This window comes from Rhinoderma darwinii, chromosome 3 (genome assembly GCF_050947455.1).
Source record: "Rhinoderma darwinii isolate aRhiDar2 chromosome 3, aRhiDar2.hap1, whole genome shotgun sequence".
In the NCBI taxonomy this organism is placed as follows: domain Eukaryota; kingdom Metazoa; phylum Chordata; class Amphibia; order Anura; family Rhinodermatidae; genus Rhinoderma; species Rhinoderma darwinii.
Genome location: NC_134689.1, coordinates 102,957,787 through 103,467,992, shown reverse-complemented (window position 1 = coordinate 103,467,992; position 510,206 = coordinate 102,957,787). Strand labels below are relative to the sequence as shown.

Below are 510,206 nucleotides of genomic sequence, written 5' to 3'. Positions count from 1 at the left end.
CTTTGTATCCTGTATCCGTCAGGTCAGCAGGACTGACGTGATCAGTGAAACGGGCCCTGCGCTAAATTATAATCTTAAATGTGATAGATTTGAGGTGGATCCTGCGTGTCACTGATCCTGTCAGTTGTGCTGACCTGACGGATACAGGATACAAAGCAGCTGTATCTCAAAAAGTAAAAATATTTTTTAATAAAATCAATCAATCACACTGATACACACACATACTATATATATATAATTATAATATAAAGTTTTTAAATGTGTACATAACCTTGTGGCACTATATACAAGGGGGAGCGCTGTGAGGCACTGTATACAAGGGGGAGCGCTGTGAGGCACTATATACAAGAGTGAGCGCTGTGAGGTACTATATACAAGGGGGAGCGCTGTGAGGCACTATATACAAGGGGGAGCGCTGTGTGGCACTATATACAAGGGTAGTGCTATCCACAGTGGTATGTGTGTGGCGCTCTTTATAGGGGGGGCTTTTTGGTGCTATTTACAAGAGGGGGAGGGCTGTGTGGCGCTCTCTACAGGGGGGCTGTATGGCACTATCTATATGGGGCTGTGTGTAACGCTCTCTACGAGGGGGATGTGTGATATATAGAGGGGGCTGTGTATGGCGATATCTATGGGGGTGTGTAATATCTACAGGGGCTGTGTGTGGCACTATGTACAGGGGGCTGTGTGTATGTGGTGTTTTACAGTGTGTGGTATTATATTCAGGCGCGCAGTGTTTGGTGCTATTATATTTAGGTGTACGGTATGTGGCACCATGATAACTTTATTTTCGTTTATAGGTGTGGAAATGTTGGAAAAGTGAGGAGACGTCTGAGTGGCAAATTCTGCAGAAATGAGTCATGGCCGGGAGAAGTCGTCATGAGCGCTGGACCGGATGGAGAAGAAAAGAGGAAAAAAACGACTAGAATCTGAGACGTCGTCACCTGAGTCACTAGATTTATAGAGAATCTGTCACCTTTCCTGACATGTTTATTATAGGAAATCCTTGTATTTCACAAAAAGTCTTTCTGCAGTCCAGGACTGATAGACAATTCCCCTTGTCAGGAGGTTGTGTCCCTTCACAGTGTGATACTGTCAGTATGTAGGGACACCGCGCTGTGACAAGGGAAATCGTAACACTGTTAATGCTTGCCCAAAAAGGTAGTGTTAAAAATAGTTATGGCGCGGCAGGGCGGCGGTGAGGAAGGGGGGCCCAAGTTTGGGTAACAGCCCAGGGCCCATGGTCTACTTAATCCGCCACTAAACTCCACATATGCTTGGGTCAAAAAAAAACACACCACTTTGCTTGTTCACTAACTGGAATGCTGCATTTAATTTTTGTTCTCTCGCTATATATATATATATATATATATATATATATATATACACACACACACACACATACATACGTACGTACGTACGTACGTACGTACATTCATACATACAGGCTGCACATACACGCTGCACATACACGCTGCACATACACCCAGAACTGGGTCTAAGCCTACTGTCACGATCTGTGGGTATGTGGATCCACTGGGCCGTACCGTCGTAGCGGTATAGCAGCTGGCTAAACTGGGTACAAAGTCAAAGTCTATAGTTCAGATAAAGGTACTTGTGGCAATACAGACAGTAGCAATGGTTTAGGTTTGGATGGAACTCTGGCAGCGGGCAGACAACAGGTGCGGTGAAACACAGTGGGTGTAGCAGGCGACACAACACGACAAACTCTGTACAGCACAGGAACACGGTAGCACGGGATACAGGATACAGGTAGCAGGAACGGGAACACTGGGAACTGGAGAACACTCAAGGGACCATTTGGAAAGCCTGACACGGGACGGTAGAAACAACGCTCAGGCAATGAAGGAAGGGGCAGGGCCCTTCTTCTAGTCCAGGGTGATCTGGGAGCAACCAGCTCAATCTCACAAATGTGTGTGATCTGGGTCTTTAAGGCTGGACTGAGCTCGCGTGCGCACCCTAGTGACCACTATGGTCACTGCGGGACAGGACGGCCGTATGTGCTGGCATCTCTGGAGAGATAGGTGTCGGCAGGATGAGAAGAGTTCATGGTCAGCGACCACAGATGTTACACCTACATATATCTGGGGATTGAAGGAACCAGCATTAAACTAATTAAAATCACCCAGGGCAGAATGGGAGGAGTGCAAGATCAAAAAATGGAGGCAGTCACTAACCCCACATATATGCAATACATAAGAAACACAAAAGTTTGAACAGCACATTCCAGCAAAATGAAACAAAACGTGTATACAGGTGCAAGAGCTTTTGTGTTTCTTATGTATTGCATAAATGTTCGGTTGGTGACTGCCTCAAGTTTTTGATCTTGCACTCCTCACCATTTTGCCTTTGGTGATTTTAATTAGTTTAACGCTGGTTACTAGGATCCCCAGATATTTGTAGGCTTAGTCCAAGTTCTGGGTGTATGTGCAACGTAGGGAACCACCTTATAGAGGATGCCTTGTCGTGGCAGGTGGGCTCAAACAACTTTATCAAAATGTGAGCTAAGAACTTCACTATTGTAAGTAGATGTAGCTGCAATGCATATTTATTTATATTTAGTAATTTAGGTGGCATTGGTGTTCGCAGTGTGCTTTCGCCATTTTCTTGTGTGCTGTTTAAATTTGCAGTTACAGGCATTCTTGCAACTGTATACACATTTTAGAAGGTATAGCCTGGTCAAGAATGCTTAAAAAATATTTGTATTTTTATTAACTCTTTAAAATGGGCTACTCAAGCCAATAATTTCTATAGATACCAGGCTAACCAGGTAGGTAAGACTAGATAAGGGTGCCAAAATATTGGTTTAAATTGTAATGAAACTACTCCAAATATCTAGTAAAAACTAGACCAAGCACTACATTCGTAGGGTATGTTCACACACGTTTTTTTGTAAGGCAAAAAAAATCTGCCTCAAAATTCATTCAGCAACTGACAGCGTTGTGTGACCTTTTTTTGTGATTTTTCTTAAGCTGTTAAAGCGAATGCAAAAGATGCAGGAAAAAAAAGCTCCAAACGAGCGCCGCAGGTATTTTCTGCCTCCTATTAATTTCAATTGGAGGTCAGAGGCGGAAACCACTTGAAGACCATAAGCCCACCACGCACAGTAAAATGACCATCAGCCCCCCACTCACAGTAAAATGACCATTAGTCCACCACTCACAGTAAAATGACCTTCAGCCCACCACTCACAGATTCCCCCTGTAGGTAGCGCCACACAGCCCCTTGTAGGTAGCGCCACACAGCTCCTTCTGGGTAGCGCTGTCAGGGATCATTAGCCTGTATATTGCATGCAAAAACATTATTACATTACATAAACTAAATATCAGTATATTTCACAAAGAATTTGAATGTATGCAACAAGATGGAGTCTGCATAAGCAGGGGCGTAGCTAGGGGGGGGGCAGGCGGGGCATGTGCCCCGGGTGCAGCCTGGAGGATACTGATAGGGGGGCGCCGAAGAGCAGCTGATCGCTGCTGACAGGCGCCCCGTATGTGGGACACCTGCAGCAGCTTAGGAAGAGCCAGGACATTACGGCGTTCTGACTGGGGTCTGTGACGGCCAGGGAGTGGACCAGTCCAGTCACCTGACCTCACGTCAGTGACATGAGGTCAGATGACTCAGGTCAGGGGACAGGTCCACTCCCGTGCTGCAGCCTTCCTGCATCTGCCTGTGCTCTGTGCTCTGCCGAGAAGCAGAAGAGGAAGCTCCGCCCACACACAGTCCGTCCTGACCTGTCAGCAAGGAGACATGGCGAGTGTCTGTGTGTAATGTGTGTCTCTGTGTTTGTATGTGTATATGTTACAGTGTGTGTGTGTGTGTCTCTGTCTGTCTGTGTCTCTGCATGTGTTTGTCTCTTACATCTACTACATTATCTGTACTCAGAGAGATATGACTGTTATCTGTGATGTTACATAGGACTGCAGGGAACATCTACTACATTATCTGTACTGTGTGCTAAATTACAATCTCAGCTCTGCTACACAGTACAGATAATATAGTAGCTGTTACCTGCAGTCCTGTGTAACACCACAGAGAACACAGTCATATCTCTCTGAGTACAGATAATGTAGTAGTGTTACCTGCAGTCCTATGTAACACCACAGATAACACAGTGATAACTCTGAGTACAGATAATGTAGTAGCTGTTGCCTGCAGTCCTATGTAACACCACAGATAACACATAGTGCTAAATTACAATCTCAGCTCTGCTACAATGTGTTATCTGTGGTGTTACATAGGACTGCAGGCAACAGCTACTACATTATCTGTACTCAGAGAGTTATCACTGTTTTATCTGTGTTGTTACATAGGACTGCAGGTAACACTACTATCTGTATTTAGAGAGTTATCACTGTGTTATCTGTGTTGTTACATAGGACTGCAGGTAACATCTACTACATTATCTGTGCTGTGTACATATGTGCCTGTGTGGGTATATATGGGTCTGTTTGTGAATGTGTCTTTGTGCTTGTATATTTGTGCCTTTTATGTATTTGCATATGTTCCTGTCTGTGTATTTATCTGCCGGTGTGTGTGTGTGTGTGTGTGTATATGTGTCTGTACGTCTATATATTTACCTGTATGTATATATTCCAGATGTGTGTATGTATAGTTGCCTGTATGTCTAAATATCTGTCTTTTATGTATGTACAGTATATATGTTCCAGCGTGTCCATATATGTGGTTAATTTTTTGTTTGTGTAGGGGGCGGCAATAGAGAGTCCCGCACAGGGCGCCATCCAAGCGAAGGCCGGCCCTGGCTGTCACCAACCCTAGTCAGAAGGAACTCCGCCGCTGCCTGTGCCGAATGACCTCCTCGGCTCCTCCGGTAAGTCACACCAGGCAGAGCGGAGAGTGGTATCGGTAGGCTACCGCTCACCGGTCTGTTCACAGTGTGGCGCTATTTAAAAGGGGGGGGGGAGTGTGGCGCTATTTACAAAGAGGCAGCAGGACGCTGCCCCTTTGTAAATGGGCACTATCTGTTTGTAATGTGGCACTATCTACAAGGGGGGCTGTGTGTGGCACTATTTACTGGGGGCTGTGTGTGGCACTATCTACATGGGGCTGTGTGTGGCACTATCTACAAGAGGGGGGCTGTGTGGCGCTATCTACAAGAGGGGGGCTGTGTGGCGCTATCTACAGGGGGCTGTGTGTGGCCTCTAATTTATTTTCTTTTAATTTATTTTTATGTTAATTACATTATAGAACTTGTAAAATGTAGAAATGCTTTTATACTCAAGTTATATTAAAAAAAATTGTGAACAAAAAATTACATCTCATTGATTGGTAGGGAAAGAAAACATGGCGAGGGGGAAGGAGATGTCAGGAAATAAGTTGGGGGGGGGGCGCCAATCTGAATCTTTGCCCCGGGTGCTGGAGAACCTAGCTACGCCTCTGGCATAAGGAAGACGCCTATGGAAGACACCGCCCCTGGAATGCAAGAGGAGTGTACAGATGAACTCACAACTGAATAGAGCCAATAGGGCTTAAGCACATCCCACATCTCTAGGGAGGAAACTTGTAATTCTTTGTTTAATAAAGTTCAGTTGTACTTCCTACTTCACTGAGGGAGGATCTTTACCAACAAATCTGTCTGGTATATTTGTTCCATGCATGCCCTCAGTTTCCAATTTACAGAGGTGGTCATTCAGTGTGGAATAACAGGGAAAAGGAACCCTGACAGCGCCACACAGCCCCCTTGTGGGTAGCACCACACAGCCCCTTGTAGGTAGCACAACATAGCCACCTGGTAGGTAGCGCCAGACAGCCCCCTTGTAGGTAGCGCCAGACAGCCCCTTGTAGGTAGCGCCACACAGCCCCCTTGTAGATAACGCCACACAGCCCCCTTGTAGATAGCGCCACACAGCCCCCTGTAGGGAGTGCCACACAGCCCCCTGTAGGGAGTGCCGCACAGCCCCCTGGTAGGAAGTGCTGCACAGCCCACTGCTATGGAGTGCCGCACAGCCCCCTGGTAGGGAGTGACGCACAGACTCCTGGTAGGGAGTGCCACAAAGACCCCTGGTAGGGAGTGCCACACAGCCCACAGCCCCCTGGTAGGGAGTGCCACACAGCCCACAGCCCCCTGGTTGGTAGTGCCCCACAGCCCCCTGGTTTGTAGTGCCCCACAGCCCCCTGGTTGGTAGTGCCACACAGCCCACAGCCCCGTGGTTGGTAGTGCCACACAGCCCCCTGGTTGGTAGTGCCACACAGCCCACAGCCCCCTGGTTGGTAGTGCCACACAGCCCACAGCCCCCTGGTAGGTAGTGCCACACTGCCCACAGACCCCTGGTTGGTAGTGCCCCACAGCCCCCTTGTTGGTAGTGCCACACAGCCCACAGCCCCCTGGTTGGTAGTGCCACACAGCCCACAGCCCCCTGGTAGGTAGTGCCACACTGCCCACAGACCCCTGGTTGGTAGTGCCCCACAGCCCCCTTGTTGGTAGTGCCACACAGCCCACAGCCCCCTGGTTGGTAGTGCCACACAGCCCACAACCACCTGGTTGGTAGTGCCACACAGCCCCACAGCCCCCTGGTTGGTAGTGCCACACAGCCCACAGCCCCCTTGTTGGTAGTGCCACACAGCCCACAGCCCCCTGGTTGGTAGTGCCACACAGCCCACAGCCCCCTGGTTGGTAGTGCCACACAGCCCACAGCCACCTGGTTGGTAGTGCCACACAGCCCACAGCCCCCTTGTTGGTAGTGCCACACAGCCCACAGCCCCCTGGTTGGTAGTGCGACACAGCCCACAGCCCCCTGGTTGGTAGTGCCACACAGCCCACAGCCACCTCGGTGGTAGTGCCACACAGCCCACAGCCCCCTGGTTGGTAGGGCCACACAGCCCACAGCCCCCTGGTTGGTAGCGCCACACTGCCCACAGCCCCCTTGTAGTGCAAGGACTACGAAATTACCCTGATAGCTGACGGGCAATAGACATTCAAAAAAGGACAACTGTGCAGGAGCACACAAAATACCCAGCTTTTCCAGCTATCAAATAAATGTGTGGAAATAAACTAAGATATAACTTTTATTTAGTCTAGCTAAAGGATTAATCATTTATTTGATAGCTGGGAAAGCTGGGTATTTTGTGTGCTCCTGCACAGTTGTCCTTTCTTTTGTAGGTAGTGCCACACAGCACACAGCCCCCTTGTAGATAGAACCCCCCCCCCCAACCCCTTCCAGTATAGATAGTGCCACTGTAGCTCCCTGAAGGAGTGGAATCCCCATGTGGCCGGGGATTCCGCTCCTGGAGCGCTGCTTGATCTCTCTGTCCATATATGGACAGTGACATCAGGGGAAACTCCTGAAGTGGAATCCCCGTATACAGCGTTTCTGATGCTGTGACCATCGATTTCACTCCAGGAGAAGCTCCTGTCGTCTGTGTCCATGACGTCATTGGCTTCTCCTGAAGTGGAATCCCCGGTCATAGCGTCTGCTGTGACCGGGGATTCCGCTTCAGGAATTTCACCTGATGTCACTGTCCATATATGGACAGAGACATCAAGCAGCGCTCCAGGAGTGGAATCCCCGGCCACATGGGAATTCCGCTCCTTCAGGGAGCTACACCCTATACGAACTATAGACTTTGACCTGCGCCCTGTCTGTTGGCCAGCTTCCATACCGCCAAGGCGTTACGGCCCAGTGGGTCTACGAACTCCCTATGACAGTACGCTCAGGGCATGGATCCAAGACCAAGATGACGTTTTAAGAGATGCGGACAGATATGCTGGACCTCCGGTCTCGACAGGACCAACTCCTCCAGGCCTTGAACATTCTCGCACGTCGGCAGGAGGCACGAGCTGTCGTTCCTCCTACTACACCTCCTGGTAGTACTGATCCTCAGACTACACCTCCTGGCAGTGTTGATCCTCATTTTTCTTTGCCACTTCCTTACCGCTATGATGGAGACGCAGGTACCTGTCGTGGATTTTCATCATCTCTCTTCTTACTGGCAAGGCTCTTGCATGGGCAAACCCTATATGGGAGAGACAAGGACCAGAGACCCGTGACTTCCAGGGGTTCTTCCTGACATTTTGCACGTTGTTTGAGGAGCCTGGAAGAGTCTCCTCTGCAGCGGCTTCCTTGCTGAACCTACGCCAAGGCGACATCTCTGTGGGCGAGTACGCCATCCACTTCTGCACCCTGGTGGGAGAACTGTTGTGTAACAATGAGGCCCTGGTGGCTACATTCTGGCATGGACTGTCTCCTAAAAGCAATTACAAACTTTCCGCTCGAGACCTGCCATCTACCCTGGATGACCTCATCCTTCTGGCTGCCCTGATTGATAGAAGGCTCCGAGTACGGCTCCACGAGGTTCGTCGGGAGGGAGCTCTTCCTAGTCCGGTCCCTACCTTGCAGCAACCCCTGCCGTCCTCAGATGCCGATCCTCCTAAGGAGTCATTGATCCTGAGGAAGGACCAATGTATGCTATCTACCCAGGAGAGACAATTCAGACACACTTTAGGGACTCTTTATTGCGGCCTCGGAAGCCATCTTGTGCGTCTGTGTCCCCAAAAGTCCCAAAGCCTAGGGTTGGTAGGAAAGACAACCTTGGGCAAAGAAGGACTCCCGTCTAAATTGTCCAAAACCGTGACCATAGTGTCTGGTGAGAAAACGCATCAGGTCTCTGCGTATCTGGACTCTGGATCCGCTGCTAATTTTTTTTGTAGAGATCTGCTGGACCTTCTTCAATTGCCCACTACCCCTCTGGAGAGACCGTTGATGGTTGCATCGGTAAATGGACTACCTCTGCCAGACCCAGTTATAGCTGTGACCAAGCCGCTGAGGCTCCACTCCGAACTTTTGTCGTTCCATGTCCTATCCATAGTCGTTAACCCTGTGCTACTGGGCCTGCCTTGGCTCCGCCTACATGCCCCAGTCTTGGACTGGAACTCTGGAGAGGTTCTCCAGTGGGGCCCTGAGTGTCACAGCCGATGCCTGGTGCAGATTCGTTCAGCTCAGCCTCCTCTGCCTCGGTCTTTGGCAGGATTGCCTGGTCATTATGCTGCATTTTCGGACGAGGCGGAGACACTGCCCCCACACCGGGCGTATGACGGTCCTATCTAGCTGATTCCTGGTGCATCCCTTCCCCGTGCTAGGATATATCCTCTCTCCTTGCCAGAGACTCTCTCCATGTCCGTCTATATTAAAGAGAACTTGAAGAGGGGCATCATACGAAAATCTTCCTCCCCGGCAGGAACCGGGTTCTTCTTCGTCAAAAAGAAGGATGGCTCCCTGCGTCCTTGTATTGACTACCGGGGTCTCAACCAAATCACGGTGAAAAATAAGTATCCGTTGCCACTGATCTCTGAATTGTTCGATCGTATACGTGGTGCCAAGATTTTTTCCAAACTAGACTTGTGTGGGGCTTACAATCTAATCCGGATTCGTCGGGGTGACGAATGGAAGACTGCATTTAACACCCATAATGGACACTATCAATATCTTGTAATGCCCTTCGGCCTGTGTAATGCTCCCGCAGTCTTCCAGGAGTTCGTTAATTACATTTTCCGTGACCTCCTCTATGTTTGTGTTGTGGTCTATCTTTATGACTACATGATTTTTTTCTCCAGATCCTATGACGAGAATTGTCTGTATGCCAAGTTGGCTGAAGAGTGCCTTCACGTCAGCCTCTATCCTCCATCATCCAGATGTTTCTCTACAGTTCTCGTTGGAGGTGGACGCATCCTCTGTCGGTGCTGGCTCACTCCTGTTCCAGAGTGGTTCCAAGGGCAAGTCAATGGTATGTGGATATTTCTCTAAGCTCTTCTCTTCCGCAGAACGCAACTGCTCGATTGGTGATCGGGAGTTACTGGCCATAAAATTGGCTCTGGAAGAGTGGAGACATCTACTAGAGGGCGCAGCTCATCCCAACCTGATTTTTAAGGACCACAAGAACCTCACCTATCTTCAGACAGCCCAACGGCTGAACCCTCGTCAGGCCAGGTGGTCACTGTTCTTTACCAGTTTCCAGTTTGAGCTCCATTATCGCCCGGCCGACAAAAATGTGAGGGCCAATGCCTTGTCTAGGTCTTTCGAGACAGAAGACACCATGGAAATTCCCCAGAACATTATTGATCCGTCTTGCATTGTCCCTGTCAATCCCCTGCAAGTTGGGGACATTCCTCCAGGGAGGACTTTTGTGCGCCTTGCTGACAGAGGGAGAATCCTCCGCTGGGGACACTCCTCTAGACTGGCAGGTCACACGGGGACCCGTAAGACCCGGGATCTGATTGCCCATCATTTCTGGTGGCCCACACTGCCCAAGGACATTATGGACTTTGTTTCTTCTTGCCAGTGTGTGCAGCTAACAAGGTCGCTCACTCCAGACCTGATGGTCTGCTTCAGCCATTGCCTGTGCCCGATGCTCCCTGGCAGCATATAGCTATGGACTTTGTCACTGACCTGCCTCTCTCTGCTGGATGCAGTACTGTCTGGGTGGTGGTGGATCGATTTTCAAAGATGGCCCACTTTGTTCCTCTGACCGGTCTTCCTTCTGCTCCTCAACTGGCCAAGCTTTTTATGCAACACATCTTCTGCCTGCACGGCTTGCCACAGCATATTGTGTCTGATCGGGGGGGGGGGGGGGGGTTCAGTTCACATTGAAGTTCTGGAGAGCCCTCTGCGGACTCCTAGGTGTAAAGTTGGACTTCAGGTCGAGAGGATCAATCAGATCTTGGAGAACTACCTACGCCACTTCATCTCCAAGCAGCATGATGACTGGGTGCAGTTGCTCCCATGGGCTGAATTCTCCTACAATAATCACACCAGCGAGTCCACAAGGAATACACCATTCTTTATCGTCTATGGCCAATATCCACAAATTCCTCTCCCGGTGCCTGATTCGTCCGAGGTACCAGCTGCTGATACTGCTTTAAGGAACTCTCTGCAGATCTGACAGCAGACTCGATCCTCCATCCTGCTAGCGGTCTTACGCATGAAACGGAAGGCGGATACTAGGAGAAGAGAGCCTCCTCAGTTTCTTCCTGGCACAAAGGTCTGGCTGTCCTCCAGGAATATTCGACTGAGGGTGCCATCATACAAATTTGCTTCCAGGTTCCTCGGACCCTTCGAGATCCTGCAGCAGATCAACCCTGTCGCCTACAAGCTTTGGCTGCCTCCTAACCTCATGATCCCCAGCTCCTTCCATGTCTCTCTCCTGAAACCGGTGGGAGACATGGTCCCCTCCATGGAACCTCAATGCTCCTACACTTCTGAAGAAGTTTCTCTCACTCTGGTTCCAAAAAGAGGGGGCGTAAGAGGGGGGATACTGTCATGTCCATGGCTGTGGGCCGTCAGGTTCACTCACCTCCTGACGGCTGCAGCCATGGGTCGGCGAGTGCTGGCCACAGTCTCCTCTTCAGGAGTAATGGGGCAGCACGCACACCAGACTTTAGTGCTAAATTAGCCCATGAGCCCCTTGGACTATAAGTAGGGTCCAGCCCCTTCCTGCAGTGCCTGAGCGTTTTGTCGTATCCTAGTTTGTCTAAGCAAATGGTCTCCCAGTGTTTTCCAGTTCCCAGTGTATCCTATATCCTGTAACTTGTATCCCGTACTATCCAGGTCAAGTGCCGTGCTGTGCTGTAGTCATGCTGTGCTGTATTCCACACCTGTCCTGCTACTCCACGCCTGACGTCTACCCGCTGCCTAGTCCCAGCCGATCCTTCCTTGCTACTGTCCGAGCTGCCACAGGTAATCTATATTCAGAGGTGAAGAAGAGGCCAATATCATTGACATTCAATATCTCTACAAATTCTCTAAACTTTGATTGTGAACCATTCCATACTATGAGACTATCGTCAATTAATCTAAGCCAGAGGATCACACTTGAGGTACAAGTTTCCATCACTTCCTGGAAGACAATTTCTTTCTCCCACCAGCCCAGATAGAGATTGGCAAAGGTTGGGGCACATGGACTTCCCATTGCCACACCTCTAAGCTGGTGAAAAAACTTACCATTGAACGTGAAAGAATTTCGTCCTAATACAAATTGAACCAACCACATGACGAACTCATTATGGTTTGTAAATTGAGTACCCCTCGTTTTCAAGAAGTACCTCACTGAGTCACATCCCTTGTCATGTGGTATACTATTGTACAAGGCTTCCACATCCAGACTTCCCAAAAGTACATCCTCATCAAGCTGTATACCCTCTAATTGTTTAAGAACATCCATTGTATCCCTCACATAGGACGGATGGGTCACCACAAATGGACGTGGAATCTGGTCAACATATAAGCTAGCATTCTGTGTAACACTATCAATGCCTGCTACAATAGGCCGCCCTTTCAGTGGCACTAGGCTCTTGTGCACGTTGGTAGACTATAAAACGTTGCCATGACAGGGAACTCTGGATGTAGAAACTTGAACTCTCTCTCTGGTCAATGATACCCTCTAACCTGGCATGCGATAACATACTATTCAATTCCTCTTTATAGGATTTAATTGGGTTATTAGACAGGATTTCATAACAACCGCGGTCATCAAGAATCGCAAGGCACATACCAATATAGGTCTGGCGATCCATAATGACCACATTACCACTCTTTTTGGATGTCTTGATAACAATAGATTCATCATTTTCAATGAGCCTCAGACTTTCCACTTCCTCAGGTGTAATATTGTTCACTTTGCCCTTAGAATGTAAATGGATTAATTGATCAATGACTACCTTGAGAAATGTATCTATGGGTGTGTTGTGATTTATTGCAGGGTTTCTTGTTGACGGAAGGGTTAAATTGGTAAAGGAACCCTCACCTAAAACCCTATTCCCCTCGTCCAACAGACCCCCGATTGTTCTCAACAATGGCATATCTTCCTCATCCAGACCCAATTTGGTACATCTAGGTCTGTCATTAAGTTTAAACAATTTTTTCCATTTGACCTTACGCCCAAACAATTGTAGATCCTTCACCCATGAAAACAGGTCAAAAGATGGTGTAAGTATAAAAGAGAGTCCACGTTTCAATAAACACAATTCTCCCTTTGTTAATTTTTTCTGGGATAAATTTAGGACTTGTAGTTCATCATCATGGGTGCCCTTTACTAGTTTTCTTTTTGTCCCCGTAGCAGATAATCCGAAACTAGTGGGCATTGTGCCAAAAAATAAAACCTATTATAAGGGTTGGAAAAATCACCCCTATTAGAAGTTAGAAAAATCACCCCTATTAGAAGAGTTAGAAAAATCACCCCTATTATAAGAGTTAGAAAAATCACCCCTATTAGAAGAGTTGGAGCCACGTTTTCCTCTACTTCTTCCTCTGATATTTTCATTGGGGTATCGAGATCTCCCCTGATTCCCGCCTCTGTTATTGACACGACAAAAATTATCGCTGTCATAGTCAGAGGAGGACAATTCAGTGTCATGGTCATGATAGCCTTGATCTTTTCTGTTAAATTCAAAAATTCTACCCTCTTTGAAATCTAGCATGTATCTACGATGTTGAAAATGCTTTCTCTCTTTAACATGGGCTGTGAATTTTTCCACAGCCTGCTGTAGCACCAATTCCTTTCTGTCAAAGTCAACATGGCTCTCAAACTTTTTAACCATTTCTGTTGTCTCTGAGTGACTGTGCATTGCTGGTAACCAGAATTTTTTCTTCCTCCAATAGAATATTCATAAATCTCAGAGAGGATGCGATTGATTCCTTCTCCCATTTTGCCAGCAATGCAGTAGTTCTAGCACTTGCAGCAGGCTGTAGACTAATCCTCAAACCTCTAGGCACTATATTGTTTTTCAAATAGATCTCCAATGTTTGTACCTCCCACCAAGAACTTATATGATCTTTGTAAACACGTGTAAGCCTATGGAATGCAGGTGTAATAATCAAGCTCTGAGTTTGTATTGGCAATTCCCTATCAGAAAACACCTCCTTCACCTCATTCATCCATTTATCAGTATCAATGCTCCCCATTAGGAAGCCTGCAATTCCCAATTATATAGAAATTAAATTTAAGAAGCAGATAAAGAAATGTAGTTTTTGAAATTTTTGCTGCTACGTATCAGATCTTTACTCGGTGTGAATGCACACTTTGCTATTTAGTCCAGGTAGGGATAGAATTTATATGTTTTTACTAGATATTTGGAGTAGTTTCATTACAATTTAAACCAATATATTGGCACCCTTATCTAGTCTTACCTACCTGGTTGAGTAGCCAATTTGAAAGAGTTAATAAAAATATTTTTTTAACGTTCTTGTCCAGGCGATACCTTCTAATTTGAGTCACGTGAACGCAAACATTTCAAAGACTACATTTCTTTATCTGTATACACATTTTGTTTCATTTTGCTCGAACATACTGTTCAAACTTTTGTGTTTATATATATATATATATATATATATATATATATATATTTATTTTTTATAATACCAGTCAAAAGTTTGGACACACCTTTTTTCTTTCCATGGTTTTTGTTTTATTATCTAAATTGTAGATTAAAATTGAATACATGATAACTATGAAGAAACACATATAGAATTAGGTAGTAAAAAAAAAAAAAAGTGTTTAACCAACCAGAATTTGTTTCTTTATTTTAGATTCTTCAAAGTAGCCACCTTTTGCTTTGATGACCGCTTTGCACACTCTTGGCATTCCCTCAATCAGCTTCATGACATAGTCACCTGGAATGGTTTGCCAATAGTCTTGAAGGAGTTCCCAGAGAAGCTGAGCACTTGCTGGCTGCTTTTCCTTCACTCTACAATCCAACTCATCCCACACCATCTGAATTGAGTTTAGGTCGGGTGATTGTGGAGGCCATGTCATCTGATGCAGCACTCAGTCACTCTCCTTCTTGGTCAAATAGCACTTACTGTACATATCCTGAAGGTGTGTTTGTGCTCCTTGTCCTGTTGAAAAACAAATGATGGTCCCGCTATGTTCAAACCAGATGAGATCCATGTCATTCCAGAATGCTGTGGTAGCAATGCTGGTTATGTTTTCCTTGAATTTTGAATAAATCCCCAACAGTGTCACCAGCAAAGCACCATCACACCTCTTCGTCCATGCTTCACGGTGGGTGGGAACCACACACGTAGAAACCATCTGCTCACCTTTTTTGTGTCTCACAAAGACATGGTGCGTGGAACCAAAAATCTCAACCAAAGTACAGTTTTCCACTAGTCTAATGTCCATTGTGTTTCTTGGCCCAAGCAATTCTCTCCTTGTTGTTGTTGTTCTTCAGCAGTGACGATTTTGCAGCAATTCAGCTATAAATGCTTGAGTCTCACAGTCTCCTCTGAACAGTTGATGTTGAGATGCATCATAGCGTTTGATGGTTTTTATGACTGCACTTGAGGATATCTTCAAAGGACATTACATTTCCAGGATTGACTGATCTTTATGTCTTAAAGTAACGATGAACTGATGCAGTCGACTGCGTCATTGATTCCGTAAAAAAAAAAATTAGCAACGTAAGAATTACCATTGAAATCAATGGTAATGCAAACGGAGGCTATGGTTTCTATTTGCTTTTCCGTTGATGGTTTCCTCTGACGGAAAGCTCGGACTGAATTCATCAACGGAAACCGAATGCTGATGTGAACACAGTCTTAAGTAAAGAGCAGGTTTCCTCACCCGTTATAAGGAATGAGTACAGTGTTCCTTGGATCAGGCTTTTCACAATATCCTGTAAATTCACAGGCTCTGACCCTCTTTACACGTGCTGCAGAGTTTTAATGGCTCAGTGACAAGACCAGTACCTTCACCTGTACTGATTTGGGCTAAGCAAAAACCATGTACTGGAGCAGGGAGGGAATGGAAAGTCCCACTACCAATACTACCTGCCATTCCATACAAATCCAGGCCCGTAAAACAGACTTAGCAAAAGGGGCCATCTCCTCCCCAGGTAATCAACGCACATGCATCCGGATGTCAACGTGATGGAAAAGAAAATTTAATTCATCAGACTGAACCACCTTCTTCCATTGCTCCATGGTCCAGTAAAGATGCTAACGTGCTGCCAGTCTCACCTGCTTCCAGTCTGGGCAGCCAATCAATCTGATCAGCCTGCGAGGGAACTGAGACGTTGTACCAATCAGCGATCGGGTCCAGCATTCACTCATATTGGGTAGCGCCCTATTGAAAAGTGCCTCCTCCTGGCCTCATGATTCCTTTAACCCTTTAGTGACCAGCCCATTTTAGGCCCTAATGACCAAGCTATTTTATTCGTTTTTCTATAGTCTCATTCAAAGAGCTATAACTTTTTTATTTTTTCATCTACATAGCTGTATGAGGACTTGTTTTTTGCGGGATTAGTTGTACTTTTTAATAGCACCATTTTAGGGTACATATAATTTTTCTATTAACTTTTATTAACTTTTTTTGGGGGGATTATAAAAAAAACCTGAAATTCCGCCATTGTTCTATGCGTTTTTAAATTGACGCCGTTCACTGTGCGGCGTAAATAACATGTTACCTTTATTCTATGGGTCGGTACAATTACGGCGATACCACATATGTAGAGTTTTTTTTATGTTTTACGACTTTTGCACAATAAAAACACTTTTGAATTAAAATTATTTGTTTTTGCATCGTCGCTTTCCAAGAGCCGTAACTTTTTTATTTTTCCATCAATGTAGTGATTTTTTGGGCTTGTTTTCTGCGGGACGAGACGTAGTTTTGATTGTTACTGTTTTGGGGTGCATAGGACTTATTGATTCATTTTTATTATGACTTTTTTGGGGGGCAATGGAAAAAAAGAGCAATTTCGCCATTGTTTTTTGCGTTTTTTTTTACGGTGTTCACCTTGCGGTTTAAATTACATATTAACTTTATTAATGGAGTCATTACGGTCGCGGCGATACCATATATGTGTACTTTTATTTCTTTTTTACACTTTTACTAAATAAAACCACTTTTTATGGTTTTATTTTATTTTTTATTTTTTTTGTAAATTCTTTATTTTAGGGTTTTCCAACAAACAAAAAGGAAGAAAGGGTACAAAAATAAAAAAGGGAGGGGGCAACAGATCATCTTCACAATGCGAAACATCTATTTATATAATAATGCATCTCAAACAATACAATCCGGCATAATAATTTTATATTGAGAAATCAATATGGTGTTGACCTTAAAACATGTGGCATTAAATCCCTTGAATTATTTTTTTACTGTAATTTTTATTAATAATCTTTATTTCACATTTATATTTATTTCATTAGTCCCACTAGGGGACTTTACTGTGCGATCTTCAGATCGCTGCTATAATGCTTTGGTATACTTCATATACCAGAGCATTATTGCCTGTCAGTGTAAATCTGACAGGCAATCTGTTAGGACGTGCCTCCGGCGCGTCCTAACAGGCATATGTCCAGGGCAGACCTGGGGGCTTTTATCAAGCCACCGGCTGCCATGACACCCCATCGGAGACCCGCGATTGCATTTGCAGGCTGCCGATGGGTGACAGAGGGAGCTCACTCCCTATGTAAACAAAGTTAAATGCCGCGGTCGCTATTGACGGCGGCATTTAACGGGTTAAACGGCCGCGATCGAAGTAAACTTCAATCGCGGGCGTTGGAGCAGGAGCCCTGCTGTCATCAGATAGCAGAGCCCCGGCTCCAGCCTGCACGGGAGAACCGTGCAGGACTTAGACTAGGCTCACGTGAAAAGGCGTCAGCCTAGCCTAAGGCCCCTTAGTGACGAACATGAAAAGGCGTATTGGTGGTCACTAAGGGGTTAAAGAGGCTCTGTCACCACATTATAAGTGGCCTATATAGTACATGATGTGATCGGCGCTGTAATGTAGATTACATCAATGTTTTTTATTTAGAAAAACTATAATTTTTGACGGAGTTATGACCTATATTAGCTTTATGCTAATGAGTTTCTCAATGGACAAATGGGCGTGTTTTACTATATGGCCAAGTGGGCATTGTGGAGAGAAGTGTATGACGCTGACCAATCAGCGTCATACACTTCTCTCCATTCATTTATACAGCACATAGCGATATAGCTATATCGCTATGTGCAGCCACATACATAAACACTAATGTACCTGCAGTGTCATGACGATGAATATACATTATCTCCAGCAAAGACGTGATGTGTATTCAGAATCCCGTCCTGGCTGGAGGTAATGTATATTCATTGTCAGGACACTGCAGTAACGTTATAGTGTGTTTATGTGGCTGAACATAGCGATATAGCTATATCGCTATGTGCTGTGTAAATGAATAGGGAGAAGTGTATGACGCTGATTGGTCACTGATTGGTCAGCGTCATACACTCCTCTGTACAACGCCCACTTGGCCATATAGTAAAACACGCCCAGTTGTCCATTGAGAAACTCATTAGCATAAATCTAATATAGGTCATAACTCCGTCAAAAATGAACGTTTTTCTAAATATAAAACACTGCTGTAATCTTTATTACAGCGCCGATCACATGTACAATATAGGCCACTTATAATGTGGTGACAGAGCCTCTTTAAGTTAATCCTACTTGCACTTTTTTCCCAAAAAATCTGTTTGGGTAAATGTGTTCATTGTTTATGTTGCCACTGCTAATTTTATTCACTCCAGAGTCGACAAAGAATTGCCAGTACCCCTGTCTAAGCTATGCAGGCCAATCAGGCTAACAGCAGTTGATAATACTTTGTTTGATACCCCACCCGCAGGTATTGTTCTAGGTATGCCATGGGTTCGTATTCACAATCCACTCATAAATCAGCAACAGGGAGATAAAGTAAAGTGGAAACCCAAATGTCATCACACTCATCTGGTATTACCCATGCATACAACTTCTCTCCCTCTCCTGTGGGGATGCCAGAGTATTTAAGCAATTTTTCTGATGTATTTCCTGAAATTGAGTGTGAAAAGCTCCTCCTCACATGCCATATGACTGCCCTATTCACCTCATTCCTAACTTTAACTCCCTGAGGGGACCTCCCTGGACCTGAAAGGCAATCCATGAAGCATTATATAGCTGATAGTTTACTTAATGGAAAAATTAGACCTTCCTCAGTTGGAACGGAATTCTTTTTTGTAAACGTAATAAAATTACTGTTAAAAACCAGTACCCTCTTCCCCTCATCCCGGATCTGTATAGCCAGGTTTTGGGTGCTCAGAGGTTTACTTAGCTGGACCTTATGGGTGCCTATAATCGGATCTGCATCAGAGAAGGAGATGAGTGGAAGACAATCACTCCTGAAGGCCATTATTAGTATTTAGTTATGCTGTTTGGCCTTCGTAACGCTCCCGTTGTCTTCCAAAGCTTTGTTAATGCCATTTTTCGTGACGTTGTTGGACTGTCTGTGGTCATCTGCTTGGACAATATCTTTATTTTCTCCTAGGACTTTTCTTCTCACATTGAACATGTGCGTACTATTTTGGAAAAGTTGTGAGAAAATCACCTTTATGCTAAACTGGAGAAATGATTGGTGTTCAGAAAGTTAGCTTGGTGGATTACATCCTTTCTGCCCAGGGCATTTGTATGGATCCCTCCAAGGTTCAAGTTGTAATTGAGTGGTCCCAACATAATGTTTTTTGGGATTTGTTAATTATTACCAGATGTTCATTAAGGGCTTTCCTTAGGTGGCTAAGCCTTTGACTGATCTCACTTAAAGAGACTCTGTCACCACATTATAAGTGCCCTATCTCCTATATAAGGGGATCGGCGCTATAATGTAGGTGACAGTAATGCTTTTTATTTTAAAAAAATTATCTTTTTTCACAAAGTTAGGAGCGATTTAAGTTTATGCTAATGAGCTTTCTTAATGCCCAAGTGGGCGTACTTTTACTTTCGACCAAGTGGGCGTTGTACAGAGGAGTGCATGACGCTGACCAATCGGCATCATGCACTCCTCCATTCATTTACACTGCACTAGCGATATAGTTATATCACTATGTGCAGCTACATACACAAGCCCTAACATTACTACAGTGTCCTGATAATGAATACACATGACCATCCAGCCTGGACATCATGTGTACTCAGAATCCTGACACTTCTGACTCTTTTTTGTGAGATTCCAGCAACGGATACGAAATCTCGCGAGATCTCGGAGCTAAACGAGATTTGGTTTCACTTGCTGGAATCTCACAAAAAAAGATTCAGAAGTGTCAGGATTCTGAGTACACATGACGTCCAGGTTGGATTTCATGTGTATTCATTATCAGGACACTGTATTAATGTTAGGGTTTGTGTATGAGGCTGCACATAGTGATATATCTATATCGCTAGTGCAGTGTAAATGAATGGAGAGGAGTGCATGATGCTGATTGGTCAGCGTCATGCACTCCTCTGTACAACGCCCACTTGGTCGAAAGTAAAAGTACGCCCACTTGGGCATTAAGAAAGCTCATTAGCATAAACTTAAATCGCTCCTAACTTTGTAAAAAAAAGATCGTTTTTTTAAATAAAAAGCATTACTGTCACCTACATTACAGCGCCCATCTCCTTATATAGGAGATAGGGCACTTATAATGTGGTGACAGAGTCTCTTTAAATGGGGGCTAATATTGCTGAATGGAATCCTGAGGCAAAAAGGATCTTTGGACCCTCTAACAAGCATTTTCCTCTGCACGAATGTTTGTCCAAACTGATCTTCAGAGACCCTTTTTCATTGAGGTGGGAGTTGGAGCTGCTCTTTTCCAGGTCTTGTCAATTAATACAGTACTTTATTCATGTGCCTTTTTTTCCCGGTAGTTTTCTCCAGTCTTGGTCAGGGGTAATTTAGAGTTTGGGGTACAAGAAATTGCTTCCTGTGTTGTGAGGAATTCCTTATTTGGTGCACTGGGGCGGTTTTGGACCTTAGGAAAAGTCTTGAGTTTTCGGCGAAGCCCATTAATGTCAATTCATTATAAAAATCTATCCAAGCTCGGTTTAGAAGGTCCGGAGAGCTCTTGTAGAAAGTGGAGTTTTGTCACAGCCTCACCTGCATCCAGACTGGACAGCCAATCAGCTGATCGATCTGACCAGTCTGCTAGAGTACTGAGACACTAGAACAATGGGATGTCAGGTCTGGCATCCACTCATATTAGGCAAAGCCCTATTTAAAATACCTCATCCTGGCCTCATGTGCCACTAATTGGTTATTATACCAGTTTTTTTCTGCTGCTTCCACTCTGAGTCTCCCAGTGTTTGGTCTTCTCTGTTTAATTTGTCTGCGATTATCCTTATTGTTTTTCCTGTGTGCAGACTTGGCTGGGTCTCAGTTTTTTCTGTGTGTTCAGACTAAAGGCCCTATTACACCGGCCAATTTTGGCAGGTGCAACAAGCGCCGATTAACGAGACAGCTCGTTGATCGGCGCTCTTTTGCTCCTGTCACAAGGAGCTATGTATGGGGACGAGCAGTCGTTACTCCGATCGCTGGTCCCCATACATTATTAACATGTAGGCAGCGCAGGGAAATGTGCTCCCGACAACTATAATATTTCAGTTTTTAAAAAAAGATACGATCAGCAGATGAACGCGTATTTGCTCGTTTATCTGCTGATCGCTGCCCTGTTTACCCATGGCAATTATCGGCAACAGGCGTTCTATATATGAACGCTTGTCTACCCTATAATTGCCCAGTGTAAAAAGGCCTAAAGCAATTACATCTAACTACGTTTATGCTGCATTCTTATTAATTACACTAGGTGGCACTTGTGCAGTGGAAAAACTGTGCTGTGCTGTGATGTTCTGCTTTAGAGAAGACTGTGTTTAGATCCAGCTACCGTTGATGCAGTGGCGTAACTATAGGGGTCGCAGTGGTCGCAATTGCGACGCCGCCCCAAAGCCAGGGGGCCCGCGGCCCCCCGCACCACATCAATGAAAAGTTACTATAGTAACTGGGGCCTATGTAATAAATTACACGGTACCCCATTACTATAGTGACTGAAAGTACTTACCTACCTCGTTCCGGAGCTCAGCGTAGGTCCTGACGTCACAGCGTTATTCACAGCGCATGACGTCACAACGCTATGCGCTGTGCACAACATCCTGCCCTTGGATGGAGTCAGGACCTCCGCTGAGGCCGAAGAGGAGGGTGAGTTTAATATTACGGTCTCCTGGAGCTGATAGGTTGGGGTCCGACTGCTGGAACCCCCGCCAATCAGCTGTTTTGAAGGGGTTGCAGCCGCTCGTACGAGCGCTACTTCCCCTTTATTCAGGTCACTTTCTCACACTGTGAATCGCCGACACGGACATGTCAGCGATTGACAGTGTGAGAAAGTAAGGGAAATGAAGGGGAACCAGCGCTCGTACGAGCACTGCACCCCCTTCAAAACAGCTGATTGGCGGGGGTCTGGGGAGTCGGACCCCGACCCATCAGCTATTGATGGCCTATTCTGAGGATAGACCATCAATGTTTAGGTACCGGACAACCCCTTTAAGCCCACCATGTGGTATAAGATTACTGTCTGCTGGACCCTGCATCTAAGCCTACCTTGCAGTCGACTGTGCTATTGATTCCATCAAAACAATGAAACCCTGTCACAATGGTGACAAACGGAAACATTTAGCAAGGTTTCCGTCACCATGGAGATCAATGGTGAGGGAAACGGAAACTGAGGTTTGAGTTTGCCTTTCCGTTGAGGGGTTACCCGACGAAAACCTCAGACGGAACCCCTCAACGGAAGGGCAGCGGTGATGTGAACAGGCCCTTACTAATGTTTTTTTTTTAGGTTTGTGTTTTTTTTACACGTACGGTCGTTGTACTACTTCGATGACGGCTTTTTTTTACTATCAATAAAATTGTTAACGAGGGTTGTGTGGTTTTTTTTTTATTTCAATAAACCTATTTTTTTCTATGTCTTTGTTTTTTTTTTTAAACTTTATTACTACCGCTTTAGTATTGGCTGCTGGCTGATTGACGGCGTCCATTACTAAGGCGGGGCTTAGTGTTAGCCGGTGAAAAGGCTAACAATAACCCCCATTATTACCACGGTTCCCACTGCCACCAGGGGTACCGGGAAGAGTTGGGTACGATTCAGTACCCGATCATCTGTAGCGATAGTCGGGCACTGGGGCGGCTGCAGGCTGGTTGTAATGATGGGGTAGGGAGACAGACAGGTGAGCCCTAATCTACCCGCCACTCAGTCCCTGCCTACTTGCAACGACCCGTCCTAAGCGACGGGGTACAACTGGGCGACGGTCCCTACGCTCAGTAAGTGCACGACAGACAAACAGACAAGGGTACACAGAAGTTAGGGAAATGGGGCAGTTGCCCACGGAGACACCGTGAGCAACGAGAGTAGCGAACGAGCCGAGTCAAACCAGGAGTGCACGGGGTACCAAGACGCAGAGCAGAAGAGTGGTCAGTAAAGCCAAGGTCAGTAACAAGCAGAGGATCAGTAGTTCAAGCAGCAGCAGCAGAGCCAGGAAACAAGCAGAGCAGAATCACAGCCAGAGGAGGAACAGGAAAGGCAGGTATAAATAGACAGTGGGCGGGAGCTAGCTCCATCTGGCCAGGCTATGATAGGCTCTCCCACTCCTATGCCTGCCATCCTGAGTGGTGGAAGATGGAGTCAGTCTCACAGACATAGGAGCAGGTGCAGACCGATTACCCACGGGCGTCGACACAGAGGCTGTGTCTGACAGATCCTTTACACTGGTATTATTAGGCTGTGAAAGGCCAAACACAGTGGCCCTACCCACCCTGGTAATGCTAGGCTGCTGCTGCTGCTGTGTTGTATGTGGCTGGTTATGAAAAATGGGGGGACCCCACGTAATTTAAAAATAAATCAATAATTGGAAAGAACGATGTGGGGTACCACCATTTTTATAACCAGCCAAATACAACATAGCAGCAGGCTAGCATTACCAGGGTGGGAAAGGCCACTGTTTTTGGGCTTTCCCCGCATAATAATAACAGCCTGCATCCGCACCAGTGCCCCTCCATCACTACAGATGGTCGGGTACTGGATCGTACACAGCTCTTCCCAGTACCCCTGGTGCCTCTTTATGTCTAACATTAAGTCTTGCCTTAGTAATGGATGTTGTCAATCAGCCAGCGGCCATTACTAAGGTGGTAGTAATAAAATGTAAAAAAAATACAAAGACGTAGAAAAAATATTTTATTGAAATAAAAATCCCACACACAACCCTCATTATCCATTTTATTGAGAATACAAAAAACGCCGTTATCGAAGTAGTCCTCGAATCCGAAGAAGTCCAACAACCGAACTTGTAAAGAAACACACACACAAAAATAATTAGTAACACATAAAAAAGCAAAACAATTATTATTCTTACCTTTCCTAGGTCCAGCGCTGGAGCTGCAATGTCAGCGAGCTGTGCCCTATTTCTAATCCTATCATGTGTGATACTGTCTGCTGAGCCACTGTATCTAATCCTATCATGTATGATACTGTCTGCTGAGCCACTGTATCTAATCTTATCCATAGCTATAGGATCGTAGAGCTATAGATATTCTGTCTCCTATATACACATATACATACACGCACACACATTTTTTTGGGGGGGATATATGTATTGGGGCTATTTCCCCTGACGTTTCAAGACCTTAGTGACACCCTGGCTGCTAGTGCTGCATCATTGGGTCACTTAGGAGACCCAGCGATGCAGCTGAAAGCTGCGGGCCGTCGGCCATGAGAAGTTTGGGGGGGGGGGGCCCAAGAAGAACCTTTGCATCGGGCCCATGAGCCTTTAGCTACGCCCCTGCGTAGATGTCATGTACATATATCTTGTTGCATTTCTTTAATATTTTATAAGGTAAGGCACGGTTCTTGGCTTGTTCACAATGTAAATTTAGAGCACCGGGATGTTTGGCCCGGATGCCATGTATTGCAACAAAACAGTAAAAGCACAAAGGGGAGTGAATACTTCTGCAAGGCGCTGTATCAAAAGACACATATCCTTGTCATTTTCTAAATGTAATAGTATTAAAGTCAAAGAAAATGTAATCCTGACAAATGAAAGATTCATTAATGTTATACCCTTAAAGTGTAGGTAAACATTTGACAAACTTCTGACATGTCATAGTGACATGTCAGAAGTGTGGATTGATGGGGGTCCAAGCACTGTAACCCCCACCAATCGCTAGAAAGAAGCAGCTGAAGCACTCGTGTGAGCGCTCAGCCGCTTCGTGTCTGTCCAGCTTTTTCCGGAAAGCCCATGTATCGAAGTACGGGCTCATAGACTTTCTATTGAGTCTGTACGCCGATACATTTATTTCCGGAAAAAGCCGAACAGACATGAAGCGGCTGAGCGCTCACACGTGCGCTTCAGCTGCTTCGTTCTAGCGAATGGTGGGGGTCTTAGTGCTCGGACCCCCACCAATCAAAACTTCTGACATGTCACTATGACATGTCAGAAGTTTGTCAAACGTTTAGCTACATTTTAAAGATCAGTTTATTGGGTCAGTTTTGATAAATGTATATAATAGTTCTATTGAAGCTCTCACAATGAAAATTAGGGTTAAGAAAAAGGTGAGTATGCTATGGTATAAATTATTCTTGATAATTGGTTGAAAAAGTACAACTTTAAATGTAAGACTAGATGGCTCAGGGACTTTAGGGATGTTTCTAACTGAAATAATATACAAGGAGGGATTAAAAAATGTAATTTAAGAGTTCACAGTGTATGACACAATTTTTCATAGTGCATCGGTTATATGGATCGCCACTGTTTTTGTTTTAAGATTTGGAAAAGGATGACAGTTACATATGGTACATTTGTTATGGTAATTTCCAAAGCTCAATACCTATTGAAATTCTTGAAGTTCTGGAAAAAAATTGTAATATTAAAGTAGACCCGGGTCTCTGGAAATTAATTTTTAGGATTACCAGTAAGATTATAGGAGAGGCGAAAATGAAGATACTTGCAGTCACATTATTATTTCTAGCATGTAAATAATCCTTAATTTTTGGATCAAGAAAAATCCACCAGATGTGGAAAGCTGAGTTAAACTAGTAGAATCAGTTGACAAATTTTATATATATATATATATATATACACATACATAGATACATACATATATATACATATATATGACCATATATATATATATATATATATATATATATATATATATAATTTGGAAAGTCTTCAGACCATTTTCATTTTTTCCACATTTTGTTATGTTGAGGCCTTGTGATAAAATAATATAAAAATTCAAGTTTTTCCCCATTATTATTCACTTAATACCCCATAATGACAAAGAGAAAACAGAATGTTAGAAATCTTTGTCATTTTATTGAAAAAGAAAAACTTAAATATTGCCTTGACATACAGTGAAGGAAATAAGTATTTGATCCCTTGCTGATTTTGTAAGTTTGTCCACTGTCAAAGACATGAACAGTCTAGAATTTTTAGGCTAGGTTTATATTTATTTGCATTGTGCACAGAGAAATAAGTATTTGATCCCTTTGGCAAACAAGACTTAATACTTGGTGGCAAAACCCTTGTTGGCAAGCACAGCAGTCAGACGTTTTTTGTAGTTGATGATGAGGTTTGCACACATGTTAGATGGAATTTTGGCCCACTCCTCTTTGCAGATCATCTGTAAATCATTAAGATTTCGAGGCTGTCGCTTGGCAACTCGGATCTTCAGCTCCCTCCATAAGTTTTCGATGGGATTAAGGTCTGGAGACTGGCTAGGCCACTCCATGACCTTAATGTGCTTCTTTTTGAGCCACTCCTTTGTTGCCTTGGCTGTATGTTTCGGGTCATTGTCATGCTGGAAGACCCAGCCACGAGCCATTTTTAATGTCCTGGTGGAGGGAAGGAGGTTATCACTCAGGATTTGACGGTACATGGCTCCATCCATTCTCCCATTGATGTGGTGAAGTAGTCCTGTGCCCTTAGCAGAGAAACACCCCCAAAACATAATGTTTCCACCTCCATGCTTGACAGTGGGGACGGTGTTCTTTGGGTCATAGGCAGCATTTCTCTTCCTCCAAACACGGCGAGTAGAGTTAATGCCAAAGAGCTCAATTTTAGTCTCATCTGACCACAGCACCTTCTCCCAATCACTCTCAGAATCATCCAGATGTTCATTTGCAAACTTCAGATGGGCCTGTACATGTGCCTTCTTGAGCAGGGGGACCTTGCGGGCACTGCAGGATTTTAATCCATTACGGCGTAATGTGTTACCAATGGTTTTCTTGGTGACTGTGGTCCCAGCTGCCTTGAGATCATTAACAAGTTCCCCCCGTGTAGTTTTCGGCTGAGCTCTCACCTTCCTCAGGATCAAGGATACCCCACGAGGTGAGATTTTGAATGGAGCCCCAGATCGATGTCGATTGACAGTCATTTTGTATGTCTTCCATTTTCTTACTATTGCACCAACAGTTGTCTCCTTCTCACCCAGCGTCTTACTTATGGTTTTGTAGCCCATTCCAGCCTTGTGCAGGTCTATGATCTTGTCCCTGACATCCTTAGAAAGCTCTTTGGTCTTGCCCATGTTGTAGAGGTTAGAGTCAGACTGATTAATTGAGTCTGTGGACAGGAGTCTTCTATACAGGTGACCATTTAAGACAGCTGTCTTTAATGCAGGCACCAAGTTGATTTGGAGCGTGTAACTGGTCTGGAGGAGGCTGAACTCTTAATGGTTGGTAGGGGATCAAATACTTATTTCTCTGTGCACAATGCAAATAAATATATATAATTTTGACAATGTGATTTTCTTTTTTTTATTTGATATAATCTATCTCTCACTGGTAAAATTAACCTAGCCTAAAAATTCTAGACTGTTCATGTCTTTGACAGTGGGCAAACTTACAAAATCAGCAAGGGATCAAATACTTATTTCCTTCACTGTAAGTATTCTGCCCCTTTACTCAGTACTTAGTTGAAGCACCTTTGGCAGTGATAACAGCCTCCATTCTTCTTGGGCATGATGCCACAAGGTTTGCACACATGGATTTGGGGATTTTCCGCCATTCTTCTCTGCAGATCTTCTCAAGCTCTGTCAGGTTGGATGAGGACTGTCGGTGGACAGTCATTTTCAGGTCTCTCCAGAGATGTTCGATTAGGTTTAAGTCAGGTCTCTGGCTGGGCCACTCAACGACATTCACAGAGTTGTCCCGAAGCCACTCCTGTGTTGTCTTGGCTTTGTGCTTAGGGTCATTGTCTTGTTGGAAGGTGAACCTTTGGCCCAGTCTGAGGTCCAGAGCACTGCTGCCACCACCATGCATTACTGTAGGGATGGTATTGGGAAGGTGATAAGCAGTGCCTTTTTTCCTCCTGACATGACGCTTAGAATTGAGGCCAAAATGTCCAATCTTGTTTTTTTCAGACCACAGAATCTTGTTTCTCACAGTCTAAGAAACCTTTAGGTGCTTTTTTACAAACTAAATGGTCCAACAGGCTGGTTCAGAAGACAGTCATTGACAGTTGTCCAGAAGACAGTCATTGACACCCTCAACAAGAGTGTAAGCCACAAAAGGACATTGCTAAAGAAGCTGGCTGCTCACATAGTGTTGTATTAAAGCATATTAATGGAAGGTTGAGAGGAAGGAAAAAGTATGGTAGAAAAAGGTGCACAAGGGATAACCGCAGCCTTGAAATGAGTGTCAAGAAAAGGCGATTCAAGAATCTGGGGAAAATTCACAAGGAGTGGACTGCAGCTGGAGTCAGTGCTTCAAGACCCACCACCAGTGGCGGATTAAGAAGACCATAGGCCGCTGGCTGTTCCACAAACTTGGGCCCCCTTCCCCACCGCCACTCTGCTGTGTCTATAGTGAACTCCACCTTTTTGTGCGAGCATTGACAAATGGTTGTTACGATTCCCCTTGTCAAAGGACTGTGTGTCCCTACATATTGACAGTCTCCAACCATCGCTGATAGTATAACACTGTGTAGGACATGCATTTGTCTATTAGTCCTGGGTACACAAAGACTTTATGTGGAATACAAGGATTTCCTACAACAGACATGTCAGAAGAGGGGACAGATTCTCTATAGATCCAGTGACTCACAAGTGTTGTATTTTCTGATGGGAGTCGTTCTCTTTTCTTCTCGATCTGACTCTGAACGTTATGGCGACTTCTCCTGATGAGACATCTTTTCCCATCACTTCTGCAGCCATTTCCAGCCTCTATAGAAATACACAAATTTAGACACCAAGGCCCAGGACCATACATTAAAGGGGTTGTCCGGGCACGGGCCGGTTTTTATACTGATGACCTATCGATGTGCCCGAACAACCCCTTTGACTCAGACTAATAAATCTGGACCCCAGACTAGATCATGGAATACATACAGACCCAGACCTTCTAAACTATTGCAGTCCCTAGACCAGACCCCCCTAAACAAATACAGACCCCAGAACAAGCACCCTAAATAAATACAGACCCCAGACCTGACCCCCTACACTAATAATGACCCCAGACCTAACTCCCTTAATACAGACCCCAGACCAGACCCCCTAATCTGATACAGACCCTAGACCAGACCCCTAAATACAGACTCCTAAATAAAGAGCTCTAAACTAATACAGACACTGGAACAGGCCCCCTAATTAGACCCCATAAACTAATACAGACCCCAGACCAGAGCCTCTAAATACAGACCCCAGACATCAAACTAATACAGACCCCCTAAATATAGACCCCCAGACGCCTTAAACTAACACAGACCCCTAAATATACAGACCCTAAACCCCTTAAACTGATACAGACCTCGGACCCCCTAAATACAGACCCCAGACCCCTTAAACTAATACAGACACCAAACCTCCTAAATACAGACCCGACCCCCTAAATACAGTCCCCAAACCAGGCCCCCTAAATACAGACCCCCACACCAGACCCCCTAAGTACAGACCCCTTAAACAAATCCATCCCCTTATACTTACATAGCAGCTCACCTCAGTCTTCTCTGTGGAGTCTTGCTGCTGCTCATGGACCTACGGTCATGTGACCAGCAGGTCTCTAAACAGTAGTAAGAACTTCAGAGATGAGGTCATGTGACCAGCAGGTCTCTAAACAGTAGTAAGAACTTCAGAGAGGAGGTCATGTGACCTTATGTCTAAAGGTCCTTTTGCAGGACATATACAATGCTGTTTAGTCGCTGTTTTTGCCGCACGACAAAACGACATTGTACTTTGGTCGGCCATGGGCCCCCCGGGAGCCTCGGGCCCCGGGAGGCCGCCCAAAACGCCCTATGATGATCCGCCATTGCCCACCACACACAGACGTATCTGGAGGAAGAGTGGAGAGCAATTAATCTTAGTTGATTGCGGTCCAGTGTGAAGTTTCCACAGTCAGTGATGGTTTGGGGAGCCATGTCATCTGCTGGTGTTGGTCCACTGTATTATATCAAGTCCTGAGTCGACGCAGCCATTTACCAGGAAATTTTAGAGCACTTCATGCTTCCCTCTGCTTGACCATGGGATTACAAAGCTCGTTCATTATTAACCTCATTCTATCTTTTCCTTAAAGGGGTTGTCTGAGATACCATCGTATTTTCAAAAAACCCTTTAATGCATGTAAGTTATAAATGCAAATACATTTGTAATATACTTACGTTTTCCAAAGTGGCCTAGTTTCCAGATCCTGCCATCGGGATCTTGACTGTTGATGTCTCTCTCTGCTCCGGCTCTGCCGCTTTGTTGATCTTGAATTGTTTGCCGGGTATACGACACGTCACTTGTGACATGGTGAATATCGGCTTGTTCTGTTGTAACGCGCATGCACGGCCCCTGCTGTTATCTCGAGAACAGCAGGGACCGCGAGAACAGCAGTGACAGCGCATGCGCGTTACGAGCTGTGAAGCAGGACAAGCCGAGATACACCACGTGACAAGTGACGTGTCGTATACCATCCGAGGTCTCTCTGGTTCGAGACCATGTGATGGGGATACGACACGACAGTGGAGGAGGCTGAAAAGGGGACGTCAGAGATCATGTGATCAGAAGGAAAAAAGAAGCCAGAGCAGAGAACAGAAGCAAGATTGCACGGGTAAGTATATTATGCAATTGTAAATATGTGCAATGTGGTTTGAAATGTAAAAAAAAAAAAATCGCGGGCAACCCCTTTAACTCCCCCCCTTTTTCACCCCTGTCCGATCTAACCCTGTGGCATTACCTTGTTCCTTCCCACTTACCCACACCAGTAAACACACAAAAGACAGTGGGTTGGATCATTTCGCCCACAGCAGCCATTTTATTAACATATTTACATAAACATAAACAATGCTTTATAACTAAAAACATAAGCGAGGAAAGGGAAGTCCTTGGAGCTACAAATCTGGCGCCAAACTGCCCACCTGTATAGGGGCGTGGCCTAGCGGTGAATGTGAGAGGACGTGTGTGACCGTAGCTCCTGCTGTATTCATCCTGTAAGGTCCATATGTCCCGTAAAATTCGGGGAAAACAGCTTCCCCAGGGTCCTACCAGAGTCTAGAGGTGGAGGAGCACGAGTGCCCGTCCATAATGACGCGCTCAAAGAAGCAGAAGTCGCCGCCAGCGAGTCCCGGGTCCCGCGCTCAAGATGGCGCCGAGGAGAAGGAGGGCCGCAATAGAGGCCTCCAGCAGGAAGTAGCAGAGAAGCTGGAGAGGTTCGCCCGCACGCCGAGAGCAGGTGGGCGGCGGCACAGCAGCGAAAGTCGGCTGGAGATCAGGCAGCTGGAGGTTCATCTTATGGATCCAGGTACTCTCCTTTGGCGGGGGACATGAGAAGTGAGGAGGAGGAGGAGGAGATGAGCGGCGCCATGCAGGATCAGCCAGGCGCTGGAGGGAAAAGTGGAGCAAGGAAGGAGGAACCCTCCTTAAAAGACATTTTGGCAGCGGTGAAGCAAAATTCTATGGTCCTTAATACCTTAGCAAGCCAGATGGGTGGATTGAAGGAGGACATTTTTCTGCTCAGGAACGACCTGCAAAAAGTAGCGGAACGCACCACTGCCGGGAGGGGAGAGTCTCAGACATGGCGACATTGCTGGCTAAGACAGATGACATGGAAAATCGGCTGAGACGGAATAACGTTCGCCTAGTGGGGGTTCCAGAAAGAGTGGAGGGAGCGAATCCGGATGATTTCTTTGAAAAGTGGCTGATAGACGCATTTGGCAGAGAGGAATTGACCCCTTTATTTGCGGTGGAGAGAGCGCACAGGGTGCCGACCAGACCCGGCCCTCCGGGGAGGCCGCCGAGACCGGTGCTGATAAAGATTTTACATTACAAAGATAGAGACAAGATCCTGAGGAAAGCTAGAGAACGTCAAGACATCTCCTTTAATGGGGTGAAAGTGTCCTTCTTCCCGGATTTCTCTATGGAAGTACAACGGAAAAGATCACAGTTTATGGATATAAAGAGACGCCTAAGGGCGTTACAAGTGCAATATTCAATGATGTATCCTGCCCGTCTGAGAGTGGTGGCGCTGGGCACAACTTCCTTTTTCGAGACACCGAGAGAAGCGGTTAGATGGTTGGATAGCCATGAAAGTCAGCTGAGACCGGCGGAGGCAGAGGGACGGCGTTGATCCGGAACAGACCGGCTGACAAAAGGAGGCTGGGGTTGCGGGACTGAACCAGGTGTCGTAGAAAATTGCAAGATATGGCATTGAGGGTTCCTGGTCATGTTTGGACTTGGAGTTGGAGGGCATTGTTGCGGTGAACGCGGAAGACCGGAAGCGGAGGAATGTGTTTATGGACATTGAGGGGTACCGATATGTTGAAGGGATGGTTGTTTATTTGCAAGGAAAAGGCAGCGGGAGGGATGGTCAGTTACGCGGGAAACGTGAATAGCGAGTTATGGTATTGTTGAATGTACGGTGGGCGGAGTTGACCTGCCGACGCTTGTTATGGGTAATGGCAGATACGTTCTGTCGCCCCAACCCTTGGAAAGGGGTAGGTTTACGGGGGAGGTTACAGGGGGGGGAGGGGAGGGAGGGGAGGGAGGGAAAGATGACCCAGCCGGTCGGATATGTAAAATTACGAGAACAGGAAAGGATGTGTTGGGATATGTTGAGGGATGATGGGATCACTTAATTGTTTGTCCTGGAATGTACGGGGCTTGCGGGAAGCCAGAAAACGGCAGGCGGTATTCGATTTTGTTAGGAAGCAGGAGTCGAGGGTGATAGGACTACAGGACAGGGGCGGACATACCGCATGTGCAGCCGGTGCAGCTGCACAAGGGCCCCGCGTGGGAAGGGGGCCCGTTCCTCTGCTGGCCGACTCAGTTCTCAGCTGCGCGATGCTGAGGACTGAGACAGAGGCCCGTGGACCACTGGCGTAGCTATAGGGGTCGCAGCGGTCGCAATTGCGACCGGGCCCCGAAGCCAGGGGGGCCCACGGCCCCCCGCACCACATCAATAAAAAGTTACTATAGTAACTCGGGCCGCGGGCCCCTGTTACTATAGTAACATACTTTACTTACCTTCCTGGTTCCGGATCGCAGCGGAGGTCCTGACGTCAGGCGCTGTGCGCAGCACATGACGTCACAGCGCTATGCGCCGCGCACAGCATCGAGACGACAGAACTCCCGCCGCGGCCGAAGAGGAAGGTAAGATAGCCCTGACTGGCGGGGTCCGACTCCTGGGACCCGCCAATCAGCTGTTTTGAAGGGGCCGCAGCACTCGTACGAGAGCTGCTCCCCTTCATTCCTGTCACTTCATTCCGGTCACACTGTGAATCGGTTTCGGCGATTCACAGTGTGGGCGAGTAGTGAAATGAAGGGGAAGCAGCTCTCGTACGAGTGCTGCGGCCCCTTCAAAACAGCTGATTTGCGGGTCCCGGGCGACACATCAGCTATTGATGGCCTATCCTGAGGATAGGCCATCAATGTTTAGGGACTGCACAACCCCTAAGCCTACGATGTAGCAGGCTTAGGGGGCCCATGAGACAGGATCACAGATTGTGTGATGCTGTCTGCTGGGCCCTGTATCTAAGCCAATCACATGGTAGGCTTAGATACATGGCCCATGCGTGATCCTGTCTGCTGGGCCCTGTATCTAAGCCTACCACACTGTAGGTTTAGATACAGGGCCCCAGCACACAGTAATCTTATACTGTATAAGATTACTGTCTGCTGGACCCTGTATCTAAGCCTACCTTGTGGTAGGCTTAGATACAGGGTCCCACAGACAGTATCACACATGGGCCCTGTATCTAAGCCTTAGGGTATGTGCACAGACACTAATTACGTCCGTAAGTGACGGATGTATTTCGGCCGCAAGTACCGGACCGAACACAGTGCAGGGAGCCGGGCTCCTAGCATCATACTTATGTACGACGCTAGGAGTCCCTGCCTCGCTGTGGGACAACTGTCCTGTACTGTAATCATGTTTTCAGTACCGGACAGTTGTCCGGCAGCGAGGCAGGGACTCCTAGCGTCGTACATAACTATGATGCTAGGAGCCCGGCTCCCTGCAGTGTGTTCGGTCCGGTACTTGCGGCCGAAATACGTCCGTCAATTCCGGACGTAATTAGTGTGTGTGCACATACCCTAACACATGTGTTACTAATCATTTTTTGTGTGTTTTCTTACAGGTTCGGTCGTTGGACTACGGCGGATTCCAGGACTACTTCGATGACAGCTTTTTTTTTTATTAATAAAATGGTTAATGAGGGTTGTGTTTTTTTTTTTTATTTCAATAAAATATTTTTTCTATGTCTTTGTGGTTTTTTTTAAACTATATTACTACCGCCTTAGTAATGGCCGCCGGCTGATTGACAGCATCCATTGCTAAGGCAGGGCTTAGTGTTAGCCGGTGCAGAGGCTAACACTAACCCCCTTTATTACCCCGGTACCCACCGCCACCAGGGGTGCTGGGAAGAGCCGGGTACGATCCAGTACCTGACCATCTGTAGTGATGGTCGGCCACTGGGGTGGCCGCAGGCTGGTATTATCAGGAGGGGAAAGGCCAGATACAGTGGCCCTTCCTACCCTGGTGATGCTAGGCTGCTGCTGCTTTATTGTATCTGGCTGGTTATGAAAATGGGGGGGACGCCACGTCATTTAAAAAATAATTGGAAAGAACGATGTCGGGTCCCCCCCAATTTTCATAACCAGCCAGATACAACACAGCAGCAGCAGGCAGCATTACAAGGGTGGGAAGGGCCACTGTTTTTGGCCTTCCCCAGCCTAATACTACCAGCCTGCGGCCACCCCGGTGCCTGCCCGTCACTACAGCTGGTCGGGTACTGGTTTGTACCCGGCTCTTCCCAGTACCCCTGGTGGCGGTGGGTACCGGGGTAATAATGGGGGTTAGTGTAGACTCTGCACCGGCTAACATTAAGCCTCGCCTTAGTAATGGAGGTTGTCAATCAGCCAGCGGCCATTACTAAGGCGGTGATAATAAAGTTTAAAAAGATACAAGCACATAGAAATTTTTTTTATTGAAATAAAAACACAACCCTCATTAACCATTTTATTGAGAATAAAAAAAACGCCGTCATTGAAGTCCTCGTATCCGAAGTCCAACAACCGAACCTGTAAAAAAAACAAACACACAAAAATAATCAGTAACACATAAAGAAGCAAAATTATTATTCTTACCTTTCCTGGGTCCAGCGCTGGAGCCGCAATGTCAGCGAGCTGGGCCCTGTATCTAATCCTATCATGTGTGATACAGTCTGCTGAGCTGTGTATCTAATCCAATCATGTATGATACTGTGCTGGGCCCTATATCTAATCCGATCATGTGTGATACTGTCTGCTGAGCCACTGTATCTAATCCTATCATGTGTGATACTGTCTGCTGAGCCACTGTATCTAATCCTATAATGTGTGGTACTGTCTGCTGAGCCACTGTATCTAATCCTATCATGTGTGATACTGTCTGCTGAGCCACTGTATCTAATCCTATCATGTGTGGTACTGTCTGCTGAGCCACTGTATCTAATCCTATCATGTGTGGTACTGTCTGCTGAGCCACTGTATCTAATCCTATCATGTGTGATACTGTCTGCTGGGCCACTGTATCTAATCCTATCATGTGTGATACTGTCTGCTGAGCTGTGTATCTAATCCTATCATGTGTGATACTGCCTTCTGAGCCACTGTATCTAATCCTATCATGTGTGATACTGTCTGCTCAGCCACTGTATCTAATCCTATCCATAGTTTATAGGGTCGTAGTGCTATAGATATGCTATGCTGTCTCCTATACACACACTTTTTTTTGGGGCGGACACATATGTATTGGGGCTATTTCCCGGACATTTTAAGCCCTGAGGGTATGTTCACACGGCAGCGTCTGTTACGGCTGAAATTACTGTGCTGTTTTCAGGAGAAAACAGCACCGTAATTTCAGCCGTAATGGCATGTGCAGGCGTCTTTTGCTGCGTCCACTACGGAAGTAATTGAAGCTGGTTTTCCATGGAGTCCATGGAAAACGGCTCCATTTACATCTGAAGAAGTGACAGGCAGTTTTTTACGCGCCGCCTTTCGACAGCGGCGCGTAAAAAAAAATGACCATCGGCACAGAACATCGTAAGACCCATTCAAATGAATGGGCAGATGTTTTCCGACGCTTTTGAGCCGCATTTTCGGATGTAATTCAATGCTAAAACGCCCAAATTACGTCCGTAAATAGTGTGTGTGTGAACCCAGCCTTAGTGACGCCCCGGCTGCTAGTGCTGCATTGTTGGGTCACTTAGGAGACCCAGCGATGCAGCTGAAAGCGGACCGTCGGCCATGAGAAGTTTGCGGGGTGGGGGGGGGGGGCCCTGGCACATTATCTGCACAGGGGCCTTTTGCAGTCTGTGTCCGCCACTGCTACAGGAGACACATATGACTAGGGATTCAGTCTCCATGATGCATAGGGCCTGGGTAGGCCATAGTTTTCATTCTTACCATACTACATATTCAAGGGGGGTGAGTCTTCTCATACATAGGGCGGTGCCATTTATATGTCTTGACTCCTTCCAGGATGGGGAGGGGTGGTATGTGGGGGTACACTGTATGCTGTATCATTGGAATTGTGTGTTGGTGGTGTTGTATGTCCCCCCTCCATTTTCTAGCGGGTGTATCAAGAAAGTGGTGGAGGAACTGGCTAGATTCCCGGAGGTGCCGTTACTAGTGATGGGGGATTTTAACGCGGTATTGAATACTAATATGGATAAATTCGGCATGACAGGGGGAGGTTTAACAGCGTTTGGCCATCTTGTTGCTGAAATGGGTTGGCGGGACATATGGAGGGATAAACATCCAAATAGGTTTCAGTATTCTTGTGCATCTTCCACGTATCAGTCTTTATCCAGGATAGACCTAATCTTGTGCTCACCGGCAGCGGTACCTTTTGTAGCCCGGATAGAATACTTACAAAGAGCTTTATCGGATTATTCTCCTTTGTTAATGAAGGTAGAGACGGAGGGGAAGACAGGGCGGGGGCAAGGGTGCTGGAAACTCAATGCCTTTTGGCTGAAGCTGATAGATCATAAACAAATTTTAGACCTCATAAAGGAATATTTTCAATTCAACTCGGGAACGGTACCGCAAGAGATACTGTGGGATGCGATGAAGGTATGGCTGAGAGGGGTGTTCATCCAGCACATTTCGGCAGTAAAAACACGGTCTAGACAATTAGGGGAAGCGCTGTTGGAAAGGGTAACAGAGACAGAAAGGCTACATATAGCAGATAACACACCAGACACACTGAAGCATTGGGTGGAGGCGCAGCGGTTGTTAAAACAGCATCAGTTGGAGAGGGCAGATAACAAAAGGATGTTTTTAAAACGCCAATATTATGAGGAGGGGGAAACCACTGGATGGTTACTGGCAAGGATGGCGCAGGCTCAGAGGGAGAATAATTACATACACACTATTAGGGGGGAGGGGGGGAAGTCGGAGACGGATACAGGACAGATTTTGAAAGTTTTTCAGCAGTTTTACTCAGATTTGTATGCCTCTAGAGCAGAGCACACACCCCAACAGCTGGAAGAGTATATAGGGGAGATTAACCTTCCCAGGCTGGGAGGGGAGGAGAGAGGGACATTGGAGGAGCCCATATCTCTGGAGGAGCTCCAGGCAGCCATAGGGATACTAGCCAGTGAAAAGGCGCCGGGCACGGATGGTCTTCCGGTGGAAGTTTTTAAGGAATATGGGGAGGAACTCACGCCGCAGTTACTGGCCACTCTTTTGGATAGTTTTGATAGGGGGCGGCTCCCGGAAACAATGTACGAAGCAACTATAGTAGTTTTGCCTAAAGAGGGGAAAGATCCCCAGCTCCCGGGCTCCTATAGACCAGTTTCTCTATTGACGGCGGATATTAAAATCATAGCAAAAGTATTGGCGCTTCGACTAGCTAAGGTAGTGGCTGGGGTGGTACATGGAGATCAGGCCGGCTTTATGTCATCCAAATCGACGGCGGTGAATCTGAGACGGCTGTTCTTGAATTTACAAGTTCTTCCGGATAATCATGGGGGGAGAGCCATTCTGTCCTTAGACACGGCTAAAGCATTCGATTGCGTGGAATGGAAATATTTGTGGTCAGTTCTGGAGAAAATGGGATTTGGCCCTAATTTCATAAAATGGGTAAAGTTGTTATACGTAGCCCCGACTGCAAAGATAAGGGTGAATGGGGTGCTATCGGATCGGTTCACGCTGGAGCGGGGAACGCGTCATGGATGTCCATTATCTCCGTTGTTGTTCGCGTTGGCGGTGGAACCATTGGCGTGCGCAGTGAGACAACATGAACATATTCAGGGGTTGAGATATGGGGGGGTGGAGGAACGAATTGCATTATACGCAGATGATATGCTGCTATTCATGGCGGATACCGAGCGCACACTACCGTTAGTGATGGCCCTAATTAAGCGGTTTGGGAAATATTCGGGATTGCTCATTAATTGGTCAAAATCGGCTCTAATGCTCATGGACCCGGGGGTTATCCAGACTGGGGAGGAGGAGGTGGAGATACCGGTGGTCACGGAGTTTAAGTATTTGGGGGTTAGGATGACGGCGAAAGCACAGGATTATATGTCCCTTAATGTAATGCCACTGTTAACAACGATAAAAGCCAAAGTAGAGGCGTGGAATAAGTTACCGCTATCGGCTCTGGGTAGGACAAATCTGATTAAAATGATCCTTATGCCCCAGGTGCTGTATGTCCTACATAACTCCCCGGTATGGATCCCCAAATATTGGTTTAGGAGGTTGCACAACCTTTTTAGGGACCTAGTATGGAAGAAGGGGGTACCCAGGATCAAACTGGAGAAACTACAATTGCCTAAAGAGGAGGGGGGCCTGGCTGTGCCCAATGATGGGGTGTATTATTTAGCTGCCCAATGTCAGCATTTCTGGGGGTGGGAGCAGGAAGAGACATGGGGGTCCAGTGCGCGCATCCTATCATATCTGGGGGGGGGGGGAGAACCCGTTGGCAGGACTGGAAGCGCACAGCTATAAACGGATGGCGAGTACCAGACCCACTCTGCTTCTCATACACAAGGTGTGGTGGCAGTGCAAGCAATTGCTGGGGATAGGAGAGTGCACTAAATATACACCACTCTGGAGGAATGCTTATCTGGGGGAATTGGGTAAATTTGAAGGGATGCAGGGGTGGGAGCAGCAAGGCATAATACGATTGAGTCAGTTGTACGAGGGAGGCATACTCAAATCCTTTCAGCAAATAAGGGAGGGGTTTCAGCTGGACTCCCGCATGTTCTATCAGTACCTGCAGATTCGGCACGCTGTGCAGACACAAGCGGCCAGTGTAGACATGACAATACATGCCGCGGAAGTGTTGGAACATATTGCAAAAGCAGTAACGTCAAAAGGATTAATTTCATTGGTTTATCGCAGGTTATTGGTGGAACATCTGGGGGATCCTATGGCACCAGTGAAAGCTGCATGGGAAAGAGATGTGGGTCCTATTTCTACAGACCACTGGGAGGCGGTATTGGCAGCAACATGTACTTTGTCCATTAATGTAGCACAACGAAGATCGCAGTTGTTTCTGATACATAGGGTGTATAGGACCCCGTGGGTGCTGAAACAAATGGGATTAAGAGCAGATGCCAAGTGCCCTAGGTGCCCGGAGGAAAAAGCAGACATCCTCCATATGTTCTGGACATGCGGGAGGTTGGGGATTCTGTGGACGGAAATATCGGAGCTAGTGGGGAGAGTGTTTGAGGTACAGATTCCATGGCATCCTGTGGTAATGCTGCTAGGGTATGTTGGGGATTTGGAGGGGGATAGGATGTCAGGTTTGGCGATCGCTAAAATACTATACCAAGTTAGGAAAGGAATAGCAAAGCACTGGCTGGATGCGGAGCCACCCTCAAAGCAAGAAATTATAGGGGCACTTAACTCACAGGTTCTGATGGAATATAGGATATACTCCAAGAGGGGGTCCAAGGTCAAGTTTGAAAAACAATGGGCTAGGTGGATTGATCAATCTGGGTATGCTTCTGCGGAGCTAATGACACTACGGTAACACGTTCAGGTATAGGGCTACTGACGGTGGGGTACATACGGAGAGCAGGCGAAGGATGGGGAATGGAAAAGGGGAAGAGAAGGAGATAGGGTTGAAAAAGTGGTATCGAGAAGACCGGCTGGGGGGATACAAGGGGGAGTTGGGGGGAAGGGAATGTTTGGTTGGAAATAAATAATTGGGTCTGTGGAAATTTGCTTATACACTGTATGAGAAAGTACAATGACCTGTAAAAATGTGAAGTTTGTTGAATAAAATTGAACTGATTAAAAAAAAAAAAAACTGCCCACCTGTATAACTATTTACCCTAAGCCGTCTCCCTACAGGCTCAGGGGCACCTTTCTAATCCGCAGTTGGCTTGCCAAGGATGTAAACCACTCCCCGGGACACCACCCAGCAGGAGCCCAAAATAACACCATACCCATGAGCAATTGTGTAATTGTTAGGGACCATACCTATGATGAATCCCCCACTTCAATTTACCACCAACTCCAAGGAGCCCCAATCCGCCACAATGCCACCGTGACTCCACACCTTTAAGGTCACCATCAGCCGTCCCCTGTAAAAGAAAAAACACTAGCAATACCAAGAAATCACTAAACAAGAAACATAAACACAGAAAAAATTAGGGAGGGAAGGAAGGCGGGACAAGGGCTAACTGCCTTCCCTGTAATGGCGTGAAGCTGTCTGCTCCCAACCCTATATGCCCCCCTTAACCTCGTCCCCTTTTTGGCTACCACCCCTTCTATCCTCCCGCTCCTTACCAGAAAAATTTAACCCCTTCCTTACCTGTAACCCTGGTCATGTTGGCCTTCCCCAACTCTTTCATCCTGTGTCCGGCCCTTGCTGACAAGCTTTATGGAGATGCTGATTTCATTTTCCAGCAGGATTTGGCACCTGCCCACACTGCCAAAAATACCAATACCGGGTTTAATAACCACAGTATCACTGTGCTTGATTGGCCAGGAAACTCACCTGACTTAAACCCCATAGGGTATTGTCAAGAGGAAGATGAGAGACACCAGGCACAACTATGCAGACGAGCTGAAGGCCGCTATCAAAGCCACCTGGTCTTCCATAGCACCTCAGCAGTGCCACAGGCTGATCGCCTCCATGCCACGCCGCATTGATGCAGTAATTCATGCAAAATGAGCCCGACCGAGTATTGAGTGCATATACTGTACATTCAGTAGGCCAACATTTCGGTATGAAAAATCATTTTTGAAATTGGGCTTATATAATATTCTAATTTTCTGAGAGACTACATTTTGGGTTTTCATTAACTGTTAACCATAATCATCAACATTAAAAGAAAAAAATGCTGGAAATAGATCACTGTGTGTAATGAATCTATATAATATATGAGTTTCACTTTCTAAATTAAATTTCTCAAATAAATTCAATTTTGATGATATTCTAAGTAATTGAGTAGGACATATACATATATATATATATATATATATATATATATATATATATATATATATACACACACATACACATGTGTTATGTTACTTTTATTACGTAGTTTCATTTGCTTTCTTTGTATTAAATAGAAAATAACAAGAATATATATATATATATAATTTAAAAAAATAAATAATTGAAGACTTAAGAATAAGTTGTTTACTCATAATATTCACATTTTATCTGCACGTTTTTTGGCAAAGTCTTCATTTAGGCTCTGTTCACATCTGCGTTGAGATCCCGTTCTGATGTTCCGTCGGAGGTTTCCATCAGAACGGGACCCTGAGAAGACACAAACTGACACAGATGGAAACCAGATGTTTCCGTTTCCATCACCATTGGTTTCAATGGTGACGGAGCCGGTGCCCGTGGTTTCCGTTTGTGCACCGGATCCATCGTTTTTCCGGAAGCAATAGTAGTCGACTACGCTATTGCTTCCGGCAAAACGACGGATCCGGTGCATAAAAGAGACAAACGGAAACCACGGGCACCGGCTCCGTCAGCATTGAAACCAAGGGTGATGGAAACGGTGTTAGTTTGTGTCTGTTCAGGGTCCCGTTCTGATGGAAACCTCCGAGGGAACGTCAGAACGGGACCCCAACGCAGATGTGAACAGAGCCTTACTCGGATAAATTAACCTTTACAAGGTTTTATTCTATAATGTTTTTTTTCACAGCAGTGTCCTCTAGGGGGCAGCAAAGACTTTAGTCAGCAGGAAGCAAAGAAGATTTCCCTTTGTAGTGAACTTGTGGTGATGAGAAAGAGCAGCCTGCATGACTGGCATCCAGTGTCCCTCTGTACCTCCTCCAGTATCTTCTCAGAAGTCACTTGTCTTCCAGCCACACATTCTCCTTCATTCTCATCATGAAGCATGGTAAGACTGCCTGCACTGCTTGTCAATACTGCCCTGTGTGTGAACTCTTATCATCATTATTATTATTATTATTATTATTATTATTATTATTATTATTATTATTATTATTATTGTAATTATTGCCCATGACTTGTGCTGCACTTTAATAAGTGTCTACATAGTTTTTATTACTATTAATATTATTAACATCACTGATAGTAATCATAATAATAGTAATAATACAATTACTAATGTTATTAGTGTTATTATTGGGAAATTATTTGTTTTAACTGCATCAATTTCTGCTTCTGGCCCCATAATATAATCAGAAGTGAGTGTATTATGTCTATATACAGTACTACTAGTCATTCACAATATCACCCAGCATCGGAGACTTTTTTTTAATTTTATGCTGCTGCATGTAATGCGTGTGCGTGAATGTTGTCAATTCCCTGTTAATTGGTCATTGGGAATAGCTTACAATTAAAGTATACAGATGTAGCAGTGCTGAACTCTCTGGAACTACATTGCTTGTGTACCACCATAATAATGGGGCTTTAGCTGCTATTAGCACTTTCATCCAATTTCACAACAACTTTTTTTTATCCTTTCTCTTTCTTCACGATACTTTGTTAAGCAGTATTTGCATGAAAATCTCATAAATCTTGCATGGATGTGCGACTCACTGTATTCCAAAAGTCTGTGTGTGTGTAGCCCAAGTCTGACTCTCTGAGAAAAGATATTGGAGAAGGTTTTCCTGCAATGTGATATTGCTATGAGTTGAGCAAGATGAAAAACTCCTCTACCTATGTATATTTTTATTATTACATTCATTTCTGTTGAAATTGTAAGAAACCAGGTCAGACTTTGCAGCCTGCACAGTGTATACTGAATCATGAGTCAAGTAAAGTCCTCAAGTTAATATAACGTGTCAAATGTCAAGGCAAGCACCCCACTTCCCACTATATAGTGGAAGACCCTGAGGTGTTCAAATAACCTTATGATCAGGAAATAAATTCAGACCGTTTATTGACGTTTCTTATTTCTGGACAACATGGCCGAGCTTTTCCACTGACCCATAGTTGTGCGGAGTCTCTACAACTCCATAGTATGAAACCGCAGGCACTCTGTCTGCCATTGTTTTCACCTTATTATGAAGATATTTTGCCCAAATATAGGGGAGAATACTTCTGTAATACAGTATCCAATGGAACATATAACAATTTTCTTGCCCTATAAACGGCTATGAGTGTTGTATTTTGGCTTTGTACCTTTAGTTTCAAAAAGTATTTATTGGAATTATAAAAGCATAAAAAAAGAACAGGATATAAAGTTCAAAAATACAGCAGCAAACCCCATGCTGGGGGGGGGTGGAGTAAAAGGGACGGAACGGGAAGCAGGGGTAAGATATACATTATGGTACAATTAAACAATTATAACAAGAGCCATTAATAGGTACAAAAAAAAAAGTCACAAAGCCTCCTATACGTGAATGAAGAGTAATATGTAAAGTCGCCAAAGAGTGTTGATGAAACTTTTCCAATATTGGAAATCGGGTGAGTGGGAGGATAACCTTGGGTCGCACACCCTACGAAACGAATGAATAATTTCTAATAGCATCTAACTTCTTATAGACTGCAATGCGATTAATTTTTTAAATTACAGCACTGAAATCTAAAGTCGGAGAGCACCAGTTGTCAACAATGTAAATCCTGGTGGCTAAAAATATAAATTGGGCGAGCTTAAATTTAGCAAAAGGCATGCTAAGCGTTTCTTCTCCCAGTAGGCAAACGGACAAACTTGTAGGAATCGTAAGTTAACAAATATCAGAGATTAGTGTACATATTCGAGCCCAAAGGGTTGCTACCATGGGCGTGACCACCATATATGGTACATGGTCCCTTCAACAGTGCGTCCTCTGAAGCAACAGGGGGAGACATCAGGGTATATAGTGTGCAAGTGAGCAAGAACTAAGTAGGTTTTATGTAGGATCTCGATTAAGGTCTCAGCTAAGGAAACCTGCCAGCTACCCTTTCTGATAGTCTCTCAACACTGTTGCCACGTCTGTGTAGAAAGCTTGGAGCCAATGTCCTCCTCCCATTGTGACATGAAAGGAAGCCAAACACCTTGAGGGAGAGCATTAAATAGACCGTAAAAAGTGGAAAGTAGACCTATTCTGGAAGGGGAATAGATAATGAACCTTACCGTGGAAGTATGTGTTAGGCTTCGTTCACATCTGCGTCGGGACTCTGTTCATGGGTTCATTCAAAGCTTTCCATTAGGGGAACCCATGAATGAAATCCAAACTGAAACAAATGGAAACCATAAGTTTACGTTTGCATCACTATTGATTTCAATGGTGACGGATCCGGTGCAATTACGGACGATTTTACGGTTGTGTGCATAATAGGGTCTAACGTCACATTTTAGCGTCTGTATTGCAGTTAGAAGACCCCACGTGGTTCAAATATATTGAGCATAGATTACCGTAGAGTTAACAGTGAGTAGTCGCGTCTTGGGGCCGTAATACAGACACCAAAATGTGACCATATTAGGCCATACTCTGTGGTCTCCCTGGCCTAACTTTAAAGTTAGAATGTCTCCAGCAGGATAGAGTTAAAAGCAGTACAAAAAGGGCTACATAAAACGTGAAGGCCAAGTGTTTAGGACTCAGTTCATCAGCAGAATCAGTAAAGATGTAAAACAGGTGATTATATGGCCTTGTAAAATGTGTGCAGCCCATCGATCTGAATAAAGCATCATCACTCAGGAGTCAGGACTGAAGATTTTCTTTCTTGTTATGGCCATTTATGCTATTGCTTGGTTATTGGTCACAGACTCAAAGATCAGGATCACAAAGGGAGATTTTCTGAGTTACTTTTATTTATTTTTTTGCAGATTTACGTGAAAATAAAATTATGATTGATTATTTACACAACTTTTTATGGTGTGTTTCTATAACATCCTTTATTGATTAAAAAAAAGCGTACATTTTCCGCTTTTTTTTTCTTCTATTTTTTATCTGCCATATGGATATAGCCATCTTTATCTTGACTCTGATAACTTTATCACACAACAAAACCCATTGAAAAGGTCAAGTTAAAGTTTCTTGCCACTATTTAATGCGTTAAAAGTCAAGATAAAGATGGCTAGATCTGTATGTACATTCATCTAGTGTCACCAAATACTTTTGGTCTAATATAAATGTTTTAGTTTAATCCTTTTATTGGATTTGCTGGATGATATGATGAACTGAGTCTTCTATTCAATCTTGGGTACCGTATTTTTCGGACTATAAGATGCACCTGACCAGACCATAAGACGTACCCAGGTTTTAGACAACAGAAAATAGGAAAAAAATAATTTCTTAAAAAATAATTTATTCTGTTTCTCAACAGGATAGGGGCTACATGTGAGATCGCTGGGACCCCCAATAATAAGGAGAACAGGGGACGGTAAGTCACCCAGAGTGCTACGTGAGAAGTTTGGACCTCCAGGTTCTGTGTCCGGCTTATCTGTTCCACAGCTCCATAGAGATCAATGGAGAGCCGCTCACGCATACGCAGAACAATCCCATTGATCTCTATGAAGCTGCCGGACACAGAACGCAGAAGTAAAAGCTTCTCATGCAGCGCTCTTGGTGACTTTCAGTCCCCGTTCTACTTACCGATCACACATGTATCCCCTATCCTGTGGATAGGGGATACATGCGTTTTATGGCAAAACCCCTTTAAACGGCCAGGAACAGCGAAATTGCTGTTCCTGGTCGTTAGAGCAGCGTTTCTCCGCTGTAAAACACAGCTGACACCTGCAGTGTATGGAGCGGGCTCAGCGCGTGAGCCCACTCCATACATCATCCCTCCCCATGATGTGCTGGCACGTCGTGGGTCGGGAAGGGGTTAAGTAATGAAGCGGTCATGACGCCGGGCGATGCCGGGTCCCTTGACTGCGGACTATAAGACACAGGGACTTTTTAGCAAGATTTATTCTTGCTAAAAACTGCGTCTTATAGTCCGAAAAATACAGTATATAGTCTAAGAGACTTGAAGTCTTTACGCAAGCCCCCTAGGATGGTAGTTAATGTTTCTATGCCATTTTTCTGGTGTAAATATGAAAAAAGGTGCACATTTTTTGATCTTTGGACCAACTCCCCATTCTTGCCACTTTTCAAAAGTCGGTGGAGCTTAGCAAAAAGGGGAGTGGCCACCACAGCTTGACACATTTACTATAATAAAGCCAAAAACTGGATTAAATTATAGCAGAAATCTACACCAGCCCCGAAGATGCGAGAAATTTATTAGGGGCGAGCGCCTCTTAATAAATTTGTCGCGTCTTACTCCAGCTTGTTTTTTTTAATTAAGATTGGTCCAGTCTTAGACCTTAGGTCTTCTTTGGCATTTAACCCTTTCCCGACATCCGCCGTATATATATGGCGCACGCCGGGTGGGTGAATATGGAGCGGGCTCACGGGCTGAGTCCGCTCCATAGAGCGAGTGTGTCGGCTGTGTGTTACAGCCGACACTTCCGGGTTACGAGCGTTTTAGCGCGATCCCGCTTGTTTAACCCGTTAAATGCCGCGTTCAATAGAGATTGCGGCATTTAAATTACTAAAAACAGGGGGGCGACCCCCTGTAACGTCTTAACGGCCCCCCGCTGCGAGATCGGAGGGAGCCGTTAATTTGCACGGCTGCCTGGGGGCCTGACGAAGTCCCCCAGGTCCGCCATCTTGGTACTCCTATGAAGCTCTAGGAGGGATTCTAGGAGACTGTCAGAATCACGATATACTGCAATACATTAGTATTGCAGTATATCGTGCAAGCGATATAACGATCGCTGGTTGAAGTCCCCTAGGGGGACTAATAAAAAATGTAAAAATGAGTTAAATAAAGTTTTTTTTTTGTGTAAAAAAAAAAATTTAAATTAAAAGTTCAAAAAACCCCGCTTTTCCCATTTTCCCCCTAGAGCATAGTAAAAAATTAAATAAATAAACATAATTGGTATCGCCACGTCCGTAAAAGTCTGAACTATCACAATATATCATTATTTAACCCACACGGTGAACGTCGTAAAAAAAAAATTCTAAACACCAGAATCTCTATTTTTTGTTCACCTAATCTCCCACAAAAAAATGAAATAAAAAGTGATCAAACCGTCGTATTTACACCAAAAAGATATTATTAAAAACTGCAGCTTATCCCGCAAAAAAATAAGCCCTCATACCACTTAATCGATGGAAAAATAAAAAAGTTACGGCTCTCGGAATTTGGCGAAACAAAATAAATTTTCTTTTTTACACTTAGGTTTTTACTTGTAAAAGTAGTAAAATATAGAAAAAACTATATATATTTAGTATCGGCGTAATCGTATTGACCCATAGAATAAAGTTAACATGTTGTTTTAATTGTACAGTGAATTCCGTAAAAATGGCACGCAAAAAAACATGGAGGAATCACGGTTTTTTTTCATTTTCTACCCCACAAATAATTTTTTTCCCGTTTCCTAGTACACTATATGGCAAAGTAAATGGTGCTACGAAAAACTATAACTCATCCCGCAAAAATCAAGCCCTCATAGTACTATATCGACGGAAAAAATAAAGGCATTTATGGCTTTTGAAAGTTGGGGAGGAAAAAACTAAAATGAAAATTTGAAAAAGGGCTGCGGCGTGAAAGGGTTAAAATCATTCGTCGCCCATGAACATGCGCATTATGTGTAAGGGTATGTGCACATGGTAGCAGGCTTTTACGTCTCGTTTCAGTCGTAAATGCTCCTCCTCGCTTCTCTGACAGCCGTAAATTTTGAGCTGTGCTTCATTGAGTTCAATGAAGAACGGCTCAAATGACGTCTGAAAGAAGTGTCCTGCACTTCTTTTGACGAGGCTGTATTTTTACGCGTCGTCGTTTGAAAGCTGTCAAACGACGACGCGTAAATGACAGGTTGTCTGCACAGTACGTCGGCAAATCCATTCAAATGAATGGGCAGATGTTTGCCGACGTATTGTAGCCCTATTTTCAGATGTAAAACGAAGCATAATACGCCTCGTTTAAGTCTGAAAATAGGTCGTGTGAACCCAGCCTAAGGGTATGTTCACACGACAGCGTCCGTAACGGCTGAAATTACGGGGATGTTTCCACCTGAAAACATCCCCGTAATTTCAGTCCTAACGGCATGTGCAGGCGCTTGAACGCCGCGTCCATTACGGACGTAATTGGCGCTGCTATTCATTGGAGTCAATGAATAACGGCTCCAATTACGGCCAAAGAAGTGACAGGTCACTTCTTTGATGCGGGCGTCTATTTACGCGCCGTCATTTGACAGCGGCGCGTAAATATACTCCTCGTGTGAACAGACAAACGTCTGCCCATTGCTTTCAATGGGCAGATGTTTGTCAACGCTATTGAGGCGCTATTTCCGGACGTAATTCGGGGCAAAAACGCCCGAATTACGTCCGTAATTAGTGTGTGTGAACATACCCTAACAAACAATAGATCGGTCGGTCTCAACTGATCTCAATGTGCAGAGATCTATATCGTTAATGTTCCTAAGGGTATGTGCACACACACTAATTACGTCCGTAATTGACGGACGTATTTCGGCCGCAAGTCCCGGACCGAACTCAGTGCAGGGAGCCGGGCTCCTAGCATCATAGTTATGTACGATGCTAGGAGTCACTGCCTCTCCGTGGAACTACTGTCCCGTACTGAAAACACGATTACAGTACGGGACAGTTGTCCTGCAGAGAGGCAGGGACTCCTAGCATCGTACATAAGTATGATGCTAGGAGCCCGGCTCCCTGCACTGTGTTCGGTCCGGTACTTGCGGCCGAAATACGTCCGTATATTACGGACGTAATTAGTGTGTGTGCACATACCCTAAGAGTCCCTTCACAGAACCCCAGTCGTTTTTTTTTTTTATGTTTTTAGGTTAAGCACTCATTAATAAGTTATATTTTATAGGCTAGTTTTTAACAATATAATTTTGAGAATTTCCTATCAGTAGTGCCGGAAATGGGTATTTGTAGTCTTATTGGCAAGTAGAGGTGTTATATTGGCTATTAAAAAAAAACACGCTCTAGGTATGCCATTTACTTTGGCTTTTTTTCCCATTAATTTGAATGGAATGACTAGATAAATGTACTGTATTTGATATTTACTTGTAGTGCCACACGTGTTTTCCTGTGGAAAGAGTCCTAGGGTCTGAGAACTGTTCCTTTAAATAAAAATTTCCTGACAATAGCAGAAAAAGAATGCCAAAACCAAACAAGCATTTTCTGTTAATATATTGTAGTCTTGTATTTTATTTTGGATTTATATTTATGTTGTATTATGAACCATTTCAACTCTGCGTGCCGCCGTACGGTCGTGTTCAATTACTTAAACGATCTAATAGGTTCTGAGTTATAGGCATAAAGTAACATAGTAAGGTTGAAAAAAGACACAAGTCTGTCAAGTTCAGCTAAATAGGATGCAGTCACACGTGGCAGATTTGGTTGCAGAAATTTTCTGCAACTGAAAACCTGTTTCATTCATCTGAATGGAACTTGCAGAATTCAATACACCTGCTGCAGAAACAATCCCATTCAGATGAGTGAAACTGATTGACCATCACAGAAATATCTTCAACAAAATCTGCCGTGTGTAACTTCACCCTTGGCCTCCAGTGTTGAGCCAGAGGAAGGAAAATGCCATATGAAGTAGATACAAATAGTCTGATATTGGGAGGAAAACATTTCTTTGACAAATATGGCCGAATAAATACCTGGATCGACAACTTATCTCAACAATCTAGTTCACGTAAGCCTTTGTTCACATTAAAGTCATGGCTTTCTTTCATAATGGTGTCATGACATCTAGATAAATGGTGTCCAGAACAAAGTAACGGAGATTGGCAAACCTGGAAATATGGTTGCCGGAAATTGCATGAGCTGATAGACCAGGCATAGATAATAGGGGGAAGGGTCAGATTCTGTATACAGTATAAGTCACATGTAGTGCTCTCATGTTGTAATATTGACTGTGTCACAATCTGGTCCCTCTGGATCTCACCTGCAGGGTTGAGCGGGGAGAGGCAGCGTTGGTTTCTATATTTTGTTTATATTACAACTGCTGCGTTTTTTTGCAATAAAAATAGCGGCAGAACCTTGATAACACTGCGACATGTGAACACAGCCTAAAGACTAATGCACATGACTGTATTACAGCTTAACGTTGTACTGAGCCGAAATACAGCACTGATAGCAGTTTATGGAGCCAAAAATCGTTGCATGCTCCACTGGATACTATGTTATAGAAGTATTCTCCTCTATAAGTACTGCTTCAAGGGTAGAATAGCCTCATAATAAGGTGCTCTATGGAGGTTTCATAAAATAGCATACAGAGTGCATACGGTTCTGTAGTATGAAATTGTAGGGACTCTACACGCCACTGTACAGGGTCAGTGCAAACAACCTGGCCCAAGAGAATGAGACCTCAGCTTCATGAATGTTGTCCAGGAATAGGATACCGTAATAAACTGAATTTATTTACTGATCATAATGCTATTTGAATACTTAGGGCTTTTCCACACGTAGCGGAATTTTTGGGTATTTCCCGTCCGGAATTGCGGTCGGAAAATATGTAGAAATAACACAGTAGCAGCAAAGTGGGTGAGATTTAACAAATCTTATCCACACGCTGCATAAAATTTCCGACCTGAAATTGACCTGCCGTGTGTATTTTTCGTACCGCTGCATGTCAATTCTTGCTGCGGAAAGTGGACTGAATTACTGAGATTTTCAGAGGAGATGTCTCCATCTCCCAACGTTGAGAAAAACGCAGCAATATCAGCACCATTTTCTGCAGTCAAAAACACAGGACATGGTGCGGTTTCCCGCAGTGGAAATACTGCTAGTTTCTGCGGAATTGCTTGAGAAATTTTCTGCACCAATTTCGTCATGTGTGGACAAGCCCTTAGGCTACGTGCACAAGTGGAGTATAAGGGTATGTTTACACGGCGTATTATCAGACGTAATTCGGGCGTTTTACGCCTCGAATTACGCCTGAAAAGACGGCTACAATACGTCTGCAAACATCTGCCCATTGCTTGCAATGGGTCTTACGATGTTCTGTTCAGACACGGTGTAATTTTACGCGTCGCTGTCAAAAGACGGCGTGTAAAAAGACGCCCACCTCAAAGAAGTGCATGTCACTTCTTGCGACGTAATTTGAGCCATTTTTCATTGACTTCATTGAAAAACCGCTCCAATTACGTCCGTAATGGACGCCGCAAAAAACACGTGCTCTTGCAAAAACGTCTGAAATTCAGGACTCGCCAAAAGTGCAGGACACTTCCGTTTTTGGAGGCGTTTTTCATCGACTCCATTGAAAAACAGCTCCAAAAATGCCACGAAAAACGCGAGTTGCTACAAAAACGTCTGAAAATCATGAGCTGTTTTCACGTGAAAACAGCTCCGTATTTTCAGATGTTTTTGGTCACTACGTGTGAACATACCCTCATATTAACTCGTGGACTTTACTTGACTCATGATTCAGTATACACTCTGACCTGGTTACTTGTCAACAGAAATAATTGTAATAATAAAATACAAACTGTTGTAACGCCCCAGTATTAGGAAATATCCCCATCATGTCCATATATCACACTTAATGGATCTGTGTATAAAAAAAAGGGGATGGTGGCAGGGAAGAGGTACAGAAAGCAACGGGGAGAAGTATTAGGGTATGTTCACACGACCTATTTTCTGCCATTTTTCGGGCCGTAAACGCCTGAGAAATGGCCGAAAAATTGGAAGCAGAACGCCTCCAAACATCTGCACATTGATTGCAATAGGAAAAACTGCGTTCTGTTCCAATTGGCCTTTTTTTGCGCGGCGGTTTTGAAAAACGGACGCGTAAAAAAACGGACGCAAAAAAGAAGTGCAGGTTGTTATTAGAGGCGTTTTTATTGACTCTATAGAAAACAGCTCCAAAAATGGCCGCAAAAAACGCCAGTGGCTTAAAAAACGTCTGAAAATCAGGAGCTGTTTTCCCTTGAAAACAGCTCTGTATTTTCAGACGTTTTTGAGTTTGCGTGTGAACATATCATTAGGGAAGAAGGATGGTAGAATACTAGTAGTCCTTTTTCTGTTTATATTACTGTACTATTATAGAAGAGTGACATCCTGGTGAGAGCGTAGTTGATCCTCCTCTGTTGATCAGTGAGTCGGTTTCCATGGTACATGAATAGGATTCATTGATAGAATACTACAATGGTAAAACAGAAGCCTGACATGTGATCTCCATCTGGTACTTCAGTATAGTTTATTGTTGCCTTAGGGCCTGTTCACATCAGTCGTCTGGTTCCATTTGGGGTTTCCGTTCATCCATTAATAAGAAGAAGAATCTTTATTTATATAGCGCCAACATATTACGCAGGACTTTACAATTTAGAGGGAACATGAACAGACAATATCAGACATTACATAGTGACAAAGTTTATTTACAATTCAAACCTGAGGAGTGAGGAGTTTACAATCTATGAGGAAATAATGGAGACACAAAGTGTAACAGTTTTTGTTCTGTACAATGGTCCAGCCATCTTTTATACACATGGGGTAGTACACATAAAGCTGCATGAGCCGGTCACCAGCCAGTATCCGTGTATGACGGACATGAAGAGAAGGAGTGTGAGGGAATCTTATTCTGATGACTAATCTAAAAGGGGGGCCATGGAAAGGAGTCAGATTAGGGAATGTTATAGGCAAGTCTAAAAATGTGTTTTCAGGGCATGTTTAAAACTGTGGATATTGGGAATTCATCTGATTGTCTGGGGTAGCACATTCCAGAGGACTGGTGCAGCACGAGAAAAATCTTGGAGACGGGAGGGGAAGGTTCGGATTATGGAGGATTTTAATCTAAGGTCGTTGGCAGAACGTAGAGTCCGAGTAGGGTGGTAGACAGAGATGAGGGAGGATATGTAAGGAGGTGCAGCACTGTGGAGAGCTTTGTGGGTGAGAGTAATAAGTTTGAATTTTATTCTGAAGAGGATGGGCAACCAGTGCAGTGCAGTGCAGTGTAGCGATTGGTCATAAAGATGAGCCTGGCTGCCGCATTGAGGATAGATTGGAGAGGGCAGAGTTTAGTGAGGGGAAGACCGACTAGTAATGAGTTACAGTAGTCAAGACGAGAGTGAATCAGAGCAACAATAAGGCTGGGTTCACACGACCTATTTTCAGACGTAAACGAGGCGTTTTATGACTCGATTTACATCTGAAAAGACGGCTCCAATACGTCGGCAAACATCTGCCCATTCATTTGAAAGGGTTTGCCGACGTACTGTGCCGACGACCTGTCATTTTACGCGTCGCTGTCAAAAGATGATGCGTAAAATGACTGCCTCAGCAAAGAAGTGCAGGACACTTCTTGGGATGTAATTTGAGCCGTTTTTCATTGAATTCAATGAAGAACAGCTCAAAATAATGCCCGTAATTGACGGTTCGCAAAACGCGAGTACGAGCAATTACGTCTGAAATGCAGGAGCTGTTTTCTCCTGAAAACAGCTCCGTCATTTCAGATGTGATGGTCGTTATCGTGTGCACATACCCTTAGAGTTTTGGCGGATTCCTCAGTAAGAAAAGGGCGGATTCCGGAGGTGTTTTTAGGTGAAAATGGCAGGAACGTGAAAGTGATTGAATGTGAGGAGTAAAGGAAAGATCTGCGCCAAAAAAATCCCCCGACATCGGGCATGCTGCTTAGGAGTTATGATAGTGCCACACACTGAGATGGAGACATCAGGTTTACGGAGGTTAGTAGATGGCGGGAACACAAGGAGTTAAGTTTTAGAAAGATTCATTTTCAGATAGAGAGAGGACATGATGTTAGAGACAGAGGACAGACAATCACTGGTGTTTTGTATTAGAGCAGAGGTGATGTAATTGGAAGAGTACTGGAAGCCAAATCTGCTGATAGTTTGTCCAATAGGGGCTGTGTAGAGAGAAAAGAGGAACGGACCTAGGACTGATCCCTGAAGAACCCCGATAGCAAGTGGATAAGGAGAAGTAGAACCATCAAATGACACACTGAACGAGCGGTCAGAGAGATAGGAGGAAAACCAAGAGAGAGCAGCGTCCTTGAGGCCAATAGAGTGGAGCATCTTAAGTAGGAGTTGGTGGTCTACAGTGTCAAAGGCTGCAGAGAGATCCAGAAGAATTAGGAGTGAGTATTTACCATCCGATAAAGCCGCCAAGCGATCATTTGAGACTTTAGTAAGGGCAGTTTCTGTGGAGTGTAGAGTGTGGAAACCAGATTGTAAGGGATCTAAAATGAAGTTGGCAGAGAGATAGCAAATAAGGCGAGGGTAGACCAAGCGTTCCAGGAGTTTGGAGATGAAGGGGAGATTAGAGACTGGTCGGTAGTTAGTCACACTTGATGGGTCAAGAGATGTTTTTTTTCAATAATAGATTTATAATGGCATGTTTAAAAGAGGAGGAATTGATACCAGAGGAAAGAGAGAGGTTAAATATTTTAGTCAGGTGACTAGTGACAGATGGGGAGAGGGACTGGAGGAGGTGTGAGGGGATAGGGTAACTAGGGCAGGTAGTAGGACGAGAAGAAGAGAGGAGCCTGGAGACTGGTTCTTCTGTTATTGGGTCAAATGCTGAAAGTGCAGAAGAGGGAGTGTGGGAGGGAAGGGGATCGATGTTACTAGGGGACTGGGAGATAATATCATGCCGGATGTTGTCAATTTTAACTTTAAAATAAGTTGCCAGGTCTTCAGCTATGAGATCTGTGATTGGCGTCTACACTTTAGGACTAAGGAGGGAGTGGAAAGTATCAGAGGCGTTTTGGATTATTAGATAGTGTAAAGATGAGAGAAGTGAAATAGATTTGTTTGGCGCGGTGAAGGACAGAGTTGTAAGTTTTGAGCATAAATTTGTAATGGAGGAAGTCTGCAGCCAAATGCGATTTTCAACACAGTCGTTCGACACATCTCAAGCACCGCTGAAGAAAGTGGGATTGAGGCGTGTGCCAGGGCTATCGTCGTCTTTGTCGAGTGGTTCGGAGTGTAGGGGGGGGGGCGCTGCTTCATTTAATGCATTCTTGAGAGTGTTGTTGTAAAGTTTGGCAGCCAGATTGGGACAGGAGAGGGAAGAGATAGGGGACAATGAGGATTGTAGACTGTTTGAGTTGCTGAGTGTTAATGGCATGTAGATTTCTGTATGTCTGATACGTAGGCATGACCTGAGGAGGCAGAGAATATTTGATAGTAAAGGAGAGAAGGTTGTGGTCAGAGAGTGGGAGAGGAGAGTTAATAAAGTCATAAACTGAGCAGAGCTGGAAGAAGACCAGGTCAAGCGAATGCCTGTCTTCATGTGTAGGAGAGTTAGTAAGTTGTGACAGACCAAGATAGGAGGTTAAAGATAGTAACTGGGAGGCAGATGGGGAGATTGGGTTATCAATGGGGATGTTGAAGTCACCCATGATGAGAGTGGGTGTTTCAGAGGATAGAAATTGTGGAAGCCAGGCAGCAAAATGATCCAGGAATTGGAGGGGTGAGCCCGGGGGGTGGTAGACAACTACCACTTGGAGGGAAAAAGGGTGAAAGAGTCTGAGGGTGTGGACTTCAAAAGAGGGAAATGTGAGTGAGGGTACCGGAGGAATGACCTGAAAAGTACAGTGTGTGAAAAGAAGTATACCTACTCCTCCACCATGCCTGTTCTCAGGTCTGGGGGCATGAGAGAACTGGAGACCACCATAAGATAGAGCAGCAGGGGAAGCAGTGTCAGACAGGTGTAGCCATGTTTCTGTAAGAGCCAGGAGGTTGAGAGAGTTAGAAAGGAATAAGTCATGAATAAAGGTGAGTTTGTTGCACACGGACCGAGAATTCCAGACCGCACAGTTAAGAGACAGGAGAAGACATACAAGGATTGGTAATATGATTTGCAGAGTTTCTATGTGTGGCATGTTCGTGGTTGAGCTTGGCAGAAAAGGGAGGACCAGGGTTGGAGATGTCCCCGGTAGCTAGTAGCAGGAGAATGGAGAGAGACAGCAGATGGTTCTGTGATTTATGAGAGCGATTTTTCTGTTGAGCAGTGGGATGAGATGGGTTAAGGTGATTGAGGAAAGTGAATAGTGAATGGGAGCTGTACATGGGCGAGGCAAGGAGAGAGGGACTGATGTGGACTGTTTTTTCCCAAGGCCTAAATGGGCGGTAGGATTGTAAACCAACAGCAGCTATAATGATGAGCGCGGTAGTGAACATGTTTGTTTGAATTTTCTTTGTAAACAGGTAAAATATTGAAGGTAATAATTTGAATGTGTGCAAGTGTGTTTGGTTTGGCAATGCAGCTTACCTGTCACTTACCCTGTCTAACTGCCAGGACAGTCAATGGGTGCGTGAAAATCGCGCCCAGCACACAGAAGCACTTCAGTGTGTCGCGCGTGATTCGCGCTACAGTTGTTAAATAAATGAAGGAGAAAAAAAGCACCACATTCATTGCAGTTTATAAGCATCGAAACCGCGTGTCATAAGGAAGGCATATGCATAAAAATCACGCAGGCACGCACCAAACGCTGATGACACATGGAACTGCAACACGCAAAAAACGCTGCATTTTTTGCGTGCGCAAAACGCACACATTAGTGTGAATTTCGCCTTAGACAGAGATGACTACTGCACAAATGCCACCCCTGCAGCGAGTGCCTTCCCCTTATGCTACATCTACATTTATAGGGGAGTAGATGCTCAGATCTAGGCCTAATTAAGCTCGTTCAGCTATTAATCAAATCAACTAGACACATGAGATGAAAAAGCTATTCCATTCCGTCAGAGGAACAGAAAGCCGAACATTGATTTTAATGGTAATGCTTTCATTGCAGTTGGTTTCCATTTGTTCCCATTTTTTCAGGGAAAAAATAGCGCAGTCAACTAGGCTATTGTTTTCGTTAAAAAAAAAACAGAATCTTTACTGAACGAAAACAAAACGGAGACCAAATGCAACAGAAGCATTACCATTGAAATCAATGGTAATGCAAACCGAAGCTATAGTTTCCGTTCAGCTGTTTCTCTGACTGGGTGAACGGAAACCCCAAACGGAACCCGACGCTGGTGTGAACAGGCCCTTACTAAAAGTCTCAGATTCCTGTCAGTATTGTTGGTAGCAGAATTTCTCAGACCTATTCACAAAATTGGCACGCAGAAATATAAAAATATGAAGCAAAAACGTAACATTTCTATACACATTAAAATTAATAATGGAGGAATGGGACATTTATCATTGTAATAAAGACAGTAGGAACATATAACACTATTGTATAAATGTTTCAGCAAGTATGGAGAGTATATTTGGATATTCCCCTCACATTTTTCAGTAATATACCCCTACCATACTGATTTGTTCTCCCAATAAAACCACAACATTGACCGTGAACTACAGTAAAAACTTGTGACACTCCATCCTTTAGAAAACCCTTCTACAACGTACACAGCTCAGAGTTGACATTACCTGGCCGACAGGTTTTTGGACCTTCCATACAGATGTAGGCAAGTTTGTATTGACTGATAACTTGCTACAGCGTGATATCACACAACAAAAGCCATTGAAAAAAATCAAGTTAAAGGTTCTTGCCACTGTGTATTTAATGCGTTAAGAGTCAAGATAAAGATGGCTACATCTGTACATCCAATAAATTTTTCAGCGCTTTACAGAGACTATCATTACCCACATCTGTCTGTGTCCCCAACGGGGCTCACAATCTAATGTCCCTAATCTCAAGCACACATAACCAGGGCCAATTTCCCAAGTAGCCAATTAACCCCTCAGTATATTTTTAGTGCGTCTGAGGAAACTGGAATACCTGAAGGAAACCCCAGCAAACACTGGGGGAACATATATATACTCCATCAGAATGTGAATAAGTGCTTTTACTTTATGTAGGATGAAGAATTGTAACTGGTCTTCCTGCTGGATATAGGAGAACTGATGATCAGCGCTGTGGAACTTATGAGGATGTAACGACGGCACTTGGAGCCTGGCACAAGTGACGATGGGAGCCAATAACTCAAGCAAAACCCCTGTGTTTGACGACAACGAGGAAGGTGAGGGAAGCGCGAGTGAAGTACACTTGCTTTTAACATACAGTAGTTTGAATCATTATTTTGTTAGAGAGATTGGAGAACATGGATTTCTGGAGTTGCTCTCTTGTACCCTGCACAGGAATAGTTAAGGAGATGTTATAAACTCCCATCCCAATAATGGCAATCCATCTTTTGTGCTTACAGTACTTTGTACACGTATCCATAGAAGCTAAGTTGTACCTTAGAGGCACATTAAAGAATATATTATAGAATTTCATAGAAAGAACATTTTCATAACTAGGAAAATGGAGCTACTAGGGGCATGTAACATGCCAGGGCCATTAAAGGGGTTGTCCAGTATAAGATAAAAGGGGTTTCTCCAATGCTTTATGTCATCAGGAGACTGTTAGGCATTATATAAGAAGACTTGCATATACATGAAGGAGTGCATGAACAGCATTGATGTTAGCAATATCACGCTACGTGAAGCTCCGATCTAAAATAGGGGATATGTCTGGATAGTTTGCTTCACACTTAGTGATTCATGAGAATAGTGGGCTTTTAGCCCAATACACACATATTTATCCAACCTTCCAATGCTGTAATTATCACACGGATATCGGTATACATATGTTAATAAGTAGAAAAATCCAATAGCTGTAATGGCGCATTGCATATTTAACTAATAAACTATATTGCTATAGCTAGTAAAGTAAATTCTAAAGCACCATCGTGTGTCAGATTTTAACATAGTAAGGACAGGTGACTATTCCATCCAGCTTCAGTAAGCTGGACTGTTTCTCAAAACGCTCCCATCTCTGACATAAATCTGCAGTTAACGGATAAAGCTTCACCTTATAGACATCCTCCTTTCCCCGGCCCCCCTGCATATGTTGTGCAAATATTACTGATAATATTGAGCGCTCTCCTCCATGTCAGGTAATTTTTCCTGCTTTCTATTCAAAATGCAGGAAGAATCAGCTGAAATGCGTCAAAGCGCTCTCCGCATTACCAGTATTATGTGCAGAGTGATAGCAGATGCAGATAAAGCCAGAAGTCTGAGGTACAGCTTCAGCCAATAGTTGCAGAGCATTGAGTGAGGTCAGAGAGGGGCATCATTTTGGAAACTAGTCCTGTAAAGCCCAGTAACATGCAGTTGTTTTGTTATTTCTTTAAAAGGGAATGTGTCATCAGAAAATTACCTCTTTAAATCCGGTTTTTATTCTAAAAATATTTTGTCATTTTTTGGTATAATAATTTTTATTTATGTCATTATCTACATAAAGAACAGATCTTGAAATGTTCCAGATTTCACAGTCACCACAAGTCCCAATAGGCTGACCCTTCCTATTTTCTGAAACTCCCATGTCAGCTTTGCTTTGTAGACTGGGATAGAATAAACAGAGTCATTTCATTTTCATTAGAGGTTGGGTGAGGTTATGACAGGCTTCCTTATCTAGTCCTCCAGCAGGACAATAGAGCTATCACTACATTGTCCCTACATACTTTTTCTTATATAGTTATCGTTTTGCTTTATTGAGCCATTTGTTATTTTCTGCTCCACCTCGCTCTGCACTGTGGGGCTATGTTCACTTCATTATTATGTCAATATGTATTTCACATTATCTTCAATAAAAACAATTGAAATATAGATAAAGAAGTATAGTAAGGGTATGTGCACACACAAAATTAAAAATGTCTGAAAATATGGAGCTGTTTTCAAGGGAAAAAAGCGCCTCATTTTCAGCCGTTTTTTTAGCAACTCGCGTTTTTTGCTGTGTTTTTTACGGCTGTTTTTGGAGCTGTTTTTCTATAGAGTCAATGAAAAACGGCTCAAGAAGTGACATGCACTTCTTTTTCGCGGGCTTTTTTTTTTGCGTAAAAACGCTCCGTCGGAACAGAACGCCGTATTTCCCATTGAAATTAATGGGCAGATGTTTGTAGGCGTTCTGCTTCCGATTTTTCAGCCGTTTTTCGGGACGTTTACGGCACGAAAAACAGCTGAAAACACTACGTGTGCACATACCCTAACACTGCATACTATATATACACAGATTAGGCTTTATATGTACCTCCCCTGTATATTACTGGTTTCTGGGGGAGAGGGCTTTACACAATCACTTCCTGGAGACTAATCAATCTCTGAAATTTCTCTGTCAATAAACTCCCATTCCTTTTAGCCGCCAGAAAGCACACACACCCTGCAGTGCTGTCTTTACAGACAACACATAACGGAACTGTGTATTTCCAATATGGCCTTCCTGGCAAGTTTTAAAAAAAAAAAAAATTGCTACACCATTGAACATTATTTTTCTTCTGCATACTTACATTTAGGACCGTTTCACACGGTGTGTATTTGACGCGCTTTTCGGAAAACACATGCATTAAGCTTCCTATTGACATCAATGGGAAAGTGTGTCGTTAATGCAAACAACAAATTTTTTATGTGCGTGTGTTTAAAAAATGTATAGTGTAAAGAAGGAAGCGTCAGGTCAATTCCTTGGTGTAGAAAACGTGCCTTATTCCCATAGTCAATGAAAATCCTAATTACGCGCCAAAAAATCACGCACAAAAAGTGTAAAAGAACGTAATGAAAACACATCAAACGCCTGAAGTTTAAAAAGTATTTTACAAAAACTCTAGTATTTGACATGTTTGCACATCGTTTGTTTTTTTTAGCGCCATGTGAACAAGGCCTTAATTAATGAAACTAAAATGAAATAAATGAGACATTCCCTTTAAGAACCGCCCGCTGGAAATTTTATTCCTTTAACCCATGCCAATGTATACTGAGGGTATGTTCACACACTAGACTAAAAACGTCTGAAAATACGGAGCTGTTTTCCAGGGAAACAGCTCCTGATTTTCAGACGTTTTTGAAGTCACTCTCGATTTTCACTGCGTTTTTTTACGGACGTTTTTGGAGCTTTTTCCAATAGTCTATGAAAAACGGGTCCTAAAACGTCCCAAGAAGTGACAACTGCAATTCTTTTTCGCTGCCTTTTTTCCCATTGAAATCAATGAGCAGATGTTTGTAGGCATTCTGCTTCCGATTTTTCAGCCGTAAAAAACGCAGTGAAAAACGCTGCGAAAATCACGAGTGGCTTAAAAAAACGTCTGAAAATCAGGAGCTGTTTTCCCTTGAAAACAGCTCCGTATTTTCAGACGTTTTTTGAGTTTGCGTGTGAACATAACCTTAGGCGAAATTCACATGAACGTGTGCGTTTTGCGCGTGCAAAAAGCGCAGTGTTTTTTGCGCGTTGCAGTTACGTGTGTTATAAGTGTTTGGTACGTGACTGCGTGATTTTCGCGCATATGCTATCCTTATGACACTCTGTTTTTATGTTTAGAAAAAGAAATGAAGGAGGTTTTTTTATTTTTCCTTTCATTTCTTGATCTACGGTTGCGCGAATTACGCGCAGCACACAGAAGTGCGTCCGTGTGCCGCGCGTGATTTTCACGCACCCATTGACTTCAATGGGTGCGTGATGCGTGAAAACCGCTCAAGTATAGGACATGTCGTGAGTTTTACGCAGGGGACATACGCTGCGTGAAAATCACGGACTGTCTGAACGGCCCCATTGAGTTACATAGGTCCGCGCGACGCGCATGATTTTCACGCGTGCATCACGGCCGTGAACTACGTTCGTGTGAATAAGACCTTAAGGTGAAGCTTTAGTATATACTGCATTAACAGAGAGCTAGACAGTTCTGTAGTTGGACCGATTGACAATTGTAATTGCTAGAACCCTTCTAATTTCCATAAATTTTGAAAGCCCTTTCTTAGGCCAGATTCATACGAACGAGTGCAAACCTGGATGTCATGTGATGGCTGTTATTTTAACGGCCATCACACGGACGTATTCTACCTTCGTGTGAATAAGCTCTTAAAATATAAGAGTATGTTCACACGGCTTATTTGCATGTCACTTCATCAGACGTTTTTTGGAGCCGTTTTTCATTGACTCTATAGAAAAACCGCTCCAAAAACGGCCGTGAAAAACAGCTCCGTATTTTCAGACGTTTTTTTAGTAAGCATGTGAACATACCCTTACATGTCAAAGTACCATAGTGTCACAGGGTTAATTTTAAACTTGTTTTCGTAAAGGGGTTAATGGCAAGATACAAAATGCAAGTACTAAAAAAGAGTTGAAATGTAAAACATGGCCCTTATTTCGGAGTAGCACTCTAATAAAACATCTTTCAACATAAAAAACCAGTTGGTGTTTCCACTTATCTGGTTAAACCTCTAAACCTGTGCAAAGTAATGTTTAGAAATGTAATCTGGGTGAATCATCAGTCCAAAAACATATGTACAGTGAAACTTTTAGAAAAAGCTTCTTTTGAAAAGACCACCCTCCTCCTATATTAGATTTTTAATTCCCCTATCTTCTGTGTAAAGTATATTGGCCTCTTCGTTGAGAGGATCACGCCCTAGAAGACCACTTTTCACTGCAATTTTGGGTGGTTCTCTCAAAGAAGTTTCACAGTATTCAGTCAGGGTATGTTCTCACTACTTATTTTCGGCCGTTTATCGGGCCGTAAACGGCCGAAAAATCGGAAGCAGAACGCCTCCAAACATCTGCCCATTAATTTCAATGGGAAAAACGGCGTTCTATTCCGACAGGGCGTTTTTTTACGCAGTCGTTTTTCAAAACGGACGCTTAAAAAAATGGCTGTGAAAAAGAAGTGCATGTCACTTCTCGAGCTGTATTTGGAGCCGTTTTTCATTGACTCTATAGAAAAACAGCTCCAAAAACGTCCGTAAAAAACGCAGCGAAAAACGTGTTTGCTTAAAAATTTTCTGAAAATCAGGAGCTGTAAAACAGCTCTGTGTTTTCAGACGTTTTTTGAGCTTGCGTATGCACATACCCTAAAGAAGGGTCTCAAACACGCAGACCATGGGCCGCATGCGTCCCCTGAGGCTATCATCTGCGCTCGTGGGACACAGAGCCGCTAGTATAGGGTCTTCTCCAGGACTCTGTGGAATTCCCTGACATCGCTGTCCATATATGGACAGTGTTGTCAGGATCTTCCCCAGAGCGGAGTCCCGGGCAGAGCGCTAGAAAAAGGCTCTGCTCCGGGACTCTGTGGAATCCCCTGACATTGCTGTCCATGAATGGACACGCGATGTCTGGGGCTTCCCCAGACCCTGAGTCACGGACAGAGCGCTAGCATAGGCTCTGCTCCTGGACTCTGTGGAATCCCTTGACATCGCTGTCAATGAATGGACACACAATGTCTGGGGCTTCCCCAGAGCGGAGTCCCGGGCAGAGCGCTAGTATAGGCTCTGCTCCGTGACTCTGTGGAATTCCCTGACATCGCTGTCCATACATGGACCCGCGAAGTCTGGGGCTTCCCTAGAGCTGGAGTCCCGGGCAGAGCGCTAGTATAGGCTGTGCTCCGGGACTCTGTGGAATCCACTGACATCGCTGTCCACATATGGACAGTGATGTCTAGGGCTTCCCCAGAGCTGAACAGTGATGTCAGGAGCACAGCTGGAGTCCCAGTAGGAGCGCTAATAGCGCTCTGCCCGGGACTCCAGCTCTGGGGTTGCCCCTGACATCTCTGTCCATGTATGAACAGTGATGTCAGGAGCAGAGCTGGAGTCACAGGCAGAGTGCTATATGGACACTGATGTCAGTGGTTCCCCAGAGTTCAGGTGCAGAGCCTATACTAGTGCTCCGCTCTAGGACACCGGCTCTGGGGTTGCCCCTGACATAACATTCCGGTCCAGGAGGATCCCCTGACATCACTGTGTATGGACAGTGACATCAGGGAGTCCTCCAAAAGAGGAATCCCTAGCCAAAGCGTTGGCACTGTGGCAGCATCTACAGAGGCCACTGTGGCAGCATCTACAGAGGCCACTGTGGCAGCATCTACAGAGGCCACTGTGGCAGCATCTACAGAGGCCACTGTGGCAGCATCTACAGAGGCCACTGTGGCAGCATCTACAGAGGCCACTGTGGCAGCATCTACAGAGGCCACTGTGGCAGCATCTACAGAGGCCACTGTGGCAGCATCTACAGAGGCCACTGTGGCAGCATCTACAGAGGCCACTGTGGCAGCATCTACAGAGGCCACTGTGGCAGCATCTACAGAGGCCACTGTGGCAGCATCCACAGAGGCCACTGTGGCAGCATCCACAGAGGCCACTGTGGCAGCATGCCAAACGCTGCCAACTGAGCCGCCGGACTGCATTTAGCGACACTTAAACTGGAAAACTGGTTTGTTGAAATAAGCACGTGGAGAAATCTCGCTAATTTCCGTTAAGTTTAAACCTAGCGCTATTATTATAGTAATGTAGTATTCTTATAGTAATGTAATATTATTAGACACACCTTGCTTGTGTTACAAAAATATATTTTTATTTTTATTATGGATGCCAGAGGCTGTATGTGCGACGTCGACGTTTCGGTCAGACAGACCTTCGTCGGGCACTGAGCCGTGCTGGGGACTGGATCGGTACAAAATGATGCGTGTATAGCGCTGCTGTGGTCAGTAACCGGCGGCTTACCGCTCTGTGTTGGCGCCGTAAACGCCCCGAAAAAACGGGTGAAAATTCAGTGGCTGAACACCTCCAAACATCTGGCCACTGATTTCAATGGGAGAAACGGCTTTCCGTTCCCACGGAGCTTTTTTTTACGCGTTCGTTTTTAAAAACGGCGTGTAAAATAAGCCCCGTAAAAAAACTGCATGTCACTTCTTGAGCTATGTTTGGAGCCGTTTTTCATTGTCTCAAAAGAAAAACAGCTCCAAAAATGGCCGTAAAAAACGCTTGATGCATAAAAAACAGCTGAAAATTATAGGCTGGTTTCCCAGCTCCGTATTCTACAGCCTTTTTTGTTTATCGTGTGAACATACCCTTATAGCATATTCTGCGGGTATGCTGTAAATGTCTAATATGGGAATACCCCATTAATCACAGTAAAAAGAAGTTCTACACATTTCTTAAAAGATTTGTGTTTCAATTCCTCCTCATTTTTCAGATGTTTGCTCTCAGGGACTGGAAACGTTCTGAGGCTGAAAACTGTCCTGACCTACTGTAGTCAGGCATAGCTCAGACACCTGATGGTGAATCGTTGTAGGTATAAACTATTCTCCATATGGCTGAGTTCACACGACCATGTTACGTCCGTAATGTACGGAACGTATTTCGGCCGGAAGACCCGGACCGAACACAGTGCAGGGAGCCGGGCTCCTAGCATCATAGTGATGTACGATGCTAGGAGTCCCTGTCCTAGCAGATCCCTGTCCGTGTTAAACGACCAGGCAGTAATACATTGCAATACAAAAGTATTGCAGTGTATTATAAATGCGATCGCATATTATAGTCCCCTAATGGGACTAGTAAAAAAGTGAAAAAAAAGTTTAATAAAGTTAATTTAAAAAAAATGTGAAAAAAAATGAAAAACCCAGCTTTTCCCCTTACAAAATGCTTTACTATTAAAAAAACAAAATAAAGTTAAAAAGTTACACATATTTGGTATCGCCGCGTCCATAACGACCCCGACTATAAATCTATTACATTATTTAACCCGCACGGTGAACGCCGTAAAAAAATAATAAAGAACTATGGAAAAATTGCTGTTTTCTGTGAATACTGACTTTAAAAAAATGTAATAAAAAGTGATCAAAAAGTCGCATCTACTCCAAAACGGTACCAATAAAAACTACAAGCCGCCCCGCAAAAAAAAAGCCCTCATACAACCGCATCGGCGAAAAAATAAAAACGTTACGGCTCTTCAAATATGGAGACACAAAAACAAATAATTTTGAAAAAAAAGCGTTTTTACTGTGTAAAAGTAGTAAAACATACAAAAACTATACAAATTTGGTATCGTTGCAATCGTAACAACCCGCTGAATAAAGTTATTGTGTTATTTATACCACATGGTAAACGGCGTCGATTTAGGACGCAAAAAAGAGTGGCGAAATTTCAGATTTTTTTCTATTTCCCCCCCCAAAAAAAAGTTAATAAAAGTTAATCAATAAATAATATGTACCTAAAAATGGTGCTATTAAAAAATACAACTTGGCCCACAAAAAACAAGACCTTATACAGCTATGTCGACGCAAAAATAAGAAGGTTATAGCTCTTGGAATGCGAAAAAAAAATAAAAAATTGCTACACCATTGAAGAACATTATTTTTCTTCTGCATACTTACATTTAGGACCGTTTCACACGGTGTGTATTTGACGCGCTTTTCGGAAAACACATGCATTAAGCTTGCTATTGACATCAATGGGAAAGTGTGTCGTTAATGCAAACAACAAATTTTTTATGTGCGTGTGTTTAAAAAATGTATAGTGTAAAGAAGGAAGCGTCAGGTCAATTCCTTGGTGTAGAAAACGTGCCTTATTCCCATAGTCAATGAAAATCCTAATTACGCGCCAAAAAATCACGCACAAAAAGTGTAAAAGAACGTAATGAAAACACATCAAACGCCTGAAGTTTAAAAAGTATTTTACAAAAACTCTAGTATTTGACATGTTTGCACATCGTTTGTTTTTTTTAGCGCCATGTGAACAAGGCCTTAATTAATGAAACTAAAATGAAATAAATGAGACATTCCCTTTAAGAACCGCCCGCTGGAAATTTTATTCCTTTAACCCATGCCAATGTATACTGAGGGTATGTTCACACACTAGACTAAAAACGTCTGAAAATACGGAGCTGTTTTCCAGGGAAACAGCTCCTGATTTTCAGACGTTTTTGAAGTCACTCTCGATTTTCACTGCGTTTTTTTACGGACGTTTTTGGAGCTTTTTCCAATAGTCTATGAAAAACGGGTCCTAAAACGTCCCAAGAAGTGACAACTGCAATTCTTTTTCGCTGCCTTTTTTCCCATTGAAATCAATGAGCAGATGTTTGTAGGCATTCTGCTTCCGATTTTTCAGCCGTAAAAAACGCAGTGAAAAACGCTGCGAAAATCACGAGTGGCTTAAAAAAACGTCTGAAAATCAGGAGCTGTTTTCCCTTGAAAACAGCTCCGTATTTTCAGACGTTTTTTGAGTTTGCGTGTGAACATAACCTTAGGCGAAATTCACATGAACGTGTGCGTTTTGCGCGTGCAAAAAGCGCAGTGTTTTTTGCGCGTTGCAGTTACGTGTGTTATAAGTGTTTGGTACGTGACTGCGTGATTTTCGCGCATATGCTATCCTTATGACACTCTGTTTTTATGTTTAGAAAAAGAAATGAAGGAGGTTTTTTTATTTTTCCTTTCATTTCTTGATCTACGGTTGCGCGAATTACGCGCAGCACACAGAAGTGCGTCCGTGTGCCGCGCGTGATTTTCACGCACCCATTGACTTCAATGGGTGCGTGATGCGTGAAAACCGCTCAAGTATAGGACATGTCGTGAGTTTTACGCAGGGGACATACGCTGCGTGAAAATCACGGACTGTCTGAACGGCCCCATTGAGTTACATAGGTCCGCGCGACGCGCATGATTTTCACGCGTGCATCACGGCCGTGAACTACGTTCGTGTGAATAAGACCTTAAGGTGAAGCTTTAGTATATACTGCATTAACAGAGAGCTAGACAGTTCTGTAGTTGGACCGATTGACAATTGTAATTGCTAGAACCCTTCTAATTTCCATAAATTTTGAAAGCCCTTTCTTAGGCCAGATTCATACGAACGAGTGCAAACCTGGATGTCATGTGATGGCTGTTATTTTAACGGCCATCACACGGACGTATTCTACCTTCGTGTGAATAAGCTCTTAAAATATAAGAGTATGTTCACACGGCTTATTTGCATGTCACTTCATCAGACGTTTTTTGGAGCCGTTTTTCATTGACTCTATAGAAAAACCGCTCCAAAAACGGCCGTGAAAAACAGCTCCGTATTTTCAGACGTTTTTTTAGTAAGCATGTGAACATACCCTTACATGTCAAAGTACCATAGTGTCACAGGGTTAATTTTAAACTTGTTTTCGTAAAGGGGTTAATGGCAAGATACAAAATGCAAGTACTAAAAAAGAGTTGAAATGTAAAACATGGCCCTTATTTCGGAGTAGCACTCTAATAAAACATCTTTCAACATAAAAAACCAGTTGGTGTTTCCACTTATCTGGTTAAACCTCTAAACCTGTGCAAAGTAATGTTTAGAAATGTAATCTGGGTGAATCATCAGTCCAAAAACATATGTACAGTGAAACTTTTAGAAAAAGCTTCTTTTGAAAAGACCACCCTCCTCCTATATTAGATTTTTAATTCCCCTATCTTCTGTGTAAAGTATATTGGCCTCTTCGTTGAGAGGATCACGCCCTAGAAGACCACTTTTCACTGCAATTTTGGGTGGTTCTCTCAAAGAAGTTTCACAGTATTCAGTCAGGGTATGTTCTCACTACTTATTTTCGGCCGTTTATCGGGCCGTAAACGGCCGAAAAATCGGAAGCAGAACGCCTCCAAACATCTGCCCATTAATTTCAATGGGAAAAACGGCGTTCTATTCCGACAGGGCGTTTTTTTACGCAGTCGTTTTTCAAAACGGACGCTTAAAAAAATGGCTGTGAAAAAGAAGTGCATGTCACTTCTCGAGCTGTATTTGGAGCCGTTTTTCATTGACTCTATAGAAAAACAGCTCCAAAAACGTCCGTAAAAAACGCAGCGAAAAACGTGTTTGCTTAAAAATTTTCTGAAAATCAGGAGCTGTAAAACAGCTCTGTGTTTTCAGACGTTTTTTGAGCTTGCGTATGCACATACCCTAAAGAAGGGTCTCAAACACGCAGACCATGGGCCGCATGCGTCCCCTGAGGCTATCATCTGCGCTCGTGGGACACAGAGCCGCTAGTATAGGGTCTTCTCCAGGACTCTGTGGAATTCCCTGACATCGCTGTCCATATATGGACAGTGTTGTCAGGATCTTCCCCAGAGCGGAGTCCCGGGCAGAGCGCTAGAAAAAGGCTCTGCTCCGGGACTCTGTGGAATCCCCTGACATTGCTGTCCATGAATGGACACGCGATGTCTGGGGCTTCCCCAGACCCTGAGTCACGGACAGAGCGCTAGCATAGGCTCTGCTCCTGGACTCTGTGGAATCCCTTGACATCGCTGTCAATGAATGGACACACAATGTCTGGGGCTTCCCCAGAGCGGAGTCCCGGGCAGAGCGCTAGTATAGGCTCTGCTCCGTGACTCTGTGGAATTCCCTGACATCGCTGTCCATACATGGACCCGCGAAGTCTGGGGCTTCCCTAGAGCTGGAGTCCCGGGCAGAGCGCTAGTATAGGCTGTGCTCCGGGACTCTGTGGAATCCACTGACATCGCTGTCCACATATGGACAGTGATGTCTAGGGCTTCCCCAGAGCTGAACAGTGATGTCAGGAGCACAGCTGGAGTCCCAGTAGGAGCGCTAATAGCGCTCTGCCCGGGACTCCAGCTCTGGGGTTGCCCCTGACATCTCTGTCCATGTATGAACAGTGATGTCAGGAGCAGAGCTGGAGTCACAGGCAGAGTGCTATATGGACACTGATGTCAGTGGTTCCCCAGAGTTCAGGTGCAGAGCCTATACTAGTGCTCCGCTCTAGGACACCGGCTCTGGGGTTGCCCCTGACATAACATTCCGGTCCAGGAGGATCCCCTGACATCACTGTGTATGGACAGTGACATCAGGGAGTCCTCCAAAAGAGGAATCCCTAGCCAAAGCGTTGGCACTGTGGCAGCATCTACAGAGGCCACTGTGGCAGCATCTACAGAGGCCACTGTGGCAGCATCTACAGAGGCCACTGTGGCAGCATCTACAGAGGCCACTGTGGCAGCATCTACAGAGGCCACTGTGGCAGCATCTACAGAGGCCACTGTGGCAGCATCTACAGAGGCCACTGTGGCAGCATCTACAGAGGCCACTGTGGCAGCATCTACAGAGGCCACTGTGGCAGCATCCACAGAGGCCACTGTGGCAGCATCCACAGAGGCCACTGTGGCAGCATGCCAAACGCTGCCAACTGAGCCGCCGGACTGCATTTAGCGACACTTAAACTGGAAAACTGGTTTGTTGAAATAAGCACGTGGAGAAATCTCGCTAATTTCCGTTAAGTTTAAACCTAGCGCTATTATTATAGTAATGTAGTATTCTTATAGTAATGTAATATTATTAGACACACCTTGCTTGTGTTACAAAAATATATTTTTATTTTTATTATGGATGCCAGAGGCTGTATGTGCGACGTCGACGTTTCGGTCAGACAGACCTTCGTCGGGCACTGAGCCGTGCTGGGGACTGGATCGGTACAAAATGATGCGTGTATAGCGCTGCTGTGGTCAGTAACCGGCGGCTTACCGCTCTGTGTTGGCGCCGTAAACGCCCCGAAAAAACGGGTGAAAATTCAGTGGCTGAACACCTCCAAACATCTGGCCACTGATTTCAATGGGAGAAACGGCTTTCCGTTCCCACGGAGCTTTTTTTTACGCGTTCGTTTTTAAAAACGGCGTGTAAAATAAGCCCCGTAAAAAAACTGCATGTCACTTCTTGAGCTATGTTTGGAGCCGTTTTTCATTGTCTCAAAAGAAAAACAGCTCCAAAAATGGCCGTAAAAAACGCTTGATGCATAAAAAACAGCTGAAAATTATAGGCTGGTTTCCCAGCTCCGTATTCTACAGCCTTTTTTGTTTATCGTGTGAACATACCCTTATAGCATATTCTGCGGGTATGCTGTAAATGTCTAATATGGGAATACCCCATTAATCACAGTAAAAAGAAGTTCTACACATTTCTTAAAAGATTTGTGTTTCAATTCCTCCTCATTTTTCAGATGTTTGCTCTCAGGGACTGGAAACGTTCTGAGGCTGAAAACTGTCCTGACCTACTGTAGTCAGGCATAGCTCAGACACCTGATGGTGAATCGTTGTAGGTATAAACTATTCTCCATATGGCTGAGTTCACACGACCATGTTACGTCCGTAATGTACGGAACGTATTTCGGCCGGAAGACCCGGACCGAACACAGTGCAGGGAGCCGGGCTCCTAGCATCATAGTGATGTACGATGCTAGGAGTCCCTGTCCTAGCAGATCCCTGTCCGTGTTAAACGACCAGGCAGTAATACATTGCAATACAAAAGTATTGCAGTGTATTATAAATGCGATCGCATATTATAGTCCCCTAATGGGACTAGTAAAAAAGTGAAAAAAAAGTTTAATAAAGTTAATTTAAAAAAAATGTGAAAAAAAATGAAAAACCCAGCTTTTCCCCTTACAAAATGCTTTACTATTAAAAAAACAAAATAAAGTTAAAAAGTTACACATATTTGGTATCGCCGCGTCCATAACGACCCCGACTATAAATCTATTACATTATTTAACCCGCACGGTGAACGCCGTAAAAAAATAATAAAGAACTATGGAAAAATTGCTGTTTTCTGTGAATACTGACTTTAAAAAAATGTAATAAAAAGTGATCAAAAAGTCGCATCTACTCCAAAACGGTACCAATAAAAACTACAAGCCGCCCCGCAAAAAAAAAGCCCTCATACAACCGCATCGGCGAAAAAATAAAAACGTTACGGCTCTTCAAATATGGAGACACAAAAACAAATAATTTTGAAAAAAAAGCGTTTTTACTGTGTAAAAGTAGTAAAACATACAAAAACTATACAAATTTGGTATCGTTGCAATCGTAACAACCCGCTGAATAAAGTTATTGTGTTATTTATACCACATGGTAAACGGCGTCGATTTAGGACGCAAAAAAGAGTGGCGAAATTTCAGATTTTTTTCTATTCCCCCCCCAAAAAAAAGTTAATAAAAGTTAATCAATAAATAATATGTACCTAAAAATGGTGCTATTAAAAAATACAACTTGGCCCACAAAAAACAAGACCTTATACAGCTATGTCGACGCAAAAATAAGAAGGTTATAGCTCTTGGAATGCGACGATTGAAAAACGTAAAAAATAGCTTGGTCATTAAGGTCCAAAATAGGCTGGTCACTAAGGGGTTAAGGCTCATGAACACAACAGAGCTCTGCAGTGCGCAGGGGCTATGGGGAACTGTATAGCCTTTGTGCACTGCCGTACAGACTCCATCGGATTCCATATGTAAGCGAGAATACTTCTGTAACGAGTCCGATGGAGCATGCCATGATTTTTTTTCTTACAGAAATAAACCTCTGTATTCTTCCGTACCTCTGTAGGATATGGCTCCTTAGAAAACTGAGCCGTCATACAGCCATGTGAAGAGCCCTTAGTAGAATCTCTTGATGAAATATTCCCCTGTTACCTAAGCCGAGAAGTGATCTTGTGCTAGAAGATTTGATCACAGTTAACAGTACTGGAAACAATTATACTGAAGTCTTTCCATAAGACAAATGGTTTTCTATGATTGATTTGCTATGTTTTGGTTTGTACTATAGCAGATGCTGCAGACATATCAAGCATAAATGGCGCAACAAACAATCAACCTATTGGGTGGAGTCGGCAAGGGTAGCGCTCTTATTAAAAAGAGGTTATTCATTATTGACAAAACTTTTGTCACGTTGGGTGCGTGGACCCACTGGGCCGTACCGCCTTAACGGTATAGCAGGTGGCCAATAGGGTACAAGTCAGTCAATAGTTCGGATAGGTGTACCTGTGGTAACCGCTGACAGTAGTGAAGACAGGCTCAGATGGGACCTTGGCAGCAGGCGGACACCAGGCGTGGCATAACCAGGAAGGCGTAGTACACAGCACGACACGACTCCAACTCTAAACGACACTTGATCCGGGATAGCACGGGATACAGGATTCAGGTAGCAGGAACGGTAACACTGGGAAATAGGAAACACTTAAGGGACCATTTGCAGAGACGAACATAGGTAAATTACAACAAAGCTCAGGCGATGCAGGAAGGGACAGGGCCCTTCTTATAGTCCAGGGTGCTCATGGGCTAATTTGGTTATCTAATACAGGACACAGCAGAGTGAAGCGGAAGTGATCCATGGCTGCGGCCGTCAGGAGGTGAGTAAACCTGACAACCTGCGGCCATGGGTATTACAACCTTCCTAATAATTTTAGCTGTGCAAGTCCAGGCCCATTTTTTTGTGTTGTATGTGAATCTATTCTATGCTATAGGTGGGAAATAATGGTTAAACTCTAAGAATAATTTGGTTGTGAAAGACAAGCACTACATGTGATGACACATGACTATGACTTTCCACCATCAACATGTTTTTGCTGTCTACTTTTGCAAAGACGTCAGGACACTAGAGCACAGCAAGGTGTAATTATACAGACAGTGGATGGTTAATTGTATACTCTTAAAAGTCACAGCATAAATATCTAAATTATAATCCTGTGTGGTATAAAAATCAAATATGATGTTAATGACTCCAGAGTACTGGATATAAGTCAATAAAATTCTATCCGGAAAGAGAGGTGGCCGAATACCAGATATCAGGGGAAATAAGTATCAACTTATTGGATGCCAAGATTGTCCTTTTGGCATATGTCGATTTATATATTTTCTTAATGGGGTTGTCTCACGACAAGAAACAAGGGCTTGCCACAAAAGGTTGGTAGAATATAGAGCTTAACCCACTGATCAGTATTGAGTATAAATCAATGTTGGCTTGCAGACATTGTAAGGACTGCGGTGCCTTACGATAGCAGATGGCAGAGTTGCCACACAGGGCAGACATTAATAGCCGTGATCAAATTGACAGATGATATTTTCACACTATTGCGGCTACTGCCTTTGAAGGGAATCTATCACAAGGCTAATACTTCTGTAACCATGAGCAGCAACTAGTTTTAAATGATACCACAAGGTGTCTGTGCCACCCAGAGTCTCCTAATGACTCCCGTTTCCAGTAAGTATCTCTGACTGGTTATCTTAATCAAAAAGCATACGTTGACAGGCCTTTAACATAAGGTATAAATGTCTTGTCTCTGCAGTGTGATCAATCCGTATTATAAAAATTATTTAGAATTTTTGCTGATTCAGCCCTGGTACAAAAAAAATAAAATATGACTTACAGAGCATCAGTCGGAAATCTGCATTCTGGTCATACATCATCCAGGCAAGTCTAGCTACATTTAATTTTGTTGTTCTTAAGAGACCTCATATATTCTATGATATTGATAACTTGGAGATTATCTAGTTAGACTTTGTATTAAATGTTATTGTCCTCCTAGCAATATTTCTCTATGCATAGTGACAAAAGGTTTTGTTTAATGGGCATTTCCTTGCAAAACGTAAAAATGGCCATACTTTACTAAATCGGAGTTAACAACTATAGCCAAGGTTCATAAATAACATTTTAATTTTTTTTACATACAGATGTGTTAATTTGACTATATTGCTTGCTTGTTGGTTTCCCAAGGCTCTGTGGTCTGGACGATATCTTGGCGACAATGGCAGATCCGACAGGATGATCGTATATATGCAGGGACAATGTGTAGCGTCCATTACGTGGGCCGGCCGGTTTACTTACCTCCTGACGCCGGCAGCCATGGATCTGTGAGAGCTAGTTCCCATCTCCTTCCTAGGAGACGCCAGCGCTCACTTCCGCTCCGGTCCGCTGTGTCCCGTAGGATGCACGCGCACGCTCGTGTCCGCTCTTAAAGGGCCAGCGCGCGCACATGAAAACAATCAGCATCATCAACTCACATGATTTCCTGGACAATAAGAAGGCCTCTGCCCTTCTGATCCTTGCCTGAGCGTTGCTTGTCATATCCTAGTTTGTCTAAGCAAATGGTCTCCTAGTGTTTTCCAGTTCCAGTGTTCCATGTTCCTGTATCCCGTGCTATCCTGGTCAAGTATCATGCTGTGCTGTATTCCACACCTGTCCTGCTACTCCACGCCTGACGTCTACCCACTGCTTAGTCCCAGCCGAGCCTGCCTTACTCCTGTCCGAGCTGCCACAGGCACAGGTACCCTATACGAACTATAGACTTTGACCTGCGCCCTGTTGGCCCAGTGGGTCCCCGCACACTATCATGCCCTCACCAAATATCATGCCCCCAAACAAGATAATTCCCCAATAGTGCCTCCCCACACAGTTTAATGCCTCTATAGTGCCCACACACATGGAATAATGCCCCAATCGTGCTTCCTAAAGATAATAAAATATGATGCAGGCCTCCCAGGACAGGACATCGACAGGAATTCTGGACCGTCCAACTGGATCCTGGACAGTTGGGAGCCATGGGCGTAGCTACCAGGGTAGCAGGCATAGCAGTTGCGCTGGGGACCAGCAAATGAAAGGACCCATCTGAAGGAGATGTGGGTGAAGGTGAGAGAAAAAAAAAAGAAATTACAGGAACAGTTAATACACATCTCAGGAAGACTTCAGAGGTAAGAATAAGCTGAAGGGGGAAATTGTATTGACCAAACTAATTATTTGCTTTTTATGTCCTAAACTCACATCCCACTTGCTGTTGATAGGAGTCTTAGTGGAATTGGGCTCTATTTTGAATTTTGGTCAGGCCCTGTGGTTACTTCTTATGCCCCTGCAGGATAACATTCTTAAAAATAATCAGTTCACCCCTTTACAGTTTAGAAAAAAAATGCAAGTGCATGTTAACATAGAACAAATCCATGATACCAGTTTGAAAAGAGTGTGGCAGATAAGTTTGGTATTAGTCCGAGATTGACCCTAGTATAATAGCAACAAGCAAAGTTTAGAATGGATAAATCTCACTGTAAATGTCTATCCTTTACAAACATGTATGTCAGTGTTCCTGGAAATCATCAGAACTGGAAATGTGTGAAGACATGTTGTTCATATAGATTTTTGGTTGTTATCCCTTTAAGCATTTACTATCCTTAATAATAATTGTATAACAAAAGATAAGTATATTTGTGCAAAATTTATTTTGTACTTCTGCAGTTTGTAGAAATTTTTTGTATGAAGATTTCACTTTATTATGAGCTTCTAATCTACCATTAAAAGGTAATATCCCTTTAAATCTGAATTGTTCTAGGTAGCTTGACTACCCATTAAAATTGTCAGCATCCCTGTGTGTACATCAGCATCTATATTAATGTGCTGATTGCATGTCGGATTGATTACACAATCTGCAGAGGAGTAATAAACATAACTAATGCGGTGCTCCATATCAGAAAAACTGTTACTAAATTTACCTACAGAAGTCAAGAGTAGAATACCTGTATTAATACATTGTACTTCTATTGTATGCTAAGCTTTATAAAGCAGAAAAATGCTTAGATAAACTGCTACCTAGAATGTTCTCCAATAAAATAGCTGCAAAAAAACCCCAAAAAACAACCTTTTAAAATGCACAAAAAATTCTTAAAATTAACTTTAAAGTTTGAAATAATGAAATAAAAAAAAAGTCCCTGTCTCTCATATGCTGGTTACCCAGGATGCCTTGCCATTTTCTGGCCATAGGTTTTCCTACTTTCCTGTTATTTTTTCCCAAATATTTACAAAAGAAACATGGAAGGAAACTATGTGCGTGTAAATATACCCTAAAGTGGTTATTTGTATCTCTCTTGGAAAAAAAAGTACTAACGTTCCCAGTAGTGCCTATGGTGCCATACCAATAGTAAACAGTGCTAGCCTCATTGTAGTGACCGTACTGCTCTTGCCTGATCCATGCCCCTTCTCCACTGTCAGCAGCCAGCCAGGTACATGTATATTCTGTACCCAGGGTCCACTAAGTTGGTTAGTGCCCCTCCATTGAGTACCAAATAGGGCCCAAATAATACAATGACACAGTGCCCAAATAACAGAACCATAGTGTTTCCTAAGTAATATTGCTCAATTAATAAGCTAGGTAATGTATCTGCATCCTGTGCAACTGCTTTTTTTATAGGTTCGGATACTAAGTGTAGGCGGGTGCAAGCTTCAGGGCCACTGGCTCCCCCTTAAGTGGTAATGCACCGTGCATGACTGCACAGGTTTCACGCCCCTATAGCCAACCCTGACTATATCTACAACAATTTCTCTGTATGTGTTGCGGGAGATTAACAATAAGGGAGGTAGGCACATCGAGCTTAGAACAGATAGGGACAGTGACACACAGGATAAAAATGCTAAAACAGGGCTTGCCCGTGTTTATTTTAGAATCCAGAAAATATATAGTCTTTACAGATTGGGCAAAACCGAAAATAAATTCTGCTTGGCTGAGCACTAAGAGTTTTTGCAGGCAGAAAAATAATTGTCTCAGAATTCCGTCAGGAATTTTGAGGCAGATTTTGAACTGCCTACAAGTATTTTTGCAAGTTTTTTCACTGTGTTTTTTGTCCGCAGCTATTGAAGCTAATGCATGGAACACGGGGAAGAAAGCCACGAAAAACCATCAGAAACGAGCGCCGCAGGTTTTTTCTGCCTCCCATTGATTTCTATGGGAGGTCAGAGGTGGAAACTGCGGCATTCCGCTTTTCTTTCCCGCGAGCGGCCAATAGGTGCCTGGGAGAAATCAATGGGGGGTGATTTTGGCTATTTTTGATTCTAATTCAGACGCGGTTTTCACGTCAAAATCAGCACAAAAAACTCAGTCCTAACTATACAATGATCACTCTAAATGGCACTAAAGACACTGCAGTGTCTCTTGTTAACCACAGGTTCTTAGTAGATACAGTGAAGAAAATAAGTATTTGATCCCTTGCTGATTTTGTACGTTTGCCCACTGTCAAAGACATGAACAGTCTAGAATTTTTAGGCTAGGTTTAATTTTACCAGTGAGAGATAGATTATATAAAAAAAGAAAATCACATAGTCAAAATTATATATATTTATTTGCATTGTGCACAGAGAAATAAGTATTTGATCCCTTTGGCAAACAAGACTTAATGCTTGGTGGCAAAACCCTTTTTGGCAAGCACAGCAGTCAAACGTTTTTTGTAGCTGATGATGAGGTTTGCACACGTTAGATGGAATTTTGGCCCACTCCTCTTTGCAGATCATCTGTAAATCATTAAGATTTCGAGGCTGTCGCTTGGCAACTCGGATCTTCAGCTCCCTCCATAAGGTTTCGATGGGATTAAGGTCTGGAGACTGGCTAGGCCACTCCATGACCTTAATGTGCTTCTTTTTGAGCCACTCCTTTGTTGCCTTCGTGTTTCGGGTCATTGTCGTGCTGGAAGTCAGCAGCTATTTTGCCCAGACAAGTAGCCCTACAAACACTGTGAATGCACCTTGCTTTACACACATGGTGCAGGTGCATTTTATTAACTAGCATCCCTGTCTTAGCCCCCATGCAACCGACCATAAAATTTCTCCGTAATTGCGGACCATAATTACGGTCCGCAATTACGGACCAATTCTCTTCTATCAACCGCGGACACTTTCCCTTATATTTGCGGTATCCGGGCCGTAGAAAGCCTCCGCAAAAGATAGAACATGGCCTATCTTTTGCTTTTCATGGACCGTGCTCCCATACTCTGTGCGGGTGGCTGTCCGCGGCCGTCGGTGGCCAGCCGTGCCCGCGATCACGGGCAGTGATTACGGGCACGGCTGTGTTAATGAGGCCTCAATAACCGAGGTGGACTAGGAGATGAGGAACTTACCCTACTCTTACCCAATCCAGCTCTAGGTCCTAGTCTGCTTTTCCAAAAAGATAACTTTGGTCTATAATGGAAAGCTCAGACTTTCCGAACATTCCCTGGAACCTAATGACTCATGCACACGCACGTATTTTTTTCCTCCCGTAAATACTGGCGTAAATATGGGTACTTTGTCACACGTATTCGACCCATATTGCACTAGTATTTACGGACCCGTGCCCGTAAATACGGGCCTGTTGTCACCAGTATTCCACCCGTATTTACGGACCCGTTCTCTCTACAAAATTGCATTGCACTAATCGGCAGCCCCTTCTCTCTATCAGTGGTGAATAGAGAGAAGGGGCAGCCATTTCGGGCAGAGTTTCCGCAGCGGAACGCAGCGATTGTAAGTAAAAGAAGTTCATACTTCCCCCGGCCGTTGTTTTGGTGACGCGTCCCTCTTTTGACATCCAGTCCGACCTCCCTGGATGACGCGGCAGTCCATGTGACCGCTGCAGCCTGTGATTGACCTGTGATTGGCTGCAGCGGTCACATGGGATGAAACGTCATCCCGGGAGGCCGAACTGGAGGAAGAAGCAGGTAAGTTCACTTTTAATACTATTAACTCCAGGTAGTCACTGTCCCGGGTGCTGAAAGAGTTACTGCCGATCAGTTAACTCTTTCAGCACCCTGGACAGTGACTATCCCCTTACGTCGGCCTAGCAATGCTCCCGTAATTACGGGTGCACACACGTAGCCACCCGTAATTACGGGAGCGCCATAGACTTCGAATTACGGCCTGAAATAGGACAAGTTCCATATTTTTTAATGGCCCAGGCACCTTCCCGTAAGCAAACGGGAAGGTACCCGTGGCCAATAGAAGTCTATGGGCCCGTAACTACGGGCCGTAATTATGGAACGTAATTACGGCTGTTTTTACGTTCGTGTGCATGAGGCCTAAGGCTGTGTTCCCACGTAGAGTAAGCGCTGCGAAATTTACGCAACGGAATACTGTGCCGAAATTCTGCAGCATTGACAATAGCAGCAAAGTTAATGAGATTTCAAAAAATCTAATAGCCAAGTTGCGGTAAAAAAAAAGCACAAAAGTCGTACGGAAAGTGATCTGCGCCCCGCGACTTTCAATTCCGCAGCATGTCAATTTATGCTGTGTGTTTTGTGCGGAGATGCTGCTTATTTGGCCCATAGACTTAAATGGGGAGCATAAATTCTGCAAAAAATTTTTTTTTGCGGTTTTTACAGCGTTAACACAGTAAAAACCGTTGGAAATCCGCAGGTGCACATACAGATGTAGCCGTCTTTACCTTGACATTTAACGCATTAAATAAACAATGGCTGGAACCCTTATCTTGACTTTTTCAATGACTTTTAAATGGCTTTTGTTGTGTGATATCACGCTGCAGCAAGTTATCACAGTCAAGTTAAAGATGGCTGCATCCGTATATTTTGCTATAACGCTAAATCCGCAGGTAAAACCGCTGCAACAGTGTCGTTGTTTTTTTAAGATTCCTCTGTAGATTTTCTGTTGCAGAAAATCTGCAGCATATCCTGTGTGTGGGAAGATACAGATGTAGCCATCTCTATCTTGACTTTTAAGGCATTAAGTGTCCAGCAACTCTAGAACTTGACTTTTTCAATGGCTTTCCAATGGCTTTGGTTGTGTAATATCACGCTGCAGTAAGTTATCAGAGTCAAAATAAAAATGGCTACATCTGTACCCTAAGACACATATGACAGGATTGTAGGGAAACATCCCTGTCACTGTCTCACAGTGTATATCTATCTAGCTGTCTATCTGTCGGTCCATCTGTCTCATGAGACACTCAAAGAACCAAATTACTGTATGTACTGTATCAATACACTGTCTTTATTTACAGCATAATGCTCAGACTATTAAATGTCACAAAACAAAATTTGTAAAAAAAAAATATGCCTACCTCCACCTGGGTTAAAGAGGCTCTGTCACCACATTATAAGTGCCCTATCTCCTATATAAGAAGATCGGTGCTATAATGTAGGTGACAGTAATGCTTTTTATTTAGAAAAACTATCTATTTTAAACTACTTTATGAGCGATTTTTAGCTTTATGCTAATGAGTTTCTTAATGCCCAACTGGGCATGTTTTACTTTAGACCAAGTGGGCGTTGTACAGAAGAGTGTATGACGCTGACCAATCAGCGTCATACAGTTCTCTCCATTCATTTACACTGCACTAGCGATATAGTTATATCGCTATGTGCAGCCACATACACAAACACTAACATTACTGCAGTGTCCTGATAATGAATATACATCACTACCAGCCTTGACGTGATGTTTATTCAGAATACTGACACTTCTGAATCTTTTCTGTGAGATTCCGGCAAGGCAAGCGTAATCTCGTTTGAAATGACAGGTTACATCGTAATCTCGCGAGATTACGCTTGCCTTGCTGGAATCTCACAGAAAAGATTCAGAAGTGGTCAGGATTCTGAATACACATCACGTCCTGGCTGGAGGTAATGTATATTCATTAACAGGACACTACAGTAATGTTAGTGTTTGTGTATGTAGCTGCACATAACGATATAACTATATCGCTAGTGCAGTGTAAATGAATGGAGAGAAGTGTATGACGCTGATTGGTCAGCGTCATACACTCCTCTGTACAACGCCCACTTGGTCTAACGTAAAAACACGCCCACTTGGGCATTAAGAAACTCATTAGCATAAAGCTTAAAATCGCTCCTAAAGTGGTTTAAAATAGATCGTTTTTCGAAATAAAAAGCATTACTGTCACCTACATTATAGCGCCGATCTCCTTATGTAGGAGATAGGGCACTTATAATGTGGTGACAGAGTCTCTTTAAATGTCCAGACAGATGTGGCAAATGAGGCTTCACACCAGAGGATTACTTACTTGTGAACAGCATTTCATCGGCTGCGGCTGAGGTTCGCAGCCTTTTGTACATTAGCTCATAAGCCACATTCAAATACATTAGGTTGAGCAATACGTAATATTTAAAGGGAAAAAGCCTATTAAAGTTATAACCATAGTATTAAGTGCTAGTGATATGGTATTTATGGTGTTGACTCTGGTACCAAATTCTTGCAATTTTATGACTTCCCTGCCAACAGCTAAGGAGCTACATGCAGGAGGCCCAAATTCATATGTAGCTCCCAAACCACTGGATGGGGAACACTGGGCTATAGCATGTAACTTTCCCTGTCGTTACAGACTAAAGCCTCATGCACACTACTAGATTACGGATCTGAACAGTCTGATATGTGCCTCCGAAATTTACGCCCCATAACATTGAAATTACAACACCAAGAAGGAAAAGTTTTGGAAATCACAGGATTGATAGACATGTTGGTGATATGCAAATGATTAAAAATTGGGAACAAAATATTCCAAACATCTTGATTTTTTTCAGTATCTAGTATGAGCACCAGGCACAGAAATTAACGCACTTATAGGCCTTGGCATGCTATCAATGAGCTTACTAATGGTTGTCTGAGGAATTTTATGCCTCACTGAATGCACTTGGGCACAAAATCAGCAAGATTGGATTCTGGCAGCTCCCTTTGCAATTGCCGACCAATGATGTCTCAGATGTGTTTGATGGGAGACAAGTCTGGAGATGCTGCAGGCCATGGTAGCACGTTTAGGCCACACAGGCTGCTCATGGTAGCAACATGCGGCCTAGTGTTGTCCTGTTGAAAACCAACTTCTAGGAGGCTTTCGAGAAATTGACGTACCACTAGTTAGACGGCCAAATCAATGTAACGCTGAGCTGTTAGTGTACCTGAAATTAAGACTAAAGGGGTCCGGCTACCGTTCATTATGCACCCCACACCATAAACCTGGGAGTTGGACCGGTGTGACATTCCCTTATGAAAGCCTCTTCATTGCGTTGCCTACGTCATCTCCAGACCAATCTCCAGCTATCATTGCGCCTCCATTCCAGCCTCCATTGCCATCTTGCTGTGAACCATGATAGCCTTTGAGAGCGGTTGCGTGTGGTCAATGGAACACCTGTAGCTGGACGTCTGGCTTGTAGCCCAATGTCATGCAAACACCTTCTGATGGTTTGTGTCGACACTGGTTGCCGCCCTATGCATGTGATGTCCAATTTCACTTTCAGTACATAATGGATCACTACGCGCCATTCTTTCAATCAGACGATACATCCGTGCACAGGTTCGCCTCCGCGCACCTCTTGTTGTCATTCCAGTTTGTTGTTGTTCTCCCAACCTCCGGGACATGCAACATTGAACAGTGCTGACATCTCAGCTTAGGCGCGTAGCGATCTGTTAGTGATAAACCAAGGTCTCTCAGTTCAAGGATTCAGTTCCCTCTCCGTTTGCGACAAGTGGCGATAACTGGCACGTTGACGAATAGGAGGCATCGCACAATCATTCCACACAACTTGATACGATCTTTGAGGTTTCATGTGGCTAAAAAAAATGCTTTCAATCTGACTTTTATGCACACCCTCAGATGCCACAGAGTGGAGCAAGGTGCTTGAGAATTTGATCATTTGCAGATCTTAGCGACATCAGCTACTTCCACAATCTGCATAACCTTACTCCTTGCCCTTCTGGGTAATGCAATTTCAATGTTGAGTGTATATAGAGGGTGTTTTTCTCACGGATTCCTAGAAAAAGAAAATCTGGCATCCATCCTATGCCATATTACGCAAGTATTTTTCCCTATAAGCGTTTCCCTCCAGGGGAAAATATGGCTACTCATAGAGGCACTGTACGGTTGTACACAAAGTGCCTACAGTGCCATACCGGGTCCATGCATACATGAAAGCCCTAAGCTTAGTGAGAATCTAATAGATGTTAAATCTTTTTTCTTTTCTACAACAACTACAGTGTGAAATGAATAGTTGCAAAAAATAGATTAGATAACTGAGAAGTTTGGAATTATTATGCATATTTTTTTGCCATTTTGGAAATAGAATTCGTTCCACCATATTATTATTCTCCTTCAGTGCTTATGTGATGCATTATATTTACTTTAAGCTGGCTGGAAAATCCAGCTCATGGAAATGTTAGTGACAAAACCAATAATAATAACAACGTAATAATTATAGGGAATGCTCCACCGATGCTTATTCTTCAGCCGGAGACTAATTTATACTGTTCATTATGTAAACCTGCGATGCCTTCAGAATAAAATGTAAACAGCCGACAAAACATCAGTACTTCACAATTAAAAATCATACACTGTAAGCGTTTTCTTTTTGTCATGAAATGTATAGATTATTGTGAGAATAGCATGTAACAAATTTCTATTTTACTATATCTGGTTTGGATATTATATTATATATTATTATATTATTGGATATTATTTAAGAAATTCTGACTAATTATGTTATATCTGGAATTACTCCATTGCTGCTGTGAAATCAATCAGACAAATTCATTATCACTATATAGTATATGCTTTATTTGTATTTGTGTGCTTATTTGTCTTTAATACACCTTTTTATCGTTTCGGTGGACCTTTTGGGTACTTCGGAACCAATTTATCAGTTTTCCATAGGGTTATGGTTTCAACTTTCAACATACAATGGTTTCAACATACAATGTTCATCCCGGAACCAATTATTATTGTATGTTGAGGGACCACTTGTATTACTAAATTGTTCGTAATGTAATTCCCTAATTTGAAATTGCTCCAAACCAGAGATTTATTTTGACTAAAAACATGTGCGCACGCTTGGTATGGGCCTGGTTATTCCATTACTTTTTGTTCTTCTGGTAGCAGGGCTGGCTCCTTTTAGGTGGGGGCTTAAGAGGCTGAACCACTGTATTTCCTTATGATGACAATCATTACAGCTTCAACCAGCGTCATGTACAGCATATAGTGTTAAATCACAGCACACCAAATGTACTGTATATAGCTTTAATCTTCGATTAATATTTTTTTTATATACGTTACATCAGTGGTCTCCAACCTGTAACGCCAAACTAGAACTCCCAGCATATCCTGACAGCATTTTCGTAACATAGTTTTTCTACTGCCTTACATTGATAAGACAGACAGTAAGCTTAGCTATTGATCTAAGTTTCCACACCAGTTGACACGTGCCAGGACGTATCAGTGATGGCTTCATCTCACTGCTTGGTACATGCAGCAATGACTTGTGCCGCTGTACAGGTAGTATAAGCTACTGACAACAATATGTATAGGTGCACGACGGAGAATTATGAATGATTTAGTTGAGATCAGTCCGTCCTGCACTGGTCTTTGCATAGAGCATATGTCTGCAATCTCTAAAACCGTTAAGTACTGCAATGCTACAATGTTCAACTGTTCTTGACGGGTGTAGGCCAGCTGTGTTTTTTGTTTCTTTTGCATTTTTTCTCACGGAAGCAAAAGTGCTCCAGACTGCACTTTTGCTTCCGTAAAATAAACGGAAACCTAGCAAACAGAGGCAAACGGAATCCAACTGAAACAAAAGAATTACCATTGAAATCAATGGTAATTCAAATGGGAGCAATGCTTTCTGTTTGGATTTTCAGTCATCTCTTCCTCTGACGGAAGAGACCTAAACGGAGACAACGGCAGTGTGAACTTAGCCTTAGCTGTTTTTTTTGTTATTTTTTAGTTAGTTCGTTTTTTTTACTTCCCATCCGGTGTAATGTAGGAAGGATTTATGGCTGTCTGGTTGGTTGATCTTATTTTTCATGGCTTTATTTTTATTTTAACATGTAAAGAGCAGATTCTACTCATGAACTTACAAATAATCTGATAAACATATACATGCCTAATATTTGCACTAGGTTCCATTTGCTAAAGGAGGTGTCCAGTTTGAACAATCCTTTTTTGTTACAAAGTTTTTAGCCGAATATAAACTAATCACAGGAATATCCTTTTTGCAGCTGATGGAATATTCAGACATCTGTTTGGACTCTTGTTATTTTTCATAATTTTCTTGTATTGCTACTGTGGACTCTTGTCCTTTCAAGTATTGCAAAGAGAGACAACAGATGTGGCGCACGTAGCGTACGTACCGCAGCAATTTTTTTCCCTCTTAAGCCATGCCTCTAACCACCCCCCCCCCATACACACCCAGTTCAACCCACACAGTATCATGCTCACATAGAACCCCTTACACAGTATAACGTCCTCATAGCTTCCCTCCACACAGTATAATTCCTCATAGTGGCCTCCACACTGTATAATGCCTCCATAGTGGCCCCTACACAGTATAATGCCAACATAGCTGCTCTCCACACAGTATAATGCTAAATAAGTGTCCCCATAACTGCCCCTCATACAGTATGATGCCCCATACTGTATAATGCCCACACAGATGTCCCCATGCAGTATAATGCCCAAACAGATTGCCTTTTACAGTATAATGCCCCGTAGCTGCCCCATGCAGTATAATACCCCCATACAGATAATGCCCATTTAGCTGTCACCATAAAGTATAATGCCCCAATAGTGGCTAATAAAAAACTAAAAAAATAAATACTCACCTAGACCCGTTCCCTCGACGGGTGGAGATCCCTCTGCTCCTCCTCTTTGTGCTTTGATTGGCTTGGCAGAGGTGCGATGTCACTGCATTGCACCTGTCTGTGCCGAGCCGCTCACGGCCGGCGTAACACAGTGAATGGTGAAGCAGATCTTTATTCTGCTGGTCAATACGATTACCTCCATACCAAATATATATAGTTTTTTTGAATGTTTTACTACTTTTACAAAGAAAAAATATTTGTTCAAAAATTATTTTTTGTGTTGCCATGTTTTGAAAGCCATAACTTTTTTTTAAAATTTATTTTGTCGATTGAGCAGTGTGTGGACTTATTTTTTGCAAGACGAGCTGTAGTTTTTATTAGTACAATTTTTTTGGTACATACGACTTTTTGATCACTTTTTATAAAAATATTTTTTTTAAAGCTAAGGTGACTAAAAAAAATCAGGGATTCTGGCTTTTAAAATATTGTTTTTTTTACGGCGTTTACCGTACAAGTTAAATAATGTTATATTGTAACAGTTCAGACTTTTACGAACGCGCCCATACCAATTTTGTTTTTTTTATTTTTTACATTACTTTAGAGGAAAAATGGGAAAAGGTTTTTTTTTTTTAAGTATTTTTAGTATTTAAAAAAATATATATTTTGTACAATACTGAAAACTTCAACTATTTTTAACACTTTTTAATTAGTTCCCCTAGGGGATTTGAACCAGCAATCGTCAGATCGCTGCTGCAATACATTGCAATACTAATGTATTGCAGTGTATTGTAATTTTTACCGACTCCTGTTAAGCCCTGCCAATGGAGAGGTTAGAACGACTATATATGTCAAAATAAAGGGAAAAAAAACTAATAAATAAGGAAGACTAATTTAATAAAAGCAAGATAATTTATTCCATATATTGTAGCATTAAAGGGGTTTTCCCATGAAGGACATTTGTGACATATCCACAGGACATGTCATAAATATCAGATAGATGCGGGTCACACCTCTGGGAACCGCACTTATCTCTAGAATGGGGCCCCCTTAATCCCGTTCTAGCTTTTTGTGCTCCAGCTGCCTCTCGGCCACTTACTGATTACATCGTTGGGAGTTACGGAAACGGCATAACTTGCTGATCTACGCTGTTTCCGTAACTCCGATGGAACTGAATAGTAGTTACGGAAACAGCGTAGCTCGCATGCTACGCTGCTTCTGTAATTGCCATTCGCTACTATGGGAGTTATGGAAACAGCGTAGCTCAGCGAAAATGTCCTGACCATGTAATCGGGAAGTGGCCGTCAGTCAGCGTGGGACCCGCATCTATCTGACATTTATGACATATTCCGTGGATATGTCATCAATGTCCTTCATGGGAAAACCCATTTAACTCGTTAGTGACCGCCAATACGCTTTTCACGGCGGCCACTAATGGGCTTTATTCTGATGCATACGCTTTTTCACGGTGCTGCATCAGAATAAACAGAGCAGGAAGCCATTAAAATCTCCCTGCTCTCAGCTACAAGAGGTAGCTGAGGGCTGGGGGCATCCCTGCTCGAACGGGTGAGATTGATATAAGTATCAATCTCACCCATTTAACCCCTCAGATGCAGCGCTCAATAGTGAGCGCCACATCTGAGTTGTTTTGGAGAGAGGGAGGGAGCTCCCTCTCATCCCACCGGCACCCGGCGGTAAGTTCGACGAGTGTCTGTGTCTCCAATGGCAGGCGGGGGCCTAATAAAGGCCCCCAGGTCTGCCTTTAGTAAATGCCTGCTAGGTCATGCCAGCGGCATAGCCTAGCAGATGCCTGTCTGTTTTAAATGGACAAGCATAATACACTGCAATACAAAAGTATTACAGTGTATTATAAAAGCGATCGGAGAAGCCCCCTAGTGGGACGAGTAAAAAAGTTTAATAAAGTTAATTAAAACAAATGTGAAAAAATAATGAAAAACCCACTTTTTCCCCTTACAAAATGCTTTACTATTAAAAAATCTAAATAAGTAAAAAAGTAACGATCCCGACTATAAAGCTATTGCATTATTTAACCCGCACGGTGAACGCCGTAAAATATTATAGAAAAAACAATGGAAAAATTGCTGTTTTCTGTGAATCCTGCCTTAAAAAAAAATTGATAAAAAGTGATCAAAAAGTCGCATCTACTCCAAAATGGTACCAATAAAAACTACAAGTCATCCCGCATAAAAAAAAAGCCCTCATACAACCGCATCGGTGGAAAAATACAAAGTTATGGCTCTTCAAATATGGAGACACAAAAAGAAATAATTTTGAGAAAAAAGTGTTTTTACTGTGTAAAAGTAGTAAAACATACAAAATCTATACAAATTTGGTATCGTTGCAATCGTAACAACCCACTGAATAAAGTTATTGTTATTTATACCACATGGTAAACGGCGTCGATTTAGGATGCAAAAAAGCATGGCAAAATGTAATTTTTTTTCTATTCCCTCCCCAAAAAAAGTTAATAAAAGTTAATCAATAAATTATAAGTACCCCAAAATGGGTCTGTTAAAAAATACAACTTGTCCTGCAAAAAACAAGACCTTATACAGCTATGTCGACGAAAATAAAAAAGTTATAGCTCTTGGAATGCGACGATGGAAAACTTAAAAAATAGCTTGGTCATTAAGGGGTTAAGGGATGAGCCAGCTGTTATTGTTATAAATAATAATAAAATAAATAATAATAAAATCAGAATTTAGAGAATGTACAAATCCCTACGATTACACAGAATCATAAAAAACTTAACACCAACTATAACAAAAGCCGAGTTACACTCATTCATTGAAACTTTGCCCTTACAGAAAGCACTAGGACCTGATAGATAAACAACATATTTTTTCAGATTAATGGCTCCGTAAATCTAGATAATGGGAACAGGAATTATAGGTCATATAAAACTAATAAACAAAAAGAATAAAGATTCTCTGGACCGTTCTTCATATAGACTGATATTATTAATTAATGTACATGTCAAAATATACTCAAAGATTTCGGTGGACAGACTGGCTAGGGTGTTACTAGATATAATTCAGGATAACTAAAATGGGTTTGTTAAAGGGAGGAACGGGGTGAAGAATATTAAAGGAATATTGGCAGTTTTTATTATTTGGCCAAGTCCAGCCCACATTTATGAAGTTCAGAGATCTGCTATATTGTGGGTAGAATATAAAATAGATAGCTCTAAGTCAGAGGTCTTGATGCTAAATAACTATGTGGATACAGCTTGTAATCTAAAATATGAGTTTTACATAGTCCATGGCTATTTTAAATATCTGTCATATATATGGATAGAAATGTCTCCGAAATATACCAATGAAAATATCTATCCAAATTAGTTAACTACATCTATCAAAAGATCTCCCCTTGTCTCTATTTGGGAGGATTCATTTTATTTTTTCCCAAATTGTTGCACTTGATGAAAATTATACCAGTCATGTTAAATTCTGCATTATAATTGAAATAACATCTTTCTGAAGTTTTTAAGGAGAGGTAGAAGGCCCAGAATTACAATTAGAAGCCTACAAAAGGATAGGAGGAGTGGAGGATTGGCTTTCCCTGTTCTCTGGCTATATATATGCTTTGCAGGGTTTGTAAATGAATGGCTTAATGATCAGGACAAATTGGTCAACTCAGGAACAGGAGCTCGTCTGTTCGGTAACCCTGATAACATTTTTACATCAATCTTGAAATAATCTTTACGAAATTGGGAAAATATTTCTTCTTTGAGATACAAGGGTTGCTTGGAAATCTTTGAGACATGTGTTATCAACTGATAGTTCTGGCTTTTTTGAAGATGAAGTGATTATTTTGATGGTTAAAATAGAGAATAGTCTAAGAAATAGGAACAGAACGGCATAAAAATTTAAGATTTAATAGAAAACTTAAAACATTTTTACAACTGAATAGTGAATTTGATTTAGAATCAGTGCAGTTTCTATACTATGTGCTGGTAACTACCGTGTTTCCCCGAAAGTAAGACAGTGTCTTACTTTCTTTTTATCCCCAAAAGCCCCACTATGTCTTACTTTCGGGGTATGTCTTATATTGGAAAAAAATTGTCGAATTATTATTTTTATTTTTTTCACAAACTTTATTTAACTGTTTTACATTTTTTTTTTTTAGTTCCACCAGGGGACTTCACTATGCGATGTGCCGATCGCATATATAATGCTTTGGTATACTTAGTATACCGAAGCATTATTGCCTGTCAGTGTAAAACTGACAGGCAACCTATTAGGTCATGCCTCCGGCATCGCCTAACAGGCAGATGCTGAAGGCAGACCTGGGGGTCTTTGTTAGACCCCCGGCTGTCATGGAAACCCGACGGCGACCCGCGATTTGTTTGCGGGGGCGCCGATCGGGTGACAGAGGGACCTCCCCCCTCTGTCAAACACATTAAATGCCGCTGTCACTATTGACAGCGGCATTTAATGGGTTAAACTGCCGGAATCGGCGCGCGCTTCGATTCTGGCAGTTGCAGCAGGAGCCAGGCTGTGTATAACAGCCGTGCTCCTGCCGCTGATCGCGTGGGTACAGTCTCAGTACCCGCACCATCACAGGACGGATATATCCGTCCTCCTGCGCGAACTAGCAGCTGCTGAGGACGGATATATCCGTCCTTCGGCGTTAAGGAGTTAATACTGTGTGCATTACCGTATTTTAAGCAGGAGGCGGCATTGACAAGTGCAGGGGATGGCGCGGTGACGTATGGAGAGGGGGGCGGCGCGGAAGTGGGCAGGAGGCGGCAATACCCCCGTGTTTCCCCGAAAGTAAGACATATGTCTTACTTTCGGGGTACGGCTTATATTAGCCGACCCCCCTGAAACCCCCGATACGTCTTACAATCGGGGGTGTCTTACTATCGGGGAAACACGGTAAAAAGTTGTGGATAAGTAAAATCATAGTGACAGCTCAAAATGAGTTTAGAGCATTAGCAAAAGGATCACAAGGGACTTCATCTATATCTCATGTAAGGAAGAAAATAATTTGAGAGGGTACTAGTATATTAGCAGAGAAAATAGCTGTGAGGTGGTGTAGAGATGCGGATGTCTCAGAAAGACACAGTGAAAATTTCCTTTTCTTACAGGGGTAAAGACAAGTATAGTACTTTGCAACTGTATTCACCCCCTTCATGCTTTTCCTGTTTTGTTGCATTGCAACCTGGAATTAAAATGGATTTTAAATTTGATTTTTTATAATGGATCTGACAAAACAGTCCAAATTGTTACACAGTAAAATGAAAAAAAACAAAACAATACGTTGTTAAAAAAAAAACAAAAAACTGAAGAGTTGTGATTGCATATATATTCAGACCTTATTTTGGGGTTTCATAGCTAAGGGGGTGATCAAACCAATTAACTTTAGAAGTCACATAATTCGTTTAAGAAGGCCCCCCATGTGTGCAATCAAAGTGTCACATGATCTCAGTATAAATACACCTGTTCTGAAAAGCCAAAACAAAGTTGTGGAGAAATATATATCAGGGTTGGGTTGTAAAAAAATATCCCAAACTTTGAATATCCCACAGAGCACTATTAAATGCTATGTACACCTCTTTAAATATATATATATATATATATATATATATATATATATATATATATATATATAGTTTTTATTAAATCAATTTTTTTGCGTTTTAAATCACTTTTCTAATTGATTTTTATAAAAAAAAATATTTTACTTTTTACAATACAACTTTCATGTATCTTATATACATAAAAGCGGTATCGTTCTCTCTCAGCTGATTACGTCAGTTCAGCTGAACTGACGGCTCGGCGGAGAGCGGATTCTGCATGTCTCCGACACTCAGGATCCAGCTAAAATCAATCTCATCATTTTGAACTTTGATGTGATCGATATTATCTTAATCCTGTGTGATGCAGGACCCGCTTTCAGTCAAGCCTTCAGTTCAGCTGAACTGACGGAATCGGCTGAGATAGAACGATACAGCTTCTATGTTTACAGTATACATAGAGCCTCTATTGTAAAAAGTAAAACATTTTTAAATAAAAATCTATTTACAAAAGTGATTTTAAACACAAAACACATTCATTTAATAAAAAAATCCATTCAATGGTGTACATATGTAGCCTTTAAATCCATTATAACAAACTGGGCAAAGAGGGCATTAATCAGAGATTCAACAAAGACACCAATGATAACACTGAAGGGGCTCCAAAGATCTACAGCAGAGATGGTAGTATATGTCCATAGGACCACTATAGTCGTGCACTCCACAGAATGGGGTTTTATGATAGTAAAGCTGTTGCTTAACTCCTTCCCTGCCACCCCACGTAGATTAACGGGCTGCAGCTGTAATGTCGGGGTAGGGAGACAGACAAGTGAGCCCTAATCTACCCGCCACTCAGTTACTGCCTACTTGCAACGACCCGCCCTAGGCGACGGGGTACAACTGGGCGACGGTCCCTACACTCAATAGGTGCACGACAGACAAACAGACAAGGGTACAAAGAAGCCAGGGAAATGGGGAAGTTGCCCACGGGGACACAGTGAGCAACAAGCGAAGTGAATGAGCCGAGTCAAACCAGGAGATGAGCGAGGTACCAAACGCAAAGCAGGAGAGTGGTCAGTAAAGCCAAGGTCAAACAAGCAGAGGGTCAGTAGTTCAAGAAGCTGCAGCAGGGCCAGGAAACCAGCAGAGAAGAATCACAAGCAAAGGAGGAACAGGAAAGGCAGGTATAAATCGACAGAGGGCGGGAGCTAGCTCCGTCTGGCCAGGCTGTGATAGGCTCTCCCACTCCTAAGCCTGCCATCCTGGGTGGTGGAAGATGGAGTCCGTCTCACAGACATAGAAGCAGGTGCAGACTAATTACCTATGGGCGTCGACACAGAAGTTGTGTCTGGCAGATTCTTTACAGCAGCACTGGTCCTTGTACCTGCAGTCCGTTAATCTTAGTGTGCTCCTAACAGAGCACACAGGCGCTCCCCGCAGCCCGGCATCTCCCAGTATGGGCTGCTACTAGCAGCCTTAATACTGGGGGAAAACATTGGGTCAGATCACAGCGGTGATCCGAACCGATTAACCCCATGAATGCGGCAGTCAATAGCGACCACAGAATTTAAGTTGTTATAGCAACATCTGCACCCCGCTATGCGATTGCGGGGACCGATTGTATTGCATAAGTATTGCAGGGTATTATAACAACGATCCAACAATTGGATCTTCAAGTCCCTAGTGGGACTAAAAAAAAAAAAGTAAAAAAAAGTTACAAAAACATGTACAAAAGTAAAATGTCAAAATACTAAAATTTAAAAATCGCCCTTTATTATTAGAAAAAAATGAAAAAATAAATAAACTATGCATAATTGGTATTGCCACATCCGTAATGGCCTGACCTATAAAAATATAATGTCATTTATCCCGCACTGTGACCGCCATAAAAAAAATAATAAAAAAACTATACCAGAATCGCTATTTTTAGTCACTTCAGCGCCCAAAAAATTGCATAAATAGGGATCAAAAAGTCGCATGTACGCAAAAATTGTACCAATAAAAACTACAGTTCCACAAAAAAAAAGCCCTCACATAGCTTTCTTGATGGAACAATAAAAAAGTTGTGGCTCTTAAAATATTGCGACACAAAAAGAAAATAATTTTTTTAAAACCGTAATTTTATCGTGCAAACATCGTAAAACATAAAAAACCTATATACATATGGTATCACCGTAATCGCATCGACCCACAGAATGGGGGTGAAATATGTCATTTATAGCGCACGGTGAACGCCGTAACAAAAAAGAATAAAAAACAATAGGAGTTTTGATGACCTAATTACACTAAATTCAGCAAAAAACCTATGGGATCAAAATGCTCACTATACCCCTAGACAAATTCTTTTTAGAGCTGTAGTTTCCCAAATGGGGTCACTTCTGGGGGGTGTCCACTGTTTTGGTTCCTTAGGTGCTTTGCAAATGCGACATGACACCCCCGAAAACCAATTGAGTAAACTTGAGCTCCAAAATCCAAATAGGGCTCCTTCCCTTCTGAGCCCCGCTGTGTGTCCAAATAGCCATTTATTACCACATGTGGGGTATTGCCGTAATTTGGAGAAATTGCTTTACAAATCTTGGGGTGCTTTTTCTTTATTCCTTATAAAAATTTGTAATTTCTAAGTTTTATTGGGAAAAATTTAGATTTTCATTTTTACAGACTAATTCCACTAAATTCAGCAAAAAACCTGTGGGGTTCAAATACTCACTATACGCCCTGATGAATTGCTTGTGGGGTGCAGTTTGCCAAATGGTGTCTTTTTGGGGGTGTTTCCACTGTTTTGGCAATACAAGACCTCTTCAAACCTGACATGGTGCCTAAAATATATTCTATTCTATTTGCTTCTGAGGCTGGTGCTTCAGTCCATTAGCACACTAGGGCCACATGTGGGATATTTCTAAAAACTGCAGTATCTGGGCAATAAATATTGAGTTGCGTTTCTTTGGTAAAACCTTCTGTTACAGAAAAAAATGGACAAGAAAAATAAATTTGTAAATTTCCCCTCTACTTTCTTTAATTCCTGTGAAACACCTAAAGGGTTAAGAAACTTCCTAAATGCTGTATTGAATACTTTGAGGGGTGCCGTTTTTAAAATTGGGTGACTTATGGGGGTTTCTAATATATAAGGCCCTCAAAGCCACTTCAGAACTGAACTGGTACCCATAAAAATAGGTTTTGAAAATTTTCTTGAAAATGTGAGATTTTGCTGCTAAAGTTCTAAGCCTTGTATTGTCTTAGAAAAATAAAAGGATGTTCAAAAAATGATGCCAACATAAAGTAGACATATGGGAAATGTTAATTAGTAACTATTGTGTGTGGTATTACTATCTGTCTTACAAGCAGATACATTTAAATTTAGAAAAATGCAAATTTTTGCACATTTTCTCTAAAGTTTGGTGATTTTCACAAACAAATACTGAATTTATTGATCAAATTTTTCCACTAACATACAGTACAATATGTCACGAGAAAACATTCTCAGAATCGCTTGGATAGGTAAAAGCATTCCCAAGTTATTACCACATAAAGTGACACATGTCAGATTTGAAAAAATTGGCTGCATCCACAAGGCCAAAACAGGCTCAGTCCTGAAGGGGTTAAAGAGGCTCTGTCACCACATTATAAGTGCCCTATCTCCTACATAATGTGATCGCTGTAATGTAGATAACAGCAGTGGTTTTTATTTAGAAAAACGATCAAATTTGACCTATTTTAGATTTAGGTTAATGACCTTCTTAATAGACAACTGGGCGTGTTTTTACTTTTTGACTAAGTGGGCGTTGTAAAGAGAAGTGTATGACTCTGACCAATCAGTGTAATGCACTTCTCTCCACTCATGTACTCAGACATCGTGATCTTGCGAGATCACGATGTGCTGTCACTTAGGCCTCATGCACACGACCGTAGCCATGTGCACGGTCGTGATTTTCGGGTCGGCGGGCAGCCTACTGTCAGCCGCGAGCCACCCGCAAATCGCGGGCCATGCACATGGCCGCGGCCATTATTTTCAATGAGCCCGGACCACAGAACACGGCCGTAATAAGACATGTCCATTCTTTCTGCGGTGCAGGCTCCCGGGCCATGTACGGACCGTAAAAACTACTCCTGTGGATTTTCGGTGGAATTGCGGCCGCAAAAGCACGTTCGTGTGCATGAGGCCTTACTCACACATTAACTTTACTGAAGTGTCTTGAGAGTGAATAGACATTGCCTAAAGCCAGGACGCGATGTCTATTTACAATCCCGACACTTTGGTAACGTTTGTGTGTAACTTACTCACACAGCACAGCATGATCTCGTGAGATCACGCTGTAAATGACAGTACAGCATGATCTCGATGTGCTGTGCTGTAAGTCCCACACAAACGTTACCGAAGTGTCGGGATAGTGAATAGACATCGCGTCCTGGTTGGAAAGCGATGTATATTCACTCTCAAGACACTTCAGTAAAGTTAATGTGTGAGTAATTGACAGCAAGATCACGATGTCTGAGTACATGAATGGAGAGAAGTGTATGACGCTGATTGGTCAGTGTCATACACTTCTCTTTACAATGCCCACTTGGTCAAAAAGTAAAAACACGCCCAGTTGACTATTAAGAAAGTCATTAGCATAAATCTAAAATAGGTCATAACTTGGTCAAAACTGCCGTGTCTATAGTGAACACCACCTTTTTGTACTAGCATTGACAAATGGGTGTTACGATTCCTCTTGTCAAAAGGCTGTGTCCCTACATACTGACAGTCTCCAACCATTGCTGACAGTATAACACTTTGTAGGGAGACATCCTCCGAACAATGGGAATGGTAACACGCATTTGTCTATTAGTCCTGGGTACACAAATACTTTATGTGGAATACAATTATTTCTACAACAGACATGTCCAGAGGGGGGACAGATCCTCTATAGATTCAGTGACTCACAAGTGACGTCTTCTCTGATGGGAGTCATTTTCTTTTCTTCTCCATCTGACACTGACCGGTATGGAGACTTCTCCTGAGGAGACGTCTTTGCTCCTCGCTTCTGCAGTTATATTTCCAGCCTCTATAGAAACGCAAAAATTCAGACACCAAGGCCCAGGACAATACATTAAAGGGGTTGTCCGAGCACGGACCGGTTTTTCATCTGATGACCTATCGATGTGCCCGGGCAACCCCTTTTACTCAGACTAATACCCCTAAATATAGAAAACCAACTATCCCCAAGGAGGGCTGAGAGGAATTTGCCCAAACAATGGTGATATAATGTGTAACATCAAAAAGTAAATGGGCTTATCAGTCCGTCATCTATATCACTATGAGAAATCCACAACAATGACCAAGTGTAACTTGGTGCGTTGATCAAAAAACAATTTGGAGAGACCTACAGACAAGAAAAATTATCAACTCTGGCACAAAATGGTTGAGTAAAAAAATATAAATTTTCTTACAGATAGACACAACAGAATAAAAAGATGAGTCACACAATGAGAGTGCATCAAACTATGCAAAACCAAAGAAAGCACATATAACAAGCATGCTCATGCGTAATATCAAGATACAGGCACATATGTGAATTGGAGTCCAGGAGGGACAGCTGAACCACATAAGATGTATAGAAAGGTGATTTAATGTTAATAGCAATAATAGTCAAATATAAAGTGTTGAGATATGCAGGTAGCACAGCCTATAGCCACATACTAACAGACTGTGTGTAAATCAAATGTAAAGCTGAGAACTGTGTAGCCCATTGACTGAAGGGCAAAATGACATCAGACCAAAAGCATATAACACAAACACCTGTTGGAGGTAACATGCATACCCGAGGTCATGGTCTTGCACAGAGAGGACGCCAACAATATATATACAGATCCCAGACCATACCCCCTAAATATACAGACCCCAGACCAGACCACTAAATATACAGACATTAGACCTCTAAATACAGACCCCAGACCAGAACCCCTACATACAGACCCCAGACCCAATAAACTAATACAGCACCCCAGACCTCCTAAATACAGACACCAGACCCCTAAATACAGATCCCAGACCAGAACCCCTATATACAGACCCCAGACCCCATAAACTAATACAGCACCCCAGACCTCCTAAATACAGACCCCAGACTAGACCCCTTGAATACAGACCCCAGACCAGACCCACTAAACTAATACAGACCCCCTAAATAGAGACCCCTTAAACTAATAGACCCCCTAAATACAGATCCCTTAAACTAATATAGACCCCAGACCACCTAAATACAGACCCCCTAAACACAGACCCCTTAAACACATCCATGATCCCTTTATACTTACCTCACAGCTCACCTCACGGTCTTCTCTCTTGCTACTGTTGTAGGAGCTGCGGTCATGTGACCAGCGGGTCTCTAATCAGTAACAAGAACTGCAGACATAAGGTCATGTGACCTTTATGTCTGCAGGTCCTTTACAGGACATACATAATGCCATTTGTCACGTTTTTTGCCACGATTCGCAGAAAAATCGCGGCAAAAACGCCTTGTACTTGGGGCCCCAGGTGGCCGCCCAAAACGCCAAATGATGATTCGCCATTGTAGGGAACATAAACATTTTAGTTATAGTCAACTGAAAATGTTAAATAGAGGATTGAGTAAAGAGTGAATGTGGTCCACAGCTGTTTCCTTTAGTTCTCTTCTTGTTCAATTCTGTTCTAATCTGACTAGGTTGCTGCTCACAGTTATCACAAGATAAAACTGGGGGATGGAGCAGTCAGCGGTGAGACATACCAGTAAATACGGTAAAAAGTGATATATGGATCAAAGGTGTGATGCTTGAAGTATTCTGGTGTTTATAGTTCCACCAGGGGTGAGACATATCTATGGTTGGGAGAATGCATGATCAGGTCACGTGATAGTGATGGGAGGATGGTCGCAGAGTATGTCCCATTATGTTACACTCTGGTATAATTATGACTAGTGCACTTATGAATTGACTGCAGCGATCATGTGGGGTTACAGGCACGCCATCGCTGCAGACATGTCAACAAACGGCAACAGGAAGGCCTGGAGCATCTGCCCCGGAACGCCTGGGAATCTGTTGTGTGAGTAATTCCTCTTTTTTGTTTTATGGCACCTCATCCCCTTTGGCCACTTATTTTTGTTAACTCGGAAAACCCCTGTAAGTGTTGATTATAAATTAATGTATTTGAGGAAAAGAATCAATTGTCTGAATGCGAGATAATGATAGTTTTCTCTTTAAAGCGGGTCCCTCATCAGACTATCTTGCGCTATGTAAGGGCAGCATAGTATGGGGACGCACTTCTATTTACCAAAACGTAACAAAAAAAATATTGTGGCGTTTGTCTAATAGGAGAGATCAAAGAATACAAGGATTTCATGGTTATGAGTCCGGTATATTCATGAGGGGAAAGCAGGCCTGTCCGCATGTTATTCTCCCCTCATATAGCGCAGCATAGTCTGATGACAATCCGCTAAGTAAAAAAAAATCCATTAGGTAGAGTTTACAAGCTTTGTTTCCTCAATGTCACATCTCGTCCTCATGAGCAACTTCTCTGGCAGCTTGAAAAGCACAGAAGAAATTAATGGTGCTTAAAATCTGAGGTGTTTAATCGGAGCTGTTAGTCAAGCTCCATAATCAGGAGGACTAGAGAGAGCGAACGCACTCTCCTGGGTATCTGCAGAGTTTCTGCATCACAAAATCTGCAAATTTTATTTTTATAGTAAATCTTGGCTTATTTCTCAGTAAAATTGCAATGACATTTTTGTGCTGTAGTAACCAGTTACTGGGCTGGTGTAAGGCAATACATTAGAAATGAATTGACGGTGAAAATTGTGTGAGTACCCTAACCTTCCAATTGTCATGAATTTGATTCTGTTGCTTCTGCAAGAATTGTAGGATTATGGTTGTTGTTGTTGTTGTTGTTGTTATTGTTATTATTTCTTTCTGTTCCAGTACAAACAGGATATGTTTATTTTGATATAAATGTGTTCTCATTAAAACATTTTAAAATGTAAGATCTATTTTTCCTTTAGATAATTTTTAGCATAATCTGACTTTATTATACTTCAATAGTTTTCAATTGGAATAGGAGTCTAAAGAACAAAAAGAGAAGAGATATTTATGGGGCTCTCTTCACACTTATGTTGTGGTTACTATTTATAAAAGAAACTACAATGCATAGCCAGATCTTTGGCATGGTGGAAGAGAGAGGCGCCCAACGGACCCCATTGACTTACAATAGGGTCCATAGATTCCCTCCAAGGTGTCAGTTGATTTGACTGAAAAAATAGCGCTGCATGCAGGGTTTTTTTTCCCAGCAAATGTGACGAAAGATGTGAACTGTCACGATCTGTGGGTATGTGGACCCACTAGGCCGTACCGCCGTAGCGGGGTAGCAGCTGGCCAAACAGAGTACCAAGTCAATATAAAGTCCGAGCACAATGGTACCTGTACTAGTCTGGACAGTAGCAACAGCACAGATGGGACCTTGGCGGCAGGTGATGCAAATCGTGGCAGATGACACCGGACGTGGTGTATGTCAGCAGGCGTAGAAGACGGCACAAGACAACTTCAACACTAGAGATGGCGCAGGAACAAATACAGCACTGGATACAGGATACAGGTAGCAGGGCACGGGAACACAGGGAACAGGATACGGCTAAGGGACTATTTGCAAGACTAACAGAGGAATACAAACAACGCTCAGGCAAGGAGTGAAGGGGCAGGGCAGTTTAATAGGCCAGGGTGATCCGGGAGTAATTAGTTAATTCTTAACATGAGTGCACGCTGGCCCTTTAAGGCCGGGAATGAGCTCGTGCGCGCACCCTAGTGGTCACTGCAAGACAGGACGGCCGTATGGGCTGGCATCTTCGGGGAGGAAGACGTCGACAGGATGAAAGGGGTCTGCGACTGTGGCCATTACATGAACATAGCCTTAGTTTGAAGAAGGGGCCCAACGGTACCTCGGCCACATGAGACAACACCAGTACTATAAAAACAAGATCGTAGTTGGGGCCTTGCTACAGATTTTTCATTGGGCCAGAAGCTAAAAGTTATACCACTGGGAAACAGACTACATATATTGCTATATTTTTGCATTAATTTAAAAAAGTTCCATAATATTGTACTCTTATGCAAATATATAAGCAATACTTGATACAGTGTTACCCTAAAATTACTCCCCCTGCATATGGCAGAACCCCTGCGCCTTCATACTATATAGTCACAGGCACTTCAAGTGCTGTTGTATGGAGCGTCCGTTCAGTGCCGTGTTATGGACATAATGTTTCTAGTGGAGAATAGCTCCATAACATGATGTTCAATGGAACATGCCATGATTATTTTTTAGTCCGATTCATATGAAATTCAACAGAAAAAGAAAACCCTCTATTTGCCTCTGTATGAAGATGAGGCCTATGGAAGAACACATTGGCGGATCCTCATATGGGCGGTTCGGGCGGCCACCTGGGGCCCAAGGCTCCCAGGGGGCCCATGGCCGCCTGAACCGCACGTAACCTCAACAAACGGCTGCTGCCGGTCACATTCTCGTGGTCATCAGTCTCACCTGCTGATGAAGAGGTAGGGTGGTGTGCAGGGGGAGTCTTTTGCATGGACGAGCTTGGCCAGGGAACAGGGGCGGGCGCCACAGCACATCAGCTGTAGAGAGCAGACTGTCAGAGATAGTGATGGGCAGGTGCTGGAGTCTCCCTGTCAGTCTGCTCCTCTGTGCTGCTGTGCACTGTCCCACCTGTCTACACCTCTAGAAGCATTTGATATTGAAAAGACTGCAACTAGGAGGTGTAGGACCTGTAGTGACATCACAGTCACATGATTAAGGTCCTGTAGGCTGTACCCAATCACCGCAGAAGAAGAGGCTCTGGTAAGTGTGGTATGTGTATAGTGTGTAAAAAGTGTATTTAGTGTGTGTATATAGTGTATAATGTAAGTCTATATAGTGTAGGTGTGTGTAATGGGTATAGTGTATGTGTATAGTGCATATAGTGTGTGTGTATAGTGTAAGTGTGTGTATATAATGCATATAGTATGTGTGTATTTGTATAGTGTGTGTAGTGTATAGTATGTATTTATAGTGCATATAGTGTGCGTGTATATAGTGTAAGTCTATATAGTGTATTTAGTGTAAGTGTGTGTATGTGTATAATGCATATAGTATGTGTGTATGGTGTATGTATATAGTGTGTGTGTGTGTGTGTGTGTGTGTGTGTGTGTGTGTGTGTGTGTGTATTTGTAACTATATAGTGTAAGTGTGTGTATAGTGTGTAGTGGTGTTAGTGTGAATTGTACATTGGGTGTTTAGTCTCTGAATTTTTCTGTGTGAAATTATTTCCCACCCATAGAGCCCTCTGCAGTCAGTCAGATGCTCAGAACCCCCCTTGCAGTATAATCCAGTCCCCCATAGAGCCCTCAGCAGTTATTATACTGCAAGGAGGGGTCAGAATGTCTGACTGACTGCTGAGGGCCTTTTAGGGGGGATAACTCCTTCCCCCCCAGAGCCATAAGCGTCAGATGCTCAGACCCTCCCATAGAGCACTCAGCAGTCAGTCAGACGCTCTGACCCCCCCCCCCTTGCAGTATAATCCCCCCATATATCCCTCAGGAGTTATTTTACTGCAAGGGGAGGGGTGTCAAAGTGCTTCTAAAATTAAATATATAAAAAATTATAAAAAATTGACATATCATAGTGACATGTCAAATGTTCTGATCGGTGGGGATCCGAGCACTGAGACCCCCACCGATTGCTAAAAGAAAGTTTCTGATTGTCCTTCCTCTGATAGCCGAGCAAGCGGTGTACGGGCTCAATAGATAGTCTATGAGTTTGTACACCGCTCTGAGGAAAGACTATCAGAAATGAAGTGGAACAGTACTCGCCCGAGCACTTCTGCCACTTTGTTTTAGTGATCGGTGGGGGTCGGTAGTGCTCGGACCCCCACCGATCAAAACTTCTGACAAATCACTATGACACGCCAAATGTTTTTTAAAAGTTTAGTTACCCCTTGGGGACTGAATTTATTGGTCTGAGTTAATGTATGGGCCTGGGGTTTTAATATGCTTAGGGGTTTGGTCTGGGATAGAAAACAATTTTGAGTATTTAGTTTGTGAATTTTTGTGTTGCTATAGACGCTGAAAATGGCTGCCGAGAGTCCAGCAAACCAGCAAGTGTCCTGCATTGTGAGCTGTAAACCCTCCCCTGTGTGCTGTGGGAGCGCCAATCTATTACTTAGAAAATGTATTGGAAGGGGCCAGTCGAGGCCAGCTCTTTCTGGTGGTCTTCGTCACCTAGTAATCAGCGTCACTGTCAGATGCAGTGCAACATCTGACAGTGACGCTCACTAGGTGACCAAGACCACCAGATAGAGCGCGCCGCACCTAGCAAGCAGCATCGCTATCTTCGGACCAGTTATTGATCCGGAATAGCGGAGCTGCTGAAAGTATGCCTAATACTGGTTGGCTGAACCTCTCAGCCAATCAGTGTATGGGTATGTTCACACACTGAGCCAAAAACGTCTGAAAATACGGAGCTGTTTTCAAGGGAAAACAGCACCTGATTTTCAGATGTTTTTTGAGCAACTCACGTTTTTCGCGCCATTTTCGTGTCGTTTTCGCTGCGTTAATTCGGCCGTTTTTGGAGCTGTTTTCAATAGTCTAAAAACGTCCCAAGAAGCGTCCTGCACTTCTTTTGACGAGGCTGTAATTTTACGCGTCGTCTTTTGACAGCGACGCGTAAAATGACAGGTCATCGGCACAGTACATCGGCAAACCCATTGAAAGTAATGGGCAGATGTTTGCCGACGTATTGGAGCCGTATTTTCAGCCGTAATTCGAGGCGTAAAACGCCTCCATTACGTCTGAAAATAGGTCGTGTGAACCCAGCCTAAGGGTATGTTCACACGGCAGCCTCCGTTACGGCTGAAATTACGGAGCTGTTTCAGGAGAAAACCGCTCCGGAATTTCAGACGTAATGGCATGTGCAGGCGCTTTTCGCTGCATCCTTTACGGACGAAATTGGAGCTGTTTTTCCATGGAGTCAAGGGAAAACGGCTCCAATTAAGTCTCAAGAAGTGACAGGCACTTCTTTGACGCAGGTGTCTTTTTTACGCGCCGTCATTTGACAGCGGCGCGTAAAAAAAATGACCATCGGCACAGTACATCGTAAAACCCATTCAAATTAATGGGCAGATGTGTGCCGACGCTTTGGAGCCGTAATTTCGGACGTAATTCGGGGCTAAAACGCCCGAATTACGTCCATAAATAGGGTGTGTGAACCCAGCCTAAGGGTTCTTCTTGCTCCGTTCCCTGATCCTGACAGTGCTTTTACTGTGTGGTGTGTGTGCTGAGCGTTGTGAAGGAGACTGACCTAAAATAAAAAGTAGTGGTTGCTGCGCTGTCTGTAGAAAATGTTTGGAGTGGAGCTCAGTGGACAGTTAAAGGGGTTTGCCTTTCTTTAACATTTATGGCATATCCACCGATGCTACAGAAGCAGCGTAGCACAGCAGCTACGCTGCTTCCGTAACTGCCATTCATTTCAATGGGAGTTATGCAAACAGCGTAGCTGAAAGCTTTGCTGTTTTTGTAACTCCCGACCATCTAATCAGGAAGTGGCCGGAAAGCAGCGGGAACTTTCAGGTTTAGGGGGCCCTGTTCTAGAGATAGGTGCGGGTCCCAGTGGTGGAACCCGCATTTATCGGACATTTGTGGTATATGCTGTGGATATGCCATAAATGTCCAAGATGGGCAAACCCCTTTAATGTTTTCACTCACTGTGGTGGCCGCCTCAAACACTGTATGGGAAGCCCCCCCCCCACTTCACCACCACAAATACACTTATTCAGGGTGTTGTCCATTTCACCCATAATTAAATTAACACCTTCCCAATGATTGACGTATACTTATGTCATAGATAGGTAGGCTAAGTATGGAGGGTGCTCACGGGCTGAGCCCACTACATATAACGGGGGTGTCCACTGTATGATAAAGTCGACACTTCACTGTAACAAGTGAAATCCTGCTCGACTGGGATCCCACTCGTTTAAACCCTTAGATGCCATGGTCAATATCGACCACGGCATCTAAAGCATTAGAAAGTGACAGTGCAATGAGCTAATATAAAGTCATTATAAGTTAGTTACAGTGCTTTGTGTTATACTCCGTTGTTAAATATGGAAATTATTTGCATTAATTATGTTTGTTACTTGTGTTCTAAACTAGTAATAAAATGTGCAATATAGATTAGTATAGTTTTATATATGCGCGGGCGTCGTTAGGTTATGGGGGCTAGGCACATTGTTTGCACAGGGGCCCTCCGCAGTCTGTGTCCACCTGTGATTGAACTACTATTATAAATCCACTTCACATTGCTGTGTGATAGTTACATTTAGCATTGCGAATAGTGAGATTCTGTATAGAAGAGACAGATGTTTGCAAATCATTATTTAGCTGGAGAACCCATGTCAAACTTCTTTTGTCTGCCAAGAAAGAATTTCTGGCAAAGCCACACAGTACAGATATGTATATATTATTAAATTTTTTACTATTTAATTTTTTGTTATTTCTGCAGATGTAGAGAGATAGCACAAACAGTTTTAGGTAGTGGCAAACTGGGCAATTGCCCAAAGCCCCCGCAAAAAAGCAGCTTGAGAATGGAGTGGAGATTATAGCTGCACAGTCCTCTTTGTCTCCCACCCTGCAGCAATGTATAAGACAATACATAGAAGGGGAAGCTAACATGATTTTCTTGAGGCAGGCTAAAGTTTGGTAGATCCTTGAGAGGTGAGTAATAAGTAACCAATTTACTGTCTTAAATCACTAGGAACTGTACCATTAACCCCTTCACTGATATATAAAACGAGGGACTTTACCATTAACCTCGTCATTGCGTTAGACCACCAGGTACTTTACCATTGATACATTAACTTCCTTAAACCGCACTGGATTTTTCAATTTAACTTGTCCCTGCCCTAGAACACCATGAATATTAACTTCAACCCCTTCTCTATCCCAGGCCACCAGGGATTGAACTATTAACTGAGATTTAATTTTCCACTCATCTAGACTATCAATAACTTCCTTTTAATGTTATAGACCAGGGTTGCACAACCTTTTTGTGGGACGAGGGCCATATTGTCAGATTGTACCAGTCCCTTGGGCTGCAATAAAACTTTCTAAGATCTCCATGGGTAAAACTGATGCACTGTGTTATGTCTACTGCAAGGCCTGAGAGAGGGGCTTCATCACATTCAAAAAACACCAAACAGAATAGCAGTCATACAAACCCCCTCAGGCCTGCACTAGGCATAACACAGTAACCGTTTTGCCTGGCATGCTCCTTTAGGTTGCTTAAAATAAATCTTATACAGCCCTAAAGTGGCCCTCAATAACAATGCCAGCCACACAGTGCCCCCCTAACAGTCTCAGCCACACAGTGCCCCCGCAGTAGTTTCATCTGCGTACTACTGCGCACATCTATATCCAAGACTTGCACTGATATCTAATGATGGCCCATTGCTCTCAGCATCAGATGTATGCTGTTGTCTTTTGATAGGTTGTCAATTCCTGCCCTAGACCAATAGGAATGTCTTAAATAACCCCTTTAGTATGTTAGACAGCGAGGGATATCAGAATGAATCCCTTCAACTCCTTAGAGCACAAAGTATTGTCACCTTTAAACTCTTTCCTACCATGATCAATATTAACCCAAACCCACTCAGTTTTATTTAGTGGTATAAGGTGGTATTGTTTGGCATATGAATTGCAGTATTATGGGGGCTCTGTATTATTTATTATTATTGGATCCTGCACATTATTTGGGCAACATATGGTGGGATCATGTGCACTCAATGGTGGTATTCAAGGGGCTGTGTATGCAGTATTTTTGTGGACACTGTATGGAAATATAGCAGTATTATTTGGACACATTTTTTTTTATTTGGACATTGAATGGTACGGAATGAGCAAGATAAGGCACTGTTAACACTACATTTTGCCCCATTTTCTGTAAGCTGTGTTTTTAATATGGTATCACCAGAACATGATGTTCTATCTGCTATTTTCTATGGGACTGCAAGTAAACCTACTACAGTTACCACTGTGCATAGAATAAAATATAAAATGGCAAATTTACCTAAATCTGTGCATGGGGACTCGTCTTCAAAAATAGTCACATGAGAAAAATAAAACACTTTGATGACTTTGTTTGATCCTTTCAATTTCAAAATGTACTATATATGAGTGGGGACATTGCCTTTCAGGTCTACTTTGGTAGCATTTGCTCTATGCTTCCACCCTGGGATGTTAATAAAATCTGTCATGCTTGAATTTGTCAGGGAGAAGTCAAGCAAGAGTTTGTCATATTAAATTTGTCCTTGACCATCTGAAACTAATTTCTCACAGTACTCCATTGATCTTGAAGCTGACCTACAGCAGTCTGCATTTTAACTTTCCACTGCTTCTATATAATTGCACTGCAGCACTGCCAAACCTATAGATTCCCATCTGTAGATTAATCACTTTCTCAGAATATTACATAAGGCAGTGTGTTTCTTTTCAAGCTTAGGGCTTCATTAGCCTGACGGAGGCCATAAGAGTGTCCTTTTGGCCCCCATCAGACTGGTATATGTCAGTTCACCTTTTCCATTCTGCCGGATCCCACAAAAAAACGTATACCTCACGGTAAACCTTTTTGCGCACATGAGGACCTAGGGGTGATGGATGGCACTGTATGGCATCCATCACAGACCTCTGTTAAACATTTAGTGTTGGGAATATCCAGTGACGTAACTGTTGGTATACGTATGGACAGTTATTGCTGGAGCTACCCAACGCAGCAGAGGTTTCCCGCCCGCATGGCCGTCCTAACCCTCGTCACCGCAATACTCTTACTTCCGGAGTCCCCGGCTGGTATCTCTGCCCAGGGAAGCTATATCACTGGAGCTTCCCTGGGGTATACCTCCGACAGAAGTAAAAAAACGCTATGTGAACTAGGCCTTTATAGGTTTTTTTTAAATTACATTTTAAGGAGCATTCTTTTTAAGGGTTGTATGGTTTAGAAAACTAATTTTTAAATACCCTACTACAGAATTCTATGTAAATATAGAGGTGGGGAGTTACCCACTTAGGATCTCCCTTTATTAGCCATAGGGAAGAGACATAGTCCATTTATATCAATAGGCGTTTCTCTTGTGGAGGCGCTGCAGTGGAAATGAACTCTTGCTCCCTTCACCCAGATTACAACTGATTGCTGGGGGTCCAAAGAATTGGACACACTGTGATTAGTTTATAATCTAGGGACTCTTCTAGTAAAACTTGATTGTCCAAAGTGGGAAATCAATTTAAGACTTTTATAGACCTCTTCAAATATAGGCGTTACTTAGATTTATTTATTCATTCATGGTCTTGTTTAAACACATTTGGTTAGAGTATATTTGGTCAAAAAATATTTTGTGAACCCTTTTCCCTTCCAATTCTTCTTTGACTGGCTTAAAGAGACTCTATCACCAGATTATAAGTGCCCTATCTCCTACATAATCTGATCGGCGCTGTAATGTAGATAACAGTGGTTTTTATTTTGAAAAACAATAATTTTTGAGCAAGTTATGAACAATTTTACATTTATTCTAATTAGTTTCTTAATAGACAAGTGGCGTGTTTTTACTTTTTACCAACTGGGCGTTGTAAAGACAAGTGTATGACGCTGACCAATCAGTGACCAATCAGCGTCATACACTTCTCATTGTTCCAGCCCAGCTTCTTTCACTGCACAATCACACTGTAAGGCCTTATTTACATGAGCGTAGTTCACGTCTGTGATACGCACGTGAAAATCACGCACGTCGCACGGACCTATGCTAGTCAATGGGCCCGTTCAGACATTCCGTGTTTTTCACGCAGCGTGTGTCCGCTGCGTAAAACTCACATCATGTCCTTTAGCGTTTTTCGCGCATCACGCACCCATTGAAGTCAATGGGTGCGTGAAAAACGCGCACTGCACACGGAGGCACTTCTGTGTGCCGCGCGTGATTCGCTCTACAGTTGTTGAAGAAATGAAGGGAATAATAAAACTACCTCCTTCGTTTCTGTTTATAAACAGCAAAACCACGTGTCATAATGATGCCATACGCGCAAAAAACACGCAACCACGCACCAAACACTGATGCCACACGCAACTGCAACGCGCAAAAAACGCAGCATTTTTTGCGCGCGGAAATCGTACACGTTCGTGTGAATTTCGCCTAACAATGGGCTGGAACAATGAGAAGTGTATGGGCAGATTGCCAGATTATGGGCATTTATAATCTGGTGACAGAGCCTCTTTAAGAAGAATGTCACCAGAAAATAATTTCATGTTTAACTCAAGTTTTTATGTTAGACATATTTTTTAAGAATTCTTGATGTTTTGTTTTTTTCCATGTAACATCTTTATTTAAAATAATCCTGTGTTTTCACTCTGGCCACTGAACCTCATAATAGACTGACACTTCCTGCTCTGTAGAGATCACTTCTCATCAGTCATCTCATTATCATCACAGGTAGGATTACAATGGGAGGTAAAACCTCTATATATAGATAACACATGATCCACTGTGCAAATTTTAAAAAAAAATGATGGTCACAGCTTCCCTCTATAGGTGATACCTTCCCTTTAAATATAATACTTTGCCAGATCTCTTTAAATAAGGGGAATCTATTAAAGGACTTAGTAACAGTAAGCTGGTGGGTGCAACTTCATCCACAGAATGTCTCCCAAACACCTGCTGTAAGGACATCCTTCTTGACTGGTGAAGAGCTCAGGTAACTGGCTCCATGACTTCTTTACAATAAAGGTGTCGTGAAGTGGGCCACTCCCTCAAGGCCAATCACCCAGGCCCTAACATACAACACATGGGGTTTTTTTTTTATGGCCCACTTGATCTGGGGATTGTTCAGTGAGTGCAATAGCACACAAAAGCTTTGTGTTATTAGGTCATAATTTAAAGAGGTATATCTGCTGACAGAATGTCTTAAAGTGCCACCTTTCCAGTAGTATGTAATAAAGTAATTACTAAAATATCTAACATTTGTAGTAATGTGTCACGGGGTAGAAGTAGTGACTGACATATGGCCTACAAAGAATGGTATGAACTTGCTGTGTAGCCAATGGATTTGGTTTAGGGATTTGGTATGGGGAGCAGAGTCTAAGGGATAACTAGGTTTTCACCTATTAACCTCCATATGGAGTCTAGGTCTTGGCTTCCAGAATCCCCTGGTTGCTACCCCCAGAATAGTCTCCGTTGGCAACGGCCGCGTGGACAGACATGGTACAAAGACAGCAGACAAAATGCAAGGTCAGAACTGTATTGTAGGTCAGGGCAGGTGGCAGATGTTCATTCATGGTTATCAGAGCCAGAGATCAGGGTAGGTGACAGACGGCCGTCACAGTGTACATGCAAATGGTCTGGTAAGGCCGTAGATAGGAATAGTCAAGCTTACCCAGTGTCAATAACAGATAGATAATCCATATAGATAATACAAGAATGACTACTAGCAATCTGGAGCATAAACCTAATTTCTCAGGCATGAATATCCACTGTCCCTTTAAGAGAAGGGTCAGTTCGAGCACTCCCTAGATGCTGCAGTAACTGAACCAGGAGGAGAACGCCGGCAGCTTGGGAGGCCGCTAGCAGAGTTATGGTTTTGAGAGAGACATGGGGCCGTCCGGGAGCCAAAAGACACCATGGGCTGGTGAGTATATGGAGGCAGGAGTGGGCGGCGGACATTTCATACTCAATATTTTATCTTCTGTCATATATATTGTATGTAATCTATATAAAAATAATTTACGGAGCCTTATACATGCATGGTGTGGAGGGAGGGCTTTAATCTGGAAACCTATTATGCAAAAATGAATACCAATCAAGTAAAACAAAGAATATTTCTATAATTTTACGATTAATGCCAAATTCTTTTCTTTTTATTCTTTTGTGGAGTTGATCTTTTGATGTTTATGTAATGTAATCTTCCTCTGATGTTTCACTTCTATTTATGTGTTATTAGGTGAAGTGAGGTAAGACTCATTAAAGATGAAAAGGAACAAAGATGTGTTAGATTGTCGAGTGCAGAATAATGTTTTCCTAGTGATTACAATAACATTAGAATGACTTGGAATACCGAGTGATAGAGATAGCTGACTTGTTTTCACATTGAATATGTTACCTTTATAGGATATATTGTTGTGCAGCATCTGAGCGGGGTTCCTCTGGCCCACCAGGATATATATTTCTGAGAGTCCACCCTCGATCTTTGTAAGTCCGTTTCACTAATAGGGTTAAATTGCGTATTTTAGAATCAACCCATAAGAAATAAAACTTTGTGTGAGGTGATTGACTCCAAATGGGGTTGTCTTCTGCTTGGTATTTGGGGTCCATTATTGTGCCAGAAGCTGGGCACACCTGAAGATCTTCTGGTAGTCTGATGGGACAATTCGGCCCTTCTGTTGTGTATAAGTGACTTCTAGACTAAAAGAAAAGTGACCCATATGAAAAGTAGCAAATTAATATCTAGATCTCTCAATCTGAAAACTCCTAGTGTCAAAATTAATTTGTTTTTTGAATAAAGACTTTCTCAAATTTTAATGAAAAAACCTGGACTTCTACAAGGAAAGCAAAAAGTTTGAAAAAAAACCCCACTGTCACATGTGGAGAATGTTATTTGTACATGTTGTGTAGCAGGCGATGCTTATCAACCTAGATTTCTGTGTTTTCTGGGCTGATTGTGCATAGGCATACAATGTATGTGTGTATGCATACTATGTAAGTGATTTTTTTTTTTCTTTCATTTTTTTTGCAGTGAACTTCAATCATTTTGAAATTCTACGAGCCATTGGAAAAGGCAGTTTTGGAAAGGTGAGTTGTTCTATTAACATTCATGTTACAGTTTACATGCAGTAAATGTGATACACTTTCATTTAATTTCAGATCAATAAATTAATGTTTGTTTTTTTTTCCAACTGGCCAACCCCTATTCATATGCCCTATTAGGGTTTGTGAACATTGCAGAAGACCCACCCTCTATTAACCAGAGAGGAGCAAAATTGGCACAACCATTGCATCGTTGCCCATTGATTTGAATTGGCATTGTCTAATTCTACATTTTTCATGCTGAAGCGCAGCGTCTAGCCGCCAGCATCGGTTACAGTGGAATACAATGAAAACAATAAAAATAATAAATTATCCTAGTTGGTACCATTTTATAATTTTTTTAACAATAAAGTGACATGTTTATAAATTACAGTAGAATACAATAAAAACAATTAAATATTAATTCTGTTTAGATTAGATAAAATATGTAAATTATTCTATTCAAGCTGAGGTAGCATATGTACAATAAGCAAAGGTTTAAACTTACACAGTTACATTAAAGTTACCCATACCAGCCTATTAACTGTACTTGAACATTTCCTCAAAACCTCAGACTATGTTTGGAGAGCAAATTCCTATCTTATGTCCCACAATATCATATCTAAAGTAATAGAGTTGGATATATGGAAGATTTCTCTTGTAACAATACACCGGATATCGGCCCATTTACACCACACCACACAACCTCCCTGACAGCAGAGTTTAATAATCTCAGTCAATTCAGTCAGATTTCCTACCATAAAATCAATACTAGTAAATCCTAAATACTGTTAATTAATATTACCTCTCTCCATCTACTTGAGCTGAAAGATGTGTACCACTTAGATTGTCAAGACAAAGAAATTACATACCTGGGCATTAAGCTAGTGACATCCACGTCTAAAATCCATGCTGCTAATTTTCCACCACTCCTAGATATTTTATGTCCAGGAATATTCCAAATTTATAATACTGTGGTTTGGAAGCCTAGCATATTATAAAATGCTACTTCTCTTGATGTTTCTATTTCTATTTCCGACTCCGACTAAATCTTTCTTTATTACAGCCAACAAACTAATGTCAACTTTTATATGGAACAATAAACATCCACTTATCTCTGCTACCCTCCTCAACAGACACAGGACAGTGGGGGATTGGATTGACCCAATCTTGCCAATTTACTATAGAGCTTGCTTTCTGGACCAATTACCACATTGGTGGCAAGAAAAGATACAAAAACTCTGGGTGCAAATCAAACACCACCTAAGTGGCCCGACTCTTTTAAACTAAGTCTTATCAAGCCTCTATGCCAGTTGACTGCTGCTCCGTCAGACCTAACCTTGTCCAAACTTCCTATAAGATATGACAATTTCTTATGGAAAATGCACCTAAAAATAAGATGGTAACATTGTCCGATGTGCCTGTTTCGATACTGGAAGACCAAGTTACCTTCTTGAATCTCTTAACCCGGACTAATAACGGGATCCGTTCTCTACATGACCTTTTCGACAAAAAGGGTAATCTACATTTCCAATATTTATATGATCGCTTCATATACAACATAGAGATTTTTACAAATTTCAGAATATCCGAGACTTCCTGCAAAGCAAGCCTCCTCCCAGTAACTCTCTTAATGAGCAGATCCTAAAATATTTGGATAATAAATCCCAAAAACTTAAGAGGATATCCTTTTTTTTATAACCTTCTCAGTGACAAATCCACTTTTACTAAAACGTGCCCTGTATTAAAATGGGAGAATGATATAGGGCTAACGGTTACCATTACCCAGTGGAAAAGATTGTTTTATATGATATACATATCTTTTCAATGCACCTCCCATCAGAATTCTACCCTAAAAACTTCTCTTCAAAAAATAGCAGTAATAATGCCTTGTGCACACTTCCTTCACCGTTTTAGCGTCCGTTTTTAATGGATCAGTGTGCCCGTTTTAGCGGCCGTGTCCACTCCGTGTTTCCGTTTCCGAGCGCCGAGCATGGTACTGTCCAGGGTGCTGAAAGAGCAGGGTTGTTCAGTGCTAGTCACTGTACAGGGTGCTGAAAGAGTTAATGGGCTGCACTGATCGGCGGTAACTCTTTCAGCACCCTGGACAGTGACTAGCACTGAAGAATGACCATGCTCGCCGCTCGCAAAATACAATTTTTATGAAATAAAAAATAAAAAATTCAGTTCATACTTACCCAGAACTTCCTGCGTTTTCCTCCTGTCCGGCCTCCTGGGATGACGTTTCATCCCATGTCACCGCTGCAGCCAATCACAGGCTGCAGCGGCCACATGGGCTGCCGCATCATACAGAAAGGTTGGACTGGAGGAAGAAGAAGGACTTGTCACCAAGACAACGACCGGGGTACGTATGAACTGCTTTTTTTATTTTTATCAGCAGCCTCTTCTCTCTATCAGTGATGGATAGAGAGAAGTGGCTGCCGATTAGTGTAATATCTCTAATGTACTTCTGCCCGCCCGGCCGTTGCTAGCAACGGCTCCGTCACACACAGATGGCACACGGATGCCTTCTGTGTGCCTTTAGTTTTTTTGACGGCCCCATTGACTTGCATGGGCCTCACGGTCACGGAATCTCGGACAAAAGTAGGACATGCTCTACTTTTGTCGGAACGGAGCAACGGGACCGTCAAAAAAATTTAAGTGTGCATGGCCCCATTGAAATGAATGGGTCAGGGTGCTAGCCGTCAGAAAAACGGCTAGCACCCTGAAGAAAAAGACTGAAGTGAGCATGAAGCCTAAGTGTTAAATAAAAATTATTAATAAAGATTACAGTTATAAAAAATAAGACCATTTTCTCCTTAAGTGTTTATTTAGAAAAAGTGTAAAAAAGAAATAAAGGTACACATATATGGTATACACTTAACATATAATTTAAACCGCCAAATCTATGGCAGAATTGCTAGTTTTTTTTAATTGCTCCCCAAAAAACTATTAAAAGTTATTCAATAAGTCTGATGTACCCCCAAAAAGTACAAATAAAAACTAGGTCTCGTCCCAAAAAAGCGAGCCCACATATAACTAAATTGATGGAAAAGTAAAAAAGTTGCGGCTCTTGGAAAGAGACGATGCAAAAACAAATCATTTCAGTTCAAAAGTGTTTTTATTGTGCAAAAGTAGTAAAACATAAAAAACCTAGACATATGTGGTATCGCCGTAATCGTACAGTCCCATAAAATAAAGGTAATATGTTATTTACACCGCACACTGAGCGGCGTAAATTTAAAACGCATAGAACGATGGTGGAATTGCTGTTTTTTTTTTCTCTTACCCCACCAAAAAAGATAAGTTATTAAAAAAATTATATGTACAACAAAATTGTGACATTAAAAGATACAACAAATCATGCAAAAAAAAAGTTCTTATAATGCTATGTTGACGGAAAAAGAAAAAAGTTATAGCTCTTTAAATGCGACGCTGGAAAAACAAAAAAAATAGCTTGGTCATTAAGGCCTAAAATAGCCTGGTGTAAAGTCTATAGCCACGGCCCGTCGTTCTGACTTACCCCTCGACGTCCGTGGCCATGGACATCCGAGTTCCTTGCAGCGTCGTCCTCCTGTGAGGCGCCGCCACTCACTTCCGGATATCGAGACTGTCTCCGGAGGGCGCGCGCACGGTCTTAAAGGGCCAGTGCGCGCATAATTGCAGGAAGTCTGCAATCTAGCCCAGGATGCTCTGGGCTATAAAAGGGGCTCTGCCCTCTTATTCCTTGCCAGAGCATTGTTCGTTACCCAAAGTTTGTCTTGCTAATGGTCCCCTAGTGTCTTCCAGTTTCCTAGTGTTCCCTGTTCCTATATACTGTATCCTGTTTCCGTGCTATCCTGATCTAGTGCCGTGCTGAGCTGTTGCCGTGTTGTGCTGCATTCCACGCCTGTTATGCTATGCCATGCCTGACGTCTACCTGCCGCCTGGTCCCAGCCGTGCCTGCCTTGCTACTGTCTACATTGCCTCAGGTATCCTGTCTGAACTATAGACTCTGTACTTTACCTGTTTGGCCAGCTGCCATCCCGCTATGCGGTACGGCCCAGTGGGTCCATACCCCGCATCGTGACAGTACGCTCTGGCCATGGACTCCGCTGGTCAATTCAAGGGCAAGTCACCCTCCCAAGCCATGCAGGCGGACCTGCAGGATCTCCGAGCAAGACAGGATCAACTTCTTGTGGCAGTGGACTCCATGGCACAGCAGCTAGGGATGCTAGCTGCTTCCCTTCCTGCCTCTATGCAAGCTCCTCAGATCGACCCTCCTGGCAGTTCCGGCTCAGATCCTCGGTTCTCGCTGCCATTACCTTCTCGGTTCTATAGAGACGCAAGTACGTGCCGGCGGTTTCTGAACCAATTCTATATCCATTTTACCCTGCACGCCCGAGCATTTCCGTCAGACGGAACTAAGATCGCCTTCATCGTGTCTCTACTTGCCGGCAAGGCTCTGGCATGGGCAAACCCTGTCTGGGAACGTCAGGGACCCGAGACCCACGACTTCCAGGGGTTCGTGAGGTTATTCTGGACTGTTTTCGAGGAGGCAGGATGAGTCTCTTTGGCAGCTACTTCTATCTTTAACCTTCGCCAGGAGAACATCTCCGTGGGCGAATACATCATCCAGTTCCGGATCCTGGCAGGAGAACTATCCAGGAGCAATGAGGCATTGGTAGCATCCTTTTGGCATGGTCTATCAATCAAGATCAAGGACCAACTGGCCATTCGAGATCAGTCACCTACCTTGGACGACTTGATTCTGCTTGCCACTCGGGTGGACATAAGGCTGAGGGAGAGATATCATGAAATTCGTCAGGAGAGACGGCTTCCTAGACTGGCGCCCAACTTCCAGCAACCCCTCTTGTCTCCTTCTACTGCTTTGCTGAGGTTCCGATGCAAGTGGATCGGCTAAAATTGTCCGTCCAGGAGAAACAGTGCAGGCGCACCTCTGGACTCTGTTTATATTGTGGCCTCACTGGCCATGTCGTGTCCTCAGAAGCCGAAAAACCCCAGTGCCTAGGTTTGGTTGGAGAGACAACCCTGGGCGCTGCTGCATTTAATCGAGAACTCTCTTCCAAACTGTTCATTCCCGTAACCATCATTGCTGGCGAGAGGTCCCATCCGGTCTCTGCCTACCTGGACTCTGGCTCTGCAGCCAACGTCATCTGCCAAGACCTTGCGGACCTTCTTCAGTTGCCCACTGTCCTGCTGGAAAGGCCATTGATCGTTGCCTTGGTAGATGGGCTGCCATTGCCTGACCCAGTTGTGTCTGTGACCAAGCCATTAAGACTTCAAGTGGGAGCTCTTCATGCTGAGCTCATCTCCCTGTTTGTCCTGTTCAAGGCCGTCAACCCCATGCTGCTGGGTTTGCCTTTGCTCCGTTTGCACGCCCGAGTCCTGGATTGGAACACTGGAGAGGTTCTCCAGTGGGGTACGAAGTGTCTAGAACGCTGGCTGGGTCATATCCAGCCACTGCAGCCTTCTCCGCTTCAGTCATTGGCAGGGTTGCCTTCTTGTTTCTCTATGTTCTCCAATGTCTTCGATAAGAAGGAAGCTGAGACCTTTCCGCCACACCGAGCATATGACTGTCCGATCGACTTGGTTCCTGAGTCGTCTCCTCCTTGCGGTAGAGTGTACCCTCTCGCCTTACCAGAGACCCAGTCTATGTCGACCTACATTAAAGAGAATCTGGAGAGGGGCTTCATTTGTAAATCCTCATCCCCGGCCGGAGCTGGGTTCTTCTTTGTCAAGAAGAAAGATGGATCGCTACGACCTTGCATTGAATACCAAGGCCTCTAACAGATCACGGTGAAGAATAGGTACCCATTGCCTTTGATTTCTGAACTGTTTGATCGCATACGGGGCAAAAAATGTTTCTAAGCTGGACCTGCGGGGGGCCTACAATCTGATCCGGATTCGTCGAGGTGACGAGTGGAAGACTGCTTTCAATACTCGTGATGGGCACTACGAATACCTAGTTATGTCCTTCGGCCTGTGTAACGCCCCCGCGGTGTTTCAAGAAATTGTCAATTACATTTTTTGTGAGCTCCTTTATGTTTGAGTTGTGGTGTATCTCTATGACATTTTATTTTTTTCCCCAGATCCAGTAACTCATCAGTCATGTCCGGCAGGTGTTGCTTTGTCTAAGGGAGAATCATCTTTACGCCAAGCTGGAGAAGTGTGTGTTTGAGAAAAAGTCTCTCTCCTTCCTGGGCTATATCATCTCCGATCAGGGCCTCAAGATGGACCCTGAGAAGGTAAAGGCTGTCCTGGAATGGCCACGCCCCCAAGGCTTAAGGGCCATACAACGCTTCCTGGGATTCGCCAACTTCTACCTGCTGTTCATTCCCAACTTCTCATCTTTGACTGCTCCCATTTCTACCCTCACTAAAAAGGGTATGAATGCCAAAGTGTGGACTCCGGAGGCAGAAGCCGCATTTGAATCCTTGAAAAAGGCCTTCACGTCAGCCTCTATTCTTCACCACTCTGATGTATCCCTACAGTTTTTGTTAGAGGTGGATGCTTCCTCTGTTGGTGCTGGTGCACTGTTTTTCGAGAGGGGTTCGAAAGGCAAGGCTGTGGTATGTGGCTACTATTCCAAGCTGTTTTCTTCCGCAGAGCGCAACTACTCGATTGGGGATCGGGAGTTACTGGCAATCAAGCTGGCTCTGCAGGATTGGAGACATCTTCTGGAGGGCACAGTCCATCCTATCCTGGTCTTCACGGATCACAAGAACTTGACCTACCTACAGACGGCCCAGCGGTCGAATCCTCGTCAAGACAGGTGGTCGTTATTTGCTTGGTTCCAGTTCGAGCTCCACTACCGACCTGCCGACAAGAATGTGAGGGCCGATGCCTTGTCTAGGTCATTTGAAACTGAGGACACTGTGGAGTCTCCCAACAGAATATTATTGACCCTTCCTGCATCTTCTCTGTGAATTCCCTGCAATTTAGAGACATTCCTTCGGGAAGGACTTTTGTGCGTCTGGCAGACAGAGGAAGAATCCTTCGCTGGGGTCACAGTTCCAAACTGGCAGGTTACGCAGGTGCTCGTAAGAACCAAGATCTAATCGCCCGCCAGTTCTGGTGGCTCCTGCTGCCCAAAGACGTTATGGACTTTGTCTCCTCATGCATGGTATGCGCAGAAAATAAAGTTGCTCACTCCAGACCTGCAAGTCTGCTCCAACCACTGCCTGTGCCCGTTGCACCCTGGCAGCAATGGACTTTGTCACAGATCTCCCTCCTTCTGCAGGTTGCAGTGTGAGCTGGGTGGTGGTGGATTGATTTTCTAAGATGACTCATTTGGTTCCCTAGATCCGGTCTGCCTTCTGCTACACAATTGGCTGACCTCTTCATTCAACACATCTTCCGTCTGCACGGCTTGCCCCTGCATATTGTCTCAGACCGAGGGGTCCAGTTCACCTCAAAGTTTTGGAGGGCACTCTGCAGTCTCCTCGGTGTAAAGTTGGACTTCTCTTCGGCCTAACATCCCCAGTCCAATGGGCAAGTCGAGAGGATTAACCAGATTATGGAGAACTATCTGTGTCCCTTTGTTTCCAGGCGACATGATGACTGGGTGCAGCTGCTCCCGTTGGCAGAGTTCTCCTACAATAACCACACTAGTGAGTCTACCACTTCCAGTCCGTTCTTCATCATCTACGGCCAACATCCTCGTATACCTCTTCCTGTCTCTACTATGTCCCAGGTGCCTGCAGCTGAAGCTACCTTCAGGGACTTTCTGCAAATATGGCAACAGACCCGATCTTCTATCCTGCTGGTGGTGGACTGCATGAAGAGAAAGGCAAATACAAGAAGACGGACTCCTCCTCAGTTTCTTCCAGGTACAAAGGTCTGATTGTCTTCAAGGAATATCCGGCTGAGGGTGCCGTCCTGCAAATTTGCCCCTAGGTTCCTCGGACCCTTCGAAATCCTGCTACAGATCAACCCGGCATCCTACAAGCTGTGGCTGCCTCCTACCCTCAAGATCCTTAACTTCTTCCATGTCTCTTTGCTGAAACCCGTGGTCCTGAACCGCTACTCCAGGACTCCTGGTTCCGCAGTTGTCCCTGGTGGCTCATCTGGGACTTTTGAAGTAAGGGAGATTCTGGCCACCAAGAAGGTGGGAGGAAGGACATTTTATATAGTGGATTGGAGGGGGTTCGGTCCAGAAGAGAGGTCTTGGGAGCCAGAGGTGAACATCGATGCCCCTGTCCTCATGAGGAAGTTTCTCTCCCACACTGATCCCAAGAAGAGGGGCATAAGAGGGGGGATACTGTAACGTCTATGGCCACAGCCCGTCGTTCTGACTTACCCCTTGACGGCCGTGGCCATGGACATCCGAGTTCCTTGCAGTGTCTTCCTCCTGTGAGGCGCCGTCACTCACTTCCGGATATCGAGACTGTCTCTGGAGGGCACGCGCGCCCGTGCGTGCACGGTCTTTAATCCCGATCTAGTGCCGTGCTGAGCTGTTGCTGTGTTGAGCTGCATTCCACGCCTGTTCTGCTACGCCACGCCTGACGTCTACCTGCCGCCTGGTCCCAGCCGTGCCTGCCTTGCTACTGTCTACATTGCCTCAGGTATCCTCCCTGAACTATAGACTCTGTACTTTACCTGTTTGGCCAGCTGCCATCCTGCTACGCGTTACGGCCCAGTGGGTCCACACCCCGCATCGTGACAGCTGGTCACTAAGTGGTTAAGTAAGGTGGTTGGGTCTGAAGTCAATAAAGTGGAATCAGAATATTTGTTGCTGCAATTAAGTGGGTTTTCAAATTGTTTTTCGATGGTGTATATAATTTAGAAGGCTTGGTCAAAGCTATTATATCAAAAGTCAGGACAAGGTCGGTATCAGTGACCCGTCTGATCATCTCTCGTACTTGGCTCCAAAAGGGAGTTATATTAGGGCAGGACCGCAAAATATGGTATTAGCCTTATATCTCTAGAAACATTTGGAATCTGCTAAGTTATATGCAAATAAGAGCTCCGGTATTTTATACCATTTGGATAAAAGTTTATAGTGATTTCCTGGAGACGTACACAATTAAAAAAATCATGAAAACTTCGCAAAATAAATTTGGTTTAGAAATCTGAAAGGGAAATACCTAGCTCCTTTTCCCATGACCATAGGAAGGTCGGCTTAGAAGACGAGTATCTAACTATGAGGTTGTGCTAAAAATAGGATCTTTTCCTAGTGGCAGGGATTTTTGCCAACAAAATCTTCTCTAGATCATTAATTGCCTTAATAGGCGTATTAGAGTTCAAGGACTAAGAACAAACATTTCTGAACTGGTGATAGTGTAAGAACGTGAGACTTAGTCCAGGCACGAGTTTGGGAAAACTAGGTTTGTCAGGGATGGTATGAGTACTCAGAAGGTCATGGATAAAGTATGCATTGAGTTCTTTCCACATCTCTGGTTATATGACAATTCAGGCCTTTTTAGAAGTACAGGAAGAAGGCCTACCAGGAGACATGGTGAGGGGGTGGGCATTAAGGTAGAGTGTAGGAAAAACCAAACCTTCACAGATACATTTTACCAAAGGATCAAAGGTAGATTTTTTAAATTGGTTTTGGTTCTGGTAGCCATAAAGTCTTGTGGAAAGAGTTTCCATTGAGCTGTATGGTTTTGTAATGAGAGAATATATCTGGTAATCCCATACCACCTACCTTTTTTTTTTATTTGCAGTGAGTGTGATAATCTTGGTCTCTTCTGTCTCCAAATAAACCTCAAAAATATCCCCCTTATTTATTTGAAAAAGGACTGTGGGAGATCTACAGGTACCTTCTATAAGATGTACAAAATCTTAGCACAATTTACATTTTAACAGGTTCTTTTTCCCTATCCACAAAAGGAAAGGGATGTCATACTCCTTAGTTACTCTAGTAATTTCAGAAAGAAGGGTGGCGTAATTCAGTTAACATGGATCTGTGGGGTTTTTAGATAGGTGAATTCCCAAATATTTAATAGAACTCTTAGACCAGACAAACATGGATGTGGACTGCAAGTCTCTTGCTTCAAATTGTGGGAGAGTGACATTCATACCTCAGACTTATTGAAATTAACTTTAAAATTTAATAATGCTCCATATTATTCAAATTAAGTTGTAAGTCTAGGCAATGCAACTTGGAAAAAAAGAGACTTAAAACAAAATGGAGAGGAGATCAATATAAGAGGTATATGTAAATACGAAATTAAGTATATTACCCAGATGATGGTCCACCTGTAGACCACTTCTGAAACTAGACTCAATTCCTGGGACTGATTTGCTGCAGAAAATTAGTTAAGGACGGAACAGCTGCAGGTAGATGTAGGAGGAGGCAGAGAGAATTCTGATCAGAAGTGCATGTGCATGACAACCAGTTTTGAAGGAAAATCATAACATCAGTATTATTGTGTCTAGTCTTGTATGCAAAAAATGTTATCTCTACCGTAAGAGATGTATAGTTCTTTTGACACACAAAATATACAGTTAGGTCCAGAATTATTTGGGCAGGGACAAAATCTTCATGATTTGGGTTCTGCATGCCACCACATTGGATTTGAAACTGAGATGCAATTGAAGTGTAGACTTTCAGGTTTAATTCAAGGGGTTGAACAAAAATATCCTGTGAAACGTTTAGGAATTGCAACCATTTTTCTACACCGCCTCCTCATTTCAGGGGCTCAAAAGTAATTGGGAAAATTAACCTTACCATAAATAAAATGTTTTGTTTTTTTAATGCTTTGTAGAGAATCCTTTGCAGGCAATGACTGCCTGAAGTCTGGAACCCATGGACATCACCGAAAGCTGGGTTTCCTCCTTTATGATGCATTGCCAGGCCTTTACTGCAACTGTCTTCAGTTGTTGCTCGTTTGTGGGTCTTTCTGCCTTAAGTTTTGTCTTAACCACTTCCGGACCGCCCATAGACTATAAACGTCCAGGTGCTCCGCAATTAACTCTGCAGGGCGGTTCCAGAACGTCCTACAGAGTTGGCTTGTTTGCCTCTCCCCGGCAGCCTTTAGCTCCGTGATACAGCTGTCTCTAGACAGCTGTATCATGGAACTTTAACCAGAGACCACTCAGCGTGGTCTCTGGTCATGTGATCGTTGTGACAACCTGTCACAACGATCACATTGCTCTGAACAGCAGCGCTTACACGCCGACTGTGAGGAGCTCTGTGATACAGCTGTCTCTAGACAACTGATATCACGGAGCTTTCACCCAGAGGTCACTCAGTGTGGTCACAATGATCATATTGCTCCTAACAGCAGCGCTTACGCGCCGACTGTGAGGAGATTCGTGATACAGCTGTCTAGAAACAGCTGATATCACTGAGCTTTCTCCTGGAGACCACTCAGTGTGGTCTCCGGTCATGTGATCGCTGTGACAGAGTGTCATAGCGATCACATTGCACCTCCCAGCAGCGCTTGTGCGCCGACGGTAAGGCGCTCAGCTATGTGAACGCTGTGAAAGCTTGTCACAGTCATCACATCCATGCCGACGGTAAGGAGCTCCATGATACAGCTGTCTAGACAGCTGTATCACCGAGCTTAGGAGTGGTCTCTGGTCAGGTGATCGCTGTGACAGCCTGTCACAGCGATCATCAGTTGAATTTTCTCCCTCTCTGGCAGACTGCCAGAGAGGAGAAGAATAATGTAATGTAAAAAAAGGTCGACCAGCCAAAGATTGCTATGTCCCGTAGCCTACATTGCATCTAATAAAAGACACTGTGAATCGCGGACACACTTGTAGCGGTGGTTCACAGTATTACAGTATACACTTGAATGGTAGAAGGCTGTAATACTGTGAACCTCCGCTACAAGTGTGTCCGCGATTCACAGTGTGAGCAGTAAAGGAAAAGAAGGGGAAGCAGCGCTCGTATAAGCACTGTGGTCCCTTCAAAACAGCCGATCGACGGGGGTGTCGGGTGTCGGTCCCTGACCGATCAGATATTGATGGCCTATCCTGAGGATAGGCCATCAGTTTTTGGGGACTGGGAACGTCACAACATCTGTAATGGTCGTATGGTGTCAGCGAACTAGCTTTGGAATTTTTTTCTCTAAAACCCAGTTTGCGCACCATTCTTTGTAAGCCCCACCTTGTGCCCAGCGTGTAAGACATACACACATATTTGGTATCGTTGAAGTTGGTAGAAGTTGCCAAATATGTATTCAGGTGTGTTTACCCAGTGGCATGCACCAGATGTAAGAAAAACATAATCTAAAATCACACATTCACATTTTTTTAACTTTATTTTCCATTTTTTCTTCCATATTTTTAAAAAAAGTTAAATATATCTATTATTTTTTTACACAATATGGAAGCCCAATATGTTCTGAAAAAAACAAGGCCAAGTACATGTAGATTGGAAGAGTAATAGAAGAACAATTTGCTTTTAAATTGGCACATGGCTAAAACTTAAAAATTGGCTTGGTCAGGAAGGGGGTAAAGCTCCTGGTCAGGAAATGGTTAAGCAAGTGAAATGCATGCCTGATCGGGTTGCATTTGGTTGAATTTAAGCAGAAAGTATATCCCTGAGCACTTCAGAATTCACCCGGCTGCTTCTATCTTCAGTCATATCATCAATAAACACTAGTGATCGAGTGCATTTGGCAGCCATGCATGCCCATGCCATCACACTGCCTCCACCATGTTTTACAAAGGATGTAGTGTGCTTTGGATCATGAACAGTTCCAAGCCTTCTCCATACTGTCTTCCTCCCATTATTCTGGTACAGACTGATATTAGTTTCATCTGTCCAAAGAATGTTGTTCCAGAACTGGGTTGGCTTGTTTAGATGTTGTTTGGCAAAGCCTAATCTGGCCTTTCTATTTTTGAGGCTGATTAATGGTTTGCACCTTGTGGTGAACCCTCTGTATTTGCTCTCAGGAAGTCTTCTCTTTATGGTAGACTTTGATACTGATACACTTACTTCCAGGAGAGTGTTCTTCACTTGGGTAGATGTTGTGAAGGGGTTTTTCTTCACCATGGAAAGGATTCTACGATCATCTACCACTGTTGTCTTCCATGGACATCCAGGCCTTTTGGAGTTAACAAGATCACCAGTGAGCTCTTTTTTTTCAAGAATGTACAAAACTGTTGGTTTGGCCACTCCTAACATTTGTGCTATCTCTGATGGTTTTCTTCATTTTTTTCAGCCTAACGATGGTCTGTTTTACTTGCATTGAGAGCTCCTTTGACGTCATGTTGTGGGTTCACAGCAACAGTTTCCAAATGCAATTGTCACACCTGGAACAAACTCCAGACCTTTTACCTGCTTAATTGATGATGGACTAATGAGGGAATAGCCCATGCAGCCCATTAAATAGCTTTTGAGATAATTTTCCAATTACCTTTGGTCCCTTGAAAAAGAGGCAGCTACGTATTAAAGAGCTGTAATTCCTAAACCCTTTCTCAAATTAGGATGTGAATACACTCAAAATAAAGCTGAGAGTCTGCACTTTAAGCCCATATTTATGTTTATAACTGTATATTCAATATGTTTTGGTAAATAGCTAAAATGCCAAAAGTTGTATCACTGTACAAATAATTCTGGACCTAACTGTATAAAAAACAACAAATGGTCAAAGTAGGAATAAAACTAGTGACCCTGTAACATAGGGCGAAGAATCGCCTGAAAGTGGTAAGTATCCATCCTGTATAAAGGTATGCTAGATAGAACAGGGTGAAGTGTACAATATATAGTATCCTACCATCCAGAATAAGAACAGAAAATATATTCAGTATTACGTTGGAACTGAGGATCCTGTTACACTCACGATTCAGTAATCCTTGTGTTACTGAAAATAGGTCCAAGCGGCCCTAATGTCCCGAATCAAGAGCGTTGGAGTTCCGTGATGTATACCAACCTTCAAGTTGAACCTTGGCTGGCGTCTTTTTGGCTTTCTGCGATTTGAGCTTAACAACAGGTTGCCAAGCTGTAGGAGTGGAGAGAGAAGGAAGTGTCCCTCATCTGAGCTGGCATCCATGAAGGAACCGCAATAGATTGTAAACCCGGATTAGACCAAGCCTTATCGAGGTCTGCTGGAGTATGGATGTAATCATTGCCAGGCCAAAAGGGTACAGTTAGGAGTACTGCAAATTGTGGGTTCTGTGTAATTCCAGATACGTTTTCAAGAGGCGCCGCTTAAAGAGGATAGAAGAAGCAATGTTCTAGCAAAAGGCAAGCTGCGCATCATCATATACGACACCTCGTTTTTCCCTTGTGGTCTGTGAGATCTGCGAAGTGTCGACATTAAAGAAAAGTACACATATAACATCCTGCGGAGATTCGTTAGGTTTCGATTTCGGGCGCAGGTTCCAATGAATCCATTTGTCTTGGCCTAGTAATTCAGCAAGGATCTCACCCGCCACTTTACGCAAGGTTTCAGCGGCCCACGATTCCCGTAATACTTTTATAGTATATATATATATATCGCCTCCGGCTCCCATTTTCTTTGTCTTATATGAGAACAAGTGCCTTGTTCATGTCTTCCGTATGTTGACTGACCTGAGCTGCAAGCCAGAAAAATTAATAACCTCTGAACACGTGGCCTCCAGGGCCTCAACCCTGTGGCCTATCTGTTTCACCTCAGTTTTAATGTCAGCCAACTGTGACAACACGGGGCGCATTGCCTGTAGCAGTGTCTTGTCATTGAAGGATTTTTCTTGATCGGTGCTAATGCAGCATCTCTTTGGTCAGTAAGGCTGCCAGCATCTGATTCATCTGCCGTATCTGTAACAGACATGGCATCATGCCGGAGGTTGTAAATGGAAGGGCGGAAATGCAGGTGTGGGCATCTGGTCTCCTTTGCATTTGACGTCTATGACGCGTATGGTGGACGTGGCCCGGCCTCCTGATGCGATATGCCTCATTGGATACCGCCTTAGTGTAGTACTATTCAAACACTAAAAGCACTTTCACTTTCTTAAATCACCCTGACGAAAGGTGCGAAAGCGCTTCGAGGTGTACCCTCCTATGAGTTTTCCAGCATCCATCATGCTAGCTACAAGTAATTGACCCCACTTACGAATGTGTGGTACATTTTTTGGTTCTGGTTAAATTGGGTCTGTGATCCAGACACTTTACCTGGTTTTATAAGAGCCATTGTTGATATACACAGTCGAGTCACATTATTATGACCACCTCCTACTTTCTTGCCCATGAAGAAAGTGATGAGTCGTGGTCTGACTTGGTTGGTATATAAGGTGTACGATAGGCTGTCTGAACACCTATCATTTGTTTTTGCTATGGGTAAAATGGGCAATTTATCAGTTGCAAAAAGGGATGATTATTGGCTTTCGGGCCAAGGGTGGCAGTATTTCTCTAACAGCGCAGTTTGTGAACTATTTGCGTGCTGCTGTGGTGAAAGTGTATCGTGAGTGGACAAATGGCACCATTGGGAATAACCGACATGGAAACTGCAGAGCACCACGTGTCATTAATGTAAGAGGTGAACATCGGCTATGAAGGTGTACGAGGGCCAAACAACACTCTACAGTGGAGCAGCCCACAGTGAAAGTCAACAAGATGGCTACCAGACGTGTGTCTAAAACATATTTTTCATATTTTTTGTACTTGGGATTTTTCATTTTTTTTATTATAAACTTTATTGATCTATTTTTTTTAAGATTTTTTTAGTCCCTCTATGGGACTTAACTATGTGATTGTTTGATCCTTAAATACACTGTAATACTTCTTTATTGCAGTATATTATGACTGTCAGTGTAAGGGTATGTTCACACGAGGTATTTCGGCCGCAAGTACCGGACCGAACACACTACAGGGGGCCGGGTTCCTAGCATCATAGTTATGTACGACGCTAGGTGTCCCTGCCTCGCTGCAGGACAACTGTCTCGTACTGAAAACATGATTACAGTACGGGACAGCAGTTCCACGGAGATGCAGGGACTCCTAGCATCGTACGTAACTATGATGCTAGGAGCCCGGCTCCCTGCACTGTGTTCGGTCCAGTACTTGCGTCCGAAATACGTCCGTCAATTACGGACGTAATGACCTCGTGTGAACATACCCTAAGACTGACAGGCATCCTATAAGCATTCCCTTGAAAACTATGAGAAACAGGAGTCTTAAGCCATAAATGTACAGAGAAATAAATATACCTTTATTGTTACATCAAAAATTCCATTATAAAAACACAAATACACAACGAGGTATTAAAAATTGAAGGGTAAATGGATAGATCGAAATCTAGACCTTCTACGCAGGTATGCTATAAATATTACAGGCAGAGAATTCTACTAACTGTACAATGAAGGAAAAAGGCAAAGTACTGTTTCATGCAGACAGTGCTGGTACCCTGAAACGACACTTCCTAATTCCAACAATGAACTAGCAAATGTGTATCAGGTTAGCAGCATACAAATAAATGCCACAAGGAGTTGTATTTAACCCCACCTATTGCCTGGTCCCGGGTAGAAGACAAGAAAAAGGTATAACCTGAAAAAAACCCGGTATATAAACAGTCCACCTGGCAAATACCAGGGAAATGAGTAAATAATCGCTTACCCATGAAGTTTATGGGAATAGACTGATCCACCTAACGTTTGAGGCACCCCGACGCGCGTTTCGCTTGTGTCGCTTCCTCAGGGGGTGTAAAATATTGTCTGTCTAGTCCGTATAAATAGTCCCAGCTGATGCCCGCAAGTATGTTCTGGTGCGTCCGTTTCCTAGGTCTCCGGCGCATGTCAGGAAGTGCTCGAGGTCACGAGACCTCCATCCCCCGTCGTCACACTGGCGCCGCGCGTGCGCGTCGCCAAAGACGCGTCTCCATGGAAACAGCGCACGCACCGCGCCAGTGAACAGACGAAGGGAGACAGAGACGGACACTCGGCATTCACATGGCAGGCGCTACCCCAAGGAAAGGAGTGATCTGAGTGTAAGTGTCTTTGTATGTGTATCGATGTAGTTTCCCATGTCATCTATCAGAGACCATCAGGCGTGTCTACAAAGTAAATTAAGAAAATAATATAACATAATCAACCAAGAGTTGAATAGGAATTATATGTCACATAAATAGAGCATGTTATAAAAATAAGAAATGAACATAAAAATGATAAACAGTCTGAAGTATGAAGGGATGGGAAGAAAAAGGCATCACTATATAAAAGGTGAAAAAAGAAGAATAATGCTAAGTTCATAAATAAATAAATAAATAAAAGTGAGAAGCGTAAATAAGTGCATAAATCAGTAAATAAATAACTGAATACACAGTGATGAGTGAAATTTATACATTAAATTCAATATATATAAGTGATTGGATATACGGTGTATAAGAAATATTGAAATTAACACTAATAATAAAAAGTGACTTGAATAGAACAAAAATAATAACAAAAAAGTAATAGATACACGCTAGTAAATTACTCTGTATTGAAAAGTGATCAATACTACAATACTACTGATAGATGGTCACAGTACATTTAGACACATGAGGAATACATTTATTTATATAGAAGAACCTGTATACAATACACAAAAAAACAAAGTATTATCTAAAGACATGACTACTGAAAAATCTCCCTTCTTCGATCTCCAAAGTAGTTGGTTACACAAATATTCATCAGAATGTCGTGGTTCCAGGACATCCAGAACATTAGATCCTGCAGGCATCATTCAATTACTAAATTCAAAACAGCAAAAAGCAAAAGTTATTATCATACAACGGACAGAACACACCTTTTAGGGCCTCTCTAAATAAAAATTACTTAAAAAATTCAATGGGAAAATAAGATATTATAAAAAGGCAGAAAAACTCAGTTGTTCATTGAGCCCAGACGGAGTCAAAGTGCCCAACGTGGTGATCCATCTGCACTCTTTTTGTTCTAGGATCTTCTTTGCGTTACCCCCTCTGACACCACAATGTACAATATCTATCCCACAGGCCAAGAGAGTTTTAGGGTCGCATCCATGGTGTATTTTAAAATGTTTGGGGATGGTCTTTAATAGAGACATATCGTCAATTTCTTTGGCGGCCATTATGTCCCTAACATGTTCACGGATCTGAATTCTGAGTTGCCTAGAAGTGAGCCCAACATAGATCTTGGAGCATCCACATTTTGCATAATAAATGACATGAGTAGAGCTACATGAAATGTAATGCAAAATTTTAAACCGACGTCCGTTAACAGAATCAAAAGTTGTTGTACGTGATATATTGGCACAAGCCACGCAGTCGCCACATGGATAACACCCCTGAATGGGGCCTCGTGTCGAGAAGGGATTAGGTTTTATCGGTACATAATGACTTTTTACCAAAATGTCTTTAAGGTTTTTGCTCCTTCGAGCGGTCATCTGGGGTTTGACTGGTAAGGCAGTCGCTAGGGCAGGTTCTGTATTTAAAATAGGCCAATGTTTTTCTAATATTGATCTCATAACCTGCCACTGATTGTTATAAGTTGAGATAAATCTAATTTATCTATAAGATAAATCGAAATCTATAAGCATTCCCTGTTGACAGACCTGGAAACCTTCATTAGGCCACTGGTTGCCATGGTCGCGGAGGTGACTGAGGAAGTCCCCTCCCTTGGAAACTACTCCCAACAGCACGGTCGGTTTTAATCGCGGCATCTAAGAAATCAAGCAACGGGATCGGAGATAACTTCTATCCCGGCCGTAAGCAGGAGACAGGCTATCAAAAGAAATCCCAGCATAGGACACCCATGCCTAGCTTCTGACACATCGCCACTAAAAGTCGGCATTGTGGCATGGTAAAAAGTCGCATTGGTTATCATTATGGGGGTTAAGAATCCCTGGCTTCAGAATTTGGGTGTTGGCTATAGCGCTTGCTATGTGTATTTGCCATATGAGAATCAGATTGTGTGTTCCAGTCTAGTGTTGTGTATTTCAAGCTCTACCTAAGTATTTCCACAGTCCGTGTTTGCTTGTGTTTCATCCTATTAGTTAGTTAGTTTCATCCTGTTTCATTTTGTTCTTTTCTGCTTACCTAGTTTCCTTGAGTTTCCGATCTGGTGCTGTTTTTATTGCCTCTGGTTCCTAGTCTTTTCCTGGGGGCTGTGCTATGAACAGTGTTTGCAGTTTAAGGACTCTATTCTGGACAGTGTTTGGGACAGTGAGGGTTAGCGGTGTGATGACTGCAGTCAGAATTTTATTATGTAACTCCATGTCTATGCAGGGGATTTCAAGCTTTGTATAAGAAAAAAACAGAGCTCTGTTCCCTATAGAGATGTATAAATAAATTTATCAGCCCAGAATGTTGGACTTAAAAATTACATGTATCGAAAGATAGACAGTCACTTTAAAGGAAAACCCCTGACTCCTTGGATGAATCCATTGATGATAAGATTTAAATGGAAATACAAACACTGAACAAAAAAGTTGATTCCCTTTTTCACAGTTTTTTACAGCAGCATGTGGTGACCCCTTCACCTTCTCCCATCATTCCTCATGGTTATATAATGGCAGGGTTGACGCAGGATATTTCTGAGCTGCTCTCACAGGTTCAAGTCCATGCTCCCCCAGGGAAACCAAGTCAACTTCTATTTGTTCCAAGACACTAGACTGGAACATATGATCTGATTCTCACATGGCAAACACATATAGCAAGTACTATAGCCGACACCCGAATGCTGTGGGCAGAGATCAGGTCGCTCTCTGTTAAGACACCGGTAATCACCTCAGAGTGGTCATCTGACCTACACTGATGATTCAGCCGTTCAGCATTGTTCTCAGCAACTGCTAAAGCTATTGCTCAATAGCTTGGAGAAGAAGAGTGTGCAGGAATAGTCCTGCTGCTCGTATCAAAAATGCATTTTTACAGAAGGAGGTATAACGCCGACAAATTATAATTTTTAGGCCTACATAAACTATTCTATCAACAACAATTGAGTAATTCGTGAACCTGTTTACACTAGCCAATGAACTTAAGATATTTTATACAATAAATCCCCCATGTAAAGGCCCTTAACTTGTTGAATGATTCCATGGAAGACTGTTTTACAATATGGTCAGTAAGGCAAAAATAAGAGTAGGGATTTTGGGGATGGGAAGAAATTATAGGTTTCTTCATTTTAAAAAGGGTGGAAAACACTGAATCATCATCATAGCAGGCAAAAATACATTTTATCTGTTTAGACCCAAGACTCTCGGACAGGTCTATGAATATATGGTAAGAGGACCACATAAATTAAAAAAGTGTGAACAGCATGTAATTTAGCTAATGCATTTCATTTTTATTTTAAGCTGTGCTACTACTTTTTAAGTATATTAACCATGACAAGGGGACATTCTCTGCGTCTAGAGGAAAGAAGATTTCATCATAATCAAAGACGAGGATCCTTTTCTGTAAGAGTAGTGAGACTTTAGAATTCTCTGCCACAGGATGTTGTGATGGTTGATTTTGTTGAGCAAGTTCAAGGAGAGCCTTGATGCCTTTCTTGAAAAATATAATATTAGAAATTATGAGTAATAGATTCTGGAGGTGGCGCGTTGATCCGGGGATTTTTTGTGATTGCTATATTTGGAGTTGGGGAGGAATTTTCCTCTAATGAGGCAACTGGCATCCACATCATGGGAGTTCTTGCCTTCCTCTGGATTAACACGGTAGGATTATAGGTTTGACTGATGGACCTGTGTCTTTTTTTCAACCTTATCAACTATGTAATATGTAACCCAGAATAAAATGTAAAGTATTTATAGTTCAGCAATAGTACAGCTATTTATTATGAAGCTACAGAAATCAGTCTTTAATTTAGAATAATTAACAATTACTTGCCTGAATAGCTATGTAATCTTTACAGTAACATTGTCTTCTTTACCAGGTTTGCATCGTTCAAAAAAATGATACAAAGAAAATGTATGCGATGAAATACATGAACAAACAGAAATGTGTAGAGCGTGATGAAGTGAGGAATGTGTTTAAAGAACTGCAGATCATGCAAGGTCTTGAGCATCCATTTCTAGTCAACCTCTGGTGAGTAATTTATTTGTCTCTTGATCAGTCACATATCAACTGGATCCTTGAACAGAAGTGTTACTGAATGTGTACATGGTTACTGTGAACTTCATGAGGACCTTTTAATTGCCCTGTACACACTGTATTAATAAACTGTTGATAGTCTGTCTTGTATGACTAGCAAACGATTATCAGGTGACACTGTCAACTGATCTTGAAGCAATGAAGAAAAGGCTCCTGTAAAGGATCTGCCAGACACAGCTTCTGTGTCGACGCCTGTGGTTAATCAGTCTGCACCTGCTCCTAAGTCTGATAGTGACTCGATCTGCTACCACTCATGCTGGTAGGCTGAGGAGTGGGAGAACCTATCACAGCCTGGCCAGATGGAGCTAGCTCCCGCCCTCGGTCTATTTATACCTTCATTTCCTGCTCTTCCTTGCCTGTGATTCTGTCTGGTTTCCTGGCTCTGCTGTTCCTGCTAGTACTATTGACCTCTGCTTCAAATTGACCCTGGCTGTACTGACTACTCTCCTGCTCTGCGTTTGGTACCTCGTACACTCCTGGTTTGACTCGGCTCGTTCACTACTCTTGTTGCTCACGGTGTTGCCGTGGGCAACTGTCCCATTTCCCTTAGCTTATGTGTACCCTTGTCTGTTTGTCTGTCATGCACTTATTGAGCGTAGGGACAGTCGCCCAGTTGTACGCCGTCGCCTAGGACAGGCCGTGCAAGTAGGCAGGGACTGAGTGGCGGGTAGATTAGGGCTCACCTGTCTGTCTCCCTACCCCGTCATTACAGCTCCAATTCTCATTTTGTGTACAAAATGCTTTCATCTTCTTCAAACTTTTTTAATGCAACATGTCTGTATTAGATCTCATCTTGGGAGATCACGAAAGCCTTTCTCTAAGCCTTTCACTGGGAAAGGCTTTTTTTTTTGTAGTCAATCCGTGCCGCTTGAAATTACAGATTTAAACTTTTTTTTTTTCCACATATGATAGCACAGGTATCTAGAGGTCAATTCTGGTTCACAAAAATGGACAAATTATACAGTTTTCTCAAGAAATGTGTTAGGCCTCATGCACACGACCGTAAAAACTCCCGTTATTACGGGTCGTAATTACGACCCGTAATAACGGGCTCATAGACTTCTATTGGCGACGGGTGCCTTCCCGTTTTCTCACGGGAAGGTGCCCGTGCCGTTGAAAAAGATAGAACATGTCCTATTTCAGGCCGTAATAACGGCACGGACAGTCCATAGAAGTCTATGGAGCTCTGTAATGACGGGTGGCTACATGTGTGCACCCGTCATTACGGCAGCGTTGCTAAGCGACGTCAGTAAATAGTCACTGTCCAGGGAGCTGAAAGAGTTAACTGATCGGCAGTAACTCTTTCAGCACCCTGGACAGTGACTACCGATCAGTATAAACCTGTAAAAAATAAAAGACTTTCATACTTACCGACAACTTCCTGCTTCCTCCAGTCCGGTCTCCCGCCCGTTGCCTTGGTGACGCTTCCCTCTCGACATCCGGCCCGACGTCCTGGATGACGTTTCAGGCCATGTGACCGCTGCAGCCAATCACAGGTCAATCACAGGCTGCAGCGGTCACATGGACTGCCGCGTCATCCAGGGATGTCGGGCTGGATGTGAAGAGAGGGACGCGTCACCAAGACAACGGCCGGGTAAGTATGAATTTATTTAACTTTTATTACAGAAAAGGCTGTCCCATACTCTCTATCCTGCACTGATAGAGAGAAGGGGCTGCCGATTAGTGCAGTGCTATTTTGCCGCCAAAAACTTGCCCGTAAATACGGGTGGAATACGGGTGACACCGGACCCATATTTACGGGCACGGGTTCGTAAATACTGGTGCAAAACGGGTGGAATACGTGTGACACCGGACCCGTATTTACGCCAGTATTTACGGGTGGGAAAAAATACGGTCGTGTGCATGAGGCCTAAGTCTGTTGTTTCTTAGTCTATTGTTAGGTTCAAAGAAGACAAATATTTATCAATTAAACAGAAGATGTTCTCTCTGGGTGCTAATATATATTAAAACATTGAATATATAGATTATAAATTGCTTTACTGTTATATTTACTATATTTACTGTTTAAATGTAAGGTTTTTAACACACATTTCTTTTTTGCTATTATGACAGATGGGAAAAATTTTTGGATGGTTCCACTTGGGACCGCCTCTCTTAGCTGGAAAAAATGGCTGCCACTCTGGCAGACTTGGCGCAATCATGTATTACATAGTCATAAATTCATTTGAGTGTTGTATAATATTACATTTACCCTGCGAAATATGCAATAACAGCTGTTTACCAGGGGTCATAGCAGCTGGCCAAACACACATAAGCTGGCCACATTAGATATATGTCCGTCGATCCCATCGATTTCAGTGGGACCAGCTGGCCATCTAATATGTATGGTGGCAGCCCGACGCTCCCCAGACGGCAGATTTCAACATGCCTGATGTAAAATTTCAACTTGCCTCATTTGTTTGTTTATTAGCAGATAGTCGCTGCCAGACTCCTCTAGCAGCGGCTTTCTTTCTTTTCCCCTTTGAAAACACATGCATGCTTCACCGTCGGAGTGTGCATGTGTATTGGGTATTCGCAAGCAATAGCCGACAGCTATCTAAAGTTTATGGGCAGCTTTAGTTGATTGCCGAAGCAGGTGCATTTAGAAAAGAGGTTGTCCCAAATGGAACAACCCATTTAGGCTTCGGTGAAACTCTAGGATTAGCTGTACTACAATACTTACTAGCAATGTCAACAGAAGAGCTATTCAGAGGGAGCTCCATGGATCAGGTTTTTATGGCTGAGCAGCCACACACAAGCCTAGATCACCGTTTCTGGCACATTTTGCTTAGTAAATCTCACCCATTAATCGAATTGCTGAGAGCTCTGACTCCTCCTCATCTAACTCTTTTTCGCAGAATTGGAACACCAACTACAAGCTAGAACATTGACCAGCTTTTGTAATGCTCGTGAGTACTCACAGCCGTTCTATAGAAAGTAGTGGAAAGCCTTCATTGATTTGAATCTATACTAGCAGGAAAGGAGTTTTTGAATTACGTTAATTAAGTTTCATATTTGGTGTTCTGGAGCACTCAAGTCTGTGTCTACATCATGACACAAAGAAAGTACATCAGCCATGACATCAGAGAAGCAATTGGTGCTGCTAATCAATCTGGGAAGGCTTATGAGGCCATCTCCAAACAATTTAAACGTCACCATTCTTTGGGGAGATGAATTGTTTACAAATGGAAAGCCTACAAGATAGTCGTAAACCTTCCCAGTAGTGGGTGTTCCAGCAAATTTAGTCCAAGGTCAGACCATTTAATGCTCAAAGACATAAAGAAAAACAAATAGCTATTTAACATGAGCTGCAGGCCTCTGTAAGCACATAAAATGTTTGTTTATGACAGAACAATTAGAAAAATACTGTATAAGTATTATTTTCATGGAAGGGTGGCCAGAAAAAAGGGGCCATCTAGATATTTTAGGGTTCACCTAGATGTTTTTTGACAAATGCGAGACAAGCCTTTGTCTTCTACTTTTTGGTCATCAGTGGTTTGCACTTTGAACTTAGATGTTCACCTGGATGCTTGTGTGACCTCCTGGACGAGGAGTTGTTGCGCTCTAGATGAAATTTTAGTACATGGTACTAGATGGCACACCACAGTTCCAAGTTCCAGTTCCAAGTTTTCTCCATTTGTGGATAATGGCTCGCACTGTGGTTCGCTGGAGTCTCAGAGCCTTAGCAATGGCTTTGTAACCCTTTCCAGATTTAGATTTCAATGACTTTGTTTGGCATCTGTATTTGAATCTCTTTAGAACGCGGCGTCATTTGCTGCTTTTTGAGACCTTCTAGCCTGTTACACATTGCCATACAGGTTCCATTTACGTGATTTTTAGATTCACCAGGTCTGACAGTAATCATGCCTGGGTGTGACTAGTAAAATTTAACCCAATTGTCAATTGAATTTGGTTAACTGGTTGATTTAGTAGCTAAAGGGGCAATAACTTTTTCACATAGGGCCAGGTAGGGCTGAACAGTATTATCTCTTCAATAAAATAAATCATCCTTTAACCCCTTAATGATCAGGCCCTATTGGGCGTTAATAACCAAGCACTATTTTTAATTTTTTTCACTGTCGCATTCCTAACAATCCAAATTTTTTTATTTTTCTGTTGACATAGCCGTATGAGGGCTTATTTTTTTCAGGACAAGTTGTATTTTTCAATTGTACTATTTTTGTGTGCACGTAGTTTGGGCTGGGCGATTTTGCCCAAAAATAAAATCTTGATATTTTTTCAACACTTTGAGCGATATTCGATTTTGAATCTTGATTTTATTTTTTTTCTGTTTATTTAACAGTAATACCAAGAGATAATTTAATACATTTTCTTTGTATAAATAACTTTTTAACATATATTGCTATAATTATTGTATGTAACTTCACAACTTTTAACATCTGCAAATACTTTATTTTATCATAAATACAATTGGAAAAATGTCTATCTAATTGATTATAACTTCTGTATTCCCCGGCAGGGAACAGGGTAACATAATCTATAGAAAAAATATTCCTCCAGCTCACCTTTTTGTAGATATGTAGAGTCACTCACGCACGGATCCCCATGTCGGCACACGTATAGGCATAGGAGAAGACAAAAAATTGGATCCAGCGATGAGTTTGTTTGAGTCTGTTAAAATATAGGAAACTTCTTCCAAGTTTTATTAGCGAAGGATAAAAAACAAGTGCGGTGAAACATAAGTAATTCCCGCTCAAATTGCTGTATTATCCCTCTATTTTGTACTCGGGAATTACTTATGTTTCACCGCACTTGTTTTTTATCCTTCGCTAATAAAACTTGGAAGAAGTTTCCTATATTTTAACAGACTCAAACAAACTCATCGCTGGATCCAATTTTTTGTCTTCTCCTAACATAATCTATAATCAATGAGGCACTGCATGCACTAACATCCCCATCTGCCCTTCACCACCTCAGATGGTCTCCGACATTGCTGGATTCACGCAACCGTGATTGGACTGTGAAAAACGGTCCGTGTGTCAGCTGGATTTCGCGGCCTGATCACGGTACATGTGAACAGGACTCCTGGCATCATAGTCATTTAGGGCCTGTTCACACCACCTTTGCCTTTCCGTTGAGGGGTTCCATCAGAGGTTTCCATCAGTCGACTGCGCTATTCCATCAAAATGACGGAACCCTGTCACAACGGTGACAGACGGAAACCATTAGCTAGGTTTCCGTCACCATTGAGCTCAATGGTGAGGGAAATGGAAGCTGAGGTTTCAGTTTGCTTTTCGCTGAGGGGTTAACCCGACGAAAACCTCAGACGGAACCCCTCAACGGAACACAGACGGTGATGTGAATACAGCCTTAGGGCACATTCAGACGAACGTGAATAACGTTCGTGTGCTGCACATGGAAATCACGCGCAGCACACAGACCCATTTCAATGGGGCCGTTCACACATGCAGGAGTTTTCACGCAGCGAGAGCCCTTTGCGTGAAACTCGCTTCATGTCCTATATTGGTGAGTTATCACGCACCTACGCGCCCATTGAAGTCAATGGGTGCGTGAAAACCACACACCGCACACGGATGCACATACTTGTAAATCGCACCGCTGTAGCTACCACTAGGAGCTGAATCCTCGGCCAGAGGTTGCCGATGCTTTGGCCGGGGATTCAGCTCCTAGTGGGAGCTAAAGCGGCGCGATCTATAAGGTTGGGTGGGGGGGTTGTGGTGTGATCTACAAGGTACAAGGGGGGGTGGTGCGATCTACAAGGTACAAGGGGGGGTGCGTTCTGCAAGCGCATGCTATCTACAGCAGCGTGATCTATAAGGTGGTTGTGGTGTGATCTACAAGGTACAAGGGGGGAGGTGTGGTCGGCAAAGGGGTGCTATCTACAGCGGGGCGGTATCTACAGGGTGGTGTGGCTATATACTCTATAGTCTCTGCTTCCCCACAGAACTTCTGTTCCGTACTGTATCATTTTTTAAAGTACAGAACAGCAATTCCATGGGGAAGCAGAGACAGAACGGGGCAGACCAGGAAGTGACGAGGCAGCTGGGCGGAGCTTCCCCTTGCAGCTCAGCGCGATGGCACGACTAAAGAATCGATTCTACAATTCTGTTAAAAAACAGAATTGGCAGAGTACTTGAGGGCGAATCGCCCAGCCCTACACATAGTAGATTGATTAACTTTTATAAACTTTTTTTTGCTAAGGAATTGAAAAAAACCCACCTGCACTGTTTTTTGCGGTTTAAATTTACGGCGTTCACTATTCGGCGCAAATAACATGTTACATTTATTCTATAGGTTGGTACAATTGCGGCAATACTAAATATGTATAGTTTTTTTAATGTTTTACTACTGTTTTTGCCTCGTTGCATTTCAAGAGCTCTAATTTTTTTATATTTCAGTCGATCTAGCGATATGTAAGCTTGTTTTTTTACGAGATAAGGTGTCGTTTTTATCGCTACTATTTTGGGGTACATGCGACTTATCAATTTTAACTTTGAATTATTTTTTGGGGGGTGGGGGGGGAATAAGGAATTTTGTAGTTTATTTTTTTTCATACGTCGTTCACCGGGCAGTTTAATTAATGTGTTGACTTCATTGTTCGAGTCTTTATGATCACGGCGATAATATATATGTGTAATATTTTTTTTTACCAAAGCATTATTGTTTGTCAGTGTAAAATTAGACAACCTATAAGCAAAAAGCACAGGGGAAATATATAGAAATCTTTATTACATGATAAATATCAACAATACATTATCAAAAAATATATATAGAAAAAACTGATAAAAAAAGGTCATATACTGAGAAAATATCAGTTAGGTAAGATGTTGAAATACCTAAGGGTTAACAGAACAATACATCTCAAAATAGTGTATCCACCCCATACAAAGCCCCACCACTAATGCATCAAAAGAGCAAAACTGCTACAATGTAAAGTGCACAGTTACCAGATAATATCAATGCATAAATATAGGCACATATATTTGTTGAGGTTTTATGTAGGTTTATATGTCAGTGTAAAATTGACAGGCAATCTACAGTATTAGGTCAAGCCTCATAGGCAGTTACTGATAACAGACCTGGAGGCCTTTATTATGTATAATAGACGTTCTCCTGCCGCTGATCTTGTGGATACAGTAGTAGTACCCACGAGACACGAGCCTCAGATATATCCGTTACGATGTGGGAACTAGCACCTTCTTGTGACTAGATATATCCGTCACTCATTGTTAAGATATTAAAAGCAGCATTTTGTGCTTATTTGGGTTATCTTTGTCTAAAATGTAAAGTAGTTTGATGATCTGAAATATTCAAGTGTTTACAAATATGCAAAAATAGAAGAAATTGGGCAGGAGCAGATACTTTTCAGCACTGTGTGTGTGTGTGTGTGTGTGTGTGTGTGTGTGTGTGTGTGTGTGTGTGTGTGTGTGTGTGTATTGTGACAGACCATGTGGAGAGGTTGTGGATGGGGTCTATATTTCCCCAAGATTTCTGTCTTCTGCTATCTGAAAACAACCAGGGAATAAATTCAACAGAGAATGTGGTTCTCCCTCTGCAATAGGTTTTATCTATCAGGGGTCAGGTGTGATAGTCCTTTAAAAAGGCTGCAGTTCAGTCACACTCTCTCTCAGCCTTGGGAGAGGAGCTTGTGAGAGCAAAACCGACTGCATTCATAACAGGTTGTATGGTCTGCATGGTTTATGGTGCCAGGCATTAGGCCTGCACTGTGTTAGTTAGGATACCTGATTGTATAGTTAGTGCCGGACAGGCATAGAGTTTTCTTTTTGTTTTTCTTTTTTTATTCATGTACAACCTGTAAATAAAACTGGCTGAGGCCAGTAGTACCACATCTTTGCTGTGCGGACTGAAATTTACTGGCGTGTCTGATACCGAGTACCCGTCTACCCCAGGAGACGACTGTCCCGCTACCTAATTCCCTTACAATTGGTGGAGAATGCGGGCACTGTGGAAAAAAAAACACCTTAAAGGGCCAGAGTCCCTTATATATTGCATTTTCCAAAGACTGATTCTCTGCACCTTAGAAGATGGAGGAGATGCTTAAAGCAATACTGCATGCTGTGGCAACACAACAGGAGGCTACCAGAGCACAACAGGAGGCTACCAGGGTGCAGCAGATGGCTCTGGATGAAACAAACTGCAGACTGAATGCCCAACTGGAGGCTACACAGGCAGAACAAAGAAAAGACCGGGATACTTTAAAAGGTGTTGTGCAGAAACTAACCAGTGTGGTTGAAAGGGTTCCAGGTATAGCAGGTGCCGGTTCTACATCAATAAGAGCTAGCCATTTTTTGCAAAAGATGACGGCAGCAGATGACGTGGAAGCCTACTTAATAACATTTTAAAGAACCGCTGAACGAGAGGGTTGGCCAAAGGAACAGTGGGCAGGACTTGTGGCACCGTTCCTTTCAGGGGAACCGCAGAAGGCATACTTTGACTTGGATAACCAGGATGCCATAAACTATGACAAGCTGAAAAAGGAAATTTTAACCAGACTGGGAGTTACAGTTTCCGTCCGTGCACAGCGTGTGCACAACTGGGCCTACCAAATGGACAAACCTCATCGCTCTTAAATGAACGACCTCATCCACCTTACCAAGAAGTCGTTGCAGCCGGAGATCCTGACAGGTCCACAGATGGTGGAACGGGTGGTAATGGATCAATACTTAAGGTCCCTGCCCATTACCTTACGCAAGTGGGTAAGCCATGGGGATCCCAAAAATGCTGACCAGCTAGTAGAGATGGTGGAGAGGTACACAGCAGCCGAGGAGCTGATGAATCTGCCACAGCGCACCCTAGCCCCACCGCGGAGAACTAAAGGATTACCTGGTAAGACTGTTCTAAGGGAAAAGGGGGTTGGCAGATCTGATAGAATTGTGCCTACTTCTGGAGAGACTGAAGGGTCTAGAGACTGGCAAACTGAGCCAGGGAAGTCTGTGGCTTATAAGCGACTTAGTAAAGACTTAATAAGATGCTTTAGATGTCATATGCCATGTCATGTGATTGCTAATTGCCCAATGACTGATGAACTTATGCAATGTGATGATGCATATATAAATCGTTGTTTGTCTTTGTATGCTCGGCCAGCATGTACTGCATTGCCTAATGTAGCTGGTGAGAAACAAATGTGCACTATTTCTGTTTAAGGTAAAGATGTAAATGCATTATTAGATTCAGGCAGTTTGGTGACTTTGGTAAAGTCTGATTTAGTAAACCCCAGAAAATGGCAGGATAAGACCATCGATGTAATTTGCATACATGGGGATGCCCGTGATTATCACACTGCTATGGTGGATATAAACACCCAGTTTGGTGCAGTAAAGTTCACAGTGGGTTTAGTACCATTGTTAATGCATGATGTCATTGTGGGGCGAGATTTCCCACATTTCTGGAAGTTGTGGGAAAATAGAATTACTATTACACTGCCTGTATATGAGGACAAAAATGTTAGGGGTAACGCTAGTACAGAAGTATATATGCCTGTGAGAGTGGCTCCGGCAGACACACAAACTTTTCCATTTTCTGTCATGGCTGGAGACTCTGAGGAAGCTGACCATAGTGATACTGTCCCTACAGAGTGTCAGAGCAATCCAGAGAGAGAAGACCCCCTGACTGACAATATGCCTAATCTTGAAGTGAGAAAAGATCTGTTTGGTGCTGAGCAGTTAAAAGATCCTACCCTAATGAGAGCCAGGGAAAATGTGAAGGTTATTGATGAGGAACTGGTGGAGCCAGATACTAGACTTTCTTTTCCCTACATGGCTATAAAAAGAGACCTGTTGTATCAGGTAGTAAAAAAGGGAGAAGATCTTTTGGAACAATTAGTGGTCCCTAAAGCATTTAGAACAACTGTGTTAGATCTTGCTCATGGCCACATTATGGTGGGACATTTGGGAGTTGAAAAAAACACTGAGAATCCTACAAAGATTTTTTTGACCTGGGGTTCACAAAGATGTGAAAAATTATTGTGATTCCTGCCCTGAGTGTCAGATTTCGGCTCCCAGACCACACTATCGTAGTCCCTTGGTGCCTCTACCAATTATTGAGGTGCCATTTGAGCGAATAGCAATGGACCTGGTAGGGCCTATTATAAAATCGTCAAGAGGCCACCAGCATATTTTAGTTATTATGGATTATGCTACTCGTTATCCTGAAGCTATACCATTGCGTAATACGTCATCCAAGACCATCGCTAAAGAGTTGGTGCAGGTGTTCAGGAGATCCTTACAGACCAGGGTACCCCTTTTATGTCACGAGTCATGAAGGAGTTGTGTAAATTGTTTGTCACACAACTGCGTACATCAGTCTACCACCCACAGACTAATGGATTAGTAGAAAGATTTAATAAAACGCTAAAGGCGATGTTAAAGAAAGTTGTGGATAAAGATGGGAAAAACTGGGATTTTCTTCTTCCTTATCTCATGTTTGCAGTACGTGAGGTCCCCCAGTCGTCCATAGGGTATTCTCCATTTGAATTGCTATATGGTCGTCCTCCCAGAGGCCTTTTAGATATAGCAAAAGAATCCTGGGAAGGAGAAGCTACACCCTATAGAAGTGCCATAGAACACATTTCAGAAATGCAAGATCGAATCTCCGCAGTAATGCCCATTGTTAAAGAACATATGGCCCAGGCTCAGGTGGCACCACAAAGGGTGTATAACTGCAGTGCCAGAGTACGTTCTTTTGCACCAGGTGACAGGGTACTTGTTCTTATACCAACCATTGAAAGTAAATTTCTGGCTAAGTGGCAAGGCCCCTTTGAGGTAATAGAAAAATTTAACGAGGTCAATTACAAAATTCGTCAGCCAGGGAAAAGGAAGCCTGAGCAAGTGTATCATATAAATCTAATAAAACCATGGAAAGACAGACACTCTCTTGCTGCAGGAACTTTGTCTCAATCTGAGCATATAAGCTCGAAGAAGCCATTGCTGCCAGAGGTAACCGTACCAGACACCCTGGCAAATACCCAAAAGGTAAAGGTGCAAAGTTTCCTAATTAGAAATAAGGATTTTTTTTCTGAGATCCCAGGTCGCACCAGTCTAATTAAACATGACATCATTACTGAACCAGGTAAAAAGGTTAAGTTGAGACCTTACAGAATACCAGAGGCAAGGAGAGGGGTTATTACAGAGAAGCTAAGGAAAATGTTGGACCTTGGAGTAGTTCAGGAATCCCATAGTCAATGGTCTAGCCCAATAGTCCTCATTCCAAAACCAGATGGCAGTTGGTTTTGCAATGACTTCCGTAACCTCAATTCTATTTCTAAATTTGATGCTTACCCGATGCCGCGGGTTGACGAGCTCATTGATAGACTAGGAAGTGCACAATATATAACAACCCCAGACTTAACTAAAGGGTACTGGCAAATACCTCTTTCTGAAGACGCTAAGGAAAAAAACTGCTTTTGCCACGCCTGATGGGTTGTTTCATTATGTTGTCCTGCCCTTTGGTTTACATAGGGCACCAGCAACTTTTCAGAGAATTATGGATAAAATTTTAAGACCCCACATGCGGTATGCAGCAGCATACCTTGATGACATCATCATCCAAAGTCCAGATTGGGAATCCCATTTACCTAGAGTACAGGCAGTTGTTGATTCCCTTGCCGAGGCGGTATTTACTGCCAATCCAAAAAATTTTACAATTGGATTGGAGGAAGCCAAGTATCTGGGAAATACAATTTGGCCGTAGTTTGGTGAAGCCTCAAGTAAATAAAATTGAAGCCATCCAAGGTTGGCCTCACCCTGTAAACAAGAAGCAAGTTCGTGCTTTCCTGGGGATCACAGGCTACTATAGAAGATATATACCAAACTTTGCTTCACTGGCAGCCCTTTTGACAGACCTGTCCAAAGAGAAAGACTCTGTAAGGGTCAAGTGGACACCAGAGGCTGAACAATCATTTCAGGCTCTTAAAAACATTTTGTGCGCTCAGCCGGTATTGATTACCCCAGATTTTAAAAGGGAATTTATTCTACAAACGGATGCATCTGATGTGGGTCTGGGGGCTGTACTGTCACAGGTACGAAATGGGGAAGAACATCCCATACTATATCTGAGTAGGAAGCTGAACGACCATGAGAAAAAATATGCTATAGTTGAGAAAGAGTGCCTTGCTATTAAATGGGCACTGAAGGCACTCCGCTATTACCTTCTTGGTCGTCACTTTGAATTAGTCACAGATCATGCCCCCCTTAAGTGGATGTGTGAAAACAAAGAGAAAAATAGGAGGGTCACAAGATGGTTCTTGGCCTTACAGGAATATAGATTTACTCTAAAACACAGGCCAGGGACTCAAATGGGAAATGCAGATGCACTGTCCCTATTTCATTGCTGTGTGACCAGATGTGTTGCAGCCACTAGTCTGAAACAGGGGGGGGAGGAAATGTGACAGACCATGTGGAGAGGTTGTGGATGGGGTCTATATTTCCACAAGATTTCTGTCTTCTGCGATCTGAAAACAACCACGGAATAAATTCAGCAGAGAATGTGATTCTCCCTCTGCAATAGGTTTTATCTAAAACCTGGAAAAGGGCCTGGTTGTTGGAGTGGGGAGAGATGGGTGGGTCCCCACTCCATCCACACAGTCCTGGTCTTGGGCTGTCTAGCTATTAATCAGGGGTCAGGTGTGATAGCCCTTTTAAAAAGGCTGCAGTTCAGTCACACTCTCTCTCAGCCTGGGGAGAGGAGGTTGTGAGAGCAAACAGACTGCATTCATAACAGGTTGTATGGTCTGCATGGTTTATGGTGCCAGGCATTAGGCCTGCACTATGTTAGTTAGGATACCTGATTGTATAGTTAGTGCCGGACAGGCATAGAGTTTTCTTTTTGTTTGTTTTCTTTTTTTATTCATGTACAACCTGTAAATAAAACTGGCTGAGACCAGTAGTACACATCTTTGCTGTGCGGACTGAAATTTACTGGTGTGTTTGAAACCGAGTGCCGTCTACCCCAAGAGACGACAGTCCCGCTACCTAATTCCCTTACTGTATGTATATGTATATACTGTATATGTGTATATATACATATATATATATATATATATATATATATATATATATATATATATATATATATATATATGAAATAATTTTGTTATTTTCAGTTGTTACAGCAGGATACAATGAACTGTATTCGTTTTTATGCTAAATCTTGCAGAAAATAGGAAAATGAAAATATAAGAAATGACACCACTTTGCCTTTGAAACATTATGATTTCAGCTCACGGGTCATCGTTAAAAGCCGTCATATACAATAAGAAGACCAGACTTGGCAACCCTATGAAATTAAAATGGAAAATTTATTGTGGAAATGTTCCTGCTCAGACAATAATGAAACAGTGGGACATTCTCCAAAACAGTCCATTAGGGCTTCCAAGCCGAATGCTACTTTGTTACTGAGTTAAAGTAAAAACTGGTAGCTTAGAAAATTGTAAATCACGCAGAAGATTTCGTTTTCACTCATTTCTGTTTTGTCTCGCTTATAAATTGTTTATGCTTTCATTGTAACCTTGTGATGAAGTCTATAATAGTGTAATGACTTCAATATGCATAAAAATACATATAAATTTAATCCAGGATAACTATACAGAAATTTTACAGAAAGTAATATTGTCTATAATACCTTTGGGACATTCATATATTGACACATGGCTCTCGCTGCAATAGCATGGGTTGGTTTGATAAACCAATTTAAATGAATAGTGAACAATAATGGATCCATTCAGAAAAAAACAAAAACGCAAACGCCGGCCGAGTCCCGTCAGTGATCTGAGGAAAGATAGAACATGTCCTATCTTTCCTCGGATCAGAGACTCGGATCATTTTTCGCGGACCCGATTCACCCGCTAAAGTGAATGGGTTCGTGAAGACTATCGGGTGCCACTCGGATGCTGTCAAAAACGGCCCGAGGGGCACAACGGTCATGTGCATGAGGACTGGAAAGTGGAAAGTGCTTAAAACTAATTTTATTAATAAAAATAGAAAATTATAATTTCTTCACATAAAGTAACAATTGCCTTGATCACCTCGAAAAAGATGCGACCCTATTCAGGAACCTGTCCCTATTATACCCCCATTGAGTATTGAGCCCTGTTCTCCCAGCGCGTTTTTTTTTCTGGGGTGTCCTAGAATTCTTCAGAGGAGAAAGGCTGAATAGAGCCCGAGTAATATGAACAAGAGGCCTAAATTACACGATATGGACAAAAGTAATGGGACACCAACTCATTACACCTACAGGAGCTTTTATGATATCCCATTCTAAATCCATAGGCATTTATGTGGAGTTGGTCCCTCCTTTGCAGCAAAAACAGTTTCCACTATTCTGGGAAGGTTTTCTACATGATTTTGGATTGTCTGTGGGAATTTTTGAACATTCATCCAGAAGTACATTTGTGAGGTCAGACACTGATGTTGGAAAAGAGGGTCCGGCTCGCAATCTCAGTCAAGTTCTTCCACTCCAAACTCACCCAACCATGTCTTTATGAACCTTGCTTTGTGCACTGGGGCATAGTCATGCTGGAACATAAAAGGGCCTTCCCCAAACTGTTCCCACAAAGTTGGGAGCATAATATTGGCATTTACACCAGTCCATCCGACGCCTGGCATTGTGCTTGGTGATGTAAGGTTTGCATGCAGTTTGTGTGCGGATGTTAATGCCAGAGGATGTTTGGAACTCTGCAGTTATTGATTCAGCAGAGCGTTGGCGACTTTTATGCACTATGCGCCTCAGGACTCGTCTACCCCGTTCTGTAACTTTATGTGGTCTGCCACTTCCTGGCTGAGTTGCTGTGGTTTCTAAACGCTTCCACTTTGCAATAATACCACTCACAGTTCATTGTGGAATATCTAGGAAGGAAGAAATTTCCCGAACTGACATTTTGCAACGGTGGTATCCTATCACATTACCACGTTGGAATTCAGTCAGAGATACCCCAGAAAGAAACTCATTAGAAGATCAGGGCTTAATTGGCATGCAATAGGCAGCACAGATTCCCCTATAGGGCTGCCCCATTCAGGGCGATCACCCTATATCTCAAGAAGGGCAGAGCTGTTTTAAATGATAGGAACATTTTTCCTATAGGTAGCATACGCCTTTAATGTGAATTCATCGGGTATTTGTTAATTTATTTTTACATAGTTACGTAGTTACATAGTTTGTACGGTTGAAAAAAGACACATGTCCATCAAGTTCAACCAAGGGATGGGAAAGGGGAAGTGGGATAGGAAAGGGGAAGTAAAAAATTTCTACACATAGCAGTTAATATTTTTTTGTTCTAGGAAATTATCTAAGCCTTTTTTAAAGCCATCTACTGTCCCTGCTGCGACCAGCTCCTGCGGTAGGCTATTCCATAGATTCACAGTTCTCACAGTAAAGAAGGCTTGTCGCCTCTGCAGGTTGATGCATTTGAACCAGGGGCGGACATACCGCATGTGCAGCCGGTGCAGCTGCACAAGGGCCCCGCGTGGGAAGGGGGCCCGTTCCTCTGCTGGCCGACTCAGTTCTCAGCTGCGCGATGCTGAGGACTGAGACAGAGGCCCGTGGACCACTGGCGTAGCTATAGGGGTCGCAGCGGTCGCAATTGCGACCGGGCCCCGAAGCCAGGGGGGCCCACGGCCCCCCGCACCACATCAATAAAAAGTTACTATAGTAACTCGGGCCGCGGGCCCCTGTTACTATAGTAACATACTTTACTTACCTTCCTGGTTCCGGATCGCAGCGGAGGTCCTGACGTCAGGCGCTGTGCGCAGCGCATGACGTCACAGCGCTATGCCGCCGCGCACAGCATCGAGACTACAGAACTCCCGCCGCGGCCGAAGAGGAAGGTAAGATAGCCCTGACTGGCGGGGTCCGACTCCTGGGACCCGCCAATCAGCTGTTTTGAAGGGGCCGCAGCACTCGTACGAGAGCTGCTCCCCTTCATTCCTGTCACTTCATTCCGGTCACACTGTGAATCGGTTTCGGCGATTCACAGTGTGGGCGAGTAGTGAAATGAAGGGGAAGCAGCTCTCGTACGAGTGCTGCGGCCCCTTCAAAACAGCTGATTTGCGGGTCCCGGGCGACACATCAGCTATTGATGGCCTATCCTGAGGATAGGCCATCAATGTTTAGGGACTGCACAACCCCTAAGCCTACGATGTAGCAGGCTTAGGGGGCCCATGAGACAGGATCACAGATTGTGTGATGCTGTCTGCTGGGCCCTGTATCTAAGCCAATCACATGGTAGGCTTAGATACATGGCCCATGCGTGATCCTGTCTGCTGGGCCCTGTATCTAAGCCTACCACACTGTAGGTTTAGATACAGGGCCCCAGCACACAGTAATCTTATACTGTATAAGATTACTGTCTGCTGGACCCTGTATCTAAGCCTACCTTGTGGTAGGCTTAGATACAGGGTCCCACAGACAGTATCACACATGGGCCCTGTATCTAAGCTTTAGGGTATGTGCACAGACACTAATTACGTCCGTAAGTGACGGATGTATTTCGGCCGCAAGTACCGGACCGAACACACTGCAGGGAGCCGGGCTCCTAGCGTCGTACTTATGTACGACGCTAGGAGTCCCTGCCTCGCTGTGGGACAACTGTCCTGTACTGTAATCATGTTTTCAGTACCGGACAGTTGTCCGGCAGCGAGGCAGGGACTCCTAGCGTCGTACATAACTATGATGCTAGGAGCCCGGCTCCCTGCAGTGTGTTCGGTCCGGTACTTGCGGCCGAAATACGTCCGTCAATTCCGGACGTAATTAGTGTGTGTGCACATACCCTAACACATGTGTTACTAATCATTTTTTGTGTGTTTTCTTACAGGTTCGGTCGTTGGACTACGGCGGATTCCAGGACTACTTCGATGACAGCTTTTTTTTTTATTAATAAAATGGTTAATGAGGGTTGTGTTTTTTTTTTTTATTTCAATAAAATATTTTTTCTATGTCTTTGTGGTTTTTTTTAAACTATATTACTACCGCCTTAGTAATGGCCGCCGGCTGATTGACAGCATCCATTGCTAAGGCAGGGCTTAGTGTTAGCCGGTGCATAGGCTAACACTAACCCCCTTTATTACCCCGGTACCCACCGCCACCAGGGGTGCTGGGAAGAGCCGGGTACGATCCAGTACCTGACCATCTGTAGTGATGGTCGGCCACTGGGGTGGCCGCAGGCTGGTATTATCAGGAGGGGAAAGGCCAGATACAGTGGCCCTTCCTACCCTGGTGATGCTAGGCTGCTGCTGCTTTATTGTATCTGGCTGGTTATGAAAATGGGGGGGACGCCACGTCATTTAAAAAATAATTGGAAAGAACGATGTCGGGTCCCCCCCAATTTTCATAACCAGCCAGATACAACACAGCAGCAGCAGGCAGCATTACAAGGGTGGGAAGGGCCACTGTTTTTGGCCTTCCCCAGCCTAATACTACCAGCCTGCGGCCACCCCGGTGCCTGCCCGTCACTACAGCTGGTCGGGTACTGGTTTGTACCCGGCTCTTCCCAGTACCCCTGGTGGCGGTGGGTACCGGGGTAATAATGGGGGTTAGTGTAGACTCTGCACCGGCTAACATTAAGCCTCGCCTTAGTAATGGAGGTTGTCAATCAGCCAGCGGCCATTACTAAGGCGGTGATAATAAAGTTTAAAAAGATACAAGCACATAGAAATTTTTTTTATTGAAATAAAAACACAACCCTCATTAACCATTTTATTGAGAATAAAAAAAACGCCGTCATTGAAGTCCTCGTATCCGAAGTCCAACAACCGAACCTGTAAAAAAAACACAAACACACAAAAATAATCAGTAACACATAAAGAAGCAAAATTATTATTCTTACCTTTCCTGGGTCCAGCGCTGGAGCCGCAATGTCAGCGAGCTGGGCCCTGTATCTAATCCTATCATGTGTGATACAGTCTGCTGAGCTGTGTATCTAATCCAATCATGTATGATACTGTGCTGGGCCCTATATCTAATCCGATCATGTGTGATACTGTCTGCTGAGCCACTGTATCTAATCCTATCATGTGTGATACTGTCTGCTGAGCCACTGTATCTAATCCTATAATGTGTGGTACTGTCTGCTGAGCCACTGTATCTAATCCTATCATGTGTGATACTGTCTGCTGAGCCACTGTATCTAATCCTATCATGTGTGGTACTGTCTGCTGAGCCACTGTATCTAATCCTATCATGTGTGGTACTGTCTGCTGAGCCACTGTATCTAATCCTATCATGTGTGATACTGTCTGCTGGGCCACTGTATCTAATCCTATCATGTGTGATACTGTCTGCTGAGCTGTGTATCTAATCCTATCATGTGTGATACTGCCTTCTGAGCCACTGTATCTAATCCTATCATGTGTGATACTGTCTGCTCAGCCACTGTATCTAATCCTATCCATAGTTTATAGGGTCGTAGTGCTATAGATATGCTATGCTGTCTCCTATACACACACTTTTTTTTGGGGCGGACACATATGTATTGGGGCTATTTCCCGGACATTTTAAGCCCTGAGGGTATGTTCACACGGCAGCGTCTGTTACGGCTGAAATTACTGTGCTGTTTTCAGGAGAAAACAGCACCGTAATTTCAGCCGTAATGGCATGTGCAGGCGTCTTTTGCTGCGTCCACTACGGAAGTAATTGAAGCTGGTTTTCCATGGAGTCCATGGAAAACGGCTCCATTTACATCTGAAGAAGTGACAGGCAGTTTTTTACGCGCCGCCTTTCGACAGCGGCGCGTAAAAAAAAATGACCATCGGCACAGAACATCGTAAGACCCATTCAAATGAATGGGCAGATGTTTTCCGACGCTTTTGAGCCGCATTTTCGGATGTAATTCAATGCTAAAACGCCCAAATTACGTCCGTAAATAGTGTGTGTGTGAACCCAGCCTTAGTGACGCCCCGGCTGCTAGTGCTGCATTGTTGGGTCACTTAGGAGACCCAGCGATGCAGCTGAAAGCGGACCGTCGGCCATGAGAAGTTTGCGGGGTGGGGGGGGGGGCCCTGGCACATTATCTGCACAGGGGCCTTTTGCAGTCTGTGTCCGCCACTGATTTGAACAAATGATCATTTCGTTTTGATAAACCCAGCAGTCTGGAAGTGTTATGACATTGTTTTGAGAAGAAGATACAAGCACTCGTAGCTCCTGGAGAAAACTCTGGCTCGATTGCACTATGAAGCCTTCAGCAGCTTTGTGGCACTTGATTTCAATAAGGAAATGGAAGAACTGGCAGTGTGTGAAAATTAAATGCAGCAATGAATGGACTAAATGATAAGATTTACATTGCAATCAGTCAATGTTATGGTCTGGCGTGAGTTCTCCTTCCTACTGAATAATATTTCTCTAAGGACAATATTGTCTAACTTTGGCACTTAGGGACACAAGATTAATATGCACGAGCCTTACACACCTGCTCCCAATGCTGAACATTACGTTAACAGCACTGCAGCAGCTTCTGTTGTTTTCTATGTTAATACAATGGGAAGTAAACTGTTTTTCAACACATAGCGAGTATACAAGGCAGAGCCAAATATAGTGATGACATATCTGTCATGTCTGCTAGCTATAATTCAAATCTGATACTATGAAAATTGAAAAAGTACCGATTTGTTTTTTTTTTATAAATCAGTGGTACATGTATACAGTTAGGTCCAGAATTATTTGGACAGTGATACAAGTTTTGGCATTTTAGCGGTTTACCAAAACATATTGAATATACAGTTATATAATCAATATAGGCTTAAAGTGCAGACTTTCAGCTTTAATTTGAGGGTATTCATATCCTAATTTGAGGAAGGGTTTAGGGTATGTTCACACGTAGTCAACAAAAACGTCTGAAAATCCAGAGCTGTTTTCAAGGGAAAACAGACCCTGCTTTTCAGACGTTTTTTTACCAACTCGCATTTTTCGTGGCGTTTTCACGCCGTTTTCGCAGCGTTTTTTACGTCCGTTTTTGGAGCTGTTTTCATTGGAGTCTATGAGAAAACAGCTCCAAAAACGTCCAAAGAAGTGTCCTGCACTTCTTTTGACGAGGCTGTATTTTTACGCGTCGTCGTTTGACAGCTGTCAAACGACGATGCGTAAATAACAGGTCGTCTGCACAGTACGTCGGCAAACCCATTCAAATGAATGGGCAGATGTTTGCCGACGTATTGGAGCCGTATTTTCAGATGTAAAACGAGGCATAATACGCCTCGTATACGTCTGAAATTTGGCCGTGTGAACATACCCTTAGGAATTACAGCTCTTTATTTTGTAGCTGCCTCTTTTTCAAGGGACAAAAGGTAATTGGAGAATTATCTGAAAAGCTATTGAATGGGCTATTCCCTCGTTAATCCATCATTAATTAGGCAGGTAAAAGGTCTGGAGGTGATTCCAGGTGTGGCATTTGCATTTGGGAGCTTTTGCTGTGATCCCACAACATGAGGTCAAAGGAGCTCTCCATGCAAATGAAACAAAACATCGTTAGGCTGAAAAAAATGAAGTAATCCATCAGAGAGAGAGAGCATAAATGTTAGGAGTGGCCAAGCCAACAGTTGGGTACATTCCTGAAATAAAAGAGCTCACTGGTGATCTCGTGAGATCCAAAAGTCCTGGATGTCCACGGGAGAAAACGGTGGTGGATGATCGCATAATCCTTTACATGGTGAAGAAAAACCCCTTCACAACATCTACCCAAGTGAAGAACACTCTCCTGGAAGTAGGTGTATCAGTATCTAAGTCTACCATAAAGAGAAGACTTCATGAGAGCAAATACAGAGGGTTCACCACAAGGTGCAAACCATTAATCAGCTTCAAAAATAGAAAGGCCAGATTAGACTTTGAAAAACAACATCTAAAGAAGCCAGCCCAGTTCTGGAACAGCATTCTTTGGACAGATGAAACTAAGATCAACCTGTACCAAAATGATGGGAGGAAGAAAGCATGGAGAAAGCTTGGAACGGCTCATGATTCAAAGCACACCACATCCTTTGTAAAACATGGTGGAGGCAGTGTGATGGCATGCATGGCTGCCAAAGGCTCTGGGTCACTAGTGGTTATTGATGATGTGACCTGAAGACAGAAGCAGCCGGATGAATTCTGAAATGTACAGGGATATACTCACATTCAACCAAATGCAGCAAGGTTGATTGGACGTCGCTTCACAGTACAGATGGGCAATGACCCAAATCATACTGTGAAAGCAACCCAAGAGTTTTTTAAGGCAAAGTAGTGGAATATTCTGCAATGGCCAAAGTCAATCACCAGATCTCAACCGGATCGAGCATGAATTTCACTTTCTTAAGACAAAACTTGAGGCTCTGTCACCACATACCCTATATTGTACATGATGTGATTGGCGCTGTAATGTAGATTACAGCAGTGTTTTTATTTAGAAAAACGATCATTTTTGACAGTTATGACCTATATTAGCTTTATGCTAATGAGTTTCTTAATGGACAACTGGGTGTGTTGTACTTTTTGACCAAGTGGGCATTGTGGAGAGAAGTGTATGACGCTGACCAATCAGCGTCATACACTTCTCTCCATTCATTTACACAGCACATAGTGATATTGCTATATCGCTATGTGCAGCCACATACACACACATTAACGTTACTGCATTGTCCTGACAACGAATATACATTACCTCCAGCCAGGACGTGATGTTTATTCAGAATCCTGACACTTCGCTAACACAATCCCGACACTACAGCACATAAAGTTAAATAGGTCATAACTCCGTAAAAAATGATCGTTTTTCTAAATAAAAAACACTGCTGTAATCTACATTACAGCGCCGATCACATAATGTACAAGACAGGGCACTTATAATGTGGTGACAGAGCCCCTTTAAGGCAGAAAAACCCACAGAAGAGCAAAAACTGAAGACCGCTGCAGTAAAGGCCTGGCAAAGCATCACAAAGGAGGAAACCCAGCGTTTGCTGATGTCCATGGGTCCCAGACTTCAGGCAGTCATTGCCTGCAAAAGATTCTCTACGAAGAATTTAAAAAAAAAACAACATTTTATTCATGGTAATGTTAATTTGTTCAATTCGTTTTGAGTCCCTGAAATAAGGAGGCTGTGTAGAAAAATGGTTGCAATTCCTAAACGTTTCACAGGATATTTTTGTTCAACCCCTTGAATTAAACCTGAATGTCTGCACTTCAATTGCATATCAGTTGTTTAATTTCAAATCCAATGTGATGGCATGCAGAGTCAAGTCGTAATGATTATGTCACTGTCCAAATAATTCTGGACCTAACTATATATATTAAACTTTGTAGGTTAAGTCCCGCTTACACCGGCCAATTATCGGGTGAACAAACATTTGTAGGAATGCTTGTTCCCAATCATCACCCTGTGTAAACAGGCCAAAGATCAGCTGATGAAGGAGCAAATGCTCGTCCATCAACTGATTGCATCTATTATGCGTCCAAAAAAATGGTCGCTAGTGAACAGCACATGTCCCGACAAACTACAAATGCATGAGGATGAACGATCATAGTAACGACCGTTCATCCCCACACTTAATGATCATTGCTATTTGTAAAGGGAGCAAACGGGCGATGATCAACAATGTGGTGCGGTTTTTCGAATGGAAGGTACTGCGAGTTCCAGGTCGTTTCCGAGTCGAATACACTACGTAGTTTTTAGGCAGCGCATCCGACACATGGGAACAGGGCCTTAGCCTGGATTCTGTAGCTTTAGCTTTTTCGTGACCGTAGCTTTTTACATTTTTCTTTGATATAGCCATATGAGGGTTTTTTTTTTGGGGTTTTTTTTTGTGGAACGAGTTGTAGTTTTTCAGGGCACCAATTATCGTACCATATAACGTACTGGGAAACTGGAAAAAATGATTTGTGGGTGTAATGAAAAAACAGTGATTCCTCTATAGTTATTTGGGTTTCGTTTTTACGGCATTTACCGTGCGGTAAAAACTACATGTTAACTCTATTCTGCGGGTCAATACAATATAAGACTATTTTTGCTTTACTACTTTTACAAGGAAAAAACAAATTGTTAAAAATACAATGGCGCCATATTCTGAGAGCATTAACTTTTTTTATTTTTTCATCAATTGAGCAGTATGAGCTTATTTTTTTTGTGATGTGAGCAGTAGTTTTTGGAGTAGAAAATACTTTTTGATCACATTTTATTAAATATTTTGTTTAAGATGAGGTGATCAAAGAACAGCGGTTCTGGCGCTCTAACTTTTTTTTTTTTTCTTTACTTCGTTCACTGTGCGGGTTCAATAATGTTATATTGTAATAGTTTGAACTGTTACGGACGCGACAATACCATTTATGTTAATTTTTTTATATTGCTTTTAGGGGTAAATTAGAATAGGGTTTTTTTTTTACTTTTATTTTTTTATATACTGTATATATAAACAAAAATTGATTGAACTGTAATTAACTTTTTTTTTATATAAGTTCCACTATCACTTGCACTATATACTACAATAATAATGTTTGTTCATACGTGTGCGACATTCCTGTGTGGTTTCCCCCACATATATCAGTTTACAGGGACACTGTAGTACATATATAACATGGGATGATGTACAGGTCAAAACATTTTGGATGTGAAAGACCTTACCATTTGTCAGATGAACAAACATCTTGCCCTTTTCCATGATGTTGCCATTAATGCAATTCAAACATGGAAAACATCCAATTTTTTGGCGGGCCAGGGTTAACTGGTGGTTTGTTTGTAAGGACCCCACGTCCGCATGTACAAGTTGGTCCCTTATTCTTTTGACGCCTAAAGGCCATCATCGGGGGACTACCGAATTTAGGAACAGCAACAGACAAATTCCTAAGTATATGCCACACGTGGCGTATAATGTTGGAGATCCTATAGCTGATATCAGAATATCTAGAGACAAAAGCTACTCTATTTGAAGATATTTTATAGCGAGATATCAGTAACTGTTCCCTTGCGACAGTATCAACCTTGTCCCTCTGTTTCTGTAGGAGAGCTAGTGGGTATCTACGCTGAGCGAATTTATCGCTCATGTCATCTAAACGTAGTGTGAGATGTTGAGGTTCTGCTACAATACGTTTAACCCTTAACATTTGGCTAAGAGGTATAGACTCCACCGTCCGTCGAGGATGTTGGCTGTCATATCGCAACAAACTGTTGCAATCGGTGGTCTTATGGTATAGATCAATGACTAATTTGTCGCCCACCCTATATACAAGGGTGTCCAAAAAATGTAAATCCGTAATCGAAGACTCCATCGTGAATTTGATATCCTCATCAATGGAGTTGAGGAACCCAAAAAACTCCTCTAGCTGTGACACAGTGCCAGTCCAGATAAAGAACACATCGTCTATGTATCGCCACCACCTCAGTACATTACTGAAGTGGTGGGACACATAGACGTGGCGTTCCTCGAGGGCTACCATGAACATGTTGGCGTATGTGGGAGCCACATTGTTGCCCATGGCGGTCCCCCTCCTTTGAATGTAAAAGGAGTCAGCGAGCAGAAAATAATTCTCTGTAAGCATCACCTCCAATAAGTCCATCAAAAATTGTGTGCCTGCTCTGGAATGCGCTGACCCACCTAAGGCTTCCCTTACTAGACTAAGTCCACTATCGTGGTTGATTGAAGTGTAAAGACTACAGACGTCAAAAGACACCAAAATAATGTCACCAGTCAGGGATATGTGTGTTAACTTCACTATAAAGTCAGTGGCATCCTGGATGTATGATGTTGCGGAAATGGCATAACCCCTAAGTGTTTTATCAAGAAACACTGCTATGGGATTGAAGATGGAGTCCCTCCCTTATACAATGGTGCGTCCTGGTGGTTTATGCAGACATTTGTGTATCTTAGGAAGACAATAAATAACAGGGTTGACCGGATGTGTCACGACAAGACACCTTTTCATAAACATTGACTTGAAAAAAAGCATGGAGGTCCAATTCCAATTGGAACCAGTCAATTTTAGAAGCCGGACAAAATGTCAGTCCCTTGTTCAATAATTTCAGCTGTGTATCAGATAAGGGACGTGAGGAAATATTTACCGCAAGTTGCTCTAGTTAACTCTCCTTTCCTTGCCACGTGCCAACTGCCAATGGCGTCTGGTTCTCTCTGGTCTTGGATTTAAATGGCCTTCTGTGTTTGCGGCTTCCTCGCCTAGTACTTCCATGGTCCCCCCTAAAAAAGATTCAGAAATGTCCGTAGGGGCACCTGCTTTGGGTTGCGGATGCTGCTCCTTTGCCATACGTGGCGCCTTTAACAATATTGGGTTCTTTCTGCCAGTTGTAAATACGACCATCCACATAGTCCTCAACATCACGTACCCACTTTTGACGCTTGGTGTTTTCCAAATGTAATCTGAATTTTCCAAAGGACTCCTTGGCACCATCCTTGTATTTCTGTAGGTCCTCCATCAATAACAATACGTTTGAATACGGTCTTGCCCCCACATTAGTTTATTCTATATTATATATCTTATATGTGTACTTTGGCAAGACTTCTTCCTGAATGTACCAATAGGTTATGTTGCCCTATTTGTAACAGCTTAGATGCCAACGTCGCTATTGACTGCGGTATCTAAAGTGTTTTACGAGCATAATTCCGCTTGTTGCAGTGAAGTGCCAGCTTAAATATACAGCCGACACGCTCAACTTATGGTGCTGGCTCAGCCCATGAGCCTGTTCCATATTTTCCTCCACGACCTCCGCATGTATATATGTCAAGAATGGGTTAATCATAATTCTGCTAGATCCCAGGATTATTGGAGAACAGGGAAACACGTGTGCATATCAATGAGATGAGTGGTTTGTGATATACCGCTACACTCGGTATTAGCCTTTTTATGCAATTTTATTTTTATGTTTGGTAAAATATCTGAATAGCATCTTGACATTCAAATTATTCTCAGCTCTGAGGATGAATTTATCAATGACAGATTCGTGAATAAAGCCATAGTCTTGTTATAACAGCTATGATTTTATTTAAATGGTCACTATAATTTTGCTGAACTTCATATAGGTCATAGAGTCATGGCAGAAGGTTTTTTTGGTGGAGCACAAGGCACCGGCGTTTCATATCCCAGTCTTAATAGGAAACAAGCTGGAGTAAAATGCAACAAATTTATTTAGAGGTGCACGCCTTTTAATAAATTTGTCGTTTCGACTGTCCATCTATGGCAGCTAGAAGCTCATACTTCCAACTTTCATGTATTGTTAAGAGGGACAACTTATGCAGCTCCTGAAGCGGGGGCGCCACATTTTTTTATCTTGTTAAGCCACATTTCTAACCCCGCCAATTCCCCACCCATATTCACCCAGTTCATCCCATACAGTATGATGCTCCCATATAGCCTACTCACTGCATAATGCCCCATAGAGCCCCTTCACACAGTATAATGCCCTATAGTGCCCCCACACAGTATAATGCGCCCATAGTGGCCTCCACACTGTATAATGCCCCCATAGTGGCCTCCTAACTGTTTAATGCCCCTATATTGGCTTCCACGCAGTATAATGCCCATATAGTGGCCTCCACGCACAGTATAATGCCCCATATTGCCTATCACACAGTATAATGCCCCCATAGGTGTTTCCCACACATTATAATGCCCCATAGTGCCCCCACACAGTATAATTCTGCCACAGTGGTCTCCACACAGTATAATTCCCTATATCTGCCCGCACTCAGTATCATGTCCCTATAGTGCATCCCACACACCGTATCATGCCCCATAGTGCCCATTACACAGTATAATGCGCCCATAGCTGCTCCACACAGTATCATGCCATTGTAGTCGGTAAGCACACAGTACAATGCACTCATAGCTTCGTTCAGCACACAGTATAGTGCCCCCACACAGTATAATGCCCCATAGCTGCCCCAACACAGTATAATGCCCCCATACCCAGTATAATGCCTTCCTAGTGCCTACTAAAATAAATACTCAACTAAACCCCGTTCCCACTGCGAGTGGAAGAGATCCCTCTGCAGGTCTCCTCCAGGTTGTGCTCTGTCTGGCTCGGTGCAGACATGGGCGATGATGTCACTGAATCGCGCCTTTCTGCACCAAGCCACTCACAGCTGGCTTTACGTAGTAAATGGTGAAGTAGCGAGCTGGTGGCTCCCGGTTCCACCATTGGATGAAACTGTATCTGCGTCCTGAGGATGCAGGTACAGTTTAAACCAGGACATTCCGCCGGCTGCCCATGATAGTGGTACACCACCCGGAAATCGGGAATGTCCCGCTGGATCCGGGACAGTTGGGAGGTATGGGAGCAGACGTAGATTTCTGTTATGATTTTTGCTAGCTTCTGGTGTAAATAATAATAGTAAATGTGTTGGCCATGGGTGGCCCTCTGATAAGCTTCACTCACTTCTTTAGAAAAGTGTTGAGAGCAGTGGAAATGGCTCAAAAAGTAAAACTGTTTGCGGCATTTGTGACTTTTCTATGCTTGAAAACTGGGGTAGAAAAGTTGTTAAAGTCCCCTAAATGTTTCTACTGGTCCTGCCAGTATTTTTCATTTATCGTTAGAAATATGCATTTAGAGGAAGACAACCTAATAGACGATCCGTAATCTTCTGCAAACCTGAGTGTCAGAAAATGGCAGGACCTATTGGGCTCAGGGGGCACATTGTGATCTGGGTAAACATGCTCTACACCTATCATGCCAAGGGTGGACTAAACAGGTTGTCCATATTGACTTTGTTATCCAAGGTCCTGGGTACAACTGGAGCCCGCTCTGCTTGATGTGATTACACAGTCATTAATTGTCTAATATTATGTGAATGTCCACCATTTTATTTTTTTTGTAATTTTAATTTGTTCAAAGTTCATTATAGCAGACAAAGTTCCTATTTTCTGATACAGATGTCCAAATCTCCTGCATAGACATAAATATTAAAATACTGTCTGCCTAAAGCCACCCCTAGGGGAGCTTACTGCATATTGTGTTTTTACTGAGTAGCCGGTAGCGGATGCCGGCATACAGAATTTTATCATTTATATCTATGTTTATGTGAAGAGAAGCATAGAATTTGCAAAACAAAAACAATTAAAAACAGAGCTCTAGCCTCAATAAAAGCATATTATTAAATAATTCAACACGGAATGTTGTACCTAATATTAAAATGTTATATTGACAATAATAAACATTGGGGAAGATATAGCAGAACTGATGCAAACAAAAGTGGAACATTTGCCCATAGCATCAAATCAGATTCCACCTTTCCTTTTTGAGACGCTCTTTGGGAAATGAAAACAGCAACTTATTGGTTGCCATGGGCAAATAATTTGCTTTTTCCCCCATTGTGTTCCAAAAGTGCAGTTTTTATAACTCCAGGTCTCCTTCAGTAGCTGTAAACAGACAATAAATATCTGGTATCCAAAGGTGTCCATGCTTTCCATGGGTGAAGGGGGAAAGGATTCATCTTATTGGTTTTCTAACTCCCTGCCAAAGGTGTAAAATGAAGCTCCTGCGCCCCAATGCAAAATCTGAAACCGCGCCCCCCACCTACCATGTGACATTTTTTAATACTGGTGTCTCCCATGTGGCAAAGGGACCTTTAGACCCTCTCAAGCACCATGGTTTTGGAACATGTGCTACTTCTGTACAAGGATATGACCCCTGGTAGTTGGCGGGCACAATATACAATTACACAAGAAAAGGTTGCCTGCAAGCAACCAAGCCCAATTTCCCAACTACCAAAAATATATAGTAAAATAAATAACCTTTATTCAGCTACGTATAGCTAGACAGACCACAACAATGGGTTAAAATTATCACTACCTGATGGCCGGACGTAAACATATGTTCCCTGTGTTAACAGGCACATGTAGTAATTGACATAGGAGCACTAGTATCTTCCCTAGCCAGTTAGATTATTAAAGTAACTAATATATGACAGTAAGTCCGGTCAGTGGTGAGTGTTTAAAATCTTAGCAGCCCCCCCCGACATGTTTCGCTACTAAGTAGCGTCCTCAGGGGTACACGGGGTGATAATTTTAACCCATTGTTGTGGTCTGTCTAGCTATACGTAGCTGAATAAAGGTTATTTATTTTACTATATATTTTTGGTAGTTGGGAAATTGGGCTTGGTTGCTTGCAGGCAACCTTTTCTTGTGTAAATGTGCTACTTCTGCACCCCATGTAGCCACGCCCTGCTCCCTTTTGTTGTGTGGATATCTTGTGCGTCATTGTAGCGGCTTATTAGTTATCAGTTATCTTTTTACTAGTATCATTGTGTTCATCTTTATAACATATACCTGAGCTTACTGTAATGCTCTGTAGTATCACACTTTTCTTTAGTAATACAAGTTTCAGTTAACATTTGACCCTTTTTAAATAATTGTTGTTCTATTTCTGCATTTGTGAATTGTACAATGCATTTAGCAAGGTTTATCCCTGATAGTGAAGTTCTTTGCACCTCAAGGTGAAGATGAAAAATAATGAAGTGTAAAATTGTTTTCCATGGGGATTTCAAGGTGAAAAGTTATTTCTATAGTTATTTAAAAGGTGTGGAAATAAAAGCTCTGTGGAATAAATGTAATTTTACAAAACTAAAAAAACCATAAATTTGTCTTTGTAAGTTGATTTTGGAATGGATTACATAGGCTTTGAAAAGTGTAAGGATTGGGGTAAACCATTGTTTCCTGCACATATTTGACAATCCGTATCAACCATGTATGCCATACAGCATAAAAGGTTTTTAAATGGCACTATTAGGGCTCTGTTCAAAATCCAAGTCGTATGCAGCCGTAAAAAGACAACCGAAAGTCTGGTTTTCCTACTAAAAAAAAATTATTCAATGTTCTATCAGATGCCGCATTGCAAGGATATTCTCTGAACTGCACTGAATATTTGATACTATATGTATATTTGATATTTTAATGAAATTAATAAATGTCCTATTACGGGGTAGCAACATCATCTTTGTTTATTTTGAAGATGTAAATACCAATTACTATAGAATTTTAATCTTTATAATGGTTCTTTTAGGCTACGTTTACATTTGCATTGGTGGCTCCATTCAGAGCATCCTTTGCAGATTCTGTCAAACTTAACAGGAATAACATTTATTTAATTTTTTTTCATTCCAGGTATTCATTTCAAGATGAAGAAGATATGTTTATGGTTGTGGATCTTCTTCTTGGTGGTGACCTAAGATACCATCTTCAGCAAAATGTTCGTTTTACTGAGGCCTCTGTAAAGCTCTTCATCTGTGAACTAGCCATGGCACTTGACTACTTGCAGAGCAAAAATATAATTCATCGGTGAGTCTATTTGTTCATGCATTTGGTGTCTATGTGTAAACTATTCAGAATAGCCTATTTTTATCTGTATTTAATAACCTACACTTTGATTAGTTTGACAAAATAAAGACAGAAAGAACATTAGATTAGAGAAGTGTTCACCTGGCAGATATTTTTCCCATATCCACTATCAACCCGGACATGGTTAGCTTAGGTCCTTTTACTTGGGCCAATTATTGGGCAAGGGAGGGTTCATAAGAACGCCTGTTCCCGATCATTGCCCTGTGGGAACAGGGCAACGATCAGCAGATGAACGAGCAACAACTTGTTCATCGGCTAACCGTCTAATTTATTCAGCAATAAATGTTATCGTTGTCAGCAGCACATCTCCCTGCCGACATGATGGAACTGTGTGGGGACGAACGATCGTAGTAATAATCGCTCGATCCCATACATAACCAAGCATTGCTGCTCGTCAAAGTAGCAAACAAGTGCTAATCAACAAGCTGCCTTGTTAATCTGCGCTCGTTTTGATGGCCCATATCGGGCAGTGTAATAGTACCTATAGTGAGCTGAGGGTTTTTTTGCTTATCTTATCACACAGCAGCAAGTTATCAGAGTCAAGTTTAGGCTATGTTCACACTGAGTATTTTGCAGGAGGAAGATCTGCCTCAAAATTAAGTTTGGAAGTTTGAGGCAGATTTTCCTCTCCCTGCACGCGGCGTTTTTCGCCCACGGCCATTGAGCGCTGCGGGCATAAAACACAGCGAAATACGCTTTCTCTGCCTCCCATTGAAGTCAATGGGAGGTCAGAGGCGGAAGCGCCCGAAGATAGGGCATGTCGCTTCTTTTTCCCGCGAGGCAGTTTTACTGCTCGGGGGAAAAAGACGCCGACGTCTCCCATTGAAATCAATGGGAGGCATTTTCGGGCCGTTTTTGCTGAGTTTTGCGACGCGGTTTCCGCATCAAAAAACTCGGCAAAATACTCCGTGTGAACATAGCCTTAAACTGTAAAACAAAAAGAAAGTCAATAAGTCGGCACTAAATTCTACTACCTCTGTACATATAATGTATTTGTTAATATTTATTCTTTTCTTTGAAGGGGTGGAATGGAACATAAAAGAGTTTTTACACTGTTTACCGTGCAGTATTATTAATGTTGGGGGTGGGGTGGGGTGGAAAAATAAAAGAAGCAGTTCCAAAATAGTTTTTCGCAGTTTTTTTACACTGTTTACCGTGCAGTGTTGTTAATCAGTTAACTTTATTTTATTCGTTACGATTGCGGCAATACAAAATATGTATAGTATTTTTAGGTTTTAGTGCTTTTGCACAATTAAAGCATATGTTAAAGAGGCTCTGTCACCATATTATAAGTGCCCTATGTCCTACATAAGGAGATCGGCGCTATAATGTAGGTGACAGTAATGCTTTTTATTTAGAAAAAAAATCTATTTTCACCACATTAGGAGGGATTTTAGCTTTATGCTAATCACTTTCTTAATGCCCAACTGGGCGTTTTTTTTTACTTTAGACCAAGTGGGTGTTGTACAGAGGAGTGTATTGACCGCAGCATATAATGGATTAAACGGCCGAGATCAAGGGTTTCTCTGACCTCGGCCGTCACAGCGGGAGCTCGTCTGTCAACCATACGATGACCAGGATGTACTGTTACACCGTAATACGGTTTTGTGACAGAAATTTGTAGCAGTGACTTAAAGGCTTTTAACCTTTGCAGGATCCAGCTATTATCGATCACATCATGAACTTTGATGTAATCGATTACAGGTTGATACTGTAAGGTCCCGCGGTCACCGAAGCCCTCAGTCCCGCTGACCTGACGGATTCGGCTTTGATCACAAGATATACAGTGAAGGAAATAAGTATTTGATCCCTTGCTGATTTTGTAAGTTTGCCCACTGTCAAAGACATGAACAGTCTAGAATTTTTAGGCTAGGTTAATTTTACCAGTGAGAGATAGATTATATATAAAAAAAAAAAAAAGATAATCACATTGTCAAAATTATATATATTTATTTGCATTGTGCACAGAGAAATAAGTATTTGATCCCCTACCAACCATTAAGAGTTCAGCCTCCTCCAGACCAGTTACACGCTCCAAATCAACTTGGTGCCTGCATTAAAGACAGCTGTCTTAAATGGTCACCTGTATAAAAGACTCCTGTCCACAGACTCAATTAATCAGTCTGACTCTAACCTCTACAACATGGGCAAGACCAAAGAGCTTTCTAAGGATGTCAGAGACAAGATCATAGACCTGCACAAGGCTGGAATGGGCTACAAAACCATAAGTAAGACGCTGGGTGAGAAGGAGACAACTGTTGGTGCAATAGTAAGAAAATGGAAGACATACAAAATGACTGTCAATCGACATCGATCTGGGGCTCCATGCAAAATCTCACCTCGTGGGGTATCCTTGATCCTGAGGAAGGTGAGAGCTCAGCCGAAAATTACACGGGGGAACTTGTTAATGATCTCAAGGCAGCTGGGACCACAGTCACCAAGAAAACCTTTGGTAACACATTACGCCGTAATGGATTAAAATCCTGCAGTGCCCGCAAGGTCCCCCTGCTCAAGAAGGCACATGTACAGGCTAAAGTTTGCAAATGAACATCTGGATGATTCTGAGAGTGATTGGGAGAAAGTGCTGTGGTCAGATGAGACTAAAATTGAGCTCTTTGGCATTAACTCTACTCGCCGTGTTTGGAGGAAGAGAAATGCTGCCTATGACACAAAGAACAACGTCCCCACTGTCAAGCATGGAGGTGGAAACATTATGTTTTGGGGGTGTTTCTCTGCTAAGGGCACAGGACTACTTCACCGCATCAAAGGGAGAATGGATGGAGCCATGTACCGTCAAATCCTGAGTGACAACCGCCTTCCCTCCACCAGGACATTAAAAATGGCTCGTGGCTGGGTCTTCCAGCACGACAAAGACCCGAAACATACAGCCAAGGCAACAAAGGAGTGGCTCAAAAAGAAGCACATTAAGGTCATGGAGTGGCCTAGCCAGTCTCCAGACCTTAATCCTATCAAAAACTTATGGAGGGAGCTGAAGATCCGAGTTGCCAAGCGACAGCCTCGAAATCTTAATGATTTACAGATGATCTGCAAAAGAGGAGTGGGCCAAAATTCCATCTAACGTGTGCAAACCTCATCAACTACAAAAAACGTCTGACTGCTGTGCTTGCCAACAAGGGTTTTGCCACCAAGTATTAAGTCTTGTTTGCCAAAGGGATCAAATACTTATTTCTCTGTGCACAATGCAAATAAATAAATATAATTTTGACAATGTGATTTTCTGTTTTTTTTTATTTTTTTTATATAATTTATCTCTCACTGGTAAAATTAACCTAGCCTAAAAATTCTAGACTGTTCATGTCTTTGACAGTGGGCAAACTTACAAAATCAGCAAGGGATCAAATACTTATTTCCTTCACTGTAACTTCTTTGTATCCAGGATACGCAGAAGCTGTATCTGAAAAAGTTAAAACATTTTTTGATAAAATCCAATTAAAAGGTTGTTTAGAATTCCATAATACATTGTTTTATAAAAAAAAAACAAAAAAAGTGTGCAAAGGTTTACATAGCCTTTAACATCCATAATGACTTCTATTGAATTAGGCATCGAAATGCTGCTACCGGGTATTAGATCATTATGAACGAAATGTCACCATGGCCAGTAGGGGATTTTTTTATTGCCGGGTAAGTCCAGATGTCGAAAATAGGAAAAGACTAGAGCACACAGAGCAGCGTTTACAAGAAAAACACTACATACAGTAAGGGTTCATTCACAACCATATTATGCCTTCGAAATAGGGCTTCCCTGGAGGTGCATAAGCGCTCTAACGTAAGTCTGCTTGCCTCCAATTTCATGCAGGTTTTTTTTCCATACGAATTCGACACAAAAAATTGTCGCATGTTCCATCAGACCTTGTATGTAGAGAATAATCTCTGTACATACAGTCTGACAGGACCTGTAAGGCAGTGCACAAGGGCTGTACAGCTCCATGCCACTGTTCATGAGCTTTTACACTCTGTTCAATTTGGTGCTGTTGGAAACCTGACAGACCCAATAGAAGGCTATAGGATCCTTTAGGGTTAATTGGGATCTTCTTTGGTTATGAAATGCATAGACAATTCAGTTACGGTATGGCTCCATTAGAGAGGACCTGTCACCTCTTCTGACATGTCTATTTTAGTAAATACTGGTATTCCCCATGAAAAAAGAATTTCTGGATCATCTTTTCTTAGAACTCTACGATGTGCCATCCCTCTGTTTTTCCTCCTTAAAATTTATGAATAAATTGACAACTTGGTGTTACTATTCCCCTTATCAAAAAGGTGTGTCCTTACACAGTGTGAGACTGTGACCACTGATTGGACATTGTCAGTCTGTGTAGGGACACAGCCCCAAATGTTATCACTCAGTTGTAAATTGATTTATACATTTCTAGGAGGAATAACAGAGGAACAACACAACGTAGAATTCTAAGAATAGATGATAAAGAATTGTTATTTCATGGGGACTACAAGTATTTACTAAAACATGAGTGTCAGGAGAGGAGACAGGTCCTCTTTAATACTAGAAGGCATCAAGCTAATATCAACAGAGCCTAACAGGCCTTTTACTTCGGCCGACAATCGGCCGGTGCAGCGAGAGCCGTTCAACGAAACATCGTTGATCGGCGCTCATTTGCTCCTGTCCCACGGTGCTATGGATGGGGGCGGGCGGGCGGTCGTTACCCCAATCGCTCGTCCCCATACATTATTATCATGTCGGCAGCGCTTCTCCCTGTTTACACAGGGAGATGTGCTGCCGACAACGATAATATTTAACTTTTTTAAAATGATACGATCAGCAGATGAACGAGTGTTTGCTCGTTCATCTGCTGATCTCTGCCTTCTTTACACAATGCAATTATTGGCAAGGGCGTTCTATGAACGCTTGTCTGTCCGATAATTGCCCAGTGTGAAAGGGCCTTAAAGAGGCTCTGTCACCACATTATAAGTGTCCTATCTCCTACATAAGGAGATGGGCGCTACAATGTAGGTGACAGTAATGCTTTTTATTTAAAAAAACGATCTATTTTTACAACGTTAGGAGCGATTTTGGTTTATGCTAATGAGTTTCTTAATGTCCAAGTGGGCGTATTTTTACTTTCGACCAAGTGGGTGTTTTACAGAGGAGTGTATGACGCTGACCAATCGGCATCATGCACTCCTCTCCATTCATTTACACAGCAGAATCGCGTTCTTACTAGAACATGATCTGCAGCCACATACACAGCTATAATGCTTGATTAACGTTAATCCAGTGTCCTGATAATGAATACACATGACCATCCAGCCTGGACGATGCTGACACTTCTGAATCTTTTCTGTGAGATTTACAGCAAGGGAAATGAAATCTCGCGAGATTACGGAGGTAAACGAGATTTAGTTTCCATTGCTGTAAATCTCACAGAAAAGATTCAGAAGTGTCAGGATTCTGAATACACATGACGTCCAGGCTGGATGGTCATGTGTATTCATTATCAGGACACTGGATTAACGTTAATCAAGCAGAATTGCTGTGTATGTGGCTGCAGATTATGTTCTAGTAAGAACGCGATTCTGCTGTGTAAATGAATGGAGAGGAGTGCATGATGCCGATTGGTCAGCATCATACACTCCTCTGTACAACACCCACTTGGTCGAAAGTAAAAATACGCCCACTTGGGCATTAAGAAACTCATTAGCATAAACCAAAATCGCTCCTAACGTTGTGAAAATAGATCGTTTTTTTAAATAAAAAGCGTTACTGTCACCTACGTTATAGCGCCCATCTCCTTATGTAGGAGATAGGACACTTATAATGTGGTGACAGAGTCTCTTTAAGCGTGTATGTCTGGATCTTTCCAGGCGTACACGCTAACTGTAGGGAAAAATTTATGTGAATGGGACCTTATGTGTATTTTGCCTCAGGTCTCAATGTTCTCCTGCTGCTCATATATGCACCACACCATATGTACTGTCAATGTTTTACTAGAAATGTACCATATACAGTATACCCTATCTTGGTATTGTTTTTTTCCAGTTTATTTAACAAAAATCAGAAAATCGAGATTGAAATCGAAAATCGTCTATAGGGTTGAAAAATATCTAGATTATATTTTTTGGCAAAATCACCCATTATAAATTGAAATACCAGTAAAACTCCAAACAAAACTACTACCAAGTAAAATCCAGGCTCCAAAAACAAATGGTGCTTCCTCCCTTCTGAGCCCTACAGTGTGCCCAAACAGCTGTTAATTTCCACATATATGGCATCACTATAGCCGGGAGAATCCTTTTAACAATTTTTGGGTTGTTTGTCTCCAGTGGCACAAGCTGCGCACTACATATTTGCCACTGAAATGGCATATCTAGGGAGAAATTAAAATTTTTACTTTGCACCATCCGCAGCACAATCATTTATGGAAAAGAACTGTGGTGTAAAAATGCTCACTACATCCTTTAATAAATGCCTTGAGGGGTGTAGTTTCCAAAATGGGGTAAACTCTTGGTGGTTTGTTTTATTATTTCACATCAGAGCCTCTGCAATTTTGAACCATTACTTTGTAAATGGCCAAATTAGGCCTCAACTTCGCATGGTACTCTTTCACTCCTGAGCCTGGTAGAATGTCCAGGCAAAAGATTAGGGCCATATGCAGGGCCGCACTGTCCATGAGGCGAGAAGGGCATCTAACCTCGGGCGGCGGCCTGCTGCCTCTCTGAGGGGGGGGCGGCGCCACTGAAACCCCCTCCTGCACTAATTGTAACTGCGTCTTTAGAACGTAGGTGCAATTACATGCATAAGTGCTGAATGGCCTGGCACTTTCCGTGCCCGACCATTCAGCTCCTTACAATGACGCTGATTGACAGGGCAGATTGACCTATCCTGCCAATAATTGCCTTTCGACGACGCACACTGCTTCTGTTGTTGAAAGGCGCTGATTGGCGGGGCAAGTCGTTCTGCCCTGCCAATTAGCGCCTTTCAACGACGCTAGTGGCACGATGACAGTCGCGCCGCTATTGTTATTGAAAGGCGCTGATTGGCGGGGCAAGTCATTCTGCCCTGCCAATCAGCGTCTTTCAATGATGCATTCGGCTCAATGATGTCATTGTGTCGCTTGCATCGTTCAGCCCTAGCAGACCTGCTCAGAAGCGAGCAGGTCTGCATTGACACAGGATGGCGCGGCAACGGGAGAAAGGTGAGTATGTAAAGTTGTTTTTTTCTTTAAAAAGTTTGCATCGCATTATATACAGGAGGGGAGCGGTGGGCTATATGTTGGGCACAATCTATAGTGGGGGCTATATGTAGGTAACTATGTACAGTGGGGGGCTATATGTAGGCAACAATATACAGGGTGCTAGGTGAGGCTCACTATACACCTAGATGAATTCTTCAAGCGGTATAGTTTCATGAATGTAGTCACTTTTGGGTAGTTTCCACTGTACTGGTACCTTATGGGCTTTGCAAAAGCGACATGCTGTCAAGAAACCAATCCAGAAAATCTGTGCTCCAAAAGCCAAATGGTGCTCCTTCTCTTCTGATCTTTGCTGTATGCCCAAACAGCAGTTTATGACCACATATGGGTAAAGCTACATCTTATTGAAGAAAAAGTATTGTTTTTATTTTCACTGCCCAATTCTAATAAAATCTATGAAACACCTGTGGGGTCAAAATGCTCACTACACCCCTAGATAAATTCCTCAAGGGGTGTAGTTTCCTAAATGGAGTAGCTTTTTGGGTGTTTTCTCTATTTTGGTCTCTCCGGGGCTTTGAAAATGCGACATGGCCTCCGCAAACCATTCCTGCTAAATTTGAGCTCCAAAAGCCAAATGGTGCTCTTTCCCTTCTGAGCCCTGCCGTGTGTCCAAACAGCCGTTTATGGCCACATGTGGGGTATTGTTTTACTCAGGAGAAATTGCTTTACAAATGTTGTGGTGCTTTTTCTCCTTTAGTCCTTGGAGAAATGAGAAAAAATTTGCTGAACCTACACTTTCTTTGAAAAAATGTAGATTTTAATTTTCACGGCCTACTTCCAATAATTTCTGCAATAAACCTGTGGGGTTAAAATTCTCACTATACCCCTAGATAATTTCTTTGAGGGGTGTAGTCTCCCAAATGGGGTCACTTTTGGGAGATTTCCACTGTATTGGCACCGCAGGAGCCCTTCAAACCTGACATGGTGCCTAAAATATATTCTAATAAAAAGGAGGCCCAAAATCCACTAGGTGCTCCTTTGCTTCTGAGGCCTGTGCTTCAGTCCATAAGCACGCTAGGGCGATATGTAGGATACTTTCTAAAACTGCAGAACCTGGGCAATAAATATTGATGAGTTTTTCTCTGGTAAAACGTTCTGTGTTAGCAAATTTTTTTTTTATTAAAAATGTATTTCTGCAACAAAAAAAAAGAAATTTGCAAATTTCACCTCTATGTTGCTTTAATTTCTGTGAAACATCTAAAGGGTTAAGAGACTTTCTAAATGCTGTTTTGAATACTTTGAGGGGTTACATTTTTAAAATGGGGTTATTGGGGGTTTCTAGTATATAAGGCCCTCAAAGCCACTTCACAATTGAACTGGCCCCTGTAAAAAATAGCCTTTTTGAAATGTTCCTGAAAATGTGAGAAATTGCTGCTAAAGTTCTAAGCCTTGTAATGTCCTATAAAAAGAATGTTGAAACACCGATGACAATCTAAAGTAGACATATGGGGGATGTTAATTAGCAACAATTTTGTGTGGTATAACTGCCTGTCTTACAAGCAGATACATTTAAATGTAGAAAAATGCTAATTTTTGCAATTTTTTTCGTGAAATTTGGTGTTTTTCACAATTAACTACAGAATGTATCGAGCTAATTTTGCCAGTAACATAAAGTCCAATGTGTCATGAGAAAACAATCTGTTATTACCACATAAAATGAAACATGTCAGATTTGAAAAACAAGGCTCTGTTAGGATGGACAAAGTGGCCAAAGCGGGACGGGGTTAATGATCAACAATCTTCCCAGAATTATAATAACTGATTATAGGTTTTTTTTATTTTATGTTTTTGATTATGTTCTTTTTATGTCTCAAATTGCTGTAAATATAATGGGTTCCGACCGTTTGTCTCTAAATTCCCAAATTGCATATGACAACCTTTCCACCTGACTTTCAATTCATGGTTTTGTATGGTGTTGATTTTGTTATTTTAGTTTATGCCATTCAGTGACTCAGAGGTAATCACAGCGGCTGAGGGATGACAGATGTGATTGGGCCATGTGCTTATGCCACATCATTGCTGCCATGCTGTATAATTTACATTCATGTAAACATGCTTTCTAGATTCCTCTTGTGGGTTAAATAGGCTGTACATCTGTTCAGAACTGATCTATGATTCTCCATCAGCCTAGTGCGTTTATTTTGTACCCCATGGGTGAAAGGATAATTACAGACTATTAAAGATATTCACTTGCCAAAGATGTTTCATCATGTTACATGTGCTGGGTTGACTTATTTCTGCTAGTTTTGCAGCCTCCCTTGTGAGTTTTTCCAATTAGCCAATCGCTTTATGCCCGTTATAATAAAGATTATATTCATTGGGAAGCTGATTTGTTTTTTAAGTTTATTTAAGTTTAGTTAATTTTTAGCCTTCAGTTCATACAATAGCTCAGATCTCCGCTTCCTTGGTCCTTGTAGAAATGGTTTGGGGGAACATTAGGCAAATAAAACCAAACCTGAAATTTCGGGTTATGGATAAGGCATGTACGCGCGGCAGATTTTGCTGCAGATTTTGTGCTTGCTGCAGAAATAACCCCATTCAGATGAATGGAACAGTTTTTTCACTTGCAGAAATTTCTGAAACAAGTTTGCAGAGTGTGCAGGGAGCCTAAATCCCATTGCACATGACCGAGTTCGGGCCGTGAAAAACGGTCCGCGTGTCAGATGGATTTCCCGGCCCAACCGCAGTACGGGTGAACGGGACTCCTGCCATTATAGACATTTATGAGGGTAGGAGTCTCTGCCTCCTCACAGAACTGCTGTTTCGTACTGAACAAAATGATACAGTACAGAACAGCAGTTCCGTGGGAAGGCAGTGACTCCTAGCATCATAAAATGTCTATGAAGCCAGGAGTCCTGTTCACCTGTACCGTGGTTGGGCCGGGAAATCCAGCTGACACACAAACCAATTTTCATGGCCCGAACACGGTCATGTGTAAGGGATGTTAGGTCCAGTACACACTGAGGTTTTTTTATGCTGATTTTGAGGCAGAAAACAGCCAAAATTGCCAATGGGAGGCGGAGGCGTGTTTTTTTCCGTTCGTTTTTTCTTGCCGCGGTTCCGCCGCGGTTCCGCCTCGGTTCCGCCTCTTTCTTGCCGTGGTTCTGGCAAGAAAGTGCAGGCAGGTCAAAATCTGGCTCAAAATTAAAGTCATTTTGAGGCAGATTTTTTCTGCCTGCAAAATCCTCCATGTGAACAGGGTATAAGGGTGGATTCCCTCAAGTTGGAAATTTCTGCAACAAAATCTTCTGCATGTGAATCCACCTGAGGTACACACTGCAGATTTTGTTACAGAAATTACTATGGCTAAAAATCTGTTACAAAAATCCATGCACCTGTTGCAGAAACAACCCCATTAAGATGAATGGAACTAATTTTCAGTCGCAGAAATTTGTGAAACAATCTTCCGGGGCAGGTACGCTGCGTAAAAACACACAGCGTATTATCCGCACTGGATGCAGCAGGGAATTCCAGCCGAAAAACTGCACCAAATTCCGCTGCGGAAAACTGCATGTAAATAAAAGTTTCATACTTAGATAGCCATGGCGACGCATACCTCTGCTGCCAGGAGGCTGGCCTGGACGAAGAAGCACAGAATTCTGGGAAAGTACAAGACTAAATTTTTTTTCTTGCAGCTTTTCCACCGGAAAAATCGCAACATCTGAATTCAATGAGAAAAACCTGCAACAAAAAAGCAGCGATTACGCCAATTGACATTTAACGTGCTGCAGATTAAAAAAACGCACGGCAGGTCAAGTTACGAGCGTTTTTTTCCCGCTTATCATTTACGCATCGACTTTGCTGCTGCGAAATCCGTTGCATAAAATCCGCAGTATTTACGCTACGTGCGAACCCAGCCTATGTATTATAAATCGAAGCGCTATTCTTCCTGTCGAGTTTGCAGTTGAGGGTCTGAATGGAGCTTCCAACGGAAATGTGAACAGATCCTTATATTTTTTATTTTACAAACCTCAAGCTTGTAAGAGTTCACTGTGGTTAGAAGTGATATACTACTGGGAATTTAATCTATCCACGTTTTTTTGCGAAATGCCAGCTCTAATTTCAGTATTTAAAATACGTCTCTGCCCATTTTCCATATCATATGGTCAAAAAAACCACCAAAATGGACTTGGTAGTGTTCAGAGGATGTAACAGACACTCATATATTATTTGTTAGCTGGGAGCAGCTGCGAGACTGAGGTCATTAACTCAATCTCTTCATTACCACACTACGTTTTGCAGCTTGGCTGAGTGACACGTTGCGTGAGTGAACTCAAAATGAGAGATGGGAAACTTAAAACCACAAATATTTAATCAAATCGATTACTATATGCTTGTGTATGTAAAGAGGCATTACTTAAAGCTCTTAGCTCCCAATATAAACCGCACAGACAATAATTTCATACTACATAGCAGTGTTTCTACACTGAGTACCCCTTACAGCTTGTGCACATGGACCCATAGGTACTTTGTGTGCCAACATTCTCTAGGGGAGAATACCTCCGTAATATGGCATGTGATCGAGCATGCCATGAATATTTATTTTGATAAATTGAAATTAAAGGGGTTGGTTGGTTGGTTTGTAAAAATCATTTTCAAGCACACTTTAGGATATATTTAGATAGTGTGGTAAAATCATGTTTTATTGCTGCGATTTACTACGAAATTGCGGCAAAATTCAGGCAAAACCGTGGCATTTTGCAAGAATTGCGTAAAAAAAACAAATCTATTTGATCGCACTGTGTGAACATAATAAAGGGTTTTCTGAGTCAATATAGGGTATTCATCTGTTTGGGCGCCCCATCTATAAGCCGAGGCAGAGACTGGCTTCGAAGAGTGTTTCTACACATTGCATTCAATGGTCTCCGTGTAATGCTTCATTTGCCTTGTAGTGGTGTTGCTGTTGTATCACATGTAGATTACAGCTGATCGCTCGATGTCCTTGTAGTGGGACAGATTGTGATCAATTGTCAAGAGACAGAAAACATTTTCATAAAGGGACAACCCCTTTCAGTTCAGAGGACATATTCATGTGCGGAACTGCATGTAAATACAAGGTTTCAATCAGGGGTGTAGCTAGGGGGGGGGGGGCATGTTCCCCGGGCGCAACTGGGAAAGAAGGAAGGAAGTGGGAGGCCATTTGTACAGTGGCCACCACTACAGCTCAGGGTTGCTTGCGGCAGCCCGCCATTAGGAGGAGAGTGGACTTGGAGCTGCTGTGGAAGAAGAGTGTATGAAAGTCTGTGACTGCCTCTGAATGAGGTGACCTCAGTCAGAGACACACAGACAGTCATTGGGTCGGTGCTGGGACCAGTGACATGTGAGTGATCTGGTCCTGACCTCACGTCCTGAGACCAGGCAGGGGGTGTGGATTGAGTGTTGGACTCACCAATCACAGCCCCGCTTGTAACTTTCTCACTCTTAATTAGCGTGGGAAAGCTACAAGCGTGGCTGGGATTGGTGAGTCTCAGGGTATGCTCACACGCAGAGTCAAAAACGTCTCAAAATACGGAGCTGTTTTCACGAGAGAACAGTTCCTGATTTTCAGACTTTTTTTGCAGCGTTTTTTACAGCCGTTTTTGGAGCTTTTTTCAATAGAGTCTATGGAAAACGGCTCCAAAAACGTCCCAAGAAGGGTCCTGCACTTCTTTTTCACTGCGTTTTTTTGTTTACGGAACAGAATGCAGTTTTCCCATTGAAATCAATGGGCAGATGTTTGGAGGCGTTCTGCTTCCGATTTTCGGTCGAAAATAGACAGTGTGAACATACCCTTAGGGCCTGTTCACACAGAGTTTTTTGACTAGTTATTTGGCGCGGAAACCGCTCCGCAAAACTCCTCAAAAACCGCACAAAAATGCCTCCCATTGATTTCAATGGGAGGCGGACGAGTTTTCTTTACCGCGGGCGGTAAAAAGAAGCGACATGACCTATCTTGGGCCGGTTTCCGCCTCCAAAACCCCATTTCAATCAGTCAGAAACAGGAAAAAAAACGCCTCAACGAGTGATTTGATGAGTTTTTGTCAAACCACTGTGCAAAAAACGTCTGGAGCAGTTTTTGCAGGAGGAAAACTCAGTGTGAACACAGCCTCAGGGCTTATTCAGACGAACGTGTAATACGTCCGGCGCACGGACCTATGTTAGTCTATGGGGCCGTGCAGACTGTCAGTGATTTTTACGCATGTGTCCGCTGCGTAAATCTCATGACATGTCCTATATTTGGACGTTTCTGTTTTCATTCATAGTTTTGACTACTGTATCGCGCATCACGCACACGGTGCATGAAAACCGCGCACGGCACACGAACGCACTTCCGTGTGCCACGCGTGATGCGCGATAAAGTAGTCAAAACTATGAATGAAAACAGAAAAGCAGCACGTGCTTTTCCGTTTACAAACATGCAGAGTGTCATAATGATGGCGGCTGCGCGAAAATCACGCAGCCACGTATCATATGGTGATGACACACGGAGCTGTTATGGACCTTTTGCGCACACAAAACGCCGCATTTTTTGCACGCGCAAAACGCACACGCTCGTGTGAATCCGGCCTCACACTGTCAAGAAATGCTGAATATCACGGTCTCTGTAGTGTAGTGATTTGCCTTACATGTGAAAGGTCCCTAGTTCAAAGGACGGCATAATTATTATTTTTTTTGTATTATTAATATTTCAATTGTATTACTATAATCATGTTTTAATTCAACTTGAGTTGTGCCCGTACTCATTTTTACTATCCCACTCATGTGATCACTTGTAAAAAGGTGTTACTTATGCTCTTTATTATCACTTAAGGCCCCTTTACACCGGCCGATAATCGGCCGGTGCAGCGAGCGCCAATCAACGAAACATGGTTGATACGCGCTCGTTTGCTCCTGTCCCACGCTTCTATGGATAGGGACGAGCGGTCGTTGCTCTGATCGCTCATCCCCATACATTATCATGTCGGCAGCAAACCGTGATGCTGACGACGATAATATTTAACTTTTTTAAAACTATACAAACAGCAGATGATCGAGCTCGTTCATCTGCTGATCGCTGCCCTGTTTACACAGGGCAATTATCGGCAACAAGCGTTCTATTAACGCTAGTCTGCCCGATAATCGCCCAGTGTAAATCCCCTTTACTCTTGATTTTGTAATGTGTCCGTAAAAATTTTGGTCTGTCCGTGATTATTAGCTCCGCTGTCCAGAAATGTCTGAAGTGGAGGTCGGCAACCCTGCTACAGCTGATCGCTTTTGCAGCCGCCCGCCATACAGGGTGCCTATCAGCAGCGATCAGATGTTTTGATACGGCTTCTCTGCGGCGGTCCGATTTTCTCAGGGCCCCCTGCTGCTACGGGGCCCGGTGCTAGAGACTGCCACATTCAATTGTATCTGCATCCTCAGGACGCAGATACAATTAAATACTATGGCGGAGCAGCTCCCTGCTGCGCAATCACTAGGCTACAGGCCACATTAGGCCTGCAGACAACCAAAAGCGAACAAAAAAGGGACATAGCCCTAAGAATAATAGTCAACTATATAATATAGAAAAATGAACAATCTTTATTAAGAAAAAATATACAACAATAATCACAGAATATAAAACACGAATGGACCAGATAAGGAGATAAAAACAGTGCGGTCAGATGAAAAAGACCAAAAACATACAGAGTCAGCCAACCTAGGGAAGTCAAAAAACCACTCAAATAACCCACAGGGAAATGATCGTATAAGTGGAATGGCAATGCCCAAACATCAGATAAATATGAGTGGGCTATAGAGAATCTCTGCACAAAATCAGGGCAAGGTAGACCTGTAGTAGTGTGTGGAAAGACAGAGAATCATGCAACAAACCAGGATGTACACATACCCTGAGACATAGTGGGGAGCGGCACAGACGACCCAAAGGGAAGGATGAAAAATGCCTCGACGCGCGTTTCGCCAAGCAGACCGGCTTCGTCAGGAGGCTGAGTGACCTAAAACTAGGGGGGCTTATATGGGAATGAAAAATGGTTGCCCTCAGCTGTGGCGGACGCAAATCGGCGCTGGACACGCCCACCGAGCGACACACACATCCCGGGATGCGCCGCACGTCAGATGACTAGGCGCCGCATGATGACCTCAACCGAGAGTCACCATGACAACGTAGGACGCTAAGCGGCACTCCCGGATGTGGATCGCACGGCGCATGCGCACTCCAGCGTCTGTGCACGCACCACAGCAGGGGAACCAAAATAGCAAAAACAAGATACGCAAAAGAATGACAGGAGTGGGACGAATGTGGTGAATGGCCCAAAAGGGTACAGATATCCAGTAGATCATAACACGTACATGAGTATCAATCACTATAATACATTAATAATTCTATACAGCGCATATATAATCATATATACAATTATGTTAATAACGATACATAAAAATGAATAAAAATAAAGAACACAGTGTATAATAATGTGCAACGATACAAATAAATAAATAAATATTTATATATATAATGTGATTCTAGACATAAGATGTTTACCAACATAATTGTAAGAAATATATATATAAAAGAGTAAAGAAAAACATGTGCAACAACAATAAACAAGTGCATAATAATAATACATAAATACAATAAAAATACTAAGCAAAAATAATAAGTACATAATGATAAATAAATATTAAATAAAAAATAAAAATAAAAAAATAAAAAAAATAAAAATAAATATGAAAAATGAAAAATAATAATAATAAAAAAGTGACAGCAAGTAAGATGACCCAAAAATTATTATATAATATTATGTAATAGGGGCATGAGATATAGTGGATACTAAAGTGAGTAAGTGAAGAATAAAGTGCTAAAAACCAAAACAAAAATGCATGTATAAAATATAAAAATATAATGCTACAGTATGATACATAAAGTGCAAAAATCATAAAATAAATATAAAAAAATATATAATATATATGAAATAAATAGAAAGTAAAAATAATAAAGAATGAAAAATAAATAAAATAGGGACAAATAAACAATATATAAAGATAATTACACCCAATAATATATAAAGTAAAATACATTTTATATAGATATATTAAGAATACAAAATAATTTTTTATATACAATAAATGCATAAAATAAAAGAAATAATAATTCAAACAAATGACAAATCATAATATCGAATTTAAACGCTATATAGAATGAAGGTAATGGTTCATTACCTTCATTCTATATAGCGTTTAAATTCGATATTATGATTTGTCATTTGTTTGAATTATTATTTCTTTTATTTTATGCATTTATTGTATATAAAAAATTCTTTTGTATTCTTAATATATCTATATAAAATGTATTTTACTTTATATATTATTGGGTGTAATTATCTTTATATATTGTTTATTTGTCCCTATTTTATTTATTTTTCATTCTTTATTATTTTTACTTTCTATTTATTTCATATATATTATATATTTTTTTATATTTATTTTATGATTTTTGCACTTTATGTATCATACTGTAGCATTATATTTTTATATTTTATACATGCATTTTTGTTTTGGTTTTTAGCACTTTATTCTTCACTTACTCACTTTAGTATCCACTATATCTCATGCCCCTATTACATAATATTATATAATAATTTTTGGGTCATCTTACTTGCTGTCACTTTTTTATTATTATTATTTTTCATTTTTCATATTTATTTTTATTTATTTTTTTATTTTTTTTTTTTTATTTAATATTTATTTATCATTATGTACTTATTATTTTTGCTTAGTATTTTTATTGTATTTATGTATTATTATTATGCACTTGTTTATTGTTGTTGCACATGTTTTTCTTTACTCTTTTATATATATATTTCTTACAATTATGTTGGTAAACATCTTATGTCTAGAATCACATTATATATATAAATATTTATTTATTTATTTGTATCGTTGCACATTATTATACACTGTGTTCTTTATTTTTATTCATTTTTATGTATCGTTATTAACATAATTGTATATATGATTATATATGCGCTGTATAGAATTATTAATGTATTATAGTGATTGATACTCATGTACGTGTTATGATCTACTGGATATCTGTACCCTTTTGGGCCATTCACCACATTCGTCCCACTCCTGTCATTCTTTTGCGTATCTTGTTTTTGCTATTTTGGTTCCCCTGCTGTGGTGCGTGCACAGACGCTGGAGTGCGCATGCGCCGTGCGATCCACATCCGGGAGTGCCGCTTAGCGTCCTACGTTGTCATGGTGACTCTCGGTTGAGGTCATCATGCGGCGCCTAGTCATCTGACGTGCGGCGCATCCCGGGATGTGTGTGTCGCTCGGTGGGCGTGTCCAGCGCCGATTTGCGTCCGCCACAGCTGAGGGCAACCATTTTTCATTCCCATATAAGCCCCCCTAGTTTTAGGTCACTCAGCCTCCTGACGAAGCCGGTCTGCTTGGCGAAACGCGCGTCGAGGCATTTTTCATCCTTCCCTTTGGGTCGTCTGTGCCGCTCCCCACTATGTCTCAGGGTATGTGTACATCCTGGTTTGTTGCATGATTCTCTGTCTTTCCACACACTACTACAGGTCTACCTTGCCCTGATTTTGTGCAGAGATTCTCTATAGCCCACTCATATTTATCTGATGTTTGGGCATTGCCATTCCACTTATACGATCATTTCCCTGTGGGTTATTTGAGTGGTTTTTTGACTTCCCTAGGTTGGCTGACTCTGTATGTTTTTGGTCTTTTTCATCTGACCGCACTGTTTTTATCTCCTTATCTGGTCCATTCGTGTTTTATATTCTGTGATTATTGTTGTATATTTTTTCTTAATAAAGATTGTTCATTTTTCTATATTATATAGTTGACTATTATTCTTAGGGCTATGTCCCTTTTTTGTTCGCTTTTGGTTGTCTACTTGTAATAAGGGACCCCTTTTCATGCCATTGCTTTGGTCGAGGTTTGTGTAGGTTTTTCACATTAGGCCTGCAGACTAGAAGACACTGGGACGGAGTCCCAGCGCAGGCCGGCGTGATGGTGTCACTGGATCACGCCGGCATATGCAAGGGTCCTGCCTCAGCATGGAGCAGGGAACAGAGCAAGGTAAGTATTTTTTTTAAATTTGTTTCTACAAGTTGTGTGGCACCATCGACAAGGGGGGGGGGGGCTGTGTGGCACCAGCTACATAGGTGGGTGTGGCACCATCTACAAGGGTGGCTGTGTGGGACGATATACAAAGGGGGCTGTGTGTCTCACTATCTACAAGGGGGGCTGTGTGTGGCACTATCTACAAGGGGGCGGTGTGTGGCACTATCTACAAGGGGGGCGGTGTGTGGCACTATCTACAAGGGGGGCGGTGTGTGGCACTATCTACAAGGGGGGCGGTGTGTGGCACTATCTACAAGGGGGGCTGTGTGTGGCACTATCTACAAGGGGGGCTGTGTATGGCACTATCTACAAGGGGGGCTGTGTGTGGCACTATCTACAAGGGGGGCTGTGTGTGGCACTATCTACAAGGGGGGCTGTGTGTGGCACTATCTACAAGGGGGGCTGTGTGTGGCGCTATCTACAAGGGGGAGCTGTGTGTGGCGCTATCTACAAGGGGGAGCTGTGTGTGGCGCTATCTACAAGGGGGAGCTGTGTGTGGCGCTATCTACAAGGGGGAGCTGTGTGTGGCGCTATCTACAAGGGGGAGCTGTGTGTGGCACTATCTACAAGGGGGAGCTGTGTGAGGCGCTATCTACAAGGGGGCTGTGTGTGGCCTCTTTAATTCATTTTCTTCTCATTTATTATTATGTTAAGTACCGTATATTGCTTGTAAAATGTAGAAATGGTTTTATGGTTGAGTTATATCATTGATTAGTAGAGAAAGCAAACATTGCGAGGGCAAAGGAGATGTCGGAAAATAAGTTGGGGGGGGCGCCAAAATGAATCTTTGTCCCAGGTGCAGGAGAATCTAGCTATGCCTCTGTTTCAAGGTAGCTTTTTAGTCCCTAAGAAACAAAAAGTAAAGTGAAAACCGTGCTATTATTGTTGATCGCTCAGTGCCCTGGCACTGAAGCTGTTAATATTCAGAGGCTGCTCAGGTGATCATTAGTTTCACTTGAGTGGACTAGTCCATTCATTGTGAAGCATCGTATTGCAGCCTGTCTGTGTATATGATCAGGACATTAGTTGAAAAGTGATGTAATTAGCCTATTTATTCAAGGTAATGTCTTGTAAGTCTACTCAAGTGGATCTTAAAGGCAGATCATATGTACAACTTCACAGTCTCTACTGGCCGGCAGTAGGCTTTGTATATACTGCAGGAATATGCTGCACCTATTGTTACCTTACTGTTACTTATATAACATTGTTAACTGTCCCTTAATAAAAGTATACGATGCTGTCTTATTATTAGTGCTGATCGTATTTCTGGCACAATGCCAGAAATGCAACACACATACCACCCAACTTCAAGTATTGCCAAGAGGGGAACATTTTTTCCCTGTTAAGCGATGCCTCTAAAACCGCCCATACACACCCAGTCCATGCAGTATCATGCTCCCCACAATATAATGCCCCCATAGCTGCCCGCACATAGTATAATGCCCTATTGTGCCCCACACACAGTATCATTCTCCCATAGTGCCTCACCACAATGTAATGCCCCCATAGAACTCCCTACACAGTATAATGTCCTATTGCTGCCCACATACAGTATTATGCCCTATAGCTGCCCACATACAGTATAATGCCCCCATAGCTGCTCCCATACAGAATAATGCCCCCTTAGCAAGCGCCACCAGTATTCAACACATGACAACAAATGACCGCTATATATATGTACACAACCACCGATCGTGCCACTGGTGTGTCAGCTCTGGATTGCCGAGGAAAGCATTTTTTTTCTTATTTATTTAATTTCCAGCCAAAACAAAAGAAAAAAATCACAACCCGGATAACCCCTTTAAAGGCTATGTAAACCTTTGAGCACAGTTATATATGTACACACACATATTTATTTCTACAATTTATTTATCTCTACAATTAATGCCCTTTGATACCCTTAATATATCAGTCCCTGGAGTTATCCTAATTTTATAACTTTATGCCTTCTAAATCGCATGGATGTGCTATATGCCCTGGTATGCGATTGTGAGGCCGGGTTTTCCGCTCCAGGAGGAGCCCCTGACGTCACCGTCTATGTAAAATTGGATTCTTAAAGTTCCACCGAGCACAGAGTGGTGGATGCAATGAGCCTACGCGTTTCAAATGAATTACTCGTTCTTATTCAGGACATGCCATGAATAAAAACCAGTGATTCGTTTGAAACGCCACAACGAGGATCCGTGTGCAATCCAGGATCAAACGCCAAGACCGGTGAGTTATTGGACTCCTCCAATCACTGTATTGATGTCAGGGGCACCCTCCAGGAGCGGAATCCCCGGCCTTAGCGTTGCTGATGCTCTTGCTGGGGTTTTCATTATATTGTATGGGGCAGCTATGGGGCATTATACTGTATGGGGGCAGCTGTGGGGGCATTATGCTGTATGGGGGCAGCTGTGGGGGCATTATGCTGTATGGGGGTAGCTATGGGGCATTATATTGTATGGGGCAGCTATGAGGGCATTATACTGTATTGGGGCATTATGCTGTATGTGGGTAGCTATTGGGCATTGTACTGTATGGGGGAATTTGTGTGGGCATTATACTGTATGGCGGCCATCTGTGTGGACATTATACTTTATGGGGGCATCTGTACTGGCTTTATACTGTATGGGGCACTTATGGAGGCATTACTTTGTATGGGGCAGTTTTATACTGCCCCATACATATTATACTGTGTGGAGGCAGCTATTTGGTATTATACTATGTGGGAGGCACTATGGTGGTGGTATACTCTGTGGGGCGGCAGCTATAGGGGGGCATTATACTGTGGTGAGGCACTATGGGATCATGATACTGTGTGGGCTGAACTGGGTGTGTATGGGCAGGAATCGCGCTATGCGCGCCGCATCGGTTGTCCCTTTTTGCGATACTTGAAAGTTGGGAGGTATTCAATCGTTATTTATTTATGCCCATGGTCTGTTCTAGCCTTCTGTGTTTAGTATAGAGTCTATCTTCAGTATTTCTATTACAGCAAGGGCTTGTCCACACGTAGCGGATTTGCTGCGTTTTTTTCAGCCGGAATTGCGGACGGAAAAAACGCAGCAGAATACAGTAACAGCAAAGCGTTTGAAATTGAACAAATCTCATTTATACGCCGCGTAAATACTGAGCAGAAAAAAACGCTCAGAAATTGACCTGCGGTGAGGAAATTTTAACTTGCTGTATGTCAATTGTATTTGCGTAAATGCTGCTTATTTGTTACGGGAATTCCCCATTGAAATCAATGGGAGGTAAATCCCGCAACAAATAGCAGTTGTTGCATTTTTTGCGGCGGGTTCACAGCGATCCCACCACAAAAAACACAACTCATAAAAAAAGGAGCCTGAGTCTTACCCAGAAGTCTGTGTTCCTTCCTCCAGTGAGGCCTGATGGGATGACATTTCAACCCATGTAACCTCTGCAGCCAATCACAGGCTGCTGCAACTGACTCCTGGGATGAAACATCATCCCAGGAGGCCGGCATGCTAGCATGCTGACTGGTGCTGCAGTTTTCCTCAGCGGACATTCTGGTCGAAAAACTGCAGTTTTTCGCCCGGAATTCCCTGCGGTGCACAGGACGGATACGCTGCGGGCTTTTATGCAGCATATCCGTCCCGTGTGAACTCAGCCTAACGGTCCATTCAGACGATGCGGTTAAGGTGCAGTTAAAAGCGAATGCTTTTTTACTGGCAAATTGGTGCATTTTTCATTGCGGTACACCACAATGCATTGAAAAACATAGCAAATCGTGGTAGAAAAGCATGCAGTTTTTAGCTGCGGTTTTAACCGCACCTCAACCACAACGTCTGAATGGACCCTTACAGCTATCATACAGAATCCTAAAACTGGCCATAGGCATAAGTTAATGACTTCTCCCTTGTCACACCACTCAGGCCAGCAGCACAGACATGATTACTCTATACAGATATTGTGCAGTTCATCCTCCATTTTACTTTATGTACAGTGTGAGACAGGTTAAAAATCTCCTGATAGAATAAATAAGCTGAGACGGGAACATGAGGCATTTTATATTTCTCTGTTTACCATCAGACCAGGATAATAGGATGAGAGTGTGTCCAAAGGTTCCTGACCAATCTATTCTATGGGGCCGAGAAATTTATGATGGCTGCCATGCCACAATCAGATGCTTGAACAGTCTCTCAGCAGCTGTGCAGTCCTTTTTGAGGCCGGGTTCACACGTAGCGTAAATACTGCAGATTTTCCACAACCGATTTTATTGCGGAAAATCCACAGCATATTACAGTAGCAGCAAAGTAGATGAGATTTGAACAACCTGTCAAAAAAAATCAGCCGAAAAACTGTTCAGAAATTGACCTGCGGTGCGGTTTTCAATCTGTAGCTTGTCAATTTATGCTGCGGAATCGCTGGTTTTCTGTTGCGGGTTTTCCCCATTGAATTCAATGGGATGTAAAACCCACAAAAAATAGCACATGTTGTGATTTTTTCGCTGTAAAAGCTGCGATTCCACAGCAAAAATAGAACTCCGAACAAAAACAAAAAAGATTATACTTACCCAGAACTTTCTGTTTTTGCATCCAGCCCGGCCTCCAGGGATGACGTTTCATCCCATGTGACTGCTGCAGCCAATCACAGGCTGCATCAGTCACATGGGATGAAACGTCATCCCAGGAGGCACGACTGCAGAACGTCAGAGCGACGCGTCCCCAAGCATGAACTTCTTTTTTTTAAAGTGCCGTTTTCTGCAACGGACATTCCAGCCGAAAAACTGCACCACAAATTGGTCGGGAACTAGGCTGGATAACACTGTGTGCCTTTACCCAGCGTATCCACGCTGTGTGAACATACTCTAGTAGTGACAAGCAACTATTTACAAAAGGATATGTATACAGTCTTTAGTCTGTGAATTGGGGTTTTTAGTTTACCCTCTTTACATGCATAGGTGCATGCAAGTAGATACAAACCGATTCTTGCACCATTGCTAGACAAGCAAAAACGTTTGTATTTACATGCGCTTTTTTTATATGTTTTTGCACGGTTGCAGTTTTAAATACAATAGTTGCTATGCCTACTTAAACTGTTAGTGACCGCCCATAGGTGTTTTTACGGCGGCTACTAATGGGCTTTATACTGATGCAGTAGTCTTTTTACGGCGCTGCATCGAATAAAACTCAGTGGCTGGGAGCAGTTAAAGCTCCCTGCTCGCAGCTACCTCTGGTAGCTGAGGGCTGGGAGCAGACCTGCTAGAGGGAGCGGGATTGAAATCAACATAGATCCCGCCCGTTTAACCCTTCAGATGCGGTGGTTAATAGCGACCGCCCCATCTGAGTGGTTTTAGAGGGAGGGGCCTCCCTCTCTCACCGCACCGGCACACCCGTGATGCGATCAAAGGCTCCCAGGTCTGCCTCTAATTAATGGCCTAACAGATGCGTGTCACTTTTAGGCCTAATTCACACGAACGCGTTAAACGTCCGTGGGACGGCCGTTGAAACAGCGGCCGTCCCACGGACCTACGTTATTCAATGTGGCCGTTCACAAAGCCGTTGTTTCAACGGACCGTGTGAAGGGTCCGTGAGAAAATAGGACATGTCCTATCTTTTCACGCATCACGAATCCCTCCATAGACTCTCAACTATGGGGGATGCGTGACATCGCGTCCCGCAGCGCTGAGAACGGATGCACCTCGGGCGTGAAAAACTGCAATTTTTCACGTCCGAGGTGTGCAGCGCTCGTGTGAATCAGGCCTTACACTGACAGTCATAATACACTGCAATACAGAAGTATCGCACTGTATTATAAAAGCGATCAAATAATCGCATATTAAAGTCCTCTAGTGGGACTAAAAAAAAAAGTTATAATAAATAAAAATCCCAAGCAAAAAAAATAAAAAAAACTACTTTTTCCCCTTACAAAATGCTTTATTATAAACCCTCCCAAAAAATGATAAAAAATTACACATATTTGGTATCGCTGCGTTCGTAACAACCTTGACTATAAAGCTATTACATTATTCAACCCGCACTTCAAAAACATTTGATTAAAAGTGATCAAAAACTTGCATGTACTCCAAAATAGTACCAATAAAAACTACAAGTCGTCCCGCAAAAAAATAGCCTTCATACAGCTGCATCGGCGGAATAATAAGGAAGTAACGGCTCTTAAAATATGGCGACACAAAAACAAATAATTATGAAAAAAAGCATTTTTACTGTGTAAAAGTAGTAAAACATAAGAGAACTATATCAATTTTTGGTATTGTCGCAATCGTAACGACCCGCTGAATAAAGTTATTATGTTATTTATACCACACATAAATGGCTTCAATTTAGGACGCAATAAAAGTGTGGCGAAATTGCGGGGTTTTTTTCTATTCCACCCCCCCCCCCCAAAACGGTAATAAAAGTTAATAAATTATATGTACCCCAAAATGGTGCTATTAAAAAATACAACTTGTCCCACAAAAAATATAGCTTGTTGTATGGTTATATATATTTGGATAAAATTGAATAGAAAACTTTGGAAAAAAATAATAACGTGGTCATTAAGGCCTAAAATAGGCTGGTCACTAAGTGGTTACAATTCCCCAACTGTGGGAAAAAAACACAACAAGAAACACGTTTACCTACGCACAGTTATTACCACAGTCTTTTTCAGCAGTGCAGGAACCAACCATACAAGATATAATTCACAAGAGAAAAAGGAAAGCTTGTCCAAAAGGAAAATTAAATGTTGAACATTGTGAAAATCTTTGTGTAAGGTGAGGGTGGGTGAGGTGGTGATGATGATGTGGTGATGATGCCTCCGCAGGCCATGGAAACAGATGAAATGAAGCAGGATGTTAGCATATCCACTTTAACTTTTGGCTTAACATTATATACAGTTTGTTTGCTGTTGCTGATGGTTGATTCGGCCACAAATATTCTATACATTCTACCATGTGTGGGAGATACGGCACGTGGTTACTACTATTAATGGGGCACGTTGGCAAGATGGCTGGCTTGTTTTTCTATGTAACCGGCAGAGTTAGTGCCAAAGGCGCATCTCACTCAGTGCAAGGGAAAGATGGTGGCTGTGTCTGCGTGGTTTGTGCCTATCGCTACTTTTGTAGTTGGTGGTGGCTGGCTGCTAACTAAGAAGACCCTTATAGACCAATTGTATGAGAACCGACTATTTTTTAAGTCCTTTCCTTTTTGCTGGATACAGCAGGCTCTCTCTTTACTTGAGTTTCCTGAACGTCTCCTCTACGTTCCCCCTCTAACCGCCTTGCTAGCTCTCTTCACTTCGTGGGATACCTCTCTAACCACTGTTTGCTCTCCTGTACCATGCTGCAGCTGCAGGCTCTAGCACAAATACAACCTAGCCCGGTTCTCACCAGTCCTTGTATGACGCCTCAGTTTTTGTCCTTTACTCAGACTCAACGCTTCCCTAACCCGGTCCACCGCAGCAACGAAATTGGCAAGATGCTCACTTCCTCAAAAGCCACCCTACTCTTCTCTCTTCTCTTCACAGTATGCAGTTCAGATCACTCCTAGCTCTTTCCCAACACTAAACCCAGTTTGGCGGGCTCACCGCTGTTTTATAGGAACAGCGCTGATTCCATGCGGAATCCATGCGGATTTAAAGAGAATGATGTGTATTTTTGAATATACAGGATTTAGTACTGTTTATGCTAAAGATTTCTACTGGATTTTTGCAGAGGATTGCAAAAATGCGAATATTGCCACAGGATTTGCGGTAGATTTTGCCACCATATCTGTGACAATTATTTTCTAAATATTGCTTTAAAATATTATGAAATGACATAACCAGCAATTCCCTAGAATAACAAAATTGCTGATAAGATATATTCCCTGTGGCTTTCATGCCAGCCCATCGTTAGACGGGGCCGTGCTCTGTTTAGAGACTCTTTTAAGAACAAAATATTGTGGAATTGCTATTTTTGGAATTCCCTAATGTTTTATGTACCTCCCAGCTTCATGTTTCATGTTTTTATTTCCATTTTGCGTAACTTTGACAGCGATCAAAAAATATATGAAATGGGGATAGGGTAAGGGAGGCTATGAGTGATGAATGGGAAGTTTTAGGGAAGAATTTTTTTTTAAGTGTTTTGATACTATTGTATATTTATAATGCATGTGATATGGTTGTTGGTAAGTCTCTGGCATTCTTTATATGTGTGAAGTTGAGAGGCCCCCCTTTAGAGCTCATAGTGTGGGGGACACATGGGATCACTTCGCGCCCCCCTGGTTTCCCTTTTTTTCTATCCTACTTTTCCCTTATTCTGTTCTCTTGTCTGTTCTATATTCTGCTTTTCCCCCTATTTGTGTCTTGGTATATTCCCACACCCCTTCTGTGGGGTGTGTTTTGGTATTTACCTTGTTCTGGAAGTTTCCTCAGGTTTGACCTCGTGACCAGGCAGATGTTGGAAACCGTCCAGGGATTGGTTTGAGCAGCTGAACGGAGGGAAATCCTGGAGTATAGAAGGCCTCGCTGTCTGATCCGATCAGCAGTTCGTCTGAAGAGGAAGCCATTTGAAGAAGCTGACCGGACCTGCAGGACGATGGACAAGTGTAGCGTCCATGGCCGCGGGCCGTCAGGTTTACTCACCTCCCGACCCCCGCAGCCATGGATCCGTGAGCGCTGGTCCCCATCTCCTTCCTAGGAGACGCAAGCGCTCACTTCTGCTCCGTTCTGCTGTGTCCCGTAGGAAGTCAAATAGGAAATCATCATCATCAACTGCCACGATTTCCTGGTCTATAAGAAGGCCCCAGGCCTTCTAATCCTTGCCTGAGCGTTGTTAGTTTTCCCAGTCTGTCTTGCAAATGGTCCCTTTAGTGTTTCCCGTTCCAGTTGTTACCCGTGCCTTGTTCCCTGTTCCTGTTTCCCGTGCTGTGCCTTTAGTATCTAGTCGTGCCACGTCTGGAGGAATCCGCCACGTCCTGTGTCATCTGCCACGTCCGGAGGAATCCGCCACGTCCTGTGTCATCTGCAACGTCCGGAGGAATCCGCCACGTCGGGCACAACCTGCGGCACCTGTGTCATCCGCCACGTTTGGCGTTATCTGCTGCACCCATCTCCATCTGTGCCAGAGCTGCGGCCACTGTCAGGACTATCCAGGTACCCTTGTGCGGGACATTGTATTGCTGGGGCTTCCTGTTGTTTGGCCAGCTGCCTCCCCACTACGGCGGTATAGCCTAGTCGGTCCACTAACCCGCAGCATGACAACCAGCTGTTGAATGACCTCCTGAGGAAAGCAGAACAGAATGGCGGTGAGGAGTGGCTGCGGAGATGTCTTCTGAAGGGACCAGCGCCACTTCTAGCTGTTTCTGGCGCTCCGAGGGCAGAAGGTGACGTGACGGCGCCGACGTTCGTTGAGGACAATGCTGCGCACATTGATGATGTCGGCCGGCTGGGACAGAGGCCGCAGAAGAGATTGCGGAAGCATCCGAGGTTTTATACTCCCCCAGCATTCCGGAGCAGGAGAAGAGCAGAGGTCAGCTTCACCCTCCAGCACCCTGGGCAAGCAGAGGAGCCAGCGGAGGACCGCAGTGAGCCAGGGCCGTCGATGGGTGAGAGCAATTTGAATGTGCCTGTCGGGCAAATGTTTTCTAATAATGTAGTCCCTGAGCCTGATGTTTTGTCAGGCATGTTTAATTTCTTTAAGTGTTTTGCTAGTATGTCTAGCAATATTGGTTTGAATTCTGTTTCTCCTGCTGTAGGGAATCTTATTGTCCCTACAGCTGCTGGAGTAAATTCAAGTTTAGCCTCTGAGGCATGGGTTATTCCTGGTTGTTCCGGGAGGGAGAATGTACAAAGTACTGATGTGGTAAAAGCTCCTAGTGTTAATGCTGCCCCTGGTGTAGCTGAAATTTGTTTTAAGGAGACTTTGATGTGTGATATATCCCCACTGGGTTTTCATTTATCTTCCAGTGTGAAGGATAAAATTTATAAAGGAGATTATGTGGATATTTTTTCGTTATTGCCTTTGTATAAAGAGATTAAAAATGGAAAACAAGGATGAGAAGGATGACGATAAAAAAAGATCTAATATTCCTAAAACCTTTAATAATTGGTTACAGGCATTTTGTGTTTATTCTTCTATCTTGGGCGAGAGATGTCCTGAGAAATGTTGTGGTTTATTCCAGCATTTGGATATAGTGCTGGAAGCGTTTAGGAACTTCGGTGGTTTTGCCTGTTCATATGACCAGTTGTTCCGTCAGAAATTGGCTGTCCACCTCAATGTTAAATGGGAGCAAAAGGACGTTGGTTTATGGATTAACCTGATGATCCCTCAAAAGGCTAGTGGTTCAAAACAGTTGGCTTCTGGCCAGACTGCTAATTTTCGTAAAGGTGTCTGTTTTGCCTTCAATGAAGCTCAATGTAAATGGAATCAAAATAGTCGCTACCGACATGAATGTTCGCATTGTGCGGTATCACATCCCATGGTGCGATGCTTCAAGAAGGCCAATCAGACAGCTCAGCAGCAACCTAGTACCAAAGACTCGGTTTCCAAGAGCGCTGAGGCCAGTGAATTTAATAAACATGTTACCTTGGCTAGAGGTGTATCCAAACCGAAAGGGCTGAGCTATTGTATAATGGTTTTACTAATGGATTTTTTGTGCCAGAGTTTACTGGCTCTGGTTAATTTTAATAAAGGGATTGTACGTATTAAGATGCAGAAGGAATTGTCTGATGGCAGGATTGAGGGTCCTTTTTCCTCCCCTCCATTTGACAATTTTAGATCTCCTTTGGGTTTAGTTCCAAAGAAAGAGGTTAGTAGTTTCAGATTAATTCATCATCTCTCTTATCCGAAGAAGTCATCATTAAATGATTCTGTGGATAAGTCTGATGCCTCCGTCATGTACGCATCCTTTGACCAAGCTTTGTCCCTCTTGCGCAGTTTTGGTATGGGTGCCTTGCTTGCTAAAGCGGACATCAAATCCGCTTTTCGTTTGTTGCCTGTTTGTAATGTTGGTTTTAATTCGTTAGGTTTTCAGTTTGATGGTTGTTATTATTTTGATAAGGCTTTACCTATGGGTTTTACGTTATCATGATTTTATTTTGAATCCTTTACTTCCTTCCTTGTATGGGTTGTTGTTCATGATTCTGCAGGTGGCATATTACACTATTTATATTATTTTCTTTTTATTGGTCGATGTGATGCTCCTGATTGTTTGGTTTTATTACAAAAGTTTGAATCTATAATTTCTTATTTTGGTATTCCTTTAGCTCTGGAGAAAATGGTTTATCCTTGTACTACTTTAGAGTTTTTGGGTATTGCAGTAGATACGGTTGCTATGGAATTTAGATTACCTATTGATAAAATTCAGAAAATGTGTGCCATGTTATTGCGTATGTTATCTTTGCGTAAAGTTTTATTAAAGGACATACAGTCGCTGTTGGGTAATTTAGGGTTTGCTTCTAGGGTGATCCCAATGGGGCGTATTTTTTCCAGACATTTATATATGTCCACTAGGGGTCTGAAGTCCCCTTTTGCTCATATTAGGCTTACTAGGGTTTTGAAGGAGGATTTAAACATGTGGTTGTCTTTCCTTCAAAATCTTAATGGTATTATTTATTTTTGAAAGCTTTCTTTGGAGCCTTCCGGGTTAGTGAGCTGGTGCCTATCAATAGAACCAGCTTGGCTGGTTTATGTTTTACAGATATACAGGTGGATCATAGCTCAATCTCACTTTTTCTAAATTGTAGTTCGGTTTCGTTATTTTCACATTTGGATCGTTCACCGGTTACTGTTTATCAGTTGAATAGTGTTTTGGAGAAATTTTTATTGTTTTTACACCTTGATGACTTTAAATTCTCTTCTCATTCTTTTAGAATTGGTGCTGCTACTGAGGAGGCGAGTTTGGGTCTTTCAGAATCAGTCATTAAGCGGATTGGTAGATGGCGTTCAGATAGATTTAAATTATATGTTCGACCCAATTTAATTAGTTCTTGATTATTTTATAGGTTCTAAGAAGTTAGTGGTCTGGATTTTAGGCCATTCCTTTATATTCTGGGCCCATAGATGTGCAGTTTCCAGGACATACAGTGAGAACCTATCATTTGATTGTAATACCTGTAAAGTTTTTTTGGGCAGGTATATGGGGTTTGAAATGGAGTCAGCTGGAGGATAGTTTTCAGGAGAAATGTTTACTTTGGCAAGCGCCGGACGTTGTTATCATTCATGCAGGAGGTAATGATGTGGGCCGTGTTCCCACGGTTCAATTGTTGGCTGCAATGAAGAGGTCCTTTTTGTTTTTTTGATGGGCTTTTTCCTAATGCAGTATTATGTTTTTCGGAGATAGTTCCTCGTTTGGCTTGGTCATGTGCCGAGTCCTCTTTTTTTAGATAAAATCCGTAAACGGTTGAATAGAGGCATGATGAAGTTCATGTCTTCTTTTCATGGTATCTCCTTCCATCACGTGGATCTGGAAGGCTATGTTGCTGGTCTGTATAGAGATGATCGGGTCCATCTCTCTGAGATTGGCCTGGATATTTTTAATCTGGGCCTTCAAAATATTATAGAAGAGGCTGTTGGTGTTGGGGGGGGGGGGAGGAGCGTAGCAGCTTATGGCTACTCTGGCTGGTGGGTTGTCGCACAGCTAATTCTGTGTGGACAAGTGCTTATTTATTGGACATTTCAGTATTTGACATTATTTATTTAATTACTCAGTTATTCAAGTTGATTATAAAGATTTATTAATATATTTGCTACCCATAATAAACACCACGGACTTTTGTTTCCAACTATTGGTATGCTTGTCTATATTTATGGTATTTCTGGGGGTTGCGTATGTTATCCCATGAGAGGCCCCCCTTTAGAGCGCATAGCGTGGGGGACACATGGGATCACTTCGCATCCCCCCTGTTTTCCCCCTTTTTCTATCCTTCTTTTCCCTTATTCTGTTCTCTTGTTTGTTCTATATTCTGCTTTTCCCCCTATTTGTGTCTTGGTATCTTCCCACACCCCTTCTGTGGGGTGTGTTTTGGTATTTACCTTGTTCTGGAAGTTTCCTCAGGTTTGACCTCATGACCAGGCAGATGTTGGCAACAGTCCAGGGATTGGTTTGAGCAGCTGAGCGGCGGGAAACCCTGAAGTATAAAAGGCCTCGCTGTCTGGTCCGATCAGCAGTTCGTCTGAAGAGGAAGCCGTTTGAAGAAGCCCCGCCCACAATCCACTTTTTTCATGGACAGAATCCCTGTCGCTGTGTTTGTTCGTGGGTTGTCGCACAGCTAATGCTGTGAGGACAAGTGCTTATTTATTGGACGTTTCAGTATTGGACATTATTTATTTAATTACTCAGTTATTCAAGTTGATTATAAAGATTTATTAATATATTTGCTACCCATAATAAACACCATGGCCTTTTATTTCCAACTATTTGTATGCTTGTCTTTATTTATGGTATTTCTGGGGGTTGCGTATGTTATCCCATGAGATTTGACACCAGGAGTGCAGGTATATGTCCATAGATTATAGGTGTAAACTCTATGATTTATATATTGTTTAAGTTATTAAGGGTTTTATTTCAAATTTGCTGAATTGACAAGAAAGCAAGAATTATATAAGTAATATATAAAGGTAATAAAAGTCCCAAGGCTTTTGATGGGTATAGGGAGATCATAGGGAGATCATAGCTACAGTAGACAGCGTGTGCATATGTGTGTATGTATGTATGTATGTATATATATATATATATATATATATATATATATATATTAGGAATAAATTCTTGCAGCATTCCCATTATGTGCCCGTAATCACGGACCGCAACAGCCACCCGGATTTTCGGCCCGTGCTCCCATACAAAATATGGGAGCACGGGCCGTAAAAAGCAAAAGAACGGACATGTCCTATCTTTTGCGGTACACTTCTACGTCCCGGACACCTTCCCGTAAATATATGGGAAGGTGTCCGCAGTCAATAGAAGTGAATGTGCCCGTAATTGCGGACCGCAATTACGGATGATTTTTACAGTCGTGTGCATGGGGCCTAAGTAAAAAATTAAATCTTATTTATTTTAGCTTACATAGCTCTTTCTTTCAAATATATATATATATATATATATATATATATATATATATATATATATATATATATACACAGATACAGTGTGTGTGTGTGTGTGTGTGTGTGTGTGTGTGTGTGTGTATATATATATATTTATACATATATCTACAGTGTGTGTGTATATATGTATATATATATTATATATATCTACAGTGTATATAAAATATATAGTTTAAGTTGGACCAGATGCGGCAAATGGGACCTGGCTTGAATGGTCCTTTTTTTTTTTTTTTTTTTACTGTATACAATATATATGTATATTGTATTTGTAAAACAAAATTTTTTTGCAGTGCATTATTGGTACAGTTTTCTAACGTAAGGCTACATTTCAACAGGGGTCACAGTGGGAAGAAATATTTTGGGTTGCTTTAGTGGCAACGCATGCTGCTCCTTCTCTTACAGGGAATATGGTAGGGCTACCAGCATAGTGAGTTATATTTTTGTCATTCTCTGCCATGAAACAATATGAGCCTTATCTGACACATTAATCTGAAAGTCTTTATGTGTATTCACAAGAAATCTTATACAAAATTATTAATATTTTGAAAGTTAATGCAATCGATATAATTGCTGAAGTGTGTATTTTTATTTTTATAGGGATATCAAACCAGATAATATACTGCTTGATGAGCAAGGTAAGAAGGATTCTTTTTTTACAGCACATTTGTTGACATACACTTCTTTTTCTCTGATGTCTTTTTACGTGCCGTTTTTTCAAAACGAGGTGTAAAAAAACGCCCCGTCAGAACAGAACGTCGTATTTCCCATTGAAATCAATGGGCAGATGTTTGGAGGTGTTCTGCTTCCGATTTTTCAACCGTTTTTCGGGACGTTTACGGCCCGAAAAACAGCTGAAAACACTCCGTGTAAACATACCCTAAGACTTAAAGAGATTGTCCAGGCATTTTTGATTGATGGCCTATCCATCGATATCAGATTGGTCGGGGTCGAATCCCGGCACTCCCACTGGTCAGCTGACTGAAGGGGTCACAGCGTTCATTGCCACAGACTCTTCAGTGTTTACCAGGCACAGCGCCGTACACTTCCATGGCGGCTGTGCCTTGGATTACAGCTCACTACACTCGGTCACATTTATAAAAAAAAAAATAAAAATTCTGCAAGCGAAAGCAGGGCAAGCAGAGATTTCCAGGGCCACATAATATAGGATACAAGGAAATGCATTTGGACTCTTAGATGTATACATCTAAAATTATTCACAAGATATATATGTATAATATGCTCATAGTTTTCTATTAGCCAGACATATGGCAAAAGTGTCCTTCACGCTTTCACTTGTTCGGTATATGTCAGTTATTATTTGTTTTAAGAGTTTTAAAGAGCATCTACACTATTGTAAAAAACACATAGCGTGCATGAAATCTGTAGTGTAATGCACACTTTTTACACCTACTTTAAAAGTTTTCAAGCGTCTAGTAAAAGGAGCTTGGCTAAGAGGAGTCAAAAAGCATTTTTTCCCCAAAAATATTAGTGTAAATGTACGCCAGCTATAAGGTGACACATACGGAAGAGAAAAATGTCTAGTGAGTCGCGACAAATTTATCATACCTTGTGTGTTCCCATTTTGCCATCCTGTAAATATGATACATCTTACAATACATATGATAAATCTTTGTATTTCTATAATCATATAACAAAGTACTGATGCACATTTTAATATACTGCCTCCTCTCAATATTCCGTCAGTTGTCATTTCATACTGCAATCTTCAATTTCTTATATAACATAAATTTATTAGCAGATTATGTTGCAGTATAAATCATGAAATGAAAAACCTCCTGACCGGTCTGTCTACTAATTCACTTCTTAAAAGATATTTCTAACGGACAAGTGATTTGGATCCTTCTAAATATGTAAAAAAAAAAAAAAAAAAAAGTTTTCATCAGCCATTGAGTTCTATTTATTCCTATAAATAAATGAAAATGTTTAATAAAAGGGGGGCATTTTCAATTAAAAAGCTAGCAACACTGGTTACATGATTTCTAATAAATTATTATGCAAAAGCTTAACTATTATATTATGATACAAAATCAATTTGAACATGTAAACTTACGTATCTCTAGTTTTCAGTCAAGCTGAATAAATCCTTTTGCTAGAATCTCCAGTCCATAGATTACAATAGGAGAATAAATTAATCTATTATTCTGTTAAATTCTTCAAGGCTGTTCTTGAACCTGGCAAATTGATTTGCACAATGCATCCTAATTCCTGGCGGCAAAATCTTTTGTGGTTTAGCAAAAGTTGAATTGAACAAACCATTTTCTCTAAATCAAACCAATAATGTTTCCACTCACTGACAGAAAGTAGACATCCTAAAATGGTTAGGGAATGAAACACGTACTATATTAGAAAGCTGATAACAGCAAATTTGCAACGCAGACCGTCGATATTTCCCTTTTTCTTCTAATTCAGGAACCATATTTCCAATGTATAAGTATGTGGTGTCCCATTAGGGCGCTGCTAGTGGATAAATGGTTAATGTTTTATATGATTCTACATATTTAAAGATTTGCAGAAAAGTGCCTATCTGCAACTCGCTAGTAGGAACTGCAGAAAATACAAGATATTTGTGCACCCCTCAGTTGGGAACTGATACCAGAGGAATCGCTATTTGAGAAATTGCATCAGAGAACAGTCAAGAGAAAATGTAAGATTTGGGAAACACCTTCCACCAGCCCGGAGACATTTATACAGTGTGTGCCCCAGGGGACCACAGCTACCACCATTATTTAAGTGCAACCCCCTTATCACTGTTCCAGCCATAGGAGTGTGGGAGGTCTAGTGGAGACGGCCCCCCCCCACCGTGAGCACCGTGACCATACCGTGATGAGGACTACTACTCCCAACGTCTTGACTGTCAGCTGTCCCACTGCGTGAAACCGCATTCCCTGTGGGTTGCTGCAAGTCTATAATACAGATATGTAATTTAGCCTTCATTGTCTTAAATAAGGATTATAATGATCTGGTTCTGCGATAGCCAGGGAAAGAATTTAGCACACAGCACAACAGACCTTTAGCACAACCTTTTCCACTACTGTGGTTAAGGACTACGGTGCTCTAGCTGGTCAATTGATTGATTCCCTGGGTAGGGTCTCGCAGGAGTGGAAGCAAACCAAATGGGAATAGTTGGAGGATGGTTGCTATGGTGAAAAACAAAGGTAAAAGTCACTAGAATTAGCCTAAAAGGGTTACAAGCAGAGAAGTGGTCTCAGGAGCATAGTTAAGTAGGCCAGGAGTCTATAAGGGTATGTTCACACGCTTAGCAAATATCTTCTGAAAATACGGAGCGGTTTTCAAGGAAAAACAGCTACTGATTTTCAGCCATTTTTTATTCAAAGTCTCATTTTTCGCAGCGTTTTTTTAACGGACGTTTTTGGAGCCATTTTTCTATAGAGTCAATGAAACACGGCTCCAAAAACGGCGCAAGAATTGACATGCACCTGCTCTTCGCGGGGGCGTTTTTTTACACGCCTGTTTTTCAAAAAACGCCCCGTCAGAACAGAATGTCATTTTTCCCATTGAAATCAATGAACAGATGTTTAGAGGCGTTCTGGTTTCGATTTTTTTGGGCTATTTATGGCCCCAAAACGGCCTAAAATAAGCCGTATGAACATACCCTAAGGCTGGGTTCACACAGAGTTGTTTGACTAGTTTTTTGACGCGGAAACCGCACCGCAAAATGTGCCAAAAAACGGCAGAAAATGCCTCCCATTTATTTCAATGGGAGGCGGAGTGTGTTTTTTTTCCCGCGAGCTGAAAAACCGGCTCACGGAAAAAAGAAGGGACATGCCCTATCTTTGGCCGTTTACACCTCTGACCTCCCATTGACATCAATGGGAAGCAGAGAAAGCGTATTTCGCAGCATTTTATGCCCGCTGCGCTCAATGGCCACCGGCGAAAAACGCAGTGAAAAACGCCCCGAAAATCGCTGTGCAGACAGAGGAAAATCTTGAGGCAGATTTTCCGCCTGCAAAAAACTCAGTGTGAACCCAGCCTTAGAGGGATCAGGTAAGTTTGGGTATGCGGGACTATGGAGTACACATCAGTGAAATCAGACTAGCCAAGGTTCAGGTAACGGTGGTAAGGCAGTATCCGGTGTGCGGTACTGGAAGGAATCTAAGAGAATAGTCAGGAAAGCCGAGTTATAACAGTAAAGATCAAGTTTAAAGGAAATACAGCACAAACTAAACTAGGTAACACACCTATAACTAGCATTGACTTTCATGCATTGCCTCTTTAAATCTGACGCTCTTTATTCTACTTGGCATCCCTGCCAGTCCAGCTGCGAGACTCCTTACGGTGATTGGGGCATACCTCCAAAACTCTGAGTTCCCATTTGAGAGACCGTTTAAAGCTCTGCCCAGGACCACCCACAAAACTTCACACAATCGCCCACTTCAGAGCATATGTGCATAACCCCCGCCACATTTCCGGCCAGTTAACTGGGGAAGATGAGATGGCACTTGAACGCATATATCTTCTCTGCTTCGTAGACGTCAGCTTTAGGTGTCTGAGATAGAAGGATAGCTAGTCATGGGGAACCAATGGAATCATTCCAATGGGAAACAGATATTTGAAAATTTGCCATGGTTTTTGTTTTCCCAGTGAGCGAGTTCTTCTAATCTGCAGGTGTGATCCGCCTTGACTATTTACGGGGATATTAATGGATGGGACAGGGACATTATAGAGGCAGAAAGTAGCACACTGGTTGCATCAAGGTGAGGTCTAACCAAGGATTTTGTAACCAAAAAATAAAACTCTAGTGTGCAGGATAGCAAAGCATCACAGATTATCATCTAGATTAGAACATTCACCACAGCTGATCAGAGTGTTTGGACCAGGGGACATGTCCATCATCTGTGAAAGTAGGTATCCACATCATTTTACATTTCCAACATGTACTAATCTGGGCATGTGTGATCAATTTTATGTAGTTTAGATGGGGTAATATGCCATCTAGCTAATACTTTGAAAGCATTCTCTTGTAGTCCGGCACATGTCAATGTAAATTTAGGTTCGGCCAGTAATGAGGAAATGTTTTCCATTGTAAAGGTTGTGAATTCTTTTCCAAGGCTGCAATAAATCTTGAACTGTGAGAAACTAAAGTATGATCAGGGGTATGAGGAGTTAGTATTTGTTTATAAAAAGTACATTTCCTGGGGGCCTTCGATTAAAGGACGGGTGTCGCGAAAAAATTTTTTTTATATAATATTGCTTTTAGTATGTTATTAAAAGAAATGTTATTTATTTGTGTGTTTGTGTTTTACTTTTTTATTTTTTCTAACTTTTACTTCACTATGGGGGCTGCCATTTTGTTTTTCATCTCTGTATGTGTCGATTAACGATACATACAGAGATGGAATACGGCAGCTACAGTGCATAGGAGTCAATGAACGGGAGCCATTCCATTGACTTTGCTCTCTGGCTCTGTACTGCGCAGACACAGGTCAGAGTCACACAGAGCAGAGCAGCTGTTTGCAGGGAGAGAGCAGGCGCCATCTTGAAGACCAGCTGTACTGCAGGTAAGGTCTGTGTGTCTGCATGTCCCACTCTCTATCTCACAGACCGCCGCTCTCGTGACCCCGACGGGCCCCCCCCACCCGATGCCCCCCTCCCCAACGCCCCCCCCCCCCCCGATGCCCCCCCCCAATGGCCCCCTCCCCTTGTGTGAAGGACACATGATGCAACTGTACTGGGAAAGCCCTGAACGATAAATCTCTCTAGTTGTGCTGAGACTGTTTGGGGATGTGACTAATGAACCTCTCAGTCTCAGCACAATTAGAGAGATTTATCGTTCAGGGGTCTGGGAAAGCTGGGTGACCACCATTACCCCTCCCACTGGAGTGTGAGAGGTTCATTAGTCACATCCCCAAACACACTCCAGTAGGAGGGGTAATGGTGATCACCCAGCTTTCCCAGACCCTTGAACGATAAATCTCTCTAATTGGTCTGAGACTGAGAGGTTCATTAGTCACATTCCCAAACAGTCTCAGCACAACTAGAGAGATTTACCGTTCAGGGGTCTGGGAAAGCTGGGTGACCACCATTACCCCTCCCACTGGAGTGTGAGAGGTTCATTAGTCACATCCCCAAACACACTCCAGTAGGAGTAATGGTGGTCACCCAGCTTTCCCAGACCCCTGAACGATAAATCTCTCTAGTTGTGCTGAGACTGAGAGGTTCATTAGTCACATCCCCAAACACATGATTCATCGGTTAACCAAACGGTTACCGATTCATCAGACGGGGTTCATGTGACTATAAATCTGTCCATAACAAGAGAGTGCACTCAGGACAAGCCCTGCCCTCATGCCGTAGTTGTGTGGTTCTGTCTGCAGTGATGGCGGTGGGTGGCTCTGACACCCGCCTCCCCCGTCAGGACAGAAGGGGTGTCCGGATTGGAGACACAGCGCTGCACCTGTCCTCAGGTTGTGTCTGGTATTGCAGTTCACCTCCATTGAAGTGAATAGGACAGAGCTGTAATACCACACACGACCTGAGGACAGGTGCGGCTCCATGTTTTCCTGGACGACCCCTTCAAGACTTTTCCCGTGTGTGTGTGGCAGAGCGGAGTGTGCACGGGCGCCGCTGATACTTCATAGCCACTTATCAGCTGTTTTGAAGAATCAGCGGCGTGCACCCCCCCCCCCCACACACACACACACACACACACACAAATCCCCCAAACACGCAAAATCAAGTGTAATCAAGAGTTTTTTTTATGTGTTTTCTTGCACGTAAAATGTGCAAAAAAAAAAACATGTCAAATACACGGCGTGTGAACCGGTCAACTGAAAAGTCATTCACTTCACTTTCATCATTCTAAGGCTGGGTTCACACGACCTATTTTCAGGCGTAAACTAGGCGTTTTACGCCTCGATTTACGCCTGAAAAGACGGCTCCAATACTTCGGCAAACATCTGCCCATTCATTTGAATGGGTTTGCCGACGTACTGTGCCGACGACCTGTAATTTTACGCGTCGCTGTCAAAAGACGGCGCGTAAAATAACAGCCTCGGCAAAGAAGTGCAGGACACTTCTTGGGACGTAATTGGAGCCATTTTTCATTGAATTCAATGAAGAATAGCTCCAAATTACGGCCGTAATTGACGCCTCGCAAAACGCGAGTACGAGCAATTACGTCTGAAATGACGGAGCTGTTTTCTCTTGAAAACAGCTCCGTCATTTCAGACGTAAATGCAGTTAGCGTGTGCACATACCCTAAGGGTATGTTCACACACAATGTTTTCAGCTGAAAAATATGAAGCAAAACGCCTACAAGCATCTGCCCATTGGTTTCAATGGGAAATAGGGCGTTCTGTTCCGACAGGGCGTTTTTTACGTGGTAGTTTTCCAAAAACGGCACGTAAAAAGACGCCCGACTAAAATGAAGTGCACATCACTTCTTGGGACGTTTTTGCAGCCGTTTTTCATTGACTTTATAGAAAAACAGCTCCAAAAACGGCCGTTAAAAAACACGAGTTTGATTAAAAAATGGCTGAAAATCAGGAGCTGTTTTCCGTTTGTTTAGTAAGCGTGTGAACATACTCTAAGGACTCATGCACACGACCATGCTCGTAATTACGAGCACGGGCAGCCGGCCGCTTTTCAGAGCCGTGCTCCCATTATAAAGTATAGTAGCACGGCCCGTAAAATAAAAAAATAGAACATGTTCTATTTTTTAAACGGCACGGGCACCTTCCCGTGACAAAACGGGAAGGTACCCGTGGCTAACAGAAGTCTATGGGCCCGCTATTGCGGGTCGTAATTACGACCCGAAAAAACGGGTGTTTTTACGGTCGTGTGCATAAGGCCTTAGCCTTTTGGTGTGTCCTATAACTTCTTCCAGCTGCAGAATCACACCCAATATGGCTGCCGGACACTGCTTAGCAATTTGAAGACACCTTTACCTGGCTTGTGAGAGGGGGGGGGTGAGGTTCCCTCCCACATTTACAGCAGCTGTGAGTCAGGTTGCTTTGCCTTATTCACCTTTCTGTAATTCTGGGAAGTGCTCCCCCTGGTGGCCAACATTGGAAAACATGTCAAATTATTATACGGAATAAAATAAAAAAATACAGCAAAAAACTTAAAAAATATAATAGAAATAAGTAACGACACTTAAAAAAAAAGGTTTAATTTGCGACACATTCCCTTTTAAAGGATAAGTGTTACAAACTAGGTAGGGCCTCTTTCATAGTCTGGGTGTTTCAGAAAGAATTTAAGTGAAAGTGATTATTGTAAGATAAAACACTTTGTGTTTTCGTATTCAGGATGTTACCAGCCTCGCCTTGACTGGGAGTAACTGTTTAGTAGCAAAATATGTGCCATTTTATTTGATCTCAGAGGTTTTGGGTAGTATATACTAGTAGATGTGGGCTCTGAGGTGATGATCATATCTCTAACTTGTAGTGGGGCGCCTCAGAGGGACTGGTGACATGGTCTTCTAGGGACACCAAGTATTTATTTGTGGGTTGTGTTCGCCAGTTCACCATTTAGTTTATACGAATTGATTTGTAATATATTTAAAGGAGAATCAGCGAGACGTAATCCTCCTTTGTATTCTGGTTAGGATTTTGTAGGATATACTCAGATGGGCTGTTCGCCAAATAAGTTTTAATTTGAGCCGTCGAAGTGATGTAAAAAAGGAGGGGGTCAAGTGGAAAGGGAGGGTTTAGAAAAGTTACATTATTTTATGAATAATCACACATTTGACTTGATTTTTTTTGTCCAAACGGGGAGTAGGATGGGATTGATCGGGAATCTAAAGTTTAAGATATATGGTTTAACATTGGGAAGTAGTTTATCTGTTATAAGGAAGATAGGTCAGAGATGATATTTGTCCCCAGATATTTATTGCCATTTTTAGACCAGTAAAAAGGAGAGGACCTCCTCAAATTTTCTTTGGATTTCTCAGGGAGTGAGATGTTGGGAATATGGGATTTTGACATATTTATTTTTAAAGATGGGATATATTGAACATTTCAAAGAGTTCAATTAGAAGGTTCTCCGCAAGTGACACAACCTTCTGTACCCCGCCATCACAGTGTAAACATGCATGAAAGGGTAGTTTTATTTTCTGATGGAATGTTTCAATAAATAGAAGGGAGAGGGGGCAGCCTTGCCTGGTCCTGTTGGTAATTTTGAAGAGGCAAGGGAATAGAGATATAGGGGCAGAATTACTAATATGGTCTTAGATTTAGACTGTGTAAACTTAGACACAGCAGTCAGAAGATGCTCCAAATTTATCAAAGTGGTGCATGCTGTATGATAAATTTGGAACCACTGTGCTACTAAATCGGTTTTACTTTGGGCCACCTCTAAGGGCATTATCCAAGTAGTATCCCCGGAATTCACCCTTTAACCCCTGTAGGGGCATCTGGACTTCCGGGAGACTACCAGAATGCTACTTCTTGAGGTGGTCCAAGTGTTAGTAGCAGCTGGCACAACGGACCAGGAAACAATGGTGAAGTATAATATGTGTACAGGCACTGGCAGATAGCAGTACCAGGTAGCAGGATACAGACTGGCAACAGGTAGCAGGATACAGACTAGTAGCCGGTAGCAGGATGCGGACTGGTAGCAGGTAGCGGGTAGCAGAATGCAGACTGGCAGTGGATAGCTGGATACAGACAGGAACCTTTGCAGGAACCAACCAAGTTACATCAAAGTTGCTCAGACACCAGATGACTAAAGGAGCTGCCTTAAATAAGCCCAGATCATCAGGGATTGGTTGGGTAGGATTGTGAATGTGCATGCGCTGTCCCTTTAAGAGACAGCTAGGGAGCGAGCACCCAATGGAGCATGCGGCTGCGAGCAGGAGCATGGCCATGGGAGGCACAGCAGAAGCAATGCCGTTTACGAGCATCCCGACGGGTAGCCCTGGCAGGAGTGGCACCTGCCGCCGGCATTAGATAACACCTTCTGTCTAAAATGTCTAAAACTGTTTATAAATGTGGCGCATGGCATGTACGTTAAAATTCTGGATAAATTCAGGCGCTGAAGTCACTAAAACAGGCATTTCGCTTGGTTGTACGGTTGAAAAAGGTGCCTGGTATTGCGACATTAGGTCGGCAGTGATCTTTTCTTTCAATTAAGATCGCGATCTTGGATTTTGTTTAAGACAAAGTATCTTAGCCTTCTTCGGGCGAGGTATATATTTAACATAGCATTTGACTGTATTAAATGGACTAAGCCCAAGTTTGCCTTGTTTGTTACTTATTAATGTCAATTTAAAGGGGGGTGGAGGGTAATCTTTATTGTGTTTGTCCGTCAAGCAGGCTGTGATGGGTTTAGGTTTAAATTATGTGGCCTGTCTGTTACAATACAGTACTTGAACAAATGTGCAGTACTTTTGTGGTGAAGTGAGAGGAGGTTGTCTGTGTAGAGTAGTAAGTTTCCAATCTAGGTGACCACAATATTTTCTAGGTGATGTCTTTGCCTGCAGCTTTGAGTTCCAGGGCACTTGGAATCCAGGCACTTGAGGCTAGCTAGCCGTTCTGAAGTCACAAAAGGTCCAAAAATGGGTTGAGCCAAAAGGGTACCTGTGGCTTTTGTCTGGTGATGGGGGATTCAGGCTTCAAACTGCAGGTAGGCCGCGATGACAGGGAAGGATAATATGGTGCAATATGCACCTGAAAATGTGCAGGAGGCTCTGCTGGGTATGATGGGCCTTTTTACAAGACTCCCAGAGCTGCCAAAATGATGGATGGATGTCGATTAGAGAGTCTGTTAGCCGAGCTCCCGGTCAGGGCTTCCTGCTCCTAATCCAGGCCCCTACCTTCAGAGGTCTTGTGGAGTTCATGCCTGGACGAATTAGAGCTGTTCTGGCAGCACAAGAGGGACCTACAAATTAGGCAGGTGGTTTTAATGTTCTGGCTGAACGGTGTTTAGACTCACCGGCAGAAGCAGAAGAGATACTCACTTTAGATATGATGTCAGGCCTGACTAGCTATAAGCCCTGACAACCTTTCTTTCCATCCAGCCGATAGTTGACCTGTGACCTTTATACTATAAAATATGGTGGGGAGTTGTAGTCTAAAACTGTTCTTTCACTTTTAATAGATGTCACCACAGTCTTTGTAAACTGACGGTGAGCTGGAAGAAAAGACGGGGGAACGGCGGAGAGGTAAGTATTTTATTTTTTTGGCCGAGTCCAGTGTTTAGTAGACTGAAGAACTGTCCAGGAATTTAAAGACTGTTGGCAACCCTGTTGGAATGTCGCATTAGAAATGTACAGCTTGTCTTCTCTGTCCATTGACATTTTTTTTTGGACAACAGACAAATTACAAGACTGTCTAAAAGAAAACCTGGCTTTATTGCCCATAACAAAAAATAACAATAATGTAATCTGTAATAATGAAAGCTGTTCTGTGATCGGTTGCTATGTGCAACAAGTATGCTTCTGCTAGACAGTTTGATAAATGAGGCCTAATGTTTATACCATTCAAAGTTAATTGTCTTTATGATTGCTCTCTATCATAAAGTATTTGCTAGAAACCAAATATTTACTGAATTTCTAAATATGTATACAGTATTTTATACTTAAAGAGTAAGGTCCCATGCACACGAACGCGCTTTTGCGGCTGCAATTTCCCCGAAAATCCACGGGAGAATTGCGGCCCGATTCATTTCTATGGGGCCATGCACACGACCGCGGTCCAGGCTCATACAAAATAATGGACGCGGCCATGTGCACGGCCCGTGATTTGGGGGCAGCTCGCGGGTGATACTACGCTGCCGGCCGACTCGAAGATCACGGCCGTGCATATGGCTACGGTCGTGTGCATGAGGCCTTACTAAACCTTCAACAAACTTCTGACATGTCATAGTGACATGTCAGAAGTTTTGATCGGTGGTGGTCTAAGCAACGAGACCCCCACCGATCGCTAAAACTAAGCTGCAGAAGCGCTTGGGTGAGCGCTGAGCCGCTTTTTTTTTTTTAAAGTTTTTTTCTCGGAGAGCCAATGTAACGGTGTACAGATACAATAGAAAGTCTATAGGCCCGTACACCGTTACATCGGCTTTCCGAAAAAAGCCGATCAGAAACTAAGTGGCTCAGCGCTGGAGCACTTCTGCCGCTTTGATTTAGCGATTGTTGGGGGTCTCAGTGCTCGGACCCCCACCGATCAAACTTCTGACATGACTCTATGACATGTCAAAAGTTTTTGGAAAGTTTAGTTACTTTTTGGACTGGTTCAAACGTTGCGTAAATACTGCGGATTTTCCGCAACGGAATTGCGGAAAATCCGCAGCAAATACAGTATCAGCAAAGTGGATGAGATTGAACAAATATCATCCACACACTGCGTAAATACTGAGCGGAAATACCGCTCAGAAATTTACCTGTGGTGTGGAAATTCATTCCGCATCATGTCAATTGTCTTTACGTAAATGCTGCTTATATGTTTCGGAATTTCCCCATTGAATTCAATGGGAATGTAAATCCCGCATCAAATAGCAGTTCCGTTTTTTTGCTGTGGATTCGCAGCGATCCCGCAGAAAAAAAATGGAACTCTTTATTTAAAAAAAAAAATCTCTTACCTAGGAGTCTGTGTTTCATCCTCCTGGGCTGACGCTTCATCTCATGTGACCACCGCTGCAGCCAATCACAGGCTGTAACTTTGGTCACATGGATGAAACATCATCCCAGGATGACGTCAGAGGGCCGGCCTACTGGGATGACGCTTCATCCCATGTGACGGCCGCCGCAGCCAACCACAGGCTGCAGCTGTCTCCTGAGACGTGATCCCAAGAGGCCAGCCGGCTTTATTTTTAGTGCTGCAGTTTTTCGCAGCAGACATTCCGGGTGGAAAGCTGAACCACAGTTTGGTGTGCGTTTTCCCCCGAAATTCCCTGCGGCAGACAGGACGGACGCGCTGTGTGCTATTACGCAGTGTATCCGCCACGTGTGAATTCAGCCTTTAAGTATTAAATACTGTTTGTTGAACGTTTAGTTACACTTTAATTTTGGTAGGGGTCTATTTCCATGAATCGTTTTGTCACGATGTAATAGTAAGGCTGAATTCACATGGGGCAGATACACTGTGTAATAGCATGCAGCGTATCGGCACTGTGCGCCGCAGGGAATTTCCGGGTGAAAAACTGCAGCACTTAGGATTCGTTCACATCTGCATCAGGGCTCCATTCTGGTGTTCTGTCTTAGCTTTCTGTCAGAATGGAACCCTGATTGAAACAAATGGAAACCATAGGTTTCTGTTTGCATCACCATTGATTTCAATGGTGATGGATCCGGTGCAGATGGTTTCCGTTTGTCTCTGTTGTGCATGGGTTTCATGGTTTTGACGGAATTAGTCAGGGTTTCCTTCTGACGGAAAGCTCAGACAGAATGCCAGAACGGAGCCCTGACTCCGATGTGAACAAAGCTTTAGCCAATTGGCCTCCTGTGATGACGTTTCATCCCAGGAGACCGCTGCAGCCTCTGATTGGCTGCAGCGGCGGTCACATGGGATGAAACTCTTGGGATGATGTTTCATCCCATGTGACCGCCGCTACAGCTTGTGATTGGCTGCAGCGGTCACATGGGATAAAACATCATCCCAGGAGGCCGGCATGGAGGAAGAAACACAGACTCCTGGGTAAGTATATATTTTTTTCTGAATTGCGTTTTTTGCGGCGGAATCGCTACGAACCCGCCGCAAAAAAACTGCTATGTGTTGCGGGTTTTACCTCCCCATTGTGTTCAATGGTGAAAACCCGCAACAAATAAGCAGTGTTTACGCAAATACAATTGACATGCTGCGGAATAAAACTCTGCACCACAGGTCAATTTCTGTGCAGTTTTTCCACTCAGTATTTACGGAGCGTGTGGATGAGGTTGGTTTAATCTCTGCTGCTACTGCATTTGTTGCGGATTTTCCGCAACTAATTCCGTTGCGGAAAAAAACAGTATTTACACAATGTGTGTACTGACCCTAAGGCTACATGCACACGCTGCGGAAAATATGCACCAAAACCGCAGCAATACGCAGGAAATTTGCAGGTGGAAACCGCACCTTAGACATGACTCCCTGGCACATACACTGAGCGTAGAGGACAAATGGTATGTGAACAGTGCCTAATATTAGTCTTTTAAATGCTAATTGTCGAAGCACTACTGTTTTGTATGATAAGAATTAGCATTTGAGACACTATCTTCATGTGCTGCATATGAAAGTGTTATTAGGGCACTCATCTCCTAGGGATAAACGTACACTAAAGAAGAAACAAATGGAACATCAATACTGTCAGATCTTCACTTGAGTGCCTGATGCATGAATCTTGACAGGAGCTTTATTCTAGCACCTACTGCACTGTAAATTGTTCATGTATCCATCCCCCAGTCACCTGCTTGTATGAAATATTCATGGAGGTAGATGCACAGGACTCTAGTGGGATGGTCTGTCTCAAAGTTCACAGTGAAGTATAAAGTCCTTAAAAATAAAGAAGAATCTTAGCAAATGTTAACTTTGCCATTATCAGCACATACCGGGGCTTCTCTAGCATCAGACCATAGTCCCCTGAGCTCAGAATGGGCATCCATTCTTAAAATAGACAATGTGGTTGTTTTTTCAAGATCCCAGCTTTTAGCGATGATATGCAATAATCCTTTGTCCTATGCATGTCTTAGCTAAAGAATTATATATACACTATATGGACAATAGTATTGGGACTAGGGTTCCACGATACATCAAAATATCGATACTCTTTCAATGCTGTGCACCCTCAAATGGTTCAATACCGTGTTTTCATGTATTTAGTCAGTAGCATGATGTGATGCGACCAGCGCTGCACTAATGAGCAGCGGGGCCGGCCCTGAAGACAGAGAACATGGCTGGCACACTGCAAAACACTCCCATGTTCCGTCTTCAGTGCCCTGCCACTCATTATTGCAGCACCGGACACATCACATCGCGGGGCAATGACTGTAATACACAGCCCCACTCTAATCGCCATTGATATCCCCTTGAATGCCGCAAAAAAAGTTGACCGCATGATTCAAGGGGAAAATGAGAAGGGGGATATCTCTTTGATCGCGTCACAGGAAAGTGACGCGATCGAGGGCCATACAATATATGGGCAGACAGCCCAGGGTCCATTGAAAAACCCTAGCGCTGTCTGATCATATTTCCTGTTAGGGCATACTTAGGTATGTCCTAACAATTGCTTGTGTACCAATACACTTCTATTCACAACGCCCAGTTGGTAAAAACACAATACACGCCCAGTTGGTAAAAACACAATACACGCCCAGTTGGTAAAACGAGAAAACATGCCCAGTTGTCCATTGAAAAGCTCATTTGGATAAATATAAAATTGCTCATAACTTGGGCAAAAATTATAGTTTAAAAAAAACAAAAAACTTTGCTGTTATTTACATTGCAGCGCCCATCATATTCAATAGGAGATAGGGATTTGATGATCTGTTGACAGAGCCTCTTTAATTTAGGGCCATTTTATTCATAGCCTAAATGGTGCAGCTGCACTGGGACTCTTTCAATGGTGTCAGCCCTGGGCCAAGTGTTGCCACAGATCACATTTTCTCTTCACTTCCTACTCATTAGAAGGACTGCAGACAGGATCTGTGAAGGACCTGCGACTATCGAGATATAATATCAGTGGCCTGCATTCCTAAAATAAACTACACAGACACTCACCGTGGGTATAAAGTGGGGGTAGGCCACAGCTTTATTTAAGGCATGGAGGAAAAAATCCTTGCCCGTAGCTATCTCTGGATGAGATTGTTGATCCTTGAAATAAACGCCACCTCGCGTGCCCCGCCAACGCAGGCGCGGTGGGCATGTCTTTGTTGATACGGCAGGTGACCGTTCTCTCATAATCCCTAAATGGAATGGACAAGGTCCTTCCACACCGCCAGCTCTGACCAGGAAAATGCAGAAAAAGGGGAGTATGAATAACACACCAATAATTGTAAAACACAAGTACGAGGCACACTTGCCATACTTAAACATTAAATGACACGATGCAATACATAAAATGAATGCAATACAAAACAGTGCAATGTATAAATGTAGTGAGGGCGGGAGGGTTCCTATCCAAGGCTGGAGGGGAGTCAAAGAGGAAGAGACTCCCCTGGGGATTACATTCTATATGGGTGGGAGGGCCCACCTTCTCTAAACTTAAAACCAACCCCTAAGCTGAGAACCCAGGCTGCTGGGTAAATCCCTTAAGGGGACATACTCGCTAGTCACCAGCTCCCAGGCTTAAACAGCATGGGAGCTGTGAAGAGATCCTGCCCAGAGAGGAGGATCTTATCACTGCACTACTAAGCAGCACAGGACCATGCTAGATATTACTGAGGTAAAGAAACTTTTTAATGTATGAATATAATGTGTGTGTGTATATGTATCTCAGTGGTGTGAGTTTATATATATATATATCTATGATGTGTGCATGTACGTATATTTGTGGTGTGTGTATTTACTGTATGTGGCGTATGTATACACATATATATATGCTGCATATATATGTGTGGTGTCCATATATATATGTGTATATGTGGTGTCTGTATATATACTATATGGGAAAAAGTATTGGGACACACCTCTTAATCATTAAATTCATGTGTTTCATTCTGTCCCATTGCCGCCACTGGATTCTAAATCAGTGGAAACGTGTTCTGTAGAGTGATGAATCACGCTTCTCTATCTGGCAGTCTGATGGAGAATTCTGGGTTTGGCGGACGCCAGGAGAATGTTACAAGCCTGTGCATTTTTATTAGGAATTGGGATAGGACCCTCCATTTCAGTGAAGGGAAATCTTAATGCTTCAGCATACCAAGACATTTTTGACAATTGAATGCTTCTAACTTTGTGGGAACAGTTTGGGGCAGACGCCTTTTCTGTGCCAGCATGACTGTGCCCCAGTGCACAAAGCAAGATCTATAAAGGCATGGTTGGGTAAGCTTAGTGTGAAAAATTTGACTGACCCGCACAGAGCCCTGACCTCAACCCCATCAAACACCTTTGGGATAAAATATAACGGAGATTGTGAGCCAGGCCCTCCACAATGAACAAATGTTCTTCTGGATGAATGGGCAAAAATTCAGACACACTACAAAATCTTGTAGAAAACTTTCCCAGAAGAGTGGAAGCTATTTTTGCTGCAAAGTCTGGACCAACTCCATATTAATGCCTATAGATTTAGAATGGGATATCATGAAAGTGTCAGGTCCGTATTTCACACCGAATAACCACCACTGTAAATTGAAAGCTGAAGGCATGCCTGGAAAGAAGTAAACCAGCCAGAGATGTTTGGTACACAGCTTTCCCTCGATCACACAAGATTGAGAACTGCCCTTTATTCAGAACAAAGAAACACACAGAGAAAACACATGCCCCTCCCTAGAGATGTGGGACTTGCTTAAGTCCCATTGGCTCCTCAGCTGTAAGTTCTCCTGTACATTCTTCTGCACACTCCTCTTTGCATTCCAGGGGGCGGTGTCTTCCATAGGCGTGTTATGCTTGCTCTTTGTGCTCCATGAATCTCTTTGTTTAATATACTGAATATATATATATGTAAGGATAATATTTTTCAAACAATATACATGGTAATGATCCCTGACAGTCCCCCCTAAAAATATTATTATTCTATCCCTGAGTCTTGCCTATCAACCTACCACTGACCACTCGAACCAGGCGGGTAGGGGTTTTGGATTTCTTCACCAGCTTGAGACGAGCTACTCCTGATGAGTAACCCCCCTTTGTACCTGGACTTCCAAGGTTTCTGAGTGGTCCTAACTTTCCCTATTCTCCTCAGGATACAGGATGGTTGTCTTGATATAATCTACAAACCGCTGCTGGTTGTAATATATATATTAATCCAGTCTACATTTTTATTAATGGTAATAATTGTCGCACTGTCACTGTCCTAATAGGACTTTTACCCCTGCAGATATAACAGGTCATGGGCAGCACAGTGACCTTCACCTCACACCGTCACATAAAACTCCTCAGATTGTAATTTTCAGCACCGTGGCATATTTACACACATTATAATTATAAACCTCAGACATTATAAACAATAGGGCCTCAACTAATAATATAATGCTATCACCAATCTCATGCTATGACCCTCAGGTTTCGGGTCCCATCAGTTCATTGCCAGTCCTGTACATCATCGTCCTCTTCTTCTGCTCTTCACTGACTGTCACCCTCGGGGTAACCCACATAATTGTGGAGTCAGACTACGTTGGTGTCCAGTGGGGGAGTTATTATTACCCCCTCCTAGCCACTTACTTATCAAAACACTTGATACTGCTGACGGATTCACTCAGGTCTTTGGTCTTTACTTTGATCTTTGCCGATGTCATCAGGACTTGGTTTGGTCCTTCTCATCTGTCAGACACCGTCTCCTTTAGTTTACGTCACCGTGCTGTATATAACACCTCATGCTGTGAGCCTGGGGTGAGATCCCACGTAGGCAGATTAGTGGAGTTGTATTGTGACTACCACAAACCCTCCGCATCTGTACTCTTCCTCTGGCAAGTTACTTGTCTGGGCAGCTGCTTAGAATTGTGACACTGCCGTCAGTTCATGATAAACGCGTTGTATTGGCTCAGGCTGTGCCTGCCGCATCTCAGTGATGGAGTTCATTGTGTTAAAAGTCTTTTAGTTCATATTTACTGGCACTTGCTGGGGACCCCCAACTATTGTCAATTGTTAAAATAAATACTAATCTGGTGATAACATCATCCGCATACATTATAAACGTTGTTCTAAGTACATACAATAATGTCAGGCCCTCAAATGACATCAAACACCTTTATATAAGGAAAAAAACTTCTCTGTTACAATGGACAGGGCACCTAGAAGATGTGTGATTATTGGGTACATTTCATTTGCACTTGGTGATACTTTTTCAGCAGGATTTATACCTTGATCTCAGCTGATTGCCTAGAACATCTCCACCTCACAGAAATATACACAGATTCCACATGTTTATCTGACAAGTGTCTCAAGCCAATTTTTTCTTACTCTAATCTGGTTCGTTCTACCTGGGAAGGCCTCTTAAGGTCGGTTCTCTTTGTGAGAGGCGGGTATGATAAGGTTGGCACCGGTCTGCCAGGACTGTTCTGTAGGCAAATCAAACAGCTCTAACAGAATTTAGCAGCAACAGCTGTAAAGCCTGGGACATACCAATTAGATCTTACCACGTCGATCCTTGCAGTCTTGGGGCATATGTGAGGTCATACACCATCAATACAAGTGCTATCAAGAATGCATTGGGCGCTACCGGTTTACCTTCCTTTATCCGTCCACATTCTGTCAGAATCTGGTTCTCACGCCTTCCGCTCCCAGTTGGACTCTTCCTGTGAAGAACAAGCTTTTCATAGCCTAATCAGTAATTGATCTTAATCAGATAATTAACTTGAAGAAAAACATTAACAATGACAGATTTATGTTAAACGTTCACACTGGTCAGTAACTAAAACTGATACCTACAAACTGATTCTTCTTCTTTATATATATCTATACATACACATATACACTGCACAGAATTCTCTGCTCTAAAATTTCTGTTTCACAACAACACCAAAAATAAACAAATAAAAATGTTTTCGAATGGGAATATTCCGCTTCTGTACCTTTTATCTGACACATCCAATAGTCCAATGCTGAGGCTGGTCCAGAACTTTACATAAAACTTAACCTCAGTATTTAATATTCCCACAACCCTTCTTAAATACAGTTATTAAACAAACTAACCTTGGGACAATGTCTAGAGAACTGCTGACATCTTATCATTGTACAAACACTAGGTCAATACTTGGGATAACACTGTTCCCCTGTCACTACACACAACGTCTGCAGTGGGGAAGATACTGGCCGGGCTTCAGACCCCCCCCCCTAAGAACAGGTCTACACACACGAGCACATTGTCATACACTTCTACCTCGGGTAGTTGTATGTTCTGCAGTCGCTGGGACGGGTAATCTGGCCGGGGTGCACTTTTCACAGGTACCTTTGCTGTTTTACCTATGTCATGCCGTGCGCACATCATGCAGGCTGCTACACACCTAGTGGTGGCATTATTGTATCCAGGGACAAGCCAATTTACTGACACCTGGCTGCACATACCCTTGTTGTCAGTTCTGTCTTCTCTTGCTCTCTCATTTGGCTTACCCGATGATCCAATAAAGTTCCTACTACCAATGGGCCCATAATTGTGGGCGATGCCAAAAGCGTACCTAGAGTCAGTGTAAATGTCGGCCGTCTTACCTTTTGCCAGATTACAGCCTCAGCGAGCGCCTCCAGCTCCGCTCCTTGAGATGAACAAGAAGGTGAGAGTGGTTTCTGGATGATTTACCTGGTGCCTCGTATCCCGGCTTGTATATACTGTATAATAAAATATCTCTTTATTACAAATTGACATTAAAAACCCATGTCACATATAGATAGAACATCTCAAAGGGGTGGCGTCTTCATTCTCTAAAATAAAACCAAATGTTATACACTTCTCCACACTCATCTGATAATCGAGAACACTTTGAGAATCTCACTTTTATTAGGTTCTGCAAATACTTGATTAATACAAAAACAAATAAAAATATATTACTGAAATCTGGCATAAAATAAACAATGTTCAGACAATTTATTTTTTTTGCCTTCTCCCCCATCTAAATCTGTAAAGACTCATCTGTGGGTGACGTCACCTCCTGTGTAAATTTGCTGGAGGGGGATGGTCTTTTACACAATACCTCATATTGGGTGGAGACTGCAGCACAGCTTACCCAGTGCCATATTTACTGTTCTAGAAAGATCTGGAACCATCTACACAGAAAAACCTCAACATTTAGGTTACTCTCATACACATTTAATCTGGATTACTCATTGGGGTCTCATAGACATTTTGTAGATCTCCTGAAACCAAATTCATGATTCAAAACAAACCAAAATTGTACCTGATCAGTTCCTTCACCATTCCCCCCTTTGTGGACTCTGCGAAAGTAATGTAGCAGAGTTCAAAACTACATCTCAACATAACAAAGTCGGGCACTAGTTTAAAGAGGCTCTGTCACCAGAATAAAAATGCTCTATCTCCTACATCAGTTTATCGCCGCTGGAATGTAGTTACTAGCAATGTGTTTTTATTTTAAAAACGATGTTTTTTAACAAAGTTATATGTTTAGAACATTTATGCAAATGAGGTCCTTAATGCCCAACTGGGCGTTTTTTAATTTTCAACCAAGTGGGCGTATGACAAAGAGGTGTATGACGCTGGCCAATACGCATCATACACCTCTCTGTACACTCAAGCTAGATTCACTGAGCAGCGCGGTCTCGCGCTGTGACGTCACTTCCGCCCACAGGTCCTTCATCCCTGCGTCTGAAGACAACATCTTTCGTCTCCCTCCAGGCTGCTGCTACTACCGATCCGACGACTGGGACTTCTCATCGGCCTGGAGGGAGACGAAAGATGTCTTCAGACGCAGGGATGAAGGACCTGTGGGCAGAAGTGACGTCACAGCGCGGTCTCGCGAGATCACGCTGCTCAGTGAATCTAGCTTGGGTGTAAGGCAGAGAGGTGTATGATCCATATTGGCCAGCGTCATACACCTCTTTGTCATACGCCCACTTGGTTGAAAATTAAAAAACGCCCAGTTGGGCATTAAGGACCTCATTTGCATAAAAGTTCTAAACGCCATAACTTTGTTAAAAAACATTGTTTTTAAAATAAAAACACATTGCTAGTAACTACATTCCAGCGCCGATAAAATGATGTAGGAGATAGAGCATTTTTATTCTGGTGACAGAGCCTCTTTAACCCCCTGTAATGTACAACAGCCTGAAACAAAAATGACTTTTCCCTGACGAAAATACATTTTATCTTTACAATGACATAACTCATGTGTGAAATCAAAAACAAAACAATTGTAGTTAGTTATTCAATAAAACAGAAAATATTATCTCTGATAACATTAATTACTGCAAACCAATAAACTGTATATAAAAATAGGGAACGGTGGGGGCACATACATTTTCAAAACCCCGTTTCTCACAGTATCTATAGTTTAATACATCTGAATTAACATCCAAAAACATGAAATCTGATCACATCATAACACATAAATATCGTAACTTTTATAAACAACAGCGCATGCGCAAAGATAAGAAATTTATTTAGGTTTGTAGACATCACTGATATATATATGTCTAAAAGCAGTGCATATTGAAATCCTTTGTCTGCAGACTGCACCCAGTCAGCCCCCCCCCTCCTCCTCCCAAACACAGCATACTACAGGGGGGAGGGGGGGGTCACACACTCACTTCTCACAGCTTCTAGTCTCACAATCTTAACACTTTCAATGCCGGCAAAACAACATACGTATCTGCAATCACTCATCACACCATTGTATAGGAATTATCTACGTTCAAAACATCAAACACATAATCTGTAACAGTCCAATCTGTCGGCCACCATCTCTATATTATGATGACGTGTTGTTTCATTAGTGAACAGCGTCCCGCACACTAGAATTGAATCTAATTTTTTTTAGAAAAGACACTGCAGCATGTGCTACAAATGACAAAATTAACAAGGCGATTATTTCATACTGAGTTGGTTGGGCCGGGCGTGGCCACATCAGGGGCGGGTGGGGGGCAGCCTCTCCCATTGGAAACACATTGCGGAGCTGTGAGGGGGGGGGTTTCCTGCCCACAATGAGGACACACTCAACATGAGGTACGGACGCCATTACCGGGCGTCTGCTGGTTCCGTGTTTTCTAATACATATAACATACAATACCTTTCTTATTCCTAACTTCCATTCGCTTCACCAAATCATGAATAGGATCGGGTGATCCTGATGATTTGAATATGGACCGTAAACCATCCATTCTAACAGTCTATATTATACACGCAATTTATATATCAATTTTCGGTCTACAACTCCCTGACCTGGTTAATATATTACCTACAATTTAATACACGACTTATCAGTGCGTTGCACCCCGCTTGCGCCTGTCCCACGACTTATCACACGTCTTATCGCACAGTTTACCGTGCCCGCATGCCCGCGTATAAGACAGGTTATAATACTATCCACGACTTATCACACATGTATATTGTGCCCGCGTGCCCCTGTATAAGACAGGTTATAGATGTCAGGTCCGTATTTCACACCGAATAACCACCACTGTAAATTGAAAGCTGAAGGCATGCCTGGAAACAAGTAAACCAGCCAGAGATGTTTGGTACACAGCTTTCCCTCGATCAGACAAGAAGAGAACTGCCATTTATTCAGAACAAATAAACACACAGAGAAAACACATGCTCCTCCCTAGTGATGTGGGACTTGCTTAAGTCCCATTGGCTCCTCAGCTGTAAGTTCTCCTGTACATTCTTCTGCACACTTCTCTTTGCATTCCAGGGGGCGGTGTCTTCCATAGGCGTGTTATGCTTGCTCTTTGTGCTCCATGAATCCAATCTCTTTGTGTAATATACTGAATATATATATATATATATATATATATATATATATATATATATGTATAAGGATAATATTTTTCAAACAATATACATGGTAATGATCCCTGACAAAAGCTCCTGTAGGTGTAATGTGTAGGTGTCCCAAACTTTTGTTCATATACAGTTAGGTCCAGAATTATTTGGACAGTGACACAATCTTCATGATTTGGGCTCTGCATGCCACAACATTGGATTTGAAATGAAACAACTGAGAGGCAATTGAAGTGTAGACTTTCAGGTTTAATTCAAGAGGTTGAACAAAAATATCCTGTGAAAAACTTAGGAATGGCAAAGTCAAAAGTAATTGGACAAATTAACATTACCATAGATAAAATGTTTTTTTTTATACTTTGTAGAGAATCTTTTGCAGGCAATGACTGCCTGAAATCTGGAACCCATGGATATCACCAAATGCTGAGTTACCTCCTTTGTGGTGCTTTGCCAGGCCTTTACTGCCGCCGCTAATTTCAGTTGTTGCTTGTTTGTGGGTCTTTCTGCCTTAAGTTTTGTCTTAAGCAAGTGAAATGCATGCTCGATCGGGTTGAGATCTGGTGATTGACTCGGCCATTGCAGAATATTCCATGTCTTTGCCTTAAAAAACTCCTGGGTTGCTTTCACAATATGTTTTGGGTCATTGTCCATCTGTACTGTGAAGCGACATCCAGTCAACCTTGCTGCATTTGGTTGAATCTGAGCAGAAAGTATATCCCTGAACACATCAGAATTCATCCGGCTGCTTCTGTCTTCAGTCACTTCATCAATAAACAGTAGTGACCCAGTGGCTTTGGCAGCCATGCATGCCCATGCCATCACACTACCTCCACCATGTTTTACAGAGGATGTGGTGTGCTTTGGATCATGAGCCGTTCCAAGCCTTCTCCATACTTTCTTCCCCCCATCATTCTGGTACAGGTTGATCTTAGTTTCATCTGTTCAATGAATGCTGTTCCAGAACTGGGCTGGCTTCTTTACATGTTGTTCGGCAAAGTCTAATCTGACCTTTCTATTTTTGAGGTTGATTAATGGTTTGCACCTTGTGGTGAACCCTCTGTATTTGCTCTCATGAAGTCTCCTCTTTATGGTAGACTTAGATACTGATACACCTACTTCCAGGAGAGTGTTCTTCACTTGGATAGATGTTGTGAAGGGGTTTTTCTTCCTCATGGAAAGGATTCTGCGATCATCCACCACTGTTGTCTTCGGTGGACATCCAGGCCTTTTGGAGTTTACGAGATCACCAGTGCGCTCTTTTTTTTTTTTTTTTTTTCAAGAATCTACCAAACTGTTGGTTTGGCCACTCCTAAAATTTGTGCTCTCTATCTGATGGATTTCTTCATTTTTTTCAGCCTAACGATGGTCTGTTTCACTTGCATTGAGAGCTCTTTTCACCTCATGTTGTGGGTTCACAGCAAAAGCTTGCAAATGACACACCTGGAATCAACTCCAGACCTTTTACCTGCTTAATTGATGCTGGATTAATGAGGGAATAGTCCATGCAGCCCATTAAATAGCTATTGAGATAATTGTCCAATTACTTATGGTCCCTTGAAAAAGCGGCAGGTACATATTAAAGAGCTATAATTCCTAAACCCTTCCTCAAATTAGGATGTGAATACCCTCAAATTAAAGCTGAGAGTCTGCACTTTAAGCCCATATTGATTATATAACTGGATATTTAATTTGTTTTGGTAAACCGCTAAAATGCCAAAACTTGTGTCACTGTCCAAATAATTCTGGACTTAACTGTACATGTGATGTATCTCCTGTTAACATTTATTATTCGTTTCTAGCCTGCAGCTGCCATTAGAGGGAACTTCGGTGCACGTGGTAGGTAGCAGAAGGCAGGCATTTTATGGCCAGAAATGTAAATTTAAAGTGAATATCCACTTCTTATATAATCTAAATCAGTCCAAAGTTTTGTGCTGATGAATTTTGGAATACATCTTTATAGGTTTTGTTGCTCTGACTTTCTGTTACAATGCTCAAAATCACCTTCTTTCCTACACACAGCCACGGAGTTAAATCGTTAACATTTTAGCTGCCACCACTAGAAAAACAGTTGGTGATAAAGCAAATCTAGTGCCTCACTCTAGTGTGTTACTCTTATCAATATGTATGCCAACTCCTGCCAAAATTTCATAACTACCTTTCCGTCCCACCACATATGTTTAACCATTTAAGGTCTGGCCTATTTTGGGCCTTAAAGGGGTTTTCCGGGCATGGGATGGTTTTTCATACTGATGACCTATCGTTGGAGCTCAGACACTCGGACCTTACACCGATCAGCTGCCTCCATGCACCGGATATTATGCAATGTTCAATGCCCAGAGTGCGAGAATCATATGGCTCAGTACATTGCATAGCGGCCGTTTTGCAGAACTTTAAAGTTATGTTCACACGCAAACGTAAAATACATCTGAAATTTTAGACGTTTTTGCAAGTGCACGCGTTTTTCGCGACGTCCAATTACGTCCCAAGAAGTGACATGCACTTCTTTGAGGCGGCCGTTTTTTATGCGCCGTCTTTCGACAGCGGCGCGTAAAAAAAAAAAGCCTGTCTGCACAGAACACCGTAAGACCCATTGAATTCAATGGGCAGATGTTTGCCGACGGTTTGGAGCCGTTTTTTCGGCCGTAGTTCCAGGCGAAAAACGCCTGAATTACGTCCGTAAATAGGGTGTGTGAACATACCCTAACTCTGCTCCCATTCACTTGAATAGGAGCAGAGCTGAAGTGCTGCAGCATGGCCACTATACTGTAACTGGAGCCATCTGCTTCCAGCCTGAACACCCGATACCTGGAGGCAGCCAGAACGGATGATCAGTTCGGGGTCCGGGTGTTGGTCCCCCACTAATCATATACTGAAGACATATCCTGTGGATAAGTTTTCAGTATGCAAAATGCCCCGTGCCCGAGCAACCAATTTAAGGACCAAGCATTTTTTTATTTACAGTTTTTTAATCTTAGCATTCCAAGAGCCGTAAGTTTTTATTTTTCCGTCAATCGACAGTACTGTGCAAAAGTTTTATGCAGTTGTGGAAAAATAGAGACAATTTGATCGGTTTTTTTTTACCGCTCAGACGGTTGTAGATGTGAAGTCTGAATTGTCCAAGGGTTTGACCTTCCCCCAGCTAGCATGCAGAAAAAACAATCCAAATTTCCACTGGTGTGTGTATCTCGCTGGTACTTGTGGTTCCACACAGAAATGAAGCTGTAGAAATGCAACTGCTTGCTGTGTATATCCTCGTACTTGATGTTCTAAATCTCCAACAAGGAAGAAAAAGGAGATAGTGCATTACCTTTTGGAAACTACAAATTCCATGAGTTTATTCCATACTTAGGGCTTATTCAGACAAACGTATAATACGTCCGTGCTACGCGTGTGATTTTCACGTCTGTCGCACGGACCTATGTTAGTCAATGGGGCCGTTCAGACAGTCCGTGATTTTCACGCAGCGTATGTTCGCTGCGTAAAACTCACGACATGTCCTATATTTGCCCGTTTTCCGCGCATCACGCACCCATTGAAGTCAATGGGTGCGTGAAAACCGCGCACGGCACACGGACGTACTTCCGTGTGCTGCGCGTGATGCGCGCTACAGTAGTCAAAACTATGAATGAAAACCGAAAAGCACCACGTGCTTTTCTGTTTACAAACATAAAAACAGAGTATCATTATGATGGCGGCTGCGCGAAAATCACGCAGCCACGCATCATATGCTGATGACACACGGAGCTTTTGAGGCCTTTTGCGTGCAAAACGCACACGCTCGTGTAAATCCGGCCTTACAAAAACATATATAGATAAAAGCATAAGATAAATAAGCTCTTGTAACACGCCAAATAATGCAACCCGGAGGAAGCCAGAAGAGCGAAACCCAGGGTCGGGTTGCATTATTTGTCGTGTTACAAGAGCTTATCTTATGCTTTTATCTATATCTGTTTTTGTAAGTATGGAATAAACTCGTGGAATTTGTAATTTCCAAAAGGTAGTGCACTTTCTCCTTTTCTCCCTTGTTGGAGATTTAGAACATCAAGTACGAGGATATATACAGCAAGCAGTTGCATTTCTGCAGTTTCATTTCTATGTGGAACCACAAGTACCAGCGAGATACACACCCCAGTGGAAATTTGGATCGTTCGTTCTGCATGCTAGCTGGGGGAAGGTCAAACCCTTGATGGACACTTCAGACTTTACATCCACAACCGTCTGAGCGCTAAAAAACTCAATTTGTCCCTGTTTTTTGTGGTGTTGAGGATTTCACCTTTTTTTTACCTGCTCCGGTTGTACATCTCCTTGTTGAGATATTTCAGTGAGTAGAGAGCTGAGCTGTATATTTGGTTGTTAGTTGTGGAAAAATGCTGCAAAGTAAGAAAGCCTTCAAAAATAGAAGTGTTAACAGATTTTTTTTATCAATTAACAAAATACAAAGTGAACAGAAGAGAAATCTGAATCATCTCAATAATTTGTGTGACCACCCTTTGCCTTCAAAAGAGCATCAATTCTTCTAGATATACTTGCACACAGTTTTTGAAGGAACTCAGCAGAGAGGTTGTTCAAAACATCTTGGAGAACTAACCACAGATCTTCTGTGGATGTAGGCTTCCTCAAATTCTTCTGTCTCTTTGTTATCCCAGAGAGACTCTATGATGTTGAGGTCAGGGCTTTGTGGGGGCCATATCATCAATTCCACTCAACCTTGTTCTTCTTTAGGGTATGTTCACACGGCAGCGTCCGTAACGGCCGAAATTACGGGGCTGTTTCCAGGAGAAAACAGCCCCATCATTTCAGCCGTAACGGCATGTGCAGGCGCTTGAACGACGCGTCCATTACGGACGTAACTGGAGCTGGTTTTCCATGGAAAACAGCTCCATTTACGTCTGAAGAAGTGACATGACACTTCTTTGGTGTGGGTGTCTATTTACGCGCCGTCTTTTGACAGCGACGCGTAAATATACGCCTCGTGTGAACAGACAAACGTCAGCCCATTGCTTTCAATGGGCAGATGTTTGTCAACGCTTTCAATCCGTAATTTCGGACGTAATTCGGGGGTTAAAACGCCCAAATTACGTCCGTAAATAGGCCGTGTGAACATACCCTTACGCTGAAGATAGTTCCTAATGACATTAGCTGTATGTTTGGGGTCGTTGACCTGCTGCAGCCCACACCATCAACGCCGGATGCCAGCTGTAAGTTACAGCTGGCACCCTGATGTAACGGCCTTGACCAGAGCTAGCCTCCGATCCAGCCAATTAACCCTTCAGATGCTGTGTTCAATAGAGATGGCAGCATCTGAGGGGTTTTTAGCCACCAGCACCCCAGCAACGTCATCGCTGGCTTGCCGGTGGCTGCAATGGCAACCGGAGACCTAATACTGGCCTCCTGGTCTGCCAGCAACGGAGGCAGGGCCTAAAAGGCTTCCGGTGCTATCTGAATGAATGCGCCGGCTCAGCTTCCGGCTCAAAAGCTGAGCCCGCGTCATCAGAAGTGGGTGTCCGCGGTATGTTACAGTGGACACCCCGCTGTAACAGCAGGAACCAAAGTTAGCTCCGATCCCTGCCATTAACCCCTTAGATGCAGTGATCGAAAGCAATCGCTGCATCTTAGTGGTTTGTAGCAAATCGGCAGCCCTGCCATGCGATGGCAGGGCTGCCGACTGCTACTATGGCAACAGGAGGCCTAACAATGGCCACCTGTCTGCCATTACGGAAGCCAATTAGGCCTCACCCGGAGACTGAACCTGATCGGCTTACTGTCAGTGAACAACTGACAGTTCGAATACATTGCTGTAATGTCAGGATAGGGAGAAAGACAGGTGAGCCCTAATCTACCCGCCACACACTCCCTGCCTACTTGCACAGCCCGTCCTAGGCGTACAACTGGGCGACGGTCCCTGCGCTCAATATGTGCACAACAGACAAACAAGACAAGGGAACACAAAAGCAAAGGAATGTGGGGCAGTTGCCCACGGCAACACCATGAGCAAAAGAGTAGTGGACGAGCCGAGTTAAACCAGGAGTGTACGAGGTAAGAAATGCAGAACAGGAGAATAGTCAGTCAAGCCAGGGTCTATATGAACCAGAGGTCAATAGTAAACGCAGGAACAGCAGAGCCAGGAAACAGAAGAATCACAGGCAAAGGACAAGCAGCAAATGAAGGTATAAGTGGACCAGGGGCGGGAGCTAGAACCGTCTGGCCAGGCTGGGATAGGCTCTCCCACTCCTCAGCCTACCAGCCTGAGTGGTAGCAGATCGAGTCACTCCAGCAGACCTAGGAACAGATGCAGGCTGATTAACCACGGGCGTCGACACAGAAGCTGTGTCAGGCAAAGCCTTCACAATTGCACTACATAGGTAGTGCAATGTATTAGAACATCAATCAAACAGTTGAGCCTTCAAGTCCCCTAGTGGGACTAAAAAAAGTGTGTCAAAAAAGTTAAACTAAAAGTTGTAAATAATAAAATAAAAGTTTCAAGTAATAAAATAATACACAATAGACCCTTTTTCCCTTATCAAGTCATTTATTATTGAAAAAAAAATATCGACATATTTGGTATCGCCGCGTCCGTAACGACCTGAACTATCAAAATATTATGTTATTTGTCCCGCGCAGTGATCGCCATAAAAAAAGTAAAAAAAATACTGCCAGAATTGCTGTTTTTTTGGTCACTTTGTCTTCCAAAAATTTAAATAAAAAGTGATCAAAAAGTCGCATGTATCCAAAAATGGTACCTAGAAAAACTATAGCTCGTCTCGCAAAAATCAAGCCCTCATACAGCTCCGTTGACAAAAAAATTAAAATGTTATGACTCTGGCGACAGAAAAAATACATTCTTTTTAGAAAAGTTATTTTATTGTGCAAAAAGTTGTAAAACATAAAAAAGTGCTATAAATTAGGTATCGTCGGAATCGTACTGACCCACAGAATAAAGTTAACATGTAATTTAGAATGCGTGGTGAACGCTATATAAAAAAAAACTAAAAAAAAACGTATATCCGAATTGCTGTTTTTTGGTCACCTTGCCTCCCAAAAAAAAGGATAAAAAGTGATCAAAAAGTCGCATGTACCCCAAAATGGTACCAATAATAACTATAGCCCATCTCGCAAAAAAAAAACAGCCCTTATACCACTACGTTTATAAAAAAATAAAATAAGTTAAGGCTCCAATAAGTCAGGAAAGAAAAATATCCAGTTGTCCAGGTCCGAGGGGAACTTTTCTTCTGTTTGAAGAGGTGATTTATCAAGGCACTAAAATTAGGGAACCAGGAAGGGTTCCAAACATATCTGCTGGAAGCGACGGTGCCCCTATTATACCAGGACAACACATTCCCAACAAAATTCCCCAAACTGCAAAGGTGCAGAGTGTTGACCAAAAAGGGGATAAGAAAGGACACCATTTATCAGTGCAACACTGGCCTGTGCATGAAGGATTGTGTCACAGCGTAACATACATGTATGGATTATTTTAACCGATTATTATACCACCTGACTGTGCCCCTGATGTACGCTGCCCAGTTTACATGTACCCCCACATTATAAACTAAAATACCAGTAAAACTCCAAACAAAACTACTACCAAGCAAAATCCACGCTCAAAAAGCCAAATGGTGCTCCCTCGTTCTGAACCCTACAGCATGCTCAAACAGCAGTTTACTTTCACATATATGGCATCACCAAACCAGGGAGAACCCTTTTAACAATTTTTGGGGTGTGTCTCTCCAGTGTCACTGAAATTGAATATTTGGGAAAAATTGCTATTTTTACTTTGCACCATCCGCAGCGCAATCATTTATGACTTGTGGGGTGAAAATGCTCACTACACCCCTTAATAAATCCCTTGAGGGGTATAGTTTCCAAAATAGGGTCACTTCTCAGGGGTTTCTTTTATTATTTCACATCAGAGCCTCTGCAATTGTGAACCAATACTTTGTAAGTCGCCAAATTAGTCCTCAATTTCGCATGGTACTCTTTCACTCCTGAGCCATGTCGAATGTCCAGGTAAAAGATTAGGGCCACATGTAGGGTGTTTTTAAAACCAGGAAACACAGCATAATATTTAGAGAGTTGTCTTTTCATGGTGGCAAAAGCTGGGCACCAGATATTGGCATATCTATGGAAAAATACCCGTTTCAACATCTAGTGCACACTAATTTCTGCAGAACATTGCGGGGGTTGACATGCTCACTACACCCCTAGGTAAATACCTTGAGGAATGTAGTTTCCAAAATGGGGTCACTTCTGGAATAGGTCCACTGTTTTGGTCCTATAGGGGCTTTGCAAATGCGACATAGCGCCCAGAAACGTTTCTGGAGCTGTTTTTCATAGACTCTATTGAAAACAGCTCCAATAACGGCCGTAAAAAAACGCTGCGAAAACGCCGCGAAAAACGCGAGTTGCTCAAAAAACAGCTCCGTATTTTTAGACGTTTTTTGTTAAGCGTGTGAACATACCCTTAGTCTTCTATCTCTATCACCCTGGATCGCTGTGAGGGGAGAGTGAAGAGGGCTATAAGGCTTTTTTACATCAATGTGTCTCAAAATTTAAATCCACTTTCCAGCAATCTGACCGTTTTTAACTGCTCTTTGCCATCCGTTTTTCATGGACATAAAAAAAAATGCATGAACTTTAATTGTTAGGGTTTTTTTGTCCCAACCCCCTGAAAACACCACAGTGCCAATGTAGATAGTGACGCAATACCACTGTAGATAGTGCCACATAGTGCCAGTGCCCACTGTAAGTAGTCACAGTGCCCACATAGTGCCACACGCAATGCCCATGTAGATAGCGCTGCAGCGTCCCCTGTAGGTAATGCCCATATAATGCTACAGTGCCCATGAAGATAGTGCCACACACCCTGTATAAAGCACCACACCCCCTGTAGATAGTGCCACCCGCTGCAAATAGCAACATCCCCAGTAGATAGCAACATCTCTCCCTGCAGATGGCGCAGGGAGGGATTCCCAGAAGATAGAGCCACCTCCCCTGCAGATTCACCCTGTAGATAGCAACATTCCCCCTTACAGATAGCACCACTCCCCCACCTGTAGATAGCACCACTGTAGCTCCCTGTAAGAGCTGCTCCTACAGGGAGCCCCTTATGTCTCTGTCCATATGTGGACAGTGACATCAGGGGTAAACTGTAAAAGCAAAATCTCCTGCCAGAGCGGGGATTCTGCTCCAGGAGTAGCCCCTGACGTCACTGTCCATATATGGATAGAGACGCCAGGGGCTTCTCCAGTAGTGGAATCCCCACCCAGTGTGTCGGCAGGGGATTCCGCGCCTACAAGGAGCCCCTGATGTCTCTGTCCATATATGGACAGTGACGTCAGGGGTTAACTCTAAAAGGGGTTAACTCTAAAAGTGGAGTACCCTGCCAGAGCGGGGAGTCCGCTCCAGGAGTAGCCCCTGACGTCACTGTCCATATATGGAAAATCCTATTTTATACATCCTAAACAGTTATGTTTTGCTCACACAGTGCAGATTTTGCATGCATTTTTTAAGCCAAAACCAGAATAGGATCCGGGAGGGCAGACCAATAAGGCCTTCCTTTATATAAGTTCTTCTGTTTTGGTTCTGTTCTGGTTTTGGACAATGTTTGTAAGCTTTTTCATTTACTGTATGTACCGTGACTGAGGAGAAAGCACAATATCTGGTATAAATGTAGCCCTGCAGGGAAGAAGAAAGCATGAATCTGTAGCATTCCTTTGTAGCATTACAATAGCTTTATATTCCATTCTTCATAAAACAATTCAAGAAATGTTTGCAAGATAAGGAAATAAATACAACAAGGTTGCAGAGTGAACCATAGACGTCACGGTCAATACAAGTACAAGAGGAGGAGGATTATAACTGACAATACTGACAAACCTAAAGAGTTTTACCTCCCAACTATACATTTATTTAACTAGATATGTCTGTATTGGTGATTTCATCTATTAACGTGCACTCTCCACTTATTTATATATATATATATATATATATCTATTTATTTCCTATTATTTAGTTTACGTGGTCCCTGTGATGCCGTATTATGAAGACGTAGTGTAGGCACTTTGTACCGTAGTAATGTTCCTCCGTATGGCACCATATTCTCCCCTAGAAGCAATGATTTTGGGCAAAACTGCCTCTGTAACTCAATATGCAATTTTTTTTTCTCACGGATTCCATATGAAAGAGGGGGAGAATAAAAACTCTGTATGCCGCTGTGTGAAACAGAAGGCACATGAAGTTACGGTATTGGCCCATAAATTGATTTGAGCCCCATTGTATGGATCCGTACAACTTGGGTCCATGATATGGTTGTTTGCATGAAGACTTAAAGAGGCTCTGTCACCACATTATAAGTGCCCTATCTCCTACATAAGAAGATCGGCTCTATACTGTAGGTGACAGTAATGCTTTTTATTTAAAAAAAACGATCTATTTTTACCACTTTATTAGCGTTTTTAGATTTATCCATGGAATGTCTATTCACTGTCTAAACACTTCAGTATTGTTAATGTGTAAGTATAAGACAGCACATAAGGATCTAACAGGATCCCTATGCGCTGTGTAAATGAATGGAGAGGAGTGCATGATGCTGATTGGTCAGCGTCATACACTCCCCTGTACAACGCCCACTTGGTCTAAAGTGAAAATACGCCCACTTGGGCATTAAGCAACTCATTAGCATAAATCTAAAAATGCTAATAAAGTGGTAAAAATAGATAGTTTTTTTTAAATAAAAAGCACTGCTGTCACCTACATTATAGCGCCCATCTCCTTATGTAGGAGATAGGGCACTTATAATGTGGTGACAGAGCCTCTTTAATTTGTGTCAATTGGTGCACACCATGTTCATGTTATGTTAGGCAGGATATCAGGTTGGATTTTCCTTTGCTACGTGATCTGAGCTGTCTAACATTTACATCATTTTCAAAAATGGCGCTGGCTGACATTTTCCGCATTGAATCCTTTCTGCATTTCACTTTGTAAGTTGTTCTGTATTCATAGGTTACTTTCTAGATATCTTTGCAGATGGTGTATAAGGGGCATTTTCCAATCATCTTTTGTGCGATCCCTCTTAAGATGTTTTTTTTTTTTGTTTATTTTATCCTTTTTGTTCATATGTTGCTTGTTTTAAAAAAATTTGTATTACTTTTCTGAACGCAAATTTTTTTTTTTTCTGTGTCTTCTCTTTAATTTCCACACATATAGAAGGGAATTTATTAGCTTTTCTACGCCAGTGTTCTGTCGCAAATGGAACAAAAGCACACAATTTGCAGAGAAAATGTCAACTTTTGAGACATTTCCACTGCTCACGCCACTTTTAAAAAAAACAAAGTGGGCCGATCTTAGCAGACAGGATGGGGTTATCCACGGCCCAACAAATTTACTATAGGTTTGTCGGAAATTATAGTGCAAGTCTACAGCTCTTAGGTGTCAGAGATTTTCCTAATTTATTAAAGGGCATCCGCCTCTCAATAAATTAGGGCATCTTACTCCAGTGATTTTTATATTAAGACAGGCATCTGAAACGCCAGTCGTAATAAATCTCCCCCATGGTTTTTAGGCATTAATGCTCCTCTCTGTGTTATTTGATTTTGGTGGTACCCATTACTTATCTTTTTCTAATAACATTACCTTAAATCATACTGTTCATAATCTTTCCAGTCATTCCACTCTCCTTAAAATTACTATTGACTTGGGACTAATCAAGGAGCTTTTGGTCAGATTTAGCACACTTAGACTCCACTGACAAAAGAGGCCTTAAGTAACAGTGTTAAAAAGCAGCGATTATATTTTATAAACTATCATTATTTTATTACATCTACTTCTTGCCTGAAAAATAAGGAACATGCAGCTTTTGCTGATTAATTCAAAGAGAGAAAATTGAACTAAACATTACTGAGAAATATGGTTGACAAAAGCATAATGTAGTTTCCTAAGTACAAATACAAAAGATGTTTCCAATTTAAAGTAGTTATCTTTATATAATCAAAAGCCTTTTGAGTCCGCAAAAATTTGTTGACTCCAGTGTCAATTTGATTAATACTAAATTGTAAAGTTCACTTAAAGGGGTTGTCTCATCACAGGCCTTTATTTTTTTGGTTTTACATGGCTGGATATAGTCAGTATATAGCTCGAGAACTCTATTGCACCTGTTTTATTTGAAATTTCACTCACCATAACCAAATGTCATATCCACAACCTTCTCCTCTGCGCCATATAACTTCTTGGATAATGGCCGGGAAGCTTTCATCCAGCCCCCACCTGACTTCAGGTCAGAATTGCTCCACTACATGGACCAGTCCCAGCCCCTGAAGCTGTCACTGGGGGTTTGGATGTTCATATACAGGGATTTCTAAAAACTTGGGTGGTGGAATGAATAGAACATGGATATTTATGAGAGTACCTCTTTATAGAGTACCTTAAGTCACAAATGAAAATTACACCTCATTCCCCAATTCACATGTTTAGTAAGTGTGAAGCATTTTCCTCCAAAAATCAATTGTTTTACCTCAGTACCTGCCTTTTTCTATGTATTCAATACTAGAAAGTATGTCAAACTTGATATTTCATGGGTATGCAGTCTGGTTTCTTGGTTTTCATCTCAACCTCAGCTTAAAACCCTGTTTGAATACATCATGTCCCTGTCAGTCCGTGTAAGTGCTCTACCATCAGCATGCTAATAGACTAGACATTTATAGTTTCTACTATTACACAGACAGGGAAGCATAGCCCTCACTCTACAGGAATAGTAATGCTACCACACCAAGGATGCTGTCACAATCTGTGGGTATGGGGTATGAAGGAAGGGGCTGGGCCCTTCTTATAGTCCAGGGTGATCTGGGAGCAATAAGCTCAATCTCACACATGTGTGCGCTCTGGCTCTTTAAGGCTGGACTGAGCTCGCGCGCGCACCCTAGTGGTCACTGCGGAACAGGATTGCTGCATGTGCTGGCATTAGGTTGTAAGCCCCAAGCAGGTCTAGCTTATAAAAAATGTTTGCTCCTCGTATGTGATCAAACAGTTCTGAAATCAATGGCAACGGATATCTATTTTTTACCGTGATCTAGTGGAGACCCCGGTAGTCGATGCAGGGTCGACGGGATCTGACCCATATGAAACCCCTCTCCAAATTCTCATTAATATAGGTGGACATAGACTGAATCTCTGGCAAGGAGATAGGGTATGCATTAGGAACCAGATCAATAGGGCAGTCATACGCCCAGTGTGGAGGCAGCGTCTCAGCCTCCCTCTTGCTGAAGATATCCGCAAACTGCGAGTAGTGAGAAGGCAAACGTGCCAATGACTGAGACTGGGCCGGATGGATGCAGGCAGCAGTTGAGGCACCTGGAACCCCACCAGAGAATCTCTCGAGAATTCCAGTCCAGAACTGGGGCATGTAGTCGGAGCCAGGGCAGGCCTAGCAGCACAGGGTTGACGGATTTAGACAGGAAGGGCTCCCACTTGGAACTTCAGTGGTTTGGTCACAGCTACAATCAAGTCTGGCAGAGGCAGTCCATTCACCGAGGCAATGATCAAAGGCCTCTCCAGGGGGGTTGTAGGAAACTGAAGAAGATCCACCGGATCTTTTTGAATAAAGTTAGCTGCGGATCCAGATTCTATGGTCATGGGTATGGACAATTTGGAAGAAGGTCCCTCCTCCCCCAGAGTTGTCTCTCCAACCAACCCTAGGTTCTGGGGCTTTTGGGGGCACAGACGCACAAGATGGCCTCCGAGGCCGCAAAACAGACAGTCCCGAAATGCGTCTGCGTTGTCTCTCCTGGTTAGACAGTTTGAGATGGTCCATCTTCAGAGACTCCTTAGGTGGAACAGCTGATGTGGATAGCAGGGGTTACTGAAATGTGGGAGCCGGACTAGGGAGTCCTCCCTCCCGATGAGCCTCTGGGAACTGTTCTCGGCTCCTTATGTCGAGAAGAATGAGATCCTCCAGGGTAGATGGCAGATCTCGAGCGGCAAGCTCGTCCTTAATCTCGGGGAACAGTCCCTGCCAAAATGTTGCCACCAAGGCCTCATTGTTCCATAGCTCTCCTGCTAGGGTGCAGAAGTGAATGGCGTACTCGCCCAAGGAATTGTCTCCCTGGCGAAGGGTCAGCAAGGAGGCTGCTGCCGATGAGACTCGTCCAGTTTCCTCAAATACCATGCGAAATGTCCGTAGGAACCCCTGGAAATCACGGGTCTCTGGTCCTTGTCGTTCCCAGATATGGTTCGCCCATTCTACTGCCCTGCCAGTGAGGAGAGTGATGATAAAAAGGAGCCTTGCACCATCAGAAGAAAATGCTCTTGCTTACAGACTGAAGTGGATCTGGCACTGGTTCAATAATCCCCTGCAGATCCTCGTGTCTCCATCATAGCGATGAGGTAGTAGTAGAGAAAACCAGGGATCAGCACTGCCGGGAGGTGTAGTCGGAGGATCTGTACTGCCAGGAGGTTTAGTAGGAGGAATGCCAGCCGATGTCAAATAATGTTCAACGCCTGGAGGAGTTGGTCCTGTTGAGACTGGAGTTCTAGCATATCCACCCGCATCATCTGTGACGTCGTCATGGTCTTGGATTGACCAGCAGGGTCCATGGCCTGAGAGTACTGTCACAATCTGTTGGTATGTGGACCCACTGGGCCGTACTGGTATAGCAGCTGGCCAAACAGGGTATAAAGTCAATGTCTATAGTTCGGATAAAGGTACCTGTGGCAATTCAGAGAGTAGCGATGGTTTAGGCTCGGATGGAACTCTGGCAGCAGGCAGACAACAAGTGCGGCAAAACACAACGGGTGTAGCAGACGAAACAACACGACTCCAACTCTGTGCAGCACAGGAACAACGAAGCACGGGATACAGGCTAGAGGTAGCAGGAACGGGAATACTGGAGAACACTCAAGGGACCATTTGAGAAGACTGACATGAGTAGGTACAAACAACGCTCAGGCAATTAAGGAAGCGTCAGGGCCCTTCTTATAGTCCAGGGTGATCTGGGAGCAATCAGCTCAATCTCACACATGTGTGCGCTCTGGCTCTTTAAGGCTGGACTGAGCTCGCACGCGCACCCTAGTAGTCACTGTGGAACAGGACGGCCACATGTGCTGGCATCTCTGGAGAGAAAGGCGTCGGCAGGATGATAGGAGTACGTGGTCAGCGATCACGGACGTTACAGATGCTCGTCTACAGTAATGTAATTAGGGAAGAAGGTCCTGACATGAATGTACCAAGACATTTCTGGTTGCCCTGACTATTTATTATGCTCACTAAACCTCACACTTCCAAAAAGTGTAGGATGATTGCTAGACGCAGAAGGACAGTCTTGAACACTATTTTTGTGTAGAGCCTTAAATTGTTTCTGTTGTTTCTCTGAGTTTAATATTATTAGTTAATCCAATCTGCTATTAGCAATCTAAGTAGTCTACAAAACTGGTGCAACACGCAATCATTCTTTTTTCTTTAGTATGTGTACCTAACTGGTGGATGTTATGTGTTTCATATATATTAGGAGTACAGCAGTCCTTTCACAAACTCTTCTTTTGTTTGCACAGGGCATGTACACATCACCGATTTCAATATTGCTACCCTGGTCAATCAGGGTACAAAGATCACAACAGTTGCTGGTACAAAACCTTACATGGGTAAGTATTCTCCACCCATCCATATATGGTTTTTTTTTTTATGCAGGATGCTGTTGCCTCTGTAAAGTGGATCACTCAGGTGAGTAAAGGGCAGCATATCACAGCTACGGGTTTGTACTCCTAGTAACAAAAAATATTTTGTGCCATTTAATTATTGAAGGGTGGAAAGAATACATGGGACTCATAGGTATTAGTGTGGTGTACTCATGAGGGAGTTCTTACCCACCCTTCAGGCCAGTGATTGACAGGTTGCTGTATATACCCTTATAGGGGCGGGTAGAGGTTGGGGGGAGAGCTCCCCTCATGAATACAGTAGACTCTTAACTATGAGTCCACTTTATCCTTTAGCGCTCCTATTAGCCAATTGGCACAAACATTTTTTGTGCAGTTTTGGCTACTAGGAGTGCAGACTTGTAGCTGTAATGTGCTTACATAGAGCAGCATATTCACCTTACAGATCTTCTTTAAGGGTATGAAGTTGGGATTTTATTTGCATTTTACATTAAAATTCCTTAAAGATTGAACTGCATTCTAAGAATGTATCCAGAACGGTGTCAGGCTCATTATTGACGCTAAAGAACTTTTAATTTGCATCTTTTTCCAGAATGCTATTAAGCTGAACTGGTACTTCACTTGTGGAAGCATCTTCATTGCTGAGAAAGAACAGCCTCACAAATCAGCTGTTCTGAAGCCAGCCTGTACCTTTAAAGATTTATGTAGTCTCCTTTCTTCGCCAGGTCTCATTAAATAATGCTGGTATCTACAGACGGTGTACTAACATTAACATTATAATGATAAACAAGCCTCTATCTCTGCAGCGGAGCTACTTGTCAGACAATGGAATAATAAAATTCACAAATATTACTTTTATTGACCTCATATACTGGAAGGAAAAGGAAATTAAATCTACTGCAAATAGGAATGTATACATATTTTTACATTATGTTCACCAGAGGCTGCACCACAATCATTCATCTAAAAAACAAAGTCTATCATATAATATATTAAATAGTTTACTGAAATAACCTTAATCAAATAAATTATAATATTAAATATATTTGTTCAGAGTGGGGATTGGGCTAGTTTGGCCCGATTCTCTTGAACTTGTTTGCTAAAATCCCAACTGTAAGGCTGGGTTCACACACCCTACTTACGGACGTAATTCAGGCGTTTTAGCCCCGAATTACGTCCGAAATTACGGCTCCAAAGCGTCGGCAAACATCTGCCCATTCATTTGAATGGGCTTTACGATGTTCTGTGCCGACGGTCATTTTTTTTACGCGCCACTGTCAAAAGACGGCGTGTAAAAAAGACCCCCACGTCAAAGAAATGCCTGTCACTTCTTGAGACGTAATTGGAGCCGTTTTCCATTGACTCCATGGAAAAACAGCTCCAATTACGTCCGTAATGGACGCAGCGAAAAGCGCCTGCACATGCCATTACGTCTGAAATTCCGGAGCTGTTTTCTCCTGAAAACAGCTCCGTAATTTCAGCCGTAACGGAGGCTGCCGTGTGAACATACCCTAATGCAGAAATGGTTGCATTCCCTTTAGGGTATGTTCACACGCTGAGAGGCAGTTACGTGTGAAAAGACAGACTGTTAACAGCTGCCTCGTTTCACACGTAAAAGCTCCTCCTCGTAATTTACGAGGCGTCTGAGACGCTCTTAAACCTTGAGCCGTGCTTCATTGATTTCAATGAAGAACGGCTCAAATTACGTGGCAAAGAAGTGTCCTGCACTTCTTTGCCGAGGCAGTAAATTTACGGGTCGTCGTTTGACAGCTGTCAAACGACGACTCGTAAATAACAGGTCGTCTGCACAGTACGTCGGCAAACCCATTCAAATGAATGGGCAGATGTTTGCCGACGTATTGTAGCCATATTTTCAGACGTAAAACGAGGCATAATACGCCTCGTATACGTCTGAAATTTGGCCGTGTGAACATACCCTTACGCTCCAGTGCCCTATATCTTTCTGCTTCTACTCTATTTTGCCCCACAGGACAGGGTAGCTTTAAACATTAGCTGAACACTAGACTTACAGCTGCCAAATTTCTTCATTAATTGTCAGCCACTTATAAAGCACTATATGACAACATTCATTTAACACTTTGAGGGCATGCATTGAGCACTACAGTTAGGTCCAAAATTGTTTGGACAGTGACACAATCTTCATGATTTGGGCTCTGCATGTCACCACATTGGATTTGAAATGAAACAACTGAGATGTAATTGAAGTGTAGACTTTCAGGTTTAATTAAAGGGGTTGAACAAAAATATCCTGTGAAATGTTTAGGAATTGCAACCATTTTTCTACACAGCCTCCTCATTTCAGGGGCTCAAAAGTAATTGGACAAATTAACATTACCATGTTAAGGATTCTGCGATCATATACCACTGTTGTCTTCCGTGGACGTCCAGGCCTTTTCGGAGTTAACGAGATCACCAGTGAGCTCTTTTATTTCAGGAATGTACCAAACTGTTGGTTTGGCCACTCCTAACATTTGTGCTATCTCTCTGATGGATTACTTTATTTTTTTTCAGCCTAACGATAGTCTGTTTCACTTGCATTGAGAGCTCCTTTCACCTCATGTTGTGGGTTCACAGCAACAGCTTCCAAATGCAAATGCCACACCTGGAATCAACTCCAGACCTTTTAGCCTGCTTAATTGTTGACGGATTATGGGGGGAATAGCCCATGCAGCCCATTAAATAGCTTTTGAGTTAATTGTCCAATTACTTATGGTCCCTTGAAAAAGAGGCAGCTACATATTAAAGAGCTGTAATTCCTAAACCCTTCCTCAAATTAGGATGTGAATACCCTCGAATTAAAGCTGTAAAACTTTGATGGGCATTTTATATATATATATATATATATATATATATATATATATATATATATATATATATACATACACAACAGGTCAGAGTGTGTTTTGTGTAACTTTTTAATTAGTCTTTGTTAAAAATTTGTTTTACTTTTGAGATACAGCTACTCTGTATTCTCTATACATAGCAGCTGTATGTAGCGCCAAATCCTGTTCCCGTCAGGTCAGCGGGACTGATGGGTTCAGTGTCAGCGTTTCATGGCTGTGGGGTATGTGGACCCACTAGGCCACTCCGCCATAGCAGAGTAGCAGCTGGTAAAAAAAAAGTCAATAACAGTTTCTAGGACAAGAGTACCTGGATAGATGATTTGGCAAACACTCAGTGTGGCATACACTAGGCGTAGCAGACACATGGCGTAGCAGACACTTGTACAGGTGACACTCTCGACTCTAGATAACACACTGGAACAAACACAATTATTGGATATGGGATACAGGAAACAGAAACACTGGATACAGGATACAACTAAGGGACCATTTGCAGACTAACATGGACAGACACAACAACGCTAAGGCAAGGAGAGGAAGGGCAGAGCCCTTTTTAAAGTCCAGGGTGCAAAGGGATTGGCTGAGGAACTTTGCACTGTCCATTTAAAGCCGTGAGTGAGCGCGCACGCACTATACAGGAGACAGAGGGGAGTTGCAGCAACGTGTGCTGGCGTCTTTGAGGAGGGAGACCCGGGCATGAAGAAAGTGTCCTGCGGTCACGGCTACCGGTAAGTAGGATGTGCCGGCGGTCAGCAACCACAGGCACAACAGTACCTCCCTTATACCCCCAATTGTTAGGTCCAGAGCGTAAAGAGGAACTTCTTGATGAGAGCTGGCATATTGATGTTCTCTTCTGTCTCCCAAGACCTCTCATCAGGACCAAACCCGATAGAAAGTCTTTCCTCCTACCCTCTTGTAGTCCAGGATTTGCTTCACCTCGAAGATGTCAGAAGTTGTCAACTGTAGAACCAGGAGATTTGCTATATCGGTTCAGGACCACAGGGACACATGGAACAAGTTAGGAATCCTGAGAGTAGGAGGCAGCCAAAGCTTTTAGGACACAGGGTTTATTCGTTGCAAGACCTCGACAGGGCTGAGGAACTTGGAAGCGAATTTGTGTGAAGGCATCTTGAGATGAATGTTTTTAGAAGACAGCCACACCTTGATTCCGAGGGAAAACTGACGCGGAATCCTTCTTTCACTATCAGCATACCTCTTCATGCGATCAACCGCCTGAAGTATCGCGGACTTAGTTTGCTGCCAGATGTCAAGGAAAGTCCAAAATGAAGTATTAGCTGCCGGTACTAGAGTCATGGTTGGCACAAGAAGAGGAACTCATGAATGCTGACTGTACAAAATGTAGAATGGAGAAGAAGCCGTAGACTCACTAGTATGGTTATTGTATGAGAACTCTGCCTAAGGCAGAAGCTGTACCCAATTGTCATGTTGGGCAAAAACAAAGTGACCAAGATAATTTTCTAATACTTGATTCGTCTTTTCCACTTGACAATTAGACTGTGGGTGCTATGCAGAAGAGAAATCCAGCTTCACATCCAAGAGATTACACATGGCTGTCCAGAATATGGCTGTAAACTGTACACTCCAGTCCGAGACGATATGGAGGGGTAGTCCATGAAGATGAAAGATGTGCTGAATGAACAGGTTGGCTTGACAGGGAGCAGAGGGAAGGCCAGTTAAAGGAACGTAATGTGCCATTTTGGAAAATCAGTCACCACTATCCAGACAGTAGCACATGCTGCAGAAGGAGGAAGGTCTGTAATAAAGTCCATAGCAATGTGTTTCCAGGGGGCATCAGGCACTGGCAGAGGTTGAAGCAGACCAGCAGGTTTGGAATGGGTAGCTTTGTTTAAGGCACAGTTTGTACAGGAGGAAACATAGTCCACAACATCCCTAGGCAGCGTGGGCCACCAGTAATGACGAGTAATTAATTCCCGAATCTTACGGACACCTGAGTGCCATGCCAGTTTGAACCCCATTGGATAATTATTTTCCGGTCAGCAGGACGAACGAAGATATATCCAGGAGGCTTGTCTCTCCAATCAAGCCTAGTTGCTGGAGTTTTCAAGATGGCGTACTCCCCTACAGTTGATTCCCCTTGAGTCAGGGTCAGTAGTGAGGCAGCGCTTGCGAGATCAAGAAAATAACACTGCCGTGACAGGGAGAGACATCAGACTGGTGACATAAGGGAGAAAGAAAGGGAGGGGAAGGGGAATTGGAAAAGAGAAAACAAGAGGCGTGAACAGAAGGAAGGAGAGAGGAAAAATTTAATTTAATCATAATCAAACCGTAATCAACCTGAAAAATAGAGTCGAGAATTACAGGAGCTGTCAAGATTCTGTCACTCATGGGTCAGATCGGGAACAACTCCGGAACAAGGTTTAAGGTAGCCAAATGCGATAGAAGGAATAGGTATCTGGGTTATCTACATTATCTATTATTATCAATTCCTTTATTCTCATAATGTGATTCAGAGATTAGATCCAGTGGGCTCTGGAGGTTGGCGTGGGAGATTTCCAAAGTCTAGGAATAAGACATCTCATTGCCATTAGAAAATTACAGAGTAAGCCCTTTCCTGAAAGAGGAAAAAGAAACGGCAGTACAGATAATAAAGCCAGTTCAGGCGAATTAGAGATAGTCACAGAGGGAAATGACAAAGAGAATAATAGTCTCCCAGAGAACTGTGATGGACAGGCTAGGCCCATCCACTGTGAAGCATCGTACCCTAGTCAGTTGCATAGCAAAGCAAACTTCTATTACCGAAGGAAACATTTTATGCTTTTACAGGGTTACATGTTGATTATTTTCTCACATAATTGAGTAATGTCAAAGGATTAGCATTAGTGGAGGTCCAAGGTCTTGTTTTTACAACTGTAGTAGAATAAAACTGCTATTCACTATAATACGATATTTCCTGTGATTTCCTGTTCCCTCCCCAACGGAAACCGTAATTTTACCTACTTACATATGGTGTTTATCACCACCACTTGTCTCAGGAATACCAGGTGACACCATACTATGTAAGGAAATGTCATAACTCTTAAATGAATAATTTTAACAGAATGTAAATTGCAAACATTGTCATTTTTTATCTATACAATAAATATATTTAATGGTGGGACAACCCCTTTAATATTATTGCTTTGCTGCCACAGCTCCAGAAATGTTCTATCCAAGAAGTCAAATCTGTTATTCTTTTGGTGTTGACTGGTGGTCCTTAGGAGTTACGGCCTACGAACTGCTAAGAGGCAGGGTATGTAATTATCTTCTCAGTGTATACATTTGTTCTATCATTTCTTTCCACTTGGGCAAACTATTGTACTGTTTGCTGTGATTATCATATTATTATATAATAAAGTGCTTGACTGCCATGGTATCTACCAAGAGGATACAACTCGTGCAAGCTGGGAATTTTATGAGACCTAATACAACAAACATTTATTGTATCATAAAACACATCCTGCATCACATCCACTGTGGTCACAATGCTGTACATCCTCTTAAGAGTTACTGAGAACCTACATAATATAGATTATGTATACTGCAGTCAATGATTATATAATATAATAACTGTTATTGTGTTTGCTTTTTTATTCAGAGACCATTTCACATTCACTCAAGCAGTGCAGCAACAGACATAGTCCATGTGTTTCATACAGCAACTGTTACTTATCCTCCCGCCTGGTCAAAAGAAATGGTTTCATTACTGCACAAGGTAAAGTATTGTTAAGCCTAAGCTATTACATGTGCTGACTCATAATTCTTCTATGGTTGAGTTAAAATCAACTCGTCCTTCAAATTCTTACCTGATCAATAGGAAGCATGGCAGAAGAGCCTACAAGATCTGCACATCGTGGTGATAAGGAAATATTGAACAAACTTGTCTCACAGTGAAATTTAAAGCTTAATTAGGAAAGAAAAGTTACAATCATAAGAGCGAGAAAGAAGTAATAAATAAGAAAGACATGGCTACGGATTGTTAGGGTGTGTTCACACGCACTGTTTTCAGACGTAATTCGGGCGTTTTACGCCTCGAATTACGCCTGAAAAAAGGCTCCATTACGCCTACAAACATCTGCCCTTTGCTTTCAATGGGTTTTACGATGTTCTGTTCCCACGAGGTGTTATTTTACGCGTCGCTGTCAAAAGACGGCGCGTAAAAAGACGCCCGCGAAAAAGAAGTGCATGTCACTTCTTGGGATGTTTTTGGAGCCGTATTTCATTGAATCCACTGAAAAACAGCTCCTATAACATCCATAAAAAACACAGCGAAAAACGTGAGTTGCTACAAAAACGTCTGAAAATCAAGAGCTGTTTTCGCCTGAAAACAGCTCCCTATTTTCAGACGTATTTTGCTAAGCCATGTGAACATACCCTTATACAGAAGTCATTGGCCACAAAAGAAATGTGTACTTATAACACATCACTCTTATTTACAAGTTCATGTTGCCAGAACATCAAATCAGTCTGCAGCAAATTCGAAAATATTCTCAGCTTGACCTACACCACTATCCCAAGACATAATTGGCAAAGATTCCTTCTTTTTTTACTAAGACCTCATGACATTCCAGAGAAGATGTATATGTTTATGTACATACAGTTAGATACAGAATTATTCAGACAGTGACACAAGTTTTGGCATTTTAGCGGTTTACCAAAACATATTAAATATACAGTTATATAATCAATATGGGCTAAAAGTGCAGAGACTCAGCTTTAATTGGAGGGTATTCACATCCAAATTTGAGTAAGGGTTTAGGAATTACAGCTCTTTAATTTGTAGCTGCCTCTTTTTCAAGGGACCAAAGGTAATTGGACAATTATCTCTAAAGCTATTTAATGGGCTGCATGGGCTATTCCCTCATTAATCCATCATCAATTAAGCAGGTAAAAGGTCTGGAGTTAAATTCCAGGTGTGTCATTTGCATTTGTGAACCCACAACATGAGGTCAAAGGAGATCTCAATGCAAGTGAAACAGACCATCGTTAGGCTGAAAAAATAAAGAAATCCATCAGAGCACAAATGTTAGGAGTGGCCAAATCAACAGTTTGGTACATTCTTTAAAAAATGCAGCGCACTGGTGATCTCGTGAACTCAAAAAGGCCTGGACGTCGACAGAAGACAACAGTGGTGGATGATCGAATAATCCTTTCCATGGTGAAGAAAAACCTCTTCACAAGATCTACTCAAGTGAAGATCACTATCCTGGAAGTAGGTGTATCAGTATCTAAGTCTACCATAAAGAGAAGACTTCATGAGAGCAAATACAGAGGATTCACCACAGGGTACAAACTATTAATCAGCCTCAAAAATAGAAAGGCCAGATTTGACTTTGCCAAACAACATATAAAGAAGCCAGCCCAGTTCTGGAACAGAATTTGTCGGACAAATGAAACTAATATCAACCTGTACCAGAATGATAAGAGGAATAAAGTATGGAGAAGGCTTGGAATGACTCATGATCCAAAGCACACCACATCCTCTGTAAATAATGGTGGAGGCAGTGCGATGGCATGGGCATGCATGGCTGCCAAAGGCACTGGGTCACTAGTGTTTATTGATGAAGTGACTGAAGACAGAAGCAGCCGGATGAATTCTGAAGTGTTCAGGGATATACTTTCTGCTCAGATTCAACCAAATGCAGCAAGGTTGATTGGACATCGCTTTACAGTACAGATGGACAATGACCCAAAATATACTGCAAAAGCAACCCAGGAGTTTTTTAAGGAAAAGAAGTGGAATATTCTGCAATGGCCAAGTCAATCACCAGATCTCAACCCGATCGAGCATGCATTTCACTAGCTTAAGACAAAACTTAAGGCAGAAAGACCCACAAACGAGCAACATCTGAAGACATCCGCAGTAAAGGCCTGGCAAAAGCATCACAAAGGAGGAAACCCAGCGCTTGGTGATGTCCATGGGTTAAAGATTTCAGGCAGTCATTGCCTGCAAAGGATTCTCTACAAAGTATTAAAAAAAACATTTTATTTATTGTAATGTTAATTTGTCCAATTACTTTTGAGCCCCTGAAATGAGGAGGCTGTGTATAAAAATGGTTGCAATTCCTAAACGTTTCACAGGATATTTTTGTTCAACCCCTTAAATTAAACCTGAAAGTCTACACTTCAATTGCATCTCAGTTGTGTCATTTCAAATCCAATGTGGTGGCATGCAGAGCCCAAATCATGTCCCTGACCTAATTTTATATATATGTATATGTATGTGTGTGTGTGTGTATATATATATATATATATATATATATATATATATATACACCGTGTTCCAAATTATTATGCACATTGGATTTAAGTGTCAAACATTTAATTATTAGTTTTTCAATTAAACTCATGGATGGTATTGTGTCTTAGGGTTCTTTGGATCATTGAAATCAATCTCAGACACCTGTGATAATTAGTTTGCCAGGTGTGTCCAATCAAAGAAACTACTTAAGAAGGACGTTCCACATTATTAAGCAGGCCACAGGTTTCAAGCGATATGGGAAAGAAAAAGGATCTCTCTGCTGCCAAAAAGCGTGAAATAGTGCAATACCTTGGACAAGGTATGAAAACATTGGATATTTCAAGAAAACTTAAGCGTGATCATCGTACAGTGAAAAGATTTGTGGCTGATTCAGAGCACAGACGGGTTTGTTCAGATAAAGGCATAATGAGGAAGGTTTCTGCCAGACAAATTAATAGGATTAGGAGAGCAGCTGCTAAAATGCCATTGCAAAGCAGCAAACAGGTATTTTAAGCCGCTGGTGCCTCTGGGGTCCCACGAACCTCAAGGTGTATGATCCTCCAGAGGTTTGCAAGTGTGCATAAAGCTATTATTCGGCCACCCCTAAACAATGCTCACAAGCAGAAACGGTTGCAGGGGGCTCAGAGAAATACATGAAGACTAATTTTCAAACCGTGTTGTTTACTGATGAGTGCTGTGCAACCCTGGATGGTCCAGATGGATGGAGTAGTGGATGGTTGGTGAATGGCCACCATGTCCCAACAAGGCTGCGACGTCAGCAAGGAGGTGGCAGAGTCATGTTTTGGGCTGGAATCATGGGGAGAGAGCTGGAAGGCCCCTTTAGGGTCCCTGACAGTGTGAAAATGACCTCTGCAAAGTACGTAGAGTTTATGACTAACCACTTTCTTCCGTGGTACAAAAAGAACCGTGCCTTCCGTAGCAAAATTATATTCATGCATGACAATGCACCATCTCATAATGCAAAGAATACCTCTGTGTCATTGGCTGCTATGGGCATAAAAGGAGAGAAACTCATGGTGTGGCCCCCATGTTCCCTGACCTCAACCCTATTGAGAACCTTTGGATCATCCTCAAGCAAAATATTTATGAGGGTGGGAGGCAGTTCACATCAAAACAGAAGCTCTGGGAGGCTATTCTGACATCCTGCAAAGATATTCAAGCAGGAACTGTCCAAATACTCACAAATTCAATGGATGCAAGAATTGTGAAGGTGAGATCAAAGAAGGGGTCCTATGTTAACATGTAACTAGGCCTGTTAAGTTTTTTTGGATTGAAAGAGCTTTTGATTTCTGTAAATATGACCTCCTGATGCTGCAAATTCAACAAATTACCATTTTAGTTCTCTTTACAACCTTTAAAATGTGTTGATCTCTGTTGTGCATTTGAAACAGTGCATTTTGAGTTTTTTACTTCTAAAAAAAAATCTGTTATTAGGAGATTTGTTCAATAAAATTCGCATTATACTCCAGCCGTTGATGGCTTAAAGATTATACTGACTGTCATTTGCATCAACTATTTAGGAAAATCATCAAAAAATAACATTTGCATAATAATTTGGAACGCAGTGTACATATATATATATATATATATATATATATATATATACACTACCGTTCAAAAGTTTGGGGTCACCCAGACAATTTTGTGTTTTCCATGAAAACTCACACTTATATTTATCAAATGAGTTGCAAAATGACTAGAAAATATAGTCAAGACATTGACAAGGTTAGAAATAATGTTTGTTTTTTTAAATAATAATTTTCTCCTTCAACCTTTGCTTTCGGCAAAGAATGCTCCATTTTCATCAATTACAGCATTGCAGACCTTTGGCATTCTAGCTGTTAATTTGCTGAGGTAATTGGGAGAAATTTCACCCCATGCTTCCAGAAGCCCCTCCCACAAGTTGGATTGGCTTGATGGGCACTTCTTGCGTACCATACGGTCAAGCTGCTCCCACAACAGCTCTATGGGGTTGAGATCTGGTGACTGCGCTGGCCACTCCATTACAGATAGAATACCCGCTGCCTGCTTCTTCCATAAATCTTGCATAATTTGGAGGTGTGCTTTGGGTCATTGTCCTGTTGTAGGATGAAATTGGCTCCAATCAAGCGCTGTCCACAGGGTATGGCATCGCGTTGCAAAATGGAGTGATGGCCTCCCTTATTCAAAATCCCTTTTACCTTGTACAAATCTCCCACTTTACCAGCACCAAAGCAACCCCCAGACCATCACATTACCTCCACCATGCTTGACAGATGGCGTCAGGCACTCTTCCAGCATCTTTTCAGTTGTTCTGCGTCTCACAAATGTTCTTCTGTGTGATCCAAACACCACAAACTTCGATTCGTCTGTCCATAACACTTTTTTCCAATCTTCCTCTGTCCAATGTCTGTGTGCTTTTGCCCATATTAATCTTTTCCTTTTATTAGCCAGTCTCAGATATGGCTTTTTCTTTGCCACTCTGCCCTGAAGGCCAGCATCCCGGAGTCGCCTCTTCACTGTAGACGTTGACACTGGCGTTTTGCGGGTACTATTTAATGAAGCTGCCAGTTGAGGACCTGTGAGGCGTCTATTTCTCAAACTAGAGACTCTAATGTACTTGTCTTGTTGTGCAGCAGGGCCTCCCACTTCTCTTTCTACTCTGGTTAGAGCCTGTTTGTGCTGTCCTCTGAAGGGAGTAGTACACACCGTTGTAGGAAATCTTCAGTTTCTTGGCAATTTCTCGCATGGAATAGCCTTCATTTCTAAGAACAAGAACAGACTGTCGAGTTTCACATGAAAGCTCTCTTTTTCTAGCCATTTTGAGAGTTTAATCGAACCCACAAATGTAATGCTCCAGATTCTCAACTAGCTCAAAGGAAGGTCAGTTTTATAGCTCCTCTAAACAGCAAAACTGTTTACAGCGGTGCTAACATAATTGCACAAGTGTTTTCAAGTGTTTTCTAATCATCCATTAGCCTTCTAACACAGTTAGCAAACACAATGTACCATTAGAACACTGGAGTGATGGTTGCTGGAAATGGGCCTCTATACACCTATGTAGATATTGCATTAAAAACCAGACGTTTGCAGCTAGAATAGTCATTTAGCACATTAACAATGTATATAGTGTATTTCTAATTAATTTAATGTTATCTTCATTGAAAAAAACCGTGCTTTTCTTTCAAAAATAAGGACATTTCTAAGTGACCCGAAACTTTTGAACGGTAGTGTGTGTGTGTGTGTGTGTGTGTGTGTGTGTGTGTATATATATATATATATATATATATATATATATATATATATATATACATATACATATACATATACATATACAGGGTGGGCCATTTATATGGATAAACCTAAATAAAATGGGAATGGTTGGTGATATTAACCTCCTGTTTGTGGCACATTGGTATATGGGAGGGGGGAAACTTTTCAAGCTGGGTGTTGACCATGGCGGCCATTTTGAAGTTGGCCATTTTGTATCCAACTTTAGTTTTTTCAATGGGAAGAGGGTCATGTGACACATCAAACTTATCGAGAATTTCACAAGAAAAACAATGGTGTGCTTGGTTTTAATGTTACTTTATTCTTTCATGAGTCATTTACAAGTTTCTGACCACTTATAAAATGTGTTCAAAGTGCTGCCCATTGTGTTGGATTGTCAATGCAACCCTCTTCTCCCACTCTTCACACACTGATAGCAACACCGCAGAAGAAATTCTAGCACAGGCTTCCAGTATCCGTAGTTTCAGTTGCTGCACATCTCGTATCTTCACAGCATAGGCCATTGCCTTCAGATGACCCCAAAGATAAAAGTCTAAGGGGGTCTGATCGGGAGGCATTTCTTCTGCGGTGTTGCTATCACTCTATCAACTCATGAAAGAATAAAGTAACGTTAAAACCAAGCACACCATTGTTTTTCTTGTGAAATTCTCGATAAGTTTGATGTGTCACATGACCCTTTTCCCATTGAAAAAACTAAAGTTGGATACAAAATGGCCGAATTCAAAATGGCCGCCATGGTCAACACCCAGCTTAAAGTTTCCCCCCTCCCATATACTAATGTGCCACAAACAGGAAGTTAATATCACCAACCATTCACATTTTATTTAGGTGTATCCATATAAATGGCCCACCCTGTATATAGATATATACATAAAATATTGCATAAGCATATAATATTGGCAATTGATTTTTAGCAAAGCCATAAGGATTATTTTTCTTTATCAGTAGGATCCTGTAAAACAAAAGGTTCCCTGGTGAGGGTGATGCGGCCGCCACTCCTCGCGGCCTCCATTAACTTACCTCTCCTAGGCGTCCTCTGGCTCCTGCCACATCCTGCCTTTACTCTGGGCTTGTCAAGATCTGTGGGTATGTGGACCCACTGGGCGGTACCACCGTAGCGGGATATCAGCTGGTCAAACAGTGTACCAAGTAAAGTCTATAGTCCGAGCAAGGGTACCTGTGGTAGTACAGACAGTAGCGATGGCTAGGCTTAGATGGGACCTTGGCAGCAGACACCAGGCGTGGTGTAACACAACACGACTCCAACTCTTTTAAGGCACAGGAACAAGGTAGCACGGGATACAGGTAGCAGGAACGGGAACACCGGAAACAGAAAAACACTAAGGGAGCATTTGCTAGACTGACACGGGAAAGCACAACAATGCTCAGGCAGTGAGTGAAGGGGCAGGGCCCTTCTTATAGTTCAGGGTGATTAGACCATTCTAAACATGTGTGCACGCTGGCCCTTTAAGTCCGGGACTGAGCTCGCGCATGCACCCTAGTGGTCACTGCAGGCCAGGACAGCCGCATTTGCTGGCATCTCCGGGAAGGAAGGCGTCAGTAGGATGAGAGGAGTATGTGGTCTGTGCGGACGTTACAGGGCTGGTCACGCTTTCCATCGCTGACGCTCTTCTCCTGCAGTCCCTAGTGTGTGCACGCGTTCTGACTCTTTTATTTTTAAAGGCCCAGTGTGCGCCTGATTATCCAACCAGTTTTCCCAGAGTGAAATTGGATTCTCCCTGTTTTGATCATTGCCTGAGCAATTTTGGCTCACCCTAGCTTGCTAGTGATACTCTGACGATCGTTTTGTTTGGAATTCCTGTATTTGAGTCTGCCTGTACCTTTTGATTATCCTTGTCTGCTCCCTGCCCTGACCTCTTGCTAGTGACCCATGACGAACCTCTGCCGTCTAACCTGACCTTTTGCTCGACCAACTGGGAGTGCCCGTCGGCCGCCTGACCGGATCTTTGCAATACCTGACCCTGCATTCTGTCTGCCGATTTTAGTACTATGCCTGTTTACGTTGGCTGTCACCAAGGTTCCTACCCTGGGGCTAGTGACCTGGGGTTCCCCAGCAGCGAAGACCTGATCCCTGTATAGGGGTTAAAGGGTGAATAGCTGGGGTCTCCCCTTAGACTCTGTTCCCTGGTTTAGCCCTATGTCAAATCCCTCAGTGACAAAGTGGGTTTACACTATACACAGCAGGCCCCATGACAATCTCCCAATCCACGGGCCCCAGTGACATAGGCTTTCCTTTTATCTGGGGTAAAAAAAAAAAAAATGTTATCCTGCTCTAGTCCTTTAGCAAAATACCATTGCCAAGTCAGTACAGTAGGAGTCATAAATACCTAATTTATGTGTGGAGTAAAGAAATTTCCAGCATCAATATAAGAAAGGTTTCTTTACAGTAAGTGTAGTGAAACCCTATAATGCATGACCACAAGACATAGTACAATGTAAAGCAGTGGTGAACACATATAGTATGTTAAGACAAAGGGTATTGAGATTTAAAATTAATAGGTTTCGGGGGCAGTGTTAATTCAGACTCAGGCATCTTATCTGACTTGCCCTTGTGGGGTCAGGAAAGATTTTTTGAGTTCTAGTTTGCTGCAATGTCCTCCGGATCAAAGGTCAGTGAAAGGTTGAATTTGGAGGACATTGTGCCATTATTCATCCTAATAAGCTATGTAAAACTCTGTAGGTAGATCACTTTAGTGTCTCATAAATCGACCCATAATCTTTTCCTTGCAATAGTTATGGCAATTTTAGCTATAATAGACCAACATGGATGAAAGTACATGGCATTATATACTGTAAAAGAGGTTGAACTTTTGGATTTTATTATATGTTATATGAGTGATCATGCGCAGAGAAGCTAATTGTTTTATTTGAACGTCTTCTTTCTTCAAAACTGTTACCCCAACATGGAACCATTCATTTAAGTGATCTTTTTCGTAAGCATTAAAGGATCTGACTGCTGCCATTTACCATCTAGTGTGTATTTACCATCCATCATCCCAGCAGCAGTCACACTGACCTGGCATTGTTAACTTTACAGCAAATTTCAGTTAATGTTTCCAGCTCCTTTTTCTCCCAGTTATTTTCCTTGTGGTTTTGCTGTGTCTTTTCCCCAGCTGTGTAATTCACATAATCGTGAAACAGATTATTTTCAACAATTACCTGCGGAGACTGGAACATTTATTGTTCCCAACTGCCTGTATCTCTATCATTCACATTAATGCCTTTAGAATTGATATTGTCAGATTCTGAAAACACTATTGATCCGCACACACACAAACAAATAATACCACACTATAGATTATTGGTAAAGGAAACAGCAGGCAGTTCTACAGTGTTTTTTGTTTAGATTTCTGAAAAATAAAATCAAAAACTTCAGTGTAATTACCGGGTTTCTAGAAATCATTTAGTCCAATTTTCTATACAGATTATTATTATAGTCTTATATATATATAAGAACCTTGTTAAAGGACTATTAGGTTGCAATGCATCTCCAAAACAAACTGAGCGAAGGAGGGAAATGTTTGATTAAGTGGTTGGTACTTTTAGATGGTGCTTAAATGGCCATTCAGTGAATGAGCCTAGGGCCCCATGTACAGGGCCATACCACAGTAACAGGCTACCATAAGGCCTGACTGTACCTCCATATGACTCTGATTTCATGTGAAGGCATACAGAGGTGTTTTCTATCCGGTTTCTTAGAAATCTGGCAGAAATATAATTGTCGCACATTTCATCTCATGCAGTATTACAGAGTTATTCTCCCCTAGAAGCATTGCTTCTAAGGAAGAATATTTCCTGCATACATTGCCACATGGAGCACCATCCAGCGGCACACAAAGTACCTGTGGCTCCGAAGTGCATCTGCCGCCGAACAGCCTCCTGCACACTTTTTTGAAGTGTGCATGAGGCTTAATTGTTTGCACGAACACATTATATGTAATCTTGAGTGTAATTCACAAAAAACCTACTAGTTTGTCATCATAGCTCGTATTGTTGAGGCTCCGTTACTTGAGCAGGATAAGGGGGATCAAGAGCTTTTTTATACATTTAGATTTTCTGAAAATAAAGATGTAAAGTGTTCATCATTACTGCTTCATCTATAAGGGCAAAAAAAACAAACATAAAATAAATATATAACATTGACCACAGAATTGCCTAAAAAACGCCACAAACCAATATGCAGTCGTGTGCAGTTAATTTTATATATTAAAAAATGCTGCAAAAAAGTCATGAAAAACGCACAGCCATGCAGCAACACACTGTGTGTGAATCCAGCCTAAAGAGCTCTGTATTTAGGGCTTGTCGGCAGACTCGGGGTATGTTCACACGGCTTATTTTCGGCCGTTTTTCGGGCCATAAACACCCGAAAAACTGATGAAAAATCGGAAGCAGAACGCAAACGAAAAAGAAGTGCAGGACACTTCTTGAGATGTTTTTGGGGCTGTTTTTCATTGACTCTATTGAAAAAAACTCCAAAAATGGCCAGAAAAAACGCTGCGAAAATCGCGAGTGGCTTCAAAAACTAATGAAAATCATGATGCGTAAAATGACTGCAGGACACTGCAGGACACTTCTTTGGACGTTTTTGGAGCCGTTTTCTCATAGACTCCAATGAAAACAGCTCCAAAAACGGACGTAGAAAACGCAGCGAAAAACGCGAGTTGCTCATAAAACATTTGAAAATCAGGGTCTGTTTTCCCTTGAAAACAGCTCCGTATTTTCAGACGTAATTGCAGTTATCGTGTGCACATACCCTTAGTCTGCTACGATATATTACTACATGCTGTAAATTAATTTCTTCTAGCACATAAAAAACATTTGCATAGTTACCATAATTTTTTTTTAAACTCCTATGTCTTCTACTGGAAGTCTCTGGGAAATGCTACATGCAACTGAGAGGTGGAGGTGCCTATATGGTAGATTGCCCCCCCCCCCCCTATAATCTGGCCCTGTTTTGAGTCATTTACTTCCAAAAGTGACATTTGTGCCCCCAAACGCAATTTGTTTAAACTGTGTACTCGACAGTGATAGACAGCAATGCAGGTTTGCTGAACACAGGACAAACTTCATAAGATAGACTTCAATCATAAAATTGTTAAATATGTAACAAATATATGATACATATAATTCTACATTGAAAATTCTTAATAGAAATGAAGCCTAATATTCTTTTATATATTGCAGTTGTTGGACAGAAATCCAGAGGAGCGGTTTTCATGCCTAACAGATATTCAGAACTTTTCTGGCTTACCAGATTTTAACTGGGATGCGGTCCTGCAGAAAAAAATCTTACCAGAATTTACTCCAACGGTAAGATCAAGGTTATACAGATGTGCTCATCATGCTGTTACTGTATATGCTAACATTGCATGCTTTTTTCTTAATTCAAAGTAACCCACCAAATTCCGATCTCTAGCCTGATCTAACAACGGGCATGGGGAGACGGTGGTTCAGTTGCCGAGGCATCCGTACTACATCTAGAGAGTATCGTGTACCGGTCCCATTCCAATTATTAGGGCCCTTGCACTATTCTATACAGGCATTGTACGGTTGCCGCGACAACTGTACCACCCAGCATGCAGTAGTGTCGCTTTATGCTCAATAACAGATTGGGCAGGAGATCGGAATTGGAGGGACACTTTAAAAAGAGTGTCCAAGTGCGTTCTTTTTTTTTTATTTTTGCACCACATAAATCAATTTGTTAAAGTTATTGGTCAGATCATGTATTAACCTGGAATACTGACCATTACATGTTCACTTTAAAATGTGTCAGTTTGGTACTAGATTTATGCTGCAGTTTAAAGCTCTGCCATATTAAATCTTGTTGTTAGACCTACACCTCTGTAGAATATGCCTAGACTATATAGGAGTAGCAGCTGCAGACAGTGAGGCTTTGCAGTCATATGTAAATGAGGAATTCTATATTAGTCATTTCAACCAGTACTAGTCATATGTATAATTAGTAGTGTCGTAGGGTAGCTTCAAATGCAATGTTTTTAGGACATAATGTAATCTTTTGCAAAAAGTAATCTTTTTATCACATGATCTTTGAATCCGTGGCGTAAGTACCTCTGTAACAGCCATAGCGGCTGCTATTGGGCCCGCGGCATGAGGGGGCTTGTGCTGTGCTCCGGTACTGGCCCCTCATGCACGGTGGCATTGCTAGCATCCATTATGGCTGTTACAGCGGTAGCGACGCCACTTTCAATAGTATGTGCGTCCATAGGACGCAGATAATATTGAACACTATGGCAGAGCACAGAGGTATCTCCCTGCTCTATTATTTACTAGGCTACAGGATGTTCGGCCTGCAGCCTTTCTAGCGTAGCGACAGGATCATTGCACAGGCCGGCATGTGGGCAAACACTGTTCGTTGCGGGAACAGGGCCTAGGTGAGAACAATGTTTTTGTTTTATTTGTTTTGGGGGCACTTTCTACAAGGGGGAGGTGGGGGCTGTATGGCACTATCTACAAGGTGAGGTGGGGGCTGTATGACTGTCTACAAGGGGGAGGTGGGGGCACTCACTTCAAGGGGGAGGTGGGGGCACTCACTACAAGGGGGAGGTTGGGGCACTGACTACAAGGGGGAGGTGGGGGCTGTATGGCACTATCTACAAGGGGGAGGTGAGGGGCACTGACTACAAGGGGGAGGTGGGGGCTCTATGGCACTATCTACAAGGGGGAGGTAGGGGGTACTGTCTACAAGCGGGAGGTGGGGGCTGTATGGCACTATCTACAAGGGGAAGGTGGGGCACTGTCTACAAGAGGGTGTTGGGGGGCTGTATTGCACTATCTACAGGGAGGACTGTATGGCACTATCTACAAGGAGGGCATGGCACTATCTACAGGGGGCTTCATGACACAATCTACAGGGGGCTGTATGGCACTATCTACAGGGGGCTGTATGGCACTGTTTACAGTGGGCTGAATGGCACTATCTGCAGGGAAGCTGTATAGCACTATCTACAGGGGGGCTGTATGGCAGAATCTATAAGGGGGCTGTATCGCACAATCTACAGGGGGGCTGCATGGCACAATCTACAGAGGGGGCACAATCTACAAGGGGGAGGGCTGTGTGTGGCAGGAGAGGGGGGCCAGTTAAACGTTTGCTATGGGGCCCAGTCTTTCCTAAGTACTTTCCAGCTTTAAATCATATGATTTGCAATGTGAAAAATGCTACAAAAAAAATGCAGGGAGCAAAACACACTATTTGCAAAAATCGCCACAAAAAAAAGCATGTACCCTTTTACTAAAATACTTGAGGTTTCTTTAGATACATTTTTTTGGGGGAAAAAAGTCACAGAAAAAGTGTGTGTGAAGGAAGTCTTAAAGGCTATGTTAACTTTTTCTGTTAATTTTTTTCTGTTATGTATTTTTGTGTAAAAATAATTTTTCTAATATATCTTTATTAAAATGTTGTTTAATTTCTGAGATCTAGCTTCTATGCATCCACTATGTATAGAAGACTCATCTCAACACTTGAACCCAAATCCATCAGTCCAGCTGACTGATGGCTGTGCTCAGAGCAGCTCCTGTGGGCATCTGACACACAAGATCACCCTACTAATAATCAAAGAGCGGCTCCTGTGGGCATCTGACACACAGGATCACCCTACTAATAATCAAAGAGCGGCTCCTGTGGGCATCTGACACACAAGATCAACCTACTAATGATCAAAGAGCGGCTCCTGTGTGTATCTGACACACAAGATCACCCTACTAATAATCAAAGAGCAGCTCCTGTGGGTATCTGACACACAGGATCAACCTACTAATAATCAAAGAGCGACTCCTGTGTGTATCTGACACACAAGATCACCCTACTAATAATCAAAGAGCGACTCCTGTGTGTATCTGACACACAAGATCACCCTACTAATAATCAAAGAGCGACTCCTGTGTGTATCTGACACACAAGATCACCCTACTAATAATCAAAGAGCGACTCCTGTGTGTATCTGACACACAAGATCACCCTACTAATAATCAAAGAGCGGCTCCTGTGGGTATCTGACACACAGGATCAACCTACTAATAATCGAAGAGCAGCTCCTGTGTGCATCTGACACACAGGATCACACTACAAGGCCGGGTTCACACACAGCGTAAATACTGTGTATTTTCCGCAACGGAATGTAAAAAGCACTTAAGCCCCTTCATTTTCTTTTTCCTGCACCACCCCTCACCACTTCATGCACTTGAATGTGTCTGTTTTCCAGTTATCTGCAAAATGTTTTGTCTGTGTAGAGAAAATGGTGAAGGCTGTGGCCCTTTTGTTCTAGGTATCACAAGGATCTCAGAGATTGGACCCCCTCAGTCATTGTTATATCCTAGTGATATGCCATGACTATTTTTGAAAAAGCAATGTTGTGTATAGTTAGAGAGATCAGATAGATTGATTTAATTATTAAAATTATTCATTGTTAATTTTTTATATATGCAGAAAGGGAGACTTAACTGTGATCCAACTTTTGAACTTGAAGAAATGATATTAGAATCAAAACCTTTGCACAAGAAAAAAAAGAGGCTAGCCAAGAAAGTGAAGGACAATGGGAAAAGTCAGGCAGCAATGGTAAGAGGAAAAATAATAGATTTTTACTATTCGTATAGAGGACATAAACCTTGGTTAATCTGCTAAGCATGAACTTGAAATATTGATTTATAAAATATCAGCCGCAATGTGAGATACAATGTGGTTCTGGAAACCTTAGATCTGTGGATCTTAGTTCAAATGTCTGCAATTTTCAATTTCCCATATAATAAAGTACCTTATTCACTGCTGAATTTGACCTTTTAGATCTCAACCCACATTATACCATCTTGGCTACGACCATAACACGGAATAATTTAAAGCAAGTATTCACCTTAGCTAATATTTTAAGAAATGCATGTTAAACACTTGCCTAATCTATTCAAAAATAGACGGGAAAAAATGCTGGCGATTGCTAAAATTCAGACACGGCACTACACCTGCACAGAGATTTTTTTTTTTCGTTTACACATGGTCTCGGTTGATACAGTTGCCCACAGGGTGCTCATTAACCAGATCAGCACCAATTCTTAAATATTCAAAGGTAAAAAATATTGAGGCACTCTCCGAATTAGCAAAAACTTATTTTATTCAACGATCATGGTCTGTTAGATGTGGAACAAGCCTAAAGGTCCTTTTACACCGACTAATAATCGGCCAATGCAGCAAGCATGGATCAACGAGACATCGTTGATCGGCGCTCGTTTGCTCCTGTCACATGGAGCTATGGATGGGGACGAGCGGTCGTTACTCCGATCTCTCATTCCAATACATTATTATCATGTCGGCAGCGCGTCTCCCTCTTTACACAGGGAGATGTCCTGCTTACAACGATAATATTTTAGTTTTTTAACACGATACGATCAGCAGATGATTGAGCGTTTGCTCATTCATCTGCTGATCGCTGCCTTGTTTACACAGGGCAATTATCGGCAACGAGTGTTCTATGAACGCTTATCTGCCCGATAATCGCCCAGTGTAAAAAACCGCTTAAGGCCTTGACCAGGCAAAACAGCCATAGGCTTGTTCCACATCTAACAGACCATGATCGTTGAATAATAGAAGTTTTTGCTAATTCGGTGAATGCCTCGATATTTTTCACCTTTGAAGATTTCACTAATATCTAACTATTATGTGAACCTCTCCTTCACCAGTAGTAGGAAAGCGAGCACAGTGAATTCAAGTGCCTCTCCGCTATCCTTCATGCCACAAGAAAAGACCATGCATGCGTATATATCACTCTTTTGAAGATGCTGGTTCAGTCTTATATGTAACTCACATAGACTTCAGTGCATCGGGCCCCTGCGAAAGGGGGTCAGGCGAGTTCTAAGTCACAGTGGTGGGATAGAATCCCCACCAAATTTTTTGCCATGGGGCCTCCACCAACCTTAATTCGGCCCTGACCAAAGCTACAGTTTGCAGTAGTTTTCAGCAGGATTTATCTGCATAACTTTTTACATAAGTCTGCGGTTTGGCAGTAAAATTAGGGGCCAGGTTCCAGTACACAGACATTGATGGATGAGACTAGAAAATTGCATTGGGAACACTTAAAATCCTGACGATATGAAAGGCACTTAACCTAAGTGCTTTTTAATCCTGTTCAATAAACAACGCATTAATTACTTTGTAAATGTACAGAAAGAATTAACCAATTACAGTTTCCCATTTTAATAATAATTGAAAGTGGCTTGCTTTCCTTCACGAAATCTTAGACACTACAATTTCAGTTTTGTTAATAGTGAAGATTATAGCCAACAGTTACCAATGTTTTTGCGCCTTTTTTTGGTGCATTTTACTCCAAAATATTGTCTTATCTGAGATGTGACATATTTATTAACCATGTACACCAGGATATAAAGCCATTTGGATACCATGCACGTCAGTTTGTGAAACGGAGTGAACAGTGGGCATTTATTAATACTGAGCCACAATTTAGACAGATTTTTGAAAGGCGACTTTTCCAAAAAAAATGGAAATAAGAAAAAAGTTGCATCTTTACGCCACACTCTACTCCACAGGCAGTGTGAAAGCTAATAGTGGTAATATATGTTGACAAATATATTAAAGAGGGCACATCATTGGATAACTTTGTTGCAAAACATATGTCAATAAAGTAGTCTAACTTTAACTTAGACATCGGCTGAAGTGACGCAACTTTTGATAAATATGGGCCAATGTGCTTACTGACTTGCGATTTTACATTTCTTAACTCACCAACCATGCTTGGAGTTAACACAGTTATTTTACAGACTCTTATTAGTATACCTGAGTTTGTCAAGTTGACAACTTTTATAGAACTGTCTCTTTTGCAGCCGTCTTATGAGTGTCTTCCAGTGCTAAAGGGAAAATCCACAAAAAAAAAATCAGCTGTCATGTCATCGATATGTGTCTGAAGAGCCCATTAGTTCAATTTGTGAGATCTGACCAACAGGGTGTTCAGAATAAAGAGACTGCAGCTCTCCACAGAATGCATGAACTCCTTTGGCCCTCCTCTGAGATTTAATTTGCTGAAAATCTCTAAAACAACATTCTAAGCATGGCCCCTTTGATTGGAAAGACTGTGCGTTGTATAAAAAAAAATAACTGCTAAAAATTACATCCGTACATACATGTCTTCTATGGTATGTCACTTGATTGCTTTTGGGTGGATGGCCCCAATAAATGGGTTGTCTCACGATAGACATTTATGGAATGCTCACAGAATATAAACCATCAAAAAGAGTAGAAATAACCACTACACACTGTTTATGCAAAAATACAAAATTGTGTTTATTAGGTATTATACATAAATACATTTAATGATATGTAGAGATGCATTCTGATGGGCCAGATGGCAAAAGATGGCCCAAACATACAGAAACCAGACAGGGGATCAAACTAAATAATACATACATATATGGTATAATACCCCAGACAATACCAGTTATAGCATGTCTGAGAATACAACCTTGTGAAACTGGTGTCCCAAATCCAATGGGTCACACTGACCAATAACAAATGTTAGCAGCACACTGTAGCAAAATACTGTTATATCCAAATTGCACCTGGAAAATATATAGAAATAGCTGGAATCAATAATGGTGAGTTAGAATAATATAGTAGCACTGGGTAAATATCCTAAAATAGATGAAACTACAAGATGGATAATGTGGCTCAATAGCATATAGCTATAAATATAAACCACCATGTTCAGTATGTGCAAAAAATGGGAAACAGTCGCCAATGAATCAAAGTCAGTGCAAGACATTACCTCCGGACATAACGAAGGATCCTGTCAGATTGCAACTCGACGCACGTTTTACTGGCCTGCAGTTTTTAGTGGTTGTTCCTACTCTTTTTTCGTGGTCTGAGCTATGGTTTTTGGGAGTTCCACGCCCCTACTTATGGAGGTATGATATAGGTTATTTTTCCACAGAATATGCCATAAATGTCTGTCGTGAGATAACCCCTTTAAGGATGACTCATAAGCTATTCGATTTGTAAAATGACCTACCTTGTTTTGATGACTTTGTCCCAGCACTGTGACATCACTGTGTTTCTTATATATAACCTTGTACATTTTCCCTGTATAGTAATACACTGTAACCATGATAATGGTGTGCATCATCCCAGCGCTGTTAAATCACTGTTATTTGATGTCGCTTTGCATGTAAAGTTGTTACAGATAGAGACCTGAGAACTTTTTAATAAGCCTATGATGTATGTCCTTGATTATTGTTTACCTTATTGTATAAGTTGATTTACTATGTACGGATGTAGCCATCTTTAATCTGGACTCTGATAACTAGCTGCAGAGTGATATCACACAACTTAAGCCATTGAAAAGCCATTGCAAAAGTCAAGATAAAGTTACTTGACAATGTGTATTTAATGCGTTAAAAGTCAAGATAAAGATGGCTACATCACTGTATGGCTGAAGCAGATATGTTTAAATAGTTTAGTATTTAGGTGTTATTTCTCACATAAATTCAAAATGTCTTTTTCTTTTTTTTCTTAATTGCTTTCGTGTTTGGACTGTACTATGTAATGTTGAAGAATGGCAACTTGCAACAACACTTGGATACTGTAGAGAGAGATTTCATTGTTTTCAACAGAGAGAAGTAAGTATAAATATAGCAACGATAGTTACATAGGTTGTAAAAAGACACATGTCCATCAAGCTCTACCATTCCTAGATCAATTATACATCATTAATTTCTAAATTATTTATAACCCTTAACGCCAATTGTCATTAGATTAGCATAAAGCCCTTTTTTGGAATGCTGTCGTATCTACTATTGCTACCTTCTGAGGGGGGGCATTCTGTAGTTTAACTACTGTAGAGAACCCTTTCCTATATTGATGTCTGAATCACTTTTTACTCCTAAAGAAACAAAAACGTTGCAACTTTGTTTCTCTTTGCAAAAATCTTTGTTTCTTTACCATAGAGATGCACGATGCATCGAAACTTCGATACTGTTTTGATACTGTGCATCCCCAAACGGTTCGATACCGTTATTTAATGTATTTCGATACTGAGCTGTGAGGCCGCACGGCTCAGTATAGTAATACATGAATGTATGAGAGCGGGGCTGCGGCTGTGTGTTACAGTCATTGCCCCGCTCCTGACAAGTGTGCGTCGTCAGGATGATGTGATGCGGCCGGCACTGCACTAATGAGCGGCGGCGCTGAGAACATGGCGGGCACACTGCAAAACAACCCCATGTTCTGTCTTCAGTGCCTGCGCCTCCGCTCATTAGTGCAGCACCGGCCGCATCACCTAATGCTGACCACGCGCGCACTTATTGTCAGGAGCGGGGCAATGACTGTATTACACCTCCGCAGCCCCGCTCTTTATAACGGCGGAGATCAGAGAAACCTCTTATCTCCGCCGTTATTCCCCTGAATGCTGCGATCAAAGCTGACTGCAGCATTCAGGGGAAAATGAGAAGGGTGGATGCCCTTTGGATCGCATCACAGGAATCCCTGTGACGCGATTGAGGGACATACCATATATAGGCAGACAACGCAGGGTCTATTGAAGGACCCCAGGGCTGTCTTACCATATTTCCTGTTAGGGCATACTTAGGTATGTCCTAACAACTACCTGTGTACTATCCGTACACAGGCTAATGTACTTGCATATAAATGTATGCCAGTACATTAATTAAAGTTTAAAAATAAAGTAAAAACAAAGTAACGTTAAGTAAAAAAAACACAAACCTTTTTTACAATAAACTTTAAAATAAGTCTCAATATATAAAATATTCACACATTCGGTATGGGCGCGGCCGTAATAACCTGCACAACTATTTTTTTGCGTCATTTATGATGTGTACACTGTAAAAAAAAACAAAAAAAAACTGCTTTTTTTCACGTATTGTGAGGCACGAGGTGTGATGAATTTAACCTCCATGTGCCTCACATTAATAGTAATTAACCCCATCATGTAACTTACACATTAACCCATTATGACTGAGAAACATGATGGGGTTAATTACTATTAATGTGTGGCACATTCAAAATTCATCACACCATCAAACTTTTTTTTTTTATTACTTTTGGCAAAGTATAGTTTTGGTATTAAAATCGCAATACTACACAAAGTATCGTTATCGAAGTCCAAATTCTGGTATCGTGACATCCCTACTTTACCAAAAGATTAATATCACATCAAATGTATACACATAATTTACATTTTGATATCACCCAAAAAGTTAAGTCCATTAAGGTATCTGGATAGATTCTTTCCGATAAATTATGGGTCTTTTGCAGAGACTCTATGAGAAGGGAGGATTGGCGTCTTGCTACGCCAATGAAAATCCACTGCAATCCTCCCTCCTCGTGGAGTCTCTGCAAAACAACCATCAATTATCAGAGAGAATCCATCCAGATAATATCAGGATAATATTCCTAGGTTACTACCCAAAGATTCCCCAAAGTAGTCTTCAGTGGCAACGGGTGACGTGGACAAGCGTGGTACAAAGACAGCAGACTAAATTCAAGGTCAAAACTGTAGCCTATGTCAGGGCAGGAGGCAGAAGTTTACTCATGATTAGCAGATATCAGGGCAAGTGCCCTTTTATACAGTGAAAACTGGGTGGAACTTTAACACGTGCAGGCCCTTTAAGAGGAGAAGGATAAGCGCGCTCACTAGTAACAGTGGCAGGAAAACCAGTAGGTGAGTGGAGAACCAGAAGTTGCAGTGGATCTGTAAGTATATGTAGGGAGGGGGAGGCAGTGCCGGCGATTACAGAGGTGTTACTTTCATTGTAATCCTGCCTGTGATGATGATAATGAGGGGATGGCTAAGAAGTCATCTCTGAAGAACAGGAAGTTTCAGTCTATTATGAGGCTCAGTGGCCAGAGGGAAAAATTCAATATTTCAGGATTTTTTTTTATATAAATGGAAGTTTTTTCTGGAAGTAGACACCTGCTACATTGTCAAAATTCCACTCAGCACTTTATACACAAAGGTACCATCATGCAATTTTGGATCAAAGTGTAATTTTTCCTAAAAAATGTGTACAAATTTATATGTGTGGCTAAAAGTGTGACCCAAGCAGACAATTAGAGGCACCACAATAAAAATAAAATAAAAAGAAAAGTTCAATATGTGCAGAATTCATACATGATGCAGATAAAATCACCATAATTGAAGAGACCAAAACTCTGCCTTTAAGGTGGAAATTTAAAAAATTCTAAAAAGTAAGAACCTATAAATACAGGGATTACACATTTTAAACACTGAGTGCACCTCCAAATCCTATATATTTCCTGAAAGCAGACAACCTCATGATTGCAGTTGTTTTGACATGCTGTTGGCAGCATTGTCCAACTTGACGTGACAATCAGGAATTATTATTTTTAAAATTGCATTATAACATACATTTGTGCCTAAAATTCATGCAAGCAGAGGTTTACACACAAAAATAATGTAAAAATAATAGACCAAGGTGTGCCAAGTTTATATATACCACAAATGTCTAAATCAAAGAGCTTGTGCCCTCAAAACGCTGAAACAGAGGCTATTCAATATTTGACCATCTTTCATAAATGTGTTAAAAATATATACTGCACATGGTAAACATCTACTATGCTACAAAAATATAGATTTTTTTAAAGAAAACAAAGCATACCGTGTACAAGGTAATAATTTGCATCAAACAGTGATTATACTCAAAAATTGCAAAAAATTCAACTTTGTGACAAAAATACGTACTCCGGAAAACCCCTTATGCAAACAAATTGTACTTTTGCAAGGAACTGTAAGATATGAAAAATGTATACAGTTAAAGCGCATTTTTTTGCTGCGATTTGAAAAAATTACAGCAAGACCACAACACTTTGCCTCGATTCTGTGAAAATCGCATCAAAAACACAAATTGTGAACACAGCCTAAGCCTAATGAATAATCGCAAATGCCTAAACCTAATCTATTGCGTTATTAATAATGTTTTTCTCTCTTTTTTATAGTGGAGGTATTTAAAAACAATTGTTTATGATGTCAGTGGATAAAAATTTATGTTTTGACTAAAATAACTGTTTCCCATCCACCAGAAATGTATTAGACTATTAATCTCTAGTAATAATCATTATCTCTATGACTGTAGTGTGTAATGGGTAACGCTAAAGAAGTGTTTAGCGGAATTTTATACTAAAGATCGAGTATGGACAGGATAAGGAAAGTGTAAAATGTACAAACTTTATTGATGTTTGTGTGTGGTGCAAGTGCTTGGTAAGAATTTTTTGATGCCGCGATCCAGGCACTAATAAAACTCTTGGTCATGGAATCAATAAATGGCCTAGGGGGTAGAGGGGTGATTAGATGAGCTACTGCTCATCTTCTTACTTCTTTTCAGGAAAAAAAAAAAAGACCCCAATATGTAAGAATCAGAAAGCAAGTTTGCTCTCTGATAAAGCTGATTACGTGCTTAATTTCATGCTACCCCTATCCATGGGATCATTTACAGTAATACAGGGACAGGAGGAGGATCACATTTTCCCCTGCTCTTCCTGCATGACCTCGCTGGCACTCTCTCTCTCCTTCTCCACACAGGCTGTGAGAGCAGCAAATATATGCAGCACCCTCTCGAACCTATTCTAACTCAGACTAGATCGCAGTTAGAACTGTGATCTAGGTCTTATTTTAAAGCTACGATTCTTGGCTCTAGCTGTGATCTAGCCTGAGTTAGAGCCATTAGTAGCAAGGACAAATCAGATACATGCATGGCTACTGAAGCACCTTTCTGTCAAGATGTAAGAAATGGGGTTAAAGTATGTTCACAGTGGGGGGTGCATGGTAATTCACAAGTAGAAGTGAAGGAGCCACGCAAGAGGCCAAGCCAGGAAATCCATTTTAGAACTCTTTTTTTTTTTCTCTCTTGTTGACAGCCGTCTACTGCAACAAAACTATTTTCCTTTTTGGTCAAGATGCAGTAAAGAGCAAGCAAGGCTAAATCTCACCACTGTAGTTAATCACCACCTCTTCCACAAGTCCAATACGCCATGGAGAAGGAGATGAATGATTCCTGTTTCCTTACTACATTTCTATGAGATTTGTTTATTTTAGGATCTTTGAGCCTTTGGGAATTCACAAATAGGCAGTTGTTCTCTTTCAGTTTCGCCGCACAAAATGATGAATTTGCTAAATATTTATGATTTGGTGAACAGGTCATTCCCTTCCACTCAATAATAAGTAGTTCTCACACTATAAAAATAATTCCAGAAATTGCAGTAGAACAGGTAGAATTATAGCACAAATTTGCTTCCGGTATTTAAAGCTGCTATATTGCAAAATGCAATTAAGCCAAATGAAGAAAGTGAAGAAATGCCTCCTGTGATCATTTCATTCTTTGCATTTATTTACAGAAGTAAACAAGACCTCAGTGAAAGTCAAGAAGATTTGACTGAGGCTCAAACCAAAGACGAGGATGGAAAGAATAATAATCTATAATCACTTTGCTCCTTCTACAATAGTAATACGATCACTGTTATTATTTATTATTTTATTCAACAATTAAGAAATGGGTTAGTTCTGAAGAGAAGGTTACATCAGGCTTCTAAGAGTCACAGTAAATTGTGAATTTTATTTATTACAGGCTGTTAACTTAGAAGACAATCTGCTTATTGAAACCTATAGCATTCAAGCTAAATTATTAACTTTGCAAGTAATTACTCTGCTTTAAAACATAATTCTTGTGTATTTTGCACTAAATATTATTTTAGAAAAATTTTATATGCACTAGGAATATTTTCTAGACTATTTTTATTTAAATTTATTTTCTAAAAAAGTAGCATATAAACTGATGTTTTTGTAATGAACGTTTTACTGAAATGTAGAAACAACACTGAATGTTAATGTGTTTTAAAATGTTGATGAGCCATGTTATAGAGTTTTTCAGGAGAATATACAGTGAATTCAGAAAGTATTCAGACCCCTTCCCTTTTTCCACATTTTGTTACATTACAGACTTATTCTCATCAATCTACACATAATACTCTATATTTGCAAAGTAAAAACAGGTTCATAGAAATTTAGGCAAATGCCTTAAAAAAAACAAAACTAAAATATCACCTTGACATAAGTATTTAGACCCTTAACTAAGTACTTTGCTACAAGCCTGTTTTGCTACTAGCTTGGCACTCTTTTTTGGGGGGATTTTCTCTTATTTGTCTCCTGTAGATCCTCTTAAATTCTGTCAGTTTAGATTATTCACAGACTTGTCGAGAAGCCACTCCTGAGATGTTTTGGCTGTGTGCTTAGGGTGGTTGTTGTGTTGGAAGGCAAACCTTTGACCTATTCTGAAGTCCAAAATGCTCTGGACCAAATTTTTTATCAAGGATTTCTTGGTACCTTGCTACGTTCCTCTTTCTCTCATTACTGATTAGTTGAAGCTGAAAAATATCTCAACAGCATGATGCTACCATCACCATGCTGTAATATTGGGTGAGAAGCAGTGTCTGGTTTCCTCTAGACGTGAATCTTGGCAGGGAGGCCAGATAATCTAATCTTGCTTTTATCATACCAGATACGCTTGCTTGTCATGATCTGAGAGTCCTTTAAGTGCCTTTTGGCAAGCGGGCTGCCTTGTGCCTTTTACTAAGGAATGGCTTCCATCTGTCCACTATACCATAAACGCCTGATTGGTAGAGTGCTGCAGAGATGGTTGTCCTTCCGGAAGGTTCTTCCATCTCCACCGTGAAACTCTGGAGCACTGTCAGGATGATTATCCGGTTCTTCTTAACCTACCTGACCATGACACTTCTCCCCTGACTCCTCAGTTTCACAAGGTGTCCAGTTTTAGTGCTTCTGAAATTTTTCCATTTAATGATGATGGAGAACACTGTGGGAGACCATCAATAGTTTCGTTTGTACTCTTCCCCAAATCTGTTCCGCCTTGTAGGTCTACAAACAATTTCTTCAACTTCATGACATTGTTTTTGCATGCACTATAGACTATGTGACTATGTATAGACAGGTGTGTGTGTATTTCCAAATCATGTCCAATCAATTGAATGTACCTCTTAAACTCCAATAAAGTTGTAGAAAAATCTTAAGAGGGATTAATGGAAACAGTATGCACCTGAGGTAAATTTTAAGTGTCATCACAAAGGCCTGAATACTTGATATTTCAGTTGTATATTGTTCATAAATTTGCACAAATTTCTTTAAGTCTGATTTTGCTCGGTCATTATGGGGTATTGTATGTAGATTGTGGAGAAAACCCCCAATATTATTATGTATTTCAGAATAAGACGGTAATATAATAACATGTGAAGGAGTCTGAATACTGTACTTTTTGACTGCACTATATATATTTATATATTTATTTATATGTGTATATATATATATATATATACTGTATGTATATATATATATATATATATATATATATATATATATATATATATATATATATATATATAGATACACTATATGGAAGTATTGGAATACCTATACACTACAGCTACAGGAGCTTTTATTACATCCTATTCTAAATCCATAGGCATTAAAATGGTGCTGGTCCTCCCATTTGCAGCTAAAACAACTTCATCTTTTCTTGGAAGACTTTCTACAATATTTTAGACTCTGTCTGTGGGAATTCTTGCCCATTCATTTAGAAGAGCATTTGTGAGGTCAGATACTACTGATGTTGGAAGAGAGGGCCTGGCTGGCAATCTCTGTTCTTCCATACTAAAGGTGTTCGATTGGATTGAGGTCAGGGCTCTGTGTGAGCCAGTCAAGTTCTTCCACGCCAAACTTACCCAACTAAGCCTTTATAGACCTTGCTTTGTGCACTGGGCCACAGTCATGCTGGAACAGAAAAGGACTTTCCACAAACTGTTCCTACAAAGTTAGAAGCATACAATTTTCAAAATGTCTTCGTATGCTGAAGCATTAAGATTTCCCTTCACTGGAACTAAAGGGCCTAGGCCAAACCCTGAAAACAACCCCATAGTATTATCCCTCCTTCACCAAACTTTACAGTTGGCACAGTACAGTCAGGAAGGTAACGTTCACCTGGCATTCGCCAAACTCAGACTTCTCCATAAGACTGTCAGATAAAGAAGTGTGATTTGTCACTCCACAGAACACGTTTCCACTGCTCCTGAGTCCAGTCGCAGCGTGCTTTACACCACTCCATATGATGTTGGCAATATGCTTCGTAATGTAAGGCTTCCATTCAGCTGCTTGGCCATGAAAACTCATGCCATGAAGCTCTTGGCGCACAGTTTTTGTGCGGATGTTAATGCCAGAGCAAGTTTGAAACTCTCAAGTTATTGAGTCAGTAGAGCGTTGGCAACTTTTATGCACTATGCCTCAAATTCTTTATGACCCTGCTCTGTAACTTTCCGTGGCATCCTATTACAGTACCACATTGGCATTCAGTGAGCGCTTTAGAACGACCCATTCTTTCACAAATGCTTGTAGGCAGACTGCATGGCTAGATGCTTGATTTTACAGACCTTTGGCAATGGGACTGAATGAAACACCTGAATTTAATGATTAAGAGGTGTGACCCAATACTTTTGTCCATATAGTGTATGTATGTATATATATTTATCTATAGATAGATATATATAGATATATATCTATACATATATATATAATATATAATATAGATATATATAATATTATATATATATCTATATATAATCTAATATATATATATATATATATATATATAAATATATAGTAGGTAGGTATATATATAATGGGTGAATAAACCACTATCTTTGCAACTACTCCTGGAGTGCTGCGTCTATTTCCTCGTTTATATATATATCTATAGCTATAGCTATATCTATAGCTATATCGATATATCTATAGATAGATAGATATATACATATATAAAACTCAGAAACAGAAAAATTTACTTAGTAATTGCCTGTAGCAATTCTGCCTCTGCTCTTTTATCTGTCCAAGGCTTGCATTCACTGTAAATACCAGCCATAGCACAATATGCCACCATTTTGACATTATCTTAATATGTGACAGTACAGTCCCTGTCTCCGCAGGCGCACTGACCCAGGGACGATGTAGTCATGTGATCACGTTTAACATGAATTCACAAGGACTGCATGTCATGCATTGTGAAGTCACCAGTCACCAGCCATTAGCACGTTGGGTTAGGATCCATGGGGAAGTTGTTTATTTTTTGTATTTTAGTAGTTTCTGAGGGAAAAAAACCCTTTTAATAATACCCGTGCTGTTGATTATCAACCATGGTTAAGGCCCATTCACATCAGCGTCAAGTTCCATTTGGGGTTTCCATTCGTACGTTCTGTCAGGGCAATTGACAAACGGAAACCCGAAAGAAAACGTTACCTTCCTTTTGCGTTAGCATTGCCTTTAATGGTAATACTTCCGTTGCAATTGGTTTCCAGTTGTTTCCGTTCCGTAAAGTTTCAGGGTTTTTTTAACGGAAAAAAAAGCGTAGTCGACTACGCTATGGTTTCTATTAAAAAAACTTAAACTTTATGGAACGGAAACCAACTGAAACGGAAGCCTTACCATTGAAATCAATGGTAACAAACGGAAGCTATAGTTTCCGTTCAGCTTTCCGTTCCTCTGACGGAATTGATGAACGGAAACCCCAAACAGAACCAGACGCTGATGTGAACAGGCCCTTAGAGTTATGTGTTTACAAATGCTGTGTTACATGTTTAGTCTTAAATTCATGTGTTACATTTGAAGAACAAACTCTGCAGAAAATATATCAGCCTCGATAAACAACATGATGGGTGTAACTACGGTCTTGGATCCTCCAACAAGAAAAGTTTCTTCAACACCACAAGAAGAAAAAAATTGCTATATTTGGACAAAAACAGCTGGCTAATAGCCGATTATATTAACTAGAAGGTAAATAATTTGTTAAACTTTCAGATTGTAAAAATTGGAATAGAAAAGAGTAGGGTGGGAGAAATATGCTATTTGAATAAATTAATCACAATAGAGTATTTTCTTTTGTTTGCCGCTTGGTATCTCAATGTTCTTCAGAGTTCTAGACTAAGTCTGAGAAATTTCTCAATACGTCTTTTTTGAGCATCCATTCTCAAGACCAGTATCAGCATAGATGTGGTTGATTTATATGATTACATGAATTTAGATAGCTATACCAATCACTAGTAGATTTATAGTGAATAATACAATAAAAAGTGGAAGGTTCTCATTTTTCTCCATTTACTATTCTAGTACGATCATTAGATCATTGTTCAATTCCGACCCACTGTGAAATGGAAGGTGAATGCCGATATTGTTGTACTTTAAACTTGTAATAAAGCCTCCAAAGCACCATAACCAAACTTTATCGTAAAACTTTCCTTTTTTTGCTCAAGTTGTTAGAATGCATCAGTCAAAGGGTATGATCTGATTAGGTTATATTTAATGGGTCTGGAAGTTCCTGGGGGCGGTAAACGTTTTTTCTCTTCTATTCATAAAGTGTAGTAGGGATAAGACTTAAGTTATTAATGAATATGCTATATAAATAAATCTGTCTATCTGTGAAAATGTACGTTTTTTACATGAGTCATTTTTGTGATCGCGGCAAAATTGTGTTTTTGTTTTTTTTAATTAAAAAAAAAAAACATCCTAGAAACGACTAATGTAAATATACCCTTACAGACATTTTGATAACTTTCTTTAGTGCAAGATATGAAGTGGGCTTAATGTATGAAAACTTCCAGCTCTTGTTTCTACTAGTTTTCACATGAGGTCTGGTGTATTATGTTGGACTGAGCTGTATAAAATAAGTTCTGTGGGTCAAACTTCAACAAATGTACAATCGAATGGATAACACGGCACACTGTTTATTTGGTTAATAATCAGCAGTTACAAAGACAAGTTGCCTGTATAGAAGGTTTGTGAGGTCTAAATGTCCTATGGAAACTTTTCAATAATTCTTAAATAGCAATCCTGCTTATAGATTTCCAGAAAGATCTTTAATTATTCTTTAAATTACCTTTCCTCAAAAATACAGTCTGTGAGCTATTTACAGACTGCGAAGGGTGTTTAAAAAAAATAAAAAATTTGAATTTCTTTGGAGCCTTTGTTGATCACAATCCTTCCATCTACTAAGGTATAACAGACCATATTTTTTCCCTCCCGTAAATACGGATGCTTTTGTCACACGTTTTTAACCCGTATTTAACCCATATTTACGGACCCGTGTCCGTAAATATGGGTCCGTTGTCATCCGTATTCCACCCTTATTTACGGACCCGTAAAAAAAGGGGTCTGGAAATGATGTCACAATCATGTCCAAACCCCTTAAAAGGGTCACATGATTGCTCAGACGCCATTTTCTCTGCTTCTCATTATTAAAAAATGTAAATCCCCTGACGTTACCTAGCAACGCTCCCGTAATTACGGGTGCACACATGTAGCCACCCGTAATTACGGGAGCCCCATAGACTTCTATGGGCCTGCCCGTGCCGTAATTATGCCCTGAAACAGGACATGTTCTATATTTTTCAATGGCCCGTGCACCTTCCCGTATGCAAACGGGAAGGTACCCGTGGCCAATAGAAGTCTATGGGCCCGTAATTACGGGCCATAATTATGGCCCTTAGTTACGGGCCTTTTTACGGTCGTGTGCATGGGGCCTGAGATTAGATTTTTACCTAGCCTCAAAAATTCCACAGTCTAGAAAAGCGTCATTCATAGTCATTTTAATACCAGTTAGGCTGGTTTCACATGGCTGTAATACTGACATATTTTAGGTTTATGGCCACAACACCTAAACCCCCGTGGTTCTACTGAACCAAACTTAGATCTCCATAGAATGCTATGGTGATCTAAGTTCAGGTCAGAAAAAACATAGGGGTCGGATCCTGCGGCCATATATACAGTGAAGGAAATAAGTATTTGATCCCTTGCTGATTTTGTAAGTTTGCCCACTGTCAAAGACATGAACAGTCTAGAATTTTTAGGCTAGGTTAATTTTACCAGTGAGAGATAGATTATATTTAAAAACAAAAAAAACTGAAAATCACATTGTCAAAATTATATATATTTATTTGCATTGTGCACAGAGAAATAAGTATTTGATCCCTTTGGCAAACAAGACTTAATACTTGGTGGCAAAACCCTTGTTGGCAAGCACAGCAGTCAGATGTTTTTTGTAGTTGATGATGAGGTTTGCACACATGTTAGATGGAATTTTGGCCCACTCCTCTTTGCAGATCATCTGTAAATCATTAAGATTTCGAGGCTGTCGCTTGGCAACTCGGATCTTCAGCTCCCTCCATAAGTTTTCGATGGGATTAAGGTCTGGAGACTGGCTAGGCCACTCCATGACCTTAATGTGCTTCTTTTTGAGCCACTCCTTTGTTGCCTTGGCTGTATGTTTCGGGTCATTGTCGTGCTGGAAGACCCAGCCACGAGCCATTTTTAATGTCCTGGTGGAGGGAAGGAGGTTATCACTCAGGATTTGACGGTACATGGCTCCATCCATTCTCCCATTGATGCAGTGAAGTATTCCTCTGCCCTTAGCAGAGAAACACCCCCAAAACATAATGTTTCCACCTCCATGCTTGACAGTGGGGACGGTGTTCCTTGGGTCATAGGCAGCATTTCTCTTCCTCCAAACACGGCGAGTTCAGTTAATGCCAAAGAGCTCAATTTTAGTCTCATCTGACCACAGCACCTTCTCCCAATCACTCTCAGAATCATCCAGATGTGCATTTACAAACTTCAGACGGGCCTGTACATGTGCCTTCTTGAGCAGGGGGAACTTGCGGGCACTGCAGGATTTTAATCCATTACGGCGTAATGTGTTACCAATGGTTTTCTTGGTGACTGTGGTCCCAGCTGCCTTGAGATCATTAACAAGTTCCCCCCGTGTAATTTTCGGCTGAGCTCTCACCTTCCTCAGGATCAAGGATACCCCACGAGGTGAGATTTTGCATGGAGCCCCAGATCGATGTCGATTGACAGTCATTTTGTATGTCTTCCATTTTCTTACTATTGCACCAACAGTTGTCTCCTTCTCACCCAGTGTCTTACTTATGGTTTTGTAGCCCATTCCAGCCTTGTGCAGGTCTATGATCTTGTCCCTGACATCCTTAGAAAGCTCTTTGGTCTTGGCCATGTTGTAGAGGTTAGAGTCAGACTGAATAATTGAGTCTGTGGACAGGAGTCTTTTATACAGGTGACCATTTAAGACAGCTGTCTTTAATGTAGGCACCAAGTTGATTTGGAGCGTGTAACTGGTCTGGAGGAAGCTGAACTCTTAATGGTTGGTAGGGGATCAAATAATTATTTCTCTTTGCACAATGCAAATAAATATATATAATTTTGACTGTGATTTTTTTTTTTTTTATAATCTATCTCTCACTGGTTAAAATTAACCTAGCCTAAAAATTCTAGACTGTTCATGACTTTGACAGTGGGCAAACTTACAAAATCAGCAAGGGATCAAATACTTATTTCCTTCACTGTACAATGTGAAACCGCCTTTATTAACATTGCAAAATAAAAGAAATTGCAAAGTCATATTCCAGAGGTTTTTCTGTTTCCGTGTGAATCCGACACAATATTTTTTATTGTGGCATTCTCAATTAAATTCTCAATTCTCTTCTAGAAACATTGCTTCTATGAGAGAATAACTCCATAATATGACACTATACAGCATTACACAGAGTGTCTATGACTACAAAGTACGGAGCCATAGGGACTCTATGTAGCTCCATGTACATGCATAAGGCCTTATAGAGTATTTTTATATTGCTCTTTATATTTCCATGTACAAACCTGTTAGTCATTAATCCAAGCATGTAGCCCCTCATATGTATGTGAACCTTTTAACCCATCAAAGCTAGTTAGTTAGCCTATGGCAGTAGAATTATTTCACTCCTTTTGGGACAGAGCTGTCAATTTGACTGCCATTGGCAAAGAACTGAAAGATCTGCACTCAGTCAGGGAAAAAATACAGGTGTTGGCAGGCACGCCATAGCTGAGGACGGGCCTTGAATAGAATGTTAGAAGGAGTTTTAGAGATTGCTGAATATTTAAGGATAATTCTGATGAGCTTTGATCACTGTAGCAAACTATATTATGTGTGTTGATTTTAGCTCATCTTATTAGTGTGCCCTTGACCTAAATACTTTTGAAATTAAACACACTTTACACTTGTATTCTTTGTTTTTTACTTTCCACAATTGTTTTGTTAAAAGGCTACAGGAGGCTCACAGAGTAACTAAAGATGAGAATTATGAAGTTCGTGATAAAAAGCAAAATATAACCGTTGTGTGCCGTCAGATTAATAACCATACATGTGTCTGCGTGTGCATCGTTCTGCAGCCATTGCTGAACATTTGTGTTATAGGACTAATAAAAGCCATCAGGTTCTAACTTGGGTCTTAAATGGGTTTTCACATCTCATAACGTTGATGGCATATCACTGAGATATGCCATTACTTTCTGATCGGTGGGGGGGTCTGACTTCCAAGACCCCTATCAAAACCAATACTGCGTCCCCTTCAGTTTTCCCTGCACAGCGGCATATTTTTCCACCAGCTGTGCAGGGAACTGCAGCATGGCCCCATTTACTAAAATGGAGCTGTGCTGCAGTTTCATGCACAGCGGGTGACCAGGAGCACAGCTGTGCAGGAAAAAACAGTGATGAGAACACCGCACTAAACCATTGCTGCAACCCATTCATTTTTAGGATGGTTGGGATCCCAGCAGTCGGAGGCCCATAAATCTGACCCTTTTAGATAAAAAAGTGATGCCATTTCTTAGTGATATGCTATTACTTTATGAGAAGGGAATAACCCTTTACCAGTTTAAGGAGCTCTATTGGATCTGTTTTTTTATATTGAGCCAGACAAAAACCTTTTTTTTTTTTTTCCATATAGTTCAGGACATACATACATAAGTGGCCCAAGGGAGATATGCCAACATATAGTAGACATATTGGAAATGTGAACTAGTAACTATTTTGTGTGGTATAACGATCTGTCTTACAACCAGATGCATTTCAATTCAGAAATTTTTTTTTTTCTCTAAATTAAATGTTGCTATTTTTCACAAATAAACACTGAATAGATCGACCAAATTTTACCACTACCATAAAGCCCAATGTCTCATGAGAAAACAGTCTCGGAATTGCTTGGATAGGTTTTACGAATTCCGCAGTTATTAGCACATAAAGTGAAATATGTCAGATTTGAAAAATGGGCTCTGAGCCTTAAGACCCAAACTGGGCTGCGTCCTTAAACAGTTAAGTGACAAAAAAACATACAAATTTGATTGATGACAGTTACACCACATAGACAAAGTTAAAATAATTTAAAAAGCCCTGAGGAGAACACGTTGTGGCGATACGCGTGGGGCATTTAGACACCTTCTTTCTCCTCCCTTTGAATATTCCATGATCTGGTAGGATATGTATACCTCATTGTTGTATACCTCATGGTTTGACAAACATCTGCCCATCTGCCCATTCATTTGAATGGGTCTTACGATGTTCTGTGCCGACGGTCATTTTTTTTTATGCGCCGCTGTCAAAAGGCGTCGCGTAAAAAAGACGCCCGCGTCAAAGAAGTGCCTGTCACTTCTTCAGACATAAATGGAGCCGTTTTCCATGGACTCCATGGAAAAACAGCTCCAATTACGTCCGTAATGGACGCAGCGAAAGACGCCTGCACATGCCTTTACGGCTGAAATTACGGTGCTATTTTCTCCTGAAAACAGCACCGTCATTTCAGCCGTAATGGACGCTGCCGTGTGAACATACCCTCAGGGCTTAAAATGTCTGGGGAAATAGCCCCAATACATATGTGTCCGCCCAAAAAAAATGTGTGTATAGGAGACAGAATAGCATATCTATTGCACTACGACCCTATCAACTATGGATAGGATTAGATACATTGGCTCAGCAGACAGTATCACACATGATAGGATTAGATACAGTGGCTGAGCAGACAGTATCACACATGATAGGATTAGATGCAGTGGCTCAGCACAGTATCACACATTATAGGATTAGATACAGTGGCTCAGCAGACAGTATCACACATGATAGGATTAGATACAATGACTCAGCAGACCGTATCACACATGATAGGATTAGATACAGTGGCTCAGAAGGCAGCATCACACATGATAGGATTAGATACAGTGGCTGAGCAGACCGTATCACACATGATCGGATTAGATACAGTGGCTCTGCAGACAGTATCACACATGATAGGATTAGATACAGTGGCTCAGCAGACAGTATCACACATGATTGGATTAGATATAGGGCCCAGCAGACAGTATCACACATGATAGGATTAGATACAGTGGCTAAGCAGACAGTATCACACATGATAGGATTAGATATAGGGCCCAGCAGACAGTATCACACATGATTGGATTCGATATAGGGCCCAGCAGACAGTATCACACATGATAGGATTAGATACAGTGGCTCAGCAGACAGTATCACACATGATACGATTAGATACAGGGCCCAGCAGACAGTATCACACATGATTGGATTAGATACAGGGCTCAGCTCGCTGACATTGCGGCTCCAGCGCTGGACCCAGGAAAGGTAAGAATAATAATTTTACTTCTTTATGTGTTACTGATTATTTTTGTGTGTTTGTGTTTTTTTTACAGGTTCGGTTGTTGGACTTCGGATTCGAGGACTTCAATGGCGGCGTTTTTTTTATTCTCAGTAAAATGCGGGTTGTGTATTTTTATTTCAATAAAATATTTTTTCTATGTGCTTGTATCTTTTTAAACTTTATTATCACCGCCTTAGTAATAGCCGCTGGCTGATTGACAACCTCCATTACTAAGGCGGGGCTTAATGTTAGCAGGTGCAAAGGCCAGCACTAACCCCCATTATTACCCCGATACCCACCGCCACCAGGGGTACTGGGAAGAGCCGGGTACGAACCAGTACACGACCATCTGTAGTGACGGGCAGGCACCGGGGCGGACGCAGGCTGGTAGTATTAGGCTGGGGAAGGCCAAAAACAGTGGCACCTACCACCCTGGTAATGCTGCCTGCTGTTGCTGTGTTGTATCTGGCTGGTTATGAAAATTGGGGGGGACCAAACATCGTTCTTTCCAATTATTTTTATTTTTATTTTTTTTTAAATGACGTGGGGTCCCCCCCATTTTTCATAACCAGCCAGATACAATAAAGCAGCAGCAGCCTAGCATTACCAGGGTGGGAATGGCCACTGTATCTGGCCTTTCCCCTCCTGATACTACCAGCCTGCGGCCGCCCCAGTGGCCGACCATCACTACAGATGGTCAGGTACTGGATCGTACCCGGCTCTTCCCAGCACCCCTGGTGGAGGTGGGTGGAGGGGTAATAAAGGAGGTTAGTGTTAGCCTCTGCATCGGCTAACACTAAGCCCCGCCTTAGCAATGGATGCTGTCAATCAGCCGGCGGCCATTACTAAGGCAGTAGTAATATAGTTAAAAAAAAAAAAACAAAGACATAGAAAAAATATTTTATTGGAATAAAAAAAAAAAACACACAACCCTCATTAGCCATTTTATTGATAATAAAAAAAAGCCGTCATCGAAGTAGTCCTGGAATCCGCCGTAGTCCAACGACCGAACCTGTAAGAAAACACAAAAAAACAAAAAACGATTAGTAACACATGTGTTAGGCTTAGATACAGGGCCCATGTGTGATACTGCCTGTGGGACCCTGTATCTAAGCCTACCACAAGGTAGGCTTAGATACAGGGTCCAGCAGACAGTAATCTTATACAGTATAAGATTACTGTTTGCTGGACCCTGTATCTAAACCTACAGTGTGGTAGGCTTATATACAGGGCCCAGCAGACAGGATCACGCATGGGCCATGTATCTAAGCCTACCATGTGATTGGCTTAGATACAGGGCCCAGCAGACAGGATCACACAATCTGTGATCCTGTCTCATGGGCCCCCTAAGCCTGCTACATCGTAGGCTTAGGGGTTGTGCAGTCCCTAAACATTGATGGCCTATCCACAGGATAGGCCATCAATAGCTGATGTGTCGGGGTCCGTCTCCCGGGACCCGCAAATCAGCTGTTTTGAAGGGGCCGCAGCACTCTTACGAGAGCTGCTTCCCCTTCATTTCACTACTCGCTCACACTGTGAATCGCCAACACCGATTCACAGTGTGACCGGAATGAAGTGACCGGATTGAAGGGGAGCAGCTCTCGTACGAGTGCTGCGGCCCCTTCAAAACAGCTGATTGGCGGGTCCCGGGAGTCGGACCCCGCCAGTCAGGGCTAATCTTATCTTCCTCTTCAGCCGCGGCGGTAGTTCTGTCGTCTCAATGCTGTGCGCGGCGCATAGCGCTGTGACGTCATGCGCTGCGCACAGCGCTTGACGTCAGGACCTCCGCTGCGATACGGAACCAGGAAGGTAAGTACAGTCTGTTACTATAGTAACGGGCCCGCGTCCCGAGTTACTATAGTAACTTTTTATTGATGTGGTGCGGGGGGCTGTGGGCCCCTTGGCTTCGGGGCCCGGTCGCAATGGCGACTGCTGCGACCCCTATAGCTACGCCAGTGGATGGCACTGTGGCAGTATCTAAAGAGGGCACTGTGGCAGTATCTACAGAGGGCACTATGGCAGTATCTACAGAGGGCACTGTGGCAGTATTTACAGAGGGCTCTGTGGCACGATCTAAAAAGGGGCTGCCTAATCTTGACATTTCTGTGTCTGCGAATCGCTGCCAACTGAGCTGCCGGATTGCATTTAGCGACACTTAGGCCCCATGCACACGACCGTAAAAAACCTCCGGTCCGCAAAAACGGACCCATTCACTTCCATTGAACACGCACACCTTTCCGTATCGCTACGTATGGGTGTCCGTGCCGTAGAAATGTTCCGAAAATTATGGAACATGTCCGTTCTTTTGCATTTTGCGGGCCGTCCTCTTTTGCAATCGCGGGCCGTGATTTCGGGCACGGCCGTCTGCATGGGACCTTAAACTGTAAAACTGGATTGCTGAAATAAGCACGTGAACAAATCTCGCAAATTTCCGTTAAGTTTAAACCTAGCGCTATTATTATAGTAATGTAGTATTGTTAGAATAATGTAGTATTATTCTAGTAATGTAGTATCGTTATTATAGTAATGTAGTATTATTATAGTAATGCAGTATTATTATAGTAATGTAGTATTGTTATAGCAATGTAGTATTTTTATAGTAATATAGTAGTGTTATTATAGTAATGTAGTATTGTTATAGTAATTTGGTATTGTTATAGTAATGTAGTATTACAGTAATGTAGTATTACAGTAATGTAGTATTATAGCAATGTAGTATTATTATAGTAATGTAGTATTTTTATGGTATTGTGGTATTGTTATAGTAATGTGGTATTGTTATAGCAATGTGGTATTGTTATAGCAATGTAGTATTATTATAGCAATGTAGTATTATAGTAATATAGTAGTGTTATTATAGTAATGTAGTATTGTTATAATAATGTGGTATTGTTATAGTAATGTAGTGTTACAGTAATGTAGTATTATTATAGTAATGTAGTATTGTTATGGTAATGTAGCATTATTATAGTAATGTAGTATTATTATAGTAATGTAGTGTTATAGTAATGCAATATTAGTATAGTAGTTCAAATAACTAATTGATTAACAATAATTTTGTAATGTATCACATTTGAAAGTAATGCGGCCTGTCAACTTCACATTTTTTCTATATGTGGCCCACTTACCTGGCCGAGTTTGAGACCCGTGGTCTAGCCAGTGCCAAACCGATAGCAGTTTAGAGGATGTACATTTACATTTCCGGTAAGAGACGTGACCGCATTGAACTGTTACCTGGTAATAAAACTGCTAAAATGAGTGACTGCAAAAGACGCTTTGAAAATCCCAATTACAGCCCCCCAGTGTCTTCTCAGCTTGATCTGCATATAAGTAATTATATTAGCATTGAGTCAGTTCATTTGAATGCTTGCTTATCAACTTTGAAACAGGGTGGACCATCATTAGGGCGGGTTCGGGCGGCCGGCCGGCCAGGGCCCAAGGCTCCCATGGCCGCCCGAACCGCACGGGCCACCTCATGTCCGGTGGCATCGCTAGCAACGGAGGTTGCCCGGTGCTAGTGACAGCCACATTCACTTGTATTTGCGTCCTCAGGATGCAGATACAAATGAATACTATAGGTTGCAGGCCACGTTAGGCCTGCAGCCTATAAGGCGCTGGGATGACTCCCTGCGCAGGCCGGCGTGATGACGCAGTGAGACACAATATGCGGGGGGGGAGCGCTGTGTGACACTATATACAAAGGGGGAAGCACTGTGTATCAGTATATACAAGGAGGGAAGCGCTGTGTGACACTATACAAAGGGTAAAGTACTGTGAGACACTATACAAGGGGGAAGCGCTGTGTGACACGATACAAGGGGGCAAGCGCTTTGTGACACTATACACAATGGGGGAAGCACTGTGTGACACTATATGCAAGGGGGGAAGCGCTGTGTGACACTATATAAAGGGGGGAGCGCTGTGTGACACTATATACAAGGGGTGGAGCACTGTGTGACACTATATACAAGGGGGGCGCTGTGTAGCACTATATACAAGAGGGGAGCGCTTTGTAGCACTATATATAAGGGGGGAAGTGCTGTGTAGCACTATATATAAGGCGGAGCACTGTGTAGCACTATATACAAGAGGGGGCGCTGTGTAGCACTATATATATATGAGGGGGCGCTGTGTAGCACTATATACAAGGGTGTGTGTGGTGCGATCTTTATGGGGGGTGTGGCACAATCTACAGGGGGCACTGTATGTGGTGCTTTACTTTACAGTGTGTGACACAATTAAAATTCAGGGGCACAGTGTTTGGTACAATTTCCTTCAGGGGCACAGTGGATGGTGCTATTATATTTAGGGGCATAGTGTGTGGCACCATGACAATTTTATCTTCATTTGTTGGTGTGGAAATGTTGGAAAAGTGAAGAACCGAAGACATCTGAGTGGCAAATTCTGCAGAAATGGGTCATGGCCGGGAGAAGTTGTCATGAAGTCTGGACAGGATGGAGAAGAAAAGAGGAAAAAAAACTACTAGAATGTGAGAAGACGTCACCTGTGAGTCACTAGATTTATAGAGAATCTGTCACCTCTCCTGACATGTTTATAATAGGAAAACCTTGTATTTCACAAAATTCTTTGTGCAGTCCAGGACTGATAGACAAATTGGTGTTACCATTCCCCTTGTCAGGAGGATGTGTCCCTGCACAGTGTGATACTGTCAGCGATGGTTGGAGACTATCATTATGTAGGGACACAGCCCTGTGACAAGGGGAATCGTAACACCCAAAATGTAGTGTTAACAATATTTACGGCGCAACAGGACAGCGGTGGAGATGGGGGGGCCCAAGTTTGGGTAACCTTCATTAAATTAGGGACAAACCACCTGAAACTGTAAAACTACAATGTGTACTGGCACATGCAATTTGCAGACATAAATATGTTTATAGAACATGAGAGATAGGGGGGGGCTATGCTAGTCTTTTAGCGCAATATTAACTGGAGCTGATCCTTCATATAATTGATTATAGCTAGCAGTTATACTCAGTGTCAACTTTACGTTGGGTTATATCTCTCATGTTCTATTGACATATTTATGTCTGCAAATTGCATGTGCCGGTACACATTGCAGTTTTAAATTTTCATGTTGTTTGTCCCTAATTTAATTAAGGTATTTCATTTATTGTACTATCCTATTCTATTAGTTAGCAAGTAGTTGGGAAAAAAATGGGTTCCTAATGCCTTGGCAATTTTTCTATATATTTAAGTTTTTTACCCACCAACTACTAGGGTCTTTTCCAATTTTTGTGAAGCAAGTTTGGGTAACAGCCAAGGGCCTATGGTCTACTTAATCCGCCATTGGCTACCACAACTGTCACAGCTTGGTGTTAGATGCACCTCCAGCCTTTCTGAAGCCTGCATAGGAGGAGCAGACGTGTGTCAGCCCAAAAATAAAGCTGCTTCTAAAGGTTCTTTTATTTTTCTATTTACATTTGCTTTTTTTAGTTCACCTACTGTATGACCTTCGTTATATCATTAGTAACTCTAATACTACTTTCAGTGCCTTTCACTTTTTTAATGTGTCGGTGAAAGAATGAAGTAGAAAAATATTCCAGAGGTATGTCAATGTGATATGGTCGCGTCATCGGCCTGTGCCTCCTGTCCCCGCATACTTTCTTGTCTCTGGCATCTTCTGGCTCCAATGCCACGCCTCCCTTCAGGTCCACGCTGCCTGCGGCCTCCCAGCCGCCACACTCCTCCAGTTGGTCTATCAGCGTGTATGCACTGACTTTCCCTTACTTAAAGGGCCTTTCTGGGACACATAAGGTACCCTCCCCATTGCTCATTGCCTGAGCAATTACCTTTTTATAGTCTAGCTTGCAAAGTTCTACTCTACTGTTGTTATTGGATTATCTGTTGCCAACCCTACTTTAACTTGTCCTGTCTGCCACCTGCCTGACCTTTTGCCTTATTACTATGACAACTGCCTGCCCTGACCTCTGGCTCTCCTAACCGTGAGTTACCATCTTCTGCCTGCCCTGACCTTCTCTAAGTACAGACCGTGCACCTTGTCCTCTGTTATTATATCTCGCCTATTCACGTCATCTGTTGCCAACAAAGACTATTTGGGGCTAGAGACCTGGGGATGCTAGCGGCAAAGTTGACATCGCCTTATGGAGGTGAAAGAGTTTATTAACTCTACTCCCCAGTTAAGCCCCATTGCAACACAGATGGTCCACACCATCCTCTGTTGGCCCTGTGACAGTCACCAATCTCAACAGGCCCTGTGACATAAGGGTGCTATAAAAGGTAAATGTTTAGGTGTAATTGAAAATTTTTATTATAATGAATACTGACTTCAAGCATAGTTTGATTTAAAATAGCCTGGAGGCTAAGAATGCGCTTATGACATTGTAGGCGCCAATCCATTATCGTACTATATATACATATATTTTAGCATGTGCATTTGTGATATATATGTATTATGGCTTCATACACATTAAATTAAATACAACTGGGGACAACCGAGTGAGAGAATAACTTCTTCGTGTACTCGTTACCAGTAAACTAAGCAGGAGCACTCAATGACAGCAGCAGCTGCAAAAGCAAAAATTATTATGTATAATAGGAGGGATAAAAACCTGTAATCTAAAAATAAAACTGTCCCTTTATTAATCCCTTAAAAGCTATGTAAACTTTTGCAGGACATTTTTTTTTTGTAACAAACAGGTCAGTCAGTGTGTTTGGTCTAACTTTATAATTAGTTTTTATTAATTTGTTGTATTTTTTGAGATAGAGCTGCTCTGTATTCTCAAAATTCTCACAGAGCAGCAGTATACAGTGCTAAATCCTGTTCCCGTCAGGTCCGTAGGACTGACGTGTTCAGTGACAGAGGGTTCTGTGTATCAGAGACCTGTTATCTCTCACATAATTTAGATGTGATAGATTACAGGTGAATGCTGCATGTCCGAGAAACGCAGGAGCCGCTGACACAGAAACCGTCAAGTCCGTGGGACTGACGAATTCAGGTAATAGTGAACAACACAGCTGCTCTGTATAGAGAATACATTTTTAATAAAAACGAATTATAAAGTTACTCCAAACACACTGACTGACCTATTTATTTTTATATTTATAACTATAAGTATATATATATATTCCCAAAATTGCAGCATTGGCATGTGGTAAAGCAACCTCATTGCTTTATGCTGCAAAATTGGAGAAGACACACTCACTCTAGTGTGCTCAATTAATCCCCCTCCTTTATCCTGGCTAGTGCCAGGAGAAAGGAGGGGGTTGAATGTTCAAAACTCCTACACTGTGTGCCGCAATTTTTTGAGCGAAGTAGGCTTACATACAGTGGTAATCACACAGTAAAACACGAACATACACAAACATAACTTACCTGCTCCTGCCGCCGCCGCTCCCTCCGCTACGTCCGCTCCCTCCGCTCCTAGTCCTTGCTTCTGAACATATATCCGGAAGCCACGACCGGTAGTAGTCATCTTACTGTCTGGCCGCGGCTTCCGGTCCACAAGAAAATGGCGCCTGATGTCGCTCGGCCGAAGACCTTCCTTTTGGACTGTGTGGGAGCAGCGCATGCGCCGTTCCCACACAGACGGCGTACACCATAGTGAATGCAACGGCTCCCGTTCGCATTCTCTATGGGGATGTATGTGCCGTACTCCATCTCTGTATGTGTCGTTAATCGACACATACAGAGATGAAAAAAAAAATGGCAGCCCCATAGTGAAGTAAAAGTTAGAAAAAAGTAAAACACAAACACACAAATAAATAAGATTTATTTTAATAACACACTAAAAGCAAATTGATATTAAAAAAAAAATTCCGCAACACCTGTCCTTTAAAGAGGCTCTGTCACCAGATTTTGCAGCCCCTATCTGCTATTGCAGCAGATAGGCGCTGCAATGTAGATTACAGTAACGTTTTTATTTTTAAAAAACGAGCATTTTTGGCCAAGTTATGACCATTTTCGTATTTATGCAAATGAGGCTTGCAAAAGTACAACTGGACGTGTTGAAAAGTAAAAGTACAACTGGGCGTGTATTATGTGCGTACATCAGGGCGTGTTTACTACTATTACTAGCTGGGCGTTGTGTATAGAAGTGTCATCCACTTCTCTTCACAACGCCCAGCTTCTGGCAGTGCAGCACTGTGACGTCACTCACAGGTCCTGCATCGTGTCGGCACCAGAGGCTACAGTTGATTCTGCAGCAGCATCAGCATTTGCAGGTAAGTAGCTACATCGACTTACCTGCAAACGCCGATGCTGCTGCAGAATCATCTGTAGCCTCTGGTGCCGACACGATGCAGGACCTGTGAGTGACGTCACAGTGCTGCACTGCCAGAAGCTGGGCGTTGTGAAGAGAAGTGGATGACACTTCTATACACAACGCCCAGCTAGTAATAGTAGTAAACACGCCCCGATGTACGCACATAATACACGCCCAGTTGTACTTTTACTTTTCAACACGCCCAGTTGTACTTTTGCAAGCCTCATTTGCATAAATACGAAAATGGTCATAACTTGGCCAAAAATGCTCGTTTTTTAAAAATAAAAACGTTACTGTAATCTACATTGCAGCGCCGATCTGCTGCAATAGCAGATAGGGGTTGCAAAATCTGGTGACAGAGCCTCTTTAAGGCCTCATCTTGAACATGGGTTCACGTTTGTGCTTTACGATATAAGAGAGATAAAGAGAGTTTGAAGTTTGGCAGCTAGATTAATAAATGAGAGGGGAGGTCTGGAAACATCCGGATTGTTCAGTTTGGAAAATAGATTATTTAGGCCAGTATCACACAAACAGTTTTGTTGCAGTTTTTGGCTTTTTTTTTTTTTTTTAAGCCAAAGCAATAAATGGATCCAAATGGAAGGAAAGGAATATAGAAAAGACTGAGGCATCTCCTTTCTTTTGCGTCCACTTCTGAGTTTGGCTCACAAAACGTAACAAAAAACTGCCACAAAAACTGTGTGGCCTAAGAGATTATCTAATTTGCATATGTAAATATTTGTGTGGTCAATACAAGGAACACATGATTTATTCATTTTAAGAACTGTAGAAAGGAACAGGGGACTTTCTGAAGTGTGAAGGAAAGGCAATTCAGACATCAACAAACGTAGGAAAGGGTTCCTTACAGTTAAGGCCCATTTACATGGCCCAATGATCGGGCGAACGAGCGTTCGTACAAATGCTCATTCTTTATCATTATCCTGTGTAAACAGGGAAGCGATCAGCCGTCAAACATTTTTTGGCTGATCGCATATTTTATGCAGCCCAAAACATGGTTGCTTGTCGGCATCACATCTCCTTGTGTAAACGGGATGTGCTGCCAACGAGATGCAGAATGTATGGGGCGAACAATCGTATTAACGATTGTTCGTCCCTATACATATGATCATTGCTTCATTTTAATGGGGCAATCGACTTGCTGCATAGTCGATCAAGGCTTGATTAAGGCAAGGATCACACACATACAGTTTGATGCAATTTTTGTGGCAGTTTTTCGAGCCAAACACAGAAGAAAGGAGAGGCATCATTCTTGTCTTTATCCTTTCCTTCCCTTTTGGATCCACTTCTGAGTAATGCTCAAAAAACGGAGCCAAAAACTGGATCAAAACCGTGTGTGTGATTCTGGTCCAATGTCTGCAATGTCAGCATTTAAAAAAGGGGCAGACATTCATCACACAACTAATGGCATTGAGAGTTATGATAAATATACAGTAGTGATGGATGATGTTTAAATGATCCAGGGAAACTGACTGCCATCATGAAACTAAATTGGCACCAGTTTGCCATGGAGTTGTTTTTTTTTTGCCTTCCACTGGATCGAGGTCTGAGACAGGTTGAGCTTGATGGACGAGTTTCTTTTAAGTAAGTGTTTATGCAAATATGTTCTTATGCACAAGATTTATGATTATTTGACAGGGATTATTTCATTTTTGGCCACTGCTCTAAACTACCGCAGTACAGTCAAGCCATAGAGTAGTTGTCACTTTCCCTTTTTTTTTTTTCATACAATGTGCATTACTATGTAGACGTCAACAGTTGAAGCCAGGTTAAAAGAAACATGATGGAATAGAATAAAAAGATGTAGCAACACCTATTTCTTTAATATAATTTCAACATTTACCTTAGGCCGGATTCAGACGAGCGTGTTCAGTCCGTGATATATGGTCCGCAGGTCGGCCACATTTCCCAGACCGAACACATTGCAGGGAGCCAGGCTCCTAGGATCATCGTTATCTATGACGCTAGGAGTCCCTGCCTCTCCGCGGAACTACTGTACCGTACTGAAAACATGTTTTCAGTACGGGACAGTTTTCCCGCAGCGAGGCAGCGACTCCTAGCGTCATAGATAACGATGATGATAAGAGCCCAGCTCCCTGCAAAGTGCTCAGTCCGGGAAATATTGCCGGCATATGGACCGTATATCCCGGACTGAACACGATGTGAATCCGGCCTTAGGAATGTTTATATCATTGATGAAAATATAATTGTGACCTTGAGTTGCCCATTAAACATAATTGAAAAAGCCTTTTGACCAAAACTATCCGCTACCCCTGCACTTCCCCAAAATTCTAAGAAATTTAAGATCATTTTGCTAGATAGGCCACGTTATATTCTGTATATTGAGTGATACAAGTGTTATATGTGGACAAGTCTGTTCTTGTTTTGTGCATTGATTGTCTGCAAAAGTCATAACCAAGGGCATGAACAGCTCGGGGCATTTTCACATCTATCTATTCATGCTTAACTTGATTACCTCACTGGAAATTATTTATAGCATATACTGATGGAAAAAGATGATTGTATACTGGCAGAGAATTAAAGAATCATCTGCTAAAATATACACATTTCTAGCTCTCTGTTTCCGAAACTAGAACTCTGAATCCCCTGCATTGCTCTTGCACCCTCCTCTCCCTCTCTCTCTCTCTCTCTCTCTCTCTCCCTCTCTCTCTCCCCCTCCTCTCTCTCCCTCTCTATTTCTCTCCCTCTGTCCTTCTCCATCTCCTCAACATTGAAATTGCAGCACCAAGAAGGAAATGTTTTGGAATTGTGGAAATCACAGGATTGATAGACATGTTAATGATATGCAAATGATAAAAAAAATGGAAACAAAATATAACATCTTGATTTATTCAGTATCTAGTATGAATGCCATGCGCAGAAGTACACGCACTGACACACCTTGACATGCTATCAATGAGGTTACTAATGGTTGTCTGAGGAAAGGAATGTTATGCCACGCTGAATGCACTTGGGCATGCAAATCATCAAGATTGGCTGTTGACAGCTCCCTTTGCAATTGCCGATTAATAACGTCCCAGATGTGCTCAATCGGAGACAAGTCCGGAGACACTACAGGGCATGGTAGCATGTTTAGTCCACACTGGCGGCTCACAGTAGCACAAGCAACATGCGGCTTGGTGTTGTCCGGGTTGATAAACAGCTTCTGGGACACTTTGGAGAAATGGCCGTAACACTGGTGCACGACCAAATCAATATAACGCTAAGCTGTTAGTGTACCTGAAATGAAGACTAGAGGGTTCCGGCTACTGTACATTATGCCAGCCCACACCATAATCCTGGGAGTAGAACCGATGTGACATTCCCTTGTGAAGGCTTTTTCATGGCATTGCCCATGTGGTCTCCAGACCAATCTCTGGCTATCATTGTGTCTGAGACAAAAGCAGTACTCATCGCTGAAGAGGATAGACCTTCATTACAGCCTTCAATGCCATCTTCCTGTGCACCATGATAGCCTTTGAGAGCGATGCCGTGTGGTCAATGGAACACCTGTAGCTGGACGTCTGGCTCGTAGCCCAATGTCATGTAAACGCCTTCTGATGGTTTGTATCGAAACTGGTTGCTGCTCTAGGCTTGGGATGTGACATCCAATTTCACTTGCAATGCAGAATGGATACCTACGCGCCATTCTTCCAATCAAGCGATCCCTCCGTGCAGAGGTTCGCCTCCGTTCACCTCTTGCTGTCATTGCCGTTCAATGTTGTTCTCCCAACCTCCGGGACATGCAACGTTGAGCAGTGCTGACATCTCGGTCTAGGTGCTTAGCAATCTGCCGGCATGATAAACCAGGGTCTCTCAGTTCAAGGATTCTGTACCTCTTAGTTTGTGACAAGTGGCGATAACTTTGTTAGATAGGGAAAAAAAGGTTGTGGCAGTGAGGCACAACTACTCAATGCATGTTATAGTCAATGTATCCCATCCACGGAACTGTCAGCCGTGAGTTGTTCCCGGGTCTCTCTAAGGGAGCCGGTAATTCGATAGGAATTAAAAGGTTTCACTTTTGTCTTCATTTATAAAAGAGTATTATTACATAAAAAGTAACCGCAGTTCACAAGATTATGCGTTTTGAGCCCCGACCCGGCTCTTAATTAGATGCAAACACTCTGTGATGATAACCCCTTCCCACTAAATGACGGGTCTGGTACGTCGGTATTGCCAGTAACTTACCGCAATCCAATGTACCAGAACCGTCATTAGATGAAACTGGCACAGGAGCTGTGCTCGCTTCATATTTAGCGGGTGTCCGCAAGTAAATCTAAAAAAAATTTAATGTTGAAGAATGTTTTAGAAATATTAATAAATAAAAGTTTTAAGCAATAAAAACAATAATCGCCCTGTTTCCAGGATCAAGTCCTTTATAATTAGAAAAAATAAAAAAAACAATACATAATAGGTACCACCGCATTCGGAACGGCCTGAACTGTAAAAATATTACGTTATGTTTGCAGCACGATGAACATCGTAAATTTTTTTATAAAAAACAATGACAGAATGAATTTTTTTGGTCATCTTGTCTCAGAAAAAACTTAATAAAAAGTGATCAAAAAGTCGCAAGTACCCCAAAATGGTACCCACACAAACTACAGTTCGTCATGCAAAAATGAAGCCCTCCAAATGTGATATCAATTGAAAAATAAAAAAGTTATGGCTGTCAAAAAATGGTGATACTAAAACATGATTTTTCTTTTTAGAAAATAATATTTTTATTGTGGGAAAGTAGTAAAAAACATAGAAAAAAACTATATAAATTTGGTATCGCTATAATCGTATCGACCCACAGAATAAAGTTAACATGTTGTTTATACTGCATGGTGAACACTGTAAAAAAGAAGAAAAACAAGTGCTAGAATTGCCGTTTTTGTTTTTCCTCATACATCGCATGTACGCTAAAATGAACCAATAAAAATTACAGCTCGTTCCACAAAAGCCAAGCCCTCACACAGCTGCGTCAACGGAAAAATAACACGTTATGCCTCTAAGAACGCAATGAAGAAAATGATGCTAAATAACGGCCCAGACAAATTTTGTTAGGTCCAGTAGTTTTTCACTAAAAACCCCACATCGTCATTTGCTAGACCCCACAGGTGCAGCGGAGATGAGGAAACTTTAGGGCCTTGTGCTGCTTATAGGGCTATTGAAGAAGTCAAAGATTAGGCAATACTAGAGCGCAGATACTTTGTACAATATCCAAAAAACCCGGCCTGTGCATAAAGGATTGGTTAAAAGTGTACCACACCAATCCATGGATTATTCATTCACCCCATTATTACATCATCCTATTATGCCCCGATGCACTCCGCCCAGTTTACATATACCCTAATGTACTCTGCCCAGCTTACATATACCCTGATCTACTCCGCCCAGTTTACATATACCCTGATGTACTCCGCACAGCTTACATATACCCTGATGCACTCTGCCGAGCTTACATATACCCTGATGTACTCCGCCCTGCTTACATATACCCTGATGTACTCTGCCCAGCTTACATATACCCTGATGTACTCTGCACAGATTACATATACCCTGATGTACTCCTCACATCTTACATATACCCTGATGTACTCCGCACAGATTACATATACTCTGATATACTCCGCTCAGATTACATATATCCTGATGTACTCCTCACAGCTTACATATACACTGATGTACTCTGCCCCGCTTACATATGCCCCCACATTATAAGCTGAAATACCAGTAAAACCCCAAACAAAACTACTACCAAGCAAAATCTATGCTCCAAAAGCCAAACAGCACTTTATGACCACATATGGGGTATTACTGTATTCTGGTGAACCCAACTTAATTTATGGGGTGTGTGTCCCCAGTGGCACAAGCTGGGCACAACATATTGGTCACTGAAATGGCATATCAGTGGAAAAATGGCAATTTTCAATCTGCAACATACACTGTGCAGGGTGTGTGTCCCCAGTGGCACAAGCTGGGCACAACATATTGGTCACTGAAATGGCATATCAGTGGAAAAATGGCAATTTTCAATCTGCAACATACACTGTGCACTAATTTCTACAAAACACTTGTGGGGTCAAAATGCTCACAATACCTCTAGATGAATTTCTTCAGAATGTAGTTTCCAAAATGGGGTAATTTTTCGGGGCTTTCCAATGTACTGGTACCTTAGCTCAATGCAACATGGTGTCAGAAAACAAATTTTGTAAAATCTTCACTCCAAAAACCAAATTGTGCTCCTTCCCTTTAGAGCCTTGCTGTGTGTCAAAATAGGAGTTTATAACCACATGTGGGGTATTGTCGTACTCGGGAGAAATTCCTTTACAAATGTTGGGTGACCTTTTCTCCTTTATCCCTTGTGAGAATGAAAAAAATTCAACTTTTTAGTGAAAAAAATGTAATATTCATTTTTACGGCCTAATTCCAATAAATTCTGCAAAAGACCTGTGGGGTCTAAATGCTCACTATACTACTAGATAGATTCCTTAAGGTGTGTAGTTTCCAAAATGGGGTCACTTTTGGGGGTCTCCTACTATTTTGACCCTGCAGTGGCTTTTGAAATTTCTCTAAAGTCAGCAATAAACCTGTGGGGTCGAAATACTTATTACACCCCTCGATAAATTCCCTGAGGGGTGTAGTTTCCCAAATGGGTGTCACTTTTTGGGGGTTTCCACTGTTTTGGTCCCGCAGGGGCTTTGCAAATGTGACATGGCGCCGAAAACCATTGCAGCAAAACTTGAGCTCCAAAAACCAAATTGTGCTCCTTCCGTTCTAAGCTCTGCCGTGTGTCCAAACAACAGTTTATTATCACATATGGGGTATTGCCGTAATCAGGAGAAATTGGTTTTCAAATGTTGTGGTGATTTTTGTCCTTTATGCCTTGTAAAAATTTACAATTTTTACATTTTATTGGAAAAAATTTAGATTTTTATTTTCACGGCCCCATTCCACTAAATTCAGCAAAAACCCTGTGGGGTCAAATGCTCGTCATACCCCTTGATAAATTCCTTGAGGGGTGTAGTTTGCCAAATGATGTATTTTTGGGAGTGTTTCCACTGTTTTGGCATCACAAGACCTCTTCAAACCTGACATGGTGCCTAAAATATATTCTAATAAAAAGAAGGCCCCCAAAATCCTCTAGGTGCTCCTTTCTTCTGAGGCCTGTGTTTCAGTCCATTAGCACATGAGGGATATTTCTAAAAACGGTAGAATCTGGGCAATAAATATTGAGTTGCATTTCTCTGGTAAAACTCTGTGTTACAGGAAAAAAAAAAGGATTAAATATGAATTTCTGCAAAAAAAAATGAAATGTGTGAATTTCACCCCTACATTGCTTTAATTCTTGTGAAACGACTAAAGAGTTAAGAAACCTTTTTAATGCTGTTTTGAATACTTTAAGGGGTGCAGTTTAAATGGTGTGATTTATGGGGGTTTGTATTGTATGGGCCCCAACTGGGCTTCACAACTGAACTGGTTGCTGATAAAATAGCCTTTTAAAATTTTCTTGAATATGTGAGAAATTGCTGCTAAAGTTCTAAGCCTTGTAACGTCCTAGAAAATAAAAGAACGTTCAAAAAAACTATGCCAACATAAAGTAGACATGTGAAATAGTAACTATTTTGTGTGGTATTACTATCTGTTTTACAAGCAGATACATTTAAATTTAGAAAAGCGGTAATTTTTTGCAAATTTTCTCTAAATTTTGACATTTTTCACAAATAAATATTGAATTTATTGACCAAATTTTTCACTACTATAAAGTACAATATGTCACAAGAAAACAATCTCAGAATCGTTTGGATAGGTAAAAGCATTCCAAAGTTAATACCACATAAAGTGACACATGTCAGATTTGATAAAAATCAGCTTAGTCTTTAGGCTATGTTCACACAGAGTTTTTTGCAGGTGGAATTTCTGCCTCAAAATTCAGTTTGGAAGTTTGAGGCACATTTTCCTCTCCCTGCACGCCGATTTTCGCTGCGTTTTTTGCCCGCGGCCATTGAGCGCCGTGGGCATAAAACGCTGTAAAATACGCTTTCTCTACCTCCCATTGATGTCAATGGGAGGTCAGAGGCGTAAATGCCCGAAGATAGGGCATGTCCCTTCTTTCTCCCGCGAGGTAGTTTTACTGCCTCCCATTGAAATCAATGGGAGGCATTTTAACCGCTTCCCGACCGCCCACTGTAAATTCACGTCGGCGCTTGCTGGGCTCTGTGTAGCGCCGACGTGAATTCACAGTGGGTGTTAAAAGCGTGATCTGGGTGTCTCAGAGTAGCGCTGACACCCGGATCTCGCTGTTATCCCCTGCCTCTAGTCACAGAGACATGACCGGGACCTAATTGGTTCAGGTCCCGGTCATGTGATTGCAGGGAAAGTTTGTTGTAGCAACGAACTGGAAAGTTTGTTACTACAACAAACTGGAAAGTTTGTTGCTACAACAAACTTTCCCGGATTGCGGGTGCTGCAGTCGGTTATAAGGCAAAACCGGAGGCCATACAACAGCCCCCGGGTCTGCCATGCACAGCAGCCTATGAGAACCAGCTGGAAGCCGGTCCTCATAAGCTTCCTGTTAGTGTGACTCTCAGGGTATGTTCACACGAGGTCATTACGTCCGTAATTGACGGACGTATCTCGGCCGCAAGTACCGGACTGAACACTGTGCAGGGAGCCGGGCTCCTAGAATCATAGTTATGTACGACGCTAGGAGTCCCTGCCTCGCTGCCGGACAACTCTCCCGTACTGTAATCATGTTTTCAGTACGAGACAGTTGTCCGGCAGCAAGGCAGGGACTCCTAGCGTCGTACATAACTATGATGCTAGGAGCCCGGCTCCCTGCACTGTGTTCGGTCCGGTACTTGCGGCCGAAATACGTCCGTCAATTACGGAAATAATGACCTCGTGTGAACATACCCTCAGCGTCACACTGACAGTATATAATACGTTACACTACATAGGTAGTGTAATGTATTATAGCAGCGATCAGTGCTGCAGGTCTTCAAGTAAAACAAGTAAAAAGTAAAGAAAAAAAGTAATAAAAATGTTTTATAAAAGTGTAAAAACAAAGTTATAAGTTACAAAAACAAAAAATGCATTTTTTCCTATAATAAGTCTTTTATTATAGGAAAAAAATGAAAATTGTAAAAAAAGTACACATATTTGGTATCACGGCATTCATAACGACCCAAACGATAAAACTATAATATTATATTTCCCGCACAGTGAACACCGCAAAAATAATAATTAAAAAACAATGTTACAATCACTATTTTTTTTGGTCATCAACCCTCCAAAAATATAGAATAAAAAGTGATCAAAAAGTCGCATGTACCCCAAAATAGCACCAATAAAAACTACAACCTGTCCCGCAAAAAAAAAAGCCCTTACACAGCTTTTTTGACTGAAAAATAAAAAAGTTATGGCTCTCAGAATATAGTGACACAAAAAATAAATCATTTTATCGAAAAGTGATTTTATTGCGCAAACGCCACAAAACATAAAAAAACTATATACATCTGGTATCGCCGTAATCGTACCGACCTGCAGAATAAAGTAGAATGTCATTTATAGCGCACGGTGAACACTAAAATAAAAAAAGACAAAAAACATTGTCAGAATTTATGTATTTTTGTTACTTTGCTTGCCAAAAAAATAAAATAAAAAGTGATAAAAAAAATCACATGTACCCTAAAATGGTACCAATGAAGACTACAGATTGTCCCGCAACAAATAAGACCTCGCACGGGTCCGGTGAAGAAAAAATAAAAAAAGTTCTGGCTCTCAGAATATAGTGACAGAAATTGTGCAGGGTCCAAAAGCGGATAAGATCGGGCGCCATTTATCAGTGCGACATTAGCCACATATCTGCGGATTATTATTTATTTACCAAATTATTATACCCTCTTATTATGTCCTGATGTACTCTGCCCAATTTACACATACCCCCACATTATAAACTGAAATACCAGCAAAACCCCAAACAGAACAGTTACCAAGCAAAATCTGCGCTTCAAAAGCCAAATGGCGCTCCCTCCCTTCTGAGCCCCACAGCGTGCACAAACACCAGCTTACATCCACATATATGATATTTTATATCCGGGAGAACCCGCTCAACATTGTATGAGGTATTTGTCTTCAGTGGCACAAACTGGGCCCAACATATTGTGTATTAAAATGGCATATCAGTGGAAAATTGTAATTTTCACTTGGCACCATCCGCTGCGCATTAACGCCTTCGCGCACCACGACTTAACAGCATGTCGTGGTGCGGGGGGTTATATATGGAGCGGGCTCATGCGCTGCACCCGCTCCATATTCTGCAGGTGTCCGCTGTGTATTACAGCTGACACCCGGGACTAATGGACAGGAACAGCGATCTGTAAAAATTATATTATACTGCAATACATTAGTATTGCAGTGTATTGTACCAGCGACCTAATGATCGCTCGTTCCAGTCCCCTAAAGGGACTTTTGGGACGTTTCCACTGTTTTGGTACCTCAGGGGCTTTGCAAATGCGACAAGACACCCGAAAACCATTCCAGCTAAATTTGAGCTCCAAAAGCCTAATATTGTTCCTTCCCTTCTGAGTCCTGCCGTGGGTCCAAACAGCAGTTTATTACCACATATGGCGTATTGCTGTAATCAGGACAAATTGCTTTACAAATTTTGGGGTGATTTTTCTCCTTTATTCATTGTAAAAATTAAACATTTCTATGTTTTTTCAGAAAAAAGTAGATTTTCATTTTCACGGCCTAATTCCACTAAATTCAGCAAAAAAACTGTGGGGTCAAAATGCTAACTATATCCCTAGTAAAATTCCTTGAGGTGTGTAGTCTTCAAAATGGGGTCACTTTTGGGGGGTTTCCACCGTTTTGCTCGCTACAGGGCGTTGCAAACGCGACATGGCACTGAAAACCAATCCAGTAAAATCTGTGCTTCAAAATCCAAATGGCGCTCCTTCCCTTCTGAGCTCTGCCGTGGGTCCAAACAGTAGTTTAGTACCACATATGGGGTATTTCTGTAATCGAGAGAAGTAGCTTTACAAGTTTTGGGGTGCTTTTTATTCTTTATTCCTTGCAAATCTTATTTATTTATTTTTATTTTTTCAGAAAAAAAGTCGATTTTCACTTTCACAGGCAAACTCCAATAAATATAGCAAAAGATCTGTGGGGTCAAGATGCTAACTATACCCCTAGAAAAATTCCTTGAGGTGTGCAGTTTCCAAAACCGTGTCACTTTTGGGAGATTTCCACTGTTTTGGCACTATAAGACCTCTTCAAACCCGACATAGTGCCTAAAATATATTCTAAAAAAAGGAGGCCACAAAATTCTCTAGGTGCTCCTTTGCTTCTGAGGCCGATATTTCAGTCCATTATCACACTATTGACACATGTGGGATATTTCTAAAAACTGCAGAATCTGGGCAATAAATATTGAGTTGCATTTCTCTGGTAAAACCTTCTGTGTTACAGAAAAAAATGTATTACAATAAATTGTAGCAAAAAAAATGAAATTTGTCAATTTCCCCTCTACTTTGCTTTAATTCCTGTGAAACGCCTAAAGGGACTAGAAACTTTCTGAATGCTATTTTGAATACTTTGAGGGGTGCAATTTTTAATATGGGGTGATATATGGGGTCTATCTAGTACATAAGGCCCTCAAAGCCGCTTTAGAACCGAACTGGTCCCTGTAAAAATAGCCTTTTGAAATTTTCTTGAAAATGTGAGAAATTGCTGCTAAAGTTCTAAGCCGTGTAACGTCCTAGAAAAATAAAATAATGTTCAAAAAATGATGCAAATATAAAGTAGACATATGGAATATGTGAAATAGTAACTATTTTGTGTGGTATTACTATCTGTTTTACAAGCAGATACATTTAAAATTAGAAAAATCATAATTTTTGCAAATTTTCTCTAAATTTTGGTGTTTTTCATAAATAAGCAATGAATTTATTGACCAAATTAACCTAAAGTACAATATGTCACGAGAAAACAATCTCAGAATCGCTTGGATAGGCAAAAGCATTCCAGAGTTATTATAATCCACATAAATTGACACATGTCAGATTTGAAAAAATGGGGCTGGTCCTGAAGGCCAAAATGAGCTCGGTCTTGAAAGGGTTAAGACCGTTTTTGACGAGTTTTGCGGCGCATCAAAAAACTCTTTGTGAACATAGCCTTAAAGAGAACTTGTCACCAACATTTCACCTATTGAACTTTACTTATCCCTCACTGGCCACTGCTATAAAAAGTTCATTGCCGTTATCTCCTCTCCTAAACTCCTCCTCTGACTGTAAATAACGGTCTGCAAACATTTTGCGCCTTTTATCGTAATAATTAGTTGTCCCTTTGTGCGCACACACCAGAAGAGGACATCAATGCACAAGCGCTGGATTTTGTGAGCTGGGGGAAGGTGAAGAGCTGTCAATCAAAAGTAAGGAGGCAGGGTAAACGCCGAAAGACTTGAGGAATGAAGATTTAACTCTTTTATGCTCATTAGCATACGGTGCGAGAACACTAAAAAGCTGAATACTAAAGCTACAGAGCCGACTAAGAAGACAATTATAGGTTATATAGAAATTATTTTTCAACCACTACCACCAGGTAGTACAAGTTTAATAGGTGAAATGCTGGTGACAGGTTCCCTTTAAGGCCAAAACAGGCTGTGTCCTAAAGGGGTTAAAGAAAAAAAGCCTGTTAAAAAACAAAGGCAATGTTCATTGAATAATCATTTGTTAGCCAGTGGTTGCCCATAGCAAACGTGAAGGACACATTCCTTTGTTATGTAAAAAAACAAAACATTAGTATACCTTCATTAAATATGTGAAAAGTCTCTTAGAAATATATTAAAAGGGTGCTCATAAATAAAATGTATATATACACACTTATAAAAGTTTAATAATTTAAGATCCAATAGTTTATTTAAAGGGACACTAACTTTTCAAACAACCCACACTGATCTAATAGTATATCTGATATAGAACACCTCTCTAGCTCACCTACTGACAAAATTTGCTGTTTCACTGTGCATGGAGAGGGGAGGGGATTACAGGAGGAGGGAGCAGAGAGAGTGAATCAGCAAGACACGCTGCATGGAAGTCTATGGAGGAGGAGGGGTGAGCAGAAGGAAGGAGCAGAGAGAAACACATAGAGACGCTGCTGATAAAATGTAAATCTCACCCCAGTGCTGGACTCTCAACCACACTACTCACCACCGCTGCATAATCTCCTCCATACTGCTGCAGCCCCCATAAAGGTGACAGATAGAGACAGGAGAGCATTATCCCCCTCCTCTATGTGTGCAGTGCACAGAAGACATGACGACCATCGGGCTCTGCTCACTAGCCTTGAGAGAACAGAGAATCAGAGATAGAGCCTGCCGAGCGGAAAACTGCCAAACAATGACACAAACAAGTCACACAATGGCCAGAAATAGTGCCCCTACTCACTACACGCAAATGACAACCCATTTAGAAAAGCCGCCCCAAAACGCCGGTTACCCTTTAAGAACGGGGTTCTCAGTGTTTCTGCTATTTGTGGCATGTGGTTTCATGTATTACGGTGTTTGTTGATAGATAGGAGTTGTTATGTACAGATCGACGGATATACGATGCTCTCAGGTTTTGCAGCTGGTCTCTTGTGGATGACGATATGTGTTGTGGGGTATCAGAAGTGCGAAAATCGCATTGGTGGAATATGGACATAAGTTTATAATAAGGCCCCATGCACACGACTGTGCCCGTAATCACGGTCCGTGATTTCGGGCACAGACAGCTGCACACATTTGTGGGCCGTACTCCCATATAAAGTATGGGGGCACGATCAGTAAAAAGCAAAAAATAGGACATGTCCTATCTTTTGGGGAGCATTTCTAGGGCACGGACACCTTGCCGTAAATATACGGGAAGTTGCCGTGGGGAATAGAAGTGAATGGATCCGTAATTACAGACCGTAATTACGAACTAATTCTACGATCGTCTGCATGGGGCCTAAGGCTGTGGAAAGCTGTGTGTTTTGGTGCGTAGGGGGTTCTTATGGTGTCTATAAATGTGTACAGGTGATGACACATAGTCAGGGAGGGAAATGAGTATACACTCCATGCTGTTCGGAGAATCCCTGGGGATCGCTTCTCCTAGAAGGGGGGCATGCTAATTGGTAAGTACACAGGTTTTACTGCTCACAGCCATTTGGCTAGAAGATGATAGGGAAACTATGCGTTAGTACCTTGGGGGGGATTTAAATAATATTTTTGGATATCTCATTCAGGTCCTAGGGTCGTAGTGTCTAGAGTTTGAACATCCAGTAAACCTCTCTTTTTTTAAGGGTTTCAAATCTGTTGTCGATTTTGGGGTGTATAAAATCGATAGGTGTCGCTGTGATGTGTTGTCTCCATTACACTACAGTGTATGGATAACCCATGGAGGAGGAATTTTTTGTTTGTGTTGGATCGGTGTTTCTTTAACCTACAGTGTAGTTTCCGTGTTGTCCTCCCTACATACTGGAGATGACATGTACTCTCTATCAGATAGATGATGAAGTTTGATTGGTAGTTGTGGTTGAATTTGATGGGAAACTCTTCACTTGTAATATTAGATTTAAATTTTGTGCTGCCATATGTAATTGTTTTACAGCATAGACAGCGCTGATGACCACATTTGTAGCTTTTTGTGCCATTCGTCGTTTGTATTTTGATTATGTTGTTTAAGTGGCTGGGGGCTAGAAGGTTTTTTTTATGGAAGGAACTCTTCTATAGGTGACCATTGGTCGTTCTGGGATGTTGGGGTTCAGATATGGTTCGTGTTTAAGGATATGCTAGTTGTTCTAGAGCAGGGGTCTCAAACTCGGCCGGGTAAGTGGGCCGCATATAGAAAAAATGGGAAGTTGACGGGCCGCATTACTTTCAAATTTGATACAATACAAAATTATTGTTAATCAATTAGTTATTTGAACTACTAGAACACTATATTACTATAATAATAATACTACATTACTACAATACTACAATAATACCGCTAGGTTTAAAATTTGAGATATTTCTCCACGTGCTTATTTCAACAATCCAGCTTTCCAGTTTAAGTGTCGCTAAATGCAGTCCGGCGGCTCAGTTAGCACACATGTCAAGATTGGGTAGCCCCTTTTTAGATAGTGCCGCAGTGCCCTCTGTGGATGCTGCCGCAGTGCCCTCTGTGGATGCTGCCGCAGTGCCTTCTGTGGATGCTGCCGCAGTGCCCTCTGTGGATAATGCAACACACCCCTAGATAAGGCCACAGTGCCCTCTGTAGATAATGCCACAGTGCCCTCTGTAGAGGCTGCCACAGTGCCCTCTGTAGAGGCTGCCCCAGTGCCCTCTGTAGAGGCTGCCCCAGTGCCCTCTGTAGAGGCTGCCCCAGTGATGTCAGGGGCTTGCCCAGAGCTGGAGTCCCGGAGCAGAGCCGCTTCTGGCACTCTGCCTGGGATTCCAGCTCTGCTCCTGACATCACTGTCCATATATGGACAGAGATGTCAGGGGCAACCCCAGAGCTGGAGTCCCAGGCATAGCGCTAGTAGGCTCTTCCTGGGACTCCTGCTGTGCTCCTGACATCACTGGGACTCCTGCTCTGGGGAAGCCCCTGACATCATTGTCGATGTATGGACAGCGATGTCAGAGGCTTCCCCAGAGTCCCGGAGCAGTGCCGATAATAGCGCTCTGCCCGGGACTCCGCTCTGGGGAAGACCCTGACACACTGTCCATATATGGGCAGCGATGTCAGGGAATTCCACAGAGTCCCGGAGCAGAGCCGATACTAGCGCTCTGCCCGGGACTCCGCTCTGGGGAAGACCCTGACACACTGTCCATATATGGGCAGATATGTCAGGGAATTCCGCAGCGTCCCGGAGCAGAGCCTATACTAGCGCTCTGCCCGGGACTCCGCTATGGGGAAGACCCTGACACACTGTCCACATATGGGCAGCGATGTCAGGGAATTCCACAGAGTCCAGGAGCAGAGCCGACATCAGCGCTCTGCTCCGCTCTGGGCAAGACCCTGACACACTGTCCATATATGGGCAGCGATGTCAGGGAATTCCACAGAGTCCCGGAGCAGAGCCGACACCAGCGCTCTGCTCGGGACTCCGGCTCTGGGGAAGCCCCAGACATCGCTGTTCATATGTGGACAGCGATGTCAGGGAATTCCACAGAGTCCCGGAGCAGAGCCGACACCAGCGCTCTGCTCAGGACTCAGGCTCTGGGGAAGCCCCAGACATCGCTGTTCATATGTGGACAGCGATGTCAGGGAATTCAAGAGTCTCGGAGCAGAGCCGATACTAGCGGCTCTGTGTCCCGCGGGCCACAGATGACAGCCCCAGGGGCCGCATGCGGCCCGCGGGCCGCGTGCTTGAGACCCCTGTTCTAGAGGATTTTTGCTATGGTGCCGAGGACTTCGTTATAAGTTGTAATCAAATTTATTTTAAAGTTTTCAGCGTTTTTTGATGGATTATTTGTATTTTACTATTTTATTTCTAGACAGGATTTCTAGTTGCATTTTTCGTCTGATTGAACGCATATGACGTTAGTTCTTTTGGGTAGGCCTTCAGATGGAAGCGTTTTTCAAGGATTTTGCCTGCTTTTTGAATGTGCTGTCTAGAGTGCAGTTTTTCCTAATCCTTTTGTACTGGCTAAAATATTTTCTAACCTATTAATAACAACTTCTTTGAAATAGGTAGTTGAAAGTACCTACTTTTTGTGAAATGGTGAGATCTAGGAACTCAATCTCGTATTTATTCGTTATTAGGTTGAAAATTGATCCCCCAAATGTTTTGATTTCGTTTTTCGCAGAATTCTTCCACATTAGTATCGTCCCCTCTCCATACGAACAAAGGTCATCATTATAATGTCTGTATAAAATTATATTCTTTTGTAGGGGTGATTGGACCAAATATGTTGGCTCTCTAAACACCCCATGAATAGATTTGCGTATGCCACTGCCACTTTCGTGCCCATCACTGTCCCACGTTTCTGGTGATATATCTGTTTGTCATATGTAAAAAAGTTGTCTTTAAGGATAAAATCTAGGCATTTTTCCCGGAACGTTTTTTGCTCTGGTGGTACGGCGGGTCATTTTCTAGGTAGTTATTGGTGCACTCTAGCCCAATGTTATGTCTGATGTCCTCTGTAGAGTAATGTCGCATCCATAGTTAAAAATAAGTAGTCATTCTGCCACTTTAAAATTTGAAGTTCCCTTATTAGAGCATCTGAGTCCTTTAGGTAGCTTGGTAATTTCACTACATATTCCTGTAGGAACAAGTCAAGGTGATGTGAAATGTTGCTGCATTTAAATTTGAAATGATAGCCTTCTTGGTGGATTTTGGATGCTTTTATGGATTTTGGAAAGGTGATAAAAAAAATTATCTGCACGGGTGTTGGATGGTGAGAAAGTTATTTTCGTCTTTGGTTAGCATATTTTTATTGGTGGCTTCTATGATAAATTCTTGTAAGCGCTTCTCTAAGGCAGGAAAGGGCTCATGGCTAATAATTTTGTAATAATTAGTCTCCAAGAGGATATTTAAAGTTTTTGGTATTCAGTGTAATTCTGAAATACAGTTCCCCCTCCTTTATCAGCTACTATAAAGACTAGTTGTTTTTTTGAAGATTTTTAAGGGCCAGTCTACCCTTGGGAGAGGTTGCTCTTTTTGGGTTTATCTTTTGTCTTCTCTATAATTTTTTCTGTAGTTTTTTTTTTTAGCTTGGATTGCGAAATGTCTCTGAAGTGTAAGTTTCCTTGTGAATCTGTGGAGATCCAAAAATAGGTCAAAGTTGTCCATGGTGTTTGTGGGGAAAAAGGACAAATTTTTTTTCCAATAAGGAAGTTTTGTAGGGATTTAGTTTGTAATCAGACAGGTTGAACATTTTTAACGTTTTGGTTTGGGTCAGGTTTATGTGAGTTGTTTTCACAGTTTTTTTTTTCTCTTTCTTCCCCCTCGTTTTCCTCTTCTTCTTTTTTCCTTTCTAGCGGTTTTGGGCTGAAAAATGTTGTAATCAGATTCGTGTGTTGTTTTTTTGGTTCCTGGATGTCTATCTCTAAAAAATTCTGGTTAGAGTGTAGTGGGTTTCCGAACTTGTTGAAGAAATGGTGCAGAGGCATTAGGGCCTGCTTGGGTGTTATTAATTATAACTAGGAACAGGGATTTGGTATCATTTATGGATATGTCATGTGTGGTAGACATATATTCAGGAGGTCCGTATCGGAAGTTTTAATGGGGAACTCTGTTTTCGAGGTGATTATTTTAAAACAGAAGAACCCTGTCTTCTATCAATTCTGTTTTTCCCAGTCCTTGAAGATCCACCATTTCTTTCAAGTGTTGGTCCTCAAGCCGCTGGTGCAGAATCAATACTCTAAAAAGATTTCCTTGTTCTCCTGCCTCCTCTTCTCCAGACATTGAGTATGAGGTCAGCGTTATCTTGTATGCCAAGAGGTCAAGGGGAAAGTGTTCATTTCTTGCGGAATGGAAAAACGTTGGTCCTGAGGAGAATTTCTGGGAACCTGAGGAGAGCATTTATTCTACATCTCTCGGGGATTTTTATCACCAATTCCCCCACAAACCTAAAAAGAGGGGGCGTAAGGAAGGGGTACTGTAACTGCCACTGCCACCATATACTTACCTCTTCACGGACTCCACTGGCTCCTGGTTGATGTGCTCTATTTGTGGGCTGCTTGCTGTCAGTTATCACCGTTTTCATGGGAAAGGCAGTGAATAGCAGCAGTACATCGTGCTGCTATTGACTGCCTTTCCCGTGAAAACGGTGATAACTGACAGTAAGCAGCCCACAAATAGAGCACATTACATAGTGCAACTCCATCTGCAAATAGGCGAATTGCATCGCTGCTGATCCTAATAACGAGGATCGGCGGTGCATGCCATTAGCATAGGTGGAACACACAAGCCATTTAGCCTGAATACCGCATAAGTGCCGTTGCTCACAGTCTCTCACAAACCTACGGTGAGAACTGACAATGAGCACTTAACAAATAGCACTCCCTGTAGTGCCCATTCACACTGGTTACCGCATCATTGCGATTTCTAATAGAAATGGCCAGCGTGGTATAACAACACATAGTGGACTGTTGTATTAACCCCTTAGTGACCACTAATACGCCTTTTAACGTGATTCACTACTGGGCTTTAGGCTAGGCTGACGCCTTTTCACGTCAGCCTAGTCTAAGTCCTGCACAGGTCTCCCGTGCAGGCAGGAGCCGGGGCTCTGCTGTCTGATGACAGCTGAGCTCCTGCTCCAACGCCCGCGATCGAAGTTTACTTCGATCGCGGCCGTTTAACCCGTTAAATGCCGCCGTCAATAGCGACCGCGGCATTTAACTTTGTTTACAGAGGGAGTGCGCTCCCTCTCTCACCCATCGGCGGCCCGCGAATGCAATCGCGGGTCTCCGATGGGGTGTCATGGCAGCCGGGGGACTGATAAAAGCCCCCAGGTCTGCCCTGGACATATGCCTGTTAGGACGCGCCTGAGGCACGTCCTAACAGATTGCCTGTCAGATTTACACTGACAGGCAATAATGCTCTGGTATACGAAGTATACCAGAGCATTATAGCAGCGATCGGAACATCGCACAGTAAAGTCCCCTAGTGGGACTAATAAAATCAGTTATCAAAGTGAAATAAATATTATTAATAAAAAGTACAGTAAAAAAATAAATCCATTTTTTTCCATAAAAAGTGGTTTTATTTAGTAAAAGTGTAAAAAAAAAAAAAAAGTACACATATGTGGTATCGCCGCGACCGTAATGACTCCATTAATAAAGTTAATATGTAATTTAAACCGCAAAGTGAACACCGTAAAAAAAAAACGCCAAAAACTATGGCGAAATTGCAATTTTTTTCCATTGCCCCCCAAAAAAGTCATAATAAAAATGAATCAATAAGACCCATGCACCCCAAAACAGTACCATTCAAAACTACGTCTTGTCCCGCAGAAAACAAGCCCAAAAAATCACTACATTGATGGAAAAATAAAAAAATTACAGCTCTTGGAAAGCGACGATGCAAAAACAAATAATTTTAGTTCAAAAGTGTTTTTATTGTGCAAAAGTCGTAAAACATAAAAAAACCTCCACATATGTGGTATCGCCGTAATCGTACCAACCCATAGAATAAAGGTAACATGTTAATTACGTCGCACAGTGAACGGCGTCAATTTAAAAACGCATAGAACAATGGCGGAATTTCAGGGTTTTTTTTATAATCCCCCCCCAAAAAGGTTAATAAAAGTTAATATAAAAATTATATGTACCCAAAAATGGTGCCATTAAAAAGCACAACTAATCCCGCAAAAAAACAAGTCCTCATACAGCTATGTAGATGAAAAAATAAAAACGTTATAGCTCTTTGAATGCGACTATAGAAAAACGAATAAAATAGCTTGGTCATTAAGGCCTAAAATGGGCTGGTCACTAAGGGGTTAATAATAGACATATATAGAAAATAAAAATTAAATCCCAGCACTATACTCTATTGCAATTCATCTTCATGATTATGAAGTAACAACAATTGCTGATATACTCAGTGTGTATAAGAGAACTTGAAAGAACTGACCATATCTATGGACTAGCAAGCTAATATTGATACATTCAGTGCACAGCACAGAATCACAAGGATTTGATACAATGTCTATTTACTAACAGAAAATACTGAAACTGTCCGTGCACACAATAAAACTGATACAATGTTCAATGACTGACAGCAAATGCTGATTCACTCAGTGCATACAATATACCATTGTGATCAGATTTTTATTTGTCTCAGCAAACAATAAAGTCTAACCTTGGTGTTGTATGATAGTAGCAATTGATAATAAATGATATACAAGACAAATTTTGTTCTCTACGTGCAGGACAAGGGGTCATCTGCACCGCAATCAATTCTGACCTACATTGAAAAATATAGAATTATTTTAACTACAATATATTAATAAAGTTTATTATTTTCATTTTCCTATAGGAACCACAACTCTTATCCCTTCTTCCTATTTCCTAAAAAAAATAAATAGTGATTCTCTTAGTGTTAGCCCTCCTGCTGGATGTTTGGCTGTTTTTTGTGCTTTGTATTTTGTTAGTATGTGGATCTGATTGCATTGGATGTTGTATTTATATATTATCATGTAATTAACCCCTTTCCGACCTATAACTACGCCATAGCTGGGTAGGGGAAGCATGGAGTGGGCTCATGGGCTGAGCCCAGTCCATACAATGCAGGGATTGGCTGCATGTTACAGCCAACACTTCGCAGTAACGAGCGGGATCGTGCTCCTTTAACCCATTGAATGTTGTGGTCAATAGCGACCGCGGCACTTAAATCATTATAAAGAGGGGGGTGACCCCCTCTAACAGCTCATTGCCCCCCCCCCCCACGCGATGCGATCGCAGGGTGCCGATGGCAGCCTGGGGGCCTAATGACGGCCCCCAGGTCTGCCATCTTTGTGCTCCAATTAAACCCTTTTGCAGGGCTTAATAGAAGCCTGTCAGAAAGACGATATACTGCAATACATTAGTATTGCAGTATATAGTGCAAGCGATTTAAGTCCCTGCGTGGGACTAATATAAGAAGTAAAGAACAGTTAAATAATAAAAATAAAAATTTTTTTTACAAAAAAAAGATATATATATATATATATATATATATATATATATATATATATATATATATATATATTAAAAGTTTAAAAAGGCCCCTTTTTCCCACTAAAGCATTGCAAAAAAAACAAACCGTAAAAGTCTAAACTATTACAATATAACATTATATCATTATCATTATAGTGTTACAGCAAGAGCGAGGAGGGAGAGTGCGATTGCAGTCTTTTCACCCGAACTGGCAAGGGTGCGTGTCACTGCTACGGACAGTGTAAGAGCTGGGGAGCGCTTGCACTGTCCTTAGCAGAGGCACGCCCCCTTGCCAGTTCGGCAGAAGACTAATCTTGAAAGCTGAAGTGAGAGCGTGTGTGTGCGCGCGCGCGCACACTCTCTCTCTTTGCTCTTGTTGTAACACTGTTCATATCTGATTGGACAGTGTCACAGCCATAGTAACACGCCCCCTTGCCAGTACACACCCCGTTCACTGTTCGGGGGGGTTATTTCAATATCGGGCACCAAATATAACAGCAGCGATATCTAAATAACGGAGGGAGGTAGAAAAAAGAATGTAAAGTGCCCCAAGGTTCGTTCAGCCCTCCCCATTACATGCTGCACTCAGCTGTACATGTATGGGGAGGTGAAAGGTTATCTTTAAATGCTGGTGCCAAGTAAAACAAAAAAGGGGATACACTGTATGATAATATCAGTACTGTAGAACTAAACATGGACCGCACATCCACTTGTAATACATTGATCTATAGCTGCTAGGCAAAAATGTATAAACATGAACATGAGGTTCTTTGTTAACAAATTGTATAAGCCCACATGCCACCTTACGGTGACCTCTTTAAAAGTGGTGCTTTTGGGCCTCTGGGTTGCTCCCTTTACAGGACCGATGCTGCAGTGACAGTGACCGCCATGTGTTGCTGCAACCAATAGAGTAAGGACCCACTTTTGAAGAGGTCGCCGTGAAGTGGCAAGTGGGCTTATACAATTTGATCAAAATGTTAACAAAGAACCTCATGTTCATGTTCATACATTTTTGCTTAGCAGCTATAGATCAATGTATTACAAGTGGATGTGCGGTCCATGTTTAGTTCTACAATACTGATACAAATATATTATATGGTATAATAAATTCAGCCATGAAAATCTACAACTCGTCCCGCAAAAACAAAGCCCTTATAGGACTATATTGACGGAAAAATAAAAAAGTTATGGCTTTTAGAATGCAGGGAGGAATTTTTTTTATTGAAAATCTGAAAAATGGCTGCGGCGGCAAAGGGTAAAGCGCTACCTCCATGCATTGATTTAAAAGAATTGTTTTGTATTTATTTCAGCAGTTGAATATATTTAAGGTCTTGTACATACCTGAATAGTGTATCTTATCATAGATCATTGTTTTGTTTTTTTAAATTATGTGTTGGTTGCAATAAAATGTGCAATAATATTTACAATATGGATGTGCATGCTTCTTTAGTTTTGCCCTACTTTTTTGTGTTGTTTTCAGTTATATTGAATTCTCGGATTGTCAGTGCGCCTCCCTGTTTTTTGTTTTGTGTATACCCTGGCATATTAGTGACATGCTGTGAGTTTTAACGCATGTAGATTTCTATCAACATTATTATTGTATTTATATTGTTTGTAGATTTTTATAGCCAAAATGATACACGAAGTATAGATTCAGTCAAATTCTGCAAATGTGGCTCTATTACAGAGAATAGGATTTATGTATGACATACAATCTATTGCCACCTTGTGGACAAATGCTAATATTGCACAAAAAATAGCTTCTTGTTGAAAGAGTGCTTTTGTTTATACCAGGGGTCTCAAACTGGGCCGGGTAAATGGGGCGCACATAGAAAAAATGTGAAGGTGACGGGCCGCATTACTTTTAAATTTGATACAATACAAAGTTATTTTTAATCAATTAGTTATTTTAACTACTATAATAATACTACATTACTATAACAATACTACATTACATTACTATAATACTATATTACTATAACAATACTACATTACTATAATACTACATTACTATAATAACAATACTGCATTACTATAATAACAATACTGCATTACTATAATAACAATACTGCATTACTATAACAATACTACATTACTATAAGAATAGCGCTAGTGTAATGATAGGGGTAGGGAAACGGACAAGTGAGCCCTAATCTACCAGCCACTCTGTCCCTGCCTACTTGCAACGACCCGCCCTAGGCGACGGGGTACAACTGGGCGGCGGTCCCTACGCTCAGTAAGTGCACGAGACAAACAGACAAGGGTACACAAAGCTAAGGGAAATGGGGCAGTTGCCCACGGCAACACCGTGAGCAACAAGAGTGGTGAACGAGCCGAGTCAAACCAGGAGTGCACGAGGTACCAAACGCAGAGCAGGAGAGTAGTCAGTAAGCCAGGGTCAGTATGGAGCAGGATCAAATAGTCAGAAGCTGTAGCTGGGCCAGGAAACCACAAGGGAAGAATCACAAGCAAGGAGGAACAGGAAAGGCAGGTATAAATAGACAGAGGGCGGGAGCTAGCTGAGTCTGGCCAGGCTGCGATAGGCTCTCCCACTCCTAAGCCTGCCAGCCTGAGTGGTGGAAGCTGGAGTCAGTCTCAGAGACATAGACTCAGGTGAAGACTGATTACCTATGGAAGTTAACCCCGAAGCTGTGCCTGGCAGATCCTTTACAGCTAGGTTTAAAATTTGCGAGTTTACTCCACATGCTTATTTTAACAATCCAGCTTTCCAGTATAAGTATCGCCAAATTCAGTCTGGCGACTCAGTTGGCAGCAGTGGCGGATTAAGTAGACCATGGGCCCTGAGCTGTTACCCATAGTTGGGCCCCCCTTCTCCACCGCCGCCCTGTAACTATTGTTAACACTTCCTTTTTGTCCAGACATTAACAAATGGGTGTTACTACTCCCCTTGTCAAAAGGCTGTGTCCCCACATACTGACAGTCTCCAACCATCGCCGACAGTATCGCACCGTGTAGGGACACATTCTCCTGACAAGGGGAATAGTAACACTTATTTGTCTATCAGTCCTGGACTGCACAAAGACTTTGTGAAATACAAGGATTTCCTATAATAAACATGTCAGTAGAGATGACAGATTGTCTATAAATCTAGTGACTCACAGGTGACGGCGTAGTTTTTTTTCCTCTTCTCCATCCAGTCCAGACTTCATGACGACTTTTCCCGGCCATGACCCATTTCTGCAGAATTTGCCACTCAGATGTCTTTGGCTCCTCACTTTTCCAACATTTCCACACCTATAAACAAAGATAATATTATCATGGTGCCACACACTGTGCCCCTAAATATAATAGCACCAAACACTGCGCCCCTGAATAAAATAGTACAAACACTGTGCCCCTAAATATTATAGCACCATAGACTGCGCCCCTGAATATAATTGTGTCAAACACTGTAGATAGCACCACACACAGCCCCCTGTAAATAGCGCTACACAGTCCTCCCCCTCTGTAAATAGCGTCACATAGCCCTCCCCCTCTTGTATATAGTGATACACAGCAATCCCCCTTAGATATAGTGATACACAGCGCTCCCTTCTATATAGTGCTATACAACAATCCCCCCTCGTATATAGTGCTACACAGCGTCTCCCCCCTTGGACCTGCAGCTCTTGTAATTGCTCAGTATAATGTCCCCCGTAGCTGCCCCCACAGTATATTGCCACCCATAGCTGCCCCCACAGTATAATGCCCTTCATAGCTGCCTCTACACAGTATAATGCCCCCATAGCTGCGACACAGTATAATGCCCCCATAGCCGCGACACAGTATAATGCCCCCATAGCCGCGACACAGTATAATGCCTCCATAGCTGCAACACAGTATAATGCCTCCATAGCTGCTACACAGTATAATGCCTCCATAGCTGTGACACAGTATATTGCCTCCATAGCTGCGACACAGTATATTGCCCCCATAGCTGCGACACAGTATAATGCCCCCATAGCTGTGACACAGTATAATGCCTCCATAGCTGCGACACAGTATAATGCCTCCATAGCTGCGACACAGTATATTGCCCCCATAGCTGCGACACAGTATATTGCCCCCATAGCTGCGACACAGTATAATGCCCCCATAGCTGCGACACAGTATAATGCCCCCATAGCTGACACAGTATAATGCCTCCATAGCTGCGACACAGTATAATGCCCCATAGCTGCGACACAGTATAATGCCTCCATAGCTGCGACACAGTATATTGCCTCCATAGCTGCGACACAGTATATTGCCCCCATAGCTGCGACACAGTATAATGCCCCATAGCTGCGACACAGTATAATGCCCCATAGCTGCGACACAGTATAATGCCCCCATAGCTGTGACACAGTATAATGCCTCCATAGCTGCGACACAGTATAATGCCTCCATAGCTGCGACACAGTATATTGCCCCCATAGCTGCGACACAGTATATTGCCCCCATAGCTGCGACACAGTATAATGCCCCCATAGCTGCGACACAGTATAATGCCCCCATAGCTGACACAGTATAATGCCTCCATAGCTGCGACACAGTATATTGCCCCCATAGCTGCGACACAGTATATTGCCCCCATAGCTGCGACACAGTATATTGCCCCCATAGCTGCGACACAGTATAATGCCCCCATAGCTGTGACACAGTATAATGCCCCCATAGCTGCGACACAGTATAATGCCTCCATAGCTGCGACACAGTATAATGCCTCCATAGCTGCGACACAGTATATTGCCCCCATAGCTGCGACACAGTATATTGCCCCCATAGCTGCGACACAGTATAATGCCCCCATAGCTGCGACACAGTATAATGCCCCCATAGCTGACACAGTATAATGCCTCCATAGCTGCGACACAGTATAATGCCCCATAGCTGACACAGTATAATGCCCCATAGCTGACACAGTATAATGCCCCATAGCTGACACAGTATAATGCCTCCACAGCTGCTACACAGTATAATATCCCCATAGCTGCGACACAGTATAATGCCCCCATAGCTGCGACACAGTATAATGCCCCATAGCTGCGACACAGTATAATGCCCCATAGCTGCGACACAGTATAATGCCCCATAGCTGCGACACAGTATAATGCCCCCATAGCTGACACAGCATAATGCCCCATAGCTGACACAGCATAATGCCCCATAGCTGACACAGCATAATGCCCCATAGCTGACACAGTATAATGCCCCATAGCTGACACAGCATAATGCCCCATAGCTGACACAGCATAATGCCCCATAGCTGACACAGCATAATGCTCCATAGCTGACACAGTATAATGCCCCATAGCTGAAACAGCATAAGGGTATGTTCACACGGCGGGGGTCCGTAACGGCTGAAATTACGGGGATGTTTCAGCCTGAAAACATCCCCGTAATTTCAGCCGTACCGGCATGTGCAGGCGCTTGAACGCCGCGTCAATTACGGCCGTAATTAGCGCTGCTATTCATTGGAGTCAATGAATAGCGGCTCCAATTACAGCCAAAGAAGTGACAGGTCACTTCTTCTACGCGGGCGTCTATTTACGCGCCGTCATTTGACAGCGGCGCGTAAATATACGCCTCGTGTGAACAGACAAACGTCTGCCCATTGCTTTCAATGGGCAGATGTTTGTCAGCGCTATTGAGGCGCTATTTTCGGGCGTAATTCGGGGCAAAAACGCCCGATTTACGTCCGTAAATAGGCCGTGTGAACATACCCTAATGCCCCATAGCTGACACAGCATAATGCCCCATAGCTGACACAGTATAATGCCCCATAGCTGACACAGCATAATGCCCCATAGCTGACACAGCATAATGCCCCATAGCTGACACAGCATAATGCCCCATAGCTGACACAGCATAATGCCCCATAGCTGACACAGTATAATGCCCCATAGCTGACACAGCATAATGCCCCATAGCTGACACAGCATAATGCCCCATAGCTGACACAGCATAATGCCCCATATGTACGTACCTAATAAATAAAAAAAACATAATTGCGTACCTATCCCGGTTCCCACGACGGTGGGGGATGCGATGCTTCTCCTCCTCTGCACTGTGCTGTGAGTGACTCCGTGCAGGCAGGCGCGATGACGTCACTACATCGCGCCTGCCTGCACCGAGCCGCTCACGGCAGAGTGAATGCTGGAGCGAGGCTCCAGCATTCAACCCAACTGAATCTGCGTCCTGCAGACGCAGATTCAGTTGGAAGCGGGCAGCGCGGCAGCTAGCAGCGCTGCATCGTTTTTTAAGATAGTGTGCGGTTCGGGCTGCGATGGGCCCCCTGGCAGCCTCGGGCCCCGGGCGACCGCCCGAAACGCCCATATTATAATCCGCCATTGGTTGGCAGCGTTTGTCAGACACAAGAATATAAAGATTCGGCTGCCCCTTTTTAGATAGTTCGAGAAAAAGATCAGCAGCACATCAGTCCCAAAGACTTATGTAAATCGTTTTGTACAAGTAAAGCTACCATTCGGTGCAAGCCGTGTCGAGTCGTAGCCAAACCAATTCCAATATAGGTACAGAAAGATAGAGAGACCGCAGCACACGTTGTTTCAAGATATTAAAAGGAGTAATAAAAATGTTATTCCACCATAATAGACAGCGACATTTCGACCCAAATGTGGGTCTTTTTCAAGCCTACATTTGGGTCGAATCGTCGCTGTCTATTATGGTGAAATAAAGTTTTTGATACTCCTTCTGATATCTTGAAACGTGTGCTGTGGTCTCTCTATCTTTTTAGATAGTGCCACAGTGCCCTCTGTAGATAGTACCACAGTGCCCTCTGTAGATAATGCCACAGTGCCCTCTGTAGATAATGCCACAGTGCCCTCTGTATTAATGCCACAGTGCCCTCTGTAGATAGTGGCACACACACACCACCTATAGATAGTGCCACACACACACACACACACACACACCTCCCTGTAGATAACTCCATTGGGGCTCCCTCTAGGAGTGGAATCCCCAGCCAGGGCATTGCCAACACTTAGGCCGGGGATTCCTCTGCTGGAGGAGCCCCTGATGTCACTGTCCATAGACAGTGACATCAGGGGTCCTCCTGGACCGGAATGTGATGACAGCGGCCATAGCCGGAGTTGCAGAGCAGAAAACTAGTATAGGCTCTGCTCTGGAACTCTGGGGAAGACCCTGACGTCACTGTCCATATATGGACAGTGATGTCAGGGGCAACCCCAGAGCGGGGGTCCCGGGCAGAGCGCTAGTAGCGCTCTTGCTGTGACTCCAGCTCTGCTCCTGACATCACTGTCCATATATAGACAGTACACAAGAAAATGACATCACACTACGAACAGTAATGCCACCTAAGCCACTAAATATAAATAAATATGCATTACTGCTAAATCTACTTACAATAGGAAGGTTCTTAGCGCACGTTTTGATCAAATTGTGTGAGCCCACCTGCCACTACAAGGCGACCTCTATGAGGTGGGATTCTACACTGCACATACACCCAAAACTGGGACTAAGCCTACATATACTTTGGGATGGTAGGAACCAGCATTGAACTAATTAAAATCACCCAGGGCAGAATGGGAGGAGTGCAAGATCAAAAATGGAGGCAGTTATCAATCCCACATATATGAAACACATAAACCACACAAAAATTGGAACAGCACATTATAACAAAATGAAACAAAACGTGTAGACAGGTGCAAGAACGCCTGTAACTGCAAATTTATACAGCACACAAGAAAATGACAACAGCACACTAATGCCACCTAGGCCACTAAATATAAAGAAATATGCATTACTGCTAAATCAACTTACAATAGGGAGGTTCTTAGCGCACATTTTGATAAAATTGTATGAAGCCATCTGCCACGACAAGGTGTATGTGCAGTGTAGGTTCCCACCACATAGATGTCGCCTTGTTGTGTCAGGTGGGCTCACACAATTTGCTCAAAATGTGCGCTAAGAACCTCCCTATTGTAAGTAGATTTAGCAGTAATGCATATTTATTTATATTTAGTAGCTTAGGTGGCATTAGCGTTTGCAGTGTGCTGTTGTCATTTTCTTGTGTGCTGTATAAATTTGCAGTCACAGGCGTACTTGCACCTGTCTACACGTTTTGTTTCATTTTGTTGGAATGTGCTATTCAAATTTTTGTGTTGCATATATAGACAGTTATGTCAGGAGCTTCCCCAGCCGGAGTCCCGGAGCAGAGCCGCTTCTAGCACTCTGACTGGGACTCCAGCTCTGCTCCTGACATAACTGTCTATATATGGACAGTGATGTCAGGGGCTTCTTCAGAGCTGGAGTCCCGGAGCAGAGCGCTAGTATAAGCTCTGCTTTGGGACGTCATTAAGGAGCGCCGGCGCACTCCTCCTTCGGCCTGCTCTCTCCTCTCCCGAGAGAACTACGGTGCCCCGCGGGCCACAGATGACCGCCTCAAGGGCTGCATGCAGCCCGTGTGTTTGAGAACCCTGGTTTATTGCCTCTTTAAGGCAACGTATCCACACCTACAAGCAACAATTCAGGGGGAGAATAATTCTGTGGCATGCTCCAACGATTGGCACAAAACATTTTGTTTGACACCTTAGAATCCTACAGGCAATGTATTATGGATCCATACCTTACAGAGCCATAATATGGCAGTGTGCAAAAGGCCTTATTCCATGTTTACATGGCATATTATCAGGCGTATTTATGAGCGTAAAACGCTCGGATTACACATGAAATACGCCTGGGAAATACACTGTGTAGCTCATATGAGGTGTATTTTTACGCCTCTTAGAAAAACACTTTCTAAAAAAGAAGTGATGTGTCGCTTCTTGAAGCATTTTTCAAGCTTATTTGTACCATTTCCCATTGATACTTCAAAAAACTTTTTGAAAATACACCTCAATATATGCTTCAAAAAATGCTTGCCAAAATTAAAAACTCTGAAAATCAGCTCCAAAAGGCCTGGCCTGGCCGTAGCCTAATCTGATTCTCTTATATCTATTGTGAATTGCAAGGATAAGTTTTAAATGTTTAGGGCTATGCACATTCAGTGTGACTTGGCTGTACTGTAGCAGTGTGTGATTTTCAGTTAATCTGCACAATGTTTGTGAATAAACTAGAGGAAACTGCAGTACTATTGTATTTATAGGGTACTCAGGTGGCGAGCTTTATGGGGGGCACGCTGCGCTGTTAATGATCGTTTTGATGGTGCTGCATGTGTACTGTATAGTGGTATTATACATTTTGGCAGTGTTATTTATTTGTAATGTATGGTGACATTAGTCCATAAACTATGGCAGTGTAATGTAATTCCATTATATAGTGACATTATCTATTCACGTTATAAAGACGGCACTGACTGTGTTTGTCATGTGCATGTGAATCTATTTTTAAGTGTGTGCACTGCATATGCATAAACTGCATATGCATAAACTGCATATGCATACCCGTGATACCCCCTTGACAGAAGCCAGTTTATGCCCCTGTGTGATGGCATGTTTATAGTATACAAACTCTTATACCAACTCTGCAACACCTGTGCAGTCTCTGTGTCTCACTCTTATAAAGCCAAAGTGGTCACATTGTTGCTATAAAGCCAATTTTGTGAGCCCCTTCGCAATCCAACCCCATGACAAAAAAGTGTCCAGGATTCAATCAGACAGTGGCGGATACCAGGATGCGACATAGTGAGCAACCACAAACTGCTTCTGCCGGATGGTAATCCCCAAGACTAATTTCTAACTTTATATATTGTAACTTTCATAGATATCAGAAGAGAGAGCGACCATCTAGTGGCTGCTCAAATTAAAGTTCCTGTTAGATGTTTGCAAAGTGTCGTTTAATTTTACTAAGAAAAGGGGTGCATTGGCCATCCCTAATCCCTGGGTGTATTACTTTGCTTTTCAATTACAACACCTGCGAAGTTGGGTAGGACCCTGTACAACTATGTCTTCGAGGATAAACCTCAATTATTTTAGGCCCTAGAGACTGGCGCTTTGGTTTCTTACCTACCTTGTCTTTCCATTAATTCCTATACACAAATTGTTTCGGGAAACCAGGCAATTGCAAGATATTTAAGGATATACTATTTATACCCTAGTCTGACCAAACTACTTTTATCCTGAAATACACAAACTTCCTAGGTTTGACTCTGACTTCTGGAGTAATACATAGATTGATGCATCTCTTTTCGGATGGGCACTTTAAGTCCTTCCTGCAATTCCAACAGGAATCAGGCTCTCCCACAATTGCCGTTATCAATATTTGCAAATTCATCATGCCTTTAACTCTCAACATTACATGTCTCACATAATGCTTGCTACACCACATACCTCCATAGATTACATCACACTTTCGAGGGGCAGAGGGGTCATGTCCTTATACTAATGAATGCTATTGGAGGTTCATCTCACCCTCTTTCTCTACAAAGTAACTGGAAAGGACAACTAACAGACGAACAACGGGCAGATATTATTCAAGCTTCCCCAATTGTAACTGTAAGTGAGGCTCTTAGACTGTCCTTTCATTAACTTTTTCACAGGGTATATAGAACTCCTTGACAACCTAAACTATGATGCTAGGAGCCCGGCTCCCTGCAGTGTGTTCGGTCCAGGACTTGCAGCCGAAATACGTTCGGTCCATTACGGACGTAATGTGCTCGTGTGAATCCAGCCTAAGGGAACATAGCCCCTAAAGAAATGATATGCAAAAGTAGAAAATCTTTATTAGATATAATATACAATAACATAATATGGGATAAAAACGATGGGCCATACACGGAGAAAAAAAACAATAAGGTCAGATGTAAAAGACCAATGACAAACAGAGATAACCAACCGTAGGGGGCTGGAAACCACTCACATTGCCCACAGCAAAGTAAATAAATGAATGGTATGTACTAGAATACTATGCCCACATATGAATGGTGCAAGTGCTAACTGAATACACAATGAATACTGTGGGATATCCTGACAAATAATGCAGGCAAAAAAGTAAACTAAAGTCATCGTCAGAAATAATAAATTATTCAGAAATGAAGGTGAGCACATACCCTGAGGCATAGTGGGGAGTGGAGACGGCAACCTCAGGAACTGGATGAAAAAAGCGCCTCGACGCGCGTTTCGCCCTACAAACCGTCTTTGTCAGGAGGCTACATACAATAAAATTCTAGGGGTTTATATAGGAATGTAGATGGTTATTCTCACCTGTGATGAGCGCAAAATCGGCGCCCGCCCGCCGATAGACACTCACATCACCGGACGCGCCGCACGTCAGGATGACAGGGCGCAGCATGGTGACCTCAGGCATGAATCACCATGACAACGCCGACGCTAAGGGGCACTACCTGATGCGCGTCCCACAGCGCAAGCGCAATCGAACGTCTGTGCACATACCACAGCCAAGACAACCAGGATAAAGACAAAGTGTGTATATGGAAACTACTATTAGGTGGAGCTGATATGAAATAAGGGAAATATGAGTAGAATGGTAGTACCCTAAAAAATACAGTAATAATAAGAATAGACGTATATGTGTATACAAATAATAGAACTCAAAAATACGAATATATATACAAGCGAAATAGATATATCATTGGGAAGTGAAGAGAAAAAATACTCATAGTATACTATAGTATTTTTTCACATCACTTTCCAATGATATATCTGTATTTCGCCTGTATATATATTATTATTGTATTTTTTAGGGTACTACCATTCTACTCATATTCCCTTTATTTCATATCAGCCCCACCTAATAGTAGTTTCCATATACACACTTTGTCTTTATCCTGGTTGTCTTGGCTGTGGTATGTGCACAGACACTCCATTGCGCATGCACTGTGGGACCTGCATCCGGTAGTGCCGCTTAGCGTCGTCATGGTGACTCATGCCTGAGGTCATCATGCTGCGCCCTGTCATCCTGATGTTCGGCGCGTCCTGTGATGTGTCTCTCGGCGGGCGTGTCGAGCGCCGATTTGCGCTCATCACAGGTGAGAATAACAATCTACATTCCTATATAAACCCCTAGAATTTTATTGTATGTAGCCTCCTGACGAAGCCGGTCTGTAGGGCGAAACGCGCGTCGAGGTGCTTTTTTCATCCAGTTCCTGAGGTTGCCGTCTCCACTCCCCACTATGTCTCAGGGTATGTGCTCACCTTCATTTCTGAATAATTGATTATTTCTGACGATGACTTTAGTTTACTCATTTTAGCTTTTTTGCCTGCATTCTTGGTCAGGATATCCCACGTTATTCATTGTGTATTCAGTTAGCATTAGTACCATTCATATGTGGGCATAGTATTCTAGTACATACCATTCATTTACTTACTTACTTTGCTGTGGGCAATGTGAGTGGTTTCCGGCCCCCTACGGTTGGTTGTCTCTGTTTGTCACTGGTCTTTTACATCTGACCTTATTGTCTTTTTCTCAGTGTATGGTCCATCCTTTTTATTCTGTATTATGTTATTGTAGATTATATCTAAAGATTTTCTACTTTTGCATATCATTTCTTTAGGGTCTATGTTCCCTTATGGATCGCGTTTAGGCTGTCTACTTGTATTTTAGGGACCCCTGTTTAGGCCATTGGTTTGGTTAGACGTTTTTGTAGGTTGAACATATATAGAACTCCTTTACTACTTTTTAAATGGTTGTCAGTTCTGTTGATGGTTGCACCCGCTGTAAATACCCCTGGGTGGGACTAACTCACCTTATGTCGCATGGTCCCAGTTTGCGTAGATTTTGCCCCGGGCTTTTGTGCGGCTTGATACTATTGTGGCTCGCAAAACCAGTTAGCTGGCCACCCCGTGCTAGAGCATATTTTCAGTTTGAAAAGATTTCACAGGATATTCTCACCATCAGCTATATATCCAGGTAGAAATGCCTAGTACTCCGCACAAACAGTATTCAATGGAGCATTCCACGATTTGGATTAATACAAAATCTGCCAGAATTTTTTTTGTAAGAAAATTGGAGGCATCTGGAGGTACACTAAGGGCTAATAGACTTATATAAGCGCATATTAGGCCTCAGTACAATCTCGGGGGTTGTACAGAGCCATAATATAGCTGTGCGCATAAGGCCTCATATAATATGTTGGCTTTAACATGGGTTCTTTTATTTCTGTTTGTTTGTGCAGGAAAGCAAAGGCTTCATTCACTTTGTGTGAGAGCTGTATGCTTTGTGCCACAAGCAGGATTGATTCCCGTCAGAAGAAAGCATGGAAGCCTTTTGGAATAATTTTTGTGCTTTCTTCTGACAGGATGTAACCTGGTTTTGGCACAACGTATGACCATGTGAAGGAAGCCTCAAGTCAGTTTTACAAAGCCGTAATATGGTTGCATTTTACCGTCCTTATTACGGACATGACATACGCTACATATGGACGTGGCGGAAATGTCCTCTCCCTTAACATCTCTTCTAAACTGTATGTAAATCACTCTGACATTGAGAATAAGACACAGGAAGGCAGAACATTTGGTGGGACCTCCATTTTATTGCAATTCTTGTATAAAAACAGAAAAGCTTGTTGACAGAAGATCCAGAATTTTTCACAACTAATGAATTTATCCAACAAATGTCAGTGTTCAATGCCTCATAAAAAAAATAAATCATAAAATAACCACAGGAGAATGGAACCTTTCCGGAAACTCTCTGGAAACTGCACCTTACTGAACTGCATGCACTGGTTGAAAATTAAGGCTATGCAATTATGGAGAAATAAAACAGCAACACTTTTAAAGCTAGGTAGCAAAAAGCAATTGTAAAACATAAGGCCTGAAGGTTAAGAAATCTTCAGCTTGAACGTCGTTTTAATTTTAATTTATCTGTGAACTTCTCTCTTAAATACCAATTGTACCATTTGGTCGTTTCCCACTCTCTTTCGGCTCTTGGCTGTTTAACTGAGGGATGTTATATTGGAGCGTCCACCAGGGGGAGCTACAATTCTCCTGCTAGCAGAACGTACTCCGCTCTCATCTCCAGGGTTTCCTGTGAATAAAATATAATGAAGTATTAGGTGTTTAGTGTGATAAAGCTTCTTAGCATTGATATGAATTCATAGCATTCATGAAGAGCGCCGCCAACATTAGTAAATCAAATACCAGTGCTTTTACATTTTATGATGGGTTTTGTTTCATACACTATTACAGTTCTTGCACTAATAAAATGCTTATGCAACTTTAAGTATACAGTGAGTTACTTCATTATAAAGTATTGAGCAAGAGGCTGCCAATTGCAGAAACGGGAAGACACATCTTATACAAGCAGAATAACAAATCCACTCCCACAATAATGTTTAATAACCCTGTTACTAACAAAAGATGCGACTAAAGAAAGTGTAAGAGCGAGACTGGCAGGGACCTTTAGCTTATTTACTGAATTCAACTTCTAAATTATCCGTCAGTGTGCGGTCCATTTTAGCATTGGATACAACACTCGGTTGTGAGAAACTTACAGCCTGCTGTTTTTGCGGACCAGACTCGCTTATTGAAAACGAAGGGTACGTGAACTAGTAGTTTTCTGCCATCAGGTCCTTTACACAACCAGAAAGAAGACTATTTTGCAAATAACAATATACTGGAAAATACCTTCAATAAAATTAATATTCTATACTTCAAAACAGTTTTTAATGTGAGCGTTTATAGATACTTATTTTGCTTCTAGTTTTGCATATAATATATACAAGTACTTTTTTATGTACATACCGCCTAGACTAAATCCAGAGTGGTGCAAGTTTCGGACTGGTGGAGCTTGCCTGGTTGGAGACCCCTTAGCAGAGCCTGCTGGAGTGCCAGCTTTAGGAGTTGATGATAAGTCAAAGACTGGTCCGTCATACATACCCCGTGGCACAGCGTGTAAATCTGCGATCTGTGGAGAAAACAGTGAATATATTTGGATCAAACAATGTAAATAACATAGCACTGGGTTTTCTGATTTGTAACATTAAAAACATTGCTTGGTTTACTCTTTATGAAGGTACAGGATACAAATATTATCAAAGCTACTCTACATCTGATTTACCTGTAAGCTACAATCAACATGTAAGATGCAAATAAAAGCCACAGGTTCAGCATAATCACAGCAGCTTAAAGGTTTTAACATCTAACTACTATACTACACTGTGTCCAGTAAAAACCCAAAAGGGCTGAGGGTCGTACCCCCACCATTCAGCATGTGATCGTATATTATATCCATCTCATCACTTGTTGAGGTAGTAAAAACCTCAGGAAGCACAAACATATGTGTATATAAAAGAAATTAAATTACTTATTTACTTGTTGTTACGGAACTCTGACATTTATGGGATATCCACTGGATATGCCATAACCGTCTGATAGATGCAGGTCCCAACCCTGGGACCCTCATCTTTCTACAGAACAGAAGTTTACAGAAACAGCCGAGCAAGGTGGGAGATAGGTACCCGCATTAATCAGACATTTCGGCATAGTCTGCGGATATGCCATAAATGTTGAAGTTGGGAATACCGCTTTATTTTAGACCTATTAGACGAAAGTTCTAAAAGAACATTTAATGTACACAAATGTGAAAAACGATTTTAATATCTTTTACACTGAGATATTACTTAAATTTACAGGTCCAAGGCCTGAGCTGCATTATTGCTACATTCCTACAATGTTCTGATTTCTACCTGGTGCTATGTTGTCATACAGACTTTTTGTGGATCTAAAATACCAACTACAATAGTCTACAAATACTGTGTACACATATATTTACATACTAACTGGCTTGAATAGTGTGAATGCATATATAAAAATATATTATATATATATATATATATATATATATATATATATATATATATATATATTTATTTGGTAATTTAGATGCACACAAGGTTTCCATGACAACAGTGCACCTGACAGAAATCAGAGGTGGAAATGTCATCAAAATGTCTCAGTAGTGCAGATCGGGCTATAGCTCTGTATCAGCATTGAAGATATTTAAAAAATAAAATAAAAATGTTTTTCACATTTTTATTGTGCACTAAATAGTCTAACACTTATATCAGATATATATTATAACATATCAGATCAAGTAACTTAAAGGAACACTTTAGGCAAAAACAATCAATGTGTTAAGCCTAGTGCAGGGCCTAACTGGGCAGATCTATAAGTACCTGTGTAATTAATACCCTGTCCTATCCGGCATAGGTCAGTGTATACGTTTTGCCCGGAGGGTTTCTTTAGTAGGCAATAAGCATGTTGGAGCACAGCTGTAGGATGTATTTGCACAAAGTGAAACCAGCTATAGGTAAAATGGACCTAGACATCATAAGGAATAGTACTAGGTTATAAAGAATACCAACATAAAAAAAAAAAAACATCAGAAATTTCAAAAGCATACTAAAATTTAATTTGGTTATAAATTCATTTTATTGATCTTATACAAATGTACACAGCTTTTTATGTATTGTTTGTTTTAAAAACATCATTTTCTTTAATAATCTAACCTTAGTCCTGGCTTTGATTCGCTTGTACACGTAGTCAGAGAACGGACTACAAGGGATAAAGCGCCCTGTTCCCTGGGTCACATGTAAGGTACCATCCTCCATCATGATCTTGCCTTGGCAGATAACCACCAACGGTGCTCCCCGTAGCTCCATGCCTTCAAAGATATTATATTCTGCAGCCTAGAACAAACAACCAAAGCACAAGGTCTTATATTGCAGTTATTAGACATTTGTAATGACTAAACACTAAAACCCCAGCTAGCCTGCTCTCTGCTGCAAAATCCTAGAATACTGAATGTTCTAAAGAGAATTCTGTACCGGGCTCCCTAGTTACATTTTCCGGCTGTAAAGTTAACAGGACAAAGCCAACTCACTGTCATTTCACTTTGGTTATCTGTGGTTCATTGGCCTGTAGATAAACTTTCTACATGATCTTCATACAGTGGATTATGATGCTGTTCTGCTACATCTGTTTATCACAATGCAAAGATACCCTAACTGGTGGCCAATTGGCAAAGAGGAAGAGTTATTACTTCTCCAATTATTACTTCTGGCCGACAGAAGAGCATAATGGGTAACTAGGCTAATCTACTCAGTAAAAACTGGACAGATCCCACTAAAGCCAGCAGGATCCATCATGCTTCTGTTAAAACCGATCCATTAGAAATGGAAGCCATGATGCATACGTGAACAGAAACTAAAATGTGCCCATATTAACCACCTTGTTGTTTGTCTTTGGGTAAGCCCTCATGCACACGAATTCACACGGATCGGTGTGGGGGCCAAAAATCCAGACTGCATGTCATTTTACAGTCCGGATTTGCGGATTCACCAATACTAATTGTGGGTCCGACGACACATGGATGCACAATAACGGTTTTTTGCCGACCGCAAAACCGATACGGTCGTGTGCATGAGGCCGAACATTTTTCAAGAATCACTTGGAAGTGTGCAAGCAGTTCCAGAATAATCCATAGGAATAGTTGCAGGTATAATTCTGATATACCATGTTAGATTATTGAATTAGATTAATTTGGTCATTGACACAGCCCAATATCCTTCTTGAATGCATTTGTTTTAACATTTTTGCTGTACAATAACAATGATAGGAGTTAATTTATTTTATAGCTCCCCTCTCTGTGTGTCGGACATATTGTGGAATAATGAGGAGCTGACTTTTTATGATCTGACTTAGTCATTGTTGGCCTATTATCCCTGCTGCTGCACAGCTCCAAGACACATCCGTCATACAATTAGAGGATTGAAGCCAGTATTTTAATGCTGCACTAAATAACCTCGGGTCACTATCAATTCTACATTTTAGAGAATGGCAATACCTGAGCGTTACAGTCACTGGACTCCTTGATACTTACAGAGTGATGATTTTTAGCAGACACAATTTTCACGGAGTCTGGATCCCAGATGACCAAGTCACTGTCTGAGCTCACAGCTATTCTCCCTTTCCTGGGGTACAGGTTGAAGATCTTTGCAGCGTTGGTACTGGTTACGGAAACAAACTGGTTTTCATCCATTTTACCTGTAGCCTGTCAAAAGAATAGTTTATACGTTTCAGTTCACACTTGGTCCACTCATATTTGCTTCCACAGCATTTACCTGTTTACCAGCAGCAGAGATAGAGCCTTTCCTACTCCATGGCTGTTTATACATCTATGTGTGAATGCTTATTGAATCCATGTATTAATACTATTATGATGATCTTTAAGATACAGGAAGAGTATATAATTATTGATAGAAGTAAAATAATATAAATAAATGATTAAAAATGATTACTATCAGATGTGCCTCCCTTACAAGACACTGTTTTTTTACTTACCACTGCCTTGTCCCAAATAATAGACATTCTTTCTTCAATGCCATTTGTTCCTTCAGGAATAAGAGTAAAGTTGTCCTTCCCAATCGCCTTCTGTGCTGTGCTGAATGTAGTATGAGCACTGCCAGACACTTGCAGATCCCCACTGTGAAGACAACACATACAGTTTTCTTGTTATGCTGTAACATTTCTGATGCTGCTTTCTGACATCAACATATGACCACTAGGTGGCGGTAATGAGTCTCTAATAACGATGATCAGCAGTGAATGAGTCCTCCAGCTGGACATCATTCCCAAGGAATGATAAACCATATCAAATGTCTGCTGAGAAAAAATACATCATAGAGTGTTCTCGGGAAGCGGCCTGACAGTTTTTCTTTTTTATTAAACGTCATTGGGTATCGATATGCAGCACAGAGTGGGTGAATGGGGCCGTACTGCAGTTCCCTGCACAGCTGGTGTCCAGAAGCATCGCTGTGCAGGGAAAACGGAGACGGGGACACAATGCTAAATCAGCACCGTGGCCCTTCATTCGCAGGCTTGATAGGGGCCCCGGCAGTCGGTCCCCCACAGATTGTGATGGTATATCCTAGCGACATGCCATCACTTAGTGTGATGGGAATAACCCTTTAAATATCGAATTTCTAGAAATCATGTTCATATAGTACGGCCCAAAGTCACACATTTTGTAATGCATCCCTATCCCTGCCATTTGTGTTATTTTCCCTACTGAATGAAAAAACGCATGCTTCGATAGAAGAAAATTCACGGAACATATACATAAATTAAAAAAATAATAATAATAAAAGTAGTGGTAAGACATTGTTTGCTTATCACATTGAATTTTTTGTTCTTTACAAAATGTAACAATTAACATCCAAAAAGAATTAAAAGGGAACATAGTCGCTCAGACATCAAATTAGCTTGTGAAAGAAAGAAAAATATGAGTAATTTTACATCCATCCCCTTCAACCCCCCTATCCTCCACTGACTTGGCTCGGTCAAACCCAAAAATCATACATGCGAGATAGGTTACTTTCTTGTCACTATCATCTATTGAAGGACAAGGCATTATGCTGCACAACACCGCAAAGTGTGAACTTGGGCTTATTGCACTTTTATGGCTGCAAAACATTGATAAATCTCGCCTACAAAAGAACAGCAGCAGAGAGGAAGGGATAGCAAGATCCGAAATAATGCTCCAGCAGTCCCCGATATGGACAGGTCAGCTGCGATGTTGTTGTTGCCATGTTGCTGTTGTGAGCAGTTTTATACACCATTTATACTTTAGAATTTATAGCTGCTTTAGGTCCAAACCATTATTTATTGCCTTTTCCCAGAATAAATTCCCCCCAAAATGTAAATTGAATGCAGATTTTTTTCTAACAATGATTACATTTGGAAGTACACTTTAAAATAGCGTAATTAGTAATGTATTTTTTATCTGATAATTATTCCCAGTCACTCCATGATACCCTCCAAGCCAAAAGGTCAACATACAGATGTAGCCATCTTTATCTTAACTTTAACGCAGTAAATACACAGTGACAAGAAACTTTAAACCTGCCCATACATGTGCAGCGGAGTGCACCATGTAATAGGCAGAGCAGCACAAACCCTGGGGCACCTTAAAAAAAATGTCTAGCGTCCTTCATTATTTAGATAGTGGTGCCGTTATATATGGCACCCGATATGTAAATAACCCCTGAACTTTCAATGGGGCGTGTAAATGGCATCGGGGCGTGTTGCTTATCGCTGTGACACTGTCCAATCAGCTACAGACAGTGTCACAGCGGCTTGCGCTGCGTGATCACGAGATCACCTTCACTGTCTGACAAGAGCTGGAGAGAGGAGAGCGTGCGCGTGCATGCACAGCTCACCGCCGCCACGGAACAGAAGCGAAGTATGTGAATTCTTCTGTTCTGTGGCGGCGGGAGTATCGTCGGCTGCAGCGTCGGAGCTGTGCGTGCATACGTGCACGCTCTCACTCTTGAGCTCTCGGAAGACGAGGACAAGACTGTGATCTCGCGAGAGAAATCACACAGCACAATTCGCTGTGATACTGCCCATATTGGGCGCCAAATATAACCACACCGACATCAAAATAATGGCGGACGCTAGAAAATGTAAAGTGAGACAGGGTTTGTGCTGCTCTGCCTATTACATGCTGCACTCAGCTTTACATGTATGGTAGGTGAAAGGTTCTCTTTAACTTCACTTTTTCAATGTTTTTTCGACGGCTTTTGTTGTGTGTTATCACGCTGCAGCAAGTTATCAGTCAAGATAAACTTGGCTACATCTGTATTAAAATTACTTTCTAGATGAATTCAAGAGACACGCAGGGAGCATGACCTAAAAACCTGCATCTAGTGCCATAAAGATCTTTTCTTACCTGGCCAAAAGGGAGTTGATGTAGTCGGAGGTGGTAGGGTCAGGACTCAGGGGTGGTGATGTTACAAAAGCTGCAGCTTTAGCCCAGTTCTTGCTCCAGTAGTGTGTACCATCAGTGCCCAGACTAGCTGTGATTGGTTCCCCAAAAACAACATTACCTGAAAGTTTACAAATCGATATTTTAATATTGCCGTAAAAACTAGGGGATCAATATGTATACAAAATGGGTTCAGCACATAAAGAAACACAACAGTTACTGTAGCTATAGTCCCTGAGATTACAGGTTGGGGGCCAAAATGCAACATACAGAACAACATACACAAAACACAAAACATGTCAATTAACTGTTCTCTTCTGACCCTGCCATCCTCAGGTCCCCTGGGGGAAGGGTACAGAACTAATAAGAATTAATAATTTTCTATTGCATTGAATCTTGGAAAATCTCTTTAAAAAAAAAAAAATAGCTAAGAAAAAAACAGGAAAATCGAAATAATGAAACAAACAAGAAGTCTTTTTCATTTTCATGACATTATTTTGTCAATGTTATTACAGTGCGTAAAAGCAAAAAATTCATCGGATTACCGGAGACAAGACTTTTGTGGGGATCCTCCAAAGCTGAGAGCTGCACAAGACATAGGCCTTGGCTTTAACTAATAGAGGACGTATAGGTCCAAAGAGGTCACGAAAGTAGCTAGGAAGTCACACGCAGTTGGGGGCCTTTTTTGTGCAGCTCACGACTACCCGAAACCATACCATACAAATTTCCAGGATGCAGTGAGATAGTCCGAGGACGGTCTCATAACACAACATATAAGTAACCCTTTCAGGCCAACCTCTCTTTTCCAGTCCTCTAACTGCACAGACTGGCACAGAAAGAAACAGCAACATTTAAGTGGCTCGTGATTGGCTATTTGCAAGAAATGTTGCTGACACAATGTTTTGGACAGTATAATGGGGTGAGTAATTTTGTGTTGATGTTATTACTATGCTGGTACAATGTAAGTATTGTATGGCACTATTGTGGGGAAAGTCCAATCTTCTACTATTTAGAATCACTTATGGGCATCATTTGGGTCTCTAGGTTTATAACGCAGAATGGTCATAAATAAAATAAAAAGCTTCCGTGATTGAGGTTCCTGAACGGCAGCTAGCCACTACTGTGGCTCCTAAAATGCAGTTAGCCGGAAAATCCATTGCATACGAGTAGGGGCTGAAGTAATCAGAGATCATGTCACGTTTATGCCCCACGTTTAGCGCGTACGTCGGGAAAGCTCTTGACATACACGTTAAACGTGTTCCTAGGGCTCCATTAGCCTGACAGAGGCCAAAAGATTGTCCTTTAGCCTTAGTTGGGCTGGAATATGCCAGTGTACCTTTTTTTGAAGGAAGAAATAGCGCAGTAGACTATGCCATTCCATCCTGAAGAATCCCGCAAGAAAAACAACAAAAAAAAAAACTTACACGGTATACAGTTTTTTTAATATGGGAGCCTATGTGTGGAGGATTACACTGTATGGTCTCTGTTACAGGTATACAGGTATACATTAAAAAAATTATACCTGGTGGGCCTTCATCAGGGCAGGAGTCCTCGGGAAAAGCATCAGGTTGCGCTCAGCCCAGTGATACCAGAATCAGGGAAGCCCCTGACGTCAGTGTCCATATATGGACAGTGATGTCAGGGGCTTTCACCTAAGGAATCCCTGGCCAGAAGCCTCTGATGTTACTGCCTGTATATGGATAGTGATGTCAAGGTTTTCCCCAGGACCTGGCCATAGCGCTAATGATGCTCTGGCTGGGAACTCCATAGTTGAAAGCCCCTGATATCACTGTCCATATAAGCTTCCCCAGGCACAGCACTCTAGGTAGCGCTCTGCCCAGGTGGTTCGGGCGTCGTATTCCACTATGTACCTATACAGTGGGATACGTTTCAGCATACCGTCGGAGGTATACGTCCTCCCAACGTATACCTCCTACGGAAAGCTATAAACGTGATGTGAACAGGGCCTTACTGGAGCTACGTACAGGAACATAAGCATGAAAATAGTGTTTGTCTTCTGTTCTCCTATTTCATAGACATTTTAACCCTTTCAGGACTAGACTAATTTTTGTTTCTATGCTTTTGTTTTTTCCTCCCCGCCTTCAAAATTCATAACTTTTCAATTTTTTCATTGACAAAGTCCTATTGTTTATGGGACAAATTGTACTTTCTGATGTTACTATTTAATATCATGTGTGATGTACTGGGAAGCTAGAAAAAAAAAAGCAGAATGGGGAGGAATTGAAAAAAAAAAGCAGTTTTACCATTTTCTTATGGGCTTCGTTTTTATGGTGTTCATTGTACGGTGAAAATTTCACGTTACCTTTATTCTGCGGGTCAGTACGGTCACGGTGATACCGGATTTATATTGTTTTTGTTATGTTTTACTACCTCTAAAAATTGTAAATGTTTGAAAGAAACAAAACACTTTTCGCATAACCATATTGTGACCCCGTAACATTTTTATATTTCTGTGTACAGAGATGTGTAAGGCGTCTTTTTGTATGTGGGCTAGTTTTTATTAATACAATTTTGGTGACTGTATGGCATTTCAATCACTTTTTATTACATTTTTATTGGGGGGGGTTGAAGTGGCAAAAAAACCTTGATTCTGCCATTTTCACCTTTTTTCCCGCTATTGACCATTTTTCCCGCTATTTCCCCGCTTACCATATTGGAAAAATATTTTTATAGTTCGGCCATTTTCGGACACGGGGATACCTAACATTTTTATACGTGATCTAGGGAAAGGGGGTGATTTTAATTTTTTTTTTTTAAATGTTAATTTTTTTATTACTATTTTTAGCACCCCCTAGGGGGCTTGAACTTGCAAGCTTTAGATCGCTTATGCTATAGACTGCAATATCACAATATTGCAGTCTATGGCAAAATCAGTGCATTGCAATTGAGAGCTGCCACAGGCAGTACATTTTTCTGATCGCATGCATTGCTGCTGGCTCCGTGCTGTGCAATATAGCAGTGACCCGGCGGCTTTTTAAATACCCTTTCCCGACCTAAATAGGCATATTAGCGATTGGAAAGAATTCGAGGAGTTCTCAGGATGTTTTAATTTGAGACAATACTTGACTCCATAAGGTTTCCATCTTATGAAACAAATATATCCCAAAAAAGAAATGTTATTTGGCACCTTGCATTTCATTAGTGACCGTCTCTTTGTTGGCACTAGATTTAGCAGGATGTACATATCTCTGGTCATTCACCTTTTTTCCTGGCTTGGGAGATGAGGTCTACTGAGCTTTTGCTCATCACTTTGGTCACATATAGTGGACAGTTTGTTTGGCTTGCAATGGTTATGGCACGAAAAACAGCTTCTGCTTCCAGCTGAAAGAACAAAGAGACACAGGACGCTGAAGAACATAACACAAGAAGAGCTATCGACATCCACAAACCGCAAAAACATAAAAAAAATGCCACTGGATTAAACAGTAGTACACCACATGATAAACAGCTACTGTACCCCCTAAACCTTATAGAATTTTCTATTTAAATAATATATACAGTGCCTTGCAAAAGTATTCACCCCATTGTGTTTTTCCTGTTTTGTTGCATTACAACCTGAAATGTATTTCATTTGGGGGGTTTATATCATTTGATTTACATAATATGCCTACCACATTATAGGTGCAAAATATTTTTTACTGTGACACAAACAATAATTAAGATTAAAAAAAAGAGAACTTTAATGTGAATAAATACTGAAAGTCAATATTTTGTGGAGCCTCCTTTTGCTGTAATTAAAGATACAAGTCTCTTGGGGTTTGTCCCTATTAGTTAGCAGATCTAGACAAGGAGCAGTTTTGCCTGGAAGAATGGGCAAAAATCCTAAACTCCGTCAAGTTAGATGGGTTGTGTTGGCGTACAGCAGTCTTCAAGTCATGGCACAAATTCTCCATTGGATTGAGGTCTGGAATTTAATCGGCCATTCCAAGACATTTAAATGTTTCCACTTAACCCACTTTATCAGTAGGTTTAGTGTCATTGTCCTGCTGGAAGGTGAACCTCCGTCACAGTCTCAAATCTCTGGCAGACAAATAGGTTTTCCTCAAGAATTGCCCTGTATTTACTGCCATCCATCTTTCCTTCAATCCTGACCAGTTTTCCAGTAACTGCAGATGAATAACATCCCCACAGCTTTACTGGAGGAATGGTGTTCTTGGGGTGAGGGCAAAAGTTGGGTTTGCGCCAAATAAAGCATTTTCCATGATGGCCAAAAAGTTCAATTTTAGTCTCGTCTGACCAGTAAACCTTCTCCCATGTGTTTGGGGAATCTGCCACATGCTGTTTAGCAAACTCAAAACGTGTTTTCTTATGGGTTTTTTTAAGCAATGGCTTTTTTCTGGCAAGTCTTCCATAAAGTGGAGTGTACAACTTGTAGGGATCCTACGGACAGATACTTCCATCTCCGCTGTGGGTCTTTGGGGCTTCCTCACTGTTATCATTGTCTTTGTTGAATCTCTGATTAATGCCCTCCTTTCCCAGTCTTTGAGTTTTGGTGGGCGGCCTTTTCTTGTCAGGTTTAAAGTTGTGCCGTATTCTTTTTATTTTGTTATAATTGATTTGATCCTTAGGATGTTCAAAGTATGAAATATTTTTTTATAACCAAACCCTGATTTATACTTCACCACCACTTTGTCTCTGGGTTGTTTGGAGAGCTGCTTGGTCTTCATGTTGCTTGCTTTGTGGTGTTGCAGACTCCGGTGCCGTTCATTTATACTGACATCATGTGACAGATCATGTGACACTCTGACTGCACACAGGGGACGTCACTGAACTAATTATGTGACTTCTCATGTTACATATGTACAACTTTTCAATTAATTTCTTAACTAACATATTTTTAAGGGGTTTCCCATCTTAAGGCATTTATGGAAATTTGCCTTGATATGCTTTAATAGTTTATTTGTGGGGGTCTGAACACTGGGACCTAAAGGATCCCAAGAATTGGGGTGCCTGTTCCCCATTTCCAGTGAAGACGTTGCAGAACATGTATAGTAACTCTGCCTTAAAGTCAATGGGATATACAGAAATGGCCGTGTGAACATGCTCGGACCAATTCAGAATGTTATGATATATCCAATCTAAATGCCATAAAGGCTACCCCTCTACTCACTCCCATATGTAACTGTTCAAAACAATGACCTAATATTCCCTGTTCCAATGCTAGAGACCTGCAAACTAAAAGGGGTATTTTGTAAGGAATAACTAGTTTCCCTTTAAAACCAAAAATTAGAGAAAGAAAATCCCACAATTTCCCCATGTCTTGTACCAATGTACAATATTAGCTATCGAATATAAGTATCCATGTGAATGATTTGGAAAATGCATTGGCTCGGACTCCAGCCATTTGTAAGCCTTTCAGGAACCAACTTACATTAAACGTATAAAAATGACAATGCAATAGTCTGGACTATGACTTCCAATCCCACTAGCCATTAATTGTGAGCAATGAGATAATGGACATGAATTAGTTGAGCAGGTATACGTATATAAACCTGACCGTGAACTGTCTGCAGAGAACCTTCCACATTATGTTCAGCTGCTGCTCAGACGCTTCATCCTTACGTAAATAATATCATTAATGGATCTGTTTCCAATCAGTGCCTTGTACGTCCTTCACATCAGTTCTGCCGGACTGTGAGCTTTTATGGCTGAGGCTTGTCAACATAGTGCATCTCTTACATCACAACCAGCGAGCTTGGGTTATATAAATCCTTGGCAAATGAGCTATTCAGATGGTTCAGTAAAGGGAGGCCGACTTCCTGTGTTCTCAATACTCAGGGCGTTAGACAGCACTGCTACGTGTGCACATCTTTTCCTCATTACATAGGACTTCCTCTCCCATTACTAAAATAATCATTACACCGCAGGATTGGCTCACGTTCAAGCACCGTCAATGGTGAAACATTCCCTATTCTAGGATCCAAGTGCTGCTTTTATCTTTTTAAGCCTGTATGCCGGGGTTTTCTTTTGCTTACCTGTGTGGTTCGGAATGCCTTTATGTTACTTGGATATATTATTTAGCCTATTGTATATATTTCTGGTGTCTATTTACTTTGTCCTAATGGCAGTGTGGCTGTTAATGTTAAGTGTCTTATGATGCCCTTACATTAGTAATCAGTGTAAGGAAATGGTTAATCAGCACCAGATACAAACAGGATGAAGACGCACAGAAATAGAACTTGTTTAGGTTCCATTATGGCTCCACAACAATGAAACGTTTCACATAGTTAACATCCGATGGCTACAATTCCCTTAGAACATGTACATCTAAGAAAAATACACACAGTCCTCTATATACAAACCTTCCAAAGACTCCATAGATGTAAACAATGCATCCATCTGGGGGAGATTTATCAAAACGGGCACAAAGGAAAAGTAAAGGAGTCACCCATAGCAACCAATCAGATTGCAGCTTTCATTTTTTTAGAGGTCCTTTGGAAAATCAAAGAAGGAATCCAGTTGGTTGCTATGGGCGACCGCTCCACTTTTTCCTTGTGCCAGTTTAGTTTTCCAGTTGCAGACTTGCTTTAGTCAGGAGCAGGGGTAATCTTGGGAACAAAACTTATACAATGTGTAGTCTTATTATAATTTTACATGTACATTTATTTACCACTGATTCCCAGACTGGGAAAATTATTGAGTTTTTTTTTTGCCTATTTTAATAATGGGGTATTCCGACAGACATTTATGGCGTTTCCATATAGCATAGCAACGCAATGAATGAGGGGAAACCATGTGACTGGTTTAGTTGTGTCTAAATGGGATGTTTAGAAGTCTAGACTAGGCTAGGCTAGAATCATGTCTTCATATGTTTGTGAATACATAGATTGTACTGGCACAACTCAGAGGGGGAAATGTAAAATATGTTCTTTTTGCACCAAAATTTTGTGACATTTCTATTTTAACGCAGCCGTCACTACTATTCAAAAAAATGTGGCCAGGGTTTAGTGGGAGGGGCAGGGTCACCACAACCCGATACATTTACTATTGTATCTAAATTACTTCTAATCGTCATTAATAAAATGGGTACACTCAAGTCATTCTTGTCTGGTAAGTCTCCATGTTGCCTGGGTGAACCCCCCACGACGAATTCTAACTATGTTCCATTATGTAATGCCCTTCCTTCTTTCATGATTAATTTTGGGATGTTGGTAGGGCAGGGAGATTGATGAATAGCTCTCAGAAAGAAAATAAGTTTGTAAGATGGTATGTTGGGTAAACACACATGTACTTCTGCTTTACCCTGTGCCCATAGAATTGTCTGGGGAAGTAAGGTAAGTGACCAAGTTCATTTCTACCAGTCACTGATCAAGTATTACATCTAGCTCAAGTAACCTTTACCTTTTTTATTTTTATAATTCTGTGCTTAAAGAGGCTCTGTCACCAGATTTTGCAACCCCTATCTGCTATTGCAGTAGATAGGCGCTGCAATGTAGATTACAGTAACGTTTTTATTTTTAAAAAACGAGCATTTTTGGCCAAGTTATGACCATTTTCGTATTTATGCAAATGAGGCTTGCAAAAGTACAACTGGGCGTGTTGAAAAGTAAAAGTACAACTGGGCGTGTATTATGTGCGTACATCGGGGCGTGTTTACTACTATTACTAGCTGGGCGTTGTGTATAGAAGTGTCATCCACTTCTCTTCACAACGCCCAGCTTCTGGCAGTGCAGCACTGTGACGTCACTCACAGGTCCTGCATCGTGTCGGCACCAGAGGCTACACTTGATTCTGCAGCAGCATCAGCATTTGCAGGTAAGTAGCTACATCGACTTACCTGCAAACGCCGATGCTGCTGCAGAATCATCTGTAGCCTCTGGTGCCGACACGATGCAGGACCTGTGAGTGACGTCACAGTGCTGCACTGCCAGAAGCTGGGCGTTGTGAAGAGAAGTGGATGATACTTCTATACACAACGCCCAGCTAGTAAAAGTAGTAAACACGCCCCGATGTACGCACATAATACACGCCCAGTTGTACTTTTACTTTTCAACACGCCCAGTTGTACTTTTGCAAGCCTCATTTGCATAAATCCGAAAATGGTCATAACTTGGCCAAAAATGCTCGTTTTTAAAAAATAAAAACGTTACTGTAATCTACATTGCAGCGCCTATCTGCTGCAATAGCAGATAGGGGTTGCAAAATCTGGTGACAGAGCCTCTTTAAGTCCATTCACTTACCTCTTCTGGCCGACTCAAAACATGACCCTCTGGTCCAGTAATTCCCATTTCTAACATTCTTTGTTGCTCCTATAAGGGAATACAGAATGTTTAAAAATTTTATATTATTAGTCTGTATGTTTATGTAGTAGTGTAAGCAAATAAAGTCCTGTTCATAGAACATGGAAAAAGATCAATTCTCTTGTGCCTCCTCCAGAAGAAGATGGAGTGAGAAATCGTATCGCTTTATATCAGTTTGCCAACTGGTGGCAGAAAAATGTAACACAATGCCAATCAGATTAATTCCCAATATCCACAGTTTTAAACGTGCCCTGAAAACACATCTATTTAGACAGGCCTATAACATTCCCTAATCTGACTCCTTTCCATGGCCCTCCATTTAGATTAGTCATCAGAATAAGATTCCCTCACACTCCTTCTCTTCGTGTCCGTCATACACGGATACTGGCTGGTGACCGGCTCATGCAGCTTTATGTTACTACCGCATGTGTATAAAAATGGCCGGACCATTGTACAGAACAAACACTATTACACTTTGTGTCTCCCTTATGTCCTCATAGATTGTAAGCTCTTGCGAGCAGGGTCCTCACTCCCCAGGTTTGAATTGTAAATGAACTTTGTCACTATGTAATGTCTGATATTGTTTGTTTCATGTTCCCTCTAAATTGTAAAGTGCTGCGTAATATGTTGGCGCTATATAAATAAAGATTATTATTATTATTATTATTATCTGGTGCCATGCAATAACACTGCAACATTGCTCCCTATATACAGCAGCAAGCCTTCCCAGTAAGGCACATCAGCGTTGGTTTCTGTTAATGGGTTCCTTTGGACCTTTCTGTTGGAGGAACGCATGAACAGAAAACAAAACGGAAACCACAGGTCCCATTTGTATTACTATTGATTTCAATGGTAATGCTTCTGTTGCAAATGGTTTTCATTTGTTTACGTTAGATTTCTATTTTTTTAGTGGAAACAATCGCGTAATCCGCTAAAACATCGGAAACCTTACGGAACGGAAACAAACGGAAACCAATGGCAATGTAAGCATTACCATTGAAATCAATAGTAATGCAAATGGAACCTGTAGGTTCCATTTGGCTTTCCGTTCATGGGTTCCTCTGACGGAAAGGTCTAACTGAACCCATGAACAGAAGCCCAACGCTCATGTGAACAGGCCCTAAGACAGACACTGATCAGTAGAGGATAAACTTTGTCTCCTAGAAATATAAATGTATTATTTAATTTTGTAAGCTTTTGACTTTTATTACAATTTATGATTTTTTAGATTATTTTAAGAACATAACAACCAATATGTATTAAGCAGAAGTACAACCTCAACCTCAATACCAGCAATATCTCAAAAAGTTCCAGGAAAAGTAAGCCATTCTCAAAAACAAGGCCCATTATGTACCCGTAGATAATTATATTTGAGTAATAACTCTGTGGGACACTATGAGACATAAAATGGCCAAACTATTTTTCAGCAGGAGTTCATGATTTCTGATAATCTAAAATTAATATCCCTGGTAACTGAAATAAGCAGTAGTAAGTGTAAATTAATCTGGTACAGGCAAAGTATATAGATGTGGCAAAGATGACTAAAGAATATAAGAGAGAAATCTTTTCCCTAAAAAGTATTACACCACACACGGCGCCACCTGCATCAATACAAGGGTACTGCACTGTAATGAGAAATGCTCGGTCTCTATTGCATTTAAGCCCTACATTTAGCATATGTGCTGGAAAAGCTCTCGACACATATGTCAAAAGTATCCATAGGGTGCCATTCAGCAACGGATGCCAAAAGGATGGTTTGTATACAATGGTATAACTTATTTCAACTGTATAAGAAAGCTAAGTTATCTCCTCTTTTCTATACAGAGGCATCCGGCAAAAGAACAAAACGGGAGCATATTGGTTATGTACGCCTATACAGTGGCATGCATCACAGCTTTCCATTGGAGGTATAAGTCGGGAAACACTCCCGACTTACACTTCAGATGGAAGCCTCAAATGCAATGGGAACAGAGCCTAAGCAGCCACAACCTTCCTCTTTCTGCAATAACAGATGGGTTATGCACCATAAGTCAATCTACTGTTTGATATTCACGACAAGTTTCATATTCTGGACACTATTGCCGCTATTCTTTATTCTAAAGAACTGCTTTTAATCTTTGTAACTGTTCTTTCTTCAGGGAGCGGATTTTTAGTTTAATGACTTCATCTTCTCAATTTTGCATTCCTGACCTCTTGCTAACATTTTGTATCAATTAAAGGGAAACATGAATGAGAGCCAAGAATTGCAGTTCAGAGTTTGGAAGGGATTCTGTTTAAGATTTTATTGAAACGGAGGTCAAAACAGACTCCTTTCATCATTGCAATCCCTTGTTATAAAAGTGAGAGTCTTAGCTAATACTGCTCAAATGGCTACAATAAAATCCCTAAATATATAGTCTCTATTTATGGATAAGTGAGCTTAGAAAATATATAACTGATCAAAAGTAGTGAGGTGGGGGGGGGGTGATTTCCCTTTTGGGGAAAGTAATTGAACAAATGTTGCTTAATTTGTATCGCTAAGATGTATGTACAATTTATAGGTGTTCTTTCATTTATATACAGCTCTTGCTGTCAGATTCTTTTCCCTGAAGTTAGAATAAAGACTTTAGGGACAGTACCCAATGCCAGTCCATCCTTGTCAACAAGATTACGCTGCGGTGTTGTAAGGTGAGCAGTATGGGGTTCCAGTTTCTTCCTAGTCTGTTAATAGGGAAACTGTATTTAGGATCTAACCCGTTCACTGCTGTTCTTTTGTTCATACTTTTTAACCCCAGTTACTAAAGGTTACGTTTTAAGTCATACAGTAAACCAATTGGACGAAGGTTGTTTTTTAGTCTTAAGAGTCTTAAAATATAATTTCTCTATCAATAAATATATACATTAAGCATTCAAAAAATTAGAACATTAAAGTTACTGTAACAAAGTGTTCACGAAAACAGTTTTGTTGGCTACACACTGCTTTGTCCTGCTTTTGTGGATTAAATTCATACCTATCAATATCGACATATTAACCAACCTGAATAGCGGTAAATATGTGCGTACACACGTTGACTTCTGGTAGGTCTCCTTTAAAAAAAACTATAACATAGCCTTCACTATTTATTTATTGTTCTATGTAGTTTGGAGTTGTTAGCCTTTAAATCCATCTGATATAGTTTGTATTTTCCCCAATGCTGTTAGTACATATGTGGTCTTGTTAGTTACCTGGGCAATGATGTCTCCATTCTCAGCATGAACTTGGGCAATTGCCCCCAGGCCTCCAAGGAAAGTAAAGATCTCATAAAGCTAAAACATACATAATCAGAATGTCAGATTTCAAAACCGAAAATGTTCATGTTTATTACAAAATGCTGAACTTTTAGGTTATTGGATGACAGCTATGACGCCATTATATGAATAAACAATATATAACAGAGACAACACAGGTCCCATATCATTGGTTTAAACTTGTAAACATGTTGTAATTCTCCAGATCATACTCTTGTTTCCAATAGACACAAACTAAAATGAGAAGAATGTTAATTTTACTTGGATTCGAGCCCAGAGAGGAAGGAAATATAATAGAATTTACCTCGGTGTTGGACATCTGATACAAATCTTTATAGGCCATGTAAACCATGAAAGAGTTAACACCTGGGAATAAAAAAAAAAAAAGCAAAGATGGAAACTCCGTGTCAGATTTTTCCTGTGTTATAGCGTAGGGACATGTGATAATTATTACACTCCTGTGGAATGGAAGGAATTGGCTGGAGAAGTTAAACATGTAACGAAAGGTCTTGTTTGGCATCGCTACCAAGTATTTCGCTCCAGAAAAACAGAGCTAAAGAAACGGAGAAGGTAGGAGAGATATCCCAGATGGAACGTGCTTGCAGTAGGAACTAATAAACCCCAATGCAACGTCCTCTTTAAAAGTGTGCTTAAAATAACACCTTTATGGCAGAACATAGAAGTCATTATCACCTTCTTAGATACAGTACAAGAATTATGGGCTTGGAAACGGAAAGCCTGGGCTCTGTGACAAGGGAAAATGCAGGTTCATTCACTTGCAGCAGACTGGTAGTGCAAGTTAGAATTATAATCTATTTTTAAAGGCACAAGCGGCTTACAAAATGACAGAACCTATGACAACCAAGTAACAAAAGTCTGACACAATACTGGCTGCTGGGAAAAGGAACACAAAAAAACCTGGCGGTAACTGATCGTCTACAGATCCTTGCTAGAGTAAGATACTGCTGCTAGTCATGCCGGACGCTCTCAAAACAATAGCGGGAAATTGGATGCACTCAAAACAAAGAAGTGGGGTACCACAAGGTCCTGTTTTGGGCACAGATCTTTTTTTTTCCATGTTCTTAGTTTTTGCTAATGATACAAATCTATGTAGAATATTTGAAATTCTCCATCATTGTGAAATATGACAAAATATATGTTTAAAACAGCAGTAAGAGATAAAAAATTGGCATGTTGTAAGTCCTGCTAAGTCTCCTTGATCCTTGGCCTGAAAACACTGTGGTTGTTAGGCAGTCTATCCCTAGCAACCGCCGTCACACATGGCACAGCCTTTCAGCACAAATCTGGATTGTCTCTGTGCTGACACCCTGGCAGCAGTCACACCATGCAATTCCCTCTCTATGTAATTAAGGTTAATAATGTAATAATGACTCATTTGCATCTTTCACTATAAAAGATAAATTACATGGCAGCACCTTTTTGCTTCACAAGTGTTTCCACTTCTTGTCTCACGCTGTCGTTCCAGTGGGTAATATCTACATGCAGAGAATAGTCACAGCATGTTTTCCCATCAGCCCACTCTCTCCACCTATCAAAAGCTTCAATGATACTGGATTCTGGTTCTGGGATAACATGGTCAACTAAGAAAGAAAAAAAATGTGTTAGTGACATATATTCTTCTTGGGCACAATTGATATTCTAAAGCAAGCCATATATGCATGAGATAGATGTCGGTTAGGCACTCGATCGACAGTTATATTACCCAACTCCGTAAACATGCACATTTTTAAAGTATAAGGGTATAAGCCACTGCCATACACAACAGCCTATATCCCGCGGGAAAAAAGAATGGGGCATGTTGAAATCCAACACACCCGATCCCCCTTTCCTCGATGTCTGTCATTAGGGGAGAGCTAGCAGGTCACCACTGACATGAATAAATCGTCAGGTTCAGACTTTTATTGCACGTTTAAAGGGGTTGTCTAACTTCTGACAACTGATGACCTATCCACCGGATAGATCATCATTAGGTCATCGGTGCGGGTCTGACATCCAGACCCCGCACCGATAAGCCTCTCCGGTGGCCTGCGGGCACCGGCTGTTGTGGCACATAATGCTATGTACGGAGCCCGGAAGCAGTTGGGTCCGTACATAGCATAGTGGCCGTGATGCAGAACTGCAGGTCTGCTCCTATTAATTTGAATAGGAGCAGAGCTGCAGTACTGCAGCTCGGCCGCTATTCCGTGGCCGGAGCTAACTGCTTCTGGCTTGTACGTCCGGTGCACGGAGGCACCGGAGCCGCTGATCTGTGTGGGGCCCAGGTGTCGGACCCCTGCAGATCATGTACTGATGACCTAGCCGGCGGATAGGTCATCAGTTGTCAGAAGCTGGAAAACCCCTTTAATCTTGGTGGCAATTTTAGTCATATAAAAAAAGACACTTGCTTATCATGGTGGTTCCCCCTGCGAGAGCTGCTTTGGTCCCTTGGAAAAAGTCATCCACTGTTGACATTCCTCTATAGGGCATCTGTAAGTGGGTGTGCACATCAATTCCTCCAGGTATCACCATCTTCCCATTTGCTTCAATGGTTTTTACTCCTCCTGGCACAATCAGGTTGTCTCCAATCTGCCTGTGATGTAGAGAGATAAAAGAGTCTTTCATTAAACCGGAACATACGATTTTTAGATGTGGTCAACCGAAAATAAAAAATGTAGGCTCAATTAAATCATCAATAACTTTTCAACAAACTTTACATTAATCAATAGTACAAGCAAATATAAGAAACTTTGTAATATATCTTATGGCTTATCAAGTCCCCCTCTGAAAGCAATTTCTCCGTCTTCTCAAGACTAGACAGATTATCAGCTCACTGAGGGTTCAGGTTACAGCATGGAGAGGGGAAGGGAACAGGAGCAAAGTGAGAGAGAGGCAGAAATCATAGATGCCGCAGCAGCTTCTAGTAAATGTTATATCTCACCCCAGTGCTGCTCATTACTGCTGTATAATCTCTTCCATGTTTCTGCATCTATCCATCTATCATATATAAGTGTGTGCGTGTGTGTGTGTGTGTGTGTGTGTGTGTGTGTGTGTGCGCGCGTGCGTGTGCGCGTGTGTAAGATAGATAGAGAAAGGAGAGGATTCTCCTCTTCTCTGTGTGAAGTGTATAGAAGACATGATAGCAGTTAGGCTCCAGCTACTAGCTCAGAGAAAACTAAGGGTTTGTCCTCGCGTAAATTTCTGCAGCATTTCCGCTAAAACTAGTAGATATTCCGCTGCAGGAAAACCGCACCATTTCCTGCGGTTTTTTTTTACTGCAGAAAATGGTGCAGATTTTGCTGCATTTCTTTCAAGTCTGTGAGATGGTGATATCGCCCCTGAAACGCAGCGATTCAGTCCACTTTCCGCAGGAGGAATTTACATGCTGCGAAACGGAAAAAAAAACGCACCGCAGGTGAATTTCGGGACGGAGATTTTTTACGCAGCTTATGGATTTGTTAAATCTCACCCGCAATGTTGCTACTGTGTTCCGCTGGATATTTTCCGTCCGCAATTCTGGACGGAAAATACGCAGCAATTACGTTACGTGTGGACAAGCCCTAAGGGTTAAACGGGTTGTCCACCTTCTAACAACTGATGCCCTATCCACCGGATAGGTCATAAGTAAATCATCAGTGCGGGTCCGATGCCCGGACCCCGCACCAATAAGCCGCTCCTGTGGACTGCGGGGACTGGATGTTGTGGCACATAATGCTATGTACGGAGCCTGGAAGCAGTTGGCTCCGTATATAGCAAAGCGGCCGTGCTGCAGGTCTGCTCCTATTCACTATTCCGTGGCCGGAGCCAACTGCTTCTGGCTCGTACGTCCGGACCAGCAGATCTGTGCGTGGCCTGGGTGTCAGACCCCCACAGATCATGTAGTGATGACCTATCTGGTGGATAGGTCATCAGTTGTCAGAAGCTGGAAACCCCCTTTAAAGATAGAGCCTGCAGAGGGGAAAACTGCTAAATAATACAGAATACAAGTCATATAATAGCCAGAAATAGTGTTATTCCTCTTGTACAAACATATGACAACTTATTCTGAAACGTCACCTGAAAGGTTAGGTTAGCTTTAAATTTCCTTCCTTCCCAGTAGAGCAAGGATCTCCTAGCCTAGTAAAAGTTTGAACATGAGGAAAGATGGGGAGGGATGGCTATTCTTATTTGCTGCTTTGAACTACCTAATGTCTCATGATAATAAATAAAAAAAATAATAATTACATATTCAAAGAATAATAGACCGGAAAATTAAGGGAAATTTCCAGATGTAATATAAATTAAAAACAATTGTATAACTAAAAAATTCTGCAACTTTCTAAAATACTGTGTTTCAGTTACTCACTACTTTAATCTGTTTCTGTCAGTGACTGAATTCAGTCTTGTTTAAATCCAGAGGCTGCAAACCTGCACAGACCCAATGCTTTTTTTTTTTTTATTATAGCTAAAGGTTACAGGCGTATCCAGTCTAGGTAAACACAACAGCAGAACAAATATAGCAGAATATTTACTCCACTTTATCAGTGAGGAGGATTGGCTAGACTAGATATCTTGTAGCAGACGCCCAGAAGAGAGCAGTATTAGGTCTGTACTGGGTTTTCACCTCCGGATGTAAGGCCCCATTGCTATAAAAAATTTTGCCTGAAATTAATACATACCCCGGGAAAAACTCCCGATGTAGACTATAAACGTAGGCTGCGACGGCCTAACAATGGCATTCATAGGCTAGAATGGTATCCGTTTAACAGATTTGTACTTTAACGACGTATTCATTAAATGGATACCATTTTAGTCTATGAGTGACGGATGCCAATGTTTAGTCACAGCCATCCGTCACTTGTATAGATCATAAAAAGCTATTGAAAAGCCCATGACTTATGCGTGTCATGGGTGGAATTCTTCACCCAAAAAAATAAAATAAAAATCTATACCTTGTGGTCCATATACACACACACAAAAAAAAAAGTATACTGATGTATACCAGCTCTACAGAGGCCAAAATGACACTCTTTCGCTCTCTGTCGGGCTAATGGAGCCCTATGGACACATTTATCATGCTAGAGGTGCACGCTAAACTAAATGTGAACAGAGTCTAAACAAGAACGTTTCCATTAACTAACAGCAATCAGGGATCTTGAAAATGTTGAGCAATTTCAGTTTTACTGTATACAAGTCCTTCTCAAAGAATTAGAATATCATCAAAAAGTTAATTTATTTCAGTACTTCAATTCAAAAAGTGAAACTCGTATGTTATATAGATTCATTACACACCGAGTGATCTATTTCCAGCATTTTTTCTTTTAATGCTGATGATTAACAGTTCATGAAAACCCAAATTTAGTCTCTCAGAAAATTTGAATATTATATAAGCCCAATTTCAAAAATGATTTTTAAAACCGAAATGTTGGCCTACTGGAAAGTATGTACAGTATATGCCCTCAATACTTGGTCAGGGCTCCGACTCTGCATGAATTACTGCATCAATGCGGCGTGGCATGGAGGCGATCAGCCTGTGGCACTGCTGAGGTGTTATCAATGCAGCGTGGCATGGAGGCGATCAGCCTGTGGCACTGCTGAGGTGTTATCAATGCGGCGTGGCATGGAGGCGATCAGCCTGTGGCACTGCTGAGGTGTTATCAATGCGGCGTGGCATGGAGGCGATCAGCCTGTGGCACTGCTGAGGTGTTATCAATGCGGCGTGGCATGGAGGCGATCAGCCTGTGGCACTGCTGAGGTGTTATCAATGCGGCGTGGCATGGAGGCGATCAGCCTGTGGCACTGCTGAGGTGTTATCAATGCGGCGTGGCATGGAGGCGATCAGACTGTGGCACTGCTGAGGTGTTATCAATGCGGCGTGGCATGGAGGCGATCAGCCTGTGGCACTGCTGAGGTGTTATAGAAGCCCAGGTTGCTTTGATAGTGGCCTTCAGCTCGTCTGCATTGTTGGGTCTGGTGTCTCTCATCTTCCTCTTGACAATACCCCATATATTCTCTATGGGGTTTAGGTCAGGCGAGTTTGCTGGCCAATCAAGCATGGTGATACTGTGGTTATTAAATCAGGTATTGGTACTTTTGGCAGTGTGGGCAGGTGCCAAGTCCTGCTGGAAAATGAAATCATCATCTCCATAAATCTTGTCAGCAGAGGCAAGCATGAAGTGCTCTAATATTTTCTGGTAGACTGTTGCATTGACTCCGGACTTGATATAACACATTGGACCAACACCAGCAGATGACATGCCTCCCCAAACCATCACTGACTGTGGAAACTTCACACTGGACTGCAAGCATTGGATTGATGCCTCTCCACTCTCCTTCAGACTCTGGGACCTCGATTTCCAAATGAAATGCAAAATTGACTTTCATCTGAAAACAGGAATTTGGACCACTGAGCAATAGACCAGTCCTTTTTCTCCTTAGCCCAGGTAAGACGCTTCTGACATTGTCTCAAGGAATACGGCAGTTGTAGCCCATGTCCTGGATACGTCTGTGTGTGGTGGCTCTTGAAGCACTGACTCCAGCCGCAGTCCACTCCTTGTGAATCTCCCCCAGATTTTTGAATGGCCTTTTCTTGACAATCCTTTCAAGGCTGCGGTTATCCCTGTTGTTTGTGCACGTTTTTCTACCATCATTTTTTTTCCTCTCAACTTTCCATTAATATGCTTCAATACAGCACTCTGGGAACAGCGTGCTGTCCTTTTGTGGCTTACCCTCCTTGTGTAGAGTGTCAATGACGGTCTTCTGGACAACTGTCAAGTCAGCAATCTTCCCCATGATTGTGTAGCCTACTGAGCCAGACTGTTGGACCGTTTAAAGGCTTAGGAAACAATATTCTCATTTTCTGAGAGATTCCATTTTGGGTTTTCATTAACTGTTAGCCATAATCATCAACGTTAAAAGAAAAAAATGCTGGAAATAGATCACTCTGTGTGTAATGAATCTATATAATATATGAGTTTCAATTGAATTACTGAAATAAATAAACTTTTTGATGATATTCTAATTCATTGACAAGGACCTGTATATACAAAACTGAAAAACTCCTTGAATCTCAAAGAAATGCATTTTAAAGGGTTGTATTATGTCCTGTTAGGGGACTGGGGTTCCTCCTCGGGTCCCTTTATATTAGCCAATACGGAAAGCCGCTAACAAATAGTGGCTCCCGTCCTGACAGGCTCAGTCTGGCTGTGTATTACATGCTGCGGTTTTCCCCAGTGATATCATATGTTCATCTGGGATTTCAGAAGCTGATCATTGGGTTGGTTTCATTGGAAAAAAGGGTTGTCATAGTGAAACAACCCCTTTTAGCCCATTTTTATTCATTCTAAATTTATACATGGTTGCTGATTTTTTTGCTTCTGTACATGTATTAGATATGTATTAAAAGCAGCCAATATATTAAAAAATTTGGTTATTACTTCCATGATCAGTAGTTGAAGATGCCAGAAGAGCCGCAGGTGTATAGACGATCAGTGAAGGCATGAACAGCCCAGAACAGGCAACATTTACTTAAATAAAGCAATAGCACTCCTGACAAATTGATTTTGCTGGATGACCATTTTAAGAATTTTTCCAATATCTACAAAACAGGTGTCAGTGGTGCTTTTGAATGTCTGGCGGGGTTTAGCCTATATTTTACATGGTGGGAAATTGATGGGATTAGTAAAAGATCTACCGACTTCTGCTGTACAGGGTAAGGTATTAGTATGGGTAATTTATTTTTAATTGTGCTAGATGCTCTTTAAATAAAGAAAAAAAAACTGAAGAAACCGGAGACATTTCAGAGGCCAAACTAAGCGATCACAACCCCTGGGAGTTCTCTGCAGCGGATGTGAATTTCAGCTCCTGCTTCGGAGAGTATAAAGATGTGCAGCTGTTCATCCATCTTTGGATGTTCAGACCTTGCGATCCTACTCACAGCCTACAAGTCTCATTACAAAGTCTCATTACAAATGCAAGTTTTTTTTAAAACAGGGATTTAAAAGAAGCACATTACCTAATTCTAATGATGAGAACAACGGAGGCTCTGTTATTAAGAAACTGTATATTACATAAGATTATTTATAGTGGATTCCAGGCTCCTGGCAACGTCCACACCAACCCATCCAGGGTTCCTTAAAGGGACTGTCTCAAATACTGTATTATGGAATACTTAGTTAATAGAGGGTATCTCCTGCTCCGAAACTCCATTTTGGAACAACACACAGGAGACCCTAAAACTGCGCATCCACATCAGAGAGGCGAACTGGATGTCACCAGGTAATATTACTCCATATACCGTATCACATTTCTAATTTTGGCCCTTAACTGGAGGGTCACTTTAAAGGGTAACTAAACATTCAACATACTTCTGACATATCATAGTGACATGTCAGAAGGTTTCATTGGTGGGGGTCAGAGTACTGAGACCCCCGCCAATCGGTAAAACGAAGCGGTAAAAGCGCCATTGTGAGCGCTCAGCCGATTAGCTTCTGTTCGGCTTTTTCTGGAAAGCCGAAGTATCAGAGTAGGGGCTCATAGACTTTCTATTGAGCCTGTACGCCGATACATTGATTTCCAGAAAAAAACGAACAGAAACGAAGCAGCTGAGCACTCACACGAGCACTTCTGCCGCTTCGTTTTAGCGATTGGTGGGGGTCTCAGTGCTCGGACCCTCACCAATCAAAACTTCTGACATGTCACTATGACATATCAGAAGTATGTTGAACGTTTAGTTACCCTTTAAACTTCTTTTGGTGCCATGTATTCTTTTGGCAGTCTGGTACACCTAATAGACAACTTGTCAAAATAGATAGGGTGAAATATATTAAACCTAAAATTTTGAATGCCAGTCTTAAACTAATTTACGTCGATGGAAAATGCACCAAATTTATTAAGAGGTGCACACCTCTAAATAAATTTGGCTTCTTGGCTGTCCGTGAAACAGAAATACAAAATATACGGCTGTGTAGATATGCACCATAACTTATGCCAGATTCTGGCCTAAATTATGGTATATAGGTCAGTCTGGTTGAGATACCACCCCTTCAGCTAACCCCCGCCCTATTTTCTTGCCACTTTTGGAAAGTGGCGTAAAAAGTTGCAAATTTTAGCGCAACTATGGCGATCGCCAAAACTTGTGACTTTTTAAGCCAGAAAACTGGTGCCAACCTATAGATATATTCTCTCCATTGTGTGCAATGAGATGTGATGAAAATATCTATAATTTGGGGTGACAATGTACAAATTAATAGCTCAAGCTCAATTCTCTCCTTGTGTTGCATTGCTCATTTGCTTACTCATTTTACTATATATTTCAGCTTCCCTTAAAGGGGTTGTCCAGGAAAAAAAAAATTGTAACAAGTGTCCCACAGCCTTGGTTTGCCTTCCCCAATACCCCCTATTAACCTCCTAACCAGTTTCTGTTTGATCTCCATTGTCACTGCTGCTCTTTCTGTTTGTCTACATCCCTTGCTTCTGGTCCTGGCTGTTTCCTGTCCTGTAACCCACCATACCCATGATCCCTTGCTGCATCTGAGGAGACAGTTGCATCCCCTCCCCTTCCTCCAAAGCATCTCTGCTATTTGCATACTGCCACGCCCCTCTATGTTCACAGGTCCTTCCCTGCTCTAATTCCAGGCAGCTGCCTCCCTGCACACAGTCTTACACAGTATAATGTATAATGTAGTGCTGTGGTTTGGAGATTAATAAACCAGTCCAACAGATAGATGAAAACAGTTTGAACACTTTATTCAATTAACAAATGTTCAGCAGAAAAAAATGGGACATAGATAACTTCAAAACCATAAAAAAGGCCATACTTACTAAGTGGGTGGGTGAAAACCCATTCCCAGCAGGACGCAGACAGGTCAGAAAATGCTGCAGAAGGAGTGTGCATTAAATAGTGATAGCCACTCTCACTAGTCTTGAGGGGAGTGGCGAACTAAGTGCTCACAAGTGTGCGATAAATGAGTGTCAGTGTAAGGGCTTATTCAGACGAACGGGATATACGTCCGTGCAATGAGCGTGATTTTCACGCGGGTCACACGGACCTATATTAGTCTATGGGGCAGTGCAGACAGTTGCGTGATTTTTATGCAGCGTGAGTTCGCTGCGAAAAAGTCACGACATGTCCGTTCTTTGGGCGTATTTCGCGCATCACACACCCATTTGAAGTCAATGGGTGCGTGAAAATCACGCGCACCACACGGAAGCACTTCTGTGGGACGAGCGTGATTCGCGCAACAGCTGCCAAACTATGAATGTAAACAGAAAAGCTATTAATGCACCCTCCTTCTGCAGCATTTTTTTACCTGTCTGCGTCCTGCTGGGAACGAGTTTTCACCCACCCACTTAGTAAGTATGGCCTTTTTTGTGGTTTTGAAATTAACAAATGTTGTTGCAGACAGTAATTAGGCTAATAGATAAAAAAAAAAAGGGACATTAGCTATAGGAGGACAATAGAGGAGGAGGAGGGAGCGTGGAGGACAAGATAAAAGGAGGAGGGGGCGTGTTAGGGAAGAGACAAGACGGCCAGGCAGTGCGGGAACTACGAATGTGAAGAGGGCTGAGGAGGCGTGGATGACGAGATAGAAGGAGGGGACGTGTACTAAGATTGATGACGCTACGTGTCTTTGCTCAGCCAGCACTTCTTGCTGTGTAAAGACACCGCGCGTCATCAACTACATCTACAGGCGGTGGGACCAGAGGAGGCGGAGCTATGAAGAGCTCATGAAACATCCGCCCGGCCCACTGCCTGGAAATGAAGTTGACGACACGCCGTGCTTTTCTTAGCCGGAAGTGCTGGCTGAGCAAAGACACGGTACCTCACTGGAACTAAAAAATTAACCGTTGGTGCGGTCACGTGACAGCAGATCAGAACAGGAGAACGCTGGCACAGGTAAGCAGACACTATATTAGAAATGTTTTTATATATGACTAATTAAGTTAAAATTTAAATAAAATTTATTCCCCGACAACCCCTTTAAGTGTAAGGTGGTGGCATCATATAAATGAGGGTTATTATTTTTACATATCTACCAATGATTTGGTTATCGTGTTGCACATTTATCACTATAGTATATTAAGTGGCATATCTGACCCTGGTCAAGATGCTTTTAAAACTTATTAACAGTTATGGCAAAAACCATATTAGAAAAAGTGTGTACAGAGTTTTCTTATATCAAAATCAATAACTCAGCAAGGGAATAACTAGAGAAAAAAAAACTATCTATATGTACATATAAAAGGCTATGGAAATACATGGAGAGAAAAGAATGATTTCATAAGACTCACTTGATGAGGCCATCTTCCATGTAGATGTCCGCATAAAAAGACTGGTCATCGTTCACTATCCGACCTCCTTTGATCAGAAGACGATCACTCTGGAAAAGATAAAAATATAAGGTTTTAGTTGCATATCGTGGTACTGGTGTAGTGACTATGATATATCAGCACTGATATAAAATTTATACGCAGATTTCACATTATATTTTACACATATTATTGTTATGGTAAAATGAATGCAAGTAATTAATATAGACAATCCTGCTAAGCCTCCTGCCAATCTTACCCCCACAATACAACATCAGGGAGCACAGTCTATTGGGGACATTGCTGGAAGTGGGGTATCATGACAGCAGCACCAAGGAATGGATTACTTTACCAGGACATCTTATCATATCAAAGCCTAGACCCAATGCACTGTACATCACCAACTAAAGGGGTGGGCCACAAAGCAGCCATATTGAGACGCATCATAGAATAACGGGGTGCTCCAACAGTACAGCCGGCGAAACATGTAAAATAGCTGTGGACAGAACACCAACATCTCTCTCTTCAAACCTCCCTCTAAACATGCATGCTAGGATTGACATGTTTATTTCAATAGGGAGAGGGGGACAGATTTGAAGGGAGATAGAAGCGCTATTGCTTCTGACAAGAAGACAGACACCACAGCGGACCTGATTCTAAGTCGATGGGGTCCATCGGGAGCTGTTGGTATCTGTCATATGACGGATCTAGCAGAGCATTGTGGATTACGTTATAGATGTAAACCACCAGATAGCGCCGAAGCTAATGTGCAGCTTAAGGCTGAGTTCACACAGAGTTTTTTGCAGGCGGAAAATCTGCCTCAAAATTCAGTTTGGAATTTTGAGGCAAATTTTCGTGGCGTTTTTCGCCTGTGGCCGTTGAGCAAAAAACGCTGTGAAATACGCTTTCTCTGCCTCCCATTGATGTCAATGGGAGGTCAGAGGCGTAAGCGCCCGAAGATAGGGCATGGCCCTTCTTTTTCCCACGAGACGGTTTTTCCGCTTTTCCTCTTCCTCCCATCAAAATCAATGGGAGACATTTTCGACCGTTTTTGAACTCCCCCTAAGACATCGGATATGGTCTAACCTCAACAGAAGTCACCATGTAGCCTCAGTAGCAGGAGAAGCAAATACCTATGACATTCATATACAAACATTATTTATTACCGCTTTCTTGCAGGATCTTGAGCGAAAATCCTTTTTTTTTTATAGATGCTAACTGGCATGGAAACTTACAGCAACCCTTTATAGGACCACACAGAGTACGATGGTAAACTACCAATAGATCTGTAAGCCCGAATACCATTCAGTGCAATTCAATGAACATTCAATGAGTAAAATGCCCTTCTATTAGAAGACAAAGAGATTGGCATCTCAAATTCAGTTGAAGTAAAAGAGCTTATTCAGTGGACAGCGAGGAATATCAGTGCATGGGCACGGCTTCTATCTGTATCTTGTACATGAAGGATCTCATGTATAACTACAATGTTTCATTTTTCTCAGTTTAGTGGTAAGATGACTACTACTTTATGTTTCAAGTGTGTTTGTTACAAAACAGACCCCATTATTTAAAAAAAGGAATCGTAAGTCTTCACATTGCAAGGAGCCGACGGGTGATTCCCCAGGGCAGGCATGCAGCATGTATTTCAAAAGAGAACCAAAACCAGGGGGCGCTTCATGAGACAAGTATCCAGAGGTTTTGTATATCCTTCAGCGAAATATCAGACTCTACCCTAATGGTTGTGTGGTCCAGGCACAACACGGTTACACATCTTCATACACAAGTGCTGCTCAAAATATAATCCACCGGCAGCATGATGGTCATATTACCTCAAAAGAGAAAAAAAAGGGACCGGAAAGCGCTCCTAGTGTATTATTGATGAGGCAAGACAAACAGGAGTAGATCTCATCTTGTTTAGTGTCTGGACATGTCCTATTGATCTGAAGATGGGGTGAGCGTACACGCTGAAATGTATAATCTGACTGGCAACTTTCGTGATCGTCACTTGTTTGAACAATATACACACGCACCACACGTGTTTTCACAGTCAATGTTCTACTGCCATATAAGCAACCTCAAAAATGAGGCCTTTGCCTGTATAGGGGACACTGCTGGATTTGCAGTTGCTTCTAGGATCGTCTATGGTGTTTCTAAGCTATTGATGGATAATTCATACGGAGCCTCTTCAAACTTGCTATGTCTAAACACTCAGCATAACGGTCAGATCTTCACAAGGTCACAGCATATAGACCCGGCCTCACAATGCAGTATACTTAACACGATGCTAGGGTCAGAGGAGCTCTTTGCTTTATTTTCCTAATACACAAATGGATCACAGAAGGAAAGGTTTGAGAAGGTTTTTCGTTTGTTCCTTTTTCTGGGATCCATTTCCATATTTTATTAAAAAGAAAACAAAAACAGGAATACTGCTCAAATATTAGTGAGAACTGCGCTTTTCTTTACATCCAGGGGATTCAATACGACTCTTTCTTAACCAAATGTCTTCATTGCTGCCTTGAGGCCCAGTCATAAGACTGTCACTGAAAAAAGGAAGTAGTGACGTGATGAAAACACATGATATTTTTAGAACATTTTTTAGACTTGGTTTCCTTGGGGATACTCCTGCTTGTGCAATGTTAATCGTACGTATAAGTATATCTGTCTTGAATATGGGATTCAGTTTTGAGCTCCACATTGTAAAAAGGATAAAAGGAGAGCTGGAGAGTGTTCAAAGGCACTTTTCATTTGGCTTATTCTGCACCAAATTGTGTGCCAGTTTTTTGGCGCAGTTTTGGAGCACATTTGTGCATTTTAAGCCACAGCCCATTTCTACTTAGCCACACCCTCTTTTTTGAACACTTTAAAAAAAAAAAAAAACACATGCACCAATTTGCACTAAAACTTTTTGACACTTTCTGAGCCCAGACAAAGTAGTAAATCTGCCCCAATCAGTTTTTTACAAGGACTTTACAAAGGACCAGGGGACACCCATTGCGTGTGGAAGAAAGACGTTTCAGACATCAATGACGGGTAATTTATTGAGAGAGGTTGAACTTGATAAACCTGTGTCTTTTTCAACCTATGTAACTAGACCATTCTCCTACGTAGTGTAATGCTTTGGGTTCGCTAATTCTGGTTAGAGCTTTGTGATGACAACTGTTTATGTCAATGTAATTTACCAAGATCCATATAATACCGTATGAGTCAATTGTACCAGACCAGGAGCCAATTTCAAACTTTTAGTAGCCTGGTGAGAAGAACCTTCATGGACTTTAATAGAAAATAAAAGTGGTGCTGGCAGCAAATTTCTAGGTGTACTGGCTGCCTGACAGTCAACAGAAAGCAATGGTCTTATGATATACACATCACTGTAAAGGTAGCCACAAGTAGTAAAAAGCCAATTTCAGTGGTAACAATCGGTTTATAGTATCCATAAGTACCAGTCTTGTGATATTTTCCATTCTGTCATTGTGAAGAACTTTTAATGTACTGGATATTATACATTGACATATACAATGTACTAATACAAATATATAAATGTATTCTCTCATTTGGTTCAATGTCTGTTACATCGCCATTTGGGATGTACAAAGAACATCTGGTACACATTGTGTGTACTTACTCTGTTTTTCAATTAATGCTGTTTCCTGAATAGTACAGAGCGAGAATTACTCCACAGTTAGGACTCATCTGCCTCATGACTCAGAGCTTAGGGGAAAACAGTCTGGATGCAGCCAGAGGATCACATCATTCTTTGAGCAAAATGAGGTCTGTGCGTTACTCAAGCTATCCTACTGAATCCTAGCAGTCTACATAAAGTGGACCTTGAAATGCCGGGGAACAGAACTAATGACCGCATCATCAGGGGTTCAATGGAAAATGATCAGGGGATCCCAACGGACAGCAGTGAAAAGTGCTGCTCTAGTCACTTCGAGCTAGGGTTACTACCCGGCCGGTAAACGACTAGCCCGGCTGAGTGTTTTTTTTTACTGGCAATAATAATTGTCGGTGAAAATTTTTTACGTTTCTGCAGTTAATCTTATTTATAAAAAATAAATAAATGATTACTCACCTTTTAAATTCCTGTCGCTCAAGCGCTAATATTGATTAGCTGAGGTTTTCACATGAATGATGTACGTGACATCATCACTGCAAGACCGGCAGAGACAACCTTAGGCCGGATTAACATGAGCGTGTGCGTTTTTCGCATGCAAAAAGCGCGGTGTTTTGCGCGCGCAAAAGGTCCATAACAGCTCCGTGTGTCAGCAGCATATGATGCGCGGCTGCGTAATTTTCGCGCAGCCGCCATCATTATGACACTCTGTTTGTATGTTTGTAAACAGAAAAGCACGTGGTGCTTTTCTGTTTTCATTCATAGTTTTGACTACTGCAGCGCGCATCATGCGCGGCACATGGAAGTGCATCCGTGTGCCGTGCGCGGTTTTCACGCACCCATTGACTTCAATGGGTGCGTGATGCGCGAAAAACATGCAAACATAGGACATGTCGTGAGTTTTACGCAGCGGACACACGCTGCGTGAAAATCACGGACAGTCTGAACGGCCCCATTGACTAACATAGGTCCGTGCGAGGCGCGTGAAAATCACGCGCGTTGCACGGACGTATTTTACGTTCGTCTGAATAAGCCCTTAATGTCACTGCTGGGACGGCAGGGGGATTAATAAGAAGAGTCATCTATTTATTTTGTTTCCATAACATTTTCTTTTTCTTTTTAGTCTGGCCTGAGGTCTAATCAGGGGTCTGAAGTCACAAAGACCACTGTGTGTGTGGCCCTATCTACAGAAGCACTGTGTGGGGGACTACCTACAGGAGGCACTGTCTTCTGGGAGCACTGTGTGTGTGTGTGTGTGTGTGTGTGCGTGCGCGCGTGCGTATCACCGTCTACAGGGGGCACTGTATGTGTCCCTGACTACATGGGGCACTGTGTGCGGCACTATTATTTGTATGGGGCACAGTCCATGGCACTATTTTCAGGGGGCACAGCGTGTGGAACTATTTTTATGGGGCACTGTCTGTCACAATTGTTTTCAGGGGGCATAGTGTGTGGGTGGGAGGGGGGAATTTAGCCAACATTAATTTAATGTCTATGGCCACCTTTACCATAAAGGCACTGAAACTCCACATGTTTAGTCAATGGCCCTGACTGAAACCTGTGAAATCACTCGCCCACTACTCAGTAGGATTGCAGACTTATTTGTTCCCGTTTTCATCTGGAGAATGCTAGAGATTCTAAGTATAACATAACATTTTGTCTATTTACTATGAACTTATCACTCGCTGCAGTTTTTGATGCCTTTTTGGGGGCTAAAAAAGACGTGGATCCTAAACAGAGAAAAAGTAAATATCAAAAAATAAAGACGACATTTTTTGGAAAGAAACTCAGCTTGCGCAAAAAAATTTAACTAAAGAATCATCTGTAACGTCATCATAACAACACTGTGTGAACAAGGCCTTAAGGGCAGATTCAGACGAACGTTGCGTTTTTGCGCAAGTATAAAAAACGCACGCAGTTGTTCTGTTTACGCCAGCATCAAAAACGGCCAAGAATGCAACACCCCTGCTTGATGTGTGCACCTGTGTTTATTCATTTGTGTGCTTTTGGTGCAACCCAGTGTTCCAACCAGTATTTGCGGTTACTTTGTATGCCACACTGCATTGATGCCACCTAGCTCTCTGGCCCGTGTCCTATTAGCATGGATGCTATCCCGGAGGTTTGGCCAATGCGGTAGCATTCTACGGCCACACCGGCGGAGATCAGGTAGGATGTGGGTTCACCCAATAGTGGCCCAACGCACCTCAAAAGGGCATTTTCATACCCTCTTTGCTGACCTCCGTCGTCACCCTGAAAAATTACGCTCCTTTTGCCGCCTGTCTGTGCCTGCCTTTGATATGCTGCTGGAGCTGGTTCGGCCTGGAATAACCTATCAGGACACCAACATGCAGCACTGTATTTCCCCAGAGGAGCGTCTCCTTGTCACCTTATGGTATGTGCTGTTTTGTTATCCAGGTTACACATTGATTTAGGTGCTTCATGTCCTACCTAACATGTTTGCTTTGTGGTTTGTTTTCATGATTTCCTGTAGATTTTTGGCGACCGGCAATAGCTACCATTTCGAATTCCTTCTTGGAGTGTCCACTATTTCCGGCATTGTCCCAGCAACCTGTGTGGTCCTGTGGCTGAGATTGAAGAGCAGCGTGATCCCTCAGCCTACGGCCCAACACTGGCTTCGAATAGCGCAGCAGTTTGAAACCGACACCCAATTTCCCCACTGTATTGGTGCACTCGATGGGAAGCACATCCGTGTCCAGAAACCCCCCCACTCTGGGTCTCGATACTTCAACTACAAGCAGTTTTTTTCCATAGACTTGCTGGCCTTGTCGGACTGTAATTTGTGCTTTACCATCGTGGACATCGGGTCCTATGGAAGCTCTGCGGATGCCCGCATTTTTCGCTCGTCCAGAATGGGCCAGCGTCTAATGTCTAACCAACTTGATGTTCCCGAGCCTAGCATCCTCCCTGGCACCAGCGGTCCACCCGTTCCTTATGTTATGGTTGCAGATGAGGGTTTTGCCGTCAGCAGACAAGTCATGCGTCCATATGCGCGGAGGGGCATGGATAACCGTAGGCGCATTTTCAATAACCAGCTAGGCAGAGCACGGAAAGTGGTGGAATGCGCCTTTGGCATCATGACCAGCAAGTGGAGGGTCCTGATGACAGCAATGCAAAGGTCGCCGTCAAATGTGACATGTGTGATCAAAGCCTGTGTTGTGCTGCACAACTTTACCCGCATCCATGATGCCGCTCATGATGGGCAATATATGTTAACATCTGCACCCACCACCAGCCTCGCCCAGGCTGCTCGGCCTGGGCAGCCACCGACATCTGGCCTGCGGGTGCGCCACCAATTTGCAGAGTATTTTGACAGCCAGCCTTGAGATGTAACCTGCCAGAACATAGCCATTTGAGGTGTGGTGAAGTTAGTATTCTTTTCTCGAACGTCTGTTTATCTCTCTAGTCCTTTTTTGGTTTGGGGGGGGGGGGGGAGGGTTAGGGACTCGCAAAACTTGAGGCCCCTTGACGTGGGTTGCGAGCTTAAAGCTCGGGAGGCGTTTGGAATACCCTTTTTTTAAGCCAATAATTCCTGGACATAACATCCTCTTGTGTAGACAAAGGATTTCCTGCCCTATATGTCAGCACCCCTTTCTGCGTGAGTAAAGGTAGGTATGGGCAAACAATAAGTATACTAATAACACCTCAGTTCCTGGTAATCCAAACCCCTTCCGATCAACGAAGACCTCAACGATGTGGTGGAGGAATGTCATACCTTCCAAACCTCTTACGCCATGGCACCTCATAGCGGTAGAGGCTGTAGAAATCGGTGAGCTATGTAACAGAAGGATTGTCCACACGGGAGTGAAATATATAAAACTTTGGCATTTATGTTTTTGGCACAGAGACTCCATAACAGAAAAATACACACGCGGGAGAACATATCCCAACAAAAATTGGCACCAACATGATGCATAGCATAAAGAAACATGGAAGGATTCCTAGGCTGTCATGGCTTTTTAACATTTGGCCTTAGAACATACACGCGCCCCTACAGATTGTGATAGGCATGGGGCGGCGAGGTGTAAGCAGACATATCCGCACCACTATGCTGTCCCCGGCCCTGATGAGGATGTTCCTGCACAGCATAGTGGGGGTGATACTGCGTCTGGTAGCCGTGAGGCTGCATGGGAGGCTGTAAACTTGGGGCAGGAAGGGAGTATGGAGGGAAGTGACGGACAGGGACAGCCATTGGGCCAGGGGAGAGGTATCTTGGGGCTGGAGGATATTGCGGCATCTGCGATATCCCAGGGGCAGGTTGGGAGGGCCCTGGCAAATGGACCCCCGCAGAGGGCATAAAGACACTACGCCACTGCTCGATAGATGTGAAGCACCGCCCTGGACTAAGCGGGGGTGTAGCACTGAAGATTAGCGACAGCATATTCGATTGCAGCCGCACCAGCCTATGCACTGGTACCCGCCGCATTAAAGGTGCCATGCTGCGACAAAAAAAATCGTGGTTGTCCTCATCAGCTGCACGGCGCAGGTACTCCAGAACACACGCGTCCACAAGTGCACCTGCGGGTGGGTTGACAGGGCGTCTGCGGCGGGGTGCTGCATGGCTAGCTTCAGGCGCTGAGGCGACTGGGACAGGATCCTCTCTGGTGGGCTCCGGGGTTAGGGTGACCAGGGGAGCAGCGGATTCGGACGCCTGGCTACACTCGGGCCGTGCCTCCTCTTCCGACGCGTCAAGAGTGTCGCTAGTTCTAGAATATAGGGGAGACGTCAGTTGAGGAACCCAATTTACTGTGCAAACACAAAGCTGCTTTGGCGTATCTGACATTTTTGGTAGGTCACGTTTGCAAAAAGGGACAACAACGAGTACTTACGGTCGCATGTCCATTATTTCCCGCAGAAACAACAGCTGCTCATAATAAATATAGCGGCGTTTCCTGGTGCCACCTTCTCCGCTTCGCCCGCCGGAACCATATTCTCTCCGGAACTGGTCCCTTGAGCTTTGCCACCGTCTCTTTACATCGTCCACTGTATGATTAATAAAGAACACATCATTCAACAAACACACCAGATGTTACTGCGCACACAGACAGTGCATATAAACTACTGTACCACACGTCCACACAAGAACACACCTAACTTGATGATACTATAAAGATGCCACTGAACGGAAACGTTGCCAATGACAGGCATTGATTCACCAGGGACGCAATAGGCAATATGGATGTCATTATACACATAGATGTCGACACACATATATACACTCACCAATGCGTTGGCGGTCACGGGTGCGGCTGTCGGCCCACTCCTGCTCGAACAGCGCCTCGGCAATATGCTCCCATGCTGCCTCCTTGACTGTGCGGTCATGGTATGACTCCGCATGGGTGTTCCAGACCTCCGGACGCTCCTGAACTAACGCGATGAGCTTAGCCACATCCATCTGCCGAGGCATGGCTGCAAGCTGCTTGTGGTGCTGTAGTAAACGGTTTGGCCTCTTTTTGAAAACCTGCTGTGTAAGCTACTTCCTGCTTTTCTGCTGCTTTCAACTCGTTAGTTCAAACTCCTTAGCATAGAGACAACGTGTCCTGCGTGAAAAACGCGCGTTTGGCGCTGCTGCAACCGTATGACATGCGTGATTTTCACGCACCCATTGACTTCAATGGGTGCGTGATGCGCGAAATACGCAGAGATATTGAACCTGACGCGTTTTGTACGCAGCGAACAAACGCTGCGCAAAAATCACGCACTGTTTGAACTGCCCCATTGACTTCTATAGGGCTGTGCGTGGCGCGCGAAAAAAACGCGGCCTGCACGCACGGAAATCACGCTCGTGTGAATCCCCCCTAATGGTCTTGGTTCTTATTATGTTACCTCCCTAATATAATACCATTATTAGAATCACTTGCTTTAGCAACACGAGTTATCCAATAATTCAAATGCACAATAATCAAATTCCTTGCAAATCCATTAGAGGTATGTGAATTGCCCAAAGCTCTACGTATGTATGGGTAGATCAGACCTGCTGCTAAAGGAAAAGATTTATATGTCTATACACATACTGTAGGTTCACCACATATGATCATACACTTTTTTGTTACATAGTCCAAGTTAGAACTGGGAGCAGAGAAATAAAGAGTGACATTTTGCTCTGAACCTGCTTCAAGGTTGGACAGCAGATGAATGTAAGAACAGGGACCATTAATGGGCTTACCACGTCAGCCATGAAAGTCTGAGTATATCATATAACAACATTACAAATGTTTCCATGTCTGTAGCGTTTATAAAGAAACAGAGTTTAGAATTTTTGCGTTAAAATAACTAAAGCAGATAAATCCGCCTGGAAAAGAACACTTAAATGACAATTTTAATGTTAAATCCCTAAATTGGGCTAGACTAGCCAATATATTCCTAAAGATACCAGGCTAACCAGGTAGGTAAAGACTAAATAAGGGTACCAATAATGAGTAATAATCCACCTAAGGTTCAATTATTGTAGCATTCCCCCAGATATCAAGCTAAAATTATAACACCTGTCCCTACCTGGACTAAATAGCAAAGTGTGCATTCACACTAAAGATCTGATACCTAGCAGTGTGCATTCATACTCAATAGGAAAAAAAGCAACACCTAAGACACAGTGTGCATTCACACTGAAATGAGCACCAGCATGTAGGGATAATGTGCATTCACACTCATAGATAAAAGCGCAGCACCTATAGCAATAGTGTGCATTCACACTTGACAGAGATTGTACACCCAAAACAAGAGTGTGCATTCACACTGAACGAATTTGAACACCTGAGTGTGCATTCACACTCAATGGCGAAAAAGCAACACCTAAGACACAGTGTGCATTCACACTAAATAAAGATCTGATACCCAGCAGAGTGTGCATTCACACTCAATGGCGAAACAGCAACACCTAGGACACAGTGTGCATTCACACTGAAATGAGCACCAGTAAATAGGGATAGTGTGCATTCACACTCATAGATAACAGCGCAGCACCTATAGCAATAGTGTGCAGTTGCACTTGACAGAGATTGTACACCCAAAACAAGAGTGTGCATTCATACAAAACGAATTTGAACACCTGAGTCACACTGAATGACTTTAAACACCTAACGCGTTTCTGCGTCCTTAGTTTGCATGGGATGTTTCTTCAGAGGTGTACAGCGAGACAGGGCAGATTAGCACATCAATTCCCGTGCAATATTATCAAGCCGCCCTGTGTCTGCTAGAACTTTACTCTAAGGGTATGTTCACACGTAGTGACCGAAAACGCCTGAAAATACAGAGCTGTTTTCAGGCGAAAACAGCTCCTGAATTTCAGACGTTTTTGCAAGTACTCGTGTTTTTCGGGGCGTCTTTTACAGACGTTATTGGAGATGTTTTTCAATGGAGTCAATAAAAAACAGCTCCAAAAACGGCCCAAGAAGTGACTTCCACTTCTTTGACACGGCGTCTTTTTACGCGCCGTCTTGACAGCGACGCGTAAAATGACACCTCGTCTGAACAGAACATCGTAAAACCCATTGCAAGCAATGGGCAGATGTTTGCAGGTGTAATGGAGCTTTCTTTTCAGGCGTAATTCGCCCGAATTATGTCTGAAAATAGGCCGTGTGAATATACCCTTACAGTACGGTTCTGGTATCTGACCGCAGCGCATGCGATGGAACGCCGGCTACTTAAGCCTTTAACCCTGCCCATCTAAAGGCTGGACGATTACCTCAAACCCCCAATCAGAGGGCGCCACGTCATCAGACACCCCGCACTTTCATTTAAGCTCCCAGGTTTAACAGTCTGTAGCACAAATATCCATCGTGCTTCCCATTGGAGAATATGTTTATCCCAGTCATCATCTGGGATGCGGACGTACCCTTTCAATGCCTTGATATCTCAAATGATCAATGTTACCCTGATGTTGCTCCCAAATGTGGCGTGAGATTGGGGTATCAGCTCGTTTTTTAGTATCATTAAAGGGATTTTCCGGAAGTAAAAAAATACATTCATTTAAATTAAGCAATGCAAAATATATAACTTTACAATGTACTTACGTTTCATCAGATGGCTGTAGCGTCGTATATCCTCTTCCGTCACCGCCCCCTTAGTAATGCAAAATCTGCACTTCCTGTGCAGACCCGTCCATTTGGTCTGCTACCTTGCTTCCGGTTTCCGGCTTTCAAAATGTACGGTTACGTCACAAATGACGTAACCGTACCACGTGCTTCTCTATCTGATTAGAGCATGCGTGGTTAACACACTCCACCGCGCATGCTCTGTGAAATTATGTGGCCGCGTCTTCAGCGGCCGTGTATATTACACTGCGCATGCGCAAGGTTGAAGGTGTATAACGTTAGTGTCCTAGTGGATACGTGTAATAAATATTTATTCATCCTCAGTGTGGTTAGTATAAAGTTCTAGGATCAGATTTTAGGTTGATTTATATTACATGTGTAAGGGATCAATTAGCGACGGAATATGAAGTTGCGGGAATAACGGCCGTTTCGGCCGTCTTCCCGACAGATGCAGGAGCTGTGACAGCTGCTGTCTCGTACAGCAGCTGCCGCAGCTCCTACAGCGGGGACCGATCGCTGTGTCCCCGCTGTTTAACCCCTTAAAGGCCGCGTTCAATAGAGATCGCGACATTTAGGGGTTAAGTTACCATCGCCGGCCTGCTACACGATAGCGGCCGGCGATGGTTACTATGGCAACCGGACACCAAACAATGGCGTCCGGCTATGCCATCGACGGAAGCCTAGTGGGTCTTGACAAAGTCAGGACCCACTATGCTTGCTGTCAGTGAGTAGCTGACAGTTCTAATACACTGCACTACGCATGTAGTGCAGTGTATTAGAATAGCGATCAGGGCCTCCTGCCCTCAAGTCCCCTAGTGGGACAAAGTAATAAAGTTAAAAAAAAGTTAAAAAAAGATGTGTAAAAATAAGAAAATAAAAGTTTTAAAAGTGAAAAAATACCCTTTTTTTCCCTTATCAGTCCTTTATTATTAATAAAAAGATATAAATAAATAAACTATACATAATTGGTATCGCCGCGTCCGTAACGGCCTGAACTACAAAATTATGTCTTTATTTATCCCGCACGGTGAACGCCGTAAAAGAAAATAATAATAAACCGTACCACAATCACAATTCTTTGGTCACTTCACCTCCCCAAAAATTTATTAAAAATAGATCAAAAAGTCGCATGTACCTAAAAATGGTACTGATGGAAACTACAGTTCGTTACGCAAAAAAGAAGTCCTCGCACGGCTTTATTTATGGAAAAATAAAAAAGTTCTGGCTCTTAGAATAAGGCAACATATTACATATTACTATTGACAGCGGCATTTAATGGGTTAAACTGCCGGAATCGGAGCGCGCTTCGATTCCGGCAGTTGCAGCAGGAGCCAGGCTGTGTATAACAGCCGTGCTCCTACCGCTGATCACGTGGGTACAGTCTCAGTACCCGCACGATTACAGGACGGATATATCCTTCCTCCTGCGCGAACTAGCTGCTGCTGAGGACGGATATATCCGTCCTTCGGCGTTAAGAGGTTAAAAACGCAGATATCCAGTGATTTCAGCTTGTGCTATCAGTAATAAAATGAGAGCACCAAAATGAAGACTGAGATTGCAGAAGTTAGTAGAGCTGGGTGTAGTAGGCGGAGCAAGTGCACTGCTGCATGCACATTGCATGCTGGGACTAGAGCAGTGCATGCAGGGAGGAGAAATACAGGAAGAGAAGAGGAATGAACTTACTGAGCAAAACAAACCTCTCAAGGTAAACAATAGGGAGTTATGTTACTAAAACCATTTATTATCAAGAAAAAGATAGTCAGAGTGCACTAATATATTAATAGAGGAACATTGCATTGATTTAAAAAAAAAAAAAAAAAGGATTGGAAAACCCCTTTAAAGAGGCTCTGAAACGACATTATAATTGGCCTATATGCTACATGATGTGATCGGCGCTGTAATGTAGATTACAGCAATGTTTTTTATTTAGAAAAACGATCATTTTTGACGGAGTTATGACCTATATTAGCTTTATGCTAATGAGTTTCTCAATGAACAACTGGGCGATGTGAAGAGAAGTGTATGACACTGACCAATCTGCGTCATACACTTCTCTCCATTCATTTATACTGCACATAGCGATATAGCTATATCGCTATGTGCAGCCACATAAACACACACTAACATTACTGCAGTGTCATGACAATGAATATACATTACCTCCAGCCAGGACGGCATGTGTATTCAGAATCCTGACCACTTCTCTGTGATTAACAGCACAGCAGGCATAGTCTCGCGAGATTACGCTGTAAATTGTCATTCACAGCGAGATCTGCAGTGCAGTGTAGGCTGAGTCTAGAACAGGAATATGAATGACAGTCTGCAGTGTTGGCACTTGCCCCTTTAGTGGTATTTCTGATATTTGCAGACACTGCTTCTATCATGTAATTTACATTGTGTTCTCTTGCAAAAACACTGGCATATAATATGGTGAATAATATATTTGTTAGGAGCTACTTTCTAGACTATACAATATGAGCAAAAAAAAAATATGTGAGAGATACCTGATAGTACCGACTAACTGCACCTAAATGATACAGTGACCAAAACTGGCACTTATTAAACTGCATTCCATTCTGGTGTACACACTGCCCAACAGCTATTCCGTAGACATGTGGGTTCTTTGATCACATCATATCTTTATCTTTACACTCACACCATGGCATGGAAAGGTCTAGTTATAAGTACATGTGTGCCTTGACATTCGTCGGTGGGCATAGAGGCGAGAGATGGGTTTCTGATAAGTCTGCGCCACTTTCATTATGCTTATAAACAAATACTTCTTTGATTCTCCTCACATGTTCTGACACTGTACAGAGCTGGTCATGCTACAGAAAACTTAGCTTGCTCCAAGTAACAAACCAAACCTTTGTGCTCGAAATCGACTGAATTTCTTATTTCAAGTGGGAAGATAGAAGCTAGGGATTAGAAGAGATTAGAGTCAATGAAATATATGACTTCTAAAAGATTAGCAACCAATATTAAAAGCCATTCTTTAAAGGTTTTGTGCAAGTGATAAATGCTCGACCAAACGAAGATATCCTTCCTTTTAGTAAATTTTCTATTGCAGAATTAGGAACCCATCATCAGAAAAATGATTATTTATAGCAAAATGCATTATATCACAGAAGAAAAACATAAAATAGATTTAGGCCACCTTCACAAGGCATATTTCCAGGTGTCTTTTGTATTAGGGTATGTGCACACGTACTGTTTTCAGCTATTTTTCGGGCCGTAAACGTCCCAAAAACGGCTGAAAAATCGGAAGCAGAACGCCTACAAACATCTGCCCATTGATTTCAATGGGAAATACGGCATTCTGTTCCAACGGGGCGTTTTTAACGCTGCCGTTTTTCAAAAACGGCACGTAAAAACACCCCCGCGAAAAATAAGTGCATGTCACTTCTTGGGACGTTTTTGGAGCCGTTTTTCATTGACGCTATAGAAAACAGCTCCAAAAACGGCAGTGAAAATAGCAAGTTTTCTTAAAAAACGTCTGAAAATCAGGAGCTGTTTTCCCTTTTCAGACGTTTTCGAGTTTGCGTATGCACATACCCTTATACTCCTAAAATGCACTTGAAATACTCTTGCAAACAGCTTACCATTGATGTCAATGGGAAATACGCTGTGTAGTTCGTCCAAGGTGTATTTTTTACGTTGCTGAATTGAATGCCTCGTGAAAATACGTGTCGCAAATAAAAAAAAGTGACATGTCACTTCTTGGAGCGCTTACAAACAGTTTTTTCCCCATTGACACTTCGAAAAACTCTTTCAAAATATACACCTTAAAATACGCTTCAAAAACCCCAAATCGTATTTTTCATCCTGAACATATGCCATGTGAACAGCATAGATATGTCACATAGAAAGCAGGATACTGAAAAAAATAGCAGGGCTGAACCGATATTTCCCACTAGGCCTCAGGAAATGCACAATGCATACCGATGTGTCCCAGGAAAGATGCACCAAATATTCTACTGGCAACTATGCAACCTTATCGGTGTGGGGCAGGGCACATTTCCTAGCTCCATGCGAAGCTGGCAAAGGCTCAATGAATGTCCATGCTCGGACACGCTAGGCAGAATATGAAACGATTTCCTCTCCTAGATTTGTCTCCTGATAAGACATCAAAGAAACTTTATATCAGAAAGCAGACCACAGAAACATGGCTACCACAACCCTGATTTGACACTTGTCGCTTCAATGTGATGTCAGGAGACAGATGCTATTCTAAGGCCTTAATCACACGACAGGGTCCGAGTATCGGCCGATAAAATTCCGGCCGTTTTGCATCCGTTCCGATTCCGTTTCGGGCCGTGTTGCCGTTTTTAACGGCTGATTTTGACCTGTTTTGCATCCGTTTTTTTCCCTGTCCGTTTTAAAATCGGATGAATTTCATTGAAATTTGTTGCCACACACAGCACTCTGTAGATAATGCCACAGCCCCCCTGCTAGGTAATGCCACACAGCCCCCTGTAGGTAATGCCACCCAGAACCCTGCAGGTAATGCCACCCAGCCCCCTGTATGTAATGCCACCCAGCCCCATGCAGGTAATGCCACCCAGCCCCCGCAGGTAATGCCACCCAGCCCCCGGCAGGTAATGCCACCCAGCCCCCTGTAGGTAATGCCACCCAGCTCCCTGTATGTAATGCCACCAAGTCCCCTGTAGGTAATGCCACACAGCCCCCTGTAGGTTGCACCCATCCCCCCCTTCCAGGAGAGGTCACTGACTTCAATGTCCATATATGGACAGTGCAGTCACTGACTTCTCCTGGAGTGGAATCCCCGGCCACAGGGTCGGGGATTCCGCTTCAGAAGTGAGTGACGTCGATGTGTCCATATATGGACAGTGTAGTCACTCACTTCTCCTGTAGCGGAATCCCCAATCCCCGGCCGGGGATTGGGGATTCCGACTCCTACAGGGAGCAAAAAAAGACCCTCCTCCTCCTCACATGCACTGTAAGGAGGAGGAGGAGGAGGAGGAGAGAGAGTGCGAGCGACGGAAGACACGGCCGTCACTCGGGACACATTCCGGTGATGGCCGTGTATTACCCGGACCCATAGAATTCTTTGGGAGCCGGGCGGCCGGGTTAACGGCCGAAAATAAGGCATGTCCCATTTTTTGATGGCCAGGTTTCCCGGTCCGTCAAAAAAAATCGGTTGTGTGCATAGCCCCATTAGGGGACTATTGTTCCTACTGCAGCCGTGTGATGGCCGTTTTATGAACGACTGTCACCTGGCCGGCAAACCCTGTCATGTGAATAAGGGCTAAGAGTGCGCTTTACTAATAAACAGTGACAGCAAGAGTGCTCCTATAACAGAGCCAGTGACAGGGCCACATAAAAGCGACAGCAAGAGTGTCTCCATAACAACTTAAAAATCCTTCTTCTCCTCTGTCAGGAAGTGAAATGTGAGTAGCCGAGCATCTCGATCAGTGATCAGTGTGGAAGAATTCTACCCATTCAGCAGCAGTGGCCAGAGTCAGACCACTTTCATTCCAGTAGACACAGCCAGTATGTTACGGGTAACAAAAAAGCCAACCATGGCTGCTTGGTGACCACGGGTGACATATTGGGAATAAGGCATGTACAACGCTGCACAAATACACTGCCAAACAAACCACAGACCAATGTTAAGGAATATCTGTAGTTTTCGACGCCAACAAAATTCACATACGTTACTGTACTTGTAAACCAAGATAATTCTGTTTCATTATCGTCCGAAAAAGCAATTATTCCATGAGCACCATCCCATATATGCTATTCATCGGTTTGTAACTGTAGCTAAGTTACATTTTTAATTGTTTATTTAATACCATATTGTACAGAGCTATGACATATGTTGAAGTTATATAGGTCAATCATAATAAAGAGTCTTTGATGTCAGCTGAATACTGGAAAAAAAACATGGAAAAATAAGCACTTTACTGTATAGAAATGTCCACCCTTAACTTTTCTTGAATTGTTTTATCTTATACAATTTGTTATGATACCAATTCAGTATAAAATAAGGTATATGTTAAAAATATATATTTATTTTTAACTTGGGAGTTTATGAGCGACAGTTGGTATCTTTTAGAAGCATCCGTCACAGACATTCAGTAAAAAAAAGTATACATTAAAACGTATACTTTTTTAACATGGGAGTTAATGGGCAACGGATGGTCGACAGATGGTATCCGTCAGAGGCATCTATTGGTGGTATCCTTTTTTTTACATATTTGTTTAACATATCGTGCCATACATCTCGGGATATGTCGGGTTTAGAGCTAAGTTAAGGAAGGACACATCTGTAAATCCTTATAGGAAACAAACTAATCCCAAATGACCTGCTCTAGGTTAAGATATACAGCATCGAGCATCACATGAATATTTGTTGTTTCTTCCATGATAGATCTCTACTTACATAGAGAGTATTAAGCTAATGAACAGCTATAGACCAACATAAGGCAAACCTATCTGGATTAACAGAGTTTTGTGGTATAGGCAGCTTCTTTTCATAAACCATTGGAAACTGGAAGCAACTAAGAATTGATTTCACTTTGAATCATGTAATTCTTCATTTTCCAAGATAGAGGCTCTCCCTATGATAACTGCTGGCTGTGGGGGTGTCCAAGAACTTTGATTGTCATAGGTCATGCATAGTCACAATACTTAAAATGATTGTCCAGATTGGACAATCCCTACTTGTTAACAATAAGATGATCACAAAGATTTCCCATGCTGGGGCCCCAGCGATCAGCTCTTATCTTTGGGGAAACCTGGAAGCAAATGTTCAATTTCTTGCGGCGCCACCACAGGGGAAATTAGGCTTTACACGGTGGGTGCCAATTCAAATCAATTGGTTGTCTGTGTAACGCAGGACAGGCCAGGTCCTCCAGAGTGAGAGACACTCTTTGTAGCCATTCTCCACTCTGGCCAAAAGATGTGGATCCTGAACAGGGAATCTTCCTCTCTTAATTCAGAATTCCCTATTAGTGTATATAGACAAATCCTTTAATATTCGACGTTTACTGTACATGAACATTTAAAAAAAAAATCTAAATAGGTCTAACATTCTCTGCGGATTAATACCTTACTTAGGGCGGGTTCACACATGGCGGAATTTCACTTAAATTCCGCTGCGGACACTCCGCAGCGTTATTCCGCAGCGGAGCCGTTTCTCCATTGACTTTCACTTTAATTTAGCAGTGTTCGTTTACACGATGCGTACAATTCCGCTGCGGAGCATAGGCTGCGGAGCGGAATTTGGTGTCCGCAGCATGCTCTGTCTGTTGCGGAGCAGTGGCGGACTCATGGCGGAATTTCTCCATTGACTTCAATGGAGATTCAAAGTTCCGCAATGAAGTCCGCAGCTGTCATGCACATGTCATGTGTGCTGCGGATGCGTCTTGCTTTTTTAACTTGACATTTCTTCATTCTGGCTGGACCTATGTATTTCTAGGTCTACAGCCAGACTGAGGAAGTCAATGGGGCTCCCGTAATGACGGGAGCGTTGCTAGGAGACGTCAGTAAATAGTCACTGTCCAGGGTGCTGAAAGAGTTAAGCGATCGGCAGTAACTGTTTCTGCACCCGGGACAGTGACTACCGATCCCAATATACATGTATCTGTAAAAAAAAATGAAGTTCGTACTTACCGAGAACTCCCTGTTTCTGTCTCCAGTCCGGCCTCCCAGGATGACGTTTCAGTGTAAGTGACGGCTGCAGCCAATCACAGGCCAAGCACAGGCTGCAGCGGTCACATGGACTGGCGCGTCATCCAAGGAGGTCGGGCTGGATGCCGAAGGAGGGACGCGTCATAAAGACAACGGGCGGTAAGTATGAATTTCTTTTACTATCACTAGGGAAAGTGCTGTCCCTTCTCTCTATCCTGCACTGATAGGGAGAAGGGAAGCACTTTTCCCGCAGTCCGCAGCAGCTAGTCCGCATCAATTTTCTGCACATTTTGTGCAGATCCGCAGCCGTAATCCGCAACCCGGATTAGGTGCGGCATTGATGCGGACAGTTGCGGAGGAATTCCGCCATGTGTGGTCATGCCCTAACTTACACTACCTTAATTACTTACACTACCATCAACCTACTTACACTTTAGTAAATCAGCATTGACTTTTGCAAGCTTACGCATACCTTCGAATACTAATGTATAGCAATTCCTCCAAAAGAGGACTCAAAAATCACCAATAATTGATCCCACCTGAATAGCAAATCAAATACTCCTATCACAAAATAGAGGCAGGATAACCACTATAATGCAAAATATAACATCTTTAACAGATACAAGATAAAATACATAATATAACATGGAACGACAAACCCATGATGCAAGGATCCCCACACATAAATACAAAAAAACCTCCTTTAGAAAAAAAATGTACGGGTAAATACAGCAAAGTGCAAGTGCCTGAACAATAAATGCAGCAGCCTTATTCACACGGAGTATTTTGCCGAGTTTTTTGACGCGGAAACCGCGTCGCAAAACTCGGCAAAAACGGCCCGAAAATGCCTCCCATTGATTTCAATGGGAGGCGTCTGCGTCTTTTTCCCACGAGCAGGAAAAAGAAGCGACATGCCCTATCTTCAGGCAATTCCGCCTCTGACCTCCCATTGACTTCAATGGGAGGCAGAGAAAGTGTATTTTGCTGTGTTTTATGCCCGCGGCGCTCAATGGCTGCGGGCGAAAAACGCAGCGAAAATCGGCGTGAAGGGAGAGGAAAATCTGCCTCAAACTTCCAAATGGAATTTTGAGGCAGATATTCCTCCTGCAAAATACTCCGTGTGAACATAGCCTTAGGTTGGGTTTTTTGGAAGTTTGAGGCAGATTTTCCTCTCCCTGCACGCCGATTTTCGCAGCGTTTTTCGCAGTGTTTTTCGCCCGCAGCCATTAAGCGTGACGGGCATAAAACTCAGCGAAATGAGCTTTCTCTGCCTCCCATTGATGTCAATGGGAGGTCAGAGGCGTACACACCCGAAGCTAGGGCATGCCCCTTCTTTCTCCCACGAGACGGTTTTACCGCTCGCGGGAAAAAGACGCCTCCGCCTCCCTTTGAAATCAATGGGAGGCATTATCGGGCCATTTTTTATGAGTTTGCGGCGAAGTTTCCGCATTAAAAATCTCGTAAAAAAACTCAGTGTGAACCGAGCCTTATAGTGACAAGTGTCAAGTTAGGGAAAACAATTAGAGTAGACAGGCACAAAAAGGAGGACAAAATACAGACCAAAAGAGGGAGACCCGGATCCACAACACGTGTTTCGCCACCTGCTTCGTCTGGTGGTCGACTGTAGCGACCCCCCGGACTGATTTTGTAGAACTGATTTTGTTTCCTGGGCTTCTGATGCTTTTTTGGCAATTGATGTGATCACAAGAGTTTTTTGGCATATTGCCCTTTGGCCATTGAACATACAGTTGATATTTGGCACCGTACACAGTGTATGTGTTGTACTCTGCTGTCCTCACAACTGACAGGTGAAATTCACTATTGATAATCTATTCTCTAAAGGACCACTTTTTTCTAGCTCATTTTCAGGCCTGGATTGTGGAATTCCCAGATTACCAGAATAAATATGAGGTTGTTTTATTTATAACTGATGAACTGGCTTGAAGTGATTTATTTTTAGATTGATATTATATTACTGCTCTTATATACAGACATCTGTATTTGTAAGATAACAATATTAAAAATAGACTACAAGGACAAGATTGCAAAAACACTTTCTAAAAAGTAGAATTATTTTTGGTGAATTATTAGGAGTTTAGAAGCACGGTTGTAAAGTAGCTACAAGATGTTGAGAGAAGTTGTTATAAAAGCAATGTAGCATTCATTAGGCTACAAATTACTTTAAAGGGATATTCTGACTATACATATTTCTTTCATATTTATATGATATATAAAAAATGTCTCACAGGTTTGCTTCCACCTCTGGGACCCTACCCTTACCTCCCAACTTTTACATTCGGAAAAGAGGGACATTTTAAGCCACGCCCCTAACCACGCCCAATATCTCACATGAACACATCAAATCACGGCCAGATCCTTCTGCAAATAACAAGTGCACATTGTCACTGCGGATCTCTAGACTGTCGGGATATCACAGATATTATATTTCACGTTGTATCGTCTTTATGTCACTTTTCCTATCCTGGGTGTAACACTTGCTCATCACAGCAGCAGCTGCAGGACAAACCAAAAGGATGAAAACAATGAAAGTCAAGAGCGAGACCCTGTGGTTGATGACTTTTCAATTGACAGGTAGCAGAGTTACATGATGGGGATTTTTTTTTCCAGTTGTGTAACTCTGCTACCGGTCAATGGAAAAATCATCCACCAGAGCCCCCCTGTAGATTTCTCCACACACAGCCCCCCTGTACATAGCGCCAGACACAGCCCCCCTATAGATTCCTCCACACAGCCCCCCTGTAGATTGCTCCACACAGAGCCCCCCTGTAGATAGCTCCACACACAGCCCCCCTGTAGATAGCTCCACACACAGCCCCCCTGTAGATAGCTCCACACACAGTCCCCCTGTAGATAGCTCCACACACAGCCCCCCTGTTGATAGGTCCAGATACAGCCCCCTGTAGTTAGCTCCACATACAACCCCCCTGTAGTTAGCTCCACGCAGCCCCCCCCCCTGTATATAGCGCCAGACATAACCCCCCTGTAGATAGCTCCACACACAGCCCCCTTATAAGAGGTAGCTGACCCTACTGCTGCCACTCTCCGCTCTGCTTTCATTCACCATCAGAAGAAGGCAGGTGTCTTGCGGCGGCGTTCTCACTGGTGTCGATGCCGGCCCGGGAGTGGACCAGATCAGTCACCTGACCTGTCGCCTGACAGGTCAGGTGACTGGACTGGTCTACTCCCGCGCCGGTATCAACCCCAGTGAGAACACCGCCGCAAGACTCCTGTCTTCTTTTGATCGCTGCTGCAGTCGTCTGACATGCAGGGCGCCTGTCAGCAGTGATCAGCTGTTTGATACAGCTGCAGCGCCCAGCGGGACATTTTGCAGACCGCCCGGGACGGTGGGACAGTGGTGAGAAACCGGGACTGTCCCGCCGGATCCAGGACGGTTGGGAGGTATGCCTACCTATTGGGAGAATAAGAAACTTGTGACTATAGTTTTGCATTATAAGGGCCATTTCTGCCTCTCTTCCCTATTGTGACTGCAGCCAGCACCTGGCTTCTAATGCAAATCATGGCCCATATTTTTGTGGGGGACACAGGGGTGGGACTGTTATCAGACATTTATGACCTATTCAATGGATATGCTATAATTGTCTATGGTCTGAATAACCCTTTATTAGTTATGTTTTAGTCCAGATATGTAGCAATATAACATATGAAACAATTTTCAAGTTTCATACTGTATTTGTCAACCACATATCCCTAAGGACCATGGAGTGTTTGTGCATAGCGACCAAATGAAATTTTTTTCCAGTGTAGGTTAGGAAATGAAGGAATGTTTTGATTTTAAGGGTATGTTCACACACACTAATTACGTCCGTAATTGACGGACGTATTTCGGCCGCAAGTACCGGACCGAACACAGTGCAGGGAGCCGGGCTCCTAGCATCATAGTTATGTACGACGCTAGGAGTCCCTGCCTCGCTGCCGGACAACTGTCCCGTACTGTAATCATGTTTTCAGTACGGGACAGCAGTTCCACGGAGAGGCAGGGACTCCTAGCATCGTACATAAGTATGATGGTAGGAGCCCGGCTCCCTGCACTGTGTTCGGTCCGGTACTTGCGGCCGAAATACGTCCGTCAATTACGGACGTAATTAGTGTGTGTGCACATAACCTAATAAGGGCAAAAGCTCAAATTGTTGCCTGCGATTTTTCTACACAAGATTCATTGCTCAGTAATTTTTATGAATAGAAATTTAAAAGCTATATAAACCATTGAAAGGCATATTTTTTTAATAAAAAGGTCAGTGTGATTGGTGAAACTTTATAATTAGTTTTTATTAAAAATAATTTTTACTTTTTGAGATACAGCTGCTCTGTATTCTCTATTCTCTATGCAGAGCAGCTGTATAGTTCGGTAAATCATGTTCCCATCAGGTCTGCGGGACTGACGGGTTCAGTGAAAGCGGGTCCTGCGTATCTCTGACACGCAGGATCCACCTGTTATCCTCCACATCAAAGTTTAGGTCTTAAACGATACAGCTGCTCTGTATAGAGAATACGGAGCAGCTGTATCTCAAAAAAGTAAAACAAATTTTTAATAAAAACGAATTATAAAGTTGCACCAATCCCACTGATAAGACATTTTTTATTAAAAGAAAAATGCCTTTCAAAAAGGTATACATAGCCTTTAACACAATGGTCTGATTTAGATCCATAAATGAATATTGCATCCGAACTGCAATGTAGACCCCCAGCAATATGGACCAAATAGCTGATACAAGACATGATTAAAATACTATTGTATTTTCCAATCTGAGAAAGGTTATAAGGTGTACTTTTCCACCTATATAAGAACAATATTATTAATAGCTAATAATTACAGTCACCGCCTGTTCATCTGTACTGGAATTTTGACACTTTTCCCATAACTTTTAGCTAAAATGTAACAGATGATTGCAAGGTACATATTATAGCAGGGAATTGCACTTTCTTCTATAATTCGGCGTAGATATCATTGGCCAATTCTGAAGTCATTTCCCTGAAGATAATTAATGTTTCTATGTCTACTATTCTAATACATGGCTTGGCCTTGTTAATGTCAGGAGGACCCCACAACATGTCAGTGGCCATATGTCTGGCTGTCTTATGACAAATACAGGTCCCTCTTGTATTGTAATAAATTATACTATCTGCTGATTTTAAGACTTCTAAAGTTACCATTTATGAAGGGTGAGTCACAAAATCTTAATTACTAACTCATGAAACAAAAGCATATTGAGCCGCGCCCTACTACATGTTCTCAAATACATCTTTGTGTTAGAAGACATGGACATGTTGTGTAGAGATTAGTGGTCTTCATAGCATGACACCTTCAGCTGGGGTACAGCCATGCCGTTAAATTATCCCTTGTGGTTAAAATTTCGTTTAGGAACTATCCCACCTAAAGGGCTATTTTTAATCCAGGAATATTCATAAATGAGAAGCTTGTGGTCCTTTGTTACCATCGACATTATATACATGGGACGCACAGAAGGAGGGAATAAAAGACCTGCCTTGTCAACCCAACATGATAATGCCACACCACCCAACCCCCATTATTGTAATAAACCACATCCAAATTGATAATGAGCCCTACCCTATAGACATTTCCCTTCCCTTGGTACACAGGTCTCTTCCTAAAGGCAAGTATGTAACAGACTGCACTTGAATAAAGGAGAAAAAAAATATTAAAAGCAAACGCTCACTGATTTGTGCTACTTTTCTTTCTTTGAATGATAGCAGTGCTAGAATATTTTCAGTGGCTTAGAAGATCCCCGTGTAAACAATATTTGGATCAATAAAATCATGTAGCAAAAATGACGGGACATTTTGGCGATAGAAGAACCAGGTTTGAACACATTCTACATAAAACATAATGAAAAATTCATGACATGCCAATCACATCATTGGGGGACTGGTGGCTTGAACCCCCACCAATATTAAGAACACATGGGTCCTGTCACTTAATTTTATGCAGAGATTACCTCACATAAGGTTTATGAAAACCTACAAGAGTATTCCCGATAAATTCAATGGAGAAGTGGACAAGCATGAGAGGTTACCTATTCACTAGAGGGGGACAACCACTGGCAATACGCTGTTATCAGCGGGGGTTGCTCTTCCCTGCCGCGGATTTCCCCTGCACTAACAGGGGAAATGTGGTATTACACAGGCCCTTTCACATAAATGGGCGACCATACAATACGTGGTCCTGTTTTGTTTTTCTAGCGTCTCTCTGCTCTGGCTCATAGAGAGGAGTGTCGAATAGTAGATCTCCTGTATGATATAATATGACCTAATAGGGAGTTGAACACAAGCAGGTGCTGCAGTTTTTGTTTAGTCCCATCTATCACTGCACATGGAAGCTTACACTCTAATTGCCCTATACACTAGATCTGTCATATGCAGTACAGGGTTTTCTTCTTAGGAGAATGTAGGAAGGTAATGATAGGCTTTTGTTGAGCCTTTGTACATGTAACAGACAGGGCCAGCACTCCGTGAATACCCAAGATTTACAACTTTTTTCTTGTAGGCCTGCCCTTAGGGCTACTGGGAAATCTTGCTCTCAGCATAAGGCCCCAGTAAGGAGCTGTGAAGCCTCCATGGGCTGGTGTAGAGGCTTTGGAGCCGCATGTACAGAGCTATTCTTTCGTAGAAACAATATTTTTAGAGGAGAATACCTCCTAGATACGGCAATGATACACAATCTGACAGAAAAAAAATCTCTGTATGCAGTTAGAGGTACAGTAAAGAGCACATGCACTACAATGGGAGCCCTCATACATGTGTACAAAACGGCGTGTGCATGAGGCTTAAGACAGTAATCAAAGGAGGGTTACAGTTATATTCGGTTTCAGGGGCGGACATGGACATTAGCAGGCCCCTGTGCAAATACAATTTATGGGCCCCTTGCTCTCCAATAGTTCACCCATGTGTTTCTAACAATCCACCAGCAACTGAGAACTATGAAATTCAATAGCTTGGTTCTTATAATATTCAATATAATACACAGTAGGAAGCTACTTTTAAAGTGGCGGTGGGTCCCTCCACCTAATGGGCCCTTGTGCAGCTTCCCTGGTTGCAAATAACGGTATGTTCGGCCCTGTTCGGTGTCCTCAAGCACAAGATCAATAGATACTTTCACCCTCCTCGAAAGATACAATTAGTTTCACCTTATAATGTGCAAGCAAAACATAATCTTGGTGCGGTTAAAGGGTTGGAAACTAGTTTTCCAGGAGCACTTTCAGAAACTGCATTGCATATTTTGTACATATGTCAAGAGATCTGTTGTAGAAATACAAAATACTCACTGTTTAAATATATATATATTATATACACACATACACGCACACCCACATATATGACAGGTCGTGTAACAACGTCTAGCCATCCAGAAATGAATTGTCTAGGGTGGGGTAGACTAAAAGCAGGATTCTCTGAGCAGCAAGGCTTCTTTGCACTTCTTGAAATTAACGGAATATCACCTCTCCCGTGAGACCAGCCCTAAGGGACCGGGTGTGGTATTGTTCTATTCCAACAAGTCCTGTGTGTGCGACACAGTGAAGTCTGAAATTCACATATGTAGTACAGCTGACCATAGATGCAGGAATAAAAATCTGACTGTAAAAGACTGTTGTTAACCATTATTGATATGTTTATGGGAATAAAATAATTGCTTCTGACATATAGAAATTTGTTTGTTCTGCTGTAACTGGTTAAGGACTTGTCTCAAACATGCACGGGGGCTCATGACTAATATTGGGGCAGATACACAAAATATTGCAGATTTACCAATGTATTTTTACAGCAATTTTCTGGGCCTACGGCCATATTTATTAAGCCCCTGCTCCACGTGAAACTGTGAAAAAGTGAGTGTGGCTTCAGAGTGGCATAGAGTGCAAGTCACTTACTATCAATCTCCACTACTAGAAAAGTGGCAACAAGGTGGTGATCGTTGTACGAAGGAAATGCTCTGGTATTGATGAATCTCCCCAATGTTTTAAAAATGGGCTACATTTCATTCTAAATTCATAGGTATCACAATTCTGATTCATTGTATATGTGCACCATAAAATAACGGACACGTGTGCCATGGTTGCCACGCCTCCTTATTCCCCTCCCTTTCCTCACGGCAAATGGAGGACAAAGTGGCTATGTATCATCTAAATCTGGCTCAGATAGACCTTACATGGTTGTTGCCTAGCAACACGGACAATTTGCCGGGAGGAGACTTTTATACACTATTAAATGTATTTGGTCTCTACAAACCTCTATAAATAAGGACACGGTGCAGCATATCCACTTACTTCTTTTCACATATAACTAAATATCGGTGCCAAAAATGCCACCTGTATGCCAAGCGTTTGTTAAATGATGGAAAATCCACAAGATATTTAAATAGCTGCAGGGTATAAATGCCATCCTGATTTCTACAACTACTGGGAGCATTATATTATGCGTAAAGGATGTGCGCCTATTTCGCAGCGTCTCCTCCTCAAAGAAATGCTACTGTTTTAACATAAGCAGCCATTGTCCAGACAGCGGAGTGTGTGTTCATTTATAGGACAAGATGGATGCTGCTGAGGTAATCCTGAACACCCCCCCCCCCCCCACCCTAGGAAAGATGCTTTGTACTTATTCTGCACTTGTTAATGCAATGGCTTGTCAAAATACTGCGGAGACAGAGACTTCTGGATGACTGCACCTGCCTGTAGACCTACCCATGCCCAGCAAACCACACCGGCTTAGTGCCAGCAGTCACATACTGGATGGCATGCCACATCTCCTCACAAGTGCATTCCATAGAAAGCCTTTGTCATTACTGCTGAGGTGGTAGGAGCACATTCAGCTCCGTATCTTATTAATCTTCCTTCATGACGATGGATCTGCCCATATCGTGAGTGTTAATAATAAAAATAATAGTAATATTATTACATCATTGTAACAAATTAGACAAATAAAATGCAATTCAGTATCAATAACGTCAAAGGAATAAAATCAGTTGTATCTGAGGCAACATTTAAGTGATCCCTGTCAGCCCATGTTCCTTTTGTCTGAGTGGTAAAGATGGAGTGGGTACTACCTACTCCACTCCCTGTGCACCCCCCACCCATCACCCCACCAAAGGTCTAATTAAATTCAGCACAGACAAAGCCCGGCTGCACATCTACAATGTGACAATGAAGGGCAGGCCTGCCACCGAACATAAGGAGGCCAATGGTTGTCTGCATTGCATTGCACCTGCGACAAATGGCCGAAATGGCCAGAAATCTTACGGAGATGACGGCAGAAAAACATGGGCATATACATGGCTGCCCGACAATATTTACCACATACATGGGTGGACTCACATCCTTTTGCGTGATTTTTCTGACAATTTTTTTTTTTACATACAAACGTCCACAGATATGAAATTATAGGCAAGATATTATAGGATGAAGGAGAACATGGGGTTTACAACTACGTATATCATCCTAAAATCTGGTCAGATGACTGGAGCAGAACGGTAAAATGTGTAGGTCATTTACACGGTGATCATTAATCTGGTAATAGACCGCTCTATATTGGGGGACATTACTGGCAATGAGAAATAGGGATAGATAAGGGCAAGTCGGTATACAGTTGGGTGGTGCACTAAGGACCACCCCTAACCGGGGTGTCATCCTTTGATGTAAGAACCCCTGCAATATTAAGAAATGACTACTATACTATGTAATGACATCTGTACAATGTATACAATGTGTATGAGGTGCTCTATGTCTACCCTTCTTCTCCAGGCACAATAATAATATGTGAATGATATAGATCCATCCACCTGCCAGGGAGGCTGTGCCAGATTCTAGTAAGGGAGCCCTGTACACTGATCCTAATACAGGCAGGTCCATTTCACCTTCTTAGGATAATCCCGGACACAGAGGGACTATTACAATAAAGTGTCCATGACTCAGGAGCTGCTACACAATACAGACAATAAATAAACTGTGTGATAAGAGGCTGCAAACCCTGGCAGGATCGGCAGCAGCAAACAATCCACAGTGACTAGCAGTGATCAGACATGACAGCTAGGAATATACAAGAGATGCATTGACTCACTGTTATCCTAGGAATGTTCTTCTTGCCCTGGTAAGACATGATGCTCTCCTCTTCCCTCTGCAGCCTGCTCCCTTTGTGTCTGTTTTACAGCAGATCAGGTAAAGGGATTTTGTTTTGTTATTTTTTTCTTAGCTGCCTTAGACAATAGTAAATCCCTTTTTGCAGTGCCAGCTGGGACTCTGAAGAGAGAGAGACAGAAAGAGAGAGAAGATCTGGGCTCCTCCTTCTCTAGTACTGGCTAGGCAGTGGCCTCACCCACCTCCCTTGCTCTGCATCTGCACTATACGTCTTTCGACAGCAGGGGGTGCTAAATACACTGCAGATTTCATCACCGAATCAAAAAACTAGAAAGCGTTTTTAATGTAATCTTTTCAGGAAACAAAACTCCAGGATGTCGCGGTGTTTAGCAGCTCTAATCCCCAGTGTGACCGGAACAGGTTGATGCAATCCGAATGTTTGCTTGGTAATGAAAATGATGCGATTCTGAAGCTATGATAACCTGGCCTGTATTAACATGTTCCCGATATGATCAATGTGACTACTATTGTACAATGATCAGACCACAACATTATAGGGTGCAGTCACACACGGCTCAGCTCATTTGAATGGAACTTCCATCCAGCGGCTGCAGAAGAATTCACAAGAATGAAGTGATTTTCAGTCGCAGAAATGTCTGCAACAAAATCTTTAGGGCTTATTCAGACGAACGTAGTATAGGTCCATGTAATGGACGTTTGTTTTAAGGGTTTGTTCACACGGCGGGGGTCCGTAACGGCTGAAATTACGGGGATGTTTCAGCCTGAAAACATCCCCGTAATTTCAGCCGTACCGGCATGTGCAGGCGCTTGAACGCCGCGTCAATTACGGCCGTAATTAGCGCTGCTATTCATTGGAGTCAATGAATAGCGGCTCCAATTACGGCCAAAGAAGTGACAGGTCACTTCTTTGACGCGGGCGTCTAGTTACGCGCCGTCATTTGACAGCGGCGCGTAAATATACGCCTCGTGTGAACAGACAAACGTCTGCCCATTGCTTTCAATGGGCAGATGTTTGTCAGCGCTATTGAGGCGCTATTTTCAGACGTAATTCGGGGCCAAAACGCCCGAATTACGTCCGTAAATAGGCCGTGTGAACATACCCTTACGGTGTCACACAGACGCATGTATTTTAACGGGGGTTTTTACACTGCCTTCGTTTTAACGGACCGTGTGAAGGGCGCGTGAAAAATATAGGACATGTCCTATTTTCGTCCGTTTTCACGGATCACTCAATAGACTCAAGTCTATGAGGGATCCATGAAAATGGGTCCCGCACGGGTGTAAGAGTATGTTCACACGGCAGCCTCCGTTACGTCTGAAATTACGGAGCTGTTTTCAGGAGAAAACAGCTCCGGCATTTCAGACGTAATGGCAAGTGCAGGCGCTTTGCGCTGCGTCCATTACGGACGTAATTGGAGCTGTTTTTTCATGGTTTCAATGGAGAACGGCTATAATTACGTCTCAAGAAGTGACAGGCACTCCTTTGACGCGGGCGTCTTTTTTACACACCGTCATTTAACAGCGGCGCATAAAAAAAATGACCGTCGGCACAGAACATCGTAACCCCATTCGTTTGCCGACGCTTTGGAGCCGTATTTTCGGACGTAATTCGAGGCTAAAACGCTTTAAGGTATGTTCACACATCCTAACAAATTACGTCTGAAATTACGGAGCTGAATTTCAGAGGTTTTTGCAAGTACTCGCGTTTTTCGCGGCGTCCATTACGGACATAATTGGAGCTGTTTTTCAATGCAGTCAATGAAAAACCGCTCCAAAAACGTCCAAAGAAGTAACATACACTTTGACGCGGGCGTCTTTTTACGTGCCGTCTTTTGACAGCGATGGGTAAAATTACACCTCGTCTGAACAGAACACTGTAAAACCCATTGCAAGCAATGGGCAGATGTTTGCAGGCGTCATGGCGCCGTCTTTTCAGGCGTAATTAGAGGCGTAAAACGCCCGATTTATGTCTGAAAATAGGCCGTGTGAACATACCCTTATAGTAACATAGTATCTATAGGATGGGGGGGGGGTAATACATTTCTTCACCAATTACCCACATCCATCAATCTATGGCTAAATTCACACCACGCTCAGTGTTTACCTTCTATATGATCGTTTGAAACGTATGTCGTTTCTGCAATTGACTGCCATTAAAAGTAAAGTGCGTGATATACGTTTTTTGTATAAAGTTGTAATGAAAAGCACAGTCTACTGCACTTGTCAATAAAGTTTGGGCTGCAGAATCCCAACGTATACTGACCAGACCTATGCCAAAACTACGCTCTTCTGACACACGTTTGGCCTTTTCAAACATCATTTTTTCCATCAAAATGTGAGCTGCACATAGTTGCCATCTGTTTCGTGATCCATATTTTATTTCCTTTGGCATAAGTTGTGCCAATCTTATTTAGGTAAAAGTTTCCCAGAGTTTTCCAAAAAAGGTGTCGTGTTAGAAGGCTTAGGCCTCATGCATATGACTGTGTTTTACGGCTCTATTATGTATGACGCTGTAAGGTTATGTTCAGACGATTAACAAAATACGTCTGAAAATACGGAGCTGTTTTCAAGGGAAAACAGCTCCTGATTTTCAGACGTTTTTTGAGCAACTCGCGTTTTTCGCGGCGTTTTTTACGGCCGTTTTTGGAGCTGTTTTCAATAGACTCTATGAGAAAACGGCTCCAAAAACGACCCAAGAAGTGTCCTGCACTTCTTTTGGCGGGCCGTTATTTTACGCGCCGTATTTTGACAGCGACGCGTAAAATGACAGCTCGTCTGCACAGAACATCGTAAGACCCATTGCAAGCAATGGGCAGATGTTTGCCGACGTATTGGAGCCGTCTTTTCAGGCGTAATTCGAGGCGTAAAACGCCTCCATTACATCTGAAAAGAGGTCGTGTGCACATACCCTAAGGGTATGTTCACACGGAGTGTTTTCAGACAATTTTCGGGCCGTAAACGTTCCAAAAAATCGGCTGAAAAATCTGAAGAAGAACGCCTTCAAATATCTGCCCATTGATATCAATGGGAAAAATCGCGTTCTGTTCTGACGGGCCGTTATTTTCGTGGCCGTTTTTCATGTTTTACATGTTTTTTGCTTTTTACATGTTGGAAAACGCACCAAAAAACAGCCGAAAATGCCTCCCATTGATTTCAAAGGGAGGCAGAGGCGGTTTTTTCCCGCGAGCAGAAAAAAACTACTCGAGGGAAAAAGAAGCGACATGCCCTATCTTCGGGCGTTTACGTCTCTGACCTCCCATTGACATCAATGGGAGGCAGAGAAAGCATATTTCGAGGCATTTTTTGCCCGTGGCGCTCAATGGCCGTGGGCAAAAAACGCCACGAAAATCGGCATGCAGGCAGAGCAAAATCTGCCTGCAAAAAACTCAGTGTGAACCCAGCCTTAGGGTATATTCACACAGCACATTTGTTGCAGAAATGTATGCGACTGTTCCATTCATCTGAATGAGGTTGTTTCAGCAGTAGAACATGGATTCTGCAAGTTCCATTAACATGAATGGAAACAGAAATTTCTGCAACAAAATCTGCCGTGTGTGAAACCACCCTAATGTGTAAAGGTAAAACTTGAATTTAACGCCTTTGAAAAAGTTTCTTTTTTGTTTTAATAAAAATGTCCATCAGTGTGTATGGTGCAGCTTTCAAAATACTTTATATTAAAAATAATTTCTACTTTTTGAGATACAGCTGCTTTGTATGCTTTGTACAGAGCAGCTGTATCTAGCACTAAGACCTGAATCTCTCAGGTCCACGGAACTGACGGGTTCAGTGAAAGCGGGTCCTGTGTGTCTCTGACACTCGGGATCCACCTGTAATCTATAACATCTACGTTATGAACTTAGATGTGATCCATAACAGCTCTATCCTGGACCTTCTGACACTGACCCCCGTCAGTCCTGCTGATCTGACAGATACAGGTCTCAGCGCTAAATACAGCTACTCTGTATACAGGATATAAAGCAGCTGTATCTCAAAAACTAAAAATAACTTTTAATAAAAAGTATTTTGATGTTGCATCAATCGCACTGATAGACATTTTTATTTAAAAAAAAAAAAAACAATTGCAAAGGTGCACATAACCTTTCATTTTCATTAGCCACCCCTAAATCCCTCTGTAATACTGTCCACAATATTATGGGAGAAAGCAGAGCTTTATGTGAAATAATGACAAAAAAATGTCCTATTCTCACCCTGGTCAGACAGATTAAGGCTAGGTTCACACACTACATATTTGTTGCAGAATTTCATTTGCGGACTCCACACAGAAATTCCGCAACAAAGTATAGTACAGTGTAACAAACCCCATTCACACACAGTGTAAAATATCCCAGGTATTTTTCATTATTACTTATATTCGCTTCTTTTGGACACAGCCGGGTCTTTGATGCTGGGAGAGCATGGTGTGTTGTTGTTTGGCCTAGCAAGCAGGGTAGCCCGCTCTATGAATTATCAAGGCGTCACAAATAGGCTTCTACCTGGCTATACACGTTGCGCCTCATGACTTACACACTATCCCTCCATGTTTCACACACTTGCATCCCATTATTCATTTATTTTTGAGGTACTTTACTCATTACTGCCCCCTATATTTCACTTACATTATTACACTTGCACATACACTATTCATTTATTATTTCTTACTACACATCCCATGCACCACATACCACTCCCCTCAAGACTAGTGGGAGTGGCTATTATTATTTAAAGCACCTGCTCACTCGCCTTCATCAGCGTTTCTGACCTGGCTGTGTCCATTTGTAAGTATGGCCTTTTTCGGTGTTTTTGCATAAATGTCCTTGTTTTTATCTGTTTTGAGTGTAAAATATCTGCAGCACATTCTGGCCCTATCTGTTGATGTAGATATTTACCACTTATTTGATCCACAGCTAAATTCACACAAAAATTAACTAAATCAGTATGTAATGCATGCAGATTTTGGTGCACATTTCTAAGCTGGTACGGGTATGTTCACACGCACTGTTTTCAGACACAATTCGGGCGTTTTACGCCTGAAAATACGCCTACAAACATCTGCCCATTGCTTTCAATGGGTTTTACGGTGTTGTGTTTCCACAAGGTGTTATTTTACGCGTCGCTGTCAAAATACGGCGTGTAAAAAGGCAACCGCGAAAAAGAACTGCATGTTACTTCTTGGGACATTTTTGGAGCCGTTTTTCATTGACTCCATTGAAAAACAGCTCCAATAACGTCTGTAAAATACGCCGCAAAAAACGTGAGTTGCTACAAAGACGTCTGAAAATCTGGAGCTGTTTTCAGACGTATTTTGCTAAGCCGTGTGAACATACCCTTATTATTTATGCGATGTGTGAACCCGGTCTAAACCAACCTGCAATAATGAATAACTCAACTGGGAGACACAAAGTCCCTTGCTGGTCTTTCCACCCCGTGACCATTTTCAAATATGCAACATAAATACTTAAAGGGTAACTAAACGTTCAACAAACTTCTGACATGTATAGTGACATGTCAGAGGTTTTGATTGGTGGGGGTCCGACGAGCACTGAGACCCCCACCAATCCCTAAGGCCCCATGCACACGACCGTAAAAAAACTCCGTTTTTGCGGACCGCAATTGCGGTCCGCAAAAACTGAGCCATTCACTTTCATTCAACACTGACACCTTTCCGTAGCACTACGGAAGGGTGTCCGTGCCGTGGAAATGTTCCAGGAATTATGGAACATGTCCGTTCTTTCGCATTTTGCGGGCCGTACTCCCATACTTTGTATGGAAGCACGGCCCGAAAATGCGGCTGTCAGTCAGCGGCCGGCCGTGCCCGCAATCGCGGGCCGTGATTGCGGGCACGGTCGTGTACATGGGGCCTAAAACGAAGCGCATAAGCCCTCGTGTGAGCGCTCAGCGCTTGGTTTCTGTTCGGCTTTTTCTGGAAAGTCGATGTAGCTGAGTACGGGCTCACCAATCAAAACCTCTGACATGTCACTATGCTTATATATTTACGAATGGCATTGTAGTAAATCGAGCAAAGAATGACGGGTAATTTATTGAGAAAGGTTGAACCTGATGGACCTGTGTCTTTTTTCATCCTATGTAACTATGACATGTCAAAAGTGTATTGAACGTTTAGTTACCCTTTAAATAATCCATGATCCAGGGTATATGTCCTGATGACACATATAAACACGCAACACCAGCACTTAGGCCAGATTCACGTGACGTTTTTCACGTCCCAGCTGCCCCCGTGCGGGATCCGTTTTCACGGATCCCCATAGACTTGAGTGCATGGAGGGATGGAGGGATCTGTGAAAACGGAACAAAATAGGACATGTTCTATTTCTCAATGGACCCATCACAAAAACAATGGCCGTGTGAACGACCCCATTGAAATACATGAGTCCGTGTGACGGCCGTTGTTTTAACGGCCGTCACACGGACGTAATCTAATCTGGCCTTATACTGTATTTGAGGAGGGTCTAGATCTGGCAGTGTCAGATTAATTTTTATTGGAAATGCTCCTTAAAATCACAGAAGGGATCACAGAAACATCACAAGGAATGGATTTACAGTATTTAAAAGAAGACAGATGCACTATCCTAGAAGCTTATATAGTACTATTCATTATTCAGCCTGTTCCAGGACAGCAGAGTAACTCGCTGCCTAATGAACGTGTATCGAAGCTCCTGAGACCAGGACTGAAAAATACACATCCATCTTTTTTCTATTTATATAGAATTGTTAGCATCAACAGACTTGAAAATGACCTCCTTTTAACAATGACCTCTTCTGAGGAAGCTGCCAGATAGACAACCCTATGAAAATGGCAGAAAATACCTAAGAGACATGGTATCCAAGACAGTCTTATGATATATTTTCTCATTCTCCGTGAATACCAGTCAGAGATTTTTGAAGAAATGAACAGAGGTTAGCTCCCCTATTGTAAGGCTAGGTTCACAAGAGAGAAGACCTTACATACCCAAAGAAGTGGTGCCGAGAACTTCTTCCTTAAAAACGTAGGCGCAGATCGCTTTGTGCCACACCACAAACTTGGACCTGGCCCAATCTTGTAACTAAATGAAGCCTCGTGTACAGCACATTGAGTCCCTGTGGTTCCGTGTTTCGAAGCAGTCGGCTCTTTGTGTGCTGCCGTATGGGGCTTCTGTGCTGTTAGTGGAGAATACCTCAGTAATATGGCATGCAATGGAACATGCTACAATTTTTTTTTCTCACATTTTCCACAGCCCTGTACAGAACGGGCCCATAGCATTCTATGGGCCTCACATTACGAATAGGGTCTTGTCCATGAAATGTTATTTTATTATTCTTACACAAACATTTTATTTTAGGGTCTTTTCTGGTGTGACACAAAGCACCGCCATTACTGCCTTGAAAAATCTGGGATCAACAGCTGCACCAATTTTATTTTTTTTAAAATTCAAATGCAATTAAAAATTTCTATTATCGTAACGCATTGTGGTTTCAACCCCCGCCCAACGACAGGGCATGCTTCAGTATGAAAAATAAGAAAAAACAGAATGCTCCGCATGTTGCTTTTTTCTGTAAAAAAAAAGCAAAAAAAAAAAACCTGTCAAAAAATGCAGATTTTGCTAAAAGTGATACGAAAGCATTCTTTCTAGGACTGTCATTGCTCTGATGCATGTAAAATAAAAAAAAAGAAACAACGATCGTATGCAAATACTGTTAATTGAACATTTCTTCTCATTTTGTGCATACAGGCCTATATGTTTCCAAGGTAACTGACCACAAACTGTGTAGTCTGACCCTGCAGTAATATTGTCTTCCATCGGTCCCCTAATTCTTATCAACACACATTTGACAGGTAAGTAACAAGTAGGCACTTTTCATTACAAAACGTCACAAAAATGTTAGGCATTGGGATTGCTGCAATTTAACTAAATATATCAGGCCTTCACAATGGCAACATTTAATAAAGCTACGTGAATAAGAATGTGAACCGGTGACATGTATATCAGATAAGAAATTCTTGTGGCATACTTTTACCCCATAGAACCTATGGTAACATTTAGGGTATGTTCACACGACTTATTTACGGACGTAATTCGGGCGTTTTCCGCCTCGATTTACGTCCGCAAATGCGGCTTGATAGCGTCGGCAAACATCTGCCCATTGAAAGCAATGGGTTTTACGTTGGTCTGTTCCCACGAGGCGTAAATTTACGCGTCGCTGTCAAAAGACGGCGCGTAAATAGACGCCCACGTCAAAGAAGTGCCTGTCACTTCTTCAGACGTAAATGGAGCCGTTTTCCATTGACTGCATGGAAAAACAGCTCCATTTACGTCCGTAATTGACGCAGCGAAAAGCGCCTCAACATGCCATGACGGCTGAAATTACGGAGCTGTTTTCTCCTGAAAACAGCCCCGTAATTTCAGCCGTTATGGACGCTGCTGTGTGAACATACCCTTAGGGTGTATTCACATGGTGCGGTTTTGCAGCAGCGTTTGCTGCACAGCCGAAAAACGCACTGAGAAACCACCGGCCTTTTACAGCAAATTGCTGAGGTTTCCGTGCTAACTGCAAAACTGTGTCAAATCGAAGTAAAAACACATACGTTTTTGCAATGTGGTTTTCGTCCACGCTGCAGAAACCGTGACAAAACCACATCATGTGAATAAACCCTTAAAGGGAACCTGCCACCAGGTTTAGGGCACGTTCAGACGTGGTGGAATTCCGCTGTGGACAGTCCGCAGTGGAATTCTCCAGCGGCCGTTTTTTAAATTGCTTTCTATATATTTTTAGGAAACTTAGTTCAGACGTTGCAGAAAATTACTTTGCAGAAATCAGGCTGTGGTGCAGATTTTTCCCTCCGCAGCATGCTCATGATATTGCGGAGAAGAAGTGGAATTTCACTGCGGATTTCAGCCTTTAAAATGCAAAAACTGAAATCTGTGGCAAGTCCGCTGTGATTGCTGAAACGTCTGAAGTACATGTCAAATATGCAAATGTTGGTGCAGATTCATTGCGTAATTGGCCCAAATCTGCACCAACATTTGCAGCGGAAACATTCTGCCACGTCTGAACGTGCCCTTATGCTGCTCTTTCTGAGTTCAGTATAAAGTAGTGCCAGAGACCCTGATTCCAACTACGTTTTACTTACATGCCAGCGAACAGTAGTTTCTGTAAAAATCTGTTCTTCTCATGCAGCTCGTATTCATCCACCGGTCGCTGATTGACAGCTTTTTTCCCCCATACTGTGTATAGGTTGAACGCTGCCGATAGGCGGCAGGTGGGCGTGGCTAGACACAGCTCAAGAATATAGAGGACTTGGTATACACAACAAATAGGGGCTCACCGAAACAAGTGCTTATCATTTTTGGAGGTTACGATTATTGCATTTTGTAATATTAGGATGTCATGCATCAGACTGTACAGCTACAATGACTTCTACATCATCTAAAACCTTTCCAAAAAGAACTGCTTTGAAGTTCTATTACTAGATTAGGCTCATACTGTTTATTTGTATATATATCTCTAATTGTACTTTAATGAGCCATTTTCCAACTTTTCCCACAGTTTTCACCTCATGCCTTGTACTTTGCATGCCTTATGGTTCCAATATTTTTCTTAAAGTAATAAAACAAATAAACGTGGCTAAATGTTTCCGAATGGATGAGTGCTTAAATTTGGTTCTAGGCTGAAAACAAGTCGTTTTGGCTCATCTAGTCAAACAAGCTGCCAACTGGCCCTTTGTATGGGAACTTTATCCCATAGTTGTATAAAGTCTAAAGCATTTTAGTGTACACAAGAGCATAAAATTAATCATTCTTGGTATGTACAAATAAGCCACAAATATGTGAATGTTTACAATGACCTCTTGCAAGTACACCAGTGCCCACAAGCACATTGGATGCCACACACATAAGCCAAACTTGAAGATTGCCAGCTTAGTTTTCAGTTTATAATTTCTCATACATGTGTAACTGGCACAAAGAATGGCAATACTTTTTCATCAAACTGTTTAGATAAATTAAGGCTCATTCTGGTGCGTATCACAAGCAACTTGCAGAGTAGCTGCCCCGGCTACTATCCAGCATCAATCACATATTTAAAAAAAAAAATATGATAGCCTCTTAGTTTTTACTGCATGTGTCACCTAAAAGAACCCAAGATGTATCGCCTCTATGACATCATGTGGATGCTCTGATTTTTTTCTTCTAGAAAATCTGTTTTTCATTACTGAGTCTTTGTCAGACTAGACATGGCTTTTGGAGCTACAAATAAAGGATGCATGGAAGAACAACATGTGCTACACTAAAGCCATTTAATGCTTCAGTTTTGCCTAGTCATTAGCTCCTTTTCATCTTCATTTTCAGAATTTGTCTGGTAAGATATTAAAGGGACACTCTGGCCAAAACTAAACTTTCCCATGTGTACCATTGTGGTATTCAATGTGTCAGGCTCTCACTTGTTATTTTTCTTGCTGCTTCTATTTCTATATATCAGCCTGGAATGGTTGCTTAGCAGAAGTGTGTATCAGGCTCGGTGACATGCTTTCTCTACTTGAGTCTATGGAAATCTATGTGTCACCCATCACAGGCTTCAGCAGTTCCTGTACCACTCTAGTTTTGCACAGGGGGTTGACAGAAACTTCTATCATTAGCTACCACTGATACTTAGACCAGTTCCGGTCACACCGGTATAATGCAGAAGAATATAGGGCAGGGGGGTCTGTATACTTATGGTTTCTCAGCTTATTTAGGAGAATATATAGAGAATGACAATCACAGTGTCCCCAGCATGCAGAAATTGTATGGTCTTTAGCTGGCCATGTAAAGTTGTGCTGAAGCATCATGGGATTGATAGCAAAGCAGAAAGGAAGAGAAAGCTGGGGAAATCTAAGAATGAAGATGGAGGCTTTTTTAAAGCACAGACAAAGAAGCAGTTCAAAAAGTAAGTACAGTATACATAAAAGAAGTGTAGAGTGTGGTATACAGTCAGATGGGGAATGCAGACATGGAAAGTTGTGTTTCCACAGGAGGCCTTCTTCAAGGAAACAATTACACGTTTAATGTTTGTAGAAAAGCATTTAGTTTCTCGGTTTTGAGATAATTCTCTGGAATGACCTATTAAGATGCAGTAATGAATGGGCCTTGAGTCCTGAAAACCTGGATGAATCACATTGATAGTCAGTGAAAACCCACAGTAATATATCACAACCTTTTGGAATACCTAGGAAGTGAGAAAACCTTGCTTTCCTTGGAAGTGACAATGCAGATCTCCCATTCATCCACATTCCTATAGTTTATCAAATTAAACACTGACCTATTTACAGATTCAAACGTTTTATTTATTTGTTATACAAATCAGGTGAAAAAGTATAGAAAATGCAAAAGAGAAACATCTTCAGTGTACAAATAAACACAGGTGCATGTGTGCTTTAATAGTGCCAAAAGAAAAATAAGGCACAGAAGATAGGCACATAAAAATAAATACAGTGTAATATAATATTCAAGAAGAAGGGAGAAGAGAACAGACCGTGGAAGGACTGATACACGTCCTATTATAAATCCTGAAGACATTAATAAGAGCTGTAAAGATTAGAAGTTAGTAAAGGTTACTCCAAGGGGGCAACCTAAACAAGGGGCACAATTAACCAGCAACAGTGCAGTAAGTGTGAGAGAATAGAAAAGAGGACCAGTGAAGCCCGTTATTGTTAAATCTCTTGGTTTTCTCAAGGGTTTGAGCAATTAATTCTTCTATATATTGGCCCACTTGTCTTCATTTTTACAATTAATATAAAAGAAATGAAAAACGGACGACATCAGGTTTGGCTGTACACCTCTGCGTTGTAGGCTCCATTAAGAGCCTCCATCGCAGATACCATCAAAAATCCGGAACAAAAAAGAAAATAACAAATGTAAGCATGAGGGAGAATTTTTATCTGTTGACATCTGTCAGTAGAAACCATCCACCACATTTTTATTTATTTTTTAAATCATCTAATCAAATTTCTAACCTTTTGGTTGACCAAGTTTTTCCATTCTACCCCTGTGCCACTGCAGTAATCTTCTCATTAATCAAGTGATAGTTCATGCGGAATATAATTTCAGAAAAGCAAATGATAGGCTGCTTCCATAAACGAGCAATGGTTTGTTTTGCAGCCCAAAAAAAAAAAGAAAACAAATAAGCTTTTTGTAAAGGGTTTGCCAGACACAGGTTCTGTGTCGACGCCCGGGGTTAATCAGCCTTCCTCAGCTCCAAGGTCTGCTAGAGTGACGCGATCTGTTACCACTCAGGCTTGCAGGCTGAGGAGAGGGAGAACCTATCACAGGCTGGCCTGACGGTTCTAGCTCCTGCCCTTGGTCTATTTATACCCTCACTTGCAGCATGTTCCTTGCCTGTGATTCTCTGGTTTCCTGGCTTTGCTATTCCTGCTATTTACCTGATTGACCGCTGTAACTTATTGACCCTGGCTTGCCTGACTATTCACCTGCTCTGTTTTGCTACTATGTACTCTCCTGGTTTGATTCGGCTCGTTCACCTCTGCCTATTGCTCACGGTGTTGCCCTGGGCAACTGACCCTACTTCTCCCTTTGCTTCTGTGTACCCTTGTCTTGTGTTGTCTGTCTTGCACTTACTGAGCGTAGGGACCGTCGCCCAGTTGTACGCCGTCATTTAGGATGGGCCGAGCAAGTAGGCAGGGACTGAGTTGCGGGTAGATTAGGGCTCACCTGTAGTCTCCCTACCCCGATTCATTACATAATCACAGGCCCTATACCTTTTCTTACCCTGGTCCCTGACTCTACTATGGACCCCCTTGAGGCCCTGGCTCAGCAAATGCAGGGTCTCTCCCTACAGGTCCAAGACCTGGCTCAGAGGTTCAACCAGCGTGATGCTACCCAGGTAGTACCATTCACCGCACCTCTTGAACCCCACCTCAAGTTGCCTGACCCGTTCTCAGGGGACCGGAGGACTTTTTTCTCTTTTCGGGAGAGTTGTAGACTATTTCCGATTAAGACCCCACTCCTCAGGTTCTGAGAGCCAGCGAATGGGTATAATTAGGTCCCTGCTCCAGGACGGCCCCCAGGAATGGGCCTTCTCCTTGGCTTCTGACGCCCCTGAACTTTCTTCTGTTGACCTTTTTTTTTCTGCTCTCGGCTCATCTATGACGAGACTGACAAGACTGCCTTTGCCGAGAGTCAGCTGGTGACCTTACGTCAGGGTAAGAGACCCGTTGAGGAGTACTGTTCTGACTTTAGGAAGTGGTGTGTAGCTTCTCGGTGGAATGACCCTGCCTTGAGGTGCCAGTTTAGATTGGGTCTGTCGAACGCCCTCAAAGACCAGTTAGTTAGCTATCCCACCTCTGACTCTCTAGATCAGGCTATGGCTTTAGCGGTATGTCTTGACTGACGTCTCAGGGAACTACGACTTGAACGTTCTGGTGCCTACACCTCTGGCTCCCCTATGATGGCTCCAGAGGTTCCGTTGCTTCGTTCTTCCACGGAGAACTCGGATGAACAGATGCAACTCGGGGCCTCCTTGATCTCCCCAACAACGTAGAGATTTCCGCAGGAAGAACGGTCTCTGCTTCTACTGTGGGGATGACAAGCATCAATTGAACTCCTGTCCCAGGCGCAAGAATAAGCAGCCGGAAAACTTCCGTGCCTAAGTTACCATCGGGGAGGTCGCTTGGGCGCACAGGTATTTCCCGTTAACATGAAGCCTAATAAAATCTTGCTTCCCTTTCAGGTCTCTTTTGATGGAAGGTCTGCCACCGGCAGTGCCTTCGTGGATTCAGGGTCTGCTGCTAATATTATGTCTGTGGAATTTGCCATGTCTCTAGCTATGCCACTAATTGATTTGCCTAAACCTGTCCCGGTTATGGGTATAGACTCCACTCCGCTTGCTAATGGTTATTTTATGCAGCATACCCCTGTTTTTTAACTCATTGTTGGCTCCATCCATTTGGAGCAGTGTTCTGTGTTAGTGATGCAGGGGTTATCGTCCGATTTGATTTTAGGCCTTCCTTGGTTGCAGACGCATGATCCCACTTTTAACTGGAATACTGGTGATCTTACTAAATGGGGTAATGAATGCATGACGTCGTTTTTCTATTAATTTGGTGTCTCTCGCTGAGGAGGTGATCACTCTACCTGAGTTTATTCAGGACTTCGATGATGTCTTTTCTAAAAAGGCCTCTGAAGAGTTACCTCCTCATAGAGAGTACGAGTGCGCAATCGACTTGGTACCAGGAGCTAAATTCCCTAAAGGTAGGATATTTAATCTCTCTTGTCCTGAACGTGAAGCCATGAGAGAATATATCCAGGAAAGCCTGGCCAAGGGTTACATTCGCCCCTCTACTTCTCCGGTAGGTGCTGGCATCTTCTTCGTGGGGAAGAAGTATGGTGGTCTTAGGCCGTGCATCGATTACCGAAGTTTAAATAAGATCACTGTAAGGAACCAATATCCCCTTCCTTTGATTCCTGATCTCTTCAATCAGGTTCAGGGGGCCCAATGGTTCTCTAAGTTCGATCTTCGAGGGGCTTATAACCTTATCCGGATCAGAGAGGGGAATGAGTGGAAGACTGCGTTTAATACACCCGAAGGTCATTTTGAATATCTCGTCATGCCCTTTGGTTTGTGTAATGCTCCCGTGGTCTTCCAGAATTTCATAAATGAGATTTTAAGAGACTATCTGGGGGTATTTCTTGTAGTGTACCTTGATGATATACTTGTGTTTTCCAAGGACTGGTCCTCCCACATTGAGCATGTCAGGAAGGTGCTCCAGGCCCTTCGGAAAAACAAACTCTTTGCAAAAAGCGAAAAATGTGTGTTTGGGGTGCAGGAGATACCATTTTTGGGTCAAATCCTCACTCCTAACGAATTCCGCATGGACCCTGCCAAGGTTCAGGCTGTGGCACAATGGGTCCGCCCTGCCTCCCTGAAGGCCTTACAGTGTTTCCTGGGGTTTGCTAATTATTACAGGAGATTTATTGCTAACTTCTCGGTCATCGCTAAGCCTCTTACGGATCTCACTCGTAAAGGTGCTGATCTCCTCCACTGGCCTCCGGAGGCTGTCAAGGCTTTTGAGATCCTTAAGAGGTGCTTTGTCTCTGCCCCAGTGCTGATTCAGCCTAACCAAATGGAGCCATTCATCGTGGAGGTTGACGCCTCTGAGGTGGGAGTGGGTGCTGTCTTGTCCCAGGGTACTAGGTCTCTCACCCATCTCTGTCCCTGTGCCTACTTCTCCAGGAAGTTCTCCTCCACTGAGAGAAACTATGACGTTGGAAATCGCAATCTCTTAGCCATTAAATGGGCATTTGAAGAGTGGCGCCACTTCCTGGAGGGGGCTAGGCACCAGGTAACGGTTCTTACTGACCACAAGAATCTGGTTTTCCTAGAATCCGCCATGGAGGCTAAACCCGAGACAAGCTCGATGGGCGTTGTTTTTTACGAGATTCAACTTTGTGGTTACCTATAGGGCTGGGTCAAAAATATATTAAAGCTGATGCTCTGTCGCGTAGCTTCATGGCTAGCCCTCCTCCTGAGGAGGATCCCGCGTGTATTTTGCCCCCAGGTATAATCATATCCTCTGTGGATTCGGACTTAGCCTCCGAAATTGCGGCTGATCAAGGTTCTGCTCCCGAGAACCTTCCTGAGAACAAGCTGTTTGTTCCCCTGCAATTCCGGCTAAGGTTGCTCAGGGAGAATCATGACTCTGCACTATCTGGCCATCCAGGCATCCTGGGTACCAAGCACCTCATTTCCAGAACCTATTGGTGGCCTGGGTTGCTTAACCCCTTAAGGACGCAGCCTAGTTTTGGCCTTAAGGCTCAGAGCCCATTTTTCAAATCTGACATATTTCACTTTATGTGGTAATAACGTCGGAATGCTTAAACCTACCCAAGCGATTCTGAGATTGTTTTCTCGTGACACATTGGGCTTCATGTTCGTGGTAAAATTTGGTCGATATATTCAGTGTTTATTGGTGAAAAATTGCAAAATTTTGAGAAAATTTTGAAAAACTAGCATTTTTCAGAATTTAAATGCATCTGCTTGTAAAACAGACGGTTATACCACCCAATATAGTTACTAGTTCACATTTACCATATGTCTACTTTGGATTGGCATCGTTTTTTGAACATTCTTTTATTTTTCTTGGACGTTACAAGGCTTAGAACATAAACAGCAATTTCTCATATTTTTAAGAAAATTTCAAAAGCCTTTTTTTTAAGGTACCTCTTGAGTTCTGAAGTGGCTTTGAGGGGCCTATGTATTAGAAACCCTGATAAAACACCCCATTTTAAAAACTAGACCCCTCAAAGTATTCAAAACAGCATTTAGAAAGTTTTTTAACCCTTCAGGCATTTCACAGGAATTAAAGCAAAGTGGAGGTGAAATTTGCAAATGTCATTTTTCTTGCTGAATTTCAATTTTATTCATTTTTTTTTCTGTAACACAGAAGGTTTTACCAGAGAAATACTACTAAATATGTATTGTCCAGATTCTGAAGTTTTTAGAAATGTCCCACATGTGGCTCTACTGCGCTCGTGGAATAAAACACAAGCCCTAGAAGCAAAGCAGGAACTTAGTGCATTTTGAGTCCTCTTTTTTTTATTAGAATATATTTTAGGCAGCATGCCAGGTTTGAAGAGGTGTTGAGGTGCCAAAACAGTAGGAATCCCCCAATAGTGACCCCATTTTGGAAAGTACACCCCTCAAGGAATTCATTTATGGTTGTTGTTACCATTTTGACCGCACAGTTTTTTCACAGCACGTATTTGAATTGGGCTGTGAAATGAAAAAAATGTAATTTTTTCCAATAAAATTTCATTTGTGATCACAATTTCTTATTTTCACAGGGAACAAAATACCCCATTTTGTTGCCCAATTTGTCCTTAGTGTGGCAATACCCCATTTGTGGTGATAAACTGCCGTTTAGGCTCATGGGAGGGCTCAGAAGGAAAGGAGCGCTATGTGTTTGTTGGAGTACAGATTTTGCTGGATTGGTTTTCGGGTGCCATGTCGCATTTGCAGAGCCTCAGAGGTATCAAAGCAATGGAAACCCGCCAGAAGTGACCCCATTTTGGAAACTACACCCCTCAAGGAATTCATTTATGGTTGTTGTTAGCATTTTGACCGCATAGTTTTTTCACAGCACCTATTTCAATTGGGCTGTGACATTAAAAAAAATGACATTTTTTTCCAATAAGATGTAATTTTTTATCAAAATTTCTTATTTTCACAGGGAACAAAATACTCCATTTTGTTGCCCAATTTCTCCTGAGTGTAGCAATACCCCATTTGTGGTGATAAACTGCCGTTTTGGCCCATGGGAGGCCTCAGAAGGGAAGGAGCGCTGTGTGTTCTTTGGAGTGCAGATTTTGCTGGTTTGGTTTTCGGGTGCCATGTCGCATTTGCAGAGCCCCAGAGGTATCAAAGCAATGGAAACCCACCAGAAGTGACCCCATTTTGGAAACTACACCCCTCAAGGAATTCATTTATGGGTGTTGTGACCATTTTGACCCCATAGTTTTTTCACAGAACTTATTTGAATTGGGCTGGGAATGAAAACAAGATTATTTTTTTCAAATAATATGTCGTTTTGGCTGAAAATTTCTTATTTTCACAAGAAACAACATACCCCATTCTGTTGCCCAATTTGTTCTGAGTGCGGCAATACCCCATTTGTGGTGATAAACTGCCGTTTGGGCCCATGGGAGGGCTCAGAAGGAAAGGACCACCATTTGGCCTACTGGGGATTTTCTGGTGCGAAGTCATGTATGCAGAAGCCCCTGAGGTACCAGTACAGTTGAAACCCGCAAGAAGTGACCCCGTTTTAAAAACGACACCCTTAAGGCATTCATCTAGAGGTGTAGTGAGCATTTTGACCGGAGACCTACACCCCATAAACTGTAATGTGGGTTCTCCCGGGTATGGCAATACCCTACATGTGGCTGTTATCAGCTGCCTGGGCACACAGCAGGGCTCAGAGGGGAAAGACGAGGGGGGATAAGCTGTGCGGAGTGCATCAGGGTAAGTAAAATTGGGGTAAATTATAAACCAAGGGATGTATGATAAATTTTAAAACACTCTTTCATACAGAGCTCTGGTTATTCGGGACACGTGTCACATTGATATATTGTGTCATCCCTTATAGCAGACTTTGCACCTCTTTTGACTTTTTCCCTTCTTGCCAGTTTGGGGAACTTCTCCTGAAAAGTGTTGCCGCCCTGGTACGATGCGTGTGGCCCCGCTTCCAGAAGTACTGGGTGCCCCCCCTTCTTGGTCCCTAAAGATTAGGTTCTTGATAATCACCTCTTGAAATTCCAGGAAAGTTCCCGTCTGGCCTGTACATCGACGTAGCACGTACGCATTGTTCAAAGCCATCTGTATGATGTGCCCGGCCAGCTTCTTATACCACACCGCATGGCTCTGTAGGGCTTCAGGATTTGATCTGACAAGTCCATCCCTCCCATGTACCTATTGTAGTCTAGGATGCAGTCTGGTTTGGGGGTGGCCTTTTCTTCATATATCCTAAACCTGTAGGTATACCCTGATGCACTCTCGCACAGCTTAGACATCTTCACGCCATACCTTGCCCTCTTACCCGGCAGGTACTCGCGGAATTGAACCCTCCCTTTAAAATGTACCAGGGACTCATCAATAGAAATACACTTCTTGGGGGTGAATGCTTGGGAAAACCGGGCACTGAAACGGTCTAATAGGGGTCTCCGTTTATACAAACGGTCAAAACTGGGGTAATCTCGGGGTGGGCACGGCTCATTATCAGTATAATGTAAGAAGCAAAGTTTTGCCTCATTTATTAATTTTTTTAGTTTACAGTTCAGTTCTGAAGTTGCTTTGAGGGGCCCATATATTAGAAACCCCTATCAAACACCCAATTTTAGAAACGACCCCTCAAAGTATTCACAACAGCATGTAGAAAGTTTATGAACCCTTTAGGTGTTTCACAGAAATTTAGAGCAAAGTAGAGGTGAAGTTTACATATTTTTTTGTCAGAAAATCCTCTTTATTCCATTTTTTTTACAACACAATTGGATTTATCAGAGAAACGCAACTTAATACGTATTGCCCAGATTCTGCAGTTTTGAGAAATATCCCACATGTGGCCCTCGGGCGGTAATGGACTGAAGCACTGGCCTCCGAAGCAAAGGAGCACCTAGTGGATTTTGAGGCCTCTTTTTTTATTAGGCACCATGTCCGGTTTGAAGAGGTCTTGTGGTGCCAAAACATTGGAAACCCCGCAAAAGTGACTCCAATTTGGAAACTAGACCCCTTGAGGAATCCATTGTAGTTTTCTTGGGGTGCATGTGGCTTTTTGATCAGTTTTTATTCTATTTTTAGGTGGCGTGGTGACTAAAAAACAGCAATTCTACTATTGTTTTTTTATTCTATTTTTTTTTTTTACAGCGTGCACCGTGCGCTATAAATGACTTATTCACTTTATTCTGCGAGGCGATACGATTACGGCGATACCAGATGTTTATAGTTTTTTTTTATGTCTTATGGTGTTTGCACAATAAAATACGTTTGGTAAAAAATCATTCACTTTTTGTGTTACCTTATTCTAAGAGCCAGAACGTTTTTATTTTTCAATCAATAAAGCCGTGCGAGGACTTATTTTTTGCATAACGAACTGTAGCTTCGATCAGTACAATTTTTCGGTACATGCGACTTTTTGATCTCTTTTTATTCCATTTTTTGGGAGTTGAAGTGACCAAACAATTGTGATTGTGGTACGGTTTATTATTATTTTCTTTTACGGCGTTCACCTTGCGGGATAAATAACGAAATAATTTTGTCGTTCAGGCCGTTACGGACGCGGCGATACCAATTATGTATAGTTTATTTGTTTGTTTATATATTTTTATTAATAATAAATGACTGATAAGGTAAAAATGGGGATTTTTACTTTTAATACTTTTAAAACTTTTATTTTCTTATTTTTACACATCTTTTTTTAACTTTTTTTTTACTGTATTACTTTGTCCCACTAGGGGACTTGAGGACAGGAGGCCCTGATCGCTATTCTAATACACTGCACTACATGCGTAGTGCAGTGTATTAGAACTGTCAGCTACTCACTGACAGCAAGCATAGTGGGTCCTGACGTTGTCAGGACCCACTAGGCTTCCATCTATGGTATAGCCGGACGCCATTGTTTGGTGTCTGGTTGCCATAGTCACCATCGCCGGCCGCTATCGTGTAGCAGGCCGGTGATGGCAGCTTAACCCCTAAAAAGCCGCAATCTCTATAGAACGCGGCTTTTAAGGGGTTAATCAGCGGGGACACAGCGATCGGTCCCCGCTGTAGGAGCTGTGACAGCTGCTGAACAAGCCAGCAGCTGTCACAGCTCCTGTATGTGTCGGGAGGACGGCCGAAACGGCCGTTACTCCCGAGACGTACTATTAGGTCAAGGAGCGCGAACGCCATAGTTACCATGACCTAATAGTACGTCCAGGAGCGGGAAGGGGTTAAAGACGTTAAGGCCTATGTCGCCGCTTGTGAAATTTGTGCTAGGTCCAAGACTCCCAGGTCCCGACCCGCGGGCTTACTATGTTATTTGCCCATTCCCCAGAGACCTTGGACCCATATCTCCATGGATTTTATCACCGATCTGCCTCCATCCCAAGGCAAGACGGTGATGTGGGTTGTAGTAGACCGCTTCAGTAAGATGTGCCACTTTGTGCCCCTCAAGTTTCTACCCAATGCCAAGACGTTAGCTACCTTGTTTGTCAAACACATCCTGCGTCTCCATGGGGTTCCGGTCAATATTGTTTCTGTCAGAGGGGTACAATTTGTTTCATTGTTTAGGAGAGCTTTCTGTAAGTAGCTGGAGATTGATCTGTCCTTTTCCTCAGCCTTCCATCCTGAAACTAATGGCCAAACTGAGAGGACTAATCAGTCTCTAGAACCATACTTAAGGTGTTTTATCTCAGACTGTCAAAATGATTGGGTCTCCTTCATTCCCCTCGCCGAATTTTCCCTTAATAACCGGGTCAGTAACTCGTTGGGGGTCTCCCCCTTCTTCTGCAATTTTGGGTTTAATCCACGGTTCTCCTCCGTTTCACCTGGTGGTTCCAACAATCCCGAGGTAGATGTCGTTCATCGGGAACTGTGCACAGTCTGGGCCCAGGTTCAGAAGAACCTTGAGGCGTCCCAGAGCATCCAAAAGACTCAGGTAGATAAAAGACGTTCAACTAACCCCCTATTTGTGGTCGGGGATCTTATGTGGCTGTCTTCTAAAAATTTGCGGCTTAAAATTCCGTCCAAAAAATTTGCTCTCCTGTATATAGGGCCGTGCAAAATCATTGAGGTCCTCAACCCTGTCTCCTTCCGGCTGGAGTTACCCCCGTCTTTTCAGATACACAACGTGTTCCATGCCTCCCTCTTGAAAAGCTGCTCCCCGTCCTTGGCTACATCAAGGAAACCTCCGGTCCCTGTTCTCACTCCTGATGGGGTATAATTCGAGGTAGCCAAGATTGTGGACAGCAGGATGGCAAGGCTCTCTCCAGTACCTGGTCCATTGGAGAGGATACGGGCCTGAGGAGAGGACTTGGGTACTCGCCCGGGATGTTCACACCAGTATATTGCTCAGGAAGTTCCATCTTCGGTTCCCCAACAAGCCAGGCCCACCTAGGAAGGGTCCAGTGTCCCCTCATAAAAGGGGGGGTACTGTAAAGGGTTTGCCAGACACAGGTTATGTGTCGACGCCCGGGTTTAATCAGCCTTCCTCAGCTCCAAGGTCTGCTAAAGTGACGCGATCAGTTACCACTCAGGCTTGCAGGCTGCGGAGAGGGAGAACCTATCACAGCCTGGCCTGACGGTTCTAGCTCCCACCCTTGGTCTATTTATACCCTCACTTGCAGCATGTTCCTTGCCTGTGATTCTCTGGTTTCCTGGCTCTGCTATTCCTGCTATTTACCTGATTGACCGCTGTAACTGATCCTGGCTTGACTGACTATTCTCCTGCTCTGTTTTGCTACTACGTACTCTCCTGGTTTTATTCGGCTCGTTCACCACTGCCTGTTGCTTACGGTGTTTCCGTGGGCAACTGCCCCTACTTCTCCCTTTGCTTCTGTGTACCCTTGTCTTGTGTTGTCTGTCTGAGCGTAGGGACCATCGCCTAGTTGTACGCCGTCATTTAGGACGGGCCGAGCAAGTGGGCAGGGACTGAGTTGCGGGTAGATTAGGGCTCACCTGTCGTCTCCCTACCCCGATTCATTACACTTTTGCTTGACTCAAGAGACCCCTTTAACATTCTTATTGAGAAGGGCTTCCCACTCACATTTATCTAAGCTATAGCCTGTGATCACGTGAATGAGGTGGTAGAATTTAGACCAAATTTTGAGCAAGACCACCAGGTATGCGGCAACTGCTAAAACATGTAGGAGGGCAACCTGGGACAGCAAGGGCTATCCGATTAGACACTAGGTACCGCCTCATCGATACCTTGAAGGGGATTTCAAGCATTAACATATTAAGAGATCTTTTCGCAGTGGACTCCCATATCTGGCGCCATTGTTCGTCAGTGAGCAGATTGCCTAGGTCAGTCTTCGACTTAGACATGTAAGAAAGATCTAAGTTGGTCAGTAGCATGTCCAAATAAAGGGCAAAGATTAGGTCTGGGGCGTGGGGAGCTATCCTACATCTATGTGTAAATGTGGAGAGGAATAGCAGGCAAGAGGTGTTTTTGAGTACAGTGGACACAAAATTCTTATTTTATAAATAGGGGAAGAGCTCGTTTGTGGAAGGGTTATATTTTTTCTGTAAAGTAGGAAAGAGAATTACACCATCAATGGGTAGGAGGTGCTACGTCGTAGACATACCTGCAACTTGCCATCGCATAAATGGGTGAGGAGCAAATTCTGCCGGAGGAAACATGGGAGATCCAAAAATAGGTGAGGGAAAATGAAATTAGAAGAATATTTCATGTTATCCCACAGCTTTTCATAATTAGATTATTAATCTGAGGTCTGAGAGAAGGAGGGGTCCATAGCAAAACAGGAAGGGTGGATGGAGCACACTCAGGTGTCATAAAGGTGTTTCAGTGGCAGCATGTGTGTGGTTATTGGGGCAATTTAGGCCGCTTAGTAGTACTTAGTGATGTCTGGGACTTCAAATAAACTGTTATGTCTGTAATGAGTAGGTCTGTTAATTCTAGCAATGGACTAATTCCGGATACATTTTAGGATCAGTCATTGGACTGTATGTAGATAGTAGCCGGGTATAGACACTGGGAGCACCCAAAAATAATATAGTAATTTAGTGCGAAACGTCATTTTAACTGCATATATATGTCCAATCCATGAGATGTGGTATCTACTCCACTCTTCTAATAGTTTCCTGATGTGTGTTAGCAGAGGGGGATATATAGCAAAATAAATAGATTAAATGTGGTTAGTTAGGCGAATGCCTAGAAAATCTAGATGGGTAGTGGACCATGGAAACAGAAGGAGGACTTGAGGACACTAACCACATTAAGGGGTTGTGCCGGTAGGGGTGTGTTATCAGAATCACCTTCTTATCACTGGAGGAAGGGGTTACAATGACAGATGACAGTCTATTGTACTTTATTTTTTTTTCAGACGGTCCAAAATTCAAACCATGGCATAGGTTAGCACAAAATAAAAAAGGTATATCCTTTTATTGCGGTGCCTACAGTAATCGCATAGCAGGGTATTCTATTAAATACAATTAAAAAATGTCAATTCTGTGCTAAAAAGACACAAGCACAGATGCTTTCGTAGCTGTCCAGCCTATGAGTCTTCCATAATGGTCAGTCAGAAGAACCCCCTTAGATGACTAACAATTACGGGTAAAATTGTGGCTGGCAATTATGGATAAACCCAGATGCCCTATGAAAGTCTAGCTGCAGATGTTCCCCTTATATGTCCAAAAACAGTCGTCCCCCATAGGTATCAAGCCACAGGTGCCCCTATAATTGGCAGCCACAGTTGACCCACAATCCCCTCCCATAATTGCCAGCCACAGCCCCCTTTATAGTTGCCAGCCACATCTTCCATATAGCTGCCAGCCACAGCCCTCCTATAGCTGCCAGCCACATTTCCCATTATAACTGACAGCCACAGCCCCCTCCCATAACTGCACTGAATACAAATCTTTACACTGCATTACACAGAGTTATGTGTATTGCCATGGAGATGTGTATTGCCGTGCCACGGCTGTGTATGCCCCACATACTGAAACATCAGGGGGTCCCTGAGTACAATGGTCATGTGAAGAATACACACCCACGGCGCGGCAATATACATCTCTATAACGGAAATACATATAACTCTGTATACTCTGTGCTGGTAGTGACAGACTTCCACCCTCTGCTTGGCGTTCTCCTCCCTCTCAGTACAGGGGGAAAGGAGGGGGCAGCTCCCTCCCTATTCTCTTATGCACAGTGCTTGCTGTATGGCAGTCTTTAGAGTCTATAGTCGTTTCCAGCTTGGAGCAACAGTTCTATAGAAGATGTCTGACTACATAAAATAAATACAACATCTAAATAAAAAATGAAAGTAAAACATAATTTAATAAATAATATTCAAGAATAATTACAAAATAATAGTGATACATTTTATACATGGTCAAAATTGTGGCGAGCTATTTTACGGCAATATTGACAAGTGGAATAGGCATGTAATTTGCCTAGTGTGTAGTGTCTTTGCCGGGATCATTGACGCTGATGTTAATTTTATTTATTTAATTTCTTATTTTTACTGTAGGTTATTTTCTGTCAGATTCTGTGTAAATCCGACAGCATATAAAATCCTGGCATGCTCCATCTATCCATAATTGCTTCTAGGGAAGATTATCTCGATAATATGGTACCATACGGAGTGCATATGGCTTCATAGTATAGAGGGACAGGCCCTCTTTGTACATGCCCCATGCACACTGGATGCCTTTAACCCTTTCAGGACCAAGGGTCATCGATACCTCAATGACCAGCGCCATTTTTTCAAATCTGACCCGTGTCATTTTATGTGGTAATAACTCTGGAATGCTTTTGCCTATCCAAGCGATTCAGAGATTTGTTTTCTTGTGACATATTGTACTTTATGTTAGTGGAAAAATTTGGTCAATAAATCCATAGCTTATTTGTGAAAAACAACAAAATGTAAAGAAAATTTGCAAAATTTATAATTTTTCAAATTTTAAATGTAATCCACTTGTAAAACAGATAGTGAGGGTATGTTCACACGGCGGGGGTCCGTAACGGCTGAAATTACGGGGATGTTTCAGCCTGAAAACATCCCCGTAATTTCAGCCGTACCGGCATGTGCAGGCGCTTGAACGCCGCGTCAATTACGGCCGTAATTAGCGCTGCTATTCATTGGAGTCAATGAATAGCGGCTCCAATTACGGCCAAAGAAGTGACAGGTCACTTCTTCTACGCGGGCGTCTATTTACGCGCCGTCATTTGACAGCGGCGCGTAAATATACGCCTCGTGTGAACAGACAAACGTCTGCCCATTGCTTTCAATGGGCAGATGTTTGTCAGCGCTATTGAGGCGCTATTTTCGGGCGTAATTCGGGGCAAAAACGCCCGATTTACGTCCGTAAATAGGCCGTGTGAACATACCCTAATACCACACAAAATTGTTGCTAATTGACATCCCCCATATGTCTACTTTATATTTGCATTGTTTTTTGAACATTATTTTATTTTTCAAGAACGTTACAAGGCTTAGAACTTTAGCAGCAATCTCTCACATTTTTAAGAAAATTTCAAAAGGCTATTTTGTCAAGGACCAGTTCTAAAGTGGCTTTGAGGGCCTTATGTACTAGATGGACCCCATAAATCAACCCATTTTAAAAACTGCAGCCCTCAAAGTATTCAAAACAGCATTCAGAAAGTTTATTAACCCTTTAGGCGTTTCACAGGAATTAAAACCATGTAGAGGTGAAATGTACAAATTTCATTTTTTTTGCCGAAATACATTTGTAATAAATAAAAATTCTGTAACACAGAAGATTTTACCAGAGAAATGCAACTCAATATTTATTGCCCAGATTCTGCAGTTTTTAGAAATATCCCACATGTGGCTCTAGTGTGAAAATGGACTGAAGCACCGGCCTCAGAAGCAAAGGAGCACCTAGAGGATTTTGGGGTCTCCTTTTTTTAGAATATATTTTAGGCACCAGGTTAGGTTTGAAGAGGTCTTGTGGTGCCAAAACAGTGGAATCTCCCCAAAAGTGGTTTTGGAAACTACACACTTCAAGGAATTTATCTAGGGGTATAGTTAGCATCTTGACCCGACAGGTCCTTTGCTTTATTTATTGGAATATGTCTGTGAAAATGAAAATCAACTTTTTTTCTGAAAAAATATTACATTTTTTTTAAAATTTTTACAAGGAATAAAGAATAAAAAGCACCCCCAAAACTTGTAAAGTTATTTCTCACGATTACGGCAATACCCCATATGTGGTAATAAACTGCTGTTTGGACCCACGGCAGAGCTCAGAAGGTAAGGCGCGCAATAAAATCACTTTTCTATCAAATTATTCTGAGAGCCATAATTTTTTTTATTTTTCAGTCAAAAAAGCTGCGTAAGGGCTTGTTTTTTGCGGGACGGGTTGTAGTTTTTATTGGTATTATTTTGGGGTACATGCAAATTTTTGATCACTTTTTATTCTATATTTTGGGAGGGGTGATGACCAAAAAAATAGTGATGCTAGTATTGTTTTTTAATAATTTTTTGCGGTGTTCACCGTGCGGGAAAAATAATATTATAGTTTTATAGTTGCGGTCGTTACGAACGCGGTGATACCAAATATGTGTACTTTTTTAACTTTTTAGTTTTTTTCCCTATAATAAAAGACTTATTATAGGAAAAAAAACATTTTTTTGTTTTTGTAACTTATTTTTACACTTTTATAAAACATTTTTATAACTTTTTTTTTTTTTACTTGTTTTACGGACCAGCAGCACTGATGGCTGCTATAACACATTACACTACCTAGGTAGTGTAACGTGTTATAAACGGTCAGTGTGACGTTGACAGTCACACTGACAGGAAGCATAGGAGGATCAGCCTCCGGCTGGTTCTCATAGGCTGCCGTGCATGGCAGACCCGGGGGCTGTTGTATGGCCTCCGGTTTTGCCATGCAACCGACGGCAGCACCCGCAATCGGTCCTCGGGAAAGTTTGTTGTAGCAACAAACTTTCCCTGCGATCACATGATCGGGAACTGAAGCAATCAGGTCCCGGTCATATCTCCGGGACCAAAGGCAGGGGTTAACAGCGCGATCCGGTTGTCAGCACTGTCAGGTCCGTATTTCACACCGAATAACCACCTCTGTAAATTGAAAGCTGAAGGCATGCCTGGAGAGAAGTACACCACACAGAGATGTTTGGTACACAGCTTCCCTCTGTCAGCCAGGAGGAAGACTGAAAACTTTTTATTCAGAACAAAGAAACACAGAAAGAGACACATGCCACCTCCCCAGAGATGTGGGAGTGCCCAAGCCCCCCACCGGTTTCTCAGCTGTAACTTCTCAGACTCACTCTTCTTGCATTCCAGGGGGTGGTGTCTTCCATAGGTGTGTCCGACATGAACAAAGAACTTGTTATATATATCAGTATATTACACAAAGAACTGAAATGTATATACATATGTGTGAGGATAATATTTTTCAAACAATATACATGGTAATGATCCCTGACAGCACTACTCTGAGACACCCGGATCGCGCTTTTAACAACCACTGTGAATTCACGTCGCCGCTGCACAGAGCCCAGCAAGCGCCGACGTGAATTTACTGTGGGCGGTCGGGAAACAGTTAATAACGGTGATCATATTCTCTGACAGCCGAACCAATCGGTTCAGCTGTCAGAGAACAGTTTGAGGGAGCCGCGGACACTGACACAGCCGGCGTTCGAGCGCTTTTCACAGCGCTATGCCGGCTGGAACCGAGATCTGTATATACACGTCCTGGCAGCAAGCGGTATGTGCGAAAAGGACGTGTATGTACAGATTGTCGGCATGAAAGGGTTATGTAAGTTTTCACTCATGATAGATTATCCTTAAAATAATAATATAATATAATTTTGTTTTTATATCATATTAAATTATAATAAATTTAAATGACTAACTTTTTGTGGTACTGCTATACAGCACACACATTATCTATATATATATATATATATATATATATATATATATAAATGAATTTATGATGGCTGTTTCTCTGTTCTTTATGCACGGCCAAATGACTGTTTACACCGGGTCTCAGATCTCTATGGCCCACCGTTCTCAACATATTCACAAACAATTGCAATACAAAAGCAAATATGGCACCACTAGTTTCCACATCAAGGGGCTTCCTCCATATCACATCAGATGATCGTATTAGCCAACTCGCAGGTTCTTCATTCTAAGGGTATGTTCACACGACCAATTTTCAGACGTAATTCGGGCTTCATTACGCCGACAAACATCTGCCCATTACTTTCAATGGGTTTTACGATGTACTGAACCGACGACCTGTCATTTTACGCGTCGCTGTCAAAAGACGGCGCGTATAAAAGACGACTCGTCAAAAGAAGTGCAGGACACTTCTTGGGACGTAATTGGAGCCATTTTTCATTGACTCCATTGAAAATCAGCTCCAATTACGTTCATAATGGACGCCGCGAAAAACGCGAGTACGAGCAATTACGTCTGAAATTCAGGAGCTGTTTTCGCCTGAAAACAGCTACGTCATTTCAGACGTATTTTGCGCTGTCGTGTGCTCATACCCTTAGGGTATGTGCACACGTAGTGACCAAAAACGTCTGAAAATACGGAGCTGTTTTCAAGGGAAAACAGCCCCTGATTTTCAGACGTTTTTTGAGCAACTCGCGTTTTTCGCGGCGTTTTTTACGTCCGTTTTTGGATCTGTTTTCATTGGAGTCTATGAGAAAACGGCTCCAAAGAAGTGTCCTGCACTTCTTTGACGAGGCAGTCTTTTTACGCGTCGTCGTTTGACAGCTGTCAAACGACGACGCGTAAATTACAGGTCGTCGGCACAGTACGTCGGCAAACCCATTCAAATGAATGGGCAGATGTTTGCCGACGTATTGGAGCCTTATTTTCAGGCGTAAATCGAGGCATAATACGCCTCGTTTACGCCTGAAAATAGGTCGTGTGAACCCAGCCTAAGCCTCACTGACATACACACAGTTTTACACCAGGTTCCCATAATATCCCAGTCATTTTTGTTTTACACCAGGTTTCCATAACAATCCAGCCATATTTCTTTACTCGCCGTGAATGGACAGTACCTATGTCACTGCCAACAGCGAGCTGCTGAAACACCCCAGCAGACTGACGCACGACTGCGATCTCAGCGAGACAGTCGAGTAGCAGAGACTCCCCAGCAGACCCAACTCCATCAGGTGCAAGATGCTAATCGACGAACTACTACCTAGGCTGATATGCGTAATGCTGCTTTCCAATACAATTCAAAATCCCAATATGGTCAAGCTCGGTTGCTTCTGACTGGCCGAAGGGAGAAACAATGCGAACACTGCAGTGCACTTAAAAAGGTGAACAACCAGGAATGTGCTGCTCTGGCAGAAAGGTCAGAATAATCGATTTACCAGAAGAGCTCACAACTTTGGTTACAAAGTTTTTAACCACACACACACAAACAACAAACACTAAGGCCAAATGCACACGATCGTATTTTCATCTATCCGTAAATACTGTCCGTAAATACGGATCTGTAGTCATCCGTATATACGAAAGGGTGTCCGTAAATATGGCCGGCCTTGCATTCGTATTTGATCCGCATATACGGATCCTTAAAAAAAGGAGGGGCTGCAAATGATGTCACCAACATGTTGCATAGCAACGCTTCCGTAAATATGGACGGTTTATGGATGCACATCCGTAGCCGTCCGTATTTACGGAAGCGCCCATAGGCTTCTATGGGAGAGTCTATGCCGTAATTACGGACAGGAATAGGACAGGTTTCATCATTTTTTCAACATGGACACCCATCCGGAAAAATACTGAAATGTATCCGTGGCCAATAGAAATGGATCGGTCCGTAATTACGGTCTGTAATTACGAATAAAATATACGTTCGGGTGCATGGGGCCTTAGACCCGTGCGAAGCCGGGTAACTCTGCTAGTACTTCATATATGTAATTAAATCTTCCAGCCCCATCTGCTGGTGGAAAAATCACTGATAATTCAATTGTGTGTTGTCTCCTTGTATTTGTAATGTATTGAGTACGTTAATGTGCATTAAGAATCCACATTTTTAACTTTTGGTCGTGGGTTATACGTCTTCTACCCGCTCAATGAATATATTGTGATAATATAATGTACAAAAGCTGATAACATAATGCTTAGCCTCTATCGGGACCCTGTTATCCAGACACACATGGTGATTTGCCAGAAACATTGACTGCCCTTAGAAGCTCTGCATACTTTTCCTCTGAAATGCACTCCAGGGTTTTGCTTGTGAAAACAATAGGAAGGGATGACAGATGTAGTGCCTGGAGCCAAGAAAAGACTTGCATTATTTCAGTGTGCTGCTTAAAATTCAACCTACAGATTTGCAGCCCCTCACAGAAAACACATAACAGATACGCATGCTAATCGGCCATTAAAACAGCAAACAAAGTGCAGCCACTGATCAGAAGGAAACGGCTTTATGGTTATTACATTATATATACATGACGCTGTTTAAATATTAATCCCATAACCAGGGCTCAGATACAATATCCAGTGAAAGCCTCTTGCAACCTACTGAACATGTACATTCTGAAAGAAAAACTCCAGCAGGGAGACGACAGGGGAAATTTGTTCTGTAGCATGCTATGCGGTAGGCCGATCTCCGTAAATGAAACAGCTCTCACTTTGCATCATAAAAAAATACAGTTTACTTATATACGGTACTTATGTTATACAGTTTTTCCAAATGAAGTTAATAAGTGATGTATGCAACTGTACGGCATATATGTTGGGGCTATAGGTTCGATGTATACTTCAGGAGATTATCTCACCATGCACACCGAACTTGAACAAAGACTTACTTATAGATAATTGTCCCGTCAAATTTTTTTATGAATGTACATTTCTTCTAATAACAGTAGATGGGTTACAACCTCCATTACAGTGATTGTAGAGGCTGACACTCGTTCTCTTTCCACAGACCCTGAGTGATAGAAACTTTCATTCAAGCATAATACGGTTGCTTCTTTGCGGCCGTATATCCGACACAACACCCAGACCTACCAGTATTCATGTGAAGCGGTGTTTAAACGTCATAGAAGACTATGGTGCTCTAACTCTGGTCCCAATGACCCGCGGAAGGTCCGGGTGCTGCGTCTGTAATACGGGTGCGAAAAAGCACCAATATTACGCTAGTGTGAAAACAGCCTTAGGCTACTTTCACACGGCAGTGTTTTTGGTCAGTATTTTGTGTCAGTATTTGTAAGCCAAAACTAGGAGTCCGTCAATAACAAAGAAGAGGTACAAATCTTTCCATGATATGTTTTCTCTTTGCAGGTTCCACTCCTGGTTTTGGCTAATGCTGATGCAAGATACTGATCAAAATATATTGCGGTGTTAGGCTGGGTTCACACAACCTATTTTCAGACGTAAACGAGGCGTATTATGCGTCGTTTTACGTCTGAAAATAGGGCTACAATACGTCGGCAAACATCTGCCCATTCATTTGAATGGGTTTGCCGACGTATTGTGCAGACGACCTGTCATTTACGCGTCGTCGTTTGACAGCTGTCAAACGACGACGCGTAAATTGACTGCCTCGGCAAAGAAGTGCAGGGCACTTCTTTGCAACGTAATTTGAGCCGTTCTTCATTGAACTCAATGAAGAGCAGCGCAAGATTTACGAGCGTCACAGACGCCTCACATAGAGCGAGGAGGAGCTTTTACGTGTGAAACGAGGCAGCGGTTTTCTCCTGAAAACAGTCTGTCTTTTCACACGTAAATGCCTGCTATCGTGTGCACATACCCTCAGGGTATGTGCACAGGATAACTGCATTTACGTCTGAAATTACGGAGCTGTTTTCGGGAGAAAACAGCTCCTGAATTTCAGACGTAATTTCTCGTACTCACGTTTTGTGGGGCGTCCATTACGGACGTAATTTGGAGCTGTTCTTCATTGGATTCAATGAAAAACGGCTCCAATTACGTCCCAAGAAGTGTCCTGCACTTCTTTGACGAGGCTGTTATATTACGCACCTGTCTTTTGACAGCGACGCGTAAAATTACAGGTCGTCGGCACAGTACATCGGCAAACCCATTGAAATGAATGGGCAGATGTTTGCCGACGTATTGGAGCCGTGTTTTCAGGCGTAATTCGAGCCGTAAAACGCCTCTATTACGCCTGAAAATAGGTTGTGTGAACCCAGCCTTAAAGTGGCCCAAGGGTATGTTCACATGGTATTAAGTTGAGCCTGAAAATTCAGACACTGAATCTGCCTCTAAAATTAGAGCGTTTTCCATGCCGATTTTGGACGTTGATTTCAAAATACACTGATTTTGCTTCTTTTTTTCAATAAGGTTTTTTAAAAACAGCCCACTGGAGGTTTTGATTTTGAACAGTTAAATCAGAGTGTGGTTTTGGCGCTTTCCAATGCGTAAAACAGGCATTAAATGTCAAATTGTGGGGGGGATTCCGCACATAGGCAGGGACGCTTTTTTTCTTACAGTGCAGCTAATTTAAAATTAGCATGCAGAAAATTTAGCGTCATGTCAACTACAGCGCTGATTCCCATTGAAAGCATTGAGAGGCAAAATAGAGGTGGTTTGCATGCTGGTTCCAACGCGGTAGAATCAGCGCGCAAAAACGCCTTGTGAACATACACTTTCACTCCTACTCCCTATCTTTTACACCCGTCTGTGTGAGTTTTGTATAGTTGTAGTATTATATGCAGGATGAACTGTCTTGTTACCTGGGGCTACATTTCATAGAGGCCTCCTGGGATAGCTAGTTTCAGCAGACTTTTTGTGAGTATTGTCTATAGCATTAAGTCTTATATAACACAAAATGTACTATTATGTCCTTATGAAAATGCACTCATAAAATTTATGAATAAGCTGTTCCTTGGAGTGTGAATGGACATATAAACTGTGACTAAATAAATCAAGTGGCTTTATCTTTTATTTACACACTGAAGAGAATGTTAAGAATGCTCATTTATATAAGTTTCTGCTCCAGTAGAACTTTACAAACCTATTCTCAACCTCAAGTACAACAGCCCATATCATAGGTATGCTCACACCATATCATTTTCCAGAAAATCCTCTGCAAAAATGCCAGACTGGAACCGGGGATGTGACAGCAGATCTGCACACGGATTAGGATAATTGTAATTGAATGGGGCTAATTCACGGCTTTTCCGCGCGGAATCTGTGACAAATTTTTAAATCTGCAGTGCGTTTATTTTTCCGCGTTTATTTTTCTTTTTAGAGAATGCGATTGGGGTCACAGAAAAACCCATTCACTAGATGTGGAATGCCAGCGGATTTAGTCACGGAATCTGTGCCTAAATTCTCATCAGGTCCTCAGCATATGACATGGCCTAAGAAGGCAATTACTCGTTTACTAAAACTGTTACTGTTTACCTCCCAACAGTTCGATTATTAAGGGGGAGTTCACACAGAGCTTTGTGACTTGTTTTTTGACCCGGAAATCGAGTCACAAAACGGCCGAAAATGCCTCCCATTGATTTCAATGGGAGGCAGAGGCGTTTTTTCCAGCGAGCGGAAAAATCGGCACGCGGGAAAGAGAAGGGACATGCCCTATCTTCAGGTGTTTACGCCTCTGACCTCCCATTGACATCAATGGGAGGCAGAGAAAAGATTATTTCGCTGCGTTTTTTGCCCGCGGCGCTCAATGGCCGTGGGCGAAAAACGCAGCCAAATTCTGCGTTCAGGCAGAGCAAAATCTGCCTCAAAATTCCAAACTGAATTTTGAGGCAGATTTTTCTCCTGCAGCCTAACTGTCACAATACAGGAGTGCAACAAGTTCTCTTGGTGCCCAAGGCAAAGCTGGAAACCCCTTCCCCCTTGAAACAACTTCATAATAGTACCAGTGACAGGGCTCACATGACTTTTATACTTGTACATTTCTGCTCCTGCACTGATCTCTATTATTGGTGCAGGTGTAAGGTGGGGACCTAGATTGTGTAAGGCCCCTGTAGGTGTGTCACTGAAAGGTGATATGAAGCTGGCAGATAGTGGCCAAACTCAACTTTGGTTCAGCCGGTGACGATGGTACACACAGCAAGCACGTATTCTCAGAACTACTCAATATGAGAGACAACATTCTTTGACATGATTCAAGCAGGGTTGGTCCGGCAATACAGGCCTAGTAGGCCGCAAATGGCCTTGCACCTGCCCGTCACCTGTGATTCACTGCAGGACCACAGACTGAGGCACAGTGATATGTCGTCGCAACCAGGCAGCTTTAAGACCGCCGTTTTATGCATTAAGTGCCGCCCCAGCGTGACGACGTGATGTAGCCACGCTGCACGTCATCACCCTATTATAACAAGCGAATGCAGCCAAAATGATGTCTGGGTCATAGATTTTGGCGACAACAGTTTAGAATGTTAGCAAGCCAATCATCGTACCACCTGTATGAGAAATAGCCACAATGTTACAGTGCAAACATGTTAAACATCAGCATAAGAAAAGAAATACACAAGTCAAGCTGGCCACACAAGTGTAATGGGCCGGACAGGCCTCCCCTCCTTTCAGACGCCACCTAGGGGGAACGAAGGCACATAACAGGCTACAAGAGCACATGTTACAGCACAATATGTAAAAATGAACACAATAGTGTTCCTTTAAGTTACAACATTAATTGGTTCAGGGACAACCATTGTAAGTTGAAAATACTGTAACTTGATATCAGAATTTTATGGAAAAATCTTAATTTTCCAAAGATGTCAATTCAAAATAAGAAAAAGAAGAAGATTAAGCAGATAACCAATACAGATAAATCATGTCCTTACATATAAAAGTCAGAAATAGCTGCTGGAAGCTGTAAATCACTTTCTATGGTGAGGACAGGAGCTTCTTCAGAGTCCCGTACAGTGTACCATAAAAATAAAATGTGGCTGCCCTCACCTGGTATCCAAAGGAGCAGCTCATAGTGGCACAGGTAAAGAGCAGTACAGGGCATGTAGTACTGTACTGTAGAGAGGCGCCACTAGACAAATTCCAGAAGAGGACCCTCCTTTTCTATACAAGAGAGAAATTAGACCAAATCCTTAGCTCTTCCCTTGCATAAGGGAATATCGCCCCAGAAGGTAGAAACCACAAGGGATAGATAAGCCATAATTTTTCCTTGCTGAAACTCAAGTACATCTGTAATAACGGTCCTGAAGGTAAACACAACAGATTTCTGTAACCCATAGGGTTTCGGTTAGGGGGCATCAACGACCTCAGATTGGGTAAGAGCTATTGAAGGTTTTATTCCTAAAGGTTAAACCCTTCCAAGTTCAATTTGGTTACCAACTTTTTTTTCCATCGCAACAATAAGAGGTACGTGGAGAGAATTAGAAAGGAGGACCTACATGGATAACTCGGAGTCCCGTTTTCCAGGACTTTAATATTAAAGAGGCTCTGTCACCAGATTCTCAAATCCCTATCAATGTAGATAACAGTAAAGTTTTTTGTTTTTTTTAAAACGTTCATTTTTGGCCAAGTTATGAGCTATTTTATATATATATATATGCAAATGAGCTTTGAAATGGACAATTGGGCGTTTTTTTTTTGTTATGTCCAACTGGGCGTGTATTGTGTTTTTAACTGGCCGTGTTTACGTGTATGACGCTGACCAATCAGCATCATACACTCATCTCCATTCATTTACACATGACCATCCAGCCTGGACGTCATGTGTATTCAGAATCCTGACACTTCTGACTCTTTTAATTTCCAGCAAGGGAAACGAAATCTCGTTTACCTCTGTAATCTCGCGAGATTACGCGTGGCTTGCTGGAATCTCACCGAAAAGATTCAGAAGTGTCAGGATTCTGAATACACATGACGTCCAGGCTGGATTTCATGTGTATTCATTATCAGGACACTTGATTAACGTTAATCTCTGTTTATGTGGCTGCACATCGCTGCTGTGTAAATGAATGTAGGGGAGTGTATGATGCTGACTGGTCACTGATTGGTCAGCGTCATACACGTAAACACACCCAGTTAAAAACACAATACACGCCCAGTTGGACATAACGAAAAAAAACGCCCAATTGTCTATTTCAAAGCTCATTTGCATATATATAAAATTGCTCATAACTTGGCCAAAAATGGACGTTTTAAAAAAAAAACAACAAAACGTTACTGTTATCTACATTGCAGCGCCGATCACATGCAACAGGAGATAGGGATTTGAGAATCTGGTGACAGAGCCTCTTTAATGGCCTATCCATCAATACTCGACCAGGCTCAGCCACAACTGTAGGTACGACGCTTTGCCTGAGTAAATAATGAAGGGGGTGAGGCACTCACTGGAGCCCCTTCATTCTATTGATTAGCAAAGGTCCCCAGAGTTAGACACCACCAATCAAATATTTCCATAAAATCTGAAAGCAAGATTATAGCAGCATGTAGCACTATTCTTGTAGTCAAAACGACAGTAAACCATGAAGGAACCCCCCGATGGACACCTTCATAAGTCAGTGGTCAGTTAAGCACTGTAGGGATCCGTCAAACGTTATGAAAGGAAGCCACAACGCATTTGTGTGAGCAGAACCTTAACCCGTTCCCGCTGCAGCCAGTTTTGACCTTCCTGACAGAGGCTAATTTTTCCAAGTGACATTTATGTAGTTATATCTTTGCAGTGCTTATACTTATTGAAGTGATTGTGAGATTGTTTTATCCTGAGACATTTTACTTTATGTTAGTGGTTAAATTTGGTCGATACATTCAGTATTTATTTGTCAAAAACACCAATATGTAAAGAAAATTTGGAAAAATTAGCATTTTTCTAAAATTAAATGTGTCTGGTTGTAGGACAGATAGTTATTTCACACATAATAGTTACTAGTTAACATTTTCCATATGTAAACTTTATGTTGGCATTATTTTTTAAACATCCTTTTATTTTTCTAGGACATTACCAGGCTTATAAGTATAGCAGCAAATTCTCACATTTTCAAGAAAATTTCAAAAGCCTAAATTTTTAGGGACCAGTTCAGTTCTGAAGTGGCTTTGAAGGGCTTATATATTAGAAACCCCTATAAATTGTATTAGAATTGGGCCATGAATATGAAAAAAAAAAATATATTTTTTTTTAATAAGATGTAGATTATCTCAAATTATTTTCATTTCCACAAAGAATAAAAGAGTAATAGCAACATTTGTAATGCAATTACTTCAGAGTACGGAAATACCCCATATGTGGTCATAAACTGGTGTTTGTACACACGGCAGGGTTCAGAAGGGAAGGAGTGCCATTTGGTTTTTGAAGCGCAGATTTTGAAGCTTCTGGGCACCATGTCACATGTGCAGAGCCTTCTGAGATACCAGTACAGTGGAAACCCCTAAAAAGTGACTCAATTTTGGAATTGAGGAATTAATCTAGGGGTATAGTGAGCACTTTGACCCCACAAGTTTTTTTCTGAATTTATGAAAAATATTTTTTTTCATGCAGTCTGCCTTTACAAACATTTGTGAAACAATGGGTAATTCTAAAGAGATCACTGGATTAGAGAGTGGTACTGTAATAGGATGCCACCATTGCAAGTCAGTTCGTGAAATTTCTTCCCTCATAGATATTTCACAATCAACTGTGTTTGGAAACCACAGCAACTCAGCCACGAAGTGGCAGACCACATAAAGTTACAAAGCGGAGTGCTGAGGTGCATGGCCTGCTGATTTAATAACTGCAGAGTTCTGGCATTACTATCCGCACAAAATCTGTGCCCCGGGAGCTCCATGGCAAAGTAGCTGCATGCAAGTCTTACATCACTAAGAACAATGCCAAGCGTCAGATTGAGTGGTGTAAAACACACCACCACTGGACTCTGGAGCAGTGGAGTGATGAATCATGCCTCTCTTTCTGGAAGTCTGATGGACAAGTCTGGGTTTGGTGAATGCCAGGAGAACTTTACTTGCCTGACTGCATTGTGCCAATTGTAAAGTTTGGTGGAGTAGGGATAATACTATGGGGTTGTTTTTCAGGGGTTGGCCTAGGCCCCTCGGTTCCAGTGAAGGGAAATCATAATGCTGCAGCATACCAAAACATTTTGGACAATTGAATGCTTCCAACTTTGTGGGAATGGTTTGGGGAAGGACATTTTCTGTTCCAGCATGACTGTGCCCCAGTGCACAGGTGTAATGTGTAGATGTCCTAATACTTTTGTCCATGTAGTGTATGTTTTTTTGGTGGTATTGGTATTTTACAAAATTTGTAGTAATTTTAAAAAATCATATTCATAACAAGTTGCTCAAAAATGGGCAGTTTATAGTACATGCTGTATTTAAAATAAAATGTTCAGGTTCTTGTCGATGAGGCCGTGGTACGGCCCCTAAAAGCGCCACATGATGCCTATTGCTGTAAGGTAAATGATCCCATCGGTATTCACAATTTAGAAGGCTTTTATTAACAAAAGCCGAAAATCTGTTATGATCTAAGAAATGAAAAGCATTATATGAAAACCACAGACTGCAAACAAAAATTGTTCTCTCCGGTGATCACTTTTCGCAGCCCAAGGGATTCAATCATCCCTGGAAAATGAGTCCGGAAATGAAGTCCTTGCCCTGTCAGCCTGGAACAGGATTTTCATTACACATTACAGTTTGGATGTTGTCTGTCTCCAGGAAAGCAACTTGGTATGTGTTTATTTTCCCTGCCTCTGTTTTGAGCTACATGCTCATAGCAACAGCTGCAGCACATACATGTTACATGATTAGGCCAGGGCTAGACCCAGACTTTTGGTAGCGCTACTGATTGATTTAACTATTGAGCTACAGCTGCAGTCCAAATGAATAACGTTGAGTTGCATGCAATCTCGTGGACTGCAGCTGCCACTCAAGAGTTAAAATCTAGGTGTAGCCCTGGTCTTAGGATGGTTACCTCATCTATGATAAGGACAATGGAATGTCTGGACATCATGTGGGGTGAATGTGGAAAATATTGTTTGCCAGTCCTTGTCCTGGCACACTGAGGTATATTTATAAGTATTGATGTAGAGACTAGTATAACGTTTTTATTATTACTGTGCCCTTTTATTTATCAGTGGATTGTAAGGGATGTGTCCACCCTTTCACTGGGCCAGTTCACACATTGCATGGAATGGATCCATAAAGGAGGAAAAGTATAAAATATTTCAATAATAGCCCCCCTCCCTTTTAGGCTCTACTACTGCATGCAAAAACGGCAATAATTGTAAACTGGTCCAAAGGCATTTTGTTGCAGGGGTAGATTCAAGATTGAAATCTGCAAAGGAGGGCATAAAAAAGTGTCGCCAATCGAGTAGAATTTTTCTTTGTTTAGTAACGCTGCATTCTACTCCCTGAAATAAGTAAGCCACACGGTCAATACCAAAAAGAAAGAGTGGAACACAGAAACACCTAATCACATATTCAGGGTCAAAAATATGCTATGATGACCGCTATGACTTCCGAAGACTAGCGAGTTTGCTGCCCAGACATCTTTGGCCCCTAGCTTCTGCAGCCCATCCCACCCTCCATAGCAACACAAATTCAGACCCCAGACCCTTAAATAAATTCAAACACCAAACCTTCAAATTATTTTAGACACAAGACTAGACACCTAACTAAATAAATTAAGACTCCAGACCAGACCCCTACATTAATTCAGACCCTTAAATAAATTCAGAACCCAGACCCCAAACCAGACACCTCCATATACTTATATCGCCTCGCTTCCAGGTCCTCTTCACTAACAGCGTCATGTCAATAGATAACTAATCATTTACATTTTTTTTTTAAAACTGCGTTGTGTGGGGGGCAAGTGGCGATTGCCGATCGTGTATGCTACACTGAAAATTTTGACTAGATATGCAATTTTTATAAATCTATGCTCTTTGATTTCTGCAGAGCAAGGTTCCATTGACAGATTCCAGGCAACCCTCCCTTCTGATCTTGTGAACATGGGACCTAATGTAGGGATTGGGTTGACTAGCCAACACTACATAAAAAAAAATATCTGGAGTGTTTCTTTAACCCCTTAAGGACACGGCCAATTTTGGCCTTGAGGACAGAGCAATTTTTTTTACATTTCCCTCTTTGCATCCCGACGCTCATAACGCTTTTATTTTTTCTACGACGTAGTTGTATGAGACTTTGTTTTTTGCGGGACGAGTTGTACTTTATTATAAACAAAAAAACCAGCTCAAATAGCACGTGTGGGGCTGGATGCTTAAGATATAGCATACTACCCTAATAAGAGAGAGGGCAACTCCCGTATATAATGATATACACTAGAGACACAAAGGAGCATACTAGCCAGTATTAAAAGAAAATAATTTTATTAAACATATAGAAACATTTATAAAGGATAAAAAGGTACAGAGCTGGACATGAAGACTCTGAATAGTTACACTAAAACACAACTAGCAGGAATATCTCTATATAGCAAAATGAAGGGCAGTGTACAATATATAGACTGAAGTGAGTGGACCAGTATAATCATGACGCAAGTCATATACAACAGCACTGTAAGACAATAGTGTCATGGGTAAATTTATAAAAATACAGTATCATAAACAACAGGTGATGTATGACCTACAGTCACGCAAAGGTCTAGAAAGAGTTACAGACCATCAGTCATATAGGATGAAAGAAAGAAAGTTCACAGACTGCAGCCTAAATAAGCCGAACGTCCACCCACTAATACAACAACTTACCCATACTGAACGATAAATGCAGAGAGTCGAGCTAGTGTGAGTAGAAAAACCCCAACGCGCGTTTCGCGATGTGCTTCCTCAAGGGGTGTGAAGTGTCTAAAGAGATGAGGAGTATAAGTAGCGCAAGCCCCAGGTGAATCGAGTAAAACTCAGTCCAAGAAGATTCCGGCGCACGTCATCTGCCGAGACCGGAAGTGAGGCATGCCCCACTTCCAGCCCCCAGCGCTCGAGCGCACACCAGAGATCCCCGACGCGTACAGGGATCCCAGGCATGCGCAGTGCGCTATAGGGGGCAAGGAAGAGGGCCGGCCACAAAACAGCGTCGCGCAGAGGACGCGCGCACCTGATTGGACGGTAAGCACGGAAAGAGAAGAAAGATATATATTAATGTCCCACTGCCTATAATGGGCTATGTCAGAATCTCCTTAGTATAAACCAAAAATACAGTAAGTTAAGGGAGAAGAGACAAATGTCTAGTAAGCAGTATTACAAGTACAGTGTCAGAAATTCAATGAAAAAAAGACATATGTATTAACGTCAGACCCAAAAATAGAAGTAAAAATATATAAAGGTGAAGGTGAGTTATAAGACCCACACATATGGAAAATATGAGGGGAAGTAATGATGTAGCCATAAACAGTGATTAAAATAAAAAATAATAAATAAAAAATAATAAAAATAAATAATAAAAGTGAAATACATTACACCATAAGGTGACAAAACAGACACATAGAATCAATACTGAATAACATAAATTTACAAGTGTAGGATAGATAACAAAAAGTCAAAAACAATATATATATCAAATTGCAAATAACATGCACTATGTAAACAAAAGTGATATTTAGATAGCAGACATATAGTTGAGGGGATTGTTATATCCTCCATGAAGGATAGGGCTACGAATAGCCAGGGAATCTTCTCCCCCCGTTTTCCAAATGCATACAAATCGGGAAGGACGAGTTCTCATCACAGGGAGCTGTCAGAACTATGGGATAGCAAGTACCTATATAATTAAGAAAAAGCAGACACACACAATTAAAATCCTAATTAAAAACCAGTGGAAATAAGGGATTCTAAAGAAAAGAGGTGAAATTAAGTTGTTCGTTAAGACCAACGGGAGCCATGGATCCCAATTTTACAATCCACATACACTCCTTTTGGGCTAGAACCTTCCTCAGATTGCCCCCTCTGATGCCACAATGTACATGTTCAATGCCACGAATCATCAAAGAGACAGGATTACAATTATGAAATTGTTTAAAGTGTCTAGGCAGCGTTTTCAGCTGTCCAAGATCACTTATTGTTTTCGCACCAGAGATATCACGAACGTGTTCCCTTGTGCGAATCCTCAGCTGCCTAGAAGTCAGGCCAACGTAGATCTTAGGGCATGCACATAGTGCATAGTACACTACATAAGTAGAGCTACAGGAGATGTATTCCCTGATTTTAAAAGTTCTTAATCCATCAGCTGTTGAAAAGTCTTTGGCTCTACTAATGTTAGGGCACGCCATGCATCCACCACATGGATAACATCCAATAGTGGGTTCCCGTGGGCCAAAGGGGTTAGTATGTTTGGGTACGTAATGACTCCTGGTAAGAAGATCCTTAAGGTTTTTGCTCCTTTTGGCCGTCATCGTGGGTTTTAGGGGCAGACATTTAGCGAGGCACGGTTCTGATCTCAAAATAGGCCAGTGATGTTCAAGGATCGATCTTATTTTGTCCCATTGACTATTATAAGTAGTAATGAAACGTACACTATTGTCTACTGGTCGAAATGTTTTAGTTCTTAAAAGGTCACATCGCGGTGTTCTCCTAGCCCTGCTGTACCCCGATTTAATGAGACGTCTACTGTACCCTCTATCAGCGAATCTAGATTTTAATTCGTCTGATTGGCGCTCGAAGAGTCTATCTGTGGAGCAGATCCGCTTCATCCTGAGAAACTGCCCAACCGGGATGGCTTTAACTGTTGGACGAGTATGAAAAGATGATGCATGCAGGAGAGAGTTGACTGATGTGGATTTACGGTAAACATCCGTTTGAAGAAATCCATCACAGTCAGCAAAAATCTGAACATCCAAAAAGTCTATTTGTTGTTTATGAGCTTTATATGTCAATTTGATGTTATACGGGTTCAGATTAAGCTGCTGCATGAACCCAGTCAATTCACTCTCCGACCCTTGCCAGATGAACAATACATCATCAATGTATCGTAACCAACACTGCACATGTTCGGCGGCCTGGGCGCCACCCCCAAGGAAAACCTGCCTCTCCCAAAGACCGAGAAACAGGTTTGCATAGGATGGCGCGCAGGCCGTTTATAATTCTGCATTCTGTGTTTTTCACAGCTACTGGTTCACAGCTAAGTATGAATTTCAGAGCCCGTGACGATACATGGCTCTTACAACTGGACAAGATATTCAATGAGGACCCTGTTTTAGTTGCAACCAGTGGTGATAGGGACAGTAGAGAGCTCAGCAACAAATTGAAGCTCCTTTTAAGTAAAAGAACTAAAATCTGGTGGAATAAGGCCTTCCTTACCAAGTATATTTCCCGTGGCATGATACCTAGGGGACTAAGAGTTCAAGTGTTTCCCTCATTTGAAACAGAAAATGATGAATTTAAACTAAAATGGGAAAAATTGGCTGATATTTGCTCCATGGGTTTTATGGACCTTTTGGTCCAGTCGAACTCTAACACATTAGTCGACCTAGAGAAGGAGATAGAGGAGTTGCAGAGTATCCTTAAAAGAGATTTCCCTAGCGAGATTATTGTTAAGATCCAAGATGATTTAGACAAAGACTATCTAAAGTGGGAAAAGGATATTTGTGCCATCAAATCTGGGAAATTCCAACGTGATTCCCAAGACTATCTCTCAAATAAAGTATACAAGTGGCGCATGAGACAGGGTCGATCCAGATCCAGATCACTTTCCCACTCAAGATCATCATCAGTCTCATCCCGAATGTCAGGTGATGAGGGCAATAAAGCGAGGGACCTTAACACCAATATCATCACTGGGACTAATCAGGGATCCTTTGGTCCAAGGCGGCAGTATGATAGAAATGCCAAGCATAAGAACACACGCAACTATCAACAGGACAGGAATCCAACCAACAAATTAGAGGTAATAAACCTATCCTCACATGCCCTCTCTGATGCCCAATGTGAAGTCCTCAGTAAAGGGTTGACTTTCTCACCCACTAATCATTTCAATTTTTTTACAGCGTTGAAGGATCTTCACTTATTTTCCCGTAAATTGATTCTGAAAAAACTTCACAGTAGGAGTGGTGACAATTTTGTTGCTTCTTCCGAAATGGAGAGAGAGGCCCTACAGGCTCTTGAGGAGCTCTTACGTGAACAGACTATCGAGGTAACAGGTCCTTTTCCCACGTCTATCATCCCTAGATCCACGAGGTTCCCCCCTTTGTCTCTGTGTCCCCAAGTTGAGATTTTCACCAAATTGGTGGTGGATGAATTCAAACTTCTATCTACCCGTAGGGAGGGTGATAACCTTACCTCTCGCCAAAGGAAAGCATTGAGTGAATTACAACTGTTGAGCGATGTTGTCATTAAGCCAGCAGACAAAGGGGGGAACATCGTGGTCTGGCCTGTGGCCAAATATGAAAGGGAGGCTTTTAAACAATTGCGTGATAGGAACACATATGTTAAATTAACACATAGCCCCGTATCCTCTTTCTCATCGGATTTAGTCAAGATTCTTGATAGAGCGCTGGACAAGGGACTTATTCCTAAAAAAATCTATGAGGGACTCCTAACAGATGATCCCAAGATACCAACGCTCTATTTGTTACCTAAAGTACACAAGAATCTTGTGGATCCCCCAGGACGCCCGATCGTGTCGGGTATGGGAGGCCTCTGTGACCCCATCTGCAAATTCATTGACTTCTATCTTAAGCCACTAGTCATTGACCTGCCCTCATACGTTAGAGACACGACGGAAGTCCTGGGGAGATTAGATGGTATCCAAATTGAACCGGATATGCTTTTAGTCACGGCAGACGTTGAGTCCCTCTATACCTGTATACGGCATTGTGATGGGATGGAGGCGGTCCGCTTCTTCCTGGGGACTAGCAACCGGGATGTAGAAATGTGTGATCTTATTTTAGAATTGTTGCAATATATTTTGACCCACAATTTTTTCGTTTTCAAAGATCACTATTATCTGCAGACTACCGGCACTGCCATGGGCGCGGCCTGCGCGCCATCCTATGCAAACCTGTTTCTCGGTCTTTGGGAGAGGCAGGTTTTCCTTGGGGGTGGCGCCCAGGCCGCCGAACATGTGCAGTGTTGGTTACGATACATTGATGATGTATTGTTCATCTGGCAAGGGTCGGAGAGTGAATTGACTGGGTTCATGCAGCAGCTTAATCTGAACCCGTATAACATCAAATTGACATATAAAGCTCATAAACAACAAATAGACTTTTTGGATGTTTAGATTTTTGCTGACTGTGATGGATTTCTTCAAACGGATGTTTACCGTAAATCCACATCAGTCAACTCTCTCCTGCATGCATCATCTTTTCATACTCGTCCAACAGTTAAAGCCATCCCGGTTGGGCAGTTTCTCAGGATGAAGCGGATCTGCTCCACAGATAGACTCTTCGAGCGCCAATCAGACGAATTAAAATCTAGATTCGCTGATAGAGGGTACAGTAGACGTCTCATTAAATCGGGGTACAGCAGGGCTAGGAGAACACCGCGATGTGACCTTTTAAGAACTAAAACATTTCGACCAGTAGACAATAGTGTACGTTTCATTACTACTTATAATAGTCAATGGGACAAAATAAGATCGATCCTTGAACATCACTGGCCTATTTTGAGATCAGAACCGTGCCTCGCTAAATGTCTGCCCCTAAAACCCACGATGACGGCCAAAAGGAGCAAAAACCTTAAGGATCTTCTTACCAGGAGTCATTACGTACCCAAACATACTAACCCCTTTGGCCCACGGGAACCCACTATTGGATGTTATCCATGTGGTGGATGCATGGCGTGCCCTAACATTAGTAGAGCCAAAGACTTTTCAACAGCTGATGGATTAAGAACTTTTAAAATCAGGGAATACATCTCCTGTAGCTCTACTTATGTAGTGTACTATGCACTATGTGCATGCCCTAAGATCTACGTTGGCCTGACTTCTAGGCAGCTGAGGATTCGCACAAGGGAACACGTTCGTGATATCTCTGGTGCGAAAACAATAAGTGATCTTGGACAGCTGAAAACGCTGCCTAGACACTTTAAACAATTTCATAATTGTAATCCTGTCTCTTTGATGATTCGTGGCATTGAACATGTACATTGTGGCATCAGAGGGGGCAATCTGAGGAAGGTTCTAGCCCAAAAGGAGTGTATGTGGATTGTAAAATTGGGATCCATGGCTCCCGTTGGTCTTAACGAACAACTTAATTTCACCTCTTTTCTTTAGAATCCCTTATTTCCACTGGTTTTTAATTAGGATTTTAATTGTGTGTGTCTGCTTTTTCTTAATTATATAGGTACTTGCTATCCCATAGTTCTGACAGCTCCCTGTGATGAGAACTCGTCCTTCCCGATTTGTATGCATTTGGAAAACGGAGGGAGAAGATTCCCTGGCTATTCGTAGCCCTATCCTTCATGGAGGATATAACAATCCCCTCAACTGATTTAAAAGGGAAAAGCACGTCCCATGTTTATTGTAGAAAAAATTAAAATTGGAAAGGAGACGCAGTCCCAAGGCAAAGGTAGGAGATGTATGGGTAAATACCCAAAGCCTACGCGTTTCGAACGCGGTCTGCGTTCTTAGTCATGGCAGGAAGGTGTTGAACGTGTGTCTGGGACTTCACTTATATGCACAGGATATCAGCTGTTGAAATTAGTATGCAAATGCCAGTAATTAGCTCCGGGTAAAACAGAAAAAAACAAAGGCAATTAATGAGTAACGAATAACGGAGTGGCAATGCAGGGAATAAATAGAAGAATTTATCTGAATTTGTATATTTTGAACAAAGTAGTTATTTCAACTAAATAAGTAAAATAAATTTGTGTGCAATATTAAACTAAACAAATTCAAATTAAATGTTAAATTTTGGCATATGGTGGAGGAGACCGGGACACACGATCAAGGAAATAAATTTATACTTTATTTACTCAAAAATATACAAAGTACAACAAAATATGAAGACAAAAATTAAAAACATTAAACAGATAGTTGAATGTTGTTAGAAGAGAAGCAATTGAAAAAGATATAACCATATATCATACTGTCAAATATTTGAAAAACTGCATATGACAGAATCACGATGTATGCCTAAAGAATAAACAATTAATGTATTATTGTGTATACACGGGAGAAGGTATCTGAAACATTATACATGAATAATTATAACATATATTAGCATGTCATTTGGACTATTTGGTGTAGAGCATTAGTGTATAGATGAGTTAATTTTTTAGAAATATCCTTTATATACAATTATGCTTGGAGAATGTAAATTGAAATAGGTTGTGAACCATGAGGGATATAGAATTCAAAAGGGGAGCTATAATATAAATATCTGCCGCATAATGGGACACAAAATAAATGAAATACAACAAGCAGATGCACTTGTAAACTACATAAAGATGGGGGAACTTTTATTTGAATATATAAGATAGAATTTGTATGTTGTTCTTGAGGTATAATGTGTCGCAAAATACATATATAATATAAAACGTAGCAACGTATAATAAGTCAGGAACATAAGACATGGGTCTGCTAATATATCATTATATTAACTATTTGTCTGGCATGAGATGCATATAAAATGTAGATCATTGAAAAGATGATATATCGGGTATGTGCACTCAAGCTCAAACGCAGTAATGCTGCTATAAATCGCATAGTGTAAGGAGGGTTCTTGATATTTCTACGAGAATAATAGTAGTTATTGGCCACACAAAGTTGTGGCTACGTGTCACTATAATTTAAATGATATTATTTGAAGCTTACATACATTGTGTGAAAATGCTGCGATGCTGCTGTAAATCACACAATGTAAAAAGAATTCTCAATATTCGTAAGAGAGTAATAGTTGTTATTAGCCACATATAATGCATATACAATATAGAACACAGCAGTGTATAATAAGTCAAGAACATAAGGCATGGATCTACTATCATGATATTAAGTATTTGTCTGGCATGTGATGCATGTAAAATGTAGATCATTAAAAAGATGATATAACGGGTATGAGAACTCAAGGTCAAACGCAGTAATGCTGCTATAGATCGCATAGTGTGAAGAGGGTTCTTGATATTTCTACGAGAATAATAGTAGTTATTGGCCACACAAAGTTGTGGCTACATGTCACTATAATTTAATTGATTTATTTGAAGCTTACATATATTGTGTGAAAATGCTGCGATGCTGCTGTAAATCACATAATGTAAAGAGAATTCTCAATATTCGTAAGAGAGTAATAGTAGTTATTAGCCACATATAATGCATATACAATATAGAACACAGCAGTATATAATAAGTCAAGAACATAAGGCATGGATCTGCTAATATATCATGATATTAGATATTTGTCTGACATGAAATGCATGTAGAATGTAGATCATTGAAAAAAGAATATATCAGGTTTAAGAAACTCAAGGTCAAACGCAGCAATGCTGCTATAAATCGCATAGTGTGAAGAGGGTTCTCGATATTCCTGAGAGAATAATAGTTGTTAATAGCCACACAAAATAATGGCTGCGTGTCAATGTAATTTGAATGATTTATTTAAAGCTTACATATATTATTTGAGAATAATATTTACCACAAGGGTGAGTAAAAACTAATTAATTATCAGAAAATAATAAGTTGTATTAAGGCTATAAAGACAAAAATCACCGACATTGGAAATGTCAATGTAAATATTAATGAGAACAGTAGAGGGCAAATATAGATATTCTCGATATTTAGTAGTGGAACATAAGTTCTTTTTTGAGATTAAGTCCTTGGGGAGAGCGAGTTTCCAGATTATAAATCCAGAAAGCCTCTCGTGTGAGAAGTCGATGTTTAAGATTTCCTCCTCTAATTGTCCCTCTTACTTTTTCAATGGCATAGGTGCTGAAAGTGTTAATATTTCGATTATGGCATGTGATGAAATGCCTTGCTGCATTTGAGATGTTAACAATAGAGGGATTCCTGATGTAACTTAAATGTTCTAAAATGCGAATCTTGAATTTTCTTGTGGTGCACCCTACATATTTAAGTTTGCACGTTGTACATTCAATGATATATACAACATAATCGCTATTACAGTTGATATAAGATTTAATTGTAAAAGTATTAGTTTCTGTAGAATTAGAGTATTGTTTGTTTATTTTGACAAAAGTGCAAACCTTGCAAGGGTTAACACCACATTTAAAAAATCCCTTGTGTGTCAACCAGGATGGTTTGGGAGAATCCATTGTAAGAAGTGATGGGGACAATATATTGCCTAACGTTTGTGCTCGTCTGGAAACTATTCTACAACCGTCTTTCAAAAGTATATCTAATTTAGGATCCTCACATAGCAATGGAATATATTTCAAAACCATGTTTTTGATAATGTTAAATTGTTTATTGAATTGAAGTACAAGAGTTGGAGTATTGCTGTTCATAGTAAAATTAGTTGCGACTGCTTTAGTTTTGTCTGCAAACAATAGGGATTCTCTATTTTTAGTTCCAACTATATTTTTGGCCCTAATTAATGTCCAATCTTTGTACCCTCTAGCACTAAGTCTCTGACATATGGCGGATTCTTCTTTGATATAACCTGTGTGTGAACTACAATTGCGTTTTGCACGCGTTAGCTCACATATGGGAATTGCAGAGATGGTATGAGTAGGATGACAACTAGAGGCGTGCAATATAGTATTGCCTGACACGGGTTTGCGATAAATAACAGATTGGATAGTGTCTCCAGCTTTGCAGGACAATTTAAGATCAAGGAAATTTATGGATGTTGCATCTTGATTTTCAGTAAATCTGAGATTCGATGTGTTGTTGTTAAGGAATGATAGAAATTGCGGTATGGTAGACACATCTCCCTCCCAAATGAACAGGAGATCATCAATGTATCTACCATACCAGTGAATAAATTGGGAGCATGGATTAGTATGGGAGAAGATATGAAACTCTTCCCACCAAGCCATGGTGAGATTGGCAATGGATGGAGAAAATTTTGCCCCCATAGATACGCCCCTTTTTTGTAGGTAGAATTTACCTGCGAAATTAAAGTAATTATGTAACATGAGAAATTGGGCTGTCTCTATCAAAAATGCCTGCAAAGCTGGATCATAGCCACTGTATTTATGTAGATGATAAGTGAGAGCTTCAATGGCAATTGCGTGTGGAATACTAGTGTAGAGGGAAACAACGTCGCAGGATAACCAGGTGAAATTTGGGTACCATATTTTGTTATGAAAAGCCCGTAGGACATCTTTAGTATCCTTAAGGTGTCCTGGTACTCTAGTAACTAGGGGTTGAAGAAAGGTATCCAGCCATTCGGAAGTTCTTTCTGTCAGGGATCCTATACCTGAGACAATTGGACGCATGGGAGGGGGATTGATTCCCTTATGAGTTTTGGGTAGAGCATGTAGTATGGGAACGATGGGGTGTTCTACCAACAGATATTTGTGTTCTTTATCTGAGATAAAACCCTGAACTGAACCTTTATCTATTATTTTTTTAAGGGAAATACTGAATTTTGTAGTTGGATCTTGATGTAGTATGGTATATGTGTCTAAATCATTCAATAATGTCATAATTTGACTAATATAAACATCTTTGTCCATGACTGTAATGCTCCCCCCCTTGTCTGCCATGCGAACAACAATGTCTGAATTGTCCCGTAAGGTTTTAATAGCTTGTTTCTCCAAAACTGATAGATTATGTGAGGATCCTTCAATTTTAAGTGATTCTTGGATCTTATAGAGCTCACGTTCCATGACTTGTTGGAATAAATCCATAGATTCAGTGCGGGATTGGATGGGATAAAATCCCGGATTCTTTACTTCAAATTTAGTTGTCATCAAAGGGGACTGGTTGGTGCACTGTCCTGCTAATTCTTCAAGATGTAATAATGTGGTTTGTTCTGTGAAGGATAATGTTTTGTAGACATTAGTAACCACTGGCGTTTGAGACGGTACTTGTGGTGAAATTGTCAAGGATTCTTCTGGGGTCAGGAAATGCCTTTGGATGGTGAGGTTGCGGATAAACTTGTTTAAATCAAGAAGAGTATTGAATAAATCAAAGTCTTGGTTGGGTACAAAATTCAATCCTAATGACTATTATTCTCGTAGAAATATCAAGAACCCTCCTTACACTATGCGATTTATAGCAGCATTACTGCGTTTGAGCTTGAGTGCACATACCCGATATATCATCTTTTCAATGATCTACATTTTATATGCATCTCATGCCAGACAAATAGTTAATATAATGATATATTAGCAGACCCATGTCTTATGTTCCTGACTTATTATACGTTGCTACGTTTTATATTATATATGTATTTTGCGACACATTATACCTCAAGAACAACATACAAATTCTATCTTATATATTCAAATAAAAGTTCCCCCATCTTTATGTAGTTTACAAGTGCATCTGCTTGTTGTATTTCATTTATTTTGTGTCCCATTATGCGGCAGATATTTATATTATAGCTCCCCTTTTGAATTCTATATCCCTCATGGTTCACAACCTATTTCAATTTACATTCTCCAAGCATAATTGTATATAAAGGATATTTCTAAAAAATTAACTCATCTATACACTAATGCTCTACACCAAATAGTCCAAATGACATGCTAATATATGTTATAATTATTCATGTATAATGTTTCAGATACCTTCTCCCGTGTATACACAATAATACATTAATTGTTTATTCTTTAGGCATACATCGTGATTCTGTCATATGCAGTTTTTCAAATATTTGACAGTATGATATATGGTTATATCTTTTTCAATTGCTTCTCTTCTAACAACATTCAACTATCTGTTTAATGTTTTTAATTTTTGTCTTCATATTTTGTTGTACTTTGTATATTTTTGAGTAAATAAAGTATAAATTTATTTCCTTGATCGTGTGTCCCGGTCTCCTCCACCATATGCCAAAATTTAACATTTAATTTGAATTTGTTTAGTTTAATATTGCACACAAATTTATTTTACTTATTTAGTTGAAATAACTACTTTGTTCAAAATATACAAATTCAGATAAATTCTTCTATTTATTCCCTGCATTGCCACTCCGTTATTCGTTACTCATTAATTGCCTTTGTTTTTTTCTGTTTTACCCGGAGCTAATTACTGGCATTTGCATACTAATTTCAACAGCTGATATCCTGTGCATATAAGTGAAGTCCCAGACACACGTTCAACACCTTCCTGCCATGACTAAGAACGCAGACCGCGTTCGAAACGCGTAGGCTTTGGGTATTTACCCATACATCTCCTACCTTTGCCTTGGGACTGCGTCTCCTTTCCAATTTTAATTTTTTCTACAATAAACATGGGACGTGCTTTTCCCTTTTAAATCAATTCAGCGCTGGATCAATCTCTTCTCTTCTCTACTACCATATACCGTGGGCCGTCACGGGGATCCGACTGACGCTACCTGAAGACGCAGACCGGTGAGCTGGAGGTTTCTCCTTGTTTCTATAATCCCCTCAACTATATGTCTGCTATCTAAATATCACTTTTGTTTACATAGTGCATGTTATTTGCAATTTGATATATATATTGTTTTTGACTTTTTGTTATCTATCCTACACTTGTAAATTTATGTTATTCAGTATTGATTCTATGTGTCTGTTTTGTCACCTTATGGTGTAATGTATTTCACTTTTATTATTTATTTTTATTATTTTTTATTTATTATTTTTTATTTTAATCACTGTTTATGGCTACATCATTACTTCCCCTCATATTTTCCATATGTGTGGGTCTTATAACTCACCTTCACCTTTATATATTTTTACTTCTATTTTTGGGTCTGACGTTAATACATATGTCTTTTTTTCATTGAATTTCTGACACTGTACTTGTAATACTGCTTACTAGACATTTGTCTCTTCTCCCTTAACTTACTGTATTTTTGGTTTATACTAAGGAGATTCTGACATAGCCCATTATAGGCAGTGGGACATTAATATATATCTTTCTTCTCTTTCCGTGCTTACCGTCCAATCAGGTGCGCGCGTCCTCTGCGCGACGCTGTTTTGTGGCCGGCCCTCTTCCTTGCCCCCTATAGCGCACTGCGCATGCCTGGGATCCCTGTACGCGTCGGGGATCTCTGGTGTGCGCTGGGGGCTGGAAGTGGGGCATGCCTCACTTCCGGTCTCGGCAGATGACGTGCGCCGGAATCTTCTTGGACTGAGTTTTACTCGATTCACCTGGGGCTTGCGCTACTTATACTCCTCATCTCTTTAGACACTTCACACCCCTTGAGGAAGCACATCGCGAAACGCGCGTTGGGGTTTTTCTACTCACACTAGCTCGACTCTCTGCATTTATCGTTCAGTATGGGTAAGTTGTTGTATTAGTGGGTGGACGTTCGGCTTATTTAGGCTGCAGTCTGTGAACTTTCTTTCTTTCATCCTATATGACTGATGGTCTGTAACTCTTTCTAGACCTTTGCGTGACTGTAGGTCATACATCACCTGTTTATGATACTGTATTTTTATAAATTTACCCATGACACTATTGTCTTACAGTGCTGTTGTATATGACTTGCGTCATGATTATACTGGTCCACTCACTTCAGTCTATATATTGTACACTGCCCTTCATTTTGCTATTTAGAGATATTCCTGCTAGTTGTGTTTTAGTGTAACTATTCAGAGTCTTCATGTCCAGCTCTGTACCTTTTTATCCTTTATAAATGTTTCTATATGTTTAATAAAATTATTTTCTTTTAATACTGGCTAGTATGCTCCTTTGTGTCTCTAGTGTATATCGAGTTGTACTTTATGTAGGTACCATTTTTTGGTACAAATACATTATCGTTTAATTTCTATACATTTTTAATTAGATTAAAATGCAGACAAAAAGCAGTTGCGCAGCAGTTTTAATATTTTTTTTTTTTACACCATACACTGATCATCATAAATAATGTTATACATTTGTTGTACAGGTTGTTACGGTCGTGGCGATACCAAATATGTCTATATTATTTCATGTTTTGGGACTTATATTTGAAAAAGTTTATTTATTATAAAAAGTGTGTTTCTGTGGATTTTATTTATTTATTTATTTATTTACCATTATTTTTTTTTTTTACATTCATTTAACTTTTTTTTTTAATCCCATAAAGGAATTTAGCATTTTTATTTTTATTTTGTAACTGCAATGTACTGGCATAGATCTATATGCCAGTACATTAGCCTGTGTACTGATTGTACACAGGCAGTTGTTAGGACATACCTCAGTATGCCCTAACGACAGGAAATATGTTCAGACAGCCCTGGGGTCCTTCACTGGACCCTGGGCTGTCTGGCCATACGAGTTGTGGGCTTTGATCGCGTCACAGTTATTTTCTGTGACGCGATCAATGTGCAGTCCCCCCTCTTTGATCGCCGCGATCAGCTGTCATCGCGGCGTTCAAAGGGTTAACAGCGGAGAGAAGATGTTTCTCTCCTCTCCGCTGTCAGAGCGGGGCCGTGGCTGTGTATTACAGCCGTTGCCCCGCTCTCGATCGCACACACAGAGACGGCAGAGACTGCTGTCACACAGGACGAGTATGCTCTTCCTAATGCGCGAAGTGCTCGCTGCTCAGGACGAGCATACTCGTCCTGTGTCGGCAACCAGTTAATGGATATTGGAGTCAGCAACTGTAAGGCAACATAACGAGAAGGGAAAATGGAATATTACAGGAAATTTTAGAACAAAAGTTTGCGTAGAGATACTGAGCAAATGCAAAGCAGATGAAAATGAATGGTAAAACACTCTCAATGTATAAACATTGTGACAGGTATTATACTATTAGGGTATGTAAACGCCTGAAAAACGGCCGAAAGATCGGAAGCAGAACGCCTCCAAATATCTGCCCATTGAGTTCAATGGGAAAACGGCGTTCTGTTCCGATGGAGCGTTTTTCGCTGCGTTTTGTGACGCGTAAAAAAACGGCCGTGAAAAATAAGTGCAGGACACTTCTTGGGACGTTTTTGGAACCGTTATCCATAGACTATTGAAAAAAGCTCAAAAAACGTCCGTAAATCGTGAGTGGCACGAAAAACGTCTTAAAATCAGGAGCTGTTTTCTCTTGAAAACAGCTCCGTATTTTGAGACGTTTTTTTACTCTGCGTGTGAACATAACCTAAATGTTTAAATGTACTGCATAGTTTGCTGCATGCTAGACAACATCTTACAATTATCTCTCTGCAAGCACAAAATAGGTCTCTTTCATATGGCAGTATTCTTTTTCTGAATTTTGCATCAAGGCCTTATTCACATGGACCTGTCTGTATTGCACGCGCAAAAAATGCTGCATTTTGCGCGCGCAAAAGGTCCGTGTGGCATCAGCATATGGTGCGCGGCTGCGTGATTTTCGCGCAGCCGGCATCATTATGACACTCTGGTTTTATGTTTACAAACAGAAAAGCACGTGGTGCTTTTCTGTTTTCATTCATTTATTTGTTTTCATTCATTTATTTTACTACTGTGCCGTGCGCGATTTGCATGCCCGCATTGACTTCAAAGGGTGCGTGCTGCGCAAAACACGGCCAAATATAGGACATGTCGTGAGTTTTATGCAGCGCATATACGCTGCGTGAAATTCACTGGCAGACTGAACGACCCATTCATTAACATAGGTCCGTGCGACGTATAACACGTTTGTGTGAATAAGGCCTTGTTGTAAGTCCAAAACATGGAAAAGGTGCAAATCTTTATATTACACTTTTTTTTGTGTAGATTTAATTCCTGGCTTTGGCTCACAAATACACCACATTCCAAATTATTATGCAAATGTTATTTTTCGCTGATTTTCCTAAATAGTCAATGCAAATGACAGTAAGTATAATCTTCAAGCCATCAACCGTTGGAGTATAATGCGAATTTTATTGAACAAATCTCCTAATAATAACAGTTTTTTTTAGAGGTAAAAAACTCAAAATGCACTGTTTCAAATTATTATGCACAACAGAGATCAAAACATTTTAACGGTTGTAAAGAGAACTAAAATGATAATTTGTTGAATTTGCAGCATCAGGAGGTCATATTTACAGAAATCAAAAGCTCTTTCAATAAAAAAAAAAACTTAGCAGGCCAACTTACATGTTAACATAAGACCCCTTCTTTGATATCACCTTCACAATTCTTGTATCCATTGAATTTGGGGGTATTTGGACAGTTTCTGCTTGAATATCTTTGCAGGATGTCAGAATAATCTCCCAGAGCTTCTGTTTTGATGTGAACTGCCTCCCACCCTCATAGATATTTTGCTTGAGCATGCTCCAAAGGTTCTCAATAGGGTTGAGGTCAGGGGAACATGGGGGACACACCATGAGTTTCTCTCCATTTATGCCCATAGCAGCCAATGACACAGGGGTATTCTTTGCAGCATGAGATGGTGCATTGTCATGCATGAAGATAATTTTGCTACGGAAGGCACGGTTCTTTTTTTTGTACCACGGAAGAAAGTGGTCAGTCATAAACTCTGCGTACTTTGCAGAGGTCATTTTCACACCGTCAGGGACCCTAAAGGGACCTACCATCTCTCCCCATGATTCCAGCCCAAAACATTACTCCATCACCTCCTTGCTGACGTCGCAGCCTTGTTGGGACATGGTGGCAATTCACCAACCATCCACTACTCCATCCATCTGGCCCATCCAGGGTTGCACGGCACTCATCAGTAAACAACACTAGTCTTCATGTTTTTCTGAGCCCACTGCAACCGTTTCTGCTTGTGAGCATTGTTTAGGTGTGGCCGAATAATAGCTTTATGCACACTTGCAAACCTCTGGAGGATCCTGCACCTTGAGGTTCGCAGGACTCCAGAGCCACCAGCGGCTTCAAATACCTGTTTGCTGCTTTGCAATGGCATTTTAGCAGCTGCTCTCCTAATCCTATTAATTTGTCGGGCAGAAACCTTCCTCGTTATGCCTTTCTGAACGAACCCGTCTGTCCTCTGAATCAGCCACAAATCTTTTCACAGTACGATGATCACGCTTACGTTTTCCTGAAATAACTAATGTTTTCACAGTTGTCCAAGGTATTGCACTATTTCACGCTTTTCGGCAGCAGAGAGATCCTTTTTCTCTCCCATATTGCTTGAAACCTGTGGCCTGCTTAATAATGTGGAACGTCCTTCTTAAGTAGTTTTCCTTTGATTGGGCACACCTGGCAAACTAATTATCACAGGTGTCTGAGATTGATTACAATGATCCAAAGAGCCCTAAGACACAATACCATCCATGAGTTTAATTCAAAAACTAATAATTAAATGTTTATGACACTTAAATCCAATGTGCATAATAATTTGGAACACGGTGTACTGTATTTTTCGGACTATAAGACGCAGTTTTTAGCATGAATAAATCTTGCTAAAAAGTCCCTGCGTCTTATAGTCGGCAGTCAAGGGACCCGGCCGCGCCAGGCCCCCTGGCCTCTACCCTTCTTAACCCCTTCCGACCCATAATGTTCCGGCACATCATGGAGCGGGGGGGAGTTGATATTTGGAGCGGGCTCACGTGCTGAGCCCGCTCGAAACACTGCAGGTGTCAGCTGTGTTTTAGAGCTGACACACTGCTCTAACGGCCAGGAACAGCGATCACGCTGTTCCTGGCGGTTTAACTAGTTAAATTCCGCAGTCAATAGCGACCGCAGCATTTATAGGGGTTTTCCCATGAGAGACATTTATGACATATCCACAGGATATGTCATAAATGTCAGATAGATGCGGGGCCCACTTCTGGGACCCACCTCTATCTCTAGAACGGGGCCCCCCTAAACCCCGTTCTATCTTACTTGGCTCCGCTGTCTCCTGGCCACTTCTTGGTTAAGTGGTCGGGAGTTACGGAAACAGCCGAGTGCTCGCTGAGCTACGCTGTTTCCGTAACTCGGTAGCTAAGAAAACAGCGCACATGGTCGAGTTACAGAAATAGCGTAACTCGCTGAGCTACGCTGTTTCTGTAACTTCCATAGAACTAAGTTACAGAAATAGCGTAACTCATCCATGTATTGCAGTGTGCAAGTCCATGTATTGCATCCATGTATTGCAGTGTTTTGCTGGTTCAAGTCCCCAAGGGGAACTAATAAGATGTGTAAAAAAAAAATTACATACATTTTCAAGAGTGTAAACAAATATTAAAAGTTCAAAAAAAAAAACAACTTTTCCCATTTTTCCCCAAGCACAATGTAAAAAAAATAGATAAATAAAAAATTGGTATCCATGCGTATCTAATCATATAATGTATGGTACTGTCTGCTGAGCCGCTGTATCTAATCCTATAATGTGTGATACAGTCTGCTAAGCCACTGTATATAAGGGTATGTTCACACGCTGAGCCAAAAACGTCTGAAAATACGGAGCTGTTTTCAAGGGAAAACAGCACCTGATTTTCAGACGTTTTTTTGAGCAACTCACGTTTTTCGTGCCGTTTTTTCGGCCGTTTTTGGAGCTGTTTTCAATAGAGTCTATGAGAAAACGGCTCCAAAAACGTCCAAAGAAGTGTCCTGCACTTCTTTTGACGAGGCTGTAATTTTACGCGTCGTCTTTTGACAGCTGTCATCAGACGACGCGTAAATGACAGGTCGTCTGCACAGTACGTCGGCAAACCCATTCAAATGAATGGGCAGATGTTTGCCGACGTATTGTAGCCCTATTTTCAGACGTAAAACGAGGCATAATACGCCTCGTTTACGTCTGAAAATAGGTCGTGTGAACCCAGCCTAAACCTATTATCGATACAGATATAGCGGCTCAGCAGAAAGTATCACACATGATAGGATTAGATACAGAGGCTCTCCAGACAGTATCACACATAAGGGTTATTCATTGCACTACTAAAGGTACCGGGTGAACAATAATCTTCTCTAAGAACAACATGTGTTCTATTTATCGCCTACATTTGTAATAAGTAGATAGACTTGAACAAGACCACGTCTTGAACCCAGATACCATTCTAGAGGACACCCCCCTACAGACACACATACATAACACACTGTGAATGCAACACAGTTGTATTGGTGGAGGCAGCAGTGTGTAAATAATTGCAGCATTGCAGGGGCATGCTGACAGATGTGAGGGGGAGGGGTTGTTGGTGTAAGCAGCTGCTCTTCAGTCACAGCAGGGTCAGAATCTGTTTTGCTCAGTCACTGCAGAGTGCAAGCCCAGTATTTAAAGAGAACCTTTCACCTGCCCATACATGTGCAGCTGAGTGTAGCATGTAATAGGCAGGGCTGCACACTTTACATTCTTTCCTATCCTCCGTTATTTAGATATCGGTGCCGTTATATTTGGAGCCCGATATTTAACCCCTTCCCGCAATTTCACGTACAGTTACGTCATGGGAGATGGCCTATTCCCGCATCTCCACGTAACTGTACGTCATGGAGATGAAGCTGGCTCAGGAGCTGAGCCAGCGACATCACCGCCGGGTGACAGCTGTATGTTACAGCTGGCACCCTGAGGTATCGGCCAGGACCGGAGCTAGCCTCCGATCCGACCGACTAACCCCTCACATGCTGCGTTCAATAGAGATCGCAGCATGTGAGGAGTTTATAGCCATCGGCACCCGAGCAACGTGATCGCTGGGTTGCTGGTGGCTGCAAAGGCGATCGGAGGGCTAATGCTTACCTCCCGGTCCGCCAGCAACGGAATCCTCCTATGCCCCGTCGTCGGCGGGGCCCAGGAGGCTTCCGGTACCATCGGCAAGATGGCGCCGGCTCAGCTTCCGGCTCAGAAGCTGAGCCGGCGTCATCAGCAGTGGGTGTCCGCTGTATGTTACAGCGGACACCCCGATCTATTGCCAGGAACCGGAGCTAGCTCCGATTCCTGGCATTAACCCCTTCGATGCAGCGATCCATTGTGATCGCTGCATCCTAGAGGTTTGTAGCAAATCGGCAGCCTTGCCACGCGATGGCAAGGCTGTTGACTGCTACCATGGCAACAGGAGCCCTAACAATGGACTCCTGTCTGCCATTACGTAAGCTGATTAGGCCCCGCCCAGAGGCGGAGCCTGATCGGCTTGCTGTCAGTGAACAACTGACAGTTCTATTACATTGCACTACATAGGTAGTGCAATGTATTAGAACATCAAACAAACAGTTGGACCTTCAAGTCCCCTAGTGGGACTAAAGAAAAGTGTAAAAAAAAAAGTAAAAATAAAAGTTGTAAAAAATACAATAAAAGTTTCAAATAATAACACAAAACACAATCGCCCTTTTTCCCTTATCAAGTCATTTATTATTGAAAAAAATAATAAAGCCATACATATTTGGTATCGCTGCGACCGTAACGACCTGAACTATAAAAATATTATGTTATTTATTCCGCACAGTGAACGCCGTAAAAAAAATAACTAAAAAATACTGACATAATTGCTATTTTTTGGTCACTTTGTCTTCCAAAAATTGAAATAAAAAGTGATCAAAAAGTCGGATGTATCCAAAAATGGTACCTATAAAAACTATAACTCGTCTCGCTAAAAATAAGCCCTCATACAGCTCCGTCAACGAAAAAATTAAAACCGTTATGGCTCTCACAACATGGCGACAGAAAAAAATCCATTCTCTTTACAAAGGTTATTTTATTGTGCAAAAAGTTGTAAAACATAAAAAGGTCTATAAATTAGGTATCGCCGGAATCGTACTGACCCTCAGAATAAAGGTAACATGTAATTTATAACGCATGGTGAACGCTGTATAAAAAGAACTAAAAAAATATGCCAGAATTGCTGTTTTTTGGTCACCTTGCCTCCCAAAAAAAAGGATAACAAGTGATCAAAAAGTCGCATGTACCCCAAAATGGTACCAATAAAAACTACAGCTCGTCACACAAAAAAAAACAGCCCTCATACCGCTACGTCTATGAAAAAATAAAATTAGTCAAGGCACCAATAAGCCAGGAAATAAAAATATGCAGTTGTGCCGGCCCGAGGGGAACATTTCTTCTGTTTCAAGTGGCGAATTATCAAGGCCCCTAAAATTAGGGATCCAGGAAGGGGAGGGCCCAAACATATCTGCTGGAAGTGAGGGCGCCCGTATTATACCAGGACAACACTTTCCCAGCAAAATTCCCCAAACTTCAAAGGTGCGGAGTGTGGATCAAAAGGGGGATAATAAAGGACGCCATATATCAGTGCAACACCGGCCTGTGCAGAAAGGATTGTGTCACAGCGTAACACACATCTATGGATTATTTTATTGTTTTTTTTTACCCCACTATACCACCTGACTATGCCCCTTATATACTCCGCCCGCCTTACATGTGCCCCCACATTATAAACGGAAACACCAGTAAGACTCCAAACAAAACTACTACAAGCAAAATCCACGCTCCAAAAGCCAAATGGCGCTACCTCCCTTCTGAACTCTACAGTGTGCCCAAACAGCAGTTTACTTCCACATATATGGCATCGCCATACCCGGGAGAACCCTTTTAACATTTTTTGGGGTGTGTGTCTCCAGTGGCACAAGCTGGGCGCCACATATTGGCATATCTATTGAAAAACCATTTTCACTCTGCAACATCACGTGCACATCAATTTCTGCCAATCACCTGTGGGGTTAATATGCTCACTACACCCCTAGGTGAATACCTTGAGGGGTGTAGTTTCCAAAATGGGGTCACTTCTGGGGGGGGATCCACTGTTTTGGTCCCACAGGGACTTTGCAAATGCGACATAGCGCCCAGAAACCAATCCAGCAAAATCTGTACTCCAAAAGCCAAATGGCGCTCCTTCCCTTCTGTGCCCTACTCTGTGCCTAAACAGCAGTTTATGACCACATATGTGGTATTGCCGTACACAGGAGAAGTTGCTTTACAAGTGTTGGGGTGCTCTTTTACATTTATTTGTTGAGAATATTAAACATTTTCAGCTAAAACTACGTCTTATTGAAGAAAAAGGATTTTTTTTTTATTTTCACTGCCCAATTCTAATAAAATCTATGAAACACCTGTGGGGTCAAAATGCTCACTACACCCCTAGATGAATACCTCTAGGGGTGTAGTTTCGTGAATCGAGTCACTTTTGGGGAGTTTCCACTGTACTGGTACCTTAGGAGCTTTGCAAAAGTGACATGGTGTCAAGAAACCAATCCAGCAAAATCTGTGCTCCAAAAGCCAAACGCCACTCCTTCTCTTCTGATGCTTGCCGTATGCCCAAACAGCAGTTTATGACCACAAATGGGGTATTGCCGTACTCCAGAGAAGTTGCTTTACGAATGTTGGGGTTCTTTTATTCCTTTATTTGTTGAGAAAATGAAAAATGTTGAGCTAAAGCTACGTCTTATTGGAAAAAAAGGATTTTTTTTTATTTTCACTGCCCAATTCTAATAAAATCTATGAAACCCCTGTGGGTTCAAAATGCTCACTACACCCCTAGATGGATTCTTAAAGGGGTGTAGTTTCCTAAATGGAGTCACTTTTTTGGTGTTTTCACTGTTTTGGTCCCTTAGGGGCTTTGCAAATGCGACGTGGTCTCCGCAAACCATTCCTGCTAAATTTGATCTCCAAAAGCGAAATGGCGCTCTTTCCCTTCTAAGCTCCGCCGTGTGTCCAAAAAGCCGTTTATGACCACATGCGGGGTATTGTTTTACTCGGGAGAAATTGCTTTACAAAAGTAGTGGTGCATTTTCTCCTTTTAGTCCTTGTGGAAATTAGAAAAAATTAGCTAAACCTACATTTTCTTTGAAAGAATGTAGATTTTCATTTTCACGGCCTACTTCCAATAATTTCTGCAAAAAACCTGCAGGGTCAAAATGCTCACTATACCCCTAGATAATTTCCTCAAGGGGTATAGTTTCCACTGTTTTGGTGCCGCAAGAGCCTTTCAAACCCGACATGGAGCCTAAAATATTTTCTAATAAAAAGGAGGCCCCAAAATCCTCTAGGTGCTCCTTTGTTTCTGAGGCCGGTGCTTCAGTCAATAAGTGCACCAGGGCCACATGTGGGGTATTTCTAAAAAGTGCAGAATCTGGGCAATAGATATTGAGTTGCGTTTCTCTGGTAAAACTTTCTGTGTTACAAAAAAAATAGATGAAAAATGAATTTCTGCAAAAAAAAAAAAGAAATTTGAACATTTCACATCTACTTTGCCTTAATTCCTGTGAAACATCTAAAGGGTTAAGAAACTTTCTAAATGCTGTTTTGAATACTTTGAGGGGTGAAGTTTTTAAAATGGGGTGACTTATCGAGGGTTTCTAATATATAAGGCCTTAAAATCCACTTCACAACTGAACTGGCCCCTGTAAAAATAGCCTTTTGAAATTTTCTTGAAAATGTGAGAAATTGCTGCTAAAGTTCTAAGCCTTGTGATGTCATAGAAAAATAAAAGGATGTTCAAAAAACGATGCCAATCTAAAGTAGACATATGGGTGATGTTAATTAGCAACAATTTTGTGTGGTATTACCATCTGTCTTACAAGCTGATACATATAAATTTAGAAAAATGCAAATTTTTGCAATTTTTCACAAAATTTTGGTGTTTTTCACAATTAAATACTTAATGTATCAAGCAAATTTTGCCAGTAACATAAAGTCCAATGTGTCACGAGAAAACAATCTCAGAATCGCTTGGATAGGTAAAAGCATTCCGGAGTTATTACCACATAAAGTGAAACATGTCAGATTTGAAAAAATTGGCTGTGTCCTGAAGGCCAAAACAGGCTGTGTCTTGAAGGGGTTAAATAACCGCCTGAACTTTCAATGGGGCATGTAATTGGCAAGCGGGCGTGTAACATCGCTGTGACACTGTCCAATCAGCTACGGACAGTGTCACAGCAAGAGCTGAAGAGAGGAGAGTGTGTTCGCACGCACGTGCAGCTCGGAGCTGTGCCCGCATGCTCTCACTCTTCAGCTCTCGGGAGACAGGAATGACAAGACTGTCTGATCTCTTGCAAGAGATGACACAGACTTGTCGTCCCTGTCTGTCAAGAGCTGAAGAGTGAGAGCGTGCGCGCGCATAGCTCCGAGCTGCGCGTACGCGTGCACGCGCTCTCCTCTATCCAGCTCTTCCTTTGACACTGTCTGTAGTTGATTGGACAGTGTCACAGCGATGTTACACGCCTCCTTGCCAATTACACGCTCCATTGAAAGTTCAGGGGGTTATTTAAATATCAGGTGCCAAATATAACGGCACCGATATCTAAATAATGGAGGAGGATAAGGAAAACATGTAAAGTGTCCCAGGGTTTGTGCAGCCCTGCCTATTACATGCTACACTCAGCTGCACATGTATGGGCAGGTGAAAGGTTCTCTTTAAAGAGGCTCTGTCACCAGATTTTGCAACCCCTATCTGCTATTGCAGCAGATCGGCGCTGCAATGTAGATTACAGTAACGTTTTTATTTTTAAAAAACGAGCATTTTTGGCCAAGTTATGACCATTTTTGTAGTTATGCAAATGAGGCTTGCAAAAGTCCAAGTGGGTGTGTTTAAAAGTACAAGTCCAAGTGGGTGTGTATTATGTGCGTACATCGGGGCGTTTTTAATACTTGTACTAGCTGGGCGCTGTGAAGAGAAGTAACATCCTCTTCTCTTCAGAACGCCCAGCTTCTGACAGTGCAGACCTGTGACGTCACTCACAGGTCCTGCATCGTGACGGCCACATCGGCACCAGAGGCTACAGCTGATTCTGCAGCAGCATCAGCGTTTGCAGGTAAGTCGATCTTACCTGCAAACGCTGATGCTGCTGCAGAATCAACTGTAGCCTCTGCTGCCGATGTGGCCGTCACGATGCAGGACCTGTGAGTGACGTCACAGATCTGCACTGTCACAAGCTGGGCGTTCTGAAGAGAAGAGGATGTTACTTCTCTTCACAGCGCCCAGCTAGTGAAAGTATTAAAAACGCCCCGATGTACGCACATAATACACACCCACTTGGACTTTTACTTTTAAACACACCCACTTGGACTTTTGCAAGCCTCATTTGCATAACTACAAAAATGGTCATAACTTGGCCAAAAATGCTCGTTTTTTTAAAATAAAAACGTTACTGTAATCTACATTGCAGCGCCTATCTGCTGCAATAGCAGATAGGGGTTGCAAAATCTGGTGACAGAGCCTCTTTAATAATGTGTGAACGTATAAATGTACTACCAGGACAGGAAATTAAATTGCCAGGGCAAGAAGTAAGCTTAGGGCTACGTCAGTCACTAATGGACCTTAGGCTAGGCCTTTTCATGGCAGCCTAGCCTAAGTCCGGCACAGGTGTTCCGTGCAGGCTGGAGCGTGTCCTCAGCCGTATGACAGATGGGTTCCAGCTCCAACGGAAGCAATTTATATTTTCCATCAATCGTGGACGTTTAACACCTTAAATGCTGCTGTTAATAGCGACTGCAGCATTTAAGTGGTTTACAGAGGGAAGGGGCTCCCTCTGTCACCCATCATCGGCAGGAAAATGTGATTGTGGGCCTCCGATGGGATGCCATGGCAGCCGGCGGCTTAACAAAGGTCCCCAGGCCTGCTTTGGCTATATGCCTATTATGCCGTTCCAGAGGCACGTCATAATAGATTCCCTGTCAGTTTTACACTGACAGTCAATAATGCTTTGGTATAGTAAGTATGCCAAAGCATTATATCTGCGATCAAAAGATCACATAGTAAACTCCCCTAGTGGCACCGAAAATGTAATTAAAGGGTAACTAAACGTTCAACAAACTTCTGACATGTCAAAGTGACATGTCAGGAGTTTTGATCGGTGGGGGTCCGAGCACTGGGACCCCCACCAATCGCTAAAATGAAGCAGAAGAAGCGCGCGTGTGAACGCTCAGCCGCTTCGTTCATGTTCGGCTTTTTCCGGAAATCGATGCAGCGGTGTACGGACTCAATAGAAAGTCTATGGGCCCATATGCCGCTGCATCGGCTTTCCAGAATAAAGCCGAACAGAAACGGAGTAGCTGGGCACTCACACGAGCGCTTCTGCTGCTTAGTTTTAGCGAATTTGGTGGGGGGGGGGGTCTCAGTGCTCGGACACCCACCGATCAAAACTTCTGACATGTCACTATGACATGTCAGAATTTTTTTTTAACATTTAGTTACCCTTTAATTAATGTTAAAATAAATTTTTAAAATAGATGCACAGTAAAAAAAACTATTTTTTTCCATTAAAAAGTGGTTTCATTTATTAAAATTGTAAAAAAGAAATATAAATAAACACATATGGTATCCCTGCGGTCGTAATGAGCCAAACAATAACGTTTATTTATCATGTTTTATTTACTTATATATTTTTCATTTTTTTATTTTTTTCTTCACCTTTTATTATTTATTATATCTACATTTTTTATTTTTCTTTATTTTTATTACTTTTCGTGTATATTTGTAATATATATGTCTTTATATGTATGTTATTTGGATGTCTATGCCTATTGTGATATCATTTTGTATACTCTGTCCATATTTCCTTTATACACTTGTTATTCATTTTTTGCACTATCAATTTAAATGATTTATTGGTTGTATATTGCACACATATCTATTTCTTTTTACATTATACGTATATTTATTATATATTTTCTCATATATTTCACTTTTTATTGTAATAGCACTTTTCTCATTCAAATACCTTTTTGCTTTATGCACTTTTTATTCATTCAGCTGTTTTCACAGTTTATTGTATTTTGTTTATTTATTCATTTTTATTTTCACATTTTGTCTTCACTTTTATTTAATATTATTAGACAGAGTTTATGTAGGTGTCATTTATATGTAAACTTTATGCATAATTAATTTTTATATCAGATATGTATTTATATATTTTTTCATTACATGTATATAACATATATTATGTCTTTTCTGTTATTGTGTTAATTTGATCTATTAGATATTTATAGATTATTTATTATTAATATTATTTTTATATATATTTATATATCCTTCATGAATTTAAATTGGTATCTGTTATTTTTATGACACCATATTTATATTATCCTTATAGTTTTTCTCTATTCTGAGCTGCTTCTTATATACCCATCTGCTCCCTCAATTCCCTGTATGTCTCATTCACCTAGTGTCTGTATGTGTACGCACGCTCCTCCACGCATGCGCTGTGATTCCCTCATTCCGTGGTGCCAATTTTGTTTGTCCGCATCTCCTTGGTGATGTGCGTCCTGCGTCACCCGACGGGACGCGTCATCACCATGCGGACACTCTGGCACTTCCGGTGATGAGGAGTCTCGCAACATGCGGTGTGAGCGTCGATCTGCGCAGCATCCACAGGTGTGTAGTATTATCAGTGCTAGCTATCCTATTTAAAGAGGCTCTGTCACCAGATTTTGCAACCCCTATCTGCTATTGCAGCAGATAGGCGCTGCAATGTAGATTACAGTAACGTTTTTAGTTTTAAAAAACGAGCATTTTTGGCCAAGTTATGACCATTTTTGTAGTTATGCAAATGAGGCTTGCAAAAGTCCAAGTGGGTGTGTTTAAAAGTAAAAGTCCAAGTGGGCGTGTATTATGTGTGTACATCGGGGCGTTTTTAATACTTTTACTAGCTGGGCGTTCTGATGAGAAGTATCATCCACTTCTCTTCAGAACGCCCAGCTTCTGGCAGATCACGCTGTGACGTCACTCACAGGTCCTGCATCGTGTCAGACGAGCGAGGACACATCGGCACCAGAGGCTACAGATGATTCTGCAGCAGCATCGGCGTTTGCAGGTAAATCGATGTAGCTACTTACCTGCAAACGCTGATGCTGCTGCAGAATCAACTGTAGCCTCTGGTGCCGGTGTCCTCGCTCGTCTGACACGATGCAGGACCTGTGAGTGACGTCACAGCGTGATCTCTCGAGAACACGCTGTCTGCACTGCCAGAAGCTGGGCGTTCTGAAGAGAAGTGGATGATAATTCTCATCAGAACACCCAGCTAGTAAAAGTAGTAAAAACGCCCCGATGTACGCACATAATACACGCCCACTTGGACTTTTACTTTTAAACACACCCACTTGGACTTTTGCAAGCCTCATTTGCATAAATACAAAAATGGTCATAACTTGGCCAAAAATGCTCGTTTTTTAAAAATAAAACCGTTACTGTAATCTACATTGCAGCGCCGATCTGCTGCAATAGCAGATAGGGGCTGCAAAATCTGGTGACAGAGCCTCTTTAAGTTCCCCTTTATTTTAATATCGTCAGCCTCCTGACGAAGCCAGTCCATGGCGAAACGCGAGTCGAGGCGTCTTTGCTCCTGTGTCCCATCTCAGCTTTTCCATCATGTCCTTAGGTATGTTTAACCTTTTTTAGCATTAGGATATCATTAGATGCTGCCGTTACTGCCATCATTATGCCTGTTTATCTCTATCGTCCTATACTCATTATGCAGTTTCTGTAGCGTTTTTTGGTTTACTTACTTGTGCAACACATATTCAGCTATCTCTCTATTTTTTTGGTGTTATCTGTTATTGGACATTTGACTTCGAGTTCGGTCAGGTCTGTTAACCCTTTGGTATAATTATCGGTTTACCTTGCTGCTGCTCTCCATGTGTTTGTTTGTATGTTCATCATATCTCATGTGATACCATGTATTGTTATTTATAAATAAAGATATATATATTCTTTTACAATACGTGGCTGCTATATGTTTAATACCATTTATTGGGGTGTTATGTCCCCTGTGCTTCAGTGCTTCTAGGTTGTTTCTATAGTCGTTGGGGACCCCCTGCTTTTCCCTTTTTTAGAGGTCTTCTGTAGGTTTACTACAGCCAAACAATAAAGTTAACATGTAAATTAAACCGCAAGGTGAGCACCGTAATAAAAAATAAATGAAAAAACAATGGCGGAACTGCTATTCTTTGCCTACCAAAAAGTAAAGATATGTAATGTTAAATACTTTTTAGTCAAAAAAGACAAAAGTATAATAGGTATGATACCTTTATTGGCTAACCATAAAAATTATTAGCCAATAAAGCTATCATACCTACTATACTTTTGTCTTTTTTGGCACAAAAGTATTTAACATTGCATATTGTTTCTGGCTAACATGGTACTACAATATTTTTTTACTGTAAAAATTAAAGATAAAAGTTAACAATAAATCCCATATACCCCAAAAAAATACCAATGAAAACTACACCTCGTCCCGCAAAAAACAAGCCTACATATCACTACATTGACGGAAAAATAAAAAAGTTACAGCTCTTGGAAAGCGACAATCCAAAATCAAATCATTTTAGTTCAAAAGTGTTTTTATTGTGCAAAAGTAGTAAAACATAAAAAACCTATACATATGTGGTATCGTCGTAATCGTACAAACCCATAGAATAAAGGTAACATGTTATTTACGCCGTAAAATTAAAACGCATATGGCAGAATTGCTGTTTTATTTCTATTTTCCTCCCAAAAAGTTAATAAAAGTTAATCATAACATTATACCCCAAAATGGTACCATCAAAAAATACTACTAACCCCGCAAATAAGCCCTCATACAGCTATGTCGACAGAAAAATAAAAAAGTTATAGCTCTTGAATGCGACGATGGAAAAACGAAAACAATTGCTTGGTCATTAACGCCTAAAATAGGCTGGTCACTAAGGGGTTAAACTGTTTCATACAAAATTCTTTACAGGGTAGTGGAAAAAGGGGATGGTATGACAGTTCTCTGGACCACATGTACTTTGTGACATCCCAATATTTATGTGCATTCCTAGATAAGTACAGCAAGGTGCCTGAGTACACGCTAAGTCCATGAGGTGGCATGATCTTCCAGTATTTCATAAAGTTCAGTGGCATTAACCATTTTATTGAATCCAGGGGCGTAGCTAGAGGCTCATGGGCACTGGGGAAAAGATTGTTCTGGGCCCCCCCAACTTCTCTGCACGGTCGACAGCTGCGGCCCACCGTAACTTACAGCTGTATCGCTGGGTCTCTTTAAGTGACCGATGGATGCAAAATTAGCAGTCAGTGGCATTAAATATTAAAACATCAGCGACACAAGCTCAAAGATATATGTCGCCCCCAACAAAAATACAAATAAATATATATATATATATATATATATATACACTACCGTTCAAAAGTTTGGGGTCACCCAGACAATTTTGTGTTTTCCATGAAAAATCACACTTATATTTATCAAATGAGTTGCAAAATGACTAGAAAATATAGTCAAGACATTGACAAGGTTAAAAATAATGATTTTTATTTGAAATAATAATTTTCTCTTTTAAACTTTGCTTTCGTCAAAGAATGCTTCATTTGCAGCAATTACAGCATTGCAGACCTTTGGCATTCTAGCTGTTATTTTGATGAGGTAATCGGGAGAAATTTCACCCCATGCTTCCAGAAGCCCCTCCCACAAGTTGGATTGGCTTGATGGGCACTTCTTGCGTACCATACGGTCAAGCTAATCCCACAACAGCTCTATGGGGTTGAGACCTGGTGACTGCGCTGGCCACTGCATTACAGATAGAATACCAGCTGCCTGCTTCTTCCCTAAATAGTTCTTGCATAATTTGGAGGTGTGCTTTGGGTCATTGTCCTGTTGTAGGATGAAATTGGCTCCAATCAAGCGCTGTCCACAGGGTATGGCATTGCAAAATGGAGTGATAGCCTTCCTTATTCAAAATCCCTTTTACCTTGTACAAATCTCCCACTTTACCAGCACCAAAGCAACCCCAGACCATCACATTACCTCCACCATGCTTGACAGATGGTGTCAGGCACTCTTCCAGCATCTTTTCAGTTGTTCTGTGTCTCACAAATGTTCTTCTGTGTGATCCAAACACCTCAAACTTCGATTCGTCTGTCCATAATACTTTTTTTCCAATCTTCCTCTGTCCAATGTCTGTGTGCTTTTGCCCATATTAATCTTTTCCTTTTATTAGCCAGTCTCAGATATGGCTTTTTCTTTGCCACTCTGCCCTGAAGGCCAGCATCCCGGAGTCGCCTCTTCACTGTAGACGTTGACACTGGCGTTTTGCGGGTACTATTTAATGAAGCTGCCAGTTGAGGACCTGTGAGGCGTCTATTTCTCAAACTAGAGACTCTAATGTACTTGTCTTGTTGCTCAGTTGTGCAGCGGAGCCTCCCACTTCTCTTTCTACTCTGGTTAGAGCCTGTTTGTGCTGTCCTCTCAAGGGAGTAGTACACACCGTTGTAGGAAATCTTCAGTTTCTTGGCAATTTCTCACATGGAATAGCCTTCATTTCTAAGAACAAGAATAGACTGTCGAGTTTCACATGAAAGCTCTCTTTTTCTAGCCATTTTGAGAGTTTAATCAAACCCACAAATGTAATGCCCCAGATTCTCAACCAGCTCAAAGGAAGGTCGGTTTTATAGCTCCTCTAAACAGCAAAACTGTTTACAGCGGTGCTAACATAATTGCACAAGGGTTTTCAAGTGTTTTCTAATCATCCATTAGCCTTCTAACACAGTTAGCAAACACAATGTACCATTAGAACACTGGAGTGATGGTTGCTGGAAATGGGCCTCTATACACCTATGTAGATATTGCATTAAAAACCAGACATTTGCAGCTAGAATAGTCATCTAGCACATTAACAATGTATAGAGTGTATTTCTGATTAATTTAATGTTATCTTCATTAAAAAAACTTTGCTTTTCTTGCAAAAATAAGGAAATTTCTAAGTGACCCTAAACTTTTGAACGGTAGTGTATGTATATATATATATATATATATATATATATATATATATGTATATATATATATATGTATATATATATATATATATATATATATATATAAACACATGGCATTCAGAAAGTCTTCAGACCCTTTCATTTTTTTTCACGTTTTGTTATATTGAGGCCTTGTGCTAAAATAAAAAGTTTTTCCTCATCATTCAGCACTCAATACGCCTTAAAGAGGCTCTGTCACCAGATTTTGCAACCCCTATCTGCTATTGCAGCAGATAGGCGCTGCAATGTAGATTACAGTAACGTTTTTATTTTTAAAAAACGAGCATTTTTGGCCAAGTTATGACCATTTTTGTAGTTATGCAAATGAGGCTTGCAAAAGTCCAAGTGGGTGTGTTTAAAAGTAAAAGTCCAAGTGGGCGTGTATTATGTGCGTACATCGGGGCGTTTTTAATACTTTTACTAGCTGGGCGCTCTGATGAGAAGTATCATCCACTTCTCTTCAGAACGCCCAGCTTCTGGCAATGCAGATCTGTGACGTCACTCACAGGTCCTGCATCGTGTCGGACACATCGGCACCAGAGGCTTCAGTTGATTCTGCAGCAGCCTCGGCGTTAGCAGGTAAGTCAATGTAGCTACTTACCTGCAAACGCTGATGCTGCTGCAGAATCAACTGTAGCCTCAGGTGCCGATGGGTCCTCGCTCGTCTGACACGATGCAGGGCCTGTGAGTGACGTCACAGCAGTGATCAGGCAGAAGCTGGGCGTTCTGAAGAGAAGTGGATGATACTTCTCATCAGAGCGCCCAGCTAGTAAAAGTATTAAAAACGCCCCGATGTACGCACATAATACACGCCCACTTGGACTTTTACTTTTAAACACACCCACTTGGACTTTTGCAAGCCTCATTTGCATAACTACAAAAATGGTCATAACTTGGCCAAAAATGCTCGTTTTTTAAAAATAAAAACGTTACTGTAATCTACATTGCAGCGCCTATCTGCTGCAATAGCAGATAGGGGTTGCAAAATCTGGTGACAGAGCCTCTTTAATGACATAGTGAAATCCGAATTTTAGAATTTTTTTGCACATTTATTAAAAATAAAAAACTCTAATTTCGCATGGATGTAAGTATTCAGACTCTTTGCAATGACACTTAAAATTGAGCTCTGGGGGCCTCCCATTTCTCTAGATCATCTTTGAAATGTTTCTGCACCTTGATTGGAGCCCACCTGTGGTAAATTCATTTGATTCATTTGATTTGGGAAGACACACCTCTGGCTATATAAGGTCTCACAGCTGACAATGTATATCAGAGCAAAAACCAAGCCATGAGGAGAACTGCCTGTAGAGCTCACAGACAGGATTGTGTGGAGGCACAGATCTGGAGAAGGGCAAAAAAAAATTCTGCTGCACTGAAAGTTCCCAAAAGAACAGTAGCCTCCATCATTCTTAAATGGAAGAAGTTTGGAACAACCAGGACTCTTCCTAGAGCTGGCTGTCCCACCAAACTAAGTAATCAGAGAAGAAGGGTCTTGGTAAGAGAGGTGACCAAGAACCCAATGGTCACTCTGGCTGAGCTCCAAAGATCCTGTGTGCAGATGGGAGAAACTTCCAGAAGGTGAACCATCACTGCAGCACACATAAAAGCCTGCCTGGAGTTTGCAAAAAAGCACTTAAAGAGGCTCTGTCACCACAGTATAAGTTCCCTATCTCCTACATAATCTGATTGGCCCTGTAATGTAGATAACAACAGTTGTTTTTATTTAGAAAAACGATAATTTTTTACAAAGTTATGAACAATTTTAGATTTATGCTAATTAGTTTAGCAACTGGGCGTGTTTTTACTTTTTACCAACTGGGCGTTGTACAGAGGAGTCTATGACGCTGACCAATCAGTGACCAATCAGCGTCATACACTTCTCATTGTTCCAGCCCATTGTTACAGTGTGATTGTGCAGTGAAAGAAGCTGGGCTGGAACAATGAGAAGTGTAAAATGCTGATTGATCACTGATTGGTCAGCGTCATACACTTCTCTGTACAACGCCCAGTTGGTAAAAAGTAAAAACACGCCCAGTTGTCTATTAAGAAACTAATTAGCATAAATCTAAAATTGCTCATAACTTGTTAAAAAATGATCATATTTCAAAATAAAAACCACTGCTGTTATCTACATTACAGCGCCGATCAGATTATGTAGGACATAGGGCACTTATAATGTGGTGACAGAGCCCCTTTAAAGGACTCTCAGACTGTGAGAAACAAGATTCAGTGGTCTGATGAAACCAAGATTGAACTTTTTGGCCTCAATTCTAAGCGTCATGTCTGGAGGAAACGAGGCAGTGCTCATCACCTGCCCAATACAACCATTGCAGTATAGCATGGTGGTGGCATCATCATGCTGTGGGGGTGTTTTTCAGCGACTGCGATAGGGAGATTGGTCAGGGTTGAGGGAAAGATGAATGGAGAAAAGTGAGTGGCCCAGCCAGAAAAGCCCTGACTTGAACCTAATCGAACATCTCTGGAGAGACCTGAAAATGGCTGTCCAATGACGGTCCCCATCCAACCTGACCGAGCTTGAGAGTATCTGTAAGGAAAAATGGCAGATAATCCCCAAATCAAGGTGTGCAAACCTTGTGGCATCATGACCAAGAAGACTGGAGGCAGTTATCGCTGCCAAAGGTGCTTTAACTAAGTAACGAGTAAAGGGTCTGAATATTTACCGGTATGTCAATGCAATATTTTATTTTTTCCTTTTCAATATATTAGCAAAGATTTCTAACATTCTGTTTTCAATTTGTCGTTATGGGGTAATAAGTGCAGAATGATGGGGAAAAACGTGGCCTCAACATAACAAAATGTGAAAAAATTGAAATGGTCTGCAGACTTTCCAAATGCATTGTATGTATATGTATATAGACAGTATCACACATGGTAGGATATGATACAGAGGCTCAGCAGACAATATCAAACATGAAAGGCGTAGATACAGCAGCTCAGCAGACAGTATCACACATCATAGGATTAGACACAGGCCCCAGCAGACAGTGTCACACATAAACGGCTTAGATACAGGACCCCAGAAGACAGTGTCACTTCTGATAGGCTTAGATACATGGCCCCAGGAAACAGTGTCACACATGACAGGCTTAGAAACAGGGCCCCAGCAGACAGTATTACATGTGATCGGCTTAGATACATGGCCCCAACAGTAAGTCTCCTTAGGGGTTCCAGTGGTTGCAATTGCGACCAGGCCCTGAAGCCAGGGGGACCATGACTACGTCTGCCCACAGTTACTGTAGTAACTAGGGACTATGTAGTAAACTACACAAGCCTCTGTTACTACCATAATATCTCTTTATACTTACCCTCCCTGCTCCTGAATCAGGTCCTCTTCCCCTTCGGGTGCAGTACTGGGTCCTGATGCCATTCAGCATCAGGATGTTGTGTGCGTCGCGCATACAACATCCTGACACTGAACGACGCATCGATCCAGCACTGCACCCGGAGGTGAAGACCCAATTCTGGAGCGGAGAGGGTATGTATAAGGTGATGTTACTATAGTAAGGGAGACTCATGTAGTTTACTACATAGGCCCCAGTTACTACAGTAAGGGCCTGTTCATATCAGCGTTGGCTTTCCGTTCAGGGGTTCCGTTGGAGGTTTCCGTTGGGTGAACCCCTCAACGGAAAGCCAAATGGAAACCTTAGCATCCGTTTGCATCACCATTGATATCAAAGGTGATGGAAACATTGCTAATGGTTTCCGTTTGTCACCATTCCGGCAGGCACAAGACATGTTCTAACTTTCTTTTTAGGTTTCAGAGGATTGTTTACTTACGTCTTGTCCATGGATGATAAATAGATACACAGGAAACTACAGTATGTAATATGTACACGTCTATCTAATTCATTCATGTAGGAGATGGGGAGGCCATATTGGGACAGACGATATATTAGGAGATGGCACTGTTATTTCAGTCATATTTATGGTGTCCCGGAGAACCTCTTTAAATTCTAGAGTGGGTCGTTTTCTTTTGACCATTTAACTTCAGCGCATGTGTCTAGCTGTGAATAGATGGAATTGAATTAATGCCTATTAATCTTCATGGTAGCAGCTGGAGTGCCATGGTGTTCCTTAAAACGTGGAAACTAGCTCTCAAGTTTTCCATGAAAAGTGTTTCTTTCATTTTAAATAGACATAGAGAAACCACCACATGCTTCTAGATGTCAATAAACACATATGTTATTTAGCAGAATTAGCAGATTAACAGATTAATACTTAGAGAGAACAGCTGGCCTAGGAAGAATTGCCCAAGTCTTGAAAAAGCAGGACCTCTTTTCATGTGCTAGTGCCAGACAACAAGCAAGTGATGTTATCTCCTTGTGACCACGACAAGAAGTGCATTGAAAACTCTGATGGATCATAGAAGATGAATTATTGAGGGCACTATAATAGGACACTTCTACACTTAGGTCCCATCCTTAGTTTTTGCCTCAGAGTAAATGTACACTTAAATTTATATTTAAAGCCATGGGCATTTCCTTTGGAGAGACCTGCTGAAAAGCAGTCACTTAAGACCATTTACATAGGAACAAAAGAATTAAACTGATCCCCTACAGAGCAGACAGATGTCATTTTCATTAATCTTCTCCAAAGACTGACACAAATGATGTGTGGGGATGGTTCTCAAGCTGTCTTTATGGGACTTGTGATCAGTGATGTATAGCATATCCACAAATACTTACTAAATGTAAGCTGGAAATATTAACATACTATAGACCACAAACCATCTACCGCCTAGAATAACTGACAATTTTCTTTTTAAGCTTACACTTTGCTGTAATTCACTGTGTTACCTTTATTCAGATAACTGTTAAAGTTGTGCTAAATGACAGTATGTGTCAGTTATTACCTATTGGTAACGCCTCACTGTTATTTATGGTCTTCAGTGTTAGCTGTTTATTTATGTTCAAGTAACCAGATCTAAAAACAATGACTGTTTTGGTTCAGGCTACTAATCTGTCTATTCTCCTTGCTTTACACTGCAGCTATGCTTAACTGATGTACAGGGCCAGACTGGGACTGAAATTCAGCCCTGGCATTTGAAAGCACACAGGCCCACATGCTGTGTGATGAATGTGAAATATGTTTGTACGTTTGTGGGTTATGGTTGATCAAGGTGTATATCACATTTCCAGAATACAAACTTTATTAAGTCATCTGTAGACAGAACCAGAGTGACATGTGGAATTTGAATTTATCTCCAGGAAAAGCTTGATTGCTGTTGACAGGAGGCAGGACCATATTTTTTAAAAGAAAGGCTCCCGCCTGTAATTTGACATCAGCACTGCGTACATAAGTGAATGGAGTTGGTAATGAATCATCTGTCCACCTAAAGAACTTTTTACAATAAATCTAGAAAAAATAATTACAAACTGGAACACTGAGTAATAAATTCACTGAGGTTCTACAAGTCCCAGCATAACCTAGAATAGAATAATTATGCAGGGGAGCACGGAGGTACTACAAGTTCCAGCATAACCTAGTAATAAATAAATACACAGTGCAGAACTGAGGTACTACAAGTCCTAGCATAACCTACATGTTTTTGGGAAAACTACAACTCCTAGCCTACCCCAATGGTTTCCAGTTTTTAGGGTATGCTGTGTATTGTAGTTTCTAAACAGATGAGTGGACAAACCCCTTAATTACCTTAGGCACTGTAAAAAGGTGTACTGGCAGTTCTTAAAGAGGTATTCCCATCATAGACATTTATGTTATATGCACAGGATATGCTATATATGCATAGGATATGCCATAAATGCCTGAATAGTGTGGGTCCCTCCTCTGAGATCCTCACCTATCAGGAGAAGGGAGGTCCACTGACCCCCTATTTGTCAATTTCTTACCGTTGCTTTCTTTATACTCTTCATTGCAAAGGTGGCTGCATGCAAATCTGTCAGTGGATCCCCGTTCTCCTGATAGCGGAGGATCCAAGATGTGGTTTTTATGGCATATACTGCGAATGGGAATACCTCTTTAAGGTAACAGATTCATCTGTGGAAAAAACTTAAATTCACAGTAGGTTTTATTGATAGATTATTACAATTGGCTCTTACAGCCCAAATACACATATAGACAGGCTCAGACAAGTGGTCAGAGATAGAGACGGTCTATTGAAAAGTGCTATTTCCAGACCTAGATCTCCCCTTATGGTATACAACACTGAAGCCACTTGCTGATAGATTGATCCTAATCCTACGCGTTTCAGTATCTCTAATATATGTGATGCATCATCAGGGATTATGGTTTGCTGATTTGTGTGCCGGTTAGCACAGTTTTTGTGCAAATTAATACCCCCCGGCGCGTGCACGACTCTAATGCAATGGCGGCCAATTAATTTGGGGCGCCATCATATCAGGCTTTACTGTGTGGGCCGTCTGACCATCTCTATTTCCATGGGTAAGCTTACGTTGATACCTGCCATTTAAGGCAGATCCCTGTTTGACGTAACAGTATTATATATGCCGGGATATTTCTCCCTTTTTGTACCTACAATTGAAACCTGAGCCGTTTCTCGGTTTGTGTCTCTATTTAGCGTCTCCTCTAAATACTTTGCACTATTGGCACTAGGACCCTCTCTTTGCTGTGTGTCCTCATACCTTGCCATCTCTATACTATCTTACACTTGATATACAGACGCTATAATGATGCAATATTAATATTGGCTTCTGGTCATCACTGAGGGCATATATGTTCATTTGAATTTCTCAAACGTAGGACACTCGTGGTTAAATCATTTTTTCTTAAATCAACCACACTGGTATTTTAGATCCTTATTTTTAATCTGTGTTATTTAATATTGTGTGTTCAAATACTAATAAAGTTTTGTAATCATTTTCATTACTTGTGGTGCTGTGGCTCCTTTTTTTCTCAATTTGTTCTCAGTATGCACTGTCTGTTGCGGAGAAGAAGCGTAATTTCACTGCGGATTTCAGCCTTTGCAATGCAAAAACTGAAATCTGTGGCAAGTCTGCTGTGTTTTCTGCAACGTCTGAATTACATGTCAAATATGCAAATGTTGGTGCAGATTCGTTGCTTAATTGCCCCAAATCTGCACCAACATTTGCAGCAGAAAAATTCTGCCACGTCTGAACGTGCCCTTAAGGGGCAGTCACGCGTGGCAGATTTTGTTGCAGAAATTTTCTGTGACTGAAAATCACTTCCATTCATCTGAATGGAACTTGCAGAAACCCATGCACTAGCTGCACAAACAACCCAATTCAGATTAATGGAAAATTTCTGCAACACCTTTTAGTTTTTATTATACATTTTTATAGTAACAAAAAAATGCAAAGTAAAAATAGTTGAGGTAGCTTTTAAAATAATACAAAGTGTAATATAACAAAAAAAATCACTAGGGCGTATAGGAATATAGAAGACTCTGAATGTACATAAATGGCCATAACTGTCAATATTATAAAGAAAACATAAAACAGCAGAATATATAGGATTTCAATTGTAGATTTACCTTTGCTGAATGTACTTAAGTATATATTGGAGCATTTTACAAATAGTTACTAGCAGGGACTAAAGGGTGACTTCATGCTTGAGTTGTTGTTATAATATTGTGGTGACAGCTTGTCACAAACTGCAGGCAATCTCTCATCAAATGTGGTGCTCATAGCGGTAGAAATATATCACAATTCTTACAAATAGGTTAGGATCCTGTGCATGGAATCCCTTTATTATGAGAACATGTCCTAGAAAAGGCTGTGCAAAATTAAACAACCCCATTTTATTAAAGCAGAACTGTCATCATACTGTGCCAACCTGTATGGAACCTGGTCCACTATAACGCCTACAAAAAATATTGTGCTTTTTGGCTAATAGAGTCTAATAAAGAATACAACAGACTCATGAGAGAAATCAAGTGCTATCCTCTAAGGCAGCTGCAGATGGCCATAAATATCCACCGCTGCAGGAAATGCAACGAGAAAGTTCAGTATGTTTTGGACACCACACATTTTACCATTATATTGTTACACACAATAAGACAGACATCACAGTTTTCAGCTTGATCATTGTCCTATTTTAATGTGTGTGAAATGTCAATATTTATACACTCTACTGTGGTTGTTATAAATTATAAGATACTTCTAACATGTATTTTCCTTCCATTCCAATGGGTATGGCAGGTCAGAAGTTGCTCTTACTGGGTCTTCGCTCTGGCTCATAGAGATCGGTCCTAAGCCGGAGACTTCCTTCTATGACCTCAATATACTCTAATAATGCATATGGACAGGGGTTGTCTTGACAAGACTAAAGGGGGTTTTACACAGGACGATTATCGGGCAGACGAGCATTAATATAATGCTTGTTGCCGCTAAATGCCCTGTGTAAACAGGGGAACGATCAGCAGATGAACGAGCATCTGCTGATCGTATTGTTTTAAAAAAGTAAAAGATTATTATTGCCGGCAGCACATGTCCCTGTGTAGACAGGGAGACGCGCCGCCGACATGATGATAATGCATGGGGACGAGCAATGGAGTAACGACCGCTCGTCCCTATCCATAGCTCCGTGTGACAGGAGCAAGCGAGCGCCGATCAACGATGTCTCGTTGGTCAGCGCTCGCTGCAGCGGCTAAGTGTCGGTCGATGTAAAAGGGCCTTTACAGATGCCTATGCATTTTTTTTCACATAGGCCGTAATGTAATGTCATATAGAAATATGACAGTACATCACAGTTAAAGAAAAAAAAAAACTATAAAAGTCTCCTAATGGGACAAATGTTAAAAATAAATAAAGTTTCCAATTAAATCAAATAACACAGCAAAAGAAAAACAAATACATTGAACATGATTTTTTTTCAATAAATCATTTTTATTAAATAAAAATGATATAACTATAAAAAAAACATGTACATATTAGATATCCCTGTACTCGTAATGACCCATACAATACATGTATTTTGTCAATTATGGTAAACAGCATTTAAATACATACTTTTTTTTAAAGAATTCTACCTTTATAAAAATGGTCATATACATTAAACATTAAATTATATGTGCCCAAAAAAATTCTAAAAAAAAATCTACAACTCGTCCAACAAAAAAATAAGACCTTAAACAGCTAGATATAGGTAGAAATAAAAAAAGTTGCGGATGTCAGAGTGCAGTGAGAGTGCAGATCTTTAGAGCGCAAGTTTTAATCACGAAAAAGTTATCTACATATTTCTAAGGAGCTTTGATGTTCAAGACATTCTAGACATGCATGTTTTATTGCAATAAATCGAATTCACATTTATTTCACGTGTTATTTCACTATTACTTTCCCAAGATGTAACAAGTTGGTTTTCTAATCTTGGGAATATACAGCTACCACCACAATTACCTGAAAGGTGAAGGTACTTGATGGAACCCAGTATTATTGAGGCTAAGAAGGCCAGTTATTTATTTCTTTTTTTTTTGTTGCTTCGATTCCAAGAGCCATGATAGAAGAACTGGGCCATGAAATCAACCTGTGCTTGCTTTTAGATCTTAGTTAAAGGGGTTTTCCACAGGATATGTCATAAATGTCAGATAGACCGCTGGGGCTCGCTCCTATTTCTAGAACGGGGCCCCCATAACACTGTTCTAGCTTTTTCTGCTCCCGCTGCCTCCCGGCCACTTCCTGACTATATGGTCGCTGAGCTATGCTGTTTCCGTAACTACCATAATAGTGAATGGCAGTTACGGTAGCAGCATAGCTACGCTGTTTCCATAACTACCATTCAGTTCTATGGAAGTTACGGAAATAGAGTAGCTCAGCGAGTTACGCTGTTTCCTTCTTCATGGTCGGAAATCACACGAGTCAGTCGGACCACAGAGAGGTAGAACGGGGTTTAGGGGGCCCCGTTCTAGAGATGGGTGAGGGTCCCAGAGCTGGGACCTGCATCTATCTGACATATCCTGTGGATATGTAATAAAAGTCCCTGATGAGAAAACCCCTTTAAGGGCCGTTCAAGGGATTTGCGCAGTAATGGAGAGAAATGTGTCAATCAGCGTCTGGAGAGCGGGAGAGGTTGGTTAGCGTAAATTTAATGCATATCATTGAACTCCAGACCTGCAGCGCTGGCCGCGCACGGCAAATATAACCTGTATGTTTTTGGAAATGACTGAGTATTAACGATATTGTCTGTCACTACTTTATGCTGCCCTCCGACAGGGCAGCATGAATTCTGACGAAGCTGCTTGAAAGGGTGTGTCCAGTTTAGAAACCCCATTTTTATATTTCCTATTAGGGAATTCTGAGTTAACAGAGGTCGATCCTCCCTTCATGATCCTCATCTATTGGCCAAAGTGGTGAGTGGTTACGTAGAGCATCTCTTGCTCTAGGGGACCAGCCCTTTTCTGCTTTACACAGATAACCCATAGATTGAAATGTGTGTAACACTTAAAGGGAGTCTGTCACCACGTTAGACACCCCCAAACCACTAATACCCCCAAACCACTAACACCACTAGATAGGTAAAGGGAATACAAGTTTAAATATACTTATGTTGGTGACCATACTGATTCGCTCACGCGTCATATACTTATGAGATGCTAAGTGTCTGCCATGTAGGGAAGTGTCCTTGATTCTCGGTTGTAAATGATGGAAAAATAAAAAAGTTATGGATCTCAGAATACAGCGGCACAAAACAAATTGCATTTTTCTTTGTAAAAGTAGTACATTATAATAAATAACTATATAAATTTGGTATCGACTTAATCATTTTGTCCCGCAGAATAAAGTTAACATGTTGATTTTACCACATGGTAAATGCCATAAAAACGAAACCGAAAAAACAATACAGGAATCAGTTTTTTTTCCCATTCTACCCCACCAATACTTTTTTTTCAGTTTCTCATTACATCATATGGTGCCATTAATATCTACAACTCTTCCCGCAAAAAACAAGTCCTCGTACGGCTATGTGAACTGAAAAAAAAAAAGTTGTGGCTTTTGGAAGAATTGGAGGAAAAAACGAAAATGAAGAAACAAAAAATAGCTGCTGTGGCATATAAACTTAAGAAATCTCCATTTCATGCAATCTCCATATAGACAGACATTAGCATTATAGTGAGAAGTGCTCAGTGCCCTTTTAAAATGGAGACAGCAGGGCCAACACTAAGGGGAGGGGGTGGGGCAAACTACAAAGTCTGTAATTGCCCAAGGCACCATCCCCAAGGGGGCCTCCGGGATACAGACTTTTTGGCCTCCCCAGAGGAGCACCAGTTTTAACTGCATGGCGCCACTTGGGCCGGGACCCTTACTTTACAGTCCAGAAGAGGCCTCCGTCGCTCTGCTCATCATGGGATTAGTGTAAGGTTTCTATAAATTGTATTATTTTGTGGAAAAAACAGGGGATATGAAGGGGCATTATTTGTTACGTGGGACACTATTCTACTATGAGGGGGCACTATTTTCCCATTAGAGAGCACTATTTCTTATTAGGTGGCACAAAGGTGTGCATTTTTGTTGTGTGGGGGCACAAAGTGTGTTGGTATTATTGTTTTGGGGTAGAAATGGGGATTTATTTATACAACACCCTTTCTGCCCCAAATCAGTAATAACAACCTCCTTTATGCTCCCACTCAATAAAAATGCTCACCTTTATTTTCTAGTGACTCAAAGGGGCATTATTACTTTGTATTGGGCACAAAGAGGGTCATTATCACTGTTAGCATAGAAAGAGGGCATTATTACTGTAAAAGGTGCATTATTACTGTCTAGGGGGCACAAAGAGAGCATTATTACTTTGTAGGGGCACAAGGGTGGGCATTATTACTATGTGGGGACACAGAAGGGGCATTATTATTGTGTGGGTCACTAAGAGATACACTATTACTGTTTGGGGCACTGAGAAGATCACTGTTAATGTGTGTGAGCATTGTTTCTGTGTGTGGGGTACAAAAGGTAGAGCTATTGCTTTGTGGAACACAAAGGGAAACACTTTTTTTCAGGGTGCTGTCTGTGTGGCACTTTTTATGTCAGGGTAACTACAGCTATGACACCATTATTTAGTAGGGCACCGTTCAACACAGCTGATACAGTAATAGGGGCAGATGGTACAGCACCAGTCACAAAATTGGGGGTAGCAGCAGGATGGGGAGTCTGTATAGTTTAGTAAAAGTATGGAGGGTGGTGGAAAAAAAAATAAACCAAACTCTGCAGACAAGCAGCAAACTCTGCAGACACAGAAGAAATCTCGTGGCTGGAAGTAATCTCCATGGAAGTCTGGGTCAGATGGAAAAGACGGGAAAAGTGTACGATTACAATCAGAGAAGACATCACCTGTGAGTCACTGGATATACCTTTACTGTATTCATTAATAAGGTCTGCAGTGAGCCTGCGTTCCTTACCACTATTTGGTCACTGTATAGTGGTAATATTGGTCTTTATATAGTGATTTTTATTCAGTAACAGTATAGTGGTATTATTCAGTGGTAATGATATAATGGTCATGGTGTGGAGGTATTATTTGGTCCTTGTATAGTGTTATTATTGGTCTTTGTATAGTGACTGTGACTATAGTATGTGACTGTGTTGTTGGCACGATATTTCAGCATTTGAGGCCCCACTTTTATGGGAAACATACATGGTTTTGGAGTAAGATATTCAGCCAGCACATGTAAACGTGATGTTCTGGGGTGCGGGTACCTTTCATAATGTAGTCTATGTCCCATAAATGCTAGTCATGTTTGGTATGTGAATCCAAAAACATACTCATGGATAAATTGGATACCTGAAGTTTGGTACTGCTGTGTATATGTGTGTAGACCAACTCCTACATTACTACTAATGCTGGGTAAAGGTGGAAGGGGAGCAATCATTTCCCATTATGATGCTATGCAGTGTAGGGCAATATAGGACTTTATGTCATGTAACAAACTGTAAACCAAAACTTGTGCTGCGAGGAATTCAAAAAGACCTTCTTCTTGATTCTCAGTGCATATTTATCCATTTTAAACAAAGCTGCTCTGTTTATTAGTTTTCCATATAAAACTGTATTGTGGATAGCTAGTGATATCCAGTGAGGATCTGTATATTTATCCTACCAAGGAAAGAGAATTAGTAACCTCAAACCACAGCACTGTCTAGAAGGGTTTGATTCACCATCTGAATGACTTATAAGATGCCAGCTGACCAGATCTTCTCTTTCATATGCATATTGTATGAATCATTTTCCTTACACACAGATTATTTCCACCACTGGATTTCTAGAATGCGTTTTAAAAGACAATTTCACATTTCAATCCCTAAGTCTATTTAATATTCAGTGGTTAATATTACATGTCCATGTTCCCAGAAGGACTCTTTTAATAGCTGGTGTATTTTTTTTTTAATAACCTAAAAAAATTACTGCCAAAATAATCCTATTGAATAAGACTGTGTATGTACCCACAATGTTTTCCTGTGTTTATGGTTCACATTGCCAGTGACTATGACCATTTCAGTAATGTATACTTTCTTTGATTACCAGGTACAATAGGACTCATCCCTGTGAATCTAAGAAGATGCCCTCTACATCTTACCGAATTGTGGTTTTGGTGTCGAGAAATATTTAGGTTTATCTACACACGGCCTTTATTAATGCAATGGTTATCTAAATGTATCACAGGATACGTTTAACACTAGTCGGCGTATTTAGACATATTGGTCTACGATAGCCCCATACACGTCATTACGTATCACATGACTAACATACGTGATGACGCTGCATGCTTGGAACGGTCTGGGTCACAAGGTGCCGTTTTTATATATATTGTGAATTGCAAAATAAAAAATGTAAAAAAAGTTTTTTCAACAAGAAGCTGAGTGCCGAGTCTTGTATTAATGTTAATTAACCAAAGCCATGCAAAACTCCTTCAAATAATATTAATATTAACGTGATAGCTCCATGCCTGCAGTTACCATGTCACTCATTGACAATGTTTATCTGGAACAGGAACAATTTGTTCCCCATTCAAGGGTATCTTTAGATTTGCATCTAAATATTGGAACAATTGCCTAATGTATCATGGAAGAATCAAGGATGAAGAAAGAATACAAAATGACTGCAGGTCATGAGAAGTAGCCCAGACAAAGCTCTGCTTTCCATACTCTTCTGCTAAGCCAAAACTCACGATTCAGATAAACTGCCTGCAAATGCACAGAGAATAGAAATAATTTAGGACTATCCACTGACCGGACATTTATTTTCCACTGCTTTCTACCCCAAGGGGACTCTGTCTAGTCCAGGACTGTCAAATAACCAATGGATATGCAAATAACCATTTACATGTCGTGAGGATTATTTGCATTTGAAAAGTGTGGACTTGTGTACAAGTTTCAGAACAATTCCTTCTTATATAGTATTACACACTGATGTAAGCCAGACGTGGAAACCTGCTTTGTTATTATATACTACAATTTTTCTTTCATGTTTAAGTGATGACAACTGAATCAATTGGAGTCATGAAATTGATGACACATGAAATATACAGAAAATGAGGAAAAAAGTTTAAGGAGAAGAGTGTGAGAATGCATTTGAAATATTCCATACATACCACTATCCTGCCAAAAAGAAAGGGTCTAAAATATTTTTTTTTTCTTCTCAAACAGCAAAAGCTAACGACAAGTTCTCCAGGTTTTTCTTATTAAATGATTCATTAGCTGTCAATGAGTCAACAATTCTGCTGGCTAATACATACCACTTTTACAGTTCTGTCTCCATTTTTCTGTTTTTATGTGCAGTGGTATCATGTACACAGCAACTGTTGTGATTGTGCCTTCTATAGCTACGTCCATACAGTTCCAAGCCCCCATGAAAGAGACCTGCGCAATTCCTCGTCTACCTGACTAATCATTGAGTAGAGCAGCGAATATAGTTTAGGAAATGGGGTAATTACTTAGTGACGTTCGCTACTGAGAGAAGGTAAAGCTGGATCTCCATGCTATCCAGATTTGCCAGTGTCACTCACATCACTACTAAAAGACTGGTGATGTTTATTATTATTCATATCTGCCAGTCCACATGGCATGGCTATATGATAGTATGGAAAAAGACTGGAAAGACCGGCAGGGAACATCCTGCTAGAGTTTCTCATTAGTATCACCCATTGTTCAGGTTGTAGCCTTTTTTAATTTTTTTACAAAAACAAAAATAACAGAGAAACTTTTTTTATTTAACTTATTTTTACATATTTATCTGGACAGAGTAAAACTTTGGAGTTATTGAAAACTGTTTTTTGTTTTTTTCTGCATAGGATTCTGCTATTAAAAGAGGTACTCTAGTCAAAACTGACGTCAATATCAATGGTGCAGAGAAATAATTAGTGCCATAAAAGGAAAAAAATCCTTTTGTTGCCCTTTAATTTAATTGTAAAGTTTGTTAAAATCATCTTTTGTCGATCAGATGTCCATTTTTTGTCCATCAGTGGATGGTTTTCTCTCCTGAGAGGATGCTAGGAAATATTGCCATGTTTTGCCTATTTACAGAATCCAGTAGAGGGATTATATATTTATACAGATGACTGCATTGATGTAATGAATCGGGGTAGGGAGACAGACAGGTGAGCCCTAATCTACCCACAACTCAGCCCCTGCCTACTTGCACGGCCCGTCCTAAGTGACGGCGTACAACTAGGCGACAGTCCCTACGCTCAGTAAGTGCAAGACAGACAACACAAGACAAGGGCACACCGAAGCAAGGGGGGGTAGGGGCAGTTGCCCACGGAGACACCGTGAGCAACAGGCAGTGGTGAACGAGCCGAATCAAACCAGGGGAGTACGTAATACAAGAAACAGAGCAGGAGAATAGTCAGGCAAGTCAGGGTCAATAAGTAACAGTGGTCAATCGGGTGAATAGCAGGAATCGCAGAACCAGGAAACCAGACAATCACAGGCAAGGAGCATGCTGCAAGTGAGGGTGTAAATAGACCAAGGGCGGGAGCTAGAACCGTCAAGCCAGGCTGTGATAGGTTCTCCCTCTCCTCAGCCTGCAAGCCTGAGTGGTAACAGATCGCGTCACTCTAGCAGACCTTGGAGCTGATGAGGGCTGATTAACCCCGGGCGTCGACACAGAACCTGTGTCTGGCAAACCCTTTACAATTGATCCATATAATGTCATTTGGTAGTAATGCTCCAAAGAAAACTGTCTGGGAGGCCTTCCTAGAATTTCGGGACCCAAGATTTTGGCGGGTGCCAAAGCTACATTTATTATTTGTTCTTCATCCTTAGAAGGGGTGCTTTTTTTTCCACAGAGAATCCTCTGGTCACAATTCCTAGAAAAGTCTCCAATAGTAAAAATTGAGAGACCAGAAGCACAGTAGATTCATCAGGCAGAATTGTAGTTGGACAAAGCAGATGGGCAGAAATGAAGCCAGGTCAGTAATGGGTCAATACCAAGACAAACCTAAACAGGAATGTAAAGATCCTTCCTACTTAGCGTCACGAAGGGTCTGTGGACCCACTGGGCCGCACCGCCTTGGCGGTATGGCAGCTGGCCAACAGGGCGCAGGTTAATGTCTATAGTTCGTATAGGTACGTGTGGCAGCTCGGACAGTAGCAAGGCAGGCTCGGCTGGGACTTGGCAGCAGGTAGACGTCAGGTGAGGTGAAGCAGGTCAGGCGTGCTATACAGCATGGCACGACTTTAGCTCAGCAAGTACTCGAACAGGATAGTATGGAATGCAGGGAACAGGAACAGACTAGGAGACCATTGCATAGACAAACTAGGGAAACACAACAACGCTCAGGCATCAAAGCAGGGGGCTGGACCCCTCTTATAGTCCAGGGTACTCACGGCCTGATGTTCATCAAAGTCTGGTGCGCACACTGCCCCTTTAAGAGCGGGCACGAGCGCACCCTACGGGGTCCGGCTGATGTGAGTGGAAACGAGAGCTGGCATCTCCTGAGGAGGAGGCTGGGGCCAGCGCTTGCCGACTCGTGGCTGCGGCTGTCAGGGGGAGATTGGAGCCGACGGCCCGCAGCCACGGACATGACACTTAGTCACTAGAACGATGTCCAGGGCAGGACTGTAGGAAACAGTCCAAAGGATCACTGGACTGTACACCAGAATTTCCTTTTTAAACTTAACTCTTTAATCATAGGCAAGCACCTGACAAAGTTCTGTCACCTCAGAAGTTCTGGCACATGTGTCCAGAATCCTACTTTGATGGGCAAGACAAGTCAAGTAGATTTATTAGTGCAAATTATTCCTTAGCTTGCTCTTGTGTTTCTGGTGAGATAAATATTAGAAAGTTAGAGTAGCAGCATTCTGTAACATATAAATACTATATTGTCTCTGTTGTGTCTCAGCAGATGCTGTTATTTGAACGTACATTATACAAGGTTAGCTTGAATGCTTTCTCATGAGTGTCCGCCATTTAGAAAATATCCTAATAAAGATAGTGGATGTATTCAAAAATGCATGCAACATGAAAGCCCATAGTAATCACGTGGCATCCAAAAAGAGAGGGCCGATGCAAATCAAAAATACTTAAAAAAAACTGAGCATAAACCATAAAAAAAGGGATCACGTTTCAGCTCCTTCTGGCCTATTTTTCTAGATTTGTTCAAAAGTGAATGGGGAGATTTATTAGGATTCATATTCATAGAGTAAGACCTCCTAATAAATTAGGCACATCTCTAGCTGTCCGTGCGCCTGAAAGTAAAATCGACACCAGCTATGTGTTAAATATAACAAATTATAGTACATTTGTTCAGCTGTGGTTTGCCCTGCTTCCTTCCGCCAAGCTCCGCCCATTTTTTAAAAAAAAATTCAGTACAAAAGTCAACATTTTTCTTACAAATTGTGACTTTTGTGACTTCTCTACACCAAGCAACTGGTGCAGAAAAGTTAATAAATTCCGCCAATGACAAGGCGCAGGCCCTTTTACACTTTCTTCTACATCCAAAAAACCTGCAGCATATTTATTAATATATAACAACTGGCTGCTGCAAGATTTAAAGTCTAAACTACAAAAAATAAAGTAATTATTATCAATCCTCCTCTACTCAATTGAAACGAATGTGAGGGTATGTTCACACGGGTCGAATACACCGCAGCGTATCCAACCCAGAACAAGCAGGTAAGAATGGTGCTTTAATTTGGTGTTTTAATTTATATTCTGCCATATTTACCGCTGCGGATAAAGGCCGCCATAAAAAATAGACTTAATTCTAGCGTTGCCATAGTAACGTGCCCCTGCTCTTCCAGATGCTCTGTGTCCAATCACCCTCCTGTGATAGCGTATCAGCATGTGATTGGCTGCAGGGGTCACATGTGATGAAATGTCATCACAGGGGGCAGCATAGAAAGAGAGCACCTGAAAGAGCAGGGATGCATTGCTATGGCAGCGATGGGAGAAGTTTTGACTTTATTTTTGTTTTTAAAATTTTAGAATTTGCAGCGTGATTACAGAAAATTCTGCCAAAAATGGCATTTGCTGCGGAATTTGACCTCCCTATTGAACTCAAGGATGAAATTCTGCAACAAATGCGCAGCGAATCTGCAGAATAAATTTACATGCTGCACATTTATAATCCACATTGCAGGTCAATTTCTGCACGTATTCTGTGGATGAGATTTTGCTAAAATCTCATCCACTTTTCCACCCACAACTCCGGATAGAAAATCTGCAGCAAATACGCTACGTGTGAACATACCATAATTCATATTTTTAGCTGACAAGCAAACTTTTGCCTGTGCGTGGAAAAAAATCTCAGCTTCATTTCGGAAAGTGAGACTAGAAGGTTTTCTTTTAAATGAGGAACTCACAAGTATCCTCAGTGATACACACGCCAAATTTATAAACATTTGGTCTCCTTGTGGCTACCCTTCAGTCCATAATACATCATTTGGTCCCCTTATGCATATCCTTGTAGCTTATGTTAGTAAGGGCCGGCTCACACTAGTGTCAGGCTCCTGTCCATGGGTTCCGTTCGACCTTTCCATCGGAGGAACTGATGAACGGAAAGCCAAACGGAAACCATCGCTTCTATTTGCATTACCATTGATTTCAATGGTAAAGCTTCCGTTGCAGTTGGTTTCCGTTCTGCAAGGTTTCCGTTTTTCTTGTGGAAACAATAGCGTAGTCGACTATTGTTTGACCGGAACCCATGAACGGAATCCCAACCCTGATGTGAACACACCCTAGTCTATAGATCATTTATTATTATGTTTTTTAATACAAATTACAGTAGATATGACTTATGACTATGAGTGTTGACTATGCTTCTTATTCTACAACAATAGTTATTTATTTGTTGTTGGCTTCTGCTTCTCATGGAAATCGTTTGGTGATGATAGCAGAATGGACAATTTTTCAATATTCAATATTCAATGCTGCAAACATGGTACTAAAACATTCAATCAACATAAAAAATATGATCCACTGAAATCCTGTGATTTGTTAGGGAAAATATCAGACATGATATACTAATCTGGCGCAACTCAGTTTGTCAAGCAGTAGAGCTGAATGTCAATGGGCCCAATCATGGCGATATCTTGATGTGATATGTGGGTTTTCCATAGGGCTGCAGGATTAATTTAGTAAGTTGCTATGATACACACATAGTATAGCTTCACGAAAGGCAAAATCAGCTCTGCTACATCTGTAATCTTTTTACTAGTTGATTCAAATAATGTAACTATGTAAATGGTTTTGCCTATCTAGCTGTTAAGCTCTACCTTGCTTTGCCACAGACCCTCTGCATTTTACATGAACGGAATACAGATGCCATAAACTGTATTTTTTACATTGTTACAGTATCTCTCATTTATATAGTGGATAAAAAACTGAAGCCCCTAATAAGGAAACATTTTACACAATGTCTAATTTTATTGTAACACTGGCCAAATGCCACTTGGAGCCTCATCATAAAGGTCCCACCAAGAAACTCTTTATTAGAAACAGTTTATTGTACTTAACTGGGAAATGGAGAATAGAATAAAAAAGACTTGTTGAAAAGTTAGCACTGGCAGCATGGAAAACACATTGGCACCTACGATGAGAACTGGGAATAGTTTGGATCACTGAACATCATGGTTCAGGGGCTTTAACATGTGCTCTGTAGTAGAAACCTGCTCCTGTATTCAAAATCATTGGATTAGGTAAAACAATTCAATATTACACTTTAAAACGATACAATTACCACCCACGTTATAATCGCCATTATGATAACCTTTCCTATCAACAGATTATCATTGGATTGTATATGTAGTAGAGAGCACAAACTTTGCCGAATGTGTGTACCTGCCATACAACGTGTTATATTATCAGTCAAATAACACCACTTATTTATAAGATAATAAAAGGACCACTGGGATAATAGTTGCTCCTTGGCTAAATATAAGCTCAAGATATAAATTTACAAGAATGTGATGATCATTGTCATATACCCTCTTAGTGTATGTTAAAGGGGTTTTCCCATGAAGGACATTTATGACATATCCACAGGATATGTCATAATTATCGGATAGATGCGGGTCCCACCTCTGGGAACAGCTCCTATCTCTAGAACGGGACCCCCTTATCCCCATTCTAGATTTTTGTGCTCACTCTGACTCCCAGCCACTTCCTGATTACATGGTCGGGAGTTATGGAAACAGCATAACTTGCTGAGTAAGGCTGTTTTCGTTACTCCCATAGTAGTGAATGGCAGTTACGGAAGCAACGTAGCATACAAGCTACGTTGATAGCGTAACTACTATCCTAGAGGAGAGAAAGCAACAGAACAATAAACAACCTATGATGAATTCATCAAATGGATAATGACCCAGATGGTTCATCTTAACTGATGACAAAGATCATAGACAACAAGTGATGACAGTTTTAATTTGGCCCAGTCAATCCTAGTTCTTCCCCAAATATCATCTTTTCCAAAATACAGTGGTGTTTCCATAAATTTATAAAATCGTGGACCATTGAAAACGTATACTAACGTGTACCATTTTCTTTTTACGTCTGTGTTTTTTATAGCGTGTACGTCTAGCGTATAATCTTACGTCGGTATACGTTTCTGTCCATTTTTTACCTAAAGTATACTTTTTTTTTTTTTTTTAAAGTGAACACTGATAGAAAAAAAAACAAAACGGATAGATTTACTGTATGTAAATGGATACAAACTTATAGCATTCCGTTTGCATAAGTCGTCTATTGAGATCAATGGCAAAAAAAGTTGCGTCGTGTATACCTTTTTTTGAAGTACAGAACTGCGTAGCAGACTATGCTTTTCAGTATTTTCAAAACACAGTATCACAACGTAAACCATGACAAACATAGACCAAACGGATGCTATTTTGGTCTACGTTGGACCCATTATAGTCTATGGATACGTCGAGCTATACGTTTCAATACTTTTTTAGTGTTTAAAAACGTTTACGCTCTGCAGATGGCACAAACGCGATGTGAATGGGGCCTTAGGTGATGAACATGGGCTGTTACTTGGATGCCTGTTAGGGTATGTTCACACGCTGAGTCAAAAACGTCTGAAAATACTGAGCTTTTTTTCAAGGGAAAACAGCTCCTGATTTTCAGAAGTTTTTTAAGCAACTCACGATTTTCGCGGCGTTTCTCACAATAGAGTCTATGAAAAACGGCTCCAAAAACATCCACCGAAGTGACCTGCACTTCTTTTTCGTGGGCGTTTTTTTACGCGGCCGTTTTTAAAAACGGCTCCGTAAAAAAACGGCCGTCGGAACACAACGCCGTTTTTCCCATTGAAATCAATGGCCATTTGTAGGCCTACTGCTTACGATTTTTCGGACATTTTTCAGGTGTTTACGGACGAGAAAACGGCCTAAAACGCTGTGTGAACATACCCTTAGGGTATGTTCACACGCTGAGTCAAAAACGGAAAAACAGCACTTTATTTTCAGACGTTTTTTAAGCCACTCGCGATTTTCGCTGATTTTTTTACGGCCGTTTTTGGAGCTGTTTTCAATAGTCTATGAAAAACAGCTCCAAAAACTTGCCAAGAAGTGACCTACACTTCTTTTTCGTGGTGTTTACGGCCCGAAAAACGGATGAAAATAAGCCGTGTGAACATACACTTATGAGCCCGCCAGACCAGTAATGAACAATTAGTCATAGTGAGAATAGGTTACTAAAAATGAGTGGAGAATTGTCTCGAAATATTTGTGTTAAAATACAACTTGATCAGCCGTCTTCTAAGGGTATGTTCACACGCAAACTCAAAAACGTCTGAAAATACGGAGCTGTTTTTAAGGCAAAACAGCTCCTGACTTTCAGACGTTTTTTTAGCAACTCGCGTTTTTCACGGCCGTTTTTGGTCAATGAAAACCGGCTCCAAAAACGTCCCAAAAAGTGACATGCACTTTTTTTCGCGTGCGTCTTTTTACATCCCGTTTTTGGAAAACGAGGCGTAAAAAAAATACAACGCCGTATTTCCCATTGAAATCAATGGCCAGATGTTTGTCTGCATTTTGCTTCTGATTTTTCAGCCGTTTTTTTGGGACGTTTGCGTCCCGAAAAACGTCTGAAAACACTACGTGTGCACATACCCTAAGGATAGTGCAGGTGAATTTCCTACAAGTCACATGGACAACCTGTTTTTCCTGTGTATGGACATCAGATGCGAGCAGTTATAACTACTGACCACTGGGGAGCACAGCAGATGTATGATGGATGGAGGAAGCCTAGCATCGGTTTTGTGCATTTGCAGTACAGCTTTCTGACCGTGAATAGTCATCATGAAAATGCAACACACATGACTACCTCCTAACTGAAATCCATGCCTGTCCATTGTGTTGACCACATTTGATACATGAGTAAAGGAGAACAGTTTGAAGAGCCTCTCACATTATTTTGTGCTTCTAGGGGAGAAAAGCTCTGTACATACGGTAGGTGACAGCAGGGACTATACTACAGGGCACAGGGGTCGTGCAGCTCCACACTAGTGAGCTATACGACCTCAGTTACGCCTATACAGGAGTGCACAGAGGCTTCAGACCCCCTACTATGGAGACATACAACCTTCATGTGCTGCCGTATGAGCACCATCGGTGCCAATATGTAAAGAACTACATACATTAAAAAGCTCCTTCATACAGCATCCAACTGAGGATGCCAACAGCAAAAAAACTTCTGTATGCCTACCTAATATGACTATGTGCATGAGGCTTTATAGTTAACTATTTATAAATTGCATTGTCTCCTGCTATGTGTTAAAATAAAAAATCCGTAGGTGGTTGCAGATCAGTGTAGCTGTGTAGTCTGGACCGCCCCCTCACAGGTATTTATTGTTTTTTAACAACTGTGAGGGGATAGTCCAGACTACACAGTCCGACTGATCTGAAGAGGCCATCTCAATTTTTTCAATGCACTTTAAGGGTCTGTTCCCATGGCATGGATTTGCTGCTGATAATTTCGCATTACAGTCTATAGCTGGTCTTCATATGTTCCAAGTGAAGCCGACGGGACATGACACTGAGTAACTAACATGTCAGAAGTTGTGGCAAATGATAGTAAGGCTATGTTCACACGCTTAGCAAAAAACGCCTGAAAATATGGAGCTGTTTTCAAGGGAAAACAACTTCTGATTTTCAGACGTTTTTTAAGCCACTCGTGTTTTTCGCTGCTTCTTCTACGGCCGTTTTTGGAGCTGTTTTCAATAGAGTCAAAACGGCCGCGTAAAATAAATGGTCCGTCAAAACAGAACGACGTTTTTCCCATTGAAATCAATGGGCAGAAGTTAGGAGGTGTTCTGCTTCCGATTTTCCGCAGTCGACTACGGTATTGATTCCGCCGAAACGACTGAACCCTTAAACAACGGTGACAAACGGAAACCATTTGCACCGGATCCGTCACCATTGAAATCAATGAATGTTTGTTTCAGTTTGGATTCCATTCATGGGTTACCCTAATGGAAAGCTCCGACGGACCCCATTAGTCTGAAACATTCCATCAGAATGTCATTTTTTGTGTATGGGCTACTTAAAAGGGTCAGATAAAAATGTTAGGGTACACGTGTCTGGGACCACCGGATGCTGGGATCAAAGGGACCACCGCACCTGGCAAATGGCCGCATCTCTGTATCTCATTGAAAGTTCCCCATAACTGACATGCGCCAAAGGGGTTCAGGAACGTTAATGAGAGATATTGCTCCTCCAGTCTGAGCATTATTGGGGTCCCTGTGATATTTCCTGGCACGTCTTAAGTGGAGTTTCCCTTTATACAGAGTAGTATGGAAGACTTTGCAATAAAAGTTCAGCTTCCAGCACAGACCTTAGAACACACAGAAATAGAACTTTCATAGAACAGTGTAGGGGGGGCACAGAATTACACATAACGTGTATTGTTCTATGTAGACTGAGCTGGTCTGACCCCTATTAACTAGATAGGGAATAATCCCGGGCAGTTCACCTCATAGACAGTGCATTGCGCAGCGGGTTTTGAGTCACTTCTTACCTTGTCCTCGCTGAGGTTCTGCAGCAGCTCCTTCCCCGCAGAAGTCTTAATCTCCACTCCGTGGTTCTCCACTTCTTTGTTGCCCGTTGTCTTCTCCGGAGTCGGGGTGTTTGCCCCTTGAAAGGCAGAGTTGCTCTTCCTACCTCCTCTCTGCCCCACACTGAGGCAGTCAAAGTCTATGGTCTTACTCTCATATGCGCCCTCCACATTGCAGAACATGCCCCCGTACTTCACCCGGGGAACCTGGTCTGCCGTGCCCGGGCGAGCTAGATACGCCGGCAGGTCGTCTTCCTTGTCCCATCCCCTGTTGCCTGATGCCATGGCTGAGACAGAGCGGATCTGGAGTCGAGCACAGTCCTGCGAGCAGGGACAGGAGGAGAACAGCTGCGGCGTTGGGCCAGAGGTGGCGCTAATGAGCCTGATGTGCGCTCAGTGACACGAATACACAGACTCCCGGTGCTCGTTGTGTCGAGGTCACCGGTCACTGGTAATATTGTATCCTGCGCTAACCATGACAGGAATAGTCTGTATTTTCTTTCCTTTTTGCTGTTTGCTTGTTCTGGCATTGCCTGGAGCACATTAAATAATCATACACATGCTCCGTATGCTGCATGTAATACTGTACATTATTATATTGTTATCTAAATGACATGTATGTTTCATAAATATATATATATATATATATATATATATATATATATATATATATATATATATATATATACTTCACTACTATTTCACACTGTTGTACAGTTCTATAAACACAAAATTCATTAAAAAGGTGCGCCATTTTTTTCATGAGGTAAAATACGGATTAAAAATATGTCTAACATGCCTAGCGAGTTGTGCCAACTATATTATGCCATGTGTAACACATTGACACAATTTTTGCCAACTCGTAAATACGACAGTATGGATAAATCTCCACCGATGCTCCAATGTGTAAGAATAACAGTATGGACACGTATTTATATCTCTTACATATTAGGAATTGGATTAAATGTAATTGCATTTCAATAATATTCTGGTGGGCATGAGCGTAACTACCCGTGGCGCAGGCATTGCAGCTTCTATGGGCGCAAAGGCTGAGGGTGCTCATCTCTACTGTAAGATGTACCCTCAGAGGTGAGGGGGGGGATATGTTTACATCTTCGGTTTATAACAGAAACCACAGCGCAGTTTCGGATCCGTTGTACGATCTACCACCCATGCCCGATGGACCTATAGACTTACAAGGGGTTCTGTTGAGTGGAAGAAGAGCGTTGCATGTTTTTTTATCTACGAAAGATGCCATGTTGTGTCATTTTCCACTCTATTGTTGAACTTTGTGGTCACAACAACTGGTAAGAGATTTGAGGGCCAGCCGGCATTTCACCATTCTTGTCCATAAGTTATGCTACCAGAATAAATTATTGCTGAATATAGACTATGTGGAGCCCTCCGCACAACTGTGAAAGGGTTCATCCATCTATCTATGTACAGTGCCCACTTCACACTTGCTTATACCACTGTGGCCAAACCATAAGTACCCACTTGGATGGGGATCAAATGGCGGGAAAATGAAAGGAAAACCCAATCACAATAATAAAAGCGCAAAAATATTTCACGGGTCTGATTAACTGCAGATATAAATGTATGTTTTGGATAATATTTCCTTTAATTCTTGGCAATAGAATAAAACAATATATTTGGCCTAACACTGACTAAACGGATTGTTGCGTTCTGTCTGCCAGGCATGATCTGGATACTGGATGTAATGCAACATAACAATGTCTATTGCACTGATTGGCAAAATCAACAAGTCAACATGCCAACATAAACTTTAGATTTCATCCACCAAAAACGAGTGAAACCTCCCTGATTCACCCAGCCTGCACATACCCAGAGAATTGGACATACAGGTTTATATACGGCATGATCTTGTAAAGTCCACAAAAGCAGAAGTCCACTTTAAAGGCTTTGAATATTATTATTTTTTCATTAAATCAACGTGTTTTGTGTTTTTAAGCACTTTTTTCCATTTGCTTTTATTAAAAATGTCTTTTACTTTTTAGGATACAGCCTTTATGTATCCTGTATACACAGACGCTGTATTGTTCTCTCTCAGCTGATTTAGTCAGTTCAGCTGAACTGGCGGCTCGGCAAAGAGCGGGTCTTGTGTGTCTCTGACACAAAGTGTATAAAGTTTTTCACCGCTCAAACAGCACCGAGAAACACGGTCCGACCTGTAGTCTTACAGACGTTTCTGCTCAGTCCACAAGCAATAGACAATCTACAATCCAGAGAAGGTGTGTGCAGTTGTTCTGGTCCTTGTAGTGCCTCGGAGCTCTGCAGTGTATCCCAACGTTCAAGCTTCAGGCAGGATAAATCCTATGACTCTAAGGGTATGTGCACACGACCTCTTTTCAGATGTAATGGAGGCGTTTTACGCCTCGAATTACGCCTGAAAAGACGGCTCCAATACGTCGGCAAACATCTGCCCATTGCTTGCAATGGGTCTTACGATGTTCTGTTCAGACGAGCTGTCATTTTACGCGTCGCTGTCAAAATACGCAGATGTGCTGTCGAGAAACTACTATTTTTAAGGTAGCATAAAAGATCCAATCATCCGACGAAGAAGCTTTTGCTTGTTCGTCTGCTGATTGCTGCCATGTATACACGGGCCGATAATCGGGAATGAGCTTTCGCTTTTTTACCCTATCATTGGCCGGTATAAAAGGGTCTTAATTCCCAAAAACGACAGTGGAGAGAATTTCTCACTGGAGTGCTGAATGGGGGAGCAGGGGATCCCCATTCTCCCAATAAGTGAAAGTCCCAGAGGTGGATTCCCTACCTATCACACATTTATGGCATATACTGTCGATAGGTCTCAGATGGGAATACCACTTCAAATTGTATTGCGGCCCTTGTGAGTGGTACAATCTAACAATGTGGCCCCAGTACATAAAAAGGTAGTTCACCCCTGCTGTAAACTATTAGACTCTGTTCACCAAACATGAAGCTCTTAGGCCTCATGCACACGACCGTAGCCATGTGTACAGCCGTGATTTTCGGGTCGGCCGGCAGCGGACTGTCAGCCACAAGCCGCCCGCATATCGCAGGCAATGCACATGGCCGCGGCCATTATTTTCAATAAGGCCGGACCACAGAAGACGGCCGTAATAAGATATGTCCGTTCTTTCTGTGGTGCGTGCTCCCGGGCCATGCACAGACCGTAAAAACTACGGTCGTGTGCATGGCCCCATAGAAATGAATGGGACCGTAATTCCCCCGTGAATTTTTGGGGGAATTGCGGCCGCAAAAGCACGTTCGTGTGCATGGGGCCTTACAGGGCCGTACCCAGGGGTACTCTTATTAGGGTTTCCTAGTGCTTGGAAACCCCACTCTGAACAGTTCATGAAAAAAATTCTGCTACCACTAGGGGAGCTCACTGCATATAGATTTGCTACAGTGTTCATGGGATCTATATAAATGTAGTCAACTCCCCCTAGTGGTAGCTGCAAACATCATTTTAACATTAATAGTACAGTATATTGCAATACGAAGATAAACAGGATTTGGAGCTCTGTATCATAAAAATAGAGCTCTGACCCCTCTAAAGAATTTCTGGTATTATTTAGAATAAATGGAAATAAATTATAGCTACATTTTTTTGCCTTAAACCACATCCATTAACCCCTGCACCATCCAAAATCACCAGGAATATTAGATATTAATGGGGTTTTTCCATGAACAACATTTCTCACCTATCTACAGGATCATGAGAACATGGGTCTCCCGAGTTCTGTTTTCTCAGTCAGTCCCATAGATTCTGAATGTAGCAGTGGTCATGCATACACACTACCGCTTCATTCTCTCAGGGGACATGGGGACCCGCGTTCTTGTGATTGCTGGGGGTCCCAGCTGTCATACCCCCCACAACAACCAGACATTTACCACCTTTCCTGTACACCCATGTAGCATCCCAAATCACCACAACTATTGGGAATTAAAGGAGTTTTCCAAAAAACAACATTTGTCATCTATCCATAGGATGTTCGGGGGTCTGAGACTAAGTAAGAAGAGGGTCTTCCCATTCCATGAAAATCTATAAAATATCTTTCTGGAGGAATGGCAACGCCCTGAAAAAAAACTGGTAGTTTCCAGAGACATCAAAAATGGATTACTCTTTGATCATGAAGAGACAAGTAATGAAAGCTGTGAAAAAAAAAACACTACCATTTGAGGACTTATCTCAAAACAGAAATCCTATGGACGGAAAGATGGAAGGTCTCCTTAAAAGAAGATGGGAAGTCACGTTGCTGCGCCTACTCTATCTCTTCCGCTGTCTTCCCATTTCCTTGCCCAAAAATGATATAGTTCATTTTCAATCCCAAATTAACCAGTTTATCTGGAACAATAATCGCCCCCGGATCCAGAGGCCTCTCAGTGCCCCATCCACTTTGATACTACAAAGCCGCTAAAAATGCTCATTAATGGTAGTTAGCTCCCCAGCTCGGGCTCCCCTCTGGGTTCAGATTGATAATGATCTGTTGCCGTTTAACTCCTTGGCAGCTCTTATGTGGAATACCTTACCCCTCCCACCAGTCTCATCTGTTAGCCACCACTCGCTCATTCTATGGCGGAGTGCTCGCTTTAAATTACATGATAGCCACTCCAACATTTAATTTCAGTCTAGTATGTCCCGTGGCCCTTTTCAATAATGGATTAGAAAGAACTCAACGGCTCAAATTTGACACTTTCTCCCTGCTCTTTCAGGGGATACTCAATTGTACCCAGTTCGAACTCATGTGCCGTAATTATCCATTCCAACCTTATACTTTATCCCTGTTATATTCTATGTTTAATGCTCCTCCCCATAATACTAAACGACAGTTTATTCTTTGCTGGGAACAAGATTTATGGATGACCCTATCCCTCCCTTGGGGGCAGCATTGTTGCACAACCGTATCTAAGGACAGTCATCAAGTTAGCTTGGCTGAGATTTCTCTAAAAGTTCTTCACCATACATATTTAGTTCCTTCTCGTATTCATCAGATATACCCATCTTCTTCCCCGCGTTTCCGGGGTTGCCAAGAGATAGATTCACACCTACATGTTTGGTGGTCGTGCCAGATTGTCTCCACTTTCTGGTTAAAAGTTTATGACCTTATTAGCACTATGATAGGGAAGCTTTTTCCTAAATCCCCGGCTTCTTTGGTCCTGGGAGAAAGACCACCGAGTTTTAATAACCAGAAACACAAGCTCTCCCAGTTCCTATGCATGGCAGCTAGGATCCAGATTGCGGCACGCTGGAAATCATAACGTCTGTCTTTCAATTTAGTTAAGGAAAGAATTGATAAAATGCTGGTATCTGAAAAAATGTCTGCTTTCCAAACTGACGGTATCAAATAATTCCTGATCACTTGGCAACCCTGGATAGATCAGAGCAACACCACCAGGCTTACAACATTTAGCTCACTCATGAGAGAGGCCTCTCTTGTTTATGCATTCTATTACTCTTTGCTTTTCAGATAATCTAGGTGTGGATGTCCTTGCTTGCTCACCCATCTGTTTGTATTTTCTATTGTACTAGTCCTCTCAGAGGATGCTTTGTTTGACTATTGCATTCCCCTTGCATGGGGTTTCTTTGTAGCAATTTGTGAAACTTCTTTTATGACAAAAATCCAATAAAGTTATTTTGAAACTAACATGGGAGGCTTGCTCAGCTCTTCTAAAGTCTAATGGGGCTGCTACTAATGTGTCTAGAGCTCTCTTTATATGGTTAAACTAGTTAGAGTTTCATTTGGAGGACAAGACGCCTCGTGAGCAAATATTAACCCTTTAAGGACCAGGCCAATTTTGGCCTTGAGGATTTGAACAAATTTAAGATTTGTATTTTTTGCATCCCAGCTGTCATAGGTTTTTTATTTTTTGTTCGACGCAGCGGTATGAGGTTTTGTTTTTTGCAGGATGGGTTATTCTTTATGTAATTGCCGTTTTTTTGTATGTTTACAATAGCGTCTAATTTATTTAAATTTTTATTTTGGCAAAAAAACTGTTCCGCTGCATTTATTTATTTTTATTCTTTACAGCATACACCTATCTTTATAAATGATGCTATAAATTTATTCTGCAGGTTGTTACTGTAGTGAGGATAAGAAATATGTGTATATTGTTTTACACTCCTCAACATTGGAATTGCAACACCAAGAAGGAAAAGTAGCAGGAACAACATGCGGCCTGGCCTTGTCTTGTTGAAAAACGGTTTCTATGACACTTTGGAGAAATTGCCATACCACTGGTTCCACGACCAAATTAATTTAACAACAAGCTGTTAGTGTACCTGAAATGAAGACTAAAGGGGTCCGGCTACCATACATTATGCCACCCCACAAGATAATCCCGGGAGAATAACTGGTGTGACGTTCCCTTTTGAAGGCCTATTCATGGCGTTGCCCACATGGTCTCCAGACCAATCTCTATCGATGCGTCCAAGACAAAAGAGGGACTAATCACTGAAGAGGATAGACCTCCATTTCAGCTTCCATTACCATCTTGCTGTGCACCGTGGTAGCCTTTGGGAGCGGTGGCGTGTGGTCAATGGATTACCTGTAGCTGGATATCTGGCTCATAGCCCAATGTCATGCAAACGTCATCTGATGGTTTGTGTTGACACTGGTTGCCGCCCTAGGCTTGGGATGTGACGTCCAATTTCACTTTCAGTACAAAATGGATCACTATGCGCCATTCTTCCAATCAGATGATCCATCCGTGCAGAGGTTCTCATGCAACTCTTGCAGAGGTCTGCACAACTCTTGCTGTCAGTCCCGTTCATTGTTGTTGTTGCAACCTCAGGGACACACAACGTTAAACAGTGCTGACATCTCGGCCTAGGCGCGTAGCAATCCACAGGAGTGATAAATCAAGGTCTCTCAGTTCAAGGACACTGTCCCTCTCAGTTTTGCGACAAGTGGCGATAACTGGCTTGTCAACAAACAGGAGGCATCGCGCAATAATCCCACCACACTTGATCCGATTTTTGAGGTTTCATCTGGCTTTTATGCCTCTCCCACATGCCACAGATTGGAGCTTGGTGCTTGAACATTTGATAATTTTGACCTTAACGACAGATGCTACTTCCTGGATTTACATAACATTACGGTTTGCTTTTCTTAGGGTATGTTCACACGCTTACTAAAAAACGTCTGAAAATACAGAGCCGTTTTCAAGTGAAAACAGCTCCTGATTTTCAGACTTTTTTAAGCATACTCACGTTTTTCGTGGCGCTTTTTACTGCCGTTTTTGGAGCTGTTTTTCTATAGTCAATGAAAAACAGCTCAAGAAGTGACATGCACTTCTTTTTACGGGGTGTCTTTTTACACTGCCGTTTTTTAAAAACGGCCGCGTAAAAAAACGCCCCATTGGCACAGAACGCCGTTTTTCCCATTGAAATCAATGGGCAGATGTCTGGAGACATTCTGCTTCCGATTTTTCGGCCATCTACGGCTCAAAAAACGGCCGAAAATAAGCAGTGTGAACATGCCCTAAGTGTTGCAATTTCAATGTTGAGGAGTGTATGTTTTGGGACTTACATTTAGTAAAATGTATTTATTGTAAAAAATGTGCATCTGTTTGCATCTTTTACTGATTTTCTTTATTCAACCAATTTTTTAAAATTCATTTGCGATTTTTAATGTTGATATTTATTTTTTAACTATAATGTCCTTGCATATATTTACAGATAAAATGCAAAAGACTGGCTCTCCAGGCAACTTATGTCAAACAAATTATTTATTTGTTTAATATTGGTATAACAATGATCATAAATATCACACTACATATATGTACATTTATGTTAGCCAAAAAGCCTAAAAATTAAATGTATAATAAAAATAATAATAAAATGATAAATTAATACACTAAGGTAGGGTAGAAATAACAAAATTAAAATTAAAACTGTATATAAGCACTAGCTCTAGGGATAAGAACAATAATGCCTACCACGGGGCCGTCATGGTTAGGTGCGGTTTATATAATATACTCCAGTATTAACCACCCTTGCAGGTACCTATATTGGTTATAGGTACCAGCATTGAGATTAAATCTCAATAATGTCTCAATGATGACAAGGAGGCTACAATGGATCGCATCATATAAACTATTGCCGTTACATGTCACATACAGTGAAAGTTCATGGATAATTATTGCCCATGCACGTTGCAAATGCAGCGATTCAGATTTCAATGCTATGTTTCGACTGTTAATATATGCCAAAAAAAAGTATATTCGATGTTTGCAAATACGTTCAAACATACAGTCAGGGTTTTGAACTTACCCCTTGTTGGCCTGCAGTGAGAGGACACCAAGTCAACTACTTACCACTTACACCTGTATGATTCACTGGTGGTAAATTTCTGCGCATGTATTACTTCCAGGCAGACTGTAGTGCCTTGGATTGTAGCACTATGTAAGTTGGTAATATGGTGTACCTGATGCCTTTAGTCTGGTTAGTTAGTACCTTCAATGCTCAAAGATCTCATAGATATTAGGAAATGTATATATCGGATGATGTGTTAGTGATTTAAAAAAAACATCCAGAATTCCAGACACAATTTCTCTGTTATGTAGATGTTCTTTGGCAATCTGGGTAGGATGTTCAATGTAATAAAGAACAATACTAAACGAGTTTCGGAGCTCTCTCTTCTAATAGTGATCACATCTAAGACTAAGTTCATCTAAGTTCATGCACTAAGATGTGATCGCCATAAGCATTACCATAAGCATTACCCTGTGTGCTAGAGGCACACAGGAGCCGCTGTCCGCCGAGCTGTCTATCCAGCTGAGTGACGGATTCGGCTTACAGCGGCGTTATGCAGCAGCTATGTATAGTGCCTATATAGAAGCTGCTGCGCAAAAAGTAAATAAAATTTTTAATAAATGTCAATTTAAAAAATGTATATAAACACATACATTTAACAAAAAAAGGGCTACAAATGTTTGCATAGCCTTTAACTTGACTCTCAAATACACTGGGACAAGAAATTTTAACTTGACTTTTTCAATGGCTTTTCAATAACTTTTGTTGCATGATATCACACTGCATCAAGTTATGGGAGTCAAATTAAACTTTGCCACATCTAAATGTACCAGTACATTAGCCTGTTTGAATATTGCATCGGCAGGTGTTAGGGCATACCTAAGTATTCCCTAATGACAGGAAATATGGCCAGACAGCCCATGGCTCCTTTAATGGACCCTGGTCTGTTTGTCCATATAGGGTATCAGCCTCGGCCGCGTTACAGGAATTCCCTGTGATACGATCAAAGGGGGGTTCCACCTCACTCTTTCCATTTGAATGCCGCGATCAGCATTGATCGCGGTATTCAAAGTGTTAACAGCGGAGATCAGAGGTTTCCCTGATCTCTGCCATTACAACGGAGCTGCGGCTTTGTACTACAGCTATTACCCCACTTCTAAATGCACAGGCACACTTGCTATGCAGCTCAATCAGCAGGACGAGTATGCTCACATGCAAGCATACTCATCATTAGTTCTAAACGGGTTAAATTCCATCCCTTTTCTTAAACTGGCCACAGGCTTTATGGCAGATGCTTTGACAGACTCATTTCACAAGGCAGCAAGGGGAGCAGTCTGGTCTAATTCTGCCAGAAGAGCACTATAGTTGAAGTACTGGTCTACTGTTACATTTCCAAAACAAAGTTGAAAGTAGTACCCTTTGAAGGACATTATATGTTTTGTGGTGTCTTGGATAAAATCCTGGAGATGGCTGCTGATAGAAAGAAAACTTTCTAAAAGAAAATTAATTTTCATAATCTTATTCTTTTTTATACGGCAGCCTGTGACAAATTTTCTATTATATATTACCAACAATTAACATATCTTGAACTACATAGCTACGTTAATTCGATATTATCCTAGATGTCTCATAATTTGGGTGATCATAAACGTGACCTTTTTCTTAACCCCTTTAGGACACAGCCTGTTTTGGCCTTGTGGACACAGATGATTTTTTCAAATCTGACATGTGTCACTCTATGTGGTAATAACTCCGGAATGTTTTTACCTATCCAAGCGATTCTGAGATTGTTTTCTCGTGACAGATTGTACTTTATGTTAGTGAAAAAATTTGGTCGATAAATTCAATATTTATTTGTGAAAAACTTCAAATTTTAACAAAAATTTGCAAAAATTTGTATTTTTCTAATTTTAAATGTATTTGCTTGTGAAACAGATAGTAATACCACACAAAATAGTTACTAGTTAACATCCCCCATATGTCTACTTTATGTTTGCATAATTTTCTTTCACGTACTTTTATTTTTCTAGGACGTTACGAGGCTTAGAACTTTAGCAGCAATTTCTCATATTTTCAATAAAATTTCAAAAGGCTATTTTTTCAGGGACCAGTTCAGTTCTGAAGTGGCTTTGAGGGCCTTATATATTAGAAAGTCCCCATAAATCACCCCATTTTGAAAACGGTACCCCTCAAGGTATTCAAAACCACATTCAGAAAGTATTTTAACCCTTTAGGCGTTTCACAGGAATTAAGGCAAAGTAGAGGTGAAATGTACAAATTTCATTTTTTTGGCCGAAATTCATTTGTAATAAAAAAAAATCTGTAACACAGAAGGTTTTACCAGGTAAACGCCAGGTAAACGCAGCTCAATATTTATTGCCCAGATTCTGCAGATTTTAGAAATATCCAACATGTGGCCCTAGTGTCCTAATGGACTGAAGCACCGGCCTCAGAAGCAAAGGAGCACCTAGTGGATTTTGGGGCCTCCTTTTTTTAAGAATATATTTTAGGCACCATGTCAGGTTTGAGGAGGTCTTGTGGTACCTAAACAGTCGAAACCCCCCCATTTTGGAAACTACACCCTTCAAGGCATTTTTCTAGGGGTATAGTTAGCATATTGACCCCACAATTTTTTTGCAGAATTTAGTGGAATTAGTCTGTGAAGATGAAAATCACCTATTTTTCTGTGGAAACATAGAATTTTTTCATTTTTACAAGCAATAAAGGAGAAAAACCCGCCCAACATTTGTAAAGAAATTTCTCCCGATTACGGCAATACCCCATATGTGGTCTTAAACTGATGTTTGGACCCACAGCAAGGCTCAGGAGGGAGGGAGCGCCTTTTGGATTTTGGAGCGCAGATTTTGCTGGATTGGTTTTCAGTGCCATGTCGGGTTTGCAATGCTCCGGAGGGACCAAAACAGTGGAAACCCCCCAAAAGTGACCCCATTTTGGAATCTACACCCCTCAAGGAATTTTTCTAGGGGTATAGTGAGCATTTTGGCCCCTCAGGATCTTTTTTAGAGCTAAGGTGGCGAAAAAACAGCGATTTTGGCGCTTTAAATTCTTTATTTAATACAGCGTTCACCGTGCGCAATAAATTACGTTTTAATTTATTCTGCCGGTCGGTACGATTACGCAGATACTATATGTGTATAGTTTTTTTTAAGTTTTGCAACGTTTGCACAATAAAATTACGTTTCTATAAAATAATTTAGTTTCTGGGACACGCTATTCTGAGCCGTAACTTTTTTATTTTTTCGTCAAAAAAGCTGTGGGAGGTCTTGTTTTTTGCGGGACGGGTTGTAGTTTTTATTGGTACCATTTTGGGGTAAATGCGACTTTTTGATCACTTTTTATTCTATATCTTGGGAGGGGTGGTGACCAAAAAATAGCGATTTTCCGTTTATTTTGTTTGCGGCGTTCACCTTGCGGAAAAATTAACATTATAGTTTCATAGTTTGGGTCGTTACGAACGCGGCGATACCAAATATGTGTACTTTTTTTTAACGTTTTCATTTTTTCCCTATAATAAATGTCTTATTATAGGAAAACAAAACCTTTTATTTTTACACTTTTATAAAACATTTTTATTAACTTTTTTTTACTTTTTACACTTTATATTTTTGTTTATTAACTTTTTATTTTACTTTTTACACTTTCTTTTTTTTACCTGCAGCTCTGATCGCTGCTAGAATACATTACACTACCTAGGTAGTGTAATGTATTCCAACGGTCAGTGTGACGTCAGTCACTCTGACAGTTGGTCTACGAGGATCAGCAGAGGCTGATCCTCATAGGCTGACATACATGGCAGACTTGGGGGCCGTTGTCTGGCCCCCGGGTGCCATCACAAGCATCAGAAGCCCCCACGATTGCATGGGGGCTGCTGATGCGCTACAAACCTGCTACATGCGGAGATCGCAATCGAGCCCCGCATGTAACGGGTTAATTGCCGAAATCAGCGGCGATGAGCCGCTGATCGGCAACACTGGAGAGTGTCAGCTGTTGGAGACAGCTGATCTCCAAGTTCCCGATGCACACTGTCGCCGACAGTGTGCATCGGGAACGACACTGACTTCCTGTCACTCTGACAGGAAGCCTATCAGGACCAGCCGGAGGTTGGTCCTGATGGGCTTCTGTCCATGGCAGACCCGGAAGCCATTGTTTGGCTTCCGTTTGCCATACTAACTATCGGCAGACCCCGCGATTTCGGACGGGGGTCTGCCGATATGCTAGAAACCCCTCAAATTCGGCGATTGCACCCGATCGCCGAATTTAAGGGGTTAATTCACCGAAATCAGCGGCAAAGGACCGCTGGCTGGCAAGAGGGGAGTGTCAACTGTCGGCGACAGCTGACCTCCCGGTTCCCGGTGCACACTGTCGCCGACAGTGTGCACCGGGAAAAACTCAGTAACTGTACGTCCTCGTGCGGGAAGTAACCTCCTGCGAGGACTGACAGTTACGTCCTGGTGCGGATAGGGGTTAAATGAACATGTTCATGCTGAACATCAATGAGCATGATTTATAGTCATTAGACAATATATTGAGTGGTCTCAAACACCTTCAGGAACTGCTAGATGGTCGCCACAAATACCAACACTAGATATTAAAAATATATTGCAAGCATTTATGAAATTTAATACGATCATACCAGTATCTAGTTATCAACATATGTCCTTATTGATCTTTTTATAGGACCTGCATAGCAGTATTTACCGTCCAAAATGTCTAATACTGAAACGTTTAGTTGAGCAAAATTTTTATATCGTAAGTCTGATATTTTTCATAATTTCTGTGAATTTCTGGCACACATTCTCTGTAATATGGTCAGAGATAACCTATTCGGGTGTATTCATATGCTGCGGGTTTGCCATGTTGCCAAAAACCGCATCGAGAAAACGTTTTACCGTGATTTTTCGCAGGAATTTAGAGAAAAAAGGAAAACTGGGAGGTAGAGCAGCCCTTAAGGTGGAAAAGGATGAGGGTTTCTACTCAACCCCAAATAAATATTGACACCAAGAAGAAGACGGAAAGCCCTCTCAAGCTAATGAACAGAGATTACATTAACCCATTAGTGACCGCCACACGCCTCTTCACAGCGGTCACTAACAGGCTTTATTCTTCTGATGCATATGCCTTTTTACAGCACTGCATCAGAATAAATCTGCGCTGCTGGAAGCAGTAAAAGCTACCTGCTCTCAGCTACCGGATACCGATACCGCTTCTTTTAAACCCCTATGATGCGGCGGTCAATAGTGACCGCCGCATCTGAGTGGTTTTAGAGGGAGGGGCTACCTCTCTCACTCTACAGGCAAACTAGAAGCAGGTTTGCCAGAGCCATGGCCTAACAGATGCTTGTCATTTTTACAGCATCCTTATCATGATGGCTACAGCTCAGAAACCTCATCAGAGGAGTAGTCTGGCATCCAGAACCCAAGATCTTTGTTACTACCGATGCAAGTGCTCAAGGTTGGGGATCCCAAATTGAAATTGATGACTCTTTTTTTCCAAGGCATATGGCTCAAGGAATTTGTCACCTGCCCTTAATTCTTTAGGAAACAGAGGGCCGTCTGGGAAGCTCTAAAGTCAGGGAGTCATCTGAACAATTATGTGAAACTGTACTCAGACAATTCAACAACAGGGGCCTTTATCTGACACCAAGGCAGTACCAGACATGAAACTCTGCAAAACCTGTCATCACAGATCTTCAGTTGGGCAGAGCAGAACATTCTCTGATGGTGGTTCACCTGAGAGGAATAGAGAACAAAGGGGCAGATTTCATGAGTTGCAGACATCTTGATCCTAGAAAATTGACTTTGAACAGAGAAGTATTTTCTTTTCCAGTCAAAAATTAGGGTTATACCTGTATAGATCTATTTGACACAAGACAGAACCGGAAGACTAACTGTAACGGCAGGGGGTAGGGAGACGGACAAGTGAGCCCTAATCTACCCGCCACTCTGTCCCTGCCTACTTGCAACGACCCGCCCTAGGCGACGGGGTACAACTGGGCGGCGGTCCCTGCGCTCAGTAAGTGCACGACAAACACGACAAACATACAAGGAACACAAGCAAGGAAAAAGGGGCCGTTGCCCACGGCAACACCGTGAGCAACCAGAGTGGTGAACGAGCCGAGTCAAGCCAGGAGTGTGCGAGGTACAAAACGAAAAGCAGAAGAGTAGTCGGTAAGCCAGGGTCGGTATGGAGCAGGATCAAAAATAGCAGGAGCTGTAGCTGGGCCAGGAAACCACAAGGAGGGAAACACAAGCAATAACAAGCACCGAGGGACAGGAAGTGCAGGCTTAAATAGACCGAGGCCGGGAGCTAGCTGAGTCTGGCCAGGTTACGATAGGCTCTCCCACTCCTAAGCCTGCCAGCCTGAATGGTGGAAGCAGGAGTCAGTCTCAGGGATGTATTCTCAGGTGCTGACTGATTAGTTCTGGGAGTTAACCCCGCAGTGCCTGGCAGATCCTTTACAGTACCCCCCCTTTTATGAGGGGCCACCGGACCCTTTCTAAGTGGACCTGGCTTACTGGGGAAACGCAGGTGGAACCTCCTGACCAATACCCCAGCGTGAACATCCCGGGCGGGTACCCAAGTCCTCTCCTCGGGCCCGTATCCTCTCCAATGGACCAGGTACTGGAGGGAGCCTTGGACCATCTTGCTGTCCACAATCCTGGCCACCTCGAATTCCACCCCCTCCGGGGTGAGGATGGGAACAGGAGGTCTCCTCGAGGGAGCCAAGGACGGGGAGCAGCGTTTGAGGAGGGAGGCATGAAACACGTCGTGTATCCGAAAAGACGGGGGTAACTCCAGCCGGAAGGAGACAGGATTGAGGACCTCAATGACCTTATACGGCCCAATAAACCGGGGAGCAAACTTCTTGGACGGAACCTTGAGACGCAAGTTCCTAGACGACAACCACACCAGATCCCCGACCATAAACAGGGGGTTAGCAGAACGTTTTTTATCAGCCTGAGTTTTTTGTACGCTCTGGGACACCTCTAGGTTTTTCTGAACCTGGGCCCAGACTGTGCACAGTTCCCGATGAAAGACCTCTACCTCAGGATTGTTGGAACTACCAGGTGAAACGGAGGAGAACCGTGGATTAAACCCAAAATTACAAAAAAAAGGAGAGACCCCAGACGAGTTACTGACCCGGTTATTAAGGGAAAATTCGGCGAGGGGAATGAAAGAGACCCAATCAAATTGACAGTCAGAGACAAAACACCTTAAGTATTGTTCTAGGGACTGATTAGTCCTCTCCGTTTGGCCATTGGTTTCAGGATGGAAGGCAGAGGAGAAGGACAGATCAATCCCCAACTTCATACAGAAGGCTCTCCAAAACAATGAAACAAATTGTACCCCTCTGTCCGAAACAATATTGACAGGGACCCCATGGAGACGCAGGATGTGTTTGACAAACAAGGTAGCCAACGTTTTGGCGTTGGGTAGTTTCTTGAGGGGCACAAAGTGGCACATCTTACTGAAGCGGTCCACCACCACCCACACCACCGACTTGCCTTGGGATGGAGGCAAATCGGTGATAAAATCCATGGAGATATGTGTCCAAGGTCTCTGGGGAATGGGCAACGAACGCAGTAAGCCCGCTGGTCGGGACCTGGGAGTCTTGGACCTAGCACAAACCTCACAAGCGGCGACGTAGGCCTTAACGTCTTTAGGCAACCCAGGCCACCAATAATTTCTGGTAATGAGGTGTTTGGTACCCAGGATGCCTGGATGGCCAGATAGTGCGGAGTCATGATTTTCCCTAAGTACCCTTAGCCGGAATTGCAGGTGAACAAACAGCTTGTTCTCAGGAAGGTTCCCGGGAGCTGCACCTTGATCAGCAGCAATTTCAGAGACTAAATCAGAATCGATCGAGGAAATGATTATACCTGGAGGCAAAATACAAGCAGGATCTTCCTCCGAAGGAGGGCTGGCCATGAAGCTACGCGACAGTGCATCAGCCTTAATATTTTTAGACCCAGCCCTATAGGTAACCAAAAAATTGAATCTGGTAAAAAATAACGCCCATCGAGCTTGTCTCGGGTTTAGCCTCCGGGCAGATTCTAGGAACACCAGATTCTTGTGGTCGGTAAGGACCGTTACCTGGTGCCTAGCCCCCTCCAGGAAGTGGCGCCACTCTTCAAATGCCCATTTAATGGCTAAGAGTTCGCGGTTGCCAATATCATAGTTACTTTCAGTTGGCGAAAACTTCCTGGAGAAGTAGGCACAGGGGCGGAGATGGGTGAGGGACCTGGTACCCTGGGACAAGACAGCCCCCACTCCCACCTCAGATGCGTCAACTTCCACGATAAATGGCTCCATTTGGTTGGGCTGAACCAGCACCGGGGCCGAGACAAAGCACTTCTTAAGGACCTCAAAAGCCTGGACAGCCTCAGGAGGCCAGTGGAGGAGATCAGCACCTTTGCGAGTGAGGTCCGTAAGGGGCTTAGCGATGACCGAGAAGTTAGCAATAAATCTCCTGTAATAATTAGCAAATCCCAAAAAACACTGTAACGCCTTCAGGGAGGCAGGTTGGACCCATTCCGCCACAGCCTGAACCTTGGCGGGGTCCATGCGGAATTCATGAGGAGTGAGGATTTGACCCAAAAATGGAATCTCCTGTACCCCAAACACACATTTTTCGGTTTTGGCAAACAGTTTATTTTCCCGAAGGACCTGGAGCACCTTCCTGACATGCTCCACGTGGGAGGACCAGTCCTTGGAAAACACCAGTATGTCATCAAGGTACACTACCAGAAAAATCCCCAGGTAATTTCTCAAAATCTCATTTATGAAATTCTGGAAGACCGCAGGGGCATTACACAAGGTATTCGAAATGGCCTTCGGGCGTGTTAAACGCAGTCTTCCACTCATCCCCCTCTTTGATGCGAATAAGGTTATACGCCCCCCGTAGATCCAATTTAGAAAACCATTGGGCCCCCTGAACCTGATTAAAGAGATCAGGAATCAAAGGAAGGGGATACTGGTTCCTTACCGTGACCTTATTCAGGCTACGGTAGTCAATGCATGGCCTAAGACCACCATCCTTCTTCCCCACGAAGAAGAAGCCAGCACCTACCGGAGAAGAAGAGGGACGAATGTAACCCTTGGCCAGGGATTCCTGGATATACACTCTCATAGCTTCACGTTCGGGACAAGAAAGATTAAATATCCTACCCTTAGGAAGCTTAGCTCCTGGTACCAATTCGATAGCGCAATCGTATTCTCTATGAGGAGGTAACACTTCGGAGGCCTCCCTAGAGAAAACATCAGCGAAGTCCTGAACAAACTCGGGTAGCGTATTCGCCTCCTTAGGGGGAGAAATAGAATTAACAGAAAAACATGACGTACAACATTCATTACCCCATTTGGTTAGCTCCCCAGTATTCCAGTCAAACGTAGGATTATGCAACTGCAACCAGGGAAGACCTAGCACCAAATCGTACGATAATCCCTGCATCAACAGTACAGAGCATTGCTCCAAATGCATGGAGCCAACAAGGAGTTCAAAAACAGGGGTATGCTGTGTAAAATAACCATTAGCAAGAGGAGTGGCGTCGATACCCACTACCGGGACAGGTTTAGGCAAATCAATAAGAGGCATAGCAAGGGACATAGCAAATTCCACAGACATGATATTAGTAGAGGACCCTGAATCCACGAAAGCACTGCCGGTAGCAGACCTACCACCAAAAGAGACCTGAAAGGGAAGCAAGATCTTAGTACGTTTCATATTTACGGGAAATACCTGTGCGCTCAAGTGACCTCCCCGATGATCACTTAGACGCGGAAGTTCTCTGGCTGCAACCTTACGCTTAGGACAGTTGTTCACTTGATGCTTGTCGTCCCCACAGTAGAAGCAGAGACCATTCTTCCTGCGGAATTCTCTACGTTGTTGGGGGGACACGGAGGCCCCGAGTTGCATAGGTATCTCTGAATCTTTCGGGGAGGAACGAAGCAACGGAGCTTCGGGAGGCATCATGGGGGAGTCGGAGGAGAAAACACATAAACGTTCACGTTGTCGTTCCCTGAGACGTCGGTCAAGTCGTATCGCTAAAGCCATAACCTGGTCTAGGGAGTCACAAGAGGGATAGCTAACTAGCAGGTCTTTCAGGGCATTCGACAGACCCAACCTAAACTGGCACCTTAAGGCAGGGTCATTCCACCGAGAAGCTACGCACCACTTCCGAAAGTCAGAGCAATACTCCTCAACAGGTCTCTTACCCTGACTTAAGGTCACCAGCTGACTCTCGGCAAAGGCAGTCCTGTCAGTCTCGTCATAAATAAGTCCGAGAGCAGAAAAGAAACAATCAACGGAGGAAAGTTCAGGGGCGTCAGGAGCCAAGGAGAAGGCCCACTCTTGGGGCCCTTCCTGGAGCCGGGACATAATTATACCCACCCGCTGGCTCTCAGAACCTGAGGAATGAGGCTTTAAACGAAAGTAAAGCCTACAACTCTCCCGAAAGGAGAGAAAAGTCCTCCGGTCCCCTGAGAACCGGTCGGGCAACTTGAGGTGGGGTTCAAGAGGTGCGGTGCGGGGAACTACCAGGGTAGCATCAGGCTGGTTGACCCTCTGAGCCAGGGCCTGGACCTGTAGGGAGAGACCCTGCATTTGCTGAGCCAGGGTCTCACGGGGATCCATAGTGGTGTCAGGGACCAGGGGTAGACTAGGTATGGGCTTGTTATTATGTAACGGCAGGGGGTAGGGAGACGGACAAGTGAGCCCTAATCTACCCGCCACTCTGTCCCTGCCTACTTGCAACGTCCCGCCCTAGGCGACGGGGTACAACTGGGCGGCGGTCCCTGCGCTCAGTAAGTGCACGACAAACACGACAAACATACAAGGAACACAAGCAAGGAAAAAGGGGCCGTTGCCCACGGCAACACCGTGAGCAACCAGAGTGGTGAACGAGCCGAGTCAAGCCAGGAGTGTGCGAGGTACAAAACGAAAAGCAGAAGAGTAGTCGGTAAGCCAGGGTCGGTATGGAGCAGGATCAAAAATAGCAGGAGCTGTAGCTGGGCCAGGAAACCACAAGGAGGGAAACACAAGCAATAACAAGCACCGAGGGACAGGAAGTGCAGGCTTAAATAGACCGAGGGCGGGAGCTAGCTGAGTCTGGCCAGGTTACGATAGGCTCTCCCACTCCTAAGCCTGCCAGCCTGAATGGTGGAAGCAGGAGTCAGTCTCAGGGATGTATTCTCAGGTGCTGACTGATTAGTTCTGGGAGTTAACCCCGCAGTGCCTGGCAGATCCTTTACACTAACAGGGTTTTCTCACTGAATCCAAGAGTGAATCCTATGGCAGTAGATGCCCTACCCCAAAACTGGAATTTTCATGTTGGCCTACTCCTTTCCTTTTTGTCCTCCAATTTTCAGGGTTTTTGACAACATATAATCTAAAAAAAAAACAGGTAATCTTAGTGGCTTCCTATGGTCCAAGAGGGGTTGGTTCACTCTATTCAAAGATCTAAGTAGCTCTGGAAGATCCTCTTATATTCCCAGATGGACAAGACCTGTTAAGACAGGGTCCAATTAAGTGCCAAAACATCAAAATCCTTCACTTAGCAGGTGGGACCCTGAAATGGTAATTCTCAAAAAGAAAGAATTATCCAACCAGCTCATCTCTACTCTTCAAGCTATCAGTCAGATGTGAAGATATGGAAGAAATTCCTGTCCTGGTGCAGAGAAAAACAGACATATCCTCTGTGTCCTAACATACCTCTCATTCTGGATACTCCACTCCAGTACTCTAAGGCCCTGTTCACACTGGGTCTTATGCATGCAGAAAAATCAGACTCAAAATTCCTGAAGGAATTTTGAGGAAGATTTTGACCTGCTTGCACTCCCCTTGGCGCGATTTCTGCGTTGTTTTTCACAGCATTTTTCGGCTACGGCCATTGAGTGCTGTGGGCAAAAAACGCAGCGAAAACTGCTTTCTCTGCCTTCCATTGATGTCAATAGGAGGTCAGAGATGGAAATACCTGAAGAAAGGGCATGACGCTTTTTCCCGTGAGTGTTCTTTTCCGCGGTTGTAATCAATGGGAGGCGTTTTTTGGCACCGTTTCCGACTTGGTTTCCCCATCACAAACAGTGCCAAAAAACTCAGTGTGAACATACCCTAAAAGTTCAGCTAGCTGCATTAAGCAGTTTCTTTGACACTCAGTTGTCAGAAGAGTGTTGGATTCAAAGATTCCCGATAGCAGATGAATGGTTAACCCTTCCATATAAAGCCTTTGTACATCTTGACAACCTTTAGAGGAAGATTGCATAAGGTTGCTCATATTAAAGATGTGTTCTTAATGGCAATAACCTCAGCCTGTATGGTGATTAATATCCAGGACTTCTTTAGCCGCGAAACCTTCATCTCAGTTGAAAGCTTTACACTCAAGATGGATTCAGCTTTTTTACCCAAGGTAGTTGTGGATTTTCTCAACTCCCAAGACGTAATTTTGCCTTCAGTCTATAACAACTTTTTAAATATTTAAGAGGAAAAATTCCATAATGGATGTATGAAAATCTGTCCTTAAAGACCGTCAAATTGCTTAACTTTGGCATCAAAATTAAAATCTCTTCTTACAATTACAAGGTTCAAACAAAGAAAAGAAACCCTTCAAAAATAAAAGTTTCAAATGGTTGAAGAAAGCAATCGGTGGAAACCTATAGAGCATTAGGAAAGCCTATTCCAGAAGTTCTTAGGGCTCACTCTACCATGCTATGGTGTCTCCTGGGCTGAAAGGTCATGCGCCTCCATCAAGCAGATCTGTTGAGCAGCCAAGTGTTTAACACCTTCACCAAGCACTACAGGCATGATGACCTAGCTTCTGAAGATGTAGCCTTTGGATGAAAAATTTTAAAGGCTATTGTCCCTCTGTAACATTGATTTGGTATATCTCTGGAGGTGCGCTTATGGAAATTAATTGGTAATGTAGGAACTGGTTCTCACCAGTAATAAGGTTTCCATGAGTCTTTCATGACAGCACCCTTACACATATATCCCTCTCATGTTCTGTAATTTCTTAATACATATTTTCTAAGCATATACATTGTCCGCAGGGACATAGTGAAGTGGGGAAAACGTCAAATGAGCCCCAGGAACAGTTATGATTGAGGAGAAGGCCCTGAACATTGCAGTTTTGTGATGTTTTTTGCCGTGAATCGTTGCAAAAACCACTACAAAATCGCTGTTTTATGTAAAGATCTCGGGTACAAATGTGTGCAGGACCTGCAAAAGGACCTGCACACATGGCCGCCATCAGGGCAGTACTGCTGGTACACCTTTCAGGGGCCTGGCAACAAGGATGAAAAGAAGGGGCCCGTCCGCTACTTTAAACATTTCATTGAGGGCCCCAGCGTTAGTTACTTGGAGAAAGGAACGGACCCTGCAATGCAAAGGGCCGTTCTTTACTCTGAAGTAAATTTACGCTGGGGCCCTGAGAGGAAGATGCTGCCTGAGCAGGAAACAGAAGGTCCGTGTCACGTGTGGAGGGAGCCGCCCACCAGACACGGAGGACAGAGGAAGAAGAGCTGGAGAGGAGCAGTGCTACGCAGCTCCCCCACACCTGCCTCCAACTTGTAACCGCTGAGGAATTTTTCTCCAGGACAGGTAAGAGGGAACTGTAATGTTATGTGTGGGGGATTCTTTACAAATCTTTTTGTGGGGGAGGGGGAACTTAACTGTAAATATATGTGAGGGAGGGGATTTTGTGTCAAATGCTATATGTGGGGGAGAAGGGACTTGGCTGTGAATGCTATGTGTGGGGGAGGGGATTTTGTGTAAAATGCTATATGTGCGGGATGGTGGGACTTGGCTGTGAATGCTATGTTTGGGGGAGGGGATTTCGTGTAAAATGTTTTTGTGGGGAGGGTGTGACTTGGCTGTGAATGCTATGTGTGGGAGAAGGGATTCATTATTCATTTTTCTTGCGGGAGGAGGAACTTAACTGTTAGGCTGAGTTCACACGGGGCGGATACGTTGCGTAAAACCACGTAGAGTATCCGCCCTGTGCGCCACAGGGAATTCCGACCGAAAATCCACACCAAACTGTGGTGCAGTTTTTCGCCCAGAATGTCCATTGCGGAAACTGCAACATTTAGCTGGCCTGCTAGCAGTCACATGGGATGAAACGTCATCCCAGGAGGCCGCACTGGAGTGAGAGAGAAACCCAGACTCCTGTGTAACTATAATATTTTTTTTATTTTTTTTTATGAGTTGCATTTTTTTAATTAAAAGGAGAAAACCCACAACAAATAAGCAGCGATTCCACAAATACAATTGACATGAATAAAATTCTGCACCGCAAGTCAATTTCTGAGCGTTTTTACCGCTCACTACTTACGCAGTGTGTGGATGACATTTTTTCTATCTCATCCACTCTGCTGCTACTGTATTTGCTGCAGATTTTTTGCAACGAATTCCGTTGTGGAAAAACTGAAGTATTTACGCTACATGTGAACTGACCCTAAGGCCTAATTCACACGACCGTGTTCGGTCCGTGATATACGGACCACATGTCAGCCGCATTTCCCGGACCGAACGCAGAGCAGGGAGCCAGGCTCCTAGCATCATAGTTATGTACTATGCCAGGTGTCCCTGCCTCCCCTGTCTCGTGCTGAAAACATGATTACAGTATAGGACAGATTTCCCGCACCGAGGCAGGGACTCCTGGCATTGTACATAACTATGATGCTATGAGCCCGGCTCCCTCCACTGTGTTCGGTCCGGGAAATGCGGTTCGACATATCAGGGGATTCTGTTTAAAGGCTATGTAAACCTTTGAAAACTCTTTTTTTTAATAAAAATGTCTATCAGTGTGTTTGGTGCAACTGGGCAATTACATATCATTGCAAATTATTTTTACTATTTGAGATACAGCGGCTTTATATCCCGTATACAGAGCAGCTGTGTCTAGTTCTGAGACCTAAATCCGTCAGGTCAGCGGGACTGACGGGTCCAGCGACAGCAGTCGGATCAAGCTGTTATCACATTTGTTTAGAACTTAGATGTGATTGGTAAGGCCGGGTTCCCACGTAGCTACACGCTGCGGAATTTCCGCAACGGAATTCTGTGCGGAAATTCTGCAGCATTTACAGTAGCAGCAAAGAGGATGAGGTTTTGTAAATCTCATGCCCACGCTGCGGAAAAAAACGCAGCATAAACGTTAATAAATTTACCTTGGTGCGGAATTTAAAAAATGTCAATATCTGCTGCGGGTTTTCCCCTTTGAATTGAATGGGGATGCAAAACCCGCAACAGAAAGCCAAGTGTTGCGACGTTTGTGGCGTAATCGTAGCGTTTACGCCACAAAAATGGCAACTCTGGTAAAAAAGAAAATCATACTTACCCAGAATTACACAGAAGCCCGTCCGTCTTCCTGCAGTCCGGCCTCCTGGGATGACGTTGCATCCCATGTGACCGCTGCAGCCAATCCCAGGCTGCAGCGTCACATGGCCTGCAACGTCATCGAGGGAGGCCGGAGCGGACGTAAGAGGAGGGGGTAAGTATGAGCGCTTTTTTCCGTCTGAAAAACCGCACCACAATTTTTCGCTGTCGCTTAACCCGTCAGTCCCGCTGACCTAACGGATTCAGGTTTCAGTGCACGATACAGCTGCTCCGTATACAGGATATATACTGCCTCCTCTCCTGCTCTGTGCCTGTAAGATGTGTCCACATGCTCTTGCTGTGTCTTAAAGGGCCAGCGCGCGCACACAAAAAAAATGTCCCTAGTCTATCCCTGTACACCTTGGGCTTTATACTGTATTTGAGCCTACCCTCTGCCCCAGTGTCTGAGCAATGTTGGACACAACTTGTGTTATCCTGCGAAGTTCCGATATCATGTTTTTCATATCCTGTGTCCGTTACCAACAATCCGGTTCCTGCCTGTGTTTAGTAATCCAGTATCGGCCTGTATCCAGTAATCCGGTACCTGCGTGTATCCAGTAAAGCAGTACCTGCCTGTGTTCAGTAATCCGGTTCCTGCCTGTGTTCAGTAATCTAGTTCCTGCCTGTATCCAGTAATCCGGTGCCTGCCTGTGTCTAGTAATCTGGTTCCTACCTGTATCAAGTAATCACGTGCCTTCCTGTGTCCAGTAATCTGGTACCTGCCTATATCCAGTAATCCAGTTCCTGCCTGTATCCAGTAATTAGGTTCCTGCCTTTATCCAGTAATCTAGTTCTTGCCTGTATGCAGTAATCCGGTTCCTGCCCGTATTCGGTAATCCAGTATCAGCCTGTGTCCCGTTATCCAGTTCCTGCCTGTGTCCAGTAATCCGGTTCCTGCCTGTGTCCAATAATCCAGCATCTGCCTGTATCCAGTAATCCGGCACCAGCAAGTATCCAGTAATCTGGCACCAACCTGTATCCAGTATTCCAGCTACCTGTTGCCTGTCCGTATCCTGCTACCTACCTGTGGCTTGTTATCTGCTGCCAGCTGCTACAGTCATCTGCGGAGTAGTCCAGAGGGTCCACAACCCAGTGGACATTACAGTATGTGAGTCCATACACTGGTTAGCTGTAGAGTTATAAACACGTTTAACTCACACTAAGGCCTTATTCACACGGACATGTCCATTTTGCGTGTGCAAAAAATGCTGCGTTTTGCGCGCGCAAAAGGTCCATGTGGCATCAACATATTGTGCGTGGCTGCGTGATTTTCGCGCAGCTGGCATTATTATGACACTCTGGTTTTATGTTCACAAACAGAAAAGCACGTGGTGCTTTTCTGTTTTCATTAATTTACTTTACTACTGTAGCGAGCATCACGCGTGGCACCCGGAAGTGCTTCCGTGTGCCGTGCGCGATTTGCACGCACCCATTGACTTCAATGGGTGCGTGCTGCGTGAAACACGGCCAAATATAGGACATGTTGTGAGTTTTACACAGCGCACATACGCTGCGTCAAATTCACTGACAGACTGAACGGCCCCATTCATTAACATAGGTCCGTGAGACGAGCGTGAACAAGGCCTAACTGTCAATACTATCTGTGAGTGCTGTATGCAGAGAGTCCGGTGTATTTTTATGAGATGCTGCTCCTCACTGTCTCCTGCTTGTAAGATCTGACTTGGAGAGACTGTCACTTCTACTGACATGCCGGTTACAGTAAATCCTTGTATTCTGCAAAAAGTCTCTACTGTCAGTGATGATTGGACAGTGTCAGTGTGTAGGGACACAGCCCTTTTGCAAAGGGAATTGGAACACCCAGTTGTAAATAGTAGCACTGAAAGGTGATGACTATAGACACGACGTGGCAGAGCCACAAAGTTTCGGGAACAGCCCAGGGCCTGTGGTCTACTTAATCCACCACTGGAGGTGCTCTGTCATGTCGGAAAGCATGTATTGTTGCTTATGTTAAATAAAACAATGTAAAAAGTATATATACTACATTTAATTGGTGGTGAAGGACAGTGAGTTTCAGTAAGGGAGGGGGTGCCCGGCTGAATCTTTGCACAGGGGGATAAAAAGTTTAGCTACGCCTCTGGTTGTCCGTATAGTAATTTGGAAGCCACAGAGGCATGGTCAGGGAGGGGTCTTTTAAACTCTCCGTTTCTATCATGTCAAGGGAGCAGTGTCTCCGGTGGTTCTGTCATGGAAGACTTATGGAAGCCGAATTACTCCTGAGGACTAATTCCTACTTTTTGCTATTTGTTAAATATTAAAAAAAATCCCTTAATATTGCCACAGCAGAACAATGAATATTCTCAAATATGTAAGGATGCACACCTTCTATAAACGTAGTATTGGTGCTATGAAGGTTCGGGCTGGATGACCCACAATAGTGATCAATAAAACCTAGAAGCACTCCAATGATTTTTTCGAGATATTTTCAAGATAATTTTATTATGAATAATTCATACACGATATTCCTTTTCAAGCGATATTTCTTGGACGTTTCGACCTCACCTAGGTCTTTATCACAATCGCTGTAATAACATAACATGTATAACGTATGTAAAGACTAAACAAAGTCTTTTCAGTTGTCCGTTATATTTTATTATGTCATTACATACGTTATACATGTTATGTTATTACAGCGATTGTGATAAAGACCTAGGTGAGGTCGAAACGTCCAAGAAATATCACTTGAAAAGGAATATCGTGTATGAATTATTCATAATAAAATTATCTTGAAAATATCTCGAAAAAATCATTGGAGTGCTTCTAGGTTTTATTGATCACAGCAGAACAATGTTCATGCATTACAATGTGTCCATTATTATTATTTATGCACTTCTGAAAGAATTCTGTGGGAATGTAAAAAATTGATACTTATATGGCAAACAATACAGCCTTGAGAATGTAACAGTAAAATTCAGCATATAGCTTAGCTGACAGGCAATAACAATCCTCAAATTCTCAGTTTCTAAATATCTCAAGTAATTACTACATGTTTGAAAACCTACAAAAGCCAACAGGCAATGCAGAAGTGAATCTATATTATGATGGTACCGAATAAATGGGTTCACGAGAAAATAAAATATAAAAAAATATATATATGTGTGAAGGGTAGTGAGTGCTGAACCTCAAGGATCTGGACCATGGATCCCACCAGACAAAGTCATGCAAAGTTCCCCAGAGTGTATCCAGAAGAAAGAGAGGCAGCACACCAGCATAAGTATAAAATAAAGGTGTTTATTCACCTAGTGCAAGAGGCGACGTTTCACCTTCTCAATGAAGGCATTGATAATGCCTTCATTGAGACGGTGAAACGTCGCCTCTTGAAATAGGTGAATAAAAACCCTTATACGTAATACTTCATACTTAGGCTGAATTTAGCAAGTTCGGTCCGTAAAGGACGGAACGTATTTCGGCCGCAAGTCCCGGACCGAACACACTGCAGGGAGCCGGGCTCCTAGCATCATAGTTATGTACGACGCTAGCCTGGACGTGATGTTTATTCAGAATCCTGACACTTCTGAATCTTTTCTGTGAGATTCCAGCAAGGCAAGCGTAATCTTGTTTGAAATGACAGGTTACATCGTAATCTCGCGAGATTACGCTTGCCTTGCTGGAATCTCACAGAAAAGATTCAGAAGTTTCAGGATTCTGAATAAACACGTCCAGGCTGGTAGTGATGTATATTCATTATCAGGACACTGTAGTAAAGTTATAGTGTGTGTATGAAGCTGCACATAGCGATATAACTATATCGCTAGTGCAGTGTAAATGAATGGAGAGAAGTGCATGACGCTGATTGGTCAGCGTCATACACTCCTCTGTACAACGCCCACTTGGTCTAACGTAAAAACACGCCCACTTGGGCATTAAGAAACTCATTAGCATAAAGCTAAAAATCGCTCATAAAGTGGTTTAAAATAGATCGTTTTTCGAAATAAAAAGCATTACTGTCACCTACATTACAGCGCCCATCTCCTTATGTAGGAGACAGGACACTTATAATGTGGTGACAGAGTCTCTTTAAAGGGTAAATCCAACTAAAATTATCTAACACTGTGCAAATATTGCCTGTAAAGGGTGAACAGATAATAAAAGCAGGTGTATCTCCGGGATGAAGTAATCTCATTTATTGTATTACTGAAACTGCATTATGAGCAATTCCCTAATATAACCTTACAAGCAGGAGCAATGTGATTATAACCTGTAGATTTGTCAGGAATTCCCAATCTTTGTGCTACCTTTGCCCAATTTCCTACCCTTGCGTTAGCCTTGCCCAATTTTAAAAATAAATCTGCAGCTACAGTACATCCCATATACTGTGAATGAACTGATTAGAATTTGTGCTGAGAAACATTACAACAGTCCAGGGGAGCACTCCAGTGACATATACATAATGCTAGAACCTGTATTCTGTTAATAACACCTTCAGCAGGGTCTGGCTGGCCCATCAGTGGATCTGTCGGCCCAGGTTCTGGCACAATAAAGCAACAAATTGATAGCAGCTATAAGCAGAGCTGATTCTAGCTTTTCTGCTGTCTGAGGCGAAAATTGAAATGGCGCCCCCCAGATGTTGATTGACATCCCCCTGGCTGTTCTACATCACTATGAGCCACCTCCAACTATTTCGGATGCGCCATTGCCTTGTACGCCCCTGGCATGCGCGGTACAGCAATAAAGACAGGAAGAGTACACCTCGCTGCACAGTGTGTGCGCAAGGAGTACAAGGCAATGGCGCATCCAACAAAGTTAGGGGAGACTGGTAGTGATGTAAAACAATGAGACCAATGGGAAAGTATCAACAAAAAGCCATGAGGCAAATATACTTAAAAAATTCAAAAATGCTTCATTACAAACATCAGGCTGGAAAAACACCCACAATATAAACACATACACAAGACATGGGTAAAAAAGGTAACCCAAAGAGGTAGATTTGATATTACACACACACATCAGTATGTACAATGTAAAGTACCTGGCACAAATAAGGGGAAATGTATATGTCAACTGTGGAAATATAGAAAATATCCTGAAACAACATAGGACCTATATTGCATAAATAGCTGGCCACAAATGAAAAAGGAAGGCATAAAGGAAATAGCAAACAACAGGATACTGACCCATAGGTATGTGTGTGTGGTGTCAAAACGACCTCACCCTGACTTACCCTTATGTAAAACAGCCAGGGGGATGTCAATCACGAATGGAAAGGTGGGGTTGGAGGCAGGAATATGTGACTCTTCAGGATAGTGGCACCGCCGCATTACTCTTTAATGAGTAGATAGCATATAGTGTGCGCCGTTTTAAAAGTTGATTTTATAGATTTTGCTGCATCTGAAAAAAACATACAAGGAAATGTTTGGAGATATTGTCAGGTCATATATTATCGCATGGTGGCGGTTCAAGGGGGTAAAACTACCTGACAAGTTCCCATTAAATATACAATGAACTGAAAACAACTCCATCTGCCCTGCAATTTTGTTATTATGAATATATCCGGCATAATTACAGCACCAGGACCAAGCTCAATACATATATACAGTACCACAACAAATCTCAGTACATAAATACAGCAACAGAACCACCAAGCTCAGTACATAAATATAGCACCAGAACCAAGCTCATTACATATATACAGCACAAGAACAAAGCTCAGTACATATATACAACACCAGAACAAAGGTCATTCATATAGACAGACCAGAACCAAGCTCATACATATATACGGCATGAGAACCAAGCTTAGTACATGTATACATCCCCAGAACCAAGCTTAGTACATATATATAAATCCCCAGACCAAGCTTAGTACATATATACAGCAACAGAACCAAGCTTAGTACATGTATACATCCCCAGAACCAAGCTCAGTACATATATATATCCCCAAAACCAAGCTCAGTACATATATACATCCCCAGAACCAAGCTCATTACATATATACAGCATCAAAAACACGCTCAGTACATAAATGCAGCACCAGAACAAAGCTCATTACATATATACCGCATCAGAACAAAGCTCAGTACATAAATACAGCTCCAGAACAAAGCTCATAACAAATATACAGTACCAGAACAAAGCTCAGTACATATATACAACACCAGAACCAAGCTCATTCATATATACAGCATGAGAACCAAGCTCAGTACATATATGCAGCTCCAGAACAAAGCTCAGTACATATATACAGAACCAGAACAGAGCTCAGTACATATATACAGCATAGGAACCAAGATCAGTACATATATACAACAGAAGAACCAAGCTCAGTACATATACACAGCCCCAGAACAAAGTTTAGTACATAAATACAACACCAGAACCAAGATCATAACATATATACAGTAACAGCACAGATGTCTTCAGCATCCCCTTTTTCAAACATTTCTGCACCTATATACGAAGATAAAATTCTCATGGTGCCACACACTAAGCCACAAAATATAATAGCGCCATACACTGCACCTCTAATTATAATAGTGCCATACACTGTGTCGCCGATTATAATAGTACCATACACTGTGTCCCTGATTATAATAGCAACATACACTGTGTCCCACACCCTGCAGATAGTGCCCCTCATAGATCCCCCTGTAGATAGTGCCCCACATAGATGCCCTTGGAGATAGTGCCCCACATACAGCCCCCTGTAGATAGTGCCCCACATACAGCCCCTGCATATAGTGCCCCACATATAGCCCACCCCTGTAGATAGTGCCTTACATGTAGCTCCCTCTATTGATAGTGCTCCACATATAGCCCACCCTTGTATAGTGCCCTACATATAGCCCACCCCTGTATAGAGTGCCCCACATATAGCCCACCCCTGTGTATATGGGCCCACATATAGCCCACCCCTGTAGATAGTGCCAACATATAGCTCCCCCTGTATATAGTGCTCCACATATAGCCCACTCCTGTATATAGTGTCCCTGATATAGCCCACCCTTATATATAGTGTCCATCATATAGCCGGCCCCTGTATATAGTGTCCCTCATATAGGCCACCCCTGTATATAGTGGCCAAAATGAAGCTTCCCTCTGTAGATAATGCCACTCACATTTTTATAAGGAAAAAAAAACTTTACATACTCACCTTGATCCCGTTCCCACGCTGTCCGGTGGCAATGCAGACCTGCTCTCTTCTGAGCAGGTTTGCTGGGGCTGAACAATGAAAAGGCGTTGATTGACAGGGCAAGTCAGTCTGCCCTGCCAATCAGCACCTTTCAAAGACGCAAGCGGGATTTCTGAACCAGTGTCAGATCCACTTCAGCCTACATGCCGGTGCATTTCCTTCCGATGGCGCCAGGATCGCATTTATAGTCTCTCCATCTGGGAACGTCAGCCACCTGAGACCCCTGACCTACAGTGTTTCCTACGGACTTTCCACACTGTATTTGAGGAGCCTGGGTGAGTCTCTTCAGCGGCTGTATCCCTGCAGAGACCCTTTCGCCAAAGAGACACCTCCGTGGGCGAGTACGCCATTCAGTTCTGTACCCTGGCGACAGAGCTGATCTGGAACAATGAAACCTTAGTGGCTACTTTCTGTCAAGGTCTTTCCTCCGATATCAAAGACGAGCTTGCCGCTCGAGATCTGCCCTCTACCCTAGATGACCTCATTCTTCTAGCCACCCGGATTGACATGAGGATTCAGGAACGATCTCAAGAGATTCACCGGGTCAAGAGATTGCCCAGGATGGCTCCTACATTCCAGCAACCCCTGCTGCCCTCATCAGCTGTTCCACCAGAGGAGCCTACGCAAATAGACCATCTCAAGTTTGTCCAGGAGAAACAGCGCAGATGCACTTCGGGACTCTGACACAATTTTGTGCGTCTGTGTCCCCAAAAGCCTAAAAAGCACCAGAGCCTAGGATTGGTTGGAGAGACAACCCTAGGTGGAAAAGGACTAAATAATAAACTCTCTCCCAAATTGTCCATTCCATAGTCTCTGGTAAGAAGACGCACCGGGTATCTGCCTACGTGGACTCCGGGTCCGTGGCAAACTGCATCCAACAGGACTTAGTGGATCAGCTCCAGTTGCCGACGGTTCCTTTGGAGACACCCCTGGTTGTTGCCTCAGTGAATGGAATTCTGCCCAACCAAATCGTGTCCGAGACCAAGCCACTGAAGCTCCAAGTGGGAGCTCTTCATTCCGAGCAGATTACCTTTCTCATTTTGCCCAAAGCCATCAATCCTGTGTTGCTGGGTCTGCCTTGGCTCCAGCTTCATGCTCCAGTGCTGGACTGGAATTCCGGAGAAGTTCTCCAATGGCTCTCCACCGCTGCCTGCTACAGGTTCACCCTGTTCTGCCTCCTATGTCTTAGTCATTGACAGGACTACCTACTCATTTTGTGCAGTTTGGACGTGTTTGGCAAGGAGGCTGAGTTGCTTCCTCTACACCGGGCGTGCGACTGCCCGATTGAACTTGTTCCTGATGCCTCACCTCCCCATGGATGCGTATACCCCCTCTCCTTGCCAGAGACTCACTCCATGTCAGCCTATATCAAGGAGAATCTGGAGAGGGGTTTCATACTAAAATCCTCCTCCCTGACCTGTGCCGGGTTCTTCTTTGTAAAGAATAGCGATGGATCTCTTCGACCCTGCATAGACTACCGTGGTCTCAACCAGATCACGGTCAAAAACAAATACCCTTTGCGACTGATCTCGGAATTATTTGATCGCATACGAGGAGCCAAGATCTTCTCTAAACTAGACTTGCGTGGGGCCTACAACCTATTCCGAATCCGTCAAGGTGACGAGTGGAAGACGGCATTTAACACTCGAGACGGACACTATGAATACCTGGTGATGCCCTTTGGCCTGTGTAGAATTTGTCAATGATATCTTCTGAGATCTCCTCTATGTCTGTGTTGTAGTCTATCTTGATGACATTTTGATCTTCTCCCAAGATTCGACGACACATCAGAGACATGTCCGTCAAGTCCTGTTGCGATTAGGGAGAATGACCTATATGCCAAGTTGGAGAAGTGTAGTTTTGAAAAAAATTATTTGCCCTTCCTGGGCTACATCATCTCCATCATCTTGGATCAGGGTCTCAAGATGGATCCTCAGAAACTAAAGTCCGTCCTGGAATGGCCACGTCTTTAGGGCCTGTGGGCCATACAGCGTTTTTTGGGATTCGCTAACTTCTACCTGCAATTTATCCCAAATTTTTCTTCACTGACGGCCCCCATCTCTATCCTTACCAAGAGAGGTATGAACGCCAAAGTGTGGACTCCAGAGGCAGAATCTACATTCAATAGCCTCAAGAATACCTTTACTTTAGCCTCGATCCTCCATCATCCTGACTTGTCTCTGCAGTTTTCGTTGGAGGTGGTTGCTTCCTCTGTTGGTGCAGGTGCACTTCTGTTCCAGAGAAGCTCCAAAGGAAAAGCAGTAGTATGTGGCTATTACTCAAGACTTTTTTTCCCTGCAGAGCGCAATTACTCTATTGGGGATCGGGTGCTACTGGCCATCAAATTAGCTCTGGAAGAGTGGAGACATTTGCTCGAGGGCGCAGCTCACCCCATCCTGATATACACCAACCACGTGAACCTCACCTATCTCCAGTCAGCTTAACGGTTAAACCCCCGTCAAGCCAGGTGGTCGCTGTTCTTCACCCGTTTCCAATTTGTGCTCCACTACCGTCCCGCTGACAAAAATGTGAGGGCTGATGCCCTGTCCAGGTCATTTGAAACGTAGTACACAGTGGAGTCCCCTCAAAATATTATAGACCCGTTCTGCATTCTCACTGTCAATCCTTTGCAAGTTAGAGACATCCCTCTGGGGAGGACTTTTGTTTGGTTGGCAGACAGGAGAAGAATTCTCCGCTGGGGACACAGCTCCAAACTGGCTGGGCACACTGGTGTTCGCAAGACTCGAGACCTGATAACTCGTCATTTCTGGTGGCCCACACTGCCCAAATATATTGTGGACATTTGTCTCTTTCTGTACTGTGCGTGCTTCCAACAAGTTTGCTCACTCCAAACCTTCCGTTCTGCTCCAACCTCTGCCTGTACCCAATGCCCATTGGCAGCACATTGCAATGGACATTGTCACAGTCCTTCCCCTCTCAGCAGGATGCAATACTGTCTGGGTGGTGATTTTGGAAGATGGCATATTTTATCCCGCTCACCGGCCTACCTTCTGCTCCTCGACTGGGAAAGTTCTTTATTCATTACATCTTCCGCTTGCCTGGCTTGCCCCTTCACATCGTGTCTGATCGGGGGGTTCAATTCACCTCAAAATTCTGTAGAGCCCTCTGTAAACTCCTGGATGTGAGATTGGACTTTTCCTCAGCCTATCATCCCCAGTCCAATGGTCAAGTCGAGTGGATTAACCTGATCATGGAGAATTATCTCCGCCTCTTCATCTTCATGCAGCATAGCTTCTTCCATGGGCCGAATTCTCGTATAACAACCACACAAGTGAGTCCATCAATTCCACACCATTCTACATTGTCTACGGTCAACATCCGAGAATCCCTCTTTATATTGACTTGGTACACTGTTGTTTGGCCAGCTGCTACCCCGCTACGGCGGTGCAGCCTAGTTGGTCCACATACCCACAGATCGTGACATATCTTTGAGGATTTTTAACTAGTATACATTTTGAGATATTGTGGTTCAAGTTCTTTTTATATAACAATTACAGGAGATTGTATAGAAGATGATGGCTAAAATAAAGCGAAAGTTGAAGCCTGACAATGTTTTGCATGCAGTGAAGGTGCTATACCAAGAGTTGGGTTGAATGTATGAACTCTGACAATGGCATAGCAAGGGCTTTTTTAACATAGGTTAAGAATGTGAAAAATAAAAATGTTTATCTTATTGCTTTGCTGTGCAGTTTGTGTTTGTACCAATCTTCCTATATAAATGGTATGTTTTGGAAATTCAGTGCTGTCATAAGGACATTGTGTGGGTCTATATTACCATCCCAACCACTGCAATTTATTTAAGTTGGGGTGCAGACATTTGTTTTTTTATCTATACTCCATAGGCTCTGCATTTCAACATGGTGGGACCAACCATGTCATTATTTGTGCAGTGTTGATATTTAAGCAAAAATAGTGCAGGAATGTGGGGACCCTGGTGACCAAAGGTCTGATAACTTTAGGTACTGGTTATATTCTAAGTTTACACCGCATTCCAAATTATTATGCAAATGTTATTTTTCGCTGATTTTCCTAAATAGTCAATGCAAATGACAGTCAGTATAATCTTCAAGCCATCAACCGTTGGAGTATAATGCGAATTTTATTGAACAAATCTCCTAATGATAACAGATTTTTTTTTAGAAGTAAAAAAACTCAAAATGCACTGTTTCAAATTATTATGCACAACAGATATCAAAACATTTTAAAGGTTGTAAAGAGAACTAAAATTTAAATTTTTTGAATTTGCAGCATCAGGAGGTCATATTTACAGAAATCAAAAGCTCTTTCAATCATAAAAAACGTAACAGGCCAAGTTACATGTTAACATAGGACCCCTTGTTTGATATCACCTTCACAATTCTTGCATCCATTGAATTTCTGAGTATTTGGACAGTTTCTGCTTGAATATCTTTGCAGGATGTCAGAATAGCCTCCCAGAGCTTCTGTTGTGATGTGAACTGCCTCCAACCCTCATAGATATTTTGCTTGAGGATGCTCCAAAGGTTCTCAATAGGGTTGAGGTCAGGAGAACATGGGGGCCACATCAAGAGTTTTTCTCCTTTGATGCCCATAGCAGCCAATGACACAGAGGTATTCTTTGCAGCATGAGATGGTGCATTGTCATGCATGAAGATAATTTTGCTACG

The 510,206-nt window shown here is 42.3% G+C and overlaps 2 protein-coding genes and 1 long non-coding RNA gene across 6 annotated transcripts; 2 read left to right on the top strand and 1 right to left on the bottom strand.

Moving 5' to 3' along the window:
- Nucleotides 1–42,515: 42,515 nt before the first annotated feature.
- On the top strand, nt 42,516–266,515 carry STK32A (serine/threonine kinase 32A). 3 transcript variants are annotated; one of them, XM_075860026.1, is made up of 13 exons: nt 42,516–42,616; nt 58,509–58,669; nt 111,915–111,970; nt 132,731–132,882; nt 163,003–163,176; nt 196,200–196,237; nt 234,639–234,728; nt 240,778–240,875; nt 241,221–241,337; nt 252,360–252,485; nt 255,619–255,747; nt 259,741–259,805; nt 264,556–266,515. In XM_075860026.1, exons 2-13 carry the CDS (start codon nt 58,618–58,620, stop codon nt 264,638–264,640), a joined length of 1,182 nt encoding a protein of 393 aa, XP_075716141.1. In that variant the 5' UTR covers nt 42,516–42,616; nt 58,509–58,617; the 3' UTR covers nt 264,641–266,515. The 3 variants fall into 3 exon arrangements, with proteins under 3 accessions (XP_075716141.1, XP_075716143.1, XP_075716142.1); XM_075860027.1 differs by having other exon boundaries at nt 42,528–42,616; nt 58,546–58,669; XM_075860028.1 differs by lacking the exon at nt 264,556–266,515 and having other exon boundaries at nt 259,741–259,809.
- A 52,559-nt stretch (nt 266,516–319,074) lies between these two features.
- On the bottom strand, nt 319,075–475,151 carry DPYSL3 (dihydropyrimidinase like 3). 2 transcript variants are annotated; one of them, XM_075856518.1, is made up of 14 exons: nt 474,700–475,151; nt 349,126–349,214; nt 340,263–340,447; nt 339,294–339,458; nt 338,162–338,223; nt 337,795–337,875; nt 334,531–334,599; nt 329,551–329,671; nt 326,294–326,450; nt 323,905–324,046; nt 323,444–323,614; nt 322,071–322,250; nt 320,305–320,467; nt 319,075–319,588 (listed from the first exon to the last, which is right to left on the bottom strand). In XM_075856518.1, exons 1-14 carry the CDS (start codon nt 475,018–475,020, stop codon nt 319,497–319,499), a joined length of 1,998 nt encoding a protein of 665 aa, XP_075712633.1. In that variant the 5' UTR covers nt 475,021–475,151; the 3' UTR covers nt 319,075–319,496. The 2 variants fall into 2 exon arrangements, with proteins under 2 accessions (XP_075712633.1, XP_075712634.1); XM_075856519.1 differs by lacking the exon at nt 474,700–475,151 and adding an exon at nt 378,568–378,791.
- LOC142749019 (uncharacterized) lies at nt 362,411–464,031 on the top strand. The gene is made up of 3 exons (XR_012882356.1): nt 362,411–362,512; nt 386,333–386,436; nt 463,768–464,031. It is a non-coding gene; the product is annotated as an uncharacterized LOC142749019 (long non-coding RNA).
- Nucleotides 475,152–510,206: the final 35,055 nt, after the last annotated feature.

Coding starts and splice junctions, on each gene's coding strand:
- STK32A (XM_075860026.1), top strand. CDS start 58,618: ATGGGAGCCAATAACTCAAGCAAAACCCCTGTGTTTGACGACAACGAG. Junction 240,876..241,220: donor ACGAACTGCTAAGAGGCAGG/GTATGTAATTAT, acceptor TTTTTTATTCAG/AGACCATTTCACATTCACTC. Junction 241,338..252,359: donor TGGTTTCATTACTGCACAAG/GTAAAGTATTGT, acceptor TATATATTGCAG/TTGTTGGACAGAAATCCAGA.
- DPYSL3 (XM_075856518.1), bottom strand. CDS start 475,020: ATGGCATCAGGCAACAGGGGATGGGACAAGGAAGACGACCTGCCGGCG. Junction 349,215..474,699: donor AGAACCTCAGCGAGGACAAG/GTAAGAAGTGAC, acceptor TATCTTTTCCAG/AGTGATCGTCTTCTGATCAA. Junction 338,224..339,293: donor AACACTTGTGAAGCAAAAAG/GTGCTGCCATGT, acceptor TTTTATTCCCAG/GTGTTAACTCTTTCATGGTT.